Raw genomic sequence first — 576,716 nt, 5'->3', positions numbered from 1 at the left:
GGATGAGGCTGGAAAAGGAAGATCCCTCTGAAGAGGTGATATCTGAGTTGAACCCTGAATAAAGAGAAGTCAGCCATGGGAAGATCTTAGAGCAGGGAATTTTGGAACAAGGAAACAACAAGTACAGAGATTCCAAGGTGGGAATAAGCTAGAATATTTGAGAAAAAAGGAGAACCAAGGGGTTGGAATGGAACGGTAAAAGATAGTTTTCAAAAAAGTGTAAAATTGTACTCTCGTACAGATATAAAATAAACACTTGGTAAGGATTTTATTTAATTTATTAATACATGATGGAATGTGGCAAATGTAATGGTTCAAAGAAGAAGTCACAACAGTACGAATTTTTATGGAATAAAGAAATATTGAAATAAACGTATATAGAGAGGCAAAACTCGCTTCTCTCACAGGTGAGAGGGGAGTCGATTGAATTTCCAAATAGAACAGATTTGCATGTTTAGAGACAAAGATTACTTTTGCATTGCCAAATTACAGAGTTGTGAAATAACTTCCATAGAATCAAAATCAGAGAGCCTGGAGGGGTGTCATCTAGAGTCTGGATAATGTACAGTTTTCCATGGATGCACAGATTTTTTTCCTATGGTCTGATAGAGGGGGATAATAGTAGAAGAGAAGATAGTCAGGACCAACATCCTGCATGGTCTCCAGACCACCTGGTTACTTTAGGTTTTATTTTAAGGGAAACAAGAAACTTTGAGAGGGTCTTAAAGCCAGGGAGAGGCATATGCTCTGTTTACCCATTTGATAAGGGACCACTTTGGCTGCTGGGTGAAGAATGAACTGCTATGGGGTGTGGAAACAACTAAGTGGCCGGAATGCAGTGTTAAAAAATAACTTTCCAAGAAAAGGAACATCATGACTCTCATACAGATATAAAATTAACACCTGTTAAAGATTTTATTTAATCAATGAGGGAACCCAGCAGTTTACCCAATGAGAGACGGTGGTGGCTTGGTCTAGGAGGTGGCAGTGAAGACAAAGAGAAGTAAATGGATTCAGAGTGAGTTGGAAATAGAAGAACTGGCCCTTGTTTGTACGCGGAGTCCTGTGGCTAAGTGATACTCAAAGAGAAAAGGGCCTTGAATGCCCAGGGCTTGGAAAGGAGAGTAAGGAAGAGAGGACCTTAGCCTTGGGCAGAAGGTCAGGTGAATCAGCAAGGAAGAGTAGAGCTGGAGGCTGGAGGCACCAGTTTTTCAGTAGGAGTGAAACAGAAGCTCAACACTGAGCCCTGAAACTGTTCCCTGTACCACGTGAGATTGTGGTTGATAATTATCTTTGTCCACACTGAAGTGCTAGCCTGGAAATTCCCTACACTTAGCCAAAATCGTGGTGAATCCAGATCTGCAGGGGATATGGGACAAGAAGGTACCCACCAAAAGGGAAAAGGAGCTAAGGTTACAATCCTCAAGGGTTCATCTGTAGAGTGGAAATCCACCCCTCGCCCCTTCCTCACCACTACATGCTCTGTGACCCAGGAATCTACTCAATACAGGTGGCAGCAGGAGGCCAATTACTGGAGTCTTGTCGGGGGGCTGCCTGAGGGGACTTACTCCATGACAATTACCATGCCCTTGTTTGACAGATGTGAAAATCAAGTCCTGAAAAGACTAAAAGATCTGCCTAATGTCACAAAGGTGTGGTGCTGTCACTGGAAACCGGAGCCTGTGGACACTCCATGTGCTGTCCTTCACCACACCCCACAGCCACCTCTTTCTGGTGCCGATTAGTTCAGAACAACATCGGGCTCACTACTCTGTATCAGTGCTGTCCGAAAGCACTTTTTGCAATGACGGAAGTGTTGTGTAACTACAATGTCCAGTGCATTAGCCGCCTACCACAGGTGGCAACGGACCACTTGAAATGTGTCCATGAGATGGAGGAACTGAATTTTTAATTACACGTGATTTAAACTAAATTTAAATAGCCACATGTGGCCATTGGCTGCTGTCTTGGAGCACACAGTTCTGTATCATAGCAAGCTGTACTTTTCTGAATAGAGCCTTGTTGTGGATATGTGTCAGTTGCTTTTTGCCACTCCTCATGTTTGAACGCTTTTCCTGTATTTGAGGAATGTTCTGCTTTACGAGTTTGCATCTCCCCAAAGTAGAAGCCAGACATACACTTTCTCAGCCTCCCTTGTATCTAAATGCAGGCATATGATGTAGGCTCTGCCAACTGGATGCAGATACCTGATAGACTCTATTCTGGTGTGATGGTGGCAGATACTTCCAGCTACTAGAAGTAGGAATGATGGAGGGCCCAGTCAAAGGATTCAGATCAGGGTCAAACACAGGCAGTGCAAATTACAAAGCCCCTTTCCAGTGGCATCAGCTGTGTTGTCTCCACTGAAGCGGACATGCAAACTAGTCTGGTCGTTGTTCCTGGCTGAGTAGACCCAGCTTTATTACTGGGCCATCCAGAGATGCAGTGAGCTACCTAACATCCTTCACTGAACTACATCTCTGCTTAAACTAAGTAGAGAGAGTTCTAATATTTACAACTGAGAAATCTAACTGCTAATAACAAAAAAACCGGCCCAAGAATTTTCAGCCAAAAGGGAAGGTGTATGTATCAGTCAGGTAGACTAGGTTGAGTTTCAGTAATAAGCAATCCGAAATCTCAGTGACTTACACCGTTGAAGTCGATTTCTCACTCATGCTAGACATCATGGCTGTTGCAGATTGGCAACATGTTCCATGTTTGCTTTTACTCCCAGATTCAGGCTTTTGGCACAGCCCCTATCTGAAACATGGCTGGTGCCATGGGAGAGACAAAAGAGAACAATGTAAATCATGAACGGACTCTTAATGCATCTTCTTGGAAGTGATAGTTCTACCTGTTAGATAGATAGTTCTTCTTCACAGGCAGAAGCAAGTCATTTGTCCACTCTTGAATTGAACAGGGCTGGGATATATAAACCTCCCAAGGAAGGTACTGCTATATGGGCTATGTTGAAGGGTAATATATTCTACAAAACCTACAAAGAGCTAACATTTATTGCATGCTTATTTTATACCAGCCAATAGGTTAAGCCTGTTATAAACATTATCTTAAGTTTTACAATGATCCAGTTTTGTTATTCCCCCCATTTTACAGGGGGGAAAACAGAAGCTTAATAAGACTATGCTGCTCTGAGTCACAAAGTTAATAAGTAAGGGAGGCAGGATTTGAAGATAGTTCTCTTTGACTCCAAACCCCATGCACACTTCCTTCTAAATCACTGCCCTGCTTTTGATGTAAGAGGAATATTTCTGAGACAGGTGGGGAAAATAAACTAGATTTCAGAAAAAATAAACTTTTCTTCAGATCTGCAGTTTAATATTGTTGCTACTAAAGAGCTTCATCTTTTTTAAGATTCTTTGAAAATTATGAAATCAAAATCAATTTTCTCTATAATTCCTTTGCTGTAAAATGTTTTAGGACTCTAGTTTAACTGTCACGACTGAATTTTTGCAATAATAAAATTCTTCAGCTAATTTTAAAAAATGTATTCTTCTCCAATTTATTTTGAAATTTGTGGTGTAATATAACAAATAAAAGCTAACCCTCCCCTTTCCTAACAGCAATTGCTTCTCCCAGAGGAGACACCAAAATAACTGGTTGTGTTACCCTGCAGGTATTAATTGATACATTCATAAACATACATACACTCTATATAAAGTTTTTAATAATTTGATTTTACACAAATGGGATTATATTATGGCTATTACTCTGTTTCTTGTTTGTTCTTTTATCATATTCTGGGTATCTTTCCATGGTGGTATATATAGAACTACTTCATTGTTTTTAACAATCCACTTTATTTTGCAAAGCCGATTTTAAATTGTGATTATAACACGCCACACTTTCCTCTTCTCCCTACCAACCAAACTCTTGTGTAGAGACTCATAAAAAGAATGCTGGGTCTGAATTTCTTTAAAATGAGCATTGGTCTATTTCACCTCCCGGTATAAATCTAGTGGAAGTCATTTTCCTCTTGCATATATTTTATTGCCTGAAGCGCTTCATTTCCTCCTGCCTGGAGCTGGTCTTCATTGTGAAGGTAGCTTTTTTGCTACCAATTGTGCTGTTAAAAAAATTAAAAAAAAAAAAGGTGAGGTCCCAGATGGACAGACCAGTGATGTCTTCCAGTAAACTCTTTCAAAATGACCGTCGAGGTGATTCCTTCTGTCCATATGAGTATTCTATGAGGAGCAGATCCTGCCTCCCAGTTTTGCGCTTATAGGAGGCTGTAATGAACTAATCTGTACCACACTCTCTTCAATAAAGCTTTAATTATTTAGATGGTCTTGAAGGCAGCCAACGTGCTTAATACACTGCGCAGCGCAATGCACAAATCACCAGAGCAAGGGAAATTACAAGTCAAAGGAAAATGAATGGTCAGCTCACAGAGCCCACCAGGTCCTCCACAATGCCACTTGATTACAAGCTGAATAATTTCACTGGGCAGTGACACTGAAGCTTTTAGCTCGTATGTGCAAGGGGCTTTTAAAAATCATGTACATCCTGAACATTTAATTTTAAAGGTCCCCATGGGGGGTGGCCTCTGTGAGTTTGACTAAACCGAAATGTTCTGGTTCAAGAAGGAAGAGAGACACGGGGGAGGGGCGGCAAACCAACCTCCTGGAAAGCTCCTGGGATTGTGTCTTCAGAGACCAAAGCGGCTGAGGCTTTCTGTCACGGTTCCAGAATGAATAACTCACACAACTAATTAAGAGTAGTCTCGAATAATTAACATCTGTGCAACCAGACAGTTTTGCCTCGGGACCATTAAGAATCAAATCCAAAAGTGAATGGTACACAGTGAGCAACGGGTGCCTCGGGGAGAAATACATCCTCCTTTGTCCCCCACAACAGACGGTTATGGAAGGCATTTCAGAAAGCTCTTCTGAAGGTCCCAGCAGACCCTGCAATGGTCACCAGCAGCAGCGGCTTCACACTGTTCCAACTTCTCCGTGTCACTCCTGGGCTCTCACTCCCGCTCCCTGGGGTCACTTCCCACATAAATTACTTGTGCGCGTGCGCGCGCGGATACACACGCGCACGCGCACATGCACACGCACAGAGTAATGGCGTGGTTTGGGGGCGCAGACGATCCTTGGGAGGAGGTAAGGGAGAGGCAGCGGCGTAAAGAACGGAAAAGGTCTCTGTAATCGATATCTTGAAAGTTGAAGTTAAGTTGGGAATATATCAAAATAGAATGAATTCAGGCTAAGAGAGCCACTGTGGTCTATAAATCCTATACTACTCAGGCTAGATTAATTAGAATGATTTACAATTCAACACATAAATAATTTTGTCTTTCCTGTTTTATTTCTTTTTTTCAAAATTAACCATCTTTTCTGTATATGTGGAAATAAACATATAAAATATAAAATAAATATATAAATATAATATATGTAACATACGAAAATAATATTGTTATATATGTATACGTATTCGTACATAACAGCTTAAGTCTGAAAAGATACACAGAATGCTGCTAAGAGTGGTTTCCTCGGAGGTCCAGGTCAGCAAGTGGGTCCCCTACAGACAGGAGAGTCTCATTTCTCATTACAAACCCTGTTATATCTTTTGAGCTTTGTACCATGTGCATATATTACCTAAGCAAAAAATTTAATGTAAGAAACATGCTTATTGTGACATCAATGCAGAACTATATAGTGATAGAAATTGGTTAAACATTCGTCCTCACCAGGCACCATCCCCCGCCCCACAGAAGTAAATTCTGCCAATGTTTTGGTGTGTATCGTTCTCGATCAGTGGTTCTCAACCTGGCTGTGTATTTGAACTAAAATCTCAATAAATATTCGCAGACTATTTTATTGGTCATCTAGATTGCCTTTTTTTACTTCTTTTGGTTACAGTGTTAATAGATTTTACATTTGACTCTTGATGAGTGAGTATCACTGGTTTTAAATTTGCCCTTCCCATGATAATGCTCAACAGGTATATATTGTGTTGGCCAAAAGTTCGTTCGGGTTTTTCCATAAGATGTTATGGAAAAACCCGAAGGAACTTTTTGGCCAACCCAGTATTTCTCTCTTTCTCTAGATATAGATATAGATTGGTTCCAGTACTCCCACGGATACCAAAATCCATGGATGCAAAAGTCCCTTATATAAAATGGCATAATATTTGCATATAACCTACCCATAACCTCCCATATACTTTTTAAAAATTATTTATTTATTTTATTTGGTTGTGCTGGGTCTCTTTGGTTGCTCCGGGTCTTAGTTGCAGCAGGTCAGGCTCCTTAGTTGTGGCATGTGAACTCTTAGTTGTGGCATGCATGTGGGATCTAGTTCCCTGACCAGGGATCGAACCCAGGCCCCTTGCATTGGGAGCGTGGAGTCTTAACCACTGCGTGACCAGGGAAATCCCATATCCTCCCATATACTTTAAATCATCTCTAGATTACTTATAATACCTAATACAATGTAAATGCTATGTAAATAGTTGCTGGTGTGTGACAAATTTAAGCTTTACTTTTTGAAACTTTCTGGAAACTTTTTTCCAAATATTTTTGATCCAAGTTTGGTTGAATCTGCAGATGCAGAACCCATGATATGGTGGGCTGACTGTATATATATTTTTCATTTGTTTGTTTTAATTGTAAGTTTCTTCTAAATCAGTGGTGTAAATCACAAAGCTTTAACCCATTTTTAGTAGCTATCTTGGTCAAGCCTATTTTGGTAGTAAATAATTGAAATATGCTTCAAAGTAATATAAGCCAAAGAAAGGTATTTTATATGAAAATAGTGACATGTTTCATGGATGTTAAAGTTAGCTGCTAAGGTGAACACAAAACCCTCAATGGCCTAACAGAGTAAAGGTTTGTTTCTTACCAAGAAACAAGCCAAATGGGGCTTCGCTGGATGGCCTTCCACAAAGTGATTCAAGAATGTGGGCTCTTTCTAGTTAATGGCTCTACTGGGTCCTGAATCCTCTGCTGGATCCTGTTTGTTGGCCAGTCGATGAGCAAAGAAAGAGAGAGGCTGGAAAGGCCCAGGGGAGAATTGGGAAACCACGTCTGGAAGTGGTGTACATCCCTTTTGTCCATATTCCATTGGCTGAGACTCAGTCCCATGGTAAGACTCAAGTGCAGGGGAGGCTGGGAAAAGTAGCCTAACTGTGTGCCCAGGAGTAAGAGGAGAACGTAGATACTGGTGAGCACTAACAGCCTCTGCCATAAGCAGGAAATGTAGGTTGGACTAAACAAAAAATTGGGCGGTTTTTATGGACTCTAGCACCTCTGCTTGCTCCCTCTCTCTCTCTCTCTCTCTCTGGGGCTACAACATCAGTCTTTGCTTCTCCCTGCACGACTATATAGTTCTTCTCTCCCCTCCTTTTTTCTCTCTCTCCCTGTATCTCTCTGTCTGTCTGTCTCTCCCCCTCTCCTTCTCTCCCCTCTTTCCAGGTAGACTTGAGAGAACATCTCTTGTTTTGTCTGCGAGACAGACAAAGTGCCTGCTCTCCAAATAAATAAAATATCTAATTCTAGTCATAAGCGCTACCAAATATGAGTTCATTTTGCAATGAGAGTCTATGATGGAGGTCCTGAGTTAGTTGGCTTCTCTGAGGGAGTAACACGTCAGGTGAGATTTGAGGAATGAGGAGGGATAATGGGTGGCCGGCAGGAGAATGGTAGAGAGCCCCAGGCAGAGAAAACCGCATTCTTCACCCAAGCTGTCAAAGAGAGGCAAATGGTGCTGCCGAGGCTAGTCTAGAGCAAGCAGGAACTTTTAGACCATGTTAAAATTTTTGGATTTTCTGAAACTCATATAATATTGTACATCAACTACACTTCAATTTTTAAAATTGGATTTTTTTCCCTCACAACATGGAAAGTCATTCCCTGCTCTTTAAATGTTTGTTCTTTAAAATAGGGACCCCTTTAACTTTTAGGCATTTTCTTTAAAAATTAGCAAGAGTGCCATAGCTGATGGGGCAGAGTGGTTTTGACCACATGTTTGACCATAGCCGTAGGGGGTGGAAACCCGCTCATGACCAAGCTCTGCTTTAATGCACACTAACCACACAGGCCCCCTCTTCTTCCGATTAGCTAATCCACACCGGCAGGAATGTGAACCAAAGTCATTAAGAGTTAAAGTCCTGGAAATGATTTCTTATAATGTATAATTGCCTGAAAATTGATAAATGCAACAATTATCAGGCCAAAATGGAGCTGAAACATGCCTGTTCCATTTTTGCTAAGCTTTTGTTTATAGTGTGTTTTATAAAGCTACTCACTGGTTGAAACATTAGTGACATTGATTCTTTCTGTAGAGTAATCACCACAACACATATTTCCTTGTTCTGGATGGAAAGTCAGTGGGCAGAAATGTGCTGTTAATGATGTGTTAGTATGGCATTTCCTGTATTACAAAACATAGCCTGAAACATTAAAATATCCTCTTATCAAGCACAAAGTGAAATTAAACAAAGCTGTTCTACTAAATGAGTATAAATTTCTTAATGCTCATAGTGATATTACAAATGTATTAAGGGGACTGACTATATAAATACTAACAAACGATACCATTTTAAAAGTATTCAGTGAGAGGGGGTGGGGGGAAAAAAGTATTCAGTGAGAAAAAGAAACTATCAATATTTTTACAGACTAAGGACTGAATTAAATATAAATATCTTACAAAATAAAAAGAGCTTTAAATTATCGTGAAAATTATACTGTTCTTAGTTCTCAAAACAATCATTTTTCTTATGCAATCCCAGCTCTAGTATTTACTAGGTATATGATCTTAGGCAATTTATTTAATCTTTCTGAGCCCCAGTTTTCTCATCTGTAAAATGACTGTATTAATTAGATTACAGTCTGTAAATTTGCTTTGAGGATTGAGATATTCTATCTTTGAGGATTGAGATACTCTAGCAGAATTCCTAGCACTCAATAAAAGTCAGCAGTCCGTAAAAGATAGTTCTTATCTATAAAAGAATTTTATAACAACTCTTTGAAATCAAAGCTTCCATGTTCTCCCAATAAAAGACAGTTTTGAGAAACTAGTAGATATTTGGAGGTAGATACACACACAAAAAACTAACCTCATTGTCACTACCTTTGAAGAATTTGTAGTACTTTTGTGGGCACATCACTAAAGAGGTTAAATATGCTTCCAAGAAATATGTGATTAAATGATAAATTGACCTAAATTTCCTGCAACTTAAGACCTCTTTTAGAGAAAAGTGTTCTCTCAGACTTGCAGGGTTGCCTTGAATCATTTTTACCATAATGCTATTTAAATATGTACAAACATAAAAGCATGTTATAAACTCCTTATTGCTCTTAGGTAACTATAAAACAAAAGCAAATAAGCAAACTAAAGGCAAACTACAGGATCAATAAAATCCAAATAACAGCATTTACTGTATGCAATAATATTTGCTAAAACCAAATGTGTTTTAGAAGTTTTGGTTCAGGAAGGTAAGGAGGGAGCAGATGTCGGGCAAGGCATTCTGGTAAAGGTAGAGTTTGAGATAGCAAAGAAGGTAAAGAGGAATAGTATTTGCAAGGTCTCTTTACAGAGTAAGTCAGTTGCCTGGGAACCTGAAGAGATGGTTTACTAGAAAATTCTATGAAAGGAAGGAAAAAAATTAGGTGAGACGTGAAGGTTATAAAGTTAAAATTTTCTTTCAAGCTGGGGGATATCTGTGCTTGTTTGAAGACATAAAGAAGGAACCAAGTGAAAGGGAGACACTGATGATGTGGAGAAACAAACGGGAGGCAATTGCAGAAAAGCCAGGAGGGAAGGATGTGCCAGTAGCTCTGCAGTACTGCTCTCATCCAGCACATTTTCTCCCCTTTCTTCCAGTAACAGACAACCACCCTCCCCCTACTCCACTGTGATTGGTCTGTGGAGGGGCCTGTGAACCGACTTTAGCCAATCAGCTTATTTCTTCTGAGATTTTTGAACCATGAGCAGAGACTCAGAGTGTTGAGTCTGCTGCTATCATTTTATGGCATCATTCCAGAGGAAAGAACCAGAGCCTCTACTGCCAAGGTCCTTACGAAGTCTTGTTTTAATTTTCTTGGATAAATCAGTCTTTGCCTAAACTACCCAGAAACACATTAATTTAAATGCAACCAAAAGAACATTAACTGGTATATCAGTGGGGACTCTAATTGTTGAGGTTGAGACTCACTCTTCTTTCTTTGGGACCTAAGGGAAGCATAATGGATAGGTGTTAATCACAGGTTGACAGACAGGTTCAAGCTTCTTAACAAAGAAAGTGTAAGGCGGTAGAATGTGATTATAAAAAGAGCTTAACATTCAAAGACATTTTTTATCTCCTTAGCTTGTGGTACATAATCTTTGTACAGAGAGACCCAACCTTGGAAGATGTTTTGACGAAACCAATTGCAGGTCTTTGGGATCTAGGTTTAGAGTTTGAGTCCAGTTTTCACAAGGGAAAGGGAAGCTATTCTGCATAACCAAGGGAAGAAAGAAATTGGACCTGGAGTGTGCTGGGGGATGAGTAGAGAGAATCTTAAGGGGAGTGGTAACAGAACAAAGCACTATTTAGAGGAAAGGTGAAGGCAGAAGACCTCCCCGCAGCTGTGCAATCAAAATGGGAATCTGCTGAGATTAGAAATGCCTAGTGAATGGGGATTCATCATGTTTTTTGGGTTTTTTTTTTCTGAATGGTGTGTGATTTAAAAAAAAAAAAAAAAAAAAAATATATATATATATATATATATATATATATATATATATATATATATATATATATATATATCCTCTCCACAATCTTTCCTAAGAAAGCTTCCATAAATGTTCTATCACTCTTTCGTGATTTGGGGACAGTAGACATTTGTGCAGGGGCAACAGGGAGTTTTCTTATATTTTCCTCCTGTTTTTGTGGTAAATCATTTTCAGAGGCTAGTTCTTCTGAATCTTCAGGGTAATGATTTCTTTCCCTTTTCTGCCATTTCTTTTTCATAGATTCCTATTGGGGGTTTTTTTTCCGCTTATTCATTTAGAGGAATGACAGAGTCCACTGATCTCTTGTTTGTTTATAGAGGATTGCCAATGAATCCATACTTTGTCTTCTTGGTTGTATATACTATTAACTTATGAGAGTCTTAAATGAGGCTCTTTATTTTGGGGAAAGCTGCCTCCAAACAGGACTAAGATATAACCTGGGAAAATTAACTCATGTTTACAACCCTCATCTCCATTCTCAATGTCTTTGCATGGATTCATCAAGTGCATCTCTGTTGGCCTGATGTAATCTTATCCTGTTACCACTACCTAGTGTTTGATGAATAAATAAAAAATGGCAATTCCCAGCTAGTAGCAGGGACATTTCCTATGTCTTCTCTTGTCATTTTTCTCAGCTTCCTGTCCATTTGATTTCTGGGAGTTGTGGTCTCTTAGTAGATGTAGAAGAGAGAAATCTTACTTGAGAAGGAAGGAATCAAGGATGAAAGGAAAGAAAACAACACCAATATGACTGCTTAAAAAAAAAAACAAAACACCTGTAGAGTAGGGGGGACATAGTTTACTAGTAAGTCTAATCTGGTATTTTGGAGATGTCAGACAGATAAAGATCTACTTCCTAGTAACAGTCATCCTATTAAGTAAGTGGAAATGTATACAATATATTGGTCTAGATTGATCATCAGACCTACTTTGGGTTATTGCTCTGATTTTCACCTCGCTCCAAATCTTTACATGTATTTTAATGGGAAGTTGTGAGAGTGTGAATCAGGGTCTGCTAATCAGATGCTGTTCTAAATCTGAAGCCACAAGGGAAAACTTTAACTGAGCATTTACCCAAATGATGATGAATGTCAAGTCAGTAGAGTCTGAAATAAGGAAATCTTACTGTATGAGAGCAGAAAAATCATCTTTTCTAATTAAACAAGGGTCTCATCTCGGCTTCACTGCATTTATTGTTTTCCTTTTGTTGGAGAAAAAAAATAAACTTTTGTCTATTACGGATCCAGTAGTACTTTTAAAGTGAAAGAGACTTCATTTTTGTTTTGTATTTTATTACACTGCAGCTTTTCTATAAATTAGAAATGATCATGACACTATGAGAATTTATTGACATCATAAATATGAGATTACTTTATAGTAGTGTTACTCACTTCTCTTCTATAAATGCTTACCTTCCGTATTTCTGGTTCCCTAGAGGAGACAAAGGATGACTCTAGCACCTCACATTTTAATAAATTTATTAGTACATATTTTAAGAAAAATGGTCAACATTTCTTTCTTCTCCCCATAAAATCAAATGATAAACTTGTTGACTATTCTTAATCACAGACTCTCTTTTTATATTGTTGAATGTTGCATTTCACAGAGTAGAATCCAATTTTGTTTGAGCGTATCATGATTTTAATGAAAACACCATTTCTAAATGCTTATTTTAAAGTCGGGAGCAAACAAATAGTGCTTGTATAGGCAAAACAGGCTTTTTTCTGGTTTTGTATGAAAGATGCCTGATCGCACATGTTATTAACATAAGCACTTCTTAAAGGAGGCTTTTTTCATGGAACAAGCCATCTCAAAAAAGTATTCAGTGCCATTGTTAAAATAGCAGCCTTTGCACTCGTCAAGGGGAATAAAGAGGCATCAGGCTGCTATCTTTCAAATTATGCAGCATCAATTTCATGTAGACGGCCATGGAACATTCTTCATATGCTTGCTATGTAAAAATGTAAATTCTTAATTCAATAACTTTTCTCCAGGTTCCTCCCACCCTCGCTTTGTCTTCATTTCTCCAATTCTTTGTAGGAAATTAGGGGGCTCATTATTCATGGATTGGAAAGAATTCAATGAATCATGGAGAAAAGGTTATTTATTAAGGCAAGTCACTCTCTCATCTTCATTGTGCATAAATAATAATAATTTATTGTCATGATACAATGACCTGTTTTCTATTTATAGTTTTGCCCTGAGAAAAATTAAATGCAACATAATTTCCATGTGAAAAGATCAATTTATGAGCCAGCTGCCTATCAAAGGGAAGCATCTTTTGGAAGCAACTGAGTATGCCAGTGAATTGCATTGTTTCTTTTGGAAATGATACAAGCTCAAAGTTATGACATCCACTTATGTTCTTTGACAAAGAAAATGATTTCAAGAGTGAACACTAAATTACCTCAGAGCAGAGTTCTTTTTGGTTACTGTGTATTGGTTTGACTCTGTAATGTTCCTAAAAAGGTATTCATATATTTTTTCGCAAAGGGTGTGTATCTAAATTATGGGATGCATGTACTGATACCATCCTACCAGGAATGTTACTGATGACATGGGTTTTAGTTCAAGTTTGATAAAGCAATTTGCTTCTTGATACTATTAGAAGCTATAGCATCAATTTAGTCTGGTCAACAATTTTGTTCACATCTTCTTTTGTCAACTTAGCTAAAGAATATATTTTTTAATTGATATAAAAAATGCACACAGCAATATGTGTACAGCTTGTTGATTATTTGTATATGTCTACTCCCGTGTAATCACTATCCAGATCAAGATTTAGACCATTTCCAGCCACCCAGTTGTAACCAATATTTTTATCTCTTTCACCATTTGTTTTTCCTGGTTTTGAACTCCTTAGAAATAGAATCCATAGCATGGACTCTTATGTCTGCCTTGCCAAAGGAGCCAATATAAGATTGCTTTCTTTTCAGTCAATTATTCTTTGGTGGAATTGGGCTAAATTGCTAGTTTCTCTAATGTTTTTAGAGACCCAAGAGCAGTCTTATTTTTGAAAACAATAACATGCCTTTTCCTCATAAGGTTTTGGGTGGAGTTTTGTCCTCTTTGGAGAAAGGAGGATTCATTCACTCATTTACTGATTCATTCACAAAATATGTGTTAAGCATCTACCACGTGCCAGGGGCTGTGCATATGTATTTGGGAGAATGAAGAATAAAATGAACATGGTGACCACCCTTAGGAGTTCACAGTTTAGTGGGGGAGAGAGACAAAAACGAAGTACATGTACAAACGTCGATAAGTGCTATGAAGGAGAAGTTAAGGAGATGATGAAAGAATAACAGGGGAGTCAGCCTTCTGAAGGGCTGGACAGGGTGGGCCTCTGAGGAAGTGATATGTAAGCTGAAATCCGGAGGCTGAGAAGAAGCCAGCCAGATGGCGGGTCAGGGGAAGAACAATCTAAACCAAAGGAACAGCATGTGTAAAGGCCTGAGGTGGGAGAGCAGAGTGCACAGAAAAACCAAGAGAAGGCCAAGGTGCTCACAGTGAATTGAGGGAGGGGGGAGAGAGTGTGAGCTGAGATGGGAGAGTGGGTAAAGGCAATATGCTAGAAGATGCTCTGCAGTTTGCACCTGTAAACTTGACATTGATTTCAATTCTGAACATCTTGTGATCTGGAGATCCCACTGGATTTTTGGTTACAGGGAGTAAGCATATCAAGGGTGTCTTGAGGCCATCAGAGAAGGGTGGACCCTGAGGAACAGAGAAGGTCCTCGGTTGAGATAATGATGCTATACAAGGATTGAGTATTTTTTAATCATTATTTTGAGTTTATAAGGGAAGAACTGAAGGAAGTGATTTCATATCCAAGTCAGGGGGATCACGGTGGGATGGAATTCAGGAGTTCTGATACCAAACTCTAGGATATCAATTGAGGTCCAAGTATCTTTTATGTTGAAGTAGTGATCAGAGGAGTATTTTATTACTGACATGGTTTAGGATTGTCAGAGCGTATTCCTAATAAAAAGTAGACAGACTTTTCACTGATTTTACTATTGTTTTAAAATCCTCTACAGAAAATCCACCCCTTTATTGCCTATACCCAGGCTTAATGCACCCACTTTGATACACCTCTGTTTGAAAACATTGATTTGTGGAAATTTTTATTTCAGCCATGAGGGCAGTTTAAATTTAGAGCCTGAGAAGAAGCTCAGAAGGGGCCCTCAATTCTCTAAAATTTACAAAATCTAGAATTCCCCAAGAAAAATGTATAATTAAATACAAAGAAAAATTATAAATTCTCACTAAAATCTAATGGAACACTCATTCCATTTTTCATCAGATGGTAATAAGGTGATATCTGATTTATGTAAAATAGTGATAAAAATGATTTGTGCTAGATAAAAAGTATCACTGTAAATGCTTTAAGCATTTTGAATCCTACTTGGAACTTGGAGCACTGATTCTCAAACTTTTTAATCTCAAGACCTCTTTATACCCTAATATTGAGAACCCCAAAGAGCCTGCAGTAGAAAATTCTAGAAAACACTAGAACACAGAAGCACATATTCTATTTGCCACCAGGGAAATGACGTCATCAGAAGTCATGAAGCCCCTGGAAAACTCCACTGTGTTGTCATAAGATAATCGTTGTAGAAAAGACAAATAGTATCTTAGTATTATAATAAAAGCAGTTTTGACTTTATAAATCCCTAGAAAGAGTCTTGGGCATCCCCTTCTGAAGTTCTCAGACCACATTTTGAGAAATGTTGGCATAGAGGTTAATAATATGGGCTTTAGACAACTTAAGTTCACCTCCTAGCTGTACCATCACTGGGATTCTCTCTCTGAGAGTTGCTATCTTCAGCTGTAAAATGGGTACCATAATACTTACCTCGCAAGCATATGGTGAGGGAAATATGGTAAATTATAGACAATATATTGGCTAGGAATCTTGGGTTGCAAACAACAGGAAACTCAATCCAACTTGGCTTAAGAAAAACAGGCATATTTAATCGCTCACTTAACTTAAAAGTTTGGAGGAGTTTTGGCTCCAGCCTACTGTTTGGTCCAGAGTTCATGGGATCATGAGGGATGTAGCTCTGTGTCTCAGCCCTCCTTTGTGCTGGCTTTGTCCCCAGAATGACTCACCTCATCATGAAACAATGGCTGCAGAAGTTCCAGGCCACACAACCTTGTACCACACTCTCTAGCTAAAGGTAAGTTTTCTCTTCTGGTGATTTCCATGGAAGAGGGAGACAGTTTCTTTTTTCAGTACCTAGAATTGGTGTGTTTTATTTACATGCCCATTCCCAAATCAATCACTGTAGTCGGAAGAAAGAAATACATTTATTTGAAAGTGATGGGAGCCCATGCCCAGAAGGGTAAAGTCAATCCTACCTAAACTTCATGGCTACAAATATGGAGCGTTGATTCCCCAGTGGAAAACTAGACGCTTTCGGTGGTAGGAGAGAGAGAGAGAGAGAGAGAGAGAGAGAGAGAGATGCTGGGAGAAAACAAATGGCCAAATAGTAAGTAAAGTCTAGGATATAGTAGCTATTCAGAAATATTGATATCTTTGTCTATCTAATTCAAGAAGTCCTTTCATGGTCCTCACTTCTGGGATCACCACACTGGTGAACAGCATGAAACATCTCTGACCATATAATTGTGCGTGGTGACAGTCACAGAAGAGGAGGTACTTGACTCAGTCAAACCAGCAGGAAAGCCTGATTCCCATAGACTGTCAATCTCAATAAACATCATTTTAGGCTTTGAGGCATTTTTCAGTCTAATAGTGCTGAAAGGGCCAAAGAGAATGTCTCTAAAGGGAAACGAAAACTGCACTAAAGAAGAACAGATAGCCTGTCGGGGGGGAAAAAGTGTGAGTTCAGGTGTTTTTGTATGCCAGGCTGAGATTCTGGCAATCTGATGCTGAAGATGAAAATGCAAGAATTCAACTTCCCGTAAATAAGCTGTGGCTCCAGGGAAAACTTGGATGCCTGAATCAAAGGAGGCCATATTTTCTAATCAGCATTGTTCTTACATCAAAATTCCTAGCTGAGTTGTTTTTCTGTAAAATGACGTTCATCTTGGTGAAAAGGTTCGAACACTTAAAAGGCACACATTGGCAAATGACACTATTTGGAGCACGTTGATTGATTCAGTACGTGAAAGGATAGGATTTTGACATGTCACAAGCACCTGAACATCAGCACAAGTTGTGAAAACATTAGAGAGATCAGAGTTAATATGATATCTCTAAATATCATTATTTATCAGCAAGTAGAAAGAGGAGCATAAGGCCTTTTACCTGCTGGATTTTTTGTCGAGTTTTTATTTTAGGACTTTTTGGTAGCAACCCCCAATATTTTCTTCTTGCCGGTAGTTTTATTCCTAGTCTAGGCCATTCTGTTTCACTTCTTCATAAAAGATGTTAGGGCCTAAAGAAAGAAAATGTATTAGATCTGAGAGACTCAAAAGCTGGCTCAATTGAAACTCCACCTTCTCTCTGTCTAATGTCTTCTATCCTCCTTTACAATGTGTACGGTAGATATCTGTGAATAACTGTGAAAATAAATCTAAAAAAGAATTAATCCAGCTATCCATTGATTAGGTCAGCAAATTTATGAGTTTTTTTTTGCACAAATTTTGTAAGTATTGCATCCTCATTGTAGAAACTTGGTAAATATAGCAAAATGTAGTTTCAGTAAAAACTATCCATAATCCCACAAAACAGAGACAAACAATGCTCTTGCTAACTATAATTTTGTTCTTGTTTTGTTCACTTAACAAAGCTTGTGAGCCTTTTTTCCAAGGCAATAGAAACTCTTCAAAAAATTACTGAGTATTTAACTTATTGGCTGTTTAAGAGTATGATTTACGGATTTTTCCTGTTTCCTGTATAAACTTTATTTCAGGGTAAACCAGTAGCCATGATCAACATGTGAAGGTTGTTGCCTATAAAAGAATTCTAGTTAAAAACGTGGAAAGAGATACACCATATTAACAAATTGAAGAATAAAAACCATATGATCATCTCAATAGATGCAGAAAAAGCTTTTGACAAAATTCAACACCCATTTCTGATAAAAACTCTCCAGAAAGTGGGCATAGAGGGAACCTACCTCAACATAATAAAGGCCATATATGACAAACCCACAGCAAAAAAAAAAAACAAAAAAAAAACAAAAAAAAAAACGTGGAAAGAATGACAGAATTTTTTTGGAATTACCATTTTGTATTCCCTGATGCAATAATTGATTCATTCAAAGACCATTAGGAGATGAACCAACTGATGAAACTTTGGACAGATCAGGCTTTTGCCACCTGAACTTGCTGATCACCCTTAGCCTATTAAGAGTGGAACAACCAGGCATCATGTGCAAATATGTGAGGCAATATGAAGAACACAGTAATGCCCATAAAATATTCTTGCTTTAAAAAAACAAGTCCACAACCACTAGAGTAGCTAAAAATTAAAAGACTGACAATACAAAGTATTGCTGAAGGCAGAGAGCAACTTCAGCTCTCATACCTTGCTAGTGGAAATGTAAATTAGTCAAATATTTTGGAAAATAGTTTGCTAGTTTCGTATAAAGTGTATTATATACTTATTGTCCAATCTAGCAATTTCATTCTTAGGTATTTACCTAAAAGAAATAAAACATGTGTCCATACTACAACATGTTTAAGAATATTCGTAACACCCTTGTTTCTAATAGCCCCAAACTAGAAACAATCCAAATGTCTATCAACAAACTGATGAATAAACAATTTGTGGCACGTTCATATGATGGACGTTTACTTGGCAGTTAAAAAGAAAGGAGTACTATTGTATACCATAACATGGATAAATCTCAAAAACCTTAAACATTAAAAAATGAAAGAAGCCAGATATAAAAGAGAATATACTATATGATTCCATTAAGAAAAATTCTAGAATTTCCAGAAAATTTGCAACAATCTGCACAGCCATCAGCAACGTTTGAAAGTCCCCTTCTCAGTGTACCCACACGATTCATTCAGGCTTACCAGTTTCTGAAATCTATTAATTAGATGGGTAACAGTGACATCTTCAATTTTAAATTTCCCTTTATTTCCTAGTAAAATTCAGTCTTTTTCATTTTCATGGGTTTTTGTTTGTTTGTTTGTTTTGGCCATTGATTTTTCTTCTTGGAAATTATTGCACACCTATTTTTTTTCTCTTCCTCAATGTAAGTAAGACAACCATGCTGTCTTACTTATTGACCTGCAACAGTTCTTCATATATTCAGGATATAAACACTAATATCTGTGGCAAGTATTTTTTCTCAGTTTGTTCACCTTTTCATTATATTCGTTTTGAATTACAGAGCCTTTTTCTGTTATAATAGTCAAATTTATTGATATTTTTGATTTTTTCCATGCTTTTATTTCTACAGGCAGAAATACAAAAATAATTTTTAAATTTAATTTTTATATAAACATTTATATTTATTTGGATTTACTTTGGTATTAGGTGTCAAATACAACCTTCTTCATCCCTTTTTGTATATAGATGATTATACAACACCTTTTGGATAATCTGTTCTTCTCTATTTATTATATGGCCATCATGTATTAAGAACTTATAGATAGGGCTTCCCTGGTGGTGCAGTGGTTAAGAATCTGTCTGCCAATGCAGGGGACACGGGTTCGAGCCCTGGTCCGGGAAGATCCTACATGCCGCGGAGCAGCTAAGCCCATGCACCACAACTACTGAGCCTGCGCTCTAGAGCCCTCGAGCCACAACTACTGAAGCCTGCGCACCTAGAGCCTGTGCAACAAGAGAAGCCACGGCAATGAGAAGCTCGTGCACCGCAATGAAGAGTAGCCCCCGCTCGCCATAAATAGAGAAAGCCAGCGTGCAGCAATGAAGACCCAACGCAGCCAAAAATAAATTTTAAAATAAATAAATTAAAAAAAAAAGAACTTATAGATAGTAGGGCTTATTATGGACTATTTATTACATTCAGCTGTGTGTCTATTATTATGAGTACCATAATACTTCTTGCTATATATTCTAATATTTAATATGGCTTATATTTTTATTCACTATTTTTGAGAAGTTCCTCAGCTTTTATCATCCATTTCGCTCTCCAAATGTTTATTGACTATATTCTGTTTGCCAGGTACTGTACCAAGAAATGGAGATAAAAATCTGAAAAACTAGACAGGCTTTGCATTTTTTTAAAAAATATTTATTTATTTATTTATTTTTGGCTGTGTTGGGTCTTCCTTTCTGTGCAAAGGCTTTCTCCAGTTGCCGCGACCGGGGGCTACTCTTCATCGCGGTGCGCGGGCCTCTCACTGTCGCGGCCTCTCCCGTTGCGGAGCACAGGCTCCAGACGCGCAGGCTCAGTAGTTGTGGCTCACGGGCCTAGTCGCTCCGCGGCATGTGGGATCCTCCCGGACCAGGGCACGAACCCGTGTCCCCTGCATTGGCAGGCGGACTCCCAACCACTGCGCCACCAGGGAAGCCCCCAGGCTTTGCATTTTTATGTTGAAATGTTTAAGTGCAATAACAGCAATAAATAACTAAAATAACTGACACTTAGTCCTTCCCCTGGGCCAAGCACTATTTAAGTGTTTTACATCTAGTGACACATTTAATCCTCAAAACAATCATATGAGGTAGGTAGTATTCCATTCTCCTTTATTTATGATGGAAATTGGGCGCAGGGAGTATCTTGCCCAAGAGCTCATAGTTAGTAAGTAGTAGAGCATAGATTCAAAACTGGGCAGTTCCAGAAATTGGAATGTGCTTACATTGCTGGTAAAAATGTAACATGATGCAACCACTGTGGAAAACATTTGACACTTTCTCAAAAAGTTAAACACAGAATGACCATATGGCCCAGCAACCCCACTCCTAGGTGTAGCCCCAGAAGTACTGAAAATAGGTATTCCAAAAAAACAAATACTTGTACATGAAGGTTCATGGCAGCACTAGTCACAACAGCCAGAAGGTGGGGACCACCCACATTTGCATCAACTGATGAATGCAAAAACAAATGTAGTATATCCATACAATGGAATATTCTTCAGCCATAAAAGGAATGAAGTCCTGACAAGGGTCCTCCTGCCCCTGCCCAGTGTCGTTTGAGCCGACAGAACAAGACCGAGATGAAGTTCCTTCGGTTCAGAAGCAAAGGAAAGCTTTATTCTTTGATCAAACAATGGAGAGGTGTGAGCTCATACTCTAGAGCACACTTTGTCCTGGAAGGGCTGTGGGCGGGGCTGCCTTAGGGGATAAGTCGGGTGAGGGTAGGGGCGGAGTTCTCGCGAGGCTGGCAGAGGTGCAGCTGTGCCGCTCTCGGTGCGTCAGATCCGAGTGGCGGGCGCAGCGTCTCTGCACTCGGCCCCGAGCTGCCATCTTGAATTGCAGTGTCGTGCGCAGAGCTCCTGCGTATGGCCCGTCTGTACACGGCCCTCTGAGCTGAGGTGTTGGGCGCAGCCATTTTGCCCTAGGAACTCTGGTCTGAAGAGCTGGGGGCAAGACCTCTGCACGGGGCACCCTGTGAGCAAATGAAACTAGACGGAGCACGAAGGAAAAGAAGAAAAAGGTTAGACTTTACCTGATTACCCAGAGTCTGTTTTTAATTCCCTGAAAATTGTTCATGAGCTTTGCCGGTGACAATATTGATAGAATTTTACTTCTATGAAATATCTAGGATAGATAAACGCATAGAAAGCAGTTTAGTGCAGCCGCTGAAGGGAGTGACTGCTTAATTGATACAGGGTTCCTTTTGGGGGTTGAAAATATTTTGTAACTAGATAGAGATGATAATATTTACAATTGCAAAGCATTGTAAATGCACTGAATGCCACTGAATGGTACACTTTAAAATGGGTAGGTTAATGTTATGTCGGTTTTATCTGAATAAAAAGGAAACCGTTTCTGTTTTAGAGTTCCTGCTTTTAACCACCCGCTGCGATGCTAAAACGTAGAGTAGTGAACCCAAGCCTAGCTAATCCTGAGGGTCAGGGAAAGCGGTACAGAGGAGCTTCTGCTTGAGCTGGGTTTGGAAGACTGAGTAGGGGGTTCAGCAGACAGGTAGAATGGTTTGTGAAAATTCAAAGGCAGGAAACGGAGGAAGTGAAGGTAATTGGTGACGACGGCGTATAGGGCTTTCGTGGGAAAGAGGGAAGTGTCAGAGATGAAATTGAAGAATGATATTAAACCAACACGTATCGTGCAACCCAACTGAACGTTTTCAAAGGTCACAGATTGGAAATCTCAAGGGCTGTTTGAGGGTAGCAACATAAACTCGTGTTGGCTTGGGACACATTATTACACTGGTATCCAAACATATTTAGCTGCTGAACCCCAGCATATAATGATGAACTGCTTATGTATCTCTAGTGGGAGTCTTTGAACAAACTGTAAACAACCTCAAACACATTTTCTACCACGGTATTCACTTACTGTTCATGCCTCTGCACACATACCATTTAATTTTTACCTACCTGTAGCAGACATCGTCAGTGCCCTGCACGTATCCCTTTGACACTGACCATTTCTGGGCCCATCAGCCTGACTTGCAAATGCCCATGCCTGAGTCTCCTTACCTGTGGTCTTTCTTGGCTGCAAGAGCTCACACTTTCCATATGCACAGCAGGCCAGAAATTCTGGGAATTACACCCCTCAGAAGCAGCCTTTAACAGATGGCTTTTGGGAGTTGGTGGATACATACCCCAACACCCTCTCCCATTGCATAAATTAAATCTGAGGTACATTTTCAACCCTGTCTTCCAGATTCCCAGGCAGAATTAAGTGCCAGTTGCTTGCAGTGGTAATTTGCTTGATAATTCACCCTCCTTTTTATTTATTTTTATTTTATTTTACTTAAGTATAGTTGATTTACAGTTTGTGTTCATTTCTGCTGTACAGTAAAGTGATCCAGTTACACATATATATACATTCTTTTTCATATTCTTTTCCATCATGGTTTAATCACAGGATATTGAATATAGTTCCCTGTGCTATACAGTACGACCTTATTGTTTATCCATTCTATATATAATAGTTTGCATCTGCTAATCCCAAACTCCCAATCCATTACTCCCCCACCATCCTCCCCCTTGGCAACCACAAGTCTGTTCTCTATGTCTGTGAGTCTGTTTCTGTTTCATAGATAAGTTCAGTTGTGTCATATATTAAATTCCACATATAAGTGATATCACATGGTATTTGTCTTTCTTTGTCTGACTTCCTTCACTTAGTATGATAATCTCCATCCAATCGGTCCATTCACGTTGCTGCAGATGGCATTATTTCATTCTTTTTATGTAGTATTCCATTGTATATATAGACCACATCTTCTTTATCCATTCATCCGTCGGTGGACATTTAGGTTGTTTCTATGTCTTGGTTATTGTGAATTGTGCTGCTATGAACACAGGAGTGGATAATGCATCCTTCTTTATTCACTTCCTTCTCTTCTTGTCTTACTTCTCCACTCCTCTACTTGCCTTCAGATCCTTTTCTTAGGATCTTGTCTGCACAGGGAAAACCCCAAACTAACAAATTTCAGTGCATTCACTTCCTCAGTATATCATTGAGAGTCTTGTCAGAAAATGAGAATCCATCCTATGTATTTCAAACGCAGGGATTTAATACTGCCCCAAGAGAAAAGGGGCAGTACTCAGATATCAGAAGCTGCTTTTCCTCTGGCGTGAAACCAGTAGTCTACATTGGACCACAGGCAAATAACACTTCGAGAACTCTTTATTGACCTTAAGACAAGGTAACAACCTCCTATTACCTGCTTTCATAGCTCTCCATTGCTTTAGTTTAACTTTCATTTCTGTGAATATTTGATTCATATCCATCTTTCCGACTAAATTACAAATCCAAGAGAGTAGAAACAACATCTGTGTTCTGCTAGGCCCCAGAGCCTAGCACACTATCTGGCACAGAATAAGAGCTCACTAAAGATCTGGTAGAAGGAATGACTGGATCAGTGTTGTGCTGAAGCCAGCTTATACCAGCTCATGAAAACCAATTGTGCAGTTTTCTTCTTAGCCTTCTAACATATTCAGTGATGTCAGGCTGGCAGTTTAAGACCGACCATTGTGGCAGTATTTACACCATAGAAATGACAAACACTGAAGATAGCGGCTGTTTTATTTGAAGAACTAATTTTTAAACATTTATCAGCATACCACTAGCTGAATCCCATCTAACAACACAACATACACAGCACCTCCATTTCCGTAGCTCAGTTATCATGACTTTCACTGAAGGTCTTAGCACCAGGCTGCATGACTGGCTCGTGCAAATTCAAGGATGTCTGCTGTAGAGTTTTACTATTCCATTATTAACAAGAGGAAAGAAGAACAGAAATAGCAAGTTGGGTCAGCAACATGGTCATCACTTCCAGCATTCATGGACACTTGCCCTTCTGGCCTCACAGCCTGCTCAGCGTCACACAGGACTCAGACAGGCTGTATTTCAAATTTCTGCAAGCCCAGGAGCATGCTGATATGACGCCAGTCTTTCTCTAGATTCCGTATTTAATGTGGATTCACTTTTGTGCATAGGAAGTAAATGCTTTCCACAGGAGGCTCAGGTTCTGCCCTCTAGCCTTATCTGAGCACTAAGGAATACTGCAGAGAAAATAGTAACTTCACCTCCAAGAAGAAGATTGAAATTACTTTTAAGCAAGAGGGAGGTTTGTGAGCATTAGAACATCTCCCAAGACTGCTCTTTGAACCAGTCATTGCAGTTAAGTTGTAAAAGAATATTTTAGAATGTGAGGAAATGGTTTAATATATTTTAACTTTAAGAGCAGGTCTCTTTTTTCATTTTTGACCCATAGAAAAACTGGGAAAATACACACAAAAATTTTCTTCTGCAATCTCTCTGTGTGATAGCATTACAGGTTTTTTTCCTTATTATTTTTCTGTATTATCCAGTATATGTATTAGACTTATAATCAGGAAAAGTATAGTATGAACTAAAATGCAGCAGACATTTTTTTTCCTTAATATCCTTTCCCACTCCATGTAAATCTAGAAGGGTAGTCACCAGTGTGGTCTGTTCTACCTCTGCCTTTAGAGGTGAGCACACATTCAAGTCTGGGCCAGTCATAGAACCACTTCCTCCTTAACTTAGTGATTCACCCGGGGGTAGGCATGTGAACCCTGGAAAACACCAATACAAGTCCTTCCATGTGGCTTGACAAGTGATTGCTGGAAGAGAGAAAGTAGGTCTCTCCCTTTTGAATTGTGAGCTATAGGGATATAGATTTGGGCTGTGAGACATTTTCTTTCCCTAATTGTGAAAGTAATCTTTCTGGGAATGAAGCCAAAATACCACAAGAAGAGAAATGAGACCCGAACAGAAGCAGTGTCTGGCAACATTTTTAATCTTCTGGATCCACCTGTTCCTGAGGCCAAACCCACCACTGGACTTACAGTTAGTTACATGACCCAGTGAACTCACTTGTGTCTTAAGCGACATTCAACCAGGATTCTCTCATTGGTAACTGGAATTATTTTTACTAAAAACAAAGCAGAAAGACTGTGTGTTATGGCCAAAGATTAAACTGGGTGAACTCAAGTTATTTCACACAATCTGCAGCAAAATATGGTCATTTTAATTGAGCCTTAATTTTCACATCAGTGTATAGAAGCAATCCTTTATCACCAAATCGTGAATCCAATGCAACAAATCTGTTATTGAGTATCAGTTTGCTCTGGTTAGTAAATGCTGGGATATACACAGATAAATATGAAGGTTTCCACCTTTGTGGAACTTTTAATTAAATGGGATGGTGGGACCAGAAGAAGGATGAGGATGAGGGGAGCCGTATTTATAGATGTTAACAGTTTACCTTATTGTGGATTGTACAACAGAACATTTTCAAATAGTATTTTGGTGCCAGTTGAGACATCACTTAGAGAACAATCATTAAAAGTTTGAAGAAAAAGGAATTGAAAATTTTAAGCATAGATGTGATGAGTTCTTTAAAAGTCAAAAGTTGTTTGTTACAGATTTTTAAACTAGAAATGAAACAGCTATTGAAGCATCTTACAGGGTAAGTGTTTCATTGGTCAGAGAAGTACAAACAACAGCTGGTAAATGAATAAATCCTCTGCAGTTGACATTGCTGAATGCCAGCTGCCTGAAAAGTCAGTAGAAGGAATAGCAGCAGTGCCATTTTCCAGTGATACGGTAACTCACTGATTACCAAATTTAGCTGCAAACATAAAGATTGCATTAATATCTCATCTTCAAAATTGCATTAAATCTTGTAAATGGATGAATCTAAAGATAAGTTGGGCTTACATTTGTGTGTTATCAGCATCGACTCATCATTACATAATATCTTTTTGATGAATGTTCAGCAACAAATAAAAAAATTTGCTAAAATATTTAAATTTTAAGTAAGTTCTTGGGTTACATGGTTTAGTCCTGGAACAATAGTTTTGACGTTTGCGTATCTAGTGTAAAAGCAATGGGCCTTAGCATGAATCAAGGCAGTGGCCCCAAACCGCTGGCAATCATTACATTCTTTGCTACCATTCAATCAGAGAAATAAATAGCAATAATTTAAAAATAAAAATAATAAATGCCAGTTTCACCTAAGAGTGTCCTTGATGAAGTACTGTGGTTGTCTTGAGGAAAAGCACTCGTGCAGTTGTGTGAGTTACAAGCTGAACTAGCTTCTTTCTTCATGGAAAAGGATCGCTGATTGAAAAACTACTGACAGACAAACTATGATTATCCAGACTTGGATATTTGGCAGACATTTTTTTGAAAATGAACAAAGTTAGACTGTCACTCCAAGGAAAACAACAGTGTTTGTTGCCAATGATAAAATTCAAGTTTTCAAGTGAAAATGAGAATTTTGGAAAAAATTTATAAGCACCACTGTGAGCTTGATACCATAAGTTTTTCTAATGAGATTGGTGGTAATATTTACACGTGTGGTTTTTGGTATTTTAATGAAATGTGCAATATTTGGGAGATCTACGCAACTCAGTGAACCAGTATGTTTCATGATTGATCCATGGTATTATGAAATCACAAATGGTTAAAAGATCCATTCAAAGTTCAAGTTAGACCACTGGATTGTAAGGAAACAGAATGCTTAGTTTAATGAAACAAAAAAGTTCATTGATGTGGTTTCAGATTCCACATTGAAACTAATCTCTGAGAAACTACTTCTTGTCATCTCATGGTGATAGCAGAGTGAGAGAAAGTTCAATAGCCCAAGACCATTTTAAGCTTTTTCTTGCATGATGCCTGCTAAAATCCCATTAGAAAAATAAATCGTACAGTAGACTTTATCATATCTCATGAAATGCCTCACTCACAGGGAGCTGGGATAAGGACACTTAAGAATCCAGCACCACTTGGAAGCAGGCTAAGGTAGGAAACTGGTCAAAGCAGAGTCCACAGTTCTTCTAACCTTATGTTCACACAAGAAACAGCAAAATTAAAAGATCCATCTTGTAATAGAACTGTAGTGCCACTGGTAGAATTACATTTTGTGTAGGAAATCTAAATTCACCAATGGGTTTTATTATGTACACTTAGATAATCTCTAATTTATCTATCCCAAAAGGAAATTCTAAATTAAGGAGGATCAATAGGTTCATCTTTTATGCCAAATCCAGCCAACTGGTGGTAGCTGCCTGGATTCACCAACTTGTGAAGGATCTGAAACCAGACAGGAATCAGTGTTGGCAGAGTCTGCCATGCCTGAGTACAGAAGGGAGGCATGGTGTATGTGTGCCATTCTTAACTTGCTTGTTTTTGCCTTCAAGATCGAACTAAAAAAGCAGTTGTCTTTTATATATGAGATACATATAAGAAACATCATTGAAAGAGGTGTATTTTACAAATCACTTAGAGGCAACTACACAAAATATGATGTAATAATTTAAACAGAAATAAGCAGCACTTATTGAGATAACTTTGAAACACAAACCAAACAGTCACAAATGTTTCATTCATTCAAGAAACATTTATTATGAGCCTACCTTGGTCATGCATTATACCAGGTCCTAGGGAAACCAAGAATTACAAAATTTTCTCCATGTCCCCAGACACCATAGAGTCCAAACTCAAAATGCTTAAAACTCTCTGTTTTTTGTAAAAGGGATAACCCTGGTCTTAGGTAAATTTTCAAGGGCATGTTGTATGTTATTACTGCTAAGCAATGAAGGTGACCCAGTGGAATTAATATTCGGGAATTATCTGACCCAAAAGCAACCTTTTAACATTCACAATAGCTTTCAATTCCAAGACTTTGCATACTCATGGCACAGGCTCTGAAGGAAATTGTATGCACACATTCAGTTACCTTTATAGGTACAAATTATCCATTGCTGCTTCCTCTAATGAGAATGTGACATGTTTACTTGCCTGAGATGAGACCCATTATCCTCTGTAGCAGATGTGTAACTGGATGGGTTAACATCAGCTCTTGAGTTCTGACAGCTTTTATCCCTCTGTTTTGACATGTCTCCCGGCTTCGAGTCACAAACAGAAGGAATCCCCGTGGTAGTCTTCACGCTGCTTGTGCAATAACATGTGGTGGGTGATTTCTACACTGTAATTAATATTTTGGATCCTCACTCGTTGACTTGGCAAAGAAAAAATAGTAGCCCATATTTGACAGTTGCAGTGCTGACTGGCCAAGCTAATTGTGTTGGAAGGAAGTACCTGTTCCCCAAAGTCTGTCCTGGTCACTCAGGTCATGATGTAGTTTTTACCTCACCAGTCATGGTTGTACCACAGCATGTGTTATCTCACTTTTGCAAAGGTCTTGAAGAAACTCATTGCAAAAGAGTGAACAAACATAATAAAAATGCTTCTAGAATGTTCTCAACTGAGCCCGCTGTGTTTATCTACGTAGTTCTGTTTAGCAGTCAGAGGGACATGAATATAAATAAGCTGTAGGAAAGATAACCATCCATTGCAATAACAAATCATCTTGACTCTTGAGTTGCATTTTCTGTTAAAATTTCCGCAATGGTCTTTTTGTCTGGGAGGCTGTCTGCCTGGAGGCAAGAGCATGGGCTTCGTGGTCAAACAGATGTGGGTTCAAGTTCTAGTTCCCAATTTACTGACTGTGTGCTCTTAGGCAGGATTTTTAACCTGTATAAGCTGAATTTCTCATCTATAAAATTATGCTAGTGATACTTCATGGGGCTGTTTTAAAGGTTAAATTACATACTAAATATAATGTGATTGGCACCAAGCTGGTGTTCAATAGATGTTTTTCTCCTTTCTCTTGAATCTGTATCACTTTATAGAACTTTCTTGTTAAGGGGAATTTTTGTGGACTTAACCAACTTTTTATAATTTTTTCAATGCCTTTAATAACTAAAGGCTGTTTTTTTAATACAAGCACAGGGGTGAAACATGGAAGTGAAATGTTTACGTGCTTTGCTTTATCATTTTTAACATTATAACCATGACAATTATTTCTCCTCTCTCTCACCATTCTCTGCTCTTTTAAGTAGACAGACACTCAAGCCACAGCTGTTTATCTTCTCCTTTGCTGCCAGTGGGGTGATGGGCTTTGTACAGGGCAGTTGAGACTGAAAGGAACCTGTCATTCCTTTCATCCAGCTTAGGAGGCCCCTTTGTCTTTTGGCCACTAACTCCAACTGCTGCTTTCAAGTCTTTGCTGGGCAGAGCAGTGGTGGTTTTAGGATCCACAGAGGACATGAAGGCCATTCATTCTTTTCTTCGTGTTCTTTTGTAGAGCCCTGGTGATTTTTCACTCTGGCAAAATGCTGCATGGTTAGGATAAGCCACGTGGTGTTTCTCCAGCGCGGCCAGCCTCTTTGGTGCACAAACCACCAACTGTCAGCTCTGGCTGCTGCTTGTCTCTCAGAAGGGCCAAAAGAGTCATTTCAGGCAAAGAGGCTAGAAATGTCCATGAAGAATGGAGGTGGAGAGTCCTAGTTCCAAGTAGTCTAAGCAACAGAACCTTCCTTCTCTGTGCTCCCCAAATACGGATGATCCGTAGTATCTCAGTACTCAGAGGGGATTGACTGAGGCTGGGTGTGGCCAACGGCTCTGCTGGGGACTGAGGCAGGGGAGAGTGGGGGCAGGGGACGGCGGGAGATGGTTTCTAAAGTGTCAGGAGCCAATGGGAACTTGAAGGTGGCTCAGGTGTATCCAATGGTAATTTTTCTCAGTCTCCCTCAGTGCGTATGGCGGTGGGCGGAGAGAGAAAATTTTCCTGATACCTCTGTACAAATAGGAAACAACCTAAAAACCCTTTAAATTTTCCAACCATTTATTCATGTTTCAGCAAAAAGAATTCTTAAGTTGTACAATTTAATTGTTCATATTTTGGGAAAAAGTATTCCCGAGGAGAAATTCCCCGCAAGTGGCCTCTATTTCTGTGTTTTTCCCCAGTGAACTGCAAAGTAGGGTATTTATAGCTTCTCACTGTTTTCATAAGTATAGTTTTGTTTTTTAAGTGCTGCATTAGGCTTTCAGAAAACTTGTATTATTATTGCTGTAGGCAAGCAGCCTGGGCAGTGGAAAGGGTGCAGACTTTAAAGCCAGAAATATCGTGGTTCAAATCCTGGCTCAGCTACTCTCTTTGTTATGTGACCTTGGAAAGTCACTAAACCTCTCAGAGACTCTATTTTTTGGAGATTTTATTTCTTCATCTATAAAATGGTAACAACAGTACTCCAGTGACTTACATTGTTTGTATATCCTGGATCCTTTCCTTTGGGTATCTATCTTGTCCACCCATTTTTCATAAGATTCAGAAAGAGTTAACTCCACGACAGGTTGGAAAATGACCTAATCTTGGCCAGAGACTTCATCTTCTTGACCATTGGCATTAGTTCAGGAATAGTCGTATGATCCAGGGCAGGCCAATGAGAGTCCACCAAGGGACTTTTCTGCCAAATCCATTTAGGAGAATGCCCTCTCTTCCTCTGGGGTTGCAAGTAGGAGGACCAATTCATCTGTATTTGCCTGGGGCTTACTCAGTTACAGCAGTGAATATCCCACATCCCAGGAAACCTCTTAATCCTAGACACACCAGGATGGCTGGTCATCTAAAGCACAAGCTATAAGAGTGATTTAAACCTGGCATTGCTACAAGAGGCTTCATGGAAAAGCTGTCTCCACAGTGGATCCAATGCACAGAGGAAAACAGCTGAGAAATGGAGGGAACAGCTGAGAAATGGAGGGAGACAGAGCATCAAAGATCACATTTGGGTCCCCATAGCTAACCTTACCATAACTCAGACGTATTAAGTAACTTTGACTGGTTTATTTCCCATATAAATAGATTTTTCCTTGAAATTTAATATGGGCACTCTGTCATTTGCAATCAAGAATCTTTATAGCAGTGGATTGTTGTCAAGATTTAACCTGATTAATGCAAAGCACCTAGCACAGTGAGAGAGAGAGGCTCCAGGATTATAATCATAACTCTGGCTAATGGCAAAAGTGGCCCTGACTTATTATCCCTCCTTATATCTATGCCCTTTACCATGCAATTCTAGTGACCTCCCACTCTGACTTCTCATTTCTTTGGCCAGTGGATGTTAGCAGACATGATGCTTGGGAGACTGAACTTGCACTGGCTCTCTCTCTCTTTCATCATAAGAACATGACTAAGCTATTCTGTTGGTAGGTGAAACCCAGGGAGCAGAGCTGATCAGCCAGTAGTCATCTGAACCCCACAGACTCATGAACTAAATTAATTAGCCTTAGAGTTTGGGGATAATTTATGTAGAACTATTGTGGCCATAGATAGTCAACAAAAGGACCAGCACTTACGGAATGCTTACTCTGTGCTGGCTACTGTTCTAGGAACTTTTCATGTATTGTATCATTAAATCTCCACAACAACTTCCTGACATAGTAGTAATTCTACTTTACAGATGAAAAAACTGAAGTTAAGAAACTTGCTTGTATGCATAAGAGCCAGGACTCAAATAGAGGGAGTCTGGCTCCAGAGCACATTTTATCACCGTGCCTTAATCTTGGTCTTTATGACTCTGCTCATCATATGCATGCTATAAATCACTATTTCAGACTGCAGGCCATGATTCACTGGTGGGTCATGAAATAAACTGATTGGGTCATAACCAGCACTAAAAACAGAATTGAATACAAAGTATCAGGTATTGTTTCATGAAACGTAAGTTTGTTTTATATGTATTCACATTAATGTTTGTACATCTTGAGCTGCCTTGTAAAATGTACTTCTCGCTGTGAATCATAGTCAAAAAGCTTGAAAGCCACTGCAATAAATGTTAGCCATTCCTATTGTTATTTCTAAATGCTATTAATTAGCTAAATATTGTTTATGCCAAGTTTGTTTTTATTCCACTCCCCGCCCAGTCACCACTGGTTCTTAAAGAACAGTTTCCTGACCTCCCTAGAACAGAGGTGGTGGTGTTCTCATAGCTTCTTTAGAGCTGTCATATTTCAGATGTCACCATCTGAGCCTGCTTTTTCTCCTCTAAGGGGACAGGAAATCCTGTCCCTGTGTGAACCCAGGAGATTCCTTTGTACTAAATGAACATTCTCCAGCAGACCTAGTCAAATCTACAGCCATAAACCAGGCAGGTAACTCCACCCCAAAAAGACAGTGTATTGGCTGGGGAGATGGACTTTTAAATTGAATTGAAGTTTTTAGGTTTTTTTCTCATTAAGCCTCTGGTGGCTTAAATGTGTTAATCAGTCTGGGAGCTCTGTAACTAAAATTTATATCAAGTCATGTATACTCTGAGGAGTCATTAAAATCAATGCTGTAATTGATAGGTAGTGAAGAGCCATTTTGGGCCCATAATTTTGTCCATTTACTCTCTGTTAAATAGTGCCAACCAAGTGGAAAAGATAGGAAGAGATGTGAAAGGTAAAAAATTATGACATAAATAATTCTCCTCAATCTTGGTATCTCCTATTCCATGTACCCAAAAGGCTGTAGCCAGCACTTTCTGTCTTCATTGATACAGAATCCTCTTGTGTAGATGGGCCTGTTTGACAGCTATACTTTGAAGTTCCATTTAGACCAGTGTAATGAGTATATGATAGAAAATGTAGACTGCTGTCAGGATTATGTCTGCATATTGCATCTTCATATGCAAAGCAATCGGAGCTAAATTAAAGGAAATTGACTTTGCTTTCTATGAGACGGTGTTTTGACATTTACTCTGGCAGTTACGTAATGAAATGCCAGTGTTTTGGTGATGATCAGGGTGGCACCCTGCACAGTAGGCCCTTCAGTTTTGATTGCCTAAGAGGATTATTCCGCCTGCTCTTCTGTGTGGTGATGGGATTGTCTTCCATTCCATACATCCTCTAGAGTTTTCTCAACTTTCACAAGAGGATGCTAAAAGGACCCCAAACTCCAGTTAGGTTTCCCCTGAGTCATTCAGGTCTGAGTTCACCCAGACCAGAGTGAAGATCCCATTCAGTATTCTCTGCTTTCTAGTACATGGAATCACATCTTCTGCAGGGGTTAAACAAATGTGTGTAAAGTCAAAATCCCCTTGAAAAAAAAATCCCTTAAGTTAACCATAAGGTACAGTGTTATTCTATCCATCATTAAGACCAACAGGCAGTTTTTCTTCCAGCCCTGGAACAGATGGCTGGTTCTGTGGTCGACACCAGATGAAGCAGTTGGCTTGCACTGAGGAGCCATGTTGTTTGAGAAATACATCATTTTATATGCCAGAATCACACCTCCGGACAAGATGATTCTCATTCTGTGAGGAACTCGAGGGATGGGGAACCAACTGAAGGACACGGATTAGTGTCTCCCACCTTCGACTGATCATGGAGGGCATGTCCATTTAGTGAATTACTCACTGTTTTTAAGCTGTTTTCTCTCTCTGTCTTTCTTTAGTCCAGTGGAGATGTGAGACTTCACTGGCAGAGCAATTTTGGCAGCCTACTTAAAGGGAATTAGAAGCCTGAAAATGGCACTACACAAATTATGGACGGTTACACCACTGTCGCCGCTACAGCAAACCTCATCTTAGAGCGTCTAGAACGCTACTTGCCTTATTTCTTTGTGCTGTATTGCAGTTTGGGTAGAACTGTCATCAGCTCTAAGTGTGCTCCCTTATATACTGAAGAAACACGTTTATCACTCCGTCTTGATCCATCCCAGGCTTCACTTTAAGTGACGTGCAGTGGTGTACTGGTAAATTGACTCTTTGAAGGAAAAATAAATGCCTTATTTGTAGGTTTGCTGATTGCCACGGTGTAAATACTCCCACCAGGGCTGATTTTCAGTGACCAGCATGAAGTCACTGACTATGAACTTGGAAAGAGAGGAGCATAAGCCACTCTCTTTCTTCTGGTCTTGCAATAAATTGTACCTCCTTCTACATGGCGTCCTGTGACCCACTGGGCTCAGCATTCAGTTGCCATAACCACACTCAATATCATTCTAGATATTGGACACACGATTTCACAGCACATCTATGAAATCTTTTCAGGACATGAGTGTGTATGACACATTGGCTGAGAGTCAGGGCTGTAGGTAGTTGCCAGAGAATATAACCATTTGCTCTTCCAGACATTCTAAAGTTGTAGTTTGGATCAAGCCAGAACAGCAGACACCTGGTTACCTGCTGTCGCTAATAGCCCTTCCCTATGAAGCCATCGGTGTATATCATGGGAGAGCCCTCAGAAACAGCCTCACGGAACGTGACTGTATGCATGTCATGGGTGTTGTTTTGGTGCTTGCTGCTGACATTAGGTAGTATCCTCCTTATGGTGATCCCTTCGAAAAATTTTCATCAGTTTTCAGTCCCAGGAATGGTTATTAAGACATCCCTTTTCTTAGCTTCATTTCTGTTTCCTTTTTCATGCATGCATTCATTCAACAAATATTCAAGTATTAATATGCCAAATACTATGCTAGAGGTTTGAGATGCTCTTAAAAAAACATTCTATCCTCTGAAACTTTTGGACTAGAGGAGTCAGGCATTAAATAAATCATCATGCAAATAAATACATAGTTCTAAATGGTGCTAAGTAGTACACATTTTAAAATGCAGGATACTTAGATTGGGTTGTCACATTGTGCCACTGTCTTTGGCTTTTTTACTTTCATCTCAATTTTTAAGTATCCTCATTTTGTATTTTATATATTCTTAAAAATGAACAGCTTTCAGGGTTTTTTACAAAACAAATGAATGGATGACTAGATAACCAATGATAAGTTTTTCCCCTTAGACTATAACAGCAGTTGCCATTTAAGTGCAAAGTGTGCTCTTGGCAGCTCAACATGCATTAAATGAACTATAACAAAAATAAATTATAACAACAACCGTATACTAGGCATTGTTTGAAACGCATCATGTATTTTAGTAGTTGGTGTGCTGTGTGGCACTGACTCTCCCTCTAGGACGATTACTGTCTGACAGCTCTCAGTAGTCAGCCCTCACCAGAAATTTCCCTTGGTTGGAGGAAGTTCCCTTGCCAAAGGTCAATCCCCTTTTCAGGGACAGCCTGGGTCCAAAGACTGGTGGATACAAGAGGATAAAGTTGTGACACTCCACCACAACTTGGGAGACTTAAAGGGCCATCTGAGTCCAGAGCTGAGGTCTTAACTATAATTGCATTTTGATTTTTGATTCAAATTGCAATTGCAGCTTGATTTCTCCTTTGCCCATTCTGTTGCACTCACCCCCTGAACACAGCTATCCCGAGAGCACTCCCTGATAAACTTCCTGCCTCCATCTTTTCAGAACCTGTCTCCCTAGACACCTAACCTGCGATGCATAATCTGTTCTTCTAGGCCATCCAGTGCCCAGTGACCTATACTTGAGGTACTTGGAATTCTCAGAACATTCCGGAGTTGGTTGTTTTACCTTTGGGAAGAACCACAGCCAAGAATTACAGAACTGCCTATTTTTAGTCTATTCACACACTTGCCTTTTGAATGCTTTCCATCCTCCCCACTTCAAATCAAATCAGTCATCCATTGTGTTCCCATCCTAGCATCTGATCTGAGAAGTGATACTAGTGGTGGCTGCTAATCACTCAGTTGTGTAGACAGATGGTATCTGGTTGGACCTTAAATGATCTTATTGCTCTGCCTGTTTTGACAATCCTAAAAATACCTGCTGAAGGGACTCCCAATTTCGCTCTGAGGAACTGTTTTTGATGGTCTACATTGTTAGACTAGGTTAGACTTTGGACTAGTTTTTATAAAGAAAGCAATTGAATGTGGTAGACTCTTACTGGGTGGCTGGCCCTGTGCTCAGGCTAGGCGGGTCTTACCTCACTGGACCCTCACAATGACAAACGAGGAAACTGAAGCCTAAAGAGGTTTTGCTATTGTCCAAGGTCACAAGGCTGAGAAGTGGCAGACCTAGGATTTAAAGCAGGTCTGTCTTTTCCAGAGCCTGTGCCCTCTACCACCGTGCCATTGTTCTCAAGTTTTAGGTGTTGTATTAGTTGGTTATCTTTTGCAGAGTAACAAACTACCACCAGTTTAGCAGCTTGAAACAATACATGTTTATTATCTCACAGTTTCTGGGTCAGGAATCCTTCTGAGCCTCAGCAGTCTGCAATCCCAGCATGAGCTGGGGCTTCATTCTGATCTGGAGGCTCGGCTGGGGAAAGAGTTTCCTCCACGCTTCCTTAGGTTGTTAGCAGAATTCATCTTCTTGCATGCGTAGGATTGAAATAACTGGTTTTCTTAGTGGCTGTCAGTCAGGGACCCCTCCCAGTATCTAGAGGCTGCCATCATTCTTGCCAGAAAGCCTCTCACAAGGGAGAGTTCTCCCTCCTTCTAACACGTCGTATATAATGTAACATCATCATGGGAGCAACATACCATCAGCTTTACCCTATTCTACTGGTTAGAAGCAAGTCACTGGTATTGCCAGCATTCAAAAGGAGGAGATTACCCAAAGGTGTGGACACCCCAAGGCAGGAAATCATTGGGGGACACCTGTCTGTCCATACAGGTGTACATGAAACATACTTATGATGATGATTTAAAATTCAGATTTCTGAACCTCAACCCCAAAGAGTCTGAATCATAAATTCAGAGCCCCAAAAACCAGCATTCTAATTAAGTCCCCATGGTTGACTGTGGCTCCGGTAGGCAGGAGCCCACATCTAGAGAAACAAGTCTATAAACTTGCCTCAAATTGTACATGCAGTAGTTTACCCATTTCTTTTGCCTTCTCTTTAGGAACGTTTCAAATCAGCTGATTACCATTTATTGAAAATCATCCTATAAAGTCTTTCTCCTTTGTCTTTCTTGAGAAATAAATCTTGCTTTCAAGTTTTACCAGTGGTAGTAGAGAGCAGTCTACTCAATTCGTTGTTCTGTTGATAATCTCTCTGGGCTCAGTTTGCCTGAGGCCTGTGTTCCAAATATTTGGTAGTATTCTCTACTCTAGGAAAGAGTTTAAAGGGGACAACTCTTCCTGGGCTGGTGCTCTGAAACTGAGTGTCTCAGTGAGAGCGCCCAACCAGCCCTGTTTGCCTGGAACTGAGAGGTTGCCTGGAAGGTGGGACTTTTAGCACTAAAACTCACAAAATTCCAGGTAAACAGAGACTTTGGTCACCCTACCTTCGTTGCTAGCACAAGGAGGGTCTCAGGAGCAAACAAGTCCAAGTTTGTTTGGGACTGAAGGAGATCTGGAGTGTAAGACTTTCAGTGCTAAAACCAGGATAATCCTTGGTCACGATGGTAGGCTGAAAAATGGTGCTCCCACCCAAAATATCTAGATTCTAATCCCTGGAACCTGTAAATTTACCTTATTTAGAAAAAGGATATTTGCCAATGTGATTAAATTAAGGATCTAGAGGCGAGGATATTATCCTGGATTTTCCAGGTGGGCTCTAGCAAGTGTCCCTACAAGAGTGAGGCAGGGGAGATAACACACACAGAAGAGTCAATGTTACCATTGTGATAGAGATTAGACTGATGAGGCCACAAGTCAAGGAATGCCAGCAGCCACCAGAAGCTGGAAGAGGCAAGGAATGGACTCTCCCATAGAGCCTCCAGAAGGATCATGACCTTGCTTAAACCGTGCTGTCATCTCAGTGGTGATCTTGGACTTCTGGCTTCCAGAACTGTGAGAGAATAAATTTCTGTTATTTTAAGCCACCAAGTTTGTAGTAATTTGATACAGCAGCCACAGGAAACTAATGCAGTCACCCTGCCAAGTTTCCCTGACTCCCTAGATGTCAGCTGGGGTCTTTGGTTGCAAGCAACAGTAAAACTCTGGCCACAACTTAAGCAAAACTAATAACTTGTTAAACAAACAGGAAAATAGAAAGAAAAATAGAAAAGAAAATAGTAAGAAAAATAGAAAGATACGGCGTGATTTTGAATGAAAGCTGAAGAATTGGTCTTGGGGAAGGAACCAGAGCAGAAACTAATGGGCATTCTCTGTGGGAAGTGGCCAACATGATGGAAAAAATCAGCTGCTTTCAGTCTGGAATCAAATCCCAGAATAAAACAGCATAGCTGATGAGCCTAGCTGAGGTAAAAGGAGGGTGAGACACCTTGATTGACAGTTCCTTCATGACTGTATCCAACGGTAGAAAAACTGTTCGTTGGAGCCAAAAATCAGAGGTTGTAACTGGAAAAAGGGGCAGGAAAAAACAGAAGATATTCACTATACTTGGTTCTGAAGTGTCGTTCCCACAATCATCAGCATCAGTACCACCTGGGAATTTATTGGAAATGTAGATTCATGGGTCCCATCCCAGAGCTACAGAATCAGAAACTCTAGGGGTGGGACCCAGAAATCTGTGTGTTAACAAGCCCTCCAGGTGATTTTGATATGAGTTAAAGTTTGAGAACGATTTATTGAATGCAAGTCTCGCTTGTCTCGACCTAATACTATATTTAGTTTAAGGTAAGCCTTCAGTATCACTTGTCTGCGTGATTTCACTAGTGTTCTAATTGGTTTGTCCCCTCTGCTTTTAACTCCCACAAATTCATTTTCCATTCAGGGTGCAGAATAAACTATATAAAATACATATTTGACCATGTTATCCCTTTGGTTAAAATTCTTTAGTGGTTTCCCTTTATTTCCAGTATTGGCAGTTCAACAGGAAAAGTGAGGAACTTTTTATGATACAAACTTCCAAGCTTTATCCCAAACCTACCAAACCAAAATGAACAGAGGCAGAACCTAGGAATCTTAAGATTGTTATGCCGCCAATCCAGGACTGGTATTTGTCTCTTGATCTCTCAGTGCTGCATTTTCTGTGAAATCTTCAGTACTGTCAATTTATTTATATTCTCGTTGTTTTTATTTCAATGCCCCGTTTTTCACCTGCAGGATTTCTAGCTTTTCAAATCCTTTTATTGTTCCATTTCCCATTCCTCTGTTTTTGTCTCATACTTTCTTGTTCTTTTTTCTGGATGTTATTTTCTTAGGAAATCCTCAACAATTATTTTAACATTGGTTACAGATTTCTTTTTTTAAATGAATTTTTATTGGAGTATAGTTGATTTTACAATGTTGTGTTAGTTTCTGCTGTACAGCAAAGTAAATCAATTATACATATACATATCCACTCTTTTTTACATTCTGTTCCCATATAGGTCATTACAGAATATTGAGTAGAGTTCCCTGTGCTATACAGTAAGTTCTTACTAGTTATTTATTTTATATATAGTAATGTGTATACGTCAATCCCAGTTCTCCCAGTTTATCCCTCCCACCCCATCCCTTCCCCCCTTTGGTAACCATAAGTTTGTTTTCTATGTCTGTGACTCTATTTCTGTTTTGTAAGTAGGTTCATTTGTACCATTTTTTTAGATTCCACATATAAGTGATATCGTATATTTGTCTTTTTCTCTCTGACTTACTTCACTCAGTATGACAATCTTTAGGTCCACCCATGTTGCTATGGTTACAGATTTCTTCATCATTTTCACTTGTGATGGAGTGAAGTCTTCTCCCAATTGTTGTTTGGTTGGGTGTCTCAGTGTTCCCTTTCCTCCTATGTTGTGGAATTTTGGTCTTCAAGGCATATCTTAAGAGGAGATTTTGTGTGTCTGATGTCTCTCTCTCTTCTTCGCATGGGTAGTTGCCCCTATGTCCTAACAGCCCCAGTCCTTCTAGCCCAGACCATGCTTATGTTGTCTTCTCAGGCCTCTTGTCCCTCAAAGACCCACCTCCTGGTGAGTATCACACATTGTCTCCAGCTTTGTCCCAGGTCCTGACTCCAAGACTGAGTCCAATTCCTCCCACCTTGTGTGTTCTTACCTTCCTATAAGCTAAAGACTGAGACCAGCCATCTTTTTCCTCACGTACTTATTCTTATAGTTTTGCAACATGTTACAAAGCGAGTTGGTGTTACCTTTTTCCTTGCTTCATGAGAGTCCAGATTTAGTAGGGCCAGGATATTGCAGTTAATTAAATGTTGCCAATGGAATAAAGTCCAAATAGAAGTTTAGTTTTGTAAAAATAGCAAGTTAGTAGTGGAGAGCAGCTCAGAGACTCTTCTGGGACTTTTTGAGTAGGACCGAACTCCACGATTTCTCTATCTAGCCAGACTTGCCATAATTGGCAGAAGCAATAGGATTTTTAAGTGTATTTGGCAAAGTTCCCCAAAAGACAAGCACTTAAATCTTCCCAGAATTCGTGCATGTGGGTGAAATTGTAGCCAAATCTAAAAATGTCAGACATCAGCTTTTTACACCAAAAGGAGTTCTAAGTGTGGAATGTCTTCATTCTTCTATCTCTCCTTTAAACTGAGCCCCTAATAACTATTCTACCATCAGGACAAACATTATTCATTCACAATAGAATTAAAGATAGGGATTGTTTCGCTATTTATTTACACCTGTACTTTTTAGTTAAGAATTTGTGACATTTACCAACAAAGGGTGCTTTACTGAAGAGTTAGAGACTAGAAGAAAAGATTACAGGAACTACAAGGAAACAATCTTACAAATGCATAATGGGGGATCTTCAGCAAAACAACTCAGTCTTTCAAAAAGTCAGTGTCATTAAAAACATTGTTGGAAGAAAGTGGCCTAGAGTAAAGAGACATAACAACAAAAGGCACAGTATGAAACTTGATTTGTGTTTGAAAAATATAGTCATTTGGGGGATAATTCAGGAAATTTTAATATAAACTGAGTATGGGATGATACTAGGAAATTATTGATCATCAGCTTAGGTTTGATAATGGTATTTTGTTTGTGTAGGAGGATGTCCTTATTCTTAGAAGATGCCAACTGGAGTATTTGTGAGTGAAGCATATGCTGCCTAGAATTTACCTTGAAACAGTCTAGAGAGAGAGAGGAAAGGGAGGACGGGAAGGAAATGAAGAGAAGAAAGTTGAAAAGTGTTAAATCTATGTGATTAGCAAATGAGTGTTCATTGTGTTTTTTTCACCTTTGGTGAATGTGTGAAAATTAATAATAAATTTAGAGAAAAAAGAGCAGGGACTTGGGAGTTAAACCTGCCTCCTAGCTCTGCCACTAGCTAGCTTGATAAGTTATTACAGTTCTCTGAACTTTGGTTTTTCCATCTGTAAGAAGAGGTTAATAACAGTCCTTATTCCATAGAATTGTTATAAAAAGAGGATGTGATGACGCATGTAAAATGTGTACTTTACATATGCACTTAACTCTTACCTATTATTGTAAAAGTAATTACAAAGATAATTATTACCATTACCTATTACTAGATAATTAATACTTCTTATTATAGGTATTATTACTTTTTATTATCAGTTTTTAAGATGCAATTTTGGCTTTTCAAAGTATTTTTATAAATATTTTCTTTGAAGTTCACAGTAAGTCTGGGATATAAGCAAAAATGGAAAAATATTTATCACATTATTTTCTACTTACCATTACCTAAAATTTTCTACATATGACACTTATTATACTACAATAATTGGAAGTAAACGTGCACTAGAATGAGATGAAAACTATTACCGTGTTACTTTTCAAAAATGAACACCCAGGGACTTCCCTGGAGGTCCAGTGGTTAAGACTCTGTGCTTCCAATGTAAGGGGCACCAGTTGGATCCCTGGTCGCGGAACTAAGATCCCACTTGCCTTCGGCACGGCCAAATAAATAAATAAATAAACACCCAATCTTTAAAATAAAGCTGTGGGAAATGCTCTGATAATATGATTTGTTTTTTAAAACAAGATATTTTAAGCAATAAAATATTTTAGTATTAATTCTTGTGACCAAGTCATTTAATTTGAGAGACAATTTTCCACTGTCTTTTCTTGAAAATAGCATGAGTTAGGTGGTGACTATGGTTTATCATGGGTTAAATAATTCCATTATATTCTGTTTATAATAAGACTTGAACATCAGGTATAGGATATACTTACAAATACAACAGAAGGTCCTGTTGATTTTTCAGCATCTTTCTGAAAGGTGCATTAAAAAGCTGGCTGGGGAAACAGGAACGTTTGAGAGTCCACCACTGGCTGAGGTCTTGTTAAGGCCATCTGTGGTGGTAGTAATAATAATGATAATAATAATAATAGCAGCTCCAATTAATGGGAGACTTACGATGTGCCAAGCATTGTCTAGGCTATATTTCTCATGATACTTTGGGGAGGTTTTCTGAGCTTAATTTTTCTTTCCTGATAAAACTGAGCTATTAATAACCACCCACCTGCCCCCCTCCTATGCGAGGGCCAAATGAGATAAGTGAACGTACTTTAAAAATTGTAAAGTGCTCTACGAATGCAGTGTCATTAGTTTCTGTTGAAATATTCAACTGGGAGCAAGCAGAGGGAAGGATGTTTTCATTCCTCCCTATAAGCCTTTGCTGGGGCACCGTGTGAACTCAGAAGTGCTGTAAACCTCTATTTGGAAGACAAAATGCATTTCTCTGGTGAAATTGAAAGGGACAGGTTGCTTATTGCTTCCCAACCTCCCAGAATTTGAATTTTCTTCCCCTTTATTCTTTTCTCTGTGTGCTCATCATTTGCAATTTTATAGAAGCCCATTGTGCTTCCCCTAAGAGAGTGTCAAGGGAGAAGAATATTTACCACGAAGGACTGGGCCAGAGTGAAAATTTGTAAACAATAAAAATGCTATATTTGTATTTCAAAATAGTGTCACTGATTTTTTTTCCACTGTCAAAATTTACTGGCTTGTTATATGATGCTAAACCACTGAGTTAATCTCTTAAGAAAACACACAATTTGGAGATTAAAATTTTTCAGCTCTTCAGCTTTTGGAACATTTCAAATGCCATTGATATTCTTCTCGTGCCTGGACACCAAAGGGTGAATGTAATTTAAATGCAGTGATAGTGCGTGTCAAATAAAAAATGTTCTTCACCCACGTGTCCTTAGTACATCTGTGCTGTGTGTCACCCCAGAGTGGAGAATCATTGAGAATTTTGCTTTTTATACAGTGATACTGAGTTAATAAAGCGAGAGAGACTTTCAAGTAATAGTTGATTCATTCTAAAATTTAAGGCATCCATAAGGCCGTGGGGTGTGGTGCTTTTTTTCCTTTGCTTATAATAAGGCAATAATGCTTGTCTGTATACTTGCAGAGCCACATTTCTGAGGAGATCCATGGAGATTTTATTTCTATCCTAGATGTCACAGTGAATAGTCTGAGAATAACTGACTGGTTCTTCCTAGAAGCAAAGACGACAGTGCTAATACATAAGACACCTCACAGCAGCAAGCTGGAATTTTTTTTTTTTTTTTAGGTTTTAAGTGTCATCAATCAGCAGGGGTAGTTTCTTCCTAGAGCGCAATGAGATCCGTCAATTGTATTGTCCTGGGATCCCAGTATGAATCTGTGCAGGTGCTAGACACAGTATTTCAGAGTCAGGCTATTGAGTTAATCCAAACTGCAAACTGTTATTCTCTCAGAGGAGACATGAGCCGGAGAGGAGTGGCACAGAGAGGAATGAGTGTACTCCTCAGGCCTGTTGGCATTTATGCCCTCTGACCTTGTTTACCTTGGAAAATTGTACTATAATGTTCTACAGTGGTGTTAACTCTCTGCTGTTTACCAAAAACCAGGACGAAGTGGAAGCTCTCCTACATTATCTTTGGGAAGACCAATTATGTAGTTATTAAGACCCCAATTATGAATCCAAATGTAAAATGTGTATATTCTTTGACTGTGCAATTGCACTTCTAGGAGTTTACACTAAGGAGGTAATCAGATGAGTATACAAAGGATTATGTCAAAGTGGTTTACCAAATTTTTTATGATATTTTAAAAAAGGAAAATAGCTTAATGTCCGTCAACTAGGAGACTGGTTAAATAAATTGTGGTTAACTGAACTATACAGATATTAAAAACAATGGTATAGGGGACTTCCCTGGTGGCACAGTGGTTAGGGATCCGCCTGCCAATGCAGGGGACACAGGTTAGAACCCTGGTCCGGGAAGATCCCACATGCCGCGGAGCAACTAAGTCCCTGCGCCACAAATACTGAGCCTGCATGCCGCAGTACTGAAGCCCACATGCCTAGAGCCCATGCTCCACAGCAAGAGAAGCCACTGCAATGAGAAGCCCACGCACCGCAATGAAGAGTAGCCCCCGCTCGCCGCAACTAGAGAAAGCCCGCGCGCAGCAACGAAGACCCAGTGCAGCAAAAATAAATAAATAAATAAATAAATAAATAAATAAAATTAAAACAACGGTATAGATTAATTTATATTTGGTTTAATATTAATTAGCATCAACATTTAATTAATAAATTAATATTATTGCATGAAAACCATATTACAGAACTGAAGAATTCCATGTCAGTACAGTGTGTGGCTGGGTGTGGGTAACTGTACGACTGACAGGCTAATCATCAGAATGTTATCAACAATCCCCTCTAGGTTACAGAGATGGGATTTTTATTTTCTTCTTTATGTTTCATCATTGTGTTAGACATTTTATAAAGCTTATGTATCATTTTTATCGCTGAAAATCATTTTTATTCAGATAAATTATTCTTCCTACAAAACCCACACTATTTCTTAATTATTTGCTGACATGAGGGCATGAGTTCCTCCACTTGGTAAAAGATTTATTGATTTGTGAAGGAGAGAAACCTATGAAACGTGACAGTGTGTGTCTGCCAAAAACACCCCGGGACTTGGGAGCCATGAGACACTTAAGTGTAAGCCACAGCTTTGTCTTTACCAGGTCAAAAACATGTCTGGGGGAGGAGTCAAGATGGCGGTGTGGGAAGATGTGGAGTTAGCGTCTCCCCACAACTAGGGCACCAGCCGGCCGCTGGTGCGGGACTCTGACCCCCAAGGAGATGGGAGGAACCCCAGAGTGAACCAGTAGGACGTAGGGGGACCGAGGCGGGAGGAGAAGTGGAGGCCAGACAAGATCAGCGCTCCTGAGGCCGGGGAGTCAGGAGAGGCAGGTGGGAGGGGCCCTTCAGGAGGAGCGGGAGAGGAGCAGAGGGCGGTTGCCCCGCCCACTAGGGCATGGGGAGCCTGCTGAGCTCCCAGGCCAGTCCCCTGCCCTCCAAGGCCCCCTCTTACCCCCCCACCAGCCGCATTGGTCCTGGAGGCATAGGAGGGAGGCCAGGGAGATCAGGAGAGGCAGGTGGGAGGGGCTCTCCCAGACCCCAGACTGGAGGAGCAGGAGAGGAGGGCATTTGACCTGCCCACTCGAGCCCAGGAAGCCTGCTGGGCTCCCAGGTGAGTCCCCCACCCTCTGAGACCAGGGGTGGGGGGCACGCCTGGACCCCTTCTGTTCCTTCAGCCTAAGCCCCACCCCCCACGGCCCCCAGGGCCTTTTCCAGCCCTGTGGGTCCTGAGCATTGGCTCCGCCCACCGCCCAAACCTCACCCTTGCTTAGGCCCTGCTCTCCATAGCCAAGGCCTTTCTGCCCCGCCTTTTTTTTTTCCCCCCTTTTCCTGCCTCTTTTTCAGTATTGTGGTACTGACGTAGCTTCTGGTTGTTGATTTATTTATATGTTTATTTTTACATTCTTTCTAACATATCTGTTAGTTTCCTAGTCTAATTTTATTTTTTACTTTTTTATTGTTCTCTTTTTTTTTGTTTTGTTTTTGTTTTTGGCAACCCCACGCAGCTTGAGGGATCTTGATTCGTGAGCCTGGGGTCAGGCGGAAGCTCCTGCTGTGGGAGGCCTGAATCCGAACCACTGCACTAACAGAGAACCTCAGACCCCAGGGAATATTCACTGGAGTGAGGTCTCACAGAGTTCCTCATCTCAGCACCAAGACCCAGATCTACCCAATAGCCTACAAACTACAGTGTTGGAAGCCTCAGGCCAAACAACCAGTAAAACAGGAACACAATCCCACTCATTAAAAAAAAAAAAAAAAAGACGGCAAAAAAATATGTCACAGATGAAGGAACAAGGTAAAAACCTACAAGACCAAATAAATGAAGAGGAAATAGGCAATCTACCTGAAAAAGAATTCAGAGTAATGGTAGTAAAGATGGTCCAGAATCTCAGAAATAGAATGGAAGCATGGATTGAGAAAATACAAGAAATGTTTAACAAAGATCTAGAAGAACTAAAGAACAAACAGAGATGAACAACACAATAACGGAAATGAAAAATAAACTAGAAGGAATCAATAACAGAATAACTGAGGCAGAAGACAAATAAGTGAGCTGGAAGGCAAAATGGTGGAAATAACTGCTGAGGAGCAGAATAAAGAAAAAAGAATGAAAAGAATTGAAGACAATCTCAGAGACCTCTAGGACAACACTAAATGCACCGACATTCGAATTGTAGGGGTCTCAGAAGAAGAAGAGAAAAGGAAAGGGTCTGAGAAAATATTTGAAGAGATTATAGTGGAAAACTTCCCTAACATGGGAAAGGAAATAGTCACCCAAGTCTAGGAAGCACAGAGAGTTCCATACAGGATAAACCCTAGGAAAAACACACCAAGACACATATTAATCAAACTAACAAAAATTAAATTCAAAGAAAAAATATTAAAAGCAGCAAGGGAAAAACAAAAAATAACATACAAAGGAATCCCCGTAAGGTTATCAGCTGATTTTTTCAGTGGAAACTCTGCAGGCCAGAAGGGAGTGGCAGGATATACTTAAAGTGATGAAAGAGAAAAACCTACAAAGAAGATTACTCTACCCAGCAAGGATCTCATTCAGATTTGATGGAGAAGTCGAAAGCTTTTCAGACAAGCAAAAGCTAAGAGAATTCAGTACCACAAAACCAGCTTTACAACAAATGCTAAAGAAACTTCTCTAAGGGGGAAACACAAGAGAAGAAAAAGATCCACAAAAACAAACCCAAAACAATGAAGAAAATAGTAATAAGAACATACATATCGATAATAACCTTGAATGTAAATGGATTAAATGCCCCAACCAAAAGACACAGACTGACTGAATGGATACAAAAACAAGACTTATATATATGCTGTCTACAAGAGACCCACTTCAGACCTAGGGACACATACAAACTGAAAGTGCAGGGATGGAAAAGATATTCCATGCAAATGGAAATCAAAAGAAAGCTGGAGTAGCAGTACTTATATCAGATAAAATAGACTTTAAAATAAAGACTGTTACAAGAGATAAGGAGGGACACTACATAATGATCAAAGGATCAATCCAAGAAGAAGATATAACAATTATAAATGTTTATGCACCCAACATAGGAGCACCTCAATACATAAGGCAAATGCTAACAACCATGAAAGGAGAAATCGACAGTAACACAATAATAGTAGGGGACTTCAACAGCTCACTTACACCAATGGACAGATCATCCAAAGAGAAAATAAATAAGGAAATACAAGCTTTAAATGACACAATAAACCAGATAGATCTAATTGTTATTTATAGAACATTCCACCCAAAAGTGGCAGAATACACTTTCTTCTCAAGTGCACATGGAACATTCTCCAGGATAGATCACATCTTGGGTCACAAATCAAGCCTCAGAAAATTTAAGAAAATTGAAATAATATCAAGCATCTTTTCTGAACACAGCACTGTGAGGCTGGAAATCAATTACAGGAAAAAAACTGTAAAAAACACAAATACATGGTGGCTAAACAGTGCGCTACTAAATAACCAAGAGATCACTGAAGAAATCAAAGAAGAAATACAAAAGTACATAGAAACAAATGACAATGAAAACAAGACGACCCAAAACCTATGGGATGCAGCAAAAACAGTTCTAAGAGGGAAGTTTATAGCGATTCAATCTCACCTCAAGAAACAAGAAAAATCTCAAACAATCTAACCCTACACTTAAAACAACTAGAGGAAGAAAAACAAAGAAAACCCAAAGTCAGTAGAAGGAAAGAATTCATAAGGATCAGAGCAGAAATAAGTGAAATAGAAATGAAGAAAACAGTGGCAAAGATCAGTAAAACTAAAAGCTGCTTCTTTGAGAAGATAAACAAAATTGATAAACCCTTAGCCAGACTCATCAAGAAAAAAGGAGGGGACGCAAATCAATAAAATTAGAAATGATAAAGGAGAAATCACAACTGACACTGCAGAAATACAAAGGATTATAAGAGACTACTACAAACAACTATATGCCAATAAAATGGACAACCACGAAGAAATGGACATATTCTTGGAAAGGTGCAATTTTCCAAGACTGAACCAGGAAGAATTAGAAAATATAAACAGACCTATCACAAGTTAGGAAATTGAAACCGTAATTAAAAATCTTCCAACAAACAAAAGTCCAGGACCAGATGGCTTCACAGGCAAATTCTATCAGACATTTAGAGAAAAGCTAACACCGATCCTTCTCAAACTCTTCCAAAAAATTGCAGGGGAGAAACACTCCCAAATTCATTCTACGAAGCCACCATCATATCACCCTGATACCAAAACCAGAAAAAGATCACAAAAAAAGAAAATTATACACCAATATCACTGATGAACATAGATGCAAAAATCCTGAACAAAATACTAGCAAACAGAATCCAACAGCACATTAAAAGGATCATACACCATGATCAAGTCAGATTTATCCCAGGGATGCAAGGATTATTCAATATATGCAAATCAATCAATGTGATACACCACATTAACAAATTAAGGAATAAAAACCATATGATTATCTCAATAGATGCAGAAAAAGCTTCTGACCAAATTCAACACCCATTTATGATAAAAACTCTCCAGAAAGTGGGCATAGAGGGAACCTACCTCAACATAATAAAGGCCATATATGACAAACCTACAGCAAGCATCATACTCAATGGTGAAAAACTGAAAGCATTTCCGCTAGGATCAGGAAGAAGACAAGGATGTCCACTCTCGCCTCTTATTCAACATAGTTTTGGAAGTCCTAGCCACAGCAATCAGAGAAGAAAAAGAAATAAAAAATACAAATGGGAAAAGAAGTAAAACTGTCACTATTTGCCGATGACATTATACTATACATAGAAAATCCTAAAGATGTGACCAGAAAACTACTAGAACTAATCAATGAATTTGATAAGGTTGCAGGATACAAAACTAATGCACAGAAATCTCTTGCATTCCTATACACTAACGATGAAAAATCTGAAAGAGAAATTAAGGAAACACTCCCATTTACCATTGCAACAAAAAGAATAAAATACCTAGGAATAAACCTACCTAAGGAGGTGAAAGACTTGTACTCAGAGAACTATAAAACACTGATGAAAGAAATCAAAGATGACATAAACAGATGGAGAAATATACCATGTTCTTGGATTGGAAGAATCAATATTGTAAAAATGACTATACTACCCAAAGCAATCTACAGATTCAGTGCAATCCCTATCAAACTACCAATGGCATTCTTCACAGAATTAGAACAAAAATTTTTACACTTCGTATGGAAACACAAAAGACCCCGAATAGCCAAAGCAATCTTGAGAAAGAAAAACGGAGCTGGAGGAATCAGGCTCCCTGACTTCAAACTATACCACAAAGCTACAGTAATCAAGACAGTATGGTACTGGCACAAAAACAGAAATATAGATCAATGGTACAGGATAGAATGCCCAGAGATAAACCCATGCACATATGGGCACCTAATTTACAACAAAGGAGGCAAGAACATACAATGGAGAAAAGACAGCCTCCTTAATAAGTGGTACTGGGAAAACTGGACAGCTACATGTAAAAGAATGAAATTAGAACAGTACCTAATGCCATACACAAAAATAAACTCCAAATGGATTAAAGACTTAAATGTAAGACCAGACACTATAAAACTTTTAGAGGAAAATATAGGAAAAACACTCTTTGACGTAAACTACAGCAAGATATTTTTTGACCCACCTCCTAGAGTAACAGAAATAAAAACAAAAATAAACAAATGGGACCTAATTAAACTTAAAAGCTTTTGCACAGCAAAGGAAACCATAAACAAGACAAAAAGACAACCCAAAGAATGGGAGAAGATATTTGCAAATGAAACAACAGACAAAAGATTAATCTCCAAAATATACAAACAGCTCATGGATCTCAATATCAAAAAAACAAACAATTCAGTTTAAAAATGGACAGAAAACCTAGATAGACATCTCACCAAGGAAGACATACAGATGGCAAAAATGCACATGAAAAGATGCTCAACATCACTAATTATTAGAGAAATGCAAATCAAAACTACAAAGAGGTATCACCTCGCGCCAGTCAGAATGGCCATTATCAAAAAAGCTAGAAACGATCAATGCTGGAAAGGGTGTGGTGTAAAGGGAACCCTCCTACACTGTTGATAGGAATGTAAATTGATACAACTACTATGGAGAACAGTATGGAGGTTCCTTAAAAAACTAAAAATAGAACTACCATATGACCCAGCAATCCCACTACTGGGCATATACCCTGAGAAAACCATAATTCAAAAATAGACATGCACTGCAATGTTCATTGCAGCACTATTTACAATGGCCAGGACATGGAACCAACCTAAATGTCCATCGACAGATGAATGGATAAAGAAGATGTGGCACATATATACAATGGAATATTAGCCATAAAAAGAAACGAAACTGAGTTATTTGTAGTGAGGTGGATGGACCTGGAGTCTGTCATACAGAGTGAAGTAGGTCAGAAAGAGAAAAACAAATACCGTATGCTAACACGTATATATGGAATCTAAAAAAAAAAAAAGGTACTGATGAACCTAGTTGCAGGGCAGGAATAAAGAGGTAGACATAGAAAATGGACTTGTTGACATGGGGTGGGAGGGCAAAGCTGGGGCGAAGTGAGAGTAGCATCAACATATATACACTACCGAATGTAAAATAGTTGGCTGGTGGGAAGCAGCAGCATAGCATAGGGAGAGCAGCTTGGTGCTTTGTGATGACCTAGAGGGGTGGGATAGGGAGGATGGGAGGGAGGCTCAAGAGGGAGGGGATATGTGTGTATGCATAGGGCTGATTCGCTCTGTTGTGCAACAGAAACTAACACAACAGTATAATGTGAAGCAATTATACTCCAACAAAGATCTATTAAAAAAAAAGTCTGTTTTTTGTCCACAAAATGAAGGTTGTAATCATTGACTTATTCACGTCATGAGATGCGAATAATATCCTAAAGTGTTACTGCATTCGTTTTCACTCTGCCCTGTGATGTTCACCAGTGGGCAGTAACATCTCTCTTTTACAGATGAGGAAATAGTATCTGTTTCTTCATCTGTTAACTGTGAAGACATATCATATGTACCTCAAAGTGTTCTTGGGAAAAGTAAATAAATTCATACATGTAAAATGCTTGAAACAGGGCTTGACATATAATGAATCCCCAATCATATTAGCTGTTTTTTTCCTCATTATCGGCATCATCATCATTACTAAGCCCTTTAAACAGTTTCACAGGGCTCAGATGATTATTGTCTTTTCAAGTCATCCACTGAAACTCTCTTTGAAATGGCAAAGCTGGGACTTCCCTGGTGGTACAGTGGTTAAGAATACACCTGCCAGTGCAGGGAATATGGGTTCAATCCCTGGTCCACGAAGATCCCACATGCTGCGGAGCAACTAAGCATGTGTGCCACAACTACTGAAGCCCACACTCCTAGAGCCATGCTCCGCAACAAGAGAAGCCACCGCAACGAGAAGCCCACACACCGCAAGGAAGAGTAGCCCTCGCTCGCCGCAACTAGAGAAAGCCCACGCACAGCCTCGAAGACCCAACGCAAACAAAAATAAATAAATAAATTTATTTTAAAAAATAAAGGAAATGGCAAGGCTGTACCCACTTTCAACTGCGAAGCTAAGAGCCTGTGGCAGGACCACTTCAGAGGTGAAATGATTTATTAAAAGTTTCATTTGATAATTAGGATATTGAAACTCCTTGAGAGGTATAAGAAATATATCCTTTATACTGAATCTATACTGATCTATAGAGGAAAGTAATCTAGCAAAAAATAATTTCTGCTTTTTTCTCTAATTGAAATGAAGGGAAAACAAATCCATATGTTAGGTGCATATGGCTAAGCATTTAGGAGCCTTAATAACATTTCTTCTTGCTTACTAAGAAAAAGAAATAAGATTAAGAAGACAAATTATATTGTTAATTACATTACCTGTACAATGGCTTTCCATGCCACCATTCAATCTCATACTTTAGAAGAACATTATTGATATGAGAAAATGTTCACAGTGTATATTATAATTAAATGTTGACACGCTACAAGGCAGTGTATAATTACAATAAAAATAATAATAGGAATAAATATTAATAGGATTTGTTGAGCAATTCCCATGTGACCGGCACTGTGCTGAGTATGGTATGTGTGTTTTGTTATTCTCTCCCCAAAACAACCCTAGGAAGTAGGAAGTTTTATATTAGCCCCATTTTACAACTGAGCAAAGCGAAATGTAAATAATTTATTCAGGATCCAGCTGGGATTAGAATACAGGTGCACTGAATCCAAAGTTCAGGCTTTTAATCACTTAGCAGTGTGAGTGTGTATGTAGAACAAAGGAGAAAGAATGTAGAGGGAAGAGTTGAGGGGGAGAGGAGAGAGAGGGGAGGAAGAGGCACAGGAAGATGGTGATGTGGTTTTAAGGGTGCATCAATCTTCCTGGGGATGACAGGTCTCAGCAGCCTGACACTTCACCCTTTGCAATAGTAGGAATTATAGTAAGAGGTAAAAACACTTTTCATTACACTCTTTCAAAGTTGGCTTCGTGTCACTGCTGAACTCAGACTTATACAAAACTAGCCCTTGAGGTCAGCCTCCTGAGTTTCAGAAAAAGATATTCTCCCCTGGAATTGAAATGACATCTCCCACGGGCGGTCCTGGCAGCAGGGAGGAGATCCGCTAGCCCCCGCCAGGCCATCAGGTGAACTGCAGCCACCTGTCACCACGCAGCTGGAGGGCCGAGGGAAGGGGGTGGCTCCAGAGGTTGACATCTGGGCGACACACATGAGTGTTCACATGGAAACACGTGTGTTGACCTACTGTTATCTGGGATTCCAGTATCAACTGTGCAGAATTTCCCACTCTACCTGCCCTCTGTGGAAGTCTGTAGACCAAGCCCCAATTTTTCAATAGTTTTCAGCTACTGTCTTCAGGATAGTTGACACATGTTGTTCAAATACAATGCACCACTCAATGGATTTACCCAAATTTTGATGGAATCCCAAAATTTTTTTTTTTTTTTTTTATACTGCAGGTTCTTATTAGGCATCAATTTTATACACATCAGTGTATACATGTCAATCCCAATCGCCCAATTCAGCACACCACCATCCCCACCTCACCGCAGTTTTCCCCCCTTGGTGTCCATATGTCCATTGTCTACATCTGTGTCTCAACTTCTGCCCTGCAAACTGGCTCATCTGTACCATTTTTCTAGGTTCCACATACATGCATTAATATACGATATTTGTTTTTCTCTTTCTGACTTACTTCACTCTGTATGACAGTCTCTAGATCCATCCACGTCTCAACCAATGACTCAATTTCGTTCCTTTTTATGGCTGAGTAATATTCCATTGTATATATGTACCACAACTTCTTTATCCATTCGTCTGCTGATGGGCATTTAGGTTGCTTCCATGACCTGGCTATTGTAAATAGTGCTGCAATGAACATTCGGGTGCATGTGTCATTTTGAATTACGGTTTTCTCTGGGTATATGCCCAGTAGTGGGATTGCTGGGTCATATGGTAATTCTATTTTTAGTTTTTTAAGGAACCTCCATATTGTTCTCCATAGTGGCTGTATCAATTTACATTCCCAACAACAGTGCAGGAGGGTTCCCTTTTCTCCACACCCTCTCCAGCATTTGTTGTTTGTAGATTTTCTGATGATGCCCATTCTAACAGGAGTGAGGTGATACCTCATTGTAGTTTTGATTTGCATTTCTCTAATAATTAGTGATGTTGAGCATCTTTTCATGTGCTTCGTGGCCGTCTGTATGTCTTCTTTGGAGAAATGTCTATTTAGGTCTTCTGCCCATTTTTGGATTGGGGTGTTTGTTTCTTTGATATTGAGCTGAATGAGCTGTTTATATATTTTGGAGATAAATCCTTTGTCCGTTGATTCATTTGCAAATATTTTCTCCCATTCTGAGGGTTGTCTTTTCGTCTTGTTTATGGTTTCCTTTGCTGTGCAAAAGCTTTGAAGTTTCATTAGGTCCCACTTGTTTATTTTTGTTTTTATTTCCATTACTCTAGGAGGTGGATCAAAAAAGATCTTGCTGTGATTTATGTCAAAGAGTGTTCTTCCTATGTTTTCCTCTAAGAGTTTTATAGTGTCCAGTCTTATATTTAGGTCTCTAATCCATTTTGAGTTTATTTTTGTGTATGGTGTTAGGGAGTATTCTAATTTCATTCTTTTACATGTAGCTGTCCAGTTTTCCCAGCACCACTTAATGAAGAGACTGTCTTTTCTCCATTGTATATCTTTGCCTCCTTTGTCATAGATTAGTTGACCATAGGTGCGTGGGTTAATCTCTGGGCTTTCTATCTTGTTCCATTGATCTATGTTTCTGTTTTTGTGCCAGTACCATATTGTCTTGATTACTGTAGCTTTGTAGTATAGTCTGAAGTCAGGGAGTCTGATTCCTCCAGCTCCATTTTTTTGCCTCAAGACTGCTTTGGCTATTCGGGGTCTTTTGTGTCTCCATACAAATTTTAAGATGATTTGTTCTAGCTCCGTAAAAAATGCCATTGGTAATTTGATAGGGATTGCATTGAATCTGTAGATTGCTTTGGGTAGTATACTCATTTTCACAATGTTGATTCTTCCAAGCCAAGAACATGGTATATCTCTCCATCTGTTGGTATCATCTTTAATTTCTTTCCTCAGTGTCTTATAGTTTTCTGCATACAGGTCTTTTGTCTCCCTAGGTAGGTTTATTCCTAGGTATTTTATTCTTTTTGTTGCAATGGTAAATGGGAGTGTTTCCATAATTTCTCTTTCAGATTTTTCATCATTAGTGTATAGGAATGCAAGAGATTTCTGTGCATTAATTTTGTATCCTGCAACTTTACCATATTCATTAATTAGCTCTAGCAGTTTTCTGGTGGCAGTTTTAGGATTCTCTATGTATAGTATCATGTCATCCGCAAACAGTGACAGTTTTACTTCTTCTTTTCCAATTTGTATTCCTTTTATTTCTTTTTCTTCTCTGATTGCCGTGGCTAGGACTTCCAGAACTATGTTGAATAATAGTGGTGAGAGTGGACATCCTTGTCTCGTTCCTGATCTTAGAGGAAATGCTTTCAGTTTTTCACCATTGAGAATGATGTTTGCTGTGGGTTTGTCATATATGGCCTTTATTATGTTGAGGTAGGTTCCCTCTATGCCCACTTTCTGGAGAGTTTTTATCAGAAATGGGTGTTGAATTTTGTCAAAAGCTTTTTCTGCATCTATTGAGATGATCATATGGTTTTTATTCTTCAATTTGTTAATATGGTGTATCACATTGATTGATTTGCGTATATTGAAGAATCCTTGCATCCCTGGGATAAATCCCACTTGATCGTGGTGTATGATCCTTTTAATGTGTTGTTGGATTCTGTTTGCTAGTAATTTGTTGAGGATTTTTGCATCTATATTCATCAGTGATATTGGTCTGTAATTTTCTTTTTTTTGTAGTGTCCTTGTCTGGTTTTGGTATCAGGGTGATGGTGGCCTCATAGAATGAGTTTGGGAGTGTTCCTTCCTCTGCAATTTTTTGGAAGAGTTTGAGAAGGATGGGTGTTAGCGCTTCTCTAAATGTTTGATAGAATTCACCTGTGAAGCCATCTGGTCCTGGACTTTTGTTTGTTGGAAGATTTTTAATCACAGTTTCAATTTCATTACTTGTGATTGGTCTGTTCATATTTTCTGTTTCTTCCTGACTCAGTCTTGGAAGGTTATACCTTTCTAAGAATTTGTCCATTTCTTCCCGGTTGTCCATTTTATTGGCATAAAGTTGCTTGTAGTAGTCTCTTAGGATGCTTTGTATTTCTGTGGTGTGTGTTGTAACTTCTCCTTTTTCATTTCTGATTTTATTGATTTGAGTCCTCTCCCTCTTTTTCTTGATGAGTCTGGCTAATGGCTTATCAATTTTGTTTATCTTCTCAAAGAACCAACTTTTAGTTTTATTGATCTTTGCTATTGTTTTCTTTGTTTCTATTTCATTTATTTCTGCTCTGATCTTTATGATTTCTTTCCTTCTGCTAACTTTGGGTTTTGTTTGTTCTTCTTTCTCTAGTTTCTTTAGGTGTAAGGTTAGATTGTTTACTTGAGATTTTTCTTGTTTCTTTAGGTAGGCTTGTATAGCTATAAACTTCCCTCTTAGAACCGCTTTTGCTGCATCCCATAGGTTTTGGGTCGTCGTGTTTTCATTGTCATTTGTCTCTAGGTATTTTTTGATTTCCTCTTTGATTTCTTCAGTGATCTCTTGGTTATTTAGTAACGTATTGTTTAGCCTCCATGTGTTTGTCTTTTTTACGTTTTTTTCCCTGTAATTCATTTCTAATCTCATCGCGTTGTGGTCAGAAAAGATGCTTGATATGATTTCAATTTTCTTAAATTTACTGAGGCTTGATTTGTGACCCAAGATGTGATCTATCCTGGAGAATGTTCCGTGCGCACTTGAGAAGAACGTGTAATCTGCTGTTTTTGGATGGAATGTCCTATATATATCAATTAAATCTATCTGGTCTGTTGTGTCATTTAAAGCTTCTGTTTCCTTATTTATTTTCATTTTGGATGATCTGTCCATTGGTGTAAGTGAAGTGTTAAAGTCCCCCACTATTATTGTGTTACTGTCGATTTCCTCTTTTATAGCTGTTAGCAGTTGCCTTATGTATTGAGGTGCTCCTATGTTGGGTGCATATATATTTATAATTGTTATATCTTCTTCTTGGATTGATCCCTGGATCATTATGTAGTGTCCTTCCTTGTCTCTTGTAACATTCTTTATTTTAAAGTCTATTTTATCTGATATGAGTATAGCTACTCCAGCTTTCTTTTGATTTCCATTTGCATGGAATATCTTTTTCCATCCCCTCACTTTCAGTCTGTATGTGTCCCTAGGTCTAAAGTGGGTCTCTTGTAGACAGCATATATATGGGTCTTGTTTTTGTATCCATTCAGCCAGTCTATGTCTTTTGGTTGGGGCATTTAAACCATTCACGTTTAAGGTAATTATCGATATGTATGTTCGTATGACCATTTTCTTAATTGTTTTGGGTTTGTTTTTGTAGGTCCTTTTCTTCTCTTGTGTTTCCCACTTAGAGAAGTTCCTTTAGCATTTGTTGTAGAGCTGGTTTGGTGGTGCTGAATTCTCTTAGCTTTTGCTTGTCTGTAAAGCTTTTGATTTCTCCATCAAATCTAAATGAGATCCTTGCCGGGTAGAGTAATCTTGGTTGTAGGTTCTTCCCTTTCATCACTTTAAGTATATCATGCCACTCCCTTCTGGCTTGCAGAGTTTCTGCTGAGAAATCAGCTGTTAACCTTATGGGAGTTCCCTTGTATGTTATTTGTCGTTTTTCCCTTGCTGCTTTCAATAATTTTTCTTTGTCTTTAATTTTTGCCACTTTGATTACTATGTGTCTCGGCGTGTTTCTCCTTGGGTTTATTCTGTATGGGACTCTCTGCCCTTCCTGGACTTGGGTGGCTATTTCCTTTCCCATGTTAGGGAAGTTTTCGACTATAATCTCTTCAAATATTTTCTCTGTTCCTTTCTCTCTCTCTTCTCCTTCTGGGACCCCTATAATGCGAATGTTGTTGCGTTTAATGTTGTCCCAGAGGTCTCTTAGGCTGTCTTCATTTCTTTTCATTCTTTTATCTTTAGTCTGTTCCGCAGCAGTGAATTCCACCATTCTGTCTTCCAGGTCACTTATCCGTTCTTCTGCCTCAGTTATTCTGCTATTGATTCCTTCTAGTGTAGTTTTCATTTCAGTTATTGTGTTGGTCATCTCTGTTTGTTTGTTCTTTAATTCTTCTAGGTCTTTGTTAATCATTTCTTGCATCTTCTCAATCTTTGCCTCCATTCTTATTCCGAGGTCCTGGATCATCTTCACTATCATTATTCTGAATTCTTTTTCTGGAAGGTTGCCTATCTCCACTTCATTTAGTTGTTTTTCTGGGGTTTTTTCTTGTTCCTTCATCTGGTACATAGCCCTCTGCCTTTTCATCTTCTCTATCTTTCTGTAACTGTGGTTTTTGGTCCACAGGCTGCAGGATTGTAGTTTTTCTTGCTTCTGCTGTCTGCCGTCTGGTGGTTGAGGCTATCTAAGAGGCTTGATGGGAGGCTCTGGTGGTGGGTAGAGCTGACTGTTGCTGTGGCGGTCAGAGCTCAGTAAAACCTTAATCCACTTGACTGTTGATGGGTGGGGCTGGGTTCCCTCCCTGTTGCTGTGGCGGTCAGAGCTCAGTAAAACCTTAATCCACTTGACTGTTGATGGGTGGGGCTGGGTTCCCTCCCTGTTGGTTGTTTTGCCTGAGGCAACCCAACACTGGAGCCTACCCGTGCTCTTTGGTGGGGTTAATGGCAGACTCTGGGAGGGCTCACGCCAAGGAGAACTTCCCAGAACCTCTGCTGCCAGTGTCCTTATCCCCACGGTGAAACAGAGCCACCACTCGCCTCTGCAGGAGACCCCCCAACACCAGCAGGTAGGTCTGGTTCAGCCTCCCCCAGGGTCACTGCTCCTTCCCCTGGGTCCCGATGCACACATTACTTTGTGTGTGCCCTCCAAGAGTGGGGTCTCTGTTTCCCCCAGTCCTGCCAAAGTCCTGCACTCAATTCCCACTAGGCTTCAAAGTCTGATTCTCTAGGAATTCCTCCTCCCGTAGCCGGACCCCCAGGTTGGGAAGCCTGACGTGGGGCTCAGAACCTTCACTCCAGTGGGTGGACTTCTGTGGTATAAGTGCTTGCCAGTCTGTGAGCCACCCACCCAGCAGTTATGGGATTTGATTTTACTCTGATTGCGCCCCTCCTACCGTCTCACTGTGGCTTCTCATCTGTCCTTGGACGTGGGGTATCCTCCTTGGTGAAGTCCAGGGTCTTCCTGTCAATGATTGTCCAGCAGCCAGTTGCGATTCTGGTGCTCTCGCAAGAGGGAGTGAGAGCACGTCCTTCTACTCCGCCATCTTGGTTAATCCTCCTCCCAAAATATTTTGATGGGAAATAAAGGCCCACAATAATCTCTGATCTCCATAATGACTATTAACCTCATTACAGTCTAAAGGAGTTATGAGCAATGTAAGTTCCCTGTGTATTTCCAATTTCCGGCTGTGCTGTTTTCCACTCAGGACAGCATATCAGCATGCAGGACAGTTATATTACTGTGGGGACAACCTTGAAGCTTTTCTAATTTATATTTTAAAATTACATTTATTTGCCAGTTTTACTGTTTAAGTGTTACAGCAGCATTCACATTATGCATGCATTTAACTTATGCAGATTCAAATATCCATTGGTATAGCAAAGTTCCTGTAAAATTACATTTTAATATGTGCCCTTTTAGAAACTTTATTGTGTACAGATAGCATTTATAAATAATATTCCAGATCTATACTGCATGTGTCTAACTGTACTTTATGGGCAATTTGAGGAAATTCCGAGGGTAATTTGGGCTGTAACCATTTTTTGCTTTAGGCAACATCTCCCCTCTGCCTCCCACCACCACCATCTTAAGCTGAAATTCCACGTGTTTATAGCAAATTACTTTGGACACTTTTCAATGATGGCCCGGAATCCACAAAGTGCTATGGGCTAGTGTTTAACTCTAAATATTATTCATGACTAGTTCAAGGTAGCAGCTGTTTTTTCTTGGTTTGAATTTGTGTTGTTGCCGTCATCATCTGTTAATATTGCATGTCCTTCCCCACTGGGTACCAGACACAGCATTACTCTGCAAATATACTTCCTTTTCCACTGGGCTTTTTGAGTAGTCTGAAAACTGGTTTAAATGCCTGCTTTTATTTTGTGTCACTAGCAATGGAAAATGGAGGGTGATAATAGTTTCATTGACATCAGAAACGCTTGGGTTTGTTTTTCCTATACAGATCATAGAATCATCTTTGTATGACATAAATCTGATTTTTTTTACTCATCCATCCTTAAAAGCCTTCAGGGGCTCCCTGTTGCCCAAAGGGTGAAGTTTAAATTTCATGTAAGCATGACTTACAACATCTGTATGTTCTTGGCAGCTTCTCCCAACATTTCTCTCCTTTACATACTCTATGTTCTAGTCAACCCAACTCTTAGCATTACTTAGTCATGCCAGGCTTTTTCACAACTCCAAGCCTTTGACCCTGCTGTGGTCTCTGCCAGGAATGTCTGTCATTGTTCCCAACCCTCCGATGGGTTACATTTTGAACACTGCTATCCAATATCACTTACTCGGTGGTGCCTTCTTTGACTTCCTGACTATGCTTCGTCACACTTTCCTCTTACGTGCCCTCAGTATATTTTTATACCTTGATTGAGTCAGTTATCATATATTACCACCCTCTTATCAGGCTGTGAAGGCATCAAAAGCAGAGGCAATACTTTATTTACCTTTGTAATTCCAGGACCTAGCATGGTGTTTCGAACATGGTGGCTCTATAAATCTTTTTTTTAAAATTTATTTATTTATTTATTTATTTATTTATGGCTGAGTTGGGTCTTTGTTGCTGTGTGCGGATTTTCTTTAGTTGCAGCGAGCGGGGGCTACTCTTTGTTGCGGTACACAGGCTTCTCATTGCGGTGGCTTCTCTTGTTGCACGGGCTCTAGGTGTGCAGGCTTCAGTAGTTGTGGCTCACGGGCCCTAGAGCACAGGCTCAGTAGTTGTGGTGCACGGGCTTAGTTGCTCTGCGGTATGTGGGATCTTCCCAGATCAGGGCTCGAACCTGTGTCCCCTGCATTGGCAGGCGGATTCTTAACCACTGCACAACCAGGGAAGCCCAAATCTTGAATGAATAAATAAATGAATCAATGAATAAACAAAAGAGACACAATGTTAGAAATCAATTGGTGTAGGTGTTTTTTGACCAGGGATCTGCAGAGAAACTGCAGGGGTTCAGTGATTTCCTCTAAAGTGAATGTTAAATTGTGATTGAATCTGGGTGTGGATATTTGTGCACTTTTATCTGAGTAGCTGGTCCATGTGTCCATCATATTCCCACTTGTGACGTCACAGTAGGGTTACTGCTATAATTCACTCTCTTCGGTAAACTAAGGTCCATGTTTTCTCTACTGCATGACACGTACAAACAAAAAAACAAATCCAAGGACAGTGGGGGCTTTTGAGAGATATACAAGTGGGCACAAGGGTCCTTGAAGAATGAAGTCAACCAGACTGTTTTGTTTCCATCTTAAGAGTGTGGGATGCTCAAAATATCAGTGCCTGGAATGATGTGAACCTAAGTAGCATGCAATGCAAGCCCAGAGCTTAGTTCATCCACTCTCTTGTTCATTGTGGAATTTTGGAATGACAGGGAGTATGGGTGGTGAGAAATGAGGTGAATTTGTTTCCCTTCCTGTTGAGTCATTCCCTCAAACAATCCCTCCATGACATTTAGAGTGCTGGGGAAGTGACATTAGTTTGTGGATTCCTTTGTTATTTGAAACCTGTAGCTCAATTACAGTGCCACTGGTTGTGGCTTTTTCTTTCTTTCTTTCCGGCCTCATAAATTTTCCTTACATTTTCAATGGGGTGAGTTATTTGCCATTCGCTTTCATAATCTGATGTTTGTGCAGTGACATTGGCAAAAGTTAATATGTGCTTCTTGCTACCCCAGGGATTCCTGCAGCTCCATCATGATAGAATTAATCTATAAATGTGGTCTCTAAAAGCACCTCTGGGCCTGACTCTTTGAATGAAAGGCAGAGTGGAATGGAAAGGGATCTGTTGGCATCATCATCATTATCTAAATGGGTGCAAATGCAGCAGATTGAAAATGCTCATCCTTGCCAGAAATGATAAGAAACAAAAGGCCTGCTATTTGCATGTTTAATTGTAATGGTGCATTGAGACCAAGTTACTGAGCAGCGGTTATGACAACTTCACGGAAGATAATTGGCCTCCACATTTATTTTTGCTATCTTGATGGGTATTAGAAGATGATGAGGCTTTCTAAACATTTGTGTCCCTCCAACTTGGGAGACTCTTTTGGCACATTAGGAAAACATGGCATGACTTCAAATGAGCCAAGTTACATTAGCCTCCTTTGTGGGTAGTTCGGGTCAAATGGCCCTCTGTCCATGCAGCACATAGTGGCTAACTTTCTTTGAGTGCAGACTGTGTTTCAGGCACAGTGCTAAGCTCTTCATACATTTTCTCATTTAGCTCTCACATCCCTATGCAGTAGATTCTGTTATTATTCCTGTTTTACAGGTAGGGAATGTGAGACAGAAATAAGTAACTTAGCTAAATTCACATCTTAAATGATTAAGTCAAGATACAAACTCGTATTTGTCTTGACTCCAAAGCCAGAGTTGTTGATATGTGAAATAATTTCTTTTTGCATCACCAAAGCATTCATTTATTTATCAGCTCACTGATTCATTCAATGAATATTTATAGAGCACCTATTATATGCTAGTTGCTAAGTACGAAGAACAAAATGAAAGTAAATCTGATATTGTCCGTGCCTTCAAGAACTTGCAATCTCTCGAACCTGATAGAAAGAACCAGAAATGAAATTCCATTGTTTTTAATGCAACATGAGCAGCATCATTCTTGACATCTTCCTCTTCATCAATGTCGTCATCATCACCTGAGTTACTATTTAATGAGCCTTTAATATATTCCAGGTGCTATATTGGGTGCCATTTACCTCAGATAACCCTTTGAGGTAAGTGTGATTATCCCCACAATATGGTTAAAGAAACTACAGCTCACAGAGCTTAAATGACTTTGCCCATGTCACATGACTAGTAAGTGTCAGAGCCAGCATGTAAACCTAGGACTATCTGATTCTAAAGCCTCATATTTTAATAACAATATCACCTGAGGTCACTCTAAAAGTGCACCTGAGGGTTTTTATAAGGCCACTATAAAAACAATGTGGGGGGACTTCCCCGGTGGCACAGTGGTTAAGAATCTGCCTGCCAATGCAGGGGACATGGGTTCCAGCCCTGGCCTGGGAAGATCCCACATGCCGCGGAGCAGCTAAGCCCGTGCGCCACAACTACTGAGCCTGCGCTCTAGAGCCCACGAGCCACAACTACTGAGCCCAAGCGCCACAACTACTGAAGCCTACGTGCCTAGAGCCCGTCCTCCGTAACAAGAGAAACCACTGCGATGAGAAGCCTGTGCACTGTAAGGAAGAGTAGCCCCCCGCTCGCTGCAGCTAGAGAAAGCCTGCGTGCAGCAACCAAGACCCAACGCAGCCAAAAAACAAACAAAAAAAACCCAATAGGGATAAAAAGCTTAGTGAATAATAAAAGCTACCGTGTACTGAGGGCTCACTCTTGCCAGGCACGGTGCTGGGAACTGTTCATACATGCTCTCCTTTAAGCATTGAAGTATCCTGTGGTTGGGTCTGGGTAGCACTATTTTTCTGTTTTTCAGTTGAGGAAACCGAGGCTCAGAGAGATGGAGTAACTTGCCCAAGGTCCACACACAACGGGGGTGATGTTTAAGCCCAGATCTAATTAGCTCTAAAGCCCCATATTTTACCAACATTTCCTGAGGAAATGCTCATTTTCAGAAGGAATCTAGGTAAAGCCCTCCAAAAAGCAACCCTAAAGGATATAGAGTGCTGGTCAGGCTCCATCTTAATAAGGACATCTCATCCTCAAGACCCACATGACATTATTTCTCCCCTATTTAAAAAATACCCTTTGTGTTTTCTTCTTGCATGTTGGGAAAATGGTGTGTGTATGGGGCGGGGGGCATGGAGCAATAAAAAGGGCAGAAGGATGCTCAGAGCTGAAGGGATTGTAGAAAACTCTGGAAATGCAAGTAGATCTAGAGGCTCTTGGGCCTGGCCTCCTGCAGACTCCTTTTATCTGCTGATGACAGCTCACCTCTGGAGGGCCAACGTGTGACGTTTTTAAGGAGGGAGATCCTCTGGCGAAGTTTAGTTGAGCCCTTTCACCTTATACAGTAAACTGCAAGAATCCTGCCTCTCAACAACTTTCTCTGAATATTGCTGAGTTTCAGATTCTAATTCAACTTCAGAAGGCTGAAATTCACAGAGAACATTCAAAGGACTGGCAAAAGAACAAGATCATTTATTAGGTGCCTATTATGTAAATGCTGTGCACTCATTACCTCATTTAACCTTTTCGCCTGCCCAGCAAAGAAAGCATTTTTATACCCTTCTCACAGTCTACAAGATTGCAGTTCAGAGACACAGAACTTGCCTCAAGGTTGTACAGCTAGTATAAGATAGATCTGGGATTCATATCCGAGATGAGATTATAAGTACAACTTACCTCTCTCTTCAGTGTCCAGAGAACAGAACTAGGACCTCTGGTTAACCGTGGCTGCTGTCTGGCATCCTTATCTAGATCACTGATCCACGGGTTTTCTCCCGCCTTAGGCCTCCGCCTTTCCTTTCTTTTGGCCCCTTTCTCATTGCCAATCTGTACTGGACTTGGGGATAGGATGTCTGTCCTGCCATCTCTCCCTTCTAGGAGATCCCCACCCGAGCTATTCCTTACACACGAGTTCAAAACCATAGTATAACCAGGTAATCTTAACCACAGACTGGAAATGAACAGTTCACCTAAGAATAGCCTGTGAGGTGAGCTGTGTTGAAAGCATTATCCAGACAGTTATGCTGGTTACTCAGAAATTTCATTCTTTTTATTTTAGCCCCGCCCCAGACTCCTCTCAGTGTTCAAATGATGTAAAGTACTAAGATGTGTGGAGAGGGCAAACTGGTAGTTACTTTTAGGAGTAGAAGCTACAGAGATGTCCAGAGAAAGGCCATAAAAAATCTGGGGTTATGAGGGAAGCAAAGATACGAGTTAGCAGAAGATATGGAGTGATGGAAAAAGAGGGGGTTCAGCATAACGGCAGGGAATCCATGAGTTCCCACCGCTGAGAGTCCAGCCTCCTGCTCTTGACCCTAACCTAGCCCTCGAGGAAATCCTATTCCGCCTTTGGGACTCTTACTTCTTTTGATGCTTACCTTTATTTCCATCATTTCCAAGTTAACCCAATTATTTGGAGTAACATGTTGAGTCTCTGGAGTTTACATTCAAAGATCAGAACAGCCATGAAACTCCAGCAAGAAATCCAGTGCCAAAAGAGAGGTGACTTCCAGCTTGAGAAAAACATAGATTTTTTTCTTCCATTCAGTTCTAAGAAAATGCTAAAATGTAAATCTAAATCTGAATAGAGAAACATTTTATAATAGACTTCTGAAATCGGCAAGGAACTTAACGTCAAGCCACTCATACTCTTTACCTAATCCATGATTCCCATAAAAATACACCCAACTAAGAAGTTTCATCTGTGTTTGAATACTTCCACCAATGGGGATCTCACTATTATGCTGTAATTGTCAGGTTTGAATACCTAAAACTTCTATGTATCATGTAACTAAGACAAAAACACACTAAAAAATAGAGTAACATATTTCTAGTACTTATATACCAATTATAAACATTTATTCATTGTGCTAGATGTGGGAGTGAACAGAGCAGGTGGGATCCCTGCCTCCGTGGGGTTTACATTATTTTTTCAAAATTTTAATAAGAAAAATTGCAAACATGCAGAATAGTTGTGAGAAAAGTATAATGAGTGCCTATATACCATTATCCCGTTCGACAATTAAGGACATATAGGCCTTTTTGTTTATTAATTCCTTCTTCTGCCAAGTCTCCCTCCCATTCTCTGGATTATACTAAAGTAAATCCCGATGTCATATCATTTCAGTAAGTGTCTTCTTCCCCCCATATAAGCACAATATCATTATTCACACCTAAAAACATTTAATAATGATTTCTTAATATCATCTAATTTCCAGTCCGTTTATTTTTTTCTTCAAATTTTTCTCTTTATATTACCAATGTCTTTTTACAGTTGATTTGTTTGGAGTTTTACGTTCTAATGGTACATGTTCTTGGAACATAAACACAGTTGAATCTTGATGTTTTATTACTAACTATATTTACAGGTAAACCCACATGGGAGAGTACTGGTTCTTTAAAATGTATAGATTTAAATTAAATCACTAGCTATCCTTTATTTTCAATTTTTCTTTGTTCTTTTTCTTTTAGAAATGTATCTTCTAGAGATTATCAAAAACATGAGATTAGACACAACTCGAAACGCTTCTGTTTTTCCCAAAATGCTTTTCTTTTTTTTCACATGACTTTCTTAGTTAACAAAGCACAGGTCACCTTCACAATGCAGTAGTATTGTTCCTTGGGAAGCCTATTACTGTGAAAGCCTGTCATCCTCAGAAAACGTTTATTGAAAGTCCACTAGAAAAATGGAATTGCCGTTGATCCAGCAACCCTACTTCTAAGACCTAATACAAAAGAAAATGTAAGATAAGAGCAGGAGTAATCAATACATATATATATCACATAATCTTTTAAGTTGCTAAAAATTTTTTGTTACAAAGAATGAGATGTTATTACATTATATATTGTTAACATAATATATTATACATTAAAGTTAATTACATATTATACATATATAATGATGCTTTTATATATTATGCATAACAATGTCCATTCATTGTTAATTATAACATTGAAATTTTTAATGTCCATTGATTGGGATTGATTGAAGAAATTAAGGTCCACCTACACAATGAAATACTATGATGCAATTAAAAATTATTATTTGGAAATATATATTAATATGGAATGATAAACATGAAATACTTTAAGGTGGAGAGTATGCTGTGAAACAGTGTATGTACTGTTATACAAGATCTCCAAGATATATTAATTTTTAAAAGATGAAAGGGACCTAAAAATGATATATGTACTATACATATATATAACATGTATATGTATGTGTATGATTTATATATATATAATTTTGTACATACATATGCATATACGTATATATGAAAGAGTGCACATAATGTGACCCCATTTGTGATTACTCCATTTATGCCCTGACACCCAAAATAGATGTATGTACATTTAGAATCGAAGAATAAAATTAATAAAATAGTCTGGATGGCTATATGCCATAATGTTAACAGTGATTCTCTATGGGTAGTAGGTTTACATGAATATAAATTTGTTAAATTTTTCTGTGTTTTCTGAATTTTTAAATAATATACATTATTTTTATAGAAACTATTTTTAAAGAATGTTAGATTTTGAAAATATCTTCAAATGATCAGATTCAACTTCTTCATTTCATAGGAGGCCAAAGTGACTTGGCTTAAGGCTAAGATAGTTCATTCCAAGGCAAGACCCAAGCTTACCCTTGAGAACCATGTTCTTGTTCCTTTTCCACTTAGGACAAGTTTTCTAGGAGAAAATTTCTCAGTCACTCATGTCAGTAGGTTTCTGTTAGGCCTGTCTTACAAAGTCTTCAGACTTGGACCCAACATACCTGAATTACAGCCTTGGCCTGATCGAGAGCCACTACCACATAGGTTTAAAGTTAAATAAAAATATACAAGGTAATGTATGCTAAGTTGGGCATTAGTGCTGTAGGACATGAGGTGTAAGAACAAAATACACGCCTCCCTCTGTATCTGTTGGGGACTGGTTCCAGAACCCCAATAGAAACCAAAACCTGAGGATGCTCAAGTCCCTTATATAAAATGACATAGTATTATATTTGCACATAACCAACACACATCCTCCTATATACTTTAAATCATCTCTAGATTACTTATAATATCTAATACAACATAAATGCTATGTACATAGTTGTAAATACCATGTAAATGCTATGTAAATAGTTGTTGACTTGTGGCAAATTCAAGTTTTGCTTTCTGGAACTTGCTGGAAAAATACTTTTGTCCCTGGTTGGTTGAATCTGATGATGTGGAACCCGCAGATATGGAGGGCTGACGATTAACATGAACTAGAGGTGTCTAGGGAGGCTTCATGGAAAGGCGAGGAGAGAAAAGTACACGCGCGCGCGCACACACACACACACACACACACACACACACAGAGGTAATACATGCTCAACAAACATCAAAGGCATTGAGAGGGAAGAATAATGATCAACATCTGGACCACTGTGTGCAGCTCTGCAGGTTGCACTCTGTACTTCTCCTGGGGTTAAGGGGACCATTTACATTAGAGACTTAATAAGAGTTTTTGTGAATGATGCTTCCCTGAAGATGTACAGTGCCCAGCCTGTACCTTGGGGCCAGTGAGCACTTCAAGCAAGGGCCTTGAGATAATCATTTCAGGACAAATCCATTTCTTGGTGATTACTATCATTGCTGTGCTAATATTCCAAAACAATTTTTGTAATATCTACAGTGAAGGTATATAAGAGAAGATTAAAAACGACGCCAATTAAGGATATTCAGACTTCTCTCTGAAATAAAAGAAGCTCTCTTTGTTAAAAAAAATTTCAGTGAAACTTTAGTGTACTCTTAGGTATATCAGGTTTATTTCTGTTGAAATTAATCAGATTTTCTCAAAGTATTTCCTGGGAAATATGAAACCGATTATACATACACTGATGAAAATGTCTTTCCTATGTTGGCTGATGTGAATCAGCTTATTCTTTCACTTCCTTGCTTAAGATAATTACTTATGTTTGTGAAGAATGCCTCTCTTACTTAGAAATTTCCAAAGCAGAATTTTAAACTGGGTATGATAGAATTACCCTCAAGTTTCGTGTAGAACTTTAGGACTTAAGTTTGAATTTAAGAAGCCAGAACTCAGTATTTTTTTTTTTTATAAATTCATTTATTTATTTATTTTTCTTTTTGGCTGCGTTGGGTCTTCATTGCTGTGCACGGGCTCTCTCTAGTTGCAGCAAGCGGGGACTACTCTTCGTTGTGGTGTGCGGGCTTCTCATTGTGGTGGCTTCTCTTGTTGCGGAGCACAGGCTCTAGGTGCGCAGGCTTCAGTAGTTGTGGCACGCAGGCTCAGTAGTTGTGGCTTGCGGGCTCTAGAGTGCAGGCTCAGTAGTTGTGTTGCATGGGCTTAGTTGCTCCGTGACATGTGGGGTCTTCCCGGACCAGGGCTCAAACCTGTGTCCCATGCATTGGCAGGCAGATTCTTAACCACTGAGCCACCAGGGAAGCCCCTCAGTATTTATTTTTAAATAAGAAGGAAAATTCTTCCCCTTCCTATTTTGCTTTTCCTTTCTTCTTGCTTTCCTTTTCCTTCCCTCTCTGGCTTGGAATCAGCATGGTGGCTGAGCAAATAAATAAGTATACTGAGGATAATAGTAGCCAAATTTCTCACTGCCAGAGAAGATATTTACAAATGCGGAAGAAGGAAGGCTAGAAAAAAGCCAGTGGTGTTGGATTAGAATTAGAAGATAGCAGTATAAACTTACGGTTTTATAATATACATATACACAGAGGGATATAAACATTTATAAATGTGTGTGTATATACACATATGTGTATGTGTATATATACATATATTTTCTATCTCTGTCTCTTGAGAGCCAAAAAGCAATGACACCCCAGTAGCAATGAGCACACTGAGTGCTCAGATCTTGGTTTTTAAATATCATCCTTTCTAAAACGAACCAGGGCTTCTTGGAGAAATGGCCAATTCCAAGGTTTTAGGACAGGAAACGTTCAAGATGAATCTGAAATATCTTATTGTGCCAGAATGTAAGAAAATACAAGAGCCAGCTTGAAGGAGCTCCCACTTACCAAATACGGGAAATTTTGAGCATCAAAATAAAGATGCTACCAAATTACAAATCCATTGAATAGACTGGGAATCTACGACACAATACTGACATAAATAAATAAATAATCATGGGGGAATAGCGGTGGTAGATTCAGGTGGGAGTCATTAATGGATGCTAATGAGGGGAGTGGAGATTTGGTAAGAAATAAGATTTGAGTGTAGTTTTTAAAAACATTCCCACAGGGCTTCCCTGGTGGTGCAGTGGTTGAGAATCCGCCTGCCAATGCAGGGGACACGGATTCGAGCCCTGGTCTGGGAGGATCCCACATGCCGCGGAGCAACTTGGGCCCGTGAGCCACAACTACTGAGCCTGCGCGTCTGGAGCCTGTGCTCCGCAACGGGAGAGGCCGCGACAGTGATAGGCCCGCGCACCGCGATGAGGAGTGGCCCCCGCTCGCCGCAACTAGAGAAAGCCCTCACACAGAAGCGAAGACCCAACACAGCCAAAAATAAATAAATAAATAAATTTATAAAAAACAACAAACATCCCCACAAAATACTAATCAATTAACAAAGAGAAACGAGTGAATTTAAGGTGTAAAAACCTTAGACACCAACTTGATCAGGTAATCAAGGTTAACATCATCAGTGAGGGGACGAGTCAACATGACGCACTCCCTTTTGTGATGCACAGAAAAGAGCATTTCTGGGGTACTCCTGACGAGAATGCATGAACAGGGTTTGAACATAAGAAAACGTTGGGTGGGCCCAGATTGAAAGTCATTCTACAGAATGAAAAGCCTGCAATCCTTTTATACTTCTAAGTATAACTGACGTAAAATACAGGAAAAGACTGTTCCAAATTGGAGGAGTCTGAGTGACAACTAAATGATAATTAAATGCAAAACATATTTCTGGACCAGAAGGAAAAGAGACATTATTGTGAAGCTGGCAAATTTGAAAGGGATCTGTGCATTGGATCTGAGCTGTGCTGATTGGGAGCTTTAGATGCTGATTTTGCAAGAGAATGTCCTTATTTTTGGAGACACACTAGACTGTTTAGGGATAATGGAATATCATGTCTATCATTATCATGACTAATGGTAGTGGGAATATGTATAAAGAACATGGATGATGGAGTAAATGTAAAATATTAACAATTAGGGAATCCAAGAAAAGGAAATCCAGGACACTTTTGTACTATTCTGGAACTTTTTTAAGTTTTCAAGTATCTTTTTTAAAAGTTATTTTTAAAAAGATTAAATAAATAAGGGAAACAGAATGGTTTTTAAATAGTACAAAAAATGGTAAGATAAATAACAATGTTACTTTCCAGTTACTAAGTACAAAGCACTGTATGTACCTTACTTCTTATCTTTAGAAGAATCATCTAGACAGATATTATTGTGGCTTCTTTAAAGAGGAGATAACAGGCTGAGAGAGATTAAGTTGTTTGCCTAAAGTCACTCTGCTAGTTAGGAGCAGAGACCAAATTCAAGCCCCAGAGACCTGATTCTTAAGCCCACACTCTTAGCCTCCATGCCATGCTGCCTCTGCATGGAATGATCACAAGGGGTATTACATTACTAGCGTTATCATTAAGCACTTCTATGGGCCGGACGCTGTGATAAGCGCTCTTATATGCATTCTTTCCGCTAAGCTCTCAAACTTTGTGATCTCGATTTTTACACTTGATTCAGTGAGGCCCAGACAAGTTTGACTGACACAGTTGGAAAGTATGGGAGCTGGTATTTGGAACCCAGTCCCATCTGGCTTTAAAGCTCCTGCTCATTTACAGCAAGAAAAGAGAAATTTTTTGCCGAATAGTGATAGTGGAAAAGACATAGAGGGGGCTGGTTTCAAGTTTAGACCCTGGGCTTTCCAACTGTGCTAATTCTAAAATACCATGATTAGTACTTGATAATTACTCAGGGCAGACTTGGTTAGGTACAGTGCCTATGCCCTACGATACATTTTTAGGGGTCCACAAAAATGTTATCATTTATTTTAAAATCAGGTTTAAAAATGAATGTAGTCCAGTGTGGACTATATTCGTCTTAATACCAATGTAGTGATAACAAAGAATTTTTAATATTTTTTATGGAGGAAGCAGCTCATGAAGCAAAATTGTCTGGGGTCCGTGAAAATCACAATGTGGCCTAGCAAAAAAACAGCCAAAATGAAAATGTGCCTTGGTCAGGATACATACAAGCCAACACTTAGCAAACGAAGAACTCTGAATTGTGGTTGAGTTCACACAGGACAGATTGCATTAAGACCTACTGCAAGAGGGAAATTGTGTTATATTGACTTCACGAAGTTGAGAATGATTAGCCACACAGTGAAAAAAAATTCAGTTCATGGGGAGAAGATATTAATGTCATATCTCAATGTAGCAACAAGATAAAGGTAATAATGGACTTGTGATTTGGCAGATGTCCTTTGACTGTGTTTTTGGTGTGATGAGCTATTCTCCTACAGATCTTTTAGTCTTTGCACTTAACAATATCCTGTTAAGGTCAAAAGTTTATGTAATTCTACTAGCCAGCAACTGAAAGACTGGACACATGAAAGGAGGGATGATGACTTTTCTGTTTTTAATTGTGCAGTGTTCTCTGTCAGAGTACGTTTTATATTATTTTATTTATATTCCTTCAACCAAACTGTTTTTTTTTAAATTAATTAATTTATTTTTAATCAATTAATTTTTTTTTGGCTGTGTTGGGTCTTCGTTCTGTGCGAGGGCTTTCTCCAGTTGCGGCGAGCGGGGGCCACTCTTTATCGCGGTGCGTGGGCCTCTCACTATCGCGGCCTCTCTTGTTGCGGAGCACAGGCTCCAGGCACGCAGGCTCAGTAGTTGTGGCTCACGGGCCTAGTTGCTCCGCGCATGTGGGATCTTCCCAGACCAGGGCTCGAACCCGTGTCCCCTGCATTGGCAGGCAGATTCTTAACCACTGCGCCACCAGGGAAGCCCAAACCAAACTGTTTTAAGCCAAAAGGGAAGTTACTGAATCATGCAACTCAAAAGACCAAGACCAATTTTTTTGCAGGCACGGCTTGCTCAGGGCTTAAACAACGTGACCAGGATCTAATTTCTCTCCATGTCTTGGCTGAAACGTCCTCTGTGTGTTTCTTTCTTTCTCAGCCTACGTGAGATTGCAAGATAGGGACAGTAATTTCAAATGCAGAGGAAAAGAAAGACTTTCTCAACATTTCCATAAAATTCTTAGGGTTCATCATATGGACCAGCTTGGGTAACATGCTCACTTTTTTTTTTATTGAATTATAGTTAATTTACAATGTTGTGTTAATTTCTGCTGCACAGCAAAGTGACCCACGTGTACATATACATTCTTTTTCATATTCCTCTCTACCATGGTCCATCACAGGATATTGAATATAGTTTCCTGTAGGAACTTGTTGTTTATCCATTCTATATATAATAGTTTGCATCTGCTAATCCCAAACTCCCAATCCATCCCTCCCCCACCTACCCTCCCCCTTGGCAACCACAAGTCTGTTCTCTATGTCTGTGAGTCTGTTTCTGTTTTGTAGATAGGTTCATTTGTGTCATATTTTAGATTCCACATATAAGTGGTTTCATATGGTATTTGTCTTTCTCTGTCTGACTTACTTCACTTAATATGATAATCTCTAGTTCCATCCATGTTGCTGAAAATGGCATTATTTCATTCTTTTTTATGGCTGAGTAGTATTCCATTGTGTATATGTACCACATCTCCTTTACCCATTCATCTGTTGATGGACATTTAGGTTGTTTCCATGTCTTGGCTGTTGTGAATAGTGCTGCTGTGAACATAGGGGTGCAAGTATCTTTTTCAGTTATAGTTTTTATCTGGATATATGCCCAGGAGTGGGAGTGCTGGATCATATGGTAGCTCTGTTTTTAGTTTTTTTGAGGAACCTCCATACTGTTTTCCGTAGTGGCTGTACCAGCTTACATTCCCACACCCTCTCCAACATTTATTATTTGTCATTTTGTAGACTTTTTAATGATGGCCATTCTGACTGGTGTGAGGTGGTACCTCATTGTAGTTTTGATTTTAATTTGTCTAATAATTAGCGATTGTCAGCATATTTTCACGTGCCTGTTAGCCATCTGTATGACATACCCACTTCTGATCTCTGTGTCCAGTGCTCACTGTCTGAGTCCTGGGTTATAAATTCTGCAGGGTAAGACCGAGGGAGAAATGGATTCCTCAGTGAAAAGTCAGGATAAGTAAAAGCTAGCAACAAAACCAAAACACCCAGAAGTCTTTCTATGCCCCCAGAGCACCTGGAAATATAAAAGGTGGTCTCTCTTTGTGTTAGGGACCCAAGCTCTAAAGTCAGTGTTCTTGGATCACTCCCTTACCTGTTGGGCAAGTGATTTAACCATTCCATTCCTTAGTTTCCTCATCTGTGAAATTAGGATAATAACAGCATTTTCCTCATACTGATTTACATGAATCCAAGTAAATACCTGGTGTATAATCAACATTCAATAAAAGCTAAATTAGGTTGCTGCTATTTTTAACCCTGAGGCACAGCATGAAATTTGCAAACCACCACTATAATTATTAAAATATATGAAAATGTTCTATAATCATAACAAACATTAAAAATTATTATCATTACACTCCAAGTCAAAAGAGATGGTTCTTTAATAAATAAATTGTGAGGGGAAAAAGAGATGGGGGGAAACCATGGATTTTTAAAAACTTAGACTTATTAACCAAACTTAATATGTAGATTACATTTAGGTCCTGATTCAAATTTTTTAAAAAATTACTATAATGGGACCACTGGAAGTTTAAACATTGACTAGATATTTGATGATATTAAGGAAATATTGTTAATTTTATTATTGAGGTAATGCCATTTTGGTTGTGTATTTACTTTTTAATTTTTATTTTTTAATATTTATTTATTTGGTTGCACTGGGTCTTAGTTGTGGCATGCAAAACCTTAGTTGCGGCATGCATGTGGGATCTAGTTCTCTGACAGGGATTGAACTCAGGCCCCCTGCATTAAGAGCATGGAGTCATATCCACTGCACCACCAGGGAAGTACCTTGGTTGTGTATTTAAAAGTCCATAATCTTTTAGAGGTAGATGCTGTAGTATTTATGAAATGATGTGATATGCTGTGTGGGATTTACTTTAAAATTATAACAAAACAAAATACTGTAGAAGCTAGGTGATGGGAACATGGGCATTCATTATTCTGTCAACTTTTGTATTTATTCACAATTCTTCATTACAAAAAGTTAAAAAGAAAAAAGAGAGATGCAAAGTCAGGGCTAAGAGGAGCTCAAAGACCTAACTCCTTCATGCAGTTTCTTCACTTGTAATTGAGAGAGTTATGCTAGATCAGTGCTTTTTCAAACTTTAAAAATTTTGGTAACAGAAAATACTTTTTTTCAAATGAGCTCTTCTACAGAAGTTTGGTATCTGAAACAGATATAAGCACAGCTGCATGGTTTGAAAGGGAAGATTAAAGACAGCAGTAACCCTTCCCCACCAGAGAGGTATGCAGGGAGGGTGGGGTAGTCATTCCCTCTGAAGTCTCTGAGGTCCTGGTAACACAGGATAAAAGCCAGTGAACTGCATGATGATGATGATAATAATGATGCTATAAAAATAATTTATGGAGTGCTTACTATTATTAGGCACCATTAGGAACACCATGTACCTATTAATATCATTTACTCCTCACAGTAACCCAGGAGGGAGATGGGGTTTTCATACCCATGTTGTAGATGAGCAAACTGAGGCCCAGAGAGAGTCTTTGTCCAATATCATACTGCTGGCAGTATGTAGAGCCATGGAACCAAACTCAGTCCACTGTTGTACACTAGCTCACAAAAGTCCAACCCCCTCCTTCCCAGCCAGCCTCCAGCAGTTTACATTTTCACTTTTTCTGGCTTATTTACTAGGTTAATTGCTCCATGAACATGGAAAATGACATGATGTTTTGTAATATAGTGTCAGCTTTACTCCAATTTAAAATAAATAGGTACAACAGACCTCCTCCCCTAAAGCGCTTAGACTCCTAACACCTTCAAGGCAGGCTTTCAGGGGACCCACTGATCAAGACAGCAGAATCCATTATTTCTTCCTCCTCTTTTCATTAGACCATCACTCTGATGAGAATAAGAAAAGTAATTAAATAAAGTCCAGCAGCTGTCTGATAGAAACTAGGAGACATCAACGTTTCTCATGAATGTTACTAAGTAGGTACAAGAAGTTGCCTTATGCCCATATCATTCTGTTATTTCCCAAACATCATTGTTACTGAGTGTGAATGCAGGAAAATTGAATTAACCTAAACAAGGCAAAACAATCCTTATGTTATCCAATATGTTGGCGTCTTTTTAAAATGTGTTTTGCCAAATGAAAGTCTCCTCAATGATGCTTTCTTGGAAATGAGCTGGTGACTCAAGTTGGCTTAAAGTCATGTGTCTCTTTCCCTGGGGTGCAGAGAAGTGACCATCATTGCCATTTACTATGAGGGACAGCTCTACCCACAACTGGTCTGGCCTAGTCTCCTTTTCTTCCAAATGTTTGTACAGATGTATGCACCCACATCTGGGCAGCCTCTTCGTTCACTCAGGATTTCAAAACTGAAATCTCAAAATAATCCCGTGTTTCCCCCAGAAAGTTTCTGATCAAGAGAGCCATAAGATACAAATGAAGACCTCGCTAATCTCTAGTCCCCCCTTTTTTAGAGACCCTACTCCCCCACCTCAAAATTTCTTTTTATCCCCTCTATACTCACCTGGGAACTAATTAGATATTCACTTGAACAACCCCATTCCCCCACCCTTTTTTTTACTAGATAACTTTGTCGAGGAGTTTCTGAATTCAGATCACTTAGTCCATCTCACTACTTTTATCACCTGGTTAATATTTGCTTCGTCCTTAGAGACTTAAAACTTCACAAGGCTGAGCTCTTGTTCAGCTCCATTCCAGGAGCCCACAGAATGTTTCCTGGTTAGGCCCTTAATGAAGATTTGGTTGGCTCCTCTTCAGCGTCAGTAAAGAGTTAAAAACACGGACTGAAAACTTCTCAAGGACTTTTGTTATTTATATATTTTATATCTATTTTTGGTTATTTACACACACATAGAATCTTAGTAAAGGCAACTGATATTCAAAAGTTATCTATAAAAGGAATTGTTATTACTTATATACACTAAATCTTCCTTTTCTGGGATCTCCGTAAAAATATTATATAGAATCAGAGGAAAATCAGGGCATCAAATAGAGTTTTAAAGCATCAGCAATTATTCTTACTGCATTACACAAGTTCATATGCATTTACTGAGGACCTTTATGTACCTAGCACTGTTCTAGCCATCCTGTGGGCGTAAGATGGGCAGAGGGAAAGGGCAATCTCTATTTGCAATAATTTGATAATGTTGTTATGGAAATCTAAGGACTTGTCTTTATTATAGAAAACAGATTTTATGCATATTAGGGATGGAAGCTGCCCCTCAATGTCAGCCTGGACCAGTGAGTCCCAGACACTTGTCTTTGGACCAGTTATGACACTTCCCATATTTGGGGGGCTAACATGAGGCTGTCAAGACATTAAACATACAAATCCATGCTATTTATTATGATCATTATTTCATAAAAGTAAGGACATCTTAGTATTAAAAATAAAGGGATAAAGGACAAGGCTTTCAAAGGATTGAATTTTGACTTAGAGAAAATTCATCACGTTCTTTTTTTTTTTTCTTTCCTAATTCATTCAGAGGTAACAGAAATCCGCTCCAACTGCCGCCTGGAAACCACTGGTGCGCCTTTGTGAGGGCTCTCAGTGCATGAAGTGCTTATTTGTATTATGTCTGAGGGAGACAGTGAGTGACTTGGCTGCAGCAGGGATGTTAATCAAGATTTAGCACTCTGGGGCCCTCTGTCTGCTGCCTGGAGCTAGTTTCCCAGCAAACATCAAGGCTCTTTGCCTCTGGCTCCTGGGAAATGAGGACACATTGCAGGAAGGAGGTGAGGTTGGCTGTCACCTGCCATTGGCACTGTAGGAGGTTTGTTGGGTGTGGAGAGGAAATGGTGTGAATTGCAGGAAAGTATAAATCCTGATAATGCGCTAGGGTGGGTTAATGAGCTCCAGGCTTCCCTGCACATTGGCACAGCCTTCACTTGTCTTCCTGGGCTGGGGGATTAGCCAGAAAGAGGCAGTAAAGACCCCAAATTCTACCCAAATGTAAGCTGATATTCCACGTCTCACCCAAGTATTATTTGGTTGGGCTTAGATGCTGAGCTGGAAGGGTTCATTGTGGTGCCGTGTGGTCCATGGTTAGGAGCCAGGATGCCAGAAAGCTTTCTGTAAGTTTGCTAGACCTTTTGGAAGGTTCTAGGTTTAGAGTTTTCTCACACATCTGCTACACCTCAAGGTCAAGATCTGCCGAAGTAGCATAGGCAGATTCCAAATCAGGAAATGGGGTTATTCTTTGTGCATTATTTTTTTTTACTGCTGAACAGGAACTGAGAGGAAGACCCAGAACTGAGGGTGCCACGCATGTGCATGAGAGAGCACATGGGTGTAGAAAGCAGTGGGCCATCCAACAGAAATAGAATGTGGGCCACATACGGCATTGCAAGTGTTCTAGCACCTACTCTAAACAAAGTAAGAAGGAAGAGGGTGAAAATAATATTAGTAATATATTAATATATGATAATATGTTACTTAACCCAGAGAAATAGGGTGAAGCTAATTTTAATAATTTTAATAGTGTACTATTTAACCCAATATATAAAAAATATTATCATTTCATCATGTAATCGACATGAAAAACTATTAATGAGATATTTTACATTTTTTTTTTGTACTGAGTCTTTGAAGTACAGAGTGTATTTGACACAGTACAACTCAATTCACCCTGTCCACATTTCAGGTGCTCAAGAGCCACACATGGCTAGTGACTACCGTGGACAGTGCAGGTCTGAGAGTTAAAAGCAACTTGTTATTTCTATTTTTTACTTCAAAAACTTGTATTTTTCCTTTAGTATCAAAGAGGAAAGATTTCAAAACATAATAAGATTTTTAAAATAATTGACATAACAGTATTTACCTTTTTCTTTTTTAATACGTGGATATATGCATAGAAAAAGATTGGGAAACTAACGTGCCAAAATAAAAACAATGGTTACCTATGAGAAGTTTGATTAAAATAGATTTTTTCCTTTTAATTTTTGTTCTTGATTTCCTATATTTTCTTTTATTCTGTAATTAATGTAATATTTGTATTGGGTCGGCCAAAAAGTGCCTTTGGCTTTTAAGTAAAAATAAAAGACACATTTTTCATTTTCACCAAGAGCTTTATTGAACAACGTATTCACCCTTTTGTTCTACTACCTTCTGCCATTTTTCAGGCAACTTCATAATTCCATCTTCCCAGAACTTTTTATCTTTTTGAGGAAAGAACTGTTCCAGGTGTCTTTTACAGTCTTCCAGGGAACTGAAATTTTTTTCCATTAACAGAATTTTTTAAGGACCTAAATTAATGGAAAACTGAAGGTGCAATGTCTGGTGAATACGGTGGATGAATCAGAACTTCCCAGACAATCTGTAACAATTTTTGCCTGTTCATCAGAGAAACATGCAGTCTTGGGTTACCCTGATGGAAGATAATGCGTTTTCTGTTGACTAATTCTGGATGCTTTTTGTGGAGTGCTGCTTTCAGTTGGTCTACTTGGGAGTGGTACTTGTTGAAATTAATCATTTGGTTTTCCGGAAGGAGCTTGTAATAGAGGACTCCCTTCCAACCTCACCATATACACGACATCACCTTCTTTGGATAAAGACCAGCCTTTGGTGTGGTTGGTGGTGGTTCATTTCACTTGCCCCACAATCTCTTCCGTTCCACATTATTGTACAGTATCCACGTTACATCGTCACAATTTGTTTTAAAAATGGAACGTTTTTACGTTTAAGTAGAGAATCGCCTGCGGAAATACGAAGAAGGTTTTTTTGCTTAACTTATGTGGAACCCAAACATCAAAGCGATTCACATAACCAAGATGGTACAAATGATTTTCAGCACTTGATTTGGATATTTTGAGTATGTCGGCTATCTCCCACTTGGTACAGTGTTGATTGTTCTCAATTAATGTCTCCATTTGATCGCTATCAACTTCCACTGGCCTATCCGACCGTGGAGCATCGTCCAGCAAGAAACCTCTAGCACGAAACTTTGCAAACCACTTTTGACATGTTTAATCAGTCACAGCACCTTCTCCATACACTGCACAAATCTTTTTTTGCCTTTCAGGTGCGTTTTTACCTTTCTTGAAATAATAAAACACAATATGCCAGAAATGTTGCTTTTTCTCTTCCATCTTCAATATGAAAATGGCTACACAAAAATTCACCAATTTTTGTAAGCCTTTTTAAAAATGCACACTGGTGTGACAGCTGTCTCATACAATCTAACAAATTTGTTTTGAATGACGTTAAAGACAACTAAGTGCTACTAGAGCCATCTTACAGAAAAAACTGAACGAACCTTCTGGCCAACCCAATATAATGGAGCTATAATAGATGTTATCAAAGAATCTGAAGCAAATATGATGATGGGGATGACATTAGTTCTGAATGATGACTAGACTGGGTGTTTACTGCAGTGTTCACTGTACATACACTAAATTTTTTTCTCTGGTACGAAAATTAGAATGTTTTTAACATCAGTATATGCTCATTAAAGACAAATTTGGAAAATGTAAGGAAACAAAAGAAAAAGAGTCAATGTCTCGGGCTTCCCTGGTGGCGCAGTGGTTGAGAGTCTGCCTGCCAATGCAGGGGACACGGGTTCGAGCCCTGGTCTGGGAGGATCCCACGTGCCGCGGAGCGACTGGGCCCGTGAGCCACAGTTGCTGAGCCTGCGCGTTTGGAGCCTGTGCTCCGCAACAAGAGAGGCCGCGATGGTGAGAGGCCCGCGCACCGCGATGAAGAGTGGCCCCCGCTTGCCGCAGCTGGAGAAAGCTCTCGCACAGAAACGAAGACCCAACACAGCAATCAATCAATCAATCAATCAATCAATAAATAAATAAGTAAAAAGACCACTTAAATTAAAAAAAAAAAAAGAGTCAATGTCTCAGATATATATTTAATATATATATATCTTTTAAAAATAAAAATAGAATATACAGTGTTTCATTCTAATTGTTTTTCACTTTATTCTTTCTTGGTACCTGGAAGTTGGCACTTTCTGCAAATCCAGCATCATCTTAATGGCTTCTTAGGAGACAGCAGCATGGCAGAGGCAGTTTCACAAAGGGAGCTTCATGGCTGGATTCTATATCTGCACTACACAGGTTCAAATCCCACTTTTGCCACCTTCCAGATACATAAGCATGGGAAATTGACACACATACCTCAGCTGGTGTGTTGCTGCTGTTTTTTGATCTGTAAGATAGGAAAATAAATGTTTGCAGTATACTTTGAGTAGCATCTGGCACATGGTAAGCTCTATGTAAGTGATAAGTAATCACAAAATTACTTCTTTGTGGAGCTGAATCTACCTTGCTACAAACCAACTTATCGTCATAGCATGCATAGCCCAATGCTCAACTATTTGACCTTTTAAGGAAGGTACAAAGAATAATCTCAGCACATTTTGCGTCATCCCCTACTTCATGGGGATGTTTGTTTCAAACTAAATATTATTGAACCCTTTCTCTTGCTCCTGTTACCTAAAATTCTTCTATGTGCAGTCAGGCAGGCCATACCCATGCCTACTACCAGCATTTCCCCAGATATGTTCCAAGTAACACTAGTTCTGTTGAATATTAAGAGGAAATACTGAAGAGAGAGGAGGTGGATATTCCACATTTGATTTGGGAAATTCTTGATTAAACCCATGTTATGAGGTATATTTTGTCAGGCCTTTAACATGCTTATATGCATTGGGTATCTTCAACAAAGACTATAACATGAAGCATTTTTGCCTTCCTTACTCAGATCTTTGGGGACATTTCTCTGCCCAACACAATTTGGGAAACGCTATTCTGTACTTTGAATAACAATCTCCATTGCATAATGCTTTGAAAATGGAGAGCTCATGTTATCTGAAGTCCTGGTGAGCTCAGGCTTAAGCAGAAAACCTTTTAGTTCATTTGTTTCCATATCTGTTTTTGGGTAATCTTTTCCAACGGTATTGCTCTCCTCCCTCGAATACCAGTGAGTTTTATATTTGTTGGGTGACATCTGGGTCTTCCTATCTGAGGATTGTTGGGTTATAGTCAAGCATCAAGAGATGCAGACAAGGCTGGGATAAAGCTACAAGAATGCTAGGATGTTTCCTGAATATTGGTGCATGTATTAGTTTTCTACGCTGTGTAACAAATTACCACAAATTTAATGGCTTAAAATAACATACTTTATTATCTCATCATTTCTGTGTGTCACAACTCTGGGCATGGCTTAACTGGGTTCTTTGCCTTAGTGCAGTCGAGGGGTTGGCTGGGGCTGAGGTCTCATCAGAGGCTCAATTTGGGAAGAACTCTCTTCCAAGCTTATTCACAATGTTGAGTTCATTTCCTTGCAGCTGTAGAAATCATGGCAGCTTGCTTCTTCAAGGCCAGCTCAAGGGAGAGGCTCTACCCTTTTTGCTAAGATAGACTCTTTTGTAAAGAAATGTAGTCACAGGTGTGACACCCCATCACATTTACCATACTCTCTTGGTTAGAAGCAAGTCACAGGTCCTGGACTTGCTCAAGGAGAGGGAATTATACAAAGCATGCATTTTTGGGGATCATCTTGGGGTGAGTCCACCAGAGTACACTTCTAAATTTCTAGGTGTGCCTTTGTTCTCTTTGGTAGAGTCCAAATCTGATTAACTGATGGTTGCATCCTGGTTAATCCAGTTATTTATTTATGTTATTTCTATCAACTGATATATAGTAGTTTTTATTCAAATTGTGCCCTCTTTCTAAATCTCTCTCATTTCTTCAGTTAGATCTTAAACTAAAAGGCAAGGGTAGCATCTCTTAGTATTCTTCATAACTATCAACACAGATCTCAAAGCTGGCTTTTAGTAAGTGCTGTTGCATGTATGAGTGAAGCTCTTGGCCATGTTAAGCCGTTCCTTCCTAGCTAGGTGATCTTTAGCAAATTGCTTAATCATTCTACACCTCAATCTCTTTAACTATAAAATAAGAATAATGATAGTTCCTGGAGAAATCTTACAAAACGGTAACTCAGATCCTATCACCCCCCTGCTGTAAACCTTCAGTGACAACCCATACACTTAGAATTAGATTCAGATTCCTTGACTGAGGTCTCCAGGCGCTTCATGATCTGACCTCAGCCTCGCTCTCTAACTCCATTTCCTGTCACTCTCTCCCACTCAGTTTGCTGAGTCACATGGGCTTCCTTACAGTTGCTTAATTATACTCAGTTCCTTCCCGCCTCAGTGTCCTTGCATTTGCTGTTCCTCAGCCTAGAATGTTCTTCCCCCAGGTTGTTTCACCACTTTCGTTATTCAGGTCTCACCTTAAAAGTTGACAACTCTTAAAGGTCCTGCCAGACCACCTCCATTTCCACTATGCATTTCCTTACCCTGCTTAATTTTCTTGGTACCAATTATCACTTCTAAAACTCATATATTATTTGTATACATCTTTTTTTAAAATTATTTATTTATTTATTTATTTGGCTGCGTCAGGTCTTCGTCGCGGCATGCGGGATCTTCGTTTCAGCACGTGGGATCTTTCATTGAGGCGCTCGTTGTGGCGTGCGGGCTTCTCTCTAGTTGTGGCGTGCAGGTTTTCTCTTTTCTAGTTGTGGCACGGGCTCCAGGGTGCAAGGGCTCTGTAGTTTGCGGCATGTGGGCTCTCTAGTTGAGGCGCATGAGCTCAGTATTTGTGGCGCGTGGGCTTAGTTGCCCCACGGCATGTGGGATCTTAGTTCCCTGACCAGGGATCGAACCCACGTCCCCTGCATTGGAAGGCGGATTCTTTACCACTGGACCACCAGGGAAGTCCCTGTATACATCTTTACTCTTTGTCTCTGCTCACCAGAATGCAAGCTTCGTATAGGAAGGACTTGGCTTATTTACCACTGTATCCTCAATTTCTGGTGTAGTTGTTGAATAAAATAGTGTCATTTTTATTGTAAAGCACAGTTCCTGAGATACAGTTTCAAACAGACAGACAGAAAGGGAGAATACTGTGAAAAAAAAGTAGTAATAGTAAAATGCTATTTTCAGGTTAAGTAAAACTGGGGTTCTAACCACAACTGGCAGACTCTAAATTCCAAATTCCTTTCTCCTAACGTTTGATTATTATTATTTTGTTTATTATTTCTTGGTGCTTACAGGAAAGGTTGATGTCTAGCAGCTTGATTGTAATTTAGTGCTTGGCACACATTTATAATAAATTGAATTGGAATAATAGCAAAATCTAATGATATTGTTATTAGAAATTCATGAGGCAAAAAAAGATGGAACATCTCCATTAAAGCAGTATTTTTTTAAAAAAATCATTCTTATTCATGCAAATTCATTTATATTACCATAAGTTAATCTCACAGTTAATGGTAGTGAACCCATTATTTGGGATATTTAGAGAAAAAGATGCAAATAATTATTTTTTTTACTTTTCCAAAGGGTTGAAAAACTAGTTTCAGCTGCAGTGTGCATTTGTAAGGCATTGCCTACATTTCTGCATCTATTTGAAGCAACTTTTTGTACTTGGAGGTTTGGTGGGGTGGGGTGGGGGGGACAAAATATCACAACTTTGTCAGATACTGCCATCTGCTGGTAATTTTCTAAAATGCAACTTTGGACGACTCAAAACTATAATTCAGGGCTCAAAATTCTTGTTACTCAAATTCAAGTAAAACCTGGGATCCAAATTAGAGTTATGTTTGAATAGTAAGGTAATATAAATAAAATGTCAAGGTACCAAAAGAACTGAGTGAGTGGTTTCCCTATAAAAGTGAAGCAATGCCAATCTCGGTGTTTTTTTGTTTTTTGTTTTTTTTGTTTTTTTAAATTTCTCATTTAAGGAAAGATCATTATCATTTCAGCATCTTCATGGGGCTACATCCACCAATTAAAGAGCCCAGAGCCCCAGGCTGTCTTCAGTTTCCCAGATTAGGGCTAAATTAGTTTAATTTTCTCAGTCAAGTGCCCATCAGAGCGCTCCCTCTTCGTTTCATGTGGAGATGATAAAAACTGACAAGTCTAACATAAAAGACTTGCCTTTGCTCAGCTTAATCAAAAGCCCATTGGTAACTGTTATCTTTAGCATGTCCTATTTTGCATGTCCTTCAGACACAGTCCACAGCAGCCCAGCACTTTGTGGATGTTCGGGCCACGGGAATTGAGTTGATCAACAGCAAAGGAAGCTGGCTGCTCCTGAGTAGGGTCCGCAGACCAGCAGTGGTGAGGCAAAACCAGGGCATGCCCGATGGCCAAGTGGACTGTCGTGCTGTGGGATGCGCCCAGCCAAATGGGCTCCCACTTTCAGATCTTCCCTGAGTTAGAAGGCAAGTGCCCTTTGCCTGAGGTTAATGAAGTTACTAATATTTGTGATGCTCTTCCTTTTTTTTTAAACTTTTTTTGGGTTTTATTTATTTATTTATTTATGGCTGGGTTGGGTCTTCGTTTCTGTGCGAGGGCTTTCCCTAGCTGTGGCAAGCGGGGGCCACTCTTCATCGCAGCGCGCGGGCCTCTCACCATCGCGGCCTCTCCTGTTGCGGAGCACAGGCTCCAGAAGCGCAGGCTCAGTAATTGTGGCCCACGGGCCCAGTTGCTCCGCGGCATGTGGGATCCTCCCAGACCAGGACTCGAACCCGTGTCCCCCGCATTGGCAGGCAGACTCTCAACCACTGCGCCACCAGGGAAGCCCGTGATGCTCTTCCTTATGCTTTCTAATTTAATCTAAGTGTGCTTGGGTTTGAATCGAGTAACACTTCTTGGGAAATTACATGGTGTTGGCTTTGAAGCAGTCTCTGGGTTTAAACAGATGTGTATCTCCACATGCCTAGCACTTTCATGTTTCGGTGACTTCATGCAAGTTACTGATGCCGGGGGCTCTCTGAGCCTGAGTCTCCTACAAAGAATTTCTTAACTTCAAGTTCTTGTGTAACTTTATATTTGGACCTATGGGGTTCCGTGTACACCCTTGAAAGTATACATGTTGTGTGTGTGTGTGTGTGTGAGTGCGTGTCATCTGATTATATACATTTTTGTTCCCAAAGTGTCCCTAAGCTTTCATCAGATTTTCAGAGTAGCCTATAAACTTGCCTATCCCCCAGATAGTTAAGACTTTATGTGATTCTGCTGTTAAATGAGGATTTATGGTACACACCTTCGAGGTTGCTGTGGGGATAGATTACAGTAGGTAAATATCACGGACAGAATGCCAGGTGCCTGTAAATATTACTTTGGATGAGGAGATCAGAACGGGGATTAACACTATTATTAAAAATAAAAACCAGAGTAAATGTAATTTGTATTAGCGGACTTTTTTTGAGTCGCCTAATGACTGGCAGCATTCGCCTCATCTGGCCACGTGGTACCTCCTGTAATTGGTCTGCCGATGTTACTGCCATTATCGTAACTGGGCCTGATTTGACTGAAGGCAACTGAGCTGTGACCTTTGATGAGGTTAATTTTTTTTTTTTTTTACCAGCAATCCCAGCTTTCTAGCAGAAGGAAGTGCTTCTATGTCAAATCGAGGGCTTCCAGATTACTCTAAGGGTTTATAGAGTACATCTTCCATTATGTGATTAGTGAGGAAATCAACGCTGAGGTAGATGCTTAATAAACATTAGTTCCCATCCCTATTTAATCTAGGAAAAACACAGTTTAATAAAAGGAATTCAGCCCCCACTGAACTAATCAGGTTTTACCTGATGGCCATTGTTGTCCAAAGTTCTGTTTCATTACTCAGGGAAAGCAAGCGTAATATCGTGAAAAAGGTATTGATTTGGAAATCTGGAAAACTTGATTTTAAATTTCACTTTTTAGGACATCCCTGGAGGTCCAGGGGTTAAGACTTCGTGCTTCCAGTGCAGGGGACACAGGTTCGATCCCTGGTGGGGGAAGTAAGATCCCACATGCCGCACGGCGCAGCCAGAAAAAAAAAATTTCACTGTTTGGAGAAGATCTTGGAGTACAATCAGGGAATTAACAAACTGCCTAAGACTCCAATTCTTCAGCTTTATTGGGGATTTTTTAAATTAATCTTTGGATTTTATTTTAAAAATAAATTAATTTGACAGAAATAGCATTAGTCTTATTCCACTTTTCTCTATGTTATTTTGATAAAGATTAGGAGGAGGTGTAATTACTGTAACTTACATTGAAATTCTAATTTATTTTCCAGAATAAAGTATAGTAGATAGCACTTTTTGTATATTTCAGGATAGCAAAGGTTAAATAGTATTGAGATGATTTCTCATAAAATGGGGATTTTAATCCCTGAGTTATGAAGACTCATTGAAATCACCAATGCACACAGAAATCGCTCAATAGACGGTAAATGGATATGTGGAGTCGGAAAGTCCCTGCCCTCCCGGTGCTTACATTCTTGTGGGAGGAGATAGAGGAATATAAAATACCTGCCAGAATGTCCACTTAGAGGATATGGAGCATTTATCAGCCGGCTCCAGACCCTGGGGGCATTAACTCCTCGCACTTCTGATCTCTGCTTGGACGCTGGCTAAGAAGCTCCTATAGTCAGAGGTGCGCTGAAGCACAAAGAGGAAGGAGAGACTGGGAGCTTGGGGCACGACGCTGTGAACACAAGGTGAATCTGAGCTCACAGAAGTGTCTACTGCAGCTGAGGCTGGAGGCACAGGGGGGCCGAGGGGATGGGAAGCGGGGCATGGTACAATAGGTTTCTGCTACATGGGGGGCAGATCTTGGGGAAAGAGTTCCAAACATGTGGAACATTAAAAGGTCATGAAGCAGAAACAAATTATATGTTTAGGGTGCACTGGGAAAGAAAGGAAGGGAGAGGTGGAAGACCCCACACTTCCCACCCATTCTTTCCTTTGTTTGGAAAGTTCTTCCCTCAGCTGCGCCTTGGGCTCACTGAGGTCTTGTCCTGATCTCATCTAAAACTCCCCCCCTTACTCTGGCCCCATCCCTCTCTACTTCCTTTACCCATGTAGTGGGTTGAATGGTGGCTCTGGAACTTATGAATGTGACTAACTTTGGAAAAAGAGGTTTTGCAGATGTAATTAAGGTAAGGATCTTGAGATGAGATCATCCTGGCTTATCCAGGTGGGCCGTAAATCCAATGACAAGTGTCCTTATAAAAGACACAGAGGAGAAAATGTGATGTGGAGATGGAGGTAGAGATCGGAGTTATACGACCACGAGCCAAGGGATGCCTGGCACCACCAGAAGCTGGAAGAGACAAGGAAGTAGCCTCTCCTAGAGCCTTCGCAGGGAGCATGGCCCTCCCAGAGCCTTGATTTTGGAATTCTGCCTTCCAGAACTGTGAGAGAACAGATTTCTATTGCTGTAAACCACCTGGCTTGTGGAACTTTTTTACAGCAGCCCCAGGAAACTAATATTCCTGCCAAATCATGTGACTCATTTGTAACTTATTTGCTGTCTAGCTCTTTCTGCTAGATCACAAGCTCCATGGGGGCACGGACTTTGTCTCATTCACTGCTCGGTCCCAGTGCCGTTTCCCACTGTCTTATGATTCTGTCTTATGAAGTTGCCCTGCTAAATAGAGAAGACTTGAAGCCATTGTCTTCTCCTTGGGTTGGTTCACAGGAAGAACAGCTATGCTTCTATTTTGTGGATGAAGCTTGACTCGTCAGGAGAGCAGAAAACACACGAGGTATTTTAGCAGAGGAGATTTAGTAGAGGGTATTAGTACATAGAGGTTGGAGGGATTAAAGACGAGGGGAAAAAGTATGCACTGAGCTAATCCAGTGAATTTTCCTCTAGAGCTGGTGAAACAAAAGGGAAAAGTTTGGGGTTATCAGAATTGAGGAGCTTGGAGGAGGAGCCCTGGAGAGCTCTGAGGAAGGACACATCCCATCTACTGTTGGCTTCTCTGGAGGGCATGAAGCTGTCCTGGGGATGCCAGAAGGAACTGGAGGCTGGAACCAGCTGCTGCTCTGGGCTGAAGGGCCACTGGTGGGGCAACTTTGACAGAAACATTAAGCAAATAGGAGAAGGGAGTCCCTTCTCAAGTACCGCCTACTTCCTTTTCACTTCTTCCTGCCTTCAGGGCTCCCTCCATGCTTCTTTTTAACAGAATCCAACAGGAAGGCACCTGACAGAGGCATCTGGGAAATGTAGTTTGTGCTTAAGCAGAAGGCAGAATGTGAAGAAATGGATCTGGAGCTCCGATAACAGCTTGATACCTAGCATAAATGGTGATGATGTACTTTTTGGCCTGGCATCAAAAAACAGAACAAGGATTCATCCTTTGCAGCCCATGCATCTATGTGATTATTTAATTAATTATGCGTGACAGGTTTTGCCTAATGGCTGTCTTCCTTACTAGACTGCAAACTCCATGAAGGAGTCTGTTGTCTATTTTTTTTTCCCCTGAGGAATCCCTGGGGTCTAGAACAATGACCATCATGGAGTTGGCATTTCTAAAACAGTTGTTAATTGCCTGACTTCTTTTCTGGGTTTTTATCTCACCTGATTTAATGTTTCTGAAGGACTATGCTATCCTTTGTGTCATAATGAAAAGCCTTCTTTCCTTGCATAAATATGAGATAACCCTTACTCTTTAGTGCTATTATCCCAGAGGCAGGGTGGTGAATGAAGGGGGAAGTTGGCAGGTGGCTGCTCTGGAGTGTCAGTTACCTCACTGAGCTGTCTGCACCAGACCAATTATTGTCAAATCTCCAATATCTGCTTCTATTTGTTTCATGTCGATGTAATCATGGACTCGTTCAAGCAGACTTTGTCTGGGAATTCCTTTATATTCTATCTTTCTGAAAAGTGATCATTTTCCCTCTGAATAATGTGAATATGATTTAGAACACGATTCTTAGGCAGGGATTATTTTGCACCCCAGGGGACTTTAACAATGTCTGGGAACATTTTTGGTTATTATAACTGGGGGATGATACCGGCATCTAGTAGAGGGAGGCCAGAGAAGCTGCAAAATATCCTATAATACACAGGACAGCTCCTACAACAAAGAATCGTCTGGTCCAAAATGTCAATAGTGTCAATCAAGAAATCCTGATCTGGTTTTAAATATATTTTTTATTCATTACTCCATGAAAGAAAGTACAATATAGAGGAAAAAGCATGGGCTTGGAAATCCAAAAGAGTTGATTTTAAACCTCACTTCTTCATACCAGCTGTATGATCTTAGGGAATTAACAGCTTGCTGAAGACTTCAGTTTCTCATCTGAAATGGCGGGAACTAAATCCTGGTTTGTTGCATTATTATGAGGGTTGCACAAATTAACCAATGTACTGTGCCTGGCACACAGGAACCCCTCAATAAATAGTAACTGGATGTATGAAGAAAGCACATATGTTTCAATGCATTTATGCTAAAATATACTACCCAAAACGTACTTCTTTAACTTCTTAATTGCTTTCCCCCTCAAGGAACAGAAATCTGCAAAACTACATAAAGCACACATTTCCAAGAGCAAATTTTTTTATTAATGGTGTTTATTTTAACATGAAACTTGATCTGCACAGTCTAACTTTTTCCAAGGGTTTTAATTGGAGTAATCACATTCCTCAAAGCAATAATCTCGTAAGAATCACAATTAGAAGAGGGCAAAATATGAATATATGGGGACGATAAAACAAATGTTTGAAATTGCGACATACCACTGCCATAGCTAGGCGACACTTTCAAAGAGTTTTAACTGTTAAAAAAGATAGCAGTTAGATTTAGGCTGAACAAAACAAAACAAAACAAAAACTTAAAACGTTCACCCTGATTTATGAAAGAGCATCTTAATAATAAAAAATGTCCATTTAGCTACACCACAAATCATTTGGATTTTTGCTCTCTCTGTAGCTTGCCTAAGAGAATAGATTTATAAGTTTGTTTTTCTAACTATCAAAGCAATGCAAGTTCATTATAGAAAAACTTAGAAAATATGAGAGTGAGAAAAAGAGAGAATAATAAAAGTGACCCATAATCCGATAACCTAGAAAGAGATATCAACATTTTAGCGTATTTCCCTTCTTCTCACTAAATGAATATTCTTGGGGCTGGGGTTCTGCTCCAGATTTGTCCTAGGCTCAGTAAGCTTATCAGGACCTGTATTCTTAGCATCTTACACCATACTTGGCGCATTTTGAGGGCATTTGATTATTAACTAATTAATAAATGTTAATTAAATATATGTATTAAGCAATAAAATTCTATGAAAATAACACACCACCTAAGACGTAAAATCACAAGTGAACTTTTGTAACTGCTTATGTATTAGGTTGTACCACACGAAATGGTCTATATATACAACAAATTGTGACCTAAATGTGGCAATTTAATTACAGCCTGTATTATATCACGTGCTTTTCGAAGTCTGAAAGTGAATATTATTCCTCTTTTATATCACCTGCAAAGCTTGGGTGAGAGCTTTGTAGAAGGAAGATGCTCAAACATTAAACTCTGCATCGTGCATGTATGTGTGTGCTGTGAGTACCCCCAAAGCCTTTCTTTGCATGAAGCCAGTGATTTCATAAAGTGTTTTTAGTATATGATTCTATTTATATGAAGTACCCAGAGTAGGCAAATCCATAGAGACATAAAGTAGATTAGTGGTTGCCAGCGGCTGGGGTGAGGGAGGAATGGGGGTTTGCTGTTTAATGGATACAGGGTTTCCTTTTGGGGTGGTGAAAATGTTCTGGGATTAAATAGTGTGATGGTTGCACAACACTGCGAGTGTACTAAATGTCGCTAATGGAAAATTTTATGTTATGTGTATTTTACCACAGTAGAAAACATAAACCAAACCCATGTTTATTACCTGAATTCGTCAGGATTCTTTTTTTTGCAAGGGACTGAGGCAAATCAAATTGGTTTTAAAAAGGGAACTTGTGGGGGAGTGAATTCATTACCTGACAAAACTGGGAAGCCCAAAGGCAGAGGACTCAGACAGTGCTGTCAGGGTGCATCCTCGTTCTCTCTGTCTGTCTGTCTCTCTCCTTTCTTCCCTCCCTCCCGCTTTCATCTTTGCTCTCCTTGGAATATTGGCCTGATTCTCTCCTATTACAGGTTGTCTTCCACTATGTGGCAGAAAAAGAGGGTAGCACACAGCCTGACAGAGAGCCAGGCTTCCATCACCAACTGAGGGACCCCAGGTGAAAGAGAGAATCTCTTCAACTGGCCAGATAGTATTGGGTAGCGGTAAGAAAAAGACCTCCTAGCACCCCTACTTCTATCAGCTGTGTGATCTTGAACAAGCTACTTAAGCTCTTTGAACTTCCATTTCCTCATCTGTAAAATAGGAATAATCATAGTGTTACCGACCTAGACCCTTGGGCTCTTTAATCAATAGAAATTGATAAGAGTCCAGATAAGAATTCCAGGCAAGGCTTTACTGGGGCTCCTGCTGCAGCATGAGGGAGCGAAAACAAGCAACAGGTGCCCTTGCTCCCTCCCCGAGAGGAGCTGATTGGGTCCTTAAAAGGGGTAACAATAGGGGCGGGTCCATGGGTTGGATAGGAGGCGTGGCTTAGGTGGTCTGCCCACCCCCTTGGTGGTGCTAAGTGCAGGGATGTGCATGGTACCCTGCTTTTGCTCGCAGCACCTCAGAAGTGGAAGTTGGTTTGTGGCCTTTTTGTATCTTATTGTTCATAATTGCCCCAACTGTTGCATGCGTGCAGTTATTTTTAGTTCCGTATAGTTTCTTTATATTCTGTTGCTGGAGGAGACATTTGTCCAGGTGCAAGCACTCCGGTAAAGGGTCCCAGGTCCCAGCCTATCTCAGTAGTATCTACCTCCTTGGGTTGTCATGATGGTTAATGTATATAAAGCGCTTAGAGCTGAGCCTGACACACAGTAAGTGCTTTTTATAAGGTTTGCTATTTTAATCATTGCTGTCATCATCATCATCATGATCATAGTGATTATTTGTTAAATCCAGAGGAAGGACTTGATTGGCCAAGTGTGGGCCAGTGAACTCTGCCGGGCCCAGGATGCTGGAGTGGGCAGGCCCACCAGAAGCAGTTCTCACAAAGAATGAAGTTGTTACCAGAGAAGGAGCAGAGCAGACATAAACACCTGTTGGCTACCCAGTAGCCTACCTCCGCTTCAGATAGTTTCAAAATCCCTACTTCATCTGGTATAAATATGTCCATGTGTACAGCGGAAATTAGCACTTGTTTATTCACTAAGTGCCAAACCCGGTTTTAAGTCGCTTGTGTTTATTATGTCATTTGTTCCTCCAAAGACCCTGTATGATTAAAGTATTACTATCTTTACAAATGAGGCAGGTGAAAGAACTTGCCTGATGTTGCCAGGTCAGGATATGAGTTCAGGCAGCCTGTCTCCAAAGCCTGAATTCTCAGCCATTCAGCTCTGTTGCCTTCCGCTTAATGGTCATTAAAACAAGTAATGAAAAGATAAGAAAGAAGTTGGGCAATTTGTGCAGGTCGCATTTGTATTGGCTAAAAAAAAGAACTTGCTTTTTTAAGAGTACAAGTATGTAACAGGTTCTGCCTTCAAGGCAAGGTTGGAAGGAGCAGCAAACTCCTGAAATCAAGTTCTGTTTGCAGTCCCGTCCCGTCATGAGGAAAAAATGTTTGTCAGCTTGAATAAGTAGTTGTACTTTCCTAAGTTTAAATCCCTCCGTCCCACCAAAAATCTTGAGAGATTTGGAGGCAGGAATCTTTAAGGAAACCCCAGACACACAATTGTTACGTATTTGTGATCTCCAAGCAGGCATTTTTTTACTAACAGGCTTAACCCAAGGACGGCTGGTTAAGCAAACAGGTCTTTTCCGGACAATGGAAAGATAAACGGGACACTGAGGCATGAATGAGTGAATTGTCTTCCACTGTTGAGTCTTGCTCAAAGCACCTCTGGGTGAGAAACAGTTTTTAAGACAAAAGAAGTGCCACAGCTGGCAGTTAAATAAAATGAAATTTGCTTGTTTTGGCCATCCCATTCTGTTGGTTGAAGAAGGAAACAAACACTCTTTAAATAAGCAAATAAGTAGGACTGGACCCATTCCTGCGTTTGACAAAAGAGAGGCTCTGCTTTATATTTTGAGAACTGAAGTAGATTGAAGTCAAACAGATTTATTTAATAACAGAGTAAAAAAGAACAGCTGTGGAAAATATTTAGAAGATGATACACAGAGAATCACACACATAGCTATAGTTGCAGCATAGACCATAAAACGGTGCCAGGATAATCAGAGGGTTTTTCCTTTTTTTCAAGTCTTATTTTCCTGAAGTTAAAAAAAACACAACAACTTTGTGATTTAAATGATGCAGTTAATAAATGGCATTTATAAAATATTCAAATAGCAAAGATATGTGGTATACCTAGCACTTTTTGAGTACTTCCTATGCATCAAATAATATTCTAAGCATATTAATTTATTCAGTTTTCTGAATTCTATGGAAATGGTTGTCATTACTAATCCCATTTTAGCAAGTGGGGCAACTGATGCCCTGAGTTGGGAGTTGCCTTGGGTAAGATCACCCAGCATCTAAGCTGGACCCAGGCAGCTGGATCAAAGCTATGCGCACAGCAACTAATGGAACTCCCTGAAGTCTGTAGACACTGTTTAATGAAAACAGTAGAAGGGCCACAGTTCTGTGCCCATCTTCCCCTCTCCCACCCCACCTCCAATCCCATCATGGCCCAGAGGTAAGGTGACCAATTCATCCCTCTTTGCCTGAGACTTTCCCAGTTTTGAAACGGAAGTCTTATTTTCCAGGAACCAGCACACTGGGATGGTTGTTCACCCTACCCAGAAGGCACATCACAGATAAGTTTGTTTTGTATCTTTTCCATGGATATATAAATGTACTTCCATAACTTTGTTCACACACACACACACACACACACACACACGCTCCTCCGTGACCTGCTTTTCTCTTGTTCAATGTATTAAGCAGCCCTTTCCCCTCCCTCTCTTTTTAGTGATTGCATATGCATTCATTGTAAAGTTGTATGGTCACTCATATAACCACCCCCTCTGAATGCTCTGTTACAGAAAAAAAGTATTATAAATGAAGAGGAAAAATGGTGATATTTGAGGAGGAAGCCAACACTTTAAAGAGAGAAAGAAAAAAGAAAGGAGGAGAGATAGAAGGAATGTGGGGAAAAATTCCCAACAAGCAGAAACAAAGAAGAAAACGTGCATTGGAAGATAATGAGAATAATATTATCTTCAGATGAAGGAAAGTCTCAGTGGATGACTGTCAGGAGGTCAGGGATCCAGCCCTGGGTCCATCCCTGGAGAGCTGTGTGACTGTGGATGAACCGCTTCACCTCAGTTTCCACATCTGCAAAATGGGATCAGTAAGTCCTGCCCAGCCAACTGGAGAGAAGGCCTGTGAGGACTGAGTGAGTATAAAGTGCAACTATAAGGCATTTTTATTAGTATCCTAGTTAAAGTACTAGCTGACAGGTTTGACTGTGCTCACTGAACTATGGTTCAGAGATCACAGGGTGATGAAAGAGTCTAAACTGTTGATTCTCACACGTATAATATTCACCCAGGGAGGGAGTTCGAAAATGAAAATCAGGAGCCCCACCCCAGAATTTTTGAATTAGATTTTCCGGGAGTGGAACCTGTATATTTGTCATTTTCATGAGTTGACTCAGGGAGTTCTATTTTATTTTATTTTATTTTATTTTATTCTATTTATTTATTTATTTAATTAATTTATTTATTTTTAAACATCTTTATTGAAGTATAATTGCCTTACAATGGTGTGTTAGCTTCTGCTTTATAACAAAGTGAATCAGTTATACATATACAATATGTTCCCATTTCTCTTCCCTCTTGCATCTCCCTCCCTCCCACCCTCCTCATCCCACCCCTCTAGGTGGTCACAAAGCACCGAGCTGATCTCCCTGTGCTATGCGGCTGCTTCCCACTAGTTATCTATTTTACATTTGGTAGTGTATATATGTCCATGACACTCTCTTACCCTGTCACATCTCACCCCACCCCCTCCCCATATCCTCAAGTCCATTCTCTAGTAGGTCTGTGTCTTTATTCCCATCTTGCCACTAGGTTCTTCATGGCCTTTTTTTTTTTTTTTTCCCTTAGATTCCGTATATATGTGTTAGCATACTGTATTTGTTTTTCTCTTTCTGACTTACTTCACTCTGTATGACAGACTCTAACTCCATCCACCTCATTACAAATACCTCCATTTCATTTCTTTTTATGGCTGAGTAATATTCCATTGTATATATGTGCCACATCTTCTTTATCCATTCATCTGTCGATGGACATTTACGTTGCTTCCATGTCCTGGCTATTGTAAATAGAGCTGCAATGAACATTTTGGTACATGACTCTTTTTGACCTATGGTTTTCTCAGGGTATATGCCCAGTAGTGGGATTGCTGGGTCGTATGGTAGTTCTATTTGTAGTTTTTTCAGGAACCTCCATACTGTTCTCCATAGTGGCTGTATCAATTTACATTCCCACCAACAGTGCAAGAGTGTTCCCTTTCCTCCACACCCTCTCCAGCATTTATTGTTTCTAGATTTTTTGATGATGGCCATTCTGACCGGTGTGAGATGATATCTCATTGTAGTTTTGATTTGCATTTCTCTAATGATTAATGATGTTGAGCATTCTTTCATGTGTCTGTAGGCCATCTGTATATCTTCTTTGGAGAAATGTCTATTTAGGTCTTCTGCCCATTTTTGGATTGGGTTGTTGGTTTTTTTGTTATTGAGCTGCATGAGCTGCTTGTAAATCTTGGAGATTAATCCTTTGTCAGTTGCTTCATTTGCAAATATTTTCTCCCATTCTGATGGTTGTCTTTTGGTCTTGTTTATGGTTTCCTTTGCTGTGCAAAAGCTTTTAAGTTTCATTAGGTCCCATTTGTTTATTTGTGTTCTTATTTCCATTTCTCTGGGAGCTGGGTCAAAAAGAATCTTGCTGTGATGTATGTCATAGAGTGTTCTGCCTATGTTTTCCTCTAAGAGTTTGATAGTGTCTGCCCTTACACTTAGGTCTTTAATCCATTTTGAGTTTATTTTTGTGCATGGTGTCAGGGAGTGTTCTAATTTCATACTTTTACATGTAGCTGTCCAATTTTCCCAGCACCACTTATTGAAGAGGCTGTCTTTTCTCCACTGTATATTCTTGCCACCTTTATCAAAGATAAGGTGACCATATGTGTGTGGGTTTATCTCTGGGCTTTCTATCCTGTTCCATTGATCTATATTTCTGTTTTTGTGCCAGTACCAAACTGTCTTGATTACTGAAGCTTTGTAATATAGTCTGAAGTCAGGGAGCCTGATTCCCCCAGCTCCATTTTTCGTTCTCAAGATTGCTTTGGCTATTCGGGGTCTTTTGTGTTTCCATACAAATTGTGAAATTTTTTGTTCTAGTTCTGTGAAAAATGCCAGTGGTAGTTTGATAGGGATTGCATTGAATCTGTAGATTGCTTTGGGTAGTAGTGTCATTTTCACAATGTTGATTCTTCCAATCCAGGAACATGGTATATCTCTCCATCTATTTGTATCATCTTTAATTTCTTTCATCAGTGTCTTATAATTTTCTGCATACAGGTCTTTTGTCTCCTTAGGTAGGTTTATTCCTAGATATTTTATTCTTTTTGTTGCAATGGTAAATGGGAGTGTTTTCTTAATTTCACTTTCAGATTTTTCGTCATTAGTGTATAGAAATGCAAGAGATTTCTGTGCATTAATTTTGTATCCTGCTACTTTACCAAATTCATTGATTAGCTCTAGGAGTTTTCTGGTAGCATCTTTAGGATTCTCTATGTATAGTATCATGTCATCTGCAAATAGTGACAGCTTTACTTCTTCTTTTCCAATTTGGATTCCTTTTATTTCTTTGTCTTCTCTGATTGCTGTGGCTAGCACTTCCAAAACTATGTTGAATAATAGTGGTGAGAGTGGGCAACCTTGTCTTGTTCCTGATCTTAGTGGAAATGGTTTCAGTTTTTCACCATTGAGGACAATGTTGGCTGTGGGTTTGTCATATATGGCCTTTATTATGTTGAGGAAAGTTCCCTCTATGCCTACTTTCTGCAGGGCTTTTATCATAAATGGATGTTGAATTTTGTCGAAAGCTTTCTCTGCATCTATTGAGATGATCATATGGTTTTTCTCCTTCAGTTTGTTAATATGGTGTATCACATTGATTGATTTGCGTATATTGAAGAATCCTTGCATTCCTGGGATAAACCCCACTTGATCATGGTGTATGATCCTTTTAATGTGCTGTTGGATTCTGTTTGCTAGTATTTTGTTGAGGATTTTTGCATCTATGTTCATCAGTGATATTGGCCTGTAGTTTTCTTTCTTTGTGACATCTTTGTCTGGTTTTGGTATCAGGGTGATGGTGGCCTCGTAGAATGAGTTTGGGAGTGTTCCTCCCTCTGCAATATTTTGGAAGAGTTTGAGAAGGATAGGTGTTAGCTCGTCTCTAAATGTTTGATAGAATTCACCTGTGAAGCCATCTGGTCCTGGGCTTTTGTTTGTTGGAAGGTTTTTAATCACAGTTTCAATTTCAGTGCTTGTGATTGGTCTGTTCATATTTTCTATTTCTTCCTGGTTCAGTCTCGGCAGTTTGTGCATTTCTAAGAATCTGTCCATTTCTTCCAGGTTGTCCATTTTATTGGCATAGAGTTGCTTGTAGTAATCTCTCATGATCTTTTGTATTTCTGCAGTGTCAGTGGTTACTTCTCCTTTTTCATTACTAATTCTATTGATTTGAGTCTTCTCCCTTTTTCTCTTGATGAGTCTGGCTAATGGTTTATCAATTTTGTTTATCTTCTCAAAGAACCAGCTTTTAGTTTCATTGATTTTTGCTATTGTTTCCTTCATTTCTTTTTCATTTATTTCTGACCTGATCTTTATAATTTCTTTCCTTCTGCTGGCTTTGGGGTTTTTTTGTTCTTCTTTCTCTAATTGCTTCAGTTGCAAGGTTAGGTTGTTTATTCGAGATGTTTCCTGTTTCTTGAGGTAGGCTTGTATTGCTATAAACTTCCCTCTTAGCACTGCTTTTGCTGCGTCCCATAGGTTTTGGGTCGTCGTATCTCCATTGTCATTTGTTTCTAGGTATTTTTTGATTTCCCCTTTGATTTCTTCAGTAATCACTTCGTTATTAAGTAGTGTATTGTGTAGCCTCCATGTGTTTGTATTTTTTACAGATCTTTTCCTGTAATTGATATCTAGTCTCATAGCGTTGTGGTCGGAAAAGATACTTGATACGATTTCAATTTTCTTAAATTTACCAAGGCTTGATTTATGACCCAAGATATGATCTATCCTGGAGAATGTTCCATGAGCACTTGAGAAAAATGTGTATTCTGTTGTTTTTGGGTGGAATGTCCTATAAATATCAATTAAGTCCATCTTGTTTAATGTATCATTTAAAGCTTGTGTTTCCTTATTTATTTTCATTTTGGATGATCTGTCCATTGGTGAAAGTGGGGTGTTAAAGTCCCCTACTATGATTGTGTTGCTGTCGATTTCCCCTTTTATGGCTGTTAGTATTTGCCTTATGTATTGAGGTGCTCCTATGTTGGGTGCATAAATATTTACAATTGTTATAGCTTCCTCTTGGATCAATCCCTTGATCATTATATAGTGTCCTTCTTTGTCTCTTGTAATAGTCTTTATTTTAAAGTCTATTTTGTCTGATATGAGAATTGCTACTCCAGCTTTCTTTTGATTTCCATTTGCATGGAATATCTTTTTCCATCCCCTCACTTTCAGTCTGTATGTGTCTCTAGGTCTGAAGTGGGTCTCTTGTAGACAGCATATATATGGGTCTTGTTTTTGTATCCATTCAGCCAGCCTGTGTCTTTTGGTGGGAGCATTTAATCCATTTACATTCAAGGTAATTATCGATATGTATGTTCCTATTCCCATTTTCTTAAATGTTTTGGGTTTGTTATTGTAGGTGTTTTCCTTCTCTTGTGTTTCTTGCCTAGAGAAGTTCCTTTAGCATTTGTTGTAAAGCTGGTTTGGTGGTGCTGAACTCTCTCAGCTTTTGCTTGTCTGTAAAGGTTTTAATTTCTCCATCGAATCTGAATGAGATCCTTGCTGGGTAGAGTAATCTTGGTTGTAGGTTTTTCTCCTTCATCACTTTAAGTATATCCTGCCACTCCCTTCTGGCTTGCAGAGTTTCTGCTGAAAGATCAGATGTTAACCTTATGGGGATTCCCTTGTGTGTTATTTGTTGTTTTTCCCTTGCTGCCTTTAATATGTTTTCCTTATATTTAATTTTTGACAGTTTGATTAATATGTGTCTTGGCGTGTTTCTCCTTGGGTTTATCCTGTATGGGACTCTCTGTGCTTCCAGGACTTGATTAACTATTTCCTTTCCCATATTAGGGAAGTTTTCAACTATAATCTCTTCAAATATTTTCTCAGTCCCTTTCTTTTTCTCTTCTTCTGGGACCCCTATAATTCGAATGTTGGTGCGTTTAATGTTGTCCCAGAGGTCTCTGAGACTGTCCTCAGTTCTTTTCATTCTTTTTTCTTTATCCTGCTCTGTAGTAGTTATTTCCACCATTTTATCTTCCAGGTCACTTATCCTTTCTTCTGCCTCAGTTATTCTGCTATTGATCCCATCTAGAGTATTTTTAATTTCATTTATTGTGTTTTTCATCATTGCTTGGTTCCTCTTTAGTTCTTCTACGTCCTTGTTAAATGTTTCTTGCATTTTGTCTATTCTATTTCCAAGATTTTGGATCATCCTTACTATCATTATTCTGAATTCTTTTTCAGGTAGACTACCTATTTCCTCTTCATTTGTTAAGTCTGGTGTATTTTGACCCTGCTCCTTCATCTGCTGTGTGTTTTTCTGTCGTCTCATTTTGCTTATCTTACTGTGTTTGGGGTCTCCTTTTCACAGAGTGCAGGTTTGTAGTTCCCGTTGTTTTTGGTATCTGTCCCCAGTGGCTAAGGTTGGTTCAGTGGGTTGTGTAGGCTTCCTGGTGTAGGGAACTAGTGCCTGAGCTCTGGTGGATGAGGCTGGATCTTGTCTTTCTGGTGGGCACGTCCACGTCTGGTGGTGTATTTTGGGGTGTCTGTGGCCTTATTATGATTTTAGGCAGCCTCTCTGCTAATGGATGGGGCTGTGTTCCTGTCTTGCTAGTTGTTTGGCATAGGGTGTTCAGCACTGTAGCTTGCTGGTCATTGAGTGATGCTGGGTCTTGATGTTGAGATGGAGATCTCTGAGAGATTTTTGCCGTTTGGTATTACGTGGAGCTGGGAGGTCTCTTGTGGACCAGTGTCCTGAAGTTGGCTCTCCCACCTCAGAGGCACGGCCCTGATGCCTGGCTGGAGCACCAAGAGCCTTTCGTCCACACGGCTCAGAGTAAAAGGGAGAAAAAATAGAAAGAAAGAAAGAAAGAGGCTATAATATAGTGAAGTAAAATAAAGCTATTGTAAAGCAAAGCTATACAGACAAAATCTCACCCAGAAGCATATACATATACACTCACAAAAAAAAGGAAAAGGGGAAAAATTAATATATCCTGCTCCCAAAGTCCACCTCCTGAATTTGGGATGATTCGTTGTCTATTCAGGTATTCAACAGATGCAGGCACATCAAGTTGTTTGTGGAGTTTTAATCCGCTGCTTCTGAGGCTGCTGGGAGAGATTTCCCCTTCTCTTCCCTGTTCGCACAGCTCCTGGGGTTCAGCTTTGGATTTGGACCCGCCTCTGCGTGTAGGTCGCCTGAGGGCGTCTATTCCCCGCCCAGACAGAACGGGGTTAAAGGAGCAGCTGCTTCGGGGGCGCTGGCTCACTCAGGCCTCGGGGAGGGAGGGGTATGGAGGAGGCGGGGCGAGCCTGCGGCGGCAGAGGCCGGCGTGACGTTGCACCAGCCTGAGGCGCGCAGTGCGTTCTCCCGGGGAAGTTGTCCCGGGATCACGGGACCCTGGCAGTGGCGGGCTGCACAGGCTACCGGGAGGGGCGGTGTGGAGAGTGACCTGTGCTCACACACAGGCTTTTTGGAGGCGGCAGCAGCAGCCCCAGCGTCTCACGACCGTCTCTGGGGTCCGCGCTGATCGCCGCGGCTCGCGCCCTTCTCTGGAGTTTGTTTAGGCGGCGCTCTGAACCCCCTCTCCTTGCGCGCCGCGAAACAAAGAGGCAAGAAAAAGTCTCTTGCCTCTTCGGCAGCTGCAGACTTTTTCCCGGTCTCCCTCCCAGCCAGCTGTGGTGCGCTAACCCCTTCAGGCTGTGTTCACGCCGCCAACCCCAGTCCTCTCCCTGCGATCCGACCTCCGAAGCCCGAGCCTCAGCGCCCAGCCCCGCCCGCCCCGGCGGGGGAGCAGACAAGCCTCTCGGGCTGGAGAGTGCTGGTCGGCACCGCTCCTCCGTGCGGGAACCTCTCCGCTTTGCCCTCCGCATCCCTGTGGCTGCGCTCTCCTCCGTGGCTCCGAAGCTTCCCCCCCGCCACCCGCAGTCTCTGCCCGCGAAGGGGCTTCCTAGTGCGTGGAAATCTTTCCTCCTTCACAGCTCCCTCCCACTGGTGCAGGTGCCGTCCCTATTCTTTTGTCTCTGTTATTTCTTTTTTCTTTTGCCCTACCCAAGTACGGGGGGAGTTTCTTGCCTTTTTGGAGGTCGGACGTTTTCTGCCAGCGTTCAGGGGTGTTCTGTAGGAGCAGTTCCACGTGTAGATGTATTTCTACTGTATCTGTGGGAAGGAAGGTGATCTCCGCGTCTTACTCTTCCGCCATCTTCTCTCCTCTCTCTATTTATTTATTTATTATTATTATTATTATTTGTCTGCATTGGGTCTTCATTGCTGCGCTTGGGCTTTCTCCAGTTGCTGCGAGCGGAGGCTACACTTTGTTGTGGTGTGTGGGCTTCTCACTGTAGTGGGCTCTCCTGTTGCGGGTCACGGGCTCTAGGAGCTCGGGCGTCAGTAGTTGCAGCACGCGGGCTCAGCAGTTGTGGCACGCAGGCCCTAGAGCATGCGGGCTTCAGTAGTTGTGGTGCGCGGGCTGCGTAGTTGTGGCTCGCGGGCTCTAGAGCGCAGGCTCAGTAGTTGTGGCGCACGGGCCCAGCTGCTCCGCGGCATGTGGGATCCTCCCGGGCCAGGGATAGAACCTGCATTGGCAGACAGATTCCCAACTACTGCTCCGTCCCTGACTCAGGGAATTCTGATGCAAACCATCCAAATTCGTGAACAGTGGGCCAGATTGCCACACAGCAACAGGGGGCGCTATTCACTTGCTCTGCAATGAGCATATCAGCTGCTGGCGCTGTGCCCTGGCCGGCCTGGGAATCAGGCTCTGTGACGATCAGGCCCCAGTGAAAACTATCAGAAATGGCCCTTGACCCTTTTCTAATAGCAGAGAAAGGGCCATGAACTTCTGCTAAGCACCCACTATGCTTTAGAACTTTTCACATACATTATCTTTTTTAAAAATTAAAATTTCTGTTGAGGTGGAATTGACATAAAAATCAACCATTTTAAAACCTACAATTCAGTGGCATTTAGTACATTCACAATGTTGTGCAACTACCACCACTATCTGGTTCCACATATATGTTATCTTTAATCCTCACAACATTCTGAAAGATTGACTATTTGTTAATTTGCATTTTCAAGTAGCAGAAGAAGGCTAGAAAAGTGTTAGTATTGTAGGAGATTGGACAATTAAGGAGGCGGGGAGGAAGCTGGGATTCAAATTCAGGTCAGACATCCAAAGCTCTTTCAAATACATGAATGGAGGGAGGGACCCCAGTGTTCCCTATTTTCATGTGTTCTACACATGCCCAATCACAAGTTTAAATCTAACCACAAGGTAAGTCAACAACTTTACCCTGTTATATACCCTCAGGAAAAGAAAGGGAACTTTCTCAGACTATAGGTAAACCCATACAGGGTAAGATGTAAAAGGATGTGTCTTCAGTCGCTGGATCCATAGGATCCAAGCGTGTTCAGCCCTGGTCTGCAGATTAAAGTGGAACAAACCCACTTTCAGGTAGGGTGACCATGTAATTTATCCCCCAACTGGTACATTCTCAAAAGAATACTTGGACTGGACACTAGAATGACAGGCCACACAAGCGCTGTCCAAGACAAATGAGGACGTATGGTCACCCAATTCATAGACTCTCTTACCAGGAGGCTGAAAAGCCATTACTCCCTCAGCCAAGTCCCAAAGCAGGAGAGGAACAAACAAAGTATACTGATAAATAAGTGAGAAATGAACACTTATAAAACAGTAAAACTCAACTAGGAAAAATAAAGCCAAGTGAAATACCTGTGAAGATTTAAAGTTACTTGATTGCAAAACAATAGGGGAGAAAGGAGTGAAATGTAAGAAAGTTACACACGAAAATATGGACCTGGCTGAGCCAAATGAATCTCAGAAATCTGGCACCCATAAAACGAGCAGAAACAAAACTTCAGCAAGGGACTGTACCAGAACAATTAAGTCCAACTGAAACGACTATAAAAGAAAATGCATCTTGAAGCTGGAACAACATCTAAATGGAAATCAGATGACTTGGGAGAAGACAAGCCAGCAAATGACTCATAAAAATATCCCTTGAAAAAGAAAGTTAACAGAAAAACAGAGAAACATCCACATAATATGAATTCTACTAGTTCAGGATCTGGTCCAGCAGAAGGTTTCTTGTGACCTATCGAGTCTCAGACACAGAAGAGAATTGCCAACCCTGCTTGCAGCCCAACTCACTCTGTTGGGTTGGAAATTGTTAGGCAGATGGCTGGTGTGTGTGTGTGTGTGTGTGTGTGTGTGTGTGTGTGTGTGTGTGTGTGTGTGTGTGTGTGTGTGTGTGTGTGTGTGTGTAGAGCTGAGCATGACAAATGTGGAGCTTCCCAAGACTTTGTAAATGAGTTATGCACCTCCCAGCCTCCCTGACTCCCAGTTCTCAGTCCGTCTGCCTGCCGGGCCCTCCCTGAGCCTCCGCAGCGTGAAGGGCTTCAGGGCAGCGTGGACTTAAACACCACCTGCTTCCTGGCTGCAGGCGTCACAAGTAGCAAAGGTGAACTGAGGCTGTGAGCAGGGCAGTTAATAAGGAAGGAAGGAAGGAAAGAAAGAAGGGTGCACGCTTTACTGAGCACAGCAACAAATCTTCATCATTTTGAGAGGACTTTTGCTTGCCCAGCGTTGCAGTGTTCTACAAGCAGCACTGCCCTGTGTGATTGGGTTGTGATTGGATTGTGATGGGTTTCCCCGTTTCATCCTGGGTGATAGGAGGAGCAAGGATTGGGGAATTTTAAAGGCCTGGCCTCAAAGCTTAATTTTTTTCATCAGTAGCCGAGTGACCTTGGGCATATATATATACCTTTAGTTCTCCTGGTCTTAGTTTTCTTGTCTGTCAACAGAGAAAAATATCTCTTGTCTTGATACCTGCAAAGTTCCAGATCCCCCTCGGGAATTCCCAGGGGGTTCATCTACAGCCGGTATGTGCTCACAATGAAAGTCGTTCTTTCCCCTTTCCTATAATAGGAAAGAAATGGTGAAAGGCACAGAAGACTTAAGTTCTTAGTCAAACACTATTTACTCTCCACGTCAGGACTGAGGTCCAGTGCTTTTGCCTTTACCCAGCACGGATGCTGTTCTCAGCCTGCTCCGCCTCCCTGTGGCCGCCTCTGTGTTCACCTGCGGCTGGGGTAGAACAAGAGCTCCCATTTCAAGTGTGGGCATGGCCCTGCTCTCCGTGTGCCCTAAGACTTTCTCCAATACCATGGCAATGACTCCACTTCAGCAAGACAAACCTGTAAGTGCAGTGTGAAGGGCGGGTTAATATGCCCCAGAGGCAAACTCCAACCGGTGAAGGTTAGGAGTCAATGGACAAATGGCCCCTGGTCTCTCTGTCCTGGTTCCTCCAAGATTCTCCCTTGGCCTGGAGTGCTCACCCACTTATTCCACGCCCGTTATCAGCTTTTCTCCCTTTCCCGTCTCACTCCCTCTCCCTGCCTCTCCCTGCTTCCTGGCTCCCACATAAACCGCCTGCATCCAAGTCCTCGTCTCAGGTCCTGCTTTGGGAACACCCAACTAAGACGGCATCTGATTTCTCTGTCTTAGGCTTTGCTTTCTGCCTTCTGCTCTCAGAACTGCAAATATCTCACCCCAAGGAAAGCATCATCATAAGGGCTCCGTTTACTGAGCGCTTACTATGTGCTAGGTAAGGTGCAGAGGGAAAAACGTATAACTACAAAAAACTTTTCTTCTAATGGCGCTAGCCTAAGTTATATCAGTATGGGGATAAGTGTGTCTACCTTTTTCCTCATACTGAGAGCAGAGAGGATGGTGAGGCACACCTGAGATTTTTGTAATCATGTTAAAGAACGGACGTATGTCACAGGTTCCGTGGCTGCTTTGCTATGTGAGAAGGTAAAGGTCCTCCAGTAGATGGCCTCTTGTAGAGCAGAACCCTTTATAGAATTCTGGATATGCAGCTGTAGGCTCAGTTTAAGGTGGAGTCACGAAAAGCTAAAAACGCAAACATTCAGGAAGAGGTTATAGGCGACTGTGAGAAAGAAAAAGTGGATGAGGCCTGGAAGTGTGGTGGGGGCATGTGGTATCCCCAGCAAAACACATTCAGTGACAGATTTCTGTGGGGGATGTTTAATAAAACTTTAAGAGCAGCTAAGTTTACTAGACAGCTGTATTTTGCTGGGACGTAAGTCACCTGTGCTACTGGGCATGGGCCACACAATTGCCTTGTGCCAGTTAACTCTTGCTGGGGACGGTTAACGAAATAGTCCACATTTCCTTCAACACAGGGCAGAGAAAGGAAAGCAGCAGCCAAAGAGCAGTCACAGTTCAGAGGACACAGGGAACCCCAGAGTAAGAAGCTACTAGCAGAAAAGTAACCTCCTCCCACTTGAAAACAATCCAGGGACCCCCGGATTTCACAGTGTAGATGGGAAGGTAGATTTAGCCAGGTTTTTTTTTTTTTTTTTTTTTTTTATAAGGGAAAGTGACTCAGAGAGCTGTGTTTTGGGGTGTGGGTTTTACCAGTAGTTGACTTATAAATTCGTTACCGCACGTAGTTCTCAGTGATGAAATGGTGATGCCCATTTGACGGATGAGGATGCTGAAGTTCAGAAGAGTGAAAGTAAATTGTCTGAGGTCTCAAAGGTGAGATTTCAACCCAGCCCCGCCTTTGAAGCCTTACGCTACACACATCCTGCACTGGGCTTACGTTAGACTAGAAGGGGACACACATCTCACTCAGATCTGCCCCACCCCTTTCGGACTGTGCTTTTTAAAACCCAGTTTCAAATGTTTTTCTCATTGGATAAAAGTATAAGACAAAAGTCTTGAAGATTTATGAAATTCCCTCTTTTTACCCTCTAAGAAATTAGTTCTTCCTTTCACATTATGTTCATCTTCAAAATCCTGTGTGGGACACACACACACACAGAGCAGAGTCTACTTCGGAGAGTACAAACTGGCGTCGCATATGTGTCACTGCATTTCTATTGCTGATCATTATAGAGTATGAATTGTGTTAGAATAAAAGCTACATCTGGCACCGGGGACTGTGGCTCTCCATGCACATATATTCATTGCAACCAAAACCCTTCATAGCTTCAAGGTTTCCAAGCATTTCATGTCATGGGCCAGGAGAAAGTATTCATTCATTCATTCATTCATTCATTCATTCAATCAAGAAATACTTACTGAGTTCTCTCTGTGCATCAGGCACTCTTTTAGGCACTTGGAATCAAATTAGACCAACCAACCAAACAAACCCCCCAAACCTCTGCTCTTGTGCAGTAAAAGGAAAGTACAGAAAATAAATAACATGCATAAGAATAAATAAATTAGGTAATATATTGGAAGGTGATAAAGGCAACGAGAAAGGGAAACACTAGAACAGCGTGAAAGATAAGGAGCGGGGGGGTGTGAGTGGCTGTTTTAAACAGAGGAGGCTGCATAGGACTCATTGAGAAGGTGACAATTGTATGAAGACTTGAATATTAATAATCCACGAACAAAACAGTTAGGACCCCAGGGAAGCTTTCTGATTGGCTTGGAGATGAAATCCTGGCCCTGAAGCTTCACCGGTCTATTGACTGTGTCTATGAAACTCCACAGGGAGGCAGCAGATCCTAGTGATGATGGCAGCCTTGGGGAATTTGGATGATGAAGGCCTTGTGCTTCCCAATTACAGACGAGGGTCTCAAGGAATCTGTCTTTGACCTGAGTGCTTGTCAAGGTATTTCTTGTGTATTCAAGATGTTAGCTGGATTTGGCTCTTCGTAACAACAGCAACAACAGTAGCTTTCACATATTGAGTCTTTACTCTGTGCCGTGTACTAGTTGCATTGTTGCATTTACAGTCTCTGAGCTTCATCTTGTTGTCCCCATTTCTCAGATAGGGATGCTGAGGCTCAGAATCTCATCACAAGTGAAGGTGGGAACCAGGATTTGCCATAAAGTCTTTGGAAAATCTTTGGACCCTGAGTTGATAGAAGGAAGGAATCTTTAGACTTGTTTATGGAAGTTTCATGTGGGATGCAATTCAGTTAATTGAAAGCTAGAAGCTCAAAGATCAGCAATATCAAGGTAATAGTAATAACCATGTTTACTGAGTGGCGCCAAGCACTGTACTAAATGCTTTACATACATCATGTCATTTAATCCTTACCTATTTGCTCACTCCATGCTGGGCATTATCTATATTGTCGTATCAATTTCCCTCCCAAAATAACTTTATTCATAAATGTCATACATGATCAAAATCAATATTCAAACAACCAAAGTTATGTAAAATGTAACCGAACTAAGACAAAACCTCTCCCTGCCATGTCAACCAACGTAAGAGTCTTATGTAGTCTTATAATAATTAAAATAGTAATTATCTATATCTGAAGCTATATACACATAATACCTGAGTATTACAAGTTTTTATTAAACAGTATAGAATAATATTATGAAAAGTTATGTCTCTCCTGGTCTTACTACCTAGAAAGAATTGCCAAAATCATATTTGGGGTTTTTTCCCTGGCATTTACCATTAAACTTCCATATTGTATTTATGCTGTTAGTTCTTCACGGCATAGCTATTTTCTCCTTGCTAGCTTGTTATTACCCAACAAACTCCCAATTTTTGTTAACTCGACCTTTTCAGTTTTTTTTCCTACTGATTAATTTTGGGGCTTTGATTAATAGTACATGTAAGTTTCCATTTTTAATATATAAAATTTAAAACGTTTTTGCTAACTTTTTCATACTCAGAAGAAGAGAAAATTCGTGAACTCATTTATTGCATACTTATTGTTCACCTATTTGTGGTCCACCTTCCTCCTGTCTCTTATCACTCACTGGTCAAAGTTTGCCCCACTGGAATTAATTCACCTACAATGCTAGTTATATCATCCATCCCTTCTGGGGGAAGCCAGAACGCACACCATTTCCAGAAATGGTGAGAGAAGCCAGAAACTATGGGGTGTAACTGGTTGGCCTCACATGATGTAACTGCCTGGCAGTCGTTACAATGTTAGGTGGGCTGAGGCCCAGAATGCCGCTGTGCGTCTGTGAAACTGGGGAAGCTTGGAGAATCTGAGGCTGTACCTTAGTTGTACTTGTTGTATCTCATACTGTCTTGTTGCCCCTTTTTATGCATTTATTTATTTTTTTATGCATTCAGTATTTTCTTGAATATTATTAAGGTTATTTACTGAAATTTGCTAATCTCAACTATTCCCTGAATGATTCTCTAAATGTTTCTTGGAGATTCAGTTGTTCTGTTTGTTTATCTTGGCTCTTCCATTTATTGGTTTTCCTCAGATATCTGAGGCTTAGGTACTTGTTTATTTTCATAACTGTAGAATGTTTATGACATCAACAAACAAACACTAAATGAATATTTATCATATGCCAGCAACTATTATAAGCACTTTTTAGGATCGCCTCCTTTAATTGTTAACTCAGGTAAGGAAGTGTAGTGCTAAGTGCACGATACAGGATTCAATCCCCAGCCCTCTGATCCTAGAGCTTGAACTCTTAACTACCACATAACACACAGTGTTGTATTTGGTTTGCTTTTAGATTTTATTTTGATTAAAGTTTCAGAAATTTAAAGTAATCAATAAGTGCTTATGGGAACAACTAGTTGTATTCCATATCCAATCTCCTGTTCTTCCACAGCAAGAAATCTGTAGCCAGGCATGTGTCTGTCCCAAATAAACACTGTACTTTAAGCTCCCTTTGCAGCCAAACGTGGGCATGGGATAGGTTCTGGCCAATAGGGCAAGCAGGAGTGTTGTGTGGCTTCAAGGAGACTTCCTGAAAAGACTGCTAGTCCTAGCCTGACATGCTTTCTTCTTCGTCCCTTCCCCACCTTGTTGGGAGGAAGGTGGCTTTGGATTGCAAAGGCTACTTCCTAGGGGGTTGTGAGCTGGGAGGAGTTTTGTCCTCCTGAGTTTTATTCATGGAATGGAGCTCCCACACCAGAACTGACTACACCCCTATGGAATTTCATCTGAGCGAGAAACAGACTTTCTTATATTTAAGCAATTGTTACTTGCATACATTTTGTTGCTGTTGGTGTTACTTGCAGCCTAGTACAACCCTAACTAATATAGTGCTATAAGGCTTATGATGAAAAAAATAGTAGTTTCCTGGCCTGTGTCCAGCTCCCCAGCCATGTGCAACACTTCCTGCTGATTCTTCCCATGTTTCCATCCACATTTCTAAATGATTTACTCTTGCTGCTTTTTCTTTTTTTTTTTTTAATTTATTTATTTTATTTATTTACTTTTGGCTGTGTTGGGTCTTCGTTGCTGCTGCGCACAGGCTTTCTCTAGTTGCAGTGAGTGGGAGCTACTCTTCATTGCGGTGCGCGGGCTTCTCATTGCGGTGGCTTCTCTTGTTGTGGAGCACAGGCTCTAGGCACATGGGCTTCAGTGGTTGTGGCACGTGGGCTCAGTAGTTCTAGCTCGCGGGCTCTAGAGCACAGGCTCAGTAGTTGTGGCGCACGGGCTTAGTTGCTCCGTGGCATGTGGGATCTTCCCGGACCAGGGCTTGAACCTGTGCCCCCTGCATTGGCAGGTGGATTCTTAACCACTGTGCCACCAGGGAAGCCCTGCTGCTTTTTCTTGATTAATCAATTTGGTATTTAATGACTGCCTCTTATAGTACATGTGAACTTTACTCTCTTAAAATTTTCCTTCCCCTCACTCACCCTCCCCATGTAGATCTATTATAATGTATTTAGTTAAACTGATATTCTCTAATTACCTTGTTATGCTGAACTAAATATTATCTACTGATGAGGCAAACTTTAAATTTTGGTTACATTTCTTCTTCTTTTTGGTATAGTTTTCCTTTTTATAATTGTAGGTTTTCTCCACAATTGTCAGATTTTCCTTTAATCCTCCTATTGGACAGGTTTTTAATTACCATTTTATAGCTGAAGACTTTCAGGGTTTTTTTTTACTTTAATGATAATAGCAAACATGTAGTGGGTGTGTACATTATGCCAGACCCTGAGCTTGGTGCTCATTTAATATCCAGTAGTGCCTACTGTTGTCCCTGCTTTAAAGAAGCTGAGGCAATAGAGCTTAAGTAACTTGTCTGAGATCACAGAGCTGGTGGGAGGCAGAGTCAGGATTCAGACCCAGGTCTTTCTGACCCCAGAGCTCACATACACCTTAACTCTCTTAATTAGGGAGGGGAGGAGGAGGAAAGGGATGTTGCCAAAATATATAAAATTCAGTGCAGGGTGAGAAGGAGCAGACAGAATAGCTGCTGGCCTAACCAGAAAGGAAGACAGCTGTTTTTTACCAGTGCATACCAGATAAATATCAGCTCTATCTTAACTGAGAACTCCTGACTCAGCCCAAGATGAAAAGACAGCATTTTGTTTTTGTGTTTGTTTTCTGTTACCAGTTTATAGATGAACCTGCACGTTTAGCTTTAAAGTAGAAGAAGGGCAAGTGACAGGGGCCTACAGACATTTATTTTCCAAGTAGAAAACTTGAATTAAGCAATTTGCCTATGGTCCCACAGCTACGTGGGAAAGGGAGGGTCTCACCCTAGACCCTCAGCTTCCATAATCCAGACTCTCCTAACACTGGGACATTGTTCATGGTTGTGCTGTCAAATTTACTGCCTCAATAATCTATGGGGAAAAAAATCTGTGGGGCTTGGGGACGATATTTTTTCCAAGTTGAAATACATGCACACACACTATGAGAAGACGATTCTACTTGTGTATGCCACTGTCGATCTGGGAGCTGACTTGAGATGCTCTAATAATGACACTTCCTTGAGAGAGATTTTGATGATATGAGGGGGAACACAATAGGATCTTTAAAATTAGAGCTGTCCCAGAAGATCTGGGGACCTGTCACCAAAATAGAGATATTGGAAGTAATGAGATTAATAATGAGACATTAATGAAGTAATGACCCATCTCCTGCCAGTTGAGTTAGCACCTGCCTATGTGTAAATAAGTAATGAATTATAGGAATAACATTACCTGAGACTTATAGAATATCTCCCAACTGTTTGAAAAAGCTGTCTCTCTCTGAGGATCAGTCAGAGGGAGATTTTTTAAAATTATCTTGAATTACAAAGATTACCATTTAGTAGTGAATAATTTCCTACTGGACTCTCAAAAGGACTTAATTATACTTAGAGAATAATTTGCTCCAGCTTTAAAAATAAACTTGGATATTGCCTAAGTCCCTTTCTAAAAACCCCTATGGGAATATGGTACCTAATATAAATGAAATCAGTGTCTACACAATTCCCAGAGTAGCAGTGTAGCCTCACCCCAGTCTGTAAAATTAGTATTATAATCTTACCTCTTGGGGTTTTGGTGAAGGCTGAGTGATGATAATCAGCAACTGGTTACATACCAGGGTGTTCCCAGCACTTCATATATATTAACTTACTGTCCTTACAAGCACCCTATTAGGTGGGTACTACTGTTATCTTTATAGATCAGGATACTGAGGCACAGAGAGGTTAGGTAACTTGCCTATGTCACACTGTCAGTAAGGGATAGATCTCAGATTTTAACTTAGACTGTCTAACTGCCGAATTCATGCTCTGGGAAAGAAGAAGATGGTTCAATTGGGACAGAAGCAAAGGGTGTGTGATAAAATCGCATGGGGGGTAAAAGCAGCCAGACACAGCAGGGGAAAACAGTTAGGTTATGACTAATTGATGATGCTAGGTGCTAGGAGTATTAAAAAAGTGGAAAGAGAGCAGGAATAGTATTCTCAACATGAGGAAAGGGCCAGTGGTCTCTGTGTCCCACCAGTACCGCGAGAACCCCTGCCCACTGGCTGGCCATGCCCTGGGTAGGGAGTCTGGGGCTGGCAAGACCTCAGAAGGGAATGGCTCTAGGGGGGCACCAGGGAGGCTGTACCCTGGACCTCTGGCCACAGCAATGATTCCTCTGCCCTGCAACATGGCAGGGAAACAGAAAGTCTCTGCCTTCAACCATTAAGAGAGCGCTACATTTGGAGTTGGTTTGTCCTAAATTACAGAGTTGACTTGACTTCATTGGTGTTTGAAGGAGACCAATGAATAGCACTACCTTCCTACCCGCCTCCCCAGTTCATAAGCAAGGAAAAGATGGACTCACATGAGAAAGAAGTAGATCTAAGTACAAATTTGTTGCTGTTGGTGGTGGTGGTAAAAGTCAGTTGAAGAAAGTAGCCTGATCTGCAGCCACTTCTGGGTCTCATAAGTATTCTGCCCAAATGTAGACCTTCGTGCATGTCACCCAAGCAAGAATTTGTATTCATGGAATTACTACTTTACCTTCTTCCTGGAACAGAGAAAGAAAGATGAACTTCTGAACCTGATTCTTGAAGGAAGTCCTGGGGTCAACTCTTACATCCCTACTATCTGGTAGTAGGAACAGAGCGTAAAACACTCATTTCATCCCAAGTGCACGTTGATCCAGAACCAGAAGAAAAAAGAGAGTCAAGAATCATGCTGTTCGGTACTCTTGACCACCTAGAGGGGTGAGATAGGGAGGGTGGGAGGGGGATGCAAGAGGGAGGGGATATGGGGACATATGTATACATATAGCTGATTTTCTCTGTTACAGGGCAGAAACTAACACAACATTGTAAAGCAATTATACTCCAATAAAGATGTTAAAAAAAGAATCATGCTGCTCTGTTCCTTCTCCCAACATTTGTTGAGTGCTTTCTGTGTGCTGGCCAACTTTCTCAATGCTTTCATGAGTTAATTCATTGAATCCTTGTAGTGGCTGAATGTATTATTATTACCAGCTCCATTCTTACAGCTGAAGAAACTAAGGTGCAGAGAGATTACCTACTTTGCTGGCAAGTGATGAACTTGAACATTGAACTCTGTCTGGCTCCAGAGCCCTCACACTTACCCATTCCCCAAAAGTGCTTCAGAAATGTTACCTGTTTCTTGGGGAGGACGGAGAAAGGCTGGATGTGTTACTTCATTACTGTTGCTAATACAAACATGAGGATGGGAGATTAAAGTCCCCCTTTTCATCCCCGATCGTGGGGCCAAAAAATATCAAGTCACCTCTCTGATTCTCAGTTTCTTCATATGTGAAGCAAAGAGGTTGGGTGTAACAGGGTGCTATGTTTGTGACATGTGTGCAGCTACTCTCTTTCCTCTTGCTGTGAAACACCATTGCTGATCAATCACAGCCAAGGTCTGGGGGGCCTGAAACTTGTACAACTGGGGGTACTCCTTTAAGCAAAAGAATACAAAATCACAAATACGAATATTGTGTATGAAAGGGAATATATGCACGGAATGAGAAAAGGGGAATTTAGGACTCAAATTATGTTTCATATAGGGTATGCTCAGCTTCTCTGGATTTCTTTCTCTCAGAGCTTACTTGGTTCTTTTCCTGCAGATATACTAGACTTTAGACACCAGTTATCGTCCAGTCAGTTAGCATCTATCTTGTACCTACTTATTAGACGAGCTGGGTCCCCGCTGAGCCTCCACCTGTCATGCACTAGAGTTCAAGACAAACTCTTTGGTTTAAGGAGTAGCCTTTGTTGGAGAAAGGAGAAACTTACACAGGTCAATATCAGCAAGAGAAGAGAAGGCCTGAGTCCCCATTCTCTCATTATTCCACAGAAGTCCACACCAGATCAGGGTATTCCACTGCATTCTCTCCTGTGGTGGTGGTGGGGCAGGGGGAGTGGGTTGGAAGTCACAGGTTTCTTGGTACTAGATGGCCTCAATCTGGGGACCAGCTCTTCAGAAGGCGTTTTCTGGCAGTACCAGGTGCCCAGCCCCTGGAGACCTTGGAGCCTATGCGATGTTGCAACCTTCCCCATAAGGGAAAGGGAGCCCCTGGTTCCATGGGAAGCTGAGCTTGAGTGCAGCCCCTCCTTATAGAAGACAGGGGCACCTCTGATGTGATCCCAGCTAGCCCGTTGTCCACTTAATCTGGAACGAATACACACGATCACCTCCAGACATTTTTGCTCATTGCACCACACATTTGGTTCACATTAACTGATGATTTTAAATGGTTTGCTATACAATCTAGCATTTACTGAGCACTTAATACATGCTAATCAAAAAGACTATACCTATATAATCCCACTAACTCTGTGGGATAGGTACGATTAAATGTACTATTATGATCTCCATTTTGTAGAGAAAGAAATGGAGGCCTAGAGCAGTCGTGTAATGCATCATCACGCTTAGCACAAGGCAGATGTAGGAATTTGACTCTGATACCAAAGCCAGTGTCCTAAAACCTTTTCCCATAATGACTCCCAGCATGGAAAGGAGGAAAAACCAGGGCTTGGAAAATCAAACTCAGCCTCAGTTCTGGGACTCACTCTGGCAGCCTTGTTGTCCAGTCGCTTCCAGCCTTAGAGCTGGCTGTAGAGCTATCTCCAGATCTGAGGGCATGAAGGGTCCCTCCTCCTGGGGTTGAAGAATCCATCAGAGGAGATAAATTTCTAAGTGGAAGCACTATAAAAATGTTAATGAATCAGAGTTTGTGTCTTTTGCATTTTTGGATCTTTGGTGTCTGTTGGGTACTCAGTGATGGATGTTAAATGAATGATTGAAATGAGAATTCCTATTGGGTCAAGACCTAGAACTTTAACATGGGTTAGAAAACAAAAGGCTTAAAGAAACAGATAAAGTGGACTCAATAACATCCTATTTTAGTTCACATGTCTTTGATAATAAGCCACTGAGGTGAACACATACAAAACACACACACACACACACACACACACACACATATCACACTACATACACCATACACTGCAAATGATTCTTGAAGCTGCGTGTGACTAAATTACGTGGCAAAGCTTTCAATGAGATTCAAAAGCTTCCTTTTAAATTGTTGCTGACATCATGCTATCAGATTCATTTTTTTAAATTGATGTGTCTTGGGTGTATCTTGGAGGTAAAAATGAAGGACTATATTTCTTCCTTTCTCACCTTTCTAGTGTAACTTTCAGGTACAAATATAAATTGAAGTGTTGCTGTTGTTAAAATGACACACTTTTTCACATGGGCTAAGATTAGAGAGTTTCAGAAGAGAAATTTGTAAGCCCATGGTCCAGCCCAGGAGAAGGAAGAAATCATTCAGCTTCCCTGAGTTTACTACCTACCATGTGCTGTGGATGAGTCAGAGAGACGTTATAAAGATGTTCTTGTCTTAATGTATTTTCAATGTCATTGAAGAGGCAGGGCCTAAATATAGGCACGTTTACTAAGGGTGCATTTAGTGCCTAAGAATTAAGACTCATGACTAGTATTATAGCTAATAGAGGCTTAAACAGTAAAATAATGTAATTGACTACATACCAAGATTTTTGGGGGTTAGTAGTCTTAGGATTGATTGAGTGATTTAACCATTTCAGGGACAGGAATTTCTGAGATAGTCCTGGTTTTTTCCTCAGGATCATGAGACACCTGCTACACGTTTAGAATCTGCACATGGCTGTGTCCAAAGGCAATGAATGGGGTATCCAATGAGAGAGATCTCCTTGAAGACTTCTCTCTTTGATCATACAAAAGAACTTTAGCCCTCCCAACAAGCATACTCTTATATTGCATTGGCCAGATCTGGACAAGCTTACTTGCAAGGGAGTCTGGAAATAGAAGTATCTGAGTTTTTCAGGATCTGTAATAGGCAACAAAGCAGTAAGGGAGTTGGAAATTGGCTATGGAAAAGCCAACCCAAAGTCAGAAACAGTGATTAAATGCCAAATATCTGGCATAGACTTAGCCTTCCAAAAGAATTTTCTGCAGTGATGGAAATGCTCTATGTCTGTGCTGTCCAATATGGTGGCCACTAGTCACTGTGGTTACTGAGCACTAGAAATGTGGCCAGTGTGAATGAGAAACTGAATTTTAGTTTTATATAAATTTAAATAGGCACATGAGGCTAGCAGCTACCCTACTGGACAGGGTAGAATTATAAACAGTGTCTTCTTGGAGGTGAGAGGCAACAGAGACATAACTATGGGCCAGGATAATCTGGTAGCCTTCATGGAGGCTGAGGAACTTGACATGGATTCGAAGAATAGTTGGGGTCTGGAAGTTTTCTAAGAGGGTGGACTTGCCCTGAGACAAGGAGGCAGAAAATAATAAGACATTTTTGGGAGATGCTAAGCAGATCAGTTAGGCAGAAATGTGTTTTTTGGAGAGGACTGGCCAGAAAACTGAAAAGCAGGTTTAAGTCAGATGGCGGGAATTTTTGGACTGTGTGCAATGGGAAACTTACGATATTGAGAGAAGAGTGAAATAAGAAGTGGTTTCCTAAGTGGGAAACCATTAGCTTTGTGATGGTAAAAAAATATTAACGTGGTGATGGTAAGAACGATGGATAGAAGGCAGAAGATTCAATTACAATGGTGTTTTCCAAAATTTTCATTTTATGGCACATATGAAAAAAGATGAATGTATTGCTCACTGTGGCAATTAGACAATACAGCTCCTGGTCGGGAGTGACTGGTCCAGAGACTCCGGCTGCCCTAGGCATTCACCCCAAGATCTTCAAATGATGATCACCCTATCCTTCATACCTTATAACCTTTTCGTAGCATGGTAGTGAGTACCAGCACACAGCTGGAATCCCCTAAGTTAGTAGACCGTCCTGAACAAAATAAGTAGTGGCAGTGTATATGAAAAAGAAAGGAAAGAATGTGAGATATTTTACAGAAAAAAGTGGAAAAGAATTAGATGTAGTTAGGATAGATTTTGGAGTCAACAATAACTCCTAAATTTTGAGAATGGTGATACCAGAAGTAAAAATTGCAATGTGAGTTTGTTTTGAAGGCACATGGTGATTTCAGTTGAAGATATGGAGGTGAAAAATGGACCCCTATGGTGGACCGTCTCTTTGGTGGTCCCTAGTGATCTATGGCTCTAGTAGTCATGCTCTTGTATAGTTCCCTCCCACACTGACTCTGTGCTTGGCCATGTGACTTATTTGGCTGATGAGACATTAACATAGTGCAGGAAGAGGCTTCATGGGTGTCTGTGCATTGAGTCTTGTCCTCTTGGAACCAGCCACCATGATATAAGGAAGCTCAGGCTAAACCACAGAATGTTGAGAGGACTTGGGCAGAGAGATATAGGGCTATTGAGAATACATCTTGCATGTTCCAGCCTCAGCCAAACTACTAGCTGAGTGTAGGCAGGGAGGTAACTGCAGCAGAAGAACTACTCAGCTGAGCTCAGTCAATCTGAAAATTGATGAGAAATAATAAATCATTGTTATTTTAAGCCAGTACACTTTGGGTTTTTGTTAGGCAGCAATAAATAATAAAAACAATATCCAAATGAAAATGTTCAACAGGTCCTTGGTGATATGGGCATGGAACTCAGGCAAGAGGTCTGGGATGTAGATGTAATTTTGCAAAGTATGCATGCTTCTGTCATAGCAGTTATATTGTAATTAAATTGACTGCTTATCTCCCTTGCTAGACTGTGAGCTCTTTGAAGACAGGGACTGGGTCTTTTGTGTTCACAGCAGATGCTCAAGAGATCTGGGCTGAATAAAGAGAATAGTGAAGTGTAGTGGAAAGGGAGTGGACTCTGAAGTCAGATTGACCAGTCTTGAACTCCAACTCTCCCAATTGCTATCTGTGTGACCTTTAGTAAGTCATTGATCCTTACTGTAAGATGTAAGTAATGCCAGCTACCTCTCAGAGCCATTGAGAGGAGCAAATATACAGAAGACACTCAACAAACAGTAGCTGGTACTAGTAAGGATAAAGTGATCATTGAAATGTGAGAACAAATGAAATAAATAAAGGAGTAGGTATAGAAAGAGAAGAGCTCTGAGCCTGGAGAAGACAAGTAAGGACTAGAAGAAAGAAAATGATTCACAGAGAGATAGAAAGCAGGAATGAGAAGACAAGAGAAGAAGAACCAGACCAGTTGGAATGACAGGAAAAGAACAAAGGTAGGGTGCATTTTAATGGCCATAAAAGGGCAAGTCAACCCTACTACACTGAATAGTTATAGTTTATGGAGTATATTTTTATGTTTTTGTTAAAACTCAGACACTGCTCCTTGACTGTCACTAGTGAAATCTCTGAAGAAAAAGATTAGGCTGTCTTGAATGATCTGTGTCTTTACTAAAAGCAGTGGATAAGACAGAATTCTGAGGTATGCCCACAGAATGCCTGGTGGTTGATAAGAACGCTTAAACTTTCTGTGGTTGGGTTTTCAGCGTCTAGTAGAATCATTGGGAGGAAGGAATTTGTTGAGAATAAAGAAATGGTACAAGAAAGGAGAGTGCTATCCACATTAGGCCTCTTGGGAGAGATTAAACCTTAGAGATCTAATTCTCTGAAGTCATTTCTCTCTGGAGAGACAAACAACATAAAGACTGGAAAGACACAGTTCTTTGAAACATTGTAAAACATCCAGTAAAATCAACAAGTGCAAGAACAAAATCATCAGTTATGCAAATATCTCTCATTCCATTGCCGTGGAGTTGGCAAGAAATTAGGCCAGACTCTCAATGATATCAGATTCTGTGAGTAAGAACTCTGAAGTTTACATATGTGAGTTTTGCTGCCCAAGTCCATTCTTTTTTTTTTGTTTGTTTTAATCAGATAACAGCGTGGGGATTTTGTTTTGGAGGAGCATCTTTCTCCCACTCTTAGTTCATATCTTTTTTTTTTTTAATAATGTAATTTGTTTGGTTTCTTTTTAAAATATATATTTATTTATTTATTTTCGGCTGCATCAGGCCTTCGTTGCAGCACGTGGGATCTTTCGTTGAGGTGCGCAGGCTTCTCTCTTGTTGTGGCGCATGGACTTAGTTGCCCTGCAGCATGTGGGATCTTAGTTCCCCGACCAAGGATCAAACTGGCATCCCCTGCATTGCAGGATGGATTCTTAGCCACTGGACCACCGGGGAAGTCCCTTAGTTCATATCTTTGAATGGCGTTGCTTTCACCTCCCCTTTACCCTCTGCTGCAGGAGTAGATGTGTGACAAAGACCCAATCAGCAGAATATCACATTCATGCAACCATGCGATATATTCAAAGATGGATATTTACCCTAAGCCAAGCCAATCTGGTTCAATCTAAGCTAATTCTGATGTTTTGCTTGAGCACCTGAAAAAGAGATATGCTCCTTTTCGACTGACCGTAAACTTGGGATGGTGTAAGCCTGGAGCTGCCAGATACCATCCTTGGAAGAGAAGTTGTCTGACAATATGGTCAACAAGGTAGAAAACAGCGTGGAGGAATGGAGAGGGATCTCTCCCCAGTGACATCGCCTAAACCTCTGGATGCAACTATATCTGAGCTTTTTGTTATGTATAAGCTAACAAATAGCCTTTACTGTTGAAGCCAGTGTGAACTGGATTTTTATTATTTGCATTTGAAAGAATCCTGACTAATAAAACACCAAGAAAATGTGAACGCATTAGTGTATGGAGATGGAAGAGTACCAGACATAGATGTTTCAACATAATTCTCAAGTAGTTCTGTTATATTGGGCCCACTAACCACTCTATTTTAAAGATGAGAACTCTGATGCTAAGAGAGACGAATAACTTTGTCCAATGCCAAAGAAGGGGAAAAAATGTCATTTAAATTGGATGACAAAGGAACAGTCAACAAATTACTACAGGATGGCCAAATCCAGCCCACCACTCGTTTTTGTATGTTACACAAGTTAGGAATGGTTTTTATATTTTAAATGGTAGAAAAGAAATTAAAAGATGACCATGATTTCATGATACGTGAAAATTATATGAAGTTGCTACTTTGGAAGACAGTTTGGTAGTTTCTTGTAAAAGTACACATGCCCTTACCATATGATCCAGCAATCATGCTCCTTGGTATTTACCCAAAGGAGATGAAAACTTATTTCTACTTGAAAACCTGCACACAGCTGTTTACAGCGGCTTTATTCATAATTGCCAAAACTTGGAAGCAACCAAGATGTCTTTCAGTAGGTGAATGGAAAAATAATAACTGTGTACATCCAGACAATGGAATATCATTCAGCACTAAAAAGAAAAACGAGCTTATAAGCCATGTAAAGACATGGAGGAAACTTAAATGCATATTACTAAGTGAAAGAAGCCAATCTGAAAATGCTACATACTCTATGATTCCAACTCTGTGACATTCTGGAAAACGCAAAATTATGGAGACAATAAAAAGATCAGTGGTTGCCGGGGTGGAGTGTGTGTGTGGAGGGGTGGCGGCTGAGATGAATAGCCAGAGCACAGAGGATTTTTAGGGAAAATCCTTTGTATAAGATTGTAATGATGTATAATCATTATACGTGTAATGCATTTGTCCAAGAGTGAACCCTAAAAAAAAAAGAGTGAACCCTAAGGTAAACTACGGAGTTTGGGTGATTATGATGTATCAGTGCAGGTTCACCCTTGGTGAAAAATGGACCATTCTGGTGGGGGATGTTGATAATGGGGGAGGAAGCTCTGCATGTGTGGGAAAAGGGGGTATGTGGGAAGTCTGTGTACCCTCCTCTCAATTTTGCTCCGAAAAATTGTCTTTAAAACAATTTATAAAGTTCAAATTTCAGTGTCCATAAATAAAGTTTTATTGGCACACAGCCATACCCATTCATTTATGTATTGTCTATGGCTGTTTTCACATGTCAACGACAGAGTTGAGTCGATTACACAGAGACTATATGATCTGCAAAGCTTATATTATGTACTCCTTTGTCCTTTATGGAAAAAGCTTACTGTCCTTTGTGGTGGAGGATATACACATGAAGAAATCTTTGTTCCTATGGCAGGATATCTGCATGTGCACATATTGTACGTTGTATATGTGAATACAAGTGCACATATGTTTATGCATACATGTATTTTGGAGAATAAGAATAGAAAGAAAACAAATCAGCTCTTTTTCCACTTGGGGATGGCCCATTGCTTGGAAGTGATGCCATAGGAATAATTTCCTTCAGATGGAACAATAATTTTGGAATATTTTTAGCAGCAGAATCCCTTTCTCAAAAGAAATTTCTGGTAATCTCCCAGAATATGTAGTAGTTGAAAGCAGGGCTTTTGTATGTGTGTGTCTCCATCCTTGTCTACTAATCACTGCCCTTGGCCTCACTTCCATTCTCCCCCAGCCACTGCCACCCCTACCAGTTCCAACCATAGGCCCCGGACACTGCCTTGATACCTGAAGACAGTTTGAATCGCTTAGTTTGAAAAGCACAGAGAGATTTTTGCCCTCGGCCAGTGATTTTCAAACCTGTCTGCTTGTCAGAAAGAAAGGATATTACATTTAAATGTGAGTTCCTCATTTGCTGCCACACACCTCAATTCTCTATCAGAAGCTCTGGGATGCGGCCCCTGAATCTGTATGCTTAACAAGCTCTATAGGTGATTCTCCTAAATTGCTAGGATTAGAGTTCCTGTTGCAGGTAATTACAAATTATCTCAGTGCTCTTCATCTCTTTCTTTCTCTTTTCAATAAAATATGGGCGTACCTGTTAAAATTCAAACTCTACAGAAGAAAGTTTCCCTCTGGCTCGTGACCCAAAGTCCACCAATTGCCTCTCCATTGGAGTTCAGAGGTGCTAATTTTGGGTACATCCTTCCAGAGATAGCATATACAAGTATTTGTGCCCATCTGCCCTTTTCTTTTTTATATCAAAACTAGAAAACCATACACACTTGCTATTTTTCACTTAACAATATTATATTTGAGATCATATGTGACATCTGAAATACAGAATTATCTAATTAGTTTTATTGTGTTCATAGTATTATTATTCCTGCACACTACTTCTTCACAGTATTATATCCTATTGAAGGATGGTTGGGCTACTAATCAATAATATGATGTGTATGTACGTGTGTGTCTCACACACACACATGCACACACACACTTGGAGTTACATGTTTGCTGACATAATGTAAATCTAAGGGGTGCATTTCAGAGAGCTTTAATTTCTTATGATAGTGATAAGAATTTGAACGAAACAGTCTCTTTAAATATCTTGTTTTTTTCAAGTTTACTTGTTTGGGTTTGAAGTGGCAATCAGGCATAGGAGAAAAGAAGTGCCTGAAAATTGTGTTTTTTAAAAATCTATCTAATAAGAGTTCTACTTTTTTAATTAAAAAAGTTACCAACTATCTTCTATGGGCAGCCACTATGCTTACATTTTTATCTAATTTACCTTATTGAAACTTCTGTGAAGTGGATGTTCTTTTCTTTGTCTTACAGGTGAGGAAGCTGAGTCTCTGAGGAGTGGCGCAAGCCACTTCTGTTCCCATGTGTTATAAAGTAGCAAGATGAGATTTGGAACTTGGTCTTCCATTTTTAGAAATCCAAGTTCCTTTCACAAGACAGGGTACTTGAGCCTTAAAAACTAATCTAGTGAGATGCTATCTAATGATTTCAGGTTTAGATTTTTAAAACCCTCCAGTGACGAGTAGGAGTAATATTCCACAAACTTCTCTTCTTACCAATGCACCACTGAGGTACAAAGAGGAGGGACAAAACCCCGTTTCTTCCAACATGTGAGCAGAGAGATGGGAGATTTATTATATAAGAGGGCTATGAACAGAAATAATAGAAAATAGTCATCCTAACTGAATTCAATATCTGCCTATTATCTAAGTCTTTCTAAATTTCTCTCCTTGACAGTACCAATTAGCTACACCTCAGGAGGAGATTTATAATCTGAGAAGCCTGAAACCCCGGTAATTAGGAAACTCCTCATTATCACTCATCTTTTGAACAGTGCAGACTGGCAGGCAGTTGTCAGCTTTAAATTGGTCAAGCCGTAAATTGGCCAAGGATTCCTGAAGCCTCTCCCTCATGTCGGGAGGAGAAGAAAAAAAAGCTGCAGAGTTTGGGGCCCCTTTCTTGAACTCTCTGAAATGGGATTCAAGCCACATAAGGGGGTCATCTTACTAGCTGAGGCTAAACATCTACTCTGACCTCTGACATCCATGGTTTTTTAATTGGTAGTCTCCATATAACAGCCTAGATTTTCCAGTTTACATCACTTGTGTCCTGTCTTAATACTTAACAAATCACTCAACATATTGTAACTGTGAAGCAGAAAAGGCAGCCACACTCTTAATTAATAATAATGGCAGTTAATATTTATTGAATTTTTTTTCACTAAGCACTGCTTGAAGATCTTTCACGTGAATTTCCTCACCCAACGTAAGCAACACCTCTGTGAGGTGGGTTCTCTTAACTATTCCATTTTGCAGGTGAGAAAGCTGAAGCACAAGAAATGAAATAACTGTCTCAAGGACTCATTGTTTAGAAGTTACAGAGCTGGAATTTGAACCCAGCTTACTGACTGACTTCACAATCATAGGCTGTAAATATTAGGTTCTAGTACATGGAAAAACAAATTCTGTAATTACAAATCTCCCCAATGGAGCAATTTTCCGTTTGCAGGAGATGGACACTTGCCATTATTTTGGGGCTAAATATCCCTTGGTTAGGGGAAAGCAATGATTATACAAATGTGACAGAAGATCCTTGCTGGAGGAACTGGGGCTTGAGGAGTTTAAATGCTCTGCAGGGGAACACATAAGACTCTTTCAGTCAATGAAAATCTTCATCTCTGCAGACTATGATTCCTACGATGTCTATATATTATTGCTTGGTTTTGGAGTGGAGTGTGTGTAAGTGTGTGTGTGTGTGTGTGTGTGTGTGTGTGTGTGTGTGTGTGTGTATTTAAACAGTTGTATGCTGGAGAAAGAGAGCCAAGAAAATAAAATAGCAGGAGGGATGTGTAGACCTGATTATCAAAATGAACCAGAGGAATTCCTTGGTCATCTATGCTTTCCCTAAACTCTTGATGTCTGACAGCACTTCTGTGGAAGCCTTGAGATCACTCTTGGGAAAAACATGGCCCTGTTGAAAGCCTTAGAGCTATGGAGAGAATGGTAATTCCCACCACAAGTCATCCTGGAAAGAGGCCAGTCCTGACCCAAAAATAAGGACTTCATTGGAAAGCCTAAGACTTCAGGGGTAAAAGGAGACCTCCTTCATCTGTTTGGTTTTCATAGACACAGGCAGAAGAGGTGTACTCAAGGTGTCCCAGAGAGGAGATGTGAGCTGTTCCCTGAAACATGGGGCAAAATTTGGATTAATTACACACCCAACTGATGCCTCTTGAAATGAATTGGACCTATGGACTCTGAGAGAAGACAAATTTAACGACTAATTTAAAATTTCCCTGTGTGGTAATGAACTTCAATTGGTCTGAGGTCTTTGGTAAAGTCTTGCTGAACATTATAGCCTGATCTCAGCCTCCCATTGAGTTGAGTAGATTCTCTCTGATTACACTTGAAGTGAGGTGATTCGAAGAGGAACAGCAGCAGACTGAGTAAAGAAAGTCTGTAACTGATGTTTCCTGGTTCAGAATGTCAGATAGACCACCTGTGTTTATGTATTCCCCCTCCCAAAATTCCACAAAATGACACCGAAGGGATAAGTAAGTTATTAATCCATATAGTAGATGGTATTGGTGCCCTATTCATATCTCTCAGATTCATCATGCTATTAGATGACCGCAACAAGCATATTGGAAAATAAAGTTGAAGAAACATGTTGGGATGAAAAGATCAAGAGACAGTCAATAGAAAAAGAAAGATGAGGATTAGAAGGTCAGTTCTACAGAAGCAAAATATGACTCATAGGGAAGAAAAAGAAGATAACAAGAAAAAGGAAGAGAGGAAACTATCAAATAATAAACACAAGAAAATTTTCCCAAAATTGAAGGACTTAGGTGTTCAGACTGACTAAGTCCAGCAAGAGCTCAACACAATTATTAAAATAAGACCCATATTATAGTGGATAATGTTGTGTGCCACCCAGATTTCCCTACAGGACTGAAGCACTCATTTCCACATGACCCAGCTTTGTTGATAGTTGACAGTTCTCAGATGATTCCCTCTTGGGCGTTTAACACTGTCTCAAGGGCGTTGCCTCATGCAGGATCAGTCCCTTCTTGGAAATGGCTCAAACCCCTGACGAGTCAACAGGGGAAGGGCGCATAAAGGCTCAGCCTACCTGCCTAAGGTGGGACAGCTTTGAAGTGCTATTCCTCCTCACAGAGCTCTCCCTCTCTATGAGGAGGAAGCGTTGGCTGGCAGAACTCTCCATAGAACTGGCTGAAGTCTCTGTGGCAGTTCAGCTTCTGCCTCTGCCCAATCCTGCCATCCCTCTCCCTCACAGCGTTGTTTTCAAGAGCAGTCCCCAGTAAGCTTCCTGCACATCAATCTCTATCTCTGAACCCAAGCTGAGACCATACCAAGGCATATTGTGGTAACATTTCATAACTCAAAGGAAAAAAAGATGATCCTAAAATCTTCCAGGGAGGAAAAACAGTAGATCAACTATAACAGAACTGGAAGCAAAATGACATTAGTTTTCTCAACACAACAGCAGTATTGAAATCTTAAAAAGCACCTTTTAAACATTTTCATCCTAGATTTAGATTTACTCCTAGACTCTAGATTTTATCCTAGAAATATATACCTATCAAAATAAGTGCAAGGATGGCATAAAGAAATTTTCATGTGCACAAGTACTCAGTACATCAGTATCTCAATGTTTCTTTGGAAGAGACTGGAGTGAAATGATGCAAGGAGGAATAGCAGCAAACTGAGTATTGATAGTAGACCAAAACAAAGGGGTAAACCAAGAAAGAGGGAGATACGAGGTGTAGGAAAATATGGGATGTTATCCTGAAGATTGGCAAAGGGCCAGCCCTAGGCATGCTGTCTTTCAGCAAGCTAAGAGAAAAATCAGCCCAGGTAGGATGAGGAGGACAGAGGGCTCCTGGAGAGAGGGCTCTAGGAACCAAGAAAATTAATACTCATTATTAATAAAGTATTAACTCCAGCAGAAATACGTGTTTGGACACAAAAGGAAGCATAATTCTAGTGAATTGAATAGTATTTGCAAAATCATAAAAATGTAAACATGGACTATTGATTTAGTAAAACATGACTATGTTGGAGTGTTATGGAGAAAAAGAAAAATGGTGGGACATGGCGATGGGCTAAGTCCTTATGCAGCATGTAGAGAAGTCAGTGGATACCTTAGTGTATGCAAAATTCTAGAATTAAGGAAGTAAATACTGGGGGAGGTAGCTAGAAGAGTTAAGGAGGCATTGCTTCTGGGGGACAGAAATGAAGGTCAGTGCAAGGAATAACTTTTAAAATTATAAACCTTTAAGGACTGCTTATGTTAGACTTTTAAGGTTATGTGCATGTGTTCACTAAATACAAAATTTATGGGGTCCCCCGCCCGCTGAGGAGATGGATGAGGATGGGCTTCCTCTCATGGGGTCAGGCAGAGACCTGACTAAGGTGCCAGCTATTCAACAGAAAAGAATGGTGGCATTTCTAAACCAATTTGTGGTGCACACTGTATGGTTCCTCAACCACTTCTCTACAGTTTGTGAGGAGAAACTGGCAGACCTTTCTCTTCGTATCCAGCAAATTGAAACAACTCTCAATATTTTAGATGCAAAGTTGACATCTATCCCAGGGCTAGATGATGTCACATTTGAAGTATCTCCTATAAGTGTCACTAGGATCACAAATGAAACACATTGTGAAACCACTTCAGAGCAGTCACAGCAGTTTACAAGACTCTGGACACAGGAAAGTGAAGTAACACCAGAAAATATCTTAACTGTAGTCAAGGATCCAAGAAATGCCAGATATCTCGAAATGGTTCAAGTGGGTGTTCCAGTGACAGCAATAAGAAACAAAATGATATTGGAAGGACTAGACCCAGGTTTTCTTGAGAGGCCAGATGCTCCAGTGCCTGATGGTGAAGGTGAAAAAAGTACACAAGAAAGTTCAGATAGCGAATCTTCTTTTAGTGACCAAGCTTAATTTTGATAACAATTACATATACATGTGTTGGTGCACATTTACATTCTATAAGAAAGAGAGCCTGAGCTTTAACTCTTAGTCATAAAAACATCAAATGGCTACATATTCACCACCAAGCTTCCTCTATGTTAAAAAAATAAATAAAGCATTTATAATAATAAAAAATTTTTAAAGTTATTTAATAAAAAATTTAGAAGTGGTAGAAAATGGCCTGCTCCATCGTGATAGTGGCAAGTGGGGAGTGCAAAGATGCAGAGCTGGATGGCTGATGGAGATGGCACGCATCAACCAGCACAGACTCATGGAACATGCAAGCATTCCCTGCGAGTTGCTAGAAAACCTTGACAAAGGAATCCTGGTAAAAGATTGAACTTCCTAAAATCAAACCATCATGATACACCACTTTCACACTTAGGTTCTGCAGGCGGGTCTGAAACATAATGACAAGTGCCTGGCATCCGTAAGCGCTTGTGCTGATGGCTGATTGCTAACTCAGCACTGCTCTATTCCATACATAGGTATGATCAATTAGCAATGTCTGTCGTGGGCACAGAAAGGAGGAGTGGCAGCACATTTGCCTAAACCCTGTAGCTTCAGAATCCTTCTCAACACAGGGCTCTAAGAGCCATACCCCTGGGGCGGTGGGACAACTCTGAAGGGCTGTTCCAGTTTCAGAATTCCTCATAGGATTGATATCCCTGTATACAATTTGCCATTCCTAGTATAAAAGTCCAGCTTCAATATGTTAGTTTGGGTCCTTTCAGAAACAAATGCTAACACAGGATTAGATGTACAAAACTGATTAGGGGAAATGGCTGTGAGAGAAAATGGAGAGGCTGGGTGACCCTCTCCCCGACCTCATTGCAAATCTGTTCCCAGTGAAAAAGAGAGAAAAGTTCTAAGTGCAGTTCTAAGGAAACTTTGGCAAGGCCATCAAGAGTTCTCAAGCCAAAGTCACCCATCAGAGGAGCTCTGTGCCCTCCAGGAATGGGCCTGCCTCAGTATCCGTCCACAGTCATTCCCTGGCCACTGGAAGCGTGGCCTTAGCCCAAGCACAGTGATGCACGTCAGACGTAGCAGCTGAGGCTTAGTCAATAATCCTCCCTGCACTTGGAGGTGTGTGGTTCACATTCGCGTGGTCAGCACACCCCACCTTGGCAAATGAAGAGAGCTGAGTAGGTTTCAGAATGGCCTGTGGAACTAGATACCTGAAATCCCAGGTGTGACCATGGAGTCACAACGGAATAGTGAGGAATTGCAGTGCGGACCAGGCCAGACTTTAGGCAGTAGCAGACAGACTCGGTTGCTGGTGTCTGCCTCCCAACAGACTCATGATGGCCACTGGCCAGGGCTGGATGGGGAGAGAGGGACAGGAACTTTGTTAGCCTGAATTTGGGCAGTGAGATGAGAGGAAGAACTCAGAATCAAGATCTAGGAAGACTCTGATAGGAACCCTCCTAAGTGTTTGTCCAGGACTCCAGAGCACTGATCCAACATATTTCTGTTCAATGGCTCAAAGCTGTTCTAATCAGTAATTACAGTAAAAGCTACAATTAGTTACTGCACTCACAACAAAAACAATTAATAAGCACATATATACACTAATATGTATAAAATGGATAACTAATAAGAAGCTGCTGTATAAAAAAATAAATTTAAAAAAGTCTATGTGTTTGAAAAAAAAAAAGCACCATCTAAATACTTATTCCTATGTAGTGGGTATTAAAAACACAGTTCTTGACCTCCAGATTTTTATAGCAGAGTTGTAGCATAAGCAAACTCAATCAGTGTACACTGCAAACACACACACACACACACACACACACACATCCACCCAACAAACAAAAAATGAGCAGTTCCCTTTACTTCAAAGAAAGATGTTTGCACAAAAGAGCCCCTAAAAGTTAGTTGCTTCATCTGCTATGCCATCAAAGAAACAGACTTATTTCCAATGTTAGATAATACAGTTTCAGTCTCTAGTTGCTTTTTCCCTCAAACTCATGATGTAAGAATCTTCCTATTTTGAATTCATTTGTGTCATCCTGTCTACAGAACTACACAGGCCAAATCACTTAGGTTATTGAAAAGCATCCTTTGTTCCATCGAAGGCCAACATTGGTCATTTAGACATATCTGTTGTAGTTGATTCCCATTAAAGGCTAAGGTCATTGACACAACTGTCAAAACACATAAGACTCTAAACAGTCATCGTGGTTGGAGGTACTTACAAAGTGCTTAAGATTCTCTGTCGTGTTATTAAATATGTGGTGGGATGGAGTGTCTTCCCCTGCTTCCAAATCTGAATATCTGAGTAATAAACAGCACCAGGAAAATTCTAGGTTTGGCTTATATATACGAATTCACAGAGCTTCAATACTCTGTGAAGGATGGATTTGTTACCCATTGGAAAGTTAGGGCAGCTGTGTTAGAGAAGTTATTCAAGGTCACATCATGAGTCACGAGGCCGTATCGGAACATGAACACTTGGCTTAATGTGTACTTTTGTGTCCCATCATATGTGTCATCTGGTCCAACCTTGTGCTGCCAGCAGCGCTCTCCACCAAATCTAGACTCTAGAGAAGATCAATCAGGGTACTTGGCAGAGAGTCGTCTTTGTCATCGACTTTCTAAAGCAAAGACCAAGCGACTCTGCTATTGGTTCCTTACTGACACCACATATTGTTTCCAAACCTACCTTCTGAATCTAAAAGGAATAAGGAAAAGACTCGAGAACTTTCAGTTCTTTTGGCCAGTCTGGTAATTATAGTAAAATAATCTACCATTTTATCCATCTCTGGAAAAGTATTCTGCTTTCAAAAAAGTGATGTGAAGACCAGCTAAAAACGACAGGGAAGACACTCTCTGAAAAAAAGAAGAGGTCCCCAAACGGCAAATGCTAAAGGCGTTGATCACTCAGATGCTAGCTGTCCTCTCCGAATAATCCAACACTTCCGAAGCTGCACACTTATTATGTGCCTTGGCCACATCCCTCCCATTAGCACTAATGAACATCTCAGGGACCTGCCTAGCCACATTCCCATCGTATGTACTGAGCTAAGGACATACTCCGCATGGGATACTCAAAGTCCTTCCTTCCCCTGGGAGTTGCTTCATCATATTTGGGGGGGGGAAGTATATTCCTAACTCTGTGTAATAAAAAAACAGTTGAGTTCATAACGTTCTGCATTTGGGAAGATGATTCAGGATTTGTCTGAGAAGTGGTAGCACTTTGGGGTTTTTTTGTTTAAATATTAAAAATAAGAAGGAACATTTGACTGAAACCCAGTTCTTAAAGATACTGTATCATTCTAACCATTAAATATAAGGAATTTCAGTATATGCTTCTTAACTATTATTTTTGTCAAATGTGTAACTCCTGAAATTTCCCCTGCTCACCTTAACTATATTAATTTTACTCCAACTACAAAAAGCAGAAAGAAAGTCATGCTACAATTCCTCCTTCCCCCAAGCAGTTGTTCTTTGGTTCATCTTTAAGAGTTAAGAAAAAATATACTGAAAATTTAAAGTATTCATCTAAAGAATGTAATTTTCATGAGGAAATAAAGAGATTAAATAACATTTTACCTTAGAAACTATCGTGACAGAAAAAATAACGCATTTCAGTTTTACTCTTAAAAAATTCTGTTGACAATTTCCAGCAAGCATACACACTGTCACAGCACAACACGCATGCTCTCACCGATATAAACTCACAGACACTCTTAGACACCACACGTACACCCTCGTACGTGCATGTCCTCATGTGCACACCCTCACCATGTTATCTAGATGCTACTGCATAGGTTTATATCTAAGTAGTGATTTCCTTTTGGAATGGTCAAAAGAAAGTGTTTTTTTAATTTTAAAAATAATTTTATTTTATATTGCACTATAGTTGATTTACAATGTCATGTTAGTTTCATGTATACAGCAAAGTGATTCAGTTATACATATACATATATTATTTTTTATAACAAATGGAAGGACTAATTCTGTAGGATTTAAATAGGTGTTCCAAAATCAGTGTGTGTGTGTGTGTGTGTGTGTGTGTGTCTGTGTCTGTGTCTGTGTGTGTGCTCCATGGTCAGATAGGTTTGAGAAATAATGAGATAAGGAAAGTTAAGTAGGTCTTCTTAGGGTAGAATCTTAAGATAGAATTTCTCAGAGCTTTTAATGAACTAATGTGTTCTATGTATACCTAAGAGAGGTATACTGTATATAGGGCTGTGCTGTCCAATTGGCAGCCACTTGTCACATGGCTATTGAGACCTGAGTTGAGATCTGAGTTGAGATATGCTGAAAGTGGAAAACACACACTGCCGTAGAGAAGAGAAAGTAAAGTATCTCGTTCATAAAGGTTTTCTATTGATTACATCTTGAAATGGTAATAATTTAGATATATTGGATTAAACAAATAGATCATTAAATTTAATTTCACCTGTTTCATTTTACCTTTATTTATGTGGCTACCATAACCTAAAAATTACATAGTAGGCTTTAAATTCTGAGATTATACTGTCTACCATTAAGATGAGGGAGCAGTCAAAAGTGAAGGTGGTTTTGCATTTACCTGAGAGTGCTGGTGGGACTGAGGGTGAATGTTGTGTCTAAAAGTAGTTTCCTGTGATCCTACTCTGTGCCAGCCAGGCTCTGTATTAGGCAAGAGGATAGGTCAGTGAATCCCATATACAGTGCTCAAAACCCTGCAGTAGAGACCAGCAAGTAAAAACATTGTGCTTTCAATGCTTACTCAAATCAGATTCCTGGGCACCGCTTCAGACCTACCAGATGAGCTCTCTGGGAATGGAGCATTTTTAATGAGCACTCCTAGTGATTCTGAGACACACTGAAGTTTAGAACAACTGTGCTAGCTGGATGCATAAACACAAATAAAAGAACTTCGTTTGTCAGCTTCTTGGTTGCAGACAACAGACATGGACAGCAGCTATCTTAAGTAAAAAGGGAATGAATCAATTGGAAGGAGATCAAGGGCTTACAGAATTAAAAGCAGGCTAGAAAAGCAGGCTTGGAAAACAGAAAGCAAGGACATTTCAGAGGCTTGGCAGCAGGAGCTGTAGCTTAGGTCTGGTCAAGACACCACCAAATTTTCAACCTCCAATGGTTTCCACCATCTTTGCATCATGCGTGTGAGATTCAAAGTGTGAGATAGGTCGTGTATATGTGGGGGGGAGGGCAACGTTTGACCTCTTCTGTTTCTGTTTTAGGAAACAGCAGTGAGAGGTAGCTGCTGGGAATAGCCATCCTTTTCTACCAGCCCCACAATTACAAATAACGGAGAATCCCTCCACAGGAGAGGTCAAAATACTACTCAGAAAGTGTGTGTGATGAAGTGAAAGAGGGAGAGATTGAATACTCAACAGCACCCAAATAACCATCATTCCTAGAGTAAAATAGTCTCCAAAGTGGCTCCAATCTAGGGGAGCGGTATTAGTTGAGAAGGGGATATTAACATATATTACTTGGGATTCTTCTGTAAGGAAGATGTATTTCTTCTTCCTAATTTACTTATTTATTTCTCATTTTTTTCATATCCTTATGGACACATAAATATTTATGTTACTCTTTGGGTTATAATCCAGTGCTGTTGTTACTTATCTTGTTGCTCAGTTGTTTTAACTTTGGCCATCGGGAGCTCTTTCAGATTGGCTCCTATGTCCTCTCTTCAAATTAGTCTCGGGACTAGACTAATCATAACCTTCTTGAAGGTTATGATTGTGTCTTACATGACTTTACGAAATGAATAATGCCTTATCCGTAGATGTCACTGGGTTGGAAGTTAAAAGTCCCAAGTTATTCTTCTAATGTAGCAGATACTCTTGAGTGTGAGCTTGTGCAACGAGTAGCTTTTCTCTAGGACAGTAACAGGTGCAGAGAGTTGAATGATTTCTAATGCATATCCTGATGCATGATGCCATTCCATTTCCCCACCACCCTGTGAAGGTCGTGTTCAAAATACTTGATAACCAGTATTGGTATGAGCACCACTGACCAGTCAAGGCCCACACTGGCCTTGGCAGTGGAGCAGGGCCTCAGGGGCTCTCTGCAGTGTCAGGCTTCAACTCTTTAGCTGCTGAAGAGGTCTAGGTCCAGTCCAGGAGATTCTGAGAAATAAACCTGGGTGTCTAGGACAGCAGTTTGGGGACAGTTATCAGGCATGAGTCAAGGGATGTAGTTCTGTACCAGTCACTGCAAAAATATCTAAATATTTTAACATTTGGTATAGCCACATTGGTGTATACCAGAACATAATGACTGAGAACTTTCCCTGTCTATAAGGCAGGGGTTAATATGCCCATTTTATAAATTGAAATCAAATAATGTGCCCAAGGCTGCAGTTAGAGGTAAGCCTAGATTTTCCAATAGTGTTCTGTTCACAACACCATAAAATTTGGAAATTAAGGAAATTAATTTGAATTTTGAAAGTAAACCAGATTCAAATGCACCTTCTACCTTTCTCAGAATTCCTCCTCATGGTATAAAATGGCACATTATTGCATTCAAATACTAAACCAAAGATGCTCAAATTGACGCCTGACACTTTGATTAGACTTCCTGTTTACAGGGGGGAGAAAAGGTACTCTTTCCTGTCTTTTTTGATGTACACCAAGTATTTAAGTGTGTTTCCCTATATTCCAACCTGGAACTCCATCCTTCTGCTAGAATGCTCTGCTCCCTGGAGCTGGCAGGTCTCTAAAGGCTTAATGTCAGTGGTGGCCACGTGACTTCCTCCTTAATCTACTTCATTGGACCATCTGTAGCTCTGCACAGCCAAGGTTGATAAGAGGTTGCTGTTCTCATTGGGCGTATTTTTAAATTCTTCATTTCATCCTACATTCTGCAGATCAGATCCTCATCCCTGGGTAGATGTACAGGTTTACACTTTCTGCCTTCCAACAAGGGAGTCAAATCAATGCATACTCCTGTGTAAATGGATGGATGTGTGTGTGTGTGTGTGTGTGTGCATCTGTGTGTAGGGGATTGTGGATTGTGGGCTCAATTTTGCTTTTTGCTGACTCATTCAAAAGCCCAGAGGTCCTAACTTTGAACAGGTGTAATTAAATTTTTAAAAAAGCCTTAGCAGATATCTGTACAGGAAGATGATATTATCCATCACTCTGTGTGAAAATTGCATATTTACTCTTTTCAACATGATATGCAGGAAAGATCACTGCAATGCATTGGGCTGTGGTTAGGCATCCGGTAAAAATAACCCAAATTGTTTTTCTATACATTTTATATGGAGGTGGAGGTAGATCGTAATGAGTTTACTTTGGGAGGGTGTGATTATTCAATTTCTAAATTTGGCAACTCTGCCTCTTTTTTTTTAATGATAGGAATTATCAATGGGCTTCAAATAATTGTGCTCATGTGGAGACTCTGAACACAATATTGATACTGTTCATTTTAAGTAAGAGAAGGTCTTCAGATCCCTCTAGAAGCAGGCCAAGGCCTTTCTTTAAAAAAATCCAACTGAATCAATTGCCACTAACTACAAAGGTTATGCTTTATATTAATATCATTCCCTTAACAGAGTATCTAATGAATGTTTAAATGTTCCTCCTGGATCTGATTTGCAAGATTTTCCACAGCCAGGCTCCCTCCTCTGGATCCTCCACTGTTCTCAGTATCTACTAGAACCTTTCCTCCTTGGGCCTTCTAGGAGGAACAGGGCCAGTGAAGATGCAATCCTCACAGAAGATGCAGCAGTAGGCAACCATGTTCAGAGACAGCATGTTTAATTTCTAAGCCTGAAAGTTCCCATCTTAAAAAGGGAAATAATAATAGCACCTACCTTATGAGGTTGTGTTGTAAAATAAATGAGATAACTGATAAAAGTTTCTTTACCCAGAGTTAATGTTCAATGCATATCAGCTAACATTATTGTTGTGTTCAGTCCTTTGGGGCCAGGGCTGACTGGACCGTAAGTAAGGGAAACCAGCATCCTGTGTCAAGGATGACATAACTTGATAAGTCCTCAGAGGACTTACTAAGTCCTCTTGATACTAAGAGGAAAAGCTATTCTTTGTAGACACTGAAGCTGTAAGGTCAGGATGTAGAAGAAAGGTCACAGTGGGAACTGTGATGAACCACAGAAAAAATTAATCTCTAGGCTTCTCTGACTTCTGCCTTCTGTGAACACTTTTTGGACTATTCAATTTACTCATTTGGTCATACAGTTTTGTTACTTTTGACTTCTGAATGCGTGTGTGTTGGTTTTGTGTCTCTGTGTCATTTAGGGTCCAGACAAGAAAACTGCAATTACTCTAGGTGTCTCAAACGGAGGAATTAACATAGAGGGTTGGTTACACAGGTGATGAAAAAGCTGAAAAGTGATACAGGGGACATGAGATTAGAAATAGTGGGAAGCTAGTCCCAGCCCTAGGACTGGAGAGAGGAAGTTTCCAAATAAGTTATTTGATATAAGTTAGCAAAGCCCAGTATTTGGGGCCATATGCTGGAAGCTGCCAGGCAGGAACTGGGGTCGGGAAGAGACGGGCTATCCTGCAGAAAGGAAGCTACAAAGCAGATACAACCATCTCAGAGGTACCCTGTGAAGCAGAGAGTAAAGAGGAAGTACAGCAGCTTCTGCCCTCCTCTTATCCTTCAGTCTTGAATCAATGCCTGCCATTGGCCAAACTGCCTGAAAGCCAGAGGCAGTCAACAGAGCCAGAGGCAGTCAACAGAGTCTGAGGAATGTCATTCCCTAAGGAATGGAGCTGAGAGAAAAAAGGCACAGGACCAACAAGGGCCCAACCATATAAGCTGCCCCATGTCATCTCTGGTGTCTGCTGGGTGTTCCCTCTCTGTAAAGCTTTATCCTTGTGGTAGACATGTATTATTGCCTCTGTTTGAGGTGTGATTCTCTCTCTAAAGATAAGAGCTATGAGAAGAGGAGCACTGAAATTCCGTAGTCTAATTCAAGAGAACAGGCTTAAAAGTAAAAAGGATATTTTTAAACTCATAGAACTCTGCAGCTCATGTCTCATGTTTTCCAGCTACAGCCTGATGACTCAGAAGATTTTGGGGGGGGGGTTTGTTTAGCAAATCTTGATTATTGATGTGATCAGCCCTTTCTACCGAATCTGGAGGGAATGATTAGCAGGAGGCTAGCTGTGAACTGAACAAGATAACTTTGTACTCGGAAGGGATTCATTTTGCATCCTTAATCTCAAGGATATTTTAAATAGCATTGAAATAAATGCACACAACCTGTGTTGGTGATGGATTCTGAATTTTGCATATGTAATTACTTTCCCAGTTACTTCGATGTGTGTGTGTGTGTGTGTGTGTGTGTATTAATCACATCTAGATTAAAATATCAAAGCAATTGAAAACCCCAGGCAGTTCTTACATTGTAAAAGCTAATTTTGGTTCATCTATGCAGTGTCAGAAATTATATCTGCTTGTAGACTGTTACTTTGTGACACAGCTTTTGCCATTTCCATTGCCTCATGGCAGAGAGGTAGATATCAACAGGACTGGCTATTAACATTCTGCTATTGCTAGACACAAACTAGTAAAGCGAGCTAGACGTCTTCAACATCTGGAAACCCTAAGGAAACTCCGTCCAAGCATAGTATTAACTCATTCTGACACTTGTTCCTTTGTTCACGCTTTGCCTTGAGGAGTTCACCCACAGCGTATTTATTATTAAACCAATCCTTGTAAGAGTTATCACCTTACTGACAAACAAATCAAAGACTTACTGAGTTTTGGGCTGAAAATATCCCTGGATGTCCATGGAGACTGGGATTACATAGCCATGAACTCCGTGGTTTGTAACATAACATGCTACATTTCACACATTGTCTCTAAGGTTACCCCTTGTTTAAAAAAATATTATCCTTCCTGTCATTTCTAGGTGGAATCAGTCCAGCCATATGAATGTAGGTGTAGCCTGTTTTGGAAGATCCTGAGGAGGTTCCCCAACTCTCCACATTTCCATCTCACCATCAGTTCCTGAATATGGGGTCCAGTGGAAAACTTATGTCTTATCTTTCGCTCCTTTGAGTGAGTGAGGCATTTAGAGTTGGATACTGGTGGTGTGTCTGCCAGGCCCGTTTTAACCCTCTTCCTCTGACAACTGCCCCTCTCCATACATGCAGAGGATTGGACCCCAGGCAGCTGTGTTTCTACAGCTTGACTTCATCCACATTAATTGGACCAGAGTGGTCAGTCACGTGACCCATTTAGGGCCAATGGGTTTCTCTATCCCTAGAATTTACAACTGACAGACTGCTCTTCAGGGTGGTCTGGTGCCCTGAACCAAGAAGATATTACCTAGGAAGATATAAGTGGCTATTTCAGCCAAGGGCGTGAAGTTGAGGAATTACATGAAAAGAGAGGAGAGAACAAAGAAGATATATAGAGAAAAGCCAAAGAAAAAGAGCTGAAAGTATTGCCTGGTGAATTCATTATCTCTTATTGTACAACAAATCACCCCAAAATGACCAACATTTAATAGCTCACATAGTTTCTAGGTTCAGGAATCTGAGACTGACTTAGCTGGATATTTGTGACTCAGGCTCTCTCATGAGTGTGCAGTCAAGATGTCAGCTGGGGCTGGAGAATGCACTTCCAAACTCACTCGTGTAGCTATTGGCAGGAGGTTTCTTTCCTTGCCATATGATCCTCTCCATTGTGTTGCTTACTTGACGTGGCAGCTGACTCCCCCAAGAGCTGAGAGACAGAGAGAGAGAGAGTGCACCTGAGATGGTGGTGGACCTTAATTCTCCTCCTCTAGAGTGTGTGCTGGACTTGGTGCCTCTTCCAAAGAAAAAAATATGGAAAGGGAAAAATAGTAACTATACAGTGGAGAAATATGGTAGACATCAGCTTAACCAAACAATCAAGGTTGACATCACTAATGATAAGTCATGTTGATATGATATACTCCTGATATGATGAGAAGCTTACCTCACCTTGTGGAATTCTTCCCCAAATCCATAATCCCAGACTAGCTCTGAGAAGACAGCAGACAAACCCAAATTGAGAGACATTCTACAAAATACCTGTCCAATACTCATAAGGTCTTAAAAAAAAAAAAAAAAGACTGAGAAACTGTCACAGACTTTAGGAGATTAAGGATATTTGATGAATAAATTCAATGTGGTATCCTGGATTAGATGCTGGAACAGAAAAAGAACATTAGTAGGAAAACTGGGAAAATCTGAATGAAGACTATGGTTTAATTAATAGTATTAATTTCTTAGTTTTGACAAATGTACCATGGCTATGTTAACATAAGGGAAAGCTGTGTGAATGTGATGTGGAAACTCTCGGTACTATCTTTGCAACTTTTCTGTAAATGTAAAGTTATCCCAAAAGTAAAAAAACAAATTTTTTTTAACTAAAAAAAATCCTCGAAAACCAAACAACTAACCAACCAAACAAAAAATGTGCAAAGTGACAAGCCCTGGGTGGAACGAGAACTTTTAGGAAAGAGGTCTAGGTTAGACTTGTATGTGGATGGATGGAATAGTCCAAGAAAGCTTCTTAGAGAAAAAAGGGGCTGGTGGCGTACAAAAGAGAGTGAAAAATATAGCTGTAGCATCATGAAATACTCAGATAACTTCCAATAGAATTGTATAAGCTCAGCAAAATGGGGTGGCCATGGTGGTGATGCATGGGGTGAGAGAGAGAATCACATAAACAATGCTAGAGAGATAGTCCCGGGCTCTTTGGTTAACACTGACACAGCATTGACTTTCTGTAGGAGATTGTAATAGTCAGCTTGGGATGCCATAACAAAATACCATAGACTAAGTGCTTTATACAACAGAAATTTATTTCTCACAATTCTGGAGACTTGGGTAGTCCAGGATCAGGGTGCCAGCCTGGTTGGGTTTCGACCAGGACTCTCTTCCTGACCTGCAGATGGCCGCCTTCTCTCTGCATCCTCATATAATGGAGAGAGGTGGAGAGAGGGCTCTCTGGTGTCTCTTCTCAGAAGGGCACTAATCCCATCATAAGGCCCCCACCCTCATAACCTCATATAAACCTAATTACTTACCAAACGCCCCATCTCAAATATACATCTGATAGGATTAGGGCATCAACATATGAATTTGAGGTGGGGGAGGGACACAAACATTCAGTCCATAACAGAGATCTTTTGAGACAGTGGTATCTACCTCTGGGATAGATATACCCCATGATATGCTGAGGTTATAAAAATACATATCCCTAAATCTCAGTGGCTTAAATAAAACTTTATTTCTCATTTATGCTCCATGTCCATCATGGGTTGGAGCTGGGGGGAGGCTGTGTTTCTTGTCATCCTCACTCGGGGACCCAGGCCATAAGGAGTCTCTACCATCAGTGATTGCTGTAGATAAGGGAAGAGAATGTGACAGATCACTGACCATTAAAGGCTTCTGCCTGGATGTGACATGACTTGCTTTCATTCACATTTTTTTGGCCAAAGCAAGACACATGGCCAAGTCTAACTTCAAGGGTATGGGAAGTTCAGTCTTACCATGTGCCTGGAAGAAGGAAAATGGAATACTGGTGAACCGTCCTGAAGATCACCAAGGAATCCATGGAAGAGCACCACAGGGAGTGTCACTGTCCTTCTGCCTTCTCATCCCCTTCTGCTTCCTCCTTTTTACTTCCCTCCTTCTTATCTTTATATCTTTTTCATCCCTTTTTCTCTCTTTCTTCCCCCTCATTCCCTTTCCTTAACTTAAACAATTATTTTCTAATCACAAAAGTGATATATTTAAACTGCAAAAAAATTCAAATAACACTGAAACATAAAAAAATTGCTTACTTCTTTTCTTCTGCCAGAGATGACCACTCTTAACAGTTAGGATGGGGAAGCTAATTCCAGATCATTTTTTTACACAATGCAATTATAAATATTACAGTACGTTTTAAGTTTACAAAAGTAAGATCACACAATACATAGCATTTTGTGAAGTGCATTTTTTACTTAACAGTATATCCTGGACACCTTTCCTTATTTTTAAGCCAGGAAACAAAAAAAATGACTACACAACAGTAACAGCAATCATTTGTTGAATACCTAGGTTGTGCACACCACTGTTTTAGGGATGGGGTCCTCACCATGAAACAAGATCCTGTTTCTGTTCTTAAGATTTTTATATTCTATTGAGGACAGATCTGTGCCTGGTCCTGCCTCTGTCACCAGCAATTGTGAGACCTTAGCCAGCTATCTTGGCATTATTGGGCCTGTGTGTGTTTGTGTGTGTGTGTGTTTTAAACAACAACAAAAATCAAGGGGTGGGCCGTATGTTCTCACTCTACCTATGAGTCTAGTTCTAACTGTATTAGGACTTGTGTTTTTGTTGTTGCCAACAATAGACACTGACTCTCACCAAGTAAAGCAAAAAGAAGGAACTAACTGGAAGAATATTGTGAGACTTGGAGACCAGAAGGAAGAGTTGAACAATCATGTCTGGGGAAGGGCAGGAACCAGGGGTCCTTGGGAGATCTCTGTAGCAGGAACCCATGGGTTGATTTTGTAGGGTACTGCTATCAGATGTCTCAGCTCCAGTGGTCTTCCCTCCTGGGGTTTCTGTAGGAGATTCAGCTTTCTGGATGAGAGAAGCTTTTTGGTGTAGCTTGGGTCAGCAGTTCACTCCTTTGACCAGAGGGAGTTGGGTACTGTTGATTGACAGATGTACCAATACCACATGTGATGGAGGTGGGGCAGTTCCCAAAAGGGAAAGGGAGGTGCTCTTAAGAGAAGAAGGAAAAAAGGAAGGAAGGCTGACTCAATCAAAAAACTGATGTTCACTGCACTAATTTCCTTCTTTTTCCCCATCCTGTTCCTATCTTTTTTTACCATTTTCTTTTTCTTTTCTTTTTTTCCCCCTTTTTTTTTTGTTTTTTGAAGTATAGTTGGTTTACAGTGTTGTATTAGTTTCAGGTATACAGAAAAGTGATTCAGATTCTTTTCCCTTATAGCTTATTACAAGATATTGAGTATATTTCCCTGTGCTATACAGTAGGTCCTTGTTGGTTATCTCTGTTATATGTTAGTGTGTATATGTTAATCCCAAACTCCTAGTTTATCCCCCCTCCCTTTCCACTTTGGTAACCATAAGTTTGTTTTCCCTATCTGTGAGTCTATTTCTGTTTTGTAAATGAGTTCATATGTGTTCTTTTTTAAGATTCCATATATAAGCAATATCATATATTTGTCTTTCTCTTTCTGACTTACTTCACTTAGTATGATCATCTCTAGGTCCCTCCATGTTGCTGCAAATGGCGTTATTTCATTCTTTCTTCTTTTATGGCTGAGCTGTTCCTGTCTTTTTCTCTCTCGTTTCCTCTTCTGAATTTTCTGCTTTTATTCTGCCCATCACTGTCTTAGGTTTGGCAGCCAGTGACAGGCTTTGTGTAATTGAGCTTGTCGGGTTCCAGTGTCTGGGGGTTTCTAATCTCTACTTTGATGACTCTAAGAAAATGTCTTCTGCATAGATGTTTGAACTGCAGCACATTCACCTGTTTTTCAACAAAAAGAGTCTCAATAATATCGCAGTACTCCATACCTTTCATGTTTTCCTGAACGTCGGAATTGAAAACTCCTAAATTTACTTACGGCACTGTTTATAACAGTGAAAACTGGATACAAACAAAATGATCAAGAAGGCGTTGATTAGATAGTCATAACATCTCTTGTACAGCTATATCATAGGGTGACTCAACTCTTTTTTTTTTTCCTTCTTTAATTATTAGTTAATCCTTGGAGAATCTGAGAAGAAATGTGGCCTCCCCCTCTAGAAAAATGTGCATGCACTGTCCATACAATTTCTCATAAATGTTTTGGGTATTTGCAAACTCAGTAAAAATTTACCTCTAAATCCAGGAGTTGTTATGAAAACCACTTTATATACTCTTGATGTAATGGAATACTGTGTAGGCTTAATAATTATGATGAGTATATTTTTAATATAAAAGGCTGTTCAAAATATACTATGTAAAGAAAAATTGGTTACAAAAGAAGAGAATAGTGTGTGTGCATGCGTGTGTGTGTGTGTGTGTGTGTGTGTGTGTAGTAACATTAGTAATAAATTTGGACAGCTGTCCAGGAAAATACTAAGTGTATTTCTCTCTGGTGGTTCAGTTACAGATAATTTTTTCTTTTTGTTTATTGTAGTCTTTTCCAAGTCTTCTAAAATGAATATATATTGCTCGTGAATATTTTAAAAAGGGAGTATGATAAAGGGAATATATACTTTAGTCATTTATGGCTCAGCTTTTTTATGCTGTCTGGTTTTCACGGCTCTTTGATTAACTGTAGAAATAATTGGTAAGCGTGGATAAAAGAAGGTCCTATGTCAAGCACTAAAGCGAATCCTAAGGGTTAAATCTATAATTTATCACTTTTTCTCATCGTAATCATTGCCATTCTTGTTACTGACCCAAATGGCAAATTTAAAATAACCATTTTCCCCTTTACTTTCAAAAGCCATATATGTATGTTGTTACAAAATAAGACATTACAAAATGTGTGATTTTGAAAGTGAAATTTCTTTATAATTCCTCCTTCGGCCCCAATAATAGCCGTTAATGGTTTAATTTATATACACCATAACATGCACACACACACACAGAGACACACGCAAAGTTTGTTCCTTAAATGAAAATAGAATTGACATATATTGTTTGCAATGTGCTTTTTTTCACGTAAAATTTATTTTGGACATCTTTCTATGTCTGCCCATAGAGCTCATTCTCACTGTCTCACTTGCATAGAATTCAGCTGTAAGAATGCATCATAATTTAACTATAGCCTCTGTGCCATGGACCCAGTTTTCCAAAATAATGAAAAACATGGCAAAAAAAATTCTTGTGTATACATCTTCACACCTTTGTGAGAGTATTTCTGTAGTATAGATTCCTAGAAATGGAATTCGTATTCTTACTTTTTTCCCAGGTAACTGATTTGCAGTCCCCATTTCTTAGTTAGTTTGTGTGTCCTACTGAAATGGTAGCAGAGTACAAAGGGCTGAGCCATCCCAGGTGGCTGTGGATTGAAGGTACTCAAGATTCCTGCTTGATCAAACAGCTTAAATATTAAGAAAACATGATTTTCTGAGTCTGTAGCAGGTTGAAAAGTGTGTTTGCTTTAATTGTCAGTCAGAGGAAAATATATCCCAGGAGGGTGTATGTCTCCACCCCATCCTTTCCTCTAGTCTATCTGAGAGGCAGAGAAGTCTAGTGTCTACTTCTCTGGTGATATGAAGGACAAGTAAGGCTGTCACTCGGGATGAGTATGTTTACAGTGAAAAGAGAGAAGGATCATTCCAAAAACTTCTTGTTTTTTGGTTATTCAAGATATCTGGATTACTAAAATACTAATGGTAAACTTGGCCTCAAAGGTGTCAAATGCTATTTATCCTCCCCTCCCATACCGGCAGAAAACTGCCTCCAAATCAAAAAGTATCCCTTCTCAAGCCCTGCAAGTTAAGAATCCGCACCCCCCACACCCGACCCAGACAAAAATGTTTATAGAAGTCAAACCAAAATGTATCCATACAGTAATAGAAATAAAGTTACACACAGTATCATACAGATGTATCTTTAAAAGAATTTTGAGTAGAAGAATCAAGATACAAGATAATTCACATTGTGTAATTTCTGATTATTTATCTATTGCTGCATAACAAATTACTCCAAAGCTTCTTGGTTTAAGACAACAGGAATTATTTATCACTGATCATGGTTTTTGTGGGTCAGAGATTTGGGAGTGGATTGGAGTGTTTCTGGCTCAGGGGTGCTCATGAAGTTGTAGCCAAATGCCCTTTGGGGCTACAGTCATCTGAAGGCTTGGCTTGGGCTGGGAGATCCACTTCTAAGGTGGTTCAATCACAAGGCTGGCTAGCTGGTGCTGGCTGTTGGTGGGAGACCTCAGTTCCTGTCCACATGGGCCTCTTCTAGTTTCCTCATGGTCCCTTCAGATTGAACAATCTGAAAGTACGTAGAAGTTGCAATAAACTTTTTTGATAGCCTTAGAGTTTGGTCACACAAACCAGTCCTGCTTCAGTGTAGGGAGAGATCACCAGGAGACCAGGATCACTGGGGGCCATCTTGGAAGCTGGTTAGCATAATTTATGTAAAGCCCCCAAATAGGCAAGAATAAACTATATTGCTTAGGGTGGCATATTTAGGTGTTAAAACTATAGAAGAAAAGAAGAAATGATTACTGTAGAAGTGGTTACCTCTTTGAGGGAAGAAGTTGTAAGTGGACAAATATCATTATTTGTAAAAGAATACATTTATGTTTTGTGCACATTTCCAAACTGTAATTTATTTCATAATTGCAAGAAAAGATCTTTTAAAAAAGAGAGAGAATTGACATTGGAAACAAAGTGTTCTGTTCTCTTTTGTGCCTCAAACGTAGATTGGTGGATTCCTAAAGGCTAATTTAAGGTATGGTCAAAAGAGGAACAGAAACAACGATAGCAACAATCCACAGTAATAATAATATAAAATTAGCCAAGAGTTCTTTTTTTGTTGTTTTAATTATTATTTATTTATTTATTTATTTTTGGCAGTGTTGGGTCTTCGTTTCTGTGCGAGGGCTCTCTCCAGTTGCGGCAAGCGGGGGCCACTCTTCATCGCGGTGCGCGGGCCTCTCGCTATCGCGGCCTCTCCCGTTGCGGAGCACAGGCTCCAGACACGCAGGCTCAGTAGTTGTGGCGCACGGGCTTAGCTGCTCCGTGGCATGTGGGATCTTCCCAGACCAGGGCTCGAACCCGTGTCCCCTGCATCGGCAGGCAGATTCTCAACCACTGCGCCACCAGGGAAGCCCTAGCCAAGAGTTCTTATGAGTTCCAGACAATATAAAGCAAAGTGCATTATACTGATTTCCTTATTTAATTCTCACTAACACCAATTTGGTGCTATCACCCCATTTTTACATAAAAGGAAATTGAGATTAGGGCGATTTAGGTATCTTACTTAAGGTCACACAGCTGGTTAGCGGTGGAGCCAGAGAATAGAGCCAGCCAGTGGGCCCTTCTGATGCAGAAAAGGAGGTCAGACTATTACTATACATTTAAACCTATTTTTGCTTAAATTGAACAAACTCTGGAAACCTTTAGTGAATCAGTCAACTAGTCTTTCTCAGTATGTGAGTGGCACAGAGTAAGTACTACACAGATATTTTTTAAATCAATAAAGAAAGAAAGATTTATTTATTTTACTTATTTTACAGAAGTCTTGTGTGGAGTGTGTCATATGCCATTCACTGGTCTCTGTGTTTTACAAGTATTAATTCCTTTGTGGTCCACTCTAATTCATCGCTAAGAAATAAGTCCCTGGGGACCACCCCTTCTTCATTTGCTCCTAGGCCAGAAGTTTTCTGTTTTTTCCAGCTACTTGACTTTGGTCCCTAGGGTTTGATATTTTAGCATACTACTTTGGCAAACCAATTCAACAGCAGTGCATTGAGTCTTTACTCCTCACTGGGTTCTAGGGGGAAATAAAGATGAATATATTTTCATCTGCAACCTGACAAATGAGTCCTTGTCTTTTAAAACTTTCTGACACTATTTTGTGCTAACATGGTTGGGAACGTCAAATCCCTTGAGGTTTACCCCTGCTACCTTCACAACAGGAAATGTGCATGTATCTTGGCTTATTTTGGTTTCTGATTTTAGTTCCTTTAATAAGTGCTAAATGATTCATTCGGTTATTTTCCAGCATGATATTTTTCCAAATCTCCCACTAGCAAGTCTGAATATGTCCACTTGTTGCTCTAATGAAGAGATCTCAGCTTCCTTATCAGGAATGCTACTGGGATACAGGCTAAATTCTGCTCTGATAAATCAATTCAGACTAGGATAGAGCATTAGTGATGGAGAAGAAATTAGTTATTTTGTTCCATCAATATTTGCCTATGTACAAATGGACACTGTGGAAAACCTTCTGAAAATTCTATTTTCACTTGCAATATCCTTGCTCTCATTACAAAAAGAAACAATGTGAGTTTGCTAAGAAACATACTTTCTTTTACTTGGTGGCTAACCCATTCATTTATTCAATAGACAGTTCTTAAACATCCGTTGTGGGCATGGTTCCAGCCCTCTGGGAGCTCACAGTCTGGGCAGGGAGAGGGGTGCGTTGGCTGTGTGTGTGTGGTGGTGATGGGAGTAGGGTTGTGGGGTGGTGGGAGCTGTGTACAGAAAGTTAAGCAGAAAATTACAATACAGGGTACTGGAGATAGTATTTCTAGGGAACTTAGGGATGGGGCCCTTAAACCAATGGGGAACTTGATGAAGGTTGGCAGGGTAGAGCAAGGCTTCCTGGAGAAGGTAACGTTTGAGCTCAGTCTTAAAGGCTAAAGAAGTGTGTAGGCAAAAGAGGAGAGAAAGGTGCTCCAGACAGAGAGAAATGGACTGGCATATTCCAGGAGCTTCAGCAGTTTGGGGTCACTGGAGCTACTTAATATGGAAGTCAGGGAGTGATCTCAGAGGAGGTCCAGAGGGGTAGGAGGATCCAGGACACAGAGAGCTGGGTATCCAATGCGAAAGGGCCTGGTCTTTATTCTGGAGCAACGGGGATCCTAACATTTTAAAATATGGAAAGGACAAGATGAGATTTGTGTTCTAGAAAGAGCCCTCTTGAAAAAATTTCAAAAGCATGCCTGCTTTTTGGCCTAGCAATTCAATTTCTAGGCGATTATTGTGGATGGGAGCAAAGATTCAGTTACTAGGATAGGAGCAAAATTACCTGTAATAGTGAAAAATGGAAAACAATCTAAAGGTCCAGTAATACAGAAATTAGAAAAATAAGTTCTAGTATATTTACTGAAATTACCTGTAATAGTGAAAAATGGAAAACAATCTAAAGGTCTAGCAATACAGAAATTAGAAAAATAAGTTCTAGTAAATTTACTGAATGGAAAGTATATTTTAAAAATATTAACATGATGTTATAGACAAGGAAAGCCACTTATAATACTACATGAAAGGGAAAAGTAGTTGATGAAATGGTATATTTAGTATGATCTCCTTCTGAATATTTCTTGAAATTATATATATGATATATATATATATTTATATATAATGATATGTATATATGCCTAGGTACAAATATCTCTGGATAGTGGTATTATGGGTGTTTAAAATTCTTTCCCTTTTACTTATCTGTATTTTCTAATGAAAAAAATTATTACTTTTCTAAAAGAAAAATATGTTTTAAATATTTTACATACAAGCCAGTAACCTCACTTTGGTAGCTGTTTATAGGAATTCAGAGAAGCAGGAATGCCCACTTTGGAGTGTATATCTCCTCTTTCTGCTATATTATCTCATGGAATGTTTGGTGTTCTCCTTCTTACTTCAGTTCCTGTGGCCGAAGATAACTTGGAACAAGAATGAATGCATGACTTTCACTGATAGCTCTGCATTGGGTTTAGAGTCAAAGTCCAGACGAGGGTCAAACCACTCTTCCTCCATTGCCTTGATAACTGTGGGGTGACAGTCACCTGCTGCCACAGCCTGGCTTTGGGCCTCATGAGCTATAAAAGGCACTTCTTTTTAAAAAAAAATTAAAAATTTTTTTTCTAATTTTAAAAATTGAAGTAGAGTTGATTTATACAGTATTAATTTCAAAAGTACAACATAGTGATTCAATTTTTTATAGATTATACTCCATTTAAAGTTGTTACAAAATGTTGGCTGTATTCCCTATAAAAGGCACTTCTTTGCTTTGAATCTCTCCTTGACGAAATTTTAGTCAGTCTCCTCTGAATCCTCTTCCCAACTAGGCCTTGACTTTTGGACTTCCACTTGCATTGACCAATTTTAGCAAGAATCCTGTCAAGTCAGTTTAACCAGCACCTCCCACCCTCAATATCTGATCACCTTTTTCATCCCCGCCATCCCCCAGGAAATATCTGATTACCTGAGCCTGCCTTCAGCAAGAATCCTGTTAGGTCAGTTTAAGCCAAGAATTACACTACACTTTTAGTAATCTTCTACCTGCTGACCACCTTCCGCACCCCAATACACATTCTATTTCTTGGATATAAATCCCCACCTTTCCTTGTTGTATTTGAAGTTGAGCCCAATATCTTTCCTCTACTGCAAAACCCCACCCATTGCAGTAGTTCCTACACCTATGGCGATAGTCCCCCTGAATAAAGTTGGGCTTACTGTTCTTTAATAAGTTTCAGAATGATCTTTTTTTTAACAGTTCTTAACAAGGTAAAACTCTCCCCAGACCCATTGCTCAACTCTTAACCCTGGCGACTCTTCAATTGCTCCATTGCAATCAGCTCTTCTTGAGACTCATCAGATTTCCCTTCCTAAATTCATTTAAATTACCCTTCATGTCTTAGCCAGCCCTTTCCTAAGCCATTTATGTTGCCATTTATATTCATATCCAAGCTTCACAAATTTTGCATTGGATTATTTATTAATCATCCTCTTTGCTTTGCTCAAATCAGAACTCAGATAAAGTCTACAAAATGTATTTGAGTGATATGTCTCTTTTTTTTTCCAGATCATTTTTAAAATCAAGATGTAATTCACATATCTAATATGTCTTTTAAATCTTTAGAAGCCTGTGCCAGTTCCTCCTTCCCCTTTATTTCATGCTATTTGTTTTTTGAAGATTTCTCAATGTCTTGTAGAATTTCTCAATATCTGGGTTTGTCTTATTGAATCCTTGTGGTATTATTAACATATTTCTCTCTCATTTTTTTTTTCTGTGAATTGGTGATAGTTTTCATATTTTATACCTTAGATTTCTTCTTTCCTTCCTTTCTTTCTTCCTTTCGTTCTTTCTTTCTCTCTTTCTTTTTTCTTTTCTCTTTCTCTCTCGTCCTTCCTCCCTCCCTCCCTTCCTACCTCCCTTCCTTCCTTCCACTTTCTTTCTTTCTTCCTTTCTTTTCTCCTCCAAGAACTCCTCTCTTTCTTGCCCTCAGTGGTTGCTCCTTTTTCAGACACTTGTAGTATTTACCTGTCTATCACTTTATTTATCCATGAAATCATTTTCATTCCTATTCCTAAAAAGGCAGGGACCATGTCCTGAGTACAGGGAATACAGGTGGCTCATCACTGCTATTTCCCCTATATCTAGCACATAACGTGGCTGGCACAGAATAGGTGCTCCATAAATAGTTGTTAAGATAAATGAATATAAAAGTATAAATCACACACCAGTTATCACTGCCTAGCATTTGCTGCCTTGGGTGTGGTTTCTCATTGTGTTGCAAACCTTGACTCAACTCCTGGACTTCGAGCCTCTTGAGGGCAGGAAGGAAGTCAAACACATTCTTGTAGTCTGGGTACCTAACACAATGCCATGTTCATAACCAGTGCATGTTCAATGCATATTAAAATGGAGACCCTTGCCTATCTAGCCTTGCTGGATTTTTAAAAAAATTTAATTTAATTAATTAATTTATTATACAGCAGGTTTTTAATAGTTATCTATTTTATACATATTAGTGTATATGTGTCAATCCCAATCTCCCAATTCACCCCACCACCACCACCATCCCCCCTGCCACTTTCCCCCCCTTGGTGTCCATACATTTGTTCTCTACATCTGTGTCTCTATTTGTGCCTTGCAAACCGGTTCACCTGTACCATTTTTCTAGATTCCACATCTATGCGTTAATATATGATATTTGTTTTTCTCTTTCTGACTTACTTCACTCTGTATGACAGTCTCTAGATCCATCCACATCTCTAAAAATGACCCAGTTTCGTTCCTTTTTATGGCTGAGTAATATTCCGTTGTATATATGTACCACAGCTTCTTTATCCATTTGTCTATTGATGGGAATTTAGGTTGCTTCCATGACCTGGCTATTGTAAATAGTGCTGCAGTGAACATTGGGGTGCATGTGTCTTTTTGAATTATGGTTTTCTCCGGGTATATGCCCAGTAGTGGGATTGCTGGGTCATATGGTAATTCTATTTTTAGTTTATTAAGGAACTTCCATACTGTCCTCCATAGTGGCTGTATCAATTTACATTCCCACCAACAGTGCAAGAGGGTTCCCTTTTCTCCACACCCTCTCCAGCATTTATTGTTTGTAGACTTTTTGATGATCGCCATTCTAACCGGTGTGAGGTGATACCTCATTGTAGTTTTGATTTGCATTTCTCTAATAATTAGTGATATTAAGCAGCTTTTCACGTGCTTCTCGGCCATCTGTATGTCTTCTTTGGAGAAATGTCTATTTAGGTCTTCTGCCCATTTTTGGATTGGGTTGTTTGTTTTTTTTAATATTGAGCTGCATGAGCTGTTTATATATTTTGGAGATTAATCCTTTGTCCGTTGATTCATTTGCAAATATTTTCTCCCATTCTGAGGGTTGTCTTTTCATCTTGTTTGTATTTTCCTTTGGTGTGCAAAAGATTTTAAGTTTCATTAGGTCCCATTTGTTTATTTTTGTTTTTATTTCCATTACTCTAGGAGGTGGATCAAAAAAGATCTTGCTGTGATTTGTGTCAAAGAGTGTTCTTCCTATGTTTTCCCCTAAGAGTTTTATAGTGTCCTGTCTTACATTTAGATCTTTAATCCATTTTGAGTTTATTTTTGTGTATGGTGTTAGGGAGTGTTCTAATTTCATTCTTTTACATGTAGCTGTCCAGTTTTCCCAGCACCACTTATTGAAGAGACTGTCTTTTCTCCATTGTATATCCTTGCTTCCTTTGTCATAGATTAGTTGACCATAGGTGTGAGGGTTTATCTCTGGGCTTTCTATCCTGTTCCATTGATCTATATTTCTGTTTTTGTGCCAGTACCATATTGTCTTGATTACTGTAGCTTTGTAGTATAGTCTGAAGTCTGGGAGTCTGATTCCTCCAGCTCCATTTTTTCCCCTCAAGACTGCTTTGGCTATTCAGGGTCTTTTGTGTCTCCATACAGATTTTAAGATTTTTTTTGTTCTAGTTCTGTAAAAAGGCTACTGGTATTTGATAGGGATTACATTGAATCTGTAGATTGCTTTGGGTAGTATAGTCATTTTCACAATATTGATTCTGTCAATCCAAGAACATGGTATATTTGTCCATCTGTTTGTGTCATCTTTGATTTCTTTCATCAGTGTCTTATAGTTTTCTGAGTACAGGTCTTTTACCTCCTTAGGTAGGTTTATTCCTAGGTATTTTATTCTTTTTGTTGCAATGGTGAATGGGATTGTTTCCTTAATTTCTCTTTCTGATCTTTCATTGTTAGTGTATAGGAATGCAAGAGATTTCTATGCATTAATTTTGTATCCTGCAACTTTACCAAATTCATTGATTAGCTCTAGTAGCTTTCTGGTAGCAACGTTAGGATTCTCTATGTATAGTATCATGTCATCTGCAAACAGTGACAGTTTTACTTCTTCTTTTCCAATTTGTATTCCTTTTAATTCTTTTTCTTCTCTGATTGCTGTGGCTAGGACTTCCAGAGCTATGTTGAATAATAGTGGTGAGAGTGGACATCCTTGTCTCGTTCCTGATCTTAGAGGAAATGCTTTCAGTTTTTCACCATTGAGAATGATGTTTGCTGTGGGTTTGTCATATATGGCCTTTATTATGTTGAGGTAGGTTCCCTCTATGCCCACTTTCTGGAGAGTTTTTATCAGAAATGGGTGTTGAATTTTGTCAAAAGCTTTTTCTGCATCTATTGAGATGATCATATGGTTTTTATTCTTCAGTTTGTTAATATGGTGTATCACATTGATTGATTTGCATATATTGAAGAATCCTTGCACACCTGGGATAAATCCCACTTGATCATGGTATCCTTTTAATGTGTTTTTCGATTCTGTTTGCTAGAATTTTCTTGAGGATTTTTGCATCTATATTCATCAGTGATATTGGTCTGTAATTTTCTTTTTTTGTAGTATCTTTGTCTGGTTTTGGTAGTAGGATGATTGTGGCCTTGTAGAATGAGTTTGGGAGTGTTCCTTCCTCTGCAATTTTTTGGAAGAGTTCAGGAAGGATGGGTGTTAGTTCTTCTCTGAATGTTTGATGGAATTCACCTCTGAAGCCATCTGGTCCTGGACTTTTGTTTGTTGGAAGATTTTTAATCACAGTTTCAATTTCAGTGTTTGTGATTGGTCTTTTCATATTTTCTATTTCTTCCTGGATCAGTCTTGGAAGGTTATACCTTTCTAAGAATTTGTCCATTTCTTCCAGGTTGTGCATTTTATTGGCATAGAGTTGCTTGTAGTAGTCTCTTATGATGCTTTGTATTTCTGCAGTGTCCGTTGTAACTTCTCCTTTTTCATTTCTAATTTTGATTTGAGTCCTGTCAAATCAAATAATTGATTTGAGTCCTCTCCCTCTTTTACTTGATGAGTCTGGCTAAAGGTTTATCAACTTTGTTTATCTTCTCAAAGAACCAGCTTTTAGTTGTATTGATCTTTGCTATAGTTTTCTTTGTTTCTATTTCATTTATTTCTGCTCTGATCTTTATGATTTCTTTCTCCTTGCTGGATTTTTAAGTGCTCCAATAAGAGGTACATGTGACAAATGTGTAAAAAAATAAAGTATTACATAAATATAGGTCATATTATTAATGACAATAATTATAATCTCTAGCCATTGCCTTGGTGCTTTTAATAGGCATGGTCCTTGGATGAAATGTATGGAGCTATTGATCTTTATCACCTTTTTAAAAGAAGAGGCATCTACTCCTAGGGTTTAATTCACTAATGAAGAGGGATTACAGGGGTCATCTGCCAGGAGCCATCCCCAACTTTTTGTTACATGAATTAATGGTATGGAAGTCCACAGAAAACTGTCCATTAAATGGAGTAAAAGGTTTTTAAGGTAATTACTCAAAGCTCTTTTGGTTGCAAGTGACAGAAGCGTAAACCAAAACAGTTCCACCAAAAAGAAAAAAAAATTTTGGTTCATATATCTGAAAAGTCCAAGGATATCTGGCTTCAGGTATGGTTGGAACAGGGAGCTGAAACAATGTTATTGTTGTTTTCTATTTCTCAGTTTTGCTTGTTTCCGCTTCTCTTTGATTGTTGATCGTGTCTCATTCTCTCTCATTTTTGATCAGCTTCCCTTTGGGGCCATAAGTAATAAGCTCTAGCTTTCCTTCCATCCACCACTGTGCTTCCAAGAATCAGACAGTCTTCTCCAGTTGCCCCAGAAGAAAAGTCCCAAGGAGGACTTCTAGTCACGTTAGGGTACTGTGTCCATCCCTAAAGGAATCACCATGGCTAGGAAAATGGACCCATTGATGGGTCAGGACTAGTCACATATCCACTCCCACTGGGTAGTGATGGCACTGTCATGAATAACCCTACTATAGGTAATGGAAGAGTAGGACGAACCAAGAGTAGGATGAGATCAGAAGAAAAGGTGTTTGGGAAAAAATAACAGCTATCTCTGTGTACCTCCAGGCAAGCTTACTTAGTTGGAGCTAAGTTCAGGTGTGTTAGCTTTTCTGACAGTTTTTTCCCCTTTGGGTTTGGTCCCTTAGGTCTAGCAGGTCACTACTGGATATAATGACAAAATGGACTGTTTCATTATAGTTCTAAAGAGCTTATAAACTACAGTTCTAACTGAAGTCCTTGATAGCCTTTAAAAGTCAACAGACCAAAATTATGCACAAGAATCTTGTTTTCATCTACATTTTCTGGGGAGAGGGTCCATAGCTTTCCTCACATTAAAAGACTTCTGGTGAACCAAAAGAGTAAGAAGACTCCAGTGTTTCTCAACGCGGGTACCAATGATATTTGGACAAGACAGTTTGTCATTGTGCAAGATGTATAGCATCTCTGGCCCATACCCCTTAAATGCCTGTAATACCCCAAAGTTATTATGATAATCAACCCCTTCTACCACATTCCAACCACCTACAGTTGAGAAACAAGATGAGACTAGGGGTCTAGACTCAATGTTTCCTGCATGTTTTACATTTCCTCTCCCTTCTGGCAGAGAATAACACTTTTTTTTTTTTTTAACTTTTAACATCTCATTTCTAGCAGTCTCTATCATGGAATCTGGGAACCCATATTCATGAGCACAAAAAGCCTATTTTTCTTAGGAAGGTTCAGGTTCTGTCATATTTTAATGGTATGGACCTAATGTGAACTTAAAAATGCCTCATGTGAGGCAAACTAGCAAACAGCCAACTCCTGGGAGGTGCCCATCATAAGTCTAGCCTCCGTAGAGTTTTCTCACAGGGTGATCATTTAATTTATTACTTTTGAAAGGACAAATTCACAGATGAAGTGTTAGTCTGAAAGGAATATCTTCAAGATCTAATAAATAAAACAATGACCATTGAGCAGCATTTTTATAGATTACAAATCACTCTCTTGCATTTGACCTTGCAACAGCTTCAAAAAACAAGTTTGCCAATCTCCTCCTTTACAGATGAAGAAATTGAGGCTTCTAGGAATCAAGTGACAAGCTGACGATTACACAGCACTTTAGAGAAGGACTCGGGATTTCAACTGTGGGTCTTAGAACTTTAAAAGCCACCCTCTAACTCTCTACTTCCTCCCTGATGCCTCAAAACACTTTTAAAAGGAGGAAAACACCCTACTGGAACTAATCAGAGGGAAAGACTGGAAGTTCAAACGAGCCATAACAGAGCCTGTTAATCTGTTACCTAAATGAGTGCCGGGAAGGTGGGGTGGGGGTGGGGGTTTGACGCTTGTACATTTCATGCGCCCCACAACTGCACTTCTGAAATGTCAGGACAATCTCATTTGAACTCCCAGTCAACTGAGAAATTAAAAGCAGTCAGTGACGACGCTGTTCTGTAACTTCGTGCGTTTTAAAATTAACCACACCTTTCAAGTACCGCTTTAGATTAGAAGTGGCTAATTGGATAAAGGGGAGAGTCATCCAGATGGATGAACAGTGTTGTAAAAGCCCAGATTGAGTTAGTTACGGAAAAGGAACGCGCAAGAACACTTTCTACAGTTCTGTTTTACTTACAAAGTGAAGGAAAGTTCCTCCACTCAGTTCCAAACCGAGGACAAGTTGATTTGTCGCAGCAGCGCTGGGAAGCATGTAGCCTGATATAAAGTCTGGTTATTTTAAGGGAGGCTTGAAGGCTGAAACTTTTCAGTGTCAAAACCCTTTTTTAAAAAAAATAAGGACTTGGCGTGCCCTCGCGAATGTGTGAGCTGGGAGGAGGAGTGATGGTAGGAGAGCAGGGCTGAGTCCGTTCTTATTAATATTAAATAGCCACGTCTGTACCCTTGAAGCAAGTAGCGAGAGAGGAGGGACAGGAGCTGCTGACATTGACAATGAATCCAAACAGGAGTTGCACTAGCGGTGTCTACCACGTTGCCTCTGCCCTCGCTTGGCCTTCTGGGAATTGTAGTTTTCGGGGCAGCGGCTTTCCTGGCAAGCCGGGAGTGCCCCGCCCGGCCGGGACTACAGATCCCAGGCGGCGCCGGGCAGCCGCCCCTCCCGCCCGGGTGGGAGTGTAAACTCCGGGCGCCTGGGCTGGCGGCCGCGCGCGGGCCAGCGGGCTGAGCTCTGCACTGCGCGGGGGCGCACCGCTCGGGGACCCAGGCCCCGCCACCTCCCCTCCGCCCCCAGGCTCGGTTCTCACTTTGGAGCAGTGGGAGGACGGGAAGCGGGAGCCATGCAGTCGGAATCGGGGATCGTGCCGGATTTCGAAGTCGGGGAGGAGTTTCACGAAGAGCCCAAAACCTATTACGAACTCAAGAGTCAACCCCTGAAGAGCAGGTGAGTGGTGACAGCTGGAGGGAGGCGCGGCCGGCGGCTAGGGAACCCCGCGCCTCCCACCCTGAGGCGAGGAAAGCCGCTCGCCGGGGCTCTGGGACAAGGACCCCGTGCCCTTGCCCCGGGGCAGAGGGCGAACTGATCCCCGCAGTTGGGGGCCGTGACCGCTGGGCCGGTGCGCCAACGGGGTTCTCCGCCCAGGCGCACTTTGGGGGTGCGGCGGGCAGCCCGGGAAGGGCCGCGCGGACGAGGGGACCCTCGGTTGGGGATACCAGCTGCTGAGAGCTGTTGGGGGCTGGGGAGTGCCGCGGCGCGGAGGTGGGGGAGGAGGAGCGCCGGGCCCGGACGCTGTCCGGGTGGGAAGGAGGAAAGAGTTTCGAGTGAACCCTTTTCCTGAAGATCCCAGCGGGCTGAGCACTTGGAAAGGGAGAGCTTGGGGTGGATCGAGCGGGATGTTAGAGGGAAGCAATTAGCTCCTGTGTCGTTGCCTCTTAGGAGTCCGATCCCTCTGGGAAAACCCGCCCCAGGCGGCCTCCAGGTGAGGTTTCCCAAGGCCCGCCCCTCACCTTCCCGGCCGCTGCACCCCAGCGCGGGAGGGGCGGGGGATGGCGAGCAGCGGTGGGAGGGGGCGGGGGGGGGCGTGTCTCCTCGTCCAGCTTGAACTCCCCGGGCTATAGGGTCCCGTTCAAATGCAGGCCTTCCCTGGAGGGGAAGAAGCTTTCAGATGGAGGGTTTGGGGAGTGTCCCCTGTTGGGCAGCGACAAGTGTTTAATTCTCTGGGGATTTCAAAAACTTTTTGGGAGAGGAATGAAGACACCTGCTGCTCTGGCGCCCCACCACCCCTAGTGCCCACTTCCTATGCTGCCTCCATTTCCACTCGTCCGTCGGAACGGGTTGGGTGTCTTCCTTTCTCTCTGCCCTGTGGCTACTCAGGACATTTCCAATGTTTACTAAGAGGGAGATGGTCATTTGAGGCCGTGAGTAGAGAGGGTTTAGTTCCACCTCTCTCAGTTGTGAGGTGAGATGAGGCTGTAACTGGAAGGTTCTGCAGTGCTTCTGCACCCTTCTCAGACCTCCCTTCCCGCCCCTCTCGGTGGGTAGGGCCTGGGTGAAGGGGCCTGGCTGGCAGAGGGGAGGAGGGCCCAGAAATCAGGGTGAATGAAGAGAGACAGCTGAATCAGGAGTGAGGTGGTGTGATCTTAGCTGCTGGGGCACATGGGTCTGGTACTTGATGCAGTGTAAAGTGTAGCCAGGTTTGCTTCTTTCAGGGCTGTGTGAGACTCTGAATCCACTTCGGGGAAGAAAATGTGGGAACAGCGCACCCACTGGGTGGCTGAAGCAGCCTCTTGGCAGACGCTTAACAGAGATTGGAAGGAAACCTCCTATGCAGTTAGTTGCCTAAAACCAGCCTTTAGTTGATGGTTTCTCTTCATAATGGCTGTTTTGTGTGTGAGCCTAGATTGTGTGCATTGGGGGTTGGGGGTGTGGAGTAATAGTGTGCAAAGGGTATTGTTGGTTATGCTCATTGGGGCTTTATCTGCATTCGGCTGAAGGGACCAGTGTTTTACCGAGCAGTCTCTGCTTTTGCTTCTATAAGCAAATGCTTACATGGCCAGAATGAGGGGGTGTGTGTGTGTGTGTGTGTGTGTGTGTGTGTGTGTGTGTAGTCCTGAAAGAAATGAATTAACCGGACTGTTTGGAACGTTTTTGATGGTAGCTGATAAATAATATAAATGAGTTTCAGAGAGTGAGGAAAATACCATCTGGAAAAACCCAAATGAATGTCATGAAACTCACGTTGGAGGATTTGGGGCCTGTTCTTTTTCGGAGTCGGCCAAAAAAAAAAAAAAAAAAGACTTGCAAGGGTTGAACGTCCTCAGGAGCTAGCTTGAATGTGTAAGGAAGAATTCGGGGATGTGGGAAGCTCTGGCTTCACACGTTGAAGCTGGAAACAGGTGCGGGACAGAACTGGTGTGCAGAGGAAGGCTAAATTAAAAACGCTGTAAAACTTGTCTGTGGAGCAGACACATGCTCTTTGAAATAAACCAGTGAAATAAAATCTGTGAATAAATATATGGGGTTGGCAAAATTTCCGTATAGTACTGTTTTCCACAGTTGTCTAATGCACTGTCATCAACATCTGTTGTATGACTTTACAAGGGCTGCACGTTCAGGGCCTCCTCGTGGCTTTTTGTCCTTAAGTCTTTGCCGAGGCATCTCCCTTCTTTGAATTTTGCTTGGAAAAAGTTGAAATTGGAAGGTGAAGACTGCTGCAACTATTTTGTCTCTCAGTTTCATTTTCTGGATTGTCTCTTGGAGTTGAAAATATGTCTAGAATCTGCCCACTTGTCACCAACTCCTCTGTCTCCGCTTTGGTTCAAACTGCCGCCCACCCTCACCTGGGTGACTGTCTCTTACCTGGTCTCCTGCCTTCATCCTTACCTGCTTTCAGTGGTTTTTTCACACAGGAGCCAAAATGTTCCTGTTAAAACTGGTGTTCAACCTAGGGCTGATTTGCCCCCCAGGGGTCATTTGGCAATGTCTGGAGACATTTTTGGTTGCCACAATGGATGGGGGTTGCTACTGGCCTCTAGTAAGTAGAGGCCAGAGATGCTGCTAAACATTCTCCAGTACTCAGGACAGCCCCACAATGAAGAATTATCTGACCCCAAATTGTCACTGCTGAGGTTGAGAAACCCCCTGTTAAAATGTGTTACATCACGTCATTCTCTCCTCAGAACCCTCAAAACACTCCAGTAGCTCCTAATATCAGTAAAACTCAAGACCCGTAAAATGGTACCAGGCAGATTGTATGGGAAAGCTTCCTGTCTGCTCTCATTGTATCTCTTGCTGCCACTCTCCTGGCTCCCTCTGCTCCAGCAGTCTCCTCACCATTCCTGGAATACTCCACACCCTTCCACCTCTGGGCCTTTGTATGTTGCACTTGCTGACCCCTCTTTCTCTCTTTGTCCAGAGAGCAATAGCATTCGTTCCTTCCCCAGCCAACTTCACATCTTCCTTTAAATGTCATTCCCACCAAGCCTACCTGACCACGCTCTACGCAGTGGCTCTCCCTCCAAACTCGCAGTCTTCCTTGGCCTGCTCTGTTTTTTTCCATAGTACTTACATTATAACCTAGTCTATACTTTTCTGATGTGTTACATTTATGATATGTTTCTCCACACTAGACTGCAGGGCCCAAGGGGGCAGGGATTTCTGTCTCTTCCTTGTTTACTGTGGTGTCCCCAGAGCCTAGAACAGAGTTTCTCAACCTCAGTGCTGTTGACATTTTGGACTGGATCGCTCTTTGATGTGGGGCTGTCCTGGGCATTGCAGGATATTTAACAGCATCCCAGGCCTCCACCTGCTAGAGGCCAGTAGCTCCCCTCCCTCAGCTGTGACAACCAAATTCGTCTCCAGACACCACCAATGTCCACGGGGGACAGACTCACCCCTGTTGCAGGTTGACTGGCCTAGGACAATGCCTGGCACAATAGTGTTTTGTCGTTTGAATATGTGTTGCTTTCTCCCTTTGCATCCCACTCAGGATGGGGTGTTTGGTTCTGGTTTCTTTTAAAATAGCTATCCACCAGGGTCTGTCCAAAGAGGAGTTTTATATTCTTCATTTGGGCTAAGCTCAGATGTGCAGGTGTTTGATGAGGAGAGACAGTTTCATTCCTAACCCAGACCTCCTGGCCTTTAGGAGTGTGAAGCTGATGGATTTAGATGATGGGAACCCCGTTTTGCTCACAGTGACTGGCAAAGCTGTGTCGTACGTTGGAAGACACACACTATGAGAAAAGGTTCTCATGAAGAACTGTTTGCAGTTTGGTTCCTCCCCAAACGTTTTTGAAACGTTTGTGTGTTCTCCTGGGAATGAGCCCTGAATGGTGGGTGGCAGAGGAAGAGTGCCGAATATGAGGGGGTGAACCCAGAATTCACACGTTGGCACAGTCAGGTCAGGGTCAGATGTGGAACTGTTGAATGGGCTCCTAGCAGGGAAGGGACTCTCTGTAGGGCTTTGGGTCCTGGAAAAAAAACATTAAAAAATATGGTAGCATTTTTCAGGTTCATGGTTCTTTTGTTTCATTTATGCGGTGCTAAATTCTGTGATTTTGTAGCTGCTAATGCCCTTTTCCTGGGCAGACTTCAGAATTGGCTTAATCTAATTCCAGTTTCTCCTCTACTCAAAGTTTTAATAATGGTTTAGATAATGGTTATTTAACTTCTCACAAATAAGAAATGGGAATGAAAGTGAGTATTAGGTTTATAATGGCAGGACGAGATACAGCAGTGGTTCCCAAATGCTGATTCAAAGAGGTGTGTGTGAAGCTGTCACAGGTTTGTGTCGAAATGAGAAAGAAAAAGACTGTTGTGTCACATGTACACTCACACATGTATTTCTGTGTAAGGCTACTGTCATTTCTTGGACTTATTCTGAGATTTTTCCCTCCTGTCTTCCTACTAAACATACCCTTTCGTTTATGAAATGATAATCCTTTCTTGGCAAGACAAAAGTGTCCATCTTTTATTGATTTCTGAAAGTTTTCTTGATTTTTTTATCTGTCCAATCTGCAGGGAACTGCTTTGCATGGAGATTAAGAGCATTGTTCTGGCATTTCTGTCTGTCCCTAATAAGCTGGGTGACCTTGGGGAGGCTGGGTGACCTTTAACCTCAGTTTCCTCATCTGGCAAGTGGGGGGCCTGCCTCCTAGGGGTCTTAAGGACATTAACTGTGTTATTGACTATGGAAAAGTATTAGCATGGTGCTGGGCACATGGCAAGTGCTCGGTAAATGTTAGCAGATGTTGTTCTTGTTGTTATTTCTTTATTACTTAGCAGAGAGTCCTGACCTTCCAGAAAGTGTTCACGTTTGGTTGACTCTGGCTTTCTTCTCTAAGGCCAGTGTTTTTATGCAATAAAATTACCCCAAGTTTGGTAAAAGCCTTTTTGCTTTCCTCCTAATGAGGTGCTGCAGATAAATCTTTCGCATTTTATAATTTTGATCCGGTCCTTAACAGTTCCTTTATGCTGGTTAAAAAAAAAAAAACAGTTGTGGTGTCAGCACATACATACAAATTCATATTCAACATATATCTATTGAGTACATGCAAATTAATACCAATAAACCCAACTAACATTAACTGAGGCCACACTGTGTGCCAGCCTCTGTTCTAAGTGTTTTTATGTGTGTTAATCTTGCAAAACCCACATCAAATGATAATAATAAATGAGAAAAATAGTGTTGTTAATTATAATTTTGAAAACAGGTAAAACTTATGCAGTGCTTACTACATGCCAGGAATGATTCTGAATATTTTACTTCTATTAACGCAGTTAATTCTCACTTCAACCTTTGGTGTATGTATTTTTCTTATTCTCATTTTACAGAGAAGGAAACTAAGGCATAGCAAGTAGATGGGCCTGGATCTGGCTCTGGGCCAGTGCTCTCATGAGCTAGGCTGTGCTGCCATGTGCAAGGCGCGGGGCCTGCCCGTGGGGAATCAGGCTGCACCTTCTCCAAAACTTGCCTCAGTGGCGTGAGGGAAAGAGAACATGTAGATCCAGCCAAACAAACAGGATGGGGTGTGATCACCGTGGGGCGTGGGCATCAGCAACGGGAATTTAATACAGGAAGGGAAATTGAGGCTCAATGTTGTCAGTGAATAAGGGTATTCAATTGGGCCTTGAAGGTCGAGCAATACTCAAATATATTTCTTTATAACATTAAATAAAACGTTAGATGCCTTGGAAGGCATAAGCTTAAAACAGACTTTTAGGATTTCTGATTGCCTTTTATATGTCTAACCAGAATCCCAGCTCTTCCTTGTGGTCTTTGGGCAACTGGGGTGGCAGAGACTGGATGCATGAGGACAGGTTCAGAAGTAGCTGTGCTTAAGTGCTGTGCCCACGCTTTGCCACTTAACTCCCGTGTCTGCGTTCAAGACAAGACGCTTAGCCTCTTCGAGTCTCGATTTCTTTACCTGTAAAGTGGGATCAGTAGAACCATCCTCTTAGGGTTGGTGAAGTTTTAAACGTGAGAAAACACATGTAAAAGTGCTTTGCAGGGTGCCTAGCACATGTTAGTAAGTAATATCAGTTCCTTCTCTTCTACTTTACCATGATTGCAATTTTCCCCCTCCTCATAACAACAATAAAGCATGTACAGAATTACGTATCTGAAGCAAAATAGACAAGATTGGGGTGCCTTAACTTGGCAGATGTTCAGATCTTATTATGCAAATTGCTTGTGTGGTATGATTAGATGGAAAACTTGATTAAAGTGGAATTCTAAGTGTTGGTTTTGTGTGTTATTGGAGATTTCCTTTTCCTGAGTACTGCTATTTATAGAATTATTTAAGTGTATGTATGTGTGTGTGTTTTTAATTCCCTTTGAGTTCTGCAGGGCAGTTTGCACAGGCTGATGTTTATATCTGCTCCAGTTGTGCAAGAAGTGGAAAATATCCTTTTTTTAGAACAGGTCACATGTGCTTACTGTCAGGAATAGGACCTCAGTGTAAAAAAATGTATCTTGGGACAAATCAAAGTTACTAAATTTCTGCTTCCAACTGCTTTGTTTCAGAACTGGCGGTATTAGGATAAATAATAGGGGAAAAAAAAACTCTGGCTAAATGTTTTTTGTCATTTTTCAAGGACAGTAAGCAAGAGTTTCATTTGTTTTGTGTGTGTGTTTTAAGTATAAAACGTACTTTGCTGTTAGGTCTGTCTCATCGAACTAAATTATAAAAATATGTTTGACTCATCTCCAAATACGCATTATTTGAAGAAAATAGTCCAGAAGGCGGGTCAAAGATAGTTAATGTAGTCACCACAGGCTTTTGATATTGTAAAGACAAATGTGAAGTTTATAAGGAGGACTTTGTGAGTCTGGTGAACACTGTGTCCTTGAGGGCAAGGAATTAAAACAAGCCATGAAGTCTGCATCTTTCCTGAGGCAGCTGAGGGCTGAGGGTGAGAGGACCTGCAGGCAGGTCTGGGATCTCTGTTGAAACTCCCACACCTCTTTCTGTTCCTGAGGACTTGGGCAGGAGGACCAGGCTCCTCATTTCTCTAGGTTGGGTCTTAAACATGGCTTCCTTCTTTCTTTGCTGCGTCTTTCCTTCTGTGACCTTTCTTGCACATCATGAAGAATAAAGACGTACACCTTTGGAGTGTATACACAGAAGTTGAACCCAGGGCAGGCTGAGAGAGATGCAGTGCTTTGGGGAGTGGTGATACTGGTGAGAGAAAGACACACAAGGATATAAATGGTACCTCAAAGTCGTGAGCCCCTGTTGTCTTCCCTAAGTCATTTCTAAAACGTCCCTCAGTCACTTTCAGCAAAGGCAGTATCACTTTGGGGTCAGAAGGACCTGGATTTGTTTGTTTTTCTTCTCTTCCTTCCCTTCCTCCTTTCTCTCCCTCCTTACAGCATTTATTTATTAAGTGCCTATCGTGTGACAGCTTTTCACCAGCTGTAGGGAATCAAAAGTAGAATCAGACAGAGCAGGTTTCTGCTAGTATGGTGCTCCTGTCTTGGAGGTGGGGGCATAGCTAATAATGAACTAAATAGATGAACAAGATAAGTTTTGGTGCTATGAAAACTAAATAGAATGTTACTGATAGAGTGTGACTGGGAAAGAAGGGGCTTTATTGGGTGGGTCTTTAGGAATGACCTCATGGAGGAAGTGATTTTGAGGCACTGAATGTCTGAGTTACATGTGCAGATCTTGGTGCTGTCACTCATTAGCTGTGTGATTTTGGACAAGTTGGCCAACCTCTCTGAACCTGAGTTCCCTCCTCTGTAAAATGGAGCAATACCTACCTTGCAAGGGTGCTGTGAAGATGAAAGGTAATGCGTGTAAAGAGTTAACAGTAGGCTTGACCTTATAGTTGCTCAGGAAGACACATAAGACTGGTTTAAGGTAATTTTAAGGTAATATATGAATAGTAGAAGAAGAAATGCAGACATTAATCTTCCCCATAAGTGTTTATAACTTGGTCTTAAGTGTTTTCCTGATGTCAAGTGAGTCAGAGATATATACTTGTCTTCATAAATCTACCCCTGGACTAAACGTGGAGATGGGTCTTGTTATTTTTATTATCCTTTCTTTCCTCCAGGATCATCTTACTCGAATTGTCCCCTTGCTCATCTCACTGTTGTTGCATTGAGATCATTCAGGTCTGAGCACACTTCCCTTATGTTTAGTTTAGGAATGATTTTTGGCTGCATTTTGAATTACTTTTTGGCACAAAGGAGAGGTCCAAGTCATCTAGGATTAAACAGTAAAACCTGAGATTGATTTCCCCAAAGACGCACACCACAAACAAATGACCCATGTAGAACTCCTGACTCCCAGTCCTGTGCTTCAGCCTCTAGATCACACGCTTCCTGTCTACACTGATGTGAAAATGTCAGCGTTGGTGCAGAAAGGAAAAGAAGCCTCTTCTCCCACACACCATTTCGACCTTTCACTAACATTGACATCCACAGGCAATGGTGTGTTTTAAATTCGACCCTTTACGAAAGAAATCTTCAAAGCATTCGAATTTCAGTAGCTGTGTTCTTTGACTGAAGTGCCCACGGAGTGGTGACTTTCAAAAGGAAAAAATCCTGGGTCGTGTGGGAACAAATATTTTAAATCCAAACGTAGTGAGTTGTAGGTTTAGGGAAGGCACTGGTAGAATCATGTCTTTCTATAAGAAAATTGTGGGTTATTGAGCAATTTCAGGAAGGCATCTGTGGCCTGGGCCCTCCCCGCCCCCTCCCCAGAGTGGGATAACTTGCTGACTCATGCACACACATTCCCCTATTTTCCCACGTGGTCAAGGGCAGATGGGAAAGGTGCTTGTCCCCACTGGTGGGAACATGTGTAGCTGTTGTTTGTAGGATAGGTTTTCCTTCTGGGAAGCTTAACTTGCTTCCATGGGAAGAAGATTTGAGGCAGAGAAGATTTATTTAGCCTGATGGTTAAGGTTGTATGTGAGATAAGGATAAAACAGACAGACAGGAATGCTCTATTTACTTCGGTACCTTTATTGTGATGTGTTCCTAAATATTAACTGGTTCTAAAAAGTATGTTTTTCAAAACATACATTTTATTTTTATAAATGGTGATTTGAAACTTGGTGTAGGGAAGAGCACACAGAAATCCTAAAGATGATTTTCCTGTTTAATTTGGAATCTAGTGCAATCTCCATATAGTCTACCTGGGCACCTCAGTGAGCTGTGGCCACCTTGTTCCTCTTGCATGAGTCTGTCCCAGACAGCTGGAGATAGTATTCACAGACACACCAATATTGTACAATCCCTTCTCCATCAAAAGGACTGGGTATATTTTTGTTCTATTTTTTTTGCATTTGAAGTTTTTTACCAATGATGAAAAGGTATTATTTCAGGGTCAGCTTTGCTCTGTGGTATTGCTAAGCCTGCATAATCACACCACCTAAATTTAGAATATTGGCACCTCAGCCAATAGAACACTTTGCAACAAATTTATAATACTTGGGGCAGAGAATGACTATGAATAAACATTAAAATAGTATTGGCCAGTTAGGGTCATTTACTTTCAAGGGAAAAGGATGACATCAACTATGCATTCTTGAAAATTCTATTTATTTTTCAAGGTAGAGTTTACAGTAGCTTATGTAAAACAGTCTCTAAAAATATAAGCAACTGGCACTCTTCCTGGTGACATTCCAAATAAAAGTTGGCCCGTTTGCTGCAAAGAAGTGTGCTTGGAGAGTAACTTGGAGAGATTGGCCACTGGCTTGTGGTGTATTGATAATCGGTGGGTAGACTTTTTGGAACCACATCTTGCATCACCTTGGCATGGTCATTAATCCACTGGTCTTTAGGTGGATAAACACTAATCATGTCTTATCTAGATAAAGGCTAGATGTATAAATGCTAAACGATGGGGTCTTGGAATGCAGTTCTAATGATACTGATTGTGTGTGGATGCTTTAAATCCTTGTTGATTCAGAAATGAATGAGACAGAGGATTTGATGGTGCTTGCTTGGTCATAGTATCATAGTCACTAAAATGCATGCTTTAATGGTAGGGGGCTGAGTGGCAAGCACAATTAATTGGGATTTGTTTCTGGGGTCAGCGATGCACAGGTCACTCTGCTGGCTTAGGGTATCCCTCTTTCTCACTCTTGGGTTCATATACCTGACATCTTTCTAATCAGATCTCACTGGCAGCCAGCTTCCCTTTCCTTATGCATTTCCCCTAGTGGACAGTAGAGGAAATGTATTTTGCCTGCCTGTAATCACTTTTCCAAATTCTTACAACAACCCCTTCCCACATGCTTAGCCCACGTGCTTGAGTGTCATGGCTTTGGGGTGGAGAATTTGACACAGACTTAGCCACTCTTCGGTATCACAGGGGTTGCTTTCAGGGAGTTACACATTGACTATGTCACGCATCCCAGGGATCTGATTGGGTGCTAACAGAAAGAGAGTCTCCCTTTATTTCCGTTGATCTTGAACTTGGGAAGGTGTTGTGCTCGAGAATAAAGCCTTATCTTGGAGGCAGAGAAAAACAAAGTCCTTGTATTGGGTTAATGTTAGTTGCTATAACAAAGTGGCAGGCGATAGTCACATAGGTAGTAGTTCCTGGTTGGCAGACAGCTTTCCTCCGTATGACAAATCAAGAACCTAGGCTCCTTCTATCTTCTGGTTCTGCCATTGCCTAGAACCCTGGCATCTTTTGTGTCTGCTGGTGGAAAGGAAGAGGAGAAGGCACAACTAAGGTCCCAAAGTGACAGGCATCACTTTTGCTCACATTCTTTCGGCAAGGACCAGGTTCATACCGAGATCTGGATGCAGGGGTGGGAACTGGGGAATAGAGACCCCAGCTGGACATCAACACCACTGTCCTAGAAAAGAAAACACCCTTCTGGTGGACAGCTAACCATCATTGCCATGGTCCTAGTAGTAGGGTTTTGGCTTCTGGATCAAGTTGTGCCTATCTTTGGTTAGGTTTATCTTCGGAATTTTCTGTTATTTTATCAATAAATTCTTTTTCTGAGTAAATTCGGTTAATTTGGATTTTCTGCCACCTGAGTGGGGGCTGCCCAAGCTGATCCGTTCTCAGAATCCCACCTCTATGCAGTGCTTCCTGTTCCAAGTTCATGGATTAAATCACTGCCTCATTTCCCAACAGCAACAATACATCCGTCACTACCACCACCACCTTAGAGCAATGGTTTTCAAAATGTGGCCCGCAGACCAGCAGCTTCAGTGTCACTTAAAAACTTGTTTGAAATGCACATTCTCGGACCCTACTCCAATGCCTCCTGAATCGGAAACTGTTGGTGGGGAGTCCCAGCAGTCTGTGTCTTTTAGCAAAAGCCCTCCAGGAGATGCTGATGCACACTCAAGTTTGCAAACTACTTCCCTAATGCTTTTACCATAAATCCTTTGTCTCCACATTAAATTGTTCCTGTTTTGGAATGAAAAATATCCTGGCTTGGAGTGCATTTCGTAAAAAATGGCGTGTTGCTTGTTATGGTCAGGCTAGAGATGATCATTGATAATAATCACTCACTGATTAAAAAAAAGAAAAAAAAATGGAAAAGCCCCTCTAGAAAGTTAGCTATCAGATTTAGGTTAATGAAACCAGGTAGGATGCTTGGTTGTCCAGACGTGATCTCTAAGAGACTTGGAGTTAAGCTAGCTGTACTACCATAAGGAGCCCTGGCCCAGATCTTGGAGGGTTGTAGTTTAATGGAGACTCACAAAGTGTGAAACTGGAAGCACACTGCAGTCACTTGACTGAATGATTTGGTGGAGAAACAGGGTAATGGTGGTTATGAGTGTGCCCACATGACCAAATTGTTTTTCGCAAAACTTCTGCTGAATAAAATTTGAAATACGACTGTCAGCCTGTTTTCCCTTCTTAATGAATTCCAGACAGTTTGTAGAGTGTGGGAGCTTCCAAAACAGAGGGGCGGGGTGACTGCGACCAGGCAGCCTCTGTTTTGTCACATGTTAGGGTGTCCTGACATAACAGATCGTCTCCCTCATCCTGAACCTCACCAGGCCATCCTCATTTCAGGTGGAGAGGGAAGGGCAGAGTCCATGTTGTATCAGACAAGTAGGACCTATAGGGCAGTTCTGGACTCCTTATTTACCAGGAAATTCAGCCTACTCTTATTTTTAATCCACTAAAACCCAAGCATTTTTATTTATTTATTTTTCCCTTTTGCTGCATGCTGACCTCCTCCACACAAAAAGCCCTGATGCTTTTTGGCAAAGAATCTGTTCTTATTGTAAACTGGTTAAGAGCTCTAACCAGTCTAAGAAGTCTAGAGTTCTGGGTTTAACCTTCAGAGAGAAGAAGGATTTTTAACTTAAATTTCAATTTGACCACTTACTAGCTTTTTTCTCTTTGGGCAAGTTATTCTTGTAGCCTCTATTTCAACAGAGGACTAAGTGGGGTGAGTGGATAATAGTATGATCTAAGTTGTAGTTAATTGTGTGGATTAAAAGAAATACTTGAGTAAAATCCTCAGCCCAAAGCCTTGGCTCTTGTGCTCATAACCTGGCCCTCATTCTGGTTCCATCTTTGCCCACAGCACCAACAAGGCCTTTTTGACTTGAAATGACTTTTTAGTTTTAGACACTGTCATTAAGAGAAAACGACTCAAAGGCAATCAGCAGGAAACAAGAGGGTCCATAGAAGAGAAGGGAAGTAGGGCCAGATCATTCCTCGGTCGGATGATCAACATCAGGACCTTTGGGAGTGGATGCAGATCAGATAGTGGTGAACTTTGGGATGCCTAACAGGGAGGTATTTAAAGACAGCACGTGCTATTTACAGGTAAGGCATTACTTTTGTTTCCAGAACAGTCTTTGTCTTTATCAACATGTTTCCTTTCATCATAATGATAGACTATAGCTAGTGGAGGAATAAATGATAAGATGCACTAACTGGGGTTTCACAACACCGTGCAAGGTAGAAGCCGAGCTCCACGGCTGTGTCCACACAGGCATCTGTCATTCCTAATTGTCACATTTAAACTTGGCCTGTAGTCAGTTCCTGCTTTATCTTTTCACATTTCACAAGACAGCCTCATTATACAGTTACCTCTATCCAGTATAAGCCATAATACCCTGTGTTCTTGAATCTCAAAATCTTTATCTCTTTCACTCTTCTAGGATTTTTCCCTCCTAGTAGCACTGCGTAGCGAGGCTAGGTACCCACACCAACACGATAGCTTGCTCTGCTTTGCTTTTTTCCAGCTTTATTGAGGTATGATTGACAGATAAGAACTGTGTATATTTCAGGTGTATAACTGGATGCTTTGGTATACATATACATTGTGAAACGATCACCGCAATCAGATGACATGCTTTGCTTGAGCCTCACAAAATTTCTCCCCCAAACCTGTGGCTAAACCGATCCCTGGAAAGCAGAAAGGGGGATTAGCTTGAAGAGCCACCATCTTTCTTAGAAGGAAAATTCCCATTATCTTGCACACATAAGTGGATGTCTTCATCAGTTACAGCTTAAGACGCGTTACCTCGGTAACGAGGGTCCCTGCCTCATTGGCTGGCTGGGAAGATTCGGTGAGGTAATGAGAGTACTATCTGTAGTTAAGGGCGCAGTACATGCTGCTGCCCCAATTGCCGCTCCACCTGCTGCTGTACCTGCATTACTGCTGCTCTCTGCCTGCTACTGTACCCAGGGGCTACTCCTGGGCTCATTGCCATTAGAATTCAGGGGTTTACATAGAATGAAAGAAGTGGTTCATCTGTGTAGGTGCTGCTGACTCTACCATTGTTTTGTCACTCTTAAGTACATATAGTCAGTTCTCACAACCAACCATATAGTCAGTTCTCACATGTTTGGGATTTATGCAGTGAGTTTTCAAACCTGGACTTGGACTTGGCTGTCACCCAGCAGTCTTCTGGACCACTTCCTCCAGCTCTCAGCTGTTGTGTGCAGAGGGATGGGAACTAGTTTGATTACCAATTAATGGGAGACATTTTCTACCAGAAACCATACATATATTCATACAAGCACATACAGGATTCTCAAAACAGTATTTTTCAGAGTATCTTCAGCTTTTCTGTGGTATTGTCCTGACTAACTGAAATTTGGTTCTTGACTAAACAGTTCCTTTCCTGAGTTTTATAACGAAACAGGGAAAATGACAGTTTCCCTCTTTCCATGTAATTGAAACACCCCTGCCTCCTCCACACCCCCCTAACCACCCCCCCCCCCCACACACACAGAGGTGAAAGATGCATAGAGTTAGATGCTTTAGGGTGAGATCCAGTGTGCTTGGGGAACTCAGGAGCACAGGACAGAAGGAAGCCTGAGAAGGATGGTCAGAAACCACCCAGTGTGATGGGTTTCTGAGCTCTGTGTTTTTGTGAGAGAAGAGGATCAATCAGCTGTGCAGGCTGGAGTTAGAATGAAGATACCCATAGCTCAGGGAAGAGGAAATGGACAAGGCAGTTTGGGGAGTTTTCAGAGTAGATTTATTTCTTGGATGTCTCAAGAGGTGGACGTGAAGAGATCTAACTCTCCCTCTTATTTTTTCAGAGTCATGGTTTGGGAACTATTTGGAAGATCCTTCGGTAAATTTTCCTTGCCTATGAGGTAAAATGATATTCAGTAAATATTTATTGAGTCTACTGTGGAGTCAGGAGATAATGGTGAACAAAAAGGGTCAACCGTAAACTGCCATTGCTTTTGGCAGATGGGTGGCTGCCAAGGGCTGGCACGGAACCCAGATCAGGTCATCAAAGGCTAGAGGAGCTCTTTCTGGGGGAAGAAAAGAGCCCACTTGGTTGTCACATCAGTTACCCTGTGAAAGAAATACATTTAAGTGATTTACTTATTTATTAAATAAGAGTAGTATGTTATTTAATCCAATACATCCAAAATAATTCCAAGTCAAAATGTAATCAGTATAAAAATTATTATTATTTTTATGGAGGTGTAATTGACTTATAACATTATATTAGTTTCAAGTACACAATGTAGTGATTCAGTATTTGTATATTGTATATTTATATATTGTCATGTATATTGGGAGATGATCACCACAATAAATCTAGTTAATATCGGTCACCATACATAGTTACAAAATTTTTTCTTCTTGTGATGAGAACTTTTTAAAGATTTATTCTCTTGGCACCTTTCAAATATGCAATACAGGATTTTTTGTTTTCTTCTGATTTTTATTTAAAAAATTATTTTTTAAAAATTGAAGTATAGGTGATTTACAATATTATATTAGTTTCAGGTGTATAGTATTGTGATTCAGTATTTCTACAGATTATAGTCCATTAAAAGTTATTGCAAGATAATGGCTATAATTCCCTGTGCTATGCAGTATATCCTTGTTGCTTACTGCAATACACTATTATTAACTATAGTCACCATGCTGATTACATTCTCATGACTTATTTATCTTATAACTGGAATTTTGTATCATTTGAGTGCCTTCAGTCTTTTGCCCACCCCTAGTCCCTGCCTCTGGCAATCACCATTCTGTTTTCTGTATCTATGAATCTATGAGGTCCTTTTTTTTTTTTTTTTTTTTTTTTTTAGATTCCACATATAAGTGAGATCATATATAATGTAAGAGATCATGTATAGTATATGTGAGAATATATTTTAAACTGATATTCACTGAATACAGCCTTTAGCTCTTACCTTGTTTTATGTGTGTTTCTGTTTAAAGACACTTTATTTAATAATTACTGACTCATTAACATTGAACTCATGGCCAACAGCACTGTAAGTCATGTCTGAGGGAGCTTATCTGACACTTGCGCTTTTCTCCGTAAGGCACCTCACAGCCATCTCATGCCCAGCAACACTAGACTGCACTTCAGCACTAGGTAGGCTTGGAGGTCGTCAGTAAAGTCACCAACAAAAAATACAAAGATGCAAAAAGCATAGCACTAAATGGACCCCCCCCCCCACCAGAGGACACTTGTTTACCATGTGAAAACTGAAACAAGGAGACACAGGATCGCCTTGTTTGACCTCGGTTGGGAATGCATGTTGTGGGTGGCTCAGATTTCTCACTTCTCTGTCCACAAATGACTGTAAAAATGCTGCATATATTAATTTTGGGGTTACAAATACATTTTAGTGATAGGTAAATTTGAAAATAGGGAGTCCACGAATAATGAGGGTTGACTGTATTCAAAATTGTTTTCTTGTGCCTGTCTTTCTCTGGCAGTTCTTTGTCTGAGCTAAACAACATGCTCACTGGGGAAAACATTTTTAAACACTGTCTGCGTCAACATTGTTGTGGACTATACATGAAGCCACAATAATCAAGCTTTTCCAGATACCCAGTCTTCTATTTTTACGAGTTTATTTGCCAATAAAAATGACCCATCAAAAAAAAAAAAAAAAAAAAAAAGGCCCATCACTTCCAGATCTTTAAAGTTGAATGGGGCTGTTCAGATATGTTACTCTTTATTTTGGCATAATTTCTACTGTTCTTTAGAAGGTGAAGAGTGAGAATGGGGACCTGGGGAAAGAGCACAGAGAAATTGTGGGGATCACTGCTGAAGAATCCAGCAGAAAGCAGTAAAATGGCTTAGAAATTCTGGTGCAGGCAGTTTTTGAAGTAACCAGGCTCAACTTACTCATGGCCTAGAAGATAAAGGTGATGTTTTTGACTTCTCAGTGTATTGAAAATTAGCTTATTATAATTATAAGGCTAGTCATTATTGTAAACATTAACTGAGTACTTGTTTAGAGTGCTTGGAATTCTTTTAGGAAGGAAGGAAGAAAAGAATTGCTTTCAGTAGGTCCAGTAGTTTCGAGTGACATAGCAGATAGATCACACAATTTAATAACAACAAAGAAACACAAACAACAACAATAATAACAGCAGCACCTAGCATTTCAGAGTCCTTACTACAGGCTGTGTCTTGTGTTAGTGCTTTAATTTCTTCTGCATTTTGGAAACCGAAACCCACTGGGGTTAAAGTGATGAAAATTATAGAACATTGGAGTTAAAGTATTGAAAGTTGCGTCTTTTTCTGCCTTGCATCTGTACCTTTTGCATTTTCATAACGTATCCTTGTGTATTATAAAAAGAATGGCTTCTTCATTTGAAGCAACATGGATGGACCCTAGAGATTGTCATACTGAGTGATGTAAGTCAGACAGAGAAAGGAGAAAGATTGTATGATATCGCTTACATGCGGAATCTAAAAAGAAATGATACAAATGAACGTATTTACAAAACAGAAACAGACTCACAGACTTAGAGGACAAACTTATGGTTACCAGTGGGGAAGGGTAGACGGAAGGGATAGTTATAGAGTTTGGGATTGACATGTACACACTATTACATTTAAAAAGGATAACCAACAAGGACCTACTATATAGCATGGGGAGCTCTGCTCAATGTTATGTGGCAGCCTGGATGGGACGGGAGTCTGGGGGAGAATGGATACCTGTATATGTATGGCTGAGTCGCTTTGCTGTGCACCTGAAACTATCACAACATTGTTAATCGGCTAAACTCCAATATAAAGTAAAAAGTTAAAAAAAATAAAAAGAATGGCTTCTTTACTTTGTATGTGTATGTATATATGCATATGTGTGTGTGTGTGTGTGTGTGTGTCTGTCTGTCTGTCCATCTGTCTCAGTCCTGGGATAAGGAGGGTACCTATGTAATTTTTTTTTTCAGATTTTTCTTGTGTTAGAAAAGTCAAGAAGCTGAAACAGCAGGAATGAATAACTCAGATCTAGTTGAATTACAACATATTAAGACGTGTACTAGGTACATTTCAAATGCTTTGTATATTTAATTCTGTGAGGTAGGTAGGATCCCATTTTAAAAGAAACTGAGGCTGCGCCATCTTAAGTCACTTGCCTAAGGTCATTCAAATAAGGGTGGAACCAAGACTTAAACTGGAGGACTGTCTAACTTCAAAGCTTACCCTCTTATCTGCCCTGCTGAAGTGGTTACTGTATATATTGGGGCATGGAAGGGGGAGGCAGGATAGGAAGAGATCAGGGGCAACAACTCATGTTAATTTTGGAATAGAAAGAGGACTAGGTGTCTGATGAAGTAAAGGGAGACTCTGGGTATGGTTGAACATCTTAATCCAAGATAAATAGATCTATTAAAGGTGCTCACAGAGTGCTTGGCTGAATAGTCCTTTGTTTTCAAAGCTGTTTCTGATGATTTAAAGGAGGTAGGCTGTGAAGGCTTCAAGAAAGGTAGCAAAAGATGGGATGGTGGATGCTTAATTATTCACAAGGGTGTGGTATTAAGTTACAGATTTTCCTCATTCCTCATTAAAGATCTTTGAATGGCCCTAGTTGGTGACATCAAGAAGTCTTGTCTACATACCCATCCTTGTGGGCTACCATTGAACATGTAGCTCCTAACATCTTGATGTTTTCCATTCATCTCTCTATTTTTCCCCTCTAACCTGAGTTGTTAATTGCTTTCCCTGTATGTCTTTAGGAAGTCGTAGCCAGTCTATTACGTTCTGGACTGTTTATCTTTGAATGCCAAAGGTCTTGAAGCATCATAATGTTGTGTAATGAACATAACTTCTGCCTTGACACGTGGGCGTTAAGAACATTAGTCATTGCAAAGTATTGAGTTAAATATTTTCAATAATAGGATATAATGATCTAATAGAGAAGGAGAAGTTATAAAAATACTAGATGGTGGCTTTAACGATGAGTCGTATATATACTCAGTGGGTTCCAGCAGTGATAGGTTAGACATTCACCGAATGAATGTAAAGGCATTCTTACTTTTTATTAGTGGGAAAGGAGAAAGACCAACACTAAAAAAAAGAAAACACTTAATTCTCATGCATACTAAGAAAAATGTAAACCATTTGAGTTTTCAATGCTTCTGCTCCTGATTTACTACCTCACATGCATCTTTAACTGCCATGAGAAAAGTTGGAGATTTCCATGAGATATTATCGATAGGGACTCCTGGGCTGCGTCTTGTCAGGAAGCCCTTAGTCTTTCAATGATCTGTTTTTTGTAGAGCATCAGGTCATCCTCTGCAACACCATCAGAAAGCCAGGGATTTCCTGAGTGAATGAACGAGGTGGGTCTTTACTTGTGGAGCTGATTTTATGAAGAGTTTTGGTCAGCATTAGTCGTTATGAAACTATGTGCCTGCTGCCCTGGTTTATCTCTCTAGACATCTCCCCATGGCAGAAGATGGAATCCTCGTCTCTCCATGTCTCTGGGCATCTAAAGATGTTAGAGCTTCATTGGTCTATTTCTTGCTAGGGAGTGTTCAGTAGATACTGGTCTTCTCTGAGGGAATATTGTCTAGTTGAGTGTTTGGTAATCAGTACTCTTATTTCTTGGGGTTGGGAGGTCTAAACTGGAGATACTGGGTGCTAACTGTCCTCTACCTTGCCAGAAATCTTCAGTCATACCGGTCAAAAACTTCTGAGCTAAATACCTTTTCTTTCCTAGAGAGGTTACAACCAAGAAATTGTTTTAATTTCAGACTAGAGAGCGTAAACTGTGCTTGTGGCTGCTGTTAAAAGTTTCTTAACAGCCTGGTTATTTTCAAAGGATGTCCAAGTCAAATATATCACTTATGGGAAAAATGTTCTTTTCCAGTATGACATCATGTACAAGTTGATAGTTATCTTCATGATCAATGTATGACATTTTGGGTGTTGGAGAGTGTGTGGAAGGGAAATCAGGGAAATCTGTGGTAATACTTCTGGAAGGATTATTGATCTCTTAGTCCTCCTGTATGTGATTTTCAATTTATTTGCTCTCATTATTAACTGAATGTGTAGATAAAGAGGTAGTTTTGAATGGGAGCCAAGTAACCTGTTGATGTAAGTCTTTTTTACCTTTTATGATTCCCATTGTTAGCACCTCCCTCTTTGCTGGCTGGATTCTCTGTCATTTTAAGTAGGCAGCAATTACTGGTTTGTTCAAGAAGCTGGCTCCTGCTGCCAAGAATCCTATTAATTATCACTCCATCTCTCATTTAGTCTTCCTGGTGTTGAGAGAAGGTGCATGTAAGCGTGTGGCAGAGCAGCTACAATCGCATCTTTGTAATCATCTCCTTTCTGAGACGGTTCAGTGTACTACTCAATGTTCAGCCAAAGGGCTGAGGCAGCCATGGTGAGTCTTTTCAACTCTTCTATAGGTTGTTTGGTCAGTCAGGTTTGGTGTGGTTTTCTTCTCCCTCTGACTCTGACATGAGTAAAAGGTAATGGTTGGCATTTATATTGGGAGTTCAGACCTGTTCCGGGTCCATCTGTGAACTCAGATGGGACACCTTGAAATTACTGCAATGGTTTTTTCACGAGCTGTTTTCTCTCTCTGGGGAAAAGGAGACCATGGAATTGACTGTCTTCAAGAAGGTAATGCAAGTAATAACCAAAGTAACTCAGTTTTTACAGGTTCTCGTATAGCATATGTTTTTTTGAAGAGTGACAATCTTTGTATAATATTGAATCTTTGGTTCTTGTCATTTACAAATGGTTAGATTGCTTTCTGTCTGTTTTCAGAAATGTTTACTTCACTTATTTCAGCGACATTCATTTTTTTCAGACGTTCCACTGGGTCATTTGATTAGGTTTGGGGTGCTTATGCTTCCTTTTCCACTTTTTCTGTTTTTTTTTTTTTTGGCAGTGTTGGTGTTTGAAGCTGTTGAAGTGATTCACTGCAAAGTGAATTAATTTTCCACGTCTTCAGATGTGTTTTCCAGTTGCCCCCAAGTTTCTTTTCCCCCCTCTCATATGATTCTGCATTCGTAGTTCTGTCATTCTTGCTGGATCCAGTATAAACGCTGATGTCACTGAATTTCTTAAATTACAGCTGGTGGGGATTAACAGAAATTGTAAGAGAATACCACTTCCTCATTTTGCTGTTTTCTTGACTAATTATTGTCCTTTCAAGTTCTGTAGGAGGATGGGGGTTTGGAAGTAAGTTCTCTGTCTTGAAGTTAAAACAGCACTTTTCTGTTAATGTTATTCTTCAAAAATAATTTGGTTTTTACGATGCTACCCTAATGTGCTCTTTGATAACCTCGGATATACTTTCCCCACTTAGGATTTTGCACATCGAGTTGTCTTCTGTCCTGGGTGAAGGGTTTTGAATACTTCCCTTAAGTTTCCTTATATAGAATATTTTTACTCAACAGCCCTTCGCCAGCTCCAGGCTGTTAATGGTAGTAGGTGAAGTGTTGTGATTCATTTACGTTTTTCTCCAGAGCCTTTTGTTCTTTAAGGAATGCCTACCTCTGTCCCCATTGTTTTCTTATTTAGAATCTGAATGTTCTTGGTGAGGGTTCTGGTTGCTCGACACCTTCAAAGATTAATTTTTCTGGATTTCCAGTGCTTGTTCTAGCAGTTGGAGTCTCGGGTCCAGACTTTCTTGTCACTCTCTCTGTGGCTTGATTGATGGCTCCCTGAACCTTGTCTGGGAGTTCTCTGGGCTCTCTGGGTGGGACATTGGAGGCCACCTGGAAGTGTGCATAAATGGCGGCAGAGCTCTGCAGGCGGCGGTATTGATTGAATTGCAGTCCATGGAAACAGAAATAGAAAGGGTTCAGCATTTGCACTTTCCTCTGGTGGTGTTTTTGCTTATTTTGTGTATTTGGAAAAGGCAGCCGTATGCAAACTGCTGACTTACTATTTTCCCTGGAATGGAAACCATTTGGATTATTTCAATGAGTTTTAGCTAAGATTTGTTTGCTCACAGTATTAGTTTTGTTTTCTGGTGTCCTCTTTAGAGTAAGGCCAGAATGTGTCTTTTTACTCTATGGAAATAAGTGTTCCTTGGTGCCTCGGGATTTTGCAGACCATGAAATTGAAAAATCATGTGTTTACTCCAGAGTCAAAATGGAAACTCCTTAGTGAAAATTATAGGTACATAAATATATCTTTTTGGGTCAGTTACTTTCTTTGAAAAAAAATTTTTTTTTGGCTAAATTATTTAAGATTTCAGAGCAGTCCCTCTTCCTGCTTACTTTTCCCACAAATTATTTTTTCTCATTTAAAAAAGAAATTTATTTATTTTATTTTTGGCTGTACTGGGTCTTTGTTGCCGCACCCGGGCTTTTCTCTAGTTGAGGCGAGCAGGGGCCACTCTTCACCGCGGTGCTCGGGCTTCTCATTGCGGCGGCCTCTCCCGTTGTGGAGCACAGGCTCTAGAGCGCAGGCTCAGTAGTTGTGGCGCACGGGCTTAGTTGCTCTGCGGCATGTGGGATCTTCCCGGACCAGGGCTCGAACCCACGTCCCCTGCATTGGCAGGCGGACTCCCAACCCCTGCGCCACCACGGAAGCCCTTTTTCTCATTTTTAAAGAGAAAAAGATGAAACTGAAGAATTGCAGACCAAAAGCATATGTACTCCACTATTTGATGTAAGATGGTGACTGGTTCTTTTCTGTTGTCTTTGATGATACAGTGGATGTAGTTTAACTTTTAGTGGTAAGATTCGGATTAGGTTTAAAACTAGAATTTCCTTGCTGTAAGAACTATTAAGCACTCGTTTGAGTTCCTCAGTATAAAGATGATTGTTCAACCTCTGGAAAATGTGAACTATAGGGTCTCTATAAGCTTAGCTAACACTTCCTTCTAACTTTGTGATAAGTTCTTTGATGATAAGATCTGGGAATGATATAGCTATCTGAAAAAAATTTCAAATGTCACTGTGGAGTTATTGGTTAAATGTGAGTTTTTAAAAGTTTGGATAAATAGAATGGGGGGGAAAGAATAGTTATGAATTGGTTGAATTGTTTGGAATTCGGTATTTTTTTAAAAAGAGTTTTTTTTTTTTTTTCTGGGCAATGTCACTACATATAATAAAATGGGAGTTTTATAGTGGGGAGGTGGGAGTTGGAGACATTATGAGGTAGTAGGAGGAGCTATGGATTAGGCATCGAGGAAACTGAATTTCACTAGGTTGATGACCATGAATATTTTTGTTCATCATTTTATCTCAGCATATGGCACTATGCAGGACCTAATAGTCACTCAGTAAATGTTGAATGAATGCACGTATTGGCCAGCTGTGCCACTCACTAATCATGTGACCCTCAGCTAACCATTTCTGAGGTCTCTCTCCTCTTATGTTCAGTGAAGGGGAGGGACTAGATCAAGGTGACTGTGTGGTACTCTACTGCTTCTTCCCCCAGCTACACCACTGTAGATATTGCCTACAGTCATCTCCCTTTGTTCTGTAAACCCAGGAGGAGCCTTGGGCCCTTCTGAATTCATTGCTCCAGGCTTCCACGTCTCACCATGGACATTAGAGGCAAAACTTATTTGCTATCTCAGAAGTATCTTCTTTCTGAGGTCCCTTACCATGGGTCCTTGATTTTGGGTCCTTTTGTTTTTGATACCTCAATCCCAATTACAAGTAGGCAATATTCTATGAAGTTTCTTGCTCAGCAGGTGTTCACAATAGCAACAACAACAGGACACACCATTGTCCCTCCTTTCATTAATTTTTCTGGTAGATTTAGCAGATAAATATAGAACTTAATGAATGGGTCCAGACAATATTCCTCCAGCGCAGTAAGAGATCAAGAAATGATTAGCTTACCAAAGTTTTCCACTTTTATTTTCCAAAACCCACTTATCCATCAAGGAAGGGATTATTCAACACCTACTACATGCCAGACACTGTGCTAGTGATAAAATGGCCAGTCCATAATACATGCGCTCTGCCTTCTTGTAACTCACAGTGACATGAATGTGATGCTAGGTCTGTAATTACACCTTTAGCGAGAAAAGATGGAGGGGTTGGTTCCTCTGAGGGGAGAAGGGAAGAGTAAGGTCTCATAGAAAAATAAAGTTTGAGTTCATTATCGAAAGACGATTGCCAAGCAAATGAGAGGAGAGCCTTCGGGGTAGACGGGAGCCTTGGAAGTACAGCACAGTATGGTGCCTTTGGGACAGTGTAAGCTTTTGAGTGTGGCTGGAGCACCAGGGAGCATGGCTGGATTTCAGCAGAGGAATAGTACTCTGGCTGCCAAATGAAGAACAGGTTGGAAGATGGCCAAGGTCTAGGGTCACAGAGGCCAGTTAGGAGGGTGCCAGCTTAATAGTCTTTGTGAGAAATGATGATACACGTGCACTATTCAGCCCTGAAGGGAGGTTGGGGATTGCAAGAGGATACAAGTCTTGGTTACAGATTTTAAGGGCAATGAGGCCAAAAGTGAGATTGTGTGCACAGTGCTTACTGGTGGCAGTAGTGGTTGCTCATTCATTCATTCATCCTATCACTGTGTGCCTGTTTTGTACCATACACCAGGGAAGCACAATGGTGAATACAACAGGTACGGTCCCTGCTCTCAAGAAGCCTGTATTCTCATGGGAGACACAGTCAAGTATTCAGACAGTTTTAGATTACTACATAGTTATAAGTTACATGAGAAAAATTCTTTGTGTCCATTCTATCCACAGACAACCCCCTCCTTTTCTTGCAGCTAACTCATGTTCTGAGCAACATGCCCTCTGCTCCCTATAGGAAATTTTGAGGGGAAAGTCAGGTAAGCATTGTATTGTATGTGCCTTGTATTGCACATGCTTAAACACACACTCCCTCTCATTCTCTCTCTCTCTCTCACTCTCTTTCTCTCTCTGATTAAAGACATCTGTCTTCATTCCAGAGGTAGACAAACACCTAAAATAACGCATATGAGGGTTCCCGTAGGCAAGTCTGCTCCAGGTAAAGTTCTGGATAGCTTCTGATATTTTCTGAACTCTGATGTTTTACATGCAGTAATGCTGGTTGTTTAGTTCCAGATCCAAGCAGAAAAATCTTCGCTCTTGTGATCTTTTCACGCATAATTTGATCTTGAAGGTGGCTTTGGTGGCTGGTTCAAATTGGCCTTCCTGTCTGTGTTCCAGGTTAGAGCCAGTGTTTGGGATTCATGTGCAGGAAGAAGAATTTGTCTCCAGGCAACAAGACTGGTAGGCATCAGATAAGTGGCTTATTTGAAAGAGATGTTTTGGTACAGAAACGACAGCAACAACAAATTCTTCCCCCAAATAGAACTCTTCTCCACATTCCCCATCTAACTCAGGATAACCTTTAGATTATAAGGAGTCAAAATTCAGCTGGATGGATCTGATAAGAATTCCGAGGAGGCCATTCTAGGTTCAAGCACTGTTCTTTGAAGATGAAGCATTCTGACTTATGACAATGGTAATCGCAGCTGGTTTAGGTGGGAAAGGGACTTTCCCCACTTGGCATGACTTGCAGAGGTGGTGTATTGTTGGGACTAAGACTCTGGATTCAGACTCTCCTAGGTTTGAATCCCAGCTGCACTGATGAGCGGCTGTGTGTCTGGGCAAAATGCTAAGATTCTCAATTTCTTCACCTGTAAAATGTGGTAGCCGTTAAGCACGTTAAGCCCTTTTGTTAAACCTGCCTGGGTTTGACTCTCCACTCTACTAGTCTGTGACATTGCGCAACTTGTTCGCCTTGTATCTTGCTTTCTTTGATAATAATAATAATAGTAATAGTAATAATAAAAGTTCCTACCTCATGAGGATGGGGTAAGAATTAAATGAGATAAGGGTTTGGAATAGTACCCAGCACATAGTTAGTTTAGTACTCAGTGTACTTCACTTTCTGTTTTTCTTGCAGTCATTATATCGAGCTTTCTGAAATGTTCTATAATGCTATAGATGACTTATTGTATTCTTTCTGAAAATTAAACCTTCACAAAATGCATTCATTGCTCTGTGCTTTCTTTTTTCTTTCTTTCTTTCTTTCTTTTTTTTTTTTTTTTTTTTTTTTTTTAACTCACTGAGAAGTATGTGGATGCTTATGCAAACACAGTGAATGAAATCCTTGGAACATGAGCATAGTAGTAGTTACACAAATTTGATGGGACATTTCTTAGTGTCTCTAGTAAATATGTCTCCTAATTCATTGTGAGCAGTGGGGCCATGACATGGAGATTATGTTGACACCTGAGTACTATGTAATGAGGAGTTGCTTGAAAATTCTGAAGTGCTCTAGTGTCATTTCTACCCAAAGTGAACTGGGTATTAATAATGACACATTAATGGGGAGGTGTGCATTCCAGAGAATCCTGAAAATCTCATCATCTTTGAAGGAGATTACCTCATTATTCTTAGAGTTGCCTGTCTAGGGATGGTCATACCCAGTGGCTGGCCTGTTTTTCCAAACTAGGAAAATAAACACATCGAGTGGTTAAGTTAATTACTTAGAGTGATTTCACTGTACTTAAAACTTAAGTTAATTTTTAAGTAGGTTTGGTTCTTAAGCTGTTAGACTAGTTGGAGACGTTGAGAGAATTAAATCCAAGGCTGAGATTCTTTCCATTCAACCAGTATTTAGTTAGAGTATCTCTTGGGTGTAAAGCAACTGCATAGAGGTAGAGAGGAATTGAAAGGATAGTTCTGGTCCCCCAAATCCTTAGTGTTGAGTGGAGCAGTAAAGCAAGAAGCCATTATGACACAAGACAAAATAAATAAAGTCAGGGTCTAAGGCAGGTAAAGCCAGGTCCCAGATGGCTGAATGTAGGAAGTGATTAAATCTGAAGAACAGATGGAGTAGGAATGGATTACACTGTATTAAGAAGGGCTTCTTGGAGGGTCGTACTGGAGAGAATTTTTCAAAGATGAGAATGATTTCATTGGGGAAGTGAAGTGTTCTGGGTGTAGTCTTAGCCTGAAGGTGGCCACATTTTGAAATGAATATGTTATTTAGACCTGACAGAAATATACATAGCACCATCACTGGCTGTGACCTCTTCTCTCCTGTGTGACTGTTCATGGTCTAGAATTTCCAGATCAGGAACTTGACTTTATGTAGGAGGAGCTGGGCTCATTCCATGCTGGCTTCCTAAATATTTTTTCATGCACCTGCTGTTGCTATGTGTGAGGCAGCCCGAGAGACCTGGGCAACCTTCAGAGACTTCGTTAGTCACTTCAAACCCACTGAAAGTCACTCCATTGAGATGTGGGTTTTTCCTGAAATGAACATTTCCAGTGACCTCTGATTTAAATTGGGCAAAATCAACAGCAGAAGAATTTAATGAGAGGCTTTTTGTGAGGTACTCTGACCATGGGAATATTTGCTTAAATGACTTTGAAGGCTAGCTTAACTCATTTCCTTTTGGGATGACACTTGTTTATTAGACTTGACCCAAGTCAGAGTTTATAGCCTTAATAGTTTGGAATGGTCCCCAATGATTCTCCAGCTGTGTGCCATTAGCAAGTGGGGAGGTTTCTACAGATGGCATATAATACACAAACATCTGCTTCAGCCATTGTAGTTTTAAGAGAAGAGCTATCCCCATCTTAGATTTAGCTGTGGAAACGTGGAGTACTGGAAAGTAAGAGTTACCATTGCAGTAAATGCTAGAATATTTTTCAACAGCCTTTGGCTCCAGCATTTGAAACTTGTAGAGATCACCCCAAATTCTCCAGGAAATGAATTAAAATGTAACAGGGAGTTCACATTGGTCAATGGATAATAAGGCATGTCATGAGGAGTATTGGATTGGGTAGCATGTCCATTGCATGGGAGGGACCACTGATAGTGGGAATGGAAAACTCTAGTTTTCAATTTGTCTATTTGTTGGGCTGTCAAGGTCTAAATTAGACTAGAAATTAGCAAGGCATTTAGAGGTCCCTGGTATTTCCTGTTTGTAAATTAGGCCTAGCTTGTGTCTTTCAAGTTCAGACGGGTAGCTCTTCGTGGATGTTTTCGCTATTTCAGGTGCTGGTGGGGTGAGATATAGCCTGGATGTAAACCTTCATTGGGTTCTTAGACATGAAAGACCATAAACTGCTTATGTTAGTTTGGGTCTGTCTGAATGTTGTTGTTGTTGTTTCTTTTTTCCTTGATGACTGGGCCAAATATTACGTAGTTTTAATATCTGCCCTTGGTTCCTACTGCCTTGTTTTTGGCTACTCTTAGTATCTTCCTTTATATATCTGTCATTAAGGTATAATTGAAGCTTGGTGTTTTATGTTTAGAACGATGCATGGAGGTTCAGCTGTGCCAGCCATTCAGGCTTCATAGCAAATGTGGGTTCATGCCAGTTTTTGAAAAGTTTTTGAAATCTCGTCTCTTTTTTGGGATGTCCAATCTGAGCAAACCATCCCCTTCTACTTAAGCTGAAGGGCACAGGGAAGCAATTCAGAAGTGATTTCTGCATCTGGACATGTAAGAGGCATCTTGTTGCTGATAAAAAATATTGGCTTGCTAGTTGCCTCTCTAACCAAGAGTCATGAAGCCTCAAACAGGATTGCTTTGACAAGTCTTCATATCACTTCATTCCTTAGTTTACTGTCTTTCACCCAGAGTATCAGTGAATGCCAGTTCTGGAGTGGGCACATAGTGATGGTAGATGACACCCAGGCCACAGGCTGCTTCTCGGGGGCTGCCAGACTCTGTCAGACATTTCACAGCTCTTAAGTTCTCTGGATTTGAGCCACTTTTGAACTCCATCCATCAATCCATATAACTAGTTATTCAACTTATATTTACGAGGTTTTACTGTGGGCCAGGCATTCATCTAGTTTCGAAGAACAGAGCAGTGAACCAGATGGTTGAAAATCCTTGTATTCATGGAGCATACGTGGTGGGGAAGGAGAGAGCTGTAGAAATAAATATATAAATAAGTAAAATATACAGTATGTTAAATGGCAATGCGTGCTATAGAGAAAATAAAGCATGGATGGGTTTGGGGTGACATGTGACTTAAAATTGAGTGGACAAGGAAGGCCTCACTGAGAAAATGACATTGGAGGAAAAATCTGAAGGAGATGAGAGAGTGGGTCATGCCAGTATTTGGGGGAAAGGCTCAGCAGACGGAGGGAAGGATTAGGACATAGGCCCTGGGCAGGAGTGTGCCTGATTCAAGAACAGCACGATTACCACAGTGGCTGGGACAGGCTGAGCAAAGGGATAAGTGGTAGAAAAGGCATGAAAAGAAATGGGATCCAAGTGGAGGAAAACCCTGTAGGGGTTTGTACACACTTTGCCATTTACTCATGAAAAATGGAGAACCTTTGCGGATTTCCAACTACAGGAGTAACATGATGTGACTAATTCAGGTGGCAGCCCAGTGTGGTGGGGAAAAACAATGATCTAAGAACATGGAGGTCATTTAAGTCATGGTTTTGTCACCAGGTAGAGGCATATTAGTTCAGCATTCTGAGCTTCAATTTTTTTCCACCTTATAAAGCAAAGCTGGTGGAGTAGATAATTTTAAATGACCTTCCAGGGTTTGATACGGCCTCTCTGCATTCACTGATTTCCCCCCCACCGAATCTCAATGTGTTTGAGTATTTCATATTTGTGGCTGATTTCATTTCTGTGTGTATTCAGAGCAGGACCTCAGGTGTATGAAATCTCATACTGCACTTTAATTTTTTGTAATTTTCCATAAACATCTCACACTGAAAACCTTGCAAACTATGAAGTAATTTTATGTATTGATGTTAAAGGTTGCTCGCAGACTTATTGGTCTAGATCAACACAGATTATAAAGCTTTTGTCTTATAGTCTTAATACTAGTTTTTGATTATATGACATAGAGCTAATTGATCGATAGCTCACTGCTACAGTGAGCTATCAATTGGGGTAGAGTGGTAAACAAGACACAGCTTCTGCCCTCAAGGAGTTGAGTAGGAGGAGACAGGTCTGGTTAAGAAAGTACCACACGAGGCAGTATTCATGGCAGGAAAGAGGGCAGGAAGTCATGGCCAGCCTGAGGCCCGTGGGAGTCCTAGGCAGATTAATCAGGTGAACTTTCACACCAGTATTCTTTAAGTATGTTTGCACCATCCATTTAGACCTAGTGCTATGCAAGGTGTGAGGTGTCAGGAGCGCGGCAGCCTCTCTTCTACAGCCCCGAGCAATTTGGCTCTGCCCCAAACTTGCATCACACTGTTTAGTACATCAAGGTCCTGCAATTAACCCTCTTGAGGAGGCAGTGTAGGGACCATCTTTTATTACTTGAGAATGTCCTTTGGGCATCTCAATCCTCTCCCTTCCATCAGAATGTTTCTTCTGCTTCTTTTGACGTTTCAGTGCCGCATACAGACTGGTGCCCCTGGGAGGTGCACGGCTGGTCAGTTCCTCTATCTCCCTTGTGGAGAAGTATTGCCCTACCTTTGCCTTATCTCAGGCCTTCCATGTGAACTCTTTTGTCAGGAGTCAGTTGGAGCTCCAGTCATTTTACCCACTGACATAATGTATTCCTCGTGTTCTATTAACTGGCCTTGTCTTGGGCAGCCTAGAGATGTCATAAGTTTCCAGGTGGATGATTCTGGACACAGCTTCCCAGGAGGTAGCAGGGCTGCCACTTGGCTAGACTGGCCCTTCCACCGAGTCGCCTGGCATGTTTTGGGGAGTGGGGTGCTGGAGGCACTGTTGCTAGTGGGAATTACTATGGTTCCCGCCGCCACGACTCTGAGAAGAATGAGGCCAGCCCTTTAGCACTTAAGCTGTCCTTGTGGCAACACTCAGGAGGCCATTGACTGTGCCAATGAACGCTGTTGGAGCTGGAGGGGAAACTGAGGCCTAGAAAGGTTGAAGGACTTTCCCAGGTTAGTGGTTGAGCTGGAAATAGAGCCAGGAGTTCTTGACTCCCATGGCATTGCCTCCTTTTAATTCTTTTCTACCTTAGGCCTTTGCACACATTCTTTCTGCCATCTTGAATGCTTTCTGAGCACTCTTTTGTCTACTATCTACTCCATCTTTCAGTCTCAATTTAAAGGTTGCTCCTTGCCCCCTCATCTGAATTAGCTTGCTGTGCTATCCTTTTATGGTTTCCCGATCTTTTCCTTCATACTAGTTACGTACATACTCAATTACTTACATAATTATCCTATATTCATCTATGTCTTCATTGTCTGTCTCCCAACTCCATGAAGTCAGAGAGCGTGGCTATTTCGTTCATCATTGTGTTCCCAGAGATTAGCCCACAGATAGACACTGTATAAATATTTGTTGATTAAATGAGTCTGTAAATGAAAGAATGATTAAAAGGCAGACTCTGCATTTTCTCTTGTCTATTCATATTAAATGTCTGTGCCTATCCTGGCCAAGGGTAACAACTGTTACTGACTTTGTATATTATTGTGGATGCTGAAGATGTGATTTTTGTCTCCATATGACTCTGTGGCCTTGTGGAATTCTATTAAAGTTGTCTCTGCAAGAACCAAAACCCAGTGACACACACCAATCAGCATTCTTTAGTTGGTGTGGGCCTGACATGTTAGGCTTTGATTTATCAATTTATTTTGCTGTAGTTGCATTTTTTATTTCTTAATACTGTTTCCAGAAATGAGCTTTAATTCTTTTTTAGATCTTACCCCTTTCTTTTTATTAAAAATGAATAAAGAAACAATTGCTTTTTCTTAACAAGATTCATAATGCCTTTTTGGAGAGATTTGTTTGGGTTTAAATAATGGGACTTTTACGTGGATAGGAGTAGAAAACTGAGAGGAACTTTCTCTAGAAGAAAGAGTAAAGTTTCATACTGTGTATGAAAAAGAAAAGCAACAACAGTGGACTTTCTTTTTAAAACTAAATTGTCCTAAGTGTTCATATTGCACAGATGGTCTTTTCCCAAGCTGGGTTGGCGTGTTTAATCTATAGAGAAAGCATGCATTGTTCTGAAGTGTGCATTGTGGTTGCACTGGCTCCCAGTAGATTAACTGAAAGGTATCTATGAATAGTTACACCCTAAATTACACGAACTGAATGGTTTTACAGAGGTGGAAAGTCTGATGCATACTGTTTCCCAGCCACTCATGCCTCAGGAAAAGAATTGGGGAGGTAGGGAGCGAAACCCTACTGTTGCTCTTTATATTTTCCAATGTGGCACTTGGCTGTGTGACCCTGGGCAAGTGACTTAACTTCTCTGAGCCACAGACCCTCCATCTGTAAAGTGGAGATAAAAATACCACCTACTTCAGAGTTATTCGAGGATTTCATGAGGTAATGTATGGAAAGTTTCACAATGCCCAGCACATGATAAATGCCCTAGAGATGTTATTACTTGGGGGATAGTACAGTGGATAGGGCGGTAGTTTAAAGGTACATACTCTGGAGGTGCTGGCCTCGGGGTACATCCTGGATCTGCAGCTTATCCTCTGGACCATTTTGACCTCGTAACTTGACCTTTCCATGTTGGAGTTTCCTCATATGTAAAATGAGAATAGTAATAATACCTGCTATGTAGCGTTGTTGTGAAGATTAACTGAGTGTTTGTCAAATCCTGGTACATGATAAATGCTATGTGGATGTTTGCACTTGTGATTAAGAAGCCTGGGTTCTGCAGAGGGATGGCCTGGGATCATAAATCAGTTTCCATTATGTACCAGATGTGTGACCATGAAGAAATTGCTAACTTCTTTTAGCCTCAGTTTCTTCTTTTTGTAATATGGGGATGATTCTAGTTGTAGTGCCAGGTTCTGTGAGAGTTCAGTGAGGTAATGCATATGCGTAGTGCTTAGCATAGGACCTGGACCATGGAAAATACTCAGTAAGTCATAGCTACAGCAAAGACTTTTGTTGTCATTGTTATTACCATCACTAGGATTGTTTCCGTTTAAAAAATTTTACTGATAGTATGTCTCTGTCTTATATAGAATGTATATTCTAAGATGGATTCCACAAACCCTCTTTGGAAATCAACATGATTAATATGTGGAAAATGATGTTGAGGTCCGTTGTTACAGTTGATATATTTATATAAATGGAGCTATTTCAGCAAATTGAAAATACTCAGTAAAAGCTTTATAATCATGCATTTACAATTTTCTGTGTTGCAAAAGATCAAAGTTAGTCAGGGTCAATGTTAGGTGGACAGTTTTATATTCATGGAAAATGACTCATAGGAAACGTCAGGAACTAAACTTTCCAAAATAAAAAAATAAAAAGCCATCACATGAACCATGTTTAAATCAAGTCTGTGTCTATTTCATATCTTAACTGGCATTGTGTTCATGAAGTTTTGACATTGTTTGAATTTCTGCTGTTAAATCTCATTTAGGACTAACAACCATGCATCGTGACCACACATCACCGGAAATGGATAAGCACTGATTCCAGTGTTAGTAACATTTTCCACTTCAGTCATCTGGGTCACTGGGTCTACAATATCCATATTTAAACCTTTATGTTGTTTTGCAATATATCTTTAAGTTCAACTTCCTTTTTTTAAAAGGAGAAAAAACCCAAAAAAGGTAGGGAAGCAACAACAGCGATTGTAATCCAGAGCTGTAAATGGCGTTTGAGAAAAGCCGGGTTTTGTCTTGTGATTGACCCGGGAATCCCCTGTGTTTTAATGGAAGGTGGGAACTTGCACTGAGCCATTGGGTGTGCAGAGAAGTGCAAGTGGTCGTACCTAGGTTGTAGAAACTCACAATTCAAAATATGGAAGTGCTGATGGAATTCCTAGATTATATGTTCTGGAAGGATGAGTAAAGCTATTCAATCAAAAATATGTGGGAGAACTTCCTCCAGGCATGTGCAGATATCTGCTGAGACGTGGGTTGGTTTGAAGGCTGGAGCTTGGAGAGAAAGTTAATTTGAGTTCAGTGTCAATGGAGGACCTTTTCAGCCATGATTAGGAGGGCGGACTTTATTCAAAGGCCAATAAGAAGCATGGAAAAGTTTTAAATAGGAGCCAAAGGATCCTGTTTGTGTTTCTGAAAGATCGCTGTGGCAGGGGCACAGAGAATGGATTGCAGAAGGTGGTGGCAAAGAAGACCAATGAGGAGCAGTGCAGGTAGGAGATGATGCCGTCCTGGACTTGCATGGTGGTTGTAGAGATGGATGGGACTGAGAAATACTGGGGATGAAGAAGCACAGCCCTGGGTGATTGGTTGGACTTAAAGTGGAGAGACAGTGAGGAGGGAAGGATGGCTTTTAGATTTCTCACGTGGGCAGGTGCGTAGAACGGTAGTGCTGTTTACAGAGATGGAGCGCTTGGGAGAGAAACAGGTTGGGGAGGGTGGATATTAGTTCTTCTTTGTACATGGGGTGTGAGGTGGAACAGCTGTCACCTGAGAGAGCTTTAGGGCAGGCACGATTCTGGGGGTAGAGTTTGTGTTTCAGTCAGGTTTACATTTTCACGCATGAAACTCAAGAGCCAACTAACAGTTGCCTAAACAGATGGGGATCCATTTGTCTCCCATACAAGAAGCACAGGGCTACGTGACCACTGCCATTCTTTTAGTGGTTCCATGATGTCAGAACCATCCTTGCAGTGCTTTGTCTTGGCTTATTTCTGATGCTTTTTACCTTGTGGCTGCAAGACGGCTGCTGCTCCTCCAGGCATTACATCTGCTTTAAGAGGAGGGGAAAAAGAAGAGGGTAAGACCTGTAGCAGGAAAACACAAGTCTTTCTAGAAACCCCCTGTAGGTGTCTCCTTGCATCTCATTGGCCAGAACTGTGTCAGATGGCAGCTCTTCACTGGGCACGTTGCTGTCCTGAGCAAATTATGGTTCTGTTAGTAGGAAGCAAAGGAAGTGGATCTTCTGTATGCAAATAGTCGCCTGGTTTGCCTCAGCCAGGTTTCTGGTAAGGGATGAAGGGGTATGAAATGTTTGAGGACATAGAGGAGTTTAATCACATGGATGAGAGCTTTCAATGGACACGTTTTCTCTTAACTCTGTAGTCAGCCCCAAGCTATCATTTCCTATTAACATGTAAATTTAGAGGTGTGTTTAAACTTCAACTATATTTTTGTTTGTTACCTTCAAACACATATAACTCTGAATTGTCTTTAAAATATATTAAACCCAGCTTTTCCCCTGTCTGATTAAAATTCTCAACCTGCAGAAGACATTTTTTTCAAATTTATTCCAAATCTTCCTTATCCATAAGCTCTCTCTCAGTGGATCCCTTTGGGATTAGAGCAAATGAGGAGAATTCCATTTGGTGTTCACTTACTGATATGCATGTAAAAGCAGGGCTGGAAAATGTCATCCCCTTTACTATGACTTTTGTATCTGTGAAGGATATAATTATTCTGTGTTTAAAACTAGGGAGAGGAAATATTTGTTCACTGTTTTTGAAGGTAATGTTATTCAGGGTATCGTAAGATGCAAATATTTGTCCTCTATTCCAGTTTAATTCAGGAGAGTCTCCCCACCTAATGTATGCGGAATTCTCTTAGTGACTGTTTTAGCTGAGAGTGGTTCTGAAGATAAATAATTTTTCAGCCCCTGAGGTAGAGCGGAAGGAACAGAGATTTTGGAAGGAGGCATCTCAAGCCTCCCACTATGCTGTGCGATCTTGGGAATATAATTTAACCTCTCTGAACTGGTTGATTCTATGAAATTGGGATGAGAGCAGGCGATAGTTTTATGGTCCCTATCACATACGTATAGGAAAATACCTCTGCAACAAGGGTGGCCGGGGCACACTGAAGATGCAAGTAAAATCCAAGGGAGTGTAGGATAAGGAGAGATTAATTTCTGCTGGGAGACTTTAAGAAGGCTTTTGGGAAGAGAGGGTTTGAACCCCATGTTGGAGAATGCTGTAAACCCATGAGGGTTTAGGGTGATGGAGGATGGCCCCAGGCTGAGCACATGCAGGGTATGTTTGAGGATTTCAGAGATTTATTGTTTTTAATAGAGGACAAAACGAGGAGAGCCTTGAAAGTCTGGCTGAGTGAGTTTGAACTTTGTTTCACAGGTGATGGGGAGCAACTGAAGACACTTAAAAAATTCGTACAAATTCAATTTTGATAGAAGTGGATATAATTATGGGTGAACGAATATGTACATTTAAAACTTCCATAGATTTTAAAAATTAAACTTTGTATTTGAGATAATGGTAGATCCCTGAAACACATGGTTTTAAGAAATAATACCCAGAGATCCCAAGTACTTGCCCCGTTTTCCCCAATGGTACCATCTAGTACAATATCATAGCCAGAAATCCACTGAAGACTTTGGAGAGGAGTCCACAATGTGCCCGAATCTGTGTTTTAAATGGGTGATCCTAGTGGGGATGGACTGGAATGGATTGGAGGGACAGCCTGGAGGCTAGGAGACCCTTTGGAGCTTCTTGCAATGATCTAAGAGAGGACATGAAGACCATGGTGATAGGCTTGGATGGGAAAGGATAGCCAAGGTAGTCAATACAGGATTTGGCAATCATGTGGGAGTGATAAGAGCATTTGATGCTTGGTGCAGTTGCTCAGTAAATAGGTATTGAGCACTAGTTGTGTGCCTATCACTCTGCTAAACCTCAGGTTAAAAGATGATCTGACAGAGACCAGGCACTGTGATTGAGGGGAGGTGGGCCCGGTGAAGCTGTGTTGCACTGGACAGGACAGTGAGCCCTTTGTAGAGGGGGTAACTGCTATTCTGTTGCTGCTGGTTATGACCATGTGGGAATGTAGATCCAGTGTGGTGCGTGTTCCGGTTTCTCAGAAGCCAGCAATCTAGATTTTTATGTGAGATCTCCCAATTTTTAAATGTTATGTAGTACAACTTAAAAAAAAAAAAAAAGATGCACACTAATTAGCGCTCATCTGTGGGCTTGGTTCACTTCATTATTGCCAGTTCCTAGGCTCTCTTTTCTCAGTGGAATGTGTAGAGCTTATTTCAGGAATGTTTAGGGTTTATTTCAGTTATCCACTGCTGTGTAACAAAATCACCCCAAACTTAGTAGCTTAAAACCATAACTGTTTTTACATGTATGTGTATGGCTGAGTTGCTTTGCTGTGTACCTGAAACTAGCACAACGTTGTTCATTGGCTATACCCCAATATAAAATTAGAAGTTAAAAAAAAAAACATAACTGTTTTATTAATTCTCTCTGTTCTCAGGGTTGACTGGGCTCACCTGGGCAGTTCTTCTGCTGGTCTTGCTTGGGGTCCCTCATAAAGGTAGAGTTGTAGGTAGATGATGGCCAGGGCTGGAGAACTCTGGAGATCTGTCTTGGGCCCTGATACAATTGGGATTTTGTCTTCCTCCATGTAGTTTCAGGGCTCTGATGGCATCTCCCTGTGGTCTCTCTAGCAGGCTAACTTGGTTTCTTATATGGTGGCTCAGAGATCTCCAGAGTGAATGTTCCAGGAGGGAGTAGGTGGAAGGAAGCTAACAGTCTCCTTGAAGCTGGGTCCAGAATTGCCAGAGCATCACTCTTGCCACCTTCTGTTAGTTAATGCAAGTCACAGGCCAGCCCAGATTTATTGTGGGAGAAAACTACACAAGGGCATGAATACTGGGAGGCCTGTTTCGTTCATTGACTACAATCTTTGGAGACTACCTACAACTGAAGTCTAGGTGTCTGGATATTGGTGACATTGTTGATCAAGATAAGTTGGGAAGGCAGGGCAAATTCTTACCAGCCCATGTTACTCTGAAGTTTTTGAGAAGTGTCTGATGCTAAGTTTTTTTATGCGGTCTGTGATTCTGGAGAGAATTTAATTTTCAATACAGTGATGTCCTTTGGAAACATAACTTATTTGTAGTTATTTGCTTTCTAGTCCTTTAAAAATAATAATACTATTAAGTGATGAGGCAGACTGATTCTGGTTTTGGTGAGTGTGTGTTTCGCAAATATGTGACCAGGTTATTAATTAATGTTGGATCCCTAATCATGTATCCTTTCAAGAAGCAAGCCCTCAAATCTGTCGAATAAGAATCCCAAATCTTTACTGGCCCCAAATAGGTGCAGCTGTCCATTATTATGGTACTTTTGTATTCCTAAGTATTCCTAGAACCAGCTACATAATTGGGAGGGCCCAGTACAAAATGAAAATGTGGGGCCTCTTATTTAAAAAGTTAAGAATTTCAAGATGGTGACAGCAGAGCATGAAACCAAGCCCAGGCCCAATGCACTGCATGTCACACGCCCACCACGCTGGCCCTGTTTAGACCCTTGAACATGTGTGCAAATGTTGGGGTAAAAGTATGTTTTTCCAGTTGAGGGCCATTGGCTCTAATCAAATTCTCATTCGATTTTGACACCCAGAAAAGTTTTAGAAGCACTGCTTAGACAAATCAGAGAAGGTGGAAGCTTTGTGTTTGAACAGTCCTCTGCTCCCGAGCAAGCAGTACACCTTTGGCCACAGCACCTGGTCTTGGCAGACATTAGGCTGAGCATTCTGCTGTTCGTCCTCCTGAATTCCAGCGGCAGCAACACAGTAGGGATGGTATATGTTGCCGAGTCTTTGATAGGTCGTCTCCGGAATGTACTTGGCTCCCTTTTTACTGAACTCTGTTTCTGAAACGTACAGAATAGATTGCCTGTCCAGTTGATGGGCATTTAAGTTCATTTGGAACAGACAGTAGCACTGTTCGTTATGCTGGGGATTTGGGGATCAACATTTCTGGAAGGCGGTTGGTGGACATCAGATAGGTCTGCCGCATTGCCCGACTTCACAGGGTTTATTAGTTTGTGAGGGCTGCCAAAACGAAGTACCACAAATGGAGTGGCTTGAACAACAGAAATGTATTGTCTTACAGTTCTGGAGGCTGTAAGTCTGGAATCAAGGTGTCAGTAGGGCTGTGCTCCCTCTGAAAGATCTAGGGAGGGATCTATTCCAGGCCTCCCTCCTGTCTTCTGGTGGTTCCTTAGCTTGTGGCGACATAACTCCAGTCTTCACATGGCTTCTCTCTGTTCAAATTTCCCCTTTTTATAAGGACACCAGTCATATTGGATTAGGGGCCTGTTCTACTCCAGTATGTCTTCACCTTAACTAATTGTATCTGTAATGATCCTATTTCCAAATAAGGTCCCATTCTGAGGTATTGGGGGTTGAGACTGCAACATAAAAATCTGGGGGGGCACACAATTCAACCCGTATTAGGGGTATTTTCAGATCGTGGTTTAGGAATGGCAGGTCCTGGCATTGTGTACCGCTCAGCCCAAGTGGCCCTACATAGAGAGAGGACTTGCCCTGTAAGGACCTCAGTCTGCTATAATAATTTAGAGAGTTGTTTGTGGAGCTGGCTGGTTGTTTGTTTGTTTGTTTGTTTGTTTATTTATTTATTTATTTATTTATTTATTTATTTATTTATTTATGGCTGCATTAGGTCTTCGTTGCTGCACGTGGGCTTTCTTTAGTTGCGGCGAGCAGGGGCTACTCTTCATTGCGGTGTGCTGGCTTCTCATTGCGGTTGCTTCTCCTGTTGCGGAGCACAGGCTCTAGGCACGTGGGCTTTAGTAGCTGTGGCTCGTGGGCTCTAGAGCGCAGGCTCAGTAGTTGTGGCGCACGGGCTTAATTGCTCCACGGGATGTGGGATCTTCCCAGACCAGGGCACAAACCTGTGTCCCCTGCATTGTCAGGTGGATTCTTAACCACTGTGCCACCAGAGAAGCCCCTGGAGCTGTTTTTTTAATAATACATGAGCCATTTTGAATTACTTGTTTGGGCCCTTGACCTGTAGCATCATAAGCTCTTAAATTATTTTTTTAATCATCCCTGTCAGTCAGTAGATGCCAAGGTCAAATTACTGTCACGCCTACATGCCTGACACTTATAATAGAATAATAACAAGCTAACATTTATTGAATGCTTATTATGTGCTAAGAACTCTGCATGCATTATCTAATTTTATCTTCACAACAGCTCTATTATATAGTTGCTGTTTATCTTCCATTTAACAGGTGCGAACACTGAGATCACGTATGGTTGTATGACATGCCCATAGTCACATAGCTACTAAAGTGGCAAGCTGAGATTCAAATCCAGTTCTGTCTGATTTCCAAACCCAAGCAACATTACATTGGATGTGCCCTGTATTTTTAGAGGAATGTTTGCATATGACAGTTCACCATTCAAAGCCTGTTTTATCATGGGCCTTTTCTTTTTCTCTATATCATTCCCTGATTAAATATTCTCCACCTATGTTTATCTCTCTCAGGATTCTTAACCTTTTTCAAAGTAACCACCAGGCTTTCCATAGGTTTTATTGCTATCTACTTCAATAAATCTAGGAATGTTCATCTGAATTAATTGAAATTACAAATGGTAAATGGGATTATGTTCAAGTTGTGTGTTTTACAGATCCTTAAGAGAACATAGAAATTAACTAATTTCCTTGACACAGGTAAGAATAGGGCCTTAAACATCGCCAGAGAATTTCCTAGTAGTGATAAGGAAATTTACTCTCATCTAATTTATACTGCTTTCAGTATAGTGTGCTATATGATAAGAGTGAGGAGACCAATTCTCTCGAAAAACACCTTTTTTGCTTTGTTCCTTCTTGCCCAGGTAGCAACTAGAATTCTCTTTCTCCATCAGAGTGATAGTCCAATTAAATTCATGCAGGTGAATAGATAGGTTCTTCTGCAGGTGTGTGAACAGTGCTGGTTTGGAAGCAGAGACTGGGTATCCTCTGACGGGTTATGGGTAAGTTCACATGCCAGAAATTATATTTTGCTTGGATGCTTCTTGTCTCTCTTGCCCATCTGTACAGTAGTAAATTGCAGAGAGTATGATAGAGTCATCTTTTTTAAAATCCTTGTTATTCTTGACTATTAGTTTATTTTGGGCAGGTAGAAAAGAAAGATAAGGTGCTTTATTTGACTGTAATATACTTAGTCAAATATGTATACAGAAACACATACATATATGTGTATACAGGCACACACACACACACACACACACGCGCGCGCATATATACACACACATACATCCACATAGAGCCTTTGTTAAAATGGCGTGTCAGCTTATGTTGCTTTCAGCACAATAAAAATTGAGGATTTCCCTACTCTAACTGAAGTATTTGCCAGGGGCTATGGGATAATTTATTATACTTATTTGTAAGGTTCTGTAAAGGATGTTTTGAGTAACCCAGAACATGTTTTTTCCCCCTATGTGTCTGTCTAAAAGGAGTGTTTCGCAAAGTGTAGTCCGAGGGTCACCTGTGTCAGAATCATCTGGGAGCACATTAAATATGAATTTCTGGGTCCTGGGACTCCAGCCCTACTGATTTCGAGGTTTCCAGGAAACTGCATTTTGCCCATCTCCTTTGTGATTGTTTGCCACACCATCCTTTGAGAACCATGGTCTGATATGTATCAACAGGAGAATAAAGATTCAATTTAATTTTCTCCTTTTTGGTTTACTTTCCTCTTGTCTGTCTTTCCTCCTCCTCCCCTTCCCTCAAATATATTAAAACTATTTCAAGAGTTATTCTAATGGCATATATTTTTTATTGTTCATGAAAGCCTTTTGTTAATTTTAGCAATATCACAATTCCATCTTTTCCTTTGTGGTCTATATAAAAGAAGCCATTGGGGAAGAGAGAGAGTATGTGTGTATGTGTGTGTGTGTGTGTGTGTGTTTAAATACCCACTATTCTTCATAGCAAATCTCCAGGAAGGAACAACATGCTGTTTGTTCTTTTCTCAGGATGAACCATGGCTTTCTTTGCAAAACTGGGTATTGTCATCAGTGCTTTTCAGCAACTTATGATCCTTCCTTTTTATAAATCCCAGAATTTAGTGCAGACATTTAAAAAGTTTCTAGAGGCTACTTTTTGGGGCGAGTGAAGGGGATCAGAATTCTTTGAGCAATCATTTCGAGGATTTTCTGGGATCTCAGAATAGGCAGTAAAGACTCCCTCAGTGTATCGTGTCGAGGACTTTGAGGTCTCTAAGTATAGGAAACAGTCATAAAACTAGAGGTTTTAATGGATTTTTAGAAATAGGAAGTTTTTAACCAAAAGTATTCCTGACAGGTGAATTGCCTCACTTTCTCCCCCATATTAGAGAAATTCCTTTGTTGAGAAGCTGAACTAAGATTGTCTCCACTTTAATCCACGGTAAATAACTCGTTGGATTTCAAGAGATTAGGAATTTTCCAGGTGACTTGGATGGATGCTTCTAAAGGTATATTAGTCCAGACAATGATTTTAGGGACAGATTCTTCTTTATAAAAGGATTTTTTTAGCCTAGGAAAATCATAACTTAAGTATTATAAAGTTAAGAAAATGTGGTGGTGGTTTCTTCTGAAGTGTCAGATCCAAGGTATGCTTTCTCTTGGAGACCCTCAGGTCAATCTCAGGCGTCCTGTATTCCAATCTGGAAAGGTTGGCCTGGATTGTGGGCCCCAGCAGCTAACTGTTTTTTGTTTGGTTGGACTGGTTAATACAAGTGAGAGTCTGTTATTTTTGCCTATGTGCTGCGGTTGGATTTTTTTTTTTTCCCCAAGTGGTACAAACGTCTTATCTTCCCGCTGTGTCTCTTCCATGAAAGCTTTGCGCTGGCAGAGAACCCCTGGCTGCAGAGCTGGGCTGATAGACGTGGCACTGAGTATAATTCGGGTTATTCTGAGAGGGGCTTGAACGTTCTTCATGAGGGCTGAGGCTGGCTGGCTGAGTGGCGGTGATGTGCTGGGACACTTGTGTCCTGAAATAACAGCAGCGGCAGCAGCAACAATTTAACAGCAGTAGCTGGCTGATCATTTATTGATGCTTCCACTGTGCCAGGCACTGTAAGTGCCTTCCATGCATTATCTCATTTAAATTGGCAATAGTCCCATCAGCTAAGCACCATCTTTAATCTCCATTTTATAGATAATCATCTCAAAGACAGGAGACTAGTAAGAAGTAGAAGTGGAACTTGAACTCTGATCTCTTGGGTGCCCACATGTGTGCATTTAACAACCACATTGCATTCTCTCTGACTGAAGTACACATTGTTACCGGCTTTTTTTTTCCCTCCCCTTAAATCACATCATAGTTTTTTCTAAGTAATTCGTACTTAGTAATCTAGGAACCTGAAGACTCTCTTTCCTTATTTTTCATGAGTTGAGGTTTTGAGTGAGTGAGAAAGTTCAACCTTGGGAAACTGAGCCTGAGCATGGACATTCAACCTGAGACCATGTCCATTTACTGAATGCTGGGATAAAAGGAATCTTGGGGCGGGGGAAGGGTTGGGAGGGTTGGGTAAGAGAGAAAGAGATAGGTGGACACATCCAGGGTGATTTTTATCTTCTTAGAGGAGCAAGAAGGATAGTAAATATAATTTAAGAACTAGAGTTCAGAGGTCAGCCAGGTAATAATGCCGTAGGATGCTTTATGTAAAAAAAAAAGTTGTGTCATCAAGTAAATTTGGTAAACTACCTTCTAACATCCAATTGGAGGGCGTCAACAACCAAAGCACCCGTAGCACCTAACACTTATTGAGTGCTTCCTGTGTGCACTTTATATATACCAATGCTATAAGGTAGGTATTATTTTGATCCCAATTTCACAGATGAAGAAAGGTTATCCTGCTATTGTGTGGCAGAGCTGGGATCCTAACCAAGGCAGTATGGCCTCAGATACTGGACTCCTACCTACTAGTGCCTCTTTTGTGACATCTACTGAGCACGTATATATGTGCCAGGCCCCAGTCTTAGTTCTTATTTATGCTTACTTTTTAAACTTCTCAAGCATCATAGTGTGCATCAACATATTAAAGGTTCTGAAATGTCCAGCAATCAACACATTTGTTTATCTTTGTCCAGTTTTTCTCAGATTTACTTGACTACAGAATTCTCCTGTCTTTGGAGGGGAGGAGGAGTGAAAGGAGAATATCTGCCTATGTGCACTTGGGGAAATGATGAGCAAGAGAATCATTTTATTCTGACTTTGCTTCCTCCCAAACGCAGGTTTGAGACATGATTTATTTTCAAAACAGAGCAGATTCACTGAGAGTCTGGCCTCATTCTATAACTGCCCAGTGTCTGGTGACCTTCATCAGGGCTCCATCTTGCTGACCCCGGGGCATGAATACCTGCTTCTCTCTACTTTATGGGAATGTTGACAGTAAATGACTGTGAAGCTCTTTGAGCTCCTTAGAAGAAAGAAGCTATTGAAGTCCAAGGTCTTTGTAATGTCATATCAAATATCCAGGGTTCCTTCATTTTGGTTAACATGGAAAAATGAGTGTATGTCCTAGCAGGACAGATTAAGTAGTGTTCGCTTACTCAGGGGAGGGAAGGAGATATATCTGGAAAATGTTTACTGCTCCCTGGAGTCAAATGTTCAGGCTCTTATAGGCGGCACGGAGATGATTGCTCACAACACTTAAGTAACATTAATGTTGAGTTCCCTATAAGACTGTGGGAGCCATAGAATTGTTTGTGTTGTCTTACTCTTTTGAGGTACAAATATCTGAGGCCAGAGACCCAAATGCATACATCTGGGCATACATGCTTGGAAGTGTACACTATTTTAAAAGTGTTGCTTTAGCATTAGAGTTTGATCGGTGTATCAGGTAAAAATCCGTTCAGTTGTAAATGACATAAAATCCAGCTCGAGCAAGAAAGGCGATTTACTGGTTCATTGAGGTGAAGAGTGCAGGTCCTTTCAGGGTTGGTTTGAACTTCAGGGTTGTTTTGACTGAGAGGCCTGGTGTTAGTATCATGGGTCTTGCTTCTGGTACCGTACACTGCGCCTTCACGGTGACGTGTCACCTTTAGTCTGTTTTTGGTTCTACCTCGTGTCCAGATGTCTACCAGATATTCCTGAGGCCGCTTGTCGCTTCCACATCCAGAGAGAGGGAGTGAGAGAGGTTGAGAGATCAGATATATTTCTGGAGGCTCTTTCAGAACAGCAAGGAAGAAGATCAAACCTTTCTTATTAACCAGACTTAAATCGTGTTCCCGTTCATGAGCCAGTGCCTCTGATGAGGGAATGGGTTTAGGCTGATTGGCATAGACAATGGCGCCATGTTCTACTCCTAGATTCTAAGGTGGCGTGAGCTTTGCCAAGGAGGTATGGAAAATCAGATGGTTTCCAGAGTAAGTGAGAATGGATACAGATTTAAACTTTTGAGACTCATGGCACAACTTACCTGACTCTGTTCTCTTATACACTCATGTGAACAGTTACATGTAAAACTGGCCAGTTAATGAATAAAAGACCTAGATCAAGATTTAACTTCTAAAGGATTTAGTTTCAAGCTCCTCTCTTTCTTAGTAGTACAGGCTACACCAGACCAAACTCACAGATTCTCTTCCTTTTAGCTTGTTGGAAAGTGTTGGTGTTTTAGTTTTGAATTTGTAAAGCATTAAATTGAGTTTCTGTCTGGCCAGTGGTTTTCTTTTTTTTTGCCAGTGGTTTTCTATACCAAATGCATTTTGGATGAGTGAATCTAAGGTTTCATTAAGGAAGTATAAATTACCCTAGCTTTATTACGCTCTTCTTTGTATTAATCTCAGCATGACTTCTGACATTGAACTCCTGCTTCTGACATTGAACTCCTTGCTTCTGACATTGAACTCCTGTTTTACTAAGTAAAGGATATCTGTTTCCACATTGGTGTCCTAGATGCCTGACATTACATTTTATTCCATAAAATTTATGCCACTGATAAAAAGAAAATCATTAATACTGAGAGGCATAAATTCCAAGACTGATGGTAGTAGTCAGAAGTGGATTGAGTGCTGACTGTGTGACAGGAAAGCACTGTGCTAAGTGCTTTATCTGCATTGTTCTGTTTGTTCATCACAACAGCCCTGGGAGGTGCTGTTATTACTTCCATTTTATAGATGGGGAAACTAAGATTAAGTAATATACACAAGGTCACATAAACAGGAATTTGTGGAACCAAAACACAGATCTCTTTGACTCTGAGTCTTGTCCTCTTAATCACTATTCCCTCCACTATCAAAGCCAGGATATTTAGATGTATCTGCTCCATCTAATGTTAAGTTTGGAATTCCTGGGAAGTTGCATTATGTCTTTAAATCCTTCTGAAGTTAGTGCTTCTATATTCTAGTAGTGGTAGAGAATTGAAAAAGAGCATTTACTAGCATGGATCTTGGAAAAACCTGACCTAAGAGTCTTTCATGAAAAATGTGCATTTCCCCTGATAGCCAAAACAGTTTTGAAAAGGGACAGAGTTGGAGGACTCACACTTCCTGATTTCAAAGCTTATTACAAAGCTACAGTAATTTAAACAGTATGGTACTGACATTAAGACACACAAATAGACCAGTGGAATAGAATAGAGAGCTCAGAAGTAAATCCTTATGTATATGGTCAGATGATCTTTGACAGGGGTGCCAAAACCACAAAATGGGGAAAGGACAGTCTCTTTAACCAATGGTGTTGGGAGATATCCATATACAAAAGAATGAAGTTGGGCCCTTATCTTACACCATATACAAAAAATTAACTCAAAATGGATTAAGATCGAAATATAAGATCCAAAACTATAAAACTCCTAAAGGAGCATGGTGGAAAAGCTTCATGACATTGGACTTGGCAATGATTTCTTGGATATGACTCCAAAAGCACAGGTAAGAAAAGGGATGATAGACTAGTGGGACTACATCAAACCTAAAAACTTTTGTGCATCAAAGGACTTAATCAATAGAGTGAAAAGGTAAGCTGTGGAATAATAGAAAATATTAGCAAATCATATATCTGATAGGGGTTAATCCAGAATACATAAAGAACGCCTCAACTCAACAACAAAAAATCAACTCAGTTAAAAAATGGGCAGGGGTTTCCCTGGTGGTCCAGTGGTTAAGACTCTGCCCTCCCAATGCAGGGGGCCTGGGTTCGATCCCTGATCAAGGAACTAGATCCTGCATGCCGCAACTAAAGATCCTGTGTGCCGCAACGAAGATCCCGCACACAGCAATGAAGATCGCACATGCTGCAACTAAGACCCGGTGTAGCCAAATAAATAAATAAATAAATAAATAAATATTTTTAAAAAATGGGCAAAGGACTTGAATAGACATTTCTCCAAAGATGACATACAAATGACCAACAAGGATGGGAACAGGTGTTCAGCATCATTAATCATAAGAAAAATGCAAATGAAAGCCACAATGAGATATCACCTCTCACCTATTAGGATGGCTATTATCAAACAACAACAACAACCAACCAACCAGCCAACCCAGCCAAAACAAACAAACAAATAAACAACTCAGAAAAATAATGAGTGTTGGCAAGGATGTGAAGAAATTGGAAACCTTGTGCACTGTTAGAAGGGATTGTAATATGGTGCAAGTGCTGTGGAAAACAATATGGTGGTTCCTCAAAAAATTAAAAATAGAACTACCATATGATTCAGCAGTTCCACTTCTGGGTACGTATCCAAAATAACTGAAAGGTCTCGAAGAGATATTTTCACACCCATTATTCACAACAGCCAAGAGGTGGAAGCAACTCACGAATATCTATTAATGGATGAATGGATAAACATAGAATGGAATATTATTTAGCCTTAAAACTGAAGGAAGTCTGTTACATGCTACAACCTTAATGGACATTATGGTATATGAAGTGAGCCAGTCAGAAAAAGGCAAATATCGTATGGTTCCACTTATATGAGGTCCCTAGAGCAGTCAAATTCATAGAAACAGAAAGTAGAAGGGTGGTTGCCGGGGGCTGGGGGAAGCGGGGGGGGGAAAGGGGAGTTTTTTAGTGGGTATTGGGTTTCAGTTTTGCAAGATGAAAAAACTTTGGAGATTGCATAGCAATGTGAATGTAATTAACACCACTGAACTGAACACTTAAAAGATGGTAAATTTTATCATATGTGTTTTTTTAACCAGAATTGAAAAAAAATTGTATTTGTCTCCTGGTACTAATTTAACTACTTAATTGAGTTATTTGAACATCTTACTTCAAGTTGTAAACCATGAGCCTACAGGCTGAATATGGACCACAGACATATTCAGATGGATTCATAATCTTTTTTGGACAAAATATGAATTAGTGGTCAACATTTTTAAAGAATTAGGAAATTTCACATCAAAATCTCTACTTCTAGCTTCTCCTGGAAAACTGGGCCTTGTCCAGTCAACAAATGACTGGAACTGAGGAGTAGCCAACCTCTTTTTAGACAGGGCATGAAGCAGACTACATTTCTCTCATCCCCTATTTTCTTATATCAGGTCCAAGGCCCTCATGTACAGTTGATCCTTGAACACTACAGGGATTAGGGGAACCCACGCTTCTCAATCCATGGAAAATCCACATATAACTGCCCCTCTGCATCCGTGGATTCATCCAACCGCAGATGGTGTAGTACAGTAGTATTTACTGTTGAAAAAAAATCTGAGTATAAGTGGACCCATACAGTTCAAACCCATGTTGTTCAAAGGTCAACTGTACATATACTAACTTCCTGGCCTATTTGTAGGTTTCAAATATTAAACGCCTTAATTCCTAATGCCTTATTACTAGTGATATTGCCCTGTGGGTGCTCTGCTGGTCCTATACTAACTAATTAGGGTCTGTCATCTCTAAGTAGCCTATTCTCTTTTAGGTCTGGGAGTTCTGATCTGTCTTTCCGTAGGAGCAATATAGACTCAGTGCTTTTTTTTCTTTTTTTCTTTTGCTATTTCACTTGCAGCAAATGTCCTACAAGTCATGTTCTAAATATAGATGTGTTAAATTTCAAATGTGAAAGTTTTTGATGGGTCTGAAGCCAGTTTGCTAATCAGGGCAAATGCTATGATTGGCGCCAGTGTTTACAGACCCTGGGGGTATTGCGAAATCCACCCTCGCCACTGTGATTCAGCTCTGGGGTGGAAAGAAGCTCCTTGACCCCTGAAGAGTTCCCTAAGTTGTTTTTCTTCTTAACAGTGTGGTGGTTAGTTGAATGTCATAACTTAGAAAAGAAAAATATATGTTCCTTAGTTCATTTTACTAGTGCTGGATTAACAGTACAGTGATAAATCATTTTTGCAAGCAAAAACAAATCATTTTTTTCTGAAATTTTTTATGTGCCATCAGTAAGTAAATGCCTGTCTATAGAAAGAAATCCAGAGACCCAGGGCCTGCCTCTTCATATGAAGTTAAAAATAGTTACTTGTGCAAAATGTAAAAATCTTGGCTATTTGAAAGTTCAGACTGGCCAAATTTTTTATCTTGTATCTTTTAAATCTAATTACTTACTCTTTCCAGGTAGGGCTAGTGCTGTCCATTTGTTAAGTAGCAGCAAAATACTGGAGAAGCAGCAGTTTCAAAAAATTTTCAAAGCTACACAGTGCATGACATTCACGTGTGTGTGTGTATGTATGAGGCGTTATTAGAAATGCCTGTATGTTTCATGATGGGTCTATTTCATTTGTGTAGTAGAACTTGGAAAATGCATTTTCATGCATTGAATAATAGTGACCAACAGTAGAGGAGGGCTTAGTTTCCAGTACTGGTGGAGTAGAGGTATTTGGATAATTTTCTGGTAATGAGACTTGGGTAATTAAGTTGCTGTGCCCTGAGAGTTACTCCTTAAAGGGGAGCCTGATGCTCTCAGTCCTTATCTTCACTTGCCAGAAGTTGAGGCTGTCATCTAGCGAAGTTGGTGTCTGAAATGAGATATGACTGTAGTTGATCCCATCACGCTCTGGTGCAGAATTTTTCAAGATGAGCAGCGGATCAGAGAAATCAAACAAAACAAGCCAGTTGAACCAAACTGTGCTTTGCTAGCTGAAGGGACCTGAAAGTGAACAAAGTTGACAGGCATTTGGAGTTGCTTTCCCAAATTTGGTTTTGCTGCTTTTATCCATTAAATTGGTCAACAGCAGCACTCACTGGTAAAAACAGGAACAACAGACTCAAGTTTTGCTGTCAGCTATTACAGTGATGTTCTCTCTTTTTTCTTGCCCCTCTCTTCTCCTCCTCCTTCCTTTCTTTGATCCTTCTCTCCCTCCCTCCCTTCCTAAGTTCAATTTTCTTTATAAAAATTTTTTTTAATTCCAAAGGAATAATAACATAAAGAAAAATTTGTTAATCTTCCTCCTCGCCATCCCGAATCCTGCCCTACTAAAGAAATCAATATTAATAATTTGTTTTGGATCAACAATCATTCCCTTGCTCACGCAAACAGGATCTGTAGACAGAGAAATTTATTTGTTTGAATTTTTACAAAAATGGACTCATGTTGTATACTGTTACTTTCTTTATTCTCCTGACGCTATTTTGTGGCCATCTCTCCAAATCAAGACATTAAGCTAAAAATCGTTATTTTTAATGTGGAAATATTTCATAGTATGATTTTATCATTTCTTCATATAATCCCCTGTTGATTGATTCTGTTTACAGATTCCTCCCCACGCCCCCACTAAAACAAATAGTTTTGCTTATTTTAACTGCATTTTTTTTTAAATGATGATGAAAGCTTGGTGGTATTCACATTGCTTAATTTGTGTCATGCTTTATTTATTTATTTATTTATTTATTTATTTATTTATTTATGGCTGTGTTGGGTCTTTGTTTCTGTGCGAGGGCTTTCTCTAGTTGCGGCGAGCGGGGGCCACTCTTCATTGCGGTGCGCGGGCCTCTCACTGTCACGGCCTCTCTTGTTGCAGAGCACAGGCTCCAGACGCGCAGGCTCAGTAATTGTGGCTCACGGGCCTAGTTGCTCCATGGCATGTGGGATCTTCCCAGACCGGGGCTCGTACCCGTGTCCCCTGCATTGGCAGGCAGATTCTCAACCACTGCGCCACCAGGGAAGCCCTGCATATTTTTTTGAAAAGCCTTTATGCTGTGTGATATTTGAAGAGGACGCTTAAAGGGCTTTTTATTTTTCATTGTGCATCTATTTATTTTCTATACAGTTTCATCTGGTTTTATGAGTTTAAGTCTTTAGCTTTTCTAATTTGCTGATTTACCTCTCGGAATCTTTGCATTTTGGTTACCTATGTTACAGTGCTGAGTTTCTCACCCTCGGCGCTCTTGTCATTTGGGGCCAGGTAGTTCTTTGTTGGGGGGTTTCCATCCTGTGCACCATAGGCTATTTAACAGCATCTCTGGCCTCTACCCCTCAGATTCCAGTAGCATGCCAACCCCCGCTCAAGTTGTGAAAAATGTCTCCAGGCACTGCTAAATGTTCCCCAAGTGGCAACAGGGCGAGAACCACTGCTGTAATGTAGAGTGTATATAAAGTATGTGGCAGAGCTTTATTTCCCTTATAGGTTCATCTGTACTTGACAACATGAGTCTCCTGTTACATAGTATTGTTAGAAATTAATTTCAGGACTTCCCGGGGGGGTCCAGTGGTTAAATCTCTTCGCTCCCAAAGCAGGGGCCATGGGTTCGATCCCCGGTCAGGGAAGAGCCCGCATGCTGTGTGGTGTGGCCAAAAACAAAAGGGGAAATTAATTTCTATCTTGGGTTCCAAATAATTTGGAGTGAACCTCAGTTGGCTCATGTATACAAGACAGCCTTGGACTCTTCTTTAGCTTATGCCATTTTGGTGTCGTACGGTGGTGTGTCGACATAGGGCCCTCGCTTGTAAGCCACGCTATTTTCTTTTTTTTTTAACATCTTTATTGGGGTATAATTGCTTTACAATGGTGTGTTAGTTTTCTGCTGTATAACCAAGTGAATCAGCTATACGTATACATATATCCCCATATCTCCTCCCTCTTGCGTCTCCCTCCCACCCTCCCTATCCCACCCCTCTAGGTGGTCACAAAGCACCGAGCTGATCTCCCTGTGCTATGCGGCTGCTTCCCACTAGCTATCTATTTTACATTTGGTAGTGTTATATATGTCCATGCCAGTCTTTCACTTTGTCCCAGCTTACCCTTCCCCCTCCCCGTGTCCTCAAGTCTGTTCTCTACGTCTGCGTCTTTATTCCTCTCCTGCCCCTAGGTTCTTCAGAACCATTTTTTTTCTTTGAAGATTCCATATATATGTGTTAGCATATGGTATTTGTTTTTCTCTTTCTGACTTACTTCACTCTGTGTGACAGACTCTAGGTCCATCCACCTCACTACAGATAACTCAATTTCGTTTCTTTTTATGGCTGAGTAATATTCCATTGCATATATGAGCCATGCTATCTTAATCAGATAGTTTGAGTATTTCTTGGCCGCGGTTGGGGTGACACCTACTCAAATTAGGGAAGCACGGGAACGAGACGGGAATGCTGTTTGAGTCTTACATCATTTTATTCCACTAGGATTTAGGTACTTCTTATGGTGCACAAGGTCCTGCCCGTGGCCCTCCAGATATTTTATGTGTGTGGGAGGCAGTGGCACCCATGGAGCCAACCACGAGCTGCCCCTCCTTGTCCATCTTCTACAGAGTCTCCCTAACTTCTGACCTTGGGCAAAATAGCCCCAATTGGGAGGATCACGGGGGAGCTCCCTATTTTCCACATATTCTATAATTTTTCTCTGCAAAGAGATGCATTGTGTAGTGCTTTAAGTAGCTTCCCATTTTACAAGTGACTATTTATGGATGATTTATTGAATTAACAGGGTGTCTGTTACTATACCTGAACAAGGCTGGGCATCAGGCCCTTAATCAGAAATGTGGCCCCTTAGTGTGAAGTATTGTTTTTTGTGTGTTTGGTTTTTTTTGTTTTTTTTTTTACAAAAAGTCAGATGGCCTAGTGTTAGTTTGACTTAGTGCCTTTTTCAGATAGGTGATTATAAGAATTACTGATGTTTCTGTGCACTGGAGAATAAGCCATGTGCGTCTCCCTTCTTTTGCCTTAGTAATGAGCTAAGATGACTGAGATTTGATTCTCACGTCCTTGGTTGGCGTTTTAGTTGTGCTAGCTTTTTTTGGTCAAGGTAATAGACAAACATTAAAATTTACATGCATTTTAAAAAGTTGTAATGTCGTGCAGACTGCTTTGCATCTGTGATTTATTTATTTATTTATTTATACACACACCTATAACCTCCCGCGCACCCACACACACCCCCATGTGGCTATTACCCAGATCAAGAATTAGAACGATTCCAGAACTATGGAAGGTTCTCCCGTGTCCTTCTCAGCCAGTAACCACCCCCCAGAAGAAAAACCATCAGTCTGACCTCTATCACTCTGACTTAGTTTTACCTATTCTTGAACTTCATGTAAATGGAATCATTTGTATTTGTTCCTTTGCCTCTTCTTAAGAAAGCCTGATATAGGACACTTCAATTAAAAAAAAAAAAACTATGTAATCACTCTTCATATTATAAAAAGATCTCCTTTGGTTTTAAAAAAACGGTGAATTTGGGCTTCCCTGGTGGCACAGTGGCTGAGAGTCTGCCTGCTAATGCAGGGGACACGGGTTCGGGCCCTGGTCTGGGAGGATCCCACATGCCGCGGAGCAGCTGGGCCCGTGAGCCACAATTACTGAGCCTGCGCGTCTGGAGCCTGTGCTCCCAACAAGAGAGGCCGCGATAGTGAGAGGCCCGCGCACCGCGATGAAGAGTGGCCCCCGCTCGCCACAACTAGAGAAAGCCCTCGCACAGAAACGAAGACCCAAACACAGCCATAAATAAATAAACCCAAAAGGTTAAAAAAAAAAAACAAAAAACAGTGAATTTTCCTTTCTTGTTTAAAAAATCAATCTGTTCATAAAATTCAAATGTATGTACATAGCACGTATCTTAAATCAATCTTACATATTTCAAATACACATAAAATTATAAGGATATGATACATATTTTTAGATTATCTGTGATTTCTCTTAATATCAAGTATGCTTTTTATTTTTATATTTATTTAAAAATTTTTAATTTCATATTGGGGTATAGTTGATTTACAATGTTGTGTTAGTTTCAGGGGTACAGCAAAGTGATTTAGTTATACATATTCATATATCTATTCTTTTTCAGATTCTTTTCCCATATATGTTATTACAGAGTATTGGGTATAGTTCCCTGTGCTGTACAGTAGGTTGTTGGTTATCTATTTTATATAAAGTAATGTGTATCTGTTAATCCCAACCTCCTAATTTATCCTCCCCACCACCTTTCCCCCTGGTAACCATAGTTTGTTTTCTAAGTCTGTGAGTCTACTTCTGTTTTGTAAATAAGTTCATTTGTATCACTTTTTAGATTCCACATAGAAGTGATATCACATGATATTTGTCTTTCTCTGTCTGAATTACTTCACTTAGTATGACAATCTCTAGGTCCATCCATGTTGCTGCAAATGGCATTATTTCATTCTTTCTTATGGCTGAGTAATATTGCACTGTATATATGTACCACATCTCCTTTATCCATTCATCTGTCAATGGACATTTAGGTTGCTTCCATGTCTTGCCTATTGTAAATAGTGCTGCAGTGAACATTGGGGTGTATGTGTCTTTTCGAATTATGGTTTTTTGCGGATATATGCCCAGGAGTGGATCAAATTGCTGGATCAAATGGTAGCTCTATTTTTAGTTTTTTAAGGAACCTCCATACTGTTCTCCATAGTGGCTGTATCAATTTACATTCCCACCAACAGTGTAGGAGGGTTCCCTTTTCTCCACACCCTCTCCAGCATTTATTGTTTGTAGACTTTTTGATGATGGCCATTCTGACTGGTGTGAGGTGATACCTCATTGTAGTTTTGATTTGCATTTCTCTAATAATTAACGATGTTGAGCATATTTTCATGTGCTGTTGGCCATCTGTACGTCTTCTTTGGATAAGTGATTTCTCTTTATTTTTGCTCATGTGCATACCATACCAAATTATATAGGACAGGGGTCCCTTACATCATAAATCACATAAAATCCTTTGTTTAGAAACACAATTTTAATTTTCTGTTGTTATTTTTGAAGGCTGGGTTTAGTTGGTATTCCTTCAAGGAGTATGGCAGTAATTCTTTTTGATGGAAAAAGGGAATATGATCTGACAGGATTTTTTCTTTCAGTGCCTGTGAGGAATCTTTTGAAATAGTTTTCCAGGTAGTAAAACGTTTAATGCCGTTTGGATGCACTGTAGTTTGTGAAGCTGACAAGCAACATCTCTTTGGAGTGGTTGTGAAACAAATCCTGGGACAGATTGACTTGTTACTTAGTCCACATCTGTTGCCTAGGCAAAAACTAAACATTTCAAAATACTTGGGCAAATGCCACCAGCAAGTGATGCCTGGGGATTACGCTATTAAAGCAGAAGCACCAAGACCACATTTAGATGATAAAGGTTGCAGAAACAATATCCACTTAGTAAGAGATTTTTATTGTAGGTTTTCTGAGTCTAATATACGGTAAATGCATTAGCAAAGAGAAAGTCTTGTACTCTAAGTTTAGAAATTATTTTTAGCTGAAGGTTAGGGTGACACAGGGAAACATAAAATGCCAATCTTTGTGCCTAAGTGTTTTTTTTTTTAACCTATGTTCTCACATTCTTTTTTTTTTTTTTTTTTGACACTAATTTTTACTGCTTTTTCTCTTACTAATGGTAAGAGGGCTTTAGTTGGTTTTTTTAATGTATAACATAACACATTGATTTTTTCCCCCCTTTATTTATTTATTTATTTATTTATTTAAGTTTTTGGTTGTGTCGGCTCTTAGTTGCGGAACACAGGATCTTCGTTGAGGCATGCGGGATCTTTTGTTGGCGGCTTGTGGGCTCTTTGTTGCAGTGCGTGAGCTTCTCTCTAGTTGTGGCACGCGGGTTTTCTCTCTCTAGTTGTGGCACGCGGGTTTTCTCTCTCTAGTTGTGCTGCGCGGGCTCCAGAGTGTGTGGGCTCGGTAGTTTGCAGCACACGGGCTCTCTCATTGAGGTGCCCGAGCTCAGTAGTTGTGGCACGCGGGCTTAGTTGCCCCCCGGCATGTGGGATCTTAGCTCCCCAACCAGGGATCGAACCCACGTCCCCTGCATTGGAAGGCGGATTCTTTACCACTGGACCACCAGGGAAGTCCCTCATATTCACAGAGGTATTTGTTGTCTGGTTGATGATATCTACAAATCATATAAAGGAATATTTGTTACAGCATCTCCTATTATACTAAGGATGATTCATTACATAATTTTGGGGAGTGAATAGGTTATAGGAAAAAAAAAAAAGATTCTTTTGGTCAAACTGGAAGGATTTTCTATTTTGTTGGACTCAGTGGGAGGAAAAAAAAAATCCTGTTGCAGATTTATGTATTTGAAGGGGTACAGGTCATGATAGTTGAGAAATTAGGAATTCAGGGAGCCTCTTTCATTCTTTTCTGTTTTCATGAATTCTCATGATCTAACATCATCCTCTTTGGCTGTAAGTGACATTTATTTTCAGTCTTGATTTTGAAATGCTGTTACTTTAATTATATATATTGTGAAAAATAATATAATTCCCCATAGATGACTTGATTGTCAAAGTCATTTCTTCTGCCCATCTTGGTGGAAATAGTCAGTATTTTTTCATCTATAACCAAGGTTATCTTTATCTTTATGAGCTGTCAGTGGTGTGGTGACATATGTAGTGATGCAAATCTGGGACTCCCAATGCTGTGGGTTAGAGATTACAATAAAAATACAAAAGTGAATTTCAGAAGCAACATGCATTTTAGATTTTCCAGAAGGCTTTAAACAGGTTATAGGTAAAGTGTTGACTCATAGTTTCAGTTTTTAATCAATCTGTATCTTGATTGAAAAGGAAAGACCCTCCAGAACTTTGTTGTCTTCATTGCATTCGAATCCCAGTTCTATGACTTACTGAGTCGGGAACTGTTAATGGGCCCAGTTTATGCCTCTAGCTGACCTGGCTCTGCCTCAGTTTCCCCATCTGTAAAGTGGGGCTACTGCTGCCCATATGACCCAGTTGTTGGGAAGATTAAAGGCCCAACTAATTTTCAACATACTAGCCCAGTTCCTGGCTCCATAATAGTTGATACTTCTATTATTTTTATGCTAAGAACACTGTGTTGTATTAGTGGAAGCCAGGCAGACTTTATTCAGTTCCTGTTATATCACATATCAGCTGCATGGGATCTCGGCCAGGTCACTTAACTGACTCTGAGTCTCAGCTTCCTCGATTGTAAAATAGGAATCCTAATAGTTACCATTCACAGTTGTGAAGAAAAACGATAATATATTTATAGTGCATAGCATAGGTCTTGGCACATCGTAAGCTTTCAGCAAATGATAGCTGCTGTTGTCATTATGGTTTTTGGTATTATCATTTTTATTATTATTTGATGATGTGTCTACATCGCAAAATTTCTGCTGCCATTTCCATAGCCCAGCTACTGTTATCTCTCTCTGGATTATTGTAATAGCCCTTTAACCCTTCTCTCAATGTTGGGATAAAGACTCTAGGTCATGATCTGTCCTTTGCCTACCCCCCTACCTCCCGCCCCCATTTTCCCACATTGCTTTCCCATAAATCTTTCTGTGCTTTGACTACCACGGACTTTGTTCATTTCTTCCAATATGTTATGCTACTTCTTTGCACAGGGCCTTTGCATATGCTGTTTTTTTTTCTCCTTGAAATAGGCCTGACCTCTTTTTCCTTTCCCTTCTACTTCTTCACTTCCCTCCCTATCCCCTTATTAAATACCCTCATAGGTCCTTGTGCTTAATTCTTTAAGTCACTTGTCATGTTAATTTTTTTTGTGCTCACTTAATGAATTCCATGCCCCTCCCCCCCCACCCCCCAGACTATAGGTTCTGAAAGAGTAGAGGTACTGTCAGATTTGGATCACCACTGGGCCTTCATTTAGTTCCCCTCCACACTCGTTTGTTATGGGAGGGAGGGAATGACTGGATGCATGACTGAGATGGGAATAGAAAATAACTGGGTAACATTTGAGGAAATAGACGAGGTAGTGGGGTGTGAGGCTCATCACTGGGGAATGCAGAAACAGGCATATTAGCTCATGGTCTGGCACGCCGCAGAGGAAGAATGGTGTGTTTGCGCAGGAGGAGAAACTGTGCAAGTGAAGAAATGCAGGGAGGAAGGAAGAAACTTAGCAGGAAATAGTTGTGGAGGACTGGAAAGAGGAAATAACTGAGAAGTGACTTGATAGAAAATTGTGCATTTATTTCCTCTGCTGTAGCTCTTATTTTTCTGGTGTACACATTTGACACCTTTGGTTTTTTTGTTTTTTTGAGTCTGATTTGTAGTATTCTCTTTTTTTCCCTCCTAGGATGCCATGTCCATTTATTTATACAAACTGATACACCAAAAATGAGCAAACAGACAATGGCAATGTAGCCTCCACATTGTTTTCTCTTCCTAGGACAAACTCTTCCTCCCCTTTGTCAGTTTCTTTCCCCTAGTTCCCCTTTCTTACTAGTTCTTCTGTCAAAAGTACACTTTTATTTTCTTGTGGTCCTCTACTCTGAAATGGATTTAAATCCCCTTCCCCTGCTCCCCTTACCGTTTATAATGTTTAAAGATTCAACATTGGCGTCTCATTTCAGCTGTTCATGTCACTATAATGAAGTGGAGGGGGGGTGGATTTTTCAGGGCAGAAAGCTCTTCGAGACCACTGTCAGGGGCTGGGTGGTTGCAGGGGGTGAAGAACTAACTGCACACCTCTAAGTTGAGTGTTTTTCTTTTTTAGTCTCTAACCTTTTCTTCTAGCGTTATGTTAAATTAAGATGTAATTCACAGGACATCAAATTCACCATTTTGAAGTATATACTTCAGTGGTTTTTAGTTTGACTTTCTTGTTCAGTCATCACTATTATCTAATTCCGGAACACTTCCATTACCTCCACAAGAAGCCCTGTACCTTTCAGCAGTTAGTTCCAACTCCCCTTTCTCCTGTCCCCTGGCAACCGTTCATCTGCTTTCTGTCTTTATGGATTTGCTTCCTGGATATTTCATATAAATGGCATTATGCAACGTATGGCCTTTTTTTTGGTCTGGCTTCTTTCACTTAGCGTGAAGTTGTCAAGGTTCATCTTTGTTGTAGCACGTGTCAGTACTTCATTCCTTTCTGTGGCCAAGTAATATTCCATTGTAGGGCTATTCCACATTTTGTTTATTCATTCCTCAGTTGGTGGACATTTGAGTTGCTTCCACTTTTTGGCTGTTATGAGTTATGCTGCTCCAAACATTTGTGTGTAAGTTTTTGTGTTGGAATATATTTTCATTTTTCTCAGGTAGTTACCGACAAGTGGAATTGCTGGGTCATATTGTAACTCTATGTTAAACCTTTTGGAGAACTTTTAGACTGTTTTCCATAGCAGCTATACCATTTTACATTCCCACTAGCAATGTACTAAGGTTCTAGTTCCCAGTTTCTCCATATTCTTGCCGACACTTGTTATTTTCAGCTTTTTAAAATTATAGTCATTTTAGAGTGTGTGAAGGGTCTTCATGTCTGACTTTTTACATGGTGGGACTTGATCCTTCCCCCCACCTCCACCACTGCCTCTTTCATTTTAAAAAATGCATATTGGTCTTGTCATTTTTATTAGATTTTGAAATGAGCCTTTGCTAATAAGACTGAGGGAATCTTGAATAGTATTTGAAATACTACTTTATGGTTGGGAAACAACATGCTTAGAGACAGTAACTGGAACAGAAAATAGAAGTTATGGCCCACAAATTAGGATTTTTTCTACCAAACTAAGCCTCAAGTAAATATTCTCATGTATAAATTATAGAAACCTATCATTATACGAAAAAAGTCAAAAAAGAAATTTGGTAATAAAAATTTGTGTCCCTCTTTGGTTTGGTTTCTTTTCCTTGTGTCCCGCCATGGTTTGGTTTCTTTTCCTTTGGTTTCCTTTCTTTCCTTTTTCTTTCTTTTTTTTTTTTTTTTTAACTTTAAATACTTTTTTGGCCGTCATATGCTATTTCCATGATGATTAATAAATTCATTTATAGACTAATCTTGTAAGATCTTTTAAATCCTGTAGAAAAAGCTCTGTTAACATTAGCCAACCCCATTTTTATTCTGTTGTTTCAAGTGGAAACATCATGGCTAAGGGCCCCACATTAAGAAGCTTGAACAATTATAGACTCTTTATCTTCCCATTCATTAGATATAATTTACTATTTAAAAAAATAAAATTACTCAATTTCAGTTGAAGTTTAGCTGTCTTAACCCTTTCTAATATTCTCTATATGGCTTTTCATTGTAAACCCTGAACATGTCAAATCAACAGCAATATATTTTTGTTACTCTCTAGTATAAGATCAACAGTGTCACCCATAAACATGTAATGAGCACTTCTGTTATGTGTGGAAACTGATCTCTGATCTTTAGGAACTTACAGTTGAATACAGAGAACGTTGATGCCAGTAGATATTATGGACGTAAAGCATTTCCTCTTTGATGCAAGAGGCAACTATGGTATAATTGACATGGGGATTTTAAGATATCATTTCCAGATTTCATGCAGTAGGGAAACACACTGAACTCTGATTATTCCAGGGAAAGAAAATTAGGAAAAATGTTGGAAGGAGACAAATATTTGTTGACGACCTACTGAATGACAAGCTGTATTTGGAGATTGATTATGTAGAGTATGGTGGGTGAGAGCTCGGGCTCTTGAAATCAGATGGCTTCAATTTGAATCTTGGCTGTGACAACGCTCATTTGTGTGATTATTGTGAAAATGGGAGTGAGTGCCCACAATCCATAAGGGTGTTGTGAGGATTGGAAGGAATCAATTTAAATGACTCCTCTATTCAGTGCCTGGCACATAATGGGCACTCAAATAATGTTTATAGTCTTGTTGTTGTCAGAATTTTTTGTAATTATAGTTATTTTAAATTTAATTATTACGACCATTACTTAAGAAAAGTGGTATTACATACATTTTTAAATGAGAAAATGAGGCTTAAATAATCAAGAAATTTGCCTATAGCAATGGTTTTCACCTGGGGACGATTTTGACCCCCCAAGAGACATTTGGCAACATCTAGAGAGATGGCTTAGGTTGTCACACCTGGGGTACACGGTGATACTGACATCTAGTGAGTAGAGGCCGAGGATGCTGCAGAACATTCTACAATGCACAGGACAGCCTGTACGACAAAGAATTATCCAGACCAAAAGGTCAGTAGTGCCAAGGTTAAGAAACCCTGGCCAAGAGCCATGGACCTTCTAGGAAGAGGAGTAGGATTTGAACCAACTTTTCTCAATCATGTGTTTATATTTTCCCCTTGAAACCATTTCATTTCTTCATGAGAATCCAAGGAGTGAAATAAAGTAAGTTTTGACAAGTCCCTTTAAGATAGTCTAGTGGCTTGGGACTCAAATATGGCTTCATGGAGAGGGTGACAAACCAAGTCCAGAGAAACTGAGATGATTTATTCTTTCACCATTCATTCAGTCATTCACTCATGTATTGATTTGCTATTCATGTTTTAATTCATGTGTTGATCATTAAATTCTCCACACACTTAGTGAGCACCGACTCTGTGCTAAGTAATGGTCTGTATTCTCATGAAACTTCTATTCCTCTAGCCAGACAACTCTCAGAAATGGAAGAGAACATTTCTGAAATGTAGCATAAGAAGTGAAAAAAAAAAAAAAAAGATTCACTATAAGAAAATCTAGTTTATGAAGTTGTCTCATTTGAATCCTCACATTAATCTTTGTTCGTTTATCCATTGACTGCTCAAATGTATGTATGCATGGTATCCTCTTGCTAGGAACTGTGTTAGGTCCTGGCACTGTATACACAAGGAAATCTGTCTTCTGTTGAACTTTGCATAAATCCTTATATAGCCTTCAGAAAGAAATTGCAGTTTTATCATTCTCATTACCAGTAAAAATCTTTTTAGAAACAGGAGCTATATTGGTCTGTGTTTCAGATGACTCCTGAAATGAGGTTAATGCTTGGAAAAGAATCTTCCTTGGATATTGACTGAGCCTTGTGGTTTACTCTTAATAATTATTTTAGTATGAAAGAGTTTGCTGGGTTTTGTGGGGAGTATCATAAAATACCTAATTTTCCTAAAAAAAAAAATGCTTGACTTATAAAAAAAGATTGGAATACAGCAATTCTGTTTTTTAAAAAAGTCTCTATTCTGATAGAAATTCCTTTAATGACAGAAGGCAAGTGCACACATGTATACACACACACACACACCCTCAAAAAGATAAATCAAAGGCCTTGATTCTTAACAGTTTGTACTTTTATCCCATGAAAAAGCAAGAATTACTACTCATATTATTGTTATTATGAACTTCACTGACCTAATAGCTCTTTTTTTTTTTTTTTTTTTTTTTTTTAAGTAACCACAAATTTCCACATAGTGAGGAAGAGGCAAACAGTTTCCTTGATGCTGGGAAGTCCCTTTCTTAGAAATGTATATTCATCATGAATGAGCTAGGCCAATTTTTTTTTGGTTTGTTTGTTTGTGTTCTAATTGAAATAGAAGAAAGGGTTTGTGAGGCAGATATACCCTGTGCTATCCAGAAGGAAGGACTGAGTCAGCACCACAGATCGGTTTCATGGGTCACTCTTGTGTAGTCCGAGCCGTTTAAACAGTTTAAAAGTACACGCACTGAGAGGCTTAATTCTTTACTATGAGACAGCCAACTCTACGATCTTTCTGAAGTTCTAAAAATATATATAACCATTTGTCATGACAGATAGTATTATATTTTGTTCCTTGATCAATTTTTGCCAGTTTGGTTTGTCTCCCCTGCCCCTCACATCAACACTTAATCTCTCTGAACCCTCTGCACACTTTTGGGGTTGAGGCCCCCCCCTTTTTATTCTGGCTCCCCTCAACCCTTTCCCCGTTGTTTACCACTTACATTTTTTCTCTATGATTCTTCCATGTCCAACATTGAAAAAGTTTTTTATGTTTAAATCTCTTTAAAAAATACACATTAGCACTTGATATTTTTGTGTTTATTTTTTAACTGAAATTTTGGAAAGTTTACGTACACAAGCGCACTTAAGAGTCGATAGTTTCAGGGCTTCCCTGATGGCGCAGTGGGTAAGAATCCGCCTGCCAATGCAGGGGACACGGGTTCGAGCCCTGGTCGGGGAAGATCCCACATGCCACAGAGCAACTAAGCCCGTGCGCCACAACTACTGAGCCTGCGCTCTAGAACCCACGAGCCACAACTAACTGAGCCCGAGTGCCACAACTACTGAAGCCCGTGCGCTTAGAGCCCACGCTCCGCTGCAAGAGAAGCCACCGCAATGAGAAGCTCCCACTCACTGCAACTAGAGAAAGCCCGCACACAGCAACGAAGACCCAACGCAGCCAAAAATAAACTAAAAAAAAAAAAAAAGAAGAAAAAGAGTTGATAGTTCCAAAATGTGGTTTGTGTTTGTAGTATATGAGGGCAAGATTTTTCATTTGGCACTAATGCGTATACTCGCGAATTCGTTTTCTTCCGCTTTTCTAGAGCCTCTGAAGGCTCTCAGAGGGGCCCCGAGAGGCAGAGACCATCCTGAGGGAGGGAGTTCTGAGTCCAAGGAGAACCACGGGTGTTGGCTGACTTGTGGTAAGCCCAGCATGATGTAGTCCTAAGACTTCACCATGCAAATCTTGTCCCTTGAATTTGAAAAGCTGTGAAACAATTTTGTTCTACTCATTAGAAGAGTGAAACCACGGTGGGGTATATGTGGAGGTCTTACAGCTGTAGTACACGTGTACTGCTAGTGATTCTAAATCTAGTTTTCAAAGAAAGCTTGCCAATTTCTGGATGTCTTATAGACAGATGTTACAGGAATCACTCTCTGACTTTCACGCTTGTTATATTTAAGCTAACAAGAAACTGAGTCTATAAAATGACATAATTTTGTCTTGTACTTTTTTCTCACCTGATAATTTCCTTTTGCCGTCTTAGCTAACCAGTTCAAATTAGAAAAATAATTCCTCTATTGCCGCATGTTTCTTAACATCCTCTCCATTTTTTCCCGATTTGAGATATTTTGTCTTGTTAGATAGAAACTAGAATTTTAAAGTAATATTTTAACAAATATTCACTATTTTACCTAAAATTTTGAAGATAACTTGGTATTTTTAAGGTACTTCAGCTAAAAACAAGAAGCTCTCTACAGTCCCCACTAGCTCTGATTATTTAAAGATTTGTTCTCTTTTTCTGGGGTGGAGGGAAAAAGAGTGAGGCCTTCCCTGACCACCTGATGTTATACTAAATCACAGCTACCTGTTGGTTTCTTTCATAGTGATTAAGAACATCCGTGAGCACGTATTTTCATCATTTGCTTATTTGCTTGTTTATTGTCATCTTTTCCGCTAGACAGTACATGCTATAAGGGCAAGAAGAATATTCATTTTTGTTCACTATACCTCAATACTGAAAACGTTCATGATATATAATAGACACTCAAATATTTGGTGAGTGAATAAACGCATTTTTAGAAGCATGGATATAGAGTTATTTAGTCCATTTAATGTGAACTAGTTATGTGAAAAACTACCTTGCAAAAGCAAATTTGGGGTTCAGGGTATCTGTTTGAAGTAATAAACTTTTTTTTTTTTTAACTGAGGGATTTTACTATTGTTTTAACTGAGAGTGTTTTTAGAAATGAGGAATTCATTTCATAATAAAATGTTCTTAACATTGAGGGTCAAGAGCCAATTTATAATTTGAAGCTAAAGATTCTTTTCTGGAAAAATATATTTAGCCCATTTTAAATTTATGTATGTAACAATAAGATTTATGGAACTTTATAGGTAGGCCCTTGAACCCATATGCTAAGAACTCAGGCTGTTCTCTCTGAAGCTTTGTATAAAGAACAAATCTCTGAATCCCACTACTGGGCACATACCCTGAGAAAACCATAATTCAAAAAGTCATGTACCGCAATGTTCACTGCAGCTCTATTTACAATAGCCAGGACATGGAAGCAACCTAAGTGTCCATCGACAGATGAATGGATAAAGAAGATGTGGCACATATATACAATGGAATATTACTCAGGCATAAAAAGAAACGAAATTGAGTTATTTGTAGTGAGGTGGATGGACCTAGAGTCTGTCATACAGAGTGAAGTAAGTCAGAAAGAGAAAAACAAATACTGTATGCTAACACATATATATGGAATCTAAAAAAAAAAACAAACAATGTTCTGAAGAACCTAGGGGCAGGACAGGAATAAAGATGCAGACATAGACAATGGATTTGAGGACACGGGGAGGGGGAAGGGTAAGCTGGGATGAAGTGAGAGAGTGGCATGGACATATATACACTACCAAATGTAAAATAGCTAGCTAGTGGGAAGCAGCCGCATGGCACAGGGAGATCAGCTCGGTGCTTTGTGACCACCTAGAGGGGTGGGATAGGGAGGGTGGGAGACGCAAGAGGGAGATATGGGAATATATGTGTATGTATAGCTGATTTACTTTGTTATAAAGCAGAAACTAACACACCATTGTAAAGCAATTATACTCCAATAAAGATGTTAGGGAAAAAAAAGAACAAATCTCTGAGAGTTTAAAGATGGAACTTCTTTACTTAAAACTCTGTGAGCCTATGGACTTGTAATTAAAACCGCAGTTATTGTTAGATTGGTTCCATGTGTAATTAAGACAGGAAAAAATACAAGCCAGTAAAATGAGTAATGCAAGGAAATTCTGATGCACTGCTTCCTTTTGAAGAGGTTTTTACACATTCATCCCTGTCTAGTTCTCTGTTGAAAATTCTTATCTTGGATGCCTAAATTGTTCAGCATTTTCATCATAAAGGAAAACAGTTGAAGTGGCCTGCCTTTTCTTGGGGAAGCTCTCCAAGAAAGTATTTCTAGCTGGGCCAGATTCTCTCTTAACTTATATGATTTCCCCCAGCGTGTTGGTTGGTGGTCTTACTGCCCGATTTCTCTTTTATTTAAAATTCCTGTGTGCCGTTGTAGCTTTCTGGAGCTATATTAGGGATGACCTAGCACACCTCAGACCTGAGGAATGCTTGGATGTTATTTTATGGCCTTTGGCAGTCAGTGGATATCTTACTTCTTTCTGTCTGATTAATGGGGAATTCAGAGCTATAGTTAGGAGATAGTTCACCTAAACTATTACTGCTTTGATGGATTTAATGATAAAATGTTGGCTAGTGCCCAAAGCAGATACATGAACTGTGCTCAATTTTACATTTACCTTGTCAAAGGCAGTTATGCAACAAATGCCATATATATATATTTTATAACTGGTGGCTTTTATTAATTAATTGATTTTTGGCTGCGTCTTCGTTGCTGCACGCGGGCTTTCTGTAGTTGCGGCGAGTGGGGGCTACTCTTGGTTGCGGTGCGTGGGCTTCTCATTGCGGTGGCTTCTCTCGTTGTGGAGCACGGGCTCTAGGCACGTGGGCTTCAGTAGTTGTGGCTCGTGGGCTCTAGAGCGCAGGCTCAGTAGTTGTGGCACACCGGCTTAATTGCTCCATGGCCTGTGGGATCTTCCTGGACCGGGGATCGAACCCGTGTCCCCTGCATTGGCAGGCGTATTCTTAACCACTGCGCCACCAGGGAAGTCCCTACAAAAGCCTTTTATATTGATTAAAGCCAATTAATAAATGGAAATGTAATTTAATTTGTTCCTCACCTATGGTTGAATGTGATGAGTCTTGATTGCCTACAATGACATATATACAGGTTTGTTACTAAGTGCAGTAATTAAGGCAGAACATTTTTTGCTGCACCTCTGTGGTGGATAAACCACTTTGATACCTTTATTTGGGTCAAAGTGTTCTTTATACAGCCTTTGAGGTACTGACCTTATCAAAGCAGTTGATCTTCCAGTGACCCATTTTGGAATAATATGGACACAGTGGTGCTTCTCTAGAGTTGATCTAAAGTATTGTGTATTTAGTAACTAAGCAAAGTTATTCTCAGTGCCAAAGACTATTAAGACTTGGCTATATATTTGATGGTTCTCCCTGTTTAGCAGTTTGATATGTTGGAAAGCTACTTGGTAGATCTTTTTTTTTCTTGATATGAATACATATCAAGATTATATTAGATTTTATACTCATCAATAGTTCAGTCAGTATTTATTGATTACTTTATAGAGCTGCTCTAGCAGTAGTTACCAGGATTCAGTGATGAATCAAAACCAGGAGAACCATATAGGTTTTAGTCTAACTGGGTATCTTTTGGAAGGCAAAGGTGGTACGCTTAGTAATTATTCTATGACAACAAGTGTAACCTGGGATTATTCCACGAAAATTAGGGCTAGTGGGTCACTTTAGTTAACACAGGCAGGGTCTCTGTCCTCATGGAGCTCGTAGTCAATGGAGGAGATGGAAGTTAATCCAATAATCAGCTAATCAGACTTCCCTGGTGGTGCAGTGGTTAAGAATCCACCTGCCAACGCAGGGGACACGGGTTCGAGCCCTGGTCCGGGAAGATCCCACATGCCGCGGAGCAACTAAGCCCGTGCGCCACAACTACGGATCCTGTGCTCTAGAGCCTACGAGCCACAACTACTGAGCCCGTGTGCCACAACTACTGAAGCCCTCGTGCCTAGAGCCCGTGCTCCGCACCAAGAGAAGCCACCGCAATGAGAAGCCTGTGTACCGCAACGAAGAGTAGCCCCCGCTCGCCGCAACTAGAGAAAGCCCGCGTGCAGCAATGAAGACCCAACACAGCCAAAAATAAACAAACAAATAAATATATAAAAAATAATCAGGTAAAAAATACCAATTTATAGTTGTTAAAAAATTATAAAAGGCCATATAATAAGGGAATTTGACCTGGCCATGGGGTTAGGGAAGGCCTTCCCAAGGAGGTAAATTTTATGCTGAGTTCTGGTAGAATATTTCAGAAGGAAAAAGCATGTGCAAAAAGCTTTAGGGTGGGAAGGGAGTATGATGTGTTCCGGGAACAGTAAGACAGGAGTGACACAAGCATAGACCTCAGTGTAGAGCGTGTGCGGGATGAGGCTAGGAAGCCACACCATGCAGGGCCTTGACTGCCCTGGAAGGATTTAGATCTTTACCCTAACCGAAATGGCAAGGCATTATAGAATTTAAAGGGGGGGGTTGGTGGTCAAGTAGGTGGAAGGGTCACATGACCAGGTTTGGTTTTTGAAAGATCATTTGGGCTGCAGTGTGAAGGAGAGATTGAGCAGGGGTGGGTGGGATAAGACAGGGCTGGGGGCAAGAGGAAATCTGGGGAGAGTGGTGAGATAGTTTTTGTGTTAGTCCAACCAAGAGACAACGGTGACTTTAACTAGGATGGTAATTTATGGTGGAGTTAGAGCAAATGACTGGATCTGAGAGGTATTTAAGAGCAAAAGTCAAAAGGACTTGGAAACAGGGTCTTATGGAGAATGAAGGGTGTTCAGAATTCTTTTGTGCCCACTTGTGATGATACGCAGTTCTCTTGTATCCACTCAGCCTGTTTCATAAATTAAAAACGGCAGCACTGAGCAGAAACCACAGAACAGATAGAACTAGGTTCACTGACTTCTGAGAAGTGACTGGAGATGGTTCCTGAGAAGTCAGAGACTCAGAAAATATCTTAACTATTTGGCATCATCAGCATACCCTGTAGTGTGTGGTGGAAATATAGCACAAAGAATGAGCTGCGTCGGGGGGAGAGTACAGCTCCTTACATTCTTATGCAAGAGTTGAACTGTAGTATGATCCCAACCAGTATTGCTGTGTGGTTGATTTCTTACCCTGATCTCTCCTCAAGTAACCTGTAGGGCAGCATGACTAAGGTCTCATTTAGGGTGCTAAAACAATAATTTTCTAAATAATACCCTGGTGCATTGAAGGGGTTAAGGTAAGGATGCCCAGATGCTTCATCTGTGATCAGGGTGCATCTTAGACATTGGACCCAACTGGTTTATCACATGGTTCTTTCACAAGGCTGTTGCTCATATTAAAGTGTGATGTAATAGAACTTATGAATTAAAAATAAAAACCCACAGGGCCACGTGAGTGTGGATAAACACTAGGGAACTAAGTATATCTTTCTTTGTAGAACATAACGTTGTGGGTAGAAGACTTTTGCTTTTGCACGTGCCATAGCATCAGGCCGACATTAGTATTTATGTATTTGCCTGATGATGAAATAGTAGTTGTTAGTAGCAGTTTGCTTTTCCCTATAGTCTGGATTATGTCTCATTCATTCTGCCTCCTTGCTGACACGTGGGCATACTTTTTAGCACCAGTTGAACCAGGCCTGTTTCTGGGGCTGTCTTGCAATCTTAGCTCAGATACTGTACTAAGAACACCAACATTTATATTAACATAAGAAACATTCTGTTTACTCTTTAGATATGAAATACCAATTTTATGGCATTCTGAAATTCTTAAGTGTATTTTAAGTGTTCTTCCAAAAATATTGTTTCAATTAGATAAGAAGAAGCACAGGTTCTTTCATGGGTTTCTCTTCACTTCTTTTGCTTTTAGCTCTTTAATCTTGGTGAATTATGTAATTCTAACCCAGTTTATACATAGAGATCCGGTTTGCATTAGCAGTCTTTTTTTTTTTTGGCTTGACTGGAGGTGAGGAAAGATGTTGTTAGGAATTTTCATTTTCTTCTCCTGTCTCCTCCTTTTTGTTTTTCTTTTATTTGTAAAGCTTAGTATTTTAAGCAGGCTCATCTACCTTTGGTCCTTCATCTTGAGCCTGGCATTGGCTAGTTAGGAGAATTGGATGTTGTTTTCCAAAAGCTTAGTACAGATTTTGATAGCTTCTTGAAGGATTTGATACTGAGAATGACCAAGGCCAGTGTTCAGGAATAATTCAGGTGGCTTTGAATATTGCTTGCCAACTCATTGCTTTACTAAGCTTTGAGTCATATTTTAGATTAAATGTGGTTAACTTTTTCCGTTCAATTCTTAAAACTTTACACACCGAGTTAGATATGTGGCTTAAGTTTAAAGTGTGTTTGCCATAAGTGGGGTTCCTAGATTACTGTCCAGTGTGAATTTGAACAGTCCAAAGATTTATTTGGTGGCAATATGCTCAGATTTTGGAATTAAATAATAGAGCTAATATTCAAAATAACTTTCTTTAACACACCAGTTTTTAAAAAAAATTTTTATTGAAGTATAATTGACTTACAATGTTGTGTTAGTTTCTGGTGTATAGCAAAGTGGTTCTTTTTCATATTCTTTTCCATTATGGCATTACAGGATATTGAATATAGTTCCCTGCACTATACAGTAGAACCTTGTTGTTTATTTTTTATAAATTTATTTATGTATTTATTTTTGGCTGCGTTGGGTCTTCGTTGCTGCACAGGCTTCTCATTGTGGTGGCTTCTCTTGTTGCGGAGCATGGGCTCTAGGCACACAGGCTTCAGTAGTTGGGGCTCACGGGCTCTAGAGCGCAGGCTCAGTAGTTGTGGCGCACGGGCTTAGTTGCTCCGCGGCATGTGGGATCTTCCCGGACCAGGGCCCGAACCCGTGTCCCCTGCATTGGCAAGTGAATTCTTAACCACTGCGCCACCAGAGAAGTCCCTGTTGTTTATTTTATATGTAGTAGTTTGTATCTGCTAATCCCAAACTCCTGATTTATCCTCCCCCACCCCCTTTCCCCTTGGTAACCATAAATTTGGTTTCTATATCTGTGAGTCTGTTTCTGCTTTATAAGTAAGTTCATTTGTATCGTATTTTAGATTCCACATATAAGTGATATCATGTGATATTTGTCTTTCTCTCTCTGACTTACTTCACTTAGTATGATCATCTCTAGGTCCATCCACGCATTGTTTCATTCTTTCTTATGGCTGGGTAATATTCCATTGCATATATATACCACATCTTCTTTATCCATTCTTCTTTTGGTGGACATTTAGGTTGCTTCCATGTCTTGGCTATTGTGGGTAATGCTACTATGAACATTGGGGTGCATGTATCTTTTTGAATTACAGTTTTGTCCAGGTATATGCTGAGGAGTGGGATTGCTGGATCATATGGCAACTCTAGTTTTTTAAGGAACCTCCATACTGTATTCCATAGTGACTGCACCAATTTACATTCCCACGAACAGTGTAGGAGGGTCCCCTTTTCTCTATAGCCTCTCCAGCATTTATAATTTGTAGGTTTTTAATAATGGCCATTCTGACCATTGTGAGGTGATACCTCATTGTAGTTTTGATTTGCATTTCTCTAATAATTAGTGATGTTGAGCATCTTTTCATGTGCCTGTTGGCCATCTGTATAAAATACCAGTTTTGATCTTTGATCAAAAGATCAGTTTTGATTAATTCTCTGAAAAGACATGTAATTTCAACATTCTCTGTATGATAAGTGGAGCGCATGCGTTACTCTAAGTTTATTAGAGTTTTTCTTAGCTTAAAAATCCTCATTAGTGACAAGGAAATAATAATGCCTACCTTCAAGAGCCATTATGAGAGATAAATAAGAATATTCATTCATTTGCTTGATTAACAAACATTTGTTAAGCATCTACAATGTACAAAGCACTGTACTAGACATTGGGATATGACAGAGAACAGCATGAGGTCCTTACCCTCATGGAGCTTATGATCTACTTCATAGTTGTAAAGCACATAGATGAGCAGTAAATGGTAGCTCTAATTGTTGCTGTCCAAAATTTGTCTAAAACTTGTGATCTAAAAGATGTTAAATTATTTGAGAAGTTTCCTGATTTTGAATTTGAATTAGAGGTGTTAAAGAATTTCTATAGATATATTTGCACATTAATTTTAAGATTCTAAAGCAGTGATTCTGAACTCTGACTGCACATTAGAGTGACCTGGGGAGCTTTTAAGAAACTACAGTACCAGTGTCAGGAGGCTGTCCTCAGGGATTCCAATATAATTGGTTTAGGGTGGGACATGGGTACTGGCCATTGAGGAGCTTTAAGAAGCTCCTCAGGTGATTTTAATGGGCATGTATGGTCGAGGTGTACTGCTTTAAAGGTAGTAATATTTCATGAGTATTTACACATTGTGGTTAATGGTAGATTTGCTATTGACATACCAGGATGTTTAGCTGATAGGTTTGATGTTTAGATGATAGGTTTCAGAATAAAATATGTGGCTTCAAAGAATCAGATATGTGGACTGTAGGTATGACTGCCATGGTGCATCTGTGTCACCTTAGGTAAGTCACTTTACCATGCAGACCTGAGAATTCTCATCTTTAAAATGAGGGATTTGGTTAATGGCAATACTAGCATTTTGCTCTGTTATAATGTATTATTTTAATGCCCCAGTCTATGAATTACTCTGTTACCAGGATGATTTCCTGGCCTGCTGTATTGTCCTCTCCCTTTCCCATAGCTAATCAAACCAGTGGTGGACATCCAACCAAAGTCTGTCCGACCATCATCTGGCCAAAAGACAGCTAACTCACTCTTGAGAGAGTTGGAGTAAAGATACAAACTTTATTACAGTCTGTGAAGCATGGAAGAATGAGGAAGGGGTAGGGGAGTTTGATGATAACCTTGGACCACGTCTGGACTGAAGCCGACGGTGTAGAGAGACTAACTAGGGTAGGTGTGTGAGGCGAAGCACAGAAGCCATGAGAATGCAACAAGATGACCCACGAGAGAGACGGCAAGGGGGGCTTTGACTTTGACCTCATCCCAATTCCAGTCCCCAGGGTCCCAGCTGTATAATTCCTGTCCTAAGACAACTGTGAGGTGGCCTGCTGTGTCCTTATCATTTCTCCTTCATTGTACCCCCCTCAGTGGGTTTCTGTCCTTTGCAACCCCATATGCTTTGAGTCGAACATTAGGTTAGTAGAAACTTTGGAGAAACAAATGGGGCAATGATAAAAATAGAAATGGGGTAAGGAGAATAAGCAAAATAGTGCCATATTGTGGAAAGAATGAGGATAGTGAGTTAGAGTCTTAGCTCTGTCCCAAAATAGCTCAGTGACCTTATCCAAGGTGCTTGACACTAGCAGGCTGGTCTAAAATGGGAATGGTGCAATCTCATAGGGATGGTGTAATGAAAAATTAGATTACAGTTGTAGAAATGCTTTGAAAAGGTAAAAGGGTATGTCAGTGAGCGGCTCGCCTTGTTAACGTATCTGGAGAAGGCAAGTTTTGAGATGTTTGCTCTCAGAGACAGAGACAGTAGAGAAGAGAAGCAGAGTTATAAAATATGCCTGAAGGACCAAGTTTTTAAGTATTGATTTAACTCTAAATAGACTATTTCTTTCCTTCTGTCAATTTTTAATTTTCACAGCTTGATTTTTCTTTCACTGGTTATTATTTCATTCTTAGAACTTCTAGTTGTTTGTTGCCTAAATTGTCTCGTAGGGTTTTTCTGATATATATTTTTAGATACAGTTCACTTTCTTTCTTGAAGTTCTGTTGCAAATATGGGTAATATCAACAGAATTCTGTGTGTTATGAGTTAATGATAAAGTTACTGTTTTTCTTGGGCTTCAGTGAAGAGTAAGGATTGGGTCATGAGTGCAAGCGATTTAGCTCGTTGGTTTCCTTCTTGTCCTCAGTTGACACATCCTAAAATCATTTTGTGGTCTCCCGCTCAGTGGGCTGGGCAGACAATGGGAAACGTTTATGATTGGAATCGTAAGGGTGTCCAGAGTTCAGGACTGAGGGAAATTGGCCCAGCAGTGAACACGCTTAGCATTTGGAAGCCTGACTCAGACAGGATTTTCTCATCCTTCTGCGTTACTCTACAAGGTAACTTTTCATTGACACAGTTGGGTAATTAAGAAAGATAAAGTAAAGTAAAAGGAAAATTTGATTGGTCAGTAGGTAGAGTGTGTACACAGTCTTTTCTATCATTTATGCATTTATTTACACCGAGTGGAATAATTTTTCCCTCCTGGAAGTGCTCTTATATTTCCTAGTGTATTTGGGCATGAATATCATTCCCTTTCTTGGAGCCACTTACAAATTCAGTTTATATCAGAGGCACAAGCATAAGGATTTTTTAAAATAGATTTTACTGCTGGAAAGACCTAGGCCATTTTTCCTTGTGTTCCAAATTGTTTTCTGTTGCTTCAACGGAAAAGGAAGATTATCAAATGCTGCTCGTAGATCTGACATTGGACCACGGGTTTCTTGAATCATTAGCAGCTTTTATGGAGTTATCTGGCAGCCAAATATTTAAGATTTCTTTAAAAGGTTTGAAGTTTATTATGTCCAGTGAAGTATGAATGGAGCATGCAAAGCTGTTCTTCTTAAAAACTTACTGACAGGACTTCCCTAGTGGCGCAGTGGTTAAGAATCCGCCTGCCAATGCCGGGGACACAGGTTCAATCCCTGATCCGCGAAGATCCCACATGCCATAGAGCAACCAAGCCCATGTGCCACAACTATGGAGACTGCTCTCTAGAGCCCGTGAGCCACAACTACTGAGCCCACTCACCACAGCTACTGAAGCCTGAATGCCCTAGAGCCCGTGCGCCACAACTACTGAAGCCCACATGCCCTAGAGCCCGCGCGCCGCAACTACTGAAGCCTGCGTACTCTAGGGCCCGTGTGCCGCAACTACTGAGCCCACGAGCCACACCTTCCAAAGCCCACGCGCCTAGAGCCCATGCTCCGCAACAAGAGAAGCCACCGCAATGAGAAGCCCGCACACTGCAACGAAGAGTAGCCCCCGCTCACCGCAACTAGAGAAAGCCCACACGCAGCAACGAAGACTCAGCACAGCCAAAAATAAGTAAAATTATTAAAAAAAAAAAACTTACTGATAAGTTGATTAGAGTTTATAGAGTTAAGTACAGTGGAAAATCAGTAATTTTCAGAGGGTGCTTTTGTTTTGTTTTGGTTGGTGTTATGAACAAAAAGTGAAAATACTTAAGGATCACAGATAAAATTCTGTAATAGGGCACTGGAAGAGGGTTGCTGATCCGTTCTTTTTTAGGGACACATTAACTACAGAAACTTAATGGAGGGCTATTAAGTATTTAATTTAAGTGTCCCTGGAAGATATTATATGCTTATGAATATTAACGATTGAGTATTGTTTCATTTAACCTTCTGTCGGAGGGTTAAATGGTATATGATTGGCTCCTAGAAACCAGGAGAAGAGCTACATACCATTCGTCAGGTAATTGTGTGAAAGGGCAACTTCTTGATATCCCTCTCAAAGAATCAGTTCTCCACAGACTTTTGATCATCTTCCCAACATGATGCATTCATAGTGTCTGATGACCCAGGCTTGTGGTACGTTTTATAAAGTATAACTTAAATATTGATTCATCGATTCACTCAATAAGTCTTTCCCCATTCTGTATTTTTAACCTGTCAATTTTACAGCCATTTTTCTCTGTAGTCTGAAATTTTGGTATCTTTATATCCAGAGATGTGCCAGCTATTAATTTATTGGTTCATGTAGAAACAAGTGCAATACTTTCAGGTGTCCCTTTCCAGTGGAGTCACATTGGGGTTCACTTAATTTTCCAGCAACAATGTGTAGTAACACATGGAAAGTGTTGCCAACCAAGGATGTTTACCTGAGCCTTGCTGCTCTGGAACTTTTTTGGAGGTCGTGTCATGCCCCTGTGACTGACCTTAGCCGCTCTGACTGCACCCACTCCCCCACCCCTTTCCCCCCCAGCAAAAACAGCTATTCACCCTAAATCACAAAAGTGAGAAAAAGAGTTTAAAAAGGTAACAAAAGTTAGGAAAACTTTTCTAGGGTAAAGTTTTCTGGTAAACTGGTACAGCATGGCTCAAGGCCTCAGGCATACAGAAAGAGATGTTCACCATAAGACAGTGTGGCTCAAGAGCTCAGACATACAAAAACACTCTTATCAAGCAGAATATTCCAAGGGCTCAGAGGTTATCGCCTAGAAACCAATGAAGGTCAGTCCTGAAGACAGGCCTACCTTTGGAATGTACAGGGTTTGAGCAACCCAGGCCTGCTGAGTCTTTCCTGCCCACGTATCTAGTAATATTTTATTAGATGATAATCATTGTGAATATTATGCTGTTGCGTCTCTGGATTTTGTTGCCTTCCTGTAAGAAAGGTTGAGTTTTCTCCTGGCAGGCAGTTAGTTTACTTGGGGATCAGCTTGATGCTTTTGAGGTTGTTTTTATTTTTTGTGAGAGTGGATCTTGTGTAGTCTTATCTTAGGCCTGGTTTATCCCTACTCTCCACAAAGGCCATACCTTTCTGGACAGTAGGTATGGCCTTTCTGGAGTCTCCACGGAATGCTGCAGGTGTTTAATGAAGTCTCAGGCAGGTTGGACTTTGTCTCCCTGCGCTCTGTGAGCTCTGAAAGCTGTTCTGCTTATAGCTTCCCAGTAGAGATTCTTTTCCTGGTAGTCATTTTTCTCTGGTAGTTATTCTTTGCCCAGCCTTGCAGAGTTTCACCCTCTGCGTTTGTGTATTGCTGTTGAGCTAAAGACTCAGGGAGACCCATAGGAAGATATCAGATTTCTTTTTTTTGCACAACTCCTTCCTTTCTTGTACTCTGTCTTACATATTCTAAGTACCTCATTCTCCCCAAATTCCAACCTTTTCTTCTCAGCTCACTGAGATTGCTCTGCTCTGCCTAGGTTGCCCCTCTCTGCCTCACAATCTGGAAAGTACTTCTAGGCAGAACTCTTAGGTGGCTATATTGCTCATCTCATTTGTTTCTCTTCCTTCAGGGATCACAGTCCTGAAATGCCTATTGCTTAATGACTGAAAACTGTCGTTTCATATATTTTGTCTGATTTTCTAGTTAATTACAGTGGGAGAGATAATGTGGTAGCAGTTACTCTGCATGATTGAAAGTGGAATTTTTTTCTAATGTAATTTTTTTGTAATGGTTAAGATCAGAGGTTGAGTTTCAGACACGTGGACTTCAAATTTAGTCTCCAGCATTTACTATCTTTTGATCTTTGGCAGTTGGTTAACGTCTCTCTGACTTAGTTGCCTTATCTGCAGAATGGACATAGTAATATCTAAGTCATAGGGTTTTATGAGCGTTATTTTTTATAGTGCAAGTAAAATGCTTAGTGTAGCTCCTGACTCATGTTAAGGCTCGTTCTATGTTGATGAGGATGACGACGATGACGGTAATGATAGTGATGGTGGTGGTCGTATTTGGCTGTATTTGCGGCATTAAGTGAGGATGTTACATGGGAAAAAAGTGCTGTTAGGTTAGAAAGTCAAGGTACCACATTTCTTGTGGCAGTTAATTGTCCCCGAAGTGTGATAGGATCAAGGAGAACATAGACATTTTCCGTTCCTCTGCCTCTGCTTGAAGAACTGTCAGAGAAGTTACAGAAAAATTCACTAATGACTTCCAGGCACGGTAGCCAAGAGTTGATGCTTGTTCTGAAACTACTCATACAGACTTTAGGCATGCAAAACTCCTGAAGACTGTGCAAAATGCCTTTGAAAATCAACCTGATTATATCTTTAATGTTTTGTTTCTTACGCTGTGTGATGGACGTGTTTATTATATTTGTCCTCGTTCTTCTTGGTACACCTGAAATGTTCCATAATTTTAAAAACCTGTCTTACCCCTTCACATAATCCTGATGTGCATGTTTAAAAAAACTATTGAATTAAACATACAAATTGCAGTATGATGGGTAGGATAGGTCTCACTTAGGTTAAGTTTTAAAATATGTGTCGAACATTACCATGTACTCGTAATGACTCTGCGTGTGCGCGCGCGCGCGTGTGTGTGTGTGTGTGTGTGTGTGTGTGTGTATGAAAAAGTTGGTTTGGAAAGAAACAGCAATTTCAGGAAAGCAGTGTCTTTGTGAGGAGAGAAATGAATGGGAGGGAGAACAAGCAGGGGTACAAGAAGTCTTAAATTGAATCCCTGATATTTTATTTCTGACAAACATCGAATTAGAAATTTGGAATAACATCTTAAGATCTGAATGGTGCTTACATGGGGATTTGTTATCTTCTTCTTTGTATATTTGATATATGTCTTAAAAACAAATGTCATAACAAGTGTTCACGTTGGGAGTAAAACTCTTTGCTTCAGTGCCTTGGTTCATGTTATATCAAGACTTTTGGGGATGTTTCCAGGAATGTGATTATAAACTTCGGTATTGTCTTACTCCAGGACAGTTGCGGAATATAAAGTTATGCCTCGGGACCAGGAATACTGCTCCGTCTGTACATATATTATTTGCAGCAGAGTTTATTATTAGGATAAAACTTGGTGGGTGGTCTACCGCAGTTTGACGTTTGGGAATCAGAGCGCAGGTACTTTCTCCTGGGCCAGTCTATGCTCTGCGTCTAACTTCCTCTCTTCTGAGCCATTCAAATCTTCGCACTCCGAGATGGCTTCTCACTGCTAGGACGTAGTCCGTACACCTTAAGGCGACCTATGAAGTCCCCCCTGTTGTTCCTCCCAAACATCAACCACTCTTTCTTTTTGCCATCCAGCCATACTTTGCTTGCTGGCTTACTTCGTCTTTTTTTGTTTCCTCTCAGGTTTCCTGTTCATTCGCTGGTTTTCGTTCCAGGTGTTTCCACTTGATTTCTCCCTTCATCTATAACTCCCTCCCTGCTTCCCTCAGTTTTTTTGGCTGACTTTATCATGCATCAATTCTGAGCTTCAACAGCCCTGCCTATGTATGTATGTATGTATGTATGTATGTATGTATGTATGTATGTATCTGTCTGTCTGTCTGTCTGTCTTTATCTGTCTGTCTGTCTGTATCTAGCTCTCATTTCTTCCCTCCCTCTTTCCTTCTCTCTCTCTTTCTCCTTATCTGTCTGCTTTCTACAATTCCCCGATATTAATGCTCACATTCTTACAGTTATTACTTACTTATCCACCTTCCAGCTTAGATTTTAAGCTCCGCCAAGGAGAGACCATGTTTCTTTTCCTTTCCCCAGCACCTCTGTAGTATGTGTGTAGTGTCTGGTATGATGTAGGCACTAAATAAATATTTGTTGAATGAATACGTGAATGAAGTACAGTTTGAGCTTTTGACTTCCATAGTCTCACTAGATATTAAGCTCTTTAATGGAAACTACTGGATTTTAATAAAACATTTGGGAATTTTATGACTATTTTCATAAAACATTAAGAGCATTTGGAGTCAAAGGTATATTTTAAAGTCAGAAGTAATGTTAGAGTCTGTGGGCATTAAAATAGGTTAATTTTCTTTTAAATTGATTTAAAATTTTCTCACAAGGAGCACATAGTTTGGAAAAAAATCAAAGAAGAGTGTTTCAAATGAAAATCAGCATTCGTCAGCTACACTGTTTCTAATCCTGTTTGATTAATAGCTTAAAACTTCAGTAGGATTCACCTTCAAGAAGAAAAAGATATATACATATGTACATCAGAAGACTGTAATGTTTTAAGAAAAGCAACTACAGTTGTTCAGTTGAGGCTATGATGGGAATAAAAGGTTCATACTGAAGGGACTTTTAAAGTCACGATTTGTTTTTTAAAAAATGGCGTATGAAGGGCGCAGTGTCTCTTCCAGTGTTAGCCAGTGTTTCCTTTAACCTTCTTCCTCAAAGGCCCATCCTAAAAAAAGGTTCAGCCTTGCTTTTCTTCCCTCTTTCAAAGACAGTATCTCAAAAATGGTACTAATTTAAGCCCTGCTAAATGTCCAGATGCAGCACCTGGGGAAAATGAAGTTCAGAAGTTCAGGATTTGGAACTGCTTAAGCTAGCAGAATCTTCTTGCTGCGGTTGCATGTCTGGTTCTAGAAGCTGGTAACTTCTTTCAGGTGGGCATTGATCCATTGTAACAGATGGCCCCAAGTGTGGATGTCTCAGAGAGTGAGGCCTGAGTGTGAAGGTGTCCAAGAAGTTGAAACACTTCTCAGAATGTCTTCTTTTCCCGATGACAGCTTTGTCATTCCAACTAGAACTTTCTGGGTTGGAAGAGTGAACTTAATGAAGCATAAGAGAAGCCTTTAAGCTGTGTTGTCCAATATGGTAGCCCTGGCCACATGTGGCTATTAAACACTTGAAGTGTGACTAGTCCAAGTTGAGGTGTTCTCCACTTATAAAATGCACACCAGTTTTTGTATGAAAAAAATAATGTAAAATAGCTCATTAATAATTTTTAATTTTGATTAATGTTGAAATACTCTTGGGCACACTGGGTAAAATAAGATAAAATTGATTTCGCCTGCTTCGTTTTTTTTTTGAATACGGTTACTAGAAAATTTAAATCTACGTATGTGGCTCGCTTTATATTTTTGTTGGGCAGTGCTGTTTGGGGTAGAATCTTTACCAGGGATCTACATGAAACTTGGTCCTACTTACACTTTGACATGACTGTTTACTTTGATACATGTCAGTTCAGATCTGGAATGAAAAGCTTGAACTTTCTAAATTAGTTTCTTCATAACTTGCCATTTAAATGGAGCAGTAAAAGCAAGAGTAGGATTTTTTTTTTCAGTTGTACAAGAAATTTCTAGAAACTAAGAGCTTTGCAGAGCTAAAACTTCATTCCCATTGTTTTATTTTTAAGCTCTATTTTAAGTTTCTGCCAGGACGAAACGTTCATTCCCTTTTGGGTTCTGATGGCCTGGTAGAACTTCTTTGTAAACCCAGGGGATGTGATAGAATTGGCACAGGAGAAAATTAATTTGGTTGGGATCCATGAATGGAATGGAGGTAATGTGCAGGGCTTGCAGAGTCCATTGTCATCCATCACTGCAGAGGTTCTGCGGCGATGCCGGGCTGCCCAGCACGCTGTCCTTTGGACAGCAGCAGGTCAAGATACCTTCCTTCCCGAAGAGCCCTACTCTTGTGCAATAGAGAAAAGCGTAAACATAGAATATGTGTGCAGTTATAGGCCATGTGTACACACATTCAATATGAGTGCTTGGCATCTATTCCTGTGTGTGTGGGTTTTTCTGGAAAAAAGTTAAATGGGGTTTTCCATAGCTTTTTTTTTTCTCTTAAAGCGTTTGTTGTAGGATATTTTCCGACCCTACATTTTTCCAGTAACTTAAGCTCAAAGCTCATAGCAATGAGGTACTTTCTTGTCGAAGGTGAGTCAAAAACAGGAACCTTTTAATTCTGTCACATGATGGTGGATGTTATAAAATAGTAATAGCACGGAGTTCATTTTTTTCCCCCTTTAGTCGTCAGACTTCTAGCTGCTTGCCTTCTTCACCATTGCAGAAGCCAGGAATTCAGAAGCGTAGGTCGGATATTCGCCGTAGAAAATGCATTCAGGAGCGTACACATTAAACGGGTTATAAATAGCATCTGCCCTGACAATGCTGGAATTTTCTCAACTTCTGGAGACATTGAAGTCTTTGTTTTGTGGGTCGCTGCCCTCTCCCCACCACCCCCTAAGCTTGAGTCATAAAGCCTGAAAAACTAATGAGGTTGCTGAAACTTAAAATCTAGTGAGTAGCGTGTATGGGAAGCAAGGAGAGATGGCAGAAACCGTACGCTTGGATTCAGGGTGGCTTCTCTCTTGCAGTCCTGAACTTGCTTACCTTGTGTTTTATTGTTTCAGGCCCTTGAATTTATTGTTTTCCTTCAATAGGATCAAATTAGACTGAAAAAATTAAAAGAAAACGTAAGTAGATAGCAGCAAAGCTAATATTAGCTCCTGAATATTCTGTTTAGAATAGGAGAGAAAAAAATAATCTATCCATGAAAGCAGAAGTACAAGCCAGATTAAGTTGATTGTGTGTGTGTGTGTGTGTGTGTGTGTATATGTATGTATGTATGTATTAGCCATAGAACTAAGAATGGTTTTTACAATTAATAGTTGTTTTGAAACACTTAAGGTAAAAACAAAAATAAAAACATGCAACAGAGACCATATGGGGCCCACCAAGCCTAAAATTTTTACTGGCCCGTGGTTTAGAATGTGCTTGCTATGTAACACTTGATACTCAATATATAATCAAATAAAAGTTCCTTTCTTAGATTTTTGTTAGTTCACCCAACAAATATTTCTTGAGTATTTGTTCTGTTCCTAGCACTGTCCTAGATACTGGGGAAATAAAGTTAAAAAAAAGAGACATTTCTGCCTTCAAAGAGCTCAGCTTCCTATGGAAAAAAAAAAAAGACCAAACCTAACCAAATCGAATGGAAATAAGAAACTGGAAGGTTAAGTCCCAGGAAGACAAAGCAGCTGAGTGTGAGATAGAGAGCAACAGAGGAGGTTCTGTGCGTCTCACCCTCTATTCTTCCTTCCTTGGACTGTGCTGCGAAACGGTGACTAAGTTTTTTCCCAGATTTCAAATTCACCCTCTCACCCGCCCACACACAAACACAGAACAGTGTTTGCTTTTCCCTGTGATTTCCTTATTTTTCTATTTTATTTCTTTTCCAAAGTCTCTTTTGGCCCCAACTGAAATTCATTCATTATTCAACTCAGGCTTATTGAGTCCTAAGTTAGGTTGGTGTTCACAGGGAAGATTTCTTTTCTTCCAATAACATTTTATTTTATTTTATTTTATTTTATTTAGTTTTTTAACATCTTTATTGGTATATAATTGCTTTACAATGGTGTGTTAGTTTCTGCTGTATAACAAAGTGAATCAGCTATATGTACACATATATCCCCATATCCCCTCCCTCTTGTGTCTCCCTCCCTCCCACCCTCCCTATCCCACCCCTCTAGGTGGTCACAAAGCACCCAGCTGATCTCCCTGTGCTATGCGGCTGCTTCCCACTAGCTATCTATTTTACATTTGGTAGTGTATATATGTCAATGCCACTGGGACGAAGTGAGAGAGTGGTATTTTATTTTATTTATTTATTTTTGGCCACACTGCATGGCTTCCGGGATCTTAGTTCCCCAACCAGAGATCAAACCCGTGCCCCCTGCAGTGGAAGCGCAGAGTCCTAACCACTGACTGCCAGGGAATTCCCAAGGAATGTTTATTTTCATTCTACTTTTTCAGTCAGTTTTTCTGTGTCCTTCTACTTAAGGTTAGTTGCTTATATGCACCGTATAGTTGGGTTTCGAACCTTAGTCTTTTATGCTTTTTTTCCTCTTTTCTGGAAATATGGATTATGATTATTTTATTTCTTTTAGCATCAAGGTCTTTCCCCAGATCTGATCTTTCTAAAAAGCCTGCGTTTTGTCATCTGTACCAAAGTGACTTATTGACCAGTGTTTGCTTGTTTATTTTGGATCTTTCCTGTTGTTGGAATCCTTTATGACACTACCTGATCATTAATCCTGCTCTCCTAGCATATGAGTAGTTGAATATAATTTCTTTTCTGGTTCCAAAGATGCCCTCCAGCCTGCATTTTGGTTAGCAGAATGACCAGAGCTTGGACAAAAGACCATGAGTGACACACACAGGCCTGAAATTATCCTATTAACAGAACAATTACCACATTCGTGTGAATGGCTAAGCAAAGGTCAAAATATGAGCAACATTATTTATGGCTCAGTGAGTGATTTTATATTCAAAGTCTGTCATCGTTTGTCAGAAGACTGGTATTATCAAAGCTGTGCCAGGCTAAGGACCATCTAAAAAGTGATTTGGGACAAACTCAGCATACAGTACAAAGAAGACAGTTTAGATGTATCCCAGGAAACAAGAACCCTGCCCCTGACTTGGAAGTAGTTCTGTTATTCCTGCTGTTGTCAGACTTGTTTGCCTCTTGAAAAGTGGATTTTCCTCCCTCTAAGTCAGTTTCGTCAGTGCGTGTTTCCCGCAGCGCCTGTGGCACTGAGCGGTGGGTGTTTCTGCAGTGCCCGGTTCCTGTAGTGCGTGGTGGCCAGAGCTGCATGTAGTAGCCAGCAGCTTCCTCTGGCATTCTTACCTGAGGACATTTGGAGCAGCCTGCCTCTGGTGGGCCACCTCTCTGTGAATAGCCTTCCCTGGCACCCTAGAGGATGGAGTGCAGTAAGTTCCACAGGTGCGGCACCGCAGTGAGTTTCCTGCCGTGCAGAGAGCTCAAAGGACCTGGATCTCAGCCCTGGGGAGGAAGACTCTGAGCCCTAAGAGTAGTGACTGCTACTCATATCTGCCATTCCTATATTCTTTAGAGTTTTGTTTACTTCTTATAAGCTAATTCCCTGCTACAGTTAATAATTCCTTACATTAAACTTTCTCCATTCAAACTACTGTGTGGTTTCTCTCTCCTGATTGGACCCTGACTAATACAGGGTCCCATCAGCAGCATTAGGTTTCTGTTCTTGCATTGCAAGAAGGTAAGAGAGTCTAATGGATTTGTACAAAGGAGCATGAAATCAGAATGTATTGCAACATAAGCTATTGTATATTTCTCTGCGTTTTTCTGATTGAATGACCAGATCTTAGGGAAAACTGGAAATATGCAGTTATCTGTGGTAAAGGTGGAGGTTGGTGGTGCTGATGACCCTAGAGTAAAAAAATCCACAAAAGATTTTGTCTGACAACTTGACCACTCTGCTTTGTGTGGGACCTTCAGGGTATGTGAACAAGGCTGCTGTGAGACCCAGTGGTGAGTGATATAATTCAGTTTCTGGGGATTGTCTGCAGAGCTGTACTATCTTACATTGATAATCAAAGGTTGATTAAATGTACATGTCAAGTTTGTTTCCTTCTACCCTTGTATCATGTGATGGAGTTGCAAGCAGTTGCTCTTTTGTTCCCCTTTTCCGTGTGAATGCTGCAGCAGTGTGATATGAGCAAGTGTAAGGCTCAGAAAAAAAGACTAGAATGAGGTGCCTTGAGGATTATTGGGTCTGATTCCTTCAATTTTTGGATGAGGACACTGACCACCGGTGAGGTTAAATGCCTTCCTCTCAAGCGTATGCACTTAGAGAACAGAAGAATACACCCAGACAGATTTTTTTGACTCCTAGTCAGTTGTTTTCCCCCAACTCCAGTCTATTTAAAAACCTCTAATGAGTTTTATTTTTTATAATTATTTTTTAATTTAAGTATAGTTAACTTACAATGTTGTGTGAGTTTCAAGTGTACAGCAAAGTGATTCAGTTATACGTATACATATATACATATTCGTTTTCAGATTCTTTTCCATTACAGGTTAATAATATATTGAGTATAGTTCCCTGTGCTATACAGTAGGTCCTTGTTGTTTATCTGTTTTATATATAGTAGTGTGTATATGTTAATCCCAAACTCCTAACTTACCCTCCCCTCTCCCCCCGCTATCCCCTTTGGTAACCATAAATTTGTTTTCTATGTCTGTGAGTCTATTTCTTTTTTGTAAATAAGTTCATTTGTATCATTTTTTAAGACTCTACATATAAGTGATATCATGTGATATTTGTCTTTGTCTGACTTACTTCACTTAATATGGTAATCTCTAGCTTCATCCATTTTGCTACAAATGGCATTATTCCATTCTTCTAATTTATTTTCTTACATTTGTACTTAAGATCTGTAAAGCTTGGGAAGATATAGTATGTGCTTTATTAAAGAATATTTGAGTCTAAATACATTAAAAGGATAAAGTAGAAAATGCCTTAAGTAGGTGCATCTTCTTTTGATTAAAAAATATTTTATTGAAGTGTAATCTATGTAGAGAAAAGTGTGCTTATTGTAAGTGTATAGCATGATGAGTTTTTTATAAATTGGACTCCTATCATCCAGCTCTCAGATCAATTAATCAAATGACATCTGCACCCCAGATGCTCCCTTCCTGTGGCCTTTAGTCATTACCCCTCCGAACGGTAGCCACCGTCCTGACTCCTAACAGCATAGATTAATTTTGCCTGTTTGGGGCTTTATAGAAGTGGATTGAGTCATACAGTCACACATAGGTACTTACCTGTGCCTGGCATTTATTCATCACGATTATGTTTGAGGAATTCATCTGTGTTGCTGTGGGTAGTTGTAGCTGATTCACTTTCATGATTATATGGTATTTCATTGCATAAGTTCTTTGAGATTTATTTGTCCATTCTCCTGTTGATGGGTATTTAGGGAGTTTTCTAGTTTGGGGCATTTACAAATAGTGCAGTTATGACCATTTGTCATCGTTATTATTATTTTTTAATGTTTGGACATTGGAAGACAGTGAGATGTGAGGTCAAGGGCACAAGCTTGGAATTAGACAAACACGTTAATCTAATGTGTTTGACTTTAATCTCAGTCAAGTTATTTACACCTTTGAGCCTGTCCCCTTATTTGTAGTGGGCGTACTAATTCCAGTCTTGCAGGGTTTTGGAAAAAATTGCATGAAATGATGGATGCTCTGCACAGTGCTTGGTACATAGTAAGTTCTCAAAGAATGGAAGTTGCTATTATTTTTCAAGTTAAGCTTTTCTAAATTGTAACAAAACAGCAGCATAATTCACTGTCTGCATTCTGTTGTCATACACAGCGTTTTTATGTTTTTCAGAGCTTGCACTTGGCTTTGTTTGAATCTTCTTTATCTTCTCCCTTCCTCCAATACTACACTTATTACCTGCCTATTATAATCCAGGTATAGGTGCAGGTATTGAAGAAGAGTTTTTTTTTACCAGACTTCATTCTTGAGTTAGCTTCTCAGTTTTTGCTGTATAGGCGCACCATTATAATACCGTTTGCTTATTGTTTTTTCTTATTTTGCCTTAATCAGCTCACTGTGTTTTACTTTGCTTTGCCCAAAGTTGCAAAACCCTTGCAATAAGGGGTTTGCATATCTGAGCCTCAGTGACCTGTAAGAAATGAGGAATCAACAGTCTCCTTCTATAACTCAATAATTATTTACTCCTTCTGCCAGATGATGTGATAGAAGCTCTGTGGGGCTTGAAGGCAACAGTCTTGAATTCTACCTCTAGAAAATTCACGTTATAAGTACCATCAGGAATATCCTTGCCTTTATTTACAGTTGGCCCAAAGCTAGGATTACTTGCCTGGGTGCCAGCTAAGAAGTGAATCAGTGAGTATTGACTCTGTGTTCAGCCTCAAGCAGGCTTTCCTGTGGAATGCACGTTTAGTTGGACTGTGAGGAAAATCATTAACTCATTCCGACCTAAGGAAGCTTTGTGAATGGCTAGAAATTTCAGGATTATGTTTATATAGTTTCAGAGGTTATATTTTGGGATAAAGGATAACTTAAAGAAAAAAGAAAAGGAGAATCTGTTTACTTCTTAGAAGAGTCATATGTTGGTTTTGTTTATAAATTATGTTTAATCCAATTTTATTTAGATTATATAGGATAATTTTCAAGTAGGTAATGTTAACAAACTTAGAATAGGTAAAGGAAAATACTTGCGGCCCAAGCGTATATCACTTTAGTAACATTTTAAAAACCTCTTTATACTAGTTTGCACAATAAATATATTTCTGAAAAGCTGCAGATATATAGATATAGGAGGTAAATATATAAAGACTACATTTTATAAATGGATTAATATAAAATCACCATCACACTTAGATACTTAAAATATATCTCATTATAATTATTCTACTAAATGTAGGATCTGTTATAAAATGAACAATCTGTTCCTAATTTCTATGTTTAAATCTTGGGATAATTTGAAATGAGGTGTAGTCAATATTTTAACATATTCTTGGAGTTTGATTTAATGAGCATCATGGAGTTGATAATTTTATTCCTAGGTAGTTGAAATAAGTATCTGACAGAAATGTAATAGAAGCAGAACGTTATTTTTCTCATTATCAGCTGGAAAGCCAAAGCATTAGCACCTGAAGTGAATGCTGGAATCTCCGATATACGTGTGTGTATATGTGTGTGTGTGTGTGTGTGTGTGTGTGTGTGTGATCTGAGTCATGCTACTCCAAGTATGATTCATGGACTAGACTGTTTCATGAACTATGTGTCGGTCAGCAGTGAGGTATGAACAGATATTGAGTGTCCAGAAACCTTTAGAGCAATTGGACAGAGTGATTTTTAGGTCTCTTGAATCTAATACAAATTTGGGCTTGCACATTTGTGTGTCTGTTTTGTTTTTCATTTCATTTGTCTTAGAATTCATTTTTATTATGTTGACAAAAGTATTGATCTGTGTTGGATTTGAAATTAAAAAAAAACAACAGACAAACTGATGCAAACCACATATTACAAATGGTTTGAGAAGCATTGGTGAGAAACTTGCATGACTGAGGCAGAAAGCTGGTATAATTTCTGATCTTCCCTAGGCATGTTTTATGACATGGAATACTGTGCTCGTGTTGCATCGAGCTTTTCTAATCCCTAGTTAACCATATCCTTGAACCTTTCCAACGTAACTATTCTGTCTATTCAATTGTGGCATTTTGATCCACTGATTTCCTAGAGTGATTTGCGAAGAAGTAATTCTTTGGATTTATTCATTCATTCAACCATTATTTATTTAATGAGCATCTAACTGTGGGCCAGATACTGTTCTAAGCACTGGGAATTCAGCAGTAACAAAACAAAAAACAATCTCTGTTCTCCTCTAGCTTGTATGAAGAGAATTAAAATATATAAATATATGTGTGTGTACATACATACGCGCACACACACACACGTATGAACTGCAAGGCGATAGATTGGGTCCACATGCATCCAGTTCCCCTTGGGCTATGACTGCATGCATTCCTCTACTCTTTGGATGTTAAGGTCACTAGTGATGTAGTTTTGTGTCTGAACCCTGTGACGAGCAAAGAGTCCCCAGGTGACGCATGTAGTTGGCTTCCCTCAGGGCTGTTGGTGTTTGAGCATGACCTCCCTGAGTTGGTGAGGACGTTGGAACAAGCAAAGCCTCAGAGACTGGAGGAATCTTGGTGTCCACTGTCCTGAACTGCTGTCTCCCTTTGGGATGTCATTAAATACAAAGTTAGATCCAGGGTGTTTCTTTGGTTCAGCTGGAGGAACTATGATCTCCTCTAGGTTGTTGTTGAGGTCCTGGGAGTCTAGCAGGGAGATGTCAACCCTCTGAAATTAGGACAGCATTTTGGGTGTGCGTACTTTTTGGGGTGAAGGCTCCTAGCTTTCATCAGCTTCTACGAGTAATTCATGACCCTCAAAGCTGAAGAATCATGGGTATCCAGTGAGCAAAGAGCCTTTTGCAGTTTGGCTTCTGTTGTTTAATCTGGTTGTTATCTCCTGTTTTCTCCCTTGGGCTTCCCTGTGGCAGCTAGACCTGCCTCCTCGCTCTTGCTCCGGCATGTCAGGCCTGGCCCCATCTGGGATGCTCGACATGCAACCATCCACAGAGCTCCTCTCCTCGCCACCTTTAAGCCTTTGCTCCATTGTCACCCTCTGGGCTTACCCTGACTACGGTATTTAAAATAGCATTCCCTTCCTGCCCGCATCTTGGTCCTTGGTGCTTTATTTTTACCCTAGCACTTGCTGCCTTTAACACCTTAGATGGCTTAGTTATTTACTAAGTTTATGGTCCATATTCCCTTTCTCACCCTAATGTTCCATAGAAGTAGAGATGTTTGTCTCTTTGTTCACTGCTGTATCCCCAGCACTTCAAACAGTGTCTGACACATAGTAGGTGTTCAATAGATATTTGATGAATAAATAAATGAATAAATGAATGAATATGGGCTCTGATTCTCCCTTTCAAAGTGTACAACATGGAGCTTAAATTCTGCCAGTTTAGCTGAGATTCCTCGTGTTGTTCTGTGTGTATTTCATCCCATCGGTTGTGGTTTCATGAATGTCAGTTCTTATGTTGCCATAAATTGACTTCCAATATTTTCATTATTTTATTTTTCTTTCCATGTTTCAAGTATTCCCATGAGGCATTTTAATCTTATTCTTATTGATTTTCACCGTTTATTGAATCTTACTTTATCCTAGACCCTCAAAGTGTTCGTGGATAAAACCTAAGGCAAGTTAGCTGGCCTCTCCATCCCTCAGTTTCCTCATCTGTAAAATGGGAATAATAATAATATCTAATCTTGCAAGATTGCTGTGAGGGTGAAATAAGATGATGCTTGTAAAGCAGATAACACAGTGCCTGGCATAAATATTGGTTGCATTAATGCTGGTGACAATGTAAGCATCTTATGGCTCAGCATAGTGCCTGCACGTGGCAGTCACAGAGTAAATGGCAGTAGTTACAATTATTATGGTTTTCCCTCCCATTACCACCACTAATGATATGGTCCCAGACAATCATCAGAGAGTAGGGCATTAACAGAAAATTCTAGAGAAGGTTAAGGGTTGTCCTCCCTTCCCTTCCCTTCCTTTCCTTTTTCTCTTTTTCTTCCTCTTTGTTTTCTATACACTGTTACTCTTCCCTTTCCATGCAACAGAAGACCTTTCAGGTTTGAAATTTATTCTTCACTATGCAAATCTGATCTTGGTTGTCACCATCATAACAGTACTCAGTTTTTTTTTTGGTGACATTCCATTTGAATGGATAGCAGTAGGTCCTAGAGATGTATTTCCACATATGTATTTCACAACAATCAGGATTTCTGGCAATGGTTTAATTTTTTTGGAGGGCATTTCAAGGAGCTGCCTTGTAAATCTCTGAATGCCTGGGTTATTTGCTTTCTGTCTTTTCCTCCTCAGTGCCAAGTTAGTAAAACTCTCTAGATTTGAATCTTACAAGTAATCAATCAACAAATGTTTATTAAGTTTATATATGAAAGACTTTTGGAGCAACCAAATGGCATGGTGAAAGGTGAGCTTTAGGAAGATCAGTCTTGGGGCTGTGTGTATAATTGGTATTGGAGGTGTTGCAAATCCAGCAGAGAAGGGAGGAAGGGGTTGTATTGTGGGAAATGGCGAGAACCAGAAGTGCAGCAGTGCCAGTGGGAATGGAAGCTGGGCTGGTGCTCGGGATGTATGTATGTCTGGCTTTCCTAGGTACCACCAACAGTCTCCCAAAGCAACTGCCTCAATATACATTTCCACCATCAGTGTCTGAGAGTTCTGGGTGGTCCCCATTCTTGCCAACACTTGGTTACTATTTTTGCATAACGAATCATACTAAAACATAGTGCTTGAAAATAATAGCTATCATTTCATTATCTATTGATATCATGGTTTCTTTCGGTCAGGCATTCTAGAGGCCTGTGCTGGGAAGTTCTCACTCAGGATCTCTCATGAGGTTGTAGACAGATGGTGGCTGCCAGGCTTTCTGAAGGAGGAAGCCGTTGGTGGTCCAGGTATACTATACCCCTTCTTATTATCTTTCTGCATCCCAAGGCACAGGGCCAGACTAGGGTGAGCCAAGAGATGAAGTCCCGGCCCTGCCAAGGAATGAAATGAACATTTATTGAGCATATACTATGGGCTAGGTCTTGTGCAAGCTGCTCTACTATTATGAGGTTTTTATTTCCTTCAGCATGCTCTTTCTCTCAGAGTTAGCTTCCTAGACAAGCCTTTCCTTAAGAGCTCTGTATTTAAATAATATTCTTCTTTATTTCCATCTTAATTGCTCAGTTTATCACCTTCATAGCTCTTTTTTCTATTTACACTGTGTATGTAGTTGTTTGCCTATTTATTACCTGTCCACCTACCTTCCTCCACTCCCTAGCGCTAGACTGAGGGTTCATGACAACAAGGACTCTGCCTCTTTCGTGCAATGAAAATATAGGACACCCAGTGAAATTTGAATTTCAGATCAAAACAAGTAATATTTTAATATGTGTGTCCCAAATGTGGGACATTTAAAAAGCATAAGCATATCTCAAATACTTAAAAACTATATCCGTAAAAATGTATGTCTCAAATGTGGGACATACTATACTGAAATATTTCTGATTTATTTGAAACTCAGATTTAATCTGATGTCTGGTAGTTTTATATGCTACATCAGGCCACCCAAATACCTAGTATTTAGCATATTGTGTGGCATATAATAGAAGCTCAATGAATGTTTGAATCAATGAATGAGTAAACGAAAGAGTTCATATCTTTTTCGGGAACAGTTTTGCAGGGTGGATATTATTATTTTAAAACAGGTATAACTTTCTACCTTGTTTGAAAATAGGGTTTGGAAAAGGGAACCCTCCTACACTGTTGGTGGGAATGTAAATTGGTACAACCACTATGGAGAACAGTATGGAGGTTCCTTAAAAAACTAAAAATGGAACTACCGTATGACCCTGCAATCCCACTCCTAGGCATATACCCAGAGAAAACCATAATTTGAAAAGATACATGCACCCCAGTGTTCATTGCAGCACTATTTACAATAGCCAGGTCATGGAAGCAACCTAAATGCCCATCAACAGAGGAATGGATAAAGAAGGTGTGATACATATATACAATGGAATATTACTCAGCCATAAAAAAAGAACAAAATAATACCATTTGCAGCAACGTGGATGGACCTAGAGATTGTCATACTGAATGAAGTAAGTCAGACACAGAAAGACAAATATCACATAATATTGCTTATATGTGGAGTCTAAGAAATAAAGGGTACAAATGAACTTATTTACAAAACAGAAATAGAGGCACGAATGTAGAAAACAGACTTATGGTTACCAGGGGATGTGGGGAGGGACAAATTGGGAGATTGGGACTGAAATATCCACACTACTATACATAAACTAGATAACTAATAAGAACCTGCTGCAGAGCACAGGGAACTCCACTCAGTACTCTGTAATGGCCTATATGGGAAAAGAATCTAAAACAAAAAAGAGTGGATATATGTATATGTATAACTGATTCACTTTGCTCTATGCCTGAAACTCACACAACATTGTAAATCAACTATACTCCAATAAAAAAAAAAAGAAAGAAAATAGAATTTATGTTTGCTTTAATTTTTTAGTGTGCCCACGGAGTATTGAGTCTGTACTCCCAGGAGGCATTCAACACATGAGTGAATAAAAGCTCGATTCTCTGTGTGGTGGGATTTTACAGGTGACTTTAATTTTATTCATGTGTATTTTAAAAATTTCTTATCATGAACCTTTTTAATAAAAAAAAGTTTTCAAAACTTGGTAAGTAACTGGGAGAAAAATGATAGGGCTAAAATCCCTTATCCACAATTCCAAAATTCAAAAGTTTCTAAATGTTGAATGATTTTTTTAAAAAAAATCTCATTTGGCAGAATTACCTGCCCTGAAATGACACGAGGCTATTTATAGTCTTTATTGTCCCACTTAATTGAATATTCATGTTTTCTGGAAGAAATATTAATATGGTTGATTATGAGCTGTTGCCCTGATCTCACTAGGGATATTGCACTCTGTATATACTTCATTATTGTTACAAAATCTAGAAAATTCTGATGTCTGAGACTCCTCAGCCCCCAAGAGTTTTTCTGAAGAATGTTTGTGTGTGTGTGTATACGTACATGCATACTATGTACATAGAAATTTCGGGAATGATACATTGAAAATTGTCAACAGTGAATACCTCTAAGAGAAGGGATTGGATGGGGAGACAGTGAGAGATGAATTTATGCTTGAGTATTTCTTATTTTTCTTATTCTTTGTATTTCTAATTATTATAATAAAATGATTGCCTTTTTCAATGAAAGAAAGAGTAGAATTGGCTGGAGGGTTTATTAAGGAAAATAGTGGTGTTATTAATGTTAAAAGACAGCTTATCAAGCAGACTATGCCTTTACATATTAGTTCAACATTTCTGACTGCTGACAAGGACCCAGAAAAAGTTATACACACACCAGGCAGCCTATTGCCTTTTGGATAATGTGTGCATGGTCTAGTGGCAGGGAATTTGCATCAGCAAAAACACTCATTTCTCTTAAAAAAATAAAATCAAGGCACCCAAAAATGTGATGAGTAAATGAAACTACTGTTATTAGTGATGGGTTTGGCATGTTTTACGAAGTCTGAACGATTACTCATCCTCTGTACGTTTGCAGAAGTGCTTTAACAAAAGCCAGATGCATACGTACTAGCAGGGGTTAGTAGGTGGCTGAGAGGATTAAACCCACTGAGTTTCTGGAGCCCTGGTTTGTAGCTGTTTTTGCCTTGTCGACAGGCTACGTTTCTGAGTCAGCTTATAGGATGGCTTCCAAGGGTAAGTCTGATTTTGCTTTCCTGGGTTTAAAATATAAGTGGTCAAGGAGATGTGACTAGTTGCCTTTTGCATTGGATTCTCTTCATTAATAGTGCATGCATTTCTTCTATGAGAAAGACGTTTATCTTATTCCAGCATATTCTGGTGTGCCTGCTACTGATTTTTATGGCTTTACCTCACCTCCCCCTAATTTTTAAAGTGAAATGTGTGAGTGCTGAAGGGATTTGCAAGGGGAATTGCAAAGGTCATATGTAAGTTCTACGGCTGGCGTGTGGAGAGCAGTGTGATTGAGCCAGAGCCCTCTGTGACCCTTTCTTTTAAAGAGGATGTTTCTAATAAATTAGTGTAGCGCGCCGTACGTGCTTGTTTATGACCTTAAAAATGGTTTAGTTCTTGCTGAGTGGCTATTACTGATGCTTTACGACATGTTATCATGGTTTCAACTTGCACATTTTTTTTTGGATTAAAACAATGTCATGCATCAGTCAATGTGAAGTTCATTTTTCTTTTTTTTCTTTTAAAGGGACTCAGGAGAACATTCAACATTAGAATAAGTCCCTGGATTCTGACTTCAGAGAATGTTGGTTCTTGAGGTCAGAAAAAGTGAGGATTCGCCAAGCTCTTACAGATGAGCTTTGTAGTAATTGCTGATGAAATTATAAAACACTGCTTTTCCCACTGGATACTAAATGCCCCTTTTCATTAGCTACAGTATGGGGAGCAAAATCATGTGATTTTTTTTTTTTTTTTTAATGTTTAACCATAACTACTTTTAAAAGGCAGTTTTCATTTTGTGGCTGCTTTTTTTTCTTCCGGTGTCTAGCACAGTTGAGGACTTTATCTTTTTTGTATCTTTTTAGGACACTCTGGTGAATGACGGGGTCTGAGTAGCTCTCTAAATGGAAGAGGGTGCCAAGGGGCCTGGGCTGGAGGGGCAGGAGGAGCCTAATTGCATCTCTGCCAGGCGTGCTTGTGGATATATTGCCCTTCTCCCTTCCTCTGCAGCTCTCGGGCTGAAGGAGGTCACTGTGATGTGAGGGCTGGGGCATGTCGGTGGCCGGTAGCTTTTCCGAGTGGCAGTGACATCTCTGTGGGCTCAGAAGGGAACTTGCCTCAAGATTTCCGTTCATTCATGTTCAGTACCCATGAGGGAGAAAATTGATCTGCTCTAAATGTAGTCCTTCCTCAAGAAAGACTGATAGATAAAAAGGAGTAAGGGAATTGCTGTTGATTTTTTTAAAAAAGAAAATACATACATCAGGGCTTTGAAAAATCAAAACACTTATGTTCTTAGTGGAAGTCTGAAGCCCTGTGCCAAAGGCTGCATGAAGCTGGAGGTTAATGTGGCTCATGTGTTTTTTAGAGCATCAGTAGTTCTTGACTATTTGGGGTAGGGGTGCAGAAGTCTCAATAATTCAACTTGTCGGTAATTTAGGAACTGTTTCCTGCTGATAAAAGCAAGGGTAGGGCTTCCCTGGTGGCGCAGTGGTTGAGAATCTGCCTGCCAGTGCAGGGGACACGGGTTCGAGCCCTGGTCTGGGAAGATCCCACATGCCGCGGAGCAACTGGGCCCGTGAGCCACAACTACTGAGCCTGCGCGTCTGGAGCCTGTGCTCCACAACAAGAGAGGCCGCGATAGTGAGAGGCCCGCGCACCGCGATGAAGAGTGGCCCCCGCTTGCCGCAGCTAGAGAAAGCCCTGCCACAGAAACGAAGACCCAACACAGCAAAAAATTAATTAATTAATTAACTAAATAATTTTTTAAAAAATCCATAAAAGCAAGGGTATATTAGAGAGTAGAATGTGAGGTGAAGTGTGAGGCTGCCAGGAGACCTCTGCCTTGCTGACGGTGAATTCAGACCATGCTCCTAGGCCTTGCTTCCAGGGCTCCTTGCAAGGATGTGGCTCCTCTGCTGAGGTGTGCTTTGGCGGAAAAGTTACGGGGTTCACTTTCACCCCTTCTCAAACGCAGCCTTTCCAGAACTGCTTCTATGGGTACCCAAGGTGAATTGCTGTGAGGTTTGAGAAAAGCTATTGCCCAGGACGAGCTGGAACACTTAATCCACCATGTCACACACACACAGGTACTTTGAAAGGGACAGGAATCTTGACTGAAGGCTTAGCTTCCACCTGGAAATTGTTATCATAATAAGACAGTGGTCTTTTTCAATGAGGGAGAGAGAAGCATAAAATGTGGTGGAGGCTGGCACCTGAATGGCATCTGAAGATGTAACCCTGTGACCTTTGCCAGTGTTCCCTCCCTCCCCTGGTTTGGAACCTGAATAATGACTTAGCTAAGTAGCTTATTTAAAATTTTTTGAAAATTTATTTTATTTGAAAAAAATTTTAAAGAGAAGAGTAAAATAATTTATCAGTGATTTTAGAGCACAATATTATGTGTCTAGATTATCTCACCTCTTTTGATTTTGTCCTTATTGCTCTCATTTCTTAGTGTTTCTCAGCATCTCATCAACTGGCAAGAGAAGATACAACCCCAAACAGCTTTCTACACCTAGTTGTTTGTTAGCCAATTTAACTTAAATATATAGAATGACATATATATTTCACATTTTGTAGAAAAGAAAATTCAAGAATATATATATATGAGCCCAGTCTTTGATACACACACACACACACACACACACGCACACACACACCTATATATATTTATGTGTATCTATATCTTCCACGTAATTTACTAAACTCTTAAATCCATAGTCACACACAAGCAAAATAAAATCTTAAAATAACCTTGCTGGAACAAATAAAGAGGGAAAATTGGTAGGCAGACTTCATGACACTTTTTTTTTTTTTAACATCTTTATTGGAGTATAATTGCTTTACAATGGTGTGTTAGTTTCTGCTTTATAACAAAGTGAATCAGCTATACATATACATATATCCCCCAAAATGTGGAACACTTCACGAATTTGTGTGTCATCCTTGCGCAGGGGCCATGCTAATCTTCTCTGTATCATTCCAATTTTAGTACATGTGCTGTCGAAGCGAGCACCATGACACTTTAATATGTGTATTTACTGCTTAGAAATATTCAAATACAGCTTTGTTTTGTGTCGTTAATTTTGGTTGTACAGTATTTGAAAAGGTGACGGATAAAAGGGCAGAATGCAATTCTTGAAGCTGTAATTTGCAGGCGGCTGATAATACAAGTCCATTTTCTTTTCCAAATGTGCTATGTATGTAATTTATATTTTTAACCAATCTTAGAACTAGAATGAAAATAGTAATTAATCTTAAGGGCAAGAAATGTTGCAACTAGGCCAAATTTGGAAACTTTAAGAAATTCTCTAGGTGGTTAAGCCCGGTCTGTTGAATATTCTAATTCGCACGTCACAGAGCACAGTGCTCAACAGGTAGTACGTGCTCAGTTAACGTTAAATGACTGGGTCAATTTGACAACAGTTTTTTCTTTTTTTTTTTTTTAAAGAAATGTAAGCATATTTGATTTAGAAGTGGCAGGCCAATTTAAAGCCAAGATAAGATAAATAGACCAGGCAAAATAGTGCACATGGCAGGGATAGTGGTGTTATATGTACAAAGAGAAAAAAACTGAAAGGAAGAACATCAAAATGCTTGCATATTAAGATGATGAATGATTTTTATTTTTTTATGTATTTTCTTGTTTTCCTTTCGTTTTGCAAAGTGAACACATGCATCCTTTGAAGTGTAGTCCTTTCATGACACATATTAGGCTTCGCCTAACAATTTGTTAGATGCCGAGTTAGTTAATTTATAATGAAAACGATGCGCATCTTATATGACGTGAATGGTGTCCCCTGGAGTTGGGGGAGCAGCATGGTAGCTTCGAGGAGAACTTACATTCTAGTGAAATAATTTTCTTTCAAATAACATTTTACTTAGTATCCCAGTATTGTCCGTTCTTCCCTAACACAACATACACATTTCTAAAAAAATCACTAGATGATGGAAAATCATGCAAGAGATGGCACAGAGTCTACAGGAAAAGTGGGGCTGAGGCACAATACTCAAAAAGTTCATCAAGAACATAAAAAAAGGAAAGCTAGGAACCTTAGAAAAGCAGTAGAGTTTTATACTTGCTAAATGGTTAAGCAGTATGCAAGTACCACATAAACTTGGCGCTTTGCCTTGAGAAGACCTAGTGTTTGCTTGTAGAGGTGGCTGAGGAGAGGGTGGCAGCTTGTGAACTATGGTGAGGTGGTGGAAGGAAGCTGGTCTGAAACTGGGTGGAAAGTCGTAGCAAAGCTGTGGGTGGTTGCGGTGTGCAGCACGCGTGGTAAACTGAGGGTAGCGGGCAGATGTTTGCGGTGTCTAAGTTTTGTGTATTTCTCTACTGCTTGACTCAGGTGGGTGTGGTGTTCTGTGTTCACCTAGTGTTCCTTGTGGACCAAATCATACATAAGGAAACTCAAGTTCATGTGGGTTATGCTCATATTCTCCCCTGATATGTCAATCATGTTTAAACAGATTTGCATGCTCAAAACAAGCGTTAGAACTAACTCTACATGAGACAGATGAAATAAAGTTGCACTAGTTCTAGGTATGTCAAGAGCCCAGTTTGGAACCCAGCCGCCCTTTCAGCACCCCAGGGATTCCAGGGATCGTCACTGTGTGTCACCGTGTAGACTAGAGCTTGCTTGTCCTTTTGTTCGTGACCTGGAACAGATACAGAACTTTTTTTTTTTTTTTTTGTGGAGACATTTGGTCCTACCTTTGTATCCTTCCTTGGCTGGTGACTGGCAGGTTCTTTGACATCCACAAAGTTCAATCCTACTGCTAGATGGACTGTCCAGTAAAGCAAATGGCTTTGAACTTGATGGTCCCTTAGAATACCTCACTCCAGATCCTCGTCAGGGGATCTAACCTTGCATCTGGTTCTACTCAGTACTTCTCAAATGCTGCTGAGAAAAACCAATATTTATGGATTACAGTCCGAAGGATAAAGGTTCATCTGTTATTCCGAATACTCTAATAAAACAATGAGGAAAGAAGCCAATGTCATTTGAAAAACCGTTTTCCAAGGTAGCTTTTACTCTGATTTGTCAAATAACATTAAAGAAAGGCGTGAGGATTTTACATTTATCAAAAGTGCTCACTGGTTAAAAAATAGTTAAGGGAAATCTACGGTAAAATCTATACCTGAAATAATCCAGACCAGCAGAAATCTCTAAACCTGAGAATTTGCCCCTACCCCCCAACCCTATTTCCCCCCAACCCCAGCAGTTAGTTTTATTACTACACTTAGTATTATGCTCTCAGTCTCCGTGGAAGGTCATCAGGAGATAGAGCCCCATGAATCCTGATTGTATGGGGTGCCTATCTTGTGGATATTCCAGTGTCTCCTTTATGAAGATCCTTGGGAGAAGTGTCTCTCTGGTTTTGATACCACAAATGACTGTACTTCTACTCAACTTTGGGTTTTTATTTTATGGATATAGTTAGTCATGTAACTGATCATGTCTTCTTCCTCTTTATGGCCACAGGCATGTTTTCTTTAACCCATACTTTTTTTTTTTTTTTTTAAACCAAAAGAAAACTAGTTTGCCAACGTTGGAAAATGAGAAGATTTCGCACAAGTGTGTTTGAATTTCCAGCATCTATTGAAAAATCAGATCTGGCAATGCTGGGATCACATGTCTCCATGACAACCATGGGATCCAATAAAGTAATGCCGTTTTCCTTAAAACAAAGCATGCACTCTTCCCTTTGTTTTACCTCCTTACTTTAACTGCTTGGCCCTTGTAGACCTTGGACTCTGTGCCCCGTGGCTTAGAAAGCAATTTGTGACTCACCTTTAGAAAACGGGCAGACTCTTATTTGCCTTTTGTGAACTAATATTATCCCTAGGGTCATTTAATTCTTTTTTTTCTTGAATTGTCTTTCATCCTGTTTGCTTCACCTGCGCATGTTAGTTTTCTGTTGTTGTTTCATCTTGGGGTGTTGTGTGCTTTTACATAAGCTGCTTTAAGTTTTTTGGGGGGAACAAACAAGGTATACATAAAGAAAAATAGGAGAGTGGTTTTTTTTCCCCCTCAGATCATTTTATTTTTATTTTTTGCCTGGTAAGAATTTAAAACAATTACAGCTCTTTCTCTGACCTATTTTAGAGTCTGCTTGATTCTGGTACCATCCAGAGCTCTGCAGTTTTTTGCTGGGGTTTTGTTTTGTTTTGTTTTGGTAATTCTTCATAGAGACTCTGAGAAAACATTGTCTTGTACCTAAGATTGGTTGGCGTCCCATGATCTCTCATTAAGAACTGAAAAGTTTCTGTTTTGTAAATAAGTTCATTTGTATCATTTTTTTTAGATTCTAAAACAGAAACACACTCACAGACTTAGAGAACGATCTTATGGGTACCGGGGGAGAAGGGTCGCAGGGGGAGGGATAGATTGGGAGTCTGGGATTGACATGTGCACACTGCTATATTTAAAATAGATAACCAACAAGGACCCACTGTACAGCACAGGGAACTCTGCTCAATATCCTGTAATAACCTAAATGGGAAAAGAATTTGAAAAAGAATAGGTGCAGGTATATGTACAACTGAATCACTTTGCTGTACGCCTGAAACTAACACAGCATTGTTAATCCACTGTACTCCAATATAAAATTAAAAAAAGAAAGAACTGAAAAGTTAAGTCAGAATATTTGTTCATTCAGTTCTAGGAGGGAAGATTAGGAAACCATGAACCTTCTTAGAGTTTATATGCCAATTGCAAAGACCCCCAAGAAGACATCGTTCAGTGCCCTGCATGTGGCACTGCTGTGACTCCTGGGGACAGGGTCAGAGAAGACAATAGCTGCTGCTGGTCTGGGACCTTCTATTCTGAATGGTGCTGTTAGATGTTACTGTAGCCTGAGTAGTGTTGAAAACAACTCTCAATTGATCAAAATGTGGCATCATTAATTTCTATATTCTCTTCAGGATTTACGTATTCTTTTTAAAAATCTGAAGACTCAACAAATATGGGCCAACATGCGCCCTTGGATGGGTTTGTATCTAGTTCACCACACCCTCCCACCACCTGTGTCTGCATGACATTGAGGCTGAATGTCATGTGCCCTGTGTCCCTCCATTTCTCGATACGTGACTCTTGTTACTTAATGCCACACTGGTACACCACCCTAACTCATCTGCTCTTTCGCATAAACCACACTTTGACATATTTTCCTACTGCCGCAGTCACCTTCCGCATGCTTCCCAGCCACTCAGCTCTTTCCATGGCATTCACGTTTCGTGAATTGGATTTCTGTCATTGTCCCTCTTCTCTGCAGTCTCGGGGTTGTAAGCTTCCTCAGCAGGAGTGACATGGGTGTGCCTAAGGGTAGGTCAAAAGAACACTGTGCTTATTCACCCAACACATGTTTATTGAGCACCTACTCTGTGCCAAGTGCTGTCCCTGTGCTGGGGATAGAGCAGTGAATAAAATGGGCAAAGATACGTGCCCTATTGGAGTTAACGTCCTGGCAGGAGTGGAAAGTTCTATGAAGAGGAATAAAGCCAGGAGGAGTTCCTATTTCATTTGAGGCTCAGAGGTTAGACCTCGCTTCTGAGGTTCCTTTTAAACGGAGATGTGAATTAGCTGCCTGAAGAGTAAGTCATGCAACTGTCTGGGGATGAGCGTTATAGGCCAAGGGGACAACAGGAAGAGTAAAATCCCTGAGGAGGGGACATACTTGCATTTGGCATTAGGCATGGTTTTTAATTCAGTGCTGCCCTTCCTAATGGTATGAATTAGGGTCAGTTGCGTTTGCCCTCTGGACCACATCTGTGCACTCATCTCTAAAATGTAAGATTCTATATGGGATTCGCAAACACAAACTACTATACATAAAACAGATAAGCAACGAGGATTTACTGTATAGCACAGGAATTATACCCAATATCTTATAATAGCCTATAATGGAATATAATCTTCAAAAAAAATGAATTGCTATGCTGTACACCTGAAACTAACACCAGTATTGTAAATCAACTACATTTCAATTAAAAAAAAAAACTCATTAAAATGCAAGATTCTACATTGGAGAAGGACCATGCCTTTCTCACTAGTCTCTACCCAGGGTCAAGTCTGGCCTTTGGCTCTTGGTAAGTGTTGGATAAATATATATGCAATTAACAGATGGACACATGAGGTGTTGTAGAAGCATATGAAGGATCTCAAAGGCAGGGTCTTAGCTAGGTGTATGTCACTAGTTCACAGATTAAAGACAATAAACGTGGCCAGCTCTGAAGCCCATGTACTAGGAATTTTTCCTTAATGGTGACTCCACATTCTTTATGCTCAGCAAGCTGCATCTCCAAAGCAGCACTGAGGAATATATGATGGAGGAAAGGGGCCTGGACTGTGTCTTGGTTGCTGTATCTGTTGTTGGTCGTTGGTATGTCCCAACTTCTAGCAGGGTACCAGTGGGCTCAAAGTAGAAACTTAATGAATATTTGTTAAAGAGTGAATAAAATCAAAGCAGGCATACATTTTCATTTCTTTCATAAAGCAATGTTGGAATCACTCTGCAGAGATATCCATTCTGCCTGTTTTCTGCCCAAGAAAGGTACACTAGGACTAGATAAGATGAGAAAGATTAAAATGGTGTCAAGGCCAGGCAGAACATGAAAGTCTTACTTGCCTTATCCTCATTTACAGATGGAGAAGTTAGAGTTAGTGGCAGATGCAGGAAGCTTGAGTCCAGGGGTTGTGTTCTTAACTCCTGGAGTGTGTTGCTTGTAGAGAAGGATAACTAGCTGGTATAGAAACAGAGGTATGAAAAGAATTAAATTCCACTAAAGGGACTGTGCCTGTGGCATTAGTAATTGATGGTCCTTAATGTTGATTGAAGTTTCTTTCACATATGACACGTTTCGGATGGAGAGAAAGGTCTGATTTGTAACTTACACTTCTCTGGTTTATGTATGCCTCAAAGACTGCTTTGGTTCAGTTTCTTGAGAATTGATCAGGTTTTCTGAAAGCCATGTGGGACTATTTCCTAACATAAATCTTTGTTTTGTTCTGGTAAGACATGGGTAAATTCTAAGTGCTCCGATTACATTCCATATCCCTCACATTCGAGTTTAATGACGCGCTAGCAACATTATCCTCTTGTCAGCCTCGATTCCTCCCTTCTGTCCCCAGCTCATGAACAAATTCTTCTACTTTATTATTCTAGGACAGTTGGGTTTTCTACTACTTTTTTGCATTTTCGATGGCATGAACTCATTTACTAACTGTGCTTTTGCAGGAGAACAAATTTAAAGGTGAAAGGAAGCCTGGTGAATTTCTAACAGTCTGTTGGGTTCGGGGAAGATCATTGGAACACCTTTGTTTTCCTTTCCTGTGCGTATGTGCTTTCAAGTGAGGGGAACGTTGTGATTTTCGTAGCTGGTGTCAGCCTCTGTGGCACAGGGAAGCAGATATCCTGGCCATCTTTCTGGGAAAGATGACAATGGTTGTGTTTTCTCATGACTTTATTTTTCCAGTGCTGACTATATGGCAGTGTCATTCTGGCAAATATTGGCTGGCCATGGAACATTTTTAAGTACAAGGGTTTCATGAATATTCTGTCTATTACCATGGCTGAGGAATCAAAACAAAATACTCTGCACACATTTCCTCGAGCATTCATGGATGGGTTCCAGTGTATTACTTTTATGTTAGCTCCTAGACTGCGTGAAGAATCTAAAATAAAATATTACTGAAAACACAGTGATTAAGAAGAATTGGGTATAATATTTTGTACCATTTTCCTTTTCTACGTAGTAATGCCATGAATGGTGACATAGATGAACTGGGTGCAGAAAGGCTTTGCAAGAATTTATGTCTTTAGACTCTTGTTATGGACATGATAGTATTGACAATAGCATGTACTGTCTGTCTAGCTCTTGATAATCTCTATTCTCACATAAGAGAAGAGCAGACACTGATGATATTAAAAAATACCCGCCCCCCCCCCCGATATCCCAACGATTGTCATAATTTGTTTTCCCCCTACTCTAGAGTGTGCTTTTAACATATTTACGTGATTAACGAGAATAAGTAATTGCGTGTGAGTGTACAAGGAGTTTACAAGGAGAGTATTTTACTGGTGACTTTTTGCACTGGGGCTTTATTTGGACAAGGATCCTTCCACGGTGCCTCATGGGTCTAAGAATGTAGCAGATTGGCCCAAACATGAATCAGAGAGTTCTTTTCTGGTGCAGTTTTGGAGGAGTTCTTTTGGGGAAGCCATTTAGCATCAGGCCAGGGTGAAAATGATGGCGGTGATGATGAAGTTGTTAATAATAATGGCTACACTGTATTCAGTGCTCACACATATTCAGTGTGTCAAGTGGGTATCATGCATTATTCCATGGATTGTCTTACAACAGCCTGTGAAGCTGGGGCTCTTCTTGTCCCCATTTTACAGACAAGGAAACAGGCTTAGAGGGGTTTAATTTTCCCCTGGCTGTATAGCTAATGAGGGGGGGAAGACCTTGGATTTGAACTCAGTTCTTTCCTTCCTTCCTTCCTTTTTTTTTTTTTTTTTTTTTTAAAGATTTATTGATTGATTGATTGCTTGCTATGTTGGGTCTTCGTTTCTGTGCTAGGGCTTTCTCTAGCTGCGGCAAGTGGAGGCCACTCTTCATCGCGGTGCGCGGGCCTCTCACTATTGCGGCCTCTCTTGTTGCGGAGCACAGGCTCCAGACACGCAGGCTCAGCAGTTGTGGTTCACGGGCCCAGTTGCTCCACGGCATGTGGGATCCTCCCAGACCAGGGCTCGAACCCGTGTCCCCTGCATTAGCAGGCAGACTCTCAACCACTGCGCCACCAGGGAAGCCCCCCTTCCTTCCTTTCTTCCTTCCTTCCTTCCTTCCTGTCTCTTCCTCCTTCCCTCCTTCCCTCCTTCCCTCCCTCCCTCTTTCTTTCTTTCTTTCTTTCTCATTGCAGGGGACTTAATAGGCACATCTTGTTTTATTGCGCTTCAATTTATTGCATTTTGCAGATATTGCCTTTTTTACAAATTGAAGGTTTGTGGCAAACCTGCATCGAGCAAGCCTATCAGCACCATTTTTCCAATAGCATTTGCTCACTTTGTGTCTATATGTCACATTTGGTATTTCTTGTAATATTTGAACTTTTTCATTATTTGTATATTTGTTATGGTGATCTGTGATCAGTGATCTTTGATGTTACTATTGCAAAAAGATTACAATTTACTGAAATTCAGATGATGGCTAGCATTTTTTAGCAATAAAAAATTTTATAATTAAGGTGTATTTTTTTTTTAGACATAGTACTATTGTGCACTTAATAGACTACAGTATAGTGCAAACATAACTTTGATATGCAGTGGGAAACCAAAAAATTCATGTGATGGTCTGGAACCAAACCCACAATATCTCTGAGGTCTACCTGTGTTTATATGTTTTTTTATTGGTTTATAACATGTAAGTTTCATATGTACAATATTATATTTCGGTTTCTGTATACACTGCAGTGTGCTCACCACCAAAAGTTTAGTTTCCATCTGTCACCATACTGTTGACCCCCTTTACCCATTTTGTTTTCCCCCACGCCCTTCCCCTCTGGTAAACACTGCTCTGGTCTCTGTATCTATATGTTTGTTTTTGTTTGATTTGGTTTGTTCATGTTAAAAAAATTTCACATATGAGTGAAATCATATGGTATTTGTCTTTCTCTGTTTGACTTATTTTACTTAGCATAATATCCATAATATCCATCCATGTGGTTGAAAATGGTAAGATTTCATATCTTGTTATGGATAAATAGTATTCCATTGCACATACATGTAGTACAAGATGTGAACCCAGTTCTTTCTGACCCCAGAGCCTGGACTCATACCTCATTCTCACCACATCCTTCCTAGAAATAGGAAACTCTTGTCTGGAATATTTTAGTGATCTGCTACCTAATTCCCTGCTTCCCTCCTCTTTCCTCTTTAGACCTTTGTCCTCCCACCAGCTTTCTGAAACATGCACCTCTTCATTGAAGTCCCCCTTCCTTCCTTCTTTGCCTCATGCATTCTCTGTCTTCAGGACTTCCGTACCCTGAGCTTTCTCCTTTGAGTTCTCACAATACTTCGCTCCTCTCTTAATCAAAACCCTTTGCAGCTAGTAGTCAGCTAGTTAAGTATTCCAGGGTTTCCTAGGCTGTGGCTGCAAGCATTCACCTTTGTGTGTCTGTGCCTGTGTGAATTTTTTCTGGAGGCAGTCCGTAGTTTTCATATGAGTCTCAGAAAAGTATTTGACCAAAAAGGTTAAGGTATTATTATTTACAGGATTCTCTGCCCTTCTCCAAGTAATGAGCACCTAGAGGGGAGGAGCATATCTCATTCCAATTTATTTCCTTAGATGGCTATAATAATATAATATTTTTTGAGTAAATAACGAATAAATAAATGTCTCTATAAGTAGAGCCATGGGGATAGCCTGTGGGTTAAGAACACAGGCTCTAGAACCAGACTGTGCCTTGGATTGAATTCCTTCTCTGCAAACTCTTCAGCAAGTGACGCAGTCTCTCAGACCCTCACTCTTCTCGTTGGTAAAAGGGACATCATAATAGTGTTTAAGTAAGAGGGTTGTTATTGAGGAATAAATCAAGGTATGGTATGTAAAATGCTTAGCACAGGAGTGTGTAGCATACCTCCCATAATTAGCTGCTATTATTATTAGTAAGAACTTTTGAAAGAGGCTGGAGGATGAGAGTCTCATGATTTTTCTAGTTACTATCATGGAGATATTACAAAAAGATTTATCATGCCGCTTTGACTTTTCAAAGCTTAAAACCAACGTGTTTTCTCTAGCCAAGGTGGCAGGTGCAGCTCGGAGACGTCCCTGAAAAGTTGTTCTTGGACATTTTCTTTCCCTGTGGCCTCGACCCTGGCCGTGTAGTGGCTCAGTCTTCATAGATGGATACCCTGAAATGCCAGCTAATGGAAATTTTGTGATGTGGTCACTCTGCCCCCGAGGATTTGGACATATGCTTTTTGTGTTTAAATCAACAGAAAAAAAGTGCAGCTGTAGCCACCCTTCTGCATAATCGTTGAAGTAGCCCTTTTCCTTGCATGTTGTTGGAGCCCCTGAGTGCCAGGCCTGTCACTTACTGTCCCCTCTGTGCAGCGCAGGTGAGTCCAGTAGGTCAGATGAAAGGCAGAGGCCGGCAGGGCATAATCACTTGTTTACGTAGCGCTGATGAATAGCTGTACACAGATCAAGGCATACATGTTATTTATAGTAGTGCAGCCATAGGGTCACATTGGCAAGAAGCAGCCTCTAGAAAAGTGCGTTAGTTGGATAGTTATGAACTCTGGCTCATTACTGTGCGCTAAATATAGAAAAGGGAGTTTGAAATCTCTTTACGGAAAATATATTGTGAGCTGGGTTCATTGACATAAGGGGAAAAATTGTTGACTCCTGTTTTCCCAGAGCTTTTTACGAGCGTATACCGTTTCTTTTCATCACTGGTAAGTGTATGACCTTTAGTAAGTCGTTTGCAAGTACTCTTTAAAAAAAAAAAGGTCTTTAAAAAGTATAGCAGCTTTAATCACCATCATCAAAAACTGGAGACAGCCCAAATGTCCTTCCACTGGTGAAAGGATAAGTCAGCCATGGTTCGTCTATACAATGGAATATTAATTTGCAAATAGGTACCGATACCTGCTGCAACATGGATTGATCTCAAATATACTTGCTAAGGGAAAGGAGCCAGACTCAAAAGTCTCTGTATTAAATGATCCCATTTATATGACATTCTGGAAAAGACAAAACTATAGGAATAGAAAAATAGGTGGTTTCTGGGGGATGGGGTTGGGTGATGTTTTGACTCCCCAGGGGCAGCCTAAGGAGTGTTCGAAACGATGGAACTGTTCTGTATCTTGATTGTGGTGGTGGTTACATGAATTTATGCATTTCAAAACCTCTAGAACTGTACAGCAAAAAGGTGAATTTTAACGTTGTATAAATTAAGAAAAAAATTTTTAAAAAAGAATGACAGTGTGTACCCAACACACTGAGAGAGAAATGTGGACTTGCTTTGAAAGGGGCAATGCATGTCATTAAAATCCCATAAGTATCTTTTGATTAGCTACTAGAAGTCAGTGCTTTATAGGAAATCAGAAAAGAAAGTACTGGTCTATATGCTCAGTGGCGTAACAGTCAACTTTGGTAAACATGCACAAAAAAATAAAAGGGAACGTTACATTTGTATTATGGAAATTTAGACAGAGGAGAAAAAGGCATCTAGCTGGGATCATGGATGATTTTTGTTAAAGTGAGGAAGGTTTGTCAAGGTATTAATATAATCTTGAAGAATGGGTCGATTCTTAAAATGTTTTTTAATAAACTTTTAATCAAAGTATAACATTCCTACAGAAAAGTATACACATCTTATGTGTACTGCCTGATGAATTTTCATGAAGTAATCCAGTCTATGAGACAGACCATTACTAGCATCCTTGCCCCTTCTGCTAGTCAACCCTTCCTCAGGTATAATCACCATCCTGACTTCTAACATAGATTAATGCTGTCTGGGTGTTATTTAACGTTATACAAATGGAACAATACAGCCTGTACTCCCATGTCTGGATTCCTTTGCCCAACGTTATGTATGTGAGATTCATCCCTGTTGTCATATGTGGCAATAGTTTATTCCCGTGGAATATTCTGTTGTATGACTATATCACTGTCTCTTCTGCTGTTGATGGGCATTTGGTTTGCCTACAGTTTTGCACTGTTATGAGCGGTGCTGTTATGAACATTATTGCTATATGCTTTTTGGTGAACACGCATGTACATTTCTGTTTGCTATGTGCCAAGGAGTGGAATTATTGGGTTATAAAGTATGCATATGTCCAGCTTTGGTGAATACTACAAACCGTTTCCAAAGTCTTTGTACCAATTTACACCCACAGCAGCAGCATCTGAGTGTTCCAGTGGCCCCATTCCTCGCCAACATTTAGTAACACACCTCTATTTCATTTTACTGAAGAATGTGTAGGATCTTGGTAGAAAGGGATGGTGAGTGCATGACGGGTATTCCAGGCAAGAGGAACGGTTTAATCAACAGCATACACCTGGGGTTAGAGAATGAGTGCAGTAGTTCCCTGTTATCCACAGATTTAGTTATCCATAGTCCACCACCATCCAAAAACATTAAATGGAAAATTCCAGAAATAAACAATTCAGAAGTTTTCAGTTGCACACCATTCTGCGTAGTGTGATGAAATCTCGTGCTGTCCTGTGCCGTCCTGCCCCAGACGTGAATCATCCCTTTGTCCAGCATATCCAGTCTGTTAGTAACTTAGTAGCCATCTAGGTTATCAGATTGACTGTCGCGTTCAAGTAGCCCTTATTTTACTTACTGAGGGCCCCAGAGTGCAAGAATAGTGATGCGGGTGATTCAGATATTCTCTTACTGTGCATAATTTATAAATTGAACTTTATCCTAGATATGTATGCATAGGAAAAAGCATAATATATATAGAGTTCAGAACTACTCATCCATTAGGGGTCTTGGAAAGTATCTTCCGTGGATAAGAGGTGGGGGACTACTGTATGTTGTTTGTAATGGTTGCACTAGTTACAATCGTTAAGACTAGAAAGATAAGTTGGCCTTGATTGTCAGTCTAAATAAGGCATTTGAAATTCATTCATTCTGTGTTGATAAACCATTAATTTTATTAAAGTAGTAGCATGAAAAATGAAATACTGCCATTTGCAGTAACATGGATGAACCTAGAGATCATCATACTAAGTGAAGTAAGTCAGACAAAGGCAAATATCATATGATATCGCTTATATGTGGAATCTAAAAAAAGGTACAAATGAACTTATTTACAAACCAGAAATAGAGTTACAGATGTAGAAAACAAACTTACGGTTACCAGAGGGAAAAGTGGGGGAAGGGATAAATTGGGAGATTGGGATTGACGTATACACACTACTATATATAAAATAGATGACTAACACGGACCCACTGTATAGCACAGGGAACTCTTCTCAATACTCTGTAATGACCTATAGGGGAAAAGAATCTAAAAAAGTGGATAAATGTATATGTATACCTGATTCACGTTGCTGTATAGCAGACACTAACACAGCATTGTAAATCAACTATACTCCAATAAAAATAGAAAAAAGAAATAAAGTAGTAGCATGAAAGCAGCAAAGTCATGCTTTAGGAAGAGTTATCTAGTAATAAGTGTAGGATGTATTGCAGGGAGTCGGGAGGGCAACTTAGCAGTCCAGGCCAGAGCTGGATCATGGCAGAATAACTGTGAGGGCAGAGGAGATGCAGTGTGGTGTTGACAGGTAACATATGATAAGTGACCAGACAGTGGAGGGTTAAGGGCGAAGGAGAGTGAGAGATACCTCAGACCTGATGGTATCTTAGCCAGATAGGTCAAAATTATCCTTAATGAGTGGACTATACTTGTTATCTCTATATCTTCACTTTCCTTACACTCCTTTTTAATCCTTCATTAAAAATGTGAACTATACACATAGAAGAGCACCTAAAACCTATCAGTTAAGTGAAGAACAATAAGATGAATAACCATGTCCCCACTATTCATCCTGAGATATAAAACACTCTAGAAGCCTCACCTTTGCTTACATCCTCCTCTCTGCCCTGCCCCCAACTGAGTTCACCACCACCCTGAATTTTATGCTAATCACTCCCTTGCTTTTCATTACGGTTCAGTGTTGCTATCTGTGACTGCATGTCTAAACTAGACTTTGAACTATAAACAGTGGAGCCATATGGCAGCGTTCTATGTGGCTTGCCTTTTTCAACATTGTTTTTGATTCAAAAAATGTAGAGGCATATAGCTGTAGTTTATTCATTTTCACTGTTGTGTACTTAATCCATTGTGTCCGTAATCTTCAATTTATTGATCTATTCCTCCTTAATCCTTACCCTCTGTGCTGTGGCTTTAATCACTCAACATAATTTTTACACGTTGACAAAATACTGTGGCATATGTAACTCAAGTATGTCAGTGTACTGTGTCCCGCTGACTTTAAAAGCTGTCTGATAGACACACTGAAGTTTTTGCTTATTTATTTAACACTTACAATGAGTTAGAACTACTCTGTCTCCTGTATGGGAGAGCTGCTTACTTTAAAATAGAGTTTCTCACATGCAGCACTATTAAACATTTGGGGCTGGATAGTCTTTATTGTGAGGGGCGTGCTAGGCCTTGTAAGGTGTTTAACAGCACCCTGGTCTCTGCCTCTAGATGCCGATAGCACCTGTCTCCCCATCTGTAACAACCAAAAGTGGCTCCAGAGATTGTCACATGTCCCCTGAGGACAAAACTGTGCCGTTTGAGAACCACGATTTTAAAGGATTAGGATTCAATGAAAAGGCATTGAGTTACCATGACTGACAGGAGAGAATCATCAGTGTAACCTTCCTCTTACTTCCCTGCTGCCCCATCCTGGCTCCAGGTTAGAGGTATATTCTTGTCTTTGGGCAGTGGACCTTCCCTGGTCCTGGAGATCAGCCATTTCCTCTTGCAAGTGCCTTGGCAGTTTCACTCCATGCTGGTGACTGTTTCCTATCTTCTCTCTATATCTGCCACTGTCTTTGCTCTGATCCCACCTGCCCTAGAGGTAGTCTTTACTTTATGGGTGTGATGAGAGAATCATGCTTATTGCATTTATAAATTGCTTCCATTCCTCCCAAAGCAAAGGAAAAGAAATATTTTTTGAAATTGTCAGTTTAAAAAACTATAATAAATACATGTTAAACCAAAGTTAAAAGTGCCAGTGAACTATAAGATGATCATATTTCAAACGTTTTTACAGCATTATTGATAGTTTGATATTAATTTGGGTTTAGGAGTTATGGAACATATGCAGAGTGGTAAAATGATGGGACCTTTTGATCTTTAAAATGAAAACTTTGATCTTCAAAATTTAAATTAAAATATATTTAAGTGGTAGATGGCTCTCCTATAACTTTTTGCGTGGGTTTTTTTCATGTCCAGCACAAACCTGTATGTGAATCCCAAAGCATTATAAAGTTGGCTCCATCTAGTGTATAAAAATATTATACAGCTAGGGAAAAAAAAAAAAAAACCCAACAACTCTACTGGGAATCTCTTCTGGTACTTTATTATGAAATTAGAAAAAAGGCAAACCAAAACAAAACTGGGCTATAAGCTATTTTTGTGCCCCAGGAGATAACACAGGCAGAAGTGACCTTCACAGCGTGAGAGGAGAGGTCATTATATATTGAAATACAGCATGCCTAACATTTTGTTCTAACAGCCTTGCCTTTTTTTTTTTTTTCTGGACGGAGGTCTTGTTTACAGGCACTATCAACAATCGTGGCGTCACTTCCATTGTGATATTCTCGGTCCTACTGGCCTGGCCCCTAGTTTTCCTGTATGGAATCATATCTGTCAGTCATGTTCACTTTCCACAGTTAGGAAGTGATTAGGGCTAGGCCCACGTACTATGATTTCAGAGCCCTAGATGATTTTCTTTATCAGACTGGAATTCTTTGTAGCTGTTCGCTTCTCACTGCAATAGAGTAGCCACTATTTCTGGGCTGTGTTTAATCTTGTTTCCACTGAAGGATTCTGGTACATTCTTCATTTCTCTCAATCAGGGTTCCCAAATTTGAGCCATGCTCATACTAACTTCATGACCTTTGCCCCCATATTCCATATGGAGGCTTAAATAAATTAAAAATATATATTTAAAGGAAATGCTATAATAAATGGCAACAACAGATGGATGTCTGTGTAAAATAAATATAATGAAATTGGAAGAAAACTGTTAGATCCTGACTAGGTGTGTGGTCTAGAAGGGCCTGAGTATGAGATCTGAGCTGCTTTTGTTACAAGAGGCAAGTGTTGCGAGATTGAAGACACATTAGCATCAAAAAGACACTTTTCCTGGGATGAAAAATTGGAAAGGACCTTTCTCACTGTGTAATTCCATGGTCATTGAACGTGGAGTCTGTGTGTCTCCATTTGAGACCATCCTGTATCCCACACTTTGAGAAAATTTGCTCACGATTTACCATCTTTGCCAAAGGAAGTTTGTCATGCTACCCCAATCTCCAAAGGCCTTGTTTCCCATCGAAAGCCTTTTGGAGTAATTCCTTCTTTTCTGAGTACTTCCTTACTTCTCCCATTAAAAAGTAGAAATTGTGCTGATATTTCACATTTTCTCCCTTTTTTTTTCAACTAGATTAAGTTATCTGAGAACAAACATTGTGCGTTTCTTTACGTTTCTAGTGAATGCCATTAATTTAACTCATGCTTGGTATAAATATTCAGGGAAGCCTGCTTCATTCCTGTTTTTGTTTTTTTGTAAAGGTAGATTACAGTCAGAAGTGACCAGAAAAAGCACCATGGTCAATTCATTAATCATTTAACCCATTGACAAATAGTTACTGGGTTCTTTCTCTGGGTCTGGAATTGTGCCTGGTTAAAGAATGAAGAGGTGAACTAAACAGACATGGTTTATGCCTCCATGGAATTCAGACTCTAGTGTGGCGTGTGGGGAACAGACCACTAAAGAGTCGGCTCCAGTGCAAGGTTCTAATTTTAGAATTAGTTTGCTTCTGTGATTGTTGAGTGGCTCACAGAAACTTGGCACAGAGAACCCTAGCGAGAGGTGTGTGGGCTCTGGAGTTTCAAACCCCAGATCTGCAGCTCATCAACATCTTGACTCTAGGCAAGTTACCTCACTCCTTGTCCCTGTTTCTTTATTTAAATACAAAGAGATTAAATAAAGGTACAGTTATCAGTGTGATGATATGATGAATTCTCTGTCTTCTCTCTTCCCCCCCTCTTTTTTTTTTTTTAAAGAGGCAGAGACACAATCTCATTTTTTCAGATTTTCAAATTCCCTGCCTGGCACACTAGGAAATGAAAACACACTGATCCTTAATCCAGTATTAGAAAGCAGATGTCCGTATTAATGGGAATATCATTGTGGATGGCGCTTAAAGATGGCAAATTCATGTAACTTCCAAATTGACTGTTTAAATTAATAAATGATTTGAGCATTCAGAGTTACTCCAAAACATTTCTGTCTTCACAGTCTAAGGGCTATGATATATCATTGATGGTACCTCAAGCATGTTGAGTAGTGCCTGGGAAGTAGTAGGTGCTCAATAAATATTTGTTGAATGAATGAGTTTTAATAAAAATCTTTCTATTTTTCTATCTTTTACTCATGATTTTGTCCATATGTTTTAAAAATGAGCCAGCGTTGTTTGATATGAGGAGCTTAATAAGCTTGAATGGGAGTGGTGGTGATTCTCTGCAGCTCCATCACCAGCCTCATCTGTAATAGCTGACAGGTAATAAATACTTGGTAAATGTCAAAGCGAGAATTAGGTAGTTTTGTTAGGCACTTTTTTTTTTTTTTTAAGGACATATAGCTTAAGTTTTTCAAGCAAAGATTTCATTTTTATGTCACTGCATAGCAGTATTACTTGAAATTACAGAGGCTATTAATTTAAAATATTGGTTATTTTAACATTTTACTATCAACATAAATATACGCTTTGATTATAGGACTCCCTAGCGTGTAAATTAGATTCAGAATGCTAATGTGTATCAAGTTTATGAAGATTGATTAGATTTAATCCACAGACAGGAAGGATTTCTGTGCAAATGTTATTTTTCTCATTTCAAATCCTATTTGCTCAGCATAACTGAAACAGGATGTCATTAATATAAGAGTGAGTATTGAGATGCTTTAGAAGTTTGGGAAACTTGATTATTGACATAAATTTAACCTATGGTGATCTTTTGAACACAGAGAGGTTTGATTTGTTATACTTTTGCTTATTTAAATACATTATTTCCTGCTTGACTTCTGCGTATGTTTACATAGTAAAAATACAAATTAAAAACATAACTGACACATCGAGTCAGAGCTGAAGGTTCCCTGGGCTAGCAATTTTGTCTGTAGCTAAGACAGTCATTGAAAAAGCATTGATAGTTGTCCACTCTCAGAAGTTTCAGATCGCCATCAACATCTTAGTTTTTAGTTCTTCACTATGAATGAATATGTTATTCACAAGTATCTCTAGACCTTTCCTGAGCTTACATTTATTTTCACACTGCATAACCTCTTCAAATACCATGTTTCAAAAGCATTTTCATTTTTGTCTCCTAATTATAAATTTTATTTGTCCTACAACTTGAAGTTCTTTGAGACTCTAAGGGCTGACTTTCCATGCCCTACAGGGTTCTGAAAGTGTCCTTTTTCCTTGCATAACATTGATTGAGTGCTGTTTTTTTGCAGGTGCTGTGCTAGGTACTTTCCATACCTAACCTCATTTAATCACATAACCTGTTAAATAGGTAATATAAATATCTCCATTTTACAGATGCAGATCTTGAGACTCAGAAATGAAATGAGTTGCTCAAGGTAAAGCTACGAGGTGAACACAGTGCATGGGGTATGTGTGTGTCTACAGTACACCACCACACTATGCTGTCTCCAGTTGAAAAACGGTGCTAAGTTTATGTCTGTAAGAGAGACTTACCAGTTGTTTACTTATGTATGAAATAGTGGACCTCTCAGAGGTTTTCTGCTCACAGGTCAAAGCCACTGCCCTGGATTCTTACCACATGTTGTACAAATGAGAGCTTTCACACCTGACAGACTTTCGTACCACCTTCCACCATAGCATTGTGATTTTCCATGAGAAACAGTCTGTCTCTACCTTCAGCTCAGTTTTTGGAATGCAAATATGGGATTTACGTGAATGGAATAGAAAGTCTAACTGACAAAGTACCCTTCTTCTTTATTTTCATCCCTTTTCCAGTTCCCCCTTGGACCACAAAGGATTAGGTGGTTCTTGGAGCTGCTGATGCCTTGGTGTCTCAGAGAGGGAAGCTGGGGAAGGATGGATTCACCTGCCTTGTAGCCAGGACCTCAGCTAAGGTGGTCTGTGGAGGCCACTTCTAATAGCTGAATATTGTGTTGCTTTAAAATACTTTAATATCTTGACTCTTGCTTGGAAAAAGAACGAAACTGATGTCTTTGTTGATGACGATGGGGTTGCACTCACCTACTTATGTCCTCAACACTGTTAGGAGGATGGCAGACACACCCTATGTGCTTATTTGCTCTTCAGGCTTTAATTACTTTAAAAAAAGAGTTACAACAGTAAGAGACGAGTCCACATTTTTCTTTTTAAATAAGTTAAAAGTCCTGAAGGTGAAGATTTCACTTCTTATAATAAAGTCCTAGTGTGAATAACTTTGTGCCCCCCAACATGGCAACAGCCTTATCTTTTCCTATTTATTAACCTAGATAAGGAAAGTAATTGCATTTTTACTAAGTTTCTCATTTGAGGAAATGCCATCAAAGTGGCATAATCTCAAATCAGTGTATCCCTCCTCAAGTTTGTGTTGTCTCACAAACTTGGCTTATTTTGTAGATTGTGGTCTGCTTATTGCAAATACCCCACTGCCATTTATAGAGAACAAAAAGATAGCTCCTGAATCGCCTTTAATGCAGAGCAAGTATTTCTTTTGAAGTGAACTCTAACAGATAATATCAGAGAGCTCAAGGTAAGGAGCTAATCTCTCGTATTGATTATTTATGAAAGATCAAGCTATTATTTCATCTATTTCTCCCTTCATTAATTGCTTAAAAATTTACTTTGACAGCATTGGAGATGTCTCTTTGTAGATTATATCTGTATTCTCAGGACAGAGTTTTCTAAACAGTTTTAAAAAAACATTATTTTTTCTTCTGGATATTTGTATAAGCATCTAATATTTCTTTCATAATGTTGACATGAGCCTAGATTAAGTTTACCTGGGGTCATCCTGGTCTTGTCTGCATTTTCCTTTTCAACCTTAAAGGGCTTCTTTGTGAGCCAGGTACAATGAGCAGTCTTTCAGAAGATGCTGTACCACGACGTTGTTACAGGGAGATCTGTTCCTGGTAGTAGAAAAAAAAAAAAAAAAAAGAAACAGGATGAAAGAGATAAACGTTATTGAGTGGTACTGAACAATTATTTCTGCAGGTAAGTAGTCATTAAAAATTTCCCTCAGTCATGCTGTGAGGGGTTCAAATTAGAACTGCTGGGCTGCCAGTTCCTTGTAACTTTGTATTCTAATACTTTATCCATGAAAGTGAGTTGTGTTCAGCAGCTAAAAGCTTCCAAACAAAAAGTATACAATTGTGAGTCCCACTTACACCTACTGACTTCCTAATTAATTAAATGCCATCATCAAATTGTATTTCATAGCTCCTTCATTACCTGATCTTTTTCATTTTGTCACTCATCCGTCCATTCTTCCATCCATCCTTCCATCCATCCATCCATCCATCCATCCATCTAGCAAAAATTTATTGAGCACTTACTTTATCCCAGGCACTGAGAATGAAATAAATACAAAGAAAGAACCCTGCCCTCAAGGATGAAAGACAAACAAATAAAATGATTAGAAGTTGGAGTAAGTGCTATAAAAGAAAGGAAAAACATTTACCGGGAGAGTAAATAGCAGAAGTGGGTGTTCCTGCTTTAGGTAGGATAGGGGGCAGGGGAAGCCCTCCCTAGGGAAGAAACAGAAAACCTGTGAGACCTCATCTGAAAGGTGAGAAGGAGCCACCCTGGGAAGGAGCTCCTGGAGCAGCCATTCTGTCCTTCCTCCTCACTCTTACCATGGGCCTGTGTACGTGAGTTTGGGGTTTCTCTGGGGTGAGCCCCAGAGAAGCAGAGCCTCTTGCATCTTCCTGTTTATCTTCCCCACAGCACTTGAGAGATGTCTCTCAAATGCTGGGTGCATCAATAAATGTTTGAGTAGAAGGGCCTTTCGGTGGCATCTTTTTCCAGAGCGTGAACGCGATGGCATGTGGGGAAAAGAGGGGATGTGTTTGTTACTCTGGAGAGTAGTTTGTGAGTTTTGTAATCACTTTCATGATACTCGTTAATCAAGGCTTTCACTCAGCATTCAAAGCATATCCATTGAAACTCCAAGTGAACACTTTAATATATTGAACTATTCAAGTAAAGGCTTCTTTATTCAACAAATAAAGGGAACTTACATTCTTGGGTGTTTTTCTGTCACTCTTGGAGAGATAATTTACATAGAATATATTATATATAATTATGTATATTATAATATGTTATATAATGGTGGTTCCCAGGCCTTACTTCACATTAGTCTTTTATGAGAATCTTTTTAAAAATATGGAATTCAAAACCATGCCTTTGGAGAGTCTCAATCATTTGTTTGGGGAAAGATTCTTGACATTTGTATTTTTAAATGCTCCTGAGTTGATGTTAAGGAGATGGAGTGGGGAGAAATGTCCCCAGGTGCTTCTGATAGGAATACAGGTTTGGGAACCATTGGCTGGGATCACAATAAAACATGATGGGTAGGTGCTTCCTAAATTGTATGTAGGAGGTAGTTCATGCGTCAGTATAGTGCTTGGCATGTATTAAGTCCTCAAATGTTAACTATTGTGAGGGTGGTGAGAAGAAGTAGTTTATTGAAAAGAGCAATACCTATCAGAAGGAAAGATATAAGAAAATGATGTGCTTTGGGGGCAATAAAACATTTGATACCCAAATAAAACAAGAAGAATTCTGACTGTGATAAAAGAGTGGTTCTACTTTTCTTCAGCTGAGTTTTGGACAGGATAACAAGTAAAACCTCTTATCTCTTCTCTAACATGTTCAACATAGTGATTGAATTTTTCCTTCAAAAAAGATTGAGGCCCAAATTTAGCCAAAAAAAAAAAAAAGAAAAAGAAAAAGTTGGCTGTCACTTGGATGTTTGATAGTTTTAAGTTCCATTTTAGTTACGGTTGTCTTTGAAAAAGGTCAGTAAGAATTCTGATGACTCTAGTTGATTTGCTGGAATTTGGGGCAAGGAGTAGTAATTAAGATTTTAATTGTATTGGAGTACAGGTAATATTTTTATTCTGCATTCAGCGTTTTGTGTTAAAAAATAGTATCTTTCTTTTTCCTCTGCTACCAAATCTTAGTTTGTGTTTAAATTTAGGGTTTATGTGTATATATGCATTTATGTATATATGTGTGTGTTTATACATGTGCATTTATGTATGTATATGCACTTAGGATACATATCTGAATAGTACAAATGTGAACAAGAGAGTTGCTTACACATTATAGATTAATCCATTTTAAACATATGGATATCAGCCATGGACTATTTTTTTTTTAAGCATCTTTATTGGAGTATAATTGCTTTACAATGGTGTGTTAGTTTCTGCTGTATAACAAAGATAATCAGCTATACACATACATATATCCCCATATCTCCTCCCTCTTGCGTCTCCCTCCCACCCTCCCTATCCCACCCTTCTAGGTGGTCACAAAGCACCCAGCTAATCTCCCTGTGCTATGCGGCTGCTTCCCACTAGCTATCTCTTTTACATTTGGTAGTGTTTATATGTCCATGCCACTCTTTCACTTCGTCCCAGCTTACCCTTCTCCCTCCCTGTGTCCTCAAGTCCATTCTCTACGTCTGCGTCTTTATTCCTGAACCATGGACTATTTATTCTGCTAGGTTCTAGGGATACAATAGTAAACCAAACAGACATGGTTCCTGCCCCTCAGAAGACATTTGTTGAATAATTGCATGACTACTTGAGGGGCAGTATCGTGGAAATGTATGTAATGTTCCATGAATTTTGTAGATGGTGTCAGATGTGTAGGTCAAGCTTTATTCCATTTGCCAGTGGGTATTTCATTGCTGTGTTCGGGGAGATCCCCCAAGAACATTAGCATAATATAGATATTTCTGAAGTACCATGAATAAGTTGAACACGTGCCCCTTAAAGGTAATTTTACTTGGACACTTATGTAAATGGTCAATAGTTAGCCTCCTTGGGGTGGTAGATTGTCCAGGACAAAATGTCAGGCGATGTCATTGGCGGGACACGCCAGGGGAGCATTTGGCACCACATTCTGTCCCTGCTGGAATGGCTGGAATTGATTCCATTGGTTTCGTGATCAACGTTTGAGAGCCCACGGAGGGTACAGATTTTCCCTGTGTGTAAGCATGTAATAAATCAGGGTTTCAGTTGTAAAACTTCCCCGGGTGCGTTGTAACTTAATGCAGCTTCAAACAGTGTCCAAGGTGGGAGAGAGTCCAGCTTGGTCTTTTAAAAAAATCATCCCTTTGAGGTCCTGATATGGTAATTTCCTACCCTCTCTGTTTTCTTTGATCTTCCAGTTTCTTTATGGTTTTTTTTCCACTCTGTTCCGTTTCCATTGGTCAGTGTGCATCCAGAATAGACAGTTCCAACTACAGTCATAATTGTAAGAGCTATTTTTTAATTGAGAGCTTACTATGTGTCAGACTGTGCCATACACGTTACATATATTGTTTCCTTCAGTTTTAACAATAACCTACAGGATAACCATTTATCATTTCCCCTTTCTCAAGTGAAGAAACTGGGGCATGGAAAGTTTAGTAAATTTGCACAAGGTCACAGAATGAGTAAGTGGTGGGATTTGAACCTGGGTAAGTTGACACCAGAACCTGTGTTCTTTTTTTTTTTTTTTTTTTTTTACTGAATTAATTAATTAATTTATTTATGGCTGCGTTGGGTCTTCATTGCTGCGTGGAGGCTTTCTGTAGTTGTGGTGAGCGGAGGCTACTCTCCGTTCCCGTGCACAGGCTTCTCATTGCAATTGGCTTCTCTTGTAGTGGAGCATGGGCTCTAGGCGCGTGGGCTTCGGTAGTTGTGGCTCGCAGGTTCTAGAGCACAGGCTCAGTAGTTGTGGCGCACTGGCTTAGTTGCTCTGAGACATGTGGGATCTTCCCGGACCAGGGCTTGAACCTGTGTCCCCTGCATTGGCAGGCAGATTCTTAACCACTGCACCGCCAGGGAAGTCCAGAACCTGTGTTCTTGATTTTTATGCCAAACTGTGCGAGAGGCAGGAGAAGTGAGGTGTGGAGTAGGTTAGTAAGGGGAAAAGTGTAGCATCTTAGTCATCTGTTAAACCTAGTACCCAGCACAATGCCAAGTGTGTAGAAACTCCTCAATAACTATTGTTAATGAATGCAATCATTTGCATCAGGGATGTGGATTCCCCACCCCACCCCCATTCCTTCTGTTTATTGGTCTTTAGCTTTACCAGTAATCTACCCACTTTAATCCACTTCTCTCCACTCTTGTCCCTTCTCCCCTCCCTCTCCCCCATAAAGTATCATCACCTCCTACCAGGACTATTGCAGTAGCCAGTCTTGCTCCTTCTCTAGGTGGTTCTCGATATAGCAGCCAGAGGGACCTTTCTAAAAACTCAGATCTGAGCCCATCACTTCCCTGCTTACAACCTCTCAATGGTTTCCTGTTCATCTTGGAACAATATCAGTGACTCTTCTCTGGTCTCCCAGATCCTGATGGTCTGGTCCTAGCCACCGCTTTAGTCTCACAGATGCCATGATTTCCCTTACTCTCTGTCCTCCAGCCACAAAGAATCTTCCTTCTAACTCCCCACTTCAGAATTCCTGCACATGTTGTTACCACTGCTCAGAAGACTCTTCTCCCGTGCCCCCCTCCACACCCGTAACCCATGACTGCTACCCCCACTCACTTCTATGCCCAGAGGTCCCTGCCTAAGGGAAGCCTTTTCTGACCCTTACATTTTAAGCTTTCCCAGCTCCTTGTAGCATTTACCACATTTCATTATATATTTGGGTGATTATTTAATATGTGTCCCACTAGACTGTAAACTCCAAGAGTTTGCACAGTGCCTGGGACGTAGTAGGTGTTCCATAAATATTTATTCCACAAAAGAAAAAATGAAAAATGAACAAAGAATAAAAAGAGCCAGAAATCGCTTGTCGGAGACTCCTGGCTGGATATTTGCTATTATTACAGGGAAATTAAAGAAAGATAATTTCATTACATTATGAAGTTCAAGTTGGATTATGGCTTATAGAGACTGCATTGTTTTCCAACTATGTACTTCGGAGACAAACTCTTAGGCACAGAGAGGTGAAGTAACTTGCCCAGGGCACACAGCTAGTCCATGTCAGATGTCTTTTTTCTGACCTCTGAATTGTGTGTAGGGAGAAACAGACATATTTTCATGACTGTGCAGAACATCTTTGGTGTGCTGAGTCTGTAGGAGCTGCATCAGTATTTGATCATATTGACGTCATGTCAGAATTTTAAAGCATCTTTTGAGAGCATGTATTATTATTTCGGCATGTTCAGAATTTAATTAGATGACAGTCTAAGAATACACAGATGTATGGCCTAAAGATGTCCTAAAAGGTAGTGCCCACAGTTGAAGCAGCTTGTGTTTGACTTCCACCAGGACTGGGCAAGGGTAGCCCTCCATATATTCTTGGGGTCTGAGGGTAAGGAATGTTGTCCAGATCTCTAGCTTGTCAGCAGTAGAGCATGTTCAGTAATCAAGCTCCAGTTCCCAAAATGCCTGTGCATGGATGCAAGGCAGCTAGAGGCGTGTGATGAGCTGATGCCAGAGGTCTCCCCAGTTGAGAAGGGGCACAAGCTGTCCCACAACCCTCCTGGATTCTGTGGCTCTTTTAAGTGTTAGAAATTCACCGGTATGTGAAATTACCTCAGGTTTCACGTTCTCTGTAACGCACAGCCACTGCAAGCCTCCACCGGTACCTGTGCTCGGGAGGGCTAAGTAAGCATCCCAAGGTGCCGTCACCTGGCTGCTGGGCTGGATTTCTGGTGGAGCCTGTGTCCTTGCGAAGCCCCCGTTGCAGGGTGAGGCAGCATTTTTGTCCTGCAGGTACAGTAGGTACTGGATTAAACAGGTCTGCTGTTTCACACAGACACCAGGCACCGCTGTAGCACGAGCTGTGTTTGGATTGGAGTTTCCAGGGCCTTATCAGGAGCCACCCCTAGTGACACAGCCGGTGCCAGAACTAACTTTGACTTTCACTCTTCACCAAGGGCTTGCAGAACACCTCAAAGGAAAAAAGATGGAGGCGCTTAGAGTCCAGATGTTCATGCCTTGTTCCTTTGAAAGCTTATATCTGTAAGTGAAGTTTTATTCTGGAAGTAATCCTGGGACCACTTGACAGGAGTTTTGTTTTTGTTTTCTGTTTTTGCTTTTTAAGGGGAGGACAGAGAAAGGGGCGGTTCTATTCGGAGTTAAAAATACTGGAACTGTTACTCTGTGACTGTGGGTTTAATCGGCTTCAGCTGTAACCTCTAGTAGGTGGCTATGACAAGGATAACGACTAATTTGTGGGGGGAGGCGGGATTGAAATGCTAGCCCATTAGCTCTGCCTTCTCTTTTGAAATGGAATGTTGGTCTTAAATTAATCATGCCAAAAACGACTGCTTGAAAAATCTGAGTGAGAACAGAGGTTGATTTATGATTACTAGGTAGACTGCAGCCCAGCTTCGTGATGAATAAAAAAGGGTTTTCTTCAGGAAAACGAGCGTGCTTAGTGACATTGGTCAAAATTGCCCCATTGCAAACACTTTGGATTTTTTGCTTTCTCCCCCCCTGCCCACCCGCCCCCCCCGCCCCCCCCCCCCCCCCCCGCAACTGTGGAGTAGTAACAGTTGCATTAATAAACATCTCGTTTGCATTTCTGCATATTGATTTTTTTTTTTTTTCTCTTTGAGAGGAAAACAACACATCCAAAGTCAGAATCATCTGTCTGGCATAGAAATGTAGAACAAGCTTGAAATTGGCACTTTCAAAGAAATACTAAAATGGAGAAATGCTTGATGGGTCATAGCTCTCCCCTCCCACTCCCCCATTTCCTGCAACATTTACTTTCAATGTTAGGTGATAAGATTTGAAAACAATACTAAAAGCTGTGTCCCTAAGTGAATAAGCATTCAAGCAAATCAACTTAAGCAAAAGCCACCTCTGGAGCTTAATAATTATTTACTGAACGTTCCTGGGTCATGAGAGAGGTTCTGATTAAGTCAGAAAAGCATTATGTTCAGCAGCTTGTGAAGGTGTGTTTAAAGACGGCAAGAATAATGGAAAAATACTAAGTGTAGCAGAACTATTTTGGGAATTTGATTCTGAAAAAAATAAAATTCCCATAAATGTAATTGTGGTAAAAGTTCCTAACGTTCAGTAGGTAAATCTTTAAAAGGTTTTACAGTAGCTTTTAAAATTATTTTTAATTTGCTATTTTTGCTCTATTGTTTGCTTTTGTAGATGTTTTTTCATTGTATGTCATTAAAACAGTTTAATTACTCATTTCTCTAAAATGAAAGAACATTTTATGAACAGAGTATACATAATTGTGTATTTAAAATGTCGTCCTGTTAGAAATGTTATAATTTTCTGCTTTGTAAATCAGATACTAGTTAGGGAGATGATGACTATTCTTTGTGATTCATACCCCACAAAAATGCCCTCTATAACTTACTAATTTTTGAAATATTATTTTTAAACAAATTAATGGATATCATGATTGGATAAAACATGCCATTCAGCTTAAGGACAGTAGTGGTGTCATCCTTGAATTTACACCCAAATTAATTCTTAATTTCAACTACTTTTGCTTAATTGATTTTGAATTTTTTTTTTTTTTTCTGCTTAACTAAACTACTGGCCACAGGAACATGCTTCCTTTATGAACTCGCAGAATGAAATTCTTAGCACACATCTCTGACAAAACTTGTTCACTGAGCTGTTGCCCATTAACTTCTTTGTGCCTGCTCTTTTGGGGAGGGCACACACCGTGAATTAATTGTTTCTTTTGTATTTTCCTCTAGGAAAGCAAAGAAACAACATAGCAGAAGGCAACATTGTAAGAGATTTGGCTTCCTAGAAAATAACTTGTCAGTTTTCACTAGTTTAAATTTACTAGGAGCCTCAGAGGGTACCAATCCAGGAATTGAAGTACAGCACAGAAGAATCCATTGCCTATTACTTATTGATTATTGTCTGCAGGGTGTGCTGGCCACTACTCTAAGAATCTTACTTGCATTAATACATTCAGTTCTCATACTTGCTCTAGGACAAAGGTACTTTTTCCTACCTCCATTTTGTAGATGACAAAATTAAGGTTTGGGCAGGTGAAAGATCCTGCCCATGTCATATAGCTGAGAAACGACAGAGCTGGGATTTCAACAGAGGTATTCTGGGCCCATGTCTTGTGCCTTTCTCTGTTCTGTTCTGTGGATTCTCATTTCAGATACTGAATGAATTGATGTTTCTTCCTCTGCCTTTTAATTGAGTGTGTATCTCCGATGCTCAGATTTCTGAATTATCCAAACTATAACTCCTTTGAGCTTTTGAGTGGCTATGATTAGTCCAGTGCCACAGTACTTGTCTATCAAATGGATTTCCTTATATCCAATTCAATGTTGATTATAAGGTGACTGTTCGGGGGAGATGAAAACTCTACTAAATGTATATATACATATGATTATATGACCTATTCTGACTTGAGAACTCTTAAAATGTGGAGGGAAAGTTTGTCTTAGAATTAAGGTAATACAGTAGGTCTCTAGAACTGAGCTTTTTGGAAAAAATGTGTTCTCTGCCACTGGATGACTCAAGCAAATGGTTTGACTAAAGGTCTTCCAACACTAAGGTTTTAGTGTTATCTGATTTTAGGAGGTGGGGTATTTGTTAGAAGAGAGACACCGGATTTACTCTTTGGATAGATATTTATTTCATCCTACTATATGCTAAGTATTCTTTTAGGTGCTGGGGAATTTATATGTGAATAAAACATAAATCTCTGCCCTCATCGTGCTGGCTCTGTCTGGTCCTGAAGGGCCAGGAACATTCCAGCTCTGTCCTTAAGTCTGGTTCTCATCCTCGTGGTCCAAAGTGGCTGCTAGTCCTGCAGCCATTGCAGCTAAATTCAAGGAGACATGATGGCAAAGATGGGTATCTCTTTAGGGAGAATTTTTGGACGTACCACATGACCTTTCTGCTTAAGTCTCATTGGCAAAACTTAGGCGTGAAGCCAACCTAGCTCCTGGAAAGCTGGGAAATGTTGTGAGTGGCAGTGTACCAGCCTAAACAAGGAGAAAATAGAATGGATACTATATTGTTTGAGTTGTAGCTCTTAGGCTGAAACATTGATTTTTTTTTTTTTCTTTTTTGGAGTAACTGATATTTTCTAAAATGCCACAAAAATGAGCTGTGGTATAACAGAGCACATCCAACTGGCTTAAACAGAAATGGAGATTGAGAGTCCCTTGTAAATCAATATCCTATGTCCAGGGTTATCAAGTCTTCAGGGATGGTTTGATCCAGATGCTCTGTGTCATCTAAACACTGGCTCCTTCTTCATTCTTCCTTCTTTTCAGGCTTCTGTTCCCTCTTTCAACTCACATCACTGTTTCATTTAGTTTGGCTTTCTTTTCACATGGGTCCAGGAAGTTCCAGATTTATATCCTAGCACCTTTCCAAACATTAGTATACATAGAGGTCTTTTACCCCAATATTTCTAGTCAATATTTCTATTTCTACTCAGCATAGGGCTGACTGTTATTGGACCATTTTAGAGCACAAGAACATTCGATGGGTATGCTGATTGGTCCAGCTTACGTTGTGTTTCTATGTCTGGAGTTGGCAGCACCGCCATAACCTACCTCATGAACGGAAAGTGAGGAGGCTGATTTTTCAAGGTGAAATCAGGGTACTTTGCCAAAGAAGTGGGACAGGATGCTGGGCAGGCGTAAGTAACATGTGACCACCATAAATCATTACCACTATTTGTAAGGCTGGCTTTTAAACCGTGACAGGTGCACACATTCACTACTCCTGAGATCACAATTGGTACTTTTGTCTTGATTTCCACACAGTATTGCAGACTTTGCATCTTGGTTGATATGTTCTAGACATGCAGTAATTGTTAAGCGGTTAAGGCTTTTGAATCTTCTCTGACCTGTTGTGACGTTGTCTAGACAAGTGGTCAGAGCATGCCCTGTGACTGGGGCAATTATTTGAGTAGAGATAGAAGGCTTTTCTGTCTTTAAAAAGATCCTTCCAATTACTTTCACGCTCACGTCTGAATTCTGTCATTAGATTGTCATAGTTTTGGATAAAAAGTTCTTTCTTTTAAAATACTCTAAGTGGGATATCTTGTCATGCCATATCAATTACTTACACCTTATAGGTGAATTTTTCAGAGCCTTTTAAAGCATGGCGTCTAGATATGAATGAGATTCCATAGTCGGACAGTGTAAACAAGAATTCTAGAACATGGTCTAGTGAAAGGCAGCTTGATAGGAGAGACAAGAAGCGTGAGTGTGGGACCCTCAACTTTATCTGCTTTATAGCTTTTTGATAGTAGGCTGACGGAAATAATTTCTTTGAGGGGAATTGAGAGTTAGGAGCAGGGATACCCATGGGGGCATCTGTGGGAAATGGAGGACAGTCATGGCCTTAAAATGAGGAAATGGCACCCTCATATCCTTGTTTGAAAATATCTTTTAGTAAGAGATTCTCCTTGGTTGGAGTGTATAGAAGTGAGAAACTCTCTTTGGGAGGGGTGAAAATAATCAACTTAAAAAAAATCTGATGAGAAACGTTGCCTAGAAGAACATTGGTCTAATATTACAGAGGTCTCAACCATTTTTGGTCATCCCTCCTAGTTAAAGTAAGGTTTTTTTCAAGCAGACTCTCTCAACGTGTTTTTATTTTACTTATAAATTTTATACATGTGCCACTATACTAATACTATATTATAATATACAACATACACAAAAATAGAAAATAGAAATGATGGATAAATTTTATATAAATTTTAATCTTTTCTTCCTGCACTCCAGGGTATCATTTTTTTATACCCTCTTTTGAAGAATATCGATATATTGGGAATCTCATTATGTTTCTCTTTGATTGTGATATAATCAATTATTGAAATTACTCTTACTGGCATCTGTCAAAGGTCCAGCTTAAAGAATACTAATCCTGAGTAGATACAGAGAGACTACGATGTTTTCAAACTAATTGGGGTCCAGGTGTTGAAAAGTAACAATTCTAGCTTTTAACTTGCGTATGATTGGTGGTTCTTGCTTTTTAGAATGCTTTCCTCCTTTTGTACCACGGAGAGTAAAGAGCTCCAGAGGACAGGTGTTCTGTCCACTCTGGACACCACGCTACCCTCACGTCTGGCAGAACCCGGCCCTTGGAAATGCTTTGCCAAAGCATTCAAATATTTGTTGAAGGAAAGAAGTGGAGGAAGACAAGGTGCACTCTGCAAGTCTTTTTATTTCCTCCATGCCAGAAACCTGTAGTATTTATTGTCTGAGCTGGTAATGTTACCAGAAAAAGCTGGATGTTTGGCATGTTTTCATGTTTTTTTCTTGACCACTAAAACCAGGGTTGGTGATGCCTGAAGTCCACAAGATCTCAATTTTTGAAGCCAAACTGTGAAATCTGGTACTTTCATGTTTACATGAGTTATACGCTCAGTTATTTTAAGTGAGATATATATTTATCATATATATCCTATATACCATATATCAGACATACCATATATTTCACATATATATCACGTAGACAAGTAACAATGTATTTTCTTATTGGTACTTGCTTCCACCATTCACGATGAAGAAGTCATCTTTACGCTTACAAAGCGATGACTTTGGAAGGAATGGAAAGGTTAAGATAATGGAAGTACTGATCATTCTAAAATGTTAGATACCCAGACTGCCATTTAAAAAGATATGTCCATTTACTGACTCTTATTTCGGTGATTTACGCACTTGGACTTACTTTCTAAAGACTCTTAAAAATTTCTTTTTGCTGACAGAACAACATTTCTGTAGATTCAACCTGTGGATTTTTTCCTTATGATAGAGTAGTTGTGTTGTAACCATGACGATCCATTGGCAGTATCTGCACAAATGTTTTTGTCTGTTTGATTTTATAGCCTGTTTGGCAGGAGTAAGTAGTCCTTCCCATTTCATTCCGTTCAACATGTTGGGTTCAGTATCAGAAGGACTCTTCAGAGCTCTTGTGAGGGTTACTGGAGGTGGGGAATGGAATGTGCATTTCCTCAGACATGGAAGAAAGTGTTCTGGTCTAAGAATCAAAGATGTGGGTTCATGTCCCAGCTCTCCTACTAAACAAATGGATAATCTTAGGTGTTCTAGTTTCTAAACATGGCATCCGAATCAGGAGCAGAGTTTTTGTAGACACATTGATTCCTAGGCCTTACCTAGCCTGAAGTCAGAATTTCTAGGGATAGAGCCTGGGCTTTTTTTTTTTTTTTTTATAAGTTTATTTATTTATTTTTGGCTGCATTGGGTCTTCGTTTCTGTGCGAGGGCTTTCCCCAGTTGCGGCAAACGGGGGCCACTCTTCATCGCGGTGCGCGGGCCTTTCACTTCCGTGGCCTCTCTTGTTGCGGGGCACAGGCTCCAGACGCGCAGGCTCAGTAGTTGTGGCTCACGGGCCTAGTTGCTCCGCGGCATGTGGGATCTTCCCAGACCAGGGCTCGAACCCGTGTCCCCTGCACTGGCAGGCAGACTCCCAACCACTGCGCCACCAGGGAAGCCCCAGAGCCTGGGCATTTTGACTTTAGACAGCAGATATTGTGGCAGCCAACCGCTTGCATTTGGAAACCCTGGTAGCTTAACCTGTTCTCGGTATAGCTTTCTTACCTGTGCATGAGGTTAATTATCATGCCTTCCTGCATCTCCACTGTGTATGTGAACATTAGCCATTCTGCTTTCCTGGACATAATTACATTATATCCAGTACAGGCAAACGCTAGGCTTTGAGCTCTATCACCTGAATGATTATAAAGAAGATTAGTTTTTCCTGGAGAAAAATGCTAGGATTTTTACTTTATATCTGGTGAGAGAACTGCAGGATAAATTATCTTCCCTCCACTCCTGCAAAACTTTGTCAGATTCTCTGAATTAAATAGGGATTGCCTAAACCTTAAAAGGCAGATCTGCTATGGTCCAAACTTGCATATAGGCTTATGAAAATTCACTTTCTTGCATCAAAAAAGAAGTAGCATGTTCATGGTTTCATATTTTTTTACTACTAATTTTTGAGCTCTGTTCCAGTTTATCTGACCTATGTTCTGGTTATTGTGCTAAGCTTTTTACATCTATTACAAATTTTAATCCTCCTAACAATGCTGAGAGGCAGATATATTAAACAGTCTATAAATAAGGAAAACCGAAGCTCAAAGAGATTGACTGACTTGGCCATGGCCACAGGTTAGTAAGTGTCAGGGCTGTACTCTGCCTGAGGAATTGAAGAGAGGAAATGCAGGGGAAAGTGTATCAGCTCCTTCCGCCTGAAAGGTAAGTTTCAGCTGACAACCAGATTCGTGTCTTGGATGACGATGCTATGGAGACCAAAGACTGATTCCTAAAGTCTGGGGAGGGGGTATTGGCATCACTGTTAAAGGTGAGGGGTGGTCACGCAGGTGTTGTTTGGATGGCAAGGTATTGGATTTCATGGAATTTCTGATACATTTAAGTGGTTGATCAAGGCAGTGGAATTAACTCTGAATTTAGGAATGTACCAGATAATTCAGAGCACATGTCCACATACCTCTATCATCACAGAGAAGAGGCAGACTTTGAAGGTTAAAAATGTAAATTCAGCCATCGAGGTAGGAACTTGAGTCACATTTATGGCTATATATGTAAGTGTCCATATTCTAGCTGCTGTGTTGAGCACTTTAACTTAGCTCACTCAATCACTGCTGTACATTTAGGGGGTGGGACTTGGAGAGGCTCAGAGAGGTAGAGTGGCTCGTTAAAGATCAGATTGCTCAGCAGTGACTGAGCTAGAACTTGTGTCCAGTTGATGGCCATCCTCCTTGAGTCACCATTGAGCAATTCCCACTTGTCAGGGAGGTTGCACGTCTGGCTTCAGTGATTCGGGTAAGTGCCAGTAAAGGCATTTGTCTCCCCTTCGGTTGGCTTTCAGAGGGTGATTTCTTGTGGTGAGATGTATACCTTCCCATGTGGAACTAGATAAGAGCCAGATAGTCTACGTAATTGACTTAATTTTAAGGCATCGTAGAAGAATTATGTGACCCTGGCTTTAAACTCTGTGAGATTAGAAACCAGGTGTTCCCAGCACCTGGCACAGAGGAAACACTCAATAACTATTTGTTGAATAAATGACCTTTACATAATCTGATTAAAAGGAATCAGACTGATGGAATTAGGATTGTCTAATGCAGATTGGGCCCTGGATGAGTTCAGTTAGCTTTTAAAATTAAATACACTGGGACAACTCTTCTTGCTTATTATTAATAGTTTAAGCATCAGGTCCTCATTTTAAAAATAAGCTTTTGGCCACCTGTAATATTGTCACATAAACCTCGACTTTGAGTTTAAAACATTATGCTCATTTGACCTGCTAACATTTTGAAGTGTAGGTATCATCATTTTTGCCAGCAAGGTGATAATTGCCCATTCAATTATTTCTAAGAGAAAGCGATGTTTAAAAGATCGAGAGTAAAGCTGAGAATCTGAGAGTCATCTTTAACATGGAAATATCCCGCAGGGAGTGAGTGTAGTGAAGTGACTACTTTTTCCTTTTTTTGAGAAGATTTATTAAAATGCCAATTAGCTGAGCCCTGCTAGATTTTCTTTTGTGGGATTTTAATTTATTTATAGGGGTCTACCATATAAATATGTATTTTTTTTCCTGATAGGCTATTTCAGTACATGCTTTAAATGATATTGTTGTTGACTTTAAAGTCTGCAGCCTTAGTGTGGTTGATAACTAGTAATTTTAACTTAAGATGTCGCAAGAATGCTTTACTGTTAATTGAAAGGATTTTCCCCCCTGTATCACGGCCAATGGCTTGTCTTGAGCAGCTAATTAGTGCGATTTTTCCACAGCTGCATTTGCTACGGCACAAAGGTTTGCTCCTGATTTTATCAAAAGGATCAGTCTCTCTGGGAATGTTTTAACCTGACAGGCTTTGAATAGTAAGACCATCTATTTATTTATTTATTTTTAAATAGCCTTCTTTTCTGGGTTTAGGAAAGTACATTTGAGCTCTGAACACATACTCAAAAGTGGGAAAATGCATTTTCTTTTGATGTCCTTTTAGCAGAAACTTACCAGGTGAATGGATTATTTTTGAGGAATGGCTAGGTATTTTTATGGTGTGGATGAATGTATGCTATAGAAATAATAAACAGAGTATTTACATTGTTCAGTCTTTGTACATCTGTAGGAAACTATAAAGGAAAGAGGGATTAAGTCTTCTGGGATTCTGAAGACTTCCAAGAGAACCAGTGTGCTGGATATAAGTCAGTACTTTCCCATCTTATTGTCAAAATACTGTCTGTGATGGATCCAGTGTCTTCTAGCCAAACGGTGACTTTGATCACTCAAGTTATTTCTTCATGCTTGTGAATTAGTTCATGTTCCTCATGTTCTTAAATTAGTGGCATATATTCTGCCATTGAAAAAGTATCATGGCTTTATTATGGTTTGCAGGGGAAAAAGTAAAGAGAAAGAAATTTACCTATAATTCCACTCCCACAGTGGCAACTATGATCGTCTTGCTAGTCATGTGTATATTTGTGTACATACACACTCTGTCCTTATTTTAAATTAGAATGTAAATCCACTTTAGATCCTACTTTTTAATTTACTCTTAGGACATGCATTTCTCACTTTGTAGTTGTGTGATTAAAAAAAGGTATATTATCAAATCTATGTATCATAATTTACTTTTTTTTAAACCTATTTTATTTTAAAATCTTTTGAATGGTTTTATTTGTTTCCTCAACTTTACCGAGGTATAACTAACAAAATTTTTTAAGGTGTATAATGCGATGATTTTTTACGTGTATGCTTTGTGAAACACATTTATCACCTCACATGGTTACTATTTATTTTCTTTTTTGTGGTGAGAACACTTAAGATCTGCTCTTTTAGTAAATTTCAAGCGTACAATACAGTATTATTAATTACAGTCACCGTGCTGTGCAGTAGATCCCCAGAACTTACTCGTCTTATAACTAAAAATTTGTATTCTTTGACCCACATCTCCCCTCATAATTTACATAATCATGTTCATATTAAGGGACAAATTTAGGTGGTTCACAATATTGTGCAATTTGTCAACAGCTTTGTAATGTCAGGTTTTCCACATTTTGAATTTTTTTCTTAGGAAAATTATCCATCAATGAAATTTCTGAATCAAATTGATAATACTGTTATTTTCTTTTTTTTAATTAATTAATTTACTTTTGGCTGCCTTGGGTCTTTGTTGCTGCACGCGGGCTTTCTTTAGCTGTGGTGAGCGGGGGCTACTCTTCGTTGTGGTGCGCAGGCTTCTCATTGTGGTGGCTTCTCTTGCTGTGGAGCACGGGCTCTAGGCACATGGGCTTCAGTAGTTGTGGCGTGCGGGCTCAGTAGTTGTGGCTCGCGGGCTCTAGAGCACAGACTCAGTAGTTGTGGCTCACTGACTTAGTTGCTCCTTGGCATGTGGGATCTTCCCCGGACCAGGGCTTGAACCCGTGTCCCCTGCATTGGCAGGCAGTTTCTTAACCACTGCGCCACCAGAGAAGCACAATACTGTTGTTTTCTTAAAGGTTTGTGATAATGTATACTGGCAATGGCTCAGGATAGCATTATCTTTGCACTTATTCTTCTAGTGAACATTTTTTTAAGTTGAATCCTACCTTGAATACTTTCTTGCAGCTGGGTTTTCTAAGGTTATTATATTGTGTAGTTTTTATCCACACCCATAAATACATCTCTACACCATTTTTAGTGGCTATATATAGTGTTATAATATATTAACTTATCACAGTTTATTGAACCAATTTTCTGTGCTGAGTAATGAGTTAACTGCTAGTATAATTTTTATTATGTAATTTTCTGGAACTATGTGAGGGTGAAATGCAAACATTTCTTCATCCTTTAGCATGTTTTTTTACCTGTAGAGTTTGAAGGTTTCTATCTTTAAGGAGTTTATAAGGCTGGTCTGTGATTTAACGGCTTTATTTTGCCTTTGTTAGAAGATAAGGACAATATTGGGATTTATACTCAAGGAGGGAAGCTTAAAGGTGCAAATACTTCTTTTGAAGAGTAATTTTGGAGTGAATATTTTGTCAAATGTTACTCTTTTTCTGTTTCCAGTGCTAGTTAAATTTTATATTCTTTGCCCTAAATAGGGATTTTTTTTAAAAAAGAAAATGATATTACTGGAAACAATTAAAATTTCTAGATAATAATAATTGCAACAGCAACATTTATTAAGGCGGTACTACATAGCACTCATTAAGGGATTTGTGTGCCTTATTTCATTCATTATTTTATTTAATCCTCACAAAATCCCTAAGAGGTAGGGCTTTAGCGTATAAATGATGCAAAAGACATTGAAAAAACACCTCCCATTTTAATAAATGGGTAAGTAAGAAAAATTATTGTTATTCCTCTTTTTTGGATATGGTAACTAAGGCAGAAAGGTTTAATTTTTTGTTGATGTCATAGAGCTGGCAAGATAAGCAATAGAAAACCATATTTAGGAAAATCAGGAAGTCCTTTCTTTTTGACTTACGACAAGGGTTTAAGCTTTTTAAATAATTTTGGGTAGTATAAGTACCAATACCATTAGAGGTAGGCCTCATAGGGAACTCACAAAGTATGTGTAGGATAGGGCTTGCCAAGGTGAATCAGAAGAAAAGACAGTATAAAGAAAAGCAGGGAAAGAAGAAGTGGGTTGTCAAACTAGCTTGTCTTCTGCCCTCTTTCCTGAAGACTGAGGTCGAGTTCAGTGTTAACATTCTGGTCCAAATGCTTCTTTCATTCATAATTTTTACTTCCTGTATCATAGAAAAATTTCCCCATGACAAAGTTCACCTTTTCTTTAAACTATTCTGTGTTAGTAAACATTTTAGATATCTTCAAGGAATTTAGATAGCACGTAGGAGTAGTTATTTGGTTAGATCTGGCTATAAAAAAGGAAATCAAACAATTTATTTTTAAATGTGGAAATCTGGGTGCCATTAAGACGCCTCTCTTCTTGGCACTTCATATGGTGGCACTGTATTTGGTGGTGATGAGTAGTATGCAGTATAAAATGTCAAAAAAATAAGCGTATGATAAAAATGCCTAGATGCAATCAAGCTGACTTATTTTAATTCAACTACTAATGACTTAAATCCTGTCAGCTCTTGATTTTCAATTAGGTGGAATACTACTCCGCGATCTGATTATATTTGCCCAGGCTCATGTCATAGTTTGGTGCAATTTAGGATACCCCAACATGCAAATGAAGGGTTTCATTAGGGAACTGAATCTGTGTTTTTTTGGTTTTCCCACAGCAGTTCCGAGGAGCATCCTGGGGCCTCCAAGCCTCCAATAAGCTCCTCCAGTATGACATCACGCATCTTGCTACGCCAGCAACTCATGCGTGAGCAGATGCAGGAACAGGAACGCAGAGAGCAACAGCAAAAGCTGCAGGCGGCCCAGTTCATGCAACAGAGAGTGCCCGTGAGTCAGACACCAGCCATAAACGTCAGTGTGCCCACCACCCTCCCCTCTGCCACCCAGGTGCCAATGGAAGTCCTTAAGGTACGTGAGTGTCACTCTTGCTGGTTGGGCCAAGCCTTCTTCTTCTTCAGCATTTTCCATTTTCTAGGTGTTGTATTTATCTCATCGTGTATTTGGTTATATTGACCCATGTGAATCATACTCATAAATGTCAACTCCATTGATTTCTACATGGCTTTGTATTTCCAAAGAAGGATGCCAACTAGCTGGAAATTTACTAGTAACCCTCACTAAATGGGGGAAGAGTGTTGATGTTTCATGAGAAATTACAAGCAGGAATAGATGTCTGTTATAAGGATATCTTCCCATCTTTCTTTGGGAAAGTTTCAAAATGTACAAGTTATCTGAAATGAGCTGCTTCTAATAGCTTGCATATATTTTTTCCCTAAATACGTTCCATGGCCATTCTTTAGTTTTCTTCTTTCTTGAGTAAATAATCTTGGCTGTAGAATCTGATTCTTTTAGAAAGTCTCTTCAGATATATATAAAACAGCAGAAGCGCTTTCTACACTTTAATAGCCAGACTGCATAATCCTTTAACTGAAGTGAGTTGTCTGTTTTGGGTCCCTTTGATTTCTTGCTAGAGTAGAAACTGCAGGAGCTTGTTAGCGTCATTCTACTGGGGACATATAGCTTCCTAATTACCACGGAAAATTGTAACGAGTCTAAGAATAGAATTCCATCTCACACATGGGTCCTCCACATCACATTGGGAGTTACTCCTTGTTTAAAGATAAACACTCCAAGATGTTAAAAAAAAGAAATTAGGTTAGATTGAATTTTTCATTATCATTTCAACAAAGTGCTATTTAAAAAATTAAAATTTGAGAGAAAAAGCAAATTGAGCAATCTTACTAATGAAGAAAAATGTGTCTTAAGTCAAATTGCCAGTACGTATTTTTTATTATTTAAATTTAGAAAGATATAGCACATTATTTAGATGTTTATGTTAACGTCAAATCTTTGTTTTAAAAAGAGTATTGAAAAGTAAAATAAAATAATAAAAACAGAAAAAAAAAAGATAAACATTCCAACTCTTAAATGTGACTGATGCAAGTAAAGTTAAAAGAAAAGTAAGGGGACTTCCTTATTTTTTAATATTTTTAATCCCATCACCTAATTATTTCATTCGGAAGTGTCCCAAGTATTAGTGTTCATTAAACAATGTGAACTTCACCCGCCGGTGATTGATTGTTGGGCTTTGTATTCATTTCTGTGCTCAGAAAAAGGCCATCTCCCACTATTTAAAGTTTACTATGAAAGCAAATAGAGAGGATGCTGTGTTATAATTGGGAAGCAATCTATGATTCTTACCAGGAAGTAGGAAAGGGATTCTTTAAAAACAAATTTTAAGTCAGTTGTTTTCTTATTTGCAGAGACTCTTAAAACGTAGTGATGAAGTACTGAAACTCTTTCATAGAGAAACCAATTAAAATTCTGTTAGGGTGGAAAAGATCCAAATGGTTTAGCATCAAATTTTACTCTAATGTGATTGAAGTTCTGGATATTGCCACAATTAATGGGTATTTTATGCATACCCTCTCCCCCCCTCTCCCCCAAGTAAAGGCAAGGTTTTCTCTTTTACATTAAATCTTTCTGTTCTGCTTGGGTGAAAATCGACAGTCACTAGGTTTTTACAGATCTAAGATTTATCTAAGATTTAAGTTGTCTGGTGTTCACAAGAACCATAATTGTTTTGCCTATACCTTAGATTATTTAAAGTTGTATGAATTAAGTAATAATATAATAAAATGTGGAGAAATATGTCTGTTTTACTTACTATAATAGTCTATTTTTTTAACCTGAAGGACAAATTTTGGAAGAGATGACACGGACTTGTGTTAGTAGTGGTTTATGTCTAATTCAAAGGTAATTCTTGATATTATATTAAAGTATATTAGCTGAAATCTATATTCCTATTAAGGCAGTTATATCCAGTGGAAGAGAAATTACCCAAATATGTTGAAAAATCATTTCCATATCATTTTAAAAAGGGACATCGTTTTAAAAAGTTTGTATTACTTAGAATATGTAATCGTGAAATGATTAAAATTTAAATCTATACTAATTGGTTTGAATAATATACCCGTTTTTCCTTATATGTTACTATGTCCTGGTAACACTGGCCTTAGCTGCAGCCCTCAATTTAGTTATGCCAGAAATATGTCCTAAGTTAAAGCACGAATAAATTGTTAGAACTGGGAGACCTAATCTAAATAAAAATGAACAAGTGGTAAATTTATATTTCATACTGAGTTAGTTTAATCTCTATTTAACTTGTGCATTTTTATACTTCATTTATATAAAGTAGTGAAGTGTGTCATATAAATGAAAAGAAAGAAGTGTAGGCATAGCAATGCGGATAGGTTTGGTAGCTATTTAGACAGATTTTAGTATCCTTAGGTAGGTGAAAGATCAAATATAAATATATGATTTCATATACGATGGCATTCTAAGAGATTCAAATTACATTTTAAAGGAGAGTATCATAAATGATTACTTCAAATACTTAAAATACTTAGTACTTTATGAAAATAGTTTGCATATTTTCAAAAGTTTTATGTATGAAAATATTATGAATTATTTATTACGGAAAGGTAAGTGAGAGAAATGTTTTTTTCTTTTCTCTTTTATAGTTTTTAAATCATAAGCATATTATTATGAAGTAAATGGTTAATAGAAAAACAGTTAATTTGCTTAATCTTGGCCCATTTTTCTATGAATATACATTTTCAAGGCATAACACCGAGTGTACTAATTTATACATAATGATACAGATTATTTTGAATAAATATCCTTTCTAATAGTATAGTCTGAGTAAATTCATCATTTAATTTTTAAAGATTTAAATTGCTAAAATAGAACATACCTGCTTCTCAGTGGAGGTAGATGTGTACAGTCAGACATGCTAGCATGTGCTGGAGAATCCTGGGCAAATCTCTCCTTCTCCCACTGGTTTGCAAGAACTTGATAGAAAATCACACACACAAACTCATGTTACCAACATTTTGCTGCCAGTGGGTTGAATGACTGATTTTGAAAAGCTAAATTAGTGTTTTCTGGTTAATCCCTTTTCTTTTGTAGAGTTATGCTTAAAATATGAAGCTTTATAAAACATGTTTTAAATTGTTGACAGCTTCTAGTAAATTTAGGACTAATCTTTGGAATTCATAGGGATTGGAAATTCGCATTACTTATTCCTCACATGGTCGTCATTCAGCCTATAAATTCATGAAGCTTTGCAGGATTAGCCTCTGGTTTCCACATTGATTTAATTAATTTATGACTTTATTCATACTATTGATTTTTATGTTAGGCGACATGGAATGATTAATCGTATTGCTATGTATTTACATATTGGAGATATCCTTTAGGTTTCTTAATAACAGCCCTATTCAATTGGGTATTGTAACTTAAGGATGCTTCTTTGTCGTAAATGAACCAGTTCCTGGAGTGCATAATGCATTTTCCACAGTAGTGAACAGACTCTGTATGTCAAACTGCAAATGAACAAAGTATGTCATTAAGAACCATTAGTGGAAGCGGTTTCTTCCACAGGTGGGTTTTTGACTTGCAAACCTGAGGTTTGAAATTTGATCTATAGCTTCTTTCAGACAAAAGCAGAGGAACCAGGGACAGGCCTTGTGGCCACATGTGAGGTCTCATGGCCGAAGAAGCACCACATAGTAACCACTGCATTTTTGTCCGCACAGCCGTCAAGCATGCATTTTCACTGTCTCATCTCTCTAGGTCTGATTGATTATAGAAACACCTGGTTACTCTAATCTTGGACCGGCAGGTTCGTCAGAATTCCTCCCCCTGCATGGACTCTGACAGTGTATACCTTGAAAACGTTAGTTTATAGTTTGAAAACATTTCTCTGTTTAGAAGTATATAGGAAATTGCAAAGGATTTCCCTCTCTACTTCCCTTCCTTCCTTTCTTCGCCTTGGAATTTAAACATTTAAAGGCAAGGTGTTTTCTCTGGAGTAAATTGTATATTGAATTTTTCTTTCTCCTGAGGAGAAAGGTTATATGAATTTAAAAGAAAAAATTATGTATTTTTGGTAATTTTAGGATATCTTCTTTTAAGTAGTTTGAAGGAATTTATTTTTAAATTTTTCCTTTTTTCCAAATCATCTCAGGTAATCCAAGGAATTAGGCAGATTACTGCAGAGTGAGAAAGGACGCTTGCTGTTCATCAGATACCAAAACACATTTTGCCAGGGCCCTCTACATTGTAAACTAAATTTACGTTGGCATTTATTTGGTGGTTGTCTCATGGTGTGGCATCCCATTTAGATAGTGATTCTAACAAGTCAGGATGGTTGGATGTCCTGTTTTCTTGTCACCATGTCCGACAACCAACATTCCATGAGATTTCACTGATGAGGGAAAGGGTGGGTGATTGAATTGCTGGCCTTTCTCTGTAATTTATGAAATCTACCTGATGTTGAATTGTCAAGGTGTGGGTTATGCTTTAGGTATAATGCAGAAATAGGAAGAAGGTGTGTGGAGTTACAGGTGAGTTGGTGCGTTACAAATTAGAAGAAGGGGTGGCTCCCACACCCCATTATGCATTTGATTTTCTTCCTGGTTTAGGCAGGAATACAGAACCTTAATAGCATCACATTGGCCAAAAGAAGCAAGGACAGATGCAGCACGTCTCAGATCGGCTTGCCTTGGTCCCCTTAGTTAGGGGACCTTGCTGGAGGTGCTGACCCCATAAGAAAGGACATCTGAGTATTCTTTTAATCCCATAGTCCATGGGCCATCATATATCTTTGTTACCAGTCAGTGTGACTTACACAAACATTCAGTGAGTTTTGATTTCAGAATTGTTTATAAACTTCAGTGTCCTTTTGTTTTTGAATCAAACACGGTGTTTACAAGGCCACATCTTCTCTTGGGGACAAAGGGATTCAGTTTCCATGTTCCACAAACATCTTTTCATCTTCCTAGAGACCTTGTTTCCCTATGGGGTCTTTGCATCTCTCGGTCGTATTACTTTGATGTGTTCAGTGTCACATATAAGGTAATTTTCTTTCCCTTTAAAACTTATTTTTATTGGAACTCCACCCAATACTCTGTAATGACCTATACAGGAAAAGAATCTAAAAAAGAGTGGATATATGTATAACTGATTCACTTTGCTGTACACCTGAAACTAACACATTGTAAATCATCTATACCCCAATTAAAAAAATAAAATAAAAATTATAGACAATACTTGTTAACTTGGGACCGATTTAAGCAGTGTGGAAGGAGAATCCAGCAGGACACTCTTCCTCCCTTCCTCCACCTCTTCCCTTTCTCGAGCTCCTAGGAGGGAAGCTGTTGTTAACAGTTTAGGGTGCAGCCTTCCTGACTTCTGCTGCTTTCCAACTTACAGTTCCCTTTTGTGGGAGCGAGGTCTGAAGAAATTTATTAGGCAGTTTAGATCAGGTAGACGTAAACCCTATCTTTCTTTGTTCACCTTTGCAAATGCCATGAAAGAAATAGTTTCTTCTCTTTCTGGGTTGTCTGTACTTCTGAGAAAATTGCTTTAAACTCCCTGTTCCTTAGGCAGAATGGGAACTTCTTACCCTGTGTATTGGAAACACTTAGATCATTCTGGTGCTACAAGCGTGCGCCAGTTTGCCTGGGCAGCAACCGGTGGCCCTTTTGCTTCCCATGCAAATGGGAATGCATACCTCCATGGGTAAGGGGTTAGTCATCTCAGGGCTGTCACAGAAAGTGCGCCATAGAATTGTCTTACATTGGTGAAATCTAACTCTAACTTAACCCAGGCTAAGTAGGGCACGCATCTCAGTAAATGTGCATTGATGAATTTCCGATGTCTTTTTCTTCCTGCACTGCTTTTAGTAACTAGGAACTAGTAATGAAATGCTGGCTGAAGAAAGTCATCTTTGCTTAGATTTTTAGGCCTGGTCCACTTGAGAGAGCAGCCCTTGGGGAGCAACTATCTAAAACAAAATAGTCAACCTTGACATAGCTAAGCCTATGAATTAATTCCACTTTTCTGGAAACATTGAAGCATCAGCTGTAATTCCACGTTCACTTGTTAATATTGGCACACAAACTGGAAAGGATTTCTCCCACTATGGGCACATGGCCTTTTTTATGTGGCCAAGGGGTACCGTAGAATCGAGGTGGTGTGATCTCCTCAGGTAGTGGATCGGGTCCGCTGTGCTCAGTAGACACCTGAGCCATGCAGGTTTAGGAGGGTCACCTTCTCTTTAGGGACGCGGATCTTTATCCTCTTCTCAAAGAGCGACTTTGCCATCACTGAAGTCACCTTGTGGGTTTACGTGAGGAGCGGCTGCTCAGCTCCTCTTTTTCTGTTGTTAAAAGAAGCCATACTGATAGGTGCAGTCTCTTCTCATTTACACAGTTCTCATAATCCTATAACTGGAGGTCAGGTTAGCATCTTAAGGAGAGTACTAAGGTCTGGGGCCTAGGAGTGAGGACTGAAGATTGGAGTGAGCCTCTGTTTTGATCTGGCTTTGAATGGTAATTTCTTTTCAGTGTGATGAAAAGAACATCACATTGAAGAATGCATGTGACCTATAGCACCTGCATTCTTAACAGGGGTTACTGTCCCCCAGGGGTGCAAAAATTGGCTCTTGAAGGCCAAAAAAATCTAAGATGTTATAATGGTTTGTGATCCTCTAAAGGGCCACAGGACATAAGCAGATATACAGTATATGTACCTGTTACAATTTCCTGTGGTTGGGGATAAGGGAAGAGGTAGTTAGGGGGGGGAAAAAAAGGTCTAAAGAGGCTGCTTAGGGGAGGTGATGATGGAAAAAAAAAGACTTGAGAAACATTCCTGTTTCTATGCTGAATCTTTCTTAACTCCTCTCTTTGTGCTGTGTTTAGAGAATACTTAGGCTCTTATAGACGTGCCACCTGCCTTCCAGCTAGTCTATACCTCCTGGAGAACTGTTAGAATAGTAGTCATGGTTGACATGTCCAGCACTGGGCAGTTATTATTAATGTCCCCATTTCACAGATGTGGGAACTGAGGCGAAGGGGTCAAGTAGCTCATTGGAAGTCGATGAAGCAAGTGGTACAGTCAGGATTTGAACTCACTCAGTTGGACTCTGTGGCCCCAATTTCTTAACCATTGGTGGTAGTTCCTCTCCTAGAGTGAATGACCTGAGAAACTTTAGGAGGCAGAAGTAGCAGTGTTTAGTTTCTCAACTGACATGGTAACCTGGGACCTGTAGCAAATGTTTATTACAGATCTTCAGGCCATAGCTTAAAATTTTTATAGGAATTACTGGTATAACTGTGGTACTGCCTAAAGCAACTTCGAGGAGGACAGGTGATGGCTGCACAGACATTAATTACTGGCTGTGTTAGGGTGTAAGCTGAACCCTTCATATCTTTTGTCTATGTGTCCCTCTAGAAGCCCTGTGAGATAAGTACGATAAGCCTGATCTTCCGCAGGAGGAAACTGATGCATAGAGAGAGATAAGTCACTGAAGTCACACAGTTAGTCTCCTCAGCCTACTTTATTTACTTATAACCACATACCCTGCTTCCTCTATGTTTTCTACATAGCTCAAGGATAGCCTCTAAACATTTCTAAAAAAATCACCAGTAACAGACTATGGTAGAGAAAAGTGGGAGGTCGAAGAGAAACTACAGAGGAGTCTCACAGGTTTAATGGAAGGATACTTGATCTTAAGCATTTGAAATTAGTAAGGGGCCATCCATATTGAATAATTAAAGTGTGTCCCTGAGTCTCCATGATAGGCCAGATGGAAGACCTGGATGCGTTCTTGCTGTATAAAAAGACCGCCTAGCCACATTGACCACTATGGTAATTTATGGTTTAGTTATAGTCATCATTATTGGTCAGAAAGCACTACAGTGAAAGTTTCTGTAACAACATCCAAAAATCATAACTCAAGATGACTTATGTTCTAGAAATCCTATTGGCCCAGGCTATTACAATTCATATGCTTTATAGTTCTATACATTTCAATAATACATTTGTATTGTTGTAAATGATTTTTGAAATACTCCATTTGGTAGACTTAACACATGTTTTTTAATATGCATTTTCTCCTGAGATTATGGTTGCATTAGAATTTTTCTTCCCCTGCCCCACTGCAGTATGTATTATAACTTTTGCTGTATTTTAGCACTTAAAGCTGGAACTTTTTCTGGTTTGCTTTTAAGTTAATAATGTCAGCTGTCATAAATCTTATGTTACTGTATGAAAAGGTCATGAATCTTCTTCACAATGTTACCTACATAATCCCAACAATTAAAAGAAGGACTTAGATTTGAAAGGCCACCTTCTGTAGGTATGCTCTTGAACAATAGAGATTGTGGACATGTGTAAGCAAAATCTAATTTTAACATTGCCCTAGTAAAATAAGTGGGTGGGATCTGTGTTTAAAAATATGTAAAGTAGTACAGTGGCTTTGCACAAGGTTAGAGCTGCAATCAGTACTAGTACATTGGCTCTTGCCCTGAATATGTCTCTTGTTATTGACGTCTTTGAGCATCAGTCTAAACTTTAAGGAAAATTTAGCTCCCAACAATACCCTAGTCTTTCAGACCTCGTTTATAAAGTTAGATGTTTTTGCCTATTAATTTATAGCTTTGCAAAAATGAGATGAATCAAAATTGGAGCAGATAAAATAGGAGATTATTAAAGTAGAGAATGGTCCTAGAAAAAGAACTGTTGTAATCACTGTTTTAAAAACTAGAGAATATTCTAGAAAAGGACCTAGATGAATCTCTACCAAACTGTCCTTACTCATTACCTCTGGAATGGGTTTGGGCATTGGAGATGGTGGTGGTCAAAGGCTTTATTTTATTTTTTTAACCAGGAGAGCATATGCATACATTTTTCGTATAATTAAATGGGCATCTCTTAATGCATTTTATTAGGAGTCTTAGCAAAGTTTTTTCCACCTGTAACTCTTTTGAGCAGCTGAACTCTTCCATCGGGCGAGTTTACTAGATGTGTGCACATTATGTAAGTCTAATGGTCTTCCTTAAAGGAAAGATAGCAAGGTGTAAGCGTCCTGAAAATTAAAAATGAATAAAAGGATTTGAATCACCAGGTTATGAATAACTTATTTTTTTGAATTTTTGAATTTTATTTATTTTTTTATACAGCAGGTTCTTATGTGAATAACTTTTAAAAGTTGTTAAGAGGCCCAACGTGAAAAGCAAAATTCAGATTTCTACTACCTTACCACCAGGCATAGCTTTGTCGTAATCTCCCCTGTTGGCCCTGAGTTTCGTATAATTAAAATTTAGGAGCTAGAAATTTTGTAGAGACTTAATTAGAAGTGACAAACCAGAGACATTCCTGCTGGTTAGGAAAGGCTTAAGAAATTCTTATTGGCTAAATTACAAATATGTAACATTTTTTCAGAACACTGCATGGTAGTTCAGACTGCCTAAAGGTGACAAGATTAGCTCTGTTTTTCTAGTGAAGTAGTAAAAATTAGATTAATAAGTACCAGGCAAAGAACCTTTTCTTTTTTTCAAAAGGAATCTTACCTTGAATACTTCTGGCTGTGGAAATCGGTGCCTTAATTAGCCACATGTTCTTTTTACCTCCTGGGAAATAAGTACGGGATAAAATTGGGGATCAAGACGTAGACGCACATTGACTTAGCACACGCCGCTAAGTAATTCATCAAGGAATGTTGGTAATTAGTCCTGCCTCTTTCAACTCTTGGCTTATTTCATAAAACCAGTTGATTTAAAATAATGCCTGCTGATTTATTACCAACACGTTTCAAGACTGAGACTTGGCTCTTAAACAAAAGCAATATTGTGCAGTGATGGAAACGCGCCCTCTTGTTTTAGTGTTTTTACAAATTCTGAAGGGCATCTATAGTCCCCTATTAACTTTGTTGCATTTTCTTTTACCCCATTCAGCATTTTCTTGGGCTTTCTTTTGTCTCTTGGTGAAGAAAAAGGGGGAGCAAATTAGAAAAAAAAAATTCCAAGCTCTTGGAGGTTTTGGATGTGAGGTGCTTGTCAAAGTGTATTGACTCAGTGTGATTTGATGGAATTTAATTTGAATCCTTCGTCTGGTAAGACAGGCTGTCGTGATGGCCTTTGGTCCTCCTGCATTAAGTGTTTGGTGATATTAATGACAGCCAGGTTAATCTTAAAAGATTGAATTTATGAGAAGTACAGAACCTTATGACTTCAGCCTTGTAGCCTTGGTATCCAAACACTGCACTAAATTATTCTTTGGATGCCAAATTCTCCTTAATGCCAACTGATGTGCTTCATTATGCTTTGAGATGCGGCCATAATCAGCACTCTTGTTGAAAAACCTGGGATTAGATTAGGTGACTCAGAATTGGAGCGTATGAAGCAGATAAAGTAGTCTCCAATACTTAGCTGGGTGACCTTAGGCACATTTCCTCTTCTTTCTGGTTCTCAGTGTCCTCATCTGTGAAATGGAGGTAATAGTGTCTGTCCTGGAGAATTTTGTGAGGGTTAAATGAGATAATTCACGTAAAGCAGCACTATCCAATATAAATAGAATGTGAGCCACATATCTAGATTTAAATTTTCTAGTTAGTCACATTAAAAACAGTACAAAGAAACAGGCGAAATCAATTTTAACAATGTATTTTATTTAATTCAGTATATCTAAAATGTTATTTCAATATGTAATCAATGCAAGAATTACCAAATTTTTGCATTCTCTATTTTTTCCATATTAAGTCTTCAAACTCAGGTATGTATTTTACACCTATAGGAACATCTCCATTTAGATGCTAAATTTTCGTTGAATTACTCAATCTGTGTTTAGATATTATGAGATTTACAGTTGAAAAGGTAGATTCATATCTACCTATCAGATTGTTTCAAACACATTTAAAAGATTTCCAATAACTAGGTTGAGTATAAGTCTTTAAATTCAAGTTTAAATGAAGTAAGAAGTTCATTTCCTCAGTCACACTGGCCACATTTCCAGGGCTCAGTAGCACATGTAGCCTGCGACCTCTTTATTAGCAAAGATCAAAAGCATTTAGCACAGTGCTGGGTTGATGGAAAGTGCTCAGTAAAGGATTCTGCTTTGTTGTTGTTAATTATGAAAAATATAAATATAGTAATTATTATTATCAAATCCAAATTCCCATCTTCATTTGCTGCCATTATACCTACCCAACACGACTGCTTTCCTACTGCCTTCCTCCCCACCAAAGAAGACCCCAAATTTTTTAGTCATTATTTTCTTTGTCACAACCCTTTGGAGCCCAGTTTAGTTGACATATGTATGGTTAATATTTCCTGTCAAAACACCCTTTCCCAGGAGAGCACAGGAGAGTCACCCTTGGTAAGGTGGCATTTGGACCCACCTCTGCCAACAGCCTTCCATTCAGGCCTGAGCAGTGACAGCTCTTAACTCGTTAGTCACACGTCTTACTCATACTCTCAATCCAGTTTCTTCTCAAACCTACACATATCACACTTAAATAGCACCTGTGCAGCGTGTTAAAGATGACTAAAGCCTCAGGAACATATAAGCACCTCATCAATGTTCGTGGTGCAAAAAAGACATTGAAGGAAAAGGAGATCAGTTAATCCTAGTTCTTCTTTAACTATGTATTCAATAGTAGCTGAACGAACACGTTGGACATTGAAACCTACTTTTTTAAAGGAGTTTTATATATAATTTTTATTTGTGCTAATGTTGCTAAGGCAATTTCTTCCCTCAGTTAACTTGCAGTATATTTTTAGGAATTTTCAGCACAGCTGATAATTCCATGAAACAGTTTTTCCTCCTTTTCTTATTTACCAGGCACCCAAGTTTTCTGTTTTATACTAGTTTTTGACCATTTATTAAACCAGAAATAGTACACCTAAAATGACATTTATATTTTATTCGATACCTTGTCATTCTTAATGCAAACAATGAGTTGATTATACTAGAATCAGTAAACTATGTTTGAAAGATTTAATGTGTTCTTCATATAAACACTAAGAGCCTTAGAGTTGCATTTTGTCCAATTACAACAAGCGAGAAAACCAAGGGAGTAAAAATATTAACCATGCCTTAAGTTCCAGAAAGAAAAATATTTCTATTGTTAGATTTTATGATTTCCTGAGTTTGGAGTTACATATTTTCTCAATGTTTATTACTTATTTTGTTATCATCTTAAAAATAATATAAGTTAATAAATATGCACACCATTGTAAACTTGATTTCAGTTTTCCCAGTAGCTTTCCAAATTTATATTAAAATCATATACCTAAATAATTTTTTCAGCTCATTAATTGGCATAACATTGATAGAATTCATAATACAATGTTAAGAGTATGAGACATTGTGCCCATTTATACTGACACCTAGGACCACTGATATAGACAGGGGAGGAAAAACAGAACATTCTGGAAGGACATTTAATTGTGATGTAAAATCCTCAGTCAGCTTGACCTGAAGCTTAGGTGTGTAGAACTTAACTCCAAAAGGTGTTTCTGGGAAAGTTTTCTGTAGCTCAGTGGTTCTCAAAACGTGGTCTGGGGCCTGCAGCCCCTGCATTACCTGGGAGCTCTTTACAAATGCAAATTCCCTGGGTTCACCTCAGACCTACTGAGCCAGAAACCCTGGGGGTGGAGCCCATTAATTTGTTTTAGCCAGCCCTCTGGAAGATTCTAATGCAGGCTCATGTTTGAGAATCACTGTTGTAGAAACCTGGAAGTTAATTTGTAAGAAACGTAAGTAAAATGGGGAAATGCTAGTGCAAATAAGGTCAACCTCTTAGACCTAAAGTAAACATATAAAGAGTTATGGAAATCTCCAACAGTGGTACAATTGGTAGGCACTTTGTTTGAGGAGAGAGGGGAAGAGGAAGACAAGCAAAGGAAATGTTGCTTTCAGGTAAAATTGATCAGTGGAAGTTGCAAAATATCCAATAGCTCTTTAGAGCCTTTTGGTACATCCCATTACATGCAGATAATTATGCAAAGTTGATAAAAATAGATTAATCCTGCCAAATCTTGGGGAGATGAGTTGGGGATAAAACAATAATAAGAAACTAGAATTATACAGTGGTTCCCACTTTAAGTGACAGAAACCGCTGTGCCTTTGTAGGAACTCTGAGGGATCAATGAATCCATTTGTCCGCAAACATTTATAAATTAAATATCCACCTTACTTACATATACATCTCTTTTTCAAATAAATGTCGATGCTGTTGGAATGAACAAAGTACAAATTAATACCAAGGCCATATATTTCATTTTATTCCTTATCTTTACACATTTTCTTAATCAACAAAAACTAAAAGCACAGATCCTAATCAAACAGGGCCTGGAAATATTTGACTTATAAAAAAGGTTAAGAGCTACTTCTTTTTAGGAAACTTTTTCTTAAACTATCAAGTGTTATTTCAATTCTACTTCTAGAATCTACTTTCCTCTTTTTCAAATTGGATTTAGTTAATGGTAACACGGAATGCCCTTTTCAGAGTCCCAGGGACCCTAACATCTATCATTTTGCAAGCAGCAGACCCTTGATGGTCAGTCTCTGACATCAAAGGTCTTAACTGAAGTGGCCATAGTCTTGGCTTGGCCTTTTACACTGGAGCATTGACATCAACAGAAAGTGTTTTTCTTTCTTTTTCTTTTCAGTATTAGTTTTCTGCTGGAAGGCAGTATGTCCAGTGCATGAGGCCAGCTTTCCCCCAGGTTGGAATAAAACAAATGTTCATTTTTGGAAGCGCTATGGAAGGACCAACTCTTTTTGATGCTGGAGTCCTTAATTTGCACACCCAGCATGCGGACCCAAGTACAGCCTTAGAAGAGGCATGGCTCACATAGGAGCCATGAAGTGCCCTTTTCTTCCACCAGAAGACATGGATTATCTTCTTACCTCCTACCTAGTAAGAGAAGAAAATGAGAAATAACTCAAAAGATGCCTCTTGTGAACTTCCACACTGATCATGAACCTTGTTTCCTAGACCTACGTTGCTTTTCTGTTAGGGTTTCCACTTTTCAATTAAAATTCATTCAAAAAACTCTTGTCCCTAGGTGTCTGATTATGTGTCACACCTGCCCTCTGGTTGCAGCATACATGTTTAAGGACATAAGCTCTAGAGTAAGATGCGCAGTGCCCAAATCCTTTCTGAACCTCAGTGCCTTTGTCTGCATGACAAGGATAATAAAAGTCCCTAGCTCAAAGGGTTACTGTGAGAAATAAGTGACATGATGCTTGCAAAGCACTTAGCACTGTGTCTAGCACAATACTTATTAATGTTGATCGCTGCCATCAGCATTTCAACCAGAGTCACACACCAAGTCCATGGTGATTGAACCACACAGTGGGTTCTTGAGAAATAATCAAAACGTTAATGTTTTGGCAAAAGGTCAGGGAATTTGATTCTACATACAATCCAGAATTAATTTCTCTAGATGTGTATGGAATATATAAAGATTCATTTAACCAATAACTATTGAGTTACATTTCAGCAGCAAGGAATTTTTATTCTTAAAAATCACCTGACTATGCAGGTTCCCTTAACAGTGACTTTTTTTTGGAGGGGGAGAGAGTGATGCTTGGCCAGTTTTTAACTTCTCCCCAAATTATACCCATTACTTAAAATTCTTAGAATTTGTTTTGATGATGTACAGCCAAATTAGGCAACAATTAAATCCCTACCTATAGAAAACTCTGAGGAAAATGGTAAAAATTGGGGCTAATTTTCAAGAAACATTAATAGGTGTCAGAGGCTGTCAGAATGCTCTGATTCTGAAATTAAACCTTACCTTATAGGTTGGGAAGTCAGCAGTTTTGGATCTGGATCTCTGGTTAAAAACAAGTGACCATATACAATTTTATTAGCTGTTCACTTTTGTAAGCATTATTATTTTTAGGCAATTAGAGATTCAAAGTACATTTAATCACAGCCTCTCATCTCCGAGCCCCAGGGCCCACTCGGTAGAGCCAGTCAAGTGATGGCGATCATTATCTATGTTCAGAAAGTTTTCATTGCTAACCAAATTGCATAATTATATAGTCTGCAAGTGCTTTGACTCATATGCTCTGGGATTACTTGACTTCTTCTTTACATGATCCGCCCTTTTTTTTTTTTTTTTTTTTTCTAGTTTAAGATCCTGCTGCCCAACTCCTATTGCTTGTAATTTATATAAAATTTTGACCTTTTTTTAGTTTTTACATTTCAGAAACGTGTCACCTTGAGTATTCTGTACTCACTAGTAACTACTTGCTGACCTTATTTTTGCTATTGAACCATTTATCTTATTTCCATGATACGTACTATCTTGAGATAAGACGAAAGGCCATTCCCTTCAACCTATCACTACTTCAACGTCCCTTCAACGTTCACTACTTAACAGTTGATACTACAGCCCTGAAATCAAGCATCCATGCATAGTATCCATGCCCAGGCATGGACCCGTAGTATGACCTTGGAGAAGTTGCCTTTCTGGGCCCCAGTTTCCCCATCTGACTAGCTGGTCTCAGAGTTCCTGCCTAACTGACATTTAGTAAACCGTCTCTACTTTTTCCTTGAGAGGTGACCACCTACAGATTACTGAAATTTCATTCATGATAAGATGAAGAGGACAAAGGACTTTAAAAGCCCTTGAAAGAAATGTTAGGATTGTTTTAAATATTAGATACACAGAACAGTTGTCATGATAAAGAGCATCCAGCGTATATATTGCTTAGAGTTCCACGGTAGTTTAAGTTTCTCCTTGAGGGTGGCAGAAGGTGGTTTGGAAAACCTCTTTTTTGTTATTTAGTTGTCTTATTATTTTGTCTTTGTGTGTTTTGATAATAATAATAATATTAATAATACTGGCTATCACTTACTGCATCTCTGAGACTTTACTGAATACCTTTTAAGCAGAGACTGAGCACAGACTTATTAGGAGTAGATGATGAGGAAGTTGACCAAACTGCCATGAGTTTTTTATACAAACATCTTAAAATCCATATTAAATATTTAATTCTCAGGTTTACTAAATCTCTAACATGAAAATTTATTTCTGACCTAAGTTGTGGTCACAGAATGTTCTATAGCTTTTAGTTCTTTTCCTTATTAAGAAGAAAAGGGGTTGAGGCTAAGGGTGTTTATGATTGATGAGTGAGTGTGAAGGCAGGAGCACATGACTCACTTCTATATATTTTTTGTTAATTTTCCTTTAGTTTACATACTAATACTCATTTTAATGAGAGAGAGAGAGAGAGAACTGACGTGTTTTCTCTCAAAGGCTTTCCTTCTTCTTCAATTTTTCCTTTTTTCCTGCCTTGGAGTACACCTTTGTAGATGTTAATCTCCCACCCTGTCGCCTTCCCTGCTTTGCTTTCTGCTTTCCTCCCTCCCTTCCCCTTTCCCTCCTTCCTTTCTTTCCTTCCTCCCTCCCTTCCTTCCTTCCTTCCTCCCTTCTTTCCTTCCTTCTTCTTTCCTTCTCTCTTTCTTTAAATGCACAAATCTGGAATTACACAGCTTGCCTTTGAATCCCAGCTCTGTCATTAGGTAATATTGGGCAGGTAATTTAGTCTCTAGTCTAAACCTTAGTTTCCTCATCTATAAAATGGGTATAGTATCAGTACATCTTATTCTGGTGTAGTGTGTTTCTTTAACGTGAACACCTCCAATCTTAATGGCAAATAAAGAACTCATGCTGTAACATGGAATTCCTTTTCTTCCTTTTCCACAGCATGTAAATGTTTGAGGCAGTCAAGGGCAAGATTTACGATATTTAAAGAGAAATCCTTAGCCATAGATGAAGACTTTACAATAAGCCAAATATCTACAAAGCATCCACCCCTCCTGCAGGTTTAGTGGCATCTAGGCTTCAAGAACTGCTTGCCTTTCCATGGTGCTCCGCTCCTGCAGAAGATTTGAGTGCAGAGGAAGAGCTGTAGAGACGTTTCTCTCTGAATTAGCACAATGCACTCACAACAAAGGCTATATCCAGGATCAGATTTTAATTTTTAAAGAAATGATCTACATTAGAAGCACTTAATATACAAGGTCTACCTTTTGAAGGGTGGAAGCAGGAGACTCAGGGTTGAAAACTGTCTGTGAAGCTGGCTGCAAATGCCAGTAGAAATTTAACCAGCTGGTGTTGAATTAGAATATACTGATTGTTGTCATTCATGCTCTGGTTACAAAGATCCGGAGGTCTAGAGGGGTTGCCCCTAACCTTCTCTTTTCCTATATGCCTTGTTATACATAGTGTGTGATTCTGCAGAACGGGACATTTTCTCAGGACTGTATAGATGGAGTTAGAGCAGAAACACCTGAATCAACTTCACAGTTGTGATAATCCAATGAATTAATGTATGTGAAGTACACAGCACAGCTACTGAGGTGGTTGCCTTTGCGTGGAGTCTTGAAGGACAAGTAGGAAAGCACTGCACAAATATTGGCTAGTGCCCTTAAAGCCTTCGAACACTGCAGTGTTTCCTTCTCCGACGTTGAAGGCAGTCGGGCTGCCTTGTGGGGTGGTGCTGTGGGCACATAGAGGGACTGTAGTTCTGCCTCAGTAGGTGAGGAAAGTATCCCTGGAGTGGTTCATGTTGAGTGGAACCGTGAAGAACAAGTAGGGTCATTCCGGAAGGACTAGGATAAGGGAGGATGGCCATTAGGAGAGGAATGAACCTACAGTGCATGTTCTAGATTCTGGTGTGAAGCAGTGAAACGCAAAATAGTAGAAGGTGAGACCGAGAGAGTGTTGGGAGGTGACGGTGGTCGTGTGAGCAGCAGCCAGGTGATAAAGGGCCCGTACGTGACCCTGAGGAGCTTGGATCCAATGTAGCGGGTGTTGGGTAGCCACTGATGACATGTGTTTTTGTTTGTCTCCATGTGTTTGTTCATTTATTTTCATTTTAGAGGAGGACAGGGATGGTCAGGTGGATATCTCTGGGAGCTGGTGGAGGTGGGAGATCTGTCAGTTTTAGAGGAATATGATTGGAGGCAGGGAGGGTGTCAAACTAATTGGGGGAATCAATTATGAAAGAATTGACTCTAGAAGTCTTAGGAGACATAAGAAAGCATTAGTTAAAATAAAGGGTAAAGTGAATGGAAACTTACTAGATTAAAAGGAGAAGGAATAAAGCATAATACTATATCCATTTTACGTAGAAGAAAATTGAACATAGAGATTAAGAAATCGGTCTACACCTGGCGTTGGCAAACAATGTCCACAGGCCAGGTTCTGCCTACTGCCTATGTTGTAAAGTTTTATTAGAATACGGCCATGGTCACTCATTTTCATATGGTCCGTGGCTGCTTTTACACTATGATGGAGGGTCGAATAGTGCAGCAGAGAATTCATGGCCCACTAAGCTGAAAATACTTACTCTCTGGGTCTTTCTAGAAGAAGTTTGCTGACTGCTAGTCTCTGTGCATGGTTAGTAAGTGGTAGACCTAGGCTTCAAATCTTCCAGAGTGGGGATTGTATCTCTTTTGTTCACCTCTGATGGTGCGCATTTTACATTGTATCCAATATGTAGTAAGCCCTCATAAAAAAAAAAACAAGAACCTCTTATTGAATGAATAAATGAACGGACAAACTAGCAAAGTCAAATCTACTTGATTTATAGCTTGTGCTATTCACCATTATTCTGTACTAATTCTTATAAAGATATTAAGCGGGGGTTAATATAAAAAACATATATTTTATTGAGTGCCAGCAATGTCCAGGCATTGTTCTTGGTGTGAGAATTTTTATGGGCCCTTGTGAATCTCACTGCTAACAGAGGAGGCAAGTGCTAATCAGATCATCACAGAAATGATGTATAGCTGCGGTGTCGACAGGTATCAGACAAGAGAAGGGCACAGTGCTATGGGAGCTGGGAGGATTTGATATAAAGAGTCAGAGGAGGCTTTCCTATATTCACCTGGCCCGTGGTCTGAAGAGTGCATAGATTTCAATTTGGCAGAGAGAACTACCTGTGCAAAGGCCCTGTGGCAGCGGAGAGGCAACAAAGAACAAAGAGAAGGCTGGCCATGCTGAGGGTGAGACTGGAGAGATGGGCAAAGGTTTTGTGATCAAGATATGGGAATCCATCTGCTCCGAGAGCCAAGTCTGAACTTGAGCCACACATTTGGGCCTCAGTAGTATAGTATTTTAATCCAGAGAGAGTATGAGGTCACCAGAGAGAGTGTTGTGAGAGAAGATGTGGGCCTTGAGAAGAACTCTGGAACACACCACTAGAGAAGGACAAAGTATGGAGAACCTATGAAGAGATGCAAGAGCTAGGAACGAACCTTGGAGAACTTGATATGATAGAAAAGTTTGGAGGTGGAAGAACAGCTGATCAATTGTAGGCATGACATGTGTGTCCCAAGAAGTGAAGGATTGAAATGTGTCCATTAGATTGTTCCATTGGGAGGTCACTGTGACCTTGGAAAGAGTAGATTGAGGGGAAGGAAGGAGGAAAGTTGGAGCTGCCGATTTGTAGAATGAATGAACAGAGAGGAAAGGGAAATGAGTATATATTCTTTCATTTATTGAACAAATAGTTATTGAGCATCTGTGTTTGAGGGATCCAGTGTTGATTAAAACCAGACATAGACCTTGTTCTCCTCCCCAGAATTCTCCTCTCCAGACCCCTTGCCCTTTGCTTCCATGGCTGGCTGACCCCTGTCTTGACACGCCCACTCCTTCTTTGCTATTAATACATTTAGGCAGCTAGATCTAGCCTGGTTGGCCAGGAGACATTGTGACTCTTTAGGGCAACTTGGGGAGGCTTACTGTAAAGTGGGGGAGATGGACACTTAGTCACACAGTTTTCACAGCACCACCCCAAAAGGTGAATGGACAATTTAAAACTCAAGTGTGTGCTATGAAGGAAAAAAAGAAGGTTCTGTGGGAATATACAGCAAAAGGCAGGGGAAGAGTTTGTGTAGGGAAGAATTCTCTGAAAGTGATCCTGGAGCTGAAGGAAGCGTAGGTGTTAACTCTGTGAAGTCTGTGGGGAGGTGACATTTCGGGGTGTAAAGAAAAGCATGTGGCCAGGGCCCTGCAGTGCCAGAGGGTTTGGCAGCTCCAGGAAATAAGAAAATAAGTCTGGGTGGTTGTGGGCAGAGAGTGAGAGTGAGAACTGTAGAGTCCAAGGCTAAAAGGTAGGCAAGAGCCAGAGCCCCCAGGTCCGTGCAGACCGTCTTTAGGATTCATGTCTTTATCCCAGCAGCAGTGGGAAGCCATGGAAAGGTGTTGGCCAGGGTCACCAGACTTAAGTCTTAGGAAGTGTTGTGTGCTGTTTGTACAGAGAGCATGAGCCTGTTATTCCTTTCTGAACCATCATGGGCGGGTGATCTTGCGAAGAATTCTCATCTCGGGGTGGGGTGTCAGTCCGTCCTCTGAGAGTGTGCGCACCAAAGCTCTTCAGGGAAACACCAACTCCCATACAATCTCTGCTACTTTGGCCTGACAGCATGAAAGTTTCTCCTGAAATCACTTGGAGAAAATTCACCTGAGGAAAATAATGTCCTTGTTGACTTTGTAAATTCAGGAGACCTGAATTTCTGGTTCAATCAATTGCAGGCAAAAAGAAAAAAAATGCAGGTGACTTCGTACAGAAATGATTTTAAGGGCCACTGGCTTTATTTAGGCTTGAGTTACCCCTGGGTGGTATCTCTCCTTGGGGTCTACCTGGGAACATGACAGTAAAGCAGACACGTGTTTTCAGAGACTTGCCCACTTCTGCACTCCTGTTTTTAGATCTGATGAATCAAGAAAGCCTTGCTGAGAGTGAGTAACTTACATGATTTCCCCCAGGAAGTCTAAATGTATGTTAAGAAGACTTGACTTCTGCTGGCATGGGAGTGTGGGGGGGGGGGAAATGATCGATTTTCAGAGAAAATAATGGCTGGCAGTGATGGGGGCTTTCTCTGCTACCCTTCCGATTGCAGTGGGTGGGTGGCCCCTTCCTCTGCTCCCAGTTAAGGCTCACCTCACCCAGCCCTGTTGCACCTGGTTTATTTTTGCCTCAATGATAAATAACCTTTCTCCCCAAAATTAAAAAATGTGATACTTCCCTGTCTTGTTCTTCCCTATCGTCTCCTGTTTCTAAACGCTTTCTGTCTCTCTCCATCTCTTTTTCCAAGAGTTCCTCCTTAATCAGTTTTGTATTATATGTGTGGTACCATTACTTGAATTTCTTTTCATCCTTCCTGGTGCTGTTTATCCAAACACCTCCCACAGCTTTGTTCTCTGTGCTTATACTGATTGACTCATGAGGTGACACTGACTAGTGACCTTCTTTTTGGGCTGGAGTCGACAAAAGCTGATAGAAGAGGATAAAGAGTGGATGGAAGCATGCAGCCAGCTCTTTCTTCATTAAGGAAGAAGCAGCTTATATGAATATAAGAGGAAGTTATGTTGTGAATATTTGGGGAATATTTGACTAGATAATTTGTTCAAGAACAAAAGGAACATAATTAAGGCGAATAAAGGAAGAGGGGCAATGCTCCCTAAGGGAAAAATGCAATAGATGGACAGAGTATTGATAAAAAGTGATTATACAGTGTCTACTTTGGAGATATTACTTTGTGCAAGTCCTGTATTTGTTACTATTAAAATTAGAAGAAGTTGCCTGGGAAGGTAATACCTACATAGGAAAAGTGGGTTTAAAATATGTTAAGCACTGGAAGTCCCCCTTTGCACATCTCCCCAGAAAAGTTGTTTCAATTCAAAAGAAGAAGAAGAAGAAAAAAAAAAACCTGTGAGGATGGAATGACATATGTGTGGATCGATTCATGTGTTGATGGATGAAGTTGCTACAGTGTAACTTTGTGTCTATGACTTGGGTTTTGATTGTAATTTCAAGCAGCATACTCCCAGATAAGCTAGATAAAAGGAATTGCTCTTTAACTAAGTTAGCAGTGATAGGAACCAAAGGGATTTTAAAAAAATTTATGGTCAATTAATCTTCTTTTTTTGTTCTTTTTTATACGAGTTTTAAAGTTTACACTCTATTTACAGTTATTTAAAAATATTGGCTGTATTCCCTGTGTTGTACCATACATCCTTGAGCCTATCTTACACCCAGTAGTTTGTACCTCCTACTCCCTACCCCTCTACTGCCCCCCACCGTAGCCATTAGTTTGTTTTTTATGTCTGTGAGTCTGCTTCCTTTTTGTTATATTGACTAGTGTGTTGTATTTTTTCAATTCCACATATAAGTGGTATCATACAGTATTTGTCTTTCTTTGTCTGACTTATTTCACTTAGCATAATGCCCTCCAAGTCTATCCATGTTGCTGCGGATGGCAAACTTTTGTTCTTTTTTATGGCTAAGTAGTATTCCATTGTGTGTGTGTGTGTGTGTGTGTGTGTGTGTGTGTGTGTGTATAACCACATTCTCTTTATTGATTCATGTATTGATGGACACTTAGGTTGCTTCCGTGTCTTGGCAATTGTAAATAATGCTGCTATGAGAATCGAAGTGATTTTTTAAAATCCAGTAAATCTTCAGTAATATTTTTCTTCTGTGTTAAAATTAGTAATATTTAGCTTCAATTAGAGCATTTTTCCCCTAAATATGAATAGTCTGCGATTAATAATGCAAGTGTTCTGGCTCTTTTTTTAAATTATGTTTTTCTATCAGTTTTTACAGTTTCCATTTTGTCAAGGTTTAGATAAATTTCATGGGTTTGAGCACAGCTTTCTATTTACACACCCAAGTTTTTAGCCATTATGCCATTGATACTACTCTTCTATTCATCCTCCATCCCTCTCCCATGGTTGAAATTTCTTTACGAATGCCTTTGTCGGCATACACTTAGAATGAATAGTGCATGAGCCCGTGGAGGTTAGCTATTGCTCAATTATTTTTCTCCCAGTGGCTCATGGTCTAATCACCATGTTTTGAGATAGGACAGTTGGTCCTATTTTATGAGTTGCTCCATACTTCTTTATAGGTTGTAACCAGATGAAGAAACTGATTAATACGATGGTAAATTGTGAAAACAGGCATTTAACATGTCACCACCTGTCTCATTCAGACAGTTGCAGAAAAACTTGGGCGGTACTTCGAGTTTCCGAGACATACTGTGTTTTGAGTATAGCTTCCTATCCTATGTCATTAAGAGCTCGTGGTGTAGGCAGTTAACTGACCTGTTTATCCCAGCATGAGTCTATCTTGCAAATGCGCGTGCTACAGACTTGGAGTTGGCCCCTCTGTGCCTGCATGGGGGTAGTAGAAGGAAATGGAGCCCTGGCCCAGTCTGGCAAGGTTGGGGGAAGTGGTAGAAACGCCATTTGCTTTAGAACTGTTTGCTTTGCATTGGAAATTGAGATGTGGCCCCCATCCAGCTGGCAGTGAAGAGGGGGCCCGACTCGTAGATTTTGTCCCCCATGCTTGGTGAAAATAAAAGTGGGTAGGTGGCCATCGGTGAAATTGAAACCTTTTACAGCAGAGTCATAATATCTAATAGGAAGAAATACTTTCGTGTTTTGTGGTTGTTCCTTTTTCTAATTTTTTCTTTTGTTTCTCCAGTGATAGGTTATTTCTTGTGCATCCTCAGTCTTTCCATTTATATAAATTTATGAGCCTTCCATACTTAATATATTTATTCTTAAAGTTCAGTTTTAACTTCATGAGGACATGGATCTTGGCTTATTGCTGGGGCCTCAGCAAACAAAATAGTACTGGGACATACTGTGGGCTCAATAAATGTTTATTGAAAGGAATTGCAGTTTAATCCATGACTCACTCTTCACCCCTTGATTTTTCTGTTTGAGTGAACTAGCTGTCCAGTGGGCTTGTGAGGATGATTTATATTTTCCTCCAAATGAAGGGTGAAACAGAGAGCTCATAGGTTATTCTGGTATAAAATAGACCCCTTTGAAAACCAGCCTGAGGCTTTTTTTTTTTTTTTTTTTTTTTTAACATAGGACACACTGGTTTGATCTTCTGACAAAAATACTACTTCTAATTACTGTGCAGTCTTTGTTACACTTATAACCTCTGGAACACTGAGATGGCAACACATTCAAGTCTTTGTCTTTAAAGATCTTGCCTTTTGAGTTGGTTATTGGCAGTTCATATTTAGCTGGAATTGCATCTGTAACATTTTAATATGTACTTTATATTTCAAGGTAAAAAACACCAAAAAAAAACCCCACCCCAATCCAAAGGGATTTGTTTTTGAACTTTAAAATTACTTTTTTTTTTGTTTTACAAAAATATAGAATAATTGAAATAATGCAATAATGGTATTTTCTATGAAGTTTCATCATTTCCAGTTTTGTTTGTAGAGATTATAAGCTGTGGTCTCTTAGTCTTCAAAGAGTTTAGGAATTAGATTTCCCTTTTAAGTTGACCACATTTCATGGGTTTTAGTTTCAATTATTATGAAGCCATAGAGATGAAAATTCAATGTGTATGATAAGAACAGTTTTTTCCCTGGGAAGTGGGTCTAGTTTGCAATTGAGTGTAGTGATTTCCAAACTAGCTAATCATTGGGATACCCTGGTGAGCTTTTAAAAATAAACATAGCTAGACACAGACCTATACTTTGGAAGTGCCCTTTCTGTCTTTATTTTTTTAAAAACTCCCTCATAGTTTCTGATGATAAGCAAAGTCTGGTTTAGAACACTGGATCAATGAGTTCAAGGTAATGAGTATGATTTGTCTATTGCTCTATTGATTGTACTTACTCTCTTCTATGACCTGAGACCTGCTTCTGACCATGACCAACTCTCAGATGATGAGGCAGGTAAGGTCCTCTTCTCTGAAGACAGCTCTTTTTGTTAACTACGTCAAGAAGCAGGCTTGTCTCTGGGATCTTCTTTTTTTTTTTTTTTTCTTTTTTTTTGGATCGATGGTCAGTGGAGGGGTGTTGTTGAATTGCCACTAGTTGAGACACAGTGGTCCTTTCCAGAATTGACTGGAGTTGGAATTCAGAAACTCAACTCCCTCCTAGACATCATAGCTTCTACCTCTGCCTTGGTGTAGGAGGTGTTTCAGGAGTGTGTGAGCAAATGGTCCTGGAATCAGATCGCATGGGATTCTGCCTCTGCCATGTCCTATATGTGTTTTCTTGGCAGCAAAATTTTAACTTCTGAGAGCTCCTGTTTTCCCATTGGCAAAATGGGAAATATGTTATGGCAGTCTTTAGAGAGGTAAAACTGAAACTTTGCTTTATCACTCTGGTTAGTAAATGCCATAAAGCAATAATAATAATAAGATAAGGTTGTTGGAGATGTGAGATAATGCCTATGCAAGCAAAAAAGTAAGTGCTAAGTAAATGTTAATGGCTGGTATTTTTACTGTTAATATTACCACACGTTTTGAATAAAAACTCTAGAGACAACTTGCCATGATTGATTTGAAGCAGTATGGCTCATAATTGTTCATTACTTCTGTCCTCTAGAATTTTTATTCATTTCACAAATACTGACTTAGTTCTGACTATGTGCCAAACAGGGTTACTGCGCACTGGAAATACTGTAGTGAACAAAAGAGACAATACATAACTGATAGTTTAAAAATTGACACTTCGTTGCCATTTGACATCCTCACCATTTAACCATACTGAAGACCAAGAGAAAGGCTGAGATACGTAACCAATTTTAGATTTTGTGTATTTGCCCACACCAGGCATTGACCAGCATGAAAAATAGCAGCAGAAGTCCTGACAGTTTGCTCATAATATCTTCTGCTGGTCTGCCCTCTGTCTCCATCTGTCCTCGGCCAATTGCTTTTCCAACCAGTAAGGCCCAGCTCAAACACTGCCTTCTCTGTAAAACATTCCTTGACTTTTCCTCCCCTCCCCTCCCCCTCCCCCCCTCCCCCCCCTCTCCTTCACTCTCCACCCACCTCCTTCATGGAATTTTGCTTGTATTCCATTTACAGCACTTATTACCACTTTATCCTTTCTACTACCATTAGTTATTTTCACCCTAATAAGCTGTAAGTAAGGAAATGACTTCCAGATCTTTGCATGATCCTGGCTCTTAGGACAGTTCCTAGTACATATTAAGTAGTTGGTATGATGCAGAGTTAATTGAGAGAGAAAAAGAAATCTCAGTCTACATTTCTCCACTGCTCTGTAAAACAGGAGTAAATAATACCTACCTACAGGGTGGTAAAGATAAGTGAGAATATATATATATATATATATATATATATATATATATATTCATATATATATATGAATGTTGGCACAGGACGTTCATGTTATTGAGGCATAATTGACATATGATACACTGCACATATTGTGAAGGTAGGTATTTTGATAAATGTTCATATATTATACACCTGCAAAATGACTACCTCCGTCAAGACAGTGCACACATGTCCTTTACCCTCAAAAGTTTCCTTGTGCCTCTTTATCATCCCTCCTTCTCACCCAGCTCAGCCCTTCTCCCCTCATCACCAGGCAACCACTGATGTGATTTCTGTCATTATAGATTAGTTTGCATTTTCTAGAGTTTAATAAATAAGGATTTATACAGTATGTACTCTTTTTTGGGGGCAGGCGGTCTGGCTTCTTTCAACCATAATTAATTTGAGATTCAGCAGTGTTGTGGCATGTATGAATAGCTTGTTCCTTTATATTGCTATGTAGTATTCCTTTGTATGGATTTACCACAATTTGTTTATCCAGTCACCCTTTAATGGACTTTTGGGGTTGTTTCCAGTCTTGGAATATTACAAATAAAGCTCCTATAAACTTTTGCATACAAATCGTTGTATAAATGCATCCTTTCTTTTCTCTTACATGAAGACCTGAGAGTGGACCAGCTGAATCATACAATAGGCATATATTTAAGAAACTTCCAATTTTTTTTTCCAAAGTGGTTTCACTACTTTCTATTCTCACCAGCAGTGTATGAGAGCTCCATTTCTTGTTTGCATTCTCTCTCACACTTGGTATGGTCAGTCTTTTTAATTTTCTGGTAGGTGTGTATAGTGATAGACATGTAATGCTAGCTCATTGTGGTTTTAATTTGCATTTCCCTTTACGACTGATAATGTAGAACATCTTCTCCTTTACTTATTTGTTATCTGTATACCTTCTTTTGGTGAAGTGCCTGTGCAAATCACTTGCTCATTTTAAAACTGGGTTGTTTGTTGTATTTATTTTGAGAGTTCTTTATTTCTTCTGGATCTAGAGGTCCTTTATCAAATATATGCTTTGCACAGGTTTTCACCCAGTTTGTGTTTCGTCTTTTCATCCCATTAATAGTGTCTGTTGAAGGGCAAAAGTTTTGAATTTTGATATAGCCCAATTTATTAATTTATTCCTTTACTGTCATTTGGTGTCATTTCTAAGAACTCTTTGTCTAACCCAAAATCATAAAGATTTCCTCCTAATTTTTATTCTAGAAGTTTTACAGCTTTAAGTTTTATGATCCATTTTGAACAATTTTTGTATATATTGGAAGTTATGGGTTGAAGTTCATTTTCTTACATATGGATGTCCAGTTGTTCCAGTATCATTTGTTGAAAAGACTGTCCTTACTCCATTGCATTGCCTTTGTACCTTTGTCCAAAATCAGTTGTTCATGTATATGTTGGTCTACTCCTGTACTCTCTGTTCAGTTCCAGTGATCTGTCTTGACACCAATATCAAAATTTCTTGCTTACTGTAGCTAGTAAGTCTTTATTTAAAAATAAATTTATTTATTTATTTTTGGCCGTGTTGGGTCTTCGTTGCTGTGCGCAGGCTTTCTCTAGTTGCGGCGAGCGGGGGCTACTCTTCCTTGTGCTGTGAGGTCTTCTCATTGCGGTGGCTTCTCTTGTTGTGGAGCACAGGCTCAGTAGTTGTGGTTCGTGGGCTCTAGAGCGCAGGTTCAGTAGTTGTGGTTTGTGGGCTCTAGAGCACAGGTTCAGTAGTTGTGGCTCGCGGGCTCTAGAGCATAGGGTCAGTAGTTGTGGTGCATGGGCTTAGTTGCTCTGCGGCATGTGGGATCTTCCCGGACCAGGGCTCGAACCCGTGTCCCCTGCATTGGCAGGTGGATTCTTAACCACTGTGCCACCAAGGAAGTCCGCTTGTAAGTCTTGAAGTCAGGTGGCATCTGCCCTCCAACTTGTTCTTCTGTTGTTATCTTTTAAAGTAAAATTTAATGGTTAGTAGTTGTGTATATGGTGACAGTTTTTAGAGAGGTAAAATTGAAACTTTGCTTTATTACTCTGGTTAGTGAATGCTATGATCTGGCATTCTGCTAGGTGTCTTTCTCTTAAGATACTTTAACTGAAGCATTTCAGAATTCTTCCAAATAGCAGAGGGGTGAGTTATGTATAAGTCCATTTGTTTAATCTTTAATTTTTTCTAAGTCTGATTTTTCATGGTCTTTAATTATATAATTATTTAACATTTAGGAAGTGACTTCAGAGTGCTTGTCACAAGACTGATTAAACCCTGGTAGCTTCCGAAGTGGATTGCAGAATCTGTCCGGGAGGAGTGTGATTGAGTTTCTTTTTGCTTATTTTATGAGATGCCTAAGTGGAAAGGGTCTAGAATGAAGACTGGCAACCATTAGACTGTTGGGTGTGATTTAGAATAGATGCTGTCAACACACTGCCTTTTCTACTTCTTTGCTCACAAGTACACAATAAACCAGCAGCTTCTATTTGTTGGCTACTTAATATATACTGGTCACTGTGCTAAGTACTTTACATAAATTGTCACATTTGGTACTTATGTTGTCAGTGTGAGGGAGGTGCTGTTAATGACTGGTTTCCTTGGAAAGAAGTTAAACAATTTATTGAATGCCACACAAATAGGAGTGATGGAGTTTGTATTTGATCTTCTCCCCGTGTCCCCAAATAATCTTATGTTGCTAACCACTATGCTGTAATACCCTTAGTATTGATACTTAAAGAATGAAAGGGATTTAAAACTTGAAATATAACTTAAATAGGCTATTTATCTCTGGAATTTTTACTTTCTATGTCCAAAACTTTCCTGTATATGATCTCTTTGGAAGCATTGGATGAGAAAATCTCATCCAGTATTTAGAGATGGGGCCCTGTGGGTCAATCTGCTTGAATGAATAAATGGGTCATTTATTCGTCGAGTAATTCAACACAAATCTGTTAAGTATTTATGTGCCAGGCACTCTTAGAGGTGCTGAGAAAACAGCAGCAAAACAAACAGAAAAACAAATAAAAAACCACAAAGGTCTTTCTTTCATGAAGGTTGTATTCTACTGGGGAGAGACATCATGGACATCTCTGAGATTATACGGATGAAGTTAGTCTACAAGTGGATGTAGTATTCTCCTCCAATCCCAGTCTAAAGGCCTGGATTACAGTGACAAAACTTATAGTTGAAATTACCTTTGATTTCAGACAGGAGACCCAGCCTTCTGTCCCTGTCAGTTTTGAGCACTATCTAGCTTGGGTAGATCATCTGCTTTACCTTAGCTTAGGCCATTGGCTGTCCTTTCTAATACTGAGTTTTCCTCAAGACCACTCATCTCTCCACATACTCTTTAAATGTATGAGAGCAAACTCCCCAAAACTTAGTCACTGCTCTTGAGAATAAACAGTATCTGAAAGAAAGAAGAAACAAGATATTTCTGCTGGGCTCAAAAAGAGTTTCTCGAAATTGTCTCAGGAGAGGCTTAAAAATAGTAAATATTTATTTGGCTTGAGTTTCAAATTGACTAGTATTTCCCTTCATCACCTTCTTCCCATTAAAAATAATTACTAGGTAGTTGAAGTTTTTAAAATTTGACAATTAAAAAATAGTTGCACCTTAACAAACGTAACAAAATCATTATTGTTAAAAATCATATTAAAATAGCAGTATTAAATAATACCAAATAAAATAATGGTAAGACTTTTTTTTTTTTTTTTACCACATTGATATTTGTGTATTTGTGGTTTGTTTACTACATTGCGATTTAATCTCTTGCAGTGTGTGGAGATAATAATGCTGATAATAATGCAAATTGGTGCAATTTTTCTGGATGAAAATTTGGCAAAATGCATGAAAAGCTTCAGTGTTTTGTTTATGTTCTTTTATTTCATAATTCCACGCAGGATTTATTTTTCTCCTTGGGAACAATCTGAGAGCTTTTCTTCCTATAGGAGCAAACACAGTTTCTGAAGATTTGTATTAGAGTTAGTTCCTTTGTACTATCAGTTTTGCTTTTAAGTTGAGATTATTTATGTGATAAAATTTATTTAATATAAGTCCTTAGAAAATATGTCTTTGATGACTATGATTATAGGATAAGGTGATTTTCTTTACAAGCGGCTAAATTCTGTTAAGTTTAAACCACACTTTTAGGAGATGATATTATAAAAGTTGAGACATTAATGCTGTGATTATTTGACTTTTAACATGAAAGGCAAATTGAGTTGCCACAGAGGTGATTCTTAGTTATCATATAAGGTTTTAATCTTCTGTATTAAATATGAATATCATTGTTAGTGATGTATTTAAATAGTGAATCTATTTGTATACAAAAGTTCTCATTTTAAAAAAAGTTGATTTTCCAATCTTCAGAAGCCAGTGTTATAGACTGACAATTTAACTATAATGTTTATGGGTTAGTTCCCTAATAATATTATTAACAATAATTTTCTCTAAAATAATTTAAAAATCAGTTTATACTTTATTTTTTTTAACTTTTTCATTTTACTTTGGAAAATTAATGAAGCACAAATGCAAATGGGACAAATGAAAATGAAAGATCTCTTCCTGTGGCTTTTATTCTTGAACCATTTTCAAGGAAGGTAGAAGTAGTTAAATAGAAACAAAACTAAAAGACAAGCAGTAAATAGGAAAATAGTATCGCTAACATAAATGACAGGCATAGGATTAGTAGCCACAATATATAAAGAATTTCTAAAAATCAATAAGAAAACAGTGGGTTGAGAAGAAGGGCAAAGAAAGACAATTTACAAAAGCTCAACCCGATTTTTAATTAGAGAGCTGCAAATTCAAACAATAACATACACTATTTTATGTACAACCAGATTGGCAAAAATTAGAAAGCCTGATAATACCATATTTGGACAGAACAGGGAAATCAGAACCCTTATATGTTGTTAGTGGGACCATAGATTGTTCAAACACCTTGGGAACAATTTGGCAACATTTAATAAAGTTTTCAATGTGCAGAACCTACCATCTAGCAATTCCATTTCAAGGTTTATATCCTAAAGAAACCACAAAGGAGACACAGGAGTGTTCACTGCGGCATTGCTTCTGATTGCAACAAATCACGATCAAACTAAATGTCTATCAGTAATGGGATGGGTTACATCATAGCATCAGGAAAATATATGAATTAGATGTGTATATGTTATTGTGGGTAGATCTGAGCAATGTAATTATCAAGTGATAAAAGCAAGTTGGTTCAGACATACATATGGTCAACCTTTGTGTTTCTTTAAATAAAATCATCCAAAATAACACAGATGCTTTATAGGTGCTACATTGTAGATGCATAAAACATGGACTGAATGGATACACAACAAATTCTGTGCAATAGTTGCCACTGGGGAGGGAGAAAGGGGAATAAGACTGGACGGGGGAACCTAAGGGACTTATTTTTATCTCCAGTATTTAATCTAAAGCCAACATGGCGATATTTACATTTTTTTCACTCTGGGTGCTGGAAGATGGTTATTAGTATATCATTCTTCCCAAATTTTAAAAATTGAAAACAAAAAAGGAGGGATCACTTTGAGGTAAAAAAAAAGTCATGAGTCAATCCCAACCTAAGAGACTACCAAAGTGCTTTATCATAGAAGCTTATCATCACTTTGCTTAGTTAGCTTCCTTGGGTACGGTCTTGGGTATTTTTTAGTTGTCTTCCTTGTTGCAATTTCCCCTTACACCGCAATTATCTTTAAGGCGGGAGCTTTACCTATGATTTCTTTGAAGTCAAGCGTCTTAAAGTTTCCTAAAGAAAAGGTGACACTCATTCTTTAAGCTGCTTGTAAAAATTGTTAGAAAGCTTCTCAAACCTGTTGGAGTCAGCGTTGGGGAGGGTGTGGGTAAGAGGCCACTCGGATCCTCTTTTGGTGGGACTGTAAGTGGAACAGCCTTTTGGCAGAGAGTTTGAGCAGCCTCTACCAACATGTAAAACAGGCACTCTCTTTGCCCAACCATCTTCCACCTTAAAGATTCCAGCCCCCACAAAGATCATATAACAGTGCAATGTGTTCACGAATGCAACAATATCCAATTCTGTATTACTTACTATAGTAAAAATTGGGAACCACCTAAATGCCCTTCAATCTGGGAATTATTGAAAAATATATTAATAGAATGGAACACTAGGTGGGTGCTTTTAAAAAGGGAGATAGATCTAGTTGTCTATAATATAATAATACATATTTTTTAAAAAGCAAACTACGAAAACATATGCATCACACAGCCAAATGTTTGTTCTAAATGCATATATTATACACTACCAAATGTAAAATAGCTAGCTAGTGGGAAGCAGCTGCATAGCACAGGGAGATCAGCTTGGTGCTTTGTGACCACCTAGAGGGGTGGGATAAGGAGGGTGGGAGGGAGGGAGACTCAAGAGGGAGGAGATATGGGGATATATGTATATGTATAGGTGATTATCTTTGTTATAAAGCAGAAACTAACACACCACTGTAAAGCAATTATACTCCAATAAAGATGTTAAATTAAATAAATAAATGCATATATTTTATATATGTGATTATATTTTTATTTAATTCTATTTGAATTAGCCTAGAAATATAAAAAGTACATGTCAACTCTAAAATTGATTAAAGAGTAGAACTCAAAGAGAGGAATGAGATGGGGCATTGTGTTCTAGATTTACGTTTGTCTCTATTGTTTTAAGATTTTTTTTTTTGAATTTTATTTTATCTTTTTATACAGCAGGTTCTTACTAGTCATCCATTTTATACACATCAGTGCATACATGTCAATCCCAATCGCCCAATTCATCACACCATCACCCCCCACCGCTTTCCCCCCTTGGTGTCCATACGTTTGTTCTCTACATCTGTGTCTCAATTTCTGCCCTGCAAACTGGTTCATCTGTACCATTTTTCTAGGTTCCACATATATGCGTTAATATATGATATTTGTTTTTCTCTTTCTGACTTATTTCACTCTGTATGACAGTCTCTAGATTCATCCACGTCTCTACAAATGACCCAATTTCGTTCCTTGTTATGGCTGAGTAATATTCCATTGCACATACGTACCACATCTTCTTTATCCATTCGTCCGTCGATGGGCATTTAGGTTGCTTCCATGACCTGGCTATTGTAAATAGCGCAGCAACGAACATTGGGGTGCATGTGTCTTTTTGAATTATGGTTTTCTCTGGGTATGTGCCCAGTAGTGGGATTGCTGGGTCATATGGTAATTCTATTTTTAGTTTTTTAAGGAACCTCCATACTGTTCTCCATAGTGGCTGTATCAATGTGCATTCCCAACAACAGTGCAAGAGGGTTCCCTTTTCTCCACACCCTCTCTAGCATTTGTTGTTTGTAGATTTTCTGATGATGCCCATTCTAACTGGTGTGAGGTGATGCCTCATTGTAGTTTTGATTCGCATTTCTCTAATAATTAGTGATGTTGAGCATCTTTTCATGTGCCTCTTGGCCATCTGTATGTCTTCTTTGGAGAGATGTCTATTTAGGTCTTCTGCCTATTTTTTGATTGGGTTGTTTGTTTTTTTAATATTGAGCTGCATGAGCTGTTTATATATTTTGGAGATTAATCCTTTGTCCGTTGATTCGTTTGCAAATATTTTCTCCCATTCTGAGGGTTGTCTTTTCGTCTTGTTTGTAGTTTCCTTTGTGTTTTAAGATTTTTAAATGAACTTGTTTTATCATTGTTTAATGAGCAACATAGTAGTGTTACTGGTATTTGCATGACATTTCGGTCCAAATATATGAAGGAAGCATGTTGTGTGTTGCATTTCATGTTTTATGCCATTGTTTTTCTTTAGGAGATAACTTCTTCCTTGAGAGCTCTCATTTGCCTTACGTTTGTAATATAAGGTTTTTCTAAGGTTCCAAAGAAGAAGCTGAGGTAATGGAGCAGTGACATAGTTGAGTCTGCATGAAGGTGACTCAGTTTTCAGCCCCTGAGATACTTGAGCACCAGGCACGGTGATGAACTGCATCTCATTTATGATAATGCAGTCGACTCTTCTTGGATATAAATATTAGCACAGCTCATTGGACAGGAGGGTAGAGCCAGGCATTTCCACAGGTGTCACCAGCATGTAAACTAAGCCAGTGATTTTATATCGTCATAACAGACGTGCTGATAGCATGATAAAATGCATGCCCTTGAATTGTTTTGGTGCTAGTACCTACTCAGCCTTTCCATATCCAGGAGGACAGAAAGATGTAACTGGCTTTCGTGAATGCAATATAGATTTGATATTGCACTTTTTTTTAAACAAATTTTTTATTTATTTATTTTTGGGTGTGTTGGGTCTTCGTTTCTGTGCGAGGGCTTTCTCTAGTTGCGGCAAGCGGGGGCCACTCTTCATCGCAGTGCGCGGGCCTCTCACTGTCGCGGCCTCTCTTGTTGTGGAGCACAGGCTCCAGACGCGCAGGCTCAGTAGTCGTGGCTCACGGGCCCAGTTGCTCCGCGGCATGTGGGATTTTCCCAGACCAGGGCTCGAACCCGTGTCCCCTGCACTGGCAGGCAGATTCTCAACCACTGCGCCACCAGGGAAGCCCTCTGCACTTTTATTGACTGTGACACGATGGATTTTGGCACTTTAAATAAGAAGGGGAATTCTCCCTCTTTTTGAAATGTGAATTAACAAAATGCTTATTCTTGGGAGAAGCTGGTTTTGTGGCCTTCCTCATTTGTTTCCGTTGTGGTACCCCTTCTCCTGCTCCTTTATTAGACAGACTTACACACAGTTCATACTCGTCAATGCTTGCTATCAGAATTGAACAATTTTGTTTTCAAAGAACAATTTTGCATTTCAAAAGATATTTAAACTGGACCATGCCGGGGACACCCTCCAGCAGATGAACTTGACGCTGTTCTGTATTTATTGTCTGTCTGTGCAGAAATGGTTACTTCTTCCAACTTAGGGATGCTTCATCCACTTGTGAGGTGGCAGTAGTGGACACTTACCTACCCCATGGGGGTGTTGGGTCAATGCCATCACTGCGCAGTGTCAGATGAGTAAATAAGTGAACAAGGGTGACTGCTAAAGGCTGGGACTTTTTGCAGGGGTGGGCTGTAATAGTTGCCTGGTTGTTTTTAAATAAGAGACTAAGAAGAGGAGCCCTGAGCTTGTCTTCCTCTAGGGGACCTGAACCTGTAAAAATAATGAGCAGTTCAGGATAGTTCACTGTCCATTCAGTATTTGCATATTTATTGGATACCTGCTATGAACAATGTGTACTGAGCATAGGAGGAGATGGAGAGCCTAATTTAGTAGGTTCTAATGGAATGGAAACATCGTAAAGTAAGTGTCCTTTTTTTATAGAACAAACAGCACCTGTATTCCGTGGATCAATCACTGTGCAATACGCAGATCCAAACATGGATTTTAAACATCGTCAGTTGCTCTTTTCTGCAAAGTTGAATAGAGATACTTACTACCTGCTTCCACAGACTACATTTAATTGTAAGGTGGAGCCAGAGAGAAATGCTAGCAGCTCATTTCACTTGTTTCCATTGGGAAGAAATTATCAGAGAATGCATTCATTTGTGGTTTTTCCATACCATAGAATTCTTTTCTAAACCAGAGCTTGTATTCCTTTAAATGCAAGAAGTGTACGTCACAATCAGGCATAATAAAAATGAATCATACCATATAGTTCTTGTTTGTGTGAAAAGTTCCTAATACTTAAAAATTAATAAATGAACACCCCCCCTTATATATATGTACATAAGTATATCTGCATACATAAATGCATATATTCATATATATTTAGGTATGTACCTATTTCTATAATATATATATATATATATATATATATATATATATACGCATCTACATATATATTTATAAAAGTAGCCAAACCTTAGCCCTGTATCAGAGTTTTTAATAGCTAGCAACATTGGTTAATTTTAAAGAGATTTGTTGACAGGATGTTGGGATACCTGCAGAGTTATTAGGTAGGTAAGAGAACTAGGCTTGGAGCCATGAAGCTGAAACACCTCAAACCACAGCATGGAACTGGTCTGCAGAACAACCACTGAAGCCTGCTCTATTGCCCCTACTGCACCAGAAACCCAATATTCCCGTACCATGACCATCCTCAGTGGTGCCCACTGCTTATCTCTAGCACATGAGTCCCATGCAAGTACATCCGATTGGTGGATCCTAAGTCACTTGTTCTCTCCTGAGCTGCAAGGGAGGCAGGAAAAGAAATACCCATGATTCTCTACTTCTCTAGTAGAAGGCTGGCTCTGCAGCAAAAAGAACTTGGCAAATTGTTATAATCATACCAGAAAGTTTGAAAGGTAGAGAAGACGAAAGTATCATATTCCGTTGTTCTGATATAAAAGTATTTTAAAATACAATTTTCTTAGTTTTTAAAAAATTCATGTTTTTCTGTCAATGCAATTATAGCTTTTATACTTTTATATCTGCATTTTATTTTCAATATCATGTGTTTTTATATTGCTGTATATGTCCCATATGTATCATTTTTAATAGTTACATAATAATACAAATGAATGTACTTTGTCATTCTTCTAATGTTGGAGATTGCTTATACATTTTCATTATTATGAAAAATAACGTGGTGGATATGTTCATATCTGAAGCTTTGGCATCTAGGTGTTGGATTTAGGGGTTAAGAGCCCAGAGAGAAATCTTATTCACTCTCCATTCTCTAGTAAGAAAAATCAATACATGTAACTTACACCTTTCTCTAATTTCAACATAGACACACTCCTGACTCCTTTTGATGTGAAATTTTATAGGTTCATAATTGAGTGAGTTAAATTTGAGGCTGTTTAAACCTTCAAAAACATTTTATGCAGGCAAGCTATATTTGTCAAGCAAAAATTTACTAAATAGCACTGCTTTTTAATTTAATATTAGGAGAACAGATCTATGACCAAATAATAAGTATCCTGTATCTAGACTAGGTAATTTGATAGACATCATAATAAGCTTATGGCTGTCATATGACTATTAACATTTAAAATGAAACATTTCCGGTTCATCAAGATCACACATTTTGGAATGAAATTCTCCTTACTTTGTGGATGTTCTGAATCAACTACAGTATTTACAAGTATACTCTTTTAGAATTAAATGATATTATCATAAAAGGGACATACCATGGTTTATTAGCCAGCTCCCATGGTAAATCTGTCAATCTACTATTGCCATCTTTAGAAGACTTGCTCTCTCCTGTAGGATTGTGGCTCATGCAACGTATTGTTTATTAGAAATAGAAACATGTAGTACAGTGCACTAAGCCAGACACCGTACTAAGAACTAGGGGACAAGAACAAGAAGGCCATCTGTTCCGCCGTCAAGGAGCTCACATCAAGAAGGTGGTTTTATAGTCTGGAAAGATATGTGAATGGATACTTTTGAAAAACCACAATAGACTGTTTTGGGAAATAATGACCAAAAAACTCATTTGTACATTTTTAAGTTGTTGGCATTTAGGTTAGTGTGCATGATCTGGGGACTCAGGTCTGGAAAATTGTTAGGTATTGTTCATCATTTTTGACTTTGAAATCTGGGGATATTTGACTTGATACAGTTTCTGCCCTCTTTTTTTTTTTTTTGCCACTGTTGGTTAGCCCTTCAACAGAGTCTGGGTTGTAATTCTGCTCTTAGGTGAGGGTGGTTGCATGTATGGCATGATGTAAAACACATTAGTGTGGTGAAATTGGAAGGGTTAGGAGGAAGCATAGGATTTTTCCACATTAAGTCTTTCCTTCTATCATATTCCTTGTATTCTTCTTATTGATGATGCCATGTCTACTCCCTTGATACCTGGCTCAGGGCTATTTGTAGCTCCAAGTATTTCCTAGAATTGGGACCTTACAGCATGTAGTTAAAGAGTAGGGGAAGTAAAATATAATTTAAATTAATAATCCAAATCAGAGCTCTACTCGCAGAGATTAAATTGGATGTGACTTGCAGGATCTTGGTGGGTCGGTTCGCGAGTATGTTTTGTGTTTTAGAGATGTGTATAAATCCGCCTTTAGGGAAGACAGAGCCTTGGTCTTTTTGAACAAGATAACTTTTGTTCCAGTCCTGCTAACCTTGCCTGTGTCCACATTAAAATTCTACTTTGATCAGTAGAAAGATAAATACTATAATGCTGTCAGGATTTCTCTCTCTGTATAGAATTATTTCTGTGGTTTTTTTCCCTTCCCTTTCCTCATCTTTATTTTCTAAATTTTCTCCAACCATATACTTTACATTTCTTAATAATAAAAGTCATAAAATTTTTGTTTCCTCCCTAGTCTTGAGGGCACTAATAAGTTCAATAAAATTCCCTCAGTGGTTTTTCTCTGATACATTCCTTCTTGAGGTGACAATTTTGGAGGTCTTTAAATAAGCACATTTGCCATATCACTTGTAGCACAGCATTGGTGACTCCTGAGAAGTGAAGCCTCGATGAATCCTTCGTATTTTGGTTGGTTTGGAACCCAGCAAACTTGGGTTTAGATCTCTGACAGTGTGAGAGCAGGCAAGTGACATTGGACTAGTTATTTAACCTCTCTTTTCGGTTTCCTCATCTGCAAACCAGACTAGTGATAGCACTTTACTATTGCTGTGAGCATCAAGTAAGGTTCACATCTGTAAAGGCCTGAGCCTATGCCTTATACAGAAGAGATGCTCAACAGAAGTTAATTTTCTTCTGTAATTTTATTTTCTTTAAACAGAGAGGGTAAAAATTGTGTTAAAACTCAGTCTCCTACCCTCTGATGACCATTTTGAATATGGATAATTACATGGCTTGTTGTTAAGTAAATAATCTTGTTGTATCTAAAGGAAAACCAACCAAGAATATTGCATTATCTGGCTTTTCATGACATGCTTTTCCTTAAGGAAAAAGAAATCATTTCTATTTTTTCTCTCTCTCTCTCATCATTTTATATCAAAGGATAACTTTGTAAACATATTCAGTGGTAAAATATGCATCATTGCATATTTCAATACTAAAGGGAGAGAACACTCAAATTCAGCTATTGCAATGCAATAATTTTTTAGAGTACTAATTAGATAAAACACAGAATATAAGGAAGCTTCAGTTTAGCAGTTGAAATTCACTTATCATTTTGCTAAAACTAAGAGCCCATTTATGGTCATTTAGAGCCACACTCCAGGCATCATTTGAGACAAAAACTTTTTGAGATGATATTGTTTTTAAAGTGCAATTTCTTCCACTTTAGCTTTCTGTTTGTTTTTCCTTTCTGAGTGTTTACAGATTTTTTTTTCTCCCCCTAAATGTAGAGGATGGGGAGGCAGATAGCAAAATAAAGCCAGAGCTAATATCTTTCAGACCAAAAAGAATTTGCCATTGAAATAATCAGGATTAAATTATTTTATATAAACACCCAAGGCAACATTTGTATGTGTGTGTGTTTGTATGTCTAAGAACTGTTTAAACATTTTTTTTATGACTTTTATGATGGAAAATTTGCAAGATACATAAAAGTAGGAAGAATAGCATAATGAGCCTCCTCGACCCCCATCATTCAGCTTTAACAGATAGCAGCATTTGCTTCACTTCTACTTCTACTTTTTAAAGCAGTTAGAAAATAAAAATCTGTGTGTCATATACAAAATTATAAATTAATGGCTTTTAAAGTTGTTAAAATATATTGAAAAAATAATTCCTTTTTTAAGATATAGGAAATGAATTGATGAAAACTTTGTTGTTTTGTTATTGTAGTTTGGGAGAGTAAGGAGGATTTATGTGAAATGTAAAACTAAGAACTGACGTACTCTGGCTTTGTTTGCAAGTACAGTAATGTTCCTTTAGTATTTATCAGATAGAAAAGACTTTTAAGTGATATTGTCAATGCCCTCACAGTTGCCAGTGCACTCAGAGATGCCAAAGCAAGTTCCCAGTGTGCTTTTTGAATCATTAGAATTGTTTGGTTTTGTTCTGTGTAGTTTTAGGGCACAGTTGATCATTATCGTGTAGAATTGATAATTCTCAATTTACTTTTCCCACCCACATCACTGTCCAGAACTCAGGATCTTGATACAGGATCTCGGAGTTTGAATTAAGCTCTTCACAGTGACAATGACATTTCCTCCTCCTTCCGTTGAACTAAAAGGTGTCCTTTGCGTGTTAAGACCAGGCCTGAAATAACTATTGACTATGAAACTCAGATACATGTGGAAGCGCGTCAGGAGTTGATGAGGTATCTGCGCCATTCCTTTGGCTTGACTGGTTTTGTTGCCTTTTTTTCTGAAATCGCCCCCAGAGAGGTTTGGGGTGGTGAATTGACACAGTATCTCTTAGCGTAGGGCTTCTCCACTATCGAGATTGGCGCCGGGTCATTCTTCGTAGAGCGGGCCTGTTCTGTGCCCTGTAGGACGTTTGGCATCATCCTTGGTCTCTACCCACTAGATGCCAGTAGCAGCCACACGACTGTACCCCCAGTTGTGACAACTAAAAATGTCTCCAGACGTTCCCAAATGTTCCTCAAAGAGCAAAATCGCCTGTGGTTGAGAATCACTGTTTTAGAGTGTAGGACCATCTTACGTGTAAATTTGTGTGTGGGTTTCCCTTTCCTCTGTCCCCATCCTAACTCTCCATTTGTAAGCTCCTTGAGGAGAGGAATGAGGGGGTTTCTTTCACACTGAGGTCCCTCTTTTTATCTACTACACGTAAGATAAAGACTTTTGGGGACTGACTAAACCACTGCCTTTTGTTTTTGTTTTTTTCCAAACCATGTAGTGTATTGGGCCACTTAACAAAAGAGTAATCTGGACACTTCTCTTCCCTAACTTTTTTTTTTTAAATTGGTTTACCATTAGGTATATGGCGACTGGCATTTCAGTGATAACAGTGGCTCATTTTCTTTCTTATAAAAGACGTTACTATACTGTACAATGGTTTAACCTTTCCTTTAAAAATCCCATGATACAGATGCTTTTGGTTAACAAAAATTCCTTTTGAGTCAGGAAGATTCTGTTTGCCTGCCGATCCCACCCCCTCCCCCAACACATCCCCCGCCTCCCCCCAAAAAAGGAAGAAAGTAAGAAGAAGCATCAACCCTTAAACTACTCAAAAGTCCTGAGGCAGCTTTCCCATAACAGATGTTCACATTGACTTCTCTTTTGTGAAGTTCTGTCTTCATTGGCCCACTGCTGGCCTGAGGGCTCCTTCTGTTTGCTTAGGAATGGGGTCGTGCTTTGGCTTAATGCCTGGTGTCCACCCAGTTGATCATTATACATTAAAGAGAGACTATTTATAATGAAAGTGTGAAAACAAGTACTCAGGAGAAAAAACGTATTACAAAGGGTCTCTACAGTTTCACAATCAGCAATACTATGCTGAAATACAAATTCTACAGATAACTCATAACATGGTAGTATTTAGTGTAGTGGTTGGGAGCCAGCCTCAGATTTCTCATCCCTAAAATGGGACTAATAAGAGCCCTTACCTCATAGGATTGTAGTGAAGATTAAATGAGCAAATCCGTTGAAAACTTTTAGGAAAACTACCTGGTATATGAGTTCTCAGTAATTACTTCATTTTCACTTTTTAATTATTTTTCTTCTTTATGAGAAACCCCAGTATGTTCCCATATTCTTATGTCTTTAAAAATTCCCATTTCTGTTCTCAAAAGATGTATTTTGTCCCTTTCCTCTTCACACATTTTATCCATTATTTTTGTCACACAAAGAAATCCACATGGGGCTACCTCAGTTATATATATTGATTTTGTATAGGTGTGTCCTACCTTTTTACATTTTTTATAGATTTGCAGCAAATTTTAAATCCCTCTGAGAATTTGCTTTGTAGAGTGTGATAAATCTTTTTTTTTTTTTTGCAAATGAACAGTTTTTTTTTAGTGAGGAAAACCAGAACTCCTCCTAAATGTCTTCATCAGCTCAATTTCAGATGACTGTACTTTTTTCTGTGACATAAATGTAGATCATCAGCCACTTTGTTTGAAAGAGGTTGTCCTGATTTTGATCCGAAAAGGTCCATATGAATTCAGTTTTGTACCCTCTGCACAAGTTAATAAATATTTCAGGGCTTCCCTGGTGGCGCAGTGGTTAAGAATCCGCCTGCCGGCGCTGGGGACACGGGTTCGATCCCTGTCCCAGGAAGATCCCACATGCTGTGGAGCAACTAAGCCCGTACAGCACAACTACTGAGCCTATGCTCTAGAGCCCACGAGCCACAACTACTGAGACCGTGTGCCACAGCTACTGAAGCCCACGTGCCTAGAGCCCGTGCTCCCAAACAAGAGAAGCCACGGCAATGAGAAGCCCTCGCACCGCAACAAAGAGTAGCCCCTGCTCGCCGCAACTAGAGAAAGCCTGAGCACAGCAATGAAGACCCAACGCAGCCAAAAATAAAAACAAATAAATAAATAAATTTATTTTAAATATATAAATAAATAAATAAATAAAAATTTCATTTGTAGCTAAACTACACACTCCTGATTCTATCAGTGAGAACACTACATGGGCAGATCCAACTTACTTAGTTAACAAAATGTTTCTCTGAGAGGCGCTCAGGCTGACAGTACAGAGGAATGACCTGGAGCATATTGAATACAGCGATCAGTTCATGCAACATAAAGTCAGCTCCTTTAGAGGAAAGCTTCAGGCAAAGACCGAGAACAGTGAGCAAAAAAGCAGACATTTATGCTTGTGGTAGGTTATTAGATTGACCAAGTGCTTACTTAGTAAATATGCTACCATAGGACTTTTCTTTTTATAGAAAAAGAAGATAGAAAATGAATATAAATGAAGTATCTAGAATGTAAATGTCTATGCGCTGTATGAATGTGGATAGGTTGTTTCAAACTTAAATAAAATCAGAGAGAATAATATAATGAGCCCCTCATATACTCATCACCCAACTTCAACAGTTATCAACTCAGGGCTCATCTTGTTTCTGTATATACCTCCCTCTTACCTGCAAATTCTACATGTAATTTCATCTTTAAATGTTTCAATATGTTAGACCTCTTCCTAGAAAAACGCAGAGTCAAAAGTTTTCATACAATTTTCAGGAGTTTCCACTTTCCCTAAGGCCCAGATTAAGAATAAGTAGCTGAGCTAGCTCCTTTGGAAGTGGGAGAGAAAAAAGATTTCACAAAGCCTTCTGTATGATACTCCAGCTAACGAGTGTCCCATGCTCTATGATTCTTGTTTCTCCCCTTTTACTCTTATCTTTGGCATCCATCTGTGATATTTGAGTCAGCCAAAGAGAAAAAGATAAAAGGATACCGAAAGAGGCTGAACTGCCCCCCCTCCTTTTTGCCCTCTCCACTCCTTCAAGGTGACCTTTTTTTTTTTTTTTTTGAGATGGATGAGCTAAATGATCTAACAATGACCTACTTGGATGTGAAAACAAAAAATCCAGGACTAACAATAATAGAGAGCATTATTAATTTATTGAGCACTTAACTACATACTAAGTACTTTTCGTGCATTCTATCACTTAAACTGATCAACAAGATGAGCAACTACTAGGTAAGTAGTATCCATGATCCCATTTTACAGATAAAAAACTGAGGTTCAAAGCAGCTCGCTTAGGATTTGAGGTCAGATCTCTCTGAAATTCTAGCCAGATACTAACAAGACAAGGCTGCCTCTCTCCATTGCACTCTGGCAGTTGGCCATACACTTAGCTTATGTGTTCCAAGCAGGTATACATGGAATATTTTACAACACTGTGCGTCATTCATAGTTACTTCTTGGTGTTGGTGTGAGACATTTCAGAGCATTGTGTAAGAAAGTCCTTTAACATATGTGCTATTCTTAAATTAGTTTTGTTGGAAGCCAAGAAGCAGCCAGAGACAAGAGCTAGTAGCATGTATCTCATATCCAACTGCATCTTAATATTTGAGTCCAAGGCATCAGCAGCTCTCATATATGTAGCTACGGGAGCCTCCTAATTGTTTCTCCTGTGTCCACTGTTCTTTCCCATCAACATCAATCCCAGAGTGATATTTGACAAATGTTCATCAGGTCTTGTCCCTTCTCTGCTTGAAACCTCCCAAAGGCTTCTTTATAAGCAGCAGAGAAGAAAAATCAAATTCCTTTCTGTGGCCTACAAAGCTCCATGATATCTGGTCCTGACCATCTCTCTCAGTTTATGCACTGACCTGGTCACTGCTCCAGCCCCGCTGGCTGGGTTATTGATGTCATTCTTGTTTTTCAAAGATGCCAACCTGCTTCCGGCTCAGGATTTAAGCTCCTCTGATTCTCAACGCACATGGCTTCTTCTCATCATTTGGGTTTCAGCTGGAATGTCCCCACTGCAGAGTAGCCTTCTTTTCTCCCAGTGGCTTTCTTTCTTATCTTTCCTGCATTGCACTTGTGTCACTGTATGAAGTTCTTTCTTTGCTGATTTGTTGCCATCGTGTTTGTCTCTGCTTCCCCAACTTCAGTATGGCTTTTGCGGGCTCAAGAACTCTGCTTTAGTGGCTGCTGTATCCTCAGTGCTTCCATAAATGCTGGTTAAATGAACGGCTGGGTTGTTCAGTGGGGTAGTTACGATGTACCTGCATGTAAAACTCTCAGTCAGAAAGTGCTTGTGAGCTGCTACAGTTATTGTTGGAGTTGTTAATTCCAGACTGGAATTTCATTATCACATAATCTATACAACAAGTTTTAGGAATTGCCCAAGACAATGCATTTCCTCAAAAACCAGGAGGACCCCTCAGTCTCATGATCTAGGCCCTAAAGTCTGTGTTATTATGAGGTGGCTGCTTTTGCCAGTTTTCGGCTCATGTGGACTTGACCTTCAAACCAGCAGCATTCAGCTCTCATTTCTGACTGACCTTTTACTTAGGCCCAGGGCAATGTTTTCATCTCTGACAAACTTGACCACTGCTAGTTTCTTAAGAGTGTCTGTCCTTATGAAAAGGGATTTTGCTGCCTGTGTCATAATGATCTCTAATACCCGATAAACTGCAAACAATAGGGGCATTTTGGGGGGATGCTGAAACAAAAAGGCGTCTGCAATTCTGAGGCAGTGCTAAACTGGGGCACATAAAAAAGTTATAGCACGTGGAATGCTGCACTCGCAGCTCCCATCAGGAGGGGGGAGAACTCGACGGTCCTTACAATGAGCTATTATTTTAAGGGCACCATGGTTACCACGTAATTGCGGCCCTTTACAAAACCATAAAAATGTGTCAAACATTGTACCAGCTCAAACTGTCTGGGCTTGAATGTTAGACCAAAAATTTAATAAATAACGAGGTCTTCTTAATCTGATCAAGTATTTAAAGAAAAAATTGAAATGAGGCAGATTTCATCATTATATAACAACTTCATAGGTTTATTTGTGGTTTTCAAAATGTTCAGTAGAGGAATTCTGCCTGAATATATTTTTGTTTGTCCAGATGCACAGACTTTAATTTTTGTGGAATATATAGATTTTTTTAAAAAAATTACAAAATTAGTGCCATATACATTATAGAAAATATTAAAAAGAACCAATAAGGTAGCAGCCACCTATAATTTAATCATCCTGAGACAGGCATGAAGAAGATTTTTGATGAATGATTTGTAACTGGTTTTTGTGTGTGTGTATATGCATATGTATAAACAACATTTTTAAGCCCGTTTAGGGTCACAGTGTATGTAGTGACTCTAACCTGCTTTGTGTTCCTACTTACATGATGAACTTTCCCCTTCATTTAATAGTTTTATAAAATATGGACTTCATTCACTGTATTGTATCCATCTATATGGGGGCAGTTCCCCTCCCCACCCCAAGGACATTTGTAATGTTGGAGACATTTTTGGTTGTCAAAACTGGCATTGGGGGGAAGGTGCTACTGGCATCTACTGGGCGGAGACCAAGGATGCTGCTAAATATCCTATAATACACATGCAACCCCACAACAAAGAAGTACCTGGCCATAGGGTCAGTCGTGCTGAGATAGGGGAACCTTGAACTTACATGGCTCCCTCATAATTAATTGAATGCATTGCTTTCTATTAGATATTTGTTTCCAATATTTTGTTATTAGAGATTAATGGTTGGCATACTTTCTCTGAAGAGCCAGATAGTAGATATTTTAGGCTTTGGAGGATATAAGGTCTATTACTCAACTCTGCTCTAGTATTGTAATAGCTTGAAAGACTATAGACTACATGTAAATGAATGGGTGTGGCTGTGTCCCAATAAAACTTTATTTACAAAAATAGGCGGTGGGCACTAGGGTAGTAATTTGTCCACTTCTGTTTTAGGCAATGCTCTGATGTACCTCTGTGTTCTTAAATCTTTGCCCTTATATCTGATGATTTCCTTAGAAAAGTTCTTGAAAGTGTGAATTGCTGGATGAACGTGTATGTACCTTTTAAAAGTTTATATCAATTTATTATTTTTTCCTCACTCACATCATATGAGATTGTTCATTTAGTGCGGCTTATTCTAATCCCACTTATGCCACCATCATTCCATCAGATTTGGAACTACCTCCTGGAATGTGGAGTGTGAAAGGTAAAGCAGGGTTTGCCAATTTAAATGCCTTCAGTAGTCAGGCAGATTAATGAGTAAATCAGGCCAGTTGTCAGTGTCAGAATAAGGAGTGGTAGGAATGTAGCAAAATGAAGAACAAGCGTCCCATCAAAAGAGGGAAGCTGCTTCTCAACTCTGCCCCCTGCTGGCCCACTAGAAGGTGGTTCATTGTTGCTAGATCTTCTGTTTTATCCAGAGAAATCAGAAATCCAAATTTTAGTATGATAACTCCCAGTTTTTAATTAACTACTCTGTAGGCAATAAGGCATACCTGTGGACTGTGCCCATGGGCCACCAGCTTGAGGACTGCTGCTTTAACTGTGACTTATCAAGGGGTCTACAGTTTAGAGATGGAGACAGATCTCCAGGATCCTGGCCCTAAGCACCGTGGATGAGAGCTATAAGAGTTGGCAACCTTTGGGTCTGTCCTCATAGAAAAGGAAGCTTTATAACTCAGACTAGGGAGGTGCACTGTGAATCAACGGCCTGGCTTGGAGATATTACCTCCAGAGATTTCTGAATTAGTTAGGAAGAGTGAGGGTCTACCACTTCTCCATCTCCTCAGGACGCTTCTAGAGGCTTCAGGATCCTAGCCTCCAACCTGTACAAGGCCTTACACAATCTGACCCTTTGTCCTTAGTTTCTAGTCTCCCCCCTCATTCATGCATTTCAGCCACACTGCCTCCATTCAGTCATTAATTATCCAAATATTTGCTGAGCTCCTACTATGTGCCAGGCCATGTTCTGGACAAAGTAGAGCAGGGTATGTATGGGGATGGAGAGCACTGGCAGGGTGGGAGTTGGGGTCTCTAAGTTCTTAGGATGGTTGTGGGAGATAAGATCAGAGAGGTCATGACCCCAGGGTGGAGGGGGAAGGGGGCACAGTAGGCTGGAGTCTTCAAAGTTTACTGTGCATAAGAATCTACCTGGAGAACTTGTTAAAACATAGATTTCTGATCCTCACCCAGAGATTCTGATTCGTTAGCTCTAAGATGGGGCCCGAGAATATGCATTTCTAACAAGCCCCATAGGTAGTTCTGGTTTAGGGACCTGTAGGCCATTGTAAGTAGTTTGTTTTCTCTCAGACATAAACAGGGAGCCATTACAGAGGGGTTCTTTTTGCATAGGAGTGACATGATCTGCCATATTTTACAAGGATCACACAGTGTATTGATCATAGGCTGCAAAAGAGCACAGACAGAAGTAAGTGGAAGAGTCAAGAGGCTTTCAGTCATCCAAGTGAGAAATCATGGTGGCCCGGATCAAGTGGTAACAGTAGAGATGGTGAAAATTAGTTAAATTCGGGATATATTCTGAAAAAGAAGCCAGTACTTCTTGATAGAGTAGATGTGGGGTGTGAAGGAAAGAAATGAATCAAAGATGACCAAGGTTTTGGAAATGAGCAACGAGGTTGAACCAGATGAAGGTCATTTTTTTGGTAATTTCTTATGTTTTAACCTAATGGAAGAATGGGGGTACCATCTACTACGATGGAGAAGACCATAGGGGGAAGAGGAGGATGGACACTTTAAGTCTGAGATGTCTGCAGTCCTCCCAATGGAGTAAGCAGGTGGAGCTGAGTGTGGAGTTCAGGACATCTAAACAGGCTGTTTAAATCCAGGAGCCTGGCTTAGGTCACCAGGGCTGTGCGTGCAGAGAGAGGAAATCAAGCTCTGAGCCTTGAGGCGTTCTGACATTTACGAGGGAGAGAAGAGGAGAAAACTAGCAAAGGCCACTGAGAAGAAATGTTGAAAGAGGCAGGAGGAAAACCAGGCGAGTGCGGTCAAGAAGCAGCCAAGGGAGGAATGTGTGTGAAGAGCCTCCTTGCTGTTCCCTGAGCACGGGAGGCTTCTCCACACCTAAGGACTTTTGTACTTTGCTGGGTTTCTCTTCCCGCCCATCTGCCTGGCTCATTCTCTTCCCCAACTTCAGGTCTGTGCTTAAATGTCATCTTCTGGGTGAGGCTTGCCCCAAACAGCCTGTGTAAGATGAAGACAGTTGCCTGGCATCTGGTTGGTACTCAGACAGTATTTGGTGAATGAATGTGAAGATAGAACTCTTTTGATCGGGGCAGAAGTCCAGGTGAAAACCTTGCACTCAAGGTGTGGTGTGGTTTGTGGACCAGCAGGGTGGACATCCCCTGGGAGCTTATTGGAAATGCAGAACCTTGGGCCACACCCCAGACCTACAGAATCACACAGCACTTAACAAGATCCCAGATGATTTATATAGACATTAAGGCTCGCACCCAATCCTGTGTTTAGTTCTTTTTGTATTTGGTAAGAGGACGACTGGGTATACTCTCTGATGGTAACAACTCAAAATAAGAGGTTAAAACTATGAAAATCCAGAGTCCATAGTTCCTTCTGTATTCAGTCAGTTGTCGTCATATGATCTTTAAAAATTGTGAGGAGAGGCTTTCAAGAATACTTTGTAGGCTATCCAAGTGACTTCTTAGTTTTATTTTGAATTGACCTAAGCTAGGAGTGAACATATAAAATGCACATCATCAGGTACATGGTAGACAATTTTGAGTGAATGAATGCTAATTGTTTTCTGTGTTTTAAAAAAATCTTGGTACTTATGACATATCATAAGTAGGAGATAATAAGCATATCCTGTGTTCTTAAGTCCAGTTATATGGAAAAGCAACTATAAAATTATTTATACATATACTATTTCTCTTTAGAAAAACCACCTGATTCTTCAAACCTTGCTAAAGCTTCAACATAATAGGAAAGCTGAATTCTAGATTGGTAAACCTTTCTTACAGAGCACTGGTTGACATTTTCTGTAAACAGTAGATATTTTAGGCTCTGGGGGCCACGTGGGCTCTGCTGCTGTAGTGTGGGCGCAGCGTGGACAACGTGTAAACGAATGGACGGGGCTGCGTGCCAGGAAGCTTTATTTATGGACACTGAAATTTGGATTTCATAGAATTCTCATGTATCATGAAATATCATTCTGCTTTTGATGGTTTTCAACCATTGAAAAATGTAAAATGTATTCTTAGTTTCTAGGCCATACAAAAACAGGGAGCAGGCCTGACTGGGCAGGTGGGCAGATCCCTGTGATAGAGAAAAGGACCTGGGCATATCAACCTTGGTCGCTTCTGACTTTCCTTTATTTAAGTACTCATTGTTTTTGCTTTTTGTTTGCATATGACTTTTTTTTTTTTTTTTTTTGCATATGACTTTTTAAAATTGAAGTATAGTTGATTTACAATGCTGTATTAGTTTCAGTTGTACAGCAAAGTGATTATTATACATATATATATCTATTCTTTTTCAGATTCTTTTCCATTATAGGTTATTACAAGATATTGACTATAGTTCCCTGTGCTGTACAGTAGGACTTGTTGTTTACCTGTTTCATATATAGTAGTGTGTATCTGTTAATCCCAGACTCCTAATTTTTCCCCTCCCACCCCTGCTTTTCCCTTTGGAAAACCATAAGTTTGTTTTCTATGTCTGAGAGTCTGTTTTCTTTTTTGTAAATATGCTCATTTGTATCAATTTTTTAGATTCCGCATGCAAGTGATATCATATGTTATTTGTCTTTCTCTGCCTGACTTACTTCACTTAGTATGATAAACTCTAGGTCCATCCATGTTGCTGCCTATGGCATTATTTTATTCTTTTCAATGCCTGAGTAATAGTCCATTGTGTATATATACAACATCTTCTTTATCCATTCATCTGTTGATGGACATTTAGGTTGCTTCCATGTCTTGATGATTGTAAATAGTGCTGCTGTGAACATATAGCGGTGCATGTATCTTTTCAAATTAGAGTTTTCGTCTTTTATGGATATATGCCCAGGAGTGGGATTGCTGGATCATACGGCAACTCTATTGTTAGTTTTTTGAGAAACCTTCATACTGTTCTCCATAGTGTCTACACCAATTTACATTCCCACCAAAAGTATAGGAGGGTTCCTTTTCTCCACACCCTCTTCCAGCATTTATTATTTGTCTGCATATGATTTTGATTCTTCTGTCTTAGGTCAGGATTCGTATTCTTGTTGTCCTTCTTTTTTGTTAGGGAGACCTTTGTACAGGTTGTACAGCAAACACGACTGAGTGAGAACATGTGTTCTGGACTGGTGTTTTCTTTCGTGGTAGTGTTATAATTGTGGGACTGAAAAGAATCTTGGCACCTCTCAGATGTGACCCTGGGCAAGACTTTGCTCAAATTATTTCAGAAAACTAGCTTCCTCTGTTTCATCATTTTCTCAGGGATGGTGATTGCATCGTTGACCGTCTCTGTACATAGTCCTTTAAAAAACAGAATGAAAAGAATAGTGGTTTGGGAGTGGTAGTGGATAGCAATTGATTGAATTATAATCCTTTTACTATTTCTTTAACTTGCCGAGCAAAAGAACACATTCTCTCTCTAAACACAGAATGAGAAATCTAAATACTTTGTTGACTTGTTAAAAAAGTAAAATCAATTATAAACTAAAAGGATTATGGGAATCTTCGCTCAATTTTATTTTTATTCTGGTTTACAAATAGTAGAGGGAATACGAGGACGGTGAACATCAAATGGGGATTTTTTTTCCTTCAGTGAATTCTTTTGTCAGCCAATTTGATAGTATCTGCAGGCACCATCTTACCTTGTGCTCCAGGATCTCTTTAGAATGAAACTGATGGAAAATAACCTGTCAGTGTCACCTGGGAAGTGGCGAAGCTAAACTGTGACAATTAGAATGTGATTTATTCCAGTTCTTTTGCTATCGATTCAGGATCTGAATGAAGAAAGGAAAAAGGGCAAAAAGATAGTAGTAGTAATAAGGAAGAAAAGTTTCAAAGCCAGTGGATTTTTGCCCTTGATCCAGATAGCTAACATACTTTATTTATGTGAAATATAAGTTACGTCAATAAAATACTATATTTCGATAGAGTAAGAAGTATTCCAGCTTTATTTTGTGGTCTGTGCTTCTAGTGCTCAGCAATACCCAACTTTTGGTATCCGAATTCTGTGGTATAGTTGGTTTCAAGGTCAAAAACATGAAAAAATTATCAGGAAATCATGTAGATGTTTAACACCACGTATGTTTTCAGTTGCATGCTTGTTTGGCTATTTAAAAATTAATGAAAGGGAAATCGCTCACTAAAAAGCTATGGTTTAGGATGGTTGAACACAGAACATTATATTTATATGGCTTTTAAAATATTCCAAGGACTGTAGTATAGAGCCTCATAATAATGCTATGAGAAGTTAGGGCAATTAGTGCTTCCCTCCAGCATCTTTTGGATATGAGGGAAGCAACACACACAGAGGCTGTGTCACACACCACCACCACACAGTGGGGATGGCATGGCTAGGATGGGGTGGAGATAATGCAACAGTACTAACTGTTCCAGAGCAGCGCTTCTCAGAGTGTCTCAGAGAGCCCTGGGGGTCTCCAAGACTCCTGTAGTTCTGTCAGGTCAAAACTACTTTCATAATAATACCAAGAGGTTATTTTCCTTTTTTCATGCTCATCTCTCAAGTACAGTACTATGCCACTTTATATTAGGGACTTGAGTATCTGTGGATTTTGCTATCTGAAGAGGTCCTGAAACCCATCCCCATGGATTCTGAGGGATATCTGTATACAGAAGAGTTTTACAGAGGCTACATGATGTGTTAAAATGTCATTGTTCTAATGGCCAGTGGACTATGTGCTAGTGGGTAATCTTATGTTTTAAAAATCTCTTAGTTTTAATTCCTAAGATGAGAAATATGGATGGCTATAAGCCACATAAACACAAGAAATTCAAACAGTTTAAAAGCGTCCTAGGACAAAAAAGAAAGTTTGAGAATTGCTGTTTGAGATAGGTTGCTAAGCCTGGTAGAGGTGTGATTTCATTTAATACTGAAAACACCCCTAAGAGGCAGGTTCTATTGTCATTCCCATTGAGCACATGAGGTGACGAAGGCCTGGAAAGGTTAATGACTTGCAGAAGGTCATAAAAGTAGTAAGCTGCAAAGTCTGAATTTGAACCCAGGTTTCAACTTCTTAATTCTTCTGTTGACTGTGCTGTCAGGCATGATATCCCTGTCAGAGAAGCACCAGGAATGCTTGGATTCGATGCTAAGTTCTCAGAAGAGGAACTAACTTCTCAAAACCTAGGCCATCCCCCCCAGGGAATGTAGATAGGAAGATTCTCCTTGTGGGCATTATAGAGCAGAGACCACATTCTACTGGCTTGTGGGCTGAGTCCAGCCAACAGATTTGTTTGATTTGTCTTCTACAATATGAAAAATCAAACAATTCGGTGTCATTTTTGTAATCTGGGAGATTTCATTTAAAAAACAAGTTCAGATTGCCAGCTAAATTGAAAAATTGGAAGATCTAGCTAGACTGGAATAGTTTTCCCATATGGCCACAATCAGTTGCAGTTTATGTTAGCTATTCCTTTTAGATGAAATATCCGCCCTCTAGTTTGCCACAGACCTCACCACTCCCTATTACACACTACAGATTATGACCTCATTTATGTTACCTGTTTTAGGTGTTTGGAGTGGAGACATCTGGGGATGTTCTGTCTTCTCCATAGTGTTTATAGCCAATCAGTTCTCAACTTACTTAAAAGGACACTGACAGTAAAAGGGCAAAAATACATCCCTCTCTGACTACCCCAACCTGGTTGTAGTTAAAGACCTCACTGACAATGCCAAATAGAGAACAAGTTGCTTTTTTCCTTACTGAAGCTTAAAATTCTGATTCATTAAAAATAAGGATCTGCCAGTGAATTAACATTTATTTTTAAGTGTGCAGCCCCTTGTGTTTAAAGTGTAATAGTGAAATAAGCACATTACTCCCATTGCCCTCATTTTATGTTTATTTTAGAATTGTCTATTGTCCTCATCATTATCGTGTCTGGACCCTTTATGAAACTTAAAATGTCTCTGTGAACCTCTGTGTGCATGTTAGATCAGTCATTTGAAACAATTTGAGGTTGTCAACTAAAGGACTTCATTATCCTGGGCATTTGGATGGAATTATTGAATTTCAAATTCTTGTGCTTAAAGTATCTCACCAATTCAGCAGTGCATATCAACCATTATCATAATTTTTAGATATATATTTGTTTGCCTTTTATCTTCCTTTGCCTCCCCCCAGACTCTCAGGGTCATAAACCTGGCAATTATATCTACTTGCTCACAATGTGTATTCTGTGCCTGGCACAGTGTTTAGCACATAATAACAGTAAATAATGGAATGAATAAATGAGGAAATATATAAATGCATCAGTTGTGTATATGATAACTCTTATTCTTCTCTAGCCCCAAGAATTATATTAAAAGATTTTTTAGTGAAAAATTTTATGCTTCCTAATTTGAGGATTAAATTGGGGAGATGTGTATTTCTTATTTTCCACATAAATGTATAACCAAAACTGCCTCTGTATGTATGTATTTTTCCTTTTCTATTTAGAATAGCTCCCCCTCTTCCGGATGCGAGGTCAGTAGGAAATTTATATATCTGTCCAGCTAAGAATGAGATGCACATTGAGACCAGGATGCAAAATGAGACTGTTGAACTTGAAAGTTCATCAGAGACTCCCCCATACTAAAAGGCACTCTTTCTGCATTTGGAAGGGCTGAGTTATTCGGCCATTAGCAAAGTCTCATGTGTAGCTTTTAGGCAATGTTCTCCAAAGAGGGCATCTAGCTCTTAACCTATTGCTGAAAGAGAAATACCATTGTCTATTAATACTACTGGAACTAAAGATGAATAGTGAATTGGCCTTGATCTGACAGTGAGTTTGACTTTGATAGCTCATCCCTTAAAAAGGTTCTTTTATATTTATGAAAAAAAAGTATGACGTCAAGCTGGGTGGGGTGCGGGGGGGTTGATATCAATATTTAAGAGCAAACTCGTAGGGCTTCCAAAAAAAAAAGCCCTTTGTGTGAACTTTTTTTTTTTTACATGCATAACTAATTAGCTTAGGTTATTATAAGCAGGGCTGCTGTGATAAAGTTTCCGGTGGTGTCTCGGGATACCTTGTTTATAGTACTTTCTCTATGCGAGTCTACGAATCGGAGTTACAGAAAGTAGAGGGAGTGAATAGTCTACCGTTATCTGTTGGATTGGGGCCACCTAAAACGTGGTTATGCTGGAAATGCTAGAATATAATCACTATCAGGTGAGCTTTATTCTTATATTTAGTCTCTGAAATGTAATCAATAAATTGAGCGTTTCACCTTTTCATGTTATTGTAGTAGACACAGTTTTCAATAAGTACATGTCTTCCCGTTTAATGCTGTTTATTGTTTGATACCATAATCAGTAATTCAATGTAGTTTTGAATAAAGTAAATATTAGTAGGATTTTTTTCCCCTGTTGCATGGCTGTGCTCTCTCCCTCAGCTCCTGTTCATGGCTCTAAGATTAAATTGTGTTTATCAAGGAAAATGCGACTAAATTGAGTACCATTGATTTTTTTTAAAAAAGTTCTTATTCTCTATTAATGTCTATAAGAAAGAAGGAAAATAATGTTGGTGGCTTAATATTCATGCCTTTAAAAACATATACATAGAAGTGCTATGTGTTTGAAAGAAACTGCTTAATGTGGAATTGCTTTTTATGTTGAGTTTAAGATCTTAATTAAAATGTTGAACAATCATGTCCCAGTGCAAGTGGGAGGAACTGATCCACAACTAGTTGATTTAATCATCCGAATGTTTCTGTTTCCGTTCTACAACCGTTTTATAGTTGTTCCTTAAGGAGGGTTTTTTGTGTTTTTTTTAAACAGAAAGCGGTTATGTTTGCCAAAGAAAACTGAAATGAATCAAGTTATGCGCCTTCTTCTAGATTGTTGTTTTGATCTTAACAAACTCTTTCAGGTGTGTTGGGGAAATTTTTGCCCTACAGATCGTGGCAAATTTTTAGTCATCAGACATGAGAAGAAGGGCACAAGGTTTTAAAGAGATGATGGACCGCCAATTAGCAGGGAAATGAAACAGGGCAGAGTATTACCCCAAATCCTAAGAGTTAGCCTTTAAACTTCAGTAATATCAAAATCCATCAGCACAGTGCCTGGTACCTAACAGGGGCTTAATGATCTATTCTGTTGGTGGACTGGCCCATCTCATGCTTGTGCCTGAAAGAAGAGCTGTCCGAAACTCACCAATAACAGCGCTCTCTTCTCTTCCCTCCGTGGCTATGTTCAGGTGCAGACCCACCTCGAAAACCCCACCAAGTACCACATACAGCAAGCCCAAAGGCAGCAGGTAAAGCAGTACCTTTCTACCACTTTAGCAAATAAACATGCCAACCAAGTCCTGAGCTTGCCATGTCCAAACCAGCCTGGCGACCATGTCATGCCACCAGTGCCCGGGAGCAGCGCACCCAACAGCCCCATGGCTATGCTTACACTTAACTCCAACTGTGAAAAAGAGGTAATTCATGTCTCCTCCCCTCTCCTTTTTCTTACACTGAATGACTGTCTGTTGGATCTCCCTCCCGCACTTGACCGTGGACTCCAGTCTGTCCGCATGGCCACCTTCGCTGGCCATTGTCCCCGATTCCCCATTCTAGCTGTCACCCTCCAGCCTCTTCTCCCTGTCTCCATCCCCGGGTTATTGGGTTATGGCTCCTGGCAGGGGACCTGGCCGCCTCAGAGCAGAACCTAGACGCGAGGGCACTTTTTCTTCCACCCCGTTTCTGCTTCGTTAGCTGAGTGTTCTCTTCCATTCCTTTCCGTTTACAGAGCAGTGAAAATGCAGGGAGAGAAGGAAAGGTGGAAAAGGGAGAGTAAAAATAGAAAAGGTGTCGGACAGGCGGTTTAGAAGTTCCGCTTGCTGTGAACGTCTGGGATGTTATTTTTATTTCTCCCTGAGTTGGAAAGGAAAAAAAAAAAAGCACAGAGTGTGCATGGCTGGATTGGAAGAATATAGCACATGAAAATCTAACAGAAAAGCAAAGATTTCCTTGCTGGGTGAATTCGGATTCCTAATAAAATTGCCACTGCTGGTGAAATCTGCTTTTTGTAAAGGCTGGGTTGGAGACAAGGCTCAAACGTACCTCAAGCTAATTGTTGCATCAAAATTTGAAGCATACCTGACAGGAGAGTTGTGATTTAATACGTTATTTCCAAATATGAGATGATGAGCTTCATTTTAGTGGAGTTTGTCCTCTGAAATATTCATGTGATTCAGAGGTGACTCTTCTGAAGTTTGGTTGATTTTAATTTCTAGAGGGACTATGTCTTTTCCCTTTTGTCCAAACCAACCATCTTATTCTTCTCTGTCCATGTTTGTCATCTGTCAAGCTGATTTACTGGAAGAAGTTCTTCCTTCATTATTTTGTTTCTCGGTCAGATTACACTTTATCGGAAAGCTTAGTTCATCTTGTTGCCGCGCCGTCAGCCTCGTATGAATATGTCATTGAAAAGTCATTTGCAAATCCAGATCATAGGCTGATTCTGCTTGTGTTTTTGCAGGGATTTTATAAGTTTGAAGAACAAAACAGGGCGGAGAGCGAATGCCCAAGTATGAACACGCATTCACGAGCGTCGTGCATGCAGGTACTGAATGACTCAGCAGCCCAAAGATGTAACGCTCTGTAATGAGGATCTATATTTGTGACTCATCACACTTTCCTGATGACTTAAGGGTTTTTTTTCCCCCCATTGATTTTTTTTTTTTTTTAATTGAGGAAGCTATGAACAGGGCTATTTTCTTCACAATGTCTCATGATTAAAAAATTACTAGGGAAATTATACTTAAAATGCATTTTTCCCTGAGTTGCTGTAAGTCATTAAACAGTGCTTAAAATACATAAATTTTAAGAAAATAGAATGTAAGCTGTTGTACTTCATTTAGATACCATCATCAAAATATGTTATACAGATTTATAGGTTAGCAACTTTGACAGGATATTTGTAAAACCAAGATGTTCGTGTGGGTGAGATCTATATATTGTTTTATAAAATGGAGTCTCATGGAAAATATATTTTGAAATTTTATTTATTCATTTAATGATAAATCATGGATATTTTCCCAAGTAATAAAAAGTTCTTCTATGACATCCTATTTAATGGCTATATAAATCATGCTACACCCATTTATTAATATATTTATATATTTTTAATGTGTGTATATATATATATATATATATATATATATATGAGAAAGAAGAATAAGCAACAAAAAATTCTTATTTTTTTGCTTTTCTCTACTGCCTTTTATCAACATGTATGACTCTTTTCGTAAGAGAAAAAATTCTCTCATACCAAGCCCAGTAATTTCATTTCCCTAAAAATAAAATTAAAAATTTACAAAGAAAGGTTGCTCAAGTCCTCTGGCCCATTTTCCAGTTTACCAACTCATTTAGAAAATCACCTCTTAAAAACAAACAAACGAAACAGATACAACTGGTGTACCTGGAAAGGAAGCAATGTGCTGACAGTTATTCAAAACTGACCTCCAGTTATTCTCAGGGGTCACTTAATGCCACTCAGTTTTTGAATGTTTACTATATTCTTGGCACTGTGAGCACTTTATATGGTTTGTCCTGAAATCTCACAAGAATCCAATAAGGCCATGAGTATTATTATCCCCATTTTACAGATTGGGACACTGAGGCTTGTAAAGATTAAGGGTGTTGCCCCAATCCAGAAAGTGGGAGAACTAGGATTCCGACAAGCCCCATGATGTTGGAGCCTGTCTTCTTTAATTAGAAAATGGCAAAAAGACACAAAGGAGCATCCCTCTGAGTTCTGAGATTTCATTGTGTACTTGTGAAGCACTATTAAGACCCAAGCGTGTGTGCACACATACACACCAAGTAGCTCAAATATATAAGGTGTTTGCGAAGAAATGTTTTCACAGACTTGTCTTTGCAACTGCTGCAATGCACATGTAATCACTGTTGTTTATTATCATAACTAATGTTTTGGTACTACAGGAATAAAATTGATCTAGAGGGAATGTCAGCTCCACGACTGTAATGATAACCTCATCCTGGTGTACTCCTCTGGGAGTGCCAAGCGCACTGGCAGCTGTACAAGGAGAAACTTATTTTAAAAGTCCTTGTAAGATTAGTGCAGGGATACCCAGTGGCCTGGGAGCCACAGTGCCCCACACACCCCTGTGGGAGCACAGGGCTGAATTGCCATCTGTGGTTTTTTATTCCAAGGAGGGTGTGGGAAAGGTACAGGGCATAGTCTTTAGAGGAGAGAAGGAAAAGGCAGCTATCATTCAAAATGAAATTTCCTGGTTCATCTTTCCTGTTTAAGGCAGGGAGTTTTGCATAAAAGTTCAGAGCATGGTTCAAACTGTGGCTCTAACCCTTCTCCGACGTGTGACTTTGGGCAAGTTGCTTCTTGTATATCTCACCTGGAAAATTGCTATAATAATAGCACCTACCCTGATAGGGTTATTGTCAGGATAAATCACCTAGTCCATAAAAAGTCCTGCGCCCAGTGTCTGGCACCTAGTAATCACTCACTAAGTGCTGGTTGCATATGTCATCCTCATCACCCATTAGTGTTAATGGTCTTCAATAATATTCTTATTTGGGGAGGAAGAGGACAGTTACCTCTTAGAACCTAACTGAAGAATGTTATTGCTTTGGGTCAGGAAAGACCATGGATTTCTTTTTGGGTTGCTTTGCACAGTTTTTGCTTATATCTGTCTGTTTTCCATTGCCTTTTTCCTTCAGATGGATGATGTAATCGATGACATCATTAGCCTAGAATCAAGTTATAATGAAGAAATCCTGGGCCTGATGGATCCCGCCTTGCAAATGGCGAATACGGTATCGGTGACCTTTTTTTCTAAAAGAAAATCTTGTGACATTATTTCCAGTGTTTTCTCCCTTTTCCTGAATTTTCAGCTTATCTTTGCAAGTGATTCATTGAGAAACGTATTGACGATGAGGCAGAGAAGTATCTCAGCGTCACAGATAAATGACTTAGACATCAGAAATTAAGAATTTCTCATGAGTTTATCAGTAACCCCATGATGAAGCTCTGCATTCCCTGGAGTCCAAGTCCACTTTCAGTAGCACGTTAGATCTTCCAGTTGCCCTTGACATCTGATGCCCAACTTAGAACACTGCTGCCAAGGGAAATACTCTGGACTGTGTTATTTACAGTGGTTTTCTAGTTGGCCTGAAAAGTTAATGCACTTTTTAAAGGAGATCCCTTATTATTCACAGGTGATAGAGTGACATTCAAGTTACCCTTCTTCAACAGCAAATTTATTCCAATTTTAGTTAATTAATCAGGGGTCATGTTTGCTCTTCTCTGTTACTTATTCCTCTCTGCAGTTTGGAGCCTTGCTTGTAGAGTTTATTTTCTTTCACTCCTTCCATGTTTGTCTTATTTGGTCCTTGCAGGAATTCCTTGGGTCATTGCCCTCCGTTTTAGGGTTAGGAAAAGTTAGCTTGTGTTGCCCTAGATTACACAGCTCAGATGTGTCAGAGCCAGGACTCCTCGGTACATCTTTGAATGCCTAGTCCCATCCTTTTCTGTTTTCTGTACGAGCAATGCCACGAGACTATCATATTCTTTAGTAATTAGTATTTAAAAGCCAAACTTCCATGGTGGTCAGGGGGTAAAAGGGAGCTGTTGTTAATGGGTATAGAGATTCAGATTTGCAAGATGAAAAAGTTCTGGAGATGTGTTGCCCAACAATGTGAATATACTTAACACAATTGAACTGGACACCTATTGCATTGGCCCAAAAGTTTGTTCGGGTTTTTCCCGAAAACCCGAACGAACATTTTGGCCAAGCCAATAAAAATAGTTAAGATGGGAAATTTTAGGTCATATGTTTTTTACCCCACATACACACAAAAAACTTTTAAAGACTAAATTCCAATAGTAAATTTCCTTGGGAAGGTAATGTGGTAGCTCTTACTTATTTATACCAAAATCCCTAGAAAACCAATTTTTTTTTTTTTAATTTTTATTTATTTATTTATGGCTGTGTTGGGTCTTCGTTTCTGTGCGAGGGTTTTCTCTAGTTGTGGCAAGCGGGGGCCACTCTTCATCGCGGTGCGCGGGCCTCTCACTATCGCGGCCTCTCTTGTTGCGGAGCACAGGCTCCAGACGCGCAGGCTCAGTAGTTGTGGTTCACGGGCCCAGCTGCTCCGCGGCATGTGGGATCTTCCCAGACCAGGGCTCGAACCCGTGTCCCCTGCATTGGCAGGCAGACTCTCAACCACTGCGCCACCAGGGAAGCCCAAAACCAAATTTTTATAGTTAAGTTTTCTTATCTATCTTGATCCAGTCCTTTAAGTCATTTACTTGAAGTCTTGAGGGTTAAGGACGACTCCCCTTGAAACCTCTAAGCTTCTTTTGGGATGGTTAGTTTTGTCAATTTACTGTCCATTTAAACTCACCCCCTCATTTTGAAAGAACTAAATATTCTTTCTGACAAATGTTTCCCTGCCAAACTCTTCCCAACCTCTTTGAGCCCTTGGTTGGCTTCTGTGGAACCCTCTTCCTTCCAACTTTTGCGCATCCCGTGAGGCAGACTGCACTTGTCAGCTGTCAAAATCCTAGGACGAACAGGAGCAAAAACTTTGGAGGAGCTTGCACTGGGGAATTTATAAATATACCCAATGCCCTAGCAGTACTGATTAGCAATGGCCCAGTCATCTCAAAAGAACCTTGCTGGCGAGGGTGGTCATTTTTCCAATGGCATCAAGGGGATACCTGAGCACACTCAGGAGGACTGTAGAATTGGCATGATTTTTAAAAATTATTCCTTTTTAAATTTTTCCCCAAAGGTGAGGACCTTGGGTGTCGTCTGATCCAACCTAGTACTTACTCATTGCGTTAACCTCCTCTTGCATATCCTTTGTCTTCCCCACCAAAATATCAGGCATTTGGCTTCTTAAAAGCCTCTAGTGAAAAATACGCACTCACTTACAAGTGAAGCAGTAAAGCACAATGGTTGGGAGTTGAAGATTTATGATCAGACCTGGATTCAAATCCTGAGTCTGTCATTTACTGTCTGACCTGGCACATTACTTTGCTTCTTAAAGTCCTCCGTTTCCCCGTCTGTAAAATGGGACTGATCACTGTTTCTACCTCACATGGTCATCTCATAAAGTATGTACAGCATTTAGCGTTGGAAACATAGCTTGTACTCAACAATATCTAAATTATTAAATGTAATTTATTATAGTTTCAAATAATTTTGATAGCATTTTTTCTGGGTGTTATTCACTCAGCACCTGTAATGTGTGAAGCTCTACGTTAGAATAATATCATTCTCGATAATGGAAATATTTCTCATAGTGAGTCTCTCTGTGAATTCCAGATGTGGGTCCCAGTTTGCCTCATGGAGAACTCGTCCTTGTGACAACCCTTCTGGAGATGTGACCTTTAGACTGAATACCCGTGTCTCCTCAGTCAGTCTACATTAGAGTAGACATCCTAGTCTTTCATTATCCGATTGCTCCTGAACTCATTTTAAGATTGATTTAGCATTTATTAAAGGCCTCATATGTGACACAGTGCTGGGTAAGGTGCTGTGGATGCAAATGACTCAGGTCTCCTTCCTGGTCTCATTGGGCTTACAAGTTTAGAAAAGGAGACCACTTCAGACCTTGAATGGAAAAGGATAATTCAGAAGCAGAGAGGCCATCTCAGGGGAGTTCCCAGATAGGAAAGAACCCCCAGGTAGACTTTAATTAATTCCCAGTCAGGAGAGGAGTAACCTGCAGCCACCCTCAGGAGTCACTGACTTTGTCCCAGCATCCGTTTCTCTTCTGTGTTCCCCCGCACCAGAGCTTTCCCACAACAAACTATTTTAGCATTTTACTACGGGCAGAAAGACACTGTAACATAGAGGTTTGGAACACAGACTCTGAGCCAGACATCTGAGTTCAATACATACTCTGGAGTGAGTTATTTGTCTTCTCTGCCTCACTTTCCTTGTCTGGAAAATGGGGACAATAGTAGCATCTAAAACAATAGAAGCCATGTGAAAATTATAAGAGTTAATCTACAAAAAAACATTTAGGACAGTCTTGCCTGACATGCTCTCACTGAATGTCAGTTACTAGCTCTTATTCATGATAAATTTGGGTTTTAATTGTCAAAATTAAATAACAAAGCCACTACAACTTACTAATGTTTTAATTTTTTTTTTCCCCACAGGGAAATTTAAACTTAATGTTCTTTATGTTGGGCATTTTTCCTTTTATTTGATTCTTTGAAATGGTCTATTTCAAGTAAACTACTTTAAAAAATAAAGTGGAAGGAACACTTAGAGAGGAAACTATCCTAAGGGAATTGGAGTCTAGAAATAACTATTCTGAGAGCACAAGGGCCCTCTTGTACCATCACAAACAAAGAATAAAAGTCCCAGTTTACTTGTGCTAACAGTAGTCAATTGATATTCAGAGAAGGGGACCATCCAGAGAGAAAAAATAATAACATTTTACAATTATCATTTACTTGGGAAAATATTCATTTTGGTAGAGCAGAACACTGAAGAACTTGATTCAGACCAAGTTTAGGGCACATACCCATGTGTGTCTACCTTCTCTTTATTTGTCCTAATTAGGTTGCGGCTTTCATCTGTCCATTGTGTAGCTTGTGCACTGGAAGTGAAATCTTGTCCATCAGGTTAATGTGCTAGATAAAAACCCAGCAGAGACACAATATATCCATGTTAACAGAAGATGCCTCTTCCTCTTCCTTAGCTCCAAAGGTGTTATTTTGACCTAATTTTGATGTTAACCGTGTTTATGAGGGGATTTTTCTAATTCAGAAGGGGAACCACAGAATCATTTCTTAAATTTGCATGGCTAGGAGACTAATTTCTAATTAGAAAGCCATATTATTTTAATCAGCCTTCCTCTGAGTAGCTTCAACGAGTAACAGTCATTAATACAAAGAGCATAAGCCATCATTTAGAGCAGAGTCTTTCAAACTTTGGTACTGTTGACATTTGAGATGGATAATTCTTTGTTATGGAGACTGTCCTGTCCATTGTAGGATGTTTAGCAGAATCCCTGGCTTCTACCCACTAGATGTCATTCGCACCTTGCCATCCCACTATGACAACCAAAAGTGTCTCTAGACATTGACGAATGTCCCCTGGGGAAAGGGGCAAAATCACCCCCAAAGAAGAAGATTTAGGGTAGTGAGTGGTCACTTTAGCTCTGCAGATCCCCTTATTTCTGTGCTTAGATCTGCATTGCAGTCCAGTAAATTGGTGCAGTGGTCAACGGGATGCTTGGCAATTAACATGGCAGATAGTTTTGTTGATCAAAGTGAAAATTAGCTTGACTGCCCAAAAACTGTAGACTGGGTATACGGTACTTTCCAGAAAACTATATCACTACACGTAGCAGTTTATCAGTCACTTAAGAAGCAGGTACTCTGTTTCACCTACTTTTATCTCGTTTACATTTTACAGAACCCTGTGAGATGGGTGATATGATGGCCACTTTTCAAAGAGGGACATCTCACCTCAGAGAGGTTAATATCATGTAGCAGGTCAATGACAGACAGGTTCTTACCTGGGTCTCTGACTCCTAAGCCCCTAAGCCCAGGCTGTAAATGACTGTACTGTTAATTTCTAAATTTGAGTATCCACACTTGGTTAGTGAGCAACTGGGTTTTTATTTGCTCAGGTTCAGTTGGAGATTAATTGAAAATTGCAGTTTCTAATTGGTTATTATCAGCAGGTTGATCCTGCCCCCCAACTACTACAATTAACATGCAATGTGAACCTCCTATCAAAAACCTCCACTCAGACACAGCAAGACTTTCCTTTTTGTAAAGTCAGCAAGATAAGCTACACAAAGTGCCTTTCTACTTCTGTGCCTGGCTCAGAGTAGGCGCCCACAAAATTAAATTTTCCCCAGCAAAATATTCCAGCAGGCTCTACGCTGCCCACTCCTAACCAGCAAGTATTGGAAAAGCAGCCGAAGCGGGAAATCTTTTAGAGAACTCTCCAGAGGGTTATAAGCTGCTTTTTCAACTGGAAGTAATGAGGTTTGACCTCAGTGGAGTGCCCGATATACGGCGTCTTGTTATCGAGATTTTAATTCCTCTCTCTTTTTGGCCAGCACTGCTGTCAGTCCAGGCAGTCTTCTCTAGTTTTTAACCCCTTCCCAATCTATTTCTTTCTGGGTTTCCCCCACTTCCACCCCACTTGTCCATCCATCTCTCGCCCCGTCTTGGGTTTGTGTCTCTCTCTTCCTGTTTCCATCCTGCCCCTTGTGTCTTGGTCTCTGTCTTATTCCTAGTTTTTGAGTTTTTCACCCTCTTTTTCTCTTTGTGTGAGTCTGCATTTATTAAATATATGTACATATAACATCGTCCTTTACATTGTAGTTAGAAAATATATTCTTGTCCTGGAGAAGCTTATAATAGAAGATATCTGTTCAATAAAGATCCAGTGATGACTTAGAGGGTTTTTTTAAAAAGCTAGTTGCATTTATCACTTGCCTATTGTTTATCTCTAACAAATTATCATAATAACACAATTGCATGTTTTGCATACAATTTGCATATGAAGCATAATACATATGATCTATATTTCTCGAGCCATGGAAACAATTGTTTTTAGCTTGTGGCATTGACTCTGAAGTCACATTCTTGGTTTATTAATACCTGGTAGTTCTTCCCAAATCTAAAATTCCAGAAGGATAGGAGGATAAAGCTTTGGAATCTAGAAGGGTTACCAGATGTCATACCAGCTTTGTACGTTTTGACTCTCTGACTGTACAGTGCTGTATTGAGACATTTGAGCACCTTTCACTTTGCTGTATTAAGTTGGACAAGAATAAAACTGAACACACACAGGGCAAGGCTGACCCTGAGAAGGTGACCTATTTCGTATAAAACCACTAAGTGAAATGACAGCTAATAATCAAAGTCACTTTTTTTTATCAGTTCCTTAGCTAGAGGCCCTTGAAATGTGGTTCAAGGGCATTTTACATTATCACAATGCATTGTTCATATGCATATGTATAGTAAGATATGTGTAATCCATTTTATGTACATGATTTAGATGCTGTCTTCACAAAGGAGCAAAAGACTGAGTGGAGAAGAGAGATGTGCCCTGCTGATCTGTCTGTGCTACCTGCCCCCAGCCCCAATTGTATCAGAGCAAATGTCACATTAACGTGTTGGAAAATATCTTATTCTGTGCACAGCCCGCCCCCATCTCTCTAGCTAGGAGTTTAGTTCATGGAGTATTTATTTAGAAGCCATGATAGGAATACGATGGCTGATGGCTACCAATAAGGGGAAACACATTTGATTCTATCTTTATTTCATGGTATAATTTCATCTGTATGTTAGTGGTTATTTGAAAGAGTGAAATGTGTTGTATTGTGGTACAGCCTTTACCAGGTACCTCTTGATTACTAAACATTTTAATCATACTTACATGTTATCTAAATTTACTTTTCTCAGATGCAGAGTAAAATTCAGAGTGTATAATCAAGTAAGGGAAGGGCTGAATGACATAAAATCTCACCTGGTAATAATAGTTACAGAAATTATTTGAGTTAAGCTGGAAATGGGAAGTTTCTGCCATGGAAATAGTGAAGCCACCTATTTCCCAACAATTAATATTTAGAACTTTATTTCAGGGAGTGGGAAGAGGAAATGTCTTGGATCTCTTTCGTCTACAAAAACGGGTGCATCAAACTCATGACAGTGAACTAGTTACAGGAAAATGCGTATGTGGCAAAGGGAAGTCTTTGTTGGGAAAAAAACAGGTTCATTACTTGAAAATGTTCAATTCAGAATGAGAGACAAACACTCTTAAGATAGTTTAGGAAGGCTAAGTATTTCTTTCATTCTTTTTCTTTTTTTTTTCAAATGTAAAGTTTTGTTCTTTTATGAAAGCCAGTGGGCTCCCTCTTGTGGCTTTGTGAAAGATTTCAGTTTCAAGGAAAATAGCTTTTTGGCAGTAAGGAAGTCATTTCTTTTCCAATAAGAAAACACTGTTAATTGCTTTTCCTTATAAAGAGAGAGAAAGAAATAAGGGAGAGAGGAAGAGAAGGAAGGAAAAAAGTTGACTTTGATGAAAAACGTGATTTGGTAACAAAGCCATGCCACATGTAACCCTACCTATAATAATAGCCAATATTTACTGGGTGTCTTCTATAAGCTACTACATGTGCTAAATAATGAGTTTGCACGTTATCCTTTGTCTCCATGCTCAAAATAAACCTATAAGCTGGGTAGCAGAGTGATTTTATGGGCATGAGATTCTGCCTCCTTTCCTGTCTCTAAGGGGAACCCCCTAAGGAGACCACATATCTGTGAATGAATGAAAAGGTAAACATCTCATCTTTTCCTATGTTAACAAATATCTTTTTACATCAGATCATTTCTTTTAAATAAAGTCTGGAATAGGATATGGGTTTTAGCTGAATAACTTAGGAATCGTTCAACAGTTCATTTCCATTACTCTTTTTCTCTCTCTAGTTACCTGTCTCTGGAAACTTGATTGACCTTTATGGAAATCAAGGCCTGCCACCACCGGGCCTCACCATCAGCAACTCCTGCCCAGCCAACCTTCCCAACATAAAAAGGGAGCTCTCAGGTAAATACCCAGCAAACGGGCCTCTTACTAGAGATTTTCTGTTAATTTTCTGGTAAGCAAAGTTATCCAAATAGTGACCTCCAGAAGTATTTCCAACTCGCAGACATACTTTTTTAGGTCTATGCAGTGGTTAAAACATTGAGCCATATTTTAAGATAGAGGATGTATCCTTGAAAATCTTTGTTTCCAGTATTTCTTGAGATACTGGGAATCAGGCTGCCGTAACTCCATGACACCCATTATTGTGTCTATGGCTGCTGTCTCTTTGGGGTGAGGGCAGCAGGCAACACTTTCAATTATGAGATGTCTCTCCCCAGTCTGGTGTTTTCCTTAGTTGCTCGGCCCCTAGAAGCCTTTGAGTTTGAGAACCCTGGTCTGAATTTTCCTTTGACACACATTCAAGCCCACAGTTGGGATAGGGTAAGAATATATTTCTTACATCTTCAGATGCCTCCTGTTATTTTTGCTGTATCATGTGCAAAAGATTTATTACACGGAGTGAAAAAATAAATCATCAGATGGAGCAATGGATGTTGTTTGTTCTTGAGGCAAGTGTGAAATTACCTCTTTTGCCATTTTTGTTTAACACTTTAGGGAAGGCATTTGGCCATTAAAACATGATGAAACTGTATTAGAACTGGTATTCTACCATGCTGGGTTTTATGGCCTTCACCTCATCCCCCTTTTTGTTATTTGATCCTTGCATCCTACAGGATTGGGTGAATAGACTGAGACTATGGAATATAGATTTAGTGCAGAAAATTCCTGTTCTGTTCGAGGGTGTCTTTACAAAAAAAAAAAAACTTCAGAAAATTGTGGCAGGAGAAAGAAATTTTTTTTAAAAATCATTGATTTGGTTTAAAAAAGATGATTAATTAATACATAAAAACCATCAAAAGCCAACAAACCAGTAGATACCGTACAGGAAGGAAAAGTACAATGAAGTCTTAGGAAAGATAGCTAAATGAAATCTGTATTAAATAATGATAAAATATGGTTAGAGTGACATGTATAAAGTTCCTGAGTGCAAAGTGGAGTTTTGAATTATGTATATGAATGTTTCTTCAAAAAGAAAAGAAAACAACAGAGGCTGTGGGTAGGAGGAAGAAATAGATGAAAGGGATATACATTTACTAAATTTGTAAAAAAGCGGATATAACAGACAATATACTTCTAGAGTCACTGGTATCTTAGAAAATGCCCAGTAGAGACTGGACAAGGGTAAACCAGCAGGAAAAGGAGAAAAGGGACAGGAAATGAGGTTCAGACCACTGATAGTTTGGGAGGCAGCCTAATGTAGACAAAAAAGAATAGGCTTGGGAGTCAGCAAATCTGATCTAAGAGGAAAAAACATTATCTTTATGAAGGCCAGTTTTCCCACCTGAATTAGGGTCCAGTCAGGAAGCAGAAACCACACAGGGATTGGAACAGGGAAGGTTTAAAATAATTATCAGTCATGTACAGGCAAGCAGCTGCTAAGAGAGGAAAAAACTAAAGAATACCCTAAGGCTGCAGGGGAGTGCCCAAACTTGGAAGAGAACCCTCCTCCCCAAGGCCAAGAGGCCAGCCTCAGGGGGCAGGGTGTGGTTGCTGCCACCAGGTGGCAGAGACGTTCACTGGTTGCCTTGACCAGAGCTGGTCCACAGTTGGTGGATTGAGGGTGACAGGCAGAGAACCACAAGGTGGGGTGGGCAAGCTGAAAAAATAAAAAACAAAAAAGAAAACAATAAAAAAGTTAAGATACTGAAGCAGAGGGTGTATGAATAAAAGCTGTCTGTCATGCTTCTATGTGAGAGGTAAAAAAAAAAAAAAAAAAAAAAAAAGGATATGATTTGGATTGATCTTCCTAATTGAAATAATTCAGCTTCTGAATTATTTATTTATATATCTATCTATATATATAAATACATATAATAATAGCCATATAATAAATATATGCTATAAGTAATGCTGAAAAGATTTCTATTTTGAAGTAAAGTTCTGAACTGATAGTGTGATATTTTGGATATCACTTCTGAAAAGAAAATAACAGAGGTTCCTGAATCCCGGGATTAGTGAAGTAACATTTTCTTTCTTGTTTTATTTTGCTCTCTGTAAGGCGGAAAGTAATTCCTTATCACAGAGATCTCACCAGAGTTGCTATGCAAATAGACCTTTCCAAATGGAGTTGCTACTAAATGCCTCTGTACCCTATGCCTATTTTTGTTTTTATAAACTCAGACTAGTAAGTAGTTGCCCCTAAGAGTCATTGAATCATTTCATTCTAGCAGGTTCTGACAGAACCTGGCTCCAAGTTCTTAAATAATGAGTTCATTTCCATGAATCAGTTAGAGATCCAGTTTGGAAGCCTCTCGGCTTAGTTTTCATACCTTCGTAACATACCAAAGAAAGACTGAAAAGATCTATTGCCTGAAAAGAAAATTTGACTCCTGATAATACACTATCAACAGCAAATTCCCATAGTTTCTAGTTATTTATTTTTTTCTTATTCTTACCTGTATGTTTACAGCTTGTCAGACATCTTTGTTACTGGTCTTTTGCCATTTTGTAGAAGCTGAGTTTTTGCATTTATTTGATATATATTGCTTTTGGAAAAAATGCAAGCCTTTTAGAAGTCAAGAATTTTAAAACCCTATTTTTATTCAAGTCATATAAGTGTCCATTTCTTTAGAAAATAGGTGTTTTGTAATTTACACTATTGTATGCCTTGAACAATTCTAATTTCTAATGACTTCATTCACATGCGCAGCGCATATTTTTCCCACAGAGTCTGAAGCAAGAGCATTGGCCAAAGAGAGACAAAAAAAGGACAATCACAACTTAAGTAAGTTGGTTTTATGTTCATTATATTGGAGTTGATGTTTCCCCTTATATCAAAAAATTTCCAGACATTTTGGAGGAAAATTGGTTTCACCTGTTAAAGGTACATTTTATGGAAGAAAATTGTTTTCTGGAGAGACCAAAGTATATAATTTTCCCTGTATTTTAATCTCAGATCAAATTGAATTACACACACACACACACACACAAGTTTTCAGTATCTTGAGGAGTTTGTTGTTTTGTTTTTTGGGGTTTTTTTTTTTTTGGTAAGAGGGAGTCTTGATCCCCAACTACCCAAATATAAGTTGCTCACACTGGAACTTATTCAAAAAAGGGGATTATGGGATCACCTTCTCCAGTGAGATTTAAAAGAAAAAAATTAAACATCTGGAGGGGAGTCATTGGGTGACATGAGGTAGCCTCCTAAATTTCTGACTTTACCTGTGACTTAAAAAAAGAAGTTTTCTAACATTTAAAATTATTTTTTTTACATGCTTAATTTACTCTTGGTCACATCTTTAAGCTTTTTCCTATGAAAAGTTAGGATTTTTTGTTTCATAAACAAGTGAAAGAGGCTGAAAATAAAAAAGGGATTGGGCTTGGAAGTAGAAAATAGTTTGTGTGTGTATGAATTTCTCATCTCTTGCCCCCTATCCTTTTTTTCTTAAATTGATTTTTAAGGATATAAGTTATGTATAAATACTTTGTCCTTATAAAAATGATAGAATAAGGCCAGAGTTCTCTGATCCCTAAAAATAATCATTGTTGGGTTTTTTTTCAATTTGCTGTTTGTCTTTCCAACCTCTTTCCAAGTTTTTAAGAACATACACCCTTACACTTGCATGCAGAGGTTATAATAGAATGGCTTTGTGTATGAGTTAACACAAACAGTATCGCATTGTCTGTATGTGTTACTGCCTGCTTTTTTACTCACCAGTATGTCCTGAAGACCTTCTGCTGTCATTCATCTAGATCTATCTACTTTTAAAAAACTGTTGCGTAGTATTCCACAGTGTAACTTGTGATATTTCATAATCTTCCTACTGCTAAGTGTTTATGTTGTTTCTAGTTTCTCCCTATTATAAACAGTGCTACAGTGAACATTTGCAGACACGCCTCTCTGTGTACAGGGGAGTTTGTTTCTCCAGATTAAATGCTAAGAAATGGAATCAGTAGGTCCTTGGGGGAAGGAGGTTGTGTGTGCGTTTCTTCTTTTAATAGATCCTGCCCTTCCCAGTCCCTGTTTCACTTAGAAGAAGCTTTCCTCATCTTTTAACCAAGAGATTTCAACTAATATTTCTAAGGTCTCCTCTGGCTTCAAAGTAATTTTACTGTAAGATATTTCTTCTTTTAAAATACCTTAGAAATGAGATAATGATAATTTCTCCTAACTGAAATGTGGAAACTAAGTTGGATGCTGTCAAAAACATAATCCGCCTTTACTTAGTCACCTAAACGCTCAAGTTCAGGGTTGTCAGTAAAGTGTAAATATGATCAACTCTGAGGGCTATAAAACAACCTTAAGGTCTCATTGAACTGTTGGAAATTAATACTCAAGTTTCAATTGCCCATTGGCATAGCTTTTCCTCTTCTAGGGATTTATCTTGTAAGAGTCCTTGCCAAAATGGGCAAAAGAATACATTCATTTATTCACTCATAGCTACTTTTTGAGCCCCATTATGTACAAGGCACTTTTCTACAGAAGTGAACCAGATAGACAGGTCTGCCACCCTGAGGAGCTTACATTAGAGTCAGGGGCAGACAGAATAGATGAGCAGTCAGATACACGCAGATGGTTTTTACAGCATAGGATAAGTACTGTGATAGGAGTAAAAAGTACACGCGAGCGTTGGCAAAAATAGTCATTATACCTTTGAAAAAGAGGGAGAAATTGGAAATAGTCTAAATATTCATCAGTAGAGGATTTGTACATAAATTATGGTACATCCTTATGAGGGACACTCAGTGCCTCTTAAGAAGAATGGGGTTGGTCTGTTTTACTTGTCTACAATGTATTACTGAGTGAGGAGAGCAAACTGCAGAATAATATGTATAGGGTCCCATTATGTAAAAAAGAAAACACTGTATGGGTGGGTGTGTGTGTGTGTGTGTGTGTAAGAAGATCTAGGAGTCAGCCTTATCATTGACAGTTTCGTCAGGCAAAAAATGTTGGGTGGTGTAAAGAGTTTGCTTTTACTTTTTTCTGTATACACTTTTGCATGTTTTGCAAATTTTTGCAAGCTCATACCACTTTTATAATTGGGGAGGGTAGGCACTGAATTAAAAATAAAATGCAGTACATACAAATGTTGACAATGAAAGGTGTCAACAATATGCTGTCGAGTGAGAAAAGATAGATGCAGAATGGTTTTTAGTGTAATTCTGCTTTAACAATGTCATTCTTTATTCAATACATTGTTGGGGGCCTACTGTGTGCTAGGCTCATATAGGTACTCGGAATGCCTCAATGAATACACATATAAATAAATAAACAGACAAAAGTATGCAGATCTTAGATAGTATAGAGCTCTATAAATGAGTGGAAGAAAGAAGTATGTAGATGTTAGGTGGCAGAAAGTTCTTTGAGGAGACATAGTGCAGACAAGGGGGTCAGGATGGGAAGTGGTGGTTCACTTCTAAATAGGTACTCAGGGAAGGCTCATGGGTAAATTTGAGTCACCTCACCTGAGGGAGGTGAGGGCCGAGCCATTCACGTATCTGCGGGAAGAGTGTTCCAGGCAGGTGGAACAACAGGAGAAGGTCCTAAAGTGGGTAGTGTGTCTGGCTTGGTTGAGGAAGAGCAAGGCCCATAAGGCTGAGGGTGGGGGGAGCACAGGTGAGTCACCATAGAAAGTGTGGTCACAGTGGGAGATGAGTAGAAACGAGGTCAGAGAGATGGGAGCCCCCAGATCCTTGGAGGACGCCTTGAGGACTGGGTGTTTGTCTAGGTGAGAGGGGAGGCGACTGGAGGGTTTTCAGCAAGAGATTGACAGGCTCTGACTTATGTTTTAACAGCTTCTGTGTTGTAGTTAGACTAACGGGGGTAGGTAGTGATGGGCACGGGTGAAGCAGAGATACCACTCAGGAGGATTGCAATAATCCAGGCAAGAGATTATGGCGGCTTCTATTCAGGTAGCAGTGGAGGTTTGAAGCGGACGGTTCTGGAAATATTTCGAAGGTAGAGCGAGCAGATTTTGATGATGGATCAAGTGTGGGATGTATTGATTAAAGAAATAGAGGTACAGAATTGATGCCAAGGCTCTGGCCTAAGCAACTGGAAGGACGGAGTTACAGTAAGTGAGCTGAGAAAGCCCGTGGGTGGAGCTATTTGAGGGGGGAAGACGAGGAGCTCAAGTTTGGAATGCTGGGGCTGCCTGTTGGACCTCCATATGGAGACATCTGGTAGTCAGACTTATGAGTCTGGAGTTCCGGGGAGATGCCTGGGTTGCAAATACAAGTATGGGAGTCATCAGTGTATATGTGGTATTTAAAGCCATGAGACTAAATGTGGTCACCAGGAAGTGAATGTAGACTGAGTAGAGTCCTAAGAACTGTGTCCTGGGCGTACATCTAGGCCACGTGTGTGTTTATTCTTAGAGCATAAAAATAACCACAAAGGATATATAGCAGATTTTACAGTGGTGGTATCTGGATCATCGGGGATTTTTATTTCATGTGTTTCAGTATTGTTTGTTTTTTTTTAACGATTATTATATTCTTGGAAAAAGTAAGAAAACATGTCATGCTTCAGAGTTTTGGGGGAAGTTAGCTAGAAGATCAGAGGTCCAAAAATTTCTTCTGTGGAGCCATTTAGTATCACTTACTGTTTCTATTTTATAAAAGTCTGATAATAAGACAGTATTATACATAACTGATTTAATCATAGAAATAATCACTCAGCTAAGAAAAAATGCAATATATATTGAGAAAGTAGTGAATAATATTATTTATCTAAGTGTGCACAATATTAGTGAGTCAAATATAAATATATATTAGGTTTTAATATGTGTAAAGTAAAATATTCATATCTTTAATCCAATTTATTAGACTTTAAGTTATTTGGAATTTACTTGTCAGACTAGGTAAATGAAAAACATTTATTAACTCATATGCCTACTATTTCACCCTCCCGTAGGAAGATCATAATTTAGTTAAACATACAGCTGGATTTATAAAAGAAGAATGCTGTTAGGATGCATGGTATAGTTAAAGATGCTTGACTTCTAGGATTATTTTATTCAGTACTGTAACCCCTGGACACATCTGCCTATTGAGCACTTGAAATGTGACTAGTCCAAATCGTGGTATGCTGAAAGTGTAAAATAGACACTGGATTTTGAAAAGTTAGTACAAAGAAAAGAATATTAAATATCTAATTTATAAATTTTTATATAGTTTACATGTAGAAATTATAATATTTTGGATATATTGAGTTTAATAAAAATATTAGGGCTTCCCTGGTGGCGCAGTGGTTGAGAGTCTGCCTGCCAATGCAGGGGACACGGGTTCGAGCCCTGGTCTGGGAGGATCCCACATGCCGCGGAGCAGCTGGGCCCGTGAGCCACAACTACTGAGCCTGCGCGTCTGGAGCCTGTGCTCCGCAACAAGAGAGGCCGTGACAGTGAGAGGCCCGCGCACCGTGATGAAGAGTGGTCCCCGTTTGCCGCAACTAGAAAAGCCCTGGCACAGAAACGAAGACCCAACACAGCCATAAATAAATTAAAAAAAAAAAAAAAAAAAATATATATATATATATATATATTAAATTGCACCTCTTTCTTTTTACTTATTTAACGTGACTACTAGAAAACTAAAAATTACATATGAAACTTGCATTATATTTCTCTTGGGCAATACTGGGCTAGAGGAGGGGTTTTTGTATGACCTGTAGCCTAAGAATGTTTTTTACATTTTTGACTGGCTGTAAAATATCAAAATAAGAATAATATTTTGTGATATATGAAAATTATATAAAATCCAAATTTCAGCATCCAATGTTTCTTGCTAGTAAAATAGATATAAAAATTGTTATCTAGTTAATATTAGTACATTTTGAATTTTGTTAACACAAAATTTGTGGAAATCTGTTTTCTCTCTTGCTGTGTAAGTACCTAATAATATGCTTAATTTTGCTATTTGGCCCACAGAGTACTCACAATCAGACCCTTTGCAGAAAGCTTGCTGCCCCTGGTCTGGAGGATCAGGGTTGAGTTCAGGCTGTTCTCCACTTATTACTGGGTGTCCTTGTCAGGTCCCTAATATCACCAAGGTAGTTTTGTCATTTGTAACTGAGGATGGTAACTCCAATTTCAGGAGTTACTAGAGTCAAATGAGAAATTACAGTCTCAGGGCTTCGTAAATGATAAAGTTCTATGCAAAGCTAGCTCTTTTTTTTTTTTTTAAAGAAGTGTGTGATTTTTTTTTTTTTAATTATTTATTTATTTATTTATTTTTTGGCTGTGTTGGGTCCTAGCTTCTGTGCGAGGGCTTCCTCTAGTTGCGGCAAACGGGGACCACTCTTCATCGCGGTGCGCGGGCCCCCCACCATCGCGGCCTCTCTTGTTGCGGAGCACAGGCTCCAGACGCGCAGGCTCAGCAGCTGTGGCTCACGGGCCCAGCTGCTCCGCGGCATGTGGGATCCTCCCAGACCAGGGCTCGAACCCGCGTGCCCTGCACCGTTAGGCAGACTCTCAACCACTGCGCCACCAGGGAAGCCCCTAGCTCATTTTTAAAAGGGCTTTATCCTCAGTACCAGAACTAGGAAAATAACCAGGAAATACGGATTCAAGTTTCTGTTGTCCTGACCCAGCAGAGTTAATATGCACATGCCTTTAATGAGATATGCTAAATGCGTACATGTCACCATTACTAATAGCCCTTTCCTGTGCTCTTTTCTTGAAGTTGAACGAAGAAGAAGATTTAACATAAATGACCGCATTAAGGAACTAGGTACTTTGATTCCCAAGTCAAATGATCCGTGAGTACCATTGCATTGTATATTTTTTCGTACCTTAATGTTTTTTCATATGTTGCAAAAAAGCACACAGTTATAAAAACTAAAGAAGTACCCCCTCTCCCTTTGGTTCCATTTGTGAATACTTGCACCTTTCTTTTGGTTAGTCTCATCAAGCTGAAATTTCAAGAGAAATGAACTGAATTGTTCAAAAGTATTATTGGACATGAGCTGTTCAGCTTTGGATATGAGGAGGTGACTTCCTGAAATCTGAGAATCCTTGGCAACTAAACACCGAACTACTAAAAAAATTCTTTTTATCAGTTCATGCAGGACAGAGATTTCAGTAGCTGATAAAGCAAGATTTGTTAGCTATTTGTTTGCCAACAACCTCATACAATATCTGTAGGCACGGAGAGCTGATACTGGAGATTTCAAGTTTAACAATATTCAGCAGACAAAAGGTCAAGTTTTTTCCCAAAAATTACATGCCCTTTGTTTTACCAATCTAGGAAAAAGTAATTTTTAATCCTCTTATAAGCACAGGTCAGCTAATTTGGATTTCAACTTTCAGTCTCTCATGCCACTCTTTCAGAGATAACGGTTGTAAAGATAATTTTCCTACCAGCAGTGTCAGCAAATAGGACAACAAATACACAATTTTTATCCATTAGAAATTGGCCCATTTGAAGTAAGGGGCGCTAAGATGTATACATTTTAATGGCTCCCACAGGCGGTCTATGAAATTAGCCTTTGAATATGACCTTTTAGCTACCTAATAAAATGTAAAGATGAAATCAAGCATTATTCATGCAAGGATATTAAATTTGCTATTCACATTATTGTCAGGGAATTTGTGACAAAATAAAATAAAACCATTGCCCATTCTAAGGTGGTTTTGATGAATGTTCAAGCGCAGTCTCCATCATCAACATTTCGCCTTCCCAGGTTTCAAGGAAAGCTGTTTTGAAACTCAAAACATTCAAAATCTCAGTTCTGCAGCACAAATGCATCCTACGAAGGGGCTGTGACCTTCATTTCCTATAGTCAGTCTTGCATGATAGTTGAAATTGAATTCCCATTTTCCTATTCTTTATCAGCTTTCACTTTTTAGCATATTCTTTTAAACTGCAGCACGTGGCTCTCTTTAGCAACATATTATGAAATTATGGGGTTGCAGTGAAAGCCTCTATTTGCATATCTTCTTTCTCTGTTGTATTAGAATACTTGTGTGTTTATAATCTGAACTGATAACAATCTTTAATTGTAGGCATTGTTTCAAGCTGAAATGGACTGCAATCTGTATGGGGGGTTTCCTATACCAGGTTTCTGGAACAGACTTTGGGGCTGCTATAGAGACATAGTCTAGCTGATCACGGTCTCGGCCCCATCCCCTCTCCTGCCCTAGAGTAGATCTGCTTTTATTGACTTATATATTAGGGATCTGTTTACACTTCTGTGTAAAAAAAGGGTCGCTCTCGTTGCAAAAAAAAAAAAAAGTTTGGAAACCCCAAAGCATAATTGATTAATTGGGTCTCACAAGGAAGTAAAACCCAAGAAAATTGGTTGGAATAGTCTCTTCTTAAAAACGGAGTGGCTGCTTGCGTGTTTCAGTACTGGTCTCTCACCTTACTGGCCTAGTGAAGGCATCTTTCATTATAATTTTATTTCTCTCTGGCGGCTGAAGTTTCTGTTATTCTCTTCTTAGCCCTGAACATTAAGCGGGTTGCCTTTGTGCTCACTCTGAGTATCTCAGGACACCTCCCTGGGTTGCAATCTTTGGTGCCCAGACCCCAGGGATCAACCCCTGGGAATTCCCTGGGGGCTGTAATTCAGCGTCCCATGGGAGAGCTTCTGTGTTGTTCTTCGTCTAACCCATATGAGGATCAATTACTTGGTGGCTTGTTTTAATGGCCCTCCATTCACATGTCCCAGCTGATACTTCGATCTCCTTTTAGCAGCTATAGATTATGGGGTAGGAGGTTTTCCGTACATTAAATTGTTTTTGTTTTCATCATTGTCATTATCATCATGAATATTTTCTATAAAAGAGCTCAGGTTAATTTAAAGCACTATAAAAATATTACTATTAGTTATAATTCTATTCTATAATTGTTTTCTGGGGTGCTCTAGACTTTTCAACTCACTTTTACCTACATTTTAATGGCATTCTTAATGTTCTCATATAGGAATACAGTAGCACTATAGTGTTTAAAAACTGAAAGGCACCAAGCTCAGGCTACCTGTGTTTGAATTCCAAAACAGTCCCCTACTAGATGTCTGTCTTGGGGGAGAATTCTCATATTTCATTTTTCTCATCTGTTAAAAAAAAAGGGGGAAGGAGGATCAGAATATTCCTACCTAGTCTAGTTGTTTTGAGCACTCAGTCACATAAGAGGAAGAGTAGTTTAGGGCGTGGGGTCTGGCACCAGATTCTTCAGGCTTCCTGGCTGTACCACTTCCAGGCTGTGTGACGTTGGGCAAATTACTTAACCTCTCTGTGCCTTTGTTTTCCAGTCTGTAACATGGGGATAATATTAGTGCCTACCGATTAAGGTTGTTATGGTTAAATGAGCTGTAAAGCACTTTGAAAAGTACCTGTCATGCAGTAAATGCTGTTTAAAGATAGCTATGGTAATTACCACGTTAAGTCCTTAACACAATGCCCGCTCCATTGTTTGAACTGCATTCTAAACTTTTCCCAGCATATTCATAGAAAGTGCCTCCTTCGATTCTAACAACATACCTATGAGCCTGCTCATACAAGCATGGTATCACTGTTTTGTAGATGAGGAGGTGGAGATCGGAGAGAGGTTGATATTCATGGTAATATTCATGATAAAACCCAAGGATGCCATTTTTATGCCGCATACAATCAAGTAGTGGGATCTCACAGAATTTTTTTTTTAATCATAACTTATTCTATCTGAGTGAGTTAACTTTTATAGTCCTAGAAATCTATAACTATTGAATATAGTGTTTAAGAGTATTGACTTTGTCATCAGCAGACCTAAATTTAAGTCCTGACTCCACCTTCACGTAGCTCTGGGACTGAAGGCAAGTTGAATCATCTCTGATTCAACACGTGCACAACGTCCCTCTGACTCCAGGCGCCTGTCCGGGTAAAAGAAGATAACGTAGAAGTTATGGGTGGACGGTGTCCAGCGCGTTGCCAGCACTCAATGAATGATAGCGATTCTCAACTTCTAATTGTTATCTCACCTTTAGAAACTGAATGCTCTGAATATTGAATTTTCATGGAGCCTCCAATCCTAAAACAGTCTGTTTCCTTCCATTTTCATCCCAGAGACATGCGCTGGAACAAGGGAACCATTTTAAAAGCATCTGTGGACTATATCCGGAAGTTGCAACGGGAACAGCAACGTGCTAAAGAGCTTGAAAACAGACAGAAGAAGCTGGAGCACGCCAACCGGCACTTGTTACTCAGAATACAGGTACCAGGCGTGTGCAGGGTGAAGGTGACTACATGTTAGTGACTTGAAGATGGCAGAAGAAGTATAATGAGCCATGAGGGAGTTGATTTATGTGATCCTAATACAGTCTGTACTCATTATTTGTGGATTCCGCTTTGTGATTTTTGTTTCCTCGTAAAAATTTATTTGAAACCCCCAAATCGACACTTGTGGCACTTTCACGCTCATTTGCAGACATGTGCAGCATGGCAAATGTGACTTGGCTGGTGCGTTTGCTCCTAGTTAACTTAGGTTGGGCAAGGCGATGCTCTGTCTTCTTGTTTCAGCTCATACTGAAACAAGTGTCCTTTTTTGCTGTCTATTTAGTGCCATGTGTTTCACATTTTTGTGGGTTTTTTGGGTGATTTGCTGTTTAAAGTGGCCTCTGAGCATGGCCCCGAAATGCTTTCGCATCTTCCTAAGCACAGGGAGGCTGTGATGTGCCTTATGGAGAGAAGTTTCATTCAGGCATGAGTTGTGGTCCTGTTGGCCTTGAGTTTAATATTAATGAATCAATGATATGTAGTTAACAAGGTGACTTTAAACAGAAACACGTATAAAACAAAGTTACATGTTGATTGGTTGGTGAAATGTTGTGTGCAGATGCTTGCAGGACTGTAATCCTCTGTTTCCTCCAGGAACAATGGTTCGGCATTCACTAATTCAGTGTTCATAGCAACTCTGTAGCGCGTCTTTGGCCATTCATGCTCCTGTGACAAAAACACCATAGACTGGGTGGCTTACACAACAAGCATTTATTTTTCACAGTTCTGGAGGCTGGGAAATCTATGATCAAGGTACTGGCAGATTCGTTGTGTGATGAGGGCCTGCTTCTTTGTTCATAGATAGCTGTCTTCTTGCTGTAACTTTACAGGGCAAAAGGGGTGAGGGACCTCTCTGGGGTCTCTTTCATAAGGACCCTTATCCCATTCATGAAGGCCTCCCGCCTGTGACCTAATCACCTCCCAAAGCCCTACCTCCCAATACCGCATTGGGAATTAGGTTTCAGCATGTAAACTTTGGGGAGCATAGACTTCAGTCCATAGCCATCACTACTACAAATCATGAGAATCGAGAGTAGTTGTTAAATACAAAGATACCTTAGTATTGAGTGGGGTGCAGTCCATGGTCAAAGCTCATGTTTACAGGGAACCTGGGACACCCAGAAGGTCTTATCATCAGGGTATAAATTTTGGAAATAGTTACAGATGATGAAGCTATACCATATGTATCTTTAGCTTACACACTCTTAAAGGGAGAGATACTAATTTTAATTCTACACGTAATTCATCTGTCATTCCATTTAAGGGGCATACATACCAACATAACCATGAGATGGGGGATCCCTGCCATATCAGCGCCTGGTGCTTTGTCATCACTTGGCTTTTCATGCTGAATATAAAGATGCAACTTCCTCTGGAACTGTCTTGAAGGAGAGAGAGAAAAACTGACTCCTTGCTAATGACTAAAGGAGTTGGCTAGGGTTATTTTAATTTACTTGCTGACTTTGAACACAACCAGCCCATAAGGGTCGATGACGTTGTATCTTCTTCTTAAGTAGATGGACCCACTTGTACCCAGTTTCGCCATAGAGCAATGGTTGGTTTTCAGGTTTCCAATGCAACTAACGATGGAGTGGCAGCGTAGAGTATGGCACTTTAGAGACTGCCTGGTGGTGGTTATTCCCTGATGTTGAACTTATTTAACAGAGTCGTTGACTTCTGATTTCCAAGCTTGTTAATACCCCACAACACTGTGGACATTTCTAGATGTCACGTCTCTCATGTCATGGCAGTGGTCTTCAGCCCTGGGTCAGAGAGACAGAAGGTGGTTCTCCTCCAGGGGGTGCCTTTTGGAATCTTGGTAGTGAAACAGAGGTTATGTGTCATTTGAAAATCCCCCTTCCCTGCTTTCTCTTTTTTTGGCTTTTGCTGCTGGTTTTATGTTCCATCTCTTCAGTAATCAGACACGGGTCTTTAGTCTCTTGTACTTAGTATATATACCTATTTATAAAAGCAACTTGTACTAATGCGTCATTTCTTCATACAAATAATAAAATACAATAACTGTTTTGAAGGACAGGCTAGGTTTTGTTTTAAGGTTTCAAACGTATATACTTGTGTGAAATACGAATACCGTGAAAAATATGAATTGGAAGTTGCATGGTGACGATGTCTTGGGTTTCTTCCAGTGTCAGTGAAGCAGCCTTTAGAACTTCTGTGTATCATGGAAAACATTATTAATTAGGAAAGCTGTGCTGTGCAATGAGCCTGAGTTCTCTAGGTGAGATCTATCACATTATTTAGCAATCTAAGTAACACTTTATTCAGCTGGTAAACATTTTAAATTAAACAACAAAAGATTAGAGTAAGATGGATGCCTCTCTTAACCCAACTCTTTTTTTATTTACGACACACTACACGTGTGAGAGTGCTGTTCTTATTACGTGGGCGTAGGTTTACAGTTGTGCATGTGTTCAGCTTGGGCCTAAGGGGTTCCTTTCGTTTTCACCCTAAGTGATACATGCAAAACTGTTCACAGAATAAAGAGCATGAAGCCTTACTGTCACTGGGACTGCGATTTTGTCAAGCAGCCCAGGGCTTTGAGATGATGCCCAAGGAGACTTGCGTGTCTGGAGACTGTGTGAAGGAACATGCAGATACTGGTGTGACATCTCAGCCTCCCATCTCTTGTACTGCATCTCGAGGAAGACCTTGCTAATCAAACATCCTTTAGTGCAGGCTGAACACAACTTTTCAGGAACATGTGTTTCTAGGCTTGTGGGCAAAGGTTGAAAGGTTGTGTCCTGTTGGAGAGTACATTTCCCCCTCTCATGACGCAAGGTGACTTGCTTCAAATGTATATTCTGTTATTTTTATTGTACCACAAACATAGGAAGACGGCATTGGCTTGTAGAAGCAAATTGCTCTTCAGGATCAATTGGGGTCTTTACGGTTCATTGTAGGAGGGTGGTCTAGGCATACTCAGAAAGGGAAAAGGAAAAGAGCTTGTTTGGAAGGTATTTGAAATGAGGCACTGGGGCAAGTCTCTGACACTCAGGAAGTGAATTAGGCACCTAGGGCTGCCATTACGAATACCACAGACTAGACAGCTTACACAACAGAGATTTATTTTCTCCCAGTTCTGGAGACTAGAAATCCAAGATCAAGGTGTGGGTAAGGTTGGTTTTTCTGTGGCTTTTGTCCTAAGCCACCTTTTCCCTGTGTTCTCCCAATCTTGTGGCTTTTCCTATGTGTGTGTCTGCGTCCTCATCTCCCCTCACCGATATTAGATGAGGACCTACCCTAAGGATCTCATTTTAACCTAATCACCTCTTGAAAGACACTATCTCCATGTACAGTCACATTCTGAGGTCCTGGAGGTTAGGATTTCAACATAAGATTTTGGGGAGGGGACACAATTCAGTCCATAATAGGAAGGATGTGAAGAAAGTGTAGGAACAGATTGAGGACTTTCTTGTGGAATTAAAAAAAAAAAAAACAACTCCCTTTGCCTTGGTGAGATGGGTTAAATGATGCATCCCAAACTTCAGTTACTTGTATGGAATTTTCATCACTTTTGCCATTACTGTGCAATCGTTATTAGTTCCCAGTGCCCTTAATATCTTAGTAACTTTTTCATTGCACCTTAGACCGAAAAAATACCTACCATTTCCTTGTTAGGTGCTAACAACTTAGTAGCCATTTGAAAATATAAAACATATAAATTGAAAGAAAAATCGCATTTTAATTTCATTTTTAAATAGCCACGTTACTTACTAGTGAGATATGTGTGCCTGTGAGGCACTGCACAGCTTCTCCAACCCTGGAGTCAGACTGGACACTGCCACCCTCGTTTCCCATTCCACACTGATTTTCATGCAGGAGTTGGTTTTTTCTTTTTTTCATTTTTTTTTTTTTTTTTAATCACAGCAACTACCTGAGACCCGGCTTTGTGCTGATATGATGTGATGGAAACAATGTAACACAATCTAATACTAAAACTGTAAAACTGTCTTGAGTTTGATCATTCTCACAGTAGGGTGCATTCCCCTTGAAACTTTAAAAATATCCCCAGTGTCCTGGGAGTTCATTATAGTACCCGTAGATATCTCTGCACAGTGTAGGGACCGTAGACCTGTACTATCTACTGATTATTTTCCTTCAATCAGCTCACATTTTGATATTTTATTTTTACATTTTTTAACTTATCCTCCCTGTTAACATTAACATCTATGAGAAACTGTCTCTGTATTTCATACATAATAAAATCCATATACCACCTAAAAATCATTTACTGTATTACCAGTGATACTCTATGTACTTTAAGAAATACGGTGTTTATTAATTTGAAAGAGCAAAAAATTTTTATTTTCACAATTTATTTTTTTGCAAACGTATGATTTTTTAAAATTAATTAATTAATTTATTATTTATGTTTGGCTGCGTTGGGTCTTTGTTGCTGCGCGCGGGCTTTCTCTAGTTGCGGTGCGCGGGCTGCTCCTTGCGGTGGCTTCTCTTGTTGCAGAGCATGGGCTGTAGGCGCGCGAGCTTCAGTAGTTGTGGCACGCAGGCTCAGTAGTTGTGGCTCGCAGGCTCTAGAGCGCAGGCTCTGTAGCTGTGGCACACGGGCTTAGTTGCTCCGCAGCATGTGGGATCTTCCCGGACCAGGGCTCGAACCCGTGTCCCCTGCATTGGCAGGCGGATTCTTAACCACTGCGCTACCAGGGAAGTCCCTGATATTTTTAAAATACTTTTTAAAGCAATTTCAGGTTCAGAGCAAAATTGAGCCGAAGGTGTGGAGAGTTCCCGTATACCTCCTGCTCCCACACGTATATAGCCTCCCCCAATATTAATATCCCCACCAGAGTGGGGCATTTCAACACTAGATGAACCTATAGCGACACATCATTATCACCCAAAGTCCCTACTTGACATTAGGGTTCACTGTTGGCGTTGCACACCTTCTGAGTTTGGACGAATGCGTAACGACATGTAACCGTCATTATAGTATCATGTATTGTACAGTAGTTTCACTGTCCTACAATCCTCTGTGCACCACCTCTTTAAGTTTCTGATTTTTATTTTACTTTTAGGAACTTGAAATGCAGGCTCGAGCTCATGGACTTTCCCTTATTCCATCCACGGGTCTCTGCTCTCCAGATTTGGTGAGTCGGATCATCAAGCAGGAACCCGCTCTTGAGAACTGCAGCCAAGACCTCCTCCAACAGCACGCAGACCTAACATGTACAACGACCCTGGATCTCACAGACGGCACCATCACCTTCAACAACAACTTTGGAGCTGGGACCGAGAGCAGCCAAGCCTATAGCGTTCCCACGAAAATGGGATCCAAACTGGAAGACATCCTCATGGACGATACTCTCTCTCCTGTTGGCATAACTGATCCACTTCTTTCCTCGGTGTCCCCTGGGGCATCCAAAACCAGCAGCCGAAGGAGCAGCGTGAGCATGGAAGAAACCGAGCACGCTTGCTAGCAGGTTCTCCCTGCTCCGCATTCTCACAAACTGCTCCCTTTCTTGATTAGCAGATTTAATAATTTACCTGAAGGGGTTTTATTGATCATTTTCCTTTAATATGAAAAAATTTTTTTTCATGCTTTATCAATAGCCCAGGATATATTTTATTTTTAGAATTTTGTGAAACAGACTTGTATATTCTATTTTACAACTACAAATGCCTCCAAAGTACTGTATGGTAATGTACAGTATCTGTGAACTGAATTCACCCCAGATTTTGGCTTTCAGAGCAAGAGGATTTTTGCATCAGAGAAATTTCTGTCCATTTTTATTCAGGGGAAACTTGGTTTGCTCTTTGCATGCCTGTGACTTCCTTGGAAATGAAATGTAAAGTTTAATTGAAAGAATGTAAAGCAACGAAAAGAAAAGAGAAAGAGAGAGAGGAGGAGGGTGGGGAAGAAAAGAAGAAAAAGAAATCCATACTAACACTTTTCCATTTTGTAAATGTATTGATTCATTGGTACTGCCTTAAAGATACAGTACCCTTTTAGCATCATTTAGTCTTTATACTGCAAACTATTTAAAGAAATACTATATTCCATAAAAGAAAAAAAAATGCACCCATTTTCATGTGTATTGTCTGGTTAGAAAATGTAACTGATACCTTAGGTGCAACTGAAATTGAAGGGAGATATAGACCAAGGCTCTGAAACATGGGGTCTCATCTTGTTCTCATTCATTCTGTGCTCTGTTACAGTTTTCCTCATCAGGGAGTGTGATTCAATTTTTCATAAGATATATTTTATTTTGAAATGGAAATTAATGTCCTCTCAAAGTAAAATGTTGAGGAGCACTGAAAGATTTCCTCTTTTTTTTTTTTTTCCTCTTCAATTTCGCTTTTGATAAGAAAACCAAACTGGGCACATTTCTAATTGGCTTTACTATTTTTATTTTTAAATTATGTTTTACTGTTCATTTGATTTGTACAGATTCTTTATTATCATTATTCTTTTCAATATGTTTGTATTAATTTGTAAGAATATGCATCTTAAAATGGCAAGTTTTCGATATTTTTACAACTCACTGGTGGTTTTCCGCATTCTTTGTACACACATGAAAGAAAACTTTTACGCAAGGTCTTGCGTTTAAAGAGAGCTTTGTGAATATTTTGTATATTACAGTCTCAGAACTATTTTCCACACATTTAAGCTGTAGTATAAATAGGCTAAAACCGGCTTTCTAGAGAGAAACAACTTACATATTTATTTTTAGTGATATAAAACTAGCAATATCCTTGGAGAATGATAACCATAGTGTTAATATGCCCGTTATGGTGATTTAAATTGGGGTTTATTTCAGCAAACCTGCTGAATGGTTTTTAAGGAGAGAAATACTGTATTGGCCAATTACTGTTACTTGATAACAATGTTTTAACAAACAGCAATGTTGTAAAGTTAGTTTCAGTGCATTATCTACTTGTATAGTCCTATGCAATAACAGTAGTGTTACATATATTCTATCAGGCCTAGATGTTTTATACAGATGACAAATGGTGTTAAGAGGCAGGCTGTTGAATGGAGTTTCTCAGTAGCAGCCTACAGTTGAATAGCAAGTGGCATAAAGCATATCCATTCAGAATGAAGTGCCTTAAATATAGCAGTAGTCTCTAGCACTGACTGAACTGTAATGTAGGAGAAAGTTTCAAGATGGTATCTATAATCAAGAGGAACGTGTAGCATGGTGCCTATGTAGACAATATAAGAGCTTCCAATTTTCCTTCATATATTTTTAATATGAAATATATTTTAGTGACAGAGTGCCAACTTCTTTCATCAGGAAACCTTATTCAGGAGGTATTTTTGTGTTGTGTGTGTGTTTTTTTTAAAGAAAAACAGTTTAAATGTCAACTGTGAATTGGTGATGGGTATTGGAGGGTTCAGAGAGAAGGACTGTCAGATGTATGAATGGATGGCTTACGTGAAAATAATCAACCGCATAGTTACCATGCACGGTGGGCAATGAGAATCCTTGGAAACATTGATGATGCTATCAGTTTTACAGCTTTATGACTTAAGGGGGTAGGGAAAATTAGTTCCCATTCTTTCAACCCCCTTAATTGTACAGCTCTTTTCCTAGAATAGTGATGCAAATCTGCATGAACAGCTAATTGTACCATAGTGTTCATTGATACAATCATAGCAGTGTCTATTTTTCTCTTCATATTTATATGGGGGAAGGGGAGCTGGGCGCAAAAGTCGAAGATCGCGATGGTATGATGCTGGTTTTCCTTAGCTGATTTAGAGAGTTCTTAAAAATAGAGCAAGTTTGACTCACCCATGGCCCAGGGAATTTGGCCGGGGTTAAGCCACCTTATAGAAAGCTTTGTTGAAAGAAAGCGTGGCATCTTGTACCACTGCCCTGACGCTCGCAGCTCCTGAGCTCACCATTGCCTGCTTCTCCATCCCCTTCTTCTTAACAGACAATTTCTGGGAGGGGGCAGGTGAGCAAGCTCAGGAGAACGCTGCAATCTCTGGAGTGGTTTTATTTATTTCTTTTTTGCCAAATAGAGTGTGGATGCGTTTTAGAGACTAGCTAAGCCGAGAGGCGGTGGTTTGAGCTCACTGTCTGTGACAAGGAGAATGGTCCACACCACTCCCCCCATCCCTGGGTGCAGAATTGTGACTTGGGGTTGGGCCTCCATATGGAGTGACCAAAATGCCAAACTTGTCCACCTGCCTCTGGGGTATGGCAATGGAAATACCAAATCTTCTGACTTTGCCAAAAAACCATACAACCAACCTGGTCATACATAGGATGACAAAGTTCTTTCTGGTTGTTTTAAAATACTAAAGCAATAAGAACAAATAAAATACATAGGAAGTTAAAAGATATAAAATAAAGCACAAAGGAATGCACTTACTAATATTTTTTTTAAATGCACTGGGGAAACGTTGATGTTGATAACAGTATATAAAAAAAACCCTATTTCTTGAAAAAAAAAAATGACAAATGACTGTCTCTTGCGGACGCTTGGTACTGTAATGTTAATACTAGTCACCTGCTGTTGGATGCAGCAATAATTTCTGTATGGTCCATAGCACTGTATATTATGGATCGATATTAATGTATCCAATGAAATAACTGAACTGTTGTTCTTGATAGCCTCATTAAAGCATTTGGTTTTTCACTTAGTGGTGGCCAATTGTGTTTAGTTAATGCCAATTTTGAATATTTTTTTGCTTTATCAAAAAATAGGAGCACACATTTTCTTCTGATTTAATGAATAACAAATTGCATGAAAAAATTTTAAATGCCAGTAAGTACTTTTTTTGTTTTAAATGCCACTCTAAGATACTACTTTTTGGTTTTAAAGATTTTTGATTACTTTATGACTTGCACTGAGATGAACTATAATTATGCAGCTTTTCCCCCCTCTGAATTTAGGGAGTTTTAAAAGCCCCAAATGCCAAGAATTCATTTTAGATATAGGAGTTTTATTTTAAATGTTTCAGTGAGAGGTCGCTTTACAAAGAGAGAAATTGTCAGAGAAACTCTTGCATATTTACGAAAAAGGTATTGGGTTTTTAAAATACAAATTTGTGATAATGAAAGCTTAATATACCCAGGTTGCCAGCTTCTGGCTGTTTTTTTTTTTTTTTTAAATACAGTACTTAAGAATCATTTGATAAATGTTGGATTTGAATTGGGAAGTGTCAGACAAAACATGTCTTTATTCTCTAGCTAGACCTTAAACTTCTGCCCTTTAAAAAAAAAAATCATCTGGTTTAACCTCTGGAGAAAATGAGCAAGAAACTTCCCATAACATTTCTGATCTGATTGTCAGCTTTTTCTTAGGCATGATTTTTTTTCCCCTTAAATTGTAATATACAATAATTGAGCCTTTTCTTTTTCAGAGTTAGTTGAATCATTTATATTTCCCATAGACATGTGATTGTGTGATGTCTTAAAAACGTGTACAAGTAGGAAGATTTCGTATCTGAACAAGAGAATTTTCTGGGCCACACGGAAAGCAGGTAAGTTGAAAGCTGGGGCTTTTCACCTCACGGGGTCTGTACCAGGACTTTAACCCAAGTTTCTGACCTGTTAATAAACATTCACTTCACAGTCTATGAGGATCTTTTATCTCTAGCTCCCCGCCCCCCCAAACTGTTACCTGAACATCAGACATTGGCCTACAGCTTGTATGATTTTATTTCATATCCATAGACTTACCTTTCTTAAATTTTTTATTAAGCAAACTCACTTAAAAAACAAACATATATATCCCTGGCAAAGCATGGACTTTCAGCTAAATTTACTGATTTTGAATCTCATCTCTGCCCGTTTCCAGCTGTGTGATTTTGAGCAATTTACTTAGCTTCTCTGTGTCTCAATTTTCTTTCTGTTCATTGGAAATAATAAGAGCAGCTACCACAGAGTGGTCCTGTGAAGACTATTCAAATTAATACACTAGGATTTTTGCTTGACAGCACATAATAAATCCTCAGTAAGTGTAGCTATTTGTATATTATCATCATAACCACTTTCATTATTAAAATAGAAGAACGTTCCCTGGGTCACCTAAAACCATCATATGTATCAACAGAAGCATGCACGTGTTGAGAAACACTGCATTTTAGTATATGACTAACGTCTGTGTGAATTGGCAAGGTAACAGAAGCCACAGGCTACTTTGGAGAAGAGGGCATCGTTGTCTCTAGGATCCAGGATTAAACTATTTTAAAGAATTAGTAATAAATCCAATTTACATTGTAAAAACATCTTCAGCACAAATGACCTAAAATTTAAATTGTTTTAAACCTTTTTACTCTGCATGTATGCCTCTGCCATGAGAACTATTATATTATTTCCAGAAAATTTGTCTTGCTGTAGCTGAAATCTCTATTATATTCCTTAGAGAGTTAAAATTTTTAATCCTTTATGATATACAGTGATGTTATGTATCTAAAGAGTGGTGGTGTCTTGACTATATCCTATCCGTTCACTTTTCTATCAATATTTAAATGTTTTTCAGGTTTTTATTTTCAATTATACTTACATTTGATGACTTCTTTAGAACACCATCTGAGGAGTTAATCTTCATAATCCAGCCAACATAAATGAACCTTTAGAACTACCCTGTTTTTATTTTTTTGTGTATGCCAGGATTTAATGCATAGCCAAGTAGCATGAGGAAAGCTCATTTAGGAAGAGTGTTGTAAAGTTAGATTTTCATTATATTTAGAGAGAGATGGTGATGATCTCTTAATTCTTTGCTGCCACATCTGAAGCTCAATAGCAATGGTTTCATGTCCTCACCCATACTAACATGAATCTGTAATATACAGCTTATGCAGAATATAAATGAAGAAGTTTCCATTCCATTCCCAGTTTTCCCAAGAGGAATGTTACCCGCCACCCCGCCACCCTAAATACAGAGTACATTTGCCATATTAAAATTGTCAGACTTGTTTGTATATAAAATTTAGACATGGCTAATCTTATTTGTGTTCAATATTTATAGGTCTTTGGAGCCTATTACCTATACCAGATATACTGGAAAGTAATACGACTGTACCCAAATCCAAATAAATCTCAGCAACATGTCTGAATGGTAAAGGCAGTTTGCTTTTGAAAAATTTGCATTTTAAATTTCTAATTATGGAGTCAGCTGAAGTTATATCCAAATGGGTGCAATTGTCACTCAAAGTTCCTTACATATTATTCAGACAGCAAAATCTGTGTAGATAGAAGCCACTAAACTACTGTTTCCCAAACTTTGCTTTGTGGAACTAGTTCCACAAGCTGTTCCGAAAGTTGCTTTGGGGAATGGGGGTTTTGGAAGTTGGGGTAGGAAGCAAAATGCTATAGTTAATTTTCAGAGAGTTAACTTTGGGAAATACTGGGTTAATCCAATTTAAACAGGTATCTACTGCAAGACTTTTCACATTCTAAAATATGCAAGTGTGCATTGAGAGTTTTCGGGACTGGGAATAGTATGTAATGTTTCCCAGTCTTTTTGATCACAGGAGCACGTGCGTGTGTGTGTGTGTGTGTGTGTGTGTGTGTGTATAAAATACCTGTTAATGGCTCCACAGAACACAGTTTGGAAAATTCTGGAGATTTTGCAGAAATTATATAGTTGATAAGGATAATTCCTTTTGTTTTCCTAAGGTAGGTGTGCTTACATTTGTTTATTGTTCTGTAGGAAGAAAATGATGTCATTAAAACATTATTATTCATGAATAAGCATTTTAGCTTAGCTTTTCATTTCCAATGAAAATATAAAATTCTGGTTAAGGAAACTATTGCCACTAAAATATCATTATTCCTGAATTCAAAAAGTAATTTGTGTTTTGATTTTTAGTGAACATATAAATTCTGGTTATGCTCATATTCAGTGTACCTTTTCTATAAGTGGTAAAAAAAAAAAAGCCTCTGGACACCTGATATTTGGGAAGTCGGGTGGAGGTCCTGGGCACAGTACAACTGGTTTATAACTTTAGGTCCTGCTCATTGGTGTTTTGATGGAAGGAAGTTGGGAAGAATTGCATGAGGTTCAGAATTTACAGAGTCTTGTCAATGATTTCTTTTTTTTTTTTCTTAAAGTCTTTATTTATTTATTTATTTATTTATTATTTTTTTTGGCTGTGTTGGGTCTTCGTTTCTGCGTGAGGGCTTTCTCTAGTTGCGGCAGGCGGGGGCCACTCTTCATCGCGGTGTGCGGGCCTCTCACTATCGTGGCCTCTCTTGTTGCGGAGCGCAGTCTCAGTACTTGTGGCTCATGGGCCTAGTTGCTCCGCAGCATGTGGGATCTTCCCAGACCAGGGCTCGAACCCGTGTCCCCTGCATTAGTAGGCAGATTCTTCACCACTGCGCCACCAGGGAAGCCCTCAATGATTTCTTTTTTTAATGCAGGCAAATCCTAACTGAAGGACCAGGTTAAATCTCAAAAGTTCAGTTACTCATTGGTTGTAGGCCAACCCCGAAAAGCTATGCTAATCATCATGTACCTGAAGTATATTATAGTACTTATTAAGACTGCTCTAGAATGGAAATACCCAGTATTGCAAAGTCTGAGGGAAAACACATTAACACATCTTTTGCACTCCTTACAAATGAGATCAGAGATTTCTTTCATTCATATTGTTCAGTTCCCACTCTTTGCTGGGAAATAAATGGTGAACAGAGGAACTTCTCTCCAATGGGAAAGAGGAATTTATTGGCTCATATTACCATACAGTCTAAATGGTGAATGTAACTTCCTGTGTGCCTGAATTCAAGGGCTTCAACAAGGTGTTCTCTCTGCCTCTCTGTAGTTTTCTTGACTCTGCCCTCCTCTCTGCATCTGAGTCTTCTCCATGAGGACTCCTCTGGCAGCTTCAAGGTCCAGTTGAAAGCCAGCACCTCTTCTCTGTTGCTAATACCAAGTCCCTGTATTACTTCTGATGAGGCCAACTTGAGCGTGACCACCATGGCCCAAAGATGGAACATGCCAATTGGCCCGGTCTGGGTCACGTGGTCCACTCCGGTAGATTCAGTGATCGGCCCCTAAACTATGTGGACCAAGAGAAAGGGAGGTGAGATTCACCCAGACTCCAAAGGGTGAAGCTGCTCTAAAAACAGGGAGGTGAGGACTTCAGGAAAGCAGAACAACAGATACTCATCTCTGTACCTTTGGAGAAGCTTGGGCAAGCTCTACCTTTTCCCATCTCTTGCTACTCCCAGATGCATCCATTTAGGATTTTTCTTTCCTCTGCCTTAACCACAGGATGATGGAAAGGGAGGGCAAGAAGGTATTAAATCCCTACATCTGTATCCCCCTCCTCCTTATCATTCATGGCTAGGTCTTTGTAAATTATTTTCCAGCTCTCACCCCTGCGCCCCAACATAATCCTCTACCAGATGGAGATCCTAAGACCCAAGCTTTTCAATAAGATGTTTAGAGAATTCACTAAGCACACGTTCCTCTAAATACACATGGACTCTTCTGTCATTTCCAAAGCCCACTGAGTTGTCAGGATGTTTTCAGTTACAGGACAGAAGCGAAACTCCATTTGGCTTAAACTGAAAGGGGGGATTTACTGATTCACATAGAAAAACTCCAGGATTGAGAGTTGGAGTGGTGACTTCAGATGTTCAAGTGACACTTCCTGAATCGGTGCCTCTCTTTCTTTGCTCTGCTCTTCTTTTTGTGGGCTTCATTCTTAGCCAGACTCTCTCTGTGAGGTGGCAAAATGGCCGATGGCCCCAAACCACCCTTGCTGTTTACCAACCAGCCTGGAAAACGTGTTTCTGTCCTTCCAGAGTCTCCTTGGCCTGAATTGGCTGGTAGGCTTATTCCTGGACCAAACACTGTTGGCAGGGGCGGGGCATAGACGGGCCGCACAATCATATTTCCACCTTGAACCAGGTGGACTCAGTCCTTCTGGAGGGGAAGGGGGCAGCCTTGCAAGCTGGAAGGTGGTCCTCCCATGGTCCTTGTTCAGATGTCCTTTCTGCCGGTGAATGTCTAATTTTTGCTCTTCCAACAGTTGGCTCCTTATTTACATTTCAGATTAAAATTCACCTCCTCAGAGAAGAGGGCACTGACCACCTTACAGAAAGGAAGCTCCACTTCTGTTTTCTTAACACACCATCTTATTTCCTTCCTACCCTATTTTTTCTTCCTCTTCTACTGCTTATGCCTCTTCCCCTGTCCTTGCCCCTCTCCCTCCTCTCCTCCCCTTTCCCTTCTTAAATCAATTTGAGCTAGTTTCCTGCCACTTGTGTATAAAATAATCATATCTGTGACCAGTAGACCAAGACTGGCAAGTTTTGCCACAATATTGTCAATAAAAATAGTCTTGTTTAAAACAAACAAAAAAACATAGATAACACTGGAAAAAAGTTGTAGGTTAAAAGAATCTGTTTGCTAGGACTGTGGAAATATCTGTTTACAAGCACATGCTATCACATCTTATTTACATGAGTTCTTGGGAGATGAATTCAATTATGAATAATTTATCTCTCTAAATGGCCAAAAGTTTCTCTTCCCTGTTTTTGATGATAGACTTTCTCAAGTGTATTATTCTCTGCCTCTTGGAACAGAATATAAAGAATATAATTTTACCTGTGCTTGATGGTGCAGGACCATCACTTCATTGAGCTGTGATGCAGTGGTGTCCTTGGGGGCTTCAGAGATGGAATGGAGGTTGAGGTCCTTATCTTAAGAGACCTTAGAGAGCAGTGCTCTTACCCCGTCTCCTTTCCTCCTCAACCCCTTCAGATTTACAGCTACAGCTCTACTGTGGGTTTGGGCAAACTGCTAATCCAGTTAAGTCATTAACAGTTAACAGAATTGTGCCTTGTACGAGGAAAATCTGGCCTGTGTGAAGATCTGGGTGTTCTCCTCATGTGCAGTGCATGAACTTTAATGCTTTGATGTGGGCTGTACAGAAACTTTTTTCTCCCCTAGTTTCCTGTTTTTTTCACTGGACCTTGGCTCATAGAAGTTGCTGGGTTTGTGACCTAGTTAAAGAGGTTTTGCTATGATTAGAAACACAGGCCAGACTCCTTGGGGTCATGGGGTTCTGTTTTGCTATGCCACTTGTAAGCCATTCTTCTTTCTTTGCTTTGCAGGAATTCCACTAATTTAGTTCAGCTCAGACCAGGGTCAACAAACTTTTCTGTAAAGGGCCTGATATTTAATACTGTGGACTTTGCAGGTCAAGAGGCAAAATCAAGGAAATTATGTCAGTACTTGTATGACAAGAGAGAAAACAAATTTCCACAAATTTTTCATTGGTGAAATTCAAAGTATAATAATAATTCAGCACCATGTTTGTAACTCAGATCTACTCATGAAAAGAAGGGAATTATTTTTGAGGGGAATAACATTTGGCTTAGCTGGGGTTTGAAGTTAGCGTTTCCTAACACTAACCTGATTGTAAATGTTGATTAAATTGATTGTAAATGTTCATTTGTAAAAGTCAACTCACAGGCTGTTCAGAAGCAGGGGACAGGTCATATTTGGGTCATAATTTTCCAACTTCTGGACTATGGCATAGATGGATAATTGTCCCTATTTTCTCTTCTTCCTGTTAATAATAGAATGCTCTGAATTTTAGCTCAGCACATAGCCACATTGCTCACTTCCTTTTTTTCCAGGCTCCCTTGCAACTAGGTGAGATCATGTCATTAAATTCTGGATAATAGGATGTGAGCAGCCCTGTATTTCTTACTTCCTACGGGCTGGAAAACAGTGAGAGCTGAAGCAGCCACTTGGAACCCAGAGACAGATGCCCGACATTGACTGTGGCACAGCTGCCCGCCAGCCCTGCACCTCTCCTCTCCAGACCGTATGTGAAAAAGAAAGAAATTCATTTAAAGTCTGTAGTCTGAAGTCTTTTGTTACAGCTTAACTGTGCTCGCAAACATATGGGAAGAAATGTTTTCTCCTCCTCTTCCTTCTCCTCTTTTTCCTCTTCCTCCTCTTTATCCTTTTCTTCAATGACGTTATTTGAGGATTTTCACTATTTCTTACTGGCCTGCTACTCAAATAATCTAAATCAATGCATTTTTTCTGCTTAAGCAAAAGCAGATTAAATTCCTCTTTATAGCTTGGGTGAGAATAGTTGAATTAGAATTTAAAAGCTATCTCAGTATTTTTGTATGTTTCCTAAACAAGGCTTATGAGATGTAGTTGTTCTTTTGTAATAGTAGGAAGGAAAAAAAAAAAAAAGCAAACCAAAACGTGAGAGGTGTATCTTACTTTGGTTAGTGAAAACTATTTCGCAGATTTTATCTCTTTACTGGGATTATGATAAAAGACTAGATAACAGCCTTGAGTATTTATTTCTCTCTGTTGTCAGCTGAACTTTTTCTTTAATTATACCTAGTCTGAGATGAGGAACTGCTGAATAGAGACTGTTTTATATATATACACAATGCCAAAAATTGAAAATGATACAAGACACAATGAAACTAGTGCAAATGCTATTGTCTGTGCTATGATGCACTGTGGGGAAAGAAGCCTAAAATGGCATTTTTCTCACCATTTTTTAAGGATATGGGATATGTGATAACTTCTTGGGCAAATAATTTTCTCTCCAGTTGTGTTTATACCACAGTGTTTTGTTTCAAACAATAGTTGTCTTTTCTCCATATAAGGTAACTCTGTTATTAGCCAACATATCTTAGTGTCTATAAAGCCCAAACTGCATTTGGCCATAGATGGTGTTTGAAGTAGTAAAAGACATCAAACTTCTTTTTTGTGTGTTATCTTTTAAGTAGACTTCCTTGAGAGAAAAGACCAATCGTTGCTTTTCTTTTATTAAAAATGCTAATAGGGGGCTTCCCTGGTGGTGCAGTGGTTGAGAATCTGCCTGCCAATGCAGGGGACACGGGTTCGAGCCCTGGTCTGGGAAGATCCCACATGCCGTGGAGCAAGTGGGCCCGTGAGCCACAATTATTGAGCCTGCGCGTCTGGAGCCTGTGCTCCGCAACAAGAGAGGCCGCGATGGTGAGAGGCCCGCGCACCACGATGAAGAGTGGCCCCGACTTGCCACAACTAGAGAAAGCCCTCGCACAGAGACGAAGACCCAACACAGCCATAAATAAAAATAAATAAATAAATTTAAAAAAAAATGCTAATAGGATCTTCTCAAATAGGTGTGCAGATTTTTCTGCAGGATCCACACAAGTTCTAGGCCACACCAGGCTCTACGATGTAGTGCAGAACATGGATGCCAGAGGCAGAATGGGTTTGAATTCAGTGCCCTCCACTTACAATTGTATAACCTCAGGCAAGAACCCTAACATCTCTCTACCTCTCTTTCTTCTTCTGTAAAGTGTCAATAACTAGTATTCCTTACCTTAGACAGTTGCAAGGCTAAATGAATGAATACATGTCAGAGAACCTTGTCACAGACTAACATTCAAATGTCAGCTCTTGCTGTGCCCTAGAGGCTGTTTTTTTTTTTTCTTGGACCAGCCTTCCAGTCTAGCGATGGGCAGCTCCAGCTCACTGCCTTGTTCTTCTTGTTTCTGTTTCCCAACTCTTCTACTTACCTCTTGCTGCGTAACAAACCAGCCTGAAATCATGGCATAAAGCAAAAGACATCTTATTATGCTTATGGATTCTGTGGGTCAGGAATTTGGACAGGGCCTAGCCGAGATGGCTTGTGTTATCTCTGCTCTGTGGTGTCTGGGGCCGCAGCTGGGAGGATGCCGACAGCTGGCCATGACTCAGCAGCTGAGGGCTGGACTCATGGGGAGGCTCCTTCGCTCACAAGTCTGGCGCCTAGGCTGGGATGACTCAAAGACTTGGCTCAGCTGAGGCTGTTGACCACAGTGCCCACACGTGGCCTTTCCATGTGGCTTGGGTTTCTCTCACCATGGTGGCTGGTTTCTGAGAGGGAGGAAGCCAAGAGTGAATGTTTCAAAAAACCCGGACGGCACCTGCGTGGCTTTTTATGACCTGGCCTCACAAGTCCAAAAGCATTACTTCCACTTCTCTACTGATCAGAGCAATCACCAGCCTTCCCTGATTCCAGAGGAGGGCACGTGGACTCCCTTCTGGATGGGAGAAATGTCAAAGACTTGAGGTCTTTTTCCTTTTTTTGAAAACTTTCTTCATATAAATTTGGCTCTGTTTCATCGTTAAGCACTTGTTACCCAAGTTCTTCTGGCTACTGGTCCCTGGTCTTCCTCGATTGCTGTGTACCTTTGACTAATCCTAACCCCTAGAATTTGTACCCTAGAGCATCCCTCTGTTAACCTTCACTTGCCCCTTCCACAGCCCAGACAGCAGTCCCTGTCACCGCCCACTCGCCACACCCTGCCTCTCACCTCCTTTCTTGGCTCCAACTCCATCTGCCCACCGAGAACTTACTGGGTAGAATCATATTTCTGTACTACTAACCAGACTTTCTCTCAGTATTATAACTTCCTCCTTGGTCTCTCTACAACTTCATGAAGTTAGTTTATTCTATGCTCATCGACCCAGAAGAGGGATGTTACTTCAGAAAGTGGAAAACAGAGGAGGCTCTTCAGAGTGAAATAGAAAAGACTCACAGCATAGAACAAATACTTGGATACAAAAGTTTCCTTAACAGACTGTGAAAAGATTCCGAGTTAGGGGTGAAGAGAAGGTCGGAGGGTAACGAGAGCAGAGGTGTTGATGGGCACCAGAGAAATAGGCCCTCCACACTGTTACTTAGGCCACAGCCTGGGGAGGTGGCAAAAATCTCAGGTAGTTTTGTGGGATCTGAGAGCAGAGAAGACAGGAAGGTCTCCCCAGATAAGTTCCTGGAGAGGTAGCAATATCTAGAGGAAAAAATGACTCCTGGTGTATTTAGGTAGGATGGAGCCTTAGGCAGCATGACCACTCACTAGAAAGACCTGGAATTAAAGATGGAAACAACCAATCGTGGAAGGACCTTGCAGAGAAGAATGAAGGAAGACTCATCAGTAGCCCAGATGGGCTCATCGCCAAGGACCAGAGATGGTGACATTGAGGACCTGAAGCCTTGCTTCCCCCAATGCCTCTTTTCTACAGACTCCCCTGAAATTGAAGCAAAATCCCATGGGCAAAGGAAGAGAACCTCCAGTTTCAAAGATTAGTCTTCCACCTCCTTAATAAGAGGTGGTAGACTCCAATTAGAAATGAAGTCCAATTTTAGAAAAATAAAACAAGTTGTTTTTTTTGCACACCTAAATGTGTGTACTGCAATCCATGGTCACTGCGTACATGTAATGTTTCATATTGAGATAGGTTTCCAGAGGGAGGGGGATGTATACAATAGAATACCATATGGTATTGGTTTCTCGATAATCGATTCTAATTTCTGTGGTCTTGGAATTTTATTATATACTGGATTTCTGTCAAACACTTTGGTAAGGACTTAAGAGAGCTGTTGAGTAAGTGGAAATTGTTGTGAATGAAAGTTACCATTCATTCATTTAAACCTTACTGAGCAACTGCTATATGTCAAACATCGTGTTAGGTGTTGAAGTTACAGAGGTAAAAAGGACATAGTCTTTGCACTTGAAAATGAGGCTCACATTCTAAGAGCTTTGGAACAGACATGATTTCTTGGTGCCATAGACTAGGTCTTATGTTCATAGCTAGACACATTAAGATGTGTAGGGAATCTGGTCAATTTAGAAAAAGTATATTCTTAGAGCTTCTTCTTCCAAACTTGTGATAATGATCTCCACGGCAATTCCCCTCTTCTGTGGTTTGGTCAACAGACTCAAGAAGAGGGCTTAAAACACACGTATACACACACACCATCTCTGTGTTCTGTAGTAGGGCATGATGCCATTGAAAGATATATTTAGGCAAAATTCACTGGCTTTATAATGATCTTTGTTCACATGAAATCTACAGAAATAAATAGTATTACCAATTCCTTTTTTCTGTTTGATGTCAGTGTACGATATTCATTAAGAAAATGCACTGGGTGTGATGTTACCTTAATTACAGGATGGGAAGGCAAATTCCCCTTTATAGCTTTAGGCTTTCATGCCACGAGGCTCTTCTGTTTATTCCAATGAATTACATTCTGGCACCCATGGAAATCATGTAACAAATGCATAACGAATGTGACACTCGCACAAAACATCACATTAGTTCCATACTATCAGTTCTATTCCAGTGAACACCAAACCAAATCACATTATTGTAATGTGAGTTGTGATTTAATACCCTAATTTGTAAGTGGTTTTGTCTGAATCTAACATGTTATTTACACCACTCGTGGTGGTTTCTAAGACATACTAGATGCACACTTATTCGGCTTGGCTACCTCATCCCCACCCTGGTAGACGCACCCCTAAATAATATATCAAGTAGTATTTTGCTACTAAATATGTTCTCAGCTATCTTCCTACCAGGTTCAAAATTACAGGTGACAGTGGTTGTCTGTTGAAATAAGCTCAGAATTCCCATAATGTAACGTGCTTTGAGATTTGGACAACTAAGAATTAGGGAAGAAAACGGATTATCAGTCAGCTCAGGAAAACTTAATAGTTGCAGAATATTACTTATAAAATGAAGTCAAAATCATTCTGTGAGCAGATGTCAATCTATTTTGAAATAAGACATTCTTGTTGCCTGAAGGCCTTTTCCTCCAGTGTACATGGCAAGGTCACTTGCATGCTTTAGGCTTTACCTCAGCTGTTACCTCCTGAGTACCCTATTTGACTACCCTATTTAAAGCAGCCCCCTCTGTATCAGTTACTCTGTGTCACGTCACCCGGTGTGGCAATGTCTACTACCTATCTTTATCTGCTCTCCCTGTTTTTTTAGTAATAGAATTACTGCCTAATTTCCAGGTGGGCATTTGACCACCTAGAATGAAGGCTACCTGTTCTAGCTCCCCTTGCAGCCATGGACTATATTCTGGTTATTAGGATAAACACGAAATTATCCTCAAGTGGCAGAGGTATGGCTCTCTTTTCACCTTTGTTCTTCATGTAGATGTAATGGCTGGAACCCAAGCAGTCATCTTGGATCATGAGTTGGAAGCCATGGTGAACAACAGATCGAGGTCCTTGGACTTCCCTGGTGGTGCAGTGGTTAAGAATCCACCTGCCAATGCAGGGGACACGAGTTCGATCACTGGCCTGGGAAGATCCCACATATCGTAGAGCAACTAAGACCGTCTGCCATAACTACTGAGCCTGCGCTCCAGAGACCGCGAGCCACAACTGCTGAGCCCGTGTGCCACAACTACTGAAGTCCACACGCCTAGAGCCCGTGCTCTGCAACGAGAAGCCATCGCAATGAGAAGCCCGCTCACCACAATGAAGAGTAGCCCCTGCTCGCCACAACTAGAGAAAGCCCACATGTAGCAACGAAGACCCAACGCAGCCATAAATTAATTAATTAATTAATTAATTTAAAAAATTTCCATCTCTCAAATTACCAACAAAAAAAAAGTTAAAAAAACAAAACAAATCTAGGTCCTTGATGAATTCATGAAGCTGCCTTAACCATTATGAAGAACCTTCCTTAATGTGAGAGAAATAAACTTTTTAAACCATAATCAATATGCAACATACATACAACTTGTCCAGCATATGAATCTGAACCAACCAAAGAGAATCAGGCACTGATCAGTCAGAATAGATGCCAATTTAAAAAAATTGTTGTAACTACCTCGGTACCTACTGGGCTGAATCACAGCCTTGGTTAAAGCCAAATGATTTTGAATCTTCTGTCACTTGCAGCTAAACATAATCCTAAGTAATATACTTTATTTCTTTTATAACCCTTGTTATAGTCTGTGATTATTTTTTCATTGTTTTACTTATTTATCATTTTTCCCTCCCCTTAAATCTCTATGAGGGCAGAGAATGCCTCTGGGGTTTGCTGCTGGAACATGACTTTGTTGAATGTTGAAAGAATGAATGGACTAATTCTTTAAGTTTTTATTGTGAGATATAATATTTTGGGAATTGCAGATCTGGAGGAGTGAAAAGAATTCTATTTGGAGGACTAGGGTTGGCAGTGCAATTGACAAAAGTTTTTTTTTTTTTTCCCTCTGACTGAAAAAAAAAAACCATGATGAAATTAGTGGTAGATAAAAATTCATTTCTAGCTTCTAACAAGGAATCACAAACAATGGAGGACATATAAATAGAGTAGCAGCTTTATTAATAATCCTTTCCTACTCCACTCGTGATCTTTTGATGACAACCCTACCAGAGGCACTCTTTATCAGGCACTAAAGCAATTTAGATGCTGTCATATGCCTTTCTTGATATATACGTATTAGACATAAAGCAGTCTTCAGTTCTTTAGCTTATTTTAGTATATAATTAAAACTCTGACTGTCTGCTACTAAGCAACGGGGCATGGCCGAGGTTGATCACATCCTATCACAAAGATAGAAAGAGGAAAAATAATAAAAATAATCATACACATTCCCGTAATCAGTCTTCAGATCTTAATTATGTTTTAACTCCTTTGTTATGCCAAAGGCAGTGCCTATTGGCATTTAAAGGACACTCTCACTTTCCTGGCTAAGTTCAATCTAGTTCTTTCATTTGGATCCTCATCCATTTATGGAATCCTTCGGGGGTGTTTGAGGTCACAAGGGGTGATAAAAACTGAGATAGGAGTCAGGAGGCTTAGGTTCCATTCAGCTCCCAAACTGGTCCAGTGGAACTCCGGGGAATAGTGGCTGGGCTGGGGGTGTGTATAAGCCTGGAGGAGGGGGCAGGCAGAGGGATGCAGGGTTTGCACCACCTGCAGGTGCCAAGGGCATACGTACCCCAAACGGCCCTCTCCTACCTGTCTATCTGTCTCAAGGTATGACCTCTGAAGTTTCAACTGTGTATTGTACTCTGCTTCCAAAGATGCCTTTTCATCAGTCTTAACTTTCATATTAACAGTATTTCTTTAAAGTTGTTGAGAATGCACCCACTTTTGAAAATAGGCTCAGAGGGAATAGCCCACGCTCGGCTCTGACGCCTTCCTCCTTCAACTCCCCCAAAGACCTCTGAATATGATCCTTATTCCTTCAATTGTTTATTCGTTCATTCACTCAACAAGTAATTTCTGAGCCCCTATCTTGTGCCAGGCACTGTTCTATGTTCTAGGGCCATCACGGTGGCCCTTGGAGAGCCTCCATTCTATGGTGAAAGACAGCCAATAAATAAGAGAAGCTCTTTTAAGAAAAGGAATGAATGGCTGCCACGTTTTGAACTCTTGCTACACCAGACACAGCATAGTCTTGTGAGGCCATTAACTCTTCACCCAGCTAATGAGAGAGGTTCAGAGGGTAGATAGGGTGGTGCCTGGGTATGAGATGCCATGCCTGGGCGTTATCCCCACCTCTGCAGCTAGCTGGTTGTGTAATCTTTTTTTTTTTAATTAATGAATTTATTTATTTATTTATATTTTTGGCTGCGTTGGGTCTTCGTTGCTGTGCACAGGCTTTCTCTAGTTGCAGCGAGCGGGGGCTACTCTTCGTTGCAGTGCGCGGGCTTCTCATTGCAGTGGCTTCTCTTGTTGTGGAGCACGGGCTCTAGGCATGAGGGCTTCAGTAGCTGTGGTGCGCGGGCTCAGTAGCTGTGGCTCGTGGGCTTAGTTGCTCCGTGGCATGTGGAATCTTCCTGGACCAGGGATCGAACCCGTGTCCCCTGAATTGGCAGGTGGATTCTTAACCACTGTGCCACCAGGGAAGTCCCACTGGCCAGTGATTTAATCTTTACTTGCCTCAGTTTTCTTATCGGTAAAATGGGGGTTCTATCTTGCAGGAGTTTTGGAAGAATATTTAATGTATCTGTCTGTAGCTTTTAGAACAGTGCTTAGTTGTTGTATTGATAAATTGGTCCAATTTTACAGATAAATAAATCGAGGCATGGAGAGATTAAACAACTTGTCCAAGTTCCCATGTACCTAATAAAAAGTGGGAATCAAAATTCCAACTCAAGTCTCTTTTGCCTCTACAGCGTGTGCTCTTACCCACAATTATGCTTTGTTCTTCTAGCAAAGTCCCTTAAACTCTTGGAGGATCAGTATGTTCATCTGCAATCTGGGTGTGATAATAGCAAACTGCCTGTTGTGAGATTCAACTATGATAAGGTATTTGCAAGTGCTTTGAAAACTATAAAGCATCGTGGGAAAATACAAATTGCTATTATTACTACTATTGATTTGTGTTTTTATATTCAGCATTTTAATTTGCCTGTGATGGGTCTGTTTGCATATTTGTCAGATCAGGCTTTCTGTTTAATCTCCCATGCTTATTACAGGACCCATTTTAGCCATCCTGGGGGTCTCTGTGTTGTCTCCTTAGAGTTTTTTGTTTGTCAATCCACCTTTTGAAAATGATCCTTTCTGTCATTTCTCCTCTAAATGGAAGAGTAAAGACAGAACATAGGGTCTTGAATCCATCTACAGTTCTAGATACTTGTTGGATTTTCTGTGAAAGTTTTGGTTGTTTGGGTGGAAGGTGAAAACACTCAAACTATTGGCAAAAAGCATGGGGACAGAATCTGACACACGTGAGCCTATCAGAGGAGTTCATTGAAATGATAGAGGATATCTTGGCAAATCCAGAGTAGCCAGCCTTATGGAAACCAAGTTACTCTTCTTGCTTGCAGGGGTGACCTCCTGTGAGTTCCAGATAACCTAAAAGTGGCCAGTGCTGTCATGTAACTTGGGAAATATTTCATCTTGGAGAAGCCAAGTGACTCCACGGGAGGAAACAATGTGATGTCTCTAACTCTATTCAATGGATTACCTGTTGACCAGATTTGTAGAGATCAACACAAGTCCTTTCCCTCCATGTGCAACACTGAGAGGAGTTATTTAATGTCCCTCTTTACCAGACTCACCTATTCCCTGACATCCGTGGAACTGCACCACCAAAAGATGTCTGACTGTATTAGATTTTCCAGAGCCCAGACCTACATAACTTTCTTTTGGTAGGAGTCTATGGAGGGATGATGATGGATAACTATTAAGTCATATAAGACGTAGAAGAGATCTGGAGTTAGGGGAGGCAGGAAGAGTTGTCCTAAAACAATTAGATACATTAGGAACACCCAAAAAGTGCATTTATATGCAGATGTCTCTACACTTAAACTATATAAATTCTTGGTGGGGGTGGGCAAGAGGAAAGATTCCTTACGTGTTCTGGTGGCCTGTTTCATTGTTTTTCTTCTTAGGTTTTTATAATCTTCCTACATCTTAAGAAATTAAAGCTGGCAGCATGATATCTTGTCTTTTTCTCTCAACGCCTAAACAATTCTTCTCCTCCACCCAGGCTAACCCCTGTCTCTGTTTAGTCACCTTTTTTTTTTTTTTTTTTTAAAAGGATAAATCAATATCTTTATTTTACACACAAACATTGATTAGATAATAACTTGCTTCAGAAAAGAGTCCTTTTTTTTTTTTAATAGACCTTTATTGGAGTATAATTGCTTCACAATACCGTGTTAGTTTCTGTTGCACAACAAAGTGAAACAGCCCTGTGCATACACATGTCCCCATATCTCCTCCCTCTTGCGTCTCCCTCCCATCCTCCCTATCCCACCCCTCTAGGTCATCGCAAAGCACCGAGCTGATCTCCTTGTGCTGTGCTGCTGCTTCCCACCAGCCAACTATTTTTCATTCAGTAGTGTATATATGTCAATGCTGCTCTCACTTCGCCCCAGCTTCCCCCTCCCACCCCGTGTCCTCAAGTCCATTCTCTATGTCTACATCTTTATTCCTGACCTGCAACTAGGTTCATCAGTACCATTTGGGTTTTTTTTTGTTTTTTTTAGATTCCATATATATGCATTAACATACGGTATTTGTTTTTCTCTTTCTGACTTAGTTCACTCTGTATGACAGACTCTACATCTATCCGCCTCACTACAAATAACTCAATTTTGTTTCTTTTTAATGGCTGAGTAATATTCCATTGTATACATGTACCACATCTTCTTTATCCTTTCATCTGTCGATGGACATTTAGGTTGGTTCCATGTCCTGGCTATTGTAAACAGTGCTGCAGCGAACACTGGGGTACACGTCTCTTTTTGAATTATGGTTTTCTCAGGGTATATGCCCAGTAGTGGGATTGCTGGGCATATGGTAGTTCTATTTTTAGTTTTTTAAGGAACCTCCATACTGTTCTCCATAGTGGTTGTATCAATTTACATTCCCACCAACAGTGCAGGAGGCTTCCCTTTTCACCACACCCTTTCCAGCATTTATTGTTTCTAGCTTTTTTGATAATGGCCATTCTGACCGGCCTGAGGTGATACCTCATTGTAGCTTTGATTTGCATTTCTCTAATAATTAGTGATGTTGAGCATCTTTTCATGTGCCTCTTGGCCATCTGTATGTCTTCCTTGGTGAAATGTCTATTTAGGTCTTCTGCCCATTTTTAAACTGGATTGTTTGTTTTTTTGATATTGAGCTCCATGAGCTGTATGTATATTTTGGAGATTAATTCTTTGTTGTTTCATTTGCAAATATGTTCTCCCATTCTGAGGGTTGTCTTTTTGTCTTGTTTATGGTTTCCTTTGCTGTGCAAAAGCTTTTAAGTTTAATTAAGTCCCATTTGTTTATTTTTGCTTTTATTCCCATTACCCTAAGTGGTGGTTCAAAAAAGATCTTGCTGTGGTTTATGTCAAAGAGTGTTTTTCCTATCTTTTCCTCTAAGAATTTCATAGTCTCTGGGCTTACATTTAAGTCTTTAATCCATTTGGAGTTTATTTTTGTGTATGTTGTTAGGTAGTATTCTAATTTCATTCTTTTACATGTAGCTGTCCAGTTTTCCCAGCACCACTTATTGAAGAGGCTGTCTTTTCTCCATTGCATGTTCTTGCCTCCTTTGTCATAAATTAGGTGCCCATATGTGTGTGGGTTTATCTCTGGGCATTCTATCCTGTACCATTGATCTATGTTTCTGTTTCTGTGCCAGTACCATACTGTCTTGATTACTGTAGCTTTGCGGTATAGTTTGAAGTCAGGGAGCCTGATTCCTCCAACTCCATTTTTCTTTCTCAAGATTGCTTTGGCTATTCAGGGTCTTTTGTATTTCCATACGAATTGTAAAATTTTTTGTTCTAATTCTGTGAAGAATGCCATTGGTAGTTTGATAGGGATTGCGTTGAATCTGTAGATTGCTTTGGGTAGTATAGTCATTTTCACAATATTGATTCTTCCAATCCAAGAACATGGTATATTTCTCCACCTGTTTATGTCATCTTTAATTTCTTTCATCAGTGTTTTATAGTTTTCTGAGTACAAGTCTTTTGCCTCCTTAGGCAGGTTTATTCCTAGGTATTTTATTCTTTTTGTTGCAGTGGTAAATAGGAGTGTTTCCTTAATTTCTCTTTCTGATTTTTCATTGTTGGTGTATAGAAATGCCAGAAAGTTCTGTGCATTAATTTTGTATCGTGCAACCTTACCAAATTCATTGATTAGTTCTAGTATTTTTCTGGTGACATCTTTAGGAATTTCTACGTATAGTATCATGTCATCAGCAAACAGTGACAGTTTTACTTCTTTTCCAATTTGTATTCCTTTTATTTCTTTTTCTTCTCTGATTGCTGTGGCTAGGACTTCCAAAACTATGTTGAATAGGAGTGGTGAGAGTGGACATCCTTGTCTTTTTCCTGATCTTAGTGTAAATGATTTCAGTTTTTCACCATTGAGTATGATGCTTGCTGTGGCCATATATGGCCTTTATTATGTTGAGGTAGGTTCCCTCTATACCCACTTTCTGGAGAGTTTTTATCATAAATGGGTGTTGAATTTTGTCAAAAGCTTTCTCTGCATCTATTGAGATGATCATTTGGTTTTTATTCCTTAATTTGTTAATGTGGTGTATCACATTGATTGATTTGCGTATACTGAAGAATCCTTGCCTCCCTGGGATAAATCCCACTTGATCGTGGTGTATGATCCTTTTAATGTCCTGTTGGATTCTGTTTGCTAGTATTTTGTTCAGGATTTTTGCATCTATGTTCATCAGTGATATTGGTGTATAATTTTCTTTTTTTGTGATATCTTTTTCTGGTTTTGGTATCAGGGTGATAGTGGTTTTGTAGAATGAATTTGGGAGTGTTTCTCCCTCTGCAATTTTTTGGAAGAGTTTGAGAAAGATCGGTGTTAGCTCTTCTCTAAATGTTTGATAGAATTTGCCTGTGAAGCCAGCTGGTCCTGGACTTTTGTTTGTTGGAAGATTTTTAATTATGGTTTCAATTTCATTACTTGTGATAGGTCTGTTTATATTTTCTAATTCTTCCTGGTTCAGTCTTGGAAAATTGTACCTTTCCAAGAATTTGTCCATTTCTTCGTGGTTGTCCATTTTATTGGCAAATAGTTGTTTCTAGTAATCTCTTATAAGCCTTTGTATTTCTGCAGTGTCAGTTGTGATTTCTCCTTTTTCATTTCTAATTTTATTGATCTGCATCCTCTCCCTTTTTTCCTTGATGAGCCTGGCTAAGGGTTTATCAATTTTGTTTATCTTCTCGAAGAACCAGCTTTTAGTTGTATTGATCTTTGCTATTGTTTTCTTCATTTCTATCATTTATTTCTGCTCTGATCTTTATGATTTCTTTCCTTCTACTGACTTTGAATGCTCCACTGTTTGCCACAGAAAGAGAAAGCAGACGCAGAAGAGATTGAAGTGAGGACAGAGGAAGTATGTAATTGGTCAGCATCAACCAATGAACTGGCTGCAATGGAGTCAGATGTCTATCCTTGCCCCAGTCGGCTATCATGGGGGCAGGGTCAGCTTTTGAGACTTTTTATCAAGAAAGAAGTGGAGGTTTGGGAAACCTTTTCAAAATTTCTCTACTTTTGGTAGTCTCTGGAATTTTTTAAAAATTGAAGTATAGTTGATTTACAGTGTTGTGTTAGTTTCACATGTACAGCATATCGATTCAGTATTTTTGCAGATGATATTCCATTATAGGTCATTGCAAGATAATGGGTATAATTCCCTGTGCTATACATTATATCATTGTTGCTTGTCTATTTTATATATAGTAGTTTGTATCTGTTAGTCCCATACCCCTAATTTGTCCCTCCATTTTACCCCCTCCCCTTTGGTAAACACAAGTTTGTTTTCTATGTCTTTGAGTCTGTTACTGTTTTGTGTATACATTCATTTGTATTATTTTTTAGATTCCACATGTAAGTGATATCATATAGTATTTGCCTTTTTCTGTCTGACTTATTTCACTGAGCATAATTTTCTCTAGGTCCATCCATGTTGCTGCAAATGACAGTATTTCATCCTTTTTATGGCTGAGTAATATTTCATTGTGTGTGTGTGTATGTGTGTGTGTGTGTATATATATATATATATATATATATATATATATATATATGTCATATCTTCTTAATCCAATCTTGTTGCTGGGCAGGTGGGTTGCTTCCATGTCTTGGCTATTGTAAATAGTGCTGCTATGAACATGGGGAATTTTATTTCCACAGTCTGTCCAGCTCCTATTACCTCTGCCCTAAACTCCATGTTACAGATAGTTAAGTATCAGTTATATTGTCATACCGAATATTTATTAAGGACCTTCCTCTATGTAGCAATGTACAGGTTACTTTTTAAAGTAACTATTAGTCTCTTTGTGAGTGGAGTGGCTCAGAATCTTACACCCAAAGGTGATCCATAGCCATCCAGGAACACCATCAGCTTGACACCTGAAAAACAGATTAACATGTGGGTCTGTGTTTTATTCTTTCAGTCAATCTACCAACCCCGTGGTCCCTCTATACTTAAAGCACTACAAGGAACAACAGAATCTGCGCTCTTGAGGAGTCTTAATCAAGAGTGGATCATGACATATACAAGATTTTAACATTTTCTCCCAGTCCAGCTGTGACATGGGCAACTAAATTGGCCCCTGGAGACAAAAAATTTGCTTCAAGAACATCTTCTATTACAATTGCATGTAAAAGTTTTAACTGCTTTCTTCTTAACTTCCTTTCCTGGTGGGATTGTGCTGAGCGGTTGGCTGCCACTCAGGAAAGCATTATAACTAGGCACTAGCTCAGCCAGAAGGCCATGTTTTTGCTTTAGGGTAAACTTGTTAAAATTGGGAACTCAGCCAAGGTCATCCATCTACGAACATTGTGAAAGCATCTTACGGTTGTTCATCTAGCTACAGTCTAATTAATTTTCAAATGGACAAAGTAGCTTCTTGGGCCACGTAACAAGCATTTTCATTCATTTAAGCAAAGCTGGATTTGGCTCGGAGCAGGGTCACGGGAAATTCTAATAGCTTCCTCTCTTCTTTGTGTGTCCTCAGGAGAGCTCGCGTTGATGTCAACAAAGCAAGATTTGTGCTCTGGGCAGTCGGAATAGAGTCAGTTTCCAGCCAGCCGAGTTCTCTGACTCCCTGAGAAGGAAAGGGTCTGAAATTGAGCATATGGGAAGGCTCTGTAGGCCCTTTTACTTTATTGGATTTAGCTATGCTCACATAATGAAATTGTTGGGATTGTTTAAACCTTCTGCAGGGACTTCTGTTAGCAGAGAAGAAACTTGTACTAAAGCCATAAGAAGATTGTATTATGGATATAATGGAATCCTTTTTATCTTTTGCCTGGTTTAATGTGCAGGGACTGACATTTTTTGGAGCACCAAGCCAGAGGTCTATTTAATTTCTTAAAATTTCGCATGTCACTGATACTGTCCCCACCGATGGCAGTTTCATAAATTAATAAAGACATAGCCATTTGAAAGGTTGTGAATCCTTGCAGTTAACTTCTAAATAACGTTTGGTTATTTTACACAGTAAACATGGTAACGCCTATGGAAACCAGGCTGTACAGTCTTCAGGAAAATGTTTCACTGATATAATCCAGATTTCAGTAAAACATTAAATTTGTTTATCTTTGTCCTGGGACCATATCTATGATTGAATAAGGCTTGAATAAAAATGCAGGTTTGCTTACGTCAGATGAATTATCAGAAACAGTTGAAGTGATATTACTCTTACTTTTATTGCATTTAGAATTTGGGGGCGGTAGTGGCATTTTCCATTTTGAACTTGACATCTTACTTATTTTTATATTTTTTAGGAGTTTTTTGTTTTTGCCAATTTAGAGACAGAATTTGTTTGTTTCTTTATGTGTATGAGAGAGAGAAGACCAAGGCAGCTTCTCATAAAGGACCATCATGATCATTTTTACTGTAAACAGTGCACCCCTTTGAATACCACAGTTTCCAGAAAATTACTGTCATGGAAAATCCTCCGCCGCTAGCATCCATCTCAAGAGCACCCCCAGTTTGCTTTTTTGCCCCATGGTGGCCAACCCAGGGCTGCCAAATGTACATATAGAAAGTCATCCTGGCTTCCACAATCCCATCTTAGTAGAACTATTTCTCATCAGAGGCTCTTAGCCTTTCCTTTCTCGTGCTATAAAACTTCCTCTCCTTTCTAACACCCTTGAATCCCCGCTGAAATGAAAGTGACAGCCGATAGGTTCCCTTGCAAGTTTATAAATAAATAGTCTTTGTGAATTTTGTCTCAGGCTCAGTTTTGTCTTTGACGGATGTATCCCCAGCTTAGAGCAATACCCTGCTCATGGAAAATCAAATATTTACTCATTCAACAAATATCCACCCCTTACTACATGTCAGACACTATTCCCAGCATTGAGGTGTAAGATACATAATTTGCCCTCTGTCCAGTTTACTAAGGTTAATCCAAGAATTCCACGAATAGTAGTAATGTATCACTAACAATGCTTACTGAGATATAAACCTGCTTTTTATAGTTTAGAGAGAAGTGGTTCCTCTTTTATATGTGTAACCAAAACTAAATTGTTTAACAGAACATCATAAACTATTTGTGATAGAGAAATAGTTATTATTGTTATTGCCATCACATCACCTTAGTATCTGCGATTAGAGAAGCATCACATTTTCAAAGAAAAGAGTAAATTAGTTGACACTTTCACAGAAGAGTTTTCTGTGGCTGGTGAAATATACTCTCTTTTTTTAACTTCCAGAACTATAAAAATAATTGTATAATGATACATATTGACAATATTCCTCTTTCACCCACTTTTTATATGTTTTCAAGAGTAAATGAAAAAGAATATTCTCAAAAAGCTAGCAAAAACAATGGAAAGCAAGAGTTTATGCCAAATATAAACATATTTCTGTTTAGCAGATAGCAGGGGTATAGAAAACATTCCCATTTCTCTTCTCACATAACAGAATGTTCTATGCTTACTGTATTAGTTAACAAATTCAAGTCTGTTTGTTTTGTTTGAAATCCCACTTCATCCATAAATTATAGCATCACACAACAATAACACCAGAAGGACAATATCACCATTGTTTGATTCTACAATCATCTCGGCCCACAAAATTCTGTTCTATTGTCAGCTTGCTGTCATCAAGCCATTGTTTTCCTCTTTTCAGGGTCTCCCTCCTAATATCATTCAAATTATTTAGACACTCAGCAATGTTTTTGCTATCAGTGCAGACTTCTAAAGAGCTGGAGCTCCAGTGTGATGACCAAATAACCCTTGACTATTTATATTTCCACAGTCATTCTTTCCTGAGGCCCAGGAGTAGCTGAGTTGCAGTGTGTGCCATGCCGCGAGGGAGCTTCCCCTGCTGAAGCTGGTTTGTTCCACTGGACAGTGCAGCCTTTTCTGCTTGACTGTCTCTCTGGGCACATACACAACGACATGGTGCAGGGGAGAGGGGGTGAGGCCGATCATTTATTACAATAATTCCCAAACTTCCTAGAATAAGGAATTTTCAAATACAAAGATATATATATATATATAGTAATTACTAATCCTCTTTACCCTCTTTTCTAATTGTAAAAGGATTACAGGTACTTGATTTTAAAAAATTAATGTATGAAGAGGCAGTCTCTCTCTCTCTCTCTCTTTCTCCCCCTATGTCTCCTCTTCTCTTCCTTAGGACTACATTCTTTTATTCACTCTGCAACTTTTTATTGTGAGCCTCCTGTGTGTTTGTTGTTGAAAATACAGCCTGGGACAGACACGGTTCTTATTCTCAGGGAACTGAAGGCCTAATGAAAGGTAAAGGTGTTATGCTGTTTCTAGTAGGTTTTTAGTTTCGTTCATTGGCTTGTTTTTAAGAATACCTTCTATACATATACATGTAATATATATTCTCTCATTTTTAAGAATACAAATGGTGACTTACTATACATATACTTTTATGTTTTGTTGTATTCCTATAACATTATGTAGAGGACACATTTTTTTTTTTTTTTTACTGTACAGTATTCTTTCTCCCTTACAAATAACTCCCTGACCTTATTTTGTGGAATCACGTCTTTCTCATTTTGCACACTCCTTGTGGGAATGTAAATGAAGTCCTTTGTCCTCTGGTAGCAAAGGGTGAGGTATGCAACCCAAGCTCTCACGCTCTCTCTCTCTTTAGAGTGAATCTCAACCAGAGTGACTGAAGGATTAAAACATTTGAAGGGCACTGCCAACATCCAGAGAGGATGATGGAGTGATACCTGACGTGCTGAGTAGTCTGGGGTTGCCAATTCCTCTTCTGTTCTCCAGCCTCCTGGCCATTCTGTGGACCAACTCCTAATGTTCCAATTCATTTCATTTTTGCTCGAGTACTCCAGAATTGACTTCGGCTGCTTGAACCACAGAGTTTTAATCAAAGGCATACAGTCCATCAGCATATATAGACCTATCTCGTTCTCTGTTAATTCCTGAAAGACGTTTTTTTATATCCATGCATCACCATTTATTTGACCATCCCCTGTTAGTGGACATTGTTAGTGTTCCAGCAACAAATACTTCAGAATATACATCTATACACAATATATATTCTTGTATATCTGTGTTTAGACAGATGTGTGAATATGCTTTGGGAGATAAATTTCTGTAAGTGAAACTGCTGGGTCAAAGGATATGTACGCTTTTAATAACATCAGTGTCTAAGGCCCTCAAATGAGAATAATTGTTCTATTGTAACTACTGATTGAGAATGTAAATAATGGAAGAACTGTAGTGACACTCTATTTGTAATAACTCTCTGTGGTTGCTAAGTGAAAAGGTAATTCTTACTGAATTTAGAAAAAGTTATTCTTGCTGAATTTATGAAACTGGGAAAATAAATATAAACAAAGAAAAGCCAGCTGCCAAATCACTTATAATTTTCTCACCTATGGTGGTAGAATTACATTTACTCATCATTATTTTTTTACCCAGGTTTTAGGGATGTTTTTGAAGAGGATTGTTCTCAACAAGCAATTCCATCACAGCTGGAAATAGAGGCCACTGAATATATTTCTTAAATTCCAAATATATGAGATTTTCTAATTAACTTTTTGTGTTTTTGATTTCTAATTTAATTGCTAGTAGTGAGAGAACGTACTCTGTGTAGTTTCAACCCTTTGAAATTTGCTGGGACTTGTCTCAAGGACCAGTACATGATTGACTGTGGTTACATTTATGTGTGTCTTTGAAGAACATCTTCTCTAGTTTTGGGTGGTATTCTTTGTACTTGCTTTAAACTGAGTTTGCTAATTGTGCTGTTCAAACCTTCTACATGCTTACTGATTTTGTGTACTTGATCAGTGAGTAACAGAGAAAGACACGTTAAAATTTCCTGCGATGATTATGGGTTTGTTTATTTCTTCTTATAATTCTGTCAGTTTTAGCTTCATATATTTTGAAGTTCAGTTGTTAGGTATGTAGGAGAGCAGAAATGTTCCTCTACCCTTCTAGGTTCTTTCAGCTGATATAATAATCAAGTTTATGTAAGATAGATCAACAGGAGAAAAGCAAATTTAATTTTGTAGGTACAGAGGCCTGATAGGTATAGGGCCTAAGACCGAAGCAGGCTGGCTGTATACCTTTTTAGACCAAGAATCAAATTTTTGTGAGGATTTGTGAAAACAAAGGGGCTTTTGGTTGAGATAGCAAAATAATGAAGAATTAACAAAGTCTGTTTCTACAGCTTTCTTGGCCTTGAATTCCCCATCTAGGACAATGAGGATGCCCTCCATCCTCCCAGAATAGGGAAGATACCTTCCCATGGAAGCTTGGTTTCCTGCTTTCAGGGGAACAAAGGAGGGTCAGAGGGTTCTTCGTATACCAGCTATTTCTTAAGTAACTTTAATTCAAAATAATCAATATGCCACCTTGGTATATTTTGAGGCAACTTGCCCCGAGCCCCAACAGTTACATAGAGATTTAGAATTGTTATATTTTCCTGGTGAGTTAAATATTTATTATTTAAATTGTCCCTCCTCAACTCTAGTAGGGTTTTTTACTTAAAATCTATTTTGTGTTATTTCATAGATTCCTTTCTGTTAGTTTGTATGGCTTAACATTTTCTTTCCCTTAAAATCTTTTGCTTTCAACCCATTATATTTATACCTTGTAAACAGCTTGGAATCAATTTTGTTTTTTAATCCAGTTGAGTGGTCTTTGTCATTTAAATGGAACATTTAGTACATTTATATTTAATATAGTTACTGATCTATTACAGAATGTTTTCTATCTGTCCAACCTGTTTTTTCTTCTTTTTCCTTTATTTTTTGGTATTATTTTGGATGAATTGAACTAAAGAGTTCTTGAATGTCTCATATTAGTATTTTTAGCCTCTTTATGGATAATCTGAGGACTTTAATATTAGCTACTTTACTGCTTTTTATCCACTCCTGACTAATGTAACATTGTGTGCTTTAATTTTATATGCTGCAAAAGCAAATGAAACATTAGTGTTATTGTTTTGTACATTTAATATCCATTTTGACATATCCACATATTTACTGTTTTTGTTGCTTTTCACTCTTTTCTCCATCTTGTTGTTTCATCTGGGATAATCTTTCTTCTATTTAAAGAACCCTCTTTAATATATTCTTTAGTGAGTATCTGCTGGTGACAAATTCTTCTAGTCTTTTAGAATAAAAATGCCTTTATTTTGCCTTCATTGGGAATTAATTTTTTTTAATTTACCAGTTCGACAGGTGATAATGGTATTACACTGCTTTAATTTGCATATATTTTATATATTTACTACCTTTCTCTTTCTTTTCTTAGGTACTTAATTTCTTACAAGATTAAGAGCACCTTTTTCTTTTTTCTGGAGATGAGGAGACGCATTATTCCCATAACTGAGGTTAAAGTATGACGTATGCTTAGGGTAACTTATCTGCTTCTTGTTCACATACAAAGAAACAGAAACCCACCTAAGTGCTGCCTATGGCTAATAAATTAACTCTTTATATGGACAAGCACATTATTAATACCACCAGCCATTCTTGCCAATCACTCTGATTTCAGATAAGAAACTCCTGGGCCAACATCTTTTCCTCAACTGTGTGACACTCTGGGCATTTCTCTCCCTTCCCAGCAATGTTTCAGAAGAGGAGCTCTTCCTTTTGAAATAGCTTTCAAGGGTTGAGATAATCCTAGGTAAGCAGAAGCTCACTCATTCAACCAGATATTTTATTTTGAGCACTTACATCAAAAGTTGTATTCATTCCCTTATCCCTGCTGCCTTCGTTTAAGTTATCTATTTTTGGATAACTGAGCAACTCAGAACTTAGTGGCTTAAAACAATTATGATTAATTATCTTTTGCAATATTTGCATCAGGAATTCTGGTAGAGCTCATCTGAGCAATTCTTCTCTTCCATATCGGGTGGACTGGGCCAAAAGGTACAAGAAGATGTTGCTTCCTCGTCTGGCATTGCCTCTCTGTGCTTCTCCATGTGTCCTTTCTCTCTCCGTGTGGTGTCTCATCATTTAGTATTCTGGCCTAAACATCTTTAGAGCTTGGCATCTGGCTTCCTACATCAAAGGTGGAGGCTCTTAAAGGTCTCTTGAAGACCTTGAACAAAGCTTGCCAAGAGTCACTTCCACCATATTCCAGTGGTCAAAGCAGATCACAGGGTAGGTGCAGATTCAGGGGAGGGAAAATGGAATCCACCTCTTGATGGCTGGAGTGACATGGCCTGCATGCGGGGAGAAGGAATTGATGGGAGCCATCTTTGGATACTATTCACCACTCTCCCTTGGCAAGTATTTCATATTTCTTTTCTGAAGACCAGAACACATTGCTTCTTTCAAACTTGTATTTATTTTAAAGCATAAATTAGAACATGAGTTGCACATATGCTTACCCACTTGGTCCTTTCCTTATGGACTAAAGATAGAACAGACTTGTTCTAAACAGGCTGCAGTTAATGCAAAGTATGTAGGCCACCCCTATAGAAGCTTGGCTTTATAATAAAGAATTCATGTAATGCTTTAGTTTTTCAATTGCTTCAGCCCTCCTGGTATTAGCCAATAAAAGAATTATAGTTTTAATAACTAGTTGACACAGCTGATTTTATCGATTTTAATAAATAATCAAACATGCCTAAAAGCGAAAACATCAAACAAATGATTTAAATCCCTAAAACCTTGCCTGTGCTAATCATGAAACTCAGTTAAATGACTAAGATAAAAACAGATTAGTGTCATTAGGCAAAAAGAAGAACACGTACCAATTACAGAATATGTCTTATCAGTTTGCTTAATAAAAACCTGAAGTGCGAAATGAGCAGCTGTGCTCTTACCCATTCGTGGAATGCTTCAGGCTCTCGTTTTAAATAGTCACCCAAAGGAAACCAATAAACACAGCAAACGGAGGAGCAAGAGGATGTCAAATGAGTGCCTGCCCTTCCTTCATTGCATTTTCTCTTTTGTTATCCTTACGAGCCCTATAAAGTTTGACAAAGATGGAAACTGACACTCACAGAGATCAAGTAAGTAGTCCAAGGACCCAGAGCTACCTAGAGATGGATGTGGGATTCAAGCCCAGGACTCAGTGCTTCACAAAGTCCATATGAGTTCCTGCTCCCATGCTGACTCTCAACTAGAATAAAATCGTACCTTATCATGAGAAGTGCCACTTGGGGTCAGCCCTGGGCCCATCCGATTCTGTTGATGTTCTCACCATAGCGCCAAGGAGAGGATGAATGCTATTCTCATTGATGTCATTCTCATGTCTTATGGTTTTTGTTAAACCTTCCCAACTTTTAATAACCTATTTATAATTTCATCATATATAATCTCTCAGGGATAATTGGTTCCTGAGAGGTGTGTATACAGAGCACTGGTTTTTACACTTTGGAGTGTTACTCAGAGGTTCTTAACCTTTTTTTGTGTTTCAGGTCCCTTGAAGGTATGATGAAGACACCTCACATTAATGTTTCTAATTGCAATACAAAGGAAACCAATTTTACTGAAATACAGTTTAACTTATTACCCCAACTTGAGTTAGCTCAAGTGAAAAAGAAAAAAAACATGTCAGGAGTGGGGGTGAATTTATTGGCTTCAAGAACTAGATCAGAGGTTAGCAAACTATGACCCGTATGCTAACTCTGGCCCATTACCTGTTTTTGTAAAGTTTGTTTAAAGACCATTATTTTCATTTGTTTGTGTCTTGTCTACAGCTGCTTTCTGAGAAGGTAAAAAATAAAACCAACAAGTCTCCCATTCTCTTATGGGAAGAGCAACCCACTTCTCCCTTGCTCTCTGTGCAAACTCCATTCCAGATTTCCTTTGAATACCTAAGCATTTGGCCAAAGTTTTAAAAGTACCTTCAGTTAGGGTCTAACCAATGGCATTCTGTTTTTAAAAAAACTTTTATTTATTTATGTATGTATTTATTTGGCTGCGTTGGGTCTTCGTTGCTGCTCGTGGGCTTTCTCTAGTTGCAGCGAGCGGGGGCTACTCTTCTTTGCGGTGCATGGGCTTCTCACTTGCGGTGACTTCTCTTGTTGCGGAGCACAGGCTCTAGGCACACGGGCTTCAGTAGTTGTGGCTTGCAGGCTCTAGAGCGCAGGCTCAGTAGTTGTGGCGCACGGGCTTAGTTGTTCTGCGGCATGTAGGATCTTCCCTGAGCAGGGCTCGAACCAGTGTCGCCTGCAGTGGCAGGAGGATTCTCAACCACTGCGCCACCAGGGAAGTCCCTAACCAATGGCATTCTTAAATGTAGGGTTTTTCTTCTCCCCAGCCCAATGTATTGGTAGGGAGAGTTTTTTTGGTTTTTGGTTTTTTTCCTGTTAGTCATTCAGAATGTATATAATTTGTCTGTAATCTTAACAAAGGCCTAAATTGGCCCATGACTGCTTTCATTTAATCCAAAATTCAAGGGAGGGAAAAGATCTCAGAATTGTATGCAAGACTGAAATGAACATAGATTTAATTTTTTTTTTATTATAGGAGTGAAGTCAATTGGTTAAGAAGTGTCTGAAAAGAAAACTGGGTATTTCACTTCCATTTCTCTAATAGCAAAGAAAACAAAGACTGGGAAAATCTGATAATGCCCATTTCAACATGACCTGGGAGGGAATCCAAGAAAGCAAGCAAACAAATAAATCACTTACTATTATGAAGCGTGGAAAGCACAGTGATCTCAGACCTAAACAAGGAAATAATCACTATTCATAGAGTGCTTTAAAAACACAGTTATTAAAGGGAGACCTGTGGAAACTTATTCTGGATGTAGCAGGTGAAATTAATTCCCGCAGGTGATTGCATCCTGGCAACCATAAGTGGCAATGCTCTGGGTTAAAAGGCAATGTGACTTTTGGCCTAGAAGAGACAGGGATCATTGTGTGAACTGTCTCCACCCCTTTTTCTTAGTTCCCTCCCAGACTGAGCCCAGGGCCTGCTGGTTCCACCCCAAATCCAGAGTTGGAGTAGAGAGATTGGATTGAACACTGACGTCATGAAGTTGAAGTTATTTTCTAGAAGCAGTATCTGTTGGCCTCTGGGGATGCTGAAACCTCCTCTGCCTACTGTGGTAAGCAGGGTAATGGCTCCTCAAAGGGGTCCAGGTCCTAATCCCTGGAACCTGTGGATATGATACCTTACATAGCAAAAGGGCCTTTGCAAATGTGATGAAGAACCTTGAGATGTTAGCCTGGATTATCCAGGTGGGTCCAATGTAATTACAAGGGTCCTTATAAGTGAAAGTGAGAGGCAGGTGAATCAAGGTGACTCGAAGATTCTACACCGCTGGCTTTGAAAATGGAGGAAGCGACTGCAAGCCGAGGAATGCGGGCAGCCTCTAGAAGCTGGAAAAGGCAAGGAAATAGATTCTCGCCTAGAGTCTCCAGAAGGAACACAGCCCTACTGACCCATTTTAGATATCTGACTTCCAGAACTATGAGATAATAAATGTGGGTTGTTTTAAGCCACTAAGCTAGTGATCATTTGTTACAGAAGCAATTGGGAACAAGTTCACCTACTTGCCCCTTTCCACTCTACCCACAAGACGAGCTTGCTATGCCTCCGTCAATTCAGAGGACATATATCAGGCCACAGTTTAGAAGGTACAACTTTTTTTTTTTAAAGGGGCTCACCAGCAGTTTTTGATTTAACATCATTAACAACCACTCTTTTTTTTTTTTTTTTAATTTATTTATTTTGGCTGTGTTGGGTCTTCGTTTCTGTGCGAGGGCTTTCTCCAGTTGCGGCAAGCGGGGGCCGCTCTTCATCGCAGTGTGCGTGCCTCTCACTATTGCGGCCTCTCTTGTTGCGGAGCACAGGCTCCAGATGCGCAGGCTCAGTAGTTGTGGTTCATGGGCCTAGTTGCTCCGAGATGTGGGAGCAACATGTGGGATCTTCCCAGACCAGGGCTCGAACCCGTGTCCCCTGCATTAGCAGGCAGACTCTCAACCACTGCGCCACCAGGGAAGCCCCAAGAAGGTACAACTTTGAGTGTGATATAGGGACAGCTGGGGTTTTGCGTAGCAAATTTTCTGCTTCTCACCTTTAGTTTTCAATGGGAAGTTATGATCGTTTTGGTTTCTTAGAAGGTCTGTCTTCTTACATGGGTGAGATGGCATGAGGGTCCTGGAGCCTTCTACCTTGGAAGGAAGCACTATTGTTCCTTTTCATCCAGGCCAGGTAACGAAGATAGTGCATTGGGCAAATCTGCAGACTCTGGAGCAAGACCATGTGGTTTTGGAACATATTCACTGTGACTTTTTAAGCAAATCAGTTAACCTTCATCTCTCCATTTTTAATTAAAGGATAATAGTATCTAAATGATGAGTTATTTTTGTCAAACACTTGAACAGTGCCCGGAACATAATATGATGATGATGATGATGGTGATGAAGATTTGTCTAGGTTTTGATTTTGGCTCTATTCTTAGGTTTGTAATCTTGTACAGTGTTCTTAAACCTGAGTGAATCGCAATACTTTTTCATTTATAAACTAGAGATAATAATTGTAACCACCTCAAATGTTATGAGAACTAAGATAATACATATAAAGCATGTGGCACACAGTAAGGGCTCAATAAACTTCAGCCATATTGCAGTCAGTGGGGTTTCAGGCAAAGGAGGCTGGGAGTCAATGCTTAAGCCTCCCTAGGATGTAATTCTTCATCTTCTTTGACTTTTCCTTTCTTTGCCTTCAGGATAGCTAAGATTGAAAGAACTAAGAAAGCACTACTGCATCCTTGTTCCTCAACCAGGCAACCCAAAACGGGTCCTCAGCAGTGAGCCAGGGGGTAAGAAGACACTGTATAAACATGGCACATCTTCTGGGAAAGTCAACTTTACTCAAAGGTAAATAATTTAACATGTTTTTCTTTTAAAATAAACATGATGTATTATGAAGGAGAATGCAAATTCTGCATGAATTTTTAAGAATAGGAGTGGATTACTCAGTCACTTTCTTATTGAAGCTTTAGAAACTCAACTCAAACTAGCTTAAGCAGAAGAGACATTATTGCTTCTGTAATCTGAAATTTTAGTGGGCCATATTTCAGCGATATAGCTGCATCCAAGGGGCCTAACATTGTCATCAGGAATCATTACTTTTCCATCTTCCCAGTCTGTTTTCCTCTGTATTGGCTTCAGTTGCAAGAAGGCCATCTCTGCTCTGATGGCAATGATGGTCTTTTCACCAGGCTTATTGCCCATGGCATCTACTATTTCCAAAGGGGAGAGAGAGCTTCCCACTCTTAGGTCCCCGTGTTGGCTGGGACCCCAGATTTTATCCACAGGACAGAGGAAATCTATATTGGCTAAAGTAACCTGCCTTCCAATAATGTTAGAGTGTCTTGTCCCCCAAAATATGGAGGTATCTAAAAGGAAAATAAAACACGTTCTTATAACTGAAGAAGGAGAGGATTGTGGGCAAAATCAACCCTTGTCCACCATGAGGAGACTTTGGAGAAATTGCTTGCATCTGAGGACCATGCTCCCTGATTACTCAGGACATAAATTTATTCTATTCTTTGATATGTTAGCTTTCAATCTAGGCAAAGCCACAACTTTTCCCTGAGCCCACACCTTCCAGCCAAATCTAGATGCATCAGTTCTGCTCTGTGGGATAGTGGTGGGAAAGAACACACAAAAGTGGCACCCACCTGTGATCACCTTCTCCACAGAGTCTGGAAAGGTACCACTTTGGGAGAATATGTTTAGGGACAGAACCAATCACCTTAACTTTCTTCCAAGTCCCAGTGTAACTTCTGGCCTTAATCTTCAAGGGTCTACAGTGGAGTTTGTGAAAAAGACTTTTTCATGGAAGTGTGTGATTTTGTATGAGTTGTCCATCTCTCTGTATCTCTCAAGGACTTGTGGTTTTAGTTAAAGATCTGGAGCCCTGCATCCTAAACATCATACCAGCATTCTTAATCATATAAGAATGATTATAGGGTTTCTAAATTCCTCCCGTAAGTAGATCATATGAACTTGGGTTACCAAATCTAAGTAATTTAAGACAAAAAGAGCAAATCAGGATGTAAAACCATCTTGGGACTTCTCCAAGCATTTCCCCAAATGTTTAGGAGACTGCTAATTCCGTGAAATGCCCTGTGCAAAAAGTGTTGAACGATCAAGGAAGTACCTCTCTGGGGAATTTCTGTTCCCTGTGAGCACTTTAAAGGCTCTAAGCAGTCTTGCCGTAAGGGACCTGTTTGGCTTTGTTTGATGTAACCTTTCTTACCCTGATTGACAGCTTGTATAATGACTATTAAAGTTTGGAACACTCTCAGTGAAGAAATGCTGCCTCAAGTCCGGGAACTGGAAGTCAGGAAGTTCTTACTTGGCTCCTCGATTATAAGCAAAGAGTATCCAAAGACTTTATGTAACGGTAGAGTCAAAAGTGCACTATGTCCATCACAGCCAAAGGCTGGAGTTTCTGCGGAGCACAAGGTACCGGGCTGAACACCAGCTGTGAGTCTGGGATGAATCCCTGGGTGAATCTTGAAAAAGTGAACCCTAAGCACAATACATTTGGGTCTAAAAGTTGTCTTTATTCTTTTTTATCCTTCTCTTTCTTTCTGTCCCCTCAACTCTTTTTCCCATCAAGAGCTAAAAGATTAAAAAGGCAAGCAAAATTCAACAGGAATAGGGTGATTCAACAGCACCCTGGGTGAAAGAGTACAACTTTAACATGTCACAGGAAATGGCCCAAGGAGTTGAAAGTATCCAAAAGCTCTGTATTTGTACAGGTCTCCTTTTACTAGCTCCACTGCTCTAGACTGATGTTTATGTGCCCCACAAATCCCTATGTTTAAACCTAATTCTCAAGATGGTGGTATGAGGAGGTAGGGCCTTTGGGAGGTGCTTGGATCATGAGGGTAGAGCCCTCGTGAATGGGATTGGTACACTTACAAAAGAGACCCCAGAGAGCGCCCTTGCCCTTTCCACCATTTGAAGATACAGCTAGAAGGAGGTCTGTGAACCAGGAAGTGGGTTTTCATCAGTCATTGAATCTTCCAGCACCTTGATCTTGGACTTCCCAGCCTCCAGGACTGTGAAAAATAAATTTTGGTTGCTTATAAGCCACCCAGCCTCTCGTATTTCTGTTACAGCAGCCCAAACGGACTAGGACACCTGCCCACCAGTCTGGAGACTGTGGCATCTGTGGGGATGGCAAATCAGTCAACAGTCAGGCCTGTCTACAGGCGAACTTGACCAGGAAGTGGTGTTTATCTTAGACTTTTTTCTTCCCCGACTGTAGTGGGGGAACCGAGAGCCCTCAAACTGCCCTTCTTCCACTACTTTCATCTTTGCATTTCTCTCCACCTTCTAATGATGTCTCTGACTGAGCCAGCTTGGGACTCCCTCCTTCCCATTAGCTAATGGGAATAATCATAATCATCAGAGAAGTAGCAGCTTCAGTTTATTGGGCCCCTTGTACAATTCGGGAGGCATGATGCAAAGTAAACCCTTTACAGACATCATTTCATATCACCTCCCCAGTGACTATATGGAACATGCATTGTTGTGTAAATATCCATTGTTTACCAATGAAGGGGTTCAGATTTAGAACATTTATGCAAATTTCTCAGTTCCACAGAGGGAGACAATGGCAGAACCAAGTTATGAAAGAGTTGTTAATGGTGAGTGAAGTGTTCTCCCCTCCCAGTTGTAATATCTGTATTTTAGCATGGGCGTTCTGGAGAGTCTGATGCCTTAGCTTCAAGGAGGGAGCTAAAAGTGGGAATTTTGTTTTTCATGGGAAATGACTAGAGACCTTTCTCTTCACCACATCTTCGGTTCATGGAAAGAATTTCCTGTGTGTGTGTGGGGTGTGTGTGCGGGGGAGGGGGAGTGATGGGAAGGGAAGGAAGGATGTGAGGAATCTTTACTCAGTAAGAGGCTACCTAAACACATTTCCTGCTTTTATAGTTAGTATAGTGAGTTTTTGTTTTCAGTTCAAAATGTGCATTTTTTGTATTAAATTTTCATTTACTTCTGTTTGATATGTTTACTTTTCAAGAAAGAAGCTAGCATATCCTCCGTCTTTCAGCCTTGTGAATCGTTTGCTCTTTTTATAATTGTTTACCTTATTTTTTTCTTTCAGTTTTATTGAGATATAGTTGACATACTGCGCTGTGTAAGTTTAAGGTATATAGCCTAATGCTGTGACTTACATACATCAGGAAATGACGATCACAATGAGTTTAGTGAACCTCCATCATCTCATATAGGTACAGAACAAAAGGAATAGAAAAAAATTTTTTTTCTTGTGGTGAGAACTCTCAGGATTTACTCTCTTAACAATTTTCGTATATAATATACAGAAGTGTTAATTATATTTATCATGTTGTACATTACATCCCTAGTACTTATTGATCTTGTAATTGGAAGTCTGTACTTTTTGACCGCCTTCTTCCTATTCTCCCCTCAACTCAGCCCCCAGCTCTGGTAACCACATATCTGATCTCTTTTTCTATAAGTTTGTTTGTTTGTTTGTTTTTTGAAGTATAATTGACTTACAACACTATGTTAGTTGCTGTTTCACAACATAGTGGTTTGGAATTTCTACACACTTTGAAATGATCACCATGACAAGTCCAGTTGCGATATGTCACCATAAAAAATATTATATAGTTATTGACTATATTCCCTACCCTGTACATTTCATACCTGTAATTTATTTTGCAACTGGAAGTTTGTACCTCTTATTAATCTCCTTCACCTATTTCTTTCCTCCTTCCACCCTCTTTCCCTCTGGCACCCACCTGTTTATTCGCTATATCTATAAATATGTTTCTCTTTTGTTATGTTCGTTCATTTCTTTTGTTTTTTAGATTCCACATATAAGTGAAATCATACAGTATTTGTCTTCCTATGTCTGACGTAGTTCACTTAGCGTAATACCCTCCAGGTTCATCCATGTTGTTACAAACGGCAAGATTTCTTTTGTGTGTGTGTGTGTTTGAGTGATATTCCATTATATATATATAATATATGTAGTGTATATAATGTATACATATATATATCACGTTTTTTAATCTATTCATCTATTGACAGGCACTTGGGTTGCTTCCATAATTTGACTATTGTAAATAATGCTGCAGTGAACATAGAGGTACATATTTCGAATTAGTGTTTTTGTTTTCTTCAGATAAATACCCAGGAGTGGGATTGCTGGATCATATGGTAGTTCTATTTTTAGTTTTTTAAGGACTCTCCATACTGTTTTCCATGGTGGCTGCACCAATTTACATTCCCTCCAAGGATGCACAAGGGTTTCCTTTTCTCCACATCCTCGTCAACACTGTTTATTTGTTATCTTTTTGATAATAGCCATTCTGATAGGTGTGAGGTGGTAGCTCATTGTGGGTTTGATTTTTATTTCCCTGATGATTAGTGATGTTGAGCATCTTTTCATGTGCCTGTTGGCCATCTGTATGTCTTCTTTGGAAAATGTCTATTCAGATCCACTGCCCGTTTTCTAACCTGGTGGGCTTTTTTTTTTGGATATTGTATGAGTTCTTGGATATTTTGGATATTAACTCCTTATCAGATATATCATTTGCAAATATCTCCTCCCATTTAGTAGGTAGCCTTCTTGTTTATCTTAAAATTTTTAGTCTATGAAAACTATGAAATTTATCCACTTAAAAAATAAAACATCTGTGATAAAATAAAGAGGTGGCAAAATACTAAAAGAACCAGAAAAAAAAGAGCTGTTAAGAAAAACACAGCTTATTTAAATAATGCCAAATGAATATATACTATACCTGATTATATTTTCTTTACTTTTCAAAACCTCCCTTTGATTTTCTGTAATTAATTGTCATTAAAGATCCAAATCATTTTTGGTGCAATGTCTCAAAGGATTTCTCAGATTGTGGTGATATTAACAGGGGAGAAATCAGCATTATTGTATATTTTATTATTTTGGAATTGTTTTCAAGCCACTGGAGTAATTGGCCTGTAGCCTGCTTCAATAAATAAGGTTTTTAAATGTATTTCTACAAATCTGTTTTTTGGAAGCAGAAATCTTGACCTAAAAAAACTTGCTTGTAGCTGAGGCTTATTGCTCTGCATAGTTAAAGCCTGGGAGGCATTTCTTTTTTAATAATTATTTTTAAAGAAACCTGTGAAATCTTCACCAACATTTTTAAAGAAAAAGTCCCTATCAAGGAGAAGAAAGACTTTGAGATCTAAACCTGTTTAGCCATCATGGTAGGTGACAGAGTCTCAGGTCACCCACTGAGAAGTGGTGCTTGCTGGAAAGCAACACATTAACAAGAAGGGCCATTTGTTTTTGCCAACCTTAAAGATTCTGTTCCTGCAGTCATCTGTTGTCCTTGAGTTGAGGCTGGAATATACGAAGCTTTCTGCAAAACTGATTCTCTACAGAAACTCAGAGGATTCAAATGACAGCATGATGTCCCCCACTGGCCCCCAAATGTACATAATTTGATTTCAATAAGGAACTGTGTTGTGAGACAGCCAGCTCAGAGGATAGACGACTGGTTATTTCCAATAGTCTTCATTTTTTGTTTTTGTTTTGTTTTTTTGGTCTTTCAGTTGGGAACATTTATGAGACTAATTTCATGTCTTACTGCAAAATCTATGTAGTACTCTGGCTTGCAGCATAAATTCCAAAGGGAATTCTAATTGACTAGATGAAGTAAGTACCCTTTGGACTTGAGCATCTCACCATTTCACTTTGTCTTCCCAGGGTGTTTCTCAATAATATCGTTAAAGAATTCATGGATGCTGATTGATATGGTGCACAGTTAAAGGACCTATAAGAGTTTTAAAGTTCAACTTGGTTTAACTTTCTCATCTTTAAACATAATGGTAGCTACCATCATTTTCAAATGGAATAGCTTCTGTCACTTTTAAATAGTCTTTATTTATTTTTTATTCTGGAGATGGAGGAAAGATTGCATGGATACATTTCTTGTGAAGAAAAAGCTGGGTTGATATCTTCATATGATTGCCTTGGATTAAGAAAATGGATGGAGGAATCCAAATTCTTTTTAATGTGGCATTCAGCTAGGATCTAAAACATCTTCTATGACATCAGACTTGCAAAATCTCAACTCATTTCATAATCTCTCTCCTGAAACTGGCTCCTTAAATGTTGTTAATTTCAGTGGAAACTACCAAATAATTTCCAGTCTTTTGAAGCAAGGTCTGCTCCCCATTTCCAGCTGTCACCATGCTCAGTTCTGTCTCTGTCTCTCCACTCACATTGAGGCCTCCTTCTAGGATGCCACACTTTTTCCTTCTGCCTATCTCAGTCTGACCTTCCCATTCAGGCTTGGTTCAAACGCCTTTTTTCTATCCTCTTCCCAATTATTGTCACCCACACTAGTCTGTCCCTTGTTTCAGATGTGCTTCAATCACTGACAGGTCCAAATTCCATTATTCTATGTCTGTCTTGTTTCCTCCACCAGATTTGCAGCCCTTTGACTCAACGAACCAGGTCCCGTACCTCTTTTGTATTCCAACAGTGACTGGCAAAGTTTAGACATGTACTAGGTGCTTAATATTAAACAAGGATCTGATTAAAGGAACCAATGCATGATTGTCCAACTTTCACTGATATACCACGGTCAAAGCACAATAGTTTGCTGTATCGTTTTAATGATTTATCCTCTTTGTTTTTCAAAGCTACCTCTATTTGCCTCAAATTAAAAATGAGGGGCTTCCCTGGTGGCGCAGTGGTTGAGAATCTGCCTGCTAATGCAGGGGACACGGGTTCGAGCCCTGGTCTGGGAAGATCCCACATGCCGCGGAGCAACTGGGCCCGTGAGCCACAACTACTGAGCCTGCGCGTCTGGAGCCTGTGCTCCGCAATAAGAGAGGCCGCGACAGTGAGAGGCCCGCGCACCGCGATGAAGAGTGGCCCCCGCTCGCCACAACTAGAGAAAGCCCTCGCACAGAAACGAAGACCCAACACAGCCAAAAATAAATTAAAAAAAAAAAAAAAAAAATGAGGCAGACATATCCTTTCTGATTAGAATAGAAACCAGAAAATATTAGGCCAGCATGCCAAGAATAATAGTAAAATTAGCAAATATTCATCCACAAGTTATCATATACCACCAAATGAAATGGAAAAAGGAGAAAATAGGATGTTAGCCCAAAGGCACGGAGCTAGAAAGCAGTAAAGCCTCAGATGCCAGAGGACCACTCAGCCATTACACTCTGCTGCCTCCCAGCTGAATTTTACTTTGTCCTAATCTCTTGTTCTCCACAAGGTCCCCAAGAGATATATGTGGGGGAAGAGGTAAAGGAAAGCATCAGAATGCTCTTTTGTTGGCTGGGACTTTGACTCCAAACCTCAGTGTAGAACTTTGCCATTTAGGCTGGTCCCAGTGACAGGCTGTTTTGTTTTCCAGAGATGAGAGCCTAAATCAAATCATCTGCTTTGCCCTATGTCATGCAAATCTTGGATCTTAACATTGATGGCAAAGAAAGAAAGATATAGAGGAAAAGGAGCAAGGGAGGCAATAAATTCGAGAACATCTGACGACTCAGGTTTGCTTAATCAGTTATGGGCAGAGGTGTGAGGAAGATGGCCTGAAGTCTTTTGTGGTCATGAACTTGTCCCATTCTTGGTGAAGGGGATGAAGGAGGGGCTGGAAAAGGCCTTGAGCTTCCCACAGAGGACTTCATGGGCTAATATCTACACTTACGTGCAGGAGACATGTTATTTTAAAATGAAATCAGCTGAACTCCATAGTTTTTGAGGGTTGGTGGGCATGGTAAGGTTTTGAGACATACTTGCTTCAAAGGGTTTGGAGGAAAGGGATCTTGGAATAAATACGGAGTTTTATGTTAATACTGAGCCTTCAGTTGTTTTTGTATTTAATAAGCTAACAGCCACCTTGAATCAGAAGTCCTATTCTCAGAAAGAACTTAGAAAACAGGAAACAGAGAGGAGAACAAACTAGTATAATGGAAACGACAAACAGTGAAAGTTTAGTAATTCATCAAAGTGAAAAAGGAAGAAATAGTTTTGGAAAAGTATTCAGTGACACAGCGATATGTTCCTTAATTAAATATTTTATTTTGCCAAGGTTCTCTCTTTCACGAAAGGAAATAATGTCACTGGAAGATGATATTCAGCGCTGCTCTCGAGGCATTGAATAGATTCTCTTTTAACTTCTAAGAATAGGATTTCTGATTTAAGATAGGTGTTAGCTCATTAAATATAAGCCAATTTGAGGCCCAGCAATTTATTGCTTTTATCCATTTCTTTTTCATTTCTTCTTCCCTTCTGCCACTCTCTCTCTAGTCTCTCTGAATTGTCTGTATCTCTTTCTGCCTTTTTCTTTCCCACCAAAATCAAGATTTCCTGGTGGTTTAGTAAATCTGTCAGAAATAACATAGGGTATATTGCCTTGGCAGAGACAAAAGATGACAGACTGCAGGGGCATTGAAAACATATCAAGTCCCTGATCACCACAGGCAAGTGGTCTAGACTAAGGTTTTTTCTCCCCCCGGCACCTTCCTGTGGGAGGAAAATAGTTTGCTTGTTAAGGCCAGTTAATAAGACAGTCTTACAGCAGGCTGAGAGACATGGAGAGACCCAAGTCTCTCTCGAGCTTCATGTTGCTGGGCGTGGAGTCAAAGGAGCTGGACTCTTCCAAGTTCATCACTAAGATTCTGAACTGGTTGGCATGTTAACATAGTTGGAGGAAATACACTAATTGAACATAATGGTGAGATGGTGCATACATGGAACTTTTAAAAAATTAATTAATTAATTTGTTTATTTATTTTTGGCTGCGTTGGGTCTTTGTTGCTGTGCGCGGGCTTTCTCTAGTTGCGGAGAGCGGGGGCTGCTCTTCGTTGCGGTGCGCGGGCTTCTCATTGTCGTGGCTTCTCTTGTTGCGGAGCACGGGCTCTAGAGCGCAGGCTCAGTAGTTGTGGCGCATGGGCTTAGTTGCTCCGCGGCATGTGGGATCTTCCCGGGCCAGGGATCAAACCCGTGTCCCCTGCATTGGCAGGCGGATTCTTAAGCACTGCACCACCAGGGAGCCCACATACATGGAACTTTATCCTCTCAATCTTTTCTTTTTCTCTTAGCATAGGGAGTATCGATGAACTCCAGTTAAGGAAGCATCATTGAATGATGGGATTCAGTAGCAAGTTGGATTGGGGCATCACTTTAACACTGATTCCTGGAGGCACAGTGCTTCAAATGGGCAAATAGGACCAGTTTCCAAACTGTGCTGGGAAGTTTTTAAAGTGGGCACTTTGAACACATTTTAACAAAGAAGTCTGTGGCCCTGCAGGTTACTCTAGCAGGCGTGGATTGAGCCATGTAGGTATTTTCATTTGCCATCATTTTCCTTGAGTTTGAATGTTCATAATGATTTATTTCAGTAGTTAGCTAAAATATTTGTGTCCTATTTAGGCAAAGTAATGGAGGGGACAGCATTCTGGACTTTGAGGAATGGAAATGGGAGAATTGAGCTTTGGAAAAAATGTATCAGCCATGTAGAAAGCTAGAATTTGGTATAGACGAATTAATTGTGACTAAATTTTTGTTCTCATACTCTTGAGGACATCAGATGTTAATCTCCTCTCTCTCCTTTGGAGAATCTACTGAAAAATTTAAGTGAGCGAGAGGTGGACTAAATTCGAGTTTTCCTGAAAGCCATGATTGAAATTTATCATCAAGCTTGGGCTAGGTTATCCCTCAATGTACCAACCCACTAATTTTAGAAGCCTTCCTTCTTTGTCATGAAAAATCAATTTAATGTCATGAATAATTGTTTTTTTTAAATTAGGGAAGTTATAAAGATTGTTATGAGTGTTTGAGGGGTTGGTTGAGAACAACAAATACTGGTTTATTTCAGACTAACACTACCAAGGTGGATCTATACATTTATTCTCTTAGACCAAATCTATTCTTAGACCCATTCGTCTCCAGATGTTGCCATCTTTGGAGCCATACATCATCAGAGTGAGGTGCTTTTATAATGTATTGCACTAATACATTGTGCGAAGGACAGCACTGATGATAAATTTCCTAAATGATGGTGCTGTCTAAGGCTTATGACTATCCGAGCAAATGCAAGGTAATGTAGTGATTTCTTTTCAGTCCCCAGCAAAGAATACAGAGGACATCTTAAAACCATTTTCACTTGGAGGTAATATTGAACTAGATGGTATTTCAAGGCCTTTGCCGCAGACAGTTAGGCAATATCAAAGCAAATGTAAATGGCTTTGCATTTTCAGTTAAAACCCATTTAATGCTTTCCTTCATGGGAGTTAAGCGTTTTTATTTTTTAATTAAAAAAATTTTTTTGACATCTCTCACCTGAAGTTGTCTCTCTCTCTCTTTGTGGGTATGATGTTTCTTGTACTTTCTGTATAGGTAGTGTTTACTTTGAGCTCTTTATTTTGAGCAGGAGATATGTTCCCAAGACTGTTTTTCCCATGATTGCAGCCAGAGGGAGGGACTAACTGGCAGAATTTGTGGCTGGCAGATTCCTGTCTGGCCAAAGATATGTGGGTGGGTGAGAAATTCCTGTGTGTGCCACAGAGTTGTGTCACATCCATGCCCAGAAATTGTCTGGTTATTCATTAGTTGGGAAAGGAACAACCCTAAATTTGAGCAGGCAAGATGAAAGATTTAATGGAATGTTTTGGTAGAAGTCGTTCCTTTGGCCAGTGTGGTGTTATTTGTTTGTACTAAAGACAGCAAAAACTGTGACCAAATCACTTTCTCAATACTTGGAAATGAAACCTCTCTAGATAGTATCATTGTCATTCTTTAGGCATATCCAAAATAAGGTTATCTAATATTTTTCCAAGGAAAGAAATGTAGGTCCAAATATCATCCACACGACAGAGTTTCCTTCTTGAATAGTAATAGTAATCATCACTAACATGTATTGGGCATGACCAGCCCCTGCTCTGAGTGCTTCCATACGTTGTCCCACTGAATTGAGGTGGGCACAATTTTTATACTTGTTTGACAGAAGAGCAATTTGGCCTTGGAGAATATAAGTTGCTTGCTCATAGTAGATCCGGCATTTGGACCATCCAACTCTTGAGGCTACGAGCTAAACCATTAAGCTATATTGCAGGCTGATGTGTTTTAAAACTAATCCTATGTCTCCTTCCCACATCACAATGTGAGATAGGATCAAGTCATAGACTAGATCTGAAAATGGATAATTTCCTTGCCCAGTTCATTGACTTTTACCAGATGATAATACGTTTAATCCATTCTTCTTTCCAGCCAAAGAGATCCACAACAGGAGTCAGTTCTTTCCTCTTGAGCTGGATGCCATACCAAATTCTGAGAGTTTTACAATGCTATCACTCTTAGCCTTTCAACAATGGATGAGACCAATGTGGAATCTTTCCTTAGTCTACTGTCCCAGCAAAGGTCTCTCTTCTCTGTTAAGAGCTAGAATAGTAGCTCTAAACTTCCCTTTCAACCAGAAGGAAGCATTATATTTCTATTAATTATGCCTTAATTTGCTGATGAAAATAGTTATGTGTTGAGTTAGGTGCTTTGGAGTGTGATTTTAACTTCTTATAATAGGAATATTTGGTTGAAATCCTTGCTTTTTACTGTTTGTGAATTACAATACAAATGATTCTTTATCTGTTTGTTACCTGATAGCTTCTCACTTCTAGAATTGTTTTCTTGAATCCATATTTATTGCAGATCCCTCAGTTGTAGGGAAAGAATCCGATTTTAGTAATCTTTTAAAATGAGCTTAATTTTGGTTAATACTCTACAGAATATTTATCTGTGTGAGTGCCAATAAGAGGGGATATGGGATGACAATATGGTTTTATTTGATATTTTTGCCAATAAATTTGAACAGATGTGAATAAGACAAAAAAAAATTACTACTTATGAGTGCTTAGTCTTAGATACTGAGTCAAGTGTTTTACAAACGATTTTTTTACCATTTAATGCATTATTTATTTATTGTCCTAGTAAGATTTTCCTTTTTGGAGTTTAAGTGATTGAGGGACTGGGAACAAGCCTCTAACTTTAGCTTCCGTCTTCATCAATTTCCTTTAAGGTGGAAGGATACTGCCGGCCACCTTTAGAGACTGTATAAAGCAACTAGTTCTGATGGGTGATTATTTGCTACACTTTCTACAAAATAACCAGAGAAGATATGTATATAGCCTCACCATTTCCCTAAGGATAGATAACTAATATTTTCAGAATGCAACTACATTTGTTCAGTTCTAGCCACATGCTACACATTCTACTAAGTGAGTCTACATTACTACCTCACTTACCTCTTACAATACTACTATGAAGTGGTTATTAATAACCTCCTTTTACAAACAAGGAAACTAAGAATTGGGTATTTTATGTAGGCTCCATAGACTAGCAAACATGTGTTTGTCTAATGCCAAAACCCTCGATGATATTTCTCAGTATTACCAAGTTCTTAGATATGTTTCAGAAACGTCAGCTAAGGATAATGGCACAAACTCTATCCATTTTTTCTTTTGTTTTGCAATGCACATTTAATAAAAATGTTTTATTATGTTTATGATGTTTTAAACATTTTATTAATAAAATGTTTTAAATGTTTAATAAAAATGTTTTCAGTCATAGCATTAAAGTTAAAAATTTTTTAATGTTTTGATGTTGGTCATATAAGAGTGATGCAAAAAAATCTTACAAAGAAACAATAAAGTCTTTTTCTTCATGCTTTCTACGCCTACCACCCACACTTGGCATCCTGGTATCTCTTCCCCCAGCAAACCACAAAGCACTATTAAAGACCTGTTCTCTCTCTCTCTCTCTCTCTCTCTCTCCGTCCCACAACCCCAGCGTAACTGAGATATCATTGATGTATTACATTGTGTAAGTTTAAGGTGTATAGCCTGATGATTTGATACAGGAATATATTGGAAAATGATTACCATCATGAGGTTAGTTATCTCCATCACCTCACATTATTTTTTGTATGTGGTGAGAACATTTAAATCTACTCTATTAGCAACTTTCAAGTATATAATACAGTATTATTGACTATATTCATCGTGTGCTACATTAGATTCCCAGAACTCATTCCTCTTATCATTGGAAGTTTGTTTCCTTTGACCAACATTTGCCCATTTCCCCTACCTCCAGGCCTTGGCAACTACCATTCTACTTTCTGTTTCCATGAGTTCAGCTTTTTCATTTCACATAGCATTATGCCCCCAAGGTGTATACCTGTTGTCACAAATGGCAGGATTTCCTTCTTTTATATATATATATATCTCATTTTCTTTATCCCCTCATCTGCTGATGGACACTTAGGTTCTTTCCACGTCGGGCTATTGTGAATAGTGCTGCAATAAACATGAGAGTGCAGCTATCTTTTTGATTTAGTGATTTCATGTCCTTATAATGTATACCCAGGAGTGGGATTGCTGGATCCTTTGGTGGCTCTCTTGTTAGTTTTTTGGGCACCTCCACACTGTTTTCCGTAGTGGTGGTACCAATTTATGTTCTCACCAACCCTGCACCAGGATTCCCTTTTCTTTAATCCTTACCAATGCAGATCTCTTGTCTCTTTGGTAATAGCCATTTTAATAGATGCGTGGTGGTATCTCACTGTGGTTTTGATTTGTATTTCCCTGATGATGGGTAATGTTGAGCATCTTTTCATGTACCTGTTTGAGCCACAGGCTTCATAGTCTCTTCACTTAAGGAAATCCTGGCCATGAACTACTTCGATGATTTTCTTTGCTTTTCATAACAATTCTTCTTTTTATGGTTTTTGTTCATTCATCTATTTGTTGCCAGATACGGTGATCAAAGGAAAACATCATATTCAACATGAAATTTGAGATAGCTGAAATGCTTTCATTTCTTTTCTAACTTTAATTCTGGGTCCAGGGAATTGCTTGACTTAATCTGAACCTGCGCCTGTTTACAGAATCCCTTGGCTAATTAGTGATGGATTGGATTCATCTGGGCTACAGAGTCAACTATCAATAAATGCAGAAGTGAGGACCCATCATTTTGAAAGGTAATGCCGTTTGTAACTTCTAGCCACAGATTCTAGAACAGGTTTGTTCATTAGTGAAATTATCCAGTATGGTTAAAAGACCTTCCTACTGAGACCTTCATTCCTGAGTCATTGTGAGGTGGAGATCACTGCACCAGGTGAATCCAGTGAAACCTGTCCTTACCTTGAAGTGAAAGTGTGAGGAAATGCTCCTTTCTTGCTCGTGTGTGGCATGAAATATTTAGACCTGGAGCTACATGATAATTGTATTTGTACATAGTATCTGACTTTTTCAAAATAAGGAATCTAAACAATGTTGGAAAATACTATACTAAAAATCTCATGTTTTGTGCAGGGTTGAAGATCATTGCTCTTTACAGAGTGTGAAATTAATTGAATTATTGCTCTCCAGTGGTTATTGTTCACAACTGAATCATTGAAACTACATTTAAGAGACCCCCTCACATATACGGTCAATTGATTTTCGACAAGGATACTAAGTCATTCAATGGCGAAGGATGGTCTTTTCTCATATGGTGCTGGGAAAATGATATCCAAATGCAAAATAATGAAGTTGGACTCTTACCTTAAACCATATACAAGAATTAACTCAAAATGGATCAAAGGCCTAAATTTAAAAGCCAAAACTATAAAACTCTTAGAAGAAAACAGAGGGGAAAGTCTTCATGACTTTGGGTTTGGCAATGACTCCTTGGATGTGACCCCAGAAGCACTTACAACAAAAGAAAACGGATATGTTGGCCTTCATGATTAAAAACTTTTCAACATCAAAGGACATTATCAAGAGAGTGAAAAGACAATCCACAGAATATATATGTAATATATATGCACATCATATATCTAATAAAGGATTAATATAGTGACTATATAAAGAACTCCTACAACTCAACAACAACAAGAAGAATATTCATGGTAAGAGTGTAAAACAGTGCAGCTGCTATGGAAAACATTTGGCAGTTCCAAAAAGGTTAGCCTAGAAGTACCATATGATCCAGCAATTACACTCCTAGATGTATACCTCAAGGACTTGAAAGCAGGAACTCAAAAAGGTACCTACACACCCGTGTTCATAGCAGTGTTAATCCCAATAGCCAAAAGGTGGATGCATCCCAAGTGTCTGTCAACACATGAACGGATAAACAAAATATAGCATATGCATAAATGCAATATTATTCAGCCCCCAAAAGCAATTCTGCTACATACTATAATGTAGATAAACCTTGAAAACATTATGCTAAGTGAAATAAGCCAGATACAAAAGGACAAATACTGTGTGATTCCATTTATCTGAGGTACCTGGAATAGGCAAACCCATAGACACAGAAAGTATATAGAACAGAGGTTACCAGGGGCCGGGGGAGAGAGGAATGCATAGTTATTGTTTAATGGGTACAGAGTTTCTGTTTGGGATGATGAAAAAGTTCTGGAAATAGAGGTGATGACTGCTCAACATTGTGAACGTACGTAATGCCACTGAAGTGTGCACTTGAAATTGCTAAAATTATAAATTTTATGTTATGCATATTTTATACATACATATATATTTTGTATATGTATTCTATATACATATATACATATGCAGAAGTGGGTAAAATACTTCTGGGCAAAAAAAAAAAAATAGACTAGGTGAGAACTGAAATGTAAATCTAAGTATAGAGTTTGGTTAAAATTGTAGTGGCTATCAGGTTCAACAGATGGTAAACATTTTTGAAGGGAAAAAAATTCTTTATTTTAGGTGTATTAGTTATGTAACAGTTTGACAGCAGGGCTGTAGATCTTAAGCTTCCTATTAATGAGTTATGTCATGTATCCCACATTATCAGTGGGATATCAGTTAGCATTGCTAAGTGGAACCTACTTGACTTTCCAAGAGAGTTTGATGATGAGCTATTAAAACACTGTGGACTTTTGGAGCCTGACATGGCAGAACGGCTCTGTGTCCCTAATAATAAATACATCTACCAGCACAGTGCCAACGCATGGGATGTGCTAAGCAAGTAGGTATTGAATGGTACGTTTAACTTTACCAAAAGCCAACAGCAACATAATAATTCAACTTTTAAGGATTATTTATGAGTTGTGTATTGCACATTTTTGGGTGCAATGCACATTTTCCCCAGCCATATGTTTTATAAAATGGAAAAATAATGCAAGCTGGCACGCTCAATCAAAGGCCCTGGAATTCTATTTTAAATTTATAGGAATTTGCGAGCATGATTCTTTTAGGGATGAGAGCTGCCCAGAATTAGGATGAGACGGTTATTGTGATCAGCCTATTAACATTTCTAGGCTGCCCCTCTGAACAACCACCCATATTTGTATTGAATTTATGTCAGGGCGCATCAAGCAAACAGGAGGAGAAGGGTACAGAAAAACAAAGTCATTCGAATTAATTTGAATGAGCCTGGAATAGAAAAAAATAGAGCCACTTGCTTAAATTATTTTAAGGGCAACTTTGTATTGATTAAGTTTATAACAACAACATTTAAAACATATAATAAAGATGTATTGACTAGTGACTTAAAAAGTATCTATAGAAAATTTTAAAATTTCTTCAGCCTGGCTTAGGCAGTGGAGACTTCCCACACACTGAGGGTGTGAGCTGTGCCGGCCAGCTTTGCTGCCTGAGGCTTTTTTGTTTTTGTTTTCTTTCTGAAGCATCAGGACCTGGAAGTAGAGTGCAGAAGTGCCCAGGTAGTTAATGCCCCCGGTGGCCACCTCCCACTGATGGGGAAAGGAAAGCCAGTAGATCAATGCCCCAGTCTCCCCACCTTTAATAAAGGAACAATTCTAAGAAGGATTCATTGTGGTTTGTCAATGGTCCTGAGATTGCCAATAGCAACCACCTTGATACTGCAGCTTTATTAACTTTTCTTCCTTTGCTTCCTCAGTCTTCCCTCTTTGCTCTCCTGCTTTCTGTGAATAATTTCCAAGTTAATCACCTGCACACAAGTCCTCGATTCAGGCTCTGCTTTTAGAGCCCAAATGAAGACAGAATGTGACATTTAAACTGGGAGTTGAATGATGTGAGTAGAAGTTTGTTGAGGGTGAGTGTGGGCCAAGAGGCAAGTTACCTTCCGGGCACATTGAGCAGCGGGTGTAAAATCACCAAGGACCTGGAGTGTTTCTTGGAGGGCCTAAAGATGACAGGATGTGTGGGAACGCTGGGAAGGTCAGAGTATGGGGGCTGAGGGGTCTGGGAAGGGGGAGAGGCTAGAGAGGTATGCTGGGATCACTCACGAAAAGCCTTCTGATACATAGGAGGGATTCAGTCTTGTAAATGACCTTGGAGAACATGATCTCCAGGGATGCAATGATCAGAGGTGAGAGGCAGGAGGCAGGGAGACCCGCTAGGAGATGCTTGTAACTGTCAAGATGAAGGAGGATGAATAAGGGAGACTCTGATGTGAATGAGCAAGAGGGGACAGATTGGAAGGATGTGGGGGCAGTTCACTCAGGGGACTTGGTGACTCCATGGAGGCTGAAGGAGAGGATGAAGTTGAAGTTTTCACCCTGCTTTTTAGCTAGGTCAGGTGAATGATGATGCTTCTATATGTTGAAAACTAAGCCCCAATGTGATGGTATTTGAAAGTGGGGTCTTTGGGAGATGATTAGGTCATGTGGGTGGAGCTCTTGTGAATGGTATTAGTGCCCTTATTAGTGCCCCAGAGAGCTCTCTAGCCCCTCCACCATGTGAAGACAGAGTGAGGAGATGGCTGCCTAGGAACCAGAAACTGGTCCTCACCAGACACTGATCAGTTGGTGCCTTGATCTCGGAATTCCCAGCTCCAGAACTGCAAGAAATAAATGATGTTTAAGCCACCCAATCTATGTTATTTTTGTTATAGCAGCCCAAACAGACTAAGACACCATCTTGATGTGGAAGGATGGTTTGTCAGGTAAAGTTAATAAAGTTGTGGAGTTCAAAGTGTGGAGGGATCTGACTATCATATTAAGATGTTTGATTATATATGAACCTGGCACTCTGTATTGAGGGTTATTACAGTTGAGAAAAAAGGTCAGAGGATATGAGTTAGCCGGTTTAAAATACTAATCCAATTTGCTGTTGAGTGGCAATATATCATGGGTATATGGTAAGTTTCTTATCTGTGGTAATTTCTTGTTAACCTCAATCAAGGGGAGTTTAAAAACTTCTTAGGGATCTTAGCGTAAGGTAGTTTATACCAAAAGGCATTCTGGCATCCTGGACCTCAAATACAGCTGTAGAACGAAGGTCCAGGTAACTGTCATTCATTATGAATGCAGTTCCAATAAATGCCAAAAACCTGTGATGGAAATTAATAAGTAAATGAAATTTCCTTAGAGCCCTGGTTTTCAGTTTGGATTCATGGGCCCCCACAGTGAGATGAAGATTTTGTGAAGGGGTTGAGTGAGTAGGGGCAATTTGTCAAACAGACAGGTGAAGCTGGAGTCAGAATAGCGCAATTCACAATAGGAGAACACGTGGAGTGAGACAAACACAAGCAGAGGAGTTGAGTAAAACTGAAAAAGTGTGGAGTGATTCAGGAGCTAATCAGGGGCTAATAGGGATTGTCTTGGGATGGTTTCCCCAGAAGCAAAGCCTGAGACAGGGATTTGGTTATGTTATATGTGATTATTGAAGGACAGCTTCTTATCACAAACCTGTGAGAGAGAGATGGAAGCTGAATAGGGAAGGGGAAAGTCCAAGCAAGAATATGATCTCATGTAAAATCTAGCCTCAGTGTGGTCCATAAAGATGTCCTACCTGGGCTCTTTGAATCCTGTATCACTCACTGGCCATCTGAAAGTGGAGGGCCTGGGGGTAACCTCCTGCAATGGTTAATTTTATGGGTCAAGAATGTTTTTGGATGAGATTAACATTTAAATCCCTGAATTTTGAGTAAAGCAGATTGCCCTCCATACTGTGGGTGGGCCTTGTCCAATCAGTTGAAGGCTTCTCAAGCGAGAAGGAATTCTCCAGCAGACTGCCTTTGACTTCATGTGCACCATCAGCTCTCCTGGGTCTCCAGGCTTCCAGCTCACACTCCAGATCTGGACTTGCTAACTCTATAACAGTGTGAGCCAATGCCTTATAATAAATTTCTTCCATACACACATTCTGTTTGTTCTACTTCTCCAGAGAATCCTGACTAAAACACCTCCTGGAAGTCTCTGTCTCAGGGGAAGTGACTTCCATCTGCCAAAGGCGATTCTTTTGCAGAGGTCACAAAATAGCCCTTTGCAGTGGACCTCCCAGCAGCTGATGGCCACTTGCACCAGCTGAGAAAGGGGATCTTGGTGAAGCACCAGCCTCCTTCCAGGAGCCTGATTTTGGACATCCCTTTTATGGGGTGCTTCAGAAAATGATGCAAGAATAAAGAGTAGTGAATTACATTTATTTAGTTGCAAGTTAAATTTATGGCCCTTTATAAATCCCTCCTTGGTACTTTGTCAGTTCTTGCAAAGCTCCTTTCAGCAACATTTATTAGTGTGGCACCGTAGTATGGTGATTTCAGCTTTTGGGGCCTTGAAATCAAAGAGCTACATGGTCACATTCCAGCTCCCCACTTACCCGCTGAGCAACACTGACTGACACATGTAACTTAACTCCTGGCTTTTGATTCCACAGGCGTATGACAGATATTACAACAACTACCTCCCAGATGTGTTGTGAAGGTTAAAATTAAAATTGATATCATGCATGGAGAGCAAATAAATCTCACCCACGAACACTGAACACTTCTGTGCCAAGCAGTGGGTTAAGCAACTTAAAATCATTTTCAGGTTAAGTTCCTACAGCAGTTCTCTAAAGTAGCTATTATTCCACTGGTTTCCTAATGTGGAAACTGAGGTGCAGAAGGGTTAAGACACATGCCTCAGGTCACCGGGCTGGGAAGCAAAGGAGCGGACATTCTTCTGAGTGTCTATCAGGAGATAAAGCTCTGTGTGGCTTCTAATGAATCGAATTCTAGAAGCTTTGAGGCTTGGCTGTCGTGGAAGCATGAGGTCCTGTTCCCGGGATCTGAGATTACAGGGAAATTACATTCCCTTGGGTATGCGCAGCAAGGGTGATGAGCGGTGGAAATACCCGGGACTCCAGCCGCTGCGTTCGCCTGTTGGGTGGAAAGCGTTGGGCGTGGCTCCGCCTATTCCCACCCACCTGCCAATCATCTCAAACTGCACGGGTGGCTTGGGGAGGCGGGTCAGTGGAATCCAGGGCAAAATGGCGCTTCTAAGCTTTTCAGCGGGACGCGAATTCACGAACGTCTCGGGGGTGGAAAAGGTCATGAACAGGAAACCTGCCGCACCTCTGAATTTTTACAGATTTCAGTGATTTGGTTCCAATCCAGAAACTATCTCGAGGCAATAAAAAGGCTGCTGAATGGTAACCGAGAAACACGGGTAAACTCTCAGCGAGCTACTTTAACGGTACCAGAGGTATTTAATTTTCATGGTCTCGCAATAAACTTAAAGGCAAATTAGAAAAGTAAGGCTCAGTTTTGCTAAGGCTCCAATTTATGTGCTTTGGGCTTCTTCTAAGTAGCCTGTGGGGGAAGCTGGCTAAGAGCGTTGAAATTTAAAGACTTTTGCCAAGTGTCCTGCGTGAAAATGTCCAGCGTTCTGTGGAGTTTCCAAGGGCGTCTCGCTGTATACTCCTAGGCCTCGTATTATCCACAGGTTTGGAAAGTGGGCCTTGGCTGCTGGGACGTCACATTTTAAAGGGCAAGTGCTGAAGTTAGGGAGCAGTTCACTTCGTCTAGTGTATTTGGGGAAATCGCTTAGTTTGTTCCGGTGTTAAAATTTAATCATTGCTTTAGCTTCACAGTTTGCCTTTCGAGGCAAAGGGAGGCCTGCAAGGGAGGTGGTTCTCATAGTGAAAGGAATCTCTGAGCCTCAGTTTCTGTATCTGCAACTCGTGGATGTTAGTAACACCATCTCGTGGTGATGTTCGTTGGCATAAATTCAATAATGATAGCAAAGTTGCCGGTATGTGTTGAGTCCTAATACAGTAATCGTTGACAGGGAAGAACCCTCTGTTACAGGATGAACAAAATAGTTTGTCATCCGTGAGACTGGGAACTAGAGCAGTCTGTGGGTTTTAATCCGGACGGTAGTTGGATTCAGGGGTGTGGCTTGAATGGCTCTGAATGAAGGGGCCTTTTGAAGGAGAGCAAACGAATGTTCTGTCTACTCAGCGTCAGCTGACACTAAACAGGCCAAGAAACAGTTTCATGGAGGATCAGGGTTCGGTTTTTACAACTGGTCGCACGCGTCCCTCATTTGAGGGTTCAAATGGGTAGTTTAAGAGAGAAAATGAATGTCTACGTTCTTGAAGGCCAATTTGGGCGTGCACATCTGGGATTTGGGATCTCATTGGAAAGTCTGTGTTATTTAAATTTCTAAAACGAGCCCTCCTAATATGACCTCAAGCTAATGTGTGGGTCTGTTTGAATAACAGCTTTGAGTCATTTCTTCCAACAGGCCTACTAAGCAACTCAGGATAAAAGTATTGTTTCCCTTGAATGGTAGAATTGTCAGGAAGGTAACAAATTGCCCTAGACTTCTGTGGGTGAAATAGAATTCAAACTTGTTTCAATTTTTCTGGACTTAAAAAAAAAAAAAAACCTTTGAGAGTTGAGTGATGTGAAAATACTGTGTGCTTGCCGGTGATTCTCCAGATGACGACGCGTCGTGTTACAGTCTTGCCTTCTTTTTCTCTTTCTCGTGTCCCCACCCCCCATCTCTCACCAGACAGCATAGGTGAAGAGGTTGAGTTGTAGATCTCATTTCTCCTGTTTTGCTGCTTGTGAAGTCTGCCAACAGAATCCACCTTGACAAAGTCAAGGACTGTGCGTTTAATGTTGAACTGAGTGAATAAATTATGCATGAAATTGTACCGGAGTCTCTTGTGTGCAGAATTGCTCCTTTTGATATGAAAGGTTAATTCAGAAAGGAGTCCAAAATAGCTGGAAATTGTGGGGATAAGTGGATAGTATTCACTGTTGTGAGCTGTTATTACCAGAAATTGCATTCCCCTCTCTGGCTTCCCTGGAGATTTCGCTTTGCCAGTGAATATAAACTGTACTCAATAGAATAGCATTTAGGAGTAACAAGAGTGTATGTCCACACACAATGAGATATTCTAATGGTGTTTTAAAAAGAAGTTGTACTTTTTCATGTATATCACGCACCCCAAGGAAGAATTTCTATTGCATTTAGGTCAAGAACAAGGCATATCCAACGTTATGAGTTTTGAGCGTATATGGATTGCAAGGGGCTGACCGGGACTCCTACTTTGGAGCCTGGGCTGGTCATGCCACTGATTAGCTATGCAAGCCTGGCTCCTGCTAAAGCCCAAACCATCTTTGCTTCAAGAAGGAGCCGCCCCAAATTGTTTTATCACTACCTCTTACACATCCAGCTTTAGTTTAATCTTTGGTAAATTTATGAAGCCCTTCAACCTGTTTCACTTAAATGTCCTTTTAACACACACCCTTATATCATTTTTATGTTAGTTCAGTATTTCCAGCAGAAAAACATAGTTGTCTGGAAAGCTAAATTTTCCTTAAAATACACATCCACATATTTTTGGAGCTTGTTAGAGACTCCTTTTTGTGTTTCCATCACAAGGGAACAGAATTGTGCCACCAGACTGTGGAAGTTGTTTATTTTTGTCGCTCTTATGTACATTTTCAGAAACCATCTCCTTCTTAATCTCCACTGGGGACCAGTAGTTTTTTCTCTAATTATAAAGTGGTCTCATTTCTGACCTGGGGTAGTTTTAAATTTTAATTCCTGGCTTGTGTTTATAAACTGTTAGACTACATTATCCTGTTGGGAACATTGAGAGGAAGGCTTCAGTCTTTTGTGTTGGTTTTAACAATTAGATATTCATTCAGTGTCTTGAAATGTATTTTGGGCCAATGAAATATGCATTTTTGATGTCGATTTTTTTCTTTCCGTGTTTCACTTATCTATGTATTTCACATTAGCAGTGAAGCTTTTCAGACTCTGGATGGGTGATGGTGAATTTCTGTTAGTATTATTAAAAATCTAAGAGGAGTGAACACAATTGATAGGGTTACTTTCTTTAGTATTCTTTTCTGGTTTCAAAATGTTTACGTGGAAAAAGGTGTAGAAATCATGGCATAGGGAATATATTTCTACAAATTTTGGCAGGTGCCGGGTTAAAGTTGCTCAAACATCAAGGAGCCTGTGGGGTTTTTTTTTTCAAAGTGTTATTTTGTTACTTTATGGCATTACTAAGGATCCTTTAAAACGACTAATCCCTACCCGACTCATTAATGCCAGGAGTGTTAAATTTCTTTTTTCTGCTGTCTGTGACTCATTAGTCTGTGTTCTGGACAGCAAATTGGCAAAATGGCCTTTTGTCACTGGAAAGTGTTCCTTTTGCACTTGGAGAATATAATGTACCTGAGGGGCTGCAAAAATTTTTTTCATGCGAACCTGGATGCCCCAGGCTGCTAAAACCTAAGAGTTAAGTCCCAAGGAGGTATGGAATCATGCTTAACCTCCTGAGGACTTAATTACAGTGGTGTCTACCCTTGTGGTACTAGATTCGATGTATTTTAAAATCTTTGGGGCCAAAGATGCCGTTTTGATGCAGATTTAAATACCTTCAGCAGATTAAACTGAAAAATCCTTGAATAAACAACTTTGTAGCACTGGGGACAGGTACTGAAGGTAGTGAAGATGCCGATTAATGTCTTATTTTAATTTACAGAATTCTGCAAGATTAAGTAGTAGAAGTTTTCATAGACTTCTGTAGAATATGCATCCATGTATGAATAAAACAAAAACCGAAGTTCTTTTAAGAGATGTTCCATCTAGCATTTACATATATCTATGTATGTATAGAATAATACATGTAATTGTTTTACATATAAATCTATAATTTTACATATAAAACAAATAATTTTAAATATTTTATAAAATTTTAAATATATTTTGAATATATTATAAATATACTTTACATATAATTTGAATGACACAAATATATTTTCTATAATTTTAAGTATAACATTTAAATGTTATACTGAAAATTATGGTGACAGATTGTTAACTTCTACCCCAGACATTTTTGCCAGCAAAGAATCACCCAAAGAAACAATTTAGAAGCAAATGGAGACTCTTTTCCGTAAAGTAATTAATACCTTTAAAAGCATGTTTGAAATAACTAGTTAAGCAAGAGAATCAATCTCTTTTAAAAGCTTTCAATTCACCAGAGGCCCCTTCAACAGCACACACCTGCTCACCAGCGGTTCAACACCCTGACACCATCAACGCTTTCTTTATCCACCCTCCTTTTTCTTGAGGGAGGAAAAAGCAGATACATATTTCCTTAAAAATTTATACATCCCTCCACCCCCAAGATCCAAACGCATGATGCATTCAATTTTCATTATGAAGTGACTAGTGAATATTTAGAAGCCTGCGTTTAAAATTGCGGGTATTAAATGCACATAAAATGAATATATTGTTTGTGAAATGTTAAACACAAGTCCTTTTTTTCCCAGTTGTTAAGCACAAATATGGGTCTGCCATGCATGTGTGTTATATTGGGAAAATGTGGGGCTTTATTAGCCCTTCTTTAAATCATACAAATTATTCCTTTTAGCTATAAAGGATCTTTTCTTTTGGTAAGTTTTTTTGACTAAAGATAACTTCACAAAAGCGTATGTAAGTTAACCAGAAATGCAAGGAAAAAGTAACACTTGTTCAGAAGTGATGTATCTTTTTAAGCATCATTTGGGGGCGATAGAACAGGCAATTTTTAAAATGCAAGTAATCTTTAGGAAAAATATTATGAAAAGGCTTTATTAGTATTATGTTGTATTGTGTTAGCATCCATTTCATGGGAAAGATGTTTCATTTTAACAAGATCCTCCACTGGCAAGAAAATTAACTTTTTTTCTGCTTTGGCACAGCTCCAATCCTTTTTTCCTTTCCTCTCCCAGTGGATGAAATGATCTGAGTGGAAAAAAGGTTTTTTTTTTTTTTTTTGGAAAGAACAGATTTACAGGTGAATGTGACGAATGAAAATATTTGAAGTGAAAAAATGAAAATCAAGTGATTGCTGCATATCTTTTTGGTGAGCAGTTTGGAGTTCTGCTGACTGGGTATAAGGAATGACCATCTAACCCAATTGGTGAGAGAGCACATTTTAATCCACTAATGTTGCGTATTGATTTTGGAAGATTTGCAATGTGATACACGCAATAGGAATTTTTGCAGCTGGTATCAAGTATATCCAGTGCTAATATTTATTTTATTATTCATTACGTTCTTGTACTTTACAGCTTTTAGGCAGAAAAGTTGATATTTACCCTTGATATACTTAAAAAAATTTTTTTTATTGGAGTATAATCGCTTTACAATGTTGTGTTAGTTTCTGCTGTACAATGAAGTGAATCATCTATATGTATACATATATCCCCTCCCTATTGGACCTCCCCCCCCCCACCACGCCCCCGTCCCACCCATCTAGGTCATCACAGAGCACTGAGCTGAGCTCCCTATGCTGTACAGCAGGTTTCCCTGCTATTTGGAAACCTAGGAGAGATGTTTTCTTTTTCGGTTGCTGTGTGGATCAGTTTCCTATTGCTATTGTAACAAAGTATCACATACAAACAATATAAATTTATTATGTTACCATTCTAGGTCTCACTGAGCTAAAATGAAGGTGTTGGCAGGGCTGCATTCCTTTCTGGAGGCTGTAGCTGGTCATTTGTTTCCTTGGCTTTTCCAGATTCTAGAGGCTGCTCGCTGGCATTCCTTGACTCATGGTCCCTTCTTCCATCATCAAAGCCAGCCATGTTGCATCCCTCTGACTATTCTTCCATAGTCACATCTTCCTCTGCCTGTCACCTTAGCAGGAAAGGGCTCTGTTGACTCATGTGACTAGGTTGGGCTCATCCAGATGATTCAAGCTCATACCCCACCTCAAGGTGATTAACATCTGCAAAGTCCCTTTTCTCAGGTTAGGTAATATATTCACAGGTTCTGAGGATTTGGATGTAGACATCTTTGGGGGACCATTATTCTGTCAGTGTGCAGAAGAAGGATGAAGAGAGTCAACAGCAATAGCAATCATTGCCATTGATTTTATTTGGTGCCTCCTTTGGCTTTTTACAAAAATGACCATGCATGATGCACAGTAGGCACTCAGTGAGTATTTATTTAAGAAAATGAATGAATGGATTCATTGATTCTTGTCTTTATTCATCAGATGGTATTATTTGGAGCGTGTAGCAGAAGTGAGAAGGCACTTCAGGTTTGGTCAGTAGCAGAGAAATGGAAAGGTTTTGCAGGAATTTATTGATATATATAAGCAAATCCATTACTTGGTGTAACATTTGCCAGAGGCATGAGGCTACAGGAACTTAAAACTAAGCATCAGGTGCTGGAATAAAGTCACTGCTAGTGCTCAGAAGTCAAAGTACAAATCTGTATACCTGTTCCCTGAAGGACGCAGACAGCAGAAGGTCCGTAACGCTGAGTGTGCCTTCAACCCTGTGAAATATACTAGGAGGGGACAAAATAAAGTTCAGCACACACAGGCCACCTAGAGTGATCTGGCATCATGGACGATTCTTCTTGGGCACAGTCAATGGAGTTATGAAGCTTCTTTTAACTACTGGGGTTTGGCTGGCATGAATCTCGTGTGTCTCTTTGAGAGTAAACAGAGCACACACCTGTCTTTGTTCCTGTTTCAGAGTTGAGATCCCAAAGTGGAAAAGGCTTGGGCTTCAGGAAAAGACCTGCTTTAAATTCCTGCATAACTGGGTAACCAAGTATCGGTAAAATAGAGGTAATAATATCTACTTTGTGGATTGCTGGAAAGATTAGGGAGACCTTTATAAGGCCTTTAGCAAAGGAACAATGAATATAGTAGGTACTCAATAAGCATTATTATTATTATTATCATTATTATAACATTTCTGAGCCAGCCTCTAATTTTGCTAGTAATGTGTTATACAAAAATGTCATTCATCTCAGATAACTAAGAGGCACACTTTAGTTAAGAGTTTAGGCTCTGATTTATTCATCCATTTATTCATTCATTTTTTTTTTTTCACACATTCCAAAATGCCCTATTGCTATTATGCAATGGGCTGTGAATATAACAGTGAACAGAAGTTGTGGTCTGTTGCCCCATGGTGCTTTCAGTCTAGTGGAAGGGACAGACCATCAAGTAAATAAAGAAATCCAGGCTCATATTCCTGGTGCCATAACTTAGCAGCTGTGTGGTTCTGGGCAGATGACCATTACTTCTCTGAATCTTTACTTCCTCATCTGTAACTGAGGTTAACAGGACTTACCTTGAAACGTTGTTATGGAGATTAAATGACGTAACGCACATACATGTTTAACATAGTCGTTGGCACATAAGAATGATTATTTTGTAACTGGTTTGGGGGAGTGTTTAAAGAAGATACATTTTTGATGAGATAGCTGTGTCCTTTACAGGGAAAGCACCACGTAGCATATAAACTTTTAAAAAGTGCGGCTGTGTCCTCGTCTTTCCTCCTGGATTCCTCATGCTCAGTTTTTCAGGGGGTACTTTTCCTGCTAATGCTAGTGCTCCTCTACCTACAACTACAGCTATTAATACTATTGCTGTTACTACTGTACTTAGCATATACTAAGTTTTTGCTCTGTGTCGGTCACTATGCTAATCACAGTACCTGTGTTATGATGTTTAATCCACCTCCTGGCTCTGTAGCATAGATTAGGTGCTGTTTTAGAACCCATTTCACTGCTAAGGAAACAGACCCAAGAGGGTTAAACCTTAGCTCTACATCAAGGGAGTGATGGCCCAGAATTCTACCCCAGGTAGTCCAACTCCAGTGCCTGCCATTCTTTGGAAGGAAGCAGGTTTGGGGATAACTTTCCAGTGAGATAAATTTCATGGAGGATGATTGGAAAATAGAAGAGGAATGTAGGGCTGAAATTCCACTTGGCTGCTCTGTGATAAAGGAGGTAGAATTCATTTGCTGATACGCTCATTCTTTGATCAAACACCTACGAAGTGCCTACCAGTACTGGGTGCCCTTAGAAGAGATGAAGTTGGTGTCCCCAAGGGCTTTTCACTCCGTTGTGGTGGCAGGAGTGACAGGTTGGTAAACACAGTGTGCTGCCTGGTCTCATAGAGGCCTTGTGCATGTGGTAGGAGAGTTCAGGACATCCCATCTAGCCTTGGGTGGCCGGGAAAGGTTTCCTGGAGGATGTACATCCTGAGGAAAATTTAAGATTTGCTTACCAGAACCTTAGAAAATTATTTACTAAGACGTGCGGACGAATGCATAGCATAATGGTTAAGAGTACAAGCTTTGGAGTTAAAATTGGCTACTTTCACAGCCTGCCTCTTCCATTTTCTAACTCTGTGACCTTTTCCCATTAAGCTCTTAGAGTCGTTATCTGAAAGTTGGGAACGCTCACAGTATCTCTTTCTTTGGAGTGTAGTGAAGACTACAGGGAAAGCTGTTGGCGGAGCACCAGGTGTGTGGGGAATGTCAACACAAGTTAACCTTTATTACCACTGTTCTTGTCGATATCGCAGTTGTCATCGTCATAACCATCATCATTTTTTTTTTTTTAGAAATAATCCTGAACAGCACGACAGGTAATAAAGGGATGTTTTTAGTTGTTGTTGCTGAATTCTTAAGAAACCTAGTACCTTGGTCTTAATTTTTAGAGCTGGAAAAATTTCAGACAGTTTATAAGTCCCTGTGATCTTATACAAATACATATTACTGGAATGATACGTGGAAAGAGCACAGTTTGTTTACACCCCAGCTGAAAATGTGCAATGACATAATGTAACCCTTTAAGATAACAGAAGCTAGCTGCCCCATTCATATTTAAATATGAGTCACCTTCCAGGGAGACTTGCAAGAGTCTACGTGACAAGCTGGAAAAGTAAAAACTGCTAGCAAGGTGGGAAAGAATAAATTCACACTTGGGGGGAGGTATTATAGGCTAGAGGCCCCATCTAGCCAATTCCCGTTTGGAGCAGAAAAATGACACCCTAGCGGCCAGAGAGAAGAACTGCAGCACCGTGACATCATGGTCCAGATTATTGAACTATGGGGCGCTTTTCACATTTGAGGAACCCTTTTCACTTGTTTAGAAATATTTTGTATAAATGGCATATATGCCCAGGCACAAACATAGCCTGCTGTAATGACTTTTAAAAAACACAGTGTAGTTATTTCTGAATTTTCCCCCATTGGGACCCTCATGTGTCTTGGATCAGGTTGGCCAAACCACTTCCAATATCTTCTAGTTCAGCCGAGTAGGTCTCAGAAGAAAAATAAAGACCAAATTTTTGACAATAAGGACAACAAAAGAAAGGTCAGAAACCTCAAATAATGTCCGTCTCCATCAGTGTTTGCTGAGAACCCATCAGAAAGAGGAGGCCTGAACGTGGTGCTTGGGGACAACATTTAACAAATTAATTACTTATGTAAATTGAATTGACACATAGACAGTTGGATGAGGTTAGGAGGTTAGTTTGAAGGAATGACAAACTGCTAATTAGGGCTCCTCTCACGGCTGAATCAGATTTGCTATGGGTCTGTCTCTGTGAACTTTTACGTGAATGGTAATTCAGTGATCAGTACTCAGTTGGTTGAATCAAAACCTGGCAGTCACTTTAATATAGGCCGTTTTGGACAGGCTTGGCATATCTCCTGTGCATAAAGTAATCGCTGTCATTGAAAACAATCCTGCTCACCAGAAATGGCAGTGGGCATGACTTTCAGGAGTAGAGTCAGGTTGTTAGAGAAGGTAAAACAGCGAGTGTAAAGGTGAACTTGAATTTTGCCTTCCAGTAAAAATCTCTTGGAGGGCAACGACTATATGAACTACATTTTGACTTCCAATTCCTCTTCTACCAATTTAACAACATAGTTCAAGATGTACGTAGGACTTAACAATGAAGATGTTCAGAGTAGCATTGTTTACTTTAATGAAAGATTGGAAATAAAATATTTGCAGTGAGGTATTGATTAAGTAAATTATAAACACCCAAACAATGAAGTATTTTTGTGCTGTATATATATATGTATATATACATATGTATGTGCATGTGTATGTGTATATATATACATATATAGGAAACAACATAAAGATGTATACTGTATATTACTAAGAGAAAAATAAGATGGTAGTTCTGATTTTGATTATGATGACAATCTCATTTAACTGGTATCTTTTTCTACAATATTCTTTAAGAAGAAATTGTGGAACGTCTTTCCTATATGAGATCTTTCCATTTCTATTAACTTAATTATTCAATTTGTTTTGGTCGAGTTTTGATGCTTGATTTCTTAGCTGTGTCAAAAGTAATATTTACTTTTAGTAAAGATAATTTAAAATAGAAAACTTAATTATTTTCTTAACTCTAACTACTTATTCATAAGAAAACCAAAAAAAAAAAAAAAAAATTACCCGTGAGAATATTTTTTCACCCCTAAATCTGCTTGAGCAAAAGCCATCCTATCTCTCTTCACTCATCACTTCAGCAGCTTCCTGCAGTTATTGAAGAAGTTGGGAGAGTAAATGGTGTTATATTATCATAAACACTGCCTCCATTTAATGTATGTGGAGAAATATTTTATAATTTCTGTGTTAAATTTCATTTATTGCCTGTATGTTGCTATTGTAGCAGCAAACATTGGTTAAATGTGAGATTCTGGGATTGCCATTCCACCTAGCTTAATTTGGTGAAAGACAGTGTAGAATGGCCTTCTGGCATTAATGCCACATGTGATGCTACACACACGTACATGCATGTATATTAGATCAGGGTTTCTCATTCTTGGCACCATTGACATTTGGGGTTGAATAATTCTTTATTGTAGAGGGCTGTACTGTGCACCGTAGGATGTTTAGTGGCATCCAGGGCCTCTACTCACTAGATTCCAGTAGCACCCCTCATCTACCTCTTTCTGAACAGTGAATAACCAAAAATGTCTCCAGAAATTGCCAAATGTCCCCTGGGGTGGGGAGACAACCCTGGCTGAGATTGATATACGTACAGTATTAATGGGTGTTATTTTGGGGTGGTGAGAACATGAATGATATCTCCTCTTCTGTCTGCTTTTCTCGTTTTAATTTGTTTATACTGATGTGTATGACTCTAATATTCGAAAAAAGGCCAAAAGACAAAAAATTCATAATAAATGAAACAAAGCTCTGAAAAGCAGGACATAGAGCACTAAATCACCTATGGTCCTTGCAGTTGTAGAGTGCTTTGCAATTTGCAGTTACCTTCACACATACATATCATTCTTTTGGACTTTCAGTTTTGTGAAGTAGGTGGATAGGGATTATTACCATCCTTCTTTACAGATATAAATACTGAGGTCAAGATCAAGGTCATACAAGTGGTTAAAGAGCAGACCTTGCACTAGAGCTCCAGCCTCTTGACTCCTGAATTACCTTAACCACTGCTCCGGGGCTGATCACCTGTTCCATGTGTGACATGGAGACATGGCTCTGATATCTACTGGGCTTCGTATCCCTGTGGTCAAATAGACTCTTTAATGGAGAATTAGAATTAACAAATAGGAAAGAGAACAGAAGGGCAAGGCATCTCCTATTAAAGACCCACGTCTGGGTCTTTAGATGGATGAATGGTCTGGTCTCAGGTGGATGAATGATTTCCTTGACTGAGCTTCCTCCTAGGGTCCCAAACCATGTTCAAGGTTTTTAGGGTTGCCAACTTTTATTTTGCCACGTAAAACCATTTAAAATCTACTATTTATGATTACCATTACTTCCATCTTCAAGTTTTTAATATACAAAGGAGACTGACAAGTGTCAATTTTGTGAGTTGTTTTCTATGAAATCATTTACATACTCAGCTTTTCTGTCCTGGATGCATATTTATTTTGAGAAATTTAAATGGAATTAATTCCCCTACTTCCAAGGGAAAAGACCCTTCCAGATTTCCCATTATATTAAGTTTCTGGGGATCTCTTTTTTTCCATGGGTGCATTTCCTCTGGTTGTATTAACATAATGGGAATTAAGCATGTGCATCGACTGATATATCTCCCATATGCTGGGAATTTAATTTCGCAGTCTAGGTGTGTCTTGGATAAGGCACAGTAATTATTATTACCCATTAATATCAGAGTGCACAAAAATACCCTGAGAAGTAAATATTTAATATTTCACACTCATTGCCTCTTTTTAGTTTTTAATTTACTGTGTGCATAGCGAGCAAATTATATGTCTTTTCTTGCACCAGTCTTAAAATTAAGCTCTTTTAACTTTGAATAGCATCTGGTTGTCAAACACACACCATTTTATTTTCTTGCATTGCGTCCTGAGCTTTCCAGCCTCTCTGAAAAGGAGTCAACATATAGATATAGGTGAGTGTAAAAGATCTTATTTTAGATTTTAATTTTTGTTTCAATTTTAAGAGCATTAATACGCCGCCCCAGTGACTACACTTTTAATTTAACCTACTGGGCTTGCATTCTCACATTTCAAAACTGACAAATGAATGGGGAAGGAGGGAAGGCTTTATGTAGTGTTGGACTTGGCGTTACTCCTTTAAAAGCAACATTACCCATCTCTGGATCTTGGAATGCCTTGCAGAGAGGAAAGCCCAGCACATAATTTGGTTCTCCAAATAATTCTTGAACTAATCAAATCAATCTGTGCCTCATAACTCCACCATTCCCCCTCTTGGCTTCCTTGTCTGTTGACTTTGCATCTTCTCTTGTTCTGCCCGTGGTTTGACCCTAAAATGTGAGCATTTGTTTTCCAGGTTGTTCCTTTCTGTTCTGTCTGTGACTTTTTCAAGCCTGTAAAGCTAAAGCATGTCTCTGGTTACCACTTAGGACATCATTTACCCGAAAGCTCTAGGGGGGGTTCCAGTCATCCAGCATTTCTGTTAGCTTAGATTTAGGATTGTAGACTCAGTTGTGTCCAAGAGCCAGACAGGTGATGTAGATGTGTGGAGTGTGCAGCGGGCAGGACGATAGGGAGTGGTGAGGAGTGTGGTGAGCTGGAGCATGTAAGACCTGCATAAAAGGGGAAGTGGCTCTGTCATTTCTGCTCAATGTTGCTGTTCAGGAATATGTACCCAGAGTTGCCAGATATTTTTGTTAAGAGAGAAGTCAGAAATCTAGACTTGGTTGAAATATTGCCATTTTCTTTTTTTTTTTAATTAAATTAAAATTTTTAATTGAAGTATAGTTGATTTACAATATCATAGCACAGTGACTCACTTATACATATGTATATATTCTTTTTCAGATTCTTTTCCCTTATAGGTTGTTACAAACTATTGAGCATAGTTCCCTGTGCTATACTCTATTTTCAGATATGACAGTAAATTCCTAATTTTTAAAAATGCTGTTGCATATCAGAGAATTTTGAAATTTGCCTGGATATTTGACAACGTGGAGGAATTAGTGTTAACTTTTGGGGCATGCTGTTGGTATGATAGTTATGTTTTTTAAACTGTCCTTATATTTAAAAATATTCACTGAACTCTTTACAGATGCACGATGCAGTGTTTGAGATTTGTTTCAAAATGATCCAGGGGTTAGGGTGGGGAAGTGGAAATAAATGAAACAAGGGGTAAAAATGAAATGACATTGACCATGGATTGATAATTATTGAAACTGCATGATGGATGAATACACGTGTATTTAAATTTGTACATGTTTGAAGTTTCCCTAATAAAGAGTTCAATAAACAAAAAACAAAAACAAAAAACCGTGGCCACAGTCTAGATTTTACCTCAGGCTACGAGAGTTGTCTTTGATCCATGATTTTTTCTATACATGTCCCAGTCTACTTATGTTTTCAATCTGTACTGTGTTCGGTTATGGTATTTTTTAAACTTTATCGTAAATGTACCAATCTAACGCTGTGTGAGCTGTCTCTCATTCCACAGTTCTTGAACTTTTTTGAACAAGTGCTTGTTCATCTCATTTATTTCGTAAATTTTTGAACCTCCAATCGTATTCCCTTGAGCTTTCATCATTCCAGAAGACTTTTATCTCTTTGTTATTCTCTCCTCATGGGAAAGTTCTCAGATTTATTAACAAGCACTTCAGAGGATTTTCGTGGAACTTACCTCTTGTGATGCATTGTGTCTTTTCTAAGGCACATGTGAATTTGCACAAGTTCCAAATGTGTCCTAGGTTGGAAAAAGGAGGGTCAGTTTTCCTTTTAATTTTGTCACCTTTCTTACCTATTTTTCTTTTCTTTTCTATCAGGATTGGAATCTGCCTGTCTATTCCCCCCCCCCCTCTTTGGACCGTGAGCTTTCTGAGGACCATTATGGTTCACACCCCAGTGCTGAGCCAGTGCCCATGTGGGTGGACAGCCTTTCATTTATTCGGAGAGATTTATTGAGCCCCTTACTCTGTGGCAATTTTTTCATCTCATTTCTTCTCGCTACTTCAGTTTCACTTCTTTTTTTGCTGAAAGTGAGGTAGTCTTACTCTTGTGAAAGAGGAGCATACTATTCCAATTATCCTTTGGGTACTTTCTGTTTTCTTATTAGGTTCTATATAGACTGATCCACAGTCTCATTTACTGGTTAGTTTTGATCTTTCTTCTTCTTTCTTCTTCTTCTTAGGAAACCTCAAAGTGACAGATGAAAGGCTCCTTGGAATTCCTTTTGCTTTTTACCAATCTCAGGTTTTATATCCTGCCTCGACAAGCTCTCTTCCTTTGTTCCTTTATTTAGCAGAGATTTTTTCGAGCACCTATTGTGTGTCAGGCACTGTTCTAGACTGTGAGGATCTAATAGTAAACAAAACAGACAAAAATCCCTGCCTTAAATTACTGAGGAAGATGAATAAAAACTGGGTTTCCACAATGGGAAGAAGGATTTGGTAGCTTCTTAAAAGCCGTATCTGTTCATCAACAATTATGATACCTTTCAGATTTTCTACTTTTGTTTCCTTTCTGGATGTTTAGAGAGAACTCTTCCCTCTTTTCCTTTTTTTTAAGACCTGTTTGATGTTCTACATATGGTCTTTCTCTCTTTCTCTTCATTAAAAAAGTTAACGGATATATACTGCCTAGGTGGAAAATAATTTAATAAAGTAAAGTTAAATAATATTAAAATTCATAGCATATCAATAAAAATGTTTATATCTCACATCTAACACTTCTTTAGGTGTTAAGATAGAGTGTTATTGAAATTAACAAAAGATTCTCATTCATGCTAGAATGTAAACAGCCCTAAGCCGTATATTCTTCCCACTGTGAGTATTAGGCCATGTTCAATCCTTATCAGTTACATGTACTTTTCCTATGACAGGAGGCCATATTTTGATGCCAAAGTTAACTGGTGCTATCTTGAAAAAAAAAAAGCCTTATCTATATAAACGAACTAGTTTAAAAATACTAATGGCTTTTAGTCAACTAATCAGCTATGAAAGTAGCTGCATCCAGAGAAAACATTTATCTGTTAAGAAATAGCTAATCTGTTTGTGTCCCAAAAAAAAGGCAGGCAGGAATTTACGGATGTGATAGCCAGAGATGAGTGCCAAGAGAAAAAGACATAGCTGCTTAATACTCCTACTCAATTACATCAGAGCTCTTCCTTTCCCTTCTGTTGTCAAAAAACGACCCTGCCCAACTTTAGTCAAGCAAAACTGCAGAATAAACTTTATGGATGATTTGTAACTTTCTCTTGGGGAGGGGAAGCGACGACAGTGATTGCTTCATGCCCTTCTTTTCCATCTTCCTTCCTTCCTTCCCTCTCTCTTGTGGAATGTTTATTTATCTTCTTTTTAAGGTTATTTGATCCTAAAGGGGTGGAATATTTTTAATTCACTTTAAAAGAATGTTTCCATATACATTTAAAAAATTTTGGATTATTCTTGTAGGACTTTAACACAACACTGAAACTTTGGCATCTGCAAGCATAATTCAGCGAAGAATTGTCTTTGCCTTGTTTGAGGACATTTAGTTCTGAAATAACAGCATTAGAGTCTTTTGAAAATAACAGAACATGAACAGAAAATTATTTCCCTTGGAAAAAACTGGAGCTAATTTTTCCTTTGGCTGATTTGCTGCTGAAATCACACATTCGTATAAATGCCAAGCTATACATATGCATATACATATGTATATGGATGCGCATGTGTGTGTGTGTGTGTGTGTGTGTAAAACTCCACTCTACAATCATGCTATAAATTGGAGAATTTGTCTTTTGAAATTAACACTCATTCACATCCAGGTCAGGAAATAATGCAGAATGTTGGTGTTGCTAAGGACACTTCATCTAAGATTTTAATTAATTAAGTTTTACAATTCCCCCATGCAGTGGGCAAATACTGTCATTATCTCTGCTTTATTGATGGGAAATTTGAGAGTAAAATCTTGTTCAAGGGCAAACAAAATCCAGGTCCTCAGAGCCAGAGTGAAAGGGAAATCTCAGACATTTATGTGCTATTTCACTTGAAAAGTATTGGTTGAGTGAACGGAATAGCCATATAAAAAAGATTTTGGATCTGAATTGGTCAAGATACCTCCTTATTTGTTTTTCCTTTTGAGAAAAATGCCGTCTAACCTCTGAATTTAGTTGAATTTCATGCAGCCTCAGGAGAGTGGATGAAGAAAGGCAGATGTACAGACCTAAACGGAGGTAGTCGAGGCTGGCACTGCACAGGGATAGCAAGAGAGATGAGTGCAGGAGCCCCGTTCCCCCAGCCCATTTGACGGGATGTAACAGGGTCTCACCAGCATGGAGCTGAATGGACGTTGAACTCCATAGCATGAAGCTGCGTTTCTGCTTGACTTTACTTTGCATCTGAAGTTGTAGTTTGCCTCAGTTTTGGTGCAGTGAAAGTTCAGCTAACTCAGAAAAGACGCTGGACAGAATCACCAGATTTAAAGCAACAGTCTCTTAAAATTCTAAGAACCATGGGGAAAATGACAGATTTTATACATTTTAAAATATAATGCCTGTCCTGGGCCCAGATTGAGTCTCAGTCCATAAAAACCCAGGGCTGACTTTTGTGACCGTAAGACTGAGGAGTAAGCATTTTTAAAAAAAATTCTTGGAGTATTAGGTAACTGATCTTGTTATCATTTAACTTTCCAATAATCACCAAATTGGGTCATCCCTAGAAACTATTCTTGTCCAAAGTTCTTTTCTAATGACATTGTCTCATTCGTTTCTCTCTAGTAATAGAGGGCCTGCATTCGCTGAGCAGTTGCTACTTACTAGCAACTGTATACATCATCATATATATCTCACAATAGGTAGGTTTTATTTTTAATTTCATTTTACATTTAAACCAAGACAGAGAGATTAAATTGACTAATGACTAAGAGCACACAGCTGTCATGAGATGGAGTACAGATTTGAATCTGGTCTGTAGGACTCCAAACCCTAAGCCTACAGGAATTATTACTACCCTTGCCAGTAGGCAGATATTAATGTACCCATTTTATGGATTGAGGAAACCAGGAAGGTTAATTGACCAGCTTAAAGTCACAGCTCTCTATTTTTTCTAACAAAGAACTCATTCCACCAGACCACCAACTTGGGGGATGAGAAAAATGTGTGCTGGCGAGAAGGTTTTTGTATGTATTATTTGTAAAGTGACATGTTTATGGTATGAATAAATAATAATTGAACTTGAATCAATAGAAATTTTATTTTAAAATACAGGAAGAAGACATTAGGTAAGCATTTTAGACAAGATCATAAATTCAAAATTTGGTTTCTAAGGTTCAATTTGGTGATGGTGGGCTTTTTAGCTGTTTTAGTGAAAAACATAATCATTTATTCATTGCACCTGCAGGTATTTAGATCTGTCACCTGTATATTTATTGTTAAAGGTGGTAATAAAAAACTGGAAGATATAGACTCTCTTGAAGATCTTGAATTTCATCGGTGAGAAAGATCTACTATGTGGAAAACCACGAGTAACAAGCACTGTGAAATGGCTGTATGGATTTATAGGAAAAGAGAGATCATTGTCAGTTGGTATTAGTCAAGGATGTCTTCATGGAGATCATTTATCTTGAGCTGCATCTGAAAGGAATAAGAGAATTGGGATTTGCTAAGAATTAGATGAAGGGGAAATCACTCTATTATTGTAAGGTTTATGACTCATTGCCAGAGAAGTAAGTACCCTCTCCATGCCAGGCACTGTCCTAGGAGCTGGGGATACAGCTGTGACAGTGACACACAGTCTGTGCCCTCATGGATTGTACAGCCCAGAGGAGAAACCAACATTAAACAAGGGATTATTAGGACATCGGTGCTGTGAGAGCCCAGGGCAAGGGAATGTGACCTAACGTGGGAATCAGGGAGGCAAAACCTCCCGGGGGAAGTGTTCTTTTCTTTTTTTAAGAATTTATTATTTATTTATTTATTTATTTATGGGCTGTTTTTGGGTCTTCGTTGATGCACATGGGCTTTTCTCTAGTTGCGGCGAGTGGGGACTACTCTTTGTTGTGGTGTGCGGGCTTCTCATTGTGGTGGCTTCTCTTGTTGTGGAGCATGGGCTCTAGGCCCAGGGGCTTCAGTAGTCGTGGCACGTGGGCTCAGTAGTTGTGGCTCATGGGCTCTAGAGCACAGACTCAGTAGTTGCGGTGCATGGGTTTAGTTGCTCCGCGGCATGTGGGATCTTCCTGGACCAGGGCTCAGACCCGTGTCCCCTGCATTGGCAGGCGGATTCTCAACCACTGAGCCCCCAGGGAAGCCCCTCTTTTCTTTGATAAGAGATGAAACAGTCAAGAGACTTGCTGACTCTCTGTAATTCATACACAGTGACTTTTAATCAGCGGCCAACCTTCCTCTGCCCCTCCGGCTGTTTCTGAGCAAACTTTTCTGCTACCTGTTGGTGAAGATTTAGAGAATTCCACTTAATCTGAAGGTTTTCCTGAGAGAATATTATGAGGGCTCGGTTGTTTCCATCATGTCCTATTGGGTAGTCGTAACTCGGGGGAGGAGCTACGAATGTCCAGTCCATAGAAGCCGGGGACGCTGCTGCACGTTCCACGATGCACAGGACCCCACTCCCCCCCAGAAAAGAATTTTCCAGCCCCAAATGTCAGTAGTTCTGACACTGAAAAACTCTGATCTACATATGTGGAAACTTAGGCTGAGTTTGGGAAATTGGGTAGCTCTTACTGGCAAAAGCTTAGGATATGTACAGATTTGGAAGGGCATTTCAGTTGGAAAGAAATGTTGGGCTATTGTGAAGGCGTAATGGTACTTTTATCCTGAAGAGGAACGGGTGCAGGTGAGCTGAAGTTGTTTGTTCTTATTTTAATAAGCAGCGGGGAAAGTCATTTCAAGTTTCTGGGCTGAGGCTGAAGTGGGTGGCACAAAAGAACTACATTTTAGAAAGATGAGTCCAGTGACAGGTGTAGCATAAGAGGAACAAGGAGCGAGTGGAGGTGGGCGATTATCTCAGAAGTCTGGATCGGAAGTCATGAGAGCTTCCACTGGGGATGTTGACGATGGAGGTGGGTCAGAAAGAAGGATGGATGTCAAGTCGCTGCAGAGGACAGGACTTTAGGATGTGGCGTTCCCTCCTTCCTTTCCGTAACCTTCGGTAAGCCCCATCTTTCTTCCAAGCCGGGGGTTCTGAACTGGCAACCCGCAGGCCCCACCTGCACTGCAGATGTGTTTTGTTTGGCCCGCATAGTGTTTTAAAATTCTTTAAAATTTCTAACAACGTACACATTGAGAGACTGCGTCTAGAAATCCGTCTTTTTTGCTTGTCTTGAAATATCAGAGCATCTGGCAGTTCTGAGTTCTGGTTTCAGCATGGCAGCAGCCTGCGCTCTGGCTCAGCTGTCCCTTTTAGATGGGGCACAATGTCTCCAGGTTTCCCCCATCCCCCACTCCCTGTTAATTTCACCTGGCTGGCCCACTGTGTGCATTTACTACCTGCCTCAAAACTGAGTTTGCAGTCCCTGTTTAGGTTATGACTGAATTACCTACATATCTTTGAAAGGAACCTTTCTGGAGACCGGCGCCCTCAACCTCTGCCCATTACCACGTTCCTCCCACCTCTACTGCCTCCACTGGGTCTTATTTCTGCAGCAGCTCCCATCGCTCTCTCTAGACTTTCTTTCTTCTGCTTTGCACATGCACAAGCCTCCCCTAACTGGCAAAGTCCTCACTTGCTGTTCCCACCTCCCCAAATCCTTTGCCCTTGAACCCAGTCATTTTGGTGAATGAAGGAATGATCACATGAGTGAATGAATCTGCTACTTACTCTTCTTTCCTTTGGAACCCTGATATTCTTGTTAACTTTCTGGACATGGTTGTCTTTTTCCAACCTGCTTGTCAAATCCAGTTTCCTCTGGTTGCCTTCTGAACCACGTAGCTATTTACTCCCGCTGGTTTCCTTGTTCTTCTTTGAGTATGGAGCCCATGCTGTCAGTGGCAGCAGCTGTGGGTGTCCTGGTGGTCAGTCCTTCCCATGATTCCCACCAGCTCCTCTTACTTTCTCTAGGCGGGATCTGTATGCCTCCTCCGTGAACACAGCTTCAAACAGGTACGTCTCAGAGCTGTCCCTTCCCTCCAAAAAGATTTCCATCCTAAGTCCCTTCTAGAGGGAAATTCTAGAGCTGCAGCTGCACATCCCTCCCTCTGCCCTTTTGCTGAGCTCATCTCATTTCTCCAGAAACCCCTTTGTCATCCTTTCTGGGCCTCTCATCCTTGTCATGGGAGATGGCACAGCAAGGTGGTTCAGAGGGTGGGCTGTGGAACCGTGCTGACCTGAGTTTGAGTCTTAACCTCTTCTACCCCGTGGGTGGGACGCTCGTTAGCAAGATGAAGTTGCTTTGAGGATTAATTAAGGTAGTGTTTGTAAGAACTTAGCTCAGTGCCTGGCATATTTTGAGCATCATTAGTGGCTACGTCATCATTCTTCATCATGATTCAAGGACCACTGTCTATAGTAAATCTTTTCCACCAGGGTCAGTCTTCAGATTTCCCCTCCAATTCCTACTGCCCTTCTTGTTTGGGTTCTTCAGAATTCACCCATTTTACAGTTCTTTATTGTATGACTATCCAATAAAGAGCTGTAAAATGAGCTTTCAGAGCTTTCAGAGGGCCAGAACCATGTTGCATACCTCTTCGGGCCCCAGTCAGCGTATTCTAAATGCCAGTGAGTATCCCATGAGTATTTGTGGGATCAAAAATTGTTTAAGACTGCGAAGCACAAAACTGTCTTAAAACAGAGTTCTTTTCATTTAATTAGAAGGAGGATGTTTCCTGTTTCTCTTCGATCTATTGTGCTGAAAATAGGAATAATAAAGCATACCGGGTTCTCATCCAGCAGACATTCTTAGGAAATTGGGACTTCACTCTTTAATTAAGAACTTGTAGTTCAGCGTTTGGCCAGAAGATGGTGCAGTGTTCAAGGAATCATTCCCTCTGAAAGTCAAAACCCTGATTTTAAAGGAATGAACTTGCAATCCAACCAAGTCTATAAAGAAACAGAAGAAAGTGATGCCAGTTCAGCTGTGACACCGTCCTAGGGCTTAGCAAGTGTCATGCTTTCATGTAGTTTCTTACTTCCTACTGCCTAGCATAATGAGCGGGAGGATTCTTCTAATTAGCTGAGTATTATTGTACATCAGAGTGGGGCTCTGCTTCCTGGACATTCTTATTTGTGTTTTGTCAGCCAGAGGAAGAAAGCTGTTTGAGGCAGGAGCAGATGTAAGAAAGGCACAAAACATGCCAGGAAGTCATGGTACTTCTTTATCGTTAAATAAATCATTCTACTTTGCATACTTTTTTTCTGATATTAGTATGAATCCTTCAAGTCAATCTGACTGCAGAAATCTTTTGTGTGAGTGTCTGGATGTGTGCTGTGTGTACCGTGTGTATGTGTCAAATTTTTCTCTACCTCTGAAAACGTCAGATGAGCAGCCTTTTATTGTTATAATACCCAATATAAAATATAAACTGACATCATCTTCTCATGATTATTATTATATTCAGTAATGTACCCAGCCAGGTTAATAATCGTGCAGTTTGCTTCAATTTCCTATTTGCATTGATTGGAAGCAAATTTAAAAAGAAGACTCGAAGTTGGTGCTGACCAGCCATCTTCTATCAAGTTTGTGTATCATACTTGCTCCATTTTTTTTTTAACCATGTAAAGTCTTCTGAAAATTGAAAACTAATTTATTATCATGTAGTTATTTGTGCAGTCAGAAAAGAGGTCACTGGTCTTTCCTTTAATTTCTGTCACAGTCTGCAGGCCGTCTTACACTAAATCAGGGATAAGGGGAGATAATTAACATAGCAACTCTGGCAAGTTTAACAGGTGAGTGATGAACATTTCGTGTTGGGTTTCAAAATCCATGTCTTAATTACCATCCGCCTAAGTGCAGTGATGAAGCGATATTACGGTTACCTTCTATCAGGCCAAAGTTTCTGTGAGTTGTCTGTAAAACTATGATTAGATCGAAAGACTTCAAGGCAAGGGAAGAGTATCTTGTGTTTTGTTTTAAAAAACTGTGTGAGAAATCTTAAGCCATTCTAGACGCTTCCACCCTACTGCAACAGTTCTCACCTGGGGTGGTGGTGTCACCCCGGGGCCATTTGGCACTGTCTAGAGACATTTTAGGTTCATCTAGTGGGAGAGGCCAGGGTTGCTGTTAAATATCCTGCAATGCACAGGACAGCCTCCAGAGAAAGAATTGGTCCAAAGTGTCAACGGCGCTGAGTTTGAGAAAAACTGCCCCAGAACCATCCGCTGTTATCAGTGGTTGTTTTTCACCACTGGTTGCCAACAGGTGTCACCCCAGGCCCTGTTCTATTTGCAGCATTGTCAAAGAGAGGGTTCATAAACCCTAGTAACATATGGAATGAAATCCCCACTGCAAAGCTTTTGTGGAAGGCAGTTACATGCTGGTGAGCTGAGGCCTATGTAACCAAAACTGATCAATTACACAAATTAAGCAGAGCCCTTAAGGAATTTATTTTATTGGTCTGGACATCTGTTGCAGTGTTGTCCAAATCCAAAACTCAAATGGTGCCTCGGGTTGCCAAGTTAGGCAAGAAAATCTAGTAGCTATAAAAGTACAACTGAAAACCCTATATTAATATCACGTCCATCTGCTGAATGTTACATAAATATGCAGACTTTTTATTTTCCTTGGGAATAACATTTATTTTTACTGTGCCCAGTTTGACATTCTTATGACATTCTGTTCAGTTTATTACACTGTAACTTTAAATGTTTCTTCAAAAATGCATTTATAATGTTGTTGTTAATCTTTTTTCAAGGGTCTGTACCACCTGTTTAACTTATAGTTAAATAGAGAAGTCCTTTTTCTTATAGGAAGAATGGGAACTCTTTGGACAAAGAGGCTCAGAAAAGATTTTGAGTAACACTTGTGTAGTGTAAAGGGAAATTATATAACAGCCATGAATGCTAATATTCCATCCTGCTCTTTTACAAGTTGAAATGTAATCTCCATTTTAAACTAAATTAGCATCATTTCCAAACAGAGTATCATATTTATATCAGATTTATACAACCACATCAGATTACTATTAACATGTAAAATAGTCTCTTTTATGCTGTGGGTAAAAAATAGATTGAAGAGAATGATTTGATTTCCACTGCTTTAAATTAATCTGAGAGGACATGTTGAGGTTGAGAGTCGCTCTAACATCAAAGAAACAGCAGGTAGGGGCAGCTTTACCTTAAGAACCTGTTGTGATCCTGGCATGAAGAAAACCTTCCAGTTATAAAAGTACATCTGAAAATCATGATGTTTCTATCATGTCCATCTGCCGAATGTTAAATAAATATGTTGGTTGGTTATTTAAATATGTTGAGTGGTTAAGCCAACTGGAAAATTATAGGATATGTGTAGGAAAACTTAGAGGACATTTTTGTTCATGTTTTTTTCTTTTTTTCCCCTTCATTCTCATTTTATGGATTCGGTAAAACACTCTTTAGTAGTCAATTATTGAATGGCCTGTAGTCTAATAATGAGGTAAACCGGGATGGACAGGGAAACTTAAAAAGCAAAAACAAGACTAAACAACAACAACAACAAAGCAAACAAAACTTGGCACGAGCTTCAGGGAGACTTCCTTATGGTATTTTCGACATGGTATTGATATGTATATAAAATTTTGTCAAATGCATTTTAAAGAACATTTTCATTTGCAGAAGTGGAGCGTGCTTACTATGGGACATTTAGGTAATATAAACTAAAAAGAATATTAAAAACAAATGTAATTTTCTTTATTTTAAATGAACATATATTGACCCTGATCTACAAGGATGTGAGATTCAAGAAGACGGCACCAGTGGGTGTTTTTTCTTTACTAGAAAGTCACAATTAATTGACTGTCATCCATTCCAGAATTCTGGTATCCCCACACACTTTTTGAACTAAAGAAGGGAGGGTTGTCTGGATGAATCCCAAATAAATTCAGATTTAGGGAAACATACCTCCAATGTTAAAGAAGATAAATTTTCAGAGAAATGGAGGAGATGTCTGAGGGTCTGTGTTGGCCGTGAAGGCGAGAGGGGCCAGTTGCTTGCCGTTTATGTATTGGTTGACTAATCCTGTTTGAACTGAGGTGCTTTTTATCGTTATGCTTGTACTGGAAAAAGAAGAGCATGACTGAGCGATGTAGGATCCCCTGCAAAGAATTTTCATGCCGGAGGTCATGTGATAAAAATGCGGCATAGTAACTCCTTGAGGTCGGAGCATCCGCCAGATACAGTTGGGACCCGACCTTTTCCCTCTGCTTTTACTGCTGTCAGCCCTGTTGTCTTGGGTAAATCAGTCATTCCATTGGTGAAGTAACCAATATGGAAACTGTGCCCCAAAACTTCTTTTTCCCCCTGTGGTGGGGGAAAAAAAGTCCATAAAAAGGCATCCATAGCTCAGAATTGAGCACTGTACCAATATCTAGGGATCCCTGTGATTTATATTCATGCACCCAGTTAAGTAGATGGATGGTTGAGGAGAGAAGGTAACTTGCTTTTGGAGGGATCGACTGTAATTGGCCCAACTAAGAATAGCTCTTTGATTCCCAATAGTCTTTAAACCAACAGGCATTTTCTTTTCCTGATCGAGAACTGCTGCATTTATTGAAGTCTATCTTTAGACTCCTGACGTAATTTCTGAATCACCAACCATTTCTGAGACCACGAGATAGTTAAAAGTAAGCTAAGAAATATTAACTGAGACTCCCTGAAGCCTGCAAGGGCAACGAAGGTACCACAGCAGAGGTTTACTGTGGAATTTCTCTCCTGAAGTTCTTGCACTTTGAAAATGACATGATCTATCTATCCCAAGGAATAAAGCCTGATCCATTTAAATCGCTGCAAGTGATTTATCAGAAATGTGCTTATTTGGAAGGTTTAGCAAGACTGCTTACGGGAGGTGGTGGGGTTAACTACCAAAATTGTGCATAACTCGGATCCTGTGTATGGCAATTAATCAAGAAATTATATTCTTTGACTTTCTAACAACCCACACAGAGTGCTACATCTGTGGCGTGTTTAAATAGAGAGAGAGAGAGAGAGGTGAAATATTTCTTCTAATAAAATGCTAATGGTTTTGTTTTGGAGAAAAATACTGAATTATTGGGGTGTTAGATTTATTATCTGCAGGAGGGTTTCTCAAGGCACAGTCCATAAGGACTTAGGACAGAAAACCGACTGTTTCCTGAAGATGATTTTCCAGTCCTTTAAATGACTTCAGGATGATGGCAAGACTGATTTGTGATGAAGAGGTGAGAGCACAGGAAGAAACGTTGTTTCAGGAAACTGTAGCATCCCAGGCCATTATTGTGGGCATTTCTTAAATTTTCAAGTGTACTACTTAAGACAGCACATGGGAATATGTTAATAAAGACAGGGAAGGCATTCCCATTGATTTGTGGTGTCCTCTGTAGGTGTAACTTGCACCTACTTAACTACTCGAGGACCTGAGGGTTTAAAGCAAGGATTGTTGGCCAATGCCTCCTCTGCTTTGGAACCCAGAACTTACAACACTCCTTGAGGCTTACTTTTACAAATTCAGCTTCTGAAAACTTAAAAGAGGTGCCATTATCATAAAAAGAAAAGGTTTTCGGCAACCAGAGTGGTCCTGTAAATGTCTTTTTCACTCCTGGGGTCCTTTGTGATGTGGTTCAAGTGGTTAGTTTTAAAGTTTTAGTTTTCCATCCTGAGCTTTTTAAAAATTGCAATTTAACGAACATTTACAGAGCATCTCCTTTGTGGCGACACCGGGCAGGAGACAGAAAGCTGGAATAGTAGCTGACTTTTGCCTATCAGGATCTCATAGTGCAGCAAAACAGAGAGAGAGTCAGAAGAAATATTTATAATGTAGATGCAACACTAACAAAAAAGCCTGGTGCTGGACGCTTACTGTGTGCCTGGCGCTGCATCATCTTTCTGTTTTTCAGACAAGGGAGCTGTGGCTTGGAGGGAGGGTCGATCCTGTAGTTAACAAGAGGAGGGGCCAGCATTTAAAGGAAGCTCTGTGTGGCTCTGGTTTCCTCTTCCTTATCCTTCACTCACTTACTACAGTAGAAGCGTGGACGAAGCACTACCCTAGGTCACAGCTGACCTTGATGTAGTGCTTTCTACACGTCAGGCTCTTTTCACCCGTTGCTTTGTGTAAACCTCACAACAACCCTATGCAGTAGATACTGTTATTATTCCCCTTTTACAGATTAGCAAACAGAGGCTCTGATAGGTTAAGCAACTTGACTGAGGTGGAGCAGGTAGTATCAGAGAAGCAATCTGACTCTAGGCTCTTAACCACTAAACCTAACTGCTCTGAAATAGAGGGAGACATTGTTTCTGCCTGGGGAGGTAGATAGGGACAGAGTTTGGAGCAAAGAAGGTATAAGGTGGTCAGAGAAAGTTAGAGACATGCTCTTGATTAGGACTTGGAAGATGGTAAGACTTCATCCAGCATCCCTCAAGTCTGAGTCAATTGAAAGATATATTCTTTGTTTAGTTCTTATTGGAGTATAGTTGCTTTACAATGTTGTGTTAGTTTCTGCTGTACAGCAAAGTGAATCAGATATATATATATATATATATATATATATACATATCCCCTCTTTTTTAGTTTTCCTTCCCATTTAGGTCACCACAGAACACTGAGTAGAGTTCCCTGTGCTATACAGTAAGTTCTCATTAGTTATCTATTTTATACATAGTAGTGTATGAAGGATGTATTTTTCAACCTTTCTGAAATTTCTTTGAAAGTTGTAGATCTAAATTTTAGTGAGAATCTATTTGATTCCTTGCATTGTGAAACTCTAACATAATGTCTGGGAATTCAGACTTATAAAACTTGTATGGAGGTAATTTTTTTTCTTTTGAAATAATTGTAGATATATAAGAAGTGGTAAAAAACAGCAGAGAGGTAGCGCATACCCTTGACCCAGCTTCCCCTAATGGTAACCTTTTACATAACCATAGTACATATCAAAAGTGAGAAACTGACTTTCACAAAATACTCTTAACTAGACTATAGACCTTATGTGATTCAGTTGGTTTTTCGATGTGCGCTATTGTTTTGTACAGTTCTGTGAAATTCTATCACGTGTATAGATTTGTGTAATTGCCAAGAGGTAATGCTGGACTAAAGAAACAGGACAATAAAATGTTTTGAACCCTCAATTGTTTTTGTATGACATTGTTATGTTTAGGGGTTACTTTGTCGAATACTCTTTTAAAATAATTTGTTTTAATTGAATATTACCATGATGCAAAAATGATTATTCCTACTACAAAAAGGTTACACTTTATAGAAATTGATTCCCCTCAGAGGATATGAAAATGATACCATTAAAAAAAATAAGGTTCAGGAACACGTATGGCTTAATCCTTACCTGTTAGATTTAATTTCTAAACATTTGTAGATGGAAGTGACAGACTCTTGATTTTTCTGTGTATTTCAGACAATGAGCAGTAAATCCTGTACTGAGGTGCATATTGAAGGACATGGCCTTATATTAACACAGGCTACAGTTCATTGTAATTCTGTGCTTTTTGTTTTGTAGCTCTTTTTTCTCAGAAGGATATGCAGGCAAAGCCCCCAGGTTTTCAGTGTGTTCCCCAAAGCCCCAGGCACAAGAGCTTAAAAAGGGGTTAAATTTTAATGAAAACATACCCTCTCGTCACTGTGCTTTAAATTATAATTTTAAAAGCCAATCATTTTCTGTTCTGACTGACATGTGGCATTTTGGAGAAATTTTTAAATCTTCCAAGTCTGTAAGAGATGAATTTGGGGGCTTGTAGGTACTGTATTTAGAACAGAAAAAAAGGATAGCTCATGTTGAAGGGGTTGAATTAAAATCATTTGTAATTCTGCATCACAAAGAGACACAATCCCAGAACATCCATTTATATGTACATCTGTGCTTCTGTCTCTGACCTCAGCTTTCTGGTTTCTGTGTCCTTTCTTTACAAAATCTTCCCTTATGCATAGATATACACATTAGAGAGGAAATTGGGGCAAATGATTTAGGAATGTGCTAATTAATTCTCATTATGTCCTATGAACCGAGAAAAAGGAGTGAAAGGTTGTCTGCCTATGCATGTACACGATGTATATTTTTCCACATGGTTTTTTTCTGAGGGAAAGTTATGTCCATTTTTTCCCCCCTTCTCCTTAGGTTCTCACACACAGTGACAGCTAGCAGCGTCCAAAGTGCTGACATGATGACTTAGAGATGTGATAAAGAGAAACACCGTCGGCATTTTCTGTAAGTAACTGTGGTTCCTGCATCCAGAGAACAGACGTCATCAGATACCTGTTCTTGAGTTTCTTAATTTAAGCATCGTGATTCCTAATGAGCAGGTAGATTGCATCCATTGTTACTTTGTCTTTGGTTATCAATGATGATCAACCTTTGCTAAACAAAGATCTGTAATCCAGCTCGGGATACTCATGGATTTTTTTTTAAGGTTTTAACATTTGATAATAGGTTTTCCAATAGCTTGAAGGGTAGCTTTTAACGTTTCTTTTCCAGTTGAAGTATTTCCTGAGTTCTGTCCAAGCCCTCTATAGTTAAAGAAAAGGCTTTTTGACATTTAATAGACAATGTTGTGGCTTTTTCTCTTCTTCAGACAAATGTATAGGCATTTAAACAACCACAGCGTACTCTCGTAACTGAGACACCTTGCAGAAATGGCAATTACAGGGTGATTTGTGTCAAAAATAGTCAGAATAAATTGTATTTTACCTGATTTTTTAAAACTTTCAAAGGTACCTCTCTCTTTTCTCTCTCTCTCTTTCTCTCTGTTCTTTCTTTTAAATATTAAGTAAACGCTTTGCATTTTCACATTTTGTCCAAGTTGTCCCAGGTTTTCTCTGGGTTTAGCAAAAGTCCAAAGGGACTGCTCAGAGCAAAACAATCAGTGAGGACAAAGGTGTTTTTCGTTCCTGAAATGAAAACAAAACAGATGTTCAGGACGCTCTGTTTTGCTCTGGCTCCCAGCTTGGCTGCTTGTTCTGAGAATATTCTTGCTCCCAAGTTAGTTCTAGTTTTGTTTATTTCGTCCTGAGCTTGGCCAATGTTCCAAAGCCATCCTCTTCAAGCAACACTTTTTTTTTTTTTTTTTTTCCTCTGAGCTGGAGTTTCTTTTGTGCTCAGCCTTCATTCCATGGGTCCTGTGAATAATTCTAACACAAAGGAGAAGTCTCCTTCTGATCAGTGAAAGGGGAGTCTGGGAAGACAGATAAAAATTGTAACTTTAATCCAAAAAGCAAAGGGCTTGGGAAAAGAGAGAAAAGGAGGGAAAAAAAGAAAAAGGAAAACCTTTTAATGAAGATTTCAGTACAAAACAGGTGTCTGATGAAGCGTAAGCAAAATAAACAGTAAGAAACTCAGCAAGAGAAGGGCACATCCTTGACACACATTTTAACTGCTGGGTTATTTTCATTTATGAAGCAAATATGTATTGCTACAAATTTGAATGTAGAACAAATGTTTATACATTGAAACCTATGATGTTGTTTTGATTGATAGTATAAAGTGGGGTAATGCTGCAGTTGAAAACCATTCTTCATTGGGTTAAGTATTCACTGTTTTGGTTACAAAAATGGTTAAAATGATCTTTGACCTCTGTGGAATGTTGAGAGCGGTGAAATTTCTGGTTATGGAATTATCCTCCAACTGCCTTATAGGGAATTTTTCGAAAGTTAGAAGGCAGAGGAACTCTACTCTTTGATTTACATTCTTCCAGTGTTCAGTCAAAGATGAATAAAAAATTAGGACAGCGTTAGAGTACAGGAGCCAGTGGTCCTACTTAGGAGGATCACACTAATGGTAACAACAAAATGGCACTCTTTAGACCTAAATAATTTGTGATCGCAAATGTACGGGTACAATAGAATGGAATTGTTCTATCCTTGTAGTCTTAGGCATTGATACGTTTCTTTTTGAGGCTATAGAGAACAAGAAAACAGCTAGTTGACAAGCGAAATATTCAAACCATGAAGGGAAAGAAATCAAATTTATTTTATTTCTTCATTTAGTGAGTGCCCACTCTTTGCTGGGTTTGTGCTAGTCAGTCACAGGGGATACCGGCCAAGACAGATACAGTTCCTGCCCTCATGGAGCTTATATTCTACCGGAGAGATGGACCAGGGAAAAAAGTAGTAAGCAAGTGTGGAGAATGGGCAAGGATTTACTGTACAACACGGTGAACAATATTCAGTATCTTGTAATAGCCTATAATGGGAAATAATCTGAAAAAATAGTTGTGTATGTAACCAGATGACTTTGCTGTACACCTGAAAGTAACACCATATTTTAAATCAGTTATACTTCAATTTAAAAAAAAAAAAAAGTGTGGAGAATGGGGAGTAGCGAGTGTTACGGGAGCATCCTGAAAAATGAGATTCTTGCTTTCACTGGCTTTTCTTCCATTTCTTCCATCCCCTCCCTCTCTCTCTCTCTCTCTCCCTTTTTTTCGTCCCTCTTTTCCTCCCTGCCCTCTGTTTCTCCTTCTTCTCTCTTTTCCCTCTTTTTGTTCCCTCTTTGTTCTTCTCGTCCCTGCTCAAGCTTTCCCCCCACCCCGCAAACAATTTAGCCAAGCTCAAGTTGAAAAATTGAAACAATCTCACATTATTTAGAAAGAGGCAGCATCTTACAGTGGTTACCATCCCAGGCTTGGAAGACTGTGACCCAGATTGGAATCCTGGCTCTGCCGTTAACTAGTTCACAGCCTCGTCCAAGAGAAATGGCCTCAGTATCTTCTTTTATAAAACACAGGGCTGAAAATACTTCCTTCAAAGGGAATGTTCTAGAGATTAGATGGCATACTGTAAGTAAAGTCACTGGCTCAGTTCCTGACAGATAGTGAGCGGGCTAAAATTGTAAGCTGCTGCTATTTTATTATTACTATTACCATTATTATTTTGCCTTTTATGTTCTAGGAGCAGTGTCTGTATTGTAAAATAGCTAACAGTGAATGATGTATTAATCAATTGAAAAATTTTCTCTGAAACCAACCAACTAGCTTTGGTATCATGTAATTCCTTTTGTTAGGTTTTTTTGCCCATTCACAGAAGCAGGTTTTCGGAATGTTAAAGTTCAAAACCATCTTCAATAAACTAGGTTTTTGGATAAACCTTTACAGGCTCTGCCAGATTAGACGGGATTGCTGTCTTTTCCTCCAGACATTCTGAGGACGAAAGATTGAGCCAGATTTCAATTAGCCCCTTTAAGAGACAGGGAAATTTATTAATATTTGAATCAAGAGTGATTGAGACATAGTCTTCAGTGTGTCCATATGGAGGAATAGGATAAGATCTTCTTGTGTCTTGTGAAATCAGTCTTACTGTATTATAGACAGACCCTGTAAAGGTGCTGGGTGAATATGTATTTATATAATTTGATAGCACTGCAGGTGAACTTTAAAAATGAAAATGGTTATACATTCTTAAAAGTCAGGGTGTCTTTTGGTCAGTCTTCATGAGAATTCTTCTCTTTCGCAGGTGCTCACATAGCCTTCCCCACATTTTGTCTTCCCCCAGCAAAAAGATACGACAGGTAAAGGTGACGTGGCCGTAGACAGGATTCAGATCTTTCTCTCTGTGTACACTGTGAATGCTCCTGCGCACCTCCCCCTCCCCCGGCCTAAGATGTAGCATTGCCAAAAATCTCCCCCATGACTCGTCCATTTACCTTCCAGCCTTCTGTTTTGCCTGTGTGGTTCAGTGCGCCTGATATGCCCTTCCCTGCCGGATTGAAGTGTTACGTACCTCTTAAGATCTGATTCCAATGTCATCGATTGTGTGATTTTTTTCCCAGACCCCTGGGCAGAACCAACAGGTCTTATCTTAGGATCTCGTGGCACTTTGTTCCTCTCCCTGGTACCGGATAGCTGCATAAGTAAGTGTCTTTCCCTGCCCCCCATACACCTTGAACTCCTCAGTGGTGGGGTCTCTGTTTTATTCGTCTTTGTACAAAACTAGATTCATGTCTTCAAGGAGTTCCCAGTCTGGGCAGGGAGACAGACATATAAACACACCATGGTATGTCAGTTCGGAAAGTGATATAAAATAATTGTCTAAATTAGTGCACACAGATGAGCACTAATTTACTAAAGAACCCTGTTTTCTCCTGTAAGAAAGGAGCAGTAGACATGTAGGTGTAGCGTGTTTCTTAAAATAGCGATGTTTCCCCCGGTGTTTGCATCAATATTTATGTTATTGCTTGTGCCCTTAAAAAAAAAAAACAACTCTCAGATGACATTGTATATCTAATGTTAGTGACGAGGAATTTAGGAGTCTGTTGAAACTGTGAAATACAGCAGGCGTGATGCTCGGTTCTCCAAACCAAATAAAGTATCATTGAACCTGAGCTGTAAGCTAAGACTTTAAGTGCCATTTATTTGTTGAGTTTTGCCACTCTAAGTTGCTCACTCTGGCACAAGACCTTTAAAAGTATTTATAGTTTAATTGGTATGTGGTTTATTTTAACTTATATTAAAATGACATGTTTTCCAAAACCTAATATTGCCTTCAAAACATTGTCCTTGTGGTGAAAGATTTCAAAATGTTATTGTAAAAAGCAAGGGAAAGGATTTCAGACAAACACACAGCCCAGGTCTCAGTATTTTTGTGTGTGTGCCGTTCCCAGGACATAATTATAAGATCGTTTTCTCTTTTATATATGGCCAGTGTTTGGGGCTTTTGGAAAAAAAAATTTTTTTTAATGATTGTTATTTTTTGGTACCTGTCTTTTTTTATACTCGCTCTGAGTTAGTCAAATTACAGCAGGCTCATGACACCATAACCTTTATCCATATATAGCCAGCCAAAGCTTTCTGCTGTTGAACTTAGGAAGACTTGAGAGAAGGAAAGCATTGCTATTCTTGAACAAATTCAGAGAGTTTAGAAACATTATTTTGAAATGTGCTTCCTTAAAGTCAGAAGAACTTAATTAAGTTCCCAGGGTTAATTGTTTCTGAAGTGTTAACATGTCATTTGTCTATTCAAACTCCAAACCAAATCTAATACGGGATTTAATAACCTGTTTATGAGAATAGAAATTTGGGGTGGGGATGGCGTGGGAGAAGAGGGAAAAGCTAATAGGCTTTTACCTAGTTAGTGGGTTTCAGGAAGAATTCTTTCTGTCTTCGTTTGAAACAAAAGGCACATCCTAGGTTCCAAACTCCTTCTATTTGCGAGTATAAATTGGGATGACAGGGAAGTTTCGGAACAAAACAGTATTTTTATACTTTGTTCATTTCATATTTATCACTAGCTTGTTTGCTAATTTTCATTTGCAAGAGGCAGTTCTTCCAGCTAACTGGGTGCCTCAATGGGCCACTGATTTCTTTGAAGTGACAGTCTGTAAATATGCATAAAAAAGGGATGCAATTAGCGTGTGTGTGGTTCAGTGCAGCCTGATTCCATTGGCAAGTTTACCCACAGTGTTGATAAGCTACATTATCTAGAAAATTGGCCGCTGAAAAACAGCACCTCTGATTGCCAGCAAAGGTTCCAGATAACAGGGTGCTGAAGAGAAATATAATTGAGGTTGAATATATTAACCAAGGTGTCACATGCTCCTTAGAAGCTCTAATTTATCAGCATGTTGGAATTTTTATTAACATTTGGAATGCATTTCTACCACACTAATGAAGTGGAATTGGCAGTTCAGGTTTTAGTTATTGTCATTTCTGAGAAGTTAAATGTAATTTCTCGTTAGACACAGTTATGTAAATATATTTGTTCAGGGGCTACAAAAAATTATACATTTTGCAAAATACAAATACGTTGTTAAGAGGACCGTGTGACAAATCAGTGATGGCTCCAGTCCTGAAAACCAGCACGACCACGCACTTAAGGCAGCATTTTGTACGTTACAGCTCTTCTTTGTGGGGGGAGTTTGAGAGAAATGAAGGAAGCTTAATTTCATTAACTCTGCGACTTGCTCACCATTGTGAAAAACAGTTGAAATTAGGCACTGTTTTAGCCGGCTGGCACGTCTAAAAGCATTTTATGATTAAACTATTTTTTTTAAATGAAAACTTGCTCAAATTACAAGGTGAATTAAGCATTCATGCAAGATATCTGCCTTTCTTTTTTCCATCGTTTTTGGAAACACCCAAGACTTCTGTTCGTTTTCTAATTCTGATAAATAGGTTTTGACAAACGTTCGTTAGCAATGGTATTAATTTCTATCACTTAGAAATAACTTGAGGTGTGCAAACTTGAAATAATTTCAGACTGCAAGTGTATGTGATCAGCTATATTTTTTAAAGCAAGGGAATAAAAATTATAAACTTTGGGATAATGAAAGAGAATGAGTCTGAACTATCAGGGAAAACACACAGGCAGCTTCAGCTGTAAAATTCTTCAGTTACATGGCGGATTCGAGAGTACTGCATTATCTTAATCCATAATCACATCTATGGAACATACATTTGTATATGTCATATATCGTAACGCAAAACATTTTTAAAGAAAATAGCTCCACCGTACTGACTTATAAATTTTCTTTTTTCATGGAAGTGATTACGAATCGCAGTCGACAGAGCATGGTGTATTTATAACATGCTTAGTATTACTTATTTGCACCCCATATGGAGGTCACAAAGGGATGGTTCCCTTAAGGCAAATGACCTGTGTAGGGCATTTCCTCAGCTTTCCCTTTGCATTCACCCTTTAGCAACTGCCAACCTTCTCTTATCCTATAGGGCTCCTAATTTCGCTACTTCTGACCACCACACCACCGTGCCTGGCATTCCTTGACCCAGTTCTTTATGCCTGAAGCAAATCTTCCCTTGTATCTTGTACTCTTACCCTCTATCCCTCAGCTAGACATTTCTGATCCCTATCACCACTCCCATCATACACTCTAGGGGTGTGTGTGTGTGTGTATGTATTGGGGGGCACGAATGGTGTTTCCTTTACCAGCAGGAACTTCTGATTGGAACCGGCTTTGTCCCAGGGAAGTCTTTTGCTTGTTGGACAGGTAACCTCAAGTTCTCAGCAAATAAAGCCTTTGCCAGGAGGCCTACTATGGTGAATGCAGTCAACTGTCACTCAGCATTGGTTTCATCTCTCTTCTAGTGTCATCAGTTGAGTAGCTGAAACCTACAGTTCTCTGACTCTCTTGCAGCTAGGGTTCTGGAAGAAAAGTAGGTCCCCAGAGGTGCATGCAGCTGGTATTGGGAAGATGGAAGCGAGGCGGGGGCACTTTCCTGTGACTTCAGCTGTTGTTGCTGGCAGGCATGAGCCTGTAGACATTGGTTTTGTTTGCAGCAGCGTCCTAGTGCCGTTCACTAACTTCCTGGGGGTCGAATGGCAGTGGTGGTGGCCTTGATCCTGGACCATGCTTGTGTGACTGTGTCTTTGAACTCAGCAGTTCCGTGGGCAGCCTCCTGATTGCCCACATTCTTGAGGGAGGCAGATGTAGAGGCTTCCCTGGTAGGCTGCTTGCCTTGCCTTGCCTCACCTGCTTGCTTAGCCCTTCCAACAATTTTGCAAGCTCTTAATTTCCTGTGTTATATCCTCTTCTGCTAAAGTGATTCAGATTTGAACAAATGAGCCCTGATCAATACACTTGTAAATCTGGTTCAGGTGACTCAATAACAGGGCCAGACCTAGGGTGAGGCAAATTTTGTGTTCTAGGTGCCTCTCTTCCATCACTTTAGTATTGGCCCTGCTCAGTAATTAAATAGCAGATGTGATTTATTATAAAAATATTAAATAACATCTACAGCTGATGTTGGCAAAATACAACCCATGGACTCAACACGACCCACCGCCTGGTTTTGTAAATAAAATTTTATTGGAACAAAGCCATATCCTTCTTTTATGTATCGTCTGTGGCTGCTTTCACACGACAACAGCAGAATTGACTCATTGTGACAGAGACCACAAAACAGAATGTATTTCCTACCTGGCTCTTGACAGGCAGGATTTGCTGCCTCACGCTCTCTGGCACTGTGGATGTGCCTTGATGTGTCAGGCAACCTGAGATCAAATTCTGGTTCTCCTCTGACTGCTAAACTGCCTAAGCCCCATGCATTGTTGCTGGAGATTGGCCACACGTCTTGCCAACTCCACGTTCACAGATCGTGTTGGTAGCTTGAAATCAGCCTTGGTGGGAGGATTTACATCAGGACAGTTGGCAAATGCTACACATCAGGGCTTCCCTAAAGACCAGCAATTAAAGATTTGCTGCCTCTGTAAGTACTAGATTCTGCTTGTTCAAAATGATGTATTAGATGCAATTTAACCCATGCAGATTCTCATTAACTACCACTGCACCCAGCCCCCAGCTGCTGCAGCTAACATCTTATACCTTTGCCCTCCCCAGGGGCCGTCAGTGACCTGTTGATACAGCGGGTACAGAAGGCCAGCTCCCGTGCACCATTCTGTGGGGCCACTTAGGCGCCAGGCCACTCCTGCTGTGGGTCAGCCCATGGCTAGACTTTTCCTAGGACCACATTCTTCACCTGCTCTCTCACCTTCACTCTCCTGCTTAACCCCTTTCATTACAAGTTTGTTCTAAAGCGCTCGCCCAAGGGTTCGTACTAGGGTGAGGAGAGTGAAGCATCTAGAGGGCAGGGTTTAAGGAGATGTTCCCTGTCAAGGTCATGCAAGTTGCACAACCCTGAGAAGGAGTGCCTCCTAAAATTGTGTTTTAAGATGGCTCACTTTCCTCACCCTGTCTGGGTCCTGCTTACCCAATAAGTCACATGCACCTGAATTCCTACTTTAGGCTCTATGTATAAGAAACACCATCTAAAACAAATGAGAATAATAATGAATTTTTTATTACCTATTAATGTTTTAAGGACTAAATGAGATGAGGTATGGAAAGCACTTAGAATGGCGACTGGAACCATGATGGGTGGCTGGACGAACACATAGATGGAAAGATAGATTATGTGCCTTTTGTTTATATAAACTCTTCTCCCCATCTGAAATGCTTCCTCTGCCTCTCTTTCCGTATCTAAATGGCACTTTTATCTCCCCAAGAACAATTTTATCTATAACACCGTTACTAGTTGGAGCTTTCTAAATCCTGTGTCCTCACTCTAAATTAAATTACACAATTTTCCAGTTCCTTGACTCCATTGTTTTTTTCTGCCAAAGGAATTTTTCTTTTCCTTTTCACTCTCTCTGTCCTAGAACTTGTTATCTATGTGATAACTTACTTGAATAGATGGATAGACATGAGAAAACTGATATAATGATAGTGCAAAAATTATCCTGAACAGCAGTTTAAAAAAAATAGCTGACTTTAGAAATGAACTTCTGTGCTTCCTACTAAGTACTGAAATCTAAGAATCACCTAGAGCTCACAGCTTATTTGCGGCTCAGGGAAGGGGCTGTTTGAATTTAGGTTGTTGGCATTGCCTATAAAAGTTGTTTCTTATACTTTCAACAGGTTTCAATTGCTAGATCGGTAGGGCTCCAAAAATATTTTAGCTGTATTTAATATGTAGACTGTCATGGTCGATCTCAGCACTCTGTTTCATTTATTCATAGTCTCATCACTACTTATAATTTTCTAGTTGATTTGTTTACTGGAAAGAATCTGTCTCACTGGCAAGACTCTGAGTTCCATGAAGGCAGGCTGTTGGCACGTGGCAGTCACACAATGAATATATGTTGCCATGATTGATGGAACATATGAGGTGTGTAGACTTTCCAGGGCTACAGTGGCATAGTGCAGACTCAAGAAATATTTTTAGGGTGGGGGATGGGTGAAACAGGTGAAGGGGATCAAGAAGTACAAACTTCCAGTTATAAAATAAGTCACTGGGATGTAATGTACAGCATAGGGAATATAGTCAATAATATTGTAATAACTTTGTATGGTGACGGATGGTAACTAGACTTATCGTGGTGATCGTTTCGTAATGTATAAAAATATTGAATCAATATGTTGTACACCTGAAACTCATATATTTTAAGTCAATTAGACTTCAATAAAAACAGAAATATTATTAGAGTGAGTGAATGAATGAAGTCACTTAAAGAAATTTACCAGCCTGTTTTCCATGAGGCCAGGAGCTTTTCTTATTTGAGCTGGATAAATCTTGTACTTTTCTACAAAGTGCAAATGTACATTCATGGGTCTTTTTTCCTGAAATTAGTTCTTATGTGAAAAATATAGAAACCATGCCACATCTAAAATTGAAAATAGATTTTACTTTATTGATTAAGATTAAGTGCAGTATACCACAAATCATTTTCTCTGGGTACATTCAAATAGTGAGGAGAAGAATGTATTTAAGGTAGGGATTACAGTGACAATGATCAGTGTGACACTCACATGGCTTTAAGGATTGACTCAGAGGCGAGTCCACCTTGGAGTTGCTTTGCTGTGTGTAATGCTGTGAGAGCCTCGTTTGACTGTAATCTCAGCACAGGAGCAGGTAACTGGCATTGAAGGTATCAGTCAAATCTCTGCTAGTGTTGGCTGTGTTTTCAAACTGGGTTCCTTGGAACCCTGGAGGGTTCCTAAGAGCCATGCTCAAAGGCTGCATAGTTGTATTGTTTGCAGAGCATCGAGTGGACAAGACAGGTGTATCTTAGGAGACCCACTCTGGCTTAAATGAGAACAGTGCTGCTTCTATCTGTTAATGTTAATGAGCACCTGCTTAAGATTTAATTTAAAAATGCCCAATCTATAACCCATTGTTATAGACGCACTGAGAATTAAATTAGAATTCAAGACTCCAAAATCGAAACATAGGGACCCTTGTACTCTTTCCAGATAACTGAGGTAATTTAACTCTCTGGGCAGACAGCCTCAATCTATTGGTTGACTAGTTTGGTATTTATAAAACAGTATCAAAATAAATATCCCTCAGTGAAATACACACAAACCTTCTGATTCCTTCTTCGCCTAATAGCAAAGTCATGTTTAGTAGATAATTCATGTGACCTTATTTTGATGTCGGAAAAAATTAGTGATTTAACTTTTGACTTTGTGGTGATTTTTGCTTCCACTGCTAACAAGTTCATTATGTTATTGCAAGTATGTTGTGCCCCAGTGTCTGGCAACGTTTTTCTTGGACCAAAAGTCCACTCATGCGTCAGGTATTTATTGAGTTCCTATTATACGTCAAGCATTGGATCTAAGGCTATATAAGGTGACTGAGATGGACCTGGATCCTGTCTCATGAAACTTACATGCTCCTGGAAGAAGTGGAGTCGAAACAAATAATTACGTCACAAGTATTTCAATATAGTTGTGATGACTATTAGTAAGGAAAGCTCCAGTGTCTTTAAGGGCATTCACCAGAAAAAGGAAAAAAAGAGCATTCACCAGAAGGAGCTAAGCTAGGCCAGAGGCACAGGGCAGTGGGTAGGGAGCATCTCTGCAAAAATGACCTTTAAACTGGTAACAGGATAAACAGGGCCAGAGGTCATATTTTGGAGGTGGAACGGCTTCACAGGCCTCTCACATCAAACCATGGAGGGGGTATCGCTTTCAACTATGTGCTGGTCTGAAACTACTTATATTCAGAAGGAATGACCACACTTTCACTAAACTTCCTAATTTAAAAATGTTTCGATAGCAAGGAACATCTAATAGTTTATCTGCTCAATGACCTTCTTGTTGTTAAGGGCGGACTTCCTAAAAAGCCATGCAGGACTTCTTGTGTTCTTACTTTTCCATCATTTTTTAAATGACTTGATTGATAACCAAGATACTTCATTGCCACTCAGGATGTGAGACAGATATAGAGGAAACAGTCCAATGAGGCTTGAGCATTTTTAAGATTCAAGGCATCCTTCCTTTGCTATGTTCCCTCTGTTTGAGGATAAACAGGACTTGGGCTACAAATGGGTGGGAAGGGTGGTTTGGAGAGGGAATCATTGCTAGTAAATTCTCAACCTGTCTTCTTCAGAAAATGGTGCTTGTACCACCTTGGTTTCTGGTCCTTTTCTTGCCTTCATATATACTCATTGCCATTGCTTATAGGGAACATGGTATAGTCAGTGGGAAAAACGTGGACCAATGCAAACCTATGTTTGACTCTCAGCCCTGCCCCTTATATAGCTGTATGTTTGTGGCGTCCTTCTTATTTTCTCTGAACCTAATTTGTTAAATAGGTCTCTGTCTGGGCCGTGGGGAGGATTCGTAATCACCCTCCTAATGGCAAACTGTGCTCCAGCGTCTCCCATATATTGATTTTGATGTATATCATTTAATCTTCCTCACATCCCTATGAGGTAGGTGCTGTTGCTGTCTCCATTTCTCAGATGCAGAAACGGAGGCTAAAAAGGTTAGGTCTCTTGCCCAAGATCACACTGACTGTCAAATGTTGGAGCTAAAATTCAACTCCAGACATTGCAGCTCTAGGGTCTGTGTGTTTAGTTACTAACTCTTGATTTGTAAAGCAGCTGGCTGAGTGAGCGTCCAGTTAAGGAAGCTGGAATAATTTTCATTGCCATCCCCTTGGCCACTGGCAAGTCTAGGACTCTAAAGGCCTTTGTTGGTCTATGGAACCAATCAGGGGCACACGACTTACTGGAAGACTCAGCATTCGCTTTTACTAAAGAGCTCAGGATTCCAGTTATTTGCCAGAATGGGTTGTCTTAGAAGAGTTTTATTGTTTGCCATTTGGTTTTCATTCCAAAGCCACATGTGAGTGTAATATAAATACTTTTGAAGGGATATCATTACTCTGAAGCTTAAAGTTAACATGTCAGCTCCCTGTCTTTACAGCAAGTGTTGCGGGTCATTTATCTTCTTGTTTAAGCTAAAACAAAAACCCTAGAAGGTCGTTCTCATCCACAGATTTTACATCTCCTACAGCCATGACTTCTCGCCACTGAGAGGAGGGCTGACGTTGTCTTGTCCCACCTCATCCCACCTTATAGTCATCAAACCTTGCCATGCCCAACCTCCAAAGACAGGATCAGTATCTTCGATGATAAGCCGTCCTCCTTCCAATGCTGGGTTTCCTTGACTGCTTCTTGGTGTTGAGGGGATGAAGGACGAGGTCTGCTTCAGCGCAGTGGAGCCTCATACTTTTCTTGCTGCCTTTTCCCCCTAAACCTTTCCCTGGCTCACTGCTACATATCCCTCAGGTCTGAATTATACATGTCATTTTAGAACATAACCTCCCTTTCCTGAATAAATCAGTCCCTTTACAGTGAACTGTCATCTCATCTTTAGTTAACCTTCTTGTATTTATCACCCAGTACCATTAACTATCTACCTACCTATTATCCATCCATCCATCCATCCATCCATCTATTCTTTTGTATGACTCATTTGGATGTCTGTCTTTCCAGTAAAATTGTGAACTGCATCCTAAGTAGGAGCTCTATAAATATGGGTTGAATGAATGAATGAATGAATGAGTGGAGATGAATGATGCTTACCTAGGTATCTTTCCTACTGGGAGCCTTTTCAATCATCCAGGCATAACTGGAATCCTAACCACAGACCTTGGTATTTGCTATGAGATATCCCAGTACATGCACTTTCAACACATTTCTCTTTCCCATCACACCTTTCCACCTTGACAGCTGCGTCAGGTTGTTCATTACATACTTGCTCTCACTTTTTTGTCTTGTTCTTCACTATGCAATTAATAAACGAACCTCACTGGCGCCCTCAGGAATTCATCCCAACCATTTTGCCTGGAGATTATTCAGTAGGGGTTACCTCTTGCCTGCTGCAGCCTTTTGTAGCATCATGTAAGGGTAAAGTGGTGAACAAGGATGGATTTGAAACAGAAACCACCATTGCAATTGACACTAATTAACAGAGCTGAGAAAATCTTTCATTAGGAGTGTTTAAATCATGCAGGCTTGTTCTCCTTAGAAGCGAAAGAAAAAGTGGCCTCTGAACCATTTAATGAAATTTGAAGAGATTATTTTCCTGCTCACTTTCTCAGAGGATATAGTGGGATTGGAGAAGATTTGTTCAGAAGTAGAGGAACAGAAAAGGGTATAAGAACCCCTGCCTTCATGCCTGTCCCCACTTCCTCTGGTCCTCTGGTCCCCTGTGCTGTGTGGTTTAACTAGGCTGCTCTCTGCATGACAGAACTTTCCTTCCCTGTTACTTCTGTATTTTTCAGTTCTGTAGTCATAACCATGAGACTTTCAGCTTATCACTTACAAACAATACCGACAATTACAAAATGAGCCAACATCTGGTGAGCACTTAACTGAGTTCCAGACACATTGCATGAATTATTTAATTTGCAAGCAATTCTAATAGGTAAATACCATTATTATTCCCTAATTTACAGGTAGAAATTGAACCATAGTAGAGTTAGCAACAAATTCAACTGATAAACTAAGGAATCTGTAGCAGTGGGTTAGAAATTAATCCTTCCTGGACAAAATGTGTGCATTGCAATAGTACATTCTTGAAAATAAGATGTCTCACCTCAGAAATGGGTGGGTGATGTTTGTGGAGGGGTCAGTGAGGCGGTAAGGAAGGGGGTTAGTTACCATATCTTAAAAAAAAAAAAGAGATCAAGAGATCATATTTTGGAGGTGGAAGGCTTCACAGGCCTCTCAAATCAAGCTGTGGAGTGGGTACTGTGTTCAACTATGTGCTGGTCTGAAATTACTTACATTCAGAATGAACGACCACACTTTCACCGAACTTCCTAATTCAAAAATGTTTTCTTTTAATGTATTTATTTATTTATAGAGATGTGCAATTTTATTTATTAAAAAATTTTTTTGGCCACACCCCAGGGCATGTGGGATCCTCGTTCCCCGACCAGGGGTCGAACCCATGCCCCCTGCACTGAAAGGTGGAGTCCTAACCACTCGACTGCCGGGAAGTCCCCAAAAATGTTTTGATAGCAAGGAACATCTAATAGTTTATCTGCTTAATGACCTTCTTGTTGGTAAGGGCTGACTTCTTAAAGAGCCATGTAGAACTATTTCTTGGGTTCCTACTTTCCTATCACTTTCTTTTTTTTTTTTTTTTTTAACATCTTTATTGGAGTATAATTGCTTTACAATGGTGTGTTAGTTTCTGCTTTATAACAAAGTGAATCAGCTATACATATACATATATCCCTATATCTCTTCCCTCTTGTGTCTCCCTCCCTCCCACCCTCCCTGTCCCACCCCTCTAGGTGGTCACAAAGCACCGAGCTGATCTCCCTGTGCTATGCGGCTGCTTCCCACTAGTTATCGGTTTTACATTTGGTAGTGTATATATGTCCATGCCACTCTCTCACTTTGTCCCAGCTTACCCTTCCCCCTCCCCGTGTCCTCAAGTCCATTCTCTACGTCTGTGTCTTTATTCCTGTCCTGTCCCTAGGTTCTTCATGACGATTTTTTGTTTTTAGATTCCATATATATGTGTTAGCATACGGTATTTGTTTTTCTCTTTCTGACTTACTTCACTCTGTATGACAGACTCTAGGTACATCCACTTCACTACAAATAACTCAATTTCATTTCTTTTTATGGCTGAGTAATATTCCATTGTATATATGTGCCACATCTTCTTTATCCATTCATCTGTCACTGGACACTTAGGTTGCTTCCATGTCCTGGCTATTGTAAATAGAGCTGCAATGAACATTGTGGTACATGACTCTTTTTGAATTACCGTTTTCTCAGGGTATATGCCCAGTAGTGGGATTGCTGGGTCATATGGTAGCTCTATTTTTAGTTTTCTAAGGAACCTCCATACTGTTCTCCATAGTGGCTGTATCAATTTACATTCCCACAACAGTGCAAGAGGGTTCCCTTTTCCCCACACTCTCTCCAGCATTTATTGTTTGTAGATTTTTTTGATGATGGCCATTCTGACTGGTGTGAGATGATACCTCATTGTAGTTTTGATTTGCATTTCTCTAATGATTAATGATGTTGAGCATTCTTTCATGTGTTTGTTGTCAATCTGTATATCTTTGGAGAAATGTTTATTTAGGTCTTCTGCCCATTTTTGGATTGGGTTGTTTGTTTTTTTGATATTGAGCTGCATGAGCTGCTTGTAAATTTTGGAGATTAATCCTTTGTCAGTTGCTTCATTTGCAAATATTTTCTCCCATTCTGAGGGTTGTCTTTTGGTCTTGTTTATGGTTTCCTTTGCTGTGCAAAAACTTTTAAGTTTCATTAGGTCCCATTTGTTTATTTTTGTTTTTATTTCCATTTCTCTAGGAGGTGGGTCAAAAAGGATCTTGCTGTGATTTATGTCATAGAGTGTTCTGCCTGTTTTCCTCTAAGAGTTTGATAGTGTCTGGCCTTACATTTAGGTCTTTATCCATTTTGCGTTTATTTTTGTGTATGGTGTTAGGGAGTGTTCTAATTTCATTCTTTTACATGTAGCTGTCCAGTTTTCCCAGCACCACTTATTGAAGAGACTGTCTTTTCTCCATTATATTATTCTTGCCTCCTTTATCAAATATAAGGTGACCATAGGTGCATGGGTTTGTCTCTGGGCTTTCTATCCTGTTCCATTGATCTATATATCTGTTCTTGTGCCAGTACCATACTGTCTTGACGACTGTAGATTTGTAGTATAGACTGAAGTCATGGAGCCTGATTTCCCATCACTTTCTTAATGACTTGATTGATAGCCAAGATATTTTATTTTATTTTATTTTTTAAAATTTATTTATTTTTATTTTTGGCTGCATTGGGTCTTCATTGCTGTACCTGGGCTTTCTCTAGTTGCAGCAAGCGGGGGCTAATCTTCATTGTGGTGTGCGGGCTTCTTGTTGCAGTGGCTTCTCTTGTTGCAGAGCACGGGCTCTAGGCTCACAGGCTTCAGTAGTTGTGGCATGTGGGCTCTGTAGTTGTGGCTCACGGGCTCTAGAGCGCAGGCTCAGTAGTTGCGCTCAGTAGCACAGGCCACACGAGCTTAGTTGCTCTGCGGCTTGTGGGATCTTCCCCTTCCTGGACCAGGGCTTGAACCTGTGTTCCCTGCATTGGCAGGCAGATTCTTAACCACTGCGCGACCAGGGAAGCCCACCAAGATATTTTATTGCCACTCAGGACATGAGACAAATGTAGAGGAAACAGTCCAATGAGGCTTGAGCATTCGTAAGTTTCAAGGCATCCTTCTTCTGTTACATTCCCTCCATTTTAGGATGGTCAGTGGTGCTAACTTGATTTAGATTAGTTTCCTAACTTGATTGAATTTTCTACTACAGAGGTTACATTCGGTTCACTCTTGGGGACCTCTTCCTGATATATTGAAAGAGGTCAATCTTCCCTTTACCCAATTCTAGCCTCTCCTAAATTTTCTAAGTAAATTCCATATTTCTTCTTAATTTTAAAGAGTGAAGTGAGATAATTGTTAATATTTTAACAAGCATCACATCATAACCATTGTTAATGGACCCAGTTTAGGCCCAAAGAGGTATGTCATATCAACAACCTCCGAAGTCATAGTGCAGTTACTATCAATTTTATGGTCTAGTTCTTCTAAATAAGGGAAGGACTAATATGACAGGCACAGCAGTTGGACAAGTTCTCATATATTAGACTGGGATAGTCCTTTAAAAAGTCATAATCCGATCACCTTGTAAAACCACAAAGACAGTCTATGGCTCCAGGCTTTCTGTTTAGACTTAAGGAAGAAAACAATATTAAGAGCTCTGATTTGCTTATGAATGCCTAAGAATTGACTCTAGGATTCTTAAAAGCATCCCTTTTCAAGTAAGAGGTTTCTTTGTGGCAGCTGTATTATTTCCAGAAACTTTGCAAGAAATTCTTTTGTGATGTGGCTGGTCATTTCAACAAAAGGTCAGTCTGTTATCACTAAGAAAAACATGGAAGGAAGCAAACTCTGGTACTGACAAAGAAAATCCCTTTGGGAGACTGGCTCAGGGACCATGGCTGTCCTTCCCTCTCTTCTCGTATCTCCAGATGCTACAGTTACACGTGACACCTCTATTTTGTGGACTCGTGGCTGTCCTCTGTGGGTGCCCCACTCCCTTTATCTTATGTCTCAAGTTTGAAAAATTCTTTTTTCCTTATTTCACCCAAAGCAAATTTGAGTGTTTTCAAAAGGATCTCTTACTCAGAAACTAAAGTGAAAGAAAATAAATACAAAGACAGGGAACTAAGCTTGTCCTGCCCAGAATCTTATCCAAACAATAGTTGAGGTCTCGCTACCTATTGGCTTGACTGGTAAAGCTTACTGGGCACCCTGCCCTAGTTTCTTTTGCCACATTCATCCCTGTCTGGGTTGGATGTTAGAGCAAGAAACCCAGACTTCCAGCCCATAGTAGATTTGGGTTGGAAGTTCTGCCAGTTCTGGTGAGACTTTTTGTCCTTTCTGGAAATAGCTTCTTACAGTTTGATGAATTCAGGTCCCCAAGTCCTGTGCTATAATGTTCTTGAATTCTTTCAAATGTCCTTTAAGAAGTCTTTCCATATATTTCCAATCCCTTGTGGTGACTGTGATTAGTTCTGATAGCAGAGTTCAAGTTTATTGAGCACTTCCCATATGCAAAGCAGTATCCTCAGTGTTTCATACCTGCAGGGGGTTCGCTCATTCATTTAATGCTCGTGACAATCCCACAAGGCCTCCCATTTCGTTGAGGGGGAAAAAAAGAGAGGCTTAGAAAAGGTAAAGTAACTTTTCCAAGGTTGCAGAGCCCGTGGCTCAGGCCAGATTCAAGCCCATGGCTATCTGACTGAGAAGTTGATACAACACAGAGCTGCTTTCTCTGAGCCTGAAAGATTTTATCTCTAAGTTTCAGGCCATCTTGAATTGGCCTTTGCTTTTCTCCTAGAGGACTCTTAGGGTTTGTTACATTGAAGTTCTCCTCTTGCTTGAATCTCTGCCATGTCCTGTTTCTCAGAAATGTTCCAGTGGCCACTGGTGAAAGGCTAGTACCCACCGAGTTGGCCAAGCCCAGCTTCCCAGCCTCTGACCTTGGCTTCCTAGCTTTGGACCATAAGTTGTCTTCCAGGGTGACCACTTCCCAACTCATTAGTTTATTTAATCTGATGGAAAATCATCTTAGAAAGTTTCCCGTTAGATGCAAATGAAGTTATAGGAGAAGCAGCCAGTGCCGTGCGATTTGGAATCATATTCCTTCTATCCTAGGGGTCCCAACCTCAAACTTTTTTCTCTGTATGTACACATAGGCATAAAATAGACCCCAAGTTTGAAATGAAGCAACTTTATTGCCTCAGTAGTCTCGTGGACTAGGCTCCCTTCTACATGACATCTGACATGTAGAGCCTACTGACATCTCCTTAGCAGGGATGACACCTGAGTTGTTTCCCTACTTAGTCAAGCACAGGAGAGAAGAGAAAGATGATTTTTTCCTATTTAAGAAATGGAGTGGGCTGGACAATGCATCATCTTTGTTATTTATCATCCACACTGCCTGAGGACTCAGAGAAATGTACCAGGAATGATGGAAAGAGAACCAAGGGCACGTCACTTCTCCAAACCCTCACGTCTGTATCAGACACGCACTGAGGCAGGTCACGACTCAGAAGGACGGCAGCCTGCTCATAGATGCAGGCATGTGTGGATGCATGAATACTATTCGGGAGAAGACCAAGAAACCCATCCCATTTGGATGTAAATTAACATGGGGTTCTATTGGTTTACATAACTGAAAAGTCTAGGCGATAGCATTGCTTCAGGCATGGCTGAATCCAGGGACTTAAATGTTCATAGAAAAATTGGCTTTCTTCCTATTTTGGGTCTGCTTTCCTCTGTGTTGGCTTTATTTGCAGGTAAGTTCTCTTCACTGAAGATCTCCACATGTTGTAGACTTAGAGTGTAGAACTGAAGCAACTCTAGGGTAAAGACAACCTCTCTTTGCTGGTGCTTCCAGTGGACATAGAATAATAGTCAGGCTTGGGTTGCATGCCAGTCCTTGAACCAGGCTCTTCAGCCAAGATCTGTGTGCTCTGATTGACCAAACCTGGTGCCCATACCCAATCTTGTAGCTGGGAATAGGTTAGTCCTACTAAGTATCATGAACTGAGAATGGAAAAGGGGTTGTTTCAAAGGAGAACTGAGATGATATTTACAAGAAGGGTGAGGAAGGCAAATATAACAGATGTTCACCACGGTGCATCCGTAATGGAAGTGAGACAGTAACTAGGGTTGGAAAGTAAGGCTTATAGTTTAGATTAAAATGAGAGAAAGTCTCATGTATACACTGACCGTATACATGGCTCGTTTCTGTTTAATTTGGGAGACTTTGTAGAGAAGGTAAGATAGCAGCTGTACTTGGTACCCATGGGCTGTTGTTCAGTTACTGAGCCTTGGTTTCTTCTTTTCTGTAGCTGTGTGCAATAATATCTCTGTAATAGTTTTGTTGTGAATATCAAAAGGGATATTCATGGAACGGATGTCAAACCATTTAAGGTATTATAATTGTCCCTTGTAGTCATAAATCTGCAGACATCTCTGTGGCAAATGATTCTTCCTTTGCAATGAAGTAGAGATGATAAGGAAATAGAAGTGGTCCCTTTGGGTCTCAGATGACGTTACTGTTGATAACAGTGAACTGAGAGATGGATGTCGGGCAGGTAACTAGACACCTTCATTAGCCAGTGACTTATTTTACTCACAAATCTCTGATGTGATCCGAGTTCCTGTCTCAGTAAGATGACGAGCAGATCCTTGGGGTCACTGAGAAAGAGTTAAAGTTGCTAAATTAAAAGATTTCTCCCCTGGATTGAATTGGGGCAATAAAAGAGAATGCTTGGAAAAACAAACTGCTTACTATATTGAGGATTCTTTGGAAACATATCCTATCAGTATCAAGTATTCCACCCTTGTTCCTGGAAGACTCATTTGTCTGGCGGGGGGCTGGTGGGTTGTCACTCAAAGTGCCCAGAGAAGAATAGAAGACATTTACTAAAGAAGGCTGATAGGTATGTGCTGAAAGGCAATAGTAATATACTAAAGTAGCATTTATTAATGAATGTCCACTATGAGGCAGGTTCTAAGTGCTTTGTACGCATCAGCACATATAATCCTTGCAAATTTATGACACAGGTACAATTGTTAACCCTGACTTCCCCAATCGGGAAACTGAGTCACACAGAGAAATAGTTTCAGTGAGGTTATTTGGCTTGGAAATTATGAAGTTAGGATTCAAGTGTAGAAAGCCTTTGACGCTAACTGAATTATTGTCCTAAGGCCAAGCATTTTGTAGGCAGACACGCGCGGGTGGGACTCCCAGTACGGCCTTGGCATGGAACCTTGGCATGGTCCTAGGGAAAATGCTTGTAAGTACAGCACCTACCCCTCTGGGTTATTTTAAGGGATGATAAGGCAGTGTTTTTTTAAAGTATTTATGTCAGGGCTTATAAAGAGGGATGTTCGCAAGAAATGTAATGTTAATAATAATAATAATAGCCACAGTATACACAGGATTTAAAAAATATTCGTCAACATACAACTTCTGCTCCCATGGGTCAATCTTCATAGGCGGAGTGTGCAACTCGGCTTTCTCCAGCCTCATCTCTCTCTTGGGGTCCCCCTTGGGTCCCCTTTGATGGATTAAATATTCCTATTAAGCAGATGGCTGGGTGAATGTCCCTGTCTTTGCTGGCCTTACTTTTCTTGAGTGATTTCCTATTATAGGAAGGGAGTATCCCATAATAATGAAAAATTGACAGGAGCTATTGATTAAATTCTTTTCTAGCCTTTTTTCCTTGACTTTCCCCCATTAGTTAAATCTGAACACCTCAGAGATAAATGCAAAAAGGTGAAAGGAGGTGAGCTAGTGTTAGGTTACCTTGTGTCTTTTTAAGAACAAAATATTATGATGTTCTTTTGTTCAAGTCCTATCTTGCTAAAAGATCAAGGGAAGAGAAAAAGTTTAGATTACCCAATTACTGGCAATAATTTATTTTCTTTTCTCGGGGACATATGCAAGCTTAAGATGACAAATACCATCTGAGAAATGTTCTTTTTATTTTGGTGGCACAGCAACTGCAGAAAATAGGTTAATTGGTTCAGAGACTTGCTCTTACTGTTAATGGCATTTAGCTTGTGCAATTGAACAACTGCATCTCAAGACAGAATGTTCATAAAATCGATATTCTGGTTGCTAAGTGTGTGTTTTTAAGATATAGTTCGAATTAATTTATTCAAAGCCAGCTGGTGCTAATCCCAATATAACCTCTAGGAGGAAACCTCAACCCATGTTGTGTCTAAAATAATCGGATTTTCTGTTCTCTTTCTATTCAACTTTCATATTGTATCTAAGTTAGTACTTTTGATATTTCTAAGTTTTTTTTTTTTAACATTTATGTAGAACACCACATAATTGCAGAAAAGATAATAGTCACATACCCTAGGGCCTACTGTACACTTACGTTAAAAGTACAGCTTTTATTGGCAACTAAAGTAATAACCTTTCCGTGTCAAATTGCTTTAAATTAAACTTAAAAAAAAAAAAAAAACCCACCGGCTGATACCCACACTTAGTAATTGTCAAACATTAGCATAATGTGGAATAGTAAAGCTGCCTAAATCTTAGGTTTAAAAATAATTATTTACTTAGATAAATTTTGTATGCAGTAGTATATTATTAGAAATCCTTTTTTCCCCTTTCTTCTAAAAATGCAGGATCCATGTATATGTTAATGTTATACTCAGGCTTGATGTGTAAGTGGGACTGTAACTTATGTTAGCCTCTGAGAAAAGGGTCTCATTTAGTCTCTCCTCATCCGTCCATCACGGACCACATACAAATGGGGTGAATCGACACTTTGGATGGCTTTGCGCATCGTTCCTTGGGTTGGGTGACCTAACATGTGACCTCAGGGGGAAAATGTGCAAGTCTGTTTTTGATGAGGCTGCAACATGGCTTAGCCTGCATAATTTCCAACCATTTCAAGGCACTTGGGAGAGGAGGCTCCTAACTGATTGTGTGTGTGAGGCCCTCAGGCATAGGTCACCGCTGCCTTTCACACAGATGCATTTGTATTTCCCCGATCTCTCTGCTCAGCCACAGGGCTTTCAGTGAAAACGAGCCCGCAGTGATTTTAGCGGGGCGGGATTCATTTGGTTTGCCAGGTCTGGCCAGAGATTGGGTACCACCTGGGCGCATCTGCCAGCTAAAGCCAGAACAATTCTTGCCTACTCTTGTGGCGTATTGCTAATTTGAAGTGGAACCTTATGGATAAGGATTGGCTTCCTGTCATTCACTGACTTTACAAAATCCCATTCAGTCACCTTGAGCAACTACCTTTCAAATTTGTTGAGAAAGCATCCGGAAAGTAAGCCCTTTCCATATTGAAGGATGCTGATATGTAAGTACAGTCTAATAAGCAACAGGGCCTTCATGAGACTGTCGTTTAGTGGAAAGGTTTGGCAACACCATCAACTGGGGCAATGTGCAAATATTTGGTGATGTCACCAGAAACAAAAAACTCAGGACAAGCACGTAATAGATGCTGGAGCAGCCTTTGACACTCTAAACTGTGTTCTTCTGAAGGTTGGAAGATGTGACCTTTAAGGTAGCTGTGACAGTGTACATGCAGGGTTATCAGGAGAATAATATTCACTCAGGAACATAGGAGAGATTAAATCTTCAGCTGAACTCCAGTTGCCTACATTCTGAACCCCTGACTGCTTTCTTTTAGTTCACGGAACAACTAAAAGAGGTGAGAGTTTTTCACTTTTTCCTCATGGAGCCTCAGACCATAATATCCAAGATGAGGCTAGAAATAAGAAAGTGAAGATCTGGGCTTTTGACCTTTGTCTCCGCTGTGCTGCTTGGCTTTGGTTTGGAAATGAACTTCTCTTGGTCTCAGTTTGCCCATATGCAGAGTCATACCTGCTCTGAAATTTAAGCAATGAAACAAAAGAGTGATTAGATGAGGTTTTCAAAGACTAAATTTCTTTAAAGCTATGTATAAATTTTTAATATTCATAATAGACACTTCAATTTTCTACAAATATGCCTTGCTCATTTCTACCTTTGAGTCATCACTCAGATTGTACCCTGGAACAGCCCCTAATTTCCACTGGATCATCTGGTTTTTGTTTGTTTTTTTTTAAATCTTTCCTCTTTTCTTAATTTTTAATTAATTAATTTACTTATTTATGGCCGTGTTGGGTCTTCGTTTCTGTGCGAGGGCTTTCTCTAGTTGTGGCGAGCGGGGGCCACTCTTCATCGCGGTGCGTGGGCCTCTCGCTATCGCGGCCTCTCTTGTTGCGGAGCACAGGCTCCAGACGCGCAGGCTCAGTAATTGTGGCTCACGGGCCCAGTCGCTCCGCGGCATGTGGGATCCTCCCAGACCAGGGCTCGAACCCGTGTCCCCTGCACTGGCAGGCAGGTTCTCAACTGCTGCGCCACCAGGGAAGCCCTGGATCATCTTTCTTGACCCAACTCTGTCCTTTATAAAGGACAGAAGGCATTGTCCTTATTGTTCTCTCACTGCTCTAAAATCCTGTCAGACGATCATCTCCACTATGTCGTTTATCCTTTTATTTTATTCTGCCTTGTACTGTTAAGCTTTAAAACTGGTATTCCTTGTCCCACCCAAAGAAGAACCATTCTTCTTGCCCCCAAGCCGGGACCTTGCGTGAACTCATTCTGCTCTGCATTTATCACATTGCTGAGCAGGCAGTAGGTGCTTAGTATACACTGGGTTAATAGCTTTTATTTTTCAGTGGCCTGTTCACTTAGCATCTCACCTCATCCTCTCCTAAATGCAAACGTGCCTTTGTGTATAGGTGAGATTGGGACCCTGTCGCTTGTGGAATGGAGGCCTGAGACAGCCAGGTTTAGCGATTTGCTTCATCAGGTTCTTAGGCGAGGGTCTCTGGATGCATTGTCTAGTTTTTTTTCTACCAGCTCAGTGTTCTTAAATTTTCTTCTGCAGATTCATGCCAGGCCTCCCCAGAAACTCTCCTGGGACTGGCACAGTGAAAACACTGGGAGGAGCAAGGGGAGAGAGGGTCAGGGGCCTGGTGAGGTGTCTTCACTGGTCCTCCTCGTTACAAGCCTTCCTTTGTTCCCTGTCTCTTACACTAGAATGTGAAGCTCCTGTAGCCAAGGGCTGTCTTTTCTCTAACATCGGTATTCTCACCTTCTTTTCTGAATATCAGTGGATGGGGCATAACCATAATAATGAACATATAAAGAACATACCCTGTTTGGACACTGTGGCCTTGATGGGTTCCTTCCTTCAGTTCTCATTGGGTGACTACTGTTATACCCATTGTGCCGATAAGGAATCTGAGGCTAACAAAAACTAAATAGAAGCTAGAGAAATGCTCTGGAGTGGCCATAAGACTCTAGAGGATTGTGCTCCCTTAATTGCCATTGGCTTAGACTGTAGATCTTTGTGCCTGAAGAAAGGAATTGGCTTAGTTGCTTGGAGACAAGATAATCTGCCCTGTGTTAGACTTGTGCTATAACCGTCTTCCGAATGTAAGAAACTACCTCTGAGTTCATTTCTTATTTACACGGTGGGTGCACTCTGGGCTCCTCTCTGTGTGACATTCAGGAATGTCCTGCCCACTAGGTATAGGGGTGAAGGTTTTGGGTATGGTGCCCAGAGAAGAGCCCTGGACAGCAGTGGAAGAAAGGAGCTGGGTTTGTGAAATTCCACTCAGCCCGTGTGGTGGGGTGGAGTGGGCACAGATCTCATTGGTTCTTAGTTTAGAGATGAAAACTGAGACTCAGAAATACTCCTGCAGAGAACGTTTGAAATGATGCCTGAAGCAAAACCAGATTACCCCGTTCATGAAAAAAATCTGTTTTCTAAAACCAAAGCTATTTGATTTTTAAATGAATGATTGAAGTCTTCAGTCAAAGCCCTTAGGTGCCTTTTGGGGACGTTTTGCAACCCCTATCCTTCTGTAGTAAGTTTTCTACATTTATGTTGTGATATATGGGGAAACCACAAACCCACAAACCTGACTCCAGGGGCTAACTTTCCTGAGGCACTGCTTTTGACTTTGAAAACCATGTAACCATCAGCCTGCACTTGGTGCACGTTGTATAAGATTCAAGCTGTGCGTGAATGAAACCTATGAGTTGTGGGTCGTTGATCTCCCCCTCACTTCCCTTTATCCAATCTCTGTTGCTTTTCATCTCCTAAGTAGCCCCGATTGTGCCTGCGCCTCTCCATCCCCACCACCAGCTCCTTGGTGAGGTCACCACCATTATCTCTTGCCTGAACCAACCTAATAGCCTCAGACACCTTTTCTTGACTCCTTTCAATCTGCTCTAGAGTTTAGATCGTCTCTAAAGGTGAATATGCTCACATGAGCCTCTTGCTTCCTCTCGTCCTCGTTAAACACGGCCAGTGCTATTCCATCCATCAATCTTAACAGAAAGACAAAGCTCCTCCATATGGTACAGACACTCTGCATTGTCTGGCATCTCTGCTGTCTCTAATCTCTCGTCAATGTCTCATGCCTACCCCAGTGGTCTCATTTCATCCTGTCTGCCTTCAGTCCTTCTTCTTGTTCCTTGGAATGCTTGTCTCTCTCGAATAAACTCTTAGTCATCTTTCAGATTTCAGCTCAGGTGTCTCTTACAGCCTGGTTGGGTTAAATCTAATTTATAGTCTATCTTAAGACCACACACCTTTTCTTTGTAGAGCTTATCACAGCGTACATTTTATATCTGTTAGTGTGATTATAGCATCATGGTTAGGAAGTAGGTTCAACACCCAGTTCTGCCAATTACTAGTAATAATCCTGGCAATCTCTCAATTTCTCTTGGCCTCAGTTTACTCAGCTATAAAATGTGGGCAGTGATAGTTCCTAGGGGTTGTTGTGAGGATTAAATGAGAAAATATATAGTAAGTGCTTAGAATATTTCGTTGCTACCCTAACCACTGGTGTTAATGTGGGTGCTAAAAGAAAAGTATAAAAAGTATACCTCTGGTATGTAATTGTGGGATGAATGAATGCATCTGAAGTTATCATAAAATGGCCAGAATGGTTGGTTCAAAATAAAGTTTAATTTTATTGAAAGCGGGCCAGCTTTATTCCAAGTTTGTGCTCTTTTTCCAAAAGGAGGCTAGGCAAGAAAGTATGGATGAATTGGTATAAACCATTGCCTGCTTCTAGGAAAACTACTCAAAGAAACTTCTTTAATTATCTTTATGAAGAGCATAGTATATATATTTCCATTGAATTTTACTACTTGATTTGCTGCCTTCCAGGCAAAACCCTAACTTATTTCTAATAGACACCAAATGAGGATGTCTTTGTATTGGCCGACATTGGGTGCTAAGGCCAAAGTCACTTATTCTAAAGTGTTCGGAATTATTGCAGCAAATTGAAAGTCTAAATACAATTTGTGTCATTAACCTCATAGGGATTATATTTTTGACTTTCTCCTGTGTGACATATCTGGTCACATATTCATTGTGAACCAGTGCTTAAAATGCATAATCCTCAAAGGTTACTAGCAATCATTTAAAAGACCCCATATTCATCTCAAAACCCGGAACTGGGAGATAAGGTTTTAAGGAATGGCTGAATAGGACACTGGCGTAAACAAACCATTTCATAGTTCTTAAAATAAAGTACTTATGGAGCACATTTTTATCTACAAAGCTTGAGAAATGAATTTATTAATCCTCACAACATCCCCTGTATTATTATCACCACATAATAAATATGGAGCAAGGGGATGAAAGGTTAAATTAGCTCTTTTTACCACCCCCCCCCACCCCGTAGGGAACTTGGTATTACTTTTGAACTAGAGTGGAGTTGTCTGTTTTGTTTTCCCCCTTTAAGTTTGCGTCTCTTTTGCCAAATCTACCCATTTGTGGATGTTTTTGGATATAGGATTCTTATAGAGTTAATTTGGAGACTCAAGTCCAGGTAAAGTCAGCCTCTTGATGAATCCTCCTTGGAAAAGTGCAGGGTTTGTGTGTCATTGCTTTAGTAGCAGGGATCTCTGCCAATTAAAACTTACCTTACCACTTCCTGTCCCCCTCCCCCCTTTTCTCCCTCACCTTGATTCATTCTCCTTATTGCTATCTCTGTGTGATATTTAATATTTGACTTAGAAGTGTTTTAATATTTGACTTAGAAGTGTTTTGAATGTATGAAAATGTATAAAGAATATTATTATTTTTAAAACTTGTTTTACTGAAGTATAGTTGGTTTACAATGTTGTGTTAGTTTCTGGTGTACAGGAAGGTGATTCAATTATACATGTGTATGCATATGTGTATATATATTTATACATATACACACACACACATATATATTCTTTTTCATTATGGTTTATCACAGGATATTGAATATAGTTCCCTGTGCTCTACAGTAGAACCTTGTTGTTTATCCATTCTGTAATAGTTTACATCTCCTGATCCCAAACTCCTACTCCACCTCTCCCCCCTTCCCCCCTCCCCCTTGGCAACCACAAGTCTGTTCTCTATGTCTGTGAGTCTGTTTCTGTTTTGTGGAAGTTCATTTACATCATATTTTAGATTCCACATATGTGTACAAAAAATATTATAATGAGCTTTCATATCCCTGCTTTAGAAATAAAATATTACCAGTATAAGCAGAAACTCTCTGGGTCTTTGCCCCTACCTCGTAAAACACCCTTCTCTGAAGTGTGGCAATGATCATTCCCACGTCCCACGTCTATCTTTATATTGTACTGCATATATACATGCCTCCGAGCAGTATACATTATTATGTTGTGTGTTTTAAAAGTTTATATGACTGGCATCATAAGGTGTATATCTTTCTGCAACTTGCTTTTTCTTTTCTCTGCTCAGTATTATATTTAGGAGATTCACCCTTGATATGTGTGGCTCTGGTTCATTTTCATTGCAGTGTGATATTTTATTATGAGTATGAGTCTGCCACAATTTTCTGGGTTATTTCCTGTTGATTGATGTTTAAGTGATTTATATTTTTTCAAATATGAACACTACTACTATAAAGAATCTTACACAGATATATTTATACATGCATGTGAGACTTATTTCTAAGCTGTAGTACAAGGAGGGAAATTATTGGATCAAATGATATTGATATCTTAAACATTTAATGACTATTGCTAAATTTTTCTTTAGAATGTTATACCTCTACACACCTTAACTGTGTATGACAGTTCTTATTGCTCCATATTTTCATTACACTTGGTATTGGTAGATTTTTATGTCTGATAGATTTAAAATGCTACCTTATTATGTTTAATTTCCAGTTTCCTGATTACTGCTAAAACAAAACATCTTTTTAAGTGTCTTTTTGTAGTCATTTAGGCTGTGTGTTCTGGAAATTGCCTGTCCATATTTCTACTGGATTGTCTTTTTATTGATTTGTAAGTGTTCTCTATATATTCAGGATACCAACCATTTGTTAATTTTATATTTTGCCAATATTACTTGTATTTTCTTCAAGCTTGTTCTTCAGTGCCTAAAATTCTTAGCTTCTTCTTCTTCATTTTCTAAAATTCTTAGCATGACAAATACAGACATGGTTAATTTAGCCTCAATTCCTCTTTTAGTCTTATTTTTAAACATTTTGTACCTCTTATTTATGTTTCGGCATGTATGCTTTGTCCCTCCAAGTTCCTGCTTATGTTGTTTCCTCTGCTTGGAATGCACTTACCTGTTCCTTGCCTGGCTAACATTGATCACTCTTTCACAGCCCAATCTTTTGGAAAGTTTTTGCTGCCCTCCACCATGCCTTGCACCTGTCCTTGCACAGTTCCTGGTGCAGACCTGGGAAGACCTTTCAGCTTTTCTCCTCCCAGAAATAACTGTCCTGAAGAAGAAAATAATGTCTGATGGGTTTTCCGCCTACTCATTTAGCTCTGGTGAGGTCTTCCTGAAGGGGCTACCAGGAATGGGTGGTGAGATGGCCTTTGGAAGAAATTTTTAGCCAACACTTGGCTACAGAATCCAGGTCCTGTATAAGCATTCTGATTAATTTAGCCTTGGCAGTATTTCCGCTGAGTTCCATATCATCATAGTCTTTTGGACCAGCGCAATTGATTCCAGTTTTCAAAGGCACTCATTCACTGGAGAGGAAGAAAGCCCCAAATGTTGTTTTTGAAAGTCTAGAAAAAAAATTCCATGGATATTTCCCTCCATTCTTTCCCAGGTATCTACTCCAAATGGAGCTCATCAAACAACTTCCTATTTCCTGCCCAGTGTGAATCTGGATTTGGGACACATGTCAGTTTACTCTGTTCTCTTTCTTGTATGGATGACCAGGACCTGAACTGGGACATCTATTATTGTGAGGCTGGGATTTAACCCAATTAAGCGGGAAAAAAACCCCAACACACCAAACTGTGTATTTATTATTTACACATTTCAATATTTAATTTCCTGTCTCCATTACACACATTTTAGTATGCAGATTATTTGCCCAACATAATTTATCAGTTTCTTGTTAGATCATATTCTCCTCAGGGTACATATTTTTCATATTTAGAAATTCTTATTAATCTCAAGAATCACATTGTTTATCCAACAAAATTGTTACAGCTTTGATGAAGCTTTTAAAGTGTAACATGTAAATCACTATTTTCTCACTTTCATAAGCTGCTGAATTTTTGATCTGGTGGATTATTACGGTTTAGAAGATACTTAGTCTTAGGGAAAATGTACAAGATGGTGCAGTCATGTGTAGGTGAGGTTATTTAATTAGAACTGCTGTTAATGACAAATTGCCATCACTGTAGCTACCCCTCCTCCAAATTGCCTTTCTTAAATAGATAAATGAGCAGCGCTACGCAATGTTGTTCTAAATAAGACGGGACTAATATTTAAAGCTATAAACGCTACAATAACAAATGACAGGATGGAAGAAGTAAATGAATATTAAGTGTTTATAATCACTTGTTTTCTAAATTTCATCTTGATCGTTTTACCTGGGAGAATATTAGGAGCGTTCTTTAATGAAAAGAGAACTTAAAAGAATCTTAAAAGAAGATTTTAGAGTAAGATAAAATAAATATGTCATTTGATTTTTTAAATGTCTTTGTGAAAAAATGTAACATTTTGCTTATGAGTCAGGTTTTTAAGCATTATGTACCTAACACGCTCATATATTACTAATGCCTTATATCTGAGTAGTATTTTACCTTTTCCAAGCATTTTGATATCCACTATTTCATATTTTCCTTCCAGTATCCCAGTGATAGAATACCTCATTAGACAGATGAGAAAACAGACCAGAAACAGTTATGTGGCTTGAATTAAACTGAAAAATCGATTAATAGCAAAACTAAAATTATAATTCTCTGATTTCGTACCTAATGCCTTCCTGCAAACGCAGGCAAAATGGAGAAAATGGAAAAGTTGACTACTGCTTACAAGTTATGAAAGTTTATGATACAAGTTATGAAAGTTTATGATACAAGTTATGAAGTTCTGGCAGGGTTGCAATACTAGAGTATTAGAAATAAATGATCAGTTTCCTAATTACACCCAGTGGTTTCTCTCTTTGATATATATTCAGTATTTCCTACATGTTCTGTAATTAGGTCTTTGCCTTCAGAGTTAACATACAGCTTAAGACCAGTGAGCATTCAATTGAGATGAAATGCTCAGTGATTCCATCTTTGTCTTACTTGAATTAAGTTGATAAGATCTACAGTTTTTATTACTAGAATCGGCATTTCGTCTTTTTCTGCTCCTCTCTCTCCTTAGTAATAATAAGGTAAGAATGAATATAACTCTCAAATCAATCGCCATGCACTGGTATCCAGATGACATGTAACCGAACCATCATGAAATGGCTGCAAATGTTTGCTCACTGGTTGATGTAAGAACAGTTGGATCTGGCATCCAAGCCTATGTTAAAATTGTCAATGTCTAACATACTGACGTGCAATTTCTATGATACTTGAGGGCCACCTGTAATCATTTCTCTAGGTGCCCCTGGAGTTTTTCTGGGACTCCCAGTTTGTATTTTAGTGGAAAGGCCCCTGGAGAAGCATCTCCTTTTCAGGTCCCTTCCTCTTTCCCAGATCCTTCTTCCCTTTTTGACCAATGAGGTGGGGGCTGTGTTCTACAAGATGAATTGGGCAAAGGAGGGAGAATCCTTCTCTCTTCCTGTACGAACAGCTCTAAGTTCGCTCCTGATTGAAAGGACTGCATCTTGTCTCTGGTCTGTAAAAGCATGCTAACTGGGTCTCTCTTTGTAGTCATCAGGAGAAAATGGGCATATAGACTGAAAATTAATAGGTGTATTTGGTTGTTTCTTAGGCTTTCGTCATAGGTTTCTCTGCTCTTACATTTGATTTGGCCGTAAGCTCACCCTTTCCCCTCCCTTAAGTATTGTGTATATCTCTACTGAGAGAGACTATGGTTAAACAGAAGCATACCAGCTGATTTGACAGCCAACTTGGAAAACTTTGGATCAGCAACTGTTGTTCTCTTTCAGGGATCACAAGCTGGAATGCATAGTGAAATAGGAAACATAAAAGAGTAGATCAGGCTAGGGTGGCAATAGTGAGTGGTGTGGACTGTGGCATACTGGCATGGCCTCATCCAAAGGCATGGTCTGTGGTCTTCATTCAGCTTCAGCAAATTGGTATCTTGCTGAAATGACCATGGGTACCTTGAAACTCTGATTTTATTCTATCAGAATCCAGAAATCTGAATTTTTCTGTTAGAGCTCTTGATTTAACAAATTAAAAAAAAAATAAATAAATCATCACGTAGGCCAAACAAAATATGCCAGGTTGCGACTCCTTTTTTCCATAGGTGTTTGGAAACCAGGTTGAGGGAGGGAGATGAGACAAAGCCCATGGAAAAGCTTCCCAGTTTACATATTGTTGTCTCTACCTACAAGCATGAAATTCATCCCAAACCAAATGACTTCCTGCCATATAGACATGGCAGAGCAAAGCTTCTTACCCCAATGTATGCAAAATTTTGCACATCTGTATGTTTTTATGGGGAAAATGTCCATAGCTTTTATGGCATTCTCAAAAAGTCTGTCACTCTAAAAGATTGTGAATCTCTTCGGTTCCATCCTTGACAAGTTGTTGTCTAGTTTCTACTTGAATTCCCCTAGGGACAGGGAGCTCACCACTGCGCGCTCCTGTTTTAAACAGTCAGAAGATAGGAAACTTCTTAATGGCAAAATGTTTTCCTCAACCCCTTTGTTATTGGCAGCTGAAAAAGGCACCTAATCTTTAACTAGGAAAATGCACTTGAAAAAATAGTCTTAGAAATTAAGAGGTTGCTATAATTTCCTGTAACTATCAGCCATTCTTACAAAAAATGAGCATTATTAAATTGTGATAGTTACTAATGGAATTTCTAATTCTTTAACAATTAAGGTCATTGAATCTTTATGTCTTGACCTTCATTCTGAGACTATTTGCATGAAAATAAAGACTCCAAGTTTCATCATGTTCTACTGATTCATTTAAGCTTTTTTTCTATCATGATTTCTAGGAATGTAAAACTGGAAATGATCTAAGCATCTGTGATAGGACAGAAAACCCAATAATCTTATTAGAGCCAGAAGATCTTGAATTGATAGTTCTGCTGTTTATTGACTGCGTGATGTGAAACTGGGAGTCTTGGTTTCCTCTTTTGAATTTGAGAGTCTGATAAAGTCTTTCCAGGTTGTGTGAAAAACAAAGATGAATAGGCAGTATATCATAGGAATCATCAAAATCCTGTTTTTCTTGGCTGTGATACTAAGTATTAGTTATTTAACTTTGCTAAGCCTCAGTTTCCACATCTGTACATTGAGGCTAACAGTTCCTGCTTATAGGAATATTTTAACTGTTACGTGAGAGTATGTGTGTAAAGAGTTTACGTAGTGCTTGACATACAGTACGTATTCAGTTAATGTTGGCTGTCAACATTTTGATGATGCTGATTAACATAAAAGCACTGGGTAAAATGTAACATTTAAAACTATTATGGTCACCCAGACCCTTAATATTCAGTATGGAGAGTAGGGTATGAGCAATCCCATGGTAAGAAGAGCTGGGTCATGATGTATTTGAAAGCATGGGGAACCTTTAACAAGTGCCAATTATACTTTGTGGCAGGAAGCTTAATAATTTTTAGAAAATCTTTAAAATAAACAGCCTGAGAAACAAAATGAAGAACTGTTGGAGTTTTTGGATGCAACAAGAGTTTCACAGAAATTTTGCGTTTGTGGTAGTACAGCAAGCTGCAGGCCAGCCCCTTCTTGGGTGCATATCTTCGACTGTGGGTGGGTTGGAAAGTTTGAGGCTCGCTGCTTTCCGGGCTCCTGTTTTTCAGATGTGGGTCCCATTAGGAAATAACCTGACAACTTTACTATCCTGTTGCATTCAATGTGAATTACTGGGCAGCAGAAACTCTTTTTGCTGTAGGTTCTTCGTATCCTGAACCACGAGATGAGTATTTAAAATAGTAATTATGTGTAGATTTGGGGGAAGAGCAGAAGGGAGAAGAATCAATATGGAAGAAGGAAATAAAAGCATGTCTACCCACGTCTACCCAGGGAGTAACCCAAGCACTTCTCAAAGTTTGTTACTAGGCATAGAATCTCAGAGAGAGATTCTCCACAGAATCACGGGAAATGGAATCCCAGTGAAAAAAATAAGGTGAAATTCTAAGGAGGTGGTCTTTCCCTGGACTAATTCACTTTGCTTTCCCATTGTTAAAGAAAGAAGTTGTTGGTTTTATACTTTGTTGAAAGCAAAAGGGACGTAAAACAGCAATTATTTTTGCCCCTGGCCTGCTTTTCTTTGTTTGAGGGTGCACTATGGCAGAATAATGGTCTGTGTTTCAGAAGTTGTGAGTTGGGAGAAGCTGTTGGTGTAGTTTATACACAGTACTTGTATAGTGAGTATACAGAACTGTTTTATTTGGGGATTGAATGTTTGAGGGTCAGGGGCACCCCTCCCCCTGAAAGGGCAAAGACCCCGAAGTGTGACTGCTCCCTCTGTTTGAGTATTTGACTGGCATATCAAGATCTTTCCAGCTCGGGGTGCATAATGCATTGTGCAGGCTGACTCCCATGTGGAAGAGAGCACAGAACTTCCTTATGCATGAGGCATTTTTAGCAAATTGGACCCCATTTCAATCTTGATGAAACTTGATGACATTTCCAACTTGCAAGTGCACAAAATGAAAAAGCAAATTTTTAGCTATTTACGTGTCAGAACATCAAAAGCTCAAAGGCCATAATTAAGGGTGTCAGCCTGGTGGGGAGACCATATTTCTCCTCTTCTCAGGGGTCTTCTGGGTCTTTCCTCAGCGGTTAGAGACATGCTCCTTTTTCCGTTGAAGACTTGAATCACACCATTTGGATTTCATGAGCCCCACTTGTGATGCCGCCGCTTAACTTCCAACCCTGTCATGTTGATATTTAGTGTTTTTATTCTTTTTTTCATGAGAAGAGAAATTTCAGGAACAGCTAGATAGTTGGTGTTCCCCACTCCTGAACAGTTTTCCTGTGCTGTTTTTAGGAAGGCTGAAGGCAAACTGTGAGAAACAGTGATTTGACATGGTATTTTAATTCCTTTTTAATTTTATGTTTATGTTACATGCAGTTACCTTCCCAACTTTAAATGCTACTAAGTATACTGAACAAGCTTTTATGATGTGCTCCTTTAATAAATAGATGGACATCATATAGCTGGACATAAATATATGTCCAAATGAATGGAAACAAATGGATATTTAAAATTTAATAAATGTCCATTTAAACATTTAGATGTTTAAACTAGAGCTTCTAAACTTCCATTGTGTATGTTTGTTAAAATGCAGATCTGATTCAGTGCGTCTGGAGGGTACCCTGAGATTCTGCATTTCTAACAAGCTCCTGGGTCGAACCACGCTGATGGTCTCTGAATCACGCTTGAGTAGCAAGGCTTTACATATCTTTCTAACTAAGGGAGGAGTTTTAGAATTCAGCTGTGGTCATTGTGATGATCAACAGGTGCGCTTGTCTGGGATATACATGTTTGGTTAAGGTAGCCTTTGAATTTTCTAACAGAAATGTTCTTAAAATTAATCCCTAGTACTGCTGCTGCCTGTTAATGATTCACAAAAATCCCTGCCTAATAAGAGCTATTTTCCTAAGAGCTCACATTGAATTGCAAATACTACTTCGAATCTGAGTGACATCCACAACTCACTTATATAGCCTGAGCCACAGATAGAGCAGCTTCTGTAACTGTTGGATCCTGTTGTGTGCAGTGCATTCTCTTGAGGGCTGTGTGGAATCATGACATTGAATAAGGCACATATCTGCCACCAAGAAGCTTAAACTCCATTGTGAGTGGGGTCAGGGAGACACAGCATAGACACCTGAAAACCAGCATGAAATGGAGATTAAGGTGTTAAAATAAGGACCCAAATTAAATGTTAATTAGATTCAAGGGAAAGAGAGAGAAAGCTCATCTGATGGCAGAGCCCAAGAGAGTCTTTATGGAGAGTGTAGCATTTGAACTAGGCCTTGAGCTATGGGATTGGGTATGTAAAAATGAGGCTGTGGGGTGTGGACTGAGGTGAGACTATATTAAAGGGAGGGAAAGTTTGAGAAAATAGATGGTAGGAAAAGTGGCATATGTGTCATAAATTGGGAATAGTTTCATTTTGGGTGAAATGCAGATTTCATGCAGGGATTTGGTTGACAATATCCCTGGGAAGGAAAGTTGGGTTTACAAATGGAATGACCTCAAATTCCAGTGCAAGGTGTTTGGGTTGACTTTAGTAGTCACTGGGGAGCTGTTCCTTACCCAACCCACTTATTCTCAGTTCTGCTTTTAATTCTTCTCAAATTTCTTTTTTTCTTCTTAAAAATTAAAAAAAAATTATTATCACTTTGCGATAATAACTCAAATTTGAGATAATAACTCAAATTTCTTTTGATAGTCTGTAAATTAAGAGATTATGAAAGGAAGAGATTTGTCCTAGGAATTAACAGGCTATGGTGGATGGAAAGAAAGATTCCGTGTACTGGCCTCTGGGAGGTGACTCTGTCTCATACACTGCAATGAAGGGATAATCCAGAGATGTGGAGAGTTTTACTTAGGAAGTATTTCAATGTATGCCTCTTAAGTTGGAGGCATCCTACAATGTGTTGGTAAGATGGGAAGGATAAACCTGGTTCATCTTCCTGGATCATCAGTTTCATTCAATTATAATTTCACTCTACGCCATATAAAGTCTTTAAAAATATATTAGAAACAATTTTATTTATCCTTAAATTTAATTTATACAGTACTTAACACTAGTCTAAAAACAGAAGTATCACTTTAGATTTAAATGTGTTTACCTCTCGTTTTTTACATTTTAATGTTTACACATGCTGGTTGTGTTAGACTGTTTTAACTGAGCTCTTTCTCATTTAAAACAAGTATATATATATATATATATATATATATATATATATATATATATATATATATATATATGTTTACATATATAGATAGATAGATAGATAGATATACATAAAGAATTAAAAAAGCATGCTAGTCCCTCACTCTGTTAATCCCCCTGGTGGCAGCCTCTGGAATTGCAGGCATAAGGTGCCTCAGCTGTTGTTTTTTTTTTCAATCATCACCTACCTAAGGAGTCTTTTTTAAACATGTTTTCCTAATTGTTACTCCTCCCCTGCTATAATATTTCAATACCACAGATATCCTGTATATATGTGTATATTTGATGGCCTTTTGGAGGACCACATACTATCTAAGATTTCAAACCCCCAAGAATGAATTCTTGCTCCCTTGGGGCAATATTGCCCCCAGTGATGAACACGTAATTTAGAGTTTTCTAGCCTCCCTGTCTCTCTAGGGTAAGATCTTGTTCTCATACTCCTGTGGCAGCTCAAACCTTAATCACCTGGAGCCACCCTTTTATCAACCAGAAACTTGTCAGAGTCCCTTATTGATACTCATGCTACTGAAACCCAGAAGAGGTCCATTTCCTGAACATTCATCAACGCATGTCCACTTGTCACCAAAATAATTTGTACTGTTGATTGATTGACCCTTTAGTGATTCTTCTAGATTGGATTTCTCTCCATCCTCAGGGCTCTCCTCTTCTCTCAGACAGTCATTGCCCTAAGGTTCCAGCTGCATGGAGCCTCTTCTTTCCAGTTTCAACAAGTCCTTGAATTCTGTATGCTGAAGTGGGCAAATAGCAGATACAGAGGTGCTTAAATTTGCACCCCCAATCCCACCAACCCACTTATGGTGCAGGGATAACATATAGGAGAAGAGCTTGATCTCTCATGCCCTGCAGTTTCCATTCCTGTTCTCTTTACCTGGAATCCAGGCTCTAACTAGTACGAGTGTATGTGCGTCCTCTTGGGTTCTTTCCCACACTTAACGTTCACAATAACCCTGTGGGGCATTTATCAAGAACATCCTTACATTACAGAGGAAGAAAATGTCTCACAGCTAATAAATGCTTGCTCCAGCCTTTGAATTCAGGGATCTCTGGCTGTAAATCCAGTGCTTCTATCGTGCACATTATACTGTCACCTGAGAGGTCCTCCAAGCCCTTTCTAAATAGAAGTAATAACTTGTTCTTTCCTCTGCCTTATTTCTGTATAGGTCCCCATAGTTTTTCATGTTGTCATTCATTCAGCAGTTATTTATTGAACAACCACTGTCTGATAGGAACTTTGCAAGTTATTAGAGGTACTGTGAAGAAAAGTACTGTTTCTATTTTCAAGGAACTCACATTTATGAAGGAGATATACCAGTGAGTGACACTGATAACTGTGTCTGACACAACAGCGATAGAGATGGCCACAGGGTGCACCCAACCTTGTCTGGTTGGTGGTGTGGAAGTGGTGGACCATCCAGAAAACTTTGAGGTGGAGAAGCATCTGTAGTGCCATTATCTGTTCATGTGTCTTTCTCTCTACTCTTCTACTCTGTAAGATACTCAAGGACTGGAACTGTCTTTTCCATATTTGATTTGCCAGCACTAGCTAGGGTTTGGCACATTGTCAATTCTGGACACGTGTTGGCTGTCCTAGAGCTTGGTGTATTTCCCTTGCTATTTGCCACAGGCTCTGATTGTGTCCCCAGGACTAATGTCTTAAGGCTCTTCTCGTTTCAAGACATAGCAGCCAATTTGATGGAATTTAAGTGAAGATGCATAATTTATTATAAGGATAAAGGGTGTATCCTGGAAATCAGGTGTAGAAATACACCTGGTCCCCAGGAGAAAACTAGAATCAGAAACTGGAAGAATGTCTGAATTCTCTGTTTTTCATTCCTATTTCTTTTACAGAACTGCTATATTCTTCTCTCTCCATAGTGTGGAATCCAGCTACTTTACACGTCCCAGGTTTAGGTACTGTAGGTTCAGCCACATGTAAAGACTAACTTAGCTACTCTCAGTCTTAATTCTAAATTCCCAGAAGAGAGTATCTGATTGGCTCAGCTTGGGTCAGTAAAAATAGGACCGTTTGGGACCTGTTCCTGTGGAGAAGGGAAGAGGTGGTGAATAATTTCCCCTTTTTCAGTTCCCAGAGAAGGGAAATTATTGTGAACTGGGGGGATACCTGTAGAGATGCCACCTACCCATGAAGTTGGGAGAAAAGCACCTCTCCCAGGATAGAAGAAATTAGTGGCCAGGAAGAAACCTTTCTTTGATCAAATTTAAGACCCTTCTGAAGCCATTTGCTTACAATGTCCCTGGCTTTCCTGGGGGCCTCTGCTCCTCATTTGATCAAAGTCATGTCCCTTGGTTTAACCTCATTGATAAATAATGATTTTCACCAAGTACTGTGCTATATTAAGCTTAGATCTTTACATAACAATGTGGTGTGGGGACTTCTTGCTCTTGTGATACAAGGAACAGAGTTAATGAAGTTTTCTGACCCCACATAAGAACACATGGATAGGCTAGATAAAATTCATGACAAAACGTTTTATAGCTGAGTTAAAAAGAAAGGTGGGGGAAATATCCAGGTTCCGGGGGTTTATAAATAGAGGGAACTATATCCAGAGTAGTTAGCAGGATAGCAGATCTGTGTGTAATCTTTAACGACAAGAGGCTGGATTCTTATCATTGATGTATCAAGACACAGCTTAGACTACTTATCAGACACCCCCCATCTAAAAAAAACCCCAAACTATACCCTGAAGTTGTTTTTATAACTCAGTGCACAGAACTCCCATGGAAAAATAATCTCAGCTGAAGATGTGTTTGCAGTAAAAAAAATGACAAATCACACAAAGAAGTGATCCATTATTAGAGAGAATAAGCTGATTATACAAACAGGAGGATTGACACTGAAATGAACTTGAGGTTATAAGAGGGTTTTATACAAGTAAGTTTAAATTGTTTAAAGACTTCATGAATGAGGAGGGACAGTATGAATGAAAGAAGAGGCAATTTAGATTTCAAAATCAGAAGTTACACAAATGAAAAATGTGGTCCTAAAATATACCTCAAGAAGTCAAAGAGCAGATTAGCTATACGGTAGATATATGGGAGGTGGTCGGGGGGTGGGGGTGGGCGGAGAGAGAGACAGAAAGAGAGATAGAGATTTAAAGACCTTACACCAATTGTTGTCCTGAAGGATAAAAAATTGTAAAATAAGGAAGTGACATTAAAAGACATGGAAAATGAAATAAAAGGGTCCAAGAAATTTACTGCATTTTCTGGAAGGAAATAATATAGTGATTGGGAGATAAACTATATTATATTTGGTTAATAATTTTACGTATAAATGAAAGACATGAATCTTCAGATTGAAGAGTTACACTGAGTACTAAGCAAGGTAAATAAAAATAAATCAACATCTAGAAACATCATAAATAAATTGTAAAATACCAAAGATAAAGTGAAAACCTTGAAAACAAGTAGAGAGAAAAGATAGATTACCTGCAAAGGAGCAGTACATTCACTAAGAGTAGAATTATTAACAGTAGTAACAGGTTTTAAAAAACACTAAAATATCTGCAAAGTCCTGAAGGAAATAACTATCAACTTACAGTTATGCAGCCAGGTAGTCTAATACTCAAGAGTGAAAGTGACGATATGAAGCATGTTTTCATAGAAACTTGCCTAATAGTCACCAAAAGATGGGCTTTAGGAAGAGGAAGATCGAAGCTCAGGAAGGAAACACTGGAACAGAAGAAGCATCGGTGAACCAAGATGTGGGAAATGATGTGAGTTACTTGAAAGGATATTGATATGGGGGAAAAGGCTAATATGGTAGAGGGTAAAAAAACAGTGTGGAGCTGCCATATTCCACAACAGAATGTGAATGAGCAAAGTTCAAGTGCTCTTGGCTATATCTAAAAATTTTCTGTGCTTTGTTAAGAAAGCATGGTAAAAATTTAAGATTCAAAAAACTTTTTTTGGTTTGGGAGGGGCAAAGGGAAATCATGGTAAATATTTTCTATTTGCAAAATAAAATGGGAGAAATAAATCCAAATATTTTCATAAGCACAATTAGTGTAAATGAATCAATTTGCCAGTTGACAGTCTGATACTTAACACTGGTTTAAAAAATTCCAATGATGTAGTCTTTCAAAAAGACAGATGTTGAATACAAAGGCAGCTGCTGACATAGTGGACTTGATTTCTTTTTCATCTTTGAGAGTCCTAAGGAAGTCACTAAAACTCCCTTTTCATGATAGACTGGCCCAAACTCACACACACACACATTCTGGAGTATTGAGTGCCTTCTATGAACAAGAAATAATGGCAACTGAACATGGCTGGATGTAGGATTCCAAGTATTTTAACGCTTTATAACATCAAATTGAAGAATTGCTGGTTGGTGTTTGCCACGGGATTAGTTTTCACAGATGGCTGAGAATAATGCATATGAAAGGAGGTATACATTTCCTTTCAGAACAAAATGGACACATATGACAGCATATGGTAGAGTTATTTTAATTAGGAAGTTTTACCACACCATAATTAATGATAAAATGGAAATTTAAAAGGCATGAAGGCATTAATTAGCTGTGATAATGCTATGACATAATCTCTTGTTTTCTTGTTTTCGCTAAATCAATTTTCCCATGTTATTAGGCTGTTGATATTTTGATCATGTACATCGTTCTTAAAAGCCAGAGTAAATAATAGGCCAGGTTATATTCATGTAACTGCACACAAACCAAATTTACAATCACATAAAATCAATACATATACAGAGACAAAATTAGATGGCTTTTGAAAATGTAGGTAATCAAGTCCGGCTAAATGTTTATCTCAAGACATCATTATTTATATTTTACTTGACCACTGATTCAACTAATGAAGGAAGAGCTGGCCCTAAGGGATTTGGTCTAGCACACTCATAAATGAAAAATGATGTATATGAGTTTGTCTGCTGCTATGAGTTTTGGAAGTGAGATACGGTACACTGATACATGGAAAGAGGTGTTATGGACTGAATGTTTGTGGCCCTCCCCCATTCATATGTTGAAGCTCTAACCTCCATATGGTGGTATTTGGAGGTGGGGTCTTTGGGAGGTAATTGTGTTTAGATGAAGTCATGAGGGTAGAGCTCCCATGATGGGATTAGTGTCCTTAGAAGAGGAAGGGAGATCAGAGCTTTCTCTCTCTTTGCCTTGTGAGCCCAAGGTGTGAAGCTAGGAGGAGGATCTTCACCAGGAGCTGAATCTGCCAGCACCTTGATCTTGGACTTCCAGCCTCCAGAACTGTGAGAAATAAGTGTCTGTTGTTCTAGTAACTCAGTCTATGGTGTTTTGTTATAGCAGCCTGACTGAGACAACAGGGCTCCCTGATGAGGTTGGAAATGACAAATGGATCAAATTGGAAGTGCCAATTCATTCGTCTCAGTTTTACACCCACCATAGGAGATTGTGGGAAGAGGAATTGAACCTTGAGTAGCCTGTGAACCCCATGAATCTAAATCTCTGGTGTGTGCTGGTCTACTTGTGTACGTTCCTGATGAGAATGTTTAAAACCAAATCTTACCTTACATATTGTTGAGCATTACAAAGAGTAGGTTATCCAGTGTTTCTCACGTTATTGGACTCTCAAGAGGAACTGACAGGATGTCTAGATCCTTTATTCTTAGCTGGCATGTTCCTTTTGGCCTTAGGTAGAAAATATTGGGTAATTTTCTTTTCTCCAACTAAACCTTTTTGTAAATACAGCAAAATATAAATAAAAATTGAAAGGGAAGTAGTCAAACATAAGTTCTTTATGCAAATGGGCATCAAAGAACACGAATCAAAGGCATTTTAGTAACTTTTGTATTTATAGTATTTGTCAAGAGACTCATTTAAGCTAAAGTGGGTAGAAGTCATTTAGTTTCACAAAATGCCCACAAATATATTTCAGGGCTCATGGGTGCCTCTCCTTAGTTTTTTCTCATTCATATGTCTGAACCAAAAAATGAAGTCAGAGAAAAGTAGAATATTTTATAAATCAAGACACTGGGAAAAGATTTTTAAGAAAGTATCTTTGACAAAGTCAAGTAGAGATGATGAACAATGAATCTCTGTGATAAGAAATATTCCATACTGATTCAAGCACAATGTAGGGTTCAAGGTATCACTCTATGAAAAGATATTAATTATTCAAGTGGAGATTTTAAATAAATACTCAAATTTGGTTTAAGATGTAGCTTACTTTAGGACGTTCTTCCTTTTAGCGTTGGCAGGTAGCACTTTACCTTCATGTTTTTTTGCTGAGCATTTTTATAGTCACCAACAATAATCTTGTCATATCAGTGAAACTTGTGTCCATATTTTCCTAGAGATAGGGAGAGGGAGAGCAATAAAGAATAGAACCATGCAAATTATACGGAGAGTTATGGGATCAAATATACAATGCTGGATTTGAAGGAGACTAAATTTCACATAAGACCATAATTTCGGTTGACTCAGGTCAACTTTGACAAGATTGCAAAAGATGCCTTATTACTTCTGATTATTCATTTCAATAATTCGCTAGTCAGTAGCTCCTGTTCATTAAGTGCTTGCTGTATGCCAGGTACTGGTCTGAGAACTTTAGACTCCTTAATCATTTCAGTAATCCATGAGGTTGCTACTACTGCTATCTCCATTTCCAAAAAAAAGGAAACAGAAGTCCAGAGATGTGAAGTTAAAGCTTGCTGGTAATTGGTCAAGCCAGAATTTGAACCTGTGTGTCTTAGACCCCTAAGACCCATGCGTGTAACTGCCATATTAGGTCTACCTAATTTTCGTCATTAAAGAGCTTTCCAAAAAGGTTTCTAAAATAAAAGTTAATACTACAAAGATTCTTTATGAATAATTTCATGAAAAAGATTGTTCCTCTAATATTCCTGTATTGATTCATACTTAAAGATATATTAAGTATGTAAGTTAAATTAAGGTAGTGAAGATTTAAGCATCCATGTCTTGTACAGAGAGGTGGTGCTGAGAGATGCTCATTAAGGAAAAATGTGGATTCCATTTCTTTTGTTTTGCCATTAAAGTATCTGCCATTGTAATAAACCTATAGCATTGTACAAAATGGAGTGAGTGAAGTTAGTAGATGGAGGCAGTTAGAAGGGATTTCTTATTCCAGTTGGAAGAGGGTCTACAGATACGGGAGTTAATTCACTTAATCTTGCCCTAATCTAGTTTCCCATTAAAGTGGATAAACAAATGCTTTCCTTAAACAAGATTTGAAATAAACAAACAAACAAAAGATCCATGAACTTAAAATAATATTCAGCAGAAACCACTGAATTTGATGTATGCCTTCAAATTTCCTACAGCATTGCCATCTCAAACATGTTGGCTTGGGTTTGTGAGATAAACTGGTGATATTCACTGGATGAAAAGTTCAGACTTACGTGGTGTTGAGCTCAAGAACACTTCCCATAAATCTTGTGAAAGTTTGGAATATGTTCTAGAATTCCTCACACAAAGTCTTCCAGTCACGAGTTTCATTGCAAGAGTTTTGTACAAAGCTAATCACCAGGTTAAATTTGTGACACCCCCTTCAACTTTAAGACAGGAAGATTAACAAGTGTAACTGAATTCCTGGCAAAAGAAAGGAGAGTGAGGAGGTAGATTATAAAGAATCTAACATTTATCTGAGCACAAATATTGGAAATTATTGCAAAGGGAATATAGAAAGTGACTAAGTTAATGATGTGTTTTCAAGTTTAATGAGAAAGGCATTGATTCTCTTTTTTTAAAGAAAAATGTCTGTGTTGCCTTTTTTTCATTTTATCATATTTTAATTTAAAATATTTTCTGGGATTCTGTAGTTTTGCTGTATTCTATGTACTTTCCAATAAATGACCTATTTATTTACGTGAAAGGTAAGATTCGCTAATGCAAAGGCAACATGAAAGAATTTTTCCTACCAATTTTCAAATGAAAGACATTGACAGTTTTTTTATTTGGTTCTAAGTCTCATTTGCTTAAAATGAAAAATGTATTCTTAAAACTAAATAAAAACTATCATATTATCAGTATTTCTGGCAGCAAGTGAATGAATACTTATTCTGAATAGATCTCTCTGAATGGCCGCTCTATAACTACCGTGTTTTGTTAGAAAAGTGTATTAAAAAGTAGAAACAGCATCATGAATGAAGAAAAAGGATAGAAACAAAGTATAAAATATGTAATCTTTTAAAAGGACCTTATCAAGGAGAATCTTAGTGAAACTTTAAATGGGAAAGTCACACAATCCCTAGGCTTTCCCATTTCCTATTCAATGAATAATTTACTTTTTAGATGAGATTTGCTAACATTATTGCAGAATAACTGTAATTGAAAATTATTAAAGCTCTATCTTTATTGCATTTTAAAATCCGTGCATTTGGTGTTTGACCAGGTCTGCCTCATCATTAAGTGTTTTGAGGGAAAGCAAATCTCTGTCTCCCAAAGAATAAAGAGCAAAAACCTTAATTGCTTTCTTGTTTCCCACAAAGATGCTAATATGATGAACTGAATGTCAGGAATAATAAGACAAAATGATGGTGTACACCCTGCAAAGAGAAAATAAAACATCTTTTTATGTAAACTGTCACCAGAACCTCAAGGAAACTCTTTGCTCTTTCCCTGCCCTGATTTTGAACTGCTTCATTAAAAGTAATTTTGTTTTTCAGGAGGAGAACTCCCACATTATTCTATAAAAATGATTTTAAGAGAAATCTTCAATTAAGAGGTTATTGTTGTCTGAAAGATTTTTCCATAGTTGGTTGGTAGCTGAAAATGTGATCTCAAGTTTGAATGGAAATATGACATTCATAATGGTTTAAAATAGATAAGTGTCTTGTCTGTTTGAAATGCCAGTGAACTTGGTATTATTTATCAGATCCTTTGAAAATGTTGGAATTTTCAGAGGACAGAATTTTCAAAAAGGAGAGAAATTAATCATCAATTCTTTCTTCAAATGATGGAAAAGTTAAATTAGACAGATTGATAAAGCCCTTGTTCAATGCAATATTTTGGCTTTCGAGAATTGAAAGTAAACAAGAAATTATAGACTTAAGCTACACGCCCCGCCCCCCCCTCCCCCCCCACCAAATCTTCCTTTTTGTTTCGTTTTTGGGGTAAAGACTGTAAAACTCATCTCACTGGCCATCAAACTCCTACCCAGTGCTTGTCCTAAATTTAGACACTTAACTTGGTCCATAGTCCAACTTGATAAATGTTTAGATACAAAAATGCATATAAGCCCCTTGAAATAGCATCTCAAATTCTATTTTCAATTGAGATGTAGTTGGCATACAATATTATGTTACTTTTAGGTGTACTACATAGTGATTTGATGTTTACATACATTATTAAATGATCATTACAATGAGTCTAATGACCATCTGTCTGCATACAAAGTTATTACAACATTACTGACCATATTTCTTATGCTGTATGTTATATTCCAGTGTCTTATTTATTTTATAACTGGAGATTTGTATCTCTTTATCCCTCTCACCTATTTTGCACCCCTACTCCCACCCCAGGGAATCTCAAATCTTACTTACTTTAAAAAAAGTTCCAAACAATGTATTTACTTAATAATTTGTCCTGCAGAGAGTTTCTTCTCAATGGATACAGGAAGAGTAAACTTGTCAATTCAGGCCGTGGAAATCACTTTGCAACTGAAGCAACAGTGACCTGAGTTACCAAAGAGTTTCCCAGTTCTTATGACATGGTCTTTATACACACGAGTCCAAGTGTACCATAAAAGGGTTCCTTTTGACCTAAGATGCCGTTTAGAACCTCTTCCCCCCTTTCAAACTGTGTTCTGGGAAACACTAATCTTCAGAAATACTCATCATAAAAGGGTTCCAGGTCAAATAATTCTATGGATGTCTAAATATTGAATTATATTTGTGATTGAAAAGATACATGAGCCTATGAAATGCTCTGAGAAGCTCTTCATTCTGTTCTGCTATCTACTCTCCATTGTTCAATGTAGAATGAATTGTTCCATGCTGCATTTCCCCAGCTTATTTAACCTTAAGAACATCCTCCTGTCTCTTTAATCTAAAGAACCCTGGTGAGGTAGATACTTCTCTTTTTTATAGATGGGGATACTGAGGCTCAGGGAAGTTAGATAACCTGCCCAATGTCATACAACTCTTGAGTGATAAAGCTAAGATTTGAAGGCTCAGGCCTGAAGTTCTATCTTATAATCTGTCACTGTGACCTGAAAATACAAGGAAACACATTCATTTGAATACCTGGACAGTTTCTAGTTGTGTCGAGCATTTTATTTCCTGTACGCTCTTTAATGGATTTCTTTTTTCCTCATGTTCATGCTACTGGGATTTTGTAAAAAAAAACAAAAAAAAAACACCAAACTCCACTCATTACATACAGCATTTTCGCTTAGAAAAAGGTTATTAAATTCCATGCAATACAGTAGTTAGAACTGAGCCCAAATTTATAATCAGTATGTAAAGACCTGGAGTCAAGCAAAGCGTGTATATTATTTAAAGCTGGGAATGATATTCAGTAAAATATTGTAAGTCAGTAGAGCAACATGAAATGAAGAAATCTGTTTGCCTGGAAGAACCTTGTTTAAGCTAATTTCAGAAATAATGAAAAGATTCAATTTTATATATAATATTCAAATGAAAGTAACATTGAGATAAAGCATTTAAATGCATTAAAAGAGTTCCTTCACAGTGAAAAAAAATATACCTGCTTTCAATTTTTATGTAGACATGTTATTGACATGTATACCTGTTCTCTCTATATATACATGTGTATTTTTGTGGTTAGGAAAGCATGCACGTGGATACACAAATATATATATATATAAATATATTTAATAAAAACAACCTTGTGTCTGAATTGTTAAAATGTCCATTTTCGTTATTTTTAATGTAATATAATTTCAGATTCCTTTAATAAATGTCCAGTGGACAGATTTATTATTATTATTATTTTTAATTTCCTGCATCAGATCTAGGTCTTTGATAAATACTGCAGACAACCCCAGTGCTGTAGGATGGGCTTGACAGTTCTTCAATAAAGGGCTGGGTGGTTTTTTTTTTTTTTTGTCAGTGTCTTCCTCCCAGTGACAGCTGCTTTGTTCTTTTCTAGTCAGATTTTCTAGTTAACACATCAAAAGTATATCTGTGTACATGAAGTACGAAGAAAACAGTTCAAAGAGGTAAGAGATTCACTTTTAACTCTTCGCTACATTTTCCCCACACTTGTCACAAAAGACATCTCCCGTGGCAGCTTCAGAACAAGGTGAGGAGTTCACAGTGGAGCGCAGGGATGCGTATGGCATTTAGGAGTTTGCATTTTAGGAGGCGAGCTGGTCAGGCAAAGCCCTGAGAGACTCCACCTCAGTGAATGCTAAGCTGGGGTGAGGAATCTGCATTTTCCCAAGAAAACCAAGCCCAAGAGCTGGATACAGGTTTTTATATTCGATTTATTGTCAAAGCCTGATTTCTTCTTGGCATATCATGATGACAGTAGTTGCCTGCTTTATGCTCACAATTTGGAGTTGTATCTTGCACCAGTGCCAGCTGGAGTACACACACACACACACACACACACACACACACACACACACGTGCGCACGCACTCGAACTGAAAGTGGCCCTGCTTCCATGCTTAAGCAAATGTCCTGGGGGTGAGACTCCAAGATCTTTTTGACTAAGCTAGCTAAACCTGGATTGGTTTTAGAATATTCACACCCCAGGAGAGAAGGTTCTAGCGCTTGGCTCCCTCTGACATCACATTCTAGTGATGTGTGGATGCTGAGTCAGGGATGTGCTAAAGCAAAGATAGACTAGAAGGCAGCCTTCCTTCTCCCCTTCCCAGCCATACTTCGGATAAGCCCTGAGTTGGGAAAATGTCTAGAAAAATCTACCCCCCTCTTCAGTGAATCAGGTTGAAATAGGCCAGCCCTGGATTGTGCCATATGTATGTTTTTAGTGTACCAAGTGAAGCCAAAGCAATAAATATTTATTTTAAAGAATTTTTACATTTGATCTTTTAACAAAGCATCAGAGTAATCATCATGAGAAAAATGAGAACTTTGTTGGACTTTCTTAGGCTTAGTTTATAGTTGAGTATGGTTTTAAAATTTGAAACACGTCAGCTTTTCCATACTTTGGGGCTCTTTAAGTCTTAAGCCAGGGCAGACAAAAGCCATGTGCACAGCAAACAAACAAAACAGCCCTGCGTTTCCTGAGCGTTCCTGATACATGTCATGTTACTGGTACCATGTTAGGCATGAGGAGGCAGGGTAGGGACAGGGAGGGGATATGGGCTGGACGCAGGCTGCCTGGGGTCAGCTGAGTCAGCCAAGTGTCTTACCCCCTTTAACGTTCACTTCTCTTATCTGAGGTGGGTATTCTAATGATCCAACACTCACAGTGGGTTTTTTTTTGAGGGGGGGGGATTATACATGTAAAGCACTTGACACAGTCCAGACACATGCATGAAACTCATAAAAGACACAGGAGGGACCATGTTATTAACCAGCGGCTCCACAGACCTGGGATTTAGCAAGTATCTGTTCGCTTCCAAAGTGTATCTTATTAGCATGCTTCTGCGGGACATCTATTTTGCAGTCAACAAGGGGTAAAAAGTCTTAGCCATTAAAGGTTTTATTTTCACCTGTACTATATGCAGTCTGCAATCAAGAATGTGATGGTCTTTCTAGATCGTACCTCTTTCTTATTAATTTTCAATTATTAAAGAACGTAAAGGACAGAGATATGCTTAATTAACAGAGATAATCATGTTATGAACACTTAAAACACAGTAATACTTTAAACTAACATTAAATGTAAATAGAAAAAAATGCCATTTATTTTATCCAAGATAAAAAGCTCTGGCTTTTTATCAGAACATTTATTTAACAGAACACTTTTTTCGATTTCAGGCATGTATTCTTTAAATTGTCTTCTTTTAAAAATCATGGCTTTAGAATAGATAACTTTAAAAGGTTAAGTTTGTAGGTCTCAAAATAGGATCATTTTGCAAAATAAATGTGTTTTTAAAAAAATCCTATAGTGTAACTTTTAAAAAAAATTATTTATTTATTTATTTATTTATTTGGCTGTGTTGGGTCTTTGTTGCTGCGTGTGGGCTTTCTCTAGTTGTGGCGAGCAGGGGCTGCTCTTCGTTGTGGTGCGCGGGCTTCTCATTGCAGTGGCTTCTCTTGTTGTGGAGAATGGGCTCTAGGCGCGCGCGCTTCAGTAGTTGCGGCATGCGGGCTCTAGAGCGCAGGCTCAGTAGTTGTGGCACACGGGCTTAGTTGCTCCGTGGCATGTGGGATCTTCCCAGATCAGGGCTCGAACCCTTGTCCCCTGCATTGGCAGGCGTATTCTTAACCTCTGTGCCACCAGGGAAGTCCCTATAGTGTAACTTTTGAATGTACTGCAGTTGCTAGCAATACCCGTCAATTTGTGAATTCTCTGGCAAATCTCTCTACTCTTCTTCCCCAAGGTTTTATCCATTATTTTGTTTGGTACATTGTTTATCTCACCTTTCTGGGGCATTCCAAATGGTGTTTTGAGCTGTGAGGAATACTCTCCTTTTGGTCCCCAAACTCATTCGTCTTCAAAATTACCTGGGGTGCTAAAAAATAATTCCTAGCACCTACCCCATAAATTCAAGATCAACTGGTTAGTGCCTCAGAATCGTCCAGAGTGCTCGTTAGAGCACATATCACTAGGCTGTACCCACTGATTTTCTGATTCAGTGCATCTGGGGTGGGGCCCAAGATTCTGTATTTCTTTTTTTTTAATTGAGGCATAGTTGATTTACAGTGTTGTGTTCATTCCTGCTGTACAGCAAAGTGATTCAGTTATACATATATATATATATATATATATATATACACACACACACACACACACACACATATACATATATACATTCTTTTCTTAATATTCTTTTCCATTACGGTTTATCATGGGATATTGAATATAGTTTGAATATAGTTCTCTGTGCTATACAGTAGGACCTTGTTTGTTTATCCATTCTATATAAAAAGCTTACATCTGCTAACTCCAACCTCACACTCTCTCTCTCCCCCAACCCCCTCCCCCTTGGCAACCACCAGTCTGTTCTCTATGTCCGTGATTCTGTTTCTGTTTCATAGGTAGGTTCATTTGTGTCATATTTTAGATTCCACCTAAAAGTGATGTCATATGGTGTTTGTTTTTTCTTTCTGACTTACTTCACTTAGTATGATAATCTCTAGGTCCATCCATGTTGCTGCAAATGGCATTATTTCATGCTTTTTTATGGCTGAGTAGTGTTCCATTGTATATATGTACCCCATCTTCTTTATCCATTCATCTGTCGATGGACATTCGGGTTGTTTCCATGTCTTGGTTATTGTGAATAGTGCTGCTATGAACATAGGGGTGCATGTGTCTTTTTGAATTGTAAGATTCTGCATTTCTGGTAAGTTCTTAGATGATGATGATGCCGCTGGACTGGGGACCATATTTTGGTAACAACTATCCTAGATCATGCTTTTCTAGGAAACTTTAGTTTTTAAGCACTCTCAGGTGATTTTGGTGTTCAGCCATACTTGGAAACCAGCATTCTGGTGATAGTTCCGTAGGACATTAACTACTCACATGTCACCTGGTCAGGGATCTGAGCTGGGGGTTGAAAACCTCTAAGGTGCCACCAGGTTTGTGGGGCAGGGGAGGGGTAGGGGGAAGAGGGTAGGAACAGAAAGGTTAAAACCTGGAGGCTTTGGAGGACCTCTGAAGATTTCCTTTCCAAAATAGTTTTGAGACATTGTCAGAATGAAATGGAATCATTATCTGTGGGAATGAAATGGGCACACATCACAGCACCTGGCGCTCAGTGGGAGCCATTATCAGTACTGTTACCTCTGAACAGGATCAGGAGGTATGACTGGGGAGCTGGTTTACCAACTAACTTAATGCCCTGGTCAAGTCACTAACTGTCCCGGTTTCAGTTGCTTGAACTTTTTCTCATTTCTTGGATTCATCACTGTGATTATTTGATTGTCGATCTCCCCAGACTGTATCTTGTCTTATACACCCTTTTATCTCTAGCATGTAGCATGGAGCCTAGCTCGTAAGATGTGTTGAATGAATGAATGAAGTTAATGAATGTATTTCTTTTCAATTCCAGTCAGTATCCAAGTAGTTGGCTCAGAATGGATTTTCTATAAATATGTGCTGAATGAGCTAATGAATAGACCTGTTAAGTTAGAGATGTGACTAATCACAGATTTATACCGTTTGGGGAAGAAACATATATTTTTTTAAAAAGCTCATTCAGTAGGTGTTTGGAGAATCCCATACATATATTAAAAAGTCCTAAGCCTTCTAGTGTTAGTTGAGAACATTTTTATCTGACACATAAGCGTTCTTTTGTGATTAGACTATTAAAATACCGTACCTGCCAAATTTGAGGGTCCAATTCTCTATGAAATTTGCCTGAAAGTAAGTATAGTAGACATCTCATTAAGTACATTTTACTATAAAAATTATCTAGGAAAAGGAAGTTTCACATAAATTTTTTGGATTGAAAAATTTCTTTCTCTCTGTTCTTTGGACTCACAGATTTGTATGGCAAGATCAATTGTGGAAAGCTGAGCAAGGCTAAAGAAAATGGCCATTTTAATCAAGTAAAATTAAGTGGAACATTTTGAAATGTCAAAGATAGACAGTGTCTGTTATACTTATGTGAATGGGTGTTTTAAATAATGACCAAGACTATCCACCCTGAAGACAGTGAGCTTCTATGTCTCTGAGAATTTGGTGTCTAATCCAAAATTTCACAAATAATATGTCATTTATTTTTATTCAAAAAGGAAGAATAAATTGTTTAGAGCCAAAGCTTTATTGTCACTATTATTATTTTTAACTTTCAGACTCCTCTCATTACGTTCCTCCTTCTAAGGGAGACTGGGACAGAATCCAGAGAAGAGCCGACGGTGGGTTTATTAGGCTCGGCATCTTAAACAGTCAGAACTTAATGAACCCCTAGTGCAGGATGGTAGCTAGGAAGGCCATATGTTGTCATTTTCTCCACCTGAACCAAAGGCAGACCTGGGTGATTGATAGTGGCTCCACTTCCCAACATACCACGGATGAGATAGAGGGTTTCAACATCTTTAAAAAAAATTATTATTAACAAAAAGGGATGGAAGCGCCTATGATAGTTTAGCATTGACAAATTGGGATAAAAACCCACTTGACCTTGAATTAGTCTGTGCCCCACATGTTTTGGTGATAGTTCGTACTCTTGAGTACAAGGATTAGTTGGCAGTGGATGAAGTCCCTGGATCAGGCAATTTTAAGAGTTCACTTGTTGAATAAATTGAATGGCCTGGAGAAGTTTGTAGGATCAAAGAAAATAGTGTGAAGTGAGATAAACTTATTTGGGGGACCTTTGCTCTTCCTGTTCCCCTTTTCCAGGCATTCTTGTCTTCCTGCGGATACTGATGTTGGGAGTACTTCCGGTTGCCGCCCTACCTGGGACTGTCTACCACAGAAGTGCCTCCAATGCCCCTTACTCTCTTTCCAAACCAAAACTACCATTTCTCCATCTGATTAGCTGACACCACTGTGTGAATTATTAAGTCCACCCCAACACTCCCAGAATAAATGCTAGTATTCCAATGAATACTAGTCCAGAAAGAAAAATGAAAATGAATTTCAAGGTTAAATATACTTGGGAAATTCTTCATGAACCCTTCTTGGAGATTCTCAAATGTTAGCTCTGAAAAGTACTGTGGTAAGAAACCAATTTAATTTTTTAAACCATTTCATATTTTTTTTTAAGATTTTTAGAAATTTCATGTAATGTCTGAAACATTTATATTAACATATTTCCATACAAATAACCCAAAGAAAGTTTAGGATTAGTTGTTTTTTGTTTGTTTGTTTTTTTATACTGCAGGTTCGTATTAGTCATCAAGTTTACACACATCAGTGTATACATGTCAATCCCAATCGCCCAATTCAGCACACCACCATCCCCACCCCACCACGGTTTTCCCCCCTTGGTGTCCATACGTTTGTTCTCTACATCTGTGTCTCAACTTCTGCCCTGCAAACTGGTTCATCTGTACCATTTTTCTAGGTTCCACATACATGCATTAATATACGATATTTGTTTTTCTCTTTCTGACTTACTTCACTCAGTATGACAGTCTCTAGGTGCATCCATGTCTCAACAAATGACTCATTTTCGTTCCTTTTTATGGCTGAGTAATATTCCATTGTATATATGTACCACATCTTCTTTATCCATTCGTCTGTCGATGGGCATTTAGGTTGCTTCCATGACCTGGCTATTGTAAATAGTGCTGCAGTGAACATTGGGGTGCATGTGTTGTTTTTGTTTTCTTTTTTTAACATCTTTATTGGAGTATAGTTGCTTTACAATGGTGGGTTAGTTTCTGCTTTATAACAAACTGAATCAGTTATACATATACATATGTTCCCATATCTCTTCCCTCTTGCATCTCCCTCCCTCCCACCCTCCCTATCCCACCCCTCTAGGTGGTCACAAAGCACCGAGCTGATCTCCCTGTGCTATGCGGCTGCTTCCCACTAGCTATCTATTTTACGTTTGATAGTGTATATATGTCCATGCCACTCTCTCACTTTGTCCCAGCTTACCCTTCCCCCTCCCCATATCCTCAAGTCCATTCTCTACGTCTGTGTCTTTATTCCTGTCCGGCCCCTCGGTTCTTCATGACCTTTTTTTTTTTGGATTCCATATATATGTGTTAGCATATGGTATTTGTTTTTCTCTTTCTGACTTACTTCACTCTGTATGACAGTCTCTAGGTCCATCCACCTCACTACAAATAACTCAATTTCATTTCTTTTTATGGCTGAGTAATACTCCATTGTATACATGTGCCACATCTTCTTTATCCATTCATCTGTCGATGGACACTTAGGTTGCTTCCATGTCCTGGCTATTGTAAATAGAGCTGCAATGAACATTGTGGTACATGACTCTTTTTGAATTACCGTTTTCTCAGGGTGTATGCCCAGTAGTGGGATTGCTGGGTCATATGGTAGTTCTATTTTTAGTTTTTTAAGGAACCTCCATACTGTTCTCCATAGTGGCTGTATCAATTTACATTCCCACCAACAGTGCAAGAGGGTTCCCTTTTCTCCACACCCTCTCCAGCATTTGTTGTTTGTAGATTGTCTGATGATGCCCATTCAACCATTTCAGATTTTTAAAAAGTAGCTTGGTGAATCTCCATTCTGTTTTCCACAGTGGCTGAAGGGGGTCAAATGTATGGTGATGGATGGTAACTATACCTTTGGTGGTGATCACTTTGTAGTGTATACAGATGTTGAATTACAGTGTTGTAGACTTGAAACTTAACATAACGTTATATACTAATCTTACCTTAATTTTTTAAAAAGGGAAAAATGTAGCTTGGTAATTAAAAAGACAAAGATTGGAATAAGGATATCTTATGATTAGGAGATTTTTCTTTGTCCCTCTCCTTTTAGTAATCTTGTCTCATGTTTTAGAAACCCTCATTTGAAAGGTTGCCCTTTCCTATTCTCCTTCGAATTGTCTAACTCTTTAAGAAAGGGAACCAATCCTTGGCTATGCTCTGGGGTGACCTAAGGCTGAGAGGGCCAGACAAGGAATTCTTTTCAATCAGGAGCAAGATAAGAGGCATTTGGGGCGTGAAGTTTACATTGTGGTTTATTACTAATGATGTCTATTAATAACCCTCAGTATCTCTTAAACACTCTTGCCTAATATGTCTGGTAGTGCAAGAAAGTGAAATGTATTAAAAATGGGGAGAATGTATAGCAGTGTGGAAAGTAATATTTCACAGGGTAGGTAAAGGTAGTAATTTTTGATTCTAAAAACTGCCTTACAAGGTTTATGTAAGCATAAAATGTGCGTAAATCTTTAACACCAGACCTGATATCAGTAAACATTTTCTATTAAAAATAACGAAAATGAATAGTTTCTATTCACATTTGAGATTGGATTTATACATATCTCAGTTAATATTTTAATAAAAGTCGCCTCTTTTGTAACTTATTTGCTTCCCAAACTAGTATGGTGACTTCATACTCTATTAAATAATAGGCAATATATATTGAGTACTTACTATATTTTACGTTTTACTCTAAGCTTTTCTATATGTATTATATAATTTCATTCCCATAACGACCTTAAGAGGGAAACTATGTTATAATCATTTCACGGATGAGGATACTGATGTTTAAACAAAGTTAAGTAACAAAAATCACACAGATAGCAGCTGATGGAAAACATTTGTGCATCTTTTAAAATAGATGAGTTACAGAATATTTGACATGGGAAGAACTTATTTATTTATTTATTTTTTGGCTGCATTGGGTCTTCGTTGCTGCGTGCAGGCTTTCTCTAATTGCGGCGAGCGGGGGCTACTCTTTGTTGCGGTGCGTGGTCTTCTCATTACGGTGGCTTGTTGCGGAGCACAGGCTCTAGGTGTGTGGGCTTCAGTAGTTGTGGCACGCAGGCTCAGTAGTTGTGACTTGCGGGCTTTAGAGCACAGTCTCAGTAGTTGTGGAGCACGGGCTTAGTTGTTCCACGTCATGTGGGATCTTCCCGGACCAGGGCTCGAACCCATGTTCCCTGAATTGGTAGGTGGATTCTTAACCACTGAGCCACCAGGGAAGCCCAATGTGGAAAGAACTTTAGAGATCAACTGTTTTTAAAAGTCTCTTTTATAAATAATAATACTGTTTTTTAATAAGTAATGACACTGAGACCTACAAAGGAATACAATCTTGTTCCGGATGACCCAGCTAGTGGTCAGACTCAGGTCTTTCATCCAGCCAGTGCATCTTATTCAATGATTTTATAGATTTTTATAGATTACAGTCTATAGACATAAAATTGTTCCTAATCAAACAGATCTCCAAGCTTGCTGTAGCAGATTGGACTTTCCATAATGACCATGTCTCCAGATTTTCCATCCCACGTACTATTTTTACAGTATGAGACAGACACCATTCCATCATGGGTGACGTCTTTCTTCTCTCACCTTTAAACCTGCGTGGACTTCTGTAATTCACCCAATAGATGATGGCAGACATGACGTTGAGTCTACTTCCATAAAAGGACTCATTCATTAAAGGGGATGTGGCTTCTGCCTGGCCTTGCTCTTTCTCGAGAACCCATGAAACATGTTGTGAGGAAGCACGAGACATGTGGAAGAGCCATGTGCTGGTGTCCTTGGTAATAGCCCAAGATTAACTCTTAAACAACAGTTAAGACTTGTGAGCCTTCAGTGACTTTTTCCTCCAGCCTTGGAGGCTTCCTTCTGATGTCTAGGAAACCATGGAGCAGCGGCAGGCCATCTTTGCAGTGTCCTGTCACAGTTCTGTGAGCACAATAACTGATTGTTTTATGCCAGTAAGTTTTGGGGTAAATAAGTGTTTAATCATAATAATAGGAATATATTTTGTACTGAAGTGAAGAGATCCCGTAACAAAAGTCTCAAATGTGTGGAAGTGGCTTTGGGACTCAGTAATAGAGTTGGAAGGGCCATGAAGACACTCTTAGTGGAGACATGATGGGTATCGAGGAGCATCTTGAGAGTGGTATATGGATAACTAAAATCTTAGGACCCTCAAAGAGGCTATTGGTGAACTCTTAAAAAAAGTAAAGAAAATGATACTGGAAGCTGAAAGTCAAGAGCTCTTGTTACGTCGTGGTGGAAAGTTTATCAACACTTCACCTGTAGTAATGTGAAAAATGGGAAATGTACCTAATGAACTTGTATAATTTTCAAGTGAAATTTAGGGGAAACATCAAGGAGCAAGGCTTTGCGAAGTTTAAACGTAAAACTGTTTCTCATTCCAGACTCTCTACAATTGTCAGACTAGGAGCTGTTTTCCAGGTGGAAATCAAATTCAAGATAATGTAAAAAAAATTTTATAAAGGTAAAAACCAAGAGTGTGACTATAAAACCTTTTATTAAGACCTCAGTAAGGTTTAAAGGGGTACTTCAAACAAACAGTAGGGATTTTAAGGTTCTTAAAGGTGTTATCTCATACCAACCTTACAGGAAACCCAATGTAGAGAATGGCTCATCTTGAGAGATTTGTGAGTATAACAACTTTTGTCTAACGGGGTGGATTATAAATTGATTCATAAAAATACACAAAAATTTTAAAAGAGTTATATCAGTCTGTAGTGAAAGGGATAGACACAGTGCAAAGTGAAAAAGGGATAGAGACAAGTACAAAGGGATAGAGATAATAAAAGTGAAAAAGACTCTATGGGAAGGAAGCAGGCTTCCTTCCTGCTAACATGGGCTCCATTTTATGGAAAGAGAAATCGGACCCAGAGGCTGGAACTAAGGGATATGGTAAAAAAATTCCCAGGACTAAGGTCCAATCAAAGGATTTTTTAAAAAAATAAATTTATTTATTTTATTTTTATTTATTTTTGGCTGAGTTGGGTCTTTGTTGCTGCGCACGGGCTTTCTCTAGTTGGGGCGAGCGGGGGCTACTCTTCGTTGTGGTGCGTGGGCTTCTCACTGCGGTGGCTTCTTTTGTTGCGGAGCGCGGGCTCTAGGTGCGCGGGCTTCAGTAGTCGTGGCTCCCGGGCTCTATGTATGTGGGCTTCAGTAGTTGTGGCTCATGGGCTCTAGAGCACAGGCTCAGTAATTGTGGTTCACGGGCCCAGCTGCTCCGCGGCATGTGGGATCTTCCCAGACCAGGGCTCGAACCCCTGTCCCCTGCATTGGCAGGCGGATTCTTAACCACTGCGCCACCAGGGAAGCCCAGATGTTTTAATTTTAGAGCTGCAGTGGAACAGTGATGACAGTGAGTCTCCCATGTCCCACCTTTATGAATAGGGACCATCTTTAGCAGTTATTCTGTGTCTGTCCCACCACTGAATATTGGATGTATCAGGGGTAGATAACTTGCCTCTTTAGCTCACAGGTCTTAAGATGGAGAGGAGTATGCTTAAGGGTCTATATTTAAGGAAGTGTGTTCAGAATCCAGGCTTTGGGTACAGACCAGTGTGAGTTTCCTCATCTATAAAGTGGAGAAAATAGTTTCACCTTGACAGGAGGTTACGAGATTAAATAAAATAATGATGTATGTGTAGTGTTCCTGACACACAGAAAACACTCAATAAATGATTATTGTTATTGTTTTTTATAAAGAGTACTCATTATGTCATGACCTAGGAAGTGGAGAAAAGTTAAAGTGCTACGTGGAGGAATCCTTGCTTTTCAAGTTTTTTGTTGATTAGAGTTGTGATGACACATAGTATTTTACCAAAAAAAAAAGAAAGAAAGAAAATATTTTTCAATGGATATATACTGGAAATAGCGGTCTGTAATAATATGTAAACATATGGCTTAACTTCCATGCTTTACAGTCAAATGTAGTTATATATTCAGCATAAGCCACGACTAAGGTATTTCATTCTTAAAATGTATATGACCTAACAATATACTACAGTATATAATTTAAGTTCAGTAAAATAGGAAAGCACTTTTATGACATATTTCTAATGTATTTTTATTTTATTACTTATGCATATGATATGTATTTATTTCTAAAACAAATATATATCTTTGGCCACCTATTTTATTTTCTTAAGTTACAGGCAGTACATTACTTATGAATGGCAGAGTATGTCAGTTATTTATCTTTCCAAAGTATCTAAAAGTGAATGAAACTTGACTTGAGCAAGGAAGTATCATAAATTAAAAAGTGAATTCTCTAAGAAAAACTGGGAAAAGGTTTGAATATAAAATTAAAGTACACTTTGCCATAAAATGTAACTGTTAAAGTGGCGTGAACTCAAATATGAATTATGATTGGATTGAATTTGTATTTTTATCTGATGGAGCACTAAAGAATCATTTTGAAATCATTGATCTTGGCTAGTTTAAATCTTTATTTTTCTGAAAATGTGTCAATCAGGTATAAAGCTGGTGAGAGTCAATTTAAGCCTCTGCATTTATTTGTCAATAAAACGTGTGCTCTATTGGTTTTTTCTCAGTTGCATTGTTTTATCATGTCAATATTTCATAAGATTATAGGACTGACTAATGGGAATAGCTATTACCACTGTTGATGTATTTTGAAAACAGCAATCCGTATTTTATGGACCAGAAAGATACAAAACCTTTACTTTTGACCTTATTGAGCGTAAAAGTAAGGTCATGTAAATTTGCCTCTTATTTCACCTGTTAGCAATTAGCTTCCAGTAGCCTCAGGAGTAAATGTTAGACTTACCCTTTCTCGGTTTGTAAGAATAATTTATGGGTCTCGAATAAAATTCTTCAGAAGGCAGCTTAGGGAACAGAAGTACCTTAATGCCAGCCAGAAAAATAGACTATGAACATTTTTACATGAGTCTTTTCTCATTATAAAAGTAATTGATGCGTGTTCTCTGTGGACGTCCTAAATAAAAACATACAAGCAAAAGGAAAAAAGTCATGTCCAGTCCAAACACTCAGAGACTACTGTTAATGTCATCGTATATCCTTCCAGTCTTTTTTCTTTGCATAAATATTTTTTCTCCAAAAATATATTCTATATACTGGATAATAACCTGATTTTTCACCAAATGATTTTTTTTGTACTTTTTAATGCTTTGTACTTTGTCAAGAAAATAATGAGCTAAAGCAGGCAATTTTTACAATATAATTTTTCTCCACTGATGCCTTACTTCTTGTATTTATTCACTTGCGTATGTGGCTTATACAGATAGGTAATATGCTTGTATAAAATACCCTGTGTTCTCTAAGTGTTTTAAAAGCACTGATTTGTTGGTTGTCCTGTATTTGACAAGTTATAGTTAAGTACGCTTTTAAAATAACAATGATTTTTTTTCCTACCAACAAAATTAAAATATTTTAAAATCAGGTTTCCATTTGTAAAACATGGTCAACAGCTAGATTTAAGCCATGCTCCTGGCTATCTCTAGAAATGTTTTTGAACATGTGTGTGTTAGCCAGTTTGTAAATTGGTGCCCAGTGATACTTGCTGCTTGGTATTCATGCTCTGTGTAGTTTCCTCCTACATTTAAGTAGAACTGACCTGTATGTCCTTAGGAAATTGTGGATGTGTGACTTCAAGCGTAGGCCAGAAAAGGCATTGCGACTTCCACTTTCCTCTTTTGTATCACTCCTTCTAGGGGAAGCCAGCCACCATGCTAGGATGATATTAAGTAGCCTTATGGAGGGGTCCATGGGTCAAGGGCTTCTGCCAGTAGTCGTCTGAGTGAATCATCTTGGAAATGAATCCTCCGGCCCCAGTCAAGCCTTCAGATGATTGCAGCCCTGGCTGACAGCTTCCCTGACAGCCTTTTGAGAGACTAAGCCAGAACCAGCCCCTAAGCTTCTCCTGAATTCTTGATGTACAGAAACTGTGGGGGAGCACATTTTATTTTTGCTTTAGACCCCTAAGATTCGGGCAGTGATTTGCTATGCAGCAATAGATCACTAGTACAAACTGAACACAGAGGTGTGTGATAAACCAACTTTGTTTATGCTCTGAACAAATAAGAGCTTATGAGGACATTGTAGCTTTATCAAGAGCCCAGATAATGTCTAAGTATTTTACTTAGTTGCAGTTACTAATTTAAATTAAAATTTAGTTGTATTACTAATATAAAGGGTAGAATTTGAGGCAAACTACATGCACAAATGGGAAGACAATGCAAAGAAGGGAAATTGTATTTTGATTTAAAAATATTTTCTACCGTTCGTTTTGGTTCTGATCTAAGTTTTTCTCCCCAGTTTTTGTAGTTAGGATAAACAGAAAACTTGTTCAGAGGAAATAAGCATGAATATCAACATTTCAGTGATAAAGTCTTTGTGGCTATAGGGTGGAACTTTTGTGGGGTTTTTTTTTGAAACTTAGGTATTAATACATTTTATTTTATCAGGATTTTCATTATGAGTCATAATCGATTACATTGATTAGGGAATCTTGACATAGACAAGTGTCTTCCTCTTTCCCTCTAATCTTATGTCCAATGGTAACAGGTTAGATGAACAGATTGGTGTATGTTCATCCTTCCATAGCCCTCTGGTCATTTAAAATTAGGTAAATATACAAACGTAAATTTTTTTTCTGTTTTACATGTATGAAGTCTCGTTCTACATATTGTTCTGCAGTAGGCTGTTTTAGAGAAAGTACATATTGTACAGGCAGATCTAGTCCATTCTTTTCAATACTGCTTAATAGTCCAAAGCAGTGGTTGGCAAACTATGGCTTGTGGGCTAAATTTGTCCTGCCACCTGTGAGCTAAGAATGTTTTTTACATTTTAAGAATGGTTGGAAAAACAATCAAGAAGAATATTTCCTGATATGTAAAAATTATATGAAATTTAAATTTCAGTGTCCATAAATAAGGTCTGATTGTGACCCAGTTATGCTTATTTGTTTATATAGTGTCTCCACTTAGCTGAGTAGTTGCAACAGAAACTTTATGGCCAACAAAACCTAAAGTATTTACTCTCTGGCTCTTTATAGAAAGAATTTGCCAATTCCTGATCTATGGCACACTGTCCAATAGAAACCACAAAGGTGAGTAAAACTTACTTAGTGGCCACGCTTTAAAAAAGTAAAAAAGATAAAGGAAAATTTAATTTTAATAATATTATATTTTAGTTAATGCATTACATCTAAGGTATCATTTCAGCATTGCATTGATATAAAAAATTATTATTGAGACATGTTACGTGCTTATTTTGCATACTAATTCTTTGATATCCAGTGTATACTTTGCACTTACAGCACATATCGACTTGAACTGGCCGTAGTTCAAGGGCTTAAGAGCCACATGCGGCTAATGACTGCTGTATTGGACAGTGTAGTTCTATAGTGTAGGTACACCATACTTTATGTATAGCTTGCTGATAGATATTCAGGTTGTTTCCCGTTGTTTTTTTGTCATTATAAACATAGCTGTCCTTATACATATTCGTTTCTATAGGATACAGAGTACCAGAAGTAGAGTTGTTGAGTCAAAGACATGGGCACCATTAATTTTAATAGGTACAAGAATTTGTTTTTGCAGTGAAGTTCAAACATAAAAGCATGTGGGTTGTAGATCATCACGAAAAGTTTTTGCTTTGTGTTGTTTTCTCTCAATGTTCTTCCCAGAAGAAAAAGAATATTTTTGTTGGCACCTTAAAATCTGTATTAGAATGAAATCCTCATAGTGTTTTGGGTTGGTAACCAAGTTCAGTAGTAAAAATAGTGTATATTTTAGAATGTCTTGCAATTTCCAAATAGTTTCCAACAGTATTTCCCATGGTGTTTTGGCAACTCCATGTAGAATGGGTTTTATCCCTGTTTTATGGCTGATGTGATTGAGACTCAGAGAAGTTAAATGATCTCCCTGATGACACCACACAGCTAAAAAGTTAAAGCTAAGACTTAGAATAAGTCCTTGATCAGAGTTCAGTATTCTTCCTAGTACCATTTTGCCTGTTTAGTTCATTCGTTAATTTATTCAAAAATACCCCCTGGACTTTGACTATATACCAAGCCCTATGTGAGGTCCTAGAGCTTCAGCAGTGAAAAAGACCAGTGGGTTCCTGCCCTAGTCAAAGCCTGAGGGATATAATAGGTAGCAAATCTGTGAAGCACCTGTACAAAAGAAAGATAATTCAATTGCTTTAAGCATGCTTGAGTCCCTATTTCACTGAGAAAAAGCCCTTCATCTCATTAGAGGGATTGTGATCAAGTGATGATAAAAAAAACACACAAGGACTCAGAATTATCTCCGTGTGCCTTCTGAATGAACCACTTAAAGCCTCAAGCACTTTAAATCACTGAGACATTTAGCTCCTTTCAGAGTTTCATGATCTGATGCACTTACGGAACTTCAGATTTTTAGACTTGTTGCTTGACCGTTTACTGTCCCAACTCCAAGCCCAATCTGTTAAGATGATGGGCAAAGTGCAAGTATAGTTCTTGTACTATGCTAGAAAGTGGCATAATTTCTCCATGTGATGAAACATCTGGGCTTGGAATTCTAATATGCAACATCCATCTTTCAACTGGAACTAGGAGAATCAAAGGCTTGAATTTTAGTGAAAGAAGTTATACATGTGAGACCCAGAAATATCCTCTCAATGAGTAGAACCAGTAAATGAATGTACAGTATGTGTGAGTGTGTGTGTGTGTGTGTGTGTCTATAAAATTGGTGGTGGAGGTAGATTTATTTTAATTGTAAGATGCCCAACAGAAGTTTTTTATTTCATGTGCCTATTAATGCTTTCAGTTCCCATACTTTCTCCGCCACCCCTCCATCCCCAATCCACTCTCTACTGTTTTTTTTACCCAATTCTGGGCCCTGGGAGGCTGACCTTTGTGAATCAAATCATACTGTCTTGGGTTTGGCCAATGGAAGGGGGTAAGGCTGGGAGAGTAAGTTAACACCTGGCTGGGTGGTGGAGATGGTGGTAAAAGGAGTCCTCTCCTTCACCTATAGGTACTCTTGGGGGAAATGTTTGGAAATCACTCATTCCCCTTTCCTTCAGTCAGAGGGAGCTCTCTGCTGTTGCTGGCTTCACCATTCCTTGTTAATTTCCCTGACCCTTACCCACATCTTTGTAAATAATTTTTCCCAAATCCATTTCAACATTCCTTTGATGTGGTAAGTGTTTTCTGCTGTCCTGCCAGGACATTGCCTTATATATATTTTTTTTTCATGAGAAGTAATTTTTTAGTGTTCATATTCACGGAGCTTTATAAGTGTATAAGTAGGGGACTGTAATTATGCCTCTTGCTAAGCAGTTTTGGAGACAACTTTGGATTTCTTTCCAAGTACACTTAGATATTCTTCAGCTGCTGGAGTAATTGTATGCTGTTAAGTGTGAGCATTTAAAAACAGCTTTCCTGGTAGAAGAAATCATCAAAAAATATTTAGAAAGGGCAATGACCTTTTGTAAAGGCATCCCATTAAAGTGTTTTACATTTTTACCTTGCCCATCATTTTTCTCATTAAACAATATGCAGTATTTATTAATAAGGCCATTCCCAGGGACAGGCAGCGAATTGGCAAATTGGCCTTTACATTAAACTTTTAATGTTAAATTTATAATGAATAGGACAAACTGCTATATATGAAATAATTCTCTTTCCCCTTTCTACCCATAACTGAAAAAACTATAGTAGGCTGCAGGACTGTTGTGTGTATACAGGGTCCATTTCTTTCTGAAGGATTTTCTGACCTAAATTAATAAATCACACCCCTTCTAATCCTACTATCTTTGGATTCCCAAGTCTATTAGTTAGAATTTAACTTTTATTTATTTATTTAATCGGCATTCACATTTCCGTCTAAGGACTCACGTACTTTATCCATAGCGTTTTCCAAGCTATACTAAGAAAAGAACAATCTGATTATGTTATTTTCTGCTTAACTCTCTTCAGTTACTCCCCATTGCCCACCAACTACCTCTTACTGGCGTATATTTGTAATCTGTTTCCCACCTTTCTCCCATTACCTCTTCCTTTTCTCCCTTCTTCTCCCTTCTTACACAGTACTCCTGTGGCCATGAGTCCTGGTCACTGAGAACCGTGTGCAATTACCCCCTTCTGTGTGCTTTCACATGCTGAATCCACCTAACAACAAAGCTTCAAAATACGTGAAGTAAAGACTGACAGAAATGAATAGTGATACAGAAAAATCCACAGTTACGGTTGGAGACTTCAACACTCTTTTCTTAGTAATTGATAAAACTAGTAGAAAGAAAATCAGCAAGGTTGTAGAAGGACTGAACAACACCGTTAACCATCTGGAATCTAATTGGCATTCATAGAACGGTATGTCAAAAGACAACAGATAACATTCTTTTTAAAAGTACATGGATCTTACCCAGAAGAGGTTGTATCCTGGGTCATAACCATACAAAATATGCTCTCTGACCATAATGTATTAAACTAGAAACCAATAAGAGAAAGATAACAGAAAAACTCCAAACACTTAGACATTAAGCAACATACTTCAAAATAATATATGGGTCAAAGGGGAAATATTAAGGGAAATTGGAGTATATTTTGAACTAAACAAAAATGAAGTCTCCTGTAAACAAAATTTGAGAGTTGCAGCTAAAGTAGTACTAAAATGAAATTTTATAACATTAAATGCTTATGGAGAATTCCCTGGTGGTCCAGTGGTTAAGACTCCATGCTTCCACTGCAGGGGGCACGGATTCGATCCCTGGCTGGGGGTAAAAACAATCCGACATGCCACATGGCGAAAAAAACCCAAAAAACATTAAATGCTTATGTAAAAAAGAAGAAAGTTCTCGAACAAATAATCTAAGCTTCTGCCTTAAGAAACTAGAAGAAGGAAGAGGAAAATTAACTTAAAAGAAGCAGGAAGAAGGAAATAATAAAGATAGGAGAAACTTGTGAAGTTTAAAATAAAACCACAGGGAGAGACCTTCAAGATGGCAGAAGAGTAAGACGTGGAGGTCACCTTCCTCCCCACAAATACATCAGAAATACATCTACATGTGGAACAACTCCTACAGAACACCTACTGAACGCTGGCAGAAGACCTCAGACCTCCCAAAAGGCAAGAAACTCCCCACGTACCTGGGTAGGGCAAATGAAAAAAGAAAAAACAGAGACAAAAGAATAGGGACGACACCTGCACCAGTGGGAGGGAGCTGTGAAGGAGGAAAGGTTTCCACACACTAGGAAGCCCCTTCGCAGGCGGAGACTGCGGGGGGCGGAGGGGGGAAGCTTCAGAGCCGCGGAGGAGAGCGCAGCCACAGGGGTGCAGAGGGCAAAGTGGACAGATTCCCGCACAGAGGATCGGGGCCAACCAGCACTCACCAGCCCGAGAGGCTTGTCTGCTCACCCGCGGGGGCGGGCGGGGGCTGGGAGCTGAGGCCCGGGCTTCGGAGGTCGGATCGCAGGGAGAGGACTGGGGTTGGCAGCGTGAACACAGCCTGAAGGGGGCTACTGCGCCCCAGCTGGCCAGGAGGGAGTCCAGGAAAAAGTATGGAGCTGCCGAAGAGGCAAGAGACCATTGTTTTGGGGTGTACGACGAGAGGGGATTAAGAACACCGCCGAAATGAGCTCCAGAGACGGGCGTGAGCCACGGCTATCAGCGCGGACCCCAGAGACAGGCGCGAGCCGCGGCTATCAGCGCGGACCCCAGAGACTGGCCTGAGATGCTAAGGCTGCTACTGCTGCCACCAAGAAGCCTGTGAGCAAGCACAGGTTACTATCCACACCTCCCCTCCTGGGAGCCTGTGCAGCCCGCCACTGCCAGGGTCCTGTGATCCAGGGGCAACTTCCCCGGGAGAACACACGGTGCGCCTTGGGCTGGTGCAACGTCGCGCTGGCCTCTGCCACCGCAGGCTCGCCCCGCATCCGTACCCCTCCCTCCCCCTGGCCTGAGTGAGCCAGAGCCCCCGAAGCAGCTGCTCCTTTAACCCCGTCCTGTGTGAGCGAAGAACAGACGCCCTCAGGTGACCTACACGCAGAGACGGGTCCAAATCCAAAGCTGAACCCCGGGAGCTGTGCGAACAAAGAAGAGAAAGGGAAATCTCTCCCATCAGCCTCAGGAGCAGCGCATTAAATCTCCACAATCAACTGGATGTACCCTGCATCTATGGAATACCTGAATAGACAACGAATCATCCCAAATTGAGGAGGTGGACTTTGGGAGCAACTGTAGACATGGGGTTTGCTGTATGCGACTGACTGGCTTCTAGTTGTATGTTTATATTAGTTTAGTATTTAGAGTGTATTATCATTGCTAGCTTTGTTTATTGATTTGATTGCTCTCGTCCTCCTTTTTTTTAATACATAGATACATATATATTTTTCCTCTTTCTCTTTTTGTGGGTGTGTATATGTATGCTTCTTTGTGTATTTTGTCTGTATAGCTTTGCTTTTACCATTTGTCTTAGGGTTCTGTCTCTCAGTTGTTTTTTTTAAATCTCTTTATTGGAGTATCATTGCTTTACAATTGTGTGTTAGTTTCTGCTTTATAACAAAGTGAATCAGCTATACATATACGTATATCCCCATATCTCCTCCCTCTTGCGTCTCCCTCCCACCCTTCCTATCCCGCCCCTCTAGGTGGTCACAAAGCACCGAGCTGATCTCCCTGTGCTATGCAGCTGCTTCCCACTAGCTATCTATTTTGGTAGTATATATAAGTCCATGCCACTCTCTCACTTCGTCCAAACTTACCCTTCCCCCTTCCCATGTCCTCAAGTCCATTCTCTACATATGCGTCTTTATTTCTGTCCTGCCCCTAGGTTCTTCAGAACCAGTTTTTTCCTTTAGATTCCATATATACGTGTTAGCATACGGTATATGTTTTTCTCTTTCTGACTTACTTCACTGTGTATGGTAGACTCTAGGTCCATCCAGCTCACTACAAATAACTCAATTTCATTTCTTTTTATGGCTGAGTTATATTCCATTGTATATATGTGCCACATCTTCTTTATCCATTCACCTGTCGATGGACACTTAGGTTGCTTCCATATCTTGGCTATTGTAAATAGAGGTGCAGTGAACGTTGTCGTACATGAGTCTTTTTGAATTATGGTTTTCTCAGGGTATATGCCTAGTAGTGGGATTGCTGGGTCATATGGTAGTTCTCTTTTTAGTTTTTTAAGGAACCTCCATACTGTTCTCCGTAGTGGCTGTATCAATTTACATTCCCACCAACTTTTTTTTTTTTTTTTTAGTATAGTTTTTAGCACCTGTTATCATTGGTGGATTTGTTTTTTTGGTTTGGTTGCTCTCTTCTTTCTTTCTTTTTTTAAATTACTTTTTAATATTTTAAAATTTTTAATAGTTATTTTTTGTTTTAATTATTTTATTTTATTTTTTCTTTCTTTTTTTCTCCCTTTTCTTCTGAGCCATGTGGCTGACAGGGTCTTGGTGCTCCGGCCACGTGTCAGGCCTGTGCCTCTGAGGTGGGAGAGCCAAGTTCAGGACATTGGTCCGCCAGAGACCTCCCACCTCCACCTAACAGCAAATGGTGAAAGCTCTCCCAGAGAACTCCATCTCAATGCTAAGACCCAGCTCCACTCAATGACCAGCAAGCTACAGTGCTGGGTATCCTATGCCAAGCAACTAGCAAGACAGGAACACAACCCCACCCATTAGCAGAGAGGCTGCCTAAAATCATAATAAGGTCACAGACACCCCAAAACACACCACCGGGTGAGGTCCTGCCCACCTGAAAGACAAGATCCAGCCTCATCCACCAGAACACAGGCACCAGTCCCCTCCACCAGGAAGCCTACACAACCCACTGAACCAACATTACCCAGTGGAGGCAGACACCAAAAACAACGGGAACTACGAACCTGCAGTCTGAGAAAAGGAGACCCCAAACACAGTAGGTTAAGCAAAATGAGAAGACAGAGAAACACACAGATGAAGGAGCAAGGTAAAAACCCACCAGACCAAACAAATGAAGAGGAAATAGGCAGTCTACCTGAAAAACAATTCAGAGTAACGATAGTAAAGATGATCCAAAATCTTGAAAATAGAATGGAGGAAATACAAGAAACGTTTAACAAGGACCTAGAAGAACTAAAGAGCAAACAAACAGTGATGAACAACACAATAAATGAAATTAAAAATTCTCTAGAAGGAATCAATAGCAGAATAACTGAGGCAGAAGAACGGATAAGTGACCTGGAAGATAAAATAGTGGAAATAACTACAACAGAGCAGAATAAAGAAAAAAGAATGAAAAGAATTGAGGACAGTCTCTGAGACCTCTGGGACAAAATTAAATGCACAAACATTCGAATAATAGGGGGTCCCAGAAGAAGAAGAGAAAAAGAAAGGGACTGAGAAAATATTTGAAGAGATTATAGTTGAAACCTTCCCTAATACGGGAAAGGACATAGTTAATCAAGTCCAGAAAGTGCAGAGAGTCCCATACAGGATAAATCCAAGGAGAAACACGCCAAGACACATATTAATTAAACTATCAAAAGTTAAATACAAAGAAAAAATATTAAAAGCAGCAAAGGAAAAACAACAAATAAGACACAAGGGAATCCCAATAAGGTTAACAGCTGATCTTTCAGCAGAAACTCTGCAAGCCAGAAGGGAGTGGCAGGACATATTTAAAGTGATGAAAGGGAAAAACTTATAACCAAGATTACTCTACCCAGCAAGGATTTCATTCAGATTCGATGGAGAAATTAAAACCTGTACAGACAAGCAAAAGCTAAGAGAATTCAGCACCACCATACTAGCTTTACAACAAATGCTAAAGGAACTCCTCTAGGCAGGAAACACAAGAGAAGGAAAAGACCTACAATAACAAACCCAAAACAATTAAGAAAATGGTAATAGGAACATACATATCAATAATTACCTTAAATGTAAATGGATTAAATGCTCCCACCAAAAGACATAGACTGGCTGAATGGATACAAAAACAAGACCTGTATATATGCTGTCTACAAGAGACCCACTTCAGACCTCGGGACACATACAGACTGAAAGTGAGGGGATGGAAAAAGATATTCCATGCAAATGGAAATCAAAAGAAAGCTGGAGTAGCTATTCTCATATCAGACAAAATAGACTTTAAAATAAAGACTATTACAAGAGACAAAGAAAGACACTACATAATGATTAAGGGGTCAATCCAAGAAGAAGATATAACAATTGTAAATATTTATGCACCCAACATAGGAGCACCTCAATACATAAGAATATGCTAACAGCCATAAAAGGGGAAATCGACAGTAACACAGTCATAGTAGGGAACTTTAACACCCCACTTTCACCAATGGACAGATCATCCAAAATGGAAATAAATAAGGAAACACAAGCTTTAAATGATACATTAAACAAGATGGACTTAATTTATATTTATAGGACATTCCATCCAAAAACAACAGAATACACTTTCTTCTCAAGTGTTCATGGAACATTCTCCAGGATAGATCATATCTTGGGTCACAGTTAAGCCTTGGTAAATTTAAGAAAATTGAAATCGTATCAAGTATCTTTTCTGACCACAATGCTATGAGACTAGATATCAATTACAGGAAAAAATCTGTAAAAAATACAAACACTTGGAGGCTAAACAATACACTACTTAATAACCAAGAGATCACTGAAGAAATCAAAGAGGAAATCAAAAAATACCTAGAAAAAAATGACAATGAAAACATGATGACCCAAAACCTATGGGATGCAGCAAAAGCAGTTCTAAGAGGGAAGTTTATAGCAATACATTCCTACCTCAAGAAACAAGAAACATCTCAAATAAACAACCTAGCCTTACACGTAAGGCAATTAGAGAAAGAAGAACAAAAAAACCCCAAAGTTAGCAGAAGGAAAGAAATCATAAAGATCAGATCAGAAATAAATGAAAAAGAAATGAAGGAAATGATAGCAAAGATCAGTAAAGCTAAAAGCTGGTTCTTTGAGAAGATAAACAAAATTGATAAACCATTAGCCAGACTCATCAAGAAAAAAAGGGAGAAGACTCACATCAATAGAATTAGAAATGAAAACGAAGAAGTAACAACTGACACTGCAGAAATACAAAGGATCATGAGAGATTACTACAAGCAACTCTATGCCAATAAAATGGACAACCTGGAAGAAATGGGCAAATTCTTAGAAAAGCACAAGCTTCCAAGACTGAACCAGGAAGAAATAGAAAATATGTATAGACCAATCACAAACACTGAAATTGAAACTGTGATTAAAAATCTTCCAACAAACAAAAACCCAGGACCAGATGGCTTCACAGGCGAATTCTATCAAACATTTAGAGAAGAGCTAACACCTATCCTTCTCAAACTCTTTCTACAAGGCCACCATCACCCTGATACCAAAACCAGACAAAGATGTCACAAAGAAAGAAAACTACAGGCCAATATCATTGATGAACATGGATGCAAAAATCCTCAACAAAATACTAGCAAACAGAATCCAACAGCACATTAAAAGGATCATACATCATGATCAAGTGGGGTTTATCCCAGGAATGCAAGGATTCTTCAATATGCGCACATCAATCAATGTGATAAACCATATTAACAAATTGAAGGAGAAAAAAACATATGATCATCTCAATAGACGCAGAAAAAGCTTTTGACAAAATTCAACACGCATTTATGATAAAAACTCTCCAGAAAGTAGGCATAGAGGGAACCTACCTCTACATAATAAAGGCCATATATGACAAACCCACAGCCAACATAGTTCTCAGTGGTGACAAACTGAAACCATTTCCACTAAGATCAGGAACAAGACAAGGTTGTCCATTCTCACCACTGTTATTCAACATACTTTTGGAAGTTTTAGCCACAGCAATCAGAAAAGATAAAGAAATAAAAAGAATCCAAATTGGACAAGAAGAAGTAAAGCTGTCACTGTTTGCAGATGACGTGATACCATACATAGGGAATCCTAAAGACTCTACCAGGAAACTACTAGAGCTAATCAATGAATTTGTTAAAGTAGCAGGATATAAAATTAATGCACAGAAATCTCTTCCTATACACTAATGATGAAAAATGTGAAAGAGAAATTAAGGAAACACTCCCATTTACCATTGCAACAAAAAGAATAAAATACCTAGGAATAAACCTACCTAGGGAGACAAAAGACCTGTATGCAGAAAGCTATAAGACACTGATGAAAGAAATTAAAGATGATACAAACAGATGGAGAGATATACCATGTTCTTGGATTGGAAGAATCAACATTGTGAAAATGACTCTACTACCCAAAGCAATCTACAGATTCAATGCAATCCCTATCAAACTACCAATGGCATTTTTCACAGAAGTAGAACAAAAAATTTCATAATTTGTATGGAAACACAAAAGACCCCAAATAGCCAAAGCAACCTTGAGAACGAAAAATGGAGCCAGAGCAATCAGGCTCCCTGACTTCAGACTATCCTACAAAGCTACAGTAATCAAGACAGTATGGTACTGGCACAAAAACAGAAATATAGATCAGTGGAACAGGATAGAAAGCCCAGAGATAAACCCACGCACCTATGGTCACCTTATCTTTGATAAAGGAGGCAAATATACAATGGAGAAAAGACAGCCTCTTCAATAAGTGGTGCTGGGAAAACTGGACAGCTACATGTAAAAGAATGAAATTAGAACACTCCCTAACACCATACACCAAAATAAACTCAAAATGGATTAAAGACCTAAATGTAAGGCCAGACACTATAAAACTCTTAGAGGAAAACATAGGCAGAACACTCTATGACATAAATTACAGCAAAATCCTTTTTGACCCACCTCCTAGAGAAATGGAAATAAAAACACAAATAAACAAATGGGACCTAATGAAACTTAAAAGCTTTTGCACAGCAAAGGAAACCATAACCAAGACGGAAAGACAACCCTCAGAATGGGAGAAAATATTTGCAAACGAAGCAACTGACAGAAGCTTAATTTCCAAAATTTACAAGCAGTCTTGCAGTTCAGTATCAAAAAAAACAAACAACCGAATCCAAAAATGGGCAGAAGACCTAAATAGACATTTCTCCAAAGAAGATATACAGATTGCCAACAAACACGTGAAAGAATGCTCCGCATAACTAATCGTTAGAGAAATGCAAATCAAAACTACAATGAGGTATCACCTCACACCAGTCAGAATGGCCATCCATCAAAAAATCTGCAAACAATAAATGCTGGAGAGAGTGTGGAGAAGAGGGAACCCTCTTGCACTGTTGGTGGGAATGTAAATTGATACAGCCACTATGGAGAACGGTATGGAGGTTCCTTAAAAAACTAAAAATAGAGCTACCACACGACCCAGCAACCCCACTCCTGGGCATATACCCTGAGAAAACCATAATTCAAAAAGAGTCATGTACCACAATGTTCATTGCAGCTCTATTTGCAATAGCCAGGATATGGAAGCAACCTAAGTGTCCCTCGACAGGTGAATGGATAAAGAAGATGTGGCACATATATACAATGGAATATTAATCCACCATAAAAAGAAATGAAATTGAGTTATTTGTAGTCAGGTGGATGGACCTAGAGTCTGTCATACAGAGTGAAGTAAGTCAGAAAGAGAAAAACAAATGCCCTATGCTATCACATATATATGGAATCTAAAAAAAAAGGTTCTGAAGAACCTAGGGGCAGGACAGGAATAAAGACGCAGATGTAGAGAATGGATTTGAGTACACGGGGAGGGGGAAGGGTAAGCTGGGATGAAGTGAGAGAGTGGCATGGACATATATACACTACCAAATGTAAAATAGATAGCTAGTGGGAAGCAGCTGTATAACACAGGGAGATCAGCTCGGTGCTTTGTGACCACCTAGAGGGGTGGGATATGGAGGGTGGGATGGAGACGCAAGAGGGAGGAGATATGGGGATATATATATATTCCTATAGCTGATTCACTTTGTTATAAACGAGAAACTAACACACCATTGTAAAGCAATTATATTCCAATAAAGATGTTAAAAAAAAAAAAATAAAACCACAAAGAAATTCAAGAAACGCTAGTTCTTGAAATAATTTTGAAAAAAGAATAAAGCTGGAAGAATCACTCTACCCAATTAGAACTGTCTGTATAGTTGCAGTAATCATGTGTGTTATTGGCTAATGGATCACATATAGATAAATAAGATAGAGCCAGAAATTAATCCCTGCAAGTATGCCAGTTGATTTTTTTTAAAAGGTGTAAAAGCAATTCTTTGGAGAAAGGATAGTCTTTTTAACAAAGGGTATTGGAAGAATGAAACATTCATACGCAAAAACGTAAACCTTGACCTGAACCTCACGTCTTATACAAATGTTAACTCAAAATGGATCATAGATTTAAATGTAAAATTATAAAGCTTTTAGCAGAAAACTTTCTGAACTGGGGTTAGGCAAAGAGTTCTTAGACGTGGCACCAAAAGATAATCCATAAAAGGGAAAAAGTTCACACAAAAAACTATACGTGAGCTTTTATAGCAGATCTATTCATGATCACCCCAAACTGGAAAAATCTAAATGTTCTTCTGCAGTTGATGGATAAACAAACTGTGTTAAATCCATACACTGGAATACTCCTCAGCCACGAAAAGTACAAACTATTGATACACATGACAGTTTGCGTGAATCTCAATAGCATTATGCCAAGTGAAAGAAGTCAGTCTCAAGAGTTCACATACTCTATGATTTCATTTATAATATTCTTGGCCAGACAAAGCTATAGTGATGGAGAAGAGATTAGAAGTTAGGGGTAAGGAAGGGATGTGATTACAAAGCAATAACACGAGGGAGTTCTTTGTGGTTTTGATTCTGTTCTGTATCTTGATTGTGGTGGTAGTTACGTAAATCTCTACTTGTGTTAAAGTTCATAGAAGCGTACACCAAAAATGTCAGTTTTCCTGCAGATTAATTAAGCAACTCAGCATGGAGATGGGGACAACATTGGAGATGTGTGCAAAGGTAGTGGCTATTAAAGCAGTTAGACCAAGAAAAGGCCCTCGAGACCCATTTGATGCAAGGGATGAGAAAGAGGCCTTTGCTGGGAGTAAAAGTTATGTGTTTCACATTGAGGCAGAAGTCTGGTATTGGGTCTCCATCATGCTCTTTCATCCTAAAAAGGAAAGGGTGTTTTGCCATGAATGGTGGTTGGTTTCTTGTTCTTGGAGACATCCAAGCAAAGGATGGAAACTCTTGCCCAAGAGCTTATAGAAGTGATTTCTGCAGAAAGTGAGGTGTTCCATTAGATTTCTGAGGTCAATTCATTGGCAATTCTGAGACATAACCAGGAGCCAGAGGATGACAAATCATCTATTGTTGGCAAGGTGAGGAACAATGCGGATTGGCTAAACTGTGCATCAGTTTGCCTCTCACAAAGAACAGGTGCAGTCACAGTAACTTCAGAGAGTAATCAATTGGGACCCTGAACTATCAGACGAATGTGAATGTCTGAAAAATTTGCCTCCAATAGAAGGTCAAGTGGGATGGAAAGAATTACTCTAAGTTTATTTTTAAAATCTTTTTTTGTAGGTGCGCCTGTCTCATTTGAAAACATTTATGATTTTGTTGTAAAATGGTTCCTCTATTTATATCCCAGCAAATTCCTTAAGCAGCTCTGGTTTCTGTAAGGGATAAAGTAGAGGGAGAGGCCTGAAACCCTTTTCTAGGATGTAATGGAAAGTGCTTGAATGAGCACTTGTAAACTCACTGCCACAGTGAGTAGTGGCTTAGTACAGTCCTAAGCCGTCATGTATGATTTGGAGGCTTTCTGAGCATGGCCCAGACCAACAGCCTCAGCTTTACCTGGGAGCTTGTTAAACATGTAAATTCTAGGACTCCACCTAGAGCTACTGAATCAGAAACTGTTAGGGTAGGGTCCAATATTCTGTGTTTTAGCAGGCCTTCCAGGTGATTCTGATACAAGCTAATGTCTGTCTGATGCATACTAAGGTTTGGCATCTATGATATAGTTAGTTTTGCTTCTAACTAATTTCAAGCAGGACCCTGAAGAACCCCAGGGGTGATATTCAATCCATTGGGAATTCATATTATACGGTCACAAGCTGACCATCGGGTCACAGAAAGTCCACTCAGCCAACTACTAGCTTAATTCAAGCATTAGGCGTCAGAGAAATTAAAATTCCATCACACGTCTGTCCGTTTCCTCCTTACAAGCCAATTTGATTTGCAGCTTCCAATTAAAATCCCCAGAACAGAAAGGAGGAACCAAAACACGTACCACTCTCTAGTTTCTTATGGGATTAGCTCATTATTAGCCCATTTAAGAAGGCATATTCTTTCTAAATTACGTGTCCAGCTTGAACTTCCTTTCAAAACCTCGTTATTACACTCCAGATGCTCTTTTTAAAAAAAATTTTCACTTGCTAGTTATTTTCTCATGGTGCTTGCCAAACTGAGTTTAAAACTTCACTGTCTGTCTTAATATCTCAAGTGGTTGCCGTAACATGACTGCAAGAGGTTTGTTGAACCAGAAGCATGTCTGCCAAGTAAAGCTTTAAGTTTGAAATGTGAATGTGACATGTTTCCTCATCATTTAAAGCACTGTTATAATTAAGGATTGGTGAACCCCATTTCAGTTTGAGTTATTTGAATGTCTAATGTTTATTCAAACATCCTGATTTCAATAAAAACTCTAAATGTGGGTTGCCGGCACTTTTCCCATTAACTTTTAAGTCCCTGTGTGTTTCAAGGGAAGTATAGTTCGTATGTTTCTGATTCATTTACACTTAACTCATCAGAATATTATTTTTGCTAGAACTAGTTCTTGTCCAAGTGTCACGTACCTCTTGAAATCCTTAGAGATAGGATGTTAGTTAAAACACTACAAAATACGAACTAAGCTGAAACTTAGTAAAGTTGAACCATATTTGGCTTTGTTTCTGAACTTGACCCCAAATGCCTTATGCTTAAAAGTATAATAGATTAGCAGGATTCCTTTTACTGTCCTAGCAAAATATGACTATTTGCTTTGTACCCCTGGGTGCAATCACACGTGTGATATTGGAGGTAATTATAAAGGATGTGAGTGAAAGTAAGCTACATATAGTGTTGGTGTTTTCGTTTCAGTGATGGGGAGGCCTCCTTTACTAAAATGTCCACGAGAGGAGAAGCTCTCTGCCCATTTAGCCCTGGAACTTTAATCGAAGGAAACCAGGTGTGCATCTGCTGTCCCCCTGAAGGCTACACATAGCAAATCTCCAAGAACCCAAAATCACAAAATGATGTGAATGAACACTTGCTTTCTGGAGTCAAGCTAGACTTGAAAATAAGACCTTCTGTGTTATTGGATTGACAGAAATGTACAAATCAGTACTTCTTATTTGTGGTTAACATGTCTGTATTAGTCAGGGTCCAGTCAGGAAGACAGAACCACTTTCTGTATTGCAACAGAGAGACTTTCAGAAAGGAAACTGGTTAAGCAGGTATGAGAGGACTCCTGGAGCAACATGGGAAGATTTCTTCGGTGATGCAGAACTAAGTACAGGAAGCAGCTGTCACCCCTGAGGCTGGAGGAACAAAGGGAAGCTGAGATTCTCAAATTCAGAAGCTTGGAGGAGGGACGTGTTGGGGCTGAAGGGGCCTGAGGAAGGGTGGGACTGTTTGGGGCGCTGGTACCTCTGAGTGCTGTCCCATGAGGCTGGTTCTGGGAGTATGGAAAGGAGCTGGATGCTGGAGATGATTGCTGCTGTCAGGGTGAAGAACCCTATTCATCTGAGTTATGGTCCAATCAGGATTCCCACTGAAGCCGTTTATGGGTATTTGTCCTGTGAGTTGAGATGTCCTATGGATGCGTTAACTCCTTCCTTTGTGTCGGTTTCTAAGAACTTCCTTGTCCTCATCCATAAAATGGGACCAATAGTCTTTACTCTGCCTGTCTTGATGGTGTCTTTGGAAAATAAAAAAATATTAAAACACTTGGTCAGTGATCAAACACCAAGTCAATTCAGGATATTGTGATTGTTCTTTTTAAAGCATTACTTTACTTTAAAATATGATATTGAAATAAGAGAAATCTAAGACAAAATTGCTTATAATCCCATCATATAATCAAGTAAATGGTTTCTTTTTTTTTCTTCACATACTCATTGGTTTATATACTTCCTGATATTATTATCATTTTAAACTCAAAGCCCAGAAACTTTGTCTTGGAGGACACGAGTGAACTATTTTTCGGTTTCTCTAAAATAGATACAAATAATTTTTTTTTCAAGAAACAGATATAGATCTGTGTCTTTATTCCCGTCTTGCCACTAGGTTCTTCATGACCTTTTTTTTGTTTTCCCTTAGATTCCATATATATGTGTTAGCATACTGTATTTGTTTTTCTCTTTCTGACTTACTTCACTCTGTATGACAGACTCTAACTCCATCCACAGACCTACTAGAGAATGGACTTGAGGATATGGGGAGGGGGAAGGGTAAGATGTGACAAAGTGAGAGAGTGGCATGGACATATATACACTACCAAATGTAAAATAAGTAGCTAGTGGGAAGCAGCCGCATAGCACAGGGAGATTAGCTCGGTGCTATGTGACCACCTAGAGGGGTGGGATAGGGAGGGTGGGAGGGAGGGAGATGCAAGAGGGAAGAGATATGGGAACATACGTATATGTATAACTGATTCACTTTGTTATAAAGCAGAAACTAACACACCATCGTAAAGCAGTTATACTCCAATAAAGATGTTAAAAAAAAAAAAAAAGAAACAGATATAGAGAAGGAAGGAAGCATTTCCAAGTCAAATCAGATTATTAACAAATAGTGTTAAGGATGTTTTACAGCTGCAGATCACAGCACTGAAAGGCAAGTATAGCTGTGTTTATAAAATTGTAAATAGAAACATAATTCCATGCTGCTTGAGCCTTTTTCCTAATTATACTGCTTTTAAGCAAGTAAAAGTGCAAATATTTATAAAACAAGATATGGTTATGGCACCTGATGCAGAAATATGTTTCTCCTTCCTATTTTATATTTCTGTATTGAAATTGAACACTTGGTTGGCAATACCATTAAGAAAAAAATGTCTTCAAACAATTTGAGGGAGGATTTAAAGTCACCATTTCAAGTGTATGGTTTTGAGCACTGGCAGTCCTTGGAAGTGTGGATAGCTTATGTTCTCTGAATAACAAAGTGTCGTTTGATGCCCCTTTGGTTTTTGGATTTTCATTTAGTAAAGCAATGTACAAATTCAGTGAAATATCTATTACTGATGGATCTTTTTTCCCACTCTCTTCTAATCAGAACTGACAGTGAATACCTTCTCCTATATTTCCTAAAGAGGCACAGTTTTCATCAATTTTTTTTTTTTTTTTACTTTTTTCCTCAAAACATAGAGTATTGGCATGTTATCTTCTGTAGACCCCCAAGGTGTTTTACTGTCTAACTCTCTCTATCCCCATCACTAAAAGTGGGTGGCAATGGACTGTTTTCCCCTCGGGATATTGTTGGAATAGGCTGCCTTTATGTGTATCATTTTCTTAGTCAATGAGCTTCGGAAGACAAAAAACTATCCGTCTGTTACTCAGTGGCTTACTTCAACACAAAAATACCCTTAGGGGAACCTCAGTGACTGGTAGAGTAGAAGGTATTGCTTCATGTTTAGATTTTTCCAGTGAAAATGAAATGGAAAGTTAGAGCTGTTGTAGCATAGGGATGTTCCAAGGGGAGTGCCACGATCAATTGGAAACGGGAAATGTGAATTAGCTATTTGGTCTTCCCACTCCAGTAGCAGAAAATGTTGAAATTGTATCTGGTCTGAAGCATTCACAGTCACAATTGAATTTCAGTAGAAGTGTCTCACACAGAGCATAAATGTATGCAGTGTCGCCGCCCCATTGGCCCTTTAATGAATCTGAAGGAGTTGCACATTCCCTAGAATTGCATTTGTCCCTAAGGGGTGTGTGTGTGTATGTCTATATACATATATATGTATGTACATATGTATACATATACACACATATATTATTTCTTTCAAGGAAATGATCCCTAAGTGAGGGCCATTATTCCGTCAGTATTTAAGTGCCCTTCGGATGTCAACGAAGTATTATTTATTTATTTATTTATTTATGGCTCTGTTGGGTCTTCGTTTCTGTGCGAGGGCTTTCTCTAGCTGCGGCAAGTGGGGGCCTCTCTTCATCGCGGTGCGCGGGCCTCTCACCATCGCGGCCTCTCTTGTTGCGGAGCACAGGCTCCAGACGCGCAGGCTCAGTAATTGTGGCTCACGGGCCTAGTTGCTCCGCGGCATGTGGGATCTTCCCAGACCAGGGCTCGAACCCGTGTCCCCTGCATTGGCAGGCAGATTCTCAACCACTGCGCCACCAGGGAAGCCCACGAAGTATTTTTTAATCCTCACCCCCCCCAACTTTTTAAAAATGACTTCACAAAGTCAAGAGCAGTTTGAATATGGTTGCACTGACAGCAACCAAAAAGCTGTCACAGCATCAATCAAATGTCAGCTCTACAGGAACTTTACCATGTCAGTGAAAATTTACCCGTTAATATGCAGGATTTTCTGTTTGGGGAAGCCGTGCAGGTCACAGGGCATTCGCTATGGCTCCAATTCACTGCGCGGAGGTCACTGAGGAAGATTTCTGTGGTTGGGTCAATTTCTCATTGTACCTATTAAAAGTGAAGTCATACATTTAAAAAAAGTTATTGAAATATAGTGTTCGTCTGGGGAACATGAAAGAGAAGAAAGAATATAAAAGGGTTTTTAATAGATTGAAGGTAATATTATAATCAGGGAAAACAATGTCCATTCTATATTCCTGTGACTTTTTTTTTTTTTTTTACTCTTTTGATATTTTTTATTGTAGTAAAATACCATAACATAAAATTTACCATTTTGACAATTTTAAGTTCGGTAGCATTAAGTACATTGTATTGTTGTGCAACCACCATCATCCATCTTAAAAGTTTTTTCATCCTCCCCAGCTGAAACTCTGTATCCATAAACCACAACCCCCCATTATAACCTTCCCCCCAGTCCCAAATTTCTCCTTTCTGTCTTTATGAATTTAACTGCTCTAGGTGTAAGTGGAATCATGTAGTATTTTTACTTTAGTGTCTGTCTTATTTCATTCAGCATAACATCTTGAGGGTTTATCCATCCTGCGATTTTTTTCAGGATGTTTGTTCTCAGTATTAAATGGTGAAGCTTTTGTGATAGCAAAGCACTCTTTGCAACTGATTTTTTTCCAGCACAGTTTTGGGGGCTATTTATGGCAACATTCAATTAAATTTAAATCAGAAACATTCAGTAATTCCTATCACTGTCCTACATGTTCAAGTATAATAAAAAATAGCATCACTACTTAGGGCTTTCTTTGTGCTAGGCATAATTCTATGTGCTCTGCATATGTTTGCTTACTTAATTCTTACAGTATCCCTACAGAAGTGGTCTACTATTTTCCTCATTTAGTAGAGAGTAAACTGAGGCACAGGAAGGCCGGGTAACTTGCCTGTGATCATACAACAAGTAAGTAGTGTTGTCTAGTTTTTAGCTCAGCTTGTCAGAGGCTGTGCTCTCAGTCACTGTATTATGTTTCCTCTCATGCACCCCTCCCACCACCACCACCAAGAGACTATCGTTGAATTGGTCTGAGGGAGGGTCTGGTCACTCACAGTGTTTTAAAGCTTCTCAAATGATTTCCGTATCTAGTCAAGTTGAGAATACCTGAACTAGAGCACAGGGAAATAATAGAGAATGAGCCATGGTATCTGAGTAGATGGCCTTGAACGTCAGTGTCCGTGAAGAAGTTGGACCTTGATTTAGTTAGCAGCGAAGGAGTACTTCACAGGGGAGTAATGTGAGCAGGGCTTGTTTTAAGAACCTTCATCTGGTAAAGTTCTTGGTTGCCGGTTATCTTTTAGCACCTGATGGTAAGTCGTGCTGCTGTTCTTAACTTTGGCTCCAGTTTAGGTTCTTGGAGAGGAAGCACCCCAAAGGGGGAAAATTCACACTGAAAAAGGAGTATTTAAATATAGGCTGGAAGGAACAATGCATTGAAGAGACTATATCCAAAGGGTAGGGCTCACACCTGAGCCAGAATGGTGCTTTAGAATAGTCAAGGAGGTAATAGAAAGTAGGTGGCATGGACCCATCAGATCAGTTGATGAAATTCATTGATTAATTTTTTAAACTTTATTTTTATATAATTTTAGTGCTCAAACACGTTCTGGTGACTGTCTTGTATTAGCTTTCTTTTCTCTCAAAAAATGCTATACTAGGTATCGGTATGTATAATCTCAGACATGTCATCTATCAGGGCCTCTTTTTCCTCATTTGCAAAGTGTAAAGTTTCAAGGACCTCTAAGGGCCTTTCATCATTGACGTTATGACTCTGGGGTTTGGGGTCTAGTCCTCTGGGTTGTGAAATCCCTTACCTTGATGCGGAGCTCCAGAGGGGCCAACGGCTTGAGGAAGGAAGCTTTTTTCAGAAGATAATGTTAGCACATTAGAATCGGACGGTAATGGAAGACGGAACCCTCATTCCTCTTCTTGTTGAGACAGGCCCTGGTGATCCATCTTTTGCCTCTGTCACCCTAATTCAGGTCATTCCTATTGTGAGGCTTCTCAAATAGTACCTGTCTTGGTATAAAATTTATGTTGAAGAAGCATTAATGCAAGCTCTTAATAAGATGAAGAACTTAACAGTATGCTGTTATCTGGGGATGATATATTTTATATACTCAAGACATGTTTAATTAGCTTTGCAAGAGTCAAATTGGTCTGGGCAGTAATGAAGCTTTCTTTTTACCCCTTTATCCCATACTCTGTTATAATAACAGGCAAGTTATTCAAGAAATCGCATTTCGGGGTTGGGGGGAGGGATAAATTGGGAGATTGGGACTGACATATATACACTACTATATATAAAATAGATAACTCATAAGAACCTGCCGTGTAGCATGGGGAGCTCAACTCAGTACTCTGTAATGGCCTATATGGGAAAAATATCTAAAAAAAAAAGAGTGGATATATGTATTGATATATGTATAACTGATTCACTTTGCTATACACCTGAAACTAACACAACATTGTAAATCAACTATACTCCAATAAAAAGTAAAAAAAAAAAGAAAAGAAAAGAAAGAAATCGCATTTCAATTTTGGTGTATTTGTAGATCTCTCTGTTCCTGCAAAAGTAATCTGTTTTGAAAATTCACTTCTTGCTCAGGATAGAGCGCAGGGGAAAGCTTATTGAGAACTACACAATGGAACAAACAATAAAGCTGATAGGTGTTAGAGCTCCTTAAATATTGAACATGCATCTTTTTGAAACAGAGTTACTAAATATTTACTAAGCATTTACATCTGAGTAGCACTCAAGTGTTTTATGACCTTTGATACTCACTCCCATTTTGCAGATGAGGACACTGACCAAAGTTCCAGTGATTTGCTCAAAGCTTTAAGTATTGGATCCAAGATTCAAAATAAACAATTTGCCCCAAATCTATGCCTCCTTCCAAACAGAAAGATCCAAGTTTATGAATGCTGTTCCCCTACTTTTTTTTTTTTTTATAGAATGTTTTTTTTCCCCCTACTGAATGAATAAAAGAAAAGATGAAATCTACTAACTCAGCAGTTCCTTTGAATTTCCGGGGACAGCTGGGGATTTGTCTTTGGTGGGTCCACCCATTCAGAGCCAAGGAAGAAATGTAAGGAGCTTAATGATGATTTTGAATTTTATCCCAAATCACTGAAGTGTTTTCACACTTGTGGTCTCACTTATTCACTCCACATGCCTTTGAGGTAGGTGGGTTAGGTATTTTGATCTCCATGTATTTTTGAGAGGCTCTCACCTCAGGTCACACACATGGTCAGTGTTGATGCAAGGCCAGGAAAATGCTGCTCCCGACCTCCATCTAATGCAACCAGGAAGTTTTACCAAAAATTTCAATAAGTGATATTTTGATAGAGACAAGACTAACAAATGAAGCAGAAAAGAGAAGATCCCATCAAAAGTGACAAAAAATGGAATGATGTAGGTTGTTATCTGTTCTAATGTATTTTTAAAAAAGGAAGGGGGCAATTTAGAAATCGTCTGAAGAATAAAAATCTTAGCAAGAGCTGTTATTTCCTTTGATAAAGACAGGTCTTTTGGTTGAAATTTTGATGTCTAAATTCCTGGAAAATGTCTGAGTTTTTTTGTTTCAAAGAACTATAGGAGGTAAAATAAGGGGAAAATTTTCTACAATGTATGTTTCTATTTTTGGAAATCAAGAGTTGCTAAGTTGTTAATAAGGAAGACTAATTGTGATGACAGTCATGCATTGCTTCATTCATAAAAGTGCTGCTGAATATTTGCAGTATATTGAGGGAGTTTGAGAACAGAGTGCTTGGCATTTCTTTATAAGTTAGGTATTTGACACACCTAAACTCCTGTGCTTGCCTGTTCCTACTGAGTTCATTTCTTGGGTGTTGAACATTTTAGAAAGCAGGGTAGGAAGAAATAGCCTTGGGTCTCTGTCTAGCAGCCAAAGAAGATAGAACAATAACCTAGTTAAATTTTTAGAATGTATTTTGTAGGACTTTTATCTTTTGTTAAACGTATTTATTTATTCTGCAATCATTGAGCATTTCTTGGTGCAAATGTATTCTCGTAAAGATTTAACGGAGATGCAAGGATAGTAAATAATATCAGACAACATTCCACCCTGGCTATCTGGAATGGTGGTAAAGAAGGATTGACATTACATCTCAGCTTGCCAGGCAAGAGTCCCATGATTTGATCATCTCCATGGCCTCAGGCAGCGGGGGAGTATGGTAGCACAGGAGTGAGATTATACACTCAAGAAAAGGTAGGTGGCAATCATGTGATTGTGTGCTTCTGAATCACATGAGTGATATGTACGTAGTAATATAGACAGAGGAGATACGTATATATATATATATATATATATATATATATATATATATATAAAGAGAGAGGAGTTTAAGAGAGAAGCATCCCTAGTGGAATGGAATGCTCTACAGGGATTAGTGGAGCTAGAAGAATAAGTACTTTTGGGGGGCAGGGTGGGTAGCGACCTTTGGTGAAGAAAATGATAATAGTGCAATATGCCAAATTAGGAATGCATAGGGACAGTTCCTTAACCAAAGGAGCTTGAAGCCAAGCTCATTTTGGAAGAGCCTGGAAGTAATTTGGAGAGGTAGCTAATAATTCTAGCTACCAATTGGTGAGCACTTACTCTGTACCTAACTTTGCTCAGTGCTTTGCATGCCTTGCCTCTAATGGTCACCATGATCTCACAGGGAGACACCATTATTAATTCTGTTTTATAGACGAAATGTGTTAAGTCTCAGAGAGGTGAAATCGCTCACTCAAGTCACACAGCTGGTAAGTGGTAGAGTCAGATTTGAAGCATATCAGATAGTTCACCTTTTTCCAGGGTACTGTTCCAAAAATTTTTAGTAAAACTGTGCAACCATGACTGTTCTAAACCAGGTTTAGAACATATTTTAGTATCCCCGTATGGTCCCTCATGTGCATTTACTGTTAATTCCTCATCTCTGCTCCCCCTCCCATCCCTAGGGACCACTAATCTACTTTCTGTTTTTATAGTTTTGTCTTTTCTGGGCATTTCACATAAATGGAATCATATAATTTAATCATATCCTATAATACGTGGCCTTTTGTAGCACATTTCTTTGATTGTGCATAATGTTTTTGAGGTTTGTCAGTGTTGTGACTTGTTTCCATGGTTCATTCCTTTCTATTGCTGAATCGTTTTCCATCGTAAGGATGAACCACATTTTGCTTATTTATTCACCAGTTGATGAACATTTAGGTTATTTCCAAGTTTTGCCTATTAGGAATAATGCTGCTGAGAACTTTCATGTATAAGCTTTTTTTTTTTTTTTTTTCTGGATGTCCTAAACTGTTTATTAGGTAAGAATTTTACAAACATTACTTATATTAGCGGTAGTGGTGGAGCTGGAGAGTATTGTGCCTTCTCCAGGCTGCGCGGCGAGAACCACCGATTGTGTGGTGGAACTTGTGGCCCTTGCCGAGGCCGCAGCTCTTCCTGCCTGCAGACGTCAGCCCCCGCATCTCCCTGTGCTTGTGGACTGGTTTGGTGATCCACTGGGTGTCAGGGTTTCTTCTGATAGCTTTATGGAAGGGATCGATGAGGATAACCTCAAAAAACTTGTACGTAGAATCTTCACCCACCCCATGTATAAGCTTTTGTGTGGATATATGTTGCTGTCATTTCTCTTGGGTATATACTTAGGAGTGGAATTGCTGGGTTATCGGGTAACTCTATGTTGCCATATTGAGGAAGTTCTAAACTGTTTTCCAAAGTGACTGTACCATTTTACATTTATGTCAGCAGTGTATGAGGGTTCCAGCTTCTCCACACTTTTGCCAGTGTTTATTATTGTCTATTTTTATTATGGCCATTCTAGTGAGTATCTAGAATTGTATCTCATTATGGTTTCTATTTGTGTTTTTCTAATGACTAATAATGTTGAGCATTTTTTCATGTGCTTATTAGCCATCTGTATATCTTCTTTGGTGAAATGTCTATTTAAATCTTTTGCCCACTTTTGATAGAATTGTTTGTCTTATTTTTGAGTTCAAGAGTTCTTTGTATAAATATGTCCCGGATATAAGTCCTTGGTCAGATACGTATTTTGCAAATATTCTATCCCAGTCTGTTGCTTGTCTTTTCATTTTCTTAATGAAATCTCCTGAAATGCAAACATTTTGAATTTTGGTGAAGTCCAGTGTATCACTTTTTTTCTTTTACAGATCATGCTTCTGATGTCGTATCTAAGAATTTTTGCCTAATTCAGGGTCTTGAAGATATTCTCTTTTCTTCTAAAAATTGTATTGTTTTAGCTCTTAAAGTTTCTGATACATTTGGACATTTCAAGTTAATTTTTGTATATGTCATGAAATAAAAGGTCTGCGTTCTGCCCCCCCCCCTTTTTTTTTGTAGGTGGATAGTTTATTGTACTAACACCATTTGTTAAAAAGGCTATTATTTCTCCAGTGCACTTCCTTGGTATGTTTGATGAGTATCCGTTATCCATAAATATAAAGACTCATTTCTGGATTCAACTGTGTTACTTTGACCTATACGTCCATCCTTATGCCAATTCCACACTGTCTTGATAACTCTAGTTATCAAGTTATAGTAAACTTCCAAATTGTGAAGTGAAAGCCCTCCAACTTTGTTTTTCTATTTCAAAATTGCTTTGGCTCTTCTAGATCTTTCCCATTTCCATATAGATTTTAGTATCAGCTTGTCGAGTTTGGAAATCTGATGATAATTTGAAAGTGATTGCATTGAATCTATAGATCACTTTGTGGATAATTACCATCTTAACAGTGTTGAGTATCCTAGTCCATGAACATGGAATGTCTTTCCATATATTTAGATTTTCTTCAATTTCTCTCAGCAGTATTTTGTAATTTTTAGTGTACAACTGTGGAACTTATTTTTGTTAAATTTATTCCTAAGCATTTTGTTCTTTTTCATGCTGCAAAAAGAATAAAATTTATTGTGAAAGGTATTCTTAATTTTATTTTTGGATTGTTCATTGTTTGTATATGGAAATATAATTAATTTTTGTATATTGCTCTTATATCTTGTGACCTTGCTATATCTGTTTGTTAGCTCTAAAAATATTTTTTGTGTGTGTGGATTCCTTCCGATTTTCTGTATACAGGGCATATCATCTGCAAATACAAACATTTCACTTCTTCTTTCTAATCTGGAGGCCTTTAATTTCTTTTTCTTGACTGATTGCACTGGCTAGAACTTCTAGTAAAAGAAGTGATGAGAAGGCATTTGAACCTTGTTCCCAGTCTTAGGGCACTTCCTTCATTCGTTCACAATCAGGTATGATATTCATTGTAAGTTTTTCATACATGTCCTTTATCATGTTAAGGAAGTTTCCTTCCATTCCAAACTTGTCAAAATCAGCGGTGGCAATTTAAGAAGGGGCAATTTTCTGTTTGAATCTTCAACACTGAATATTCACCTAGAGCAAAAATTTAGTAAATTCTAGATCATTGAGGTCCAAAGTTTGTACAATAAATGTCTTAACAGATTTTCTCTTCCTTTTCCTCCAGGGAAAGAGAATATTAGAATAAGTAAGGCTAGAAATTATTGTATTTTATGGATATTACTTGCTTTAGTTGATCTCTGAACTAGCCTTATCTTCTATATAAGCCCTGTCCAACAGAAATACAGGGTGAGCCTCAAATGTGAACTATATATGTAGTGTAAAATTTTCTAGTAGTTACATTAAAAAGGTGAAAAAAGTGCAGATAAAATTATTTTTAATAATGTATTTTATTTAACCCAATATATCCAAACTATTACCAAATTTACATGTAAAAAAAATTTCTTTTGTTTTGTATTTAGTCTTTGAAATCTGGTGTGTATTTTATACTTACAGCATATCTCAAGTTGGAACCGCCACATTTCAAGTGCTCTGTAATTACATGCGGCTATTGGCTACGGTATTGGAGAGTGCAGTTCTATATACTTGCATATAAAACTGTAGTTAGGTAACAATATTGAATAAGTATATTGGTGGAAACATAAATGGCTTGTTATTTGCTACAGAGTAATAGGTATGGAATATATAGTTGTTGATTTTTGCATTTAAATAACACTTGAGCAGAATTTTAGCATCGTCTAATAGATAATCTTGTGACATGTTATACCTGAAAATAAAGACCATGCCTTAATACAGGATTTTCCAAAATGCATTTGAGTCTATATTTTCACAGTCTTTCGGCATGGTGAGCAATACACTGTCTTTTGAACAATATAAATCTAGTAAGATGCCTATAAGAACATGGTGACCGAGAGATTGACCTGAGAAAAATATGGCCAGGGTACTCCCTTCAACTTCCTCTTAGGAAACTCTGGATTTTCTCCTACTAGGAGATCTATATCTCTTGGACATTTGGTCAACGAAATGTATCAGCTTTCTTGCCAGCATAAAGAGCATCAGAGGAACAAATGGGCATCACAAAACCAGATGAACATCAGCACTGACTGCATTATGACACTCTAGCTGCTAAATCTTTCATGGTAATGGGCCATGCTGGAGATGGCTGCAGTGATAGACTTCATACTGGAAGAAGCCTGTGGTCATTGCAGGTGGTGCTAATGTCATCTTATCACTGAATTCAAAGGATCACTTGCACGGCTTGTAATGAGCATGGCTAAAGCTATTGATTTTGAACTCCATATGAATGTGAAAAAGACAATGGCTTTGAATCTTCGAGAGCCGCCCTCCTGGGGTACAGTACCACCTTCACAGAAGCAGTTTTAAGTAGTGAAAAATACAGCTTTGTTTCTGTGCTCAAAGCTACGTTCCATGAAAGACTCATATATTCTGAACTGAGGGCAAAGAGTATTCTCCTCATGCTTCCCTATTCCATCTTTGGGTATCTTGGTTAGAGCGTTCGTTAGCAGGCTTAAAAAGTTCAAGGGCACAGGTTCAATCATCATACAGACTAGTGAACTTCAATATTTCCCAGCCACAGATCACCTTCCTTCCTCTAGCTGCTGTCTTGAATGAGTGTGTACTTGGTCCCAAGGGAATTAATGGAGAAAGGGGTGGGACCATCCATCACCCCTATTGGCAGAACAACTCAGAACCTATGGAGTATGGCTCAGAAGTGGTATCTTTTAAAGAAAAACAGCACATAGAGCTTATACCCTCAGGAAGAGCCATATGCTTGTAAATTGGACCATGGTGAATTTTCGGTGAAAGCATGCCTTGGTGGTAAAGCTGAGAATGAACGCAAAGCCAGTAAACAAAAGCAGCAGAAGAGATTAGCTCTTTGAAATATGGGGCCATCAGTAGATCCTAAAAGAACACAGGCTGGTAAGATCAATGAGTGCAGATAAGAATGCTGTTAGAGTTGGTAGCCAACATCAGCATTAACGTTTCCATATCAATACTTATTTATGGCCCCTCTTTTCTAACATTAGGCTTACTTAAGAGTGTTCTCCACAGATAGTATCATTTCTGCTTGTCCATCAGCTTATTAGCACATTTCTTGTTTATTATATTTACAGTGAATTTTAATTCCTCGCACTATTCTAAAGGGGGTTGTTGATTGTATTTTACCAAGAAACAATGGATTACATATGGAACTCACACCAATAGCCTTGCTGATACCTGATTCAAGGTTTCCCACTGTTTTTTGTGTTTGCTAGTTTCCATCCAGCTCAATAGCTGTGTGTTTATCACTAACTAAGTTAGTTATCACTAACTATGCTGAAATTGGTCTAGTAGTAGAAACTTTATAACAACAAGGGCCCCATCCAGAAAGAGCTCAGCATCTAGCTGGGGAGAAAGATTCATTAAATAACTAAAATATAAAAGGAAAATTGCTATCACGGAAAGGGTTTTTGCACACATGTGTTTAATGTCACAGATCTGGGGGAGAAAAGAAAATTTGGATAAACTTTTGGTTTTGCTTATGTTGCTACCTATGAATAATCTTTCAAGGCAAAAATCCTTCTCACTTTTTAAGATGGAAAATATCATTTGAAGAAGCTTAAAATAAACATGAGTATCGGATACACTATGAAGTCATTGAGTGAAGGCTATTCAGCCACAGCTTACAGGATATCAAAAAAAAAACATATGATGTTTTATACAAGGAGAATTTGTGGCTTAGACTTCAAAACTTCGTGGATTTAGGAAAATGTTTGTATTCTTATTTGGTTTGATTTAGGGAAATATTTCTTTAACATCTCCTTTTCATATTGTGCAGTTCACAGTAGAGACATGTCTGTGAAATATTTACACATGATTTTTATTTGAAAAGAAGTAGCTGCTTGCTGCATGAAAGCTTCATGGCGAAGATTCCTTGCTCTCAAAAGAAAATTGAAGCAACATAAAAAGATTTCAAGGAGAGTTTAGAGAGGTCTTTTCTTTCTTTCTTTTTTTTCTTTTCAAGAGGTAATTGATTTGCTCCCCAAAAGGGTCTTTCTAGAAGTCTAGGTAGACAATGCTCTAACCTTGTCAGAAGAGGATAATAAATTTAACATTAGACTGGTTTGGAAGGAAAGACTTAGAATGAACTACGTTTTATAGGAACAGAGCACTGAGGGTCTGTTGTTAGTTTATAGGGCCTTGATTAGATAGGTTATTGATTTTGGCTGCTGGTGATATGGTTCATGTTCAGAAGGTATCAAACTCATGCTGAATAAAATAGAAGCAAACGCTTAAAAAAAAGGAACAACAGAAAGTAGTGAGACACTGGCTAGCAGTCTAGTTGTTCTTCAAATGGAATGGGCAGCTGTGCCTTACTGCCTTTAGCCCCTCTGGAAGCAGTTATGTGTATTAAATACTGGAATAACTTGATATTTTAAAAGCTTATATGCTCATCCAAGTAAAATGGTTTTAGAAGACTACCGGGAGTTTCATGAGTTTATAGTTAAATCAATACCCAGATTTATGCCTTTTGGACAGAGAAACTTGAATTTAATTGAAAAAATGGATCTAATGAGGATAGACATATTTTGTGCAGATGTAGGAGAGGTTTTTTTCTCCCCCTTATTATCTGAAAAATGAAACAGGTACTTTTGGTATGATAGATGAATATAGCTTTATAGGAAAATGACAAATGTTCAGAAACTTTAAAAGAAGATTTGTGATATTATATACAGGTTCCTGAATGTATGGAATCTGGTGGAATAATTTTTTGCCTCTTTTAAATGCTTGAATTTAAGATTCATTAATTATACAGAAAAGCACATAATATTTTACTTTATACAGCACAATTAATGGCCATATGGTATTAAATTGGCAGCCATACTCTGAAAAATAACAATTTTAAGCAGAATCACTTGCAGTCTAGATTTTCCTTTTTCTTGTTTTGCATTGACGATGCTTTACATAGAAATTTGTATTTTATTCACTAGCTAAATGGAGGTAAAAACATTTTTAAAGAAAATTGTAAGGGACATTGTTAATTTTTTTTAGAGATACCTATAAATAAAAATTCTCTAGATATTCCTTTCTGTGTTCTCAGACGTCTTCCTGGCATTTTCCAAGCAAAAGGAGAAATCTTGTAAGAAAAATTAGCCAGTTCAGAGATGTTTTGACGATCTGCAATTTATTTTCTGCTAACCCTAATTCTTCACAGTCTTTGCCCACATTTTGCTTCGGGAAATATTCAAATACACTGTTCTTACACAAACAAAAATTCAATTTCATGGAGATTCTGTCTGTGTAATAACAGCAAGATTAGACCTTGAAATGCAATGAAGCAAATTCAGCTTTTAGAAACATATGGACTCAAGTAAGTTTAAGAAAAATCATTTGAGGGCAGAATTTGGCTCTGTGATATTTTAATGCAGTGAAAGAGTTCCAGAAATAACTGCTTGCTTGCCTGCTGTCCAGAAAACACATGTTAAAAAAAATTCCCTGGTTACCTTTTCTCTCTTCTCTACTTCTCAGAAATGAAGAAGTCTATTCTTGCAGGCAGCTCTATGAACATCGTAATTTTAAAAGTGGAATTTGTATATCAAAGTGTCAAAGACTATCCTAGGTTTTTCACAAGTGTGCAGGATTGATCACTAGTAAATCTGGGAGTACCTAAGAGTTATGTCTAGAAGGTTAGCTGAAGTTTAACTTCATTGCCATATATTTCTCCTGGAAGATGTTGTGAATATAAGTAAAAAAAAAAACCTTCAGACATATCAAACCCATACTGTTCAGAGCATTTATAGGTTTTATGTATAATGCTATAAATAAAAATACATTTTCAAAATGTGCACTGTGGAAAATGGAAAATCTGAGTATTATTTTTGGCTGAAATAATTTTGAAAAAGCACCAAAAAACCGGACAGTGGTGTAGGTTAAAAGGCACAGTCTTTTGGAAGAGTTTTACTCCCAGGTTTTTACTCAAATATGAATGATCTTCATTTTTTTTAAAAAAAAAGCATGAGGGATGTTTATATTCTTCTACTGTAACCTCATGTGGTGTGTTTAGAAATTTGTTCTGTTGTCCTTGAAACCTTCTCTACTTTTTTCAAAGTACATAATCATTATCCCAGAAAATCAAAATAATAATGAATGGATATTCAAAATGAACAAATCCTCTAATGCCCACCAAGGATTCAGGAAGACACCTGGCAGATTAGACAAAGAGAGATACAGAATTAAGTTGAAGAAGCTTCAACTTGCAGGTTTCTGTATTTTAAGGCTGTGTTGGAAGTGATTTAGTTGTGCTCATAAGTGATTTGAAAAGTAAGCAGTGACTTAGTTATTTTGTCGCTGGAATGTCATCTGACAAGGAGATACTATCTAAATGACAATAATTTAATCTAGACAGCTGATCTAATCCATTAGACATACGCTTCCCATTACAGAAAACTTTCTATTAAGCTTTGTTCAATTGTTTCATTTTTAAACATATTTTGCCTTTATCCAGTAAGTAACCACAGGCCAGGTAAAATATTTTTAAATTCCCTACAGGCTGGTTAGTTATTGGAACCCAAACAGATCCCCCCACCTCCCCAAGTTGTTAGTTTGCTTCCTGAGTAGTCTTTTTTTTTTTTTTTTTTTTTTTTTAGGTGATAGTCTTGTTTTGGCTAGGGGAGTTCTCTGCATCAGACTAGAAAGAGTTTATGGTCTCACCTGCATCCGTGAGAAAGAGAAAACAAAACTTCATTTTTAAGTCCTTGGAATTTCTGTGCCATTAAGATACTGCTACTGCCAGTTTTCTCGTGTTATTTAAAGGGGTGAAAAGTTTATTACACTAGTTTGCTTATACGTGCTGGTTTATTTTCATGTAATTTGAAGAGACATCCTATTTCATAATAATAAATTACTTTTAAGATGTCAGACCCCTGTTTGGGTTTGGGATGGCTTTTGGCTGCAGGTAAGAAAACTCAACAAAGTGTGGCTTGAACACAGTGGAGAGCTCAGGGCAAAGGCAGTACCTGTAAGACCTGTTCCTTTTAAAGATAACCATATTTTCCCCAAAAGCTCATTGAACAGAACGATTTCTCATGGCCCATTACAGCCAAATGTGAGGCTGGGAAATTCAGGATTTTAGCTGGGCACAAAATCTGAGTTCTTGATTTAAAATGGGACCAATATTAGGGAGCTATATTTTCCATAATAGTTATTTGTTTAATAAACATCAGTTCAGGTCACATCGGAGATTTACAACTAAATCATTTTTTCTTTATTAGAAATTTTATTCTCTGCGAATGTTCTACCTTAGTTAAGTTTGTCTCATAGCATCTTTATAAATTAATCTCATATTGGTCCTTTCCTACCTAGGATGTTGAAACCGTCCCCATAAGATGATCCAGTTCTTTGCAGGGTTTAGGAATACATATGAATTATTGCTTGCAAACTTAACCACCAACAGCCTACTGCATTTTTCTTCTCAGATAAATATAAGAGGCCTAAATTTATACTGATAGACATATTATTACCCTATCGTATTAATGCATTTAATAGATTGTAATACAAGCTACTGTTTCTTCAACTGTTTATTTTTCAGCATGAATTACCTTTCAAATAGCCTCTGTTCTCTTTGTTACCTGGCCTGTGTAGTGCTGCACTGATCAATTCAGTTTAATTCTTTTTTTTTTTTTTTTTTTAACTTTTGGGTTATTTGTTTATTTATTTATGGCTGCGTTGGGTCTTCGTTTCTGTGCGAGGGCTTTCTCTAGTTGCGGCAAGTGGGGGCCACGCTTCATTGCGGTGCGCGGGCCTCTCACTGTCGCGGCCTCTCTTGTTGCGGAGCACAGGCTCCAGACGCGCAGGCTCAGTAGTTGTGGCTCACGGGCCTAGTTGCTCCGCGGCATGTGGGATCTTCGCAGACCAGGGCTCAAACCCGTGTCCCCTGCATTGGCAGGCAGATTCTCAACCACTGCGCCACCAGGGAAGCCCCAGTTTATTCTTAAAAACATTTATTGAATGCCTACTCTTTGCTGTGGTTTTTCAAAATCCATTTTTAAAAATGGCTTTTGAATATTTGGAGAAATGCTGTAAAATTTGCCCCAATTTTTCACAGCAGTAAAAAGAAAAATCCACTTTAACTAAAAAAGCAAGTATGTGTCATAACTTGTAAGTCACCTGTTTAGGCGTTATATTATCCTTGACACTCCTCCCTCCACCACTACTGTTATATGTGCTTTTAATAAATACTAACATTTGTATATGCTCACACAGGATTATTCTTGCAAAAACTTTAAAAAATACTTTTCTCTGAAATGAGTACTTGCAGTGACCATCCATCAAGATGACAAAACTTGATACTTCTTAAAATTTTGCCTACTTTGTTTCCACTATCTTGTTAATCACATTAGCCAGGTTAAAAACTGTATCTCTGTTTAATTTTGTTCTCTGAAGATAATAAAAGGTTTATTTATATTAACAGGTATATAAATTAGCGTTTCGCCCTCCCCCCCAATACTCATAAAATTTTCTCCTGGAGGTGGTATTTTCAGTATAAGAATAATTTTATGTATTGAAATGTATAGGGGAGTGATCCAGCTGTATCATAACATGTTATCAAGTTTCACGTTTCTGTATCTGGGGAATGCAGAATGGCTGATTAAAAAAAAAAAAGACAAAAAGTACGAAACAAAAACAAACTGCCCAGGAAAGTGACTCAATGTGGGGATTCCTAAATTATACCCTCTCTTTAGTTATTTGGGTGTCTTTTTGAAGAGGCATCCTGTCCAGTTTAATTTCTTACACCTTAACTAGGTGCTGAATAAGGTGCTCTTTTTTGGACTGATTTTCCTATTTTTTGGATGATTGTATTGGTTTGTATTTGTTCTCAGGCTTAAACCCAGGACCCCTACACCCAAGTGTTTAATAAGACGGTTTGGAGCATGGTGAGAATAGAAATTGTTTATGCTAGGAAACTACTGTTTCACCTTTTGGAAAAACTCTAAACGGTACATGTAATCGTGTTTTGATCTCTTTTTAAGTCTGTTTTAAAGAGCTTAAGTAGCTGAGTAGAGAAAGAAAGGTGTCAGTTGCTTTATGAAGTGGTTGTATCTGAAACTCAGGCTCAGAGTTGAGCCAAAATAGAATAAACATGAAGGCATGTAGAGGAGAGGCACTGAACAAGATATAATAGTGGAGATAGAGGATCCTGGAAGTGGCCAAAGATATTTATTAACTCTAGATTTAGGTAAATAGCCATTAATTATAAGAAGAACAATTATGTGAGTTAGAGGTACTTCATGATATCTAAAAAGAATTTTCTTTTCAACTCTTCTCAGTAGTCTATTTTTCTTAAAGGACCTAGTTTTATTGTGTTCATATGCCTACAAATGAAAAATCTAGGAAAGGTTAATCTTCTGTCCTTTCAATTATCTACTCAATTAATATCAACAAGGTCTAAGATTTTTTAGGCTGCTGTCTATGAAGGGGTAGCCACTGGCCTGGAACCACTTCTAATTATAGACCATAAATCCTAAGTGGACATTCTAATTTCAGAATCATGAATCTAGCCAATTCCAACATATTTTTGTCTTATACCTTGTCTCCAAAATTTTAATAAGTACTGCCCCTCACACTCCCGTATACATTTTAATGTTTTCCAATTGAACTGCATCTTAAAATCAATATGGACAGTTAATGCAGTAGTTTTTCTTTTATATCACAAAAGCGGGTATTTAATTGGCTTAAGTACAAGGAAATTTATCATACTTAACAGAAGGTCTAGAGTTGAACAGGTTTGCTTTTTAATTGTCATAGTGGTTTAACAATGTTAGGGAGCTTAGTTCTTTTCATCTCTTCTCTGCCAATGATATGAATATAGATATGGCATTGATTTAATCATGGCCATCAGTTGGCCATCAATAGCAACCAAGACACTTTAGTTCCTTATTTATGCCAACTGAAAATGACAAAGGGCACCTCTCCCCTTAGCCTAATATTTAAGTCCTTCCTTTCAATCAGATTGGGTCAGTTTAGGTCACCTGGCCATCCTTGGACCAGTCAGATTCGTTTATTCTCATCAGGCTCTACCCGTGAAGCTTCACCTGTGTCCCATGAATTACACGAGCTATATGAGAGACAGGAGGTACATGACTAAAATTAGAGGGGTTTTTTTGGTGAGAGAAAGAATAGATCTCGGTAGACAATTCATAGTGTCCATCTTAGGGAAGTGGATATGTGTGAACTCAGCCCAGTCCAGAAATCTGTGCTAAAAAAAAGAAAAAAATAATGATGATGATCTGTACTGAGACTTCATAGATATCATCCAAGGATTTGGATTTATCCTTCCCATTCCCTCTGCAATCTCCTCCAGAAACTCTGCCGAATCACGGGATAATACATTCCTGATGAGGTGATAATGGCTTAGAATAACTTCATTTGGTCAGCTTCTCAGGACTATTGCATTATAACAAGGAACTCTTAGAATAAAACTCCCTTTTGATGATGGTAAAAAGTTGGGCTCTGTGACTCCCTAAGAGAAAGCTAGTGGGAAGGTGGGGTATCCTGACCATTCATGGTTGCTCTTTCCACTGGGCCACCAAAACACCTTTCCACATAGTCATTACACTTAATTTTTTATTGTTTGCCATTCAAGAGCACATTTCATCCAGAGATATTTCTGTCCACGCTCCAAGCCTTAAATTTACCGTACACATAGTATCTCCATGCGTTCGGGATTCACAGGTTAGATAAGAATTTGAATTCACCAGATTTACTAAGATACAAGATATACTGTCTGGAAGAGTTCTTCACACAGGTTTTTAAAAAGAGTCTATATGATCTTCGCTTTAAGATCTAAGGCTGAAATTTTAGGCTGTGCATTAAGGAGGTGGTATATGCAAGAAAAATGATGCAGGTCTTTAACAAACATCCACTTGTCCTTTGGCATTATCCGAAAGGACGAGAGAAAATATGTACATTCATATATTCTCCGTGAAAGAAAATATCTGAAGAAAATAGTCTTTTTTTTTTTTTTTTAACACTCCTTTGCTTTATCTGGACTTCTTTGTTTAAGAGATCAGCTTTTACTGCGATAATTTACATTTGTACATCTCCCTGATGGGCCGAATCTGACACTTCCCAGTTGCAGATCTTCTGCATAGGATGTGTCATCTATGAATAATAGTTTGTTCAATCAGTATTTATTGAGCACCTACCATGAACTGGTCTCTGATCCACAGGCTGAGAAAACAAAGATGAAAAACACACGGTTCCTGACGGCCATAGGCTGGTGAGGGGAGAGAGCTGCCATAGGGTAAGTACAATGACAGACGCGTGCCTGGGATATAGTGAGAAACAGACAAGAGACATCAAGTTGTTGAAGGCCCTAGATGGGCACTGTATAATATCTTGCCATTTGTTTTGACTTCTCTTGATTCTGAAAGAAGTTTGGTGAGCACAACCTGGCTTGGTATCTAGAAGTAATACTGCCAACCTTTGTTGAGAATTTACCTTACACTGGATGATGTGCTCAGTGTTTTACATGCGTCCTCTCGAGTAGTGCTTACAATTATCCTATGGGGAAGATCCCAGTATTGTTCCCATTTTATAGAAGAGGTCAGGTCACATACCTGGAAAAGGTCAGGCTTTTCTGGAGTTCATACTTGGAGTTCAAGTCCACTTTTTTCATCTTCAAAATACATGCTCCAAAGTGTTCACTGTGGTACCTTTTGCAATTTTTTGTGTAAAGAGATCTTTATTTGTTCATGATATAGCTTAAAAATTGTTTGAACATATGGACAATATATGTGCGTGTTTGTATGTCTGCAAAATATACAGTTGGATGGTCTCTATATGTACTTGCTGTGAAAAATGTATGGTGTATGTATATATCTATAAACACTCCCGCCCCATATGCTGAGCGTTATAGTTAGCAAGATGAACCAGTTGGCCGTTACACATGCTGGCAGGGCCATCCTAGGAGCAGTTGCTGGGGATGGATAGCACCCCATTCTCCAGGCCGCTTGTCTTATTGTCTTACAAGGGCTCTTCAAAACGGTTCCAGCCTCTTCTCCAATGCCAGCATTTCTGTAGCCAGTGGATATTTTCTGCTCCTCTCTTATGCTGGAGACGTGTGGAGGGGAGGCAGGGGCATTAAAATAATTCTCTGCTCGACGCTCTGATACACTTAAGACAGCCCTCTTCCTGGAATATATAAATGCCCGCAAATCAGCGTTTCTTAAGATGCAGTATCCTTCCTGGAAATCCTGTTAAAGGACATACCCTGGCTACTTGTCTCAGACGGAATGTGAATATAGTGAGGCTCATGATTTTCACTGCTGAGATATTAGCATAAATCTCCCACTAATGCATCTCTGCCTGTTAGTGGACCAGTTGCTGCAAGAAAAATACGTTAAACTGAGAAGGGACGAATGTTTTGCAACTGGGGTGTGGTAGTGGGAAGCCAGCATGTGTGGGGCGTTTCCAGCTCGGCAAATACCGCTGGGGAGGCACTGAGGATCTTTCCGTGTGGGTTATGAGAAATGATTAGATGCTTCATGAGGAAAAAGGATTTTTGTGTGGCTCATGGAGCAATCATAGGACCTTTATAATGGATAGAGCAGTTTCGTCTTATGTTTTTTTCTCTGACATCATACAGCACAACTATCTCATGAAGCCTGAGGCAGGGTAACTGTCCCCGTGTTAAAGATGGGGAAATTGAGACCCAAGAGGTTAAGTGAGTGTGAGACTTGGAACGTCAAGGCTGGAAGGGCTGCCGTAGTGCTCTGTCTTGCGGGCGCTCTCTATCTTTTTTCCTTGTTCTTTCTCCGCCTCCCTTCTGAAACCCCTGCTCCTCTTCTCTTTAGAAGTGAAATTTGTAGCCACTTAAACATTGCCTAGAGCATAGTGCTCAATAAATGTATTTTTGGTGTGTGTTGAATGAATGTTAGATGAGTGTCAATGACATCATATGTGGGACCAAAATGCTTAAGAGTTACAGTGGCTGCAGGGCAAGAGCAGACCAGCATCTTGTCCACTTATCTTCTCTTGGCTGTCTCCACTGACCCCCCCAAAGCAACATATCGAATATACCCCTAACGGTGTCCAATATCTCATTTTACTGAGAGTCTTACTTGCTGAAGGCCAGTATCACTAGGATCTTTATTGACAAGCCCCGAGCTTTGCTTCTAAGCAGGTCTTTACTTGTTGATGAGAATGACGGTGTCTAGGGCTTGGAAGAAAACTTAGAGTCTACTTAAGCACCTACTGCATGTTAGAATACTTCCTGGTATAGCTGAATGGAGCCAGTAAACTTCTGTGTGAGATCTTGGATTATAATGTCAGGCTTGCTATGTCCAGAAGTCTTCAGGGAAAAGTTCAACTCAGAAGGAAGATGTCCTTGTTGGGCAGGTGGGTGGATGTGGTAGCACGTTGTTCATGCACAGTTTCAACTATCCTGTGGCCTTCATTTTCCTGCTCTGTTTCTTTTTTTCTCTTATCATGCGATGGGTTTTTGTTGTTCGCTTAAGCTTGGGGTCTGTGTGTGTGTGTGTGTGTGTGCGCGCGCGTGTGTGTGTGTGAAAAAAGAGAACAGTGGATAAAGGGGAGGGAGTTCTGATTTTTTTTCTTTGAGTTTTCGAGTGATGGAATTATGAACTGGAAGTCGATTGTCCTTGAGGATAAATGGCTTTGAATAAACTTAGCTTTTAATCTTAGCTCTAAAAGAATCTTGGTCAGATGTCTTAACTGTTCTAAGCCCTAATTCTTCATATGTAAAATGAAGGTATTAATACCTTTTTATGGGTTTTTTTTTTTTTATGAAACTTGGACTAAATAATACCTATAAATTGTTTAGGCCAGTATCTACCACATAGCAAGCTCTCAGGCCAGTGGGAGATACTCTAATAATAACAATAATAACAAAATGATAATAATGACAAAATAGTAATCATGTTGATAGTTACTAATATACATATATATTATATGTAATATACATACAGTATATATAACACCCATATACATACTAGCATATACGTGTATGGGTGTAATACATACTTATATATAACACGTAGGCCTTAGAAAATAGATATCTAAGACCTGAAAGCTTTTTACAAAGCCAGGGTCTCTTTTATATACCTACGTAGGCAAGAATCTCCTTTAATTGCGTCAGTGTCCAATCAAGCACATGTTCAAGTCTTGGCTGAACTTTCAGCTGTGCTATTCCTCATAGACCAGTCAGGGAGTACCAAGGTGGATTGTGCAACCCTGTATCCATTCATTCTTCCACAAAGTATTAAATCCGTGCCAACCGTGTACCAGGGAGTATACTAGTTACGGGGTGTGCAGTGCTGTATAAAAGGCATACTCCTCTTGCTCTTACTGTGGGGTTACAAACTTAATTACGTAGCATGAAGGAAAAGAAAAGTGCTAAGGGATGATGAAACAAAGGCCTCCTAATTTAAATCTAGGTTTCAGAGGGAAGGAGTAAAAATCTGTGACCTGGAGGGCTAATTGAAGCTAGTCAGATGAAGGAACAGCCCATGCAAATGGCCTGAGGTAGAAAAGAGCACCTTAAGTTGGGGAACTGACTGTTTTTTTTGCTAAGGCTGCAAGCTTTGTGCAAGGATCATGGTGGGGAGCTTGGAATTAATCAGAGAACAATGGGAGATCACTGGAGGAGCAAGGAAGTGACACGTTTTAGTTCCCATTCCGTTTTTAAGAGACTTCTTTTTGCCATCTCCCTAACAGCAGCTGCCCTCTTCTTGCTCCTTTCCCACCTACAGCAGCCCAGTGATGTTTCTGCCCTCTCTATCTAGTAAAACATGCCCAGAGAAAAGGATCTAATTTTCTCACTTCTGATAAGTTAAAGTGGCTGATGAAGCTGTATATTTTGTCTTGAGAGAACACTTACATCTTAACAGAGATCCAAGTTTAAGCCAAAGGAATGAATCTCTATGTGTGATTTTCTTTGCATCAACAACTCGATAAGCTGAAAGGGCTTCTTTTTCAGAGGAATGTGGCCTGCCTAACAGTGAGAGCTCAGAGATAAAGAGACCAGGGATAAAGTCCAAGCCCTGCTTCCTAGGAGTGTGACGAGTGACTTAATCTTCTTAACCCTCTGTTTCCTTAACTGTAAATGGGGAAAATAATTCGTAGAGTTGTTGAATGAACTGAAAAAATGCATGGGAATCAGTACACCATTGTGGAACTTTTTATCTTCAACACTACTGTGCAGGGTCCGAGAAGCACCTCCCTTCCCCTGAATTCTCCTTCTTTTGAAAACATTATCACAACGTTTCAGGATAATTTCAAATTGACTTTCTCATGATCTGTATCATGTCATCTATGTTTAGACATTTTCACACTTTCATCCGAAAACATTTTGGGTGTTCTTCCTTTAAGAAACATATACTTTCTTCCACACACATTTTTGCATATTACAAACTGTCTCAACGTGTAAATTATTTCCTTGAAATAATTGGCAATTTGGTGTCGGTGATGGGCAGGGGTGATTCAACTGAGAGCTCAAGAAAGAGATTTCAGGGAGGGGGCTGGGGAGGAGGTGGTCTTCGGAGTCCATGGTGATATATGATAGGATGAAATAAATGTCAAGTAGGCTCAAATGCTCAGAATTCCAGTACTAAGATTGGCTGGAGGTCCTCATTTTGCCTTCAGAGCAGGGACTGGGCAGGAAACAAGTGTCCAATGGTGGTAACAAGTTTTTCAATTCCCATGGCATATGCCCTCCGAAAGCTTGCTTATCTCCCCAACCCCGCCCCATTCCACCCGCCCCCCTTCCAAAGAAAGGGGTAGGGGAGCTGCAAAACACTTGGCACAGGTGCAAGAAAGCTGAAAACGCCTGGCAGAGCTCTCAGGCGTCTTTTTCCACTCCGCACCAAATGTTTTACAGTCTTCGTGAGCCCATATAGATCCTGGCTTCTGCCCAGTCGTTTGTTTGAAACTGTAGGCTCCGAGAAAAGGCTCCACACTGCAGCTGGCCTTTAAACTGTATTTTATGGGGGAGAGCGTTCAGGGTACAGTTGGAATGAGGAGAGCTCGCCTTTGACGTTGGACGTAAAACTAACAGATTGGAGTGGGGTGGAGCTAACGCCCAGGAATTGTTGGTCTGTTCATTTTCCCAGAGAAAACTAAGCTTTTGGAAATTTCACCTCAATCTCAGGGATTTCACGGGCTAATTTATAGGGAGGCCCCCCAAATGTGACTTGAGCCCAATTTAGCTCAATTTTACTCAAACATGAATCTAATAGTTCCAAGTAATGGAGATGGCAGAATCGTTCTTAGTGATGTAAATTTCTCGCTAATTTAGGGCAACTGTGGCTTCGCTCCCACCTACATACAAGTTCATTATGAATGAACATTTACTAGTTAACGATTCGTCTTTCTCCTTCTCTGTAGCCTTTTTTGCCTCCTTATCATGCTTATGGCTCATGATTTCAAAGGATTAATGACTAATTAGATTTTTTGGTCACTATATATTAACGATGCAAAAGGAAAAGACTCCAACAGGAGGGTTAATCCAAAGTGAAATTTGAACATAAAAAGTCCCTCTTACTTAACAGTTTAGGGAAAAGTAGGCATTTGCGTCCTCCTCAGACCTTTGGATTTAAGTAACTGTTCTTTGTTGAATACTTGCTGTGTCAACCACTCTCCGAAAGACAGGTAATGTACTTTTTCACTGTATCTTCACTCTGAGGTCTGAGTTTGATCTCCCTGTTCTAGGTGAGGAAACTGAGGCATAGGAAATTTAAGTGACTTGCCCAAAGAGATGACAATGAATGTACATCATGGATTTATTTGTCTGGTCCTTTTAAAAAGTTTTCAGTAACTATGATGAACAAAATATTCCCAGAATAAATGTTGCACCCACTTCGCTATTGTCAGTGGCTTGTGTGAAATGACTTAGCCTGGAATGGAGTTAAAGAAAAATCCAATACTGCAGGAGCAGGGAGTTTCTCAGAGGTCAAGACATTTCTTTCTCAAACAGAGGAATCATGGAGTATGCAGCTGAATCTCCGAGTTAACTAATTAGTTAATCTGGAAGTTACAGTTTCTTTATTATTTTGGGAGCAGCTTTCTCTAAAAGCCAGCAGATACCCAATGTCCCCTGGGGTGCCAGAATTGTGACAAAAAGGTAGACCCTTCTTGAAATAAGCTAGTCATCACATACATGGCGTAATGTGAATCAGGGCCCCTGATGTTGTGATTCTATTCCGTTCTTATGAATGACATCAATAAATAAAGGAATGTTTTCCCAGTTCTCAAACTGAGAGCAGGTAAAGAAAAAAAAAAAAATAAGAGCACGGATATCTATTTAGAGGGATGGTTAGACAGAGAAGGAGAGAGCACGTCGCATACTGTGAAACAAAGAGAAAGATAAGGAGAGCGAGTGTGTCACTGCTTCCCCATGGCAGAATCAAAATCTTCTTTTGGATGTCATGTTGAAAAGAATCCCAAATCTCAGTTCTGTAAAGCAGATGGATATTCCATGTTGGTGCAGATTCCTGTTTGAAGCAGTGTGGTTACAAAGATGGGGTGGGTCATTTGATTTTCTCTGAAGAACTGTCTTGTGCAGCTATCTAAAAGAATTATAATACCCCATGAAGTGCACCATCCATGATGCTTTTAAAAGTGTTAAATAAAGGCTTCAACCAATGTCTCAAATCTATTTGCCCTTATTAATAGACATGATTCTTTGGCTAATATATGTTTGGGAAATGCTGAGTTCAACACATATGTATAGGTGTTTTAACTGCAGGACTTCTCAGAGCCTTTAATCTGCCCTATGAGTCTCCAAGAAGGAGTAATATTATACCCCTTGATCTTAGAATGCTTATTCCACAAAGTATCTGCTTGAAACTAGTGTGGTGCCCAACAGCCTTAGGGAAATGCTGGGATACTGTCACTTCGCTAAAGAAGGGTCTGACTTTTTCATTTTTAGGGTAATTGAGGCTAAGCCCCCATCTACCTAGACATTCACCGTGAATGAGCTTTTCACAGTTAAGTCTTCTATCTCCCTCTCTTTAGTCCTTTTTGGTTTCTTATCATGCTTGGAGCACATAATTCCTAAGGATTAATAACTATTTAGATTTTCGACAACCATAAGTTAAAGATGTAAAAGAAGAAACGAAAGCAGTAGGGTAAGTCAGAACTGAAATTTGGAGTCTTTTCTCTCACTGAATAATTCAGCTGTAAGCCCTTGCTGGAATAACTATGTGTGTTTATGTCACCTTTATGGGGAATCCTTGGGAAGAATCCTGAAATGGAGCCCGGGGTACCTCTTGGCACACTGTATTTTGCTTCTCAAGTTGTCAGGTGAGACTAATGCATTGTGTACTGAGCTGAAGCATGATGGGCAGTTTGCTTTGCCCTTTTCCTGTAAGAAAGGACTGTCTACATCCAAAGAGAATGCTAGCGTATGCAGATCCCCTGCTGAGGCCCTTTCCCCTTAGGTGTGAAGTTGCTTGCCCTGTTGATGTCTAGACCTCCATCGTAGATTGCAGAAACACTTATTCTATTGGATCCCAAACAGAAGCAATTTTTATCTTGAAGCTAATGAAACATACGCTTCCAGGGTCCTGTCTTGTATGGAGCCCCTTTCAACACATAATTGTGTTTTTATAAAATTGCTCAAGTAAGATATGTTTGCAGTCTTGAGTCTTAAAATGATTCTCCCTAGTATTGAGCACAAGCCCCACAAATCGTGAATTTGCCTCCATTCCAAAGAAAGCCTTAATTGGATTTTCCCACACAAGGAAAGGGCTGTATTAAAATTTCATCCATGGTCACATCTAACCTCAGGCATCATAATAAAAAGGCTCAGAACACCCCTTCCGTGTGCTGGAATGTTCACCTGAAGCTTTCGTACAGGTGCTCAGCTGTAGCTGTGAGTGTCCATTCTGTCTTTTCTCCCCCCAGTTATGGGACCATAGCAGCTTCAGGGCCTAGAACTCTTCAGTGATCGAAGTTTCCCACCAACCTCTGGGCAGAGCGTTGAAAACCTTGCAGAGAATATCTAGGCATTGTATAAACTTTACAGGACAGCAGAGAGCATGACTAACCCTTGAGTTGCCTCTGATACTTTTGGAAACTCCTTTTCATGATGAGTAAAAGAATCCAGTTTGCCAGATCCAGAACATACCACCCAAAGTCATCTAACTTCTATTTTAAGCTCTTCTGTGGACATTCAAATAGGTCATGCCATAGTCCTGACCCAGCGCTGCCAGGAGCTTGCAGTGTGACCTGCAAGACCCCTTCACTCCATCAGCACCTCAATACTCCCACCTGAAACACAGAAAGATCCTTTCCTCATCACATTGTATATTACCCAGAGCATCATAGGCTCTAATAACCAGAGGATTTCTTAATAGTTTCCCCTACCTTGTGTGACCATAGATTCATCCATTGGAAGAGAAAATCAAATCCTGAAAATGTTCTCCTCATATCCAATGATGGAATTTTTATTTTGGAAAATAATAACAGTGTTATTTTGAAAAAATTAACAGTTTTGTAATAGTTGGAAGGGGTTTGATTGCAATAGCGAGTTGGAGGGTGGTTATGCAGAGGATCAGAAACCTAACCGCGTAGACCTTTCTTGGGTGAAATATGACATGATCAACACAGAAGAGCCCCCAAGAAGCTTCCATGTTGTGACTTTATTCCATGGGGTGATGAGAAATAAATGTTAACAGTATGTGTTGACCAAGCAGTACTCATGGAGTGTAGTCATAAAAGAAACTTTATATTTGTCTCTTACCACCTTTATATTTATTCAGCAAACGGAGTCCTTCCCTGGCCCTTGGATGTGAACTTAGGGAGGCCCCATGACATTCTGTTTAGTCTTCAGCAATAGACAGTCTTTAAGTCATAAACACAACCTCAGTTCATAACTTAGCTTGAGCATTAATAGCCATGGTTCTGAATTTTATTCGGTCAATGTCTTCATCTGCTCCAGTTGGTGACTGCCATGTGAACTGGCTGCTGGAGGAGAGGATGTGTGGGTCTTTTCTCTTTCTCCAGCTGCCATTTTTCCTTCTCCACTTGCTTACTCACTCTGGTTTCTGATTCTACCAAGGTTGAACAGGTTGAGGGGAGAGAAGAAGGGTTAGGAGGGTAGAAAACAACTAATTTGATTGATACCCTCATAAGATGGTGTCACCTTTTCTGAAACTGTCATATGTGTAAGATGCCAATTTCATTAATGGTGCCTTTTGTGGGATCTTCAGAGAACCCATCATGGAGAACGTTCTCCCACTTGCAGTTCCTTTGACCTGGGAAAGTGAGCCCTATTTCCCCAGGTCTTGGTGCTATACACCTAATTGCCTTTCTGCCGAAGTCTCATAGATACTTTGGGTGGCCCTGTGACACAGGATGTGAGGCAGTTCTTGAACCGACTCTCTCCCAGGTACCTCACCCATATGTAGTCCATCAGAGGCACCCACACAACTCCTTGCCCACACTCACTCATGTGGGGGGCTTTCTCGGGGTGAAGGCCACTCTCTGTCACTCTGTTGACAAAGCAACTCACCCTTCTGATTTCCTGGGTGGGAGTCGACACTGTTCACCTCTTCCCAATAAAACAAGGGGAACACATCAAGCTCTCTGAGTGGTGACACTGAAGTCCCTCTCACCAGATTAAGGAGGAGGACAGACCCTCCCACTGCCTACCTTTTGAAATTGGCCAAGCTGGACCTCAACCATGGTCTTCTTGCAGCTTAAGTGGCTAACAACATGAGCTTTGGATTCACACAGACTCCTGAGTTCAAATCTCCACTCTGCCATCATGTTCCCTTGGCATGAGACAGTTATTTAAATACTGCAAGCCTCACTTTCCTCTTCAGTAAAATTCCTCAGAGTTTGTTGAGGAGATTCAATGAGATAATACATGAAAGGCCATTCATACGGTGCTTGGCACATAATAAGTGCTTATTAAAGTTATCTATTGTAATGAGTATTATCCTAATCTTGGGAGAAAAGGGTACTGTATCATAAGAGAAGGAAAAATAAAGACATACGGGAATTAGATACTCTGCTCATTTCCTGGATAAGTAACCAGGGAATAATGAAAAAGATGGCATATGGCTAAGTCTCAAAAGATTGGTGTGATGTGGGCTATTACAGAAATAGAGCATAAACATCTCTCGTGTTATGGGAACAAATGAGCTGGGTAGTGCTGCTAATAATAATTAGAGCTGAAAATGTTAATGAATGTACTATACGTACTAAATCTACACTAAAGATTTTGCTGAATTATCTCTTTTTACCCCTTACAATGACCCATGGGGTAGGTGTTAATAGCCACATTTTACTGATGTGAGACTCAGAGAGGTTTAGTTACTGATTCAATACATTTAGCTAGTAAACAGTGGAGACAGGGCTGGTACCCACGTCTATCTTTAGACCTCAACCTTCTTATCTACTGTTACATGGCTACTTGAAGTCATTTAATAGAAGGTACTTGCGTTATAATTGGGCATTCTGGAGCAGGGGTGTCCTGACAGCCCAAACACCCCGAGACCAGAAGGGAGGGCCCTTGGGACGGTGAACCTTTGGGATGCTCCTCTGAGTGCCTAGGTGATATTCTGACCCCACCTACAGAAAAGGATCTAAGATCGCTTTAAACCAAAGGATGTCCTCCATCCTCCCAACGCCCTCATCCCCTAGAAGGAAGCTTGAATTACTCATAATTGCTATGTTGGCAACAGATAACACCAGAAAAACTGACAGGGATGTTTTTTCTGCATCAGTGGTATTAGTTATAAAATTTCTGCTCTCTCTGGGCTTTCACAGGGTATACTGATCATGGCATAGCTGTCTCCATCATGCAGAAAGCCCCAGCAAGGGCAGAGAGAACTAAATTTCAAGCATGACTAATAGTATATACACTGGATTCTAAGCCAGTGCAAATGTGCTGAAAGTTCATCAGATGAGTTTTCACTGATTATTCCTACAGGACCAATCCAGCTATTGAGAAGTCAGTTTCCATTATCCTTCCCCATGCGGCAGAACTTGCCAGGGGCCTGGAATACAGTTTAGGCTCTAGTCAGATGGGATTTGCACTTCGTCCAACCCTGAAAAGTCACTCCTTGGCTATTATTTTTCACTCTATTGTAAATAGCAAGAGGCAGATGAAAAAGTAAAAAATATGTTGGTTGGAAGATACTTATTCTCGCCTACCTAGGGCAATCAAAGAGGAGACATCAGCTCCAGATTTGGTAAGTAATAACTCACATTTGACTTTAATACACTGTGATAAACTTTGAGGAATATATCTTTTAAAACATAAAATGCTTTACCTCTGATTTAAAGTTTGGGGGATTGGTCCTGTGGCGTCGGCAGGCTAGATTTAGCATCTCTGGAAATTCCAGAGCAATTTTAAACTACTCTTTTTGATCACTTGCTGCAGCTCCAGCTTTCAAAGAGAATGAGATGTTTTGGGAATGAATTGTGATGGACTTATATGAAAATTTATATGACCAAGAATTGGATTTGTTCCCCTGGAATATTATAGATTATGTTTTATGTTGGAATTACATCAGTGTGCCGAGCAGCAGAAGGCTGGCTTAATGTAGCTAAAAATATACCTTGACTTTCCACTTGGAATAAAACTCTCCCCTCCCCAACCGGTTCCTTCCCTAATGAAAATAATGGCTTCATGACTCATAGACATGATAGACAGTAGGGAATATTTGAGTCTTAAACTGAGAAGAGTTTGAGAAAGGACTAATGGTCCTTTTCTAATTTCTTTCCCATCCATCTCTTCCGTCTTGTTTTTCCTGTCACCATCCTATTTCAGGCCTTCAGCACCCCATGCCTCATTGCAATGGCTTCTTTGTCAGTCTCTGGTGTCTCCTTGCTTTAATTTGTCCTGTACATTGTGTCATGGTCCATCTTCCTCCTACACCACTTTAATCATGTAACTCCCTGCCGTTCTTCAGTGGCTTTTCATTTGCTCCTAAGTACATCACAAAGGAACATCCAAGGCCCTTTCTAGGTATGAACCTTGCCTCTTCCTCCTTTCCAAGCACTCACTTCCCAACCACGCACCTAGTCCAGGCCTCTACTAAGTCTTACCTGGAGCTCGGCAATGACCTCCCAACCGGTCACCAAATTTCTCTCATTCTTGCTTTCATTGAACCTACTGTTGCCAGTATAAGTACCATTGGTGGCATGCAGGATGATTTTTGGTGCTACAGACACTTTTATTCTCAAAATCATTTCTAATACCTGGCTAGTACATTATTGTAAAAATGTTACTAGTAGATCAAGACCATGAATTTATGCGTATTATTGCTTAGAGTGAGAGTCATCAAAAAGGTGAGCTAGGAGGTAACTTCATGAGGTCTGTGGATCTGCTGAGGCCCTTCTTCAACATTCAGATCCCTTTCTCTGCCTTATCTCTCCAGGAGCAGTTCCCCAGACTTGTCCCCTGAGCTAGGTGGTTTACTGCCTTGGCCACATGAGCAGATATTTGATTGTAACAATGGCGGAGTGACAGCTTTGGCACAATCCTACCTTCTTGCCTTCCTCCCCCATAGCAGGGGCCTGCACCTCATATTACAAAGCTGTACAGCCGTGATTTGAAACATTCATGCAGCTTTCTGAAGAGCCTCAATTACAAATGATGAGTAGCTTATCTGCTGGGAGAATCTTGTTCGATATTCTTATTTTTTTTTAATATTTACGGGAACTTGATGTTCAGTGAAGACCCTTAGGCAGAAAGTGCTGAAAGAGGAAACAAAGAGGATGTTGGAGAGGGCTGAACCTAGTGAAAGCTCAGAATCCACAAAGTAAGTTGTGGCTTTGTAAATTCACTGTAAGTACATTTGAGGAACAATAAACCATAAAAGAGGTTACCGTGACCTTGGTTTCTGCATAGCTTTTGAGATAAAAGGTCTCAGAATCAGAATGCATTTGGTTGACATAGTGTTGTTGACTGATTAAAAACAATTCATGCCCTCATGGAATACTGATGAGGGCTGGCCTGGGTGTGTGTACAGGATATGGACTCTGGAGGTAGAGATCAAAGTTGCTTTGCTAAAATGGAGCACTAAAATGTAAGCCTTCATAACCAGAGATGAATGGGGCACAGCTACTGGCATAAAGATTAAATTGCAATACATTCACTTTGCATTCACATAAAGATTAAATTGCAGTACATTCATTTATTACTTATTGGGTACATATCTTAAAAGCATATTAAAAAAAAAAAAAAAAGCATATTGAAGATGTTCCAGATTCTCATCATTGCACAGGATAACAACTTGGAAAACATTTACTATCAGCGAATGGGTTTCTTTGAATAGTGTCATATTTTTCTGATTGCTTTTGCTTTAGAAGTGAATACTTGAACTTTATTTTGATTTGGTCATTTTTCATATGGACAACTTTTAGGCTTAGTGATTAAAAGCATAAACTTTGGAATGAACAGACCTGGGTCCAAGCCTTGTGACAATTGCTTATTTGGTATGGACCTTGGGCATGTTACTTAATTTCTTTAGGTCTCTGTTCTCCCTAGGAAAATAGAGATGCTAGTAGAACCTGTGTCATAGGGCTGTTTAGAGAATTGCGATAATGTATATAAAGCACTTAATCAAATATTTTCTTTTCTTTTTTTAAACATTTATTTATTTATTTATTTTTAACAGTAGGTCCTTGTTGCTTATCTATTTTAAATATAGCAGTGTGTCACTCCCAAACTCCCAGTCTGTCCTTCCCCCCTCTTCCCCCCCCCCCCCAAATATTTTCTATTTGATATTTTTCTCATCCGTAAAATAAATAAGAATAATGTAGTAAAGGGAACACTTTCAGGCTCTCTGGTCTCCTCCTAACTGTATACTAAGAGTGCATGGTGAAGTTCAGGTGTTAGTAGATGGTATTGCAGTCCAGGTTTAAGAAATGCCTCAATGTCACCCTCCCACTCACCCTTTTTCCCTTACTGAATTTTGGCAGAGGGAGCTATTGATTATATGGAAAGCAAAACAGCTAGACGGGCAACAGGCTCCCTTCTAGCGGTGCAAGCACTAATCAGGGCAGGTCTTTCTAGCCAAGACTGAATCAGAAAATATGGTTTAGATGTGAAGGTGTAAGTGAAGGCCTCTGCTTACTACTTCTTGAATCAAGATAGCTCTTGGCTAAGGTGCTTCCTCAATTGCCAACAGAGGTGTGACATGACCAGCTTAGTCCAAGACAGGAACCTTAGACAGGAGGGAAAATGAGAGTGTCCTGTTTTAGAGCTGATCTTTAAACCAGGTTCCCCGACCTAAATTACACCACCAGGTAAAATGTGGCCCAGTGCATGTCCTGGCTTCTGACCCAAGAGGTCAACAACCATTCCTCTCTTGGAGTCAGGGAGGGAGCTGAAGGATCATCATTTCCCTACATTCCTTCTCAAAATGTGGAGTCTGTTGAACTAGGGCTGCTAGACGTAGCAAACAGAAATATAGGACAACCACTTAAATGTGAATTTCAGATAAACGAGGAATCATTTCATAGTATAAGTGTGTCCCATGCAATGTTTGGGACATGCTTATACTAAAATATTTTTGTTATTTGTCTGAAATTTAAAGTTAACTGGGCATCCTCTCTTTTACCTGGCAAGTGTGTTTCCAATAGTTTTTTTAAGGTCAATTTGGTGATGGTTCATTGAGACTGACAGAGAGGCTTGCAGAGCTCTTTGGGGAGGTTATCCTGTGTGTTGTGGGATGTTGATTAGCATTCCTAGCTTTTAATCACTAAAGGCTACTTGCATCCTTCCTCCTTCCATTGTGACAACCAAATATGTCTCCAGACATTGCCAAATGATTGCCAAATCACCCCTAATTGAGAACCACTGCTTTAGAGATAGTGGCAAAAGCGAGGCTGTGAAGCATATCAAGATGGTAGACCTGGATAAAGGTGGTACTTTCATCCAGTCAAGATGGTAGACCAGAAGGTGGCACTTTTATCCAATCAAGATGGTAGGCCAGAAGGTGGCACTTTTATCCAATGCTGATACAGGTCCTGTCCCTTCCCCCGTTTTCATCCCTCCCCACATTCTGGACTCCTTCACAGTAATGTAAGGAGCTGTCTAGACATACGTAGAGGATCTCATTAATACAGTGTTGGTCCAGTGTTGATTATGATCACTGGAAAATTATTCTTTATTCACTCTGCCTTTCTAAACAGCTCACATGAGGCTCTACATGGCAGCTCTTCAGGTTTTAACTCAGATATCTTTTTCAAAGAACACCCAACAAACTATTAAACCAAATACTTAAATTTTATAATTTTATCACAGGTCATCAGTTTGTGTACCCTGGGTGAACTTAGCATTTGATGGGCAAAATTCTTAGAGTCAAAGTGCCTCTCTTAAGTGTATGTATTATTCTTTTGCTTCATTTTGTAGAGGGAGAAATTTGGAGGCATTGGATAATGAATTCTGTCCTTCAAACGTTTCCACCTTCACATTTATCCTTGAAAAAATGCTGATATGGCTTCATGTGATGTTTCCTATTTGTAAAGCTTCCCTGACTGTGTTGTCTTACTTCTTTGGAAAAAACTGAAGGGACTTTTGCTTTATTAACTTTGATTGTCCAGCATTGATAATTAATTTTTTAGGCCTGTCAGCTTATGTAGTGGGAAAATTTCATTAGCAAGTTAAATGTAACTTCGTTTTCTCATGGCTTTCCATATTTTGTAGGCTTTTAGAGAAGCAATGGTTTTATAAAAATACATTGAGCAAAGCAAAGACAATGTACTTATCTGGTTATATTGCTGTGGGAAAAAAAATTTCTCTTCTGGAATCCCTATAAAGGTTGTATGTTCTCAGATCTCTCTTATCTAGTGTGCTTCCTTAAATCAGAATATTCTTTTCCCTTAAAAGCCCACCTTAAAGAACAACATTATCTTTATTTGTGATCACCGGCCTTCATCATTGCAGAAAAAAATAATCTGAGCCTTCTCAGATTCTGATATTTGTATTTAATCAATAACCACATTCCTTTTTCATCTGTCTCACCTCTGCAATTGCATTTTCCCAGCTGCGTATATTTTATTGTGTAAGAATTCAATTGAAAGAGCCATTCATGTTTGCAAAAAGGATGATGTTTTATTATTGGTGATAAAGAAAAGAAATTGCACACTTTGTATAACCGATCCTTTCTGTTAGAGCATGGAGCATGGTGAATTCTGAAAGTGAGGAATAAGTTAACAAACCGTGGTAAGAGAGGCCACAGAAAGATCTTGTAGTATTCTGACCACAGTATAAAATAAGACCTGACAATTCTTAACTTCTCTAATTGACAAGCGTTCAATTCACATTTGAAATGGACCATCTTTGCCCAATTTGAGGGTATGTAGACTAGCAAGAATAAGGGGATGATGGTCAAGGTAAATAACTCCGATATGACATGGCCTGATCAATGACACCAGGTACCATATTATTGGGACAGGATCCCAGAGACCCCCTACAGGTCCAGGTGTTCTTCCTTGAGTGGCTGGATCAGGGGGAGGTGGGTGGCTGCTTGGAGAGGGGCCAGGTGGCTGGGGGTACAGGGGGAAGCCCTAAGGAGGTTCACGGTAGCAACTGTTTATGAGCCAGTCTAGTAGTAGTTTAATATTTGAACAGTTGAAGTAGCTGTACCGCTGTGCAGAGCTGGACTAAGAAGTGGAGAATCCTGGGGTGGTACAGTGTCGTTAGAAAATTAGACGACCGGTTCGAGTTCCCGACACTGCCATTAAATCACTGTATGGTCTTGGATAAGTCAGTTCTTGGGGTCCTCTATTTTCTCTTATGAAAAATGAAAATACTGGGTAAGAACAGCTCTAAGTCCCCTTCTTAAGAGTTTACATTTTTCCCTCATAAAGATCTACAAGTTCTATGCATAGAGAATAGAGTTGTCTCTGAGCTTCTGAAAAGCACTGAGACCAAAGTGTTTCATAA

The 576,716-nt window shown here is 39.5% G+C and overlaps 1 protein-coding gene, 1 non-coding gene and 1 pseudogene across 14 annotated transcripts; 2 read left to right on the top strand and 1 right to left on the bottom strand.

Annotated features, from left to right (window-relative positions):
* Positions 1–127,648: 127,648 nt before the first annotated feature.
* Positions 127,649–128,248, top strand: LOC137774001 (WASH complex subunit 3 pseudogene; annotated as a pseudogene).
* Positions 128,249–156,654: 28,406 nt separating this feature from the next.
* Positions 156,655–377,371, top strand: MITF (melanocyte inducing transcription factor). Of its 13 annotated transcripts, none has more exons than XM_068557796.1 (11): positions 156,864–156,924; positions 279,020–279,104; positions 291,337–291,586; positions 347,316–347,543; positions 348,587–348,670; positions 350,809–350,904; positions 358,562–358,679; positions 361,429–361,503; positions 367,401–367,476; positions 370,760–370,931; positions 376,021–377,371. In XM_068557796.1, the coding sequence occupies exons 2-11, from the start codon at positions 279,049–279,051 to the stop codon at positions 376,420–376,422; spliced, it is 1,557 nt and encodes a 518-aa protein (XP_068413897.1). In that variant the 5' UTR covers positions 156,864–156,924; positions 279,020–279,048; the 3' UTR covers positions 376,423–377,371. The 13 variants fall into 13 exon arrangements, with proteins under 13 accessions (XP_068413894.1, XP_068413891.1, XP_068413887.1 ...); XM_068557787.1 differs by lacking the exon at positions 156,864–156,924 and adding an exon at positions 250,009–250,119; XM_068557794.1 differs by lacking the exon at positions 156,864–156,924 and adding an exon at positions 250,011–250,119 and having other exon boundaries at positions 361,447–361,503; positions 370,760–370,907.
* LOC137774349 (U6 spliceosomal RNA) lies at positions 253,026–253,132 on the bottom strand. Its single transcript, XR_011075871.1, has one exon. It is a non-coding gene; the product is annotated as a U6 spliceosomal RNA (small nuclear RNA).
* Positions 377,372–576,716: the final 199,345 nt, after the last annotated feature.

The sequence above is a fragment of the Eschrichtius robustus genome, chromosome 12 (genome assembly GCF_028021215.1).
Source record: "Eschrichtius robustus isolate mEscRob2 chromosome 12, mEscRob2.pri, whole genome shotgun sequence".
Lineage (NCBI taxonomy): Eukaryota > Metazoa > Chordata > Mammalia > Artiodactyla > Eschrichtiidae > Eschrichtius > Eschrichtius robustus.
Note: the sequence above shows the minus strand (reverse complement) of the source record. Positions and strands in the feature narration are given on the sequence as shown.

Coding starts and splice junctions, on each gene's coding strand:
- MITF (XM_068557785.1), top strand. CDS start 156,821: ATGCAGTCGGAATCGGGGATCGTGCCGGATTTCGAAGTCGGGGAGGAG. Junction 358,680..361,428: donor CATAAAAAGGGAGCTCTCAG/GTAAATACCCAG, acceptor TCACATGCGCAG/CGCATATTTTTCCCACAGAG. Junction 370,932..376,020: donor CAGGCGTGTGCAGGGTGAAG/GTGACTACATGT, acceptor TTTTACTTTTAG/GAACTTGAAATGCAGGCTCG.